At 36.7% G+C, this 576716-nt stretch overlaps 7 protein-coding genes, 1 non-coding gene and 5 pseudogenes across 31 annotated transcripts in view; 8 read left to right on the top strand and 5 right to left on the bottom strand.

Moving 5' to 3' along the window:
• The window catches only part of CCDC88A (coiled-coil domain containing 88A), a 109110-nt gene extending 6673 nt beyond the window's left edge, over positions 1-102437 (top strand). Inside the window, exons 3-33 of one of the 5 annotated variants that reach the window (XM_016162599.2) lie at positions 19381-19489; positions 28827-28896; positions 30807-30865; positions 39132-39215; positions 40742-40882; positions 45666-45838; positions 52170-52251; positions 54057-54215; positions 55549-55695; positions 56240-56384; positions 59228-59412; positions 62182-62319; positions 63504-64574; positions 65902-66029; positions 68297-68435; positions 70541-70705; positions 74500-74661; positions 75637-75914; positions 76128-76271; positions 78872-79058; positions 82643-82788; positions 85768-85860; positions 85994-86208; positions 89541-89624; positions 90618-90821; positions 91390-91461; positions 92389-92469; positions 94364-94632; positions 94815-95280; positions 98798-98897; positions 99406-102437. In XM_016162599.2, coding sequence (XP_016018085.2) covers positions 19381-19489; positions 28827-28896; positions 30807-30865; positions 39132-39215; positions 40742-40882; positions 45666-45838; positions 52170-52251; positions 54057-54215; positions 55549-55695; positions 56240-56384; positions 59228-59412; positions 62182-62319; positions 63504-64574; positions 65902-66029; positions 68297-68435; positions 70541-70705; positions 74500-74661; positions 75637-75914; positions 76128-76271; positions 78872-79058; positions 82643-82788; positions 85768-85860; positions 85994-86208; positions 89541-89624; positions 90618-90821; positions 91390-91461; positions 92389-92469; positions 94364-94632; positions 94815-95280; positions 98798-98862 — 5461 coding nt within the window. In that variant the 3' untranslated portion in view covers positions 98863-98897; positions 99406-102437. Of the gene's footprint in view, positions 1-19380; positions 19490-28826; positions 28897-30806; positions 30866-39131; positions 39216-40741; positions 40883-45665; positions 45839-52169; positions 52252-54056; positions 54216-55548; positions 55696-56239; positions 56385-59227; positions 59413-62181; positions 62320-63503; positions 64575-65901; positions 66030-68296; positions 68436-70540; positions 70706-74499; positions 74662-75636; positions 75915-76127; positions 76272-78871; positions 79059-82642; positions 82789-85767; positions 85861-85993; positions 86209-89540; positions 89625-90617; positions 90822-91389; positions 91462-92388; positions 92470-94363; positions 94633-94814; positions 98065-98797; positions 98898-99405 lie in introns of those variants that run through there. The other 4 variants (XM_016162600.2, XM_016162594.2, XM_016162596.2 and 1 more) reach the window with 4 other exon arrangements.
• An 814-nt stretch (positions 102438-103251) lies between these two features.
• Positions 103252-106332, bottom strand: LOC107519686 (prolyl-tRNA synthetase associated domain-containing protein 1). Its single transcript, XM_016162601.2, is given in 3 exon segments — positions 103252-104682; positions 104684-104761; positions 105846-106332. Coding segments are annotated over 3 exon segments (519 nt in total). The 5' UTR covers positions 105930-106332; the 3' UTR covers positions 103252-104325.
• Positions 106333-115349: 9017 nt separating this feature from the next.
• MTIF2 (mitochondrial translational initiation factor 2) lies at positions 115350-134274 on the top strand. Of its 5 annotated transcripts, none has more exons than XM_016162607.2 (14): positions 115350-115480; positions 117327-117552; positions 117924-118035; positions 121544-121715; positions 122170-122297; positions 123175-123351; positions 125105-125244; positions 127138-127262; positions 128416-128620; positions 129017-129269; positions 129917-130057; positions 131468-131632; positions 133260-133400; positions 133945-134274. In XM_016162607.2, the coding sequence occupies exons 2-14, from the start codon at positions 117334-117336 to the stop codon at positions 134115-134117; spliced, it is 2151 nt and encodes a 716-aa protein (XP_016018093.1). In that variant the 5' UTR covers positions 115350-115480; positions 117327-117333; the 3' UTR covers positions 134118-134274. The 5 variants fall into 5 exon arrangements, with proteins under 5 accessions (XP_016018093.1, XP_016018089.1, XP_016018090.1 ...); XM_016162603.2 differs by having other exon boundaries at positions 122137-122297; positions 133945-134192; XM_016162604.2 differs by lacking the exon at positions 115350-115480 and adding an exon at positions 115495-115659 and having other exon boundaries at positions 122137-122297; positions 133945-134188.
• Positions 134275-135016: 742 nt separating this feature from the next.
• On the bottom strand, positions 135017-137273 carry RPS27A (ribosomal protein S27a). Its single transcript, XM_016162617.2, has 6 exons — positions 137252-137273; positions 137087-137151; positions 136557-136611; positions 136065-136150; positions 135564-135695; positions 135017-135199 (listed from the first exon to the last, which is right to left on the bottom strand). The coding sequence occupies exons 2-6, from the start codon at positions 137132-137134 to the stop codon at positions 135050-135052; spliced, it is 471 nt and encodes a 156-aa protein (XP_016018103.1). The 5' UTR covers positions 137135-137151; positions 137252-137273; the 3' UTR covers positions 135017-135049.
• A 341-nt stretch (positions 137274-137614) lies between these two features.
• CLHC1 (clathrin heavy chain linker domain containing 1) lies at positions 137615-170517 on the top strand. Of its 8 annotated transcripts, none has more exons than XM_036224773.1 (12): positions 137619-137797; positions 141623-141865; positions 146493-146680; positions 148522-148655; positions 150301-150502; positions 150613-150725; positions 151101-151185; positions 152585-152691; positions 155431-155605; positions 158470-158672; positions 162487-162657; positions 165949-170517. In XM_036224773.1, the coding sequence occupies exons 2-12, from the start codon at positions 141689-141691 to the stop codon at positions 165993-165995; spliced, it is 1602 nt and encodes a 533-aa protein (XP_036080666.1). In that variant the 5' UTR covers positions 137619-137797; positions 141623-141688; the 3' UTR covers positions 165996-170517. The 8 variants fall into 8 exon arrangements, with proteins under 8 accessions (XP_016018098.1, XP_036080666.1, XP_036080667.1 ...); XM_036224774.1 differs by lacking the exon at positions 165949-170517 and adding an exon at positions 164141-164338; XM_016162610.2 differs by lacking the exon at positions 165949-170517 and adding an exon at positions 164010-164338.
• A 92803-nt stretch (positions 170518-263320) lies between these two features.
• Positions 263321-328610, top strand: RTN4 (reticulon 4). Of its 4 annotated transcripts, XM_036225004.1 has the most exons (9): positions 263321-264135; positions 283427-283483; positions 284140-286551; positions 313930-314137; positions 318420-318558; positions 326426-326495; positions 326986-327032; positions 327222-327280; positions 327645-328607. In XM_036225004.1, the coding sequence occupies exons 1-9, from the start codon at positions 263568-263570 to the stop codon at positions 327685-327687; spliced, it is 3603 nt and encodes a 1200-aa protein (XP_036080897.1). In that variant the 5' UTR covers positions 263321-263567; the 3' UTR covers positions 327688-328607. The 4 variants fall into 4 exon arrangements, with proteins under 4 accessions (XP_036080897.1, XP_036080898.1, XP_036080899.1 ...); XM_036225005.1 differs by lacking the exon at positions 284140-286551 and having other exon boundaries at positions 263326-264135; positions 327645-328610; XM_036225006.1 differs by lacking the exons at positions 283427-283483; positions 284140-286551 and having other exon boundaries at positions 263326-264135; positions 327645-328610.
• Positions 281157-281275, top strand: LOC118605659 (annotated as a pseudogene).
• EML6 (EMAP like 6) lies at positions 325915-546453 on the bottom strand. Of its 6 annotated transcripts, none has more exons than XM_016130156.2 (43): positions 546065-546452; positions 464491-464650; positions 461074-461172; positions 458283-458351; positions 451801-451986; positions 449896-450031; positions 432203-432404; positions 429590-429727; positions 427618-427874; positions 425588-425800; positions 420450-420617; positions 419378-419484; positions 416130-416248; positions 413741-413927; positions 412708-412813; positions 405895-405988; positions 396298-396398; positions 394819-395021; positions 392140-392251; positions 391774-391901; positions 387529-387670; positions 384590-384742; positions 384292-384423; positions 378231-378319; positions 373954-374130; positions 366849-367050; positions 366623-366749; positions 351574-351588; positions 350221-350229; positions 349297-349375; positions 346688-346817; positions 345067-345165; positions 343900-344073; positions 340927-341135; positions 339936-340093; positions 339181-339295; positions 337091-337279; positions 335882-336054; positions 335284-335446; positions 333644-333747; positions 332858-333011; positions 332343-332443; positions 325915-330707 (listed from the first exon to the last, which is right to left on the bottom strand). In XM_016130156.2, exons 1-43 carry the CDS (start codon positions 546259-546261, stop codon positions 330683-330685), a joined length of 5901 nt encoding a protein of 1966 aa, XP_015985642.2. In that variant the 5' UTR covers positions 546262-546452; the 3' UTR covers positions 325915-330682. The 6 variants fall into 6 exon arrangements, with proteins under 6 accessions (XP_015985642.2, XP_015985644.2, XP_015985643.2 ...); XM_016130157.2 differs by having other exon boundaries at positions 330683-330707; positions 413741-413921; positions 546065-546453; XM_036225002.1 differs by lacking the exon at positions 458283-458351 and having other exon boundaries at positions 330683-330707; positions 546065-546453.
• LOC118606080 lies at positions 373365-373480 on the bottom strand (annotated as a pseudogene).
• On the top strand, positions 434771-434889 carry LOC118605824 (annotated as a pseudogene).
• On the top strand, positions 468852-469931 carry LOC107502710 (annotated as a pseudogene).
• On the top strand, positions 523934-524052 carry LOC118606233. Its single transcript, XR_004952317.1, has one exon. It is a non-coding gene; the product is annotated as a 5S ribosomal RNA (ribosomal RNA).
• A 10032-nt stretch (positions 546454-556485) lies between the features above and the next one.
• On the bottom strand, positions 556486-570675 carry LOC118605504 (annotated as a pseudogene).
• Positions 570676-576716: the final 6041 nt, after the last annotated feature.

Genomic DNA, 576716 nt, shown 5'->3' with positions numbered 1-576716 from the left:
CCAGTCATCTATTGTAGGACACTTCGGTTGCTTCCATGTCCTGGCCACTGTGAATAGTGGTACTATGAACATCAATGTGCAAATATCTTTTCGGATATGGGTTTTCAAGTCTTTGAGGTAAATACCCAGTAGAAGGATTGCTGGATCATATGGTAGATTGATTCTTCATTTTTTTGAGGAACATCCATACTGTTTTCCATAGTAACCTGTGAATTTCTTAAAGCCAGGGACTTATATCTTCATTTTTCTATTCCTAGCATAGTGCTCAACATACAGTAGGTTCTTGATAAACTTCTGTTGCATGAATGAATAATAGGCTGTGCAGTAAACTGGAAAGAATTTGGACTTTGAGTCAGACTTCGTTCGGTTCACTTCTCACTGTGCTAGTTATTAGTGTGTGACCTTAAACAATTTATTTAGTATCTACAAATCCCAGTTCCTACATCTATAGGATGGGAAATAACGTTTTCTTCCTGGAGTAGACGTCTTCTCTGCTAAGAGACAGATGGGGTCTATTTTCCGTTCTGTCGACCACAGTATTCCCAGTGCTGGTTGTTATCATTATTATCCTCTGCTATACCATACCTATTTATTTATATTTCCTCAAACAAGTCCTGGTCATTCACAGCTTAGTTTTGTATTATCTCTGTTGATGTCATGCCTTTATAGCTATATGATCTTTAGCACGTTACTTAACTGCTCAATTTCCTTATTTATACACAGGATAAAAAGAGAATCATAGGGTTATTATGAGAATCTAATAGAATAATTTGTACATAATGCTTAGCATATAGCAAGTGTTCAGTAAATGTTAGGTGTTGATACCTTTATTGTTTTATTAGTATTATTATATAGTAATCATTTTTGCCTAGACTGCCCTTTCCCTACATTTTTTTTTTTTTGCCTAGCAAATTCCTATTTATCCTTTAATACCCTGTGAAGTCCCTTGGCAGAGTTCATTGCTCTCTCCCCTATGATGTCATATCTACCTTTTCCAAATTGTTAAAGTGATGTGACTACTAGACAGTATTTAGAGGGTAGAGATTTTGTGTTATGCATGTCACCAGCACCTGGCATAGAACCTGGCATGTATCACTGCCACCTAGTATAGATTTGGTATGTCATAAGTTTTCAGCAAATGTCAAAGAAATGAATGAAGACATTTTATAATTTTATTCATTTACAAAAATCTGAGGTCACTCTAGTTTTAGTACTGTAGAATTTAGTTTGTTTTACTTTTTAGTTTGTCTTCTGTTTCTCCTTTTCTTCTGTTCTTTTTCTGTCCCTTTGTTTTTGTTATCGTCGTTGGATATTTTTCCCACCTTTGTTACATCTTGCTTGAGATAAGAACAAGTCGTAGTCCAATATGTTGAGATTTTTGTCTGCAGCCTTATGTTGGTCTGACGTCTTTAAGACAATCTATAATGATTCTCAGTATGACATATATCTAGTTAAGCTATAGAAAATGATGACAACTTAGAGAAGAATAGGTGAACTAATTGCTACATATAGGAGTATTTCTAAAATTTTTAACTGAAATTTCTCTCTGTAATATATATTAATGATGGGAAACTAGTCCTCACAGTTTGGAAAGGAAGACCAATTCTTAATTGTGCTCTTTCAGAGGAACACGTTACCTTCTTTTAGGAATTATGAAACAGATTGGTAACACTCTTAAGCATTAAGTTTTAGTATTTTAAAATAAATATTCGAGAGTCAATGGTATAATGGAAAAAAAGATGGACTTGAGGGTTATAAGTTAAATCCTGAATCAGTTGTTTAATTTATTATTTAACCAGTTATTGAAATTAGAAAATAACCTTAACATTCTCTTTATTGCTGATTTTATTCCTATATTATTTTAGCTCTATTTTGCTGTTTAAATGATAAAACTAGGCTTATGAAAGTCATAAACCTTATTCTGAGTGAATAAAGGAGGCCTGCCTCTAATATTAGTGAGGCCCAGGGCAAACTTTTATTTACTACAGTAGTCCTAAATTTAAAGGTTCTAAACCAGGCTAGCAAATTGTTAAATATGTCTTTTATTTTGATTAATATGCCTTCATAATGACTTAAAAGGAAAGATTCAAACTTAGAATTTGTGGAATTCAGAATTTATAAACTCATGGGTTCATATCAGAATGTGGTAGAGCCCAGCCTCCTCCTGTCATCCCTGGCTCTGTTGGGCACCACAAAGGGGTGTCCTGTGTATGTATGCCTGTGGACATTCTGCATGCATGCCCCTGGTCCAAGCTCTTGTACTCCCTCCTTAAAAGCTGTTTCTTGGCCCAAGGTTGTTTACATTTGGACAAAGAGGCCTGTGCAGGCCCTGAAATTGGGTTAGAGGTATTTAAGCAAGAAATTTCAAAGTTTGGAATAATTGGAATATCAGCTAGAAGGGAGTAATGTATGGGCATATCCTCTTGTTTCCCTGGACTTCTTGCCTAGTGGTGAGGAGCATGGACTGAGGAGGGCCAGAGTATGACTCTGGGCAGAGACTTCTTTTGCCGAGATCTAAATGCAGTATTGACTAATAGGGACGAAGGGATGGTTCATTCAAGTATCCATTTATTCATTCAGTAAGTAGTGTCTGAGGGCTTACTATATGACAAACCATCTGCTCGGTATGGGGATATGATGCTAAATAGGGTATGGTCTGTTTCCTACTAGTAAGAGGGATGAGCATGTAAACAAATTGCAGTGTGATATAAATGTTGCATAGTGGAATTATGTTCTAGATCCATGTTGGCACAAAGAGAAGTGATTACATGGAGAAAAGGCTTCTTGGAAGAGGGAACATATGAACTGGGATATGAAATTTGAGTAGGAGCAGTCAGGTGAAAAGGAGTCATAAACAGTGAGAGTAGGAGGAAAGACATTTTAAGCAAAGAAAATAGCATGAAGATTTGAATAAAAATGGTAGAATCAGGGAACTGTAGGTTATTTTGTATGGTCAAAGCAGAGACTGTATATTTCTTGTGCATGGGAAATGGTCCTCAGATACCGTGTTTAAAAGATTGTATTTTTTCCTGTAGAGACATGTATTCATGTCATGTTTAAATTCTCTCCAGAGACAGAGAACCAATAAGATGGGTGCATATGTGTGTGTCTCTCTGTGTCTGTCTGTGTCTGTGTGTGTATAGAGAGATTGATTGATTGATCGATCGAAAGGAATTGGCTCATGAGACTGTGGAGGTTTGGCTAGTCCAAAATGTGATGCGGTAGCTGGAGACTCAGGGAAGAAAAGCAGTAAATGCAGTTTGTTAGAAGGAGGTGTCTTTGTCCCATTAACACCATCATATGATTGGATGAGGCCCACTTACATTTTGAAGGATAATCTGCTTTGCTCAGAGTCCATTGCTTTAAATGTTAATCTTATCCCAACATATCTTCACAGAACATTCAGAATAATGTTTGACCAAATATCTGGGCACTACGAGCCATTCAAGTTGACATGTAAAGCTAAGCATCACAACTAGTGTTTCTTAAACTGGGCCCACAGACAGTCTTGGGGGTCCGTGAATACTTCAGGAATTTTAATTTTTGTGTTTTCATTTCAGTAATTTGAGTTATTTTTCAAGAGGTAGTAGTAAAGTTCTTTTGAACAATAATTTACAATTGAAAGTTCCTTTCATAGACGAAGGTTAGTTTCTGAAGTCACTTTCTTAGATTGATTCCATGGACTCTTTGGATGTATATGGACAGATCCTCAGAAATTCTTGATAATTTTCTTTAAAAGGTGTCACTGCTACAGCTTGAAAAACAGTAATATAGGTTATAGAAATCATAGAAGGAATTGAAATAAAAGCATTTGCAATTTAGAAGGATTGATGTTGGTGCTGGCGAGGGCCAGAACAGAAATATAAACTGCATTGATGTAGAAGTGATAAGAGAGAATGCTGAGGTGATGGGACTTGGTTACCAATTTGATATGGAGAATGAGAGAGAGATGAATGAGTCTAGGGTGATTACCACATTTTTTACTTTCGTGGAGAGTGGATGGGTATTGCCTTTTGTAAATAAGGCATTACAGGAAGATTAGAAATTGAAGGGAGGGAAAGTATAGAAAATAAGTTCTGAGTTTATTTTGGAATGTTTGGTGAACGGTGAGAAATATCTTGTGGGTAAGTGGGTATATAGGTCTGGTGCTCAGGAGAAAGGTCTAGAATTGAGATAGAGATAGGGGAATTACCTTTTAAGTTTGTAACAGAAACTATAAAGACATGGCTATTTAGAAAAAAATACAGATGATAGCTAATGACAGTTCCTAGGAAACAGCAACATTGAAAGGCTGGAGGTTTGAGAAAAGTGGAAAAATTTCACAAAGCTGCTGGGAAGACATCACAAAGGGAGTCAGTTAAAGATGAATACAAGTATTGTCATGCAGGGTTGATGACTTATTTGAGATTTAGAAACCACACATTTGTAGAGGAGCCAGTCGGAATAGTTGAATAACTTCTTAGTAAAGCTTAGTTGTTCAGAAACTGACAAAAAGATCTCTTGAGTTTATTCAGAATTGGGGATTGATATGTAGATGTGGTATATTCTCAGGTGAATAGTTGAAATGAGTAGAGTGTGAGCATTAAAGTGGGGCGAAAAGCAGGTGTCATCAGGAGGAGGCTGATAGACTGGAGGTTGCAATAAGGATGAAGAATAGGTTTAGAAGGAGTGAAAGAATAAGAGGGTGAAATAGGAGGTTGAGGTCAGAATTCGATATTTTGGAGGCTGCAATTCTGAATGGCAATTTAGGGCCAGGGTTAAAAAATGCTAATGAGCGGATTAAAATGGAATAGAGTGAAAGAACTAAAGAGGAAAAAGAATTTACTTCCTTATTCTTTATGCACTTATGATCGCTTGATTACCACTAGAGATAGAAATTAGTATTTTGAATTAAAATGGAAAGCTGGAAAATAAATAGGCTAATTTTAACAGTTATAATTAAAGAATAGTTTAATAGTGGGGAAGGAAGAAGACTGGTAATTGTAACCTTTTATTTTAGCAGAGTCCTTATATTAAAAATCAAACTCTGGGAATATCTCAGTAATTCTTTAGGAAATTTTAAAAATAGCATATTCTTAATATGACAACTTTCCTAGCGATGGCTAGAAAAAAATTTTTGAATTTCACTTTATTATTGACAACATGACTATTTCCTTTGCCTGAGTGGTAATCAACCAAGAAAGATGGTTTAGTTTTAGGTGTTGTGAAGCATGAGAAATTCCGGAGGAAGACCAATGAACACAATATTTCAATCCATTTTTGCCAAAATTGGTTTAAAAAAGGTAAATCACTGTAAAATCTCAGTTAACTTGAATGTTCAGGGAAAATGAAGTGTTACATTTTCTTGTAATTGAAGGCTAAATTATTTTTTTCCAACTCTGTTTAAAATCTTTGCAAATGAATTAAATTAGATTTCTATTTTTGTAAATAGAATATACATGTGATGATTCGGAATCTTGTAGTATTGAATGTATATAACCAACTAAGATGAATCTACTAAATGGTGAATGATCCCAGGCACATATTTGAAAACAAATCTCTGGTTATTAGCTTCTTTTTAAAATTAGTTTGAATTTTACTTTTTTTTTTTTTTTTTTTTTGACGGAGGGAAGGATTAAAGGGAGGGAAAGAGAGGGAGAGAGAAAGAGAAAATCAGGAACAGAGAGACGAGAGTGAGCGGGCGAGTGTGTAGATTAGGGAGCCCAACTGTTTAGAAGTTAGTAGTTAGATTTGGCTTTCTAAAGGTATGCGTAGTCAAGGAAACCTAAATAGGGAGGAAGTTAGATTTGATTTAAACCTTGAAATATGATTGGACTTGGGTAGTCATAAATGAGGAGAGGAGGGTATTTTAAGTTAGGAAGCAGCTGGAGGAAAAAACGTTTTTCTGATTTGGGAGATGGTTAGGGGACAATCCTTAGTAGAGCGTCTAAATTGGGAAATAGAATATGAAGTTGCATAAGCTCAGTAGGCCAGATTATAGGAAACTTGAAAATTAACATATAATTTAGGCTGCATATGGCAGGCATTGGAGAGCCATTTAAAATTCTTATTAGGGGATTAAAAGTAATATTTTAGGAAAATCATTTTGGCATTAGTTTGCAGAATAGTTTGTGGAATATTTTAGTTCATCTAGTATTTATTCCACACATACTATGTATACTATTGTAAGTACTGAGAATACGTCAGTGAAATGAAATGTACATGATGTTAGTGTTTGGAACAAAGGTGGGGAACAGGCAGGGACAACTAGAGAAGGTAGATGGCTATGTGGTGATGGATGTTCATCTGTGCTTATTGTGGTGAGGTTTTAGATTAGGGCAGGCTGTATGATTGGAGAAGGAGGAGCAAATCAAGACTATTGGAAACGAATTGATGGAATTCTAGATATAGTGTGTGAAAGGGGAGAAGGAAAGATGATTTCAAGATTATAGCTGAGCAGGCAGACTACGTAAAATTATGTATTTATAGGAAAAATGATGTGGAGTTTGGATTTTTAATTTTGCATGAAAGAATAAGGAAATTTATTTCTTTTTATTTTTCCTAACTTGGAACGAAATACATTTAAATGTATAGTATAGCAGTGCGTTTTGACAATGATCCCAGATTTTGTATGAGAAACATTTCAGCTAGCTATGTGTTTGTGCTCTTGTTTAAATTCTGATTACTGTTAGTATATATTTCATTATCAAACTTATTTAGTAAAATAGCTTTGAGGATATTTTATTAGAATTCTTTTTGGGATATTGGAATGCTTTAAAGTCTACATTTATCTAGAAGATTTAACAATTCCTTGAAAACTGAGTTACATTATAGCTTATTATTAGAATTTAGCCATCTTTGTGTCATACTTATATTATTAGGATTCAAAGTTTCATATGTGGTAATAGAAAGATCTCAAAGCAGTATTTCAGAGTTCGGTCATTGTCCTCAGTAGATTTTTCTGTTTTCTAAGAATGTTCATCTAACTACCTGAGTTATTTACTCCAGAGGAAAATCCTGGTCTTCTTTCCATAATTCTCCAGAGGCTTTTTGTTTGTTTCTTTGTTTGTTTAAAATTCTTCGATGGAGAAATGAAGCCCGGTATTTATTAAATATTGTACATTTCTTCTAAACTTCCCATTATCCATCAATTGCTGTTCATAGCTTTCAAGATAGTCTAAATGTTAGGTCGTTTATTTCTCTGTCTTTTAAATACTAGTGACCCATTTTATTAAATTAGAAGTCCCCTAAACTATTTGTTTTTCTTGGGCCATTTGTAGCCCACCCTGCAAATTACTTTAACTTGTCTATTAATAATTCTTTACTCTCTATTTGCCTTTCCTTTAACTTTGTTTTCAGTTCATCACATCTTTTATAATACTACACTTGTTTGTATGTGCAGTTCTTTTTCTCTTTTATTTCTTGTATGCATTTTTTCTTTTATTTTTGCCTGTCCTTAGTAGTGCTTTTTTAATAGGCATCTATTATTTAGCCTTTAATTGATTGGCAGGCTTAAAATGAAGTTAGCTTGTGATTATTTTGAAGCACTTTTATGGTACACTGAAAAGGGCAAATTAAACCAATATTGTGATAATCTTATTCTGTTTTTAATAAAATTCATATTCTTAGAGTTATCCTCTCTGGGAACTTTTAAAAACAATATTTGAGAAACTGATGATGAAAATGGATATTTTTATTGAATTAAAAAACCTCTTCAGGTAAGTTTCTATGACTATATATGTTCATGAATTAGAAGTAATTATACTTTGGAAAGTATTTTTTAAAGTTCTTCATTATAGAGGGCTTTATTGCTTTTAAAAATAATAATGATACTTGACACCGATAATTAACCAAGTGAGCTATTTGAATTATTCTAGGCGTGTTTATGGACTTCAGGTTACAAATCCTTAACTCTGTTGAATTGGTAATATGGGAGTGAAAGCCATAAGTCTGTCTTGGATCATGGAAAATACCTAATTATACATCAATTCAGTTTGAGATTTCTTGAGTCTCTAGAACTGACTGGGTCTGGAGCAAACAACCGCCCTAGAATACTGATTATAACAAATCTCTGTGACCCTGTTTTAAGGATTAAGGACAATGGGTGAAAGTTCCATCACAAATAAATGATGCCCATTGGTGCTATAAACAATCTACATTTCAGTTACTGGCAGAGTGGTTGCCCACCATTTAAATGAAGGTATTGTTACTTTATGAAGGCACTGATTACCAAAATATTAAGTACTCAGGTTTCCATACCAAGAACAGAAATTGATTTGCTTAATACAGTGGTTCTCAAAATGAGATCAGCAGGCTGGCGGAGGTCTGATAGTCCGGTTAAAATTATTTTCTTAATAATATTAAAATTTCATTTGCCTTCTTGGACTGTCCTGCAAAAGCATTGATGGTACAAAAGCAAAGGTGGGTAAAACTGCTGACAACTTAGCATCAATCAAGGAGTGGTACCAGACTGCACTGGTAGTCATTGTATTCTTCACACTATGTACTTGCAGTTAAAAAGAAATTTAGTGTCACCTAAAAATGTCATTGATGAAGCAGTAAAGTTATTTTATTGAATCTTGACCGTTGAGTGCATATCTTTTAACATTATGTAGGACAAAATGGGAAGTCAGTGTGATGGTTATCTCAAGAAAGAGTACTCGTGATTTTTTGAGTTGCAAGCTGAACTGTGTCTGTTTTGTAGAATACTATTTTTACTTTTAAGATCGACTGACAAGCTTTCGTTATTCAGATTCGCGTATTAGGCAGACATTTTCTCAAAAATGAACTGTCACTTAAAGGAAAACAGCCAATAATGTGTGTTGTCAGTGTTAAATTTGAATTACACAAAATGTGAACTTAGTAGCTTCTCAACATTTAAAGACTTTGATGAGATTGGAGGTGATATTAATCAATGTAAATTTTTTTTATTGAATAATAAAATGCAGCATTTGGAAGATCTGTGTAACTCAGTTAACAAATATTTTCAAAATGACCAATGCATAATAATAAATCATGGATAAGTAAAAGAGTCATTCAGCATACCAGATAGACCAGTGGATTTTAATGTATAACAGAAAAGTTCATTGTTTCAGATACCACATTGCAACCAACCTTTCAGAAAGTACCCTTTATTGAATTTTGGTAATATCAACGAAGAAGATCAATAATGATCTGAACAGGCTATTAAAATACTCTTTCTGATTGTATATTTGTCAGTTTGCTTCATGTACTTCGAGCAAAATAGTGTATCACTCACTGCATATTGAATTCAGAAACAGATTTAAGAATCCACATGTCTTCTATTAAGCCAAACATTAAAGAGATTTACTGAGTTGTAAAAGAATGTCAGTCCCCACTAAAATTTTTCTCTTTTTGGAAAAGATGGTTAAATATTATAAAGATGCTCTTTGTGTTAACATACAATGAGTTCGTTATTTTTAGATGGATGAATAATTTTTTTAATTCTTTTAACTTCTAATATAAACAAAAACTATTTGGAGTCCTCAATTACTTTTAAGAGTAAAAAGGGGTCCTCAGACCAAAGAGTTAAAAACTTGTAGTGTAATCTTCGAAGGGCTCATGTTTACTCATTCTAAAAAATAAAGGGTAGATCTTCAGTCATTTTTATCTAATTCAGATAAAATCAAAATTAAATGTATGTATAGTATGAGATATTTATTCTTTTTGTGTCCATTTGCAACTTTAAATCCAAACATTAGTTTCTTTTTGTTAAATCAGTGAATCTCATGCTGTACTGCTAGCTCAGTCTTTGGCTAACTAACTAGAAGATGTCATAGGTATTTCTTCAACTTTTGAAGTGGTAACTTAATGTATCTTAAATTATGAGAAAGTACATGAAAGGTACTGTGTCGATAATCTCTATGCAGTCATTATATGTCATATGCCTCTCCAAGAATGACAGATTAGTCACTATGAAGGTCAGATTAGTTAATATATGTGAAAATATTCTTTAGCTATATAAAAGATTATATTAATATTAGGTTTTATTGTTGAGTTTGTGAGAAAGGAGAAATTAAGGTAAAGGGATACTTAAGAAAAAATACCCACTCATTTCCCTGATTATCCTCAAGACTAAAATAGAGACATTACTACTTAGATAGTACCGAAATGTGATGATATTTTTACCCAGTTAATTATTTTCCATAAAGCAATCATTCTGGTATATGAACCTTTGAAGTTAGATATGCAGATAACTTAGTTATTTCAAATGTTTCATAGTGACATGCAAATGTTATGTAATTATGTGTTGCCATATAAAGTATCTCAAAAATTAAAAAATTCTGCATACAACTAGTTTTTAATTCGAGTGGCAAGATCAAAAACATGAGCACATGTAATCGTTAAGCACCAACACTAAACAGATGGTCCAAGAGGATACATAACAGCTTTACAGTCAGGGTAGAAGAGCATAAAGCCATTAAAATGATCAGATTTCTGTTTCTAATAGATATTAGTCAATGAATAAGTAAAGACATAATCCTTGGTTGTACTGGGACCAAATCTTAGAAAATTAGTGTTAGAGAATTGCTAACTTTTCCTTTATCTTTTACCCTATTTTAAAAATTACTGTATACAGTGGTAGATAATATTATTGCCTATTTATTGAAATTAATGCATCTTGTCATAAGTAGGTCATTTATAAATGTGAAATTGCTTGAGGCCCTCTTTTGCTGCCATGTCGCATTTAACTTCTGGCTGGACAAATTTGAGCTATATGTTAGGCCATTTGCCTCTACGACATTTTTCAGTTTTTATTTTATAAAGGAAATGGTCGATTTGAGATTATGTTGGTTTGGAAATAGCTGTGTGTCATTAAAAAGGTACTTGTTCATATATTACATATGTATCATTCAGTGGCTTTTTTATTTAGGGCAAAGGTCTTTCCAAAGAAATTCTTTTTTTTAAAGGTATATTTTCAAAGGGAGCTTAATCAAAACTTTCTGTTCTGGATCAGTCTTTGTTTAGCAGTTTAAGTATTAAACATGAAGGAAAAATAGAATACTTAGAATACTTAATAAGACTACAGTTTTTTTAGAGAATTCTGGAGTCATACTGTATCTAGTTTGTTTAAATTGCTGTATGTACTGCAAATTTTACTGTATAAAGAAATAACCCTTAAATTGCATGTGGGAATGGAGTGCTTTCTGTCTTACATAGCATATATACTTTTTACAGAAGAAATTTTTTATATATTTTATTAAGTTTATGCATAGTCTCACATGCGCCATATGACTCTGAATCCCTAGCATCGAATCCTACATATATAGCCTCATTAAATGTGCTTCAGCTAAGTAACAGTCAGATACTATTACTTTTTTTCCCTTAGAAGTAAATAAAATGGCCAAGCTTCATAAAACAAATTTTTCATTTTTTCCCCCCTTTAAAAGAGTTTTACATGGTTAAAGGATTATTTAATACCAAAAGGTTCATAATGAAGAATGGCCATCCCTTGCCTTAACCTTATTAATATGTCAGTTCTCCAGAGCAAACACTTTTAACTTTTTAAGCAATTTTTTTGTCATTTACCCCCATATACTATAGTGATAATATGCCTACCCTCGTATTTCTTGATTTATCCCTTTTAAACATTACTTCTTGGTAATGATAGATGAGATTTTAGCTCTTTTTATGCCCCATCTCTATTTCTTTTTTCTTTGTTTTTCTAATATATTTTTTACAAGTTTAGTTAAATCAGTAATCGGTATTTATATTAGTATAACTATATAATGTTTCCTGCAGAGATAGGTTGTATATAATTATTGCATAAAAACACTGTTTTTCCTAGAATTATTAACTTTATTGATTTGCATAATTTCCAGTAAATCTGTCCTTAAATATTCAAGTGTTTTTTATAAGAGTGGAGATTAGGACTTTTCAATCATTTTCACCTGAGGTTAGTCCCTCTCACATAAAGAGGATCACATTCTGGGGCCTTTCACAGGGCCTGCTTTCTGTGATCTTAACATATGTTAGTTTGACCCTAGCTCAAACAAGGCATGCATCAAATGGGAAACTCAAGCCTCTTAATTGAATATTTATTGTTCTCTAGGTCCAGGCCTAGAGTGCTTAGCAGTTATGTTGGTATGCACATCCCAAAAGTTTATAGATAAGACCAGTGTTTCTAAAGAAATAGGAACTTTACATTTCTGTTTGCATATTAAAATAACTTGCAATTGGTACAGTGTAGATTAGAAACCGAAGAGAGGCTCTGACTATCTAAGTATCAGCCTGTTCTGCCAAAGAACTCCACTATTCTATTGGATTTCCTAGTGAGTGTACTAGATCACAGAAATATACTCATCGCATATAATTATAGCAAAGTTTTTTAAACACGTAACTTATAAAAGGATGCAGCAAACTTACATTCTTCTCTTTGAGATCTCTGTCGAATATGAGGTTAATTTAGGTGTTGAAGTACTTTTCCATACATTTTTCAAAATACTTTTTCTAGTTTATCTAAATTGTATTTTTCACTTTTCCCCAAATTCCTAAAGTAGTTTCATTTGATACCCTTAGTACGTAAAAACTAAACAGTTTCCTCTTTTTATATTCAGAATTGTCTTAATTTGTTATAAGCAAATATAATATTTTTTTACAAAGGTAATATTTATTTTAAAAATTTAAATTCAGAATGAATCATGCATGTTTATTAGAATATTAGACATCCATCCCAAAGTGTAATCTAAATTATATATTGTCATGCAGTAACAGGTTCGCACTATAAAATTGCAGGTTTTTTAGTTTTTATACATTTTCAGTTTTAATATTGAAGTCATATATTTTTGTCAATTAAATACTTAGGTTTATAATAAAATATCACTGTAATAAATGGATTGGGAAAGAAAATGATTACTGTGGAAACAATTAGGAATATGCTCAGACAATACAATAAAAAATGATTTATACACGTGGGTTTTATAGAAACATTGCTCAAACCAAACTATTAGTCTTATTTTGTTTGTTTTTCTCAATGATCCTGTTAAGAGAAAAAGCTGAAAGAGAGTAAAGGAAAAAAAACGGTAAGATTGTAGGCAAATTGCTATTTTGGACTTCGATTTTCTGATTTACAGTAAAACTAGATAATCTCTAAAGTATTTTTTAGGTCTACATGCTATCAATATATGAATAAGAGACATTCATGGTTGAGAAATACATGAGAGGATTCAAGCAAACATAGAGTTAAGAAAATAGAAATAAGATAGAAGAAGGCTTGAGCAGAAAGATATGATCACAAATGAAATTTCCATAACTTTTGGTAATATACTTAACATTTTTGTTACTAGGGTTGTTCCTACTTTATTCTCCCAAATGTACCTATAGGTCCATTGTTGTGTAGCTGGACTTAAACTAAGCTTTATACCTTCAGTAATATGGCCACATCATGTACTCAATGAGTATTTGTTTAAGTTATTGACTGAAAATGTACTAGAGTTGATTATATATAACAAGATTTCCCTTCAGCTCTCTTGGATTTTAATCATTACTTCCTGACCATGTGGCTGTCTGCCATGACATATGATCTGACTTATGTGATATAGTCTCCTTCTTTTTGTAAGTAACTAGTTCTGGTTGGTGCTTTTACCTCAGAAACTACTTTTCAGGTTACACTCTCATTTCCCTTTGGCTGTTCATTATTTCCCTGGCACTAAGGATGTATCAGTCGGGTCAGTTTTAGCCTGCCTTACTACTATTTTCCCTTGTCTAAAGATCTTAGGTTGTAGTTTAGGACTCTGTTTGTTATTCAACTGATCTTTGGAACACAAACCTTAGTGTCTATTCCAGACTGCCCAGTGAGTTGTTAGCTCAGAGAATGTCATCTCATGACTCTCATTAGAAAGCTATTTTTACAGGTAAAAACATGAAAAATATGGCCTCTGTCAGAAGCTTATGGTTTAGTGAGAAGTGAGAGGCATAAAGGCAATTAAGTATTAGAAGACCTATGATAGAATTATGTACCCAAAGAAGGGGATAGTGTTATACTGTGTGGTAGAGCTGACATGAGTAAATAGTCTATAGATTGTGAGGATGATTCAGTTTTAGAAGTAACAATGTAATTCACTATGTTAGCATATTAAAGGAAAAGAGTCAGGTGGGAGTAGATACGGAAAATTTGTGTAAAATTTGGCACCCATTCAGATATTGAATAGGAATAGGAGGTAACTTAACTTGAAGGAAGGTATCCATCAGAAAATTATGACAAACTTTATGCATTAATGATAAAACATTAAAAACAGTCCTGTTTAATTTGAGAACATAAGGATAGCTCTTATCTCCATTATTATTTGTTAATGCAGTAAGTAAATAGAAATGAGATGTAAGATTGGAAAGGAGGAGTCAATTGTCATTTGCTGATTTTTTTTTTACCTAGAAAACACTCAAGAAAATTACCCGAGTACATTTTGAAAGATGGTTAATCAGAAGTGCAGTATATGAAAACTACAGTTTTCCTGTTATATACTAGCAATAAGTAGGTAGTGTAATGGAAAACAAATTCATTTAACAAACAAAACCCAAGTAAGAAAAAATTTTTTAACTTAAATGTATAAGATCTTTGTGGGGAAATTTAAAAATTTTACTAATGTAAATGTCATTTTTAAATCAAATTAATATTAACAAAATTATAATAACTCTCAGTGAGGTTTTTCATAGAATCTTATAATAAATATCCTCAAATTCTTAGAAAAGAGCATTATGTATTTCTAACCCGGACAATTTAGAAAATAAAAACAAAAGAGGAGGGCTTGTTCTCGTAGACTCAAGGTAATAATAAAGCTATAATCATATAAAAAAGGTTTTACTGACACAGGAATAGACAAATGGGTAAATAGAATAGACTCTAAAAGTAGAGATCAGTGGGAAGTGATAAACTGTAATAATTGGTGTTGGGATAATTGATTATCAATATGGAAAAACTGCAAATTATATTCAAGAAGACCTCCAAGAGCACCAACAGACAAGCTCTTAGAGTAAGAAAGTTTAGCAAGGTTTTTAAAGATAAGAGCAATAAACAAAAATTGATAGGATTCATATATCAGTAATAACCAATTAGCAACTATATTTTTAAAATATTCACTCTGAAAGTGAAAACTAGAAGGCATTAAAGAATATCTAATAAGAGGCCTTCCTAGAAAAAATTAAAAAGTGGTTTCAGATAATAACTCAATTATGGATATGCCCCAAAAGCACAGGGATCTAAAGCAAAAATAAACACGTAGGGTTGCATCAAATTGAAAAACATCTGTACAACAAAGGAAACAAACAACAAAATGAAAAAGCAACCCTCAATAGTCATCAAGGTAATTATAATAATAGATTATGATCCATTGAATATTGTAGGGAACTATGAGTGTACTGATATAAATAAACTGAAGACTGGTGAAGATCAGATTGTTGCTAAAGTTTCAGTGTGTCCTCACAAAATACTTAATAATTACAAAAGGAAAATAGTAATCATAATGGAGGAAACTGGCAGATACCAGTTTAATCAAGTGATAAAGGTAAATATCATCGGTAATGTGACAAATCAAAATTATGTACCATCCCTTAGGATGCATTGAAAAGAACGCAGCATTTCTTCTGTGTTTTTCCTGTCAAAAATACATAATCTGAACTTATGTATGAGTCAGATACGTTCTAATAAGGCATACCCAGTTGAAGTACATTCTCTGAAATCACTGACACTGTAATCTTTTAAAGTCTCTAGGTCATGAAATTCAAGGAAAGACAAACTTTTCCAGGCTGAAAGAAACTAAAGATTGCAGTTCAGACTATTGAATGCAAAGTGTGATTCTGAACTAGCTTCTTTTGTTATAACAGACATCCATTTATTATTTGGAACAACAAACTTGGTTGGATTCTAAAGATTAGATGGAAGTAAATCTATCATTATTGATTTCCTGTTTTTGCTAGTTATGAGTGTGTAGAAAACAAACATTCAGGGGCTGTTTGGATCAGGTTAGTAACTTATTCTCAATCATGTAGTTTAGGAAAACAACTGTGTTTGTCCATACAACATTTCTGTATGTTTGATATTGCCCCATAGGGCACTTTGTCTCCTTTGTTCATTTCAGTTTTCTCTCTCACTCTCAATCAGTCTCTGTTTTTTTTTTTTTTTATAGCTGTGTCTTCAAGTTTACTTACCTTTACAGTTTACTTTCCATAGATAAGCACATGTGATACACTCTTTAATTTCATATTTTGTATTTTTTAGCTTTAGAAGTTCCAGTTCAGTTTTTTTAAGTCTCCATTTTTACTACGTAATGTTCATGTTTTTCTTTAAGTCCTTTAATATATTTATCATAGCTGTTTTGTTCCAATTTTAATATATGTGCTGCCAAAGTGAGCACTTATCATAGCTGTTTTGAAGTCTTGTCTGCTATTTCCATGATTGCTGTCGTTTCTGGGTCTGTTTCTGTTGGCTGTTTCCATTTTCTTTCCTAGTCATGAGTCACATTTTTGTGTGTGTTTCTTTACATATCTAGTAATTTTGATTGTATACTGGACATTGTTATTAATTACATTGTGGAATGTCTGGATCTTTTAAGGAGTGATGAATTTTGTTTTGGCAGATTGTCAACTTGTAGTAAGCTTGATCCTTTCAAGGCTTGTTTTTAAATTTTGTTAGGGAGGTTCTGGCATAGCTTTTACTCAATGGCTGGTTTACTCTTCTAAAACATGACTCTTCTGAGGTCTCTACTAAATGCTCTGGGTGTTTATCAAGTTCTTGCCTTCCCTTTGGTCAGAAGTGAATTCCTCTCTGCACTTTGTGTGATCTTTGGGTGTTACTCAGCATAGAGCTTTCCTGTACTTGTTCTCTGCTCAGCTTTGTGGAGTTTTAGGGTAAATATGCACAACTTAATATTTAGGCAAAATCTTAAGGGCATATTTTTGGAGCTCTTTGTTAGTATAGCTTTCTTCTCTCTAGTATTTTTCAGTCATTTTAACCTTCTTAAACTTCAGGCTTTGTCTCTTCAAGTTCCATGAGACTTGGGCTACCCCTCCCAATAGCTTATCCTGGAAAGTGCCTCACTATTTCACTAGAGAGAGCCTACCTAGGGATTATAGCTTTGCATTACCTATTGTACAAAGTCTGAAAGCAATTATTGCATCTGTTTTGTACACTTTTCTGGTTCTTTATGGCAAGAGGGCAAGTTTGTTCTTCCTTCCTATTTGATAGTTTAGTTTGATTGTATTATTTTCTCATCTAGTGATGTGATCAATCGCAGTGTAGATGATGGAATTGATCCATTGTTGGGGATTGACAGTGTAAGTATGGTCAAAGGACAGAAAGATCAATATTGTGGGAGTGCTAGCAAGAGAATAGTTGAAGCAAAGCAATAGTTCTCAGTGTATGGTTTGAGAATCCTTTCAGAAGGTCCATAGAGTCTTCTTCCTCCTATATGTCTGTTCAAAGCTGTGTTTTCTTTATATATGTGCACCAAAATAACACAAATAATAGATGGAATGCAGAACCAAAGATGAGTATCAGCCTGTTTTCAAAAATTAAACTAAATATTAAAAAGATTTGTAAAAATTGTAGAACAATGCTGTTCTCTCACTAAATTTTTTTAAATTTAAAAATTGTATCTTTTAAGATATTTGAAATGTACATAGTGGTGATTTTACATATATATACACATACACATGTTGCGAAAGGATTCCAAATATATATTGTGAAAAGATTCCCACCATCTGGTTAATTAGCACAGCTATTCACATTTTTATCTTTTGTGTGTATATGTGAGAACATTTAGATTCCACTCTTAGTAAATTTCAGTTACGTACAATATGATCAACTGTAGTTATTATATTTTACATTAGATCTTTAGACTTTATTATAACAGAGTTTGTATCCTTTTACCATCCTCTTCCTAGTCTCCCCACCCCTTAGCCCGTAGCAACCACTTTTCTATTCTCTGTGTTTAGGAGTTTGATTTTTTTTTTTTTTTTTTTTTTTAAGATTCCACTTATAAGGGAAAACGAAGAGAGTATTTTTCTGTCTCTGGCTTATTTCATTTGGCATAATACTATCAAGGTCCATCCATGTTGATTCAAAATATTTCTGTGTGTGTGTGTGCACATGTGTGCATGCACACTTTATTTATTTGTTGATGTATACTCTGGTAGTTTTCCTATCTTGGCTTTTGTAAATAATGCTGCAGAAGTGGGATTGCTGGATCATACAATAGTTCTTTTTTAAATTTTTTGAGCTATCTCCATAGTGATTGCATCAATTTACATTCCCATTAACAGTGCACAAGAGTTCCCTCTTCTTCACATCCTCACCTTGTTATCTCTTGTGTTTTAATGATATCCATTCTCATAAGTATGAGGTATATCTCACCGTAGTTTTGATTTGAATTTCCCTGATTAGTGATGTTGAGTACCTTTTCGTGTACCTGTCACCCGTTTGTATGTTTTCTTTGAAAAATGTCTATTCAGTTTCTCTGCCCATTTTAAAATCAGATTTTTTTTTCTTTTGAGTTATGTGAGTTCTTTATATATTTTGTATATTAATTTCTTATTGGATATACGCCTTATAAATATTTTCTTTCTTTCCATAGGTTGCCTTTTCATTTTGTTGATCATTTCCTTTGCTGTACAGAGGATTTTAAGTTTGGTGCAGCCACACTGTTTTTTTGTGTTTTATTTTTTTGTTTTGTTTTGATTTTGTTGCCTTTGCTTTTGGTGTTGTTAAATTTCTCATTCTCAACTGTGGCCTATTTTTTTTTTTCCAGTTTCTGTTGCCTCAAAATCACTGAATCCTTTGCTTTCATTAAATCTACAAAGAGTATCCAAGATAAAAGTATTAACCTGTGTCATCACTTCATTCTTTAAGTTTTTGGGATAATGACTTTTCAAATATAGCCCTCATTTTCCAGTGAGATGATATAACATTTATTGGTTATTAGCCCATATTTTATTTTATTTAATTTTGAAATGGCAAGGCGAACAGTTTAATGCTAGATAAGGGTTAGGGGATTTGTTTCCATTAGAATATACTGTCTGTTAGCCCATATTTTGTGATCTTAATTTAAATAGATTTATTTTGGGTAATGGAAATATATATATTCAAAGAAATAAGAGGTTGTTCATCTCAGGAAGTTAGACGGAATGAGAATGAAGAGCAGCATCTGACTTATGTTTCAAATTTATTTTGCCACTGTCTTAGAAATATCAGATGCATTTTTATGAATTAGAAGCATAGAATACATGTCAAAGTAATCAATCATCCTTTTGGATCATCTCAGTGCAGATGTATGTACAATTTGCTTAAAGAAAAAATGTATTATGTGATTATTTCTAGTCATCTATAGTTTGGTAGATATATTTTAGTATGATTTTAGTTTAAACTTTTTTTTTTTATATTTCTTACAGTAATCCTAAATCTGAGAGTCAGAGAGTAAACAAAAAAGTCAACAATGATGCCTCACTTAGAATTCATAATCTGTCTATTTTGGTGAGACAGATAAAATTTTATTACCAGGTAAGTGTTCTTTTTTTCATCTAATATTTTAATAACTGCTTGCATATTCACATTTTTGTGTTATTCAGTATCAGTCACCTAACATATACTAACGCTTACTGTATTCCAGGTACTAGTCTGTTTGATGAAGACAGAATAGTAGTAACAGTTTATTTCTTGTGCGTCGTTAAGACACAAGCAACTCCTGGACTGGGCAATGGACTGGCTAGTGGTTACCAAAGGGGAGGGGGGCAGGAGAGGTAGATGGGGGGAAATTTTAAATCATTTCTTCAGTTAAAAGTAATTAACTAATTAAAACTATAATAATAAAAAATAAAACCTAACATAAAGTTGTCATTTTCAACAAGATTAAAAAAAGATACAAGCAAGCACATCATAATTATCTAATTTTACAAATAATTATTATATTTTATGAATTTTTAAAACCAGTTCACAGTTTTCTGAGAATTTGCATAGTATAATACTTTGTTAGACTACTTGAATTATGCCTTTGAAGAGTGTGCTTTTTATTTTTTTTAAAAACTTAAATCGGACGCCTATATCACAATTTAAATATGAGCATTCTCAAGGCTATCAGTATACCTCTAAGAATTGCCATAGCTGCATCATGCAAATGTTAGTATGTTGTATTTTTTTAATGTTTATTTCTATGCATTTTCTAATTTTGTTTTGATTTCTTATATTACTTATGAGTTATTTAGAAGTATGTTTTTAGATTTTTAAACATATGGAATTTATCAAGCCATCATTGATTTTGGTTAAAGAATGTTGTTTATATTGTACTGATTCTTTGACATTTTTGGCTTGGCCTAGTATTTGGCAGTTTTCATTAAAGTTTCATGTATATTTGAGAAAGATGTGTGTTCTCCAATTGTTTGGGTGTAGAGTCAGAGCAAGCTTGTTTGTTAATTTTATTATTCAAACATTTTCCAGCTTGATTAATTGTGTCTCTTGATCTGTTAGTTATTGAGAAAGATGACTTGAAGTCTCCCATTATGATGATAGATTGGTCAAGTTTTCCTTTGTTCACTTTAAAGCTATATTATTGGGAGCAAATGAGTTTAAAATTATTTAATTATTAGGGGAATTATATATACTATTTATCAATAGTTGTTTCTCCATATTTTTCTTTCTACTGGTTTAAAAGTTTTTCACTCTACATTTATTGTTTTAGAGGCCACTCTTGAAATTACGTCCTTCATATTTATCCTAGCAAAGGCCTAAATTAATCAGTATCTTTTTTTATGGAATAGTACTATAACTTTAGAATACTTTAATTTCAGTCATTTCCTCTGTGACTTTTAAGCTATTCTTGTCTTGTATTTAAGTTCTTTAAAAAAACAAACAAACAAACAAAAAAAAACAAATTAGATATCGAAGGTACTATCAAATAAAATTAATGTTCCTTTAGATCAAGCTACATGTTTTTCTTTTTTCCTACTCTTATGGTTTTTTTTCCTATCTCAGACCTGCCTTTGGGATCATTTTCTTACTGAAATATACTTTAAATGTTTGTATAGAGAGGGTTTCTTGATATAAAGTTTCTCAATGTTTATTTGTCTGAAAATATCTTAATTTCACCCTTATTCTTGAAATATAGTTTTGTTAAGTATTCAGCTCTACGTTATCAGTTACTTTTCCCTCAGTGTTATGCAGATTTTATTCTTCTGTCTCTGGATTTTTTGTTCTGGAGAGTCAACTGTCAGTCTAATTTTCATTCTTAAGTTAAACTGTCCTTTTTCTCTACTGGCTGCTAATTTTGTCTCTTCTAATATTGGCTCTTTCCTATTCTCTTATCTGATATCCTTCAAATATTTCTGTTACATGTGTATTAGGCTTTCTTACTCTATCCTCCATATTTATTAAGCTTTCCTTTATCGATCTTGTGCGGCATTCTGAGTTTTTTTTCGGGACTATCTTTTCAGTTTGCTAATTTGCCTCTCAACTTGTCAAATCTCTGTTTATCCACTGATTAAGTTTTGACTCTTAATAACTGTATCTTTCATTTTTTGAATTTCTGTTTATTTTCATTTTATTAGTCATTCTTTTAATTCCTTCATTTCTTTAGAAATTAAAAAAGTTCTGTTTTAGATTTTATGTTTGATAATTCTAAAATCTAAGATCTGTGGCAGTCTGAATCTGCTCTTTGTTTTCTCTTTGCTATTTCTCATGATGGTGGGAGGTGATAGTGGTGGCAACGATGTGTGTGTGTGTGCGTGCACGCACACAAATGTGTTTTAATTGTGAGCTCATTTTGGGGGAGGGGATTTATCTGTGAGAATACTTTTGTGTCTAGGCCAAGGATGCATTGCTTCAGAGAAGATTTCGTACAACCAACCCAGAACACTTTTGTGCAACCAACTCAACCACTTTTCATTTATTTTAAGCAGCTTATGTTATATTGGAAGCAATATTTGTATACTATAGAAAACTGAAAAAATGAGAAAATACAAGTAGTTCCAGGGTCTAATAGAGATTATCACTCTTTGCAACTGAATATATGTACTTCTGGGTCTCTTTTTCTACATTTGTGTATATGTAAATTATGTATTTATGTGTTTACATATATATTTTTAAACTGGGACTACATTATTGTACATCTTCTTGATCTCTAGCAAATGTTTGGAAAAACAGCTTCTTCCTTGCCTTCCTTTACAGGGTTCATTTCCCCCCGCCCCCCAGAGTGGTCATGGGATTTTTTTTTTAAGATTTCAATTTGTCCTTTTATTTTTTAATTTTTTTAATTTATTTTTTTATGGTGACATAGGTTAACAAAATCCAGTAAGTTTCATCTGTATACTTTAACAGTAAGACATATATATTTACAATGTGTTCACAGGACATAGTTAGATTTCTTTCTGTTGCCACATATTTGACCCCCTTTATCCCATCTACCTCCCTATATCCCCCATCCCCTACCCTTTGGTAACCACTAGCCTATAGTCCATGTCCATGAGCCTCTTTGTCTTGTTCATTTTAGGTTTATATCCCACGTATAAGTGATATCACATGATTTTCAACTTTTTGTCTGGCTTATTTCGCTTAGCATGATTATCTCAAGGTCCATCTATGTTGTCGCAAATGATAGTATTTCATCTCTTATGGCTGAGTAATATTTCATTATATATATGTACTACAGCTTCTTTGGCCAATCATCATAGTACACTTCGGTTGCTTCCGTGTCCTGGCCACAGTGAATAATGCTGCTTTGAACATCAGTGTGAAAATATCTTTTCGGATATGGGTTTTCAAGTTTTTGGGATAAATACCCAGTAGAGAGGGATTGCTAGATCATATGGTAGATCAATTCTTCGGTTTTTGAGGAACCTCTATACTGTTTTCCATAGTGGCTGTATCACTTTGCAGTCCCACCAGCAGTGTTTTAGCATTCCTTTTTCTCTGCATCCTCTCCAAAATTTATTATAACTTGTCCTGTTGATTATAGCTATTCTAACAGGTGTGAGATGGTGTCTCATTGTGGTTTTTATTTGCATTTCCCTAGTAGCTAGCAATGTTGAACATCTTTTCATATGTTTGTTAGCCATTTGTATGTTCTACAGGGAGAAGTGTCTTTTCAGTTCCTCTGCCCATTTTTGATTGGATTGTTTGTTTTTTGTTGTTATTGAGTTGTATGAGTTCTTTGTATATTTTGGTTATTAGGTCTTTATTGGAGGCGTTGCTTGCGAATATATTTTCCCATTCAGATGATTGTCTCTTGACCTTGTTTACAGTTTCTTTTTGCTGAGGAGAAGCTTTTTAGTTTGATGTAGTCCTATTCATTTATTCTAGCTTTTACTTCCCTTACTTTTGAGGTCAAATTCATAAAATCCTTTTTAAGTCCAAGGTCCTTGAGTTTAGTTCCCTTGTTTTTTTCTATGCATTTTGTTGTTTCAGGTCTTATATTCAGATCCTTAATCCATTTTGAGTTGATTTTAATGTATGGTGATAGACAACAGTCTAGTTTCATTCTTTTGCAGGTGGCTTTCCAGTTTTCCCTGCACGATTTATTAAAGAGGCTTTCCTTTCTCCACTGTATGTTTTTGGCTTTTTTGTCAAAAATTATTTGCCCATATAAATATGGGTTTACTTCTGGACTCTCTATTCCATTCTACTGGTCCTTGTGTCTGTTTTTCTGCCAATATCATGCTGTTTTGATGACTGTCGCTTTGTAGTATAATTTGAAGTTTGCTGAATGATCAGCTATACCTTTTCTTTTAAAAAAAAATCTGTTTCAAAACCAGTGAACTAATTGCTAGAAAAGATTAAGTATCCTAACATTTTTTGTCAATATTTCATGTTTTAGATATTTAAAACATGAAATACTACTGAGGGTTGAAATCCCTTTTACCTCTTCCCTATGCCCTTCCTTCAGATATTTACCAAACCATCTCTACCTGCCCCCCCATGCTTTGTATTCTTAGGTAAAATGTTTCTAATGCACTTGTAAAGTATCTTCAGAAATAGTTCATCCATCTTATTTACATGATTGACTTACTAAAATTATTTTTTATTCTTATAGACATAACCAAGATAGATATTGCCTGCTTTAATGTGACAGATTTCAGGTTAACGAAGTCCAAATCAATGCAGTTCTTATCATCTGTTAAATTACCTATCTGTTGGAAAAATTAGACTTTTCCCCCAAAAAGGCTTTCTAAAGCTATTAAAAATATATTTTTATTTCTTATACACCCTTCAGAAAAAGTATTTGAGGTAAAATATTTGAGTACATTTTTATTGCTCTGACTCACAAAAGGAAAGTGAATTTGGATAGGTTAAAATTCACAAGTACATGTCCCCAAGTTTTTTGTTTTGTTTTGTTTTGTTTTAGTGGGATGGTAAGCATCATGATCATGTTGCAAAAATGATTCCTATCGAGAAAGGAAAATTTACAGAATATTCTGTGATGATTGTTAGTGGGGGAATTATTTTATCTTTTGAATAATGCTAGGTAAATTCAAGTGTCAGTATTTTTTTTTTAATGATTTAGAATATGTAAAAGCTCAGTAGAAATTATGTCATTCAAATTTCTCCTCTGTTTCGCTATTTTTTACTGCCAAGGCATTGGGGCTACAGTGGTGAACAGGACAGACCATGTCCCTAATCTCATGGAATTTATGGTTCTAGTAGAGGAATAATAAGTAAATAATTTTGGTTGTGATAAATAAGGACAACGAATTAATGTGGGATCTTGAGAGAAATAACTGGAAACATTAGACTTAGAAAGTTTATTAAACTTAATGCTTCCTTGTATTTAAGTGGAAATTCAGACCTTTTCAGTAGCCATTTGATCCATAGCAAACATCTCTTCTTGTCTTGCAAATAAATATTTAAAATTTTTAAGTCAGAAAATAAGTAAATCATAGTAGTTATGTAGATTACCTGGGCTCTTTGATCTTTTAAAAAAGTTTTTTTTATTTCTTCAGAGAGCGAATTTGATTAACAAAGACAATTTGCAAGTAACAATCTTAGCTCATTTTCAGAACTATCAGCAGCTAATGTTTGGTATGATTTCACTGGCTGCAGTTTTAACAAGTACTAAAGCAAATTTTTTTTTATTAATCTAAAAATAATGATCCGAATTTTTCAAGGCCCCAAAAGAACACTTTAAAATTAGCAATTTTAAATTTATTAGGAAGTTTTCATACTAATATTAAAAACAAAATCAGTACCATTAATATAATTGCCAGAGAAAACAGCTACTTTATAAGATTTTTCTTTAATATTTGTTATAATAAGCCACATTTGGAGTATTAAGAAAATTCAATAGCCAAGGAAAGAGACCCTTTGTTATACAACAGATGCTTTATATTCCGTCATGTTTTTGACACTTTGGTTAGATGTTCCTTCCTTTTAATGCCATTCATTTAATTTTTTTCTGTGGTCTACTAAAACATGGTAAAATGTCTTAATTCTTTTCACTAGTAATCCAGATAAAAAGACAAATATAAATAGTATGACAAATGTAATTATGCTTCAATTTTAAAATAGATTTATTACAAGAGATTCAAAGGAGCATTTTGCTCAGTGTATGAGTCAGGAAAGAGAAATGAGCCCAGACCTTTGCCAGAAGTGTCATTAAAGGAGGTATTATAGATAACATATAGGAAGAAAAGTCTAGGTTCGGTTATCCTTGAATAGTAACTAAATAATGTCTGCATCTGGCACAAACTTGAAAATAAATGTTTAGATGGTCAACAAAAAAATATAGTTAAAATTTTTATAGAAAAGTTATATAAAGCCAAATAAAACTAATAGAAACAAAATTACTTATAGCATTTTTCAAAGCACCTCTACTATTATTTTCCTATTAACATAATCTTTGCCAGTTCTGACTTGTTCTGTCTTTTTCTTTTTCTTAAGTATTGCCATTTTCCAAATCTTCTGGCCTGTCTTCATACTGGAATGAATTTTCTGCATATTCAAGGAAACTGCTTTAATGGTCCTGGAAACTTCCAGCTTTTTTTATATTTGAATACTTGCATACCTTAAAAAATTGCCACTTCCCTGTCTCCAGTACTCCTAGTCATTCTGTGCTTTATTTTTATTATTAGCATTTATCACATTTACTTATTTTCTGTCTACACCTACTAAAATGTAAATTCCATGAGAATTTTTGTTTATTTGTTGCTGTAATGTCCGTCAAATAAACACACAATGAAGATTTGTTGAATGAATGTCTTGATTTTCTCAAAACTTCATCTTCTTTTCACTCGTATTGATACGATTCTTTCTCTGTACATATTTTTATGGGTTTCTTATCACCTTAGTAACAAATTGAAGTATCTTAACTAGTTCATATACATTTTATCTTTAATATACCTATCCTTAACCCATCAATTAATTTGTTCTTCCTGTTTATTAACAGAGTCATTTATCTTTGGCTTACTTGTGTATTCTTTTTCTTTTTTTTTAAAGCACTGTAATGATGAACATCTTTGATGCTAAATGAAGTCTGGAAAGTCAATCAGTTTTTTTAGCCTTTGATCTCTCTTATGTCTTGTATATTTTTTAATATTATTTATAAGATCGGAATAGGGAAGTAGGAATTTTTATAAAAATATGGTTAGACTCTTCTGAAGAACCATTAGAACTAAATAGTGGTTTTAGAAAAATTTGGGATTTTAAAATTTGTATAATTTTTAGCTGCCTTACCTTTCAGACTTAATTTAAAATTAATACTTGGAAATAAAAGGTAGATTTTTTTCCCCCATTAACTCCAACTTTTCACTCCTTCTTTCACTCCTACTTTTCCCAGCAAAAGTCGCATATGTGGTAAATGGAGCCAAAATTTAAGCCTGGGCATTCTGACTCTTTCAGAGTATGCTATACTAGGCATTCAGATTCCACTAAACCAGAATACATTTTGAGATAAGTGGAGATAAGTTTGAATTTAGCACTTTATTATTGCAGTTTGCGGCATCTAAATATAATTGAACTTCATAGTGTAAAAGGCCAAACTGTATTAACATGCGAGGTCATTGATGATACCATGTGCTGAAAGGAAATATGAGATTGCTTTCATCTTTGTGGAAAGACTTAGCATTAAGAGCATGGAGTAACAGAGTAAGTAGGTAGGAAGTGGGGAGCCAGCTGATGAAGAAGGTGGAGGAAAAGAGGTAGTGGACCATATTGAAGATTCCTGTATAGTCGGAGACTTGCCTTATAACAGTGTACCAACATAAAATGTTACATGGTAAATCAATTTAATTGCTTGGGAAATATAAATTTTTATTTTCTAGTTGATTTATCAATTTTGATTCATGTTACCCCAAAATTATCTTTTATATTGAAGTTGAAATGAAGCTTTTAAAAGAAATAATTTAGAATATGCTAAAATTTAAAGCCTTAGAGTGAATTGGAATGTTCTTAGTTCTGACTTAGATTGTCTTCACTGAATAAGATTTAAATAAAGCAGTGATTGCTTTTTTTATACATCTTATTTATGATTTCTTTTAGTATGTACAATGATAGTCCTGATAATTTTTGCTTTAAGATAAGGAAATTAAAAATTAGAATGAATTCAAAATTTATTCTTTTAAGTCCATTTAGCTATTATGTAATTTGTTTTTAACTGGAAAATTCATTTATTATACATCCAAACTTAATATTAATCCTTGGAATAAGTGATTTTAGCAATTTTTGAAACATCGTTAACATATTTGTATTTATCTAAAATGGGCATACTGAATATGTTCTTTAAATATATGCATATTTTTAAAGACCTAGTAAATACAATGCAGAAGAAAAAATTTTAAAACTTTACTTAATATCTATAAAGAATTGTAGATAAAAGATTAATTCTAATTAGCCTCTGATGTTATGCCACACACCGGCTATGGAAAAAGCGTTAGTGGATCTGGGATTATACATCTTTAAAAAGCAATATACTTTTCATAATTATTTGTTTTCTCATCATACCATTTTTAAGAATGATTCAGAAAGAACTGAATATTTAAAAAACTTATTCAGTAACTAACTGTCTGAATATGTAGTGAAAGCCAAATTGTAAAGACACTCACAGTTATTTCTATAAACTTGTGAAGATTTCAGTAATATCATATGACACTCGTCAATCTTGTAGTCAGTCTAATTCATCCCAGACCTTTGTAGTGTGTCATTGTTAATGGTCGAAATGACAAAACATGATGTGTTTCTTCATTTTCTCAAAGAGATGGCATTTTCTCAAAGAGATGGCATAAACAGAAGGTGCATACTCCATGTATTACCTAAAATGAGTAATTTGAGAGCATTCATTTCTTTGTGAATTATCCTGTACCATCAGCATGTGTATGTATTCATATCACTAAAATTTTGACAGAAATCAAAGGAAGTAAAATATTGTAAATAGAGGAGAGAAATAATGATTCACATAAGGAGAGCTCACTTTCATGAAATGATCCTAAAACAGGATTTTTAATAAAGTAACTAGCTTTCTTAATTTTAGTATCAGTTGATATTTTTAGTCCCCTCAGAGAAGTAACAAAACCAAAACAGGTATATGGGCATGCGTAATCTTTTATTGAGGAATGTTTAGTTATCTAATACTTAAAATCCAGTTTACCAAATAAACATTAGACCAGTTCAACTTAGACACTTTTGTGAGTATTTGATATATTATTAACAAGTCTATATTATAATTTTTGATATTTAATTCATTTACTTAAAGTTACAAACGAGTTAAAACCTTAGATATCTTTTCCACATTTATTTATTTTTTAAGCTTTTTAATTGCAGTATAGCATACCTACAGAAGTGCACAAATCATGTTATACTTCGTTCAGTAATTACCTGGTCAGCATTACCTATAAAACAATCTTTGGGTGTCTTTTTACAGGAGACTTTGCAGCAGTTGATCATGATGTCATTGCCAAATGTCTTAATCATTGGCAAAAATCCCTTTTCTGGTAAGTATTAAAATTAGCACAACATGATAACATAGTCTTATCCTTGTCTAATACTGTGATGCTCCCCCAGATCTTTCTTATTTACATCACCAAACTAGGCTTTTCATGACCTTATAGGGTAAGTTGTAGGTGAGAGTCCATTTTAAATAGAGAAGATAAACAGAATATTTGTAAGTTGGACTTGCGATCAGATGATCAGACATACATTTTACATTAAGTCTAGTGTTTTTTCAACTTTACCAAATTAATAATACTTTTCTGTGGTGATTTTTTAGAGTCTCATTATAAATAAGGATGGAAGATAAAATGTAGCTTCAAGTGTAAAGGAACAAAATCTTAGAAAAGAAGTGATTTTTGAAATAATTTCTAGGTTTCTTTTTATATATCTACCATTGCCAAAGTAGTTTGAATCTAAGGTTTTACTGATTGATATGTTGTAATTTATATTAAACTACTTTTGAATGGAAAGATTAGAATCAGTTTCTTAGATAATTTATTTTTTAATAAAGTTTCTGTCCCTTACTATATTTTAAATGTGTTCAGAGTTTTAATTTTTGAATGATTGGGAAATTAGCTACTACCTAATGGACTTATTTTAACAGGCTACATGTAACTCAAAGTCGATTTTTTCCAAACTCCACTGCAACCTTCAGTCAAAACAGACAGAAATAAAACCAAAATAAATGCTAAAATCAAGCAGCTGTATTTATTAAAGAAACTACCAATTAGATGGGGTGAATTAGGTGTTTAGATAGCCTTTAAGAGATATTCTGGAATATTTGGTTATACAAATAAACATTATTTTGTATGTAGATTGAAATTATTTTTACTTCCATGTGCATTTAGTAATTACCAAGTTATAGGGACCAGGAATATTAAGAAAATGGTCTGTGTGTTTTGGTGAGAGATACAGATTACTGGGAAGTTATGTAATAATTAGTATGAAATAGAAATATGTAAAAATGTTAAGACAAAATATAGAGTTATTATTCTTAAAGTCGACTGATTAATGAGGGTTAGGGATCTTCAGTGTTACAGCTGTGCCTAGGATTATGATTAGTAAGTAGACTAGAGGGGTGAGGAAGAAGGGAAGAAAGGCAGGCAGAGGGAGTAACAGACGTTAAGGCAGAGTGTGTATGTATGTATATGTGAGGAAGGGTGATAATGTGGCTAAGAAAGTAGATTGTTTCTTGGAGAGTAGGAGGATATGTTTGAAAAGATAATTTGAACTTTATCTTAGATTAACCTGATGGTGAAATTCTGGCCTAAAGAATTGACTTTTTTTTTTTTTTTTTGGTCAGTTGAATGTTTTAAGAAAAGCTAAATTTACTTGGACAGTGAATGTGCTCTCCAATTTGTTACAGACCATTACTTTTATCCAGCTCGTTATGTACTTTTATTTTACCAGCCTCACTGTAGCTGACATTTAAAGTTTTGATTCTCATTAATCTACGTAGTGGAAAGCCATTTAAATTTTATTGGTAGATGAATCATATAAGATGTATGTTTTAGAAAGAAAATACTAATAGGCTTAAAAGAAGTCAAACCTATTAGGAACTATGTTGGCTGACTTTGTGGCATGTCCCTATATTAGCAGTTCTTAAGTTAGCATGTTTGTGTAGTACAGTCATTTATGAAAAGTAGTGGATTTATAGTGAGCATACTTTATTGCACAGAGTATTGAAGCGTATTTTATCTATACTGTAGCCCTTCAGAATTGAGATTCTTGTCTATTTCTTCTGCTATTACCACATTGTACATACATAGAGCTATTATTTTGAATTCTCCACTGTACCTGTAGACTTAATCCTTTGGTCAAGTTGTGAATATTGCCTCTAGAAATGATTCTAACAATATAAGAGAATTGAACTGAAGGTAAATGTTGCACTGAGTAATTATTTTTATTTCAGAACAAGGCACAGAAGAAGTTAAAAAGTTGCTTCTACTTTTACTGGGTTGTGCAGTTCAGGTAAGTTAAACTATTTCTTCGTATTTCATTTTAATAACTTGTTTTTTCAAGCTCTAGTTTCTGAAAGACTTAAGGATAGGCCATTGTTTTTTCAAAGTCTGTATTAGAAATTTTAAATAACTAACCTAAGGAAATTTTGAAGAAAAAGACTTGTTCTGTTACTTTTTTCAAGCTTTAGTTTTATTATCAGTCATATTTAAAACCTTCAATTTTTCTTTTCTTATTCTGAGTCTTCTAATGGCCTCAAGTTTTTCAAGTGTCCTTAGAGATACCCTTAAAAACCTTTTTCAAAAAATTCTTATGATTAATACATGCATGTGTGTGTGTTATTGAGGGAAGTGGGATTAACAGTAAAAAAGGAGGCAGAAATTATAAAAAATGTTTCAGAAGTCTGAGTTATTACCCTTTTGATCAGTAATTATATTAGTAATCATCACAATGATTTATCGAATGCCTACTTTGAGTCAGATACAATACTTTATATAGATTTTCTCATAATATCTCTTTTCAGGTAGGGTGATTGGTGTTTGGGTAGGGTGATATTCAAGTTATCCAAATTAAGACACTTAATGAGAGTCAAAAGGTGGAACTGGGTGTATAAACTGGGACTATCCCAGACAAAGCAAGATGGTTGCTCTAGATTAAGATACATATTGCTAGTACGCGAAAGAGTTGAGATTCAACTCCATTCTGACTTCAAAATGTATTATACTTTGTTGGTTTTTACTTTAATCAGCCTTTGTTTGGATGAGTCATCAGTGTTACTGTAAACTATCTCAATTATTTATAGAATGAAGTTATTTGTAAACAAGTAAATAATGTGTTTACATATATATGCCAGAATTTATATATCCATGAGATTTTTGGCTTTTAGGGTTGACTTCTTGGGAGCTACAATGTATGTTATTTGAATTTTATGCTGTGTAATGTACAAGTGTGTAGTTCATAATTGATTAAATGTTAAGTGAAATATAGTGTTTTTAGTCATTGCTGTTCTAATTTGGTCATCAGATTCTGAGTTAGAAACAGCCTCTAATTATTTATAACCTTTGTGTACTGTATTTACTTTTAAAAAATACCCTCTGTTGGTGAATGTTATGTAAATTTAGATAACTTCGTGACAGCATAAATTTGGTTGTTGCTCCTGGTTACTATTTGGTCATTAATTGCTGGTTACTAAAACTGGCAATGGTAATGGAGCAGAACCAGGGTCTTTTTTTAAATGAACAGTTTAGGGAAAGCCTAAAATGTTAAAGAAACCGTTATTATTACAACTGTAAAAACAACAAAAGAAGATTATAAAATCTAAGCTGCTTTACCCCACTTTACTATTTTTTATAACTCACTCAGATACTGGAAAATGAAAAGGATGGCATGGAAATAATATTCCTTTTTCTTATAAGCTAAATAAAGTTTATGATAGGTTAACTAACCCAGCCTCTTCTAGTTCTGCCAGTTCCTAAAGAAATTTACCATGAATTTTTTTTACATTAAATGACTGTTGATATTCATGTTTTAAAACGTCTCATTTTACTTTACTACCAGAGTAAAGCAGAGCTATGTAATGGGCTTATTTTTTAAAAAATTTACTTAATATAGACATGCTAGAAATCAGCAATTATAATGTCAGTTATGTACAGTCCTTCTTATTGATGCACAGAACTAAATGCTGCATAAAGTAAAATAATATACACATAGACCTACTCTTTTAAGTATCCTGTCTCCTAAAAGAGTTTACATTAATGTCAGCATGTAACTAAAACAAGGTTTTCTAGCAATGTTTTATTTTTCCTATTAATATATTAGCTGGTTACAATGACCTGTTTTTAACTTTTTTAAACAATTTTTTAAATTTTTATTTTTCAATTAGAGTTGACATTCAACATTATTTTATATTAGTTTCAAGTATAGAGCATAGTAGTGAGACATTTATATAATTTACAAAGTGATCCCTTTGGTTAATCTGGCACTGTACATAATTATTGTAATATTATTGACTCTATTCCCTATGCTGTACTTTACATCCTTTTACTTCAGATTCACATTATCTGGGAAGGTTTTGTAAGGTAGATATTATTTAAAATGGTCATTAGAAAATGGAGGAAGAATATTTGGGTGGATTAATGCATAAGGGAAGGCTCAGAATGGGAAAATTGTGTAAGATTGTATAAAATTGGAAAATTATATAAATATACACTGGTAGGACATTGTAAAGTAAGTTAGAAAACAGGTGATTTCGAGATGTTTAGAGAGAATGGCAACGTGGAGGTAAGTTTTAAGGTTGAGGGGAGAAATACATTAACTTTAGAATTTTTTTTTAACTTAAGGGGAGTAGTTCAAAGAGTCATTAAATGAAATGTATTAGCAATATGAAAGAGTGACCTTAGGGAAGTGTGGCTTGGGTCAGTGAAAAGTAATCTGTAGCAGTATGTTTGGAAGATGTCCAGGACCCAAAGCAGTAAATTTATTTGAGAATAAAGGAACAGTAAATATAAGCAGGTTTATTTTTTTCATAATAAGAGAGGATAGGTTTCATCAGTTGTATAAAACAAAGATTCAAGGAGATCATCTTTCTAACCTGAATCAACATTGTTCAGTGTTTTTATAGATAGGAGGAGGTGGCAAGGTTATCAGACCTTGGTCTTTGATGTAAAATGAGTTTATCAAGAAAATCGTAAGCCAGTTTTTGTATATGCATTTTAGTCACAGCAGTGTTTTTTTTTTTTTTAATTGAAAACCTTTAGTACTTGTATTTAGTATTTAGTATTTTGATGCCAGAATGGCAGATCAAGAAAGGAGGAAGGATCTAATTTTGAAAAATATTGCTTCATTCTGCATTTTTATTGATCGATTGATTGATTTCTTTTTATTATGGTGACATTGGTTAACAAATCCAGTAAGTTTCAGGTGTACAATATAGCAGTAAGACATATATATTTATTGCATTGTGTGTTCACTGCCCATAGTTAGATTTCTTCTTTCACCACATATTTAACCCCTTTTTTCCCATCTACTTCCCCACTCCCCTCCTCTGCCCTCTGGTAACCACTAGTCTATCATCCATGTCCTTGAATCTCTGTTTATCTTGTTCGTTTGTTGCTTTTAGGTTTATATCCCACATATAAATGATATGTGGTTTTCAACTTTTTCTGTTTGGTTATTTTGCTTAGCATTATTATCTCGAGGTCCTTCCACATTGTTGCAAATGGCAGTATGTATTGTTAAATATTAATGACCTGATTTTTAAAAATGGTACCAGGTGCCGTAGTAAAGGACAAGAAGTTTAAATTTTAGAAGCAGACAAACCAAACGGTAACAGTATGATGAAATAATTACCATAATACAAGATAGATTCATGCACAGAAGAAATATTTTCTTAAGTTTGATTGTAGTGTCAGGGAATGTCTCTCTGAGTAGGTAGTATTTGAAATGAGAACAAAGATATAGATGTAACAACTCGTTGGGAAACATTAAGTACGACTGGAATGTAATGAGAGTGGGAGAGAATGGCAAGAGATTAGACTGGAGGGTTGCCAGGGATTGGGTCACTAAAGGGACTGGATTTGCCATGTTAAGATTGAGTTTAGATTTTATCCTGTAGGTACTTGGGAGCCACTAATGCTAATGACATCAAATGTGTTAACAATCAAAATTTTCTGTCAGAGCCTTCAGTTGTAACTACATGAACAATTAGCAATCTTTGTTGATGCTGAAGAGCCAAAATATACTTTAGGACAGGAAACTATTGATGAAACCAATCGGGCAACAGTATTGTTTAAATACTTTCTAGAATGTAATCTGTATTACAGAAAATCTTTTCATCTAGTAGTTTAATAAGTTAAAATTATAATATTTAGTATAATATATAAGGATCAATTTTATCCGTCATACTTGGGATTTGTAAGTAGAAATAGCAAATAAAATTTGCTGATATGATACTAAAGTCTAGGAATTCAACGGACCACAGGTTGTAAAAGATGTATTCATGAAAAGAAATGGAAAAGGAAACAAGCATTAGGAAATTGAATTTTTTCTTTAGGAGGAAACAGGATTCAGAAACAGTAAATTATCCAAAGATCTTAACTGACAGAATAAATTATAATTAAGACACTTTATCCTCAATTATACATAAATATAAGCCACAGGAATAACTTTGGATATGAAGAAAATTATTCAGGGCCAGGGCTTGAGAATTTTCATTATTGACTAACTAAACAGTCTAGCTTCTACAGAATCTTTTAAAATGGGTAACACAAGTCTGCTGAACCACTTCTGAGCATCACCTAGAATTTCCACAGATGTATGACTCTGCATCCGAACCCTGACATAGTTGAGAGGTTCCCAAATGTAGTCATCCTACTCAGAAGGAAAAATTTTTGCTATGTTGTTTGGAAATTTCTTTTTCCAAGACCATGTAAAATTCATCTTTTTTCAACACAACTTAGGTTTTATATCAGTGTGACTCTTCTATATCGAAAAATATTACTTTTTTTGGACTTTCGCCAGATTGCATAGTGCTGAAGGTAAATGGGTGAGTGTCAAGTGTGATTAAAATTAAAATTTTGACCTTTATGTGTACCCTCAAAAGCAATTCTAACATTATTTGATTCAGAAAACTGGTGTATAACTTGGTTGGCTTGAGAGCTACAATCTGTTGTTTTCCTGCCAGTTATTTGTAAAGCATCTTAAAAATTAGCATTTTAGAATGTTAATTATTATATTACATGTTTGGGAAATAAAACAGTACGTAACTTCTATCTGATGCATTTCTTTTTCTGAGAGTACACGAAAATAGCAAATGTGGCTCAATTTAAAGAGATTTATTTGCTGATATTGTTTTTTAAATTTTTTTAGTCATAGGAAAATATGCATAACATAAAATTTATCATTTTAACCAATTTTTAAGTGTGGGAGTTCATTAGCATTAGGTACATTCACATTGTTTTGCAGCCATCACCGCTTTCCATCTTCAGAACTTTTCTCATCTTCCAAAACTAAAACTATATTTTTAAAATAATAACTCCTGATCCCTTTTGCACCCAAGCCTTGGCAACCACCATTTCACTTTTTGTGTCTTTGAATGTGACCACTCTAGGACCTCATAGTGGAATCAGACAGTATTTATCCTTTTGTAACTGACTTAGTTCACTTAGCATAACGTCTTTAAGGTTTAATCATGTTGTTGCACACGTTGGAATTGTCTACCTTTTAAGTTTGAATAACATTCCATCATACATATATATATATATTATTATATTACATGTTTTATATATATATGTATATATATATACATATATATATATATATATAAAAAACACATTTTGTTTATTCATTCATCCACTGTTGGACACTTGAGTTGTTTCCACTTTTTTGCTATTGAGAATAATGCTGCTATAAACATGAGTGTAGAAATGGCTATTTGAGTCTTTGCCTTCAGTTCTTTTGGTTTATAAGCAGAAGTGGAACTACTGGGTCATGTGGTAATTTTGTTTTTAAGTTTTTTAGAAACTGCTGTACTGTTCCATAGTATTAGTACCATTTTACATTCCAACCAGCAGTACACAATGATTCCAGTTTTTCCACATCCTCACCAACATTTATCATTTTCTTTTTTTTTTTTTTTTCAATAACCAGCCTTTAAAGAGGAAATTTTAGATTTTCTATTTTTATTTCTTTTAGCTGGCTCATTTTGGTCTTGCTTTGGTAGAACAGTGATCTGTTCAGTCATTAATGTTCTTATTTTTATTGAAAATACTGTATTGTATTTCTTATTTTCTTGTTCAGTAGCTTGTTTGGGGGGATGTCTTTTCCTCTATTAGTATATTTTTTCCACATAAGTCTGCCTTTTTTTTTTTTAAAGAAGTGAAAGCACTGAGAGTACAAAGTGAAGATACGAGGAATTTGAGGAATAATGATTAAGAACATAAACTCTGTGGTGGAACATAAACAACTTTTTAGGATTAATGCAATTCCCCTCCCTCCCAAATTCCCACCCAAATAACTGTCTTTTCTTTTTGTTGTCATCGTCGTTCTTTTCTTGTGTCCCAGCTTCCACGTGTCCCAGCTTCCTTGGACTATGATGGTAATCTGCTGGTTTGGGAATCAGTTACTATACTAGAATTAGAAGCAACTTTAGTGCCCATAAAACTTTAAGAACTTCAAATAAAAGATAAAGGAGAGCTTAATTTTAAGTGGAAAAACAATTTGCTGATGATTATTTAGTCTTCGCAAGAGTTTTTGTTAACTGAAGTAAAACTATATATATATATTTTTTTTAACACCAGACTTTTTTTATGTTCTAGAGCTGCACTGTTAAAACAGTAGCTACTAGCCACGGGTGTCTATTTAAATTAAAATTATTTTCAATTAATAAAATTAAAATTGAACTAGTTACATTTCAGTATTTAGTAGCCACATGTGGCTTGTGATTACTGTATTGGACAACACTGATATAAAACATTTAGTCTGATTATTCATCTTCCAAGTTTGAGTCTTTCGTTCTCTTTTCCATCTTGATAGTCTTTCTCTTTTTATTCTTTGAGAGCCTATGCAATTCATTCTATATATTGTTTAAGAAAGCCTAATCTATTTATAAAGCATTTTCAGAATTCTCAAGAATTTGAGAGTTTGAATCAAGATGAGATTTAGTAGAAATTGTGGATATTTTAAGGGTAAAGGAAGAATTCTCCTCGATTTGTGTTGAGACTATGTTAAAAGGTGAGCACCTAAAGGTAGGGTAAATAAAGAAATGGTGGTTCTAAGGTTTAGGAAAGGAAAGTGTTTCTGGTTAGTTTAAACTGAAGGCAGATATGACATTTGAATTGGAGACCCTTCAGTGAGTCATAGTCATTATAACCCAGCCATTTTCATATGCTCATCAGCTTAGAAATTATGCATAGGTTAACATTTCAGGAAGCATTAAATTTAAAAATTGGAGTCACTATGCCTAAAAAATTATTTTGTACTACAAATGCACTGTCATGAAGTCATTCTTAATTATTCTTACTATGCCTGTCAATTATTATTTAGAGATTAAAAATTCTTGTTTTTAAACTAATTTTCATTTCATTTCCCCCAAACTTTGACTTGCTAGTCACAGCTAGGAATTGTACATTGCTAGTAATTTACCTTTAAATATTACTATATCATCTTAATAATTTTGCTTTTACAGAATATAGAACTTTCTGCTCTGATGGGAACATGTTTTAAGTTAAATTGTGTGGCTGTAGAAATAGGACGTTATGATTTGATATAATAAATGTGTATTGTATAAAGCAGAACCTCACTAAGTTTCTTAATGATCAAAGAGCCAATTTTTCTTTTTATGAGTATATTGTCTTCACTAGTGTTCAGTAATTGGCTCAGGAGATGCCACTAAACTAGACAAGGCAGTGCTGTCTATTTTGTATGCAATTCTCATTTGGTAGCTGCAAGAATACAGTTATACCAGCAGTTGGAATCAGTATAAGAGATGTAGAGGGAAGACAGATTAAAGTGAATGCTAAACTGTTATTCAGTACTGACTGGAAAGAAAAAGATTGTGTTTGCATTTTAATTTTTAAATTTGTGTAAAGCTTATAAAAAAGTTATATAAATGTGCCTGTATTCCACTTGATACATGTTTACTTGTATATCATTCTTAAATTTTTCCCCTTGTGACTTTGTTGTGTTAGAAAGAAATCAAATATTTATTGTATTACCTTATAAATGTTGAACTGGGACACAAAAGTAGGTTTCTTTTATTAAGATTGATAGAATGAAGATGTGAGAATGAATTGGGAGCTCAAAATAAAAATTGCTTAAAATTTTTTTCCAAGAAGAAAGGCTGTGTTGTTTGATGATAGCCAAAGACTGACTGAACATTTTGGCTGTATTCCGAATTCTGCCACTGACTCACTGTGTTTTTTGGCAAGTAACTTATCCTCCCTGAAACAAGTTCTTGATTCTTTACTTCTCTGTTTGTAAAGTTAGCATAATAATATTGTACTGACCTCAGATGGGTTGTGTAATTGGTTTCCCACTTTAGAACTTTGCAACATAAAAATAGTATATCAGTCCCTTGCTTTTTAATTGCATATTTCTAAATTGTTATCTTTTTATTAGGTAAGTATATTAAAGAGCTGATTTAAATGCAAAACAAAGCCAAACTCTCTTTGTACTCTTCGAAACATAGCCAAGACTTTTACTCTGATGAGTTTTTAGTTATTTACATCTTAAGTAGTATACTTTATAAAGTATGAATAATTGTCTTATTCATTTCTTTTAGTGTCAGAAAAAAGAAGAGTTTATCGAAAGAATTCAGAGTTTAGATTTTGATACAAAAGCAGCAGTTGCCGCACATATTCAAGAGGTATACAGTTCTTATCTACTTTTTATGAAGTTTGTGGTGTGTTTATTTGTGTATCTCCCAAAATACTTCAAGTCATAGGATTAGCAAGAACAAGTCAAGGTCAAAAATAGATGAACTCTGCTTTTAGATAAATTTTCTCTTTAGAGATAGTTTCTTAAATAAATCATCTTATACATGGCACAGTGCCAATTACAGATGTACTGTTGCCTTCATCCAGAGGGACATAGACAAAAAGTGTTATTTTGAGGAAGGAAGTGTACGTCTTTGTTAGACAGCACACAATGAATACTATAATAAATGGAAGCAGCAGAAAGTGGATCATTGCATGTAATTTAAAACTAAAGTGAGAAAAGGTGATAGATAACCTTAGTATTTTGTCATTCCAGTGTTTTTCTTTTGAATGGATGAACACGGCATAATTTTTATTAAAGATATTACTTCAGTTATACACATATTAGTGATTTGTAACATCCATAAAAAAACTTAAATCTGGGATGTATTGTGCAATGTTAAATAATTGAAATTAAGTAATTTATTTGTCGATTGCTTTGGATAGTTGCTATTTCTGCATGTATTTAGTATTAGGCATTTACTCTTGTGTACCTAACAAGACTTTAGAACTAGAGCATGTTAAATTTTGCCCCATGTTGATTAGAAAGGTAAAGAGAGACTTTTTAAATAGTGAAAATTAGTATTGTTTAAAATATTCTCTATTTAAATAACTTTATATCCATATATCATCTTTTGTCTTTGTTAACATAGAACTCAGCTTTGTTTTTCAGTAATATTGTTAACCTTAAGCTTATTAGTAGCACTCTACAAGATACAGTTTTATTGGTAGTTTCCCTTTATATATATATATTTTTATGTTAGCTTTGTGGCTTATATTTTGACAAAATGCTAAGTGTTTTAAGTTAATAAATTTGTCACCATTCTTGAAAATGTTATTTTTGCTGCTTATGAAAGTTAAAGCAAAATATCAGAATCACAGTGAGAAATGGAAAGCAAGAAATGAATATTTCACTTACATAACTTGCCCATTCTTTAAGTCTTTATATGGGGAGTCCTTTTCTCCTAAGGTTCTTTGAGAGTGTCATCTTCAGAATCTGTAAAGATTTAGCTTTTCAGGTATAAAAGTGCAATGGCGTATATCCAACAGGATTAACGAAACTTTCACTTTTGAATTCAAGCACAATAAATTTAGTATAATCTAAAAGTTAAGTTGATTTGTTAAAGCAGTTGTCTAACATATGCAGTATTATCTTCCTTGAGGAATGCCCTGAATTAAATATCTTATTTTTCAGTTGACTGGAAAAAAATATATAAATTCATTTAGAGATTATATTTTTTAAAATAATTTTTAGTTGTAGCTTTTTAATTATTCACCAATTAAATTTTTAGACATATTTAATTTTTGTATTTTTATTATATAAGATACATAATATTTGAGCTAATATTGTGGTAAAGTGAAATATTTTTAAATAATAGCCATTTTTTAATCGTTTGCTTTGGTTGCTTTTCTAAAGATAACCCATAATCAGGAAAATGTGTTTGATCTTCAATGGATGGAAGTGACTGATATGTCTCAGGAGGAAATAGAACCACTCTTGAAAAATATGGCATTGCATCTAAAAAGACTTATAGATGAAAGAGATGAACATTCAGAGGTCTGTATATTTCTTTTAGTATATTACCAAAGTTTTCTTTCCAAAAAAAGTAGCATTCAGGTATACTTCAGAATTAATACTCTGTTTCTTAGGGGCAGGTAATCGAGTACTGTATGACTTTTTTGTGTGTGCAGCAGAGGAGGCAGAAAGGACATATAAGAGCCCCAGATTACTAGAAAACAGATTGCAGTTAGGTTTTCTATTTTCTTTTTCTTATTCTCATTTTTTCCTGTGTGTTTTTTAAGTCATCTCCATAGCTCTGGCAATAGTACAGAAGTGTGAAACTGAAAATTTCGTTGATGTAAGTGGAAAAATCATTGCCTTGAAGCATAAGAATTTGTTTAAGGTTAATTTATTAGTTTTATTGCCACGTGAGGTTGGAAAAATAAGTGTTAATAAAAGAAGAATCACAGGTGTTCTGAATAAAATGTCTCACAAAAGTTCTCAAATTTTTGTAGTCAGTATAATGAGGTGTGATTTTTAAAAAGGGAATTATTATAAGCCCTTTTAAGAGAGTACTTTGCTTTTTAAAAAGAAAAATTGCTCCAAATTTTTTGCCTACACTCTCTGAAAGCTCTTTATAAGTTTTAGAGGAGTCTAGACTTTGGTGCATGTGGTGGTGAGTAATATTTTTCTTAATAGCAGCCTCTAAAGTATTCTGCCATTCAGGAGAATGTATAGCTTTGATCATTTGTTCCATTTGCATGGAGACAGTTTTGAGTTTATTTATAGAGAATTTGATTACTCTTGGGACAAATGAAAGATTACATAGAAGAAATTCCTAAAGATTTATTTTTCTGAACAAAACTTTCATACCTCTTTAGAGTATATTCAATTTTGATAGAATTTTCAGTTTTTCATAAGACATTAAAAAGAAGAAAACATGGAAATACAAAAAATATTTTAGAGCAACAATTAAATTTTTAAAAAGCTAAGGCACTAATACCAAAGGAAGGAAAGACTACAGTGAAAAATCCTGACTATATATCAAACTCATCCTGAGTTTTATTTCATTTTCAATGTGATTTTTGAACCATGTGCTGTATATTTTTTTATATTAGTGTATTTTTACTGCTTTATTTACTTTCTAGAACAGTCTTCTGTTTATATTTCTAGGTATTAAAGGTATTTTGATAAGTTATCTTCCAACTTCTGAGGAATTCTAAAAATCTATACTCTGGTCTCATATGACTGACGGACATATATAAATTGATCTCACATTAACTGATTAATATAGGGTGGAATACATTTGGAGAAATGTGAACAGAATACTTGTCATTACATGATCAATGTTAAAAGTAAAATGAATAATAAACACTATATAGTGATTGTTAGAAAAACATTTTAAAGTCCAGCTGATCAAGCATTTCAGTTGATTTTGTTTTTCTAACAAAGAAAAAAAAGTGGTTGCATTCTCCTATCTAAATTATTCAGGAAACAAATTGCTAGCTGGTTTAAAACCAATTCTCTGGGGGAAAAATGTTGAACTTGGGTCACTAGTGGACTAATTAGAAAAGATAATTTAAAATAATTGTGAAAAATACTAAACTAATGGTAATATAGTATGTAAATGTAATAATTCCGTGTCATTTAATTTGATTGAAACAATTTTTATTTAGATTTTCCCTTTAGCTTTTATTCTGTTTTGATCTGTTGTAGTTGTTTCATTTCAATATAGAAATATAATTTGCCCTATTTTTAATTACTCTTCATGTTTTTTTATTAATGTTGTGGAACAATGATCTCTTTGACTTCTCCTACTAAAAACCAAGTAGAAAATTTTAATGCATTTAAGATCTCTTTATTGTCACTTTATTTTGTGCCCAGCTTTGTGTTATAAGTTTATCATGTACTTTTATTAAATCTGCATAGTAATCCTATTTTATAGATGAAGATATTCAAAATCAAAGAAAAGTCAAAGTGCCTACATAATCTTTTTTGGAAAATACCTCTGGATTCTCTTAATTCTTAGTAATAGGTTCCTTTCTTTCCTTTTTTTCTTCTTAAAAAAATATTTTCAGCCCATAGTTCTTTGTGTTCTGTTTATTGACAACTGGAAGCTCTTGATATCTCCATTTTACCACCTACCAAGTTCATATGTAGGGTATGTCTTCAGTACTATTCTTGAGTTCTCTATTTTGTGAATTACTCAGTTGAATATTATTGGGCAACTATTTTTGTGTTCCGTACTATACTAAATAAGATCAGAGACTTTAACAAAAGGAGGTATAAGAGATTGTATTCGATTTACCGGGGGGAAAAAACTTGCATTGCAAATGAAAAACAAAAGATAATGTATTTAAATTCTAATTTATTTGTGCATGAAATATATTTATTAAACACTATATGTTAGACTCAGAAGATGTTAGAAGGCAAGATTAAAGATAATTGAGACAGTAAGAAAATACACAAATAAAAATTGACTCCATGAACATTGAGCCTGGGCTACTCTGGAGATTATTGACACTTTTGACAGTGACAGGGTAGTTGGGCTGGACATACTAGGTAAGTGGATAGGATAAAGTAGTGTCAATGAACATATAAACTATCTTTCAAAAAGTAGTGTTGAAAAAGAAATATAAAGATAGCAAGAGGGAAATGTGCTTGTCCCCCCCCCCCCCCCCCCCCCCCCCCGTATAGAAGAAACTTGTTTATCTTTGAAGAACAAAGAAGAAAAAAAAAACAATTGAAAATGTTACAGAAATACGAATGTTTCAGGAACGAGATGCATAAAAATGGAGTTAATCATAGGTGGTTTTCTTTAACAGGTTGGAGGAGGGGTTATTTGTTGGAAATGATTATAATAGTTGTTTGCATTTGGAGGCTTAAGTAAAGGGAATATACTTACAATAGCGGTCGTTGGGGAAATTTGCCAGGAAATCAGCAAAATTTTCAATAAAAGGATGAGGATTGGAAAGAGCTTAATTGAAAATGGATGGTGAGATCTGTAATAGGGCTGTGTATTTTGTTTATTTTTCTCTAAGAGTTTCCTTGGAGCAGGAGTAGAAAAAACTGATGGTAAGTAAGGGAAATGACACAGTATTTGAGTCACATTTGAATTTGAATTCCTATTGGTACCTGTCATTAGATATGTGACTTTGGTTAAGTTATTTAATCCATATGAGTCTCAATTTCTGTATGTCTAAAATAGACCTAATATCTCTATTACAGATTATAGTATTGAATGAGATCTTGCTGAAAAATCCCCTAGCTAGGAGTTCTATAAATATTAGTTCCTTCTTTTTTTCCCCAAAAAGTGAGCCATAATCAAAGATTGTGTAGTAGTGTTAAATTAGAAAGTAAAGTTGACATTTAAGGGCCTTATTGTAATTCCAGGCTGAGTAGGAAAAAAGCCAGAAAAAATTGGTGCAAAAAGGGAGAGTTGAATGATTAAAGGTTCAGACATAAATATGATTACATGAGAGTAATGCCAGTAAAGGAGGCATTGCACAAAAGAAGAATGGTTCTTTCATTGGAGAAGCCTTCTATGTATCAAACAGGAAGTGGATTTGGAGTTGTAGAGAGAAAAAGAATTGGAAAATCACATTCTAAGGTTTATCAATAAACATACTGGAATCTGTGAAAACGATTGTTAGACCTTCATTCAAGTGCTGAAATATATCCTAAGGATAAAGAAATGAATTCTAATTGGTGGTTTAAAAAAAAAATAAAAGTAATGATTCATTGAAGATGGTATAAGACTTAATGATGAGAAACAAAACAAAGATGGTGATTGCATGGTCCCAAGGTGGTAAGCCCACCCATTTTGTCTGGAATAGAAGAATTGAAATTGCTATAGAAGACAATTTCTGCTTGCCTGGGAAGTTTGAAAAAAAAGAAAAAAGAAAGCTGAGAAATTGGTTTAGAATAAGATAATTTTCCAATGAAAAGAAAATTAGGGGAATGGAGGAGTACGATTGAGTTTAGTTGATGTAGGTTAAAAAGCCCTTAAAGGTCAGATTTAGGATAAATAGAAGAAGATTTGTGTCCTCTGGAGGATCTCTAGAGAAAAGACTAAAAGAAGCATTGATGTGAGAAACAGATCAGAATTACTACTGTAAGAGACAGTATAGGATATGGAATCAAGAGTCTTGGCATTTCTATAGCTGATTGTGTGATCATGGACAAACCAAACTCTGTGCCTCAGTTACCTTACTGCAGAATTAAGAGTTTGAACTAACCTCTGAGGTTCTGTTAGGTCCCTTGGAATCCCTGTTTACAATTCTAGAGCATTGTTGTCCAGTTGTACAATGATGGCAAGATTGTTTTTTAGCATTGTCCAATATAGTAACCACTGGCTACATGTGGCTGTTGTGTACTTGAAATGTGGCTAGTGTGACTAAGGAACTGTATTTTAACTTTTCGAAGTTGTATTTAATTAGTAGCCTCTTGTGCTACTGGCTACCATATTGGACAGCACAGTTGTAGACATATCACTCTTGAGTTGATTTCTCTTCTGTGTCACCAAGTCTTTTATGACTTTTCAGCAATCGCTATCTGGTCTGTTAATTTTACTACAATTGATTTCTTTTGTTAAAAAACTAAGAATGGAAAAAAACTATTGTCATCTTCTAGTGTTATCTACTAAATAGCTTATTCACGAACTGTTGAATCAAACTTTTTAAAATGACAGCTAAATATGATAAAGTTAAGATATGTTTGACTAATGCATCATTTTCGGTATTGTAGTATAGTATTTAGGTTTAGAGCATAGTGTTGTATTTAGTTCTTTGATATGTAGAATACTAAAAGTGATTCTATGTTTATTTCTACATTTCCTTAGACTATCATAGAACTCTCTGAAGAACGGGATGGTCTTCATTTTCTGCCCCATGCCTCATCATCTGCACAGTCACCCTGTGGTTCTCCAGGCATGAAGCGAACAGAAAGTCGACAGCATCTGTCAGTGGAACTGGCAGATGCTAAAGCCAAGATAAGAAGGCTTAGACAGGAATTGTAAGTTACCGATTTTCAACACTCATTGAATTTAAATGATTGCAAAGGTGTCCTGAACAATATTTTTAGGATTATAGAACATAGATAGTAGTTGCCATTTGCTAGTCTGTGTCAAAGTTTTTACTAGTTTTAGTCAAAATGAGAAAAATAAGATGGCATAAGATTTCCTAATGCTAAATTTTACCACTTTAAAGAATGCCCTTTATTCTAAATTTATGTCCTTTCTATCTGTCTAGTGTTCAAATGTCTTTCTTTTATAAAATAATGTTCTTCCTTGGCAAATTGGGATTTTCTTAACTTTTTATTTTTATCTTCTTGAAATCCAAAATATTAGCAACCACCGATACAGATCAGTAAGTTTAGCTCTTTCAAAATTAATGTTGTAAAACACCAAGTAGTTGGCATATAACATTACAAAAAATTAATTTTGTGTGTGTATCTTCTGTATCAAGTAATTGAAATGCCTGAATGATGTACTTAGAGATGATAAATATTCAGATTAGTTGGTGCTGGTGACATTTATTTAACTTTCAAAGATCATTTCAGAAAAGTCAGTATAAATGTCATGTAGGTATCCCTCGGTGAATCACATGTAAAGAAAAGACCAATTTCTGCTGGAGACTTATTTTGCACTTTAAAAACAACAAAGGATTTTTGTGTTTTGGGCTATCATTGTAGTATTTTTTTTTTTGGCAGGGCGGGGGGGGGGGGCGCATTGGGGAGGTGTTTTTCTAGAATTTGGGCTTTAGCGTGCAGATTTTAAATTTAAAGCCACAATATAGCAATTAAGTTTATTTACTGATTATTTAAAGCAATTAGTTTTAAAAAGTGATAGAATATGCAAGGTAGAAAAAATATAAAGCCTATAGGAAGAATTGAAAACAAAACAAAAAAAATACAGCTTTCATTGTAGATGTCTGCATTATTATGTATCTATTGAAGTGAGCACGCCCAGGATATTCTATAAACAGCTGCACCAGGAAAATTAGGGAAGAGATTGCTGTTATTAGTTTGACTGGCAGTTAATGGATAGCCTAAACAGTGAACACTAGTTTGTTCCATGTAATTTAGCACAATATTCTCCAGTCTTTAGATAAAGCATGCAATTAGAGCTGCAGTGATGGCTGTGAATTCATTTAACATTTTGCACTGTATTACAATTTGATTTTTAAATAAAATTTACTTGGCCATGGAGTATATTAAAATTCCAAACAACTTAAAGAGATTAATAAAGTCTGGTCTTTCATATGCTCATTCAAAAATGTAAATGAATATTTTTAATTAGCAAATATATATGCTAGATATAACAAGTATTTCTAGTGACTTATCAAATACCATATAGTATCTTCAGATACCATATAATATCTTTACTGTCCTTTGAAAATGTGTTCCTTGTTGGATTTCTTCTGTTAACATTTGTTTTAAATCTTTTTGTTGGGACAGATCTTTCTAAAAGTGATGAAGTATGGAAATCAGGATGGATAAAAATAGTTCAAGTTACCCTAGACCTAATGGAAATAAATAATTGTAATGAAAACATGCACATTAACTAAAAGCATTCTTATTTATGGGTCACACAACATAGTACAATTGCTTTTGATTTATTAACATACAGAGTAAAAGCATTTGCAGTTTGGTTGGAGGAAGTAATTCCAAATAAATTTCACTTATGCAGTAATTAACACTATCAAAAACTATCTTTAATTATTTTCTCTGCCTCCATGGTTCTATGTTTTCAAAGAGTTCTTCTCAAATTATTATTTTTTAAAGTAATAACTTTATTGGGATATAATTCACATATCAGAAAATTTATCTTTTTAAATTTACAATTGAAATGTACAATTCAGTGATTTTTAGTATATTCATAGAGTTGCACAACCATCACACATTATCTAATTTCAAAACATTTTCATTACCCCCAAAAGAAGCCCCATACCCATTAGCAGTCACTCCCTATCTCCCTTTGCCCTTGGCTCCTGGCAAATGCTAATATATTTTCTCTTTCCATGGATTTGCCTGTTCTGGATATTTCATACAAATGAAATTATACATTATATGGCCTTTTGTGACTGGCTTCTTTTACTTAGTATAGTGTTGTCAAGGTTCATCCATGTCGTAGTGTTTTATTAGTACTTTATTCCTTTTTATGGTTGAATAATATCCTATTATATGCTTATACCACATTTAGTTACTCATTTATTGGTTGCTGAGCATTTGGATTGTTTACACGTTTTGTCCGTTTTGAATAATGCTCCTATGAACATTCATGTGCACATGTTTGTGTGGACATATGTTTTTAGTTCTCTAAAGTATATACCCAGAAGTGAAAATGCTAGGTCATATGGTAGTTTTACCCTTTTGAGGAACTGTCAAACTATTTGGCTATACCATTTTACATTCCCACCAGCAATGTATGCATGCTCCAATTTTTCCATATCCTTACCAATATTTATTATACCCCTTTTTGTTTATAGCCATTGTAGTGGGTGTGAAGTGATATCTCTTTGTGGTTTTGACTTGCATTTCCCCTATGACTAGTGATGTTGGCATGTTTTTCTGTGCTTATTGGCCATTTGTGTGTCTTCTCTGGAGAAATGTCTATTCACATCCTTTGCCCATTTTTAAATTGAGTTATGAGATAAACTTTTAAACAAATCAGTGAAATAACATGAAACCAGAGGTATATTAGACGTCTGTGTAGCTGCAGTTGAAACTCAAAGGAGTTTTTGTCATTTTTGAGTTAAGAAAGAAAAGAGAGTGGTGTCAAGAATATTTCATAGAAGTAGTCACATTTCAGTTGATGTTAGACATTAACTAGTTTGAAAAAGCTCAACTGGGTATTCTAACAGAAGGAAGTTTATCAAGTTCAGTAAGATATAAGGAGGGGCATAGCGAGAAATGAAGTTGAAAATGATGGAGTGGATACGTGGATACATGGATGGTGATATATACAGTACTCAGAAGTTTGAACTTTATCTAAACAATAAGGATCAGTTGAAGATTTTTTTGCATAGGAGAGTGTCAAAATCAAATTTATATTTTAATACAGAGATACTAGCCTAGTAGCTGACTCTTAGTGAATGTTCAAATTGAAATTATTATTTCTAGTGGCAATATGAAAGTGAATTGAAGACCAGTTCAGGCAAGAAGTGGTGTGGGCCCTGTTTAAGGTTATAACAGTGAGGTTGGAGAGGATGTAAGGGAAAAGGCAAAGATCTTTGATATAATTCCTAGTTTCCTATAATAAGTGTCTGCATGGTGATGCCGTTCATTTGGAATGTAAGAGACAGGAATAAAATTAAGGTAAAAGGCAAGTATAGTTTTGATACATTTAGTTTGAGGTACCTTAGAAATATCTTTCTGGAGATGATCATTGGATAATTGACTATCTGGTCCACAATGTAGAATAGAGATTTGGGATCACTAGAATACTGATGAAGAATAGTGTGCAGCATGTAAGTAGTAGTTGAAACCTTGGGAGTGGATAAGACTGCTCAGGAAGAACATGAAGAGTGAGAAGGATGAAGGATGTAAACTGTAGAACACAAACAAAAAAAGTTGTTTAAGTGGTTAAGGGCATACTTCACCATTCATTACTCAGTTTCTTCATCTGTAAAATGAGACTTCTAATAATATGTACTGTAGAGAGATAGAGCATATGATCAAGCTCATGAGCTTTTGGGTACATTCTGTCTGTGAATCCTGGCTCAGCACTTCTTAACTGAATGAGTATAGCCAAGTTACTTAATTTCTTTAAGGCTGCTCAGTTTCCTACTCTACTAAGTAGGAATAATAATTGTGTCCACTGTAGGATTGTTGTGTGAGGCAAATATGTAAAGTGAACAGTGTCTAGTACATAAGTGCATAGTAAATGTAAGCTGCTGTCACTGCCATTATTTCTTTAGAGGGCTCTTGTAAGAATTAAGTGCTTCGGAAAGTGTAATGTGCCTAACAAAAGTGCCTGGTACAGATAAGAACTTGATAATTGTTAACCAGAATATGGGCCTGAAACATGAAATCATTAAAAGAATCAGATAATTAATATGTAGAGAAGTAGGAAAACCCGAATGTGAAGTCATAGAAACCAAAGGAGAGAGTGTCAAGAAGAGGAATGGAGTTAACTATATTAAATTCTTCAAAAAGTTCTGAAAATAATCATTGGATTTGGCAATAAGGAGGTAATCAATTATGAAAAAATATCCGTGGGGAGGCGTGGATGGAAGCCTCATTGCTATAGAGAGAATGGTCAAATAAATGAGTGCACAAAAGGAATTATTTTATTAGTGAAGTTCAAACTCCTGGGTAACTCTTTTGAAAAATTATTTAAATTTATACCTCATCCACCAGAGTGAATCTCAGATGGATTAAAGAGCTAAATATAATGCTGAAAGAAGCTGAAAGATGTATTTAAATGAGTATATGTTTATTCTCTAGGTAGGGAAGAGCTTTATAAAAAAGCAAAAGAAGTATTTCTAAATACACACACACACACACACACAAATACACACATATATTTAACAACAGTATTTATAAAAGATGGTTGTTCTATATGTATAAAAAATTGTTAAATATATAAACGTTAAGAAAACAATAACTAAAATTAAAAAGCATTTGATGATATTCCTCAAAAAGTTAAAACATACAATTTTCATATGACCCTGCAATTCCATTCCTAGTTACATCCCCCCCAAATTTAAAACGAACTCAAACAGATACTTGTATACCATTGTTCATTATCCCCAATAGCCAAAAGGTGGAAACAACCCAAGTGTCCATGAACGGATGGATGGATGAACAAAATGTGTTATAGGCATGTGATAGAATTTATTATTCAGCCATAAAAAAGAATGAAATTCTGATATCTACTACAACGTGGATGAGCTCTGAAAACAATTTAAGTGAGAAACCAAACACAAAAGGACAAATGTCTGATTCCACTTAAATGAAATATCTTTAATAGGCAAATTAAGAGAGACAGAAAGTAGATTAGAAGTAGCGGCTGGGGAAGGGGGGAGTTAGTGCTTACGGGGTACAGTGTTTCTGTTTTAGGTGATAAAAATGTTTTGGGAATGATAGTAGTGATAGTTTAACAACACTGTAAATATAATTAATGCCACTGAATTGTTTACTTAAAAATGGTTAACATTGCAATTTTATCTTATATGTTACCACCATAAAAAATAGAATTGTTTACAATTAAAAAAAAAAATTTGACAACCCATGAAGAAATATTTCTAAGAAATATCTTACAAATCACAATAGGTAATAGTTTTTTGTCAGAAGAAATTTTATTGTCACAAACATTAAAAAACAAAATTAGCCTTTCCTAGTATTCAAATAATGGAAATTAGAACAGTGACAGTACTTTTCACTTGTTAAATTGTTTCATATATAAGCACTTTTATCCTCTGCTGTTGCATTATAAATTGATAATGACCTTGCTGAAGGGCAGTTTGACATGGTATATCGAGTACTTATTAGACTGTAATGTACTTTTGGAAATATGTCCTAAACTACATAGGGTTTTATGTTCATTTACCAAAACATTATTTATTACAGTGAAAAATAGAATCCACTTAAGTAAATTATGGTTCCTCTATCAAAGGGAATATTTTTATATTAAAAGTTATGGTTTTGAAAAATGTATAGGCATGAGGAGATGTCAACAACAAATTGTTTTCTATAATGAACATTTACCTTTTATCATTAAAAAACAGAAGGTAGAAAAGTAGAGATGGTGGAGACTTTGAGGAACTCGGCTCTGAAGGGGAGATAGAAATCAGGAGTTAGAAGTAAAGCAGTGTAAAGAGAAAAAAAAATAGAAATTTAAGGATGTTTATAGCTTTCTGGGAAGACAACAATAAAGTTATAAAGATTTTAGGTATCTGCAGCAGTATATCTTTTTCTTTAGGCCATTGTAAAGGTTGGTAATAGTTTGGAGACCTTTATAAATCTCAGACCCAGATAATATTGCCTTGCATAGAAACTCTTCCAGCTTACTTGTCTTTGACTATGCAGACAGAGAGAGCAAGAAAGAGGAAGGAGACTAGGAATGGAGGATGTCAGAAAAGATTGAGAGAAACTACCTTCTGAACTATGAAGATGTCAGTTATTGAAGTTTGCCTTTGGAGAACTTTAGAGGGAGTTTGATTGATGTCTAATCATATAAATTCCTAGTATCAATTTTTTTGTCTTTTTCCCCTGGGTTGGAGTCATGGGTAATTGTGTTCAACTAAAAATTTACTTAACAATGATACATTTGTTAATGTAGATGATCATAGTTTTTTAAAGCAATAAGCTTTTTCTTTAATAAATATTTTTTGCATTTAAGGGAAGAAAAAACGGAACAGTTGCTGGACTGTAAACAAGAACTTGAACAAATGGAAATAGAACTAAAAAGGCTGCAGCAAGAGGTTTGTACCTGGAACTGTTACTATATAAGACCACTAAGTAATTGGAAATTGATTTTTCTTCATATAATTTATAACCTTTACTTTAATGCTTTATGAGATTACTGAGGCTTAAAGAGATCTGATGACTTTTTTAGTGTTTCTCTCCAAAAATGCCCGAGCCAAAAATAGAAATCAAGGTCTTTGGACTTTTCTTTCTTCTATATCAGCGCTATTTAAACTTTGCTAAGATTCAAAGGAGCCTCTTAGCACTGGGGTGGTTCCAAGATTCTCTTTTTTTGTGTATTTGGCTTCTGTAGACTTGGAAGCTGGAACTCTACTGTAAATTGTGCTGCTTATTTTTATCTCCCTAGGTCTCCACTCTTTGATGGTGCTTTATGTTAACTTATATATTACAGAATGTTTTTAAATTTTTCATTCTTTTGTATTAAATAAGATCAAAGCCTTTTACTTTTGGTAATTTATTTTTATTAAGGCTTTGTGTTTTTTCATCTTTAACCAAGATTAAGAATTCACTTCTTTTAATCACTCCATAATGTTTTGTTTTCATTTGGAGGTAGTGCATGAGGTCTTCTTTAACCCTTAAATGGTATGGATTGGGACAAGGATGGACCATTTTCTTCCCCTTACCTGCCATTTTAACTTAAGGGAATACTCTACTTGCAGGATTGTAAACTGGGACCTTTCTAGATGTATGAGACTGGAAATCATAATCTTTATTTGTATATATGCTGTGGCTGCTCTTCTACTTCTTGGTAGCAAGGTTTTTGTATGTGTGTTTCCTCTAAAACAGTGTTTGTCAATCTTTTTGATCTCAAGACACTTTTCTGCTCTTAAAAATTACTGAGGATTATATCTACTGGTATTTACTGTATTAGAAATTAAAATTAAGAATTTCTAAATACTTGACCCATTCAATGTTAACATAAAAATTATATCTTAGCTAAATAACCATTATTTTCCAAAACAAAAAGTAATTAGAATGGTACTCTTGCATTTTTGGAAATCTCTTTAGTAATGCCTGGCTTAATTAAACACTGCTAGATTCTCAAGTTTATTTCTGTATTCAGTCTGTTAAGATATCACATTCCATGTAATCTCTGGAAAACTCTGCCTTCATGAGAGAATGAGAGTTTCTTAGAATTATTATGAAAATAGTTTTGACCTTACGAACACCCTGAAAGAACAGATGTCCCTGGATCACACTTTGATAACTACTGTCCTAAAGGATTATGAGGCTTTTAAAAGGTTGAATTTTAATATTTGTTTCACTTGGGATTAATCACATGCCCTAATCATTTTACTTGGAATAATTTAAAAAATCAGCAGCATTTCAGCATGTTACAACATATCTGGATAGAAACTTTTTTTTCTTTAAAACAACTAATGATAAACTTTAGTAATACATTTTGCCTCTTCTGTATTTTTTCTGTCTTGTATTTAAAAGGTAATTCTTTTACTTTAAATTAATTCCAAATGATTGTTTAGCAGAGGTACTTATTTTAAAATATCCTGAATATTTTTTACATTCCTGACACAGAATATTATACTAAAAAAATTGTAAAAATACATGTTTGTGTGCTGTGCATAAACATATTTAAAATACTTTGTATTAGTGGTAAAAAGAAAGGCTTTATATCTCTTAATTTTAAGATACAAATTGAGATTTCATTTATTTACCAGAAAATTAACACTTTTAAAGTATATAGTTTATTGAATTTTTTTATAGATTCATCAAGCTGTGCAACCAAGGATTATCAATTTGAAAATAGAAAATATTTAAAATATTAATATTTATTTATATTTAGAACATGAATTTGCTTTCGGATGCTCGTTCTGCGAGAATGTACCGAGATGAATTAGATGCACTTCGAGAGAAGGCAATCAGAGTTGATAAGCTTGAAAGTGAAGTCAGCAGATATAAAGAGAGGTTACATGATATTGAATTTTATAAGGCAAGAGTTGAGGTATGTTGCATAATTTAAACTATTCACAGTGGGTTTTTTTTGAAAATGCACTTAATGTATGGAACTCTTGAAATGTTGAGCATACTGTAAATACCTTCAAATATTTAATTTATGGTAGGATCAGCATATTGCTTAGAATTTAAAAAAGAACTTTGGGACGTTATTAATTATATTGAACTCTTTGGCGTTCTTTCATTCCTTCGTGTAGTATTACAGGTGTAGCAGATTTTGAAAGTCCTTCCCTCAGAGTCAAAGTATTTCTCTCTACTGATTTAAAACTTGTTCCTAGAAGTGAAAGAAAACATATCGCTGATCGATTCTCAACACAGACTGCTAAATTAGAATCAGTAAAGGAACTTATGCACACACGTGCACTCTCTCAACAAATTATATAACATTTTATATAAACAAATTAGGAAAAACAGTTTTCTTATTGCAGTTCAGTGTTACGTGAAGGTGAGTTTGACAGGAAGAAATTGACACGCCTTATATCTACAGCCTTTTTTTTCCTTTCTCAGTTAACTTCCTCATTGTAAACAGTGGAGATTTTGTTCATTTTTAGTATGGGAGTAAGAAGGGAGGAATATGCAAAAATCAAGAAGTGAAAACATTATAAGAGAAAGTAGTTAGAACATTTGAGCCTGACAGTTACCAAAAGTAGACTCAAGAGACAACAAAGATTAGATGCAGATTAATTACTTGCCAGTTATTGAAATGGGGTCTGCATGTTACTGTTTAGGGGTCCTTATAGATGCCACTATTTCAGTATACTTTCTCTTTGCTTTATAAACTGCAAGCATATAATTTAGCAAGGTAGATTTGTGAACATATATCTTCAAAACAAATGCTAGGGATTTTAAACATTTTCTCAAGATGCTTTTGTAAAATATTTATTGATAGAGCCTTGGTTTGTGATTTATGTGAGTATTAGTTCAAGTCTTGGAATTGTACTTAAATACCCCAAACTTGTCACTTTCAAGTTATAGTTTAAGTGGAGAAAAATCTTCAAGTCTATTTCAACAAATATATTAAGCTGTGATTTTATGGAGATTTGTGTCTCTTAAATATCTGCAAGACTACTTATACTTAGTTCCTTATTCTTGTGACTAAGGAAGTTAAATGTACTGTGCCAATTTCATATGAAATTACAGTAGTATTACTCATCCTAGTATAAGTACTGAGTATTTTGTTTGCGTAATAGCAAAATGAAACCAAGAAAACATTACTCAGTGGCTTTACTCTTGCATATAAAGAATTTTTGTTCCAGAACTTTAAAAAATTAACCAATATTAGCACGTTTGTGATAAATAAAGCCTATTTGAAATGTTTATAGGAATTAAAAGAAGACAATCAAGTTTTATTAGAAACAAAAACCATGTTGGAAGACCAATTAGAAGGAACCCGAGCTCGTTCTGATAAATTACATGAATTAGAAAAAGAGAATTTACAACTAAAGGCTAAATTGCATGATATGGAAATGGTAAGTATTGTAAAGTAGATCAATTACAGGCCTCTAAAGAAAAATTCTAAGTTTCATCTGATTTTTCTATAATGGCAAATGATGGCTAGTGTCCTTGATGCTTTACCAAAGAAGACATAGCTAAATAAATTCAACGCTTCCCATTTTACATGAATACAGGAGTAATAGAAATTTCTGGTTTTGTTACAGAGGGATATTATTTATTTTGTCTTGTATTTTTCAGAAAACTAATAAGTTATTGTGTAAACATGCCTTTAAAATACAGAAATAAAACCACTCAGCACTGGGTTACTATTACTAAACTAATATATTGACTATGAAGAAGAGTTTTTGGTGTCCCCAAAGATCACTTTAAAAGGGTGACAGATACCTGGTCAGCATAATGGCCAGTTGTAGTAATTATAATAACTAATTATTATTCTTCAAACTGTGAAAAATGTTTAGGAACTCCAGATTTATTCTCATTCTGATAATATATTATTAGCTTGAAATTTTACTGTTTCTTAGCTTTCTTTTCTCTCCATATTCCCTGCTAATAAAAAAGGAACGTGATATGGATAGAAAAAAGATTGAAGAATTAATGGAAGAAAATATGACTTTGGAAATGGCACAGAAACAAAGTATGGATGAATCATTACATCTCGGCTGGGAGCTGGAACAAATATCCAGAACTAGTGAACTTTCTGAAGGTATTCCCAATATTGTTCTACATATTTAAATGGATTGGTGAATTAATGAAATTGTATTTATACTTATATTTCTGGATATTTTATTGCATTTCTTTATTTTCCCCAGCTAGAAATGTCTCCGAAGGCCAGCTGTGTCCCTAGATATGATTTCACAGAGTAATATGTTATTTCCACATTCCTGGGTCTGGTTATCTTTGCATGTCTTACAGCTCTACTTTTTTGAGTGAAATGACAGATTTGATCAGTAGTTTAGGCAATTTTTTCATGTTAATATCATAAGAAACTGAAATACCAGCTTATTAATTTATTTTGAGAAATATAGCCATCTACCAAATAGAACAGAATAGTCGTATTATCTGGTCAGCATGTTTTTGATTACAAGCAAATCTAAACAGGAAGTCAAAATGTCCTGGGAAGATTCTTAGGTAAAAATGTAGCAAGTTAAGGATCTTCAAGGCTACTTTCATCAATATATGTACTCTCCATTTTAGGATTATACCTACCAACTACTACAGTTCAGTTACACCCTGGAGATAATGAAAGACCGCCAGATAAATTTTTAGATCTTGGCTTTTTTTTTTTTTAAGCTCCTTTATTGACCTGTCCTGTGTCTTAAAACTGAGTATATACATGCAATACAGTTTGGATTATAGCTTTGATTATCCTAATACTGATATACTTTATTGAAATAACACTCAGATCACATTTATTTGAATTAGAATAGTTCCTTAATTCCTCAGTTACCCAACATTGGATTATTCCACCTGCTTTCCTTCCTTCAGTAGATATTTATTAAGCACTTATCATGTGTAAAATGTGATACCAGGCCTTGAGGATATAGTGGTGCGGTAGACGTAGGTCTGAGAGAGCTTATAGTCTGGTCTTACAGAATAATTAACTTCTGCAGATGACTCATATTTATTACTGTTAGGCTTTTCCTAGTTTTATACCTGAGAACCAAATTCTAGGACCCCATGTAAATTCTCTACAGCCAGTGAAGTTGCTGAGATGTATTATTAAATATATTTGTGGAACTTTTTTTTATTGTATTCCTTGTGAACTGAGTTAAAAAGAAAACAATTTGGACTTAAATATTTTCTACCTCTAAAGTAGTTAAAATCTGCACTGTTAAAAGTGTTGTCATCTATGAATCGAGGCCAGTAATAGTAAATACCTTGAAGGGTGGTTGTGAGGATTGAATTTCTTAATACTTATGAAGTCCCTAAAACGGTGCCTGGTAAATAATAAACATTTGAATGTTAAGAATTATTATAATTATTATTATTATATTACAGTTGTTTTGCAGTTATTCTTAATGAGGCCATAGACCTGAATATTTGTTTTAATGCGGTGTCAGTTTTTTTTTTCTTTTAAATTATACAAGGAACTTTCTAGAAAATTTACAAAATGTGGAAAATATAAAAGAGGAGGTAAAAGTCACTAATAATTTCTTAATCACTTTTACATTTGAAAAAATTTGCTTCTAGAAATTTTTTACACCCACATAGGTATTGTAGTCATCATTAGATCAGTGTGTATATACAATTCAGGGTCCCTTTTTCACCTAAGATTATAATATAGGCATTCTTTCATGTTAAAAATGTGTTATAAGCATCCTTTTTAATTCTTCATAGCCTGACTTGAAGCTGCTTTGATTTGAAGCACAGTCATAGTATTGAAAGTATTATTAAGGCATAGCATGTATTTTAGCCTAATCTTGTTAATTTGAAATGATGACTACAAATCATGAATTCGCGTTTTATGAAAGAAGACTTAGACAACTAATGGAATTTTAAGTTAGTAACTATCTAGTATACCAGCTTTTAATAAAAGATTAACAGTATGCTGAGTAGAACAATAGCCAGAAATAAGAATTGAAACTTTCTTTACTTAAAATCTGGGGGATATTTTACCACACCTATATACATTTATGGGGATATATGTGGTGTGTGTGTGTGTGTGTGTGTGTGTGTGTGTGTGTGTTTGCTCTTCATGATGAAGAATTCGAAACATACACAAAAGTAGACAGACCTAGAAATGCTCTCCTATACTTCTATCCATTTTTCTTCCTGATATCTAGGATTTCAAAATAAATTCTAGGCATCATATTTCATTTGTAAATCCTAATATCTTTATATCATCAAAATATTCAGTGAGTCTGCTATAGAGCCATTAAAAATAATTGTTTTGGGGCTTACCAGAGAACAATCATTTACAAAACTAAAAACTGAATATTCTTATGTTAAAAATACAGTGCCGTAATCCGCTTAGAAAGATGATTTCCCTTGACAAAATGGAGTAGATGTTGATCTTTACACTTAATTTAACAGGGATTCTTCATTTAGAGAAAGACTTTTTCAAGGTGACCAGTCTTGCCTTTCTCAGAACCAGATTAGGAATTTTTCCCCTCAGACTGTCTTCCTTTAAATTTTGAAAGTGTGGCATAGGATGTGCTTTATACTTCTTATTTGAGTCACATAATGACTATGAGATACACAGGCCAGTAACTATATTTTGTACAAGTAACCTAAGACTCATTGAGATTAAAGTGGCTTGGGTCCTGTCAAGTAGTTAAATTCTTATGGAACTAGAACTGAAACTCTAATCTCTTCAGTCTAAATTTTGTAATTTTTTCTCACTGGAATGCTTATGGGTGCATTAAAAGTTCAAGATTTATCTGTCTTTTGTCTGTCAGTTAATTTTTTCCATTATATCTCTCTTGTATAATTTAATAAATTTTTTATATAGTTAAGGACCAGGTGATGTCATGCATTTACACTCAACATTTTAAATAGTAAAGAGTAAACATAGTTTTAATAATGACTTATTTTTCAATATTACAGCACCACAGAAATCCTTGGGCCATGAGGTGAATGAGTTGACATCAAGTAGATTGTTGAAGTTGGAGATGGAAAACCAGAGTTTAACAAAAACTGTAGAAGAGCTTCGGAGTACTATGGATTCTGCAGAAGGTAACACGTCTAAAATCCTGAAAATTGAAAAAGAAAATCAAAGACTAAGTAAAAAGGTAAATAAAAATTAATATTTAATGTAGTGTTAAAAAAGTATGTAAAAGTATAAATAAATACCACTGCAGTAAAACATTAATTTTCCAATTTTTAATGTGCCCTCAATATTATTTCAACTTATGGAAATGTTAAAACATACATAAATGTGAAGTAAATGAAATCCTATACTCATTATTCAGTTTCAACAATTTTTAACTTACAACTAGTCTTACTTCTACTTCTGCCTACTCTCCCCACAAACCACTAGATTATTTTGAAGTAAATCCTAGCCATGGTATCATTTCACCAACAGATATCTTAGTATATAGCTCTAAAAAGTAAGGAATTAAAAAAAAAAAGAACGGTGACATTATCACACTTAAAAATAATAATTTTTAGTCAGCATTTCAATTTCTCTAATTGTATGGTTTTTTGTTTTTTATTTTTTACATTTTGTTTGAATCTGAATCCAAATAAGATCAACTACATTCAATCAATTGATGTGTCCCTTAAGTCTTTTTTAGCCTATAGGTTTACTCTTTTTTTCTATCAGTGTTTCTGTGGAAGAAACCAAGTTATTTGTTTAATAGAGTTTCCCCACAATCTAGATTTTGCTGATTGCATTCTTTTTGTCACTTAAGTTCTTTTGTCCCCTATAATGACTCTTTTATCTGTAGGCTTAGGTTCAAATTGAATTTTAGTAAGAATATTCATATGGAGTATGTATATTTCGATCAGAAGGCATATGCCTGGTTGTCTCTCTCTTTGTGACATGGAAAATGATTTGCTGGGAAATCTTAATCAGAGATTGCAAAATCCTGATATTTTAAATATAATCATCACTTCTTAATTTGATAGCTAAGAGTATTTCTATGAGAAAAAAACTTTTATTTTTAAAAACTACTGGTTTTAAGAAAACAAACACCATTTGTTATTTTGAGGCACAGCTCTTATGGGAAAAACAGGATAAATGTTTGATTCTCTCTCTCTGTTTACCAGTTTCCTAATAATGAATTGGTTCTCTCATATCCTCCTGTGATAATTGAGTTTATTGTTTGTTTTATTGTCATTATGAACTCAATATATTTAAATATATTTGAAGTGTTTCAATCTACTTCTTTTTTTTTTTTTTTTTTGCTGTCTCACTGAAGCTGCTTCCTGAATTATATGACAAAACCTTAGCACTCCTTCAGAGATTCTTGGTTTCACTGTGAAAAAATCTTCTAGGCTCCTATCTATGTCTAATTTTTCCTTTGATAGATTCTGGGTTTCTAGAATCTCAGTTATGAAATCTCCCTGACCTTTAGACCAGCGATTTTTGAATGATATATAGTATACATCATAATCACCTTAGAGCTTGTTAAAAACACAGATTGCTGAGTCACACACGTAAGAGCCCTGATTTTTGCTAGGCTCGAGGTAAGAGCTAAGCATTCTCATTTCTAAGAAGTTCCTTGGTGATACTGATTCTCCTGTTTTGGAATCATACTTTGAGGACCACTGCCTTAGATAATGCAATTAGACTCCTGATTTTCTTGCAATATTTTTACTCTTTTGAAACATTTTTGTATCATTAGTCCATTAACCAAATAATAAGCATTCGACAATATAGTGTTCAAGTAGGAGTGGCCATTTAGAACTTGGAACAGTTTTGCCTGTCATTATAATTGGATCTGTAAATTATAATTATCTTTGATGTTTAAGATAGTAAATTAGTGAGTCTAGCAATTTTTGATAAATTCATTGTATAAAAGATGTCTTTTCTCTTTTGTAAATCAAATGCTTCGCTTGCATCCCGCTGATGTTAAACAACAAAGGAATTTAAATAATTGTTGTCTATGTATTCATCTATAAAGGAGAGCCAGTTTAATTAGTTATTAATAACTAAAAGCTTTGTAAACATGTAAAATTAATGTTGAATTGAGTTCCTGGATAAGATTTGTGACTTGATGCTTTTGAGATATTACTGGAAGAGTGTTTTTCAAGTGTGGTTTATCTTCCGTTGATGTTAAAATAGAAAAATTCAACTTGCTTTATGTAAGACTATTAAAATGCTTAGAATTCTTCACTATCTATTGATGTGGAATATTTAATATAGCTAAATCTTTTATTTTTTTAATTTCCTGATTTGAATGTGCTATAAGGAAAAAATCAATGATATAGCATATTGTAAACTTAAATTTGCTTTTTTATATTTATTAACCACATACTTTATTATATCTTTCAAATGTGTAATTGAAAATTTAGACCTAGAATATAAAAATTTGCTGAGTTTTATTCAGCCTATTTTCTCCAGTATTCTCCTTTTTTCCTTTTTATTGTAAAATAAGTTCTTTCTTGTTTCCTCGTTAAACTTATACCACCATTTCTCATCTTTTCCTTAATGCTTTTTATATTCTCTTCTTTTTTGTATACAGAAATTTCTTGACTATAATTAAAATTTTACATTCCAAAGTCACTCAAACCAAGAGAGCCTTTCAATAAGACTTATACAATCTTATAGCACATAATTACCATATATTCATTTGGATTTGTTTTTGTGCTTACAAGCAGAAATTTGCCCTCAGAGATTCAGAGGATAAGAAAAATAGTCATGTCTGCATATTTTATATAGCTGCTAAAATTAGCATGGAATGTTACTTGAATTTCTCTACTAAATTCTAAAATTTCACCATTTGGGCATTAAAAATGTATTTTATCATTAATTTAATGATTATCTTTTGTTTGGCATATTTCTATTGTTGTAAAATACTTTATGATATATTGTTTTATGTTTTAATTTTCTCCAGGTTGAAATTCTTGAAAATGAGATTATTCAAGAAAAGCAAAGTCTTCAGAATTGTCAGAATTTAAGCAAGGATCTAATGAAGGAGAAAGCTCAGCTTGAAAAGACAATCGAAACACTTAGAGAAAATTCAGAGAGACAGGTTCATAAATTTCCTATTAAGCATTCTGTTTTAAAATTAATTAACAAAAGTTATTGTATGATTTGTGCAAATAAAATGTCCATATAACTTGAAAAAGAGAAATATTTCAGAATCTTTTAGATTTTAAAGTAACTATGAGTTTACCTCACTTTCTATGTCATATATTTTATGAAAGCTAAAGAGGAAACTTATTTTAGACTTTTTAAATTGCCAGTAAGATTAATAATTACCTTATATACAGTTTTGCATTACCTGTGATTTCAAGTTCTTGCAAGTATCTGTGAAAAACGGCTGTGGAGTGGAGTTGGGAAGTAGTGCAGCTGTATGCTGACCCTACTAAAAAGGGAAAAGTGGTGACAGCAACCATCTCGGATGCATTCAGGCTTTCAAATATTTATTGTTAATTCTCATTTTATGCTTGAGGAAACAGAACTGGGTAGATTGAGTGACTTGCTATTTAAAATTTTACATTTATTTTTTTAGATGTAAAGTGATTTGTTTTATATTATCTAAGTATGGTTCTCAGTCAAGCTATAAACATACAGGTTTCTTTAGAGCTACAGAACAAAAATTTTAGACTTAAGGATGAATCTATATTTTTATAAACTTCTGAGAGGATTGTTTAACATACAAATTTTGAAAAATGTTATATTAGGCTGTGCCATAAATTGGATGGATTAGTTTTCAAATGTACCAGGAGATTTTGTTATTTTGATGTTTCCAAATTAGAATTATTTTGAGGAATGAATACACATATATATATACACACACATGTACACAATACAGCAAATATTTATGGAGGACCTTCTGTGTATAGGCATTGCAGAATTTATTTATGAAAGTTAAAGCTTATATATTCGAGGAGATATATGTGAAATGAATACACATTCATATTTTAATTTGAAACATGCAAATTATAAATAATCTGAAGGGTCACTTTTGATTGATATTAAACATATCTCCCTTAAACATTCCTTTACATTATGAACTCCCTAAAGACATGAACTTTAATAACATGTATATAGCGGTCTCTCAGTAAATATTTTTCAGAATTAGAAAAGAAATGCTAGGACCCTTTTATTTTCTCATTCCCCTGTTAGGTTTTTGAAGGGAATAACTATGTAATACAAAACGTTTGGTTCTTGCTCAATTAAGTTTTTTATTTTCTATTTTTTTTTAATTAGATTAAAATACTGGAACAAGAAAATGAACATCTAAATCAAACTGTGTCTTCCTTAAGGCAGCGCTCCCAGATAAGTGCTGAAGCAAGGGTGAAGGACATTGAAAAGGAAAATAGAATTCTCCATGAATCTATTAAAGAAACAAGTAGCAAGCTAAGCAAGATTGAATTTGAAAAAAGACAAATTAGAAAAGAATTGGAACATTATAAAGAAAAAGGAGAACGAGCAGAAGAACTTGAAAATGAGTTGCATCATCTCGAAAAAGAAAATGAATCATTACAGAAAAAGATAACTAATTTAAAAATTACTTGTGAAAAAATTGAGTCCCTGGAACAAGAAAATTCAGAGCTAGAAAGAGAAAATAGGAAAATTAGAAAAAGATTGGATAGCTTTAAAAACCTTACTTTTCAGTTAGAATCCCTAGAGAAAGAGAATTCTCAACTTGACGAGGAAAACTTGGAACTGCGTAGGAATGTGGAATCTTTGAAGTGTGCAAGCATGAAAATGGCTCAGCTACAACTAGAAAATAAAGAACTGGAAAGTGAAAAAGAACAACTTAAGAAAGGTTTAGAGCTCATGAAAGCATCTTTCAAGAAAACAGAACGCTTAGAGGTTAGCTACCAGGGTTTAGATACAGAAAATCAAAGACTACAGAAGGCTCTAGAAAACAGCAATAAAAAAATTCAGCAATTAGAGAGTGAACTTCAAGATTTAGAGATGGAAAACCAAACATTGCAAAAAAACCTAGAAGAGTTAAAAATATCTAGCAAAAGACTAGAACAGCTAGAAAAAGAAAATAAATCATTAGAACAAGAGACTTCTCAACTGGAAAAGGATAAGAAACAACTGGAGAAAGAAAACAAGAGACTCCGACAACAAGCAGAAATAAAAGATACCACATTAGAAGAAAATAATGTGAAAATTGGAAATTTGGAAAAAGAAAACAAAAGTCTATTCAAAGAGATTGGTATTTATAAAGAATCCTGCATTCGTCTGAAAGAATTAGAGAAAGAAAATAAGGAGCTTGTGAAAAGAGCAACTATTGATATAAAAACTTTAGTTACATTACGTGAGGTAAATATAGTTACCTAAATTTAAAGCAAATAGTTTTTATATTTTTAACTCAAGGTTCCTTTAAGTTTTATCAGAACCCATCAGTAATCTATTTATGGTTCTAAAATAGAAATTTAGAGTTAGAACTAGAAACTGTTCCCAAGATTTCTACTTTTATTAATCTAAGAAGTACACGTGAATTGTTAATTTTAAGAAATTTTGATAATAAGGTTTCCATGTGGTATCTAACTTGTTACATTATAATTTCATTTCAAAATAATGTTAAACTATTTGATCAAAACTCTTACCAAATGCTAAGTGTAATAGAAAACATAGCTTATTTATTGAATAGTAACTATGTACCAAGTACTAGACTAAGCATCTTATAAGTTGTATTTATATATCTATTTATAAAATTTCTATGACCAACATTTTATGTATGTATTATCTCTATTAGATTAGAAAACCAGAGTTCAGCAACATTAGGTAACTTAGGATGACACAATTAATAAATAGCAGAGTTGGATTCCTGGCTTCAAATCCAGGTCTTTCAGATTCCAAAGCTCCATAAATTTTGACTTCTAGGCTAGAGAATGCCAATCACTTTGAACTTAAAGGTCAACACTGAACAACTGCTAGGAGCTTGGATTTGTGTGCTTATAAGAATTCTTAAATTTATAGGAGTGTATTGATGACAGATCCTGTGAAACATGGTTGGTACAGATCAAAAGATATCATGGTTTACTCTTTTTTGCTATCCCTATGTTTTACTATATATGATAACCTTTTAAGTTCAATTTAGAAGTATCTTAGAATTCTGCTCGAAAGTCACATTGGGAAGGCTGCATTTCTACTCAAGAGGCATTGAGAAGGGACCATTATGAGCCTTTTCATTTTTTTTCTTTCTATCGTTCTACAGTCTTACAGATGTGAACAACAGGTTCATTGTGTGGATGTTGTATCCACCATATATTTATAGAAAAAAAAAACATGCAAAAAAATTCTAGCCAATTATTAAAAAAATTAATGGATATTTACTTTTCCCCACAGTTCTCAAATGTAAGGTGTATATTTACAAATAAAGAGTGAATAGTTTGTCCTTTTTGTTTTTAACACTTAAAAGGTAAAAAGTATTATCCCTCCTAAAAAAAGACAGAAATCAGTTCTTTGGACTACATTATAATGTTGCTTAACTACTTTTTAATGATGCAGGAAAAGTTAACACTTCTGTCTTTCCTGCTTCAAATTATACGTATTTCTGGACTGCAGTAGTTAGTATCTTGGCTGAATTTCTTAGACGTTTAAGTTCTTGACACTTTTGTGAATTTTGCATTCGTTTTAAAATAAGGATTTGGTGAGTGAAAAATTGAAGACTCAACAAATGAATAATGATCTTGAGAAATTAACTCATGAGCTTGAGAAGATAGGGTTAAATAAAGAGCGACTCTTACATGATGAGCAAAGTACTGATGACAGGTGAGTGTTAAATCTGTTTGACAAACAATTGAAATTATTAAATATTGGCTCTTTCGTATGCTATATAAATATACATTTATAACTTCACCATTTCTGGTTCTTTTCTTCCCTTAGAGAAAGTTCTGTAAGAAAGAAAAGTAAAAAGTCAAATATAGACAACCTAATATTGATAGAAGAAAATATGCTTAAAACGTTATTATAGAAATACAGTTATAGGGAAATAGGATGCTACCCAAGTAGCACAAGATCAGAGGCTGTAATTGCCTGTGAAAGTAGAATGAGACATTAATAACAAACAAATCCTTCTTTAGTGAAATATGCAGTAATTTTAAGCAAGTTATTTTTTATTTGAATTCTGTGCTTAAGTACCTCAGTTCCTTTATTTTGTATGCCAAAATATGGACTTAAAGAGAAATGAAAGAAAAGTACAAAACAAAGGAACATATATTGGGAAGCAATTAAGGCATAAAAATAATATGGAAAGCTAAGGCTTGACAAACAATAAAAAAATTAACTTATATACTGGTTAATTTTGAGAATTATTGGTACATGTTTAAAGGAAATTTCTTTTCTCCCATGGAAATTACAATCTGTCAAACACTTAATCAGATTTTCAAGTAGTCTGCTATTTAGTATTACTCAGCCACATGATTCTAGAAATGTGTATTGTTAAGAATATTGTTAAGAATATTGTTTTATGAAGGCTAGATTCTAATTCACTGGAATTTTTATAATTGGATAATTTGTATTTTATCATCTACCCATTACTGCTAGTATTTATATTAAATAAATGTATATAGGAAAAATTAATGCTGATCATACAGGATTTGTTTATGTAATTCTTAGAAATTTAAAGTTAATAGAACAGACTGATACTTTTAAAGGTTAGTTCTTTAACAACAAATAGAAGTAATTTGAGCTCTTTACTCAAGCAATCAATTCAAGCAACCATAATTGAATTAATTATATAGATATTTCATGAGAAAAAAATTCGAGTTAAGCAGATAGTTCTAAGGGCCAACTTAGTTGACTATCTTTTAATGTATATACTGAATATTCATCACTTATTTATTCAAACAAATTTATTACCTGCCATGTGTAAGACATTTAAAAAGTAGACTCCCCCCACCCCCATTACCAAAAAAAAAAAAAAAAAAAAGTAAACTATGTAGCTGCCATAACCGACACTGTTATAAATTTATGAATCCAGCTCTGGATGGGCCTTTCATACTGTATGGTGCTCTTGTCAAACTTTAATTCATATAATTAACTAATATTAATTAAGCTCTTATTATCTGCTGGTTATCAAGCATCAGAGAAATAGTAATGCTTTAGCTGAACCTTGAAGAATGACAGAAATTCGTAAAGTAGAAATGAGGGAAGGGTATTCCATGCAAATAAAGCACAAAAGTGTGTTGAGCAATTCCTAGAGTGACATGAAAGATTAATTAGAAAAAAAGCAATTTAGAGGCACAGAGAGCAGTTAGGACGCTATTGTAATAGTCTAGGCAAGATGTGATTTCTTTATTAATCCATACATATTTAGTTATATAATAAAAGCACTAGACATGGAGATAAGTACATATACTTAACTAAAACTTTTAGGCAATAGAATTGAGAGCAGTTAATAACTATGATAGAATCTGGAAGATCAGGAAAATATCTTAAGCCACCAAACCTAGCTTCTTTTTCAGTCAGTAAATTAGCTGTAATGTCACAAAGAAAATAGAAGCTCACAGCTATAAATTCCTTTAACATTCATTCCCTCCATCTTGGAATTTATGTATATCTGTATCTGTCTTTACTTTTTATTTCAGATGTTGTCCTTAATTCTTTTGTTAGTCTAACCTTTACATCATTCCAATTGATATCGTTCTCTCTGACCTCCTTTGAAGATACAATTATTGTTAAGATAGTTATTCTTTAAGAAAGTTATTTTTGCCATAAATGAATAGTCCATTTGTGGAATTGAATGTATAGACAAACTAAAATGCAACAAGGTAATTTAGTGGTAGAGTTGTAAACACAGTGCAATGCAATCACTCTTGTCTTCCTCTTTTAACAGCTCTTCTTGTGTCTTTTCTTTCAATGTAATTTCCTGGGGTTCTCAGACCTCTTTTCCATTCATTCTCTATGCTGAGCATTCCCATCCATCATCTCACCTGATGCCTATCTTACTTTCAGTATCTGTGGTCATAAATTATCTTTAAAAATAATTTTATGCTCTCCAATAATAAACATTTATTATTTTTATACTTGGATAATAGATACAAACTTTTGGAATCAAAATTAGAATCCACTCTAAAGAAGTCCCTTGAAATAAAAGAGGAAAAAATTGCTGCTTTAGAAGCTCGATTAGAAGAATCCACAAATTATAACCAGCAACTGCGCCAAGAACTTAAAACAGTAAGTGATTTCCTTAGACAGAATTTTAATTGTCATATATTTGGAGAGAAAGTTGTAAAGTAGAAAATAAAAATGCGAGATTTTATTAATACTTTGTTCCTTAATTTTGAGAGTATTCTTAAAAACAGATATTTTCATATAGTTTATGCCCAACTATTTTATCTATATACTATAATTTATTAAATCCTATTTCATGTTTTTATGTCTTCATGTAGTTAGGAACATATCGGAATTATGAGAGTGAGATGGGGAAAAGGAGGGCTTATTTCACTGGTAAAAACTCTCGATGTAATATTGACATTTCATTCTGACATTCTTTTTCTATTGAGAATCCAGGTAAAAGTTCCATAGGCAAAAAATATGAGTGTGAGAATACCAAGTAGAGGAAAATCATATGTGTAGTATAAGAAAGCACCTGATCTCATAAATTTGAGGTTTTCTAGATCCTGTTTTCTTGTGATGTTTGGAATTATTCATTGAAGTGAACAAAGCAGGAACAACCATCTGTTTTCCCTGTATGAATAAATCGAAATTGAAGGGGCTTGCCCATTCCATAGGATTAACTAGAATTGTATTCTAGTTTATTCTCTCTTTTATCATCTCTGCAGTGCTCTCAGGAGTTGTTTTATAATCAGCTAAATATTCGTATTTGCAAGATAACTGTAGGCCCCATTTAGAACTATTAGATTCAGAACGCTATAGGAAACACAAATAGATAGGAAGGCATTGTCAGGTGTCCTTCTTCACATAGTTGTCTGACAGTCATCTTCCCACCAGATGACAGTTCAGGTGCATGTAGATGAGATTCACATTTGTTGTGTGTGGGACCTGCCCTGGCTTTGAGACTTTATGCTCCACAGCAGTCATCACCTCTCCCAACAATATGTTATTTCTGTGTAGACAGAAATTAGAGATTCCGATTAATGATACATAAGGTAAAGGAAGCACTTTTGACACTTAGTTGTAAGAATGGGCTAAAAATGAGAAGCTTTGAGTTTTATTTTCAGTTCTCCTCAATGATGGCCTATGTCTATAATCTTTCTAAGCCTAGAATAAAAGACCCTGTGGGAAATTAATGTAAGATAAAAGACTAGAAATGATGTCATCCATCTATGTTGTTAGGGTGTGAAAAGTAAAAAAAAAAAGAAAGAAAACCCTGGAAAAAGTAGAATCACAGAACATCTAGTAGATTATTTGCCAGCCTTTAAATTATATTGTTTCGGCATCTTTTTCCTTTAGTCTCATGTCATTCTTTTCTAACTCAATAGTATCAGTTTATTGCTGGATCACAAAATTTCTTCAGGTTTGCATTAAATGTTGAATTACTTTAAATATTTATCTTTACCTTAATATAAAATTTGGGTTGATTTAGAAATTTATGATAAATGTCTCCTAGGATAAACTAGTGATTCAGGATAAGTGTAACAGTCATCATTTCAAATTGAAGTGAGCTTAAGTTAAACAGTGATTTTGGTAATGTAAGATGACCAACTTGTTAGTTTTGTGTTTGCCCTCTCAAAGTTGGGTTGGTTGTAATCACACCAGAAAACTTTGATAAGATATATCCTTGGATTACTCACTCTTTATAAATTATAGTAATTATATGTGGATCAAGATCTGAATAAAGAAATCATTGATTTATTTAGTAACATAGCTCATTCTGGGCAGCATATCCTTCATAAAAGAGAGATATATAGGTACTTCCTCAATTTTAATTTAGAAATCTTTTTAAGAGGAATTATCACATGTGTCAAGTCTTTACATGAAATCCCTAAATCAGCAATAGATAAAACTCTAAAAACAACTGTTATTATTTAGCAACATATGTAGGAGGTCCTGTTACTCTCTTCTTCAGTGACATTTTCATCTTTAACAGTAGGATATGAAATTACAGAATATATTCTAGGAGCATGGCACATAAGCAGAGTACATTTAGTATTTCTAAGAGAAAGGATTTGTATTTTACAAAGCATAAATTATGATTATTATGATAATAATAATCATACATATTATTTATCACCAGACCAGCGCAGAGTCAAATTAATTGTAAGAAATAGAACTTTGGTGGTTTTTTCCCCCATTAAAATATTTAAATAAAATTTTAGGTGAAAAAGAATTATGAAGCTGTTAAACAGAGACAAGATGAGGAAAGGATGGTACAGAGTTCTCTTTCAACTTCTGATGCAGATAACAAATGGGAGCGAGAAAGTCAAGAAACGACCAGAGAGCTTCTGAAAGTTAAAGACAGATTAATTGAAGTAGAAAGAAATGTAAGTATTTAAAAATTTTTAGTAGAAATAAGGTTTTTAGAAATAAAGAATATAAAACTCAGAAGATTTATCTAATCTGGTTTTGTAGCTTTATTTTATACTTTCTTGACTTATTTTAGAATATTAAAAAAGATTAAAGAACTAATAAGTTAATGTAGTTTTCTCTGTTGTCTCACATAAGTCCATCAGCAAGCTTTGTCAACTCTGCCTTGAAACTATCACCCAAACCCATTTAGTTCTCTCCATCATCTCTAGTCCAAGGTACTATCATCTTTCATCTGGACTATTAGCATATCCTCCTAATTGGTCTTCCCTCTTCCACTTCTGGCCCAATCTAACCCATTCTTGAGATGCAGTAGCCAAAGTTATATTTTAAAACATAATCTAAATCATATCACTTTCTTATTGTAACCCTTTTCCCATTTAGGGAAAAAAAAGCATAGTTCGCTACTAGCATTTATTTATATCACACATGGCAATGCTACATTTTCTAGGATTTAACATTTTCAGTGCTCGATAATTACTGTATTTTGTAAGTGAAAATACCACTACTAAAAACAAAATGCTATAAATAGAATGATGTCATTTGTCTTCAAAGACTATTGATATATTAGAGCTATGCAAAAACAGTAAAAGCGAGATATTTCATGGCAAACTTTTGGGGTAAGGTTAGCACTATAATCTGCAAGTTATCTTGGGATAAACTGCAGCCACAAGGGCTGCTGGCTGGTATTCTCAGGGCAAACAGGAAATGGATTAAAATCTTCAGTGGCTTCCCACCTCAATTAGAATAAAATCCAAATTCTTTACCATGTCCTGTAAGAGCCTTCCTGAAATTGCTCTGTTTATATGTCTCAGCTTATACCATACCACTCTTCTACCCACTGTATTTATTAATCTGGAGATAATATTTTGAAAACACAGAACAGCTCCTGGTTCATTATAAGTAAATTCATCCTAGTCATATTGGCCTTTTCTGCTTATTCCTTCCTCAGGCCGTTCTTTTTGCTTACCCTGATAGAAATACATGGCTGGCTTCCCTCAGCATTCAGGTCTCATGTCTCTTATCTCCTGCAAGATGTCCTTCTGACCCCTTTTCCCAGTAAAGTAGCTCTCCCCAACCTAATCCATTCACTGTCATACCACCACCTTATTTAGCTTCTTCATAGCACTTTTCACTTGTGAAATTATATATTTTTTTCATTTATTTGTTGTTTATATACTGAAAAAAAAGCAGATACCTTGTCTTCTTTTTCACCACTCTGCCTTTAATATGTAGAATAATGCCTGGTAGAGAGCAGGCACTTGCTGAATGAGTCCAGTAAATATTTGACAGTAAAAAATTAAACGAATTCAACAAATATTTAATTTTCAAAGATGAATGAGCTTTAGGAACTTAATGCTAACAATTAAATAGTTGTGGTTGGTGTTGTTTTTTAATTTAACATTAATTAAAAACTTTAAGACATAAGCCAAAAATTAATTTTATACCAATTCCTACTTTCTTAGCCAATAATAATCACAGTAAACAGTTTATCTTCCTAGTAAAGTGTTCGCAATTTATCTATGTATAGAAATATATTTCTTTTACAAATTTACACCTATGGAATTATACAATATTCTTTTTGTATTTTTAAATTATGTTATCTTGGAGATCTTTATTTTAGCAGATAAAGATCTATCTCAATTTGTTTAATGAATGTGTATTATTCCATAGTATGGATATTAGCATAATTTATTTAAATAAATCCCACCTTGGTGGACATTCATGTTATTTTCAGGTTTGCTGCAGGGAAAATCTATGTATAAACATGTTCATAGGATGGTAAATTCCTGATAGTAGAATTGGTAGGCCAAGGGTATATCTATCTATGTGTGTGTGTGTGTGTGTGTGTGTGTGTGTGTGGTGTAATTTTAATTGATTCCATTTTATTAGACTTTCAAAATCACATCAATTTTTAGTCCCACTAATAGTACCTTTCTTTTCCAGATTAACATTGGGTATTATTAGCCTTTTAATTTTTTTTAAGGTGACAGAAGAAAATATTTTAATTTGCCTGTTTTAAATTATTAGCAAAAAGTTTTATATCTTTTTATGTATTAATGAATATATGAAGGCCACTTATGAAAACTTATTTTTAATTATTCAGTGATATGTATATATATCTCTATTGTTTGGATTAATAATTACATTTCAGACAATTTGGCTGGCATTTAAATCCTATAAACTAAATCTTTTCTCACATTGACTTCCTTTATAAACTTCCATTAGAAAAAAAATTACTTGGTTGTCATATTTTAGACATTTTAGATAATGGATTTATAAAGGTGGCTAGCCCTGTATCAGACTGGTAATTTTTTGTGTATTTTGCCAATATATTTGCTAACCACTTACTTTCCCATTGTAAAGTTTTCCTGCTCTGAGATACCTTTTCTACTCTCAGCTATCTCTTCTATTCATTACAGACTGTAGGGATATTTATTTCTAGAGATCATTAAAACTTGTACATTTTGGTTCCTAAAGAGCCGAACTACAATAATACTTACGTAAATGAAAAATGGTTTACTTCTTTGGTATGTCAAGATGATATATAAATACATCAGTATTTTATTTATTTTCAGTATAAATTTTTTCATTCTTTTCATTTGAACAAATCGAAAGAAGTATACTATCAAAAGCCATCTTGAAGCATTTTGCTTTCTCAGCTTTGATTTTATGGTATAATATGGGGGTTAAATCATGACTCGCATATTATATAGACATGTAGTGTATATAACATGAAACCCTATAAAGTGAATTGTTGTCTTTGCCCCCTTATGTAAATATGATAAAAAATGATTTGTTGAGATTCAGTTGTAACTCTTTATGCATATGGCAATTATATACAAATTATGAGCTTTTTTAAAGTTTTATTTTGGTTTTCTAGAGCATTCTTTATTATTTTTATGCTATTATTTTATGTTAACTTTTTATGAAATATCATTTTGAAATAATACTTTGAAATATAATTTTCATGACAAACATTTTAATATATAACACATTAAATGTAAAGATCTAAGATTCGCACAGTAATTTAACCATTTAACTATAAAATTTAAATATGGCCAGATGTACTGGAAAAATTGAAAATGGTATGTTTTTTTTGGATTTGCTCCAGAAGTCCTATAGATGAAATAGAGTATTAGTGAGTGTTTTATACCATGAAAAAAATCACTAAAGAAAATACATAACATCTGTTAGGTTATTATGCACTAAATTTTTTAAACAGATGGTTAAGATGGTTTCTGCTTCTCTTCCCAATGTTTGTGTTTATAAGATACTTTGGCTGCTATCCCTGGGACCACCACTCGTATCTATTTCTTGCTTTTCTCTCTCTCTCCCCCTCCCTTCCATAGCGAACACATACACGCGCGCGCACGCGCGACTTTGGGCAATTAGAAAAGGAGGATTCCATTGACTAGACACAGCCCCACTCGTCCTGAACATTCTGGGCACTTTTGAGCAGCGTAAAAATCATATAACTGGCAATCCCATTATAGTTTCTTGTGTTAGTCAATATATTTAGAAGGAGTATTTTATTTTTCAGGCATTATAAAACAGAGAGACATAGATACAAAGTATATTAAAGTTTTATGATTATTGCTTTCTTTTTCTTAGATTTCCCTCTTTTAAGAGTGCTAGGATTTTTTTTATTATTATAATGTTAATAATACTCATGCAGAATTCCAGTATATATTAAACAAAGATATTTGATGTTATTTTTACTTTTAATATGTGTGTTTTCTTTATTAAGAATGCTACACTGCAAGCAGAGAAGCAAGCATTGAAAACTCAACTTAAGCAACTTGAGACACAGAACAATAATTTGCAGGCTCAGATTCTTGCACTTCAGCGGCAGACCGTGTCATTACAGGAGCAGAATACTACTCTTCAAACACAGAATGCCAAGCTTCAGGTTGTAATGTAATATTTTAGGAATATGCAACAGTCTTGAATTATGCTATTAAAATAAGGATGACTAGACATGGTGACATTGATTGTTAACAACTAATTGAAGAGAAAATATTCCTATTTAATGCTACTCCAGACTTTCAGATATCAGCATTTAAAAAATGTCAGAGCCTCTAAATATTAATAAATTTGCTTAAGAAATATAACTAGAATAAAGATAATTTTATTTATATTTACTTTATGACCTTTTACTATAACAAGTTGATTATAATTAATCAGGTGGAAATCGTTGCTTTAGAGTATGGTTGCAGCATACCAATTCCTTGTTTCATTTTTACAGCTTTCTTACTGATTAAGTTATTGGAAAAGAACACAGCATGAGAATTTTGTCTTCACACTTGGCCTTAGTTCAAAGGAGCCATCTTGCACTTAACACTACCAGTGTTTTTGTCAAATAGAGTCATTGGGTGGGAGAAGTACAACTCTCCAAAACCTCATAAAGTGCAGAAGAAATGAAGTTCCCTCTCTGAACATAAAAGTTATTCTTTATGTCACTCTTTTCCAAATGGTAAAAGCAAATGCTAATTTGGACTCTTGAAATTGAATTTTTACAAGTAATTTTTTAGTTTTATCAACTCTCAACTTCTAGAAAATGACAAACTAGCATTTCAAATTCTGTAGTTTTCAAATTCTTGCTAATCACCTTCATTTAAAATAATTCAACCCCAAACATATATATGATATATATTTCATAATAAATGGATACATACCATATATATATATCATAACTTCCAAAAATAAAATTAAATGATAGCCTTGTTCTTTGGGACACTAAAATCCAAATTTTCTCTGTATAAATATACTTATATCTGCTTTGATTTATTTAGAGCTTCCTTAAGTTATTATAATCTTTTTTTTTAAAAAAAGGACAACATAAATCTTTTTCTTATGTCTGATAACAATATGTGCATTCTTATAGGTTGAAAATTCCACACTTAATTCTCAAAGTACCTCACTTATGAACCAGAATGCACAGCTCCTAATCCAGCAATCTTCCCTAGAAAATGAGAATGAATCTGTAATCAAAGAACGAGAAGACCTTAAATCTCTCTATGATTCTCTCATCAAAGATCATGAGAAGTTGGAACTTCTTCATGAACGGCAGGCTTCAGAGTATGAATCTCTAATTGCTAAACATGGAACTCTAAAATCTGCCCACAAAAATCTTGAGATGGAACACAAAGACCTCGAAGACCGGTAATTTATTATATTTTCTGTGTTTTTAATTTAAAACCAATTTTCTTGGGGCAATATAATAAATGTTAAACAGTTCTAAGAGATAATTTATGTAGAAAATTTATATAAATTTACATGTATTTTATGAGATACTAGGAAATTACTCTTGTTCAATCTAAAGTTTCTTTTTTCCAAAGGAAATATTTTAAACCAAATACCTAACTTTTCTTTCAGTTACAATCAGTTACTAAAACAAAAAGGAAAATTGGAAGATTTGGAAAAAACACTGAAAGTAGAACAGGAAAAAATGCTGCTTGAAAACAAAAACCACGAGACTGTGGCTGCAGAATACAAGAAACTTTGTGGTGAAAATGATAGGTAATAAATATTTATATATTTCAGTTTTGTATTATTTATTACATCCAATGTGTATAATCCCCCTTTGCAGTACCATTCATAACTTAGAATTTAAAAAAAGACCCCAGAGCAGTAAGTAAATTACCCAGTAAAATCATGCAGCTAGTTAATAGAATGACTCAGACAAAAACTAAGATCTCCTGTTTTCTCTCATTGTTTCTCTCTTGATTTGTTCAACTAATAAGGTTTTTAAACCACATTATATGATGAAATTTTTGTACCTTACAGCATTTGCATACTCTATTGAGTATAGAATATAATGAATACAGAATGTCATGAAACCTGATTATGTCTCCCTTTCTTTTTTCTAGTCTGTTTGTCTGTTGAAGTTGCTACAAGTGAGCAGCCTTATAATTTTCTGGATGATTTATTTGTATTTTTATTTTAACCATCTTAGGTATTACTGGTCTCATATTGCCATGGGACAGTTATTTTTTAACTTGGGGAAACCAAAACTTTGCCAACTGGTAATCAGCCTGCTTCATAAGGCGACATTTTCAAAAGTGTTTTAGAAACTTTTGAAATGTTTAAACAGCCTACACATTTGCACTGCACTTATATTGCCGAAGCTGAAGTGCTGAAAGGCAGCACATAAAATTCAAATGGAAGTTATTTATTTGCCCTATCATGAATTTAATATGATCCATTTTTGGCATTAAACTTCTATTTCTTTTCCTTTATAGAAAATATCCCTAAGCCTCGACAGCCATTTTCATGCCCAGTAGTTTATAATTTAGTAGCTGTGACAACTAGAAATTCTCTACGGGGGTATTTGTAAGCATCAACAACTCAACACCAAGGAGGATGTGTTTGTACAGTAAATGCAGTAGAACAGTGGTCCCCACCTTTTCGGTGCTCCTATGAGAATCTTATGCTGGATGATCTGAGGTGGAGCTGAAGCAGTGATGCTAGCACCGGGGAGCAGCTGCAAATACAGATGAATCTTTGCTCACTCGCCTGCCGCTCACCTCCTGCTCTCCGGTTTGGTTTCTAACAGGCCACACAGGCCAGTACCAGTCTGAAGCCCAGGAGTTGGGGACCCCTGCAGTAGTAGACTCAATTGTGACAAGTTACAGAATACAAGGATAGAGCCATTTTTATTATATATGTAACAGTGGGGAACACATTTACTGTAAAAGTCTCATCTTGAGCCTAGTTTTTTTCCATTGTTAGAATTTAGACCTAAAAGGGACAGTTTGAAATTTGTGTAGGCCTTCCAGGACTCTAATACAGTGCTGTGGAAGCTCCAGAGAAAAAGCTCAGCCTAAAAAATAAGAAGTTGGGCATGATGAGCCTGAACCAAAAGATTCTGTGGGCTTGGAAGGGCTGAGTAGCCCTAAGTGTTTTCTGTCTCTCAGATCTGTTCTTGCCCAGTTTTTATGCACTCATGTCTGTATTATAAAGGAAAAGGCTTTAAATAAAACCTGAAATAGTTATTTTACCAAAATATATATATATATGTATATTTATAAAGATTTGTCTGAAGAACAACAGCAGTTTATCCATTCTTATAAATAGCCTAAGTTTTAATCTTATTTAATGCCAAAACAAGGAAGTTTCTTATGTGAACTAGGTTGTTTGGCCTCTTTAGAATCGTATTCACTGAGCAAGTTTGTTTTGTTTGGCTACCTCCTTTTTTTGTGTCTTCCTGATCTTAATTCCGTAAGATAAAGGTTGGTAAACTACAGCCGGCTCAGTATATCATATCTAGTGTGCAGACTGTTCCAGTAAGAACATTTTTTACATTTTAAAAATGTAAAATTAAGAACATTTTTTACATTTTAAAAGGTCATGGAGAAAATGGAAAATAAGAGCATGTGGCCTTCAGTGCCTAAAGTATATAGTCTCAGGTCCTTTACAGAAAAAGTTTGCTAATCACTGCTCTTAGAGATCAGTGAACCGTGTTCTGAAGGTATAATAGTGGAAAGAAACAGAAAAGGTTATAGTTTGACTTTCTGGTTTAAATCTGCTTATCAGATGACTTCTCAGTTATCTGGCAACAGATTGATAGACTATCATGTCCCATATTGGACTGATTAATTCTCTTGATCTGATTTTTCTTGAATTTCACTGTTGAATTTTACAATGTTTGAATTCTCCATAAAATCAAAACTGGATTGGTCATTTTTTCCTTTAAAATAAATATTTGTTTATTAATACTTTAAATTTTATATGATAAAATTTTGCATATCTATATCTTCAACATATTTAAGTACTGAAATATTTTTAAGGGAAAAAGTACTTAGTTTTTTGTTTTATTTTAAAATAATGTTTATTACTTTTGAATTACAGTTGACATACAATATTATGTTAATTTCAGGTATACAACATAGTGATTAGACATTTAAATAGTTTATGAAGGATCACCCCAATAATCTATTACCCATCTAGTTTTTACAGAATAGAAACTGATGCATGGTCAGCTTAGTAACTGGTAAAAGAATTATTTATATTCTCTAAGTATATCTAAATGTGATTTACAGCATTTTCACATTGTGTAAATTATAATGAGAGCTATTAAGAGAACTTAATTCTATTTCTATCATGATTTCTAATTATAGGTTGAATCATACATATAATCAGCTTTTAAAAGAGACTGAAGTTTTACAAACCGACCATAAAAACTTGAAAAGTCTTTTAAATAATTCTAAACTGGAACAAACAAGATTAGAAGCTGAATTTTCAAAGCTAAAGGAACAGTACCAACAATTGGACATCACATCCACCAAGCTAAATAACCAGTGTGAGGTGAGCTATAACACATTAAATTGTTGTTTCCCTCCTTTAGACATCAAGACATACCTCAAAACTAAGCGATGATATTATAATGATAATAGCAGTATATATTTGATGTGGGCTGTTTCTAAAAGAATTGGTCAGGAGTAATTGAAGTTCACAATTCAGAAAAACTTTTTTTCATTAATTTCATAATTTTTGCTATTAGTTTAAATTTATATGTTGAGATACTTTGAAATTGTTTGATGAAAAAATGTTTACTGACCACCTGGCATGTACTAGGAAACCAAAAAAGGTAAAAATCTCTCCTCTTATGGATTATATTCCGGTGGAAGGAAACAAACAATAAACATAATAAGTAAGTTAAATATATAGTGTTTTCAGTTTTTTTTTATATATGGCTATATAGCAAATTTACCTCAAAACTTAATGGTATAAAACAACTGTTTATTATGCTCACAGATTCTGTGGGCAGAATTTGGACAGGTACCAGGGGGCCAGTTTGTCTCTGCTCCACTTGCAGCTGGGACCTCACCTGGAAGATTGAAAGGTTGAGTTAATGTTTGGAAGTTTATGCTAGTTATCAGCTGGAGGTATCAGTTTCCTCTCCATGTTGTTTTCCCCCATGGGCTGGTTTGGCCTTTCACACCCACATTATGGTGAGAAACAGAAAAAAGCCATGTCTATACTTTAACTATCAAGCCTCAGAAGTCATGCAGCATCATTTCCTCTGCATTTTATTCATAGGCAGTCAAAGTCTTATCCAGGTTCGAGGGGAAGAAAAATAGACTCAACCTCTTAATAGAGAATGGCAAGATTCTGGAACACATGGACTAAAAATACTACTGTAACCATTTTGAAAATTAGTCTGCAAAGTGATAAGTTATATGCAAGTAAAAATGAAATAGGATAAGGACTGACAGAGTGGATGATGGAGTGTAGATTGAAATTTTAACTAGGCATCATTGATCACAGATTTGAAGGAGCTTGTGCTATTATTATGTAGATATCTGGGAAAAGAATATTCCAGGCAAACAGCTAGTGACTCTAAGGCCAGGAGAATCCTGGTGTGTTTCAGAAATACTCTTGAGGAGGCTAAGTATGACCGGAATGAAATGAGATCAGAGATATGCCTGGGCTAGATATGTTTGTTACCTTATAGGCCATTGTAAAAAAAAAAAAAAAAAAACTCTGACTTTTATTTTGAATAAAATAGTCCCACTGGAGGGTTTTGAATAAATATGATATATGCCATATTGATACTGTTCTTAACATAATTCCATGCTTCTTCAATAATGGTTTGATAAAGTGATTAATGTTTTGAAATATAAAAAGGATGCCGAAAGGCTTAAATGATCCTTAAGTTTTATGATTGGTACCTAAGTAGAGCGTGAACATAGCTTAACAGCTGAATTTCATGGAACTTTTAAGGAATCAACACTTAAGCAAGCCCTTACATAGAATTGGGAAAAGACTGTATAAGAAAAGTAATAGCTAAAAGCTTTTTGTCTGAAATACCAATACCTGGTAGTTCTGCCAGGGTGCAGAGCACAGAAAAGCCTCATGACCTGGAGAGCTCTCAAAGGCCAACCCTCAGACCTGAGGTTGGAATATTGGTTGAGACAATAACAGATCAGGAAACTTGTCAGAAATATAACTAGGAGATCTAAGGAATGAGACAACCAGTCATAGCGGGTCTTGATAAGGTCCTATATATCACTAATGGTCTGGAAGGCTGCTCAGAAGAGACCAGAAAGGACCCTAGCTACCTACTTAACTCTGGCTGATTGTCCCAACTTGAGTCAAATGTTAACCCTTGGCCAGGGGCTGTCATATAATAACATAATTTAGAGGGAGTGAAAAAATGAATCTATATCTTTGTGGGAAGGGATGGTGATTGGAAAAGAGCACAAAGAATATTTCTGGAGTACAGTTGATGTGCCGTTTCTTTATCTGAGTGCTGGTTTCACACATGTGTTCACTTTGTAATAATTCATTGAGCTATAGATACATTTAAAATTTGTTCCTTTATCTGTATATTTGTTTTATTAATGTCTTTGATATAATGCTATAGAACAACCATAATGGACAGGAAACATTTATTTTTCTTCATGAATCTATTGGTCAGTTGAGCAGATCTACTGATTCCAGGTATTGATGTGTGGGCCAAGATTAGTGGTAATGGACAGTATATATTTATTTTTGTTCATGAGTGTGGGTCAGTTGAGAAGATGTGCTGATCAATGTATCGATATGTGGGCCAAGATCAGTTGATGTAAGTATGGTTTGCTCCTGCATCTTCCGTTAGATGGCAAGTATACTGACGGCTGGCTGGTTTAGGGTGGCCCCAGTTAGCGTAACTTTGCTGTTTATGTGGTGTCTCATCCTCCAGCAGGATTCCAAGTGACTGAGTAGAGGAGGCACATGAGACCTCTTGCGGCCTAGGCTTGGAACTTTTATACTATCACTTCTATCTCTTCTTTGCCAGAGGCATTCCAAATTCAAGGAAGAAAATAGGTTTCACTTCCTGATGGAAGAGCGGGTATAGGTATAGGGAGGATTCAATTTTACAATGAATCGGGTACATGTTATATTTCAGTTTAGTAATATATAGATAAAACAGCACAATATTGACATTTACTAGATCTAGATGGCCATTTAAGGGTATTCATATATAACATTTCTATACCTTTTGAGAATTTTTAAATGCTTGTTTTCTTTATCTTTTTTTTTCTTTTTGAGGAAGGGTTATTGTTGGCATTTTTTTATAATACAGATCTCTGAGCTATACTCCAGACCTGCTGAATTCTAATGCTAACACCCAGAAATCTACATTTTAAAAAATATATACTTTACAGTAGTGCTAAATTTTGAGAATCACTACTTTTGGGCTTTCTGACTTCTTTCGGAACCTCTGGCCTAACTAAGGCATATTTCCAATTTTTGTTAGCCTAAGAGAAAGCAGTGCAATGCTGCTGGCAGCCCAGCTACCAGTAATATGAGCTAGTAATACCAACCATGGACAAGATTAGTTGACCTCTTTGTTTAAGCCATAAGAACTATATATAGACTAAGGTTCCTTGAAAACAGTAATTGAGGGAAGAATGAGGTATATTAAGTATTTACCAGGTATTTTATATATAATATTTAATCTTTGTAAAAATCTTGGGGGATAGGAATTATTAATCCTCATTTTATAGATAAGGTCATTGAAGCTCAGAGAATTAACTAACTTGTCCATTGTTTCATAGTTGCTTAAACAGAAGGCTAGAGATTTGAATCTAGCTTTTGGACTATAAGTTAAACGGTTTTGAAGAAAGCAATGTTTTTAGAACTAGATAATTTATTATATGTTAAACCCAGTGTTTTTAAGAATTATGAAAATATGTATATATAATATGTACATAAATATACATAACCCAATGCTTCAGCTGTCATTATAATAACTAAACAAATCACTCATTCTGATCAAAGTGGAACCAGCTAATCATTCAAAGGCAGACTTAAGTCTGTGAGGCACTCTATATTTTTCAGATGTTTTGGGTGATTTATGTTAAATGTAAATGTTAATATTTTAAATGTTTGTGTTTAAACAGTTGCTAAGCCAACTTAAAGGAAATTTAGAAGAAGAAAATCGACATCTACTAGATCAAATTCAGACATTAATGCTACAAAACAGAACACTGTTGGAGCAAAATATGGAAAGCAAGGATCTTTTTCACGTTGAACAAAGACAGTACATGTAGGTACCAAGTAATTTTGTGCTCTGAAATATTACTCATTTTATGATTGATATATCTGGTAACAGAGAAAACTCAATGCTAATCTTTTTTTCTTTTCAACATTATTATTTTAGCATCTATCTTTTAAATATTTATGTTCCAGGCTCTATGCTAACAGCCAAAAATACTAACATGAAAACATGGGTTTTGCTTTTAAGGAGCTAGTACATTAAGCGAGAAATACAGATAATTGCCATAACAGAGGAATGTGTAGGAGGCCATAGAAATATCGCAACCTTAGTCTGAGAGAGGCAAGGTGGACTTTCCAAAGGTGATTGCTTGAGCTAAGACTTAGAGGTTCAATATGAGCTCACCTGAAGAGGCATACCAGGCCAAGACAGCAGCAAACACAAAAACACGGTCATGTAATGAAAGTGTTTTGGTATGGTATAGGGTCTGAAAATTAATTTTTCTTGCTGGAGCAAAATTTAGTAAGGAGGAACAGCAGGGAAATGAATAAACCCTCAGGAACCACTTCATAAAGATTTTTCTATGCCATTCAAAGGAGCTGCTGAAAATTTGAGCAAGGTATTAATGTTGGATTTGCATTTTTTAAAAAAAATCCAATGATTTTTAAGAGTATGGATTGGAGGTTCTGAGAATAGAGACAAGAAGTAAGTTTTAAGAAGGCAGTTGCATAATCTAGTGAAACAATTGGTATTTGAGAGAAACTCCAAGATGTGAGAAATAGCATTGGACGGACCTAATTACTGGTGAATTCTGTCTCCATTGAGAGTGGAAGAATCTGGTAAAATCAGTGATTTGGATCTGGGCAGTTCAGTGAATATTCTTTGTATTATACTATGATGCATCTATACCAAATTTTTCTCTTCCCTTTGTCCCCAAATAAAAAGCACAATGATATACAAAACACAAATGCCGAAATCAGACAGCACCTAAAATTCAAATCCCAGTTCTTCCAGTCAAAAACTATGTGACTATAGACTAGTTACTTCATTTCTTTGATCACTGGCTTCTTTTTCTCCAAAATAAAGATATAACACCTATTTCCAGAATTATCCTAAAGAGTTTATGAAATAATATGTCTGTGTCTTTCAGACATGATGTACATGATGGTGAGCCAGGGCACATATGAAACCAGGATACATTATACATTGTTTTTAAGCATCAATTTTATTATAAAATTTGGGGCAGAGAACATTATTTTTTATATTAATACACAGATATATCATGGAGCAAAAGGCAGTTTGCATGAACTTTTAAGATAAATGCAAAACTTCAAAGAAATTTCACATTTGTGGCTGGCAACTTTGGATTACACCTTTAATTCTTTCAGGGGTATATATATGCTTTTACTCTCTGCCATAAGAAGCGTTTTAGCTTGAGAAGTAGTGAGTATATCTAAAGCTCTTGGCAGTTGAATTTCCTGTCCCTTAAGCAAAGGCTTTATTTTATCTTAGTATTCTGACTCTTGGTGACTAATCCATTCCCAAGGTTTGGTGATTGTATCTATTTATTGACTTACAATATTAGTATCTTTTCTGACTTTTTAATTTAAATTAAAATTTTAATAAAAACTGTCTTACATGTCAGACATTTCTAGCTGAATACCTCTGTCACATGGTCCTACGAGGAGTGACAATAAACAGGTAGTACTGAGAATTTGGAGCTTTCTGATGGTATTACAGTTGGAAAGGAGAAAAGAATTTGGAGGTTTCGACTGTCTACTATTTATACTGTGGTATAAATATTGGCAACTTCTGTTCATAAAACATCATCTTCCATAGAATCTCTCAAATCAGTTTCTTCCAGTCCCCACTACCCTAATTCAACCTTACTGCTCAACTAGACTATTCCATTAGCTTCCTGCAAGCTTTCATCTCCAGACTTTCTTATATATCCATTCCATCATTGAGTTATGGTACCTAAAGTAAAAATTTCATAAAGTCACTTTGTAATGAAACCTTTAGTACTTCTGATTTCCTGTTGATCAAAATCTTAACCTGTAACTTCCTCACTACTCCCCAGCTAAACTGCTTCATTTAGCGTTCTTCTTGTATTTTCTTTTCAGTCTATTATGGACTTTTTCTTCATGAGTCTTTTTTTGATATTCCAAGCTAGAAATGTTTTCCTTTTATAAGTTCCTGTTGTACTTCCACAGCACTTTATTTTGGCACCACTAATGCCTTGTATTATAAGCTCTGCTTATAATATAGTAGGGGAGAGAGGATATAAATATAAGTGAATATATAACTCATGCCTTCCTTATTGTAAATGATCACTAAATGTTGAATAAATAGTATTCTTTGGCATTGAGGTTTTTTTTATAGGGTTCATATTACTTTGTTTTCTAATCTATAATTTTTCTCTATGAATGTATCCAATAAGAACATAAAAATAAGACTGAGATGTAGTGAAAGTACTATATTCATGCATTACTGGAGACAGGAAATCATTCTCTACAAGTAAATTAAGCCTAAATTCTGCCGTAAAGGAAAAAACTTACTTGCATGGAGATGCAGTTGCAATATTGATTATTATATTTAATTATAAGGAAAGTGTTATTTTTAATATTTTGCTTGTATAAATTATAATAAATCATCCTTTATTCCAATAATGGTTTGAGATACTCAAGATCCAAGAATAGTGGAAAAGCAAGTGTTAATGAATGTTTAAAAAGATGTTAATATAATTCCTTTGTCATGATGAGATCGTAATAGGGAAAATTTTCTTCAAACAAATCCTATCGAAGAATTGAAACTTTAAATCCTAGATCCTTTTATTTAAATAAGTTGTAAATTTGAAGAAAAGGAGAAACTTGGAAAAAATACCATTGTTACTACCTAGTAAATTCTTAGTTATCAACTATGGTATTTGTATTTATGTTCTGGGGACAAGTTAGAGCATAAGCACAAAATAGTATTCATAACTGTACAACATATAATGCATGTCCTAAAATGTAATTTTTATTTTTATAGTGATAAGTTAAATGAATTAAGACGACAAAAGGAGAAATTAGAAGAGAAAATTATGGATCAATACAAATTTTATGAGCCATCTCCTCCTAGAAGGTACTATTAGCCAAATTTTATCCACCTTTATTTTGAAAAAAAAAAAAAAGTTATATTTTAAACATCTAATTTTGTGAAATATTTATAAGTTGAATTTTAGACTGTTAAGAATTTAAAAAATTTTTTCTATCAGGAGAGGCAACTGGATTACTCTAAAAATGAGAAAACTGATAAAGTCTAAGAAAGATATTAATCGAGAACGTCAGAAATCTCTAACTTTAACACCTACCCGCTCAGACTCCAGTGAAGGATTTCTTCAACTCCCCCATCAAGATAGTCAAGATAGTTCTTCAGTAGGTTCAAACTCTTTAGAAGATGGCCAAACTTTGGGGACCAAGAAAAGCAGCAGTGAGTGCCTAAACTCTTTAAACATTTTTGATCTTTTTTTGATTTAGAATGCTTTCTAAAGATTTCTTTTAAATGACTTCAGCAAGTCCTTTGGGATAATAGTCTAATGAATGCATTTATTTTTTTAACTCCATACAATTATAAAATTCATTGCATACTACAGTAATGTATAAACACATTGATTTTCTATATTGGGTATTTAGAGATATCCCTTACATAGAGATACAGAGATACCATCATTTGGCAAGGGATGTAAAATAGTATAGAAAGAACATTAAATAAGAGCCAGAATACCTCTGCCACTCTCCAGTTCTTAGTATGGCAGGCGTTTTACCTTTGCATCATACTTAACAGGGTGATTATGAGGAGCAAGTGAGAGATATTTATAAGAGCTTATTTTCATAATTACTTATAACAGAATAATAAGGCATTTTATAATGAGGTTTTACTTATATACTTTGATGATATCAAATTGGAGTAAAGTTACATGGGAGGGGAAGCAAAGAAAAATAGGTATGAATTTGAAGAGAATATTCAGATTTGGAAATAATTGAAGGTTATGAAAATTATTGAGGGATTGCTTGATAAAGGATCAGTTAAAATAGATGGAGAAATATAAATTGTGCATAAACTTTGATTTAATTTTTTCAATTACAAATATAGACGTATCACATCTTAATGTACCCTATACAATTTGTAATCTTTTAATTTCATTACTAATGTGCTTAGCTAAACAGCAAGAGTAAAGTAAAAGCCTAAATGTATTTTAAGAGAAAGATAAAAGAATCCAATGCTAGGCCCTTTGAAGATGTTTCGGAAGTTGACAACCATCAGTGTTCTTAAAAAATATGTAAACAGGCTTCTTTGAATCTACTCTATCACCAGTCATTAATTTAAAAAATAGATTTATATCTATAAATTTCTTATACATTAATATGATATATGTTTATATTATATACATATATATGTATATAAATTTCACTGCTATTCTTTTGAAGTAAATAGCAGGCAAAAACAGCGGCTACTTTCCCAGGGGGTGGACTATTCATATGGGTAACTCAAAACACTCAAAAAACTATAGACAGTGTTTGACCTTGGGAGAATTATCTCTGAAAAGGCAGTATTTTCAGGTGTAGGATATTAGACATTGACTGTAGAGTAAACATATTTCAGAATGCAGCTTTAACACCCTAACAACTAGAATCCATAAGCTGGCAACAAAAAAAGTGATATGCATACATATATACATATTTATACATACATATACATTTGTGTGTGTGTGTGTGTGTATGTGTGTAGTAGGTTCAAGAAAGTTGTTTAATTCTATATCCCCACATAAGATTATTGTTACATGGGTTTTTTTCTTATCTGGTCTTATCAGCCAAATCTACATGAAACCTCTGAGTATTACTGTTAGGGAGATAATCAAGTTTTTCTTAAGAAGGTGCCAGATAATTTAAGAAGATGCTTTTGATTTAAAATACCTGACATTTTACTAAATCAGAATGGTAATAGGTATACTCAGTTTTTTTAATTAAAGGAAGATATTTCAATTCAGATATGAGAGCATACACTAGAAAGGCATGACAGTCTTTTTTTGAGGTCATATTGTTTGTTTTAAATATAAATCCGTCATTCATTCATACTCTTTGCTGAAACATCCAGAATAAGAATCAGAAAGATTTAATAGTCTCCTTTCCTGCAATTTTTCAGTTTTAGAATTTTAAAAACAAACACAAAACCAGTGTTCCCTTAATTTCATTATAGTTTGGGGAAAGAACATTGTCAATCTAAAAACAGATTGCTGTAGAGGGATCACATTCCACTGCTAGCAAATTTAAAACTTCTTTTATCCTGTCCCTTTTGGAAGAGTATCTGTTAGTAAAGCAGCCTTTGTTAAACAGTTGAAAACAGAAAAAGAAAGTAAACAAGACAACATGTGCATGCTGCAACCACTCTGCTTTATTTTAGCTAAGTGTCCATTTTTACATTCCTTTCAGTTCATTTCTTTTCAATCATTGAAAATAGCTGTGTTTTACCAAGCTAGAAAAGAAATAAGTCAAATTAAAAGCTTAAATGAATCATGACTATTCCTAATAGCAATCGAGTAAGTTAAAAAGCTGAATTTCTTTTGCATTCTCATTAATGAATGATACTTGTCAGTTTGTCAAAAGAGTTTTATTTACAAGAGAATGATAGACCGTGAGAAATAGCATAGTTATTAAGGTTGTGTACAACATGTCTTTAAGTCTTTATGCAGGTTTCCCTAACTCCTAAACTGTAGTTTCAAAAAGGTGTAACAATTTTTTGTATTCAAATCTTATTAAAATGTAGCTTATATTAATGACTCTAGTGAATATTTTTTTGTTTTTGTGCTGATTCCTACTATAGTTATAACCCTAATTCTCATTTACAAAATTTTTTTGCAGTGCTAGCTTTGATTTTAATAACCTTGCCTAAAAAACCTTTCCAAATATCTAAAAATGTCATACGTAAATTTTTTTTTTGTCTATTTTGTACGTCTTAAGGTGCCTCCTTATTTTTTAGCTGTATCAGAATTTAGTGCTAGCATTTATTACTACTGTCAAAATATCCATTTTTATTTTTTCTCCAGCCTTTTGTAAAATGAAATTAATGTAATTGCTCATTTCATCTTTTGACTTTGTTTGAAAGAATTTATATTTCCATGGTGCCTCTAAATAATGCACCAGAATTCAGTTTAAACCAAGAAGTAATTACCTGTTTATTAAAGTTTAAAAAAAATAATGAAAGTTTTAATGGTTTCTTTAGATTGTTTTAAACATACCCTTGGTGCCTTAGTTTCTGTTGATATATATTACTAAAATACCCTTATAGAATTTTCATTTTCATAAATTATTTTTTTCTATAAACCCTTATAATTTAAAAAGTTAAGTAAAATAGAGGATTGAAAAGCCTTGTATATTTTCATCATGTGTACTCTGTGGCCCACCAGTAGCCCTAATTTTAAAGTTATGCATTTACAACTTAACTAGGAAAATTGTTCCTTCCATAAGTAATTCTAACCAGTTCTTGTATTTATAGGACATTAGCCAGTCTAAACTTTCAAAATACATGTTCCTCATCATTGTCTTCAGTGCCTTTCCAAGTATTTTTAGTATCAAAGTGCTTATTTCATATTTCATTATCACTCAGCAGCACAAAAATAATAAATAGCTTTAGTATAGCATACATAAGCTGAAACTCAGACATTCATTTCTGTCCTTAATTTCAGCATTTAACTCCCATCTGTTCTTCTCCCTTTTTTCTTTCATTTTTCTGTTTCTGTTTTTTCTCATGCTCTGACATTAAAGTGGTTGCACTGAAAAGACTGCCCTTTTTGAGGAACAGACCGAAGGATAAAGACAAAACGAAGGCCTGCTACCGTCGTTCCATGTGTAAGACTTTATGACAGTTCAGCTTCTTTCAAATGACTACACTGGCTTCCATTACTAATTTTTCACTAACCTTTCTCTGGACTGTACCAATTCTCTTATTTTGCAAAGTGCAGTCTTCTAATACAAGGAGCTGGAAGAATTTTTTTTTTTCAAAACTGGCACCGAATTCGCATTATATGTATGTTCACTGATACATATACATGCATATGTTTAATCATACATGTAATATATTTGTAAATTTCCAGCGCTTTCTAAAGTTGGCAGAAAAACCCTTTAATTCTATATGCCACAGAGATTTTTTTCCCCAAAGAAATTTACTTAAAGAAAATATAACAAAATCTTTAGCATTAGGATTTTATTTCCTTAATGAACCAGATTAAATAAATAAATAAATAAAATGGCCTGTAACCCTTAAAAATGTTTGTCATTCTTTATATAATAATACTCTGATTTTCCTTTTTTAAAGTGGAATGGGTAATTACATAATCACATTAAATGTCTATCACTTTGATTATCATCTCTTTCAGGTTTTTATTGAATGGTATGCTTACTTGATTCATAAAGTGAATATTCAGTAACCTGCTCTGACCAAGGACTCTTATCATTTTCAATGATGATGCTGTATAAGAACTGCTCTTCATCTTACTTTTATTCATTCCATTTTTGTTACACAAAACCACATTATGAAGGCTTGTAATTATATCGCATATCACTGCACAAACGCATGGCAGTTGTACAGAGTAAAATTTCTTTTTCCTATTTTTAAAGGGGTTGGAGGTGGGATAAAAATATTTGCTTAAATTTATCAGCCTTTGGCCTACTCATTTCATTCAGCTGAATGCATGTCATAATTCCAGTGACCTTGTGGTTATAGTTTTTTTTATTTCACTTGCATTAATCCATAGACAAAAACCAGATCATTTATAATACAGAATAGAAATAAGAGCAAATACATTAACCATGCTGATTCATTTGCTTTCATTTGCATCCCAGCCATGAATGACCTGGTGCAGTCCATGGTCCTAGCAGGAGGACAGTGGACAGGTAGTACTGAGAATTTGGAGGTTCCTGATGATATTTCAACGGGTAAAAGGAGAAAAGAATTGGGAGCTATGGCCTTCTCTACTACAGCCATCAACTTTTCAACTGTCAACTCTTCTACAGGCTTCAGATCCAAGCAGTTGGTTAATAATAAAGGTATAGGCTGTCTGCTATTTGCACTGTTGTGTAACTGTTGGCAACAGGAATTTTAATTTGACTTTTTCGAGTGTACTTTTTTGACAGCAACAACCTGAAATAATTGTCAAAATAATCTGGCTTTGATTTGAGGAAATTCTCAAATCATTTCAAAAATTTAAAACATAAAATAACAAATCTTTCCTGGGCCTTTCGTAATAAACAGGTAATGAACTAACTGGAAAAAGTGAAGTGTGAGAAAAGGAGAGAGTGATAGAAGCTTTTTTTAGAAACCTAAAAACATGACTTCAAACCATATAGAAAACCATGTAAGAACAACCCAAATTCTTGCTTTGCAGGGTCACAGGGGAAATTGTTTCATTGCTTCTGGTGTTTTCCCTAAGCAAGTCAGTGCTCATCAGAGCTATTCTGTTTCTTATGTCTAGATCCAGATTCTGATTGAGTCTATGAAATCTGTTAAATCAAGGTGTATTATATGTGATTAAAAAAGAATTTCCATATTCTGTGTAAATAAAATTTTATTTTTTGTTAAAAAATATTTCTATATCCATTTTGCTATTTTATGTAGATGCCACATCCTTTGAAGACATAAGTCCACAAGGTATTAGTGATGAGTCTAGTACGGGATCAAGAGTTCATGGTAAGATATGAACTTTATTTAGAGAATACATATTACATACAGAATGAGAATGCTAAGACTCTTGAATTGAACCCATGAATGTGGCATTGCCAGCAAGCATGTTTTATCTAACCTGCATCTCATAGCTACCTCTGCCATTTCTTCAAACCTAATAAAACTCCCTTTGCTGCTTCATCTAAATAGTCTCTGTTTTAGTCAGGGTTATTTATAAAGTGTGCCTGCACAATTCTTAAAAGTAATTTTGTTGCCATTTTGGTATAAGTTTAAAGTTTTAAGAGTTATTTTTTATCATTAGTTTAGAAAGATACTTTGGTAAAGGGTGAACCTCTAAGAAACCACATTTTCTGTGGCGTGACCCATTTTAGGTTTTTAAATTTCTATCTGAAAAATATACCAAAAAAATCTTACCAAACTAAATTATTAACAATAAATGGATAACATATTAAAAGAATTTCACGTGTAAGCAGGATTTTAAGAAGTAGGATAGGGCTGTGTTCACTGTGTAGTTGTGTCCCTTGTATGGCTAGGAATACAAGACATTAAATGTGCAGCTAGATGCTCGTATTCTTCCTGTTTATGGCATCTCTGCAATGTGCAGGGTTCCTTGTCTGATCTGTTGTAAGTGACCTAATCACTAACACTTTTTTTTTGGCCTGTCACTCTATTCAACTAAAACAGTCCTCATTTCCATCTATAAATTATATTCTAAATATGGACTTAATCTTCATGTTTCAGATGTTCTGAAATGTCTTACTGAACTGTGGAAATGTCTTTGCTTCTAATCTCTAAAATTCCACTGTCTTTGGGCATGCTTAGCCTGTGAAAGTATGCATGATTGCTTCCTCAAATCATTCTTTGATCAGAATGTAAAGTTTAGTGTCACCAGCTAGAAGTTTTATCGCACTGTCTCCTGATTTTTTCATTTAGCTTCGAGACCAGCCAGCCTTGATAGTGGCAGAACATCCACTAGCAATAGCAATAATAATGCTTCACTCCATGAAGTCAAAGGTATGCTGTAGGTAAATTTATTAATGTGCTCAATCTACTTCCAGATTAAAAGGGAAGTTGGTCAAGTTTCTGGGGTAAAGTATGAAATCCAAATCCTCTATGTTTGGAACATAGTTCTTTTGAACATTTTATACTTTTCACATTGTAATACAAATGTATTTCAATGTATACAAATGTAAAAACAGGAGCAGTTATATTGGTTTCCATTTTTCATCTTCACAGATAAAATATTTTTATTATAATATTTATACTTCAAAAAATATCCGTAGGTACTTATTTTACTTATGTTTTGTCTTGTCATTAGAATGGTTGTCCTTAATTTTCTCATGATGCATGTACATTGAATTCACATTATCAAAATACTTAATTTATCCATGTAATAAGGGGAACTGTTTGAGAAGGCAGTTGTGTGTGTGTAACAGGAGCCAAGTGGTTGCCTATAGCTCATAAAAGGAATTATTTCAAAATTTTTCCCCTTAATTTTTTTATATGCATTCCAAGGTGAGGTTTTTATGTGATATCTGGAACTCTTGACTAATACCTATTTCCCTAAAGGTATACTGTCTACTCAGGTCTGGAATTGTTTAATAGATTATAAAAATTGGTTAAAATAGTTATTCTCTGCAGTCCAGAATTGTCAAATAATAATGAATGCAATTGTTCTATTGCTTTTTGTATTATAAAATTCTTTTTTCTCAGTTTTAGTTTTATTTTATCTTTAATGCTATGACCGTTGTTATGATCAAAAATATCCGATTTCAAGGAGGGATTATTATTTATATTTTTATAATCACGTTTATATATCTAATAGACAAATGTATCCTAAAAATGTGACAAAGTATTTCTTTTCTGATTTGAAAATTTAAGAAAATACTAATTTTGTAAAATCGTTACATAACTTGAGCCAAATTCTTTCATGACCTACTTTGCTCTCTCTGATTAGGAAACTATGGAAAGTTATATTTTCTATCTCAGTACTATACCTATATATACCTGTTTAGTTTGCTATTGATCAAAATGAATCAGTACTCAAGGAATAGCATAAACTTTAGGGATTTTTTTTTTCTAGAACTTTCTAGAATTTGCATCCTCTGCAATTCCTCAACCTCAACTGAGTCTTAAGGCTTAGAGCCATCATACTAGCAATGGAAAACAAGAACAGTCAGATGAGTCAGACATTAAATAAAAAATAAAATACTGCATATTTTATTTTATTTTTAATGGAATTTTCTAAGTAGTTACATATTATCTCCTTTTGACTTTCTTTGCTATTTAAGTTTAAAAAAATTTTTTTAAGGTTATTCATTAAGGATGAACAGAGATGCCTTCAAACAAGGAGTAAAGACTATCGAAAGGAAAAGAATTAGAATTTTTAGCACTTAGAACAGTTTCCGGTTTTAACATTCTGAAATAATTTAAAATTCATATAGTCTTGTTTACTAAATTGTGCGGTGTTTTACAATTATAGTTGACTCTTGAACATATACGAAGAGGATGTGGAGTCAGCACGCCTAACCCCCATGTAGTTCAAAGGTCAACTTGTATTCAAACCTGAATTTTAAAAAAGGTGTTTTATTTATTCATTTATTTACTCATCAAATGTATTAAGTGCCCGCTTTGTATCTTTAGGCTTTGACCTTGTAGAGCTTATAATTGTCAAATTGACCAAATAAGGAAACAGGCTGTGGTAGTCTGATAAGGAAGTTGATGGTAGACAAAATAGGCAGGCAGTTGTTAAACTGTTGAAAGATAAACATAGTTTACTAAGCGTTTCTATATAAACCTGGAAAGTCAGTTTAGCTCTTCATAAGAATTTAGTCAGCAAATGTTATTCCTATGTAGTTTTAATTTCATTTCTATTACTGAACTTTTAACACATCATCTACTCCAAAAGCAGGTGCAGTTACTATCCAAAGCAGGCCACAAAGCCATAGCAGTGGAGAATTTAGCCTGCTTCTTGATCATGAGGCTTGGTCCAGCAGCGGTAGCAGTCCAATTCAATACTTGAAAAGACAGACCAGATCAAGTCCAATGCTCCAGCACAAAATGCCCGAAACACTAGGGAGTCGAGCACATCACAAGATCAAAACTGGTTCCCCGGGAAGTGAAGTTGTTACTCTACAACAGTTTTTGGAAGAAAGCAACAAACTTACCTCAATACAGGTTAGTAACCTTAATTTAGGTAGACATTACAAGTTAAATTTCTACGATTGAACTTTAGAGCTTTTTTTAAAAGTTAAAATGTGTTTAGATATACTAGCAATTTTATATCACACAGTTTACTATGAAAGTAAAAGCATGGCTGCTATTCACTAATCTGTGTTGATTTTTTTTTCTTTTAACAGATAAAGTCCTCAAGTCAAGAGAATCTTTTAGATGAAGTAATGAAAAGTTTGTCTGTCTCTTCTGACTTTTTGGGAAAAAGCAAACCAGTTAGCTGTGGTCTGGCTAGGTCAGTAAGTGGAAAATCCCCAGGAGACTTTTATGATAGACGGACAACTAAGCCAGAACAATTTGTGAGACCTGGTCCTCGAAAGACTGAAGATACCTACTTCATTAGTTCTTCAGGAAAACCTATACCAGGAACTCAAGGAAAGATAAAATTAGTAAAAGAAACTTCTTTGTCACGACAATCAAAAGATAGTAATCCTTACGCCACTTTACCTCGTGCAAGCAGTGTGATCTCTACTGCTGAAGGAACTACTCGAAGGACAAGCATCCATGATTTTTTGACCAAGGACAGTAAACTACCTATGTCAGTTGATTCATCACCAGCTACTGCTGCTGATAGCAACATCACTGCAGCATCTAGTGAGTACCGTTTACACCAGTGGTCCCCTCATACACTTCACAACCCAATACATGCTATAGGTTCTCATGCACGAAATGATTTAGCTACGGATATGCCTCAGTCTCTATATCCCCAGGCTAGGAACTCAACAACAAAAAGGTCACATTTTCTAAACCAAACTTTTGCCGCTATTAATATGTCTAATGATACACTTGGAATATCAGCTAAAGATAGCATAGAGTCATTTACTGTGGCTCATCCATCTCAGCCATTTTTATCCCTGAATACAGAGTTAGTTAGTAACATAAGTGGGTTACCTCCCAGGCCAATCATCAGAGTAATTGATCAGACTTCTGCCTCTTTGGATAAAGCTGCACACAAAGATAATGGACAGTTTTCTGATAATCAGAAACCTGGTAAAAGTAACCCACGGTCTTATGTAGATAACAGTGATCTTATCACTCCTGCATGCCTCTATCCTTATGACACAGAAGCTGCATTGTTGGTTTCTGAGGATAATCAAACTGTTTGGTATGAATATGGTTGTGTATGATCAATACTGCACAATATACTACTGATGTCATTTGACATGCACTATACTTCTCTAATCTGATTTGAAGAGCTGCTTTTGAAAAGTATTATTTGTCTAGGTTGATATTTTTATTTTTAAGTTGTGGCATAGTGTTTGGCTGTATATGATAGCTTGTGTATAAATGTGATTGTGTAACCACACCAAAGCCTGCATGAAATATTAATTGCATTGTACATTTTCTGCATGACTTTCAAACCTTAACAATACATCTTCCTCTTTCACATTTCTTGTTGCCTGATAAAAGATTGTTACTTTTAGGAGCACGTTAAAATAGTTGCATGCTATAATTACCAAGAAAGCATTTCCAAGTCATATTTACTTCATTGCTTCCAAAAAAGATTGCTCATTTTTCTCCCTTCCTCCCTTTTCTTCCCTTCCCTCCCACCCACTCTTCTTCTCACTGCTTTTTTTCCCCAGAATGTGCACTTCATATTGCACGTGTATAGAAAAATATGTAAAAAGATGTGATTTTTTTTTGCCATTTAATATCTTCTGTCCTGTTCTCAAAGAAATAAGTAGCTACTCAATACTTTATGCAGCAAATATTAACTACTCATATTTATAAAATCGTTCAGATTTAAAACATTGTTAATACTTATAAATCTAGTGTAATTCTTAAAAAAAAAAAACCCATCTAGTTTTAATGTGACTTATACAGTGACTAGGAGCATTTGTAGTAATTCTATTTCTTCTTTGCACTTCATTTTCTTTCAAGATTACTTTTTTACTTGGAATCAATTAACAGTAGTTTTTCCAGTTTTTTTTAAATATAGAGTCAAAAAAGAAATAAACTAATCATACTCAGTGTGTTGGAAATTTGCATTTTTTGTCCAAAAAGGTAGTAAGTTTACAAAGTGGTGAAGATTGTTACTTCTGTAATTCTGTAATTTATTATTAAATTATTATATATGTCCTTAAAACAGAATTTTCTAAAATGAGTACTTTCATGCTAAAATAAAATTAGGATTTGTAACCATTTAAAAAAACAGGTATGTGTTTAGTAGAATATATTTTGGAACTAAGAATAAACACAAACATAACTATGAAATAACCATATAAGATAGAGAAAATATTTGCTAACTTTAACTCCAGTGTCATAAACTTTAAAATTATCTTGCTGTGGTCAAGCACTTTTAAAGCAGAATCAGCTAACTCGAATCTCTATCTCTCAGAATTAAAAAATAAAAATAATAATAGTCTATTTTGTCGTAGCCCTGATCCACTTCCAGAGGAGTATAATTTCTCTCTGTCTCTGCAATATTTTTGGCATTTCGATTCAGCCTATATATTACTAATAATAACAGCCTGGCATCTGGAAGGAATACTTTGAAATGTAACTTTCTAAGAGGGAGAAAATTATTATTTGCTACACGTTGTTATATTAATTATTGCTATTATTTGGTCAGAGAAAATCTGTAGAGAATCTTTACATAGTGAAATTTGCATTCTTTGTAAATTAAGCCATCCTCTTTTACTTACACAAGATGATTTCAGGGAGTAGGTCCATTCCATTTATATCTCTGACCATACTTCTCATAACTAGCTATTACTAAATATAGTGCTAGAGCAGGTAGTCAAATGAGCACAATCAGAAATGTTCATATTTTTTAGTATCACCTAATATATTTTATATGTGAATATATCAATTTATTTTATTGTCATTTGTTTCACAGTTCTAACATTTTAATGTTTTTGTGTCCCTTTTTTTTTGTAATATGGTAATAAAACTTAAAGGTAAATACAGGTTAGATTAGGTGGAAGCTATATGTGATGCAAATATAATAATTACTGTTATTTCTTTTCCACATTGAGTCAAATTTTATTTCACAACTACAACTTTTTAAGAATTATAAATCTGATACTTTAAATTTAACATATTAAATTTATACAGAATATATTGAGAAATCGTGTGCTGTTATATTGAAAACTATAATTATTTTATAAAATTACGCTTGCAAGAAAGAAGTATTTGCAACCCAAATGGCCATATTTATATATACAGCATGATTTCAAAATGAACATGCACACTGTGCATGCAAGACAGATACATACCATGTCCATGTGTCTTGATGATTGAGAATACAGACTAGACTTCCTCCAGAAACTATCACTAGGTGTAGAATCATAAAACTCCCAAAACACTGGTTTCTTACCTATTTCTTCATAGCACTTAGAATCAAATGTTTAGTGGCGGGAAGAACCTTAGAAATCATAAAGAGCCAATGTTTCCAAACTTCAAAATATCAGCATAATACTTTCTGTAAGTGAAATCTTACAAAGATGCCCCCAATTAAAAAAGGAAATTTAAGATAAAAGTGAAGTGACTCTGACTCAGTTGAGCAGCTGCACATTTTTCCTATGAGACATCTCCATGAATACCCTATGGCTTCACAAAGGATTATTTGAAAAACTGTATAGAGATTCAGTACACTAATTTTAGACAAAACTGAATAGCTTTCATATTCTTGGCTTAGGTTTCTAGAAATTATACCCTTATTATTTGTGTGACATTGTAAACTTATACTGTTCAGCACTGGATCAGTCCCCTTTGAACAAAGCAATTTTAGCTCAAAAAAGTGTAAGTAGGTATGTTATTTGCCCATGAAATATGTCTCAAACCGAAGATTTCTTAGTACATAATACAAATATATCATTGTAGATATTTTTGCCAATGCTTGCAAGATTCTATTTTACCTTACCAACTGTAAGTGACCGTTTAGTAAATAAACATAAGTAAACCTATCTGACACTAAGAAGGCATATTCATAGTGTTTTAAAATATAAAAATCAGTCTTTAATGAGATGTCTATCCAATTAAGAAATTTCCCAGAGTTAGATTCCCTCTCCTTGCCCTACTCAATGAGAACTTTTTTTCTTATCTTCATGAATTGTAGTTATGTTGTTTAACCTTTGATTAAATAACATGAAATGCTTTTTTCCTGCAGATGTGGACAAAGTACAAGAAAACAGAAATACAAAAAGCAGGTCTAGGGAGCAACAAAGCTCCTAATTCTTTTACCCACTACATGACATGTGGGCCAAGTGGTGAGTTTCTTGCTTAAAATGTAAATGAGATTGGTCTCATTTATACAAACTAACCGTATTAAGTATAAGAACAAGTGCATTTGCATTAACAGATGTAAATATTGCTTGCTTATTAATTCACGGCTTCTGTCCTTACTAGTAAAGCAAGATTATTTGATTACTGTAAATTTTTGCTTGCCAGACAGAAAACAAACCTTTAAAAATTATTTTCTTTTTCCCTCAATTTAAATTTGATTTTGGTAGTAAATAATATTTTAGGAATTCCTTTTTTAGTTTGAAGTCTTTTTTTCTGTTAGGAATATGAATTTTCCACAATGTTCTTGATAATCAAAGAGAACAAACTAAATGCCTATGAAAAGCCATTCAGAAAACTTGTCTCTTTCTGTCATTCATTCCTATAGAAATATCTTGTGCATGCTGTTCTTATACTGACTGCTTCTCTGTATTTTATATCTCTCATCTTCAATCTTATATTTTCTTCTTCTTTCTACCTTTCAACTAAATACAGAGAGAAAAGTGTCCTTCAGTTTCTCAATATGAAGCCTTTATTTCTGAAGTAACAAGACACCCAACTATAGAAATCATTTTTTAAAATCTTTAAGGAGACTTTATACAACCCTGCGTGACTAGAGCAGGCAAGAAATACAAACCTTCATTCCTTCCTTGAATCAAGGAGCACTACTGGAGTCAACTGCCAAAATTTTTAGAAGGTTTTAGGACTTACTATATATTGTACTGTTAAGATCTACTGAATAAAGGATGTACTCTCACTAAGGACAAGTGTTTTAAGGTTTCAAGAAGTACTCCAAGAACAGTCTTCTTCTGTCATTTGTTTATGAATTTATCCATGTTTGCTTAATGCTTCTGCTAAGTGTTAGCTGAAATCTAGCCATTTATATTTAGTGTGTAAATCTAAATTAAATGCTGTAGTATGTTGTGGAATGTACTATATATCAAGATCCAGAAAACATTGTTTTGGCATGCCAGAGCCTTATTTGATTAGCAGACTGCATGTGTTGGTATTCTTTAATTTTAAGCCAGTTATTTTGATGCACTGAAAAAGAAATTCAGTTTACTAGGTAAATCCGATAAATCCGTAATGAGATAAGAATTATAAAAAATTTACAGTAATATTAATATGCCCCATTAAACAGCACTAAGCATTCACACATGGATCCCAGTTAGAGTGTTTTTCTGAAACTTTTTTTTTTTTAAGTAAAGTGGTTTTCCAGCAATTGGCATTCCCAAGATAAAGCTGTTGTATTTTAAGTCATTCCCTTCTTTAGTATTGAGTTGTTTATATGTTTGTTTTTTTTTTTAACTTGAGAGCTGACTGTTGCTTAAGAAGTTTTCTTATGGCAAAAATAATGTAAATAATTTACTGTGATCGGCATTTTTCCAGGAACTCACTTATTATTAAGGTTATCACTTATTAATAGGAATTTTTGTTTTTGTCCTTTATAATATTACATTAAACTTGGTAACTATTATTGGTACTTTTGAAATATTTGTATGCATTTGTTACCTTAAACATTTGAAAAAAGCACAAAAAAGTAGACTTATTTAACCCAGGGAAACATCAATTTTTTTGTAGTTCCAGTTTTATATCAGTTTTATTTTCTTATATCAAAAAATACATTGATACCTCTTAATGCAAATTCATTATTTAACATAAATATCAGAATAATCTTAAAGATCTGAAATGAGAAAGGTACTTTTTAAATTTTAACAGCATACTTCTTAGGCTCTCCCTACCAGCTCTAAAAATCTTTTTGGAATAATTCCATATTCCACATTGTGTGGTTTGTGAACTGTTTTATCACTAATGTAACTCCCATGAGAAATGTGTCTCCTACTCTCCCTTTCACATATATATATATATACATATATATTTTTTTGGGTGCACCAGTAGCAGTGTTGTTTTCATAGTCTACTTTCAAAAAGACCATTAATGAAAAGACAAATGTATAGTTGACCAGAAATTGAAATGGAAGTTAGCAAACTTGGATTTACTAACTTAATGCCACCATTAACTTAGGTTTGCCACCAAATAATGCTGTAAAGTTCTTTTAAACTCTTGGATGAAAGGTGCTATGTAATGTAAATACAAAGGATTCTTACTAAAATACAAATGTTGCACATCAGACATATTTAAAACCTATTCTCTAGACTTTGAAAAATCTCTCCATCATGACTCCCTAGATTCAAGTATCAAATTGATAATGGGCATAATGGCAGTCTAGAGACACTTGCATGTAAAAAATGTAAATTCATTTTTAGGCGGATAAATAGAAAGTAAATATAGAAATTATGTTTTAGCTAAAATATAGTGGGTAACTTAGGTTTATATTAACTAGCTTCTAATTTGCACAACTAGGACACATCCCAGGACAATTACTGAAAGTTGAAATTTAATGAGTAGGAGGTGGTCCAGTGAGGGTGAATGATATCACAGCTTGACCTGTCCAGGACACTAATATCCTAAAATAGAGAACTTGCTAACTTAAATGGCATATTATTGCTTCTCGTAGAAAATGCCATAGGGCAGCCTATAAAGTACTGAATCTCAGTCAGCTGATCATATTAGAGATAAAACCAAGGGAACATTTGAGACTGCAAAAATAGGAATATTCTCAATTATATTCATCACCTTCTTCATACCATTTCAAGAAAGGACCAGATAATAACCACATGAATATTTTGCTTGCTCCAAAAGATACCATCAGAAGCAAACTTAATAGGAAGTCACTGTTTTCCTTTAGATGAACTATGTCTGCCAAACAAAATAGGATGGCCAACTAGAAACTAACTGGGGCCACTTTACTGATTGGAGCCTGACATGCTTTTAATTATATGTCTCTATTCTAAATCTACACCTAACTCCCCTAGAAAACTGAAGAATTCAATATACAGGGTAAGAGCTTCAGCCCAGAGCTCCAATAAAGGGCTTCAGATCTGGCCATGTGGAAATGTTTGGTCCAAGTGTTTGAACTGGTGGTTACCAAAGAATTCATGAAACAGGTTTGTATGTAGCACCTTTCATGCAACGCATAGTAAGAGCCTATTTAAAAATCACTGTGCATATTACAGAATTGCAGCCACCTCACAAATGAAATATTACAGCCTGTAACTTAACAGTTTATGTCAGGAAGTGAAAAGGAAATTGTACCAAATCTGGAATTACAATGAGTAATAATGTATGCTAAATGACTTTTGTATTTTAAGTTACTTATGAGAAAAATGGTAAATTTTTGTGCTTTTCTTTTCTGCTACACTTAGTCCTAAGATGTATTTTTTTCTTTAAGCCTTGACTGAATAATACAAAAGAAGCCCATTTTATAATATAAACCTTGATGTACATGTTGAAATATCTGGACAATGAAAATGCCTTAAAAGGAATGCTTATGGATAAAGTTGCACTTACAACACCCTTTAACAAAACCTGATTTTAAATTGTTTTTGTTTTTACTAAGGGTTTTCTTTCAATGTTTGCCATTGTACTTATAACTGTTATTAAATACAAAATCAAATAATATAAAAGCTGTAACATTTCCTTTAAAAGTATTGCTACTGACAGATTTGGAGTTGAAGAGCAAAATGTTTATTACTTGGCAGCACCTAACATCAGCCAGAGAAGTCTAGTTTATAACAAAAGACACCATCATCTGATTTATCTTTTTAAAAGCATTCATTATTTTTAGTTTTTAACTTTTTTTTTTAATTTGGTTTAACATTCACTTTTCAAACTGATATAAAAATAAAACAAAAGTGATTTTTTATAACAAGTGGTTAGTAATCATTTAAAAATTATAAAGTATAACTTAGCCAAAGATTCTTTCCTTTCCCTTTGCCCTGGAAAACCTGTTTTCAGACATAACTCATAACCCTTTTGGATGATCTGTCCTAATCATTTCAGGATGAGTATTGGAAGTTTTAGGAGAAAGAGAATCGAATTTATCAGTTCTCCCAATCCTAAAATAGGTTTAAACATATTAATAGATTGTACAAATTGGTATCTCTAATTTTCACTTATAGCCTAAGAAGGCAGAATGTTGGAGATGGCAACCAGCCTTGTGTTCTTGGGCAGGTCAGTCTGTCTGGGCCTTTTATCCACCATAAGTTGGGGAAGATCAGTTATCTAAGGTGCTCAGTGTGATTCTATTCATTAAAACTTATATGCAAGACAACCTAAAACTTACTCTTTAGAGATATAGTAAGAGTAGGTAAAACTAATATGGCAACTCAGAATAAGGTTATCATTTATGGAAAGTTATTTCTTATGAACTCCATTCTATATTTTATAAAATTTCTGCCATGAATAGACTTATAGTTTCTAATCATATATATCAAGAAATGACAAGTTTTTACTTTTATTTTTGCTTTTTAGTAACAAATTGGTATAACTTATAGTACCTCTACCACATGGAAATTATTTTTTGAGTGATCAAACTTAAGAAAAATCCCATTTGATTATACTAGAGGAAAACATGAGAATTTTTATGTAAGACCTCTAGACTATTTTTGTAGTCTACTCCAGACCGTCAACTGATGAAGGGTTTTGTTTAATTGAGCTGAACAGAATGTCAGTTTTCCTATTTTTGAACTAGCTTCTATGTGATAACTCACAGTACATAATCCTGGAATCTTATACTTTTTCATATGCCATAACTGAAAGAGGATGAGTACAATTTAATATATCCTAGAAGGAGAAACTTGTTTGTGTTCACATTTGACTTAACAAAGACTAAAATCCTTCTTAATGGCCTGTGTGTATTCTGCTATTGAGTTTTAAAATGTAATTTCATTAGTATAATGATTACAATTTTCCATCCCTACTCTTGAGTGTATTTTTAGATTAATATTTTCTAAAGATATACTTTTTAAAAAGTTAAATTTTTTTCTGGAAAAAAATTACTGGTTTAAAAACAGACACCCAGTAATGGAAAGTTTTAGCTCTTGCCGTTTGTTTTAATTATCTTGCTGAAGAATTCTTATTCCTTAATCCTCATTCTCCAATGATAACCACTATCAACAATTTAATATATTCTTATATTCCTTTTAATTTTTTCTCTACATGTACACTATCATATGCATAATTTGATATATGTTGTTTTGCACTTGCTTTTTTTTCAGATACAATAAACACTAAAGAAAATGTAAAGCAGTTAATCTTAGTTAACTAATCGTACTTTTGATGTTAATTTATTCTTAATTTTTGAAGGCATTCCTGTAATAAGTCATGGGGGTAGGAGTGGGATCTAACACTACCTCAATACATCTTTTTAAAAACAGTCCCCTTAAAATGAAACATTCCTCCTAAAATGGTTTAGTCACCAAACCAAGGTGTAAATATTATCATTTTTCATGTTTTACAAATTACAAATAAAAACAGCTTCCAGAAACAAATGTATTCTAAATATTGGCCCAATTAGTTGTTTTTATCAAAGTTTAGTATTATGGGATCGTGTCCTGTCTTCTTCACAAATGTAAGAAAGTCTTCAGGGCTCAATCCCATGGTTGCAGCATTGGTCATTGGATGAAAGTACACCTTTTCATGTCCACCTTCCAAAAAAGCAGAATCCAGTACAAATTTCACATCTCCATCATCACAGAAGAGTGCCAGGGGTGTGGCACAGCCTTGGCCAACTTTTAGTTTTTCTAGCATGGCTTTTTCATCAGCAAACCGCAGGTTTCCACTCCCAACACCTAACTGCTTGGCAAGATCATTTAAATTAATTTGTCTATCATGAAGAACCGTCACCAACCAATAGCCCTTTTTTTTTTTTGTCTTTAAGAAATAAGTTCTTACTATGGGCTCCTTTCAAATGTTGGATATGAGGCATCATTTCTTCAACTGTAAATACCTGTAAAATATCACATGAGAAATTATATGCATGTATTCACAGTTATATGTATTTTGCTTGCTGAGTGAAAACAGCTAGGGTAAGAAGTACTCAACACCCTGGATTTCACTGGTAGACACCCATTACCAAATAATTATAAGTGCTTACTATCTAACTTCCTCACATTAGGACCTCAGGTCATTTCTCTTGGGTCAGTTCTCTTCTAGTGTGCTGGCCAAGCCCTGACATTCCTAAAATGCTTTTTGTTTTTAAACTTTTGGTACTGAAAGTTCATAGCAGCCCAGACTCCTATTCCTAAGCATTCCATTACATGCAGACCAGGTGTCAACTTTCAATCCACAAATATATAACCACAGTGAGAGTGAGGGGGCAGGATGTGAGACCCTCGAATAAGAACATCAGAAAAGCTGAATATGCACAGATAAAGAAGGGAAGAGTATGTGGACTATACGGGAAGGAAGGTAAGAGAAAACAGTTTTCATGATAAATTGGCAAAGTCGAGTAAAACCGAATTTTAATGTATTTCTGTAGCCTTTGAAAAATACCCTATTTAGCTATTAGCTGTTACTCAAGCCTTGGGCAAAAACTATGTCCCTGAACCACTGAAGTTACACATTGGTTCCTCTAAGTATTTACAAATCTTCATATCTAGACGCTAAATCATGTTTTAAAATATGCCAAACTCTAACCTTGGTGTTTCGCTGTATGCATGATGCCTGATACATCGTAGCCACTTCAAAGACGGTTTGCTGCTTGGTAACTTTACACATAAAATGGACACACTGATCAACATCCCACACCAGTGTAAAGTTCTCAATATGTTGCACTACTTAACGTGGAATGTGATAAAATCACTCCAAGAGGAAAACAAGTTCTCTCACAATAACATAATCCCAAATCGAAAGGCCTTTGATATTCCTGTTAGGTCCCTTTCGTAGTCTAGAACCCGGGAAACGCCCTAGAACGGACATTTCTGCGGCATATTATTCCTGGGACAGGTAGTTTTGGCAGCCTCATCCCATAGACGGTGGAGCAGGGATCATCCACTCCGAAGGGCCGGGCTGTCCCGGCAGGAATCCCTCACCTCCGGGTGCTCCACGACCTCCGTGTGGATGGCGAGCGCGCCGAGCCGCTGCTCGAGGGCCGCGCGCAACTCAGCGCCTGCCATGCTGCTGTCGCGGTCGGCGGGAGAGACCCTGGGAAAGGAAGTGCCCGGCTTCCCGAGAGGCTGAGGCGGAAGTGCCTGGAAGACCTAAGGCCGCCGCCGGAAGCCCAGCGCCGGCGCCTTGCCGAGGTGGGCGGTGCCGTCTCCGCGCTCCTCTCCTTGCCGGCCCCTGAAAGTTGTCCGCGGAGACAGCCTTTCAAGTCTTGCTGAGTTCTTTACCCCGGGAGGAAGGCGCCTTCATTCTCGTGTCTTTCCCTAACTCCGCTTCTGCTTCTTAGGTCCAGTACATCTGCCCTTTAAGTAAAATCGGAGCCGGTAACCACATTCAGTTTAGGGAGTGTGGACTTTGTTGGGTGTCTGAGCTCCGGTAGACACGAAAGCTGAAGCGGGCAGAGACTCCTCATCTTGTTCCCTGTTCTTGGAACTACGTTGCGCCCACTGTTTCGGTACTGGGAACCACCTATAGGAGGCAGCCTTGTGAGTAACGTGTTGTTGAGACCATCTGGACATTAAGTTACCGAACCATATATAAACTCTTAAGAATCTGGATGGAGATCTCATCTTGCAGCCACCCGAGACAAGCCGCCTAAGTTCCCTTGCTTATTAAACTCGTCACCTACCAATCTGGAGTGGCCTGCCTCTTAGGGTTACTGCTTGTGCTCTGTAGGGGAACCAGTTTCTGATTTCACCAGGGAAACTCCCTTAGCTTGCAACCAGAGGAAGGAGCTAAAATCCCTATCCTTATAGGACTTCTCAACTTTTAATTTATAAATAATAATTTCACATTTTGCCTTTTCTGAAAGTTAGTTTTTGTTATTATTGATCTGTGAATAATTAGCTGTGGCAACCAGGACTCAACTTTTTCAGAAGCCCTTTGCCTACCTCCTGGTGGGCTGTTTTCCACTATTCTGCGAAACCTTCACTCCTTGAATGAGACCTGAATTTTCACGTTAGGGTTTCATTTAGACTAAGCCTCAAATCTCAAACAGATATTCCTAGGGACATTTCACTCTGGTGTGAGTGAATTTAAGTCATTTCTGAGGTGCAAATTAAAGGCCTGGAAAAGGAAGCCTCTTTAAGACTCAGCAAAGTGAGTCCTCATCTGTATAACATCCTTGGCAGAAACTGAAAGAGGAGGAAATCAGGTCGGACTTACCAGTTTCACCCAGAGTTGGCCTTGGGTAGCCCACTATAGGGGACACTCACCTAGTTTGGGGGTGGCAGAGTAGATCAAGTAGGGCCTCTCCGAGGAAGTGAAGCTTAAACTGAGATCTGAAAGATGAGCAGGAATTAAGAGGACAAAGAGAAGAGAGAAGGGTGTCCCTGGTAGAGAAAATAACCTGACACTGTGTGCAAGGATGCAAGGAAGCGGCATTGAAAGACAGTGTGATTGACCTTGCAAAGAGCAAGAGGAGGGACACATGGCTCCATTTCCCATACGGTAGAGCTGGAAATTAAAATTCTCACTTGCTAAAAATACATTTCTCGGAGGGGTAATCTCTGGCTAATGGAACTGTGGGTATTTTTAATTTTTTCTTTTGTTTTCTATATTCTAAAATATTAAAAATATTAAGCATATATAATTTTCATAAGGGGAGGGGAAATCAATACATTACTAAAAAGAAATGTAAACCAAGTCTGAAAAAGATTTAAACATGTTATTAATATAACAAATATAAGGTAATATAAACCAGGTCTTTGCAACCAAGATCACATGAGAATGTTTTCAACAAAGATTTCAAAAGAGAAGAAAATTAGATGTAGAAAAGTTATTAAGTGGGCAAGCTGAATTTAATTACTTCCAAATTAAAATATGAAATGGACGAATACATTCAGTTTTCTTGCCTGGGATACTGGTTTCATATAACATAAAATGTATGTAGTAGATGACAACTTGGTTAAGCAGAGAAATAGCGTTCGTTTTCTTTTGTTCACTTTAAACGTCATTTAAAATTGTATGATCATAAGGAAGATTTACTTTGGGTAGGAACTCTTTCCAGAAACTTCTGTGATCCCTAGGCACAGAGTGGAGCAGCAATAACTGTACTTCAGGAAACCCTGCAAAGGAAGGCCAGGTCAGCAAGGCATGCTGTGAGGTCCCTTCAAACCAGTCTTAACTTTGCTGACCTAGTGAACCCTACATAAATGAATGGAGCCTTACAGTCAGTGTTATTACATGGTCTACAGGCAGTTCTCACAGCAACCCAAGAAAACTTCTATATAAAAGTACTATTTTTTCCTACTTTGCATATGGATGGGATATTTTCAAGTCTAGCATTTCAGGATAGTTTAATTGAATTAGATTTATGGGAACTAGTTTGGATTTTTTTTTTTTACAGTAGAATATAAAAGTTTTATTAGAAGGGAAAGTACATTTCCAGACATGGAAGTTAGTCTGAGCAAGAGATGTGACTCAAAAGGCCTAGTTTGGAATTTTGTCCTAGTCTTACTGGCTAAAAGGAGAAATTTCATGTGATTTTAATGCATTAAATTACCTTAAAAGTGGAATATATTTGTATAAATTTTAATAAAAATATAAGATTGAGACCAGAAATCACAGATTTATTTTCCTCTATCCTTGCTGATTTACCTATTTATAGCAAATGGTGATTTGAGTAAATATTAATAAATACATCTTTGAAATGTATTAGATGAATGTAAGAACAAAAGAGGCCAATTCAATCAGAAACAAACTCATATTTAGTATTTCTCAAAAATATATTGTATCTTTCTTTTTTTGAGTATAAAAATATTGTTTAATGTTGTTTAATAAGTTACATTAATTTATTTTTTAAAATGTTTAAAATCATACTTTTAAAAACATACACGTTTATTAAAAAAATCAGGCCCCAGAAAAATATACAAAAATTTAAGTCACAGGTCTTTACATATATTCCTATCACATGTATTATGTGTATATATATTCTACATAATGCTGTTTATTTCTAATTTTATCTCCAACACAGAATTATATAACATACAATATTTTATGATCTGCTTTTTTTCATCCGGTAGGCATCTTTCTATGTCAGTAGAGATCTACATTATTACTTATAATGGCTGTATAGTATTCCATGTATTTACCCAGCTCCTGATTTGGATATTTTCTCATGTTCAATGACTTCATTCTAAAAATTTCCAAATTTTCCATATTATTACAAATAAAGATGTGATAATTACCTTTTTCTATATCTGTATATCTTTGCATGATTATTTTATTTATTCCTTAGAGTAAATTTCCAGAATGCAGTTACAGAGTATAGACATTTAAATCGATAGCCGTTGCCAGTAGCCCTCCAGAATGGTTTAATCAATTTACGATATGAGAACATTCTCTGCTCCACATCTTAATTAGCAATTATTTGGTTACCAGAGTCAAGACTATTAAATAAGCAAACATGCTTTTGCATTGTGTTTTTAAGATTTAGGAAAAAATACCAGTATCACTTACATTTACTAATGGTAGGATGTTATATCTATAGACATTAAATAGCAACTTAATAACTTCAAGATAAAATATAAGCTCCACTAGAATGTAAGTAAAAGTGCAGGGGAATGCAGTCATTTTTGTTTACTGTATTCAATGATGGCTCCTCAGGGAAAGAAAGCTGAGTTGAGGTATGCTCAGTTATTCTCAAATTTAGTTAATCAAACCCATCTCCTCAGAATCTGAATGAGTAAGGGGGCAGAAGAAAGGCCCAAAATGCACGAAATGAGCTCTTTTCACAGAAAAGCACTTCAAGAGTAGGAATTGTTTCCAATTTACAACCTTAATCAAGTATTATGAATGTTTTCCCAGTTGTAGCTTTTCTTTTAATTTTGTTATTAATAACTCAACAGTATAGACATTTAAAATATTTATGTATATATACTAATCCAGGTTCTCAAAATGTAGTCCCCAAATCAACATCATTGTCATCATCTCATACCTATGGCATTAGAAAATCTTGGCACAGGGCCAGCAATCTGTGCTTGAAAAAGCCCTCCAGAGGATTCTGATGCCCACTTAAATTAGGGAACCACTGGGCTAATCTAAGTTTTTTCTTCCCTATAGTTACTGTTTTGGGAATTATGACGAGAAAGGTGTCCCCTACTCAAGTTTATAAATGATATCATTTACTTTATCTTCTATTTTTATTTATTATTTAAATATTTAATTCATTTGGAATTTCCCACCACAAGAATATAATCTCCACGAGGACAGGAGTCTTCATCTGTTTTATTTCTCTGTGTTATCTTAAAACTGCGATTAGTACATGATGGGCTCTTAATATGTAATTATTAACTATTGAATTAACTAATTTTGGTATCAGATGAGATACATCTTTTATAAAGCTTTCCTTGAAGCAATAAATATCAGGAAACTACAGTTAGCCTTTTAGTTAGTCTGGGTGGTTTAAAATGGTAGTTGGCAATTTAAATCATTTCTTCAATTAAAAATAAATATATTAATCAAAACATAAAAAAAATTAAAAAACAGAATGGCAATTTGCAATCCTAAGTAGAATAAACTTAATCAATGTGTGCTCACTGGTGGTGTACAATGGTTGTAATTAGTAGAATTACATTTTTGGCAGCGGTTCCTAAAAGAGAAATTTAAATCTCAAAGGACTCTTAGTTCTGCTAAGAAAAATTATCCAAAATTTAGAAATAGGCAAAGATATTACTGTTTGCGCTTTCAGCGTGTCCTGCTGGGTTTTGTTTGGCAGGCTCTCTTGGGGATTATCTGATTCTCCAGGAATGTACACCTTTGATTGATTTGGTATTTATTTTCTTTTGGTATACAGATAATGTTCAACTCTGTAAAGGTAGGTCTTAATGTGTAAAAAACTGGTATTAATATAAGTGAATTTTGCCCAGTAGCAGTGCAAATGATTTTCGTCTCATAGAAAAGATAACCCCAACAGTTCTAACTTTATTGTGCTGCAGGATATTAGCCAATTTTATATATTTATTAGCAGTCTTATGCAATCATTTATTCTTTTAGCCACTGTAAATACTTGGCACTTCCCAGTTCTCTTCAAATGAGGCTTACCAACTTGCTGGTTACATCATTAATGAGTCAAATACATCTTTAAACATATGCTCACTTTATATTTGTTTGAGTCATATTTTTATTAAACTTTTCAAAAATAATACTCTCTGAGTTTAACTTTCCTCATTTTGTAATAAAGATTTTGAACACCAGGCAGGCTAAGTAAGTATCTTATTCAAAGTCTTAATTAAACTAGTTAGTGGAAGAGAAGGGACAAGAATGTAGGAGTAAGGAATGTAGGTTGATGAAAGGGTATAGACTTTAGTTATAAGATGAATAAAAGTCTGATGATCTCATATATAACATGATGACTCTAGTTGATAACGCTGTATTATATAATTGAAATTTGCTAAGAAAATAGAATTTGAATGTTCTCGCCAAAAAATAAAAAAAAAAAGGTAACTATATTAAGGTGATGAATGTGTTAATTATAGGGGGAATCCTTTTACAACATATACGTATGTCAGATCACACTGTACAGTAAATATCTTACAGGTTTGTCAGTTATACTTCAATAAAGCTGGAAAAAATGAAACCAAAGGCTTTATAGCAAAAACATTTTATTTAAGAGATGTAATAGTATAAAAAGAAATCAGCGAAGTATAATTTGATAAGACTCAAGAGGAACCCCACAGAAAAGCTTTGTGTAATTTGGATGTCAGTGGTAAAGAGATAACTATCTCATTGCTGAAGAAAATTCAATGCAGACATCTTTAATGAGTATTGGTATGGCTTTTATTAGAGGTTTCTAGAGATTAATGCCATGTTTTCCACAAGTACTATACAAAGTCATTATTCATTGTTTTCCATAAAGATAATTATTGCTTTAATAGCAGCTGCAGAACTAACAGAAACATAAAGATTTACCATATACCATGGAGTGCATGTTGATACCAGATTTAAGCTAAAAAATATTAATATTCATATGTTCAAAAGGTAAAATATCAAAGCTGGTTGGGATTCTAATGATCTTTAATTCAACTTCTTCAAATATGGAAATGGTTTCTTAACCATTGGAATCAAACATGAATTTAGGTCCTTCTCACCAATCACTAAGGATATGACCTGGGAAAGTTACTTAACTTCCTCAATGACATGCAATCCCTCTGGTTTGTTAAAACTGTGCAAAAATAAGACATTCAGGCTTGCAGCATTGAATGAGATGATGACTATAAAGCATTAAGAACAATGTCTCAGTCATAGCACATCGAATTAATGATGGCTATTATTATTATTATTATCATCATTATTACTGTTATTAAGGTTTAGTGATTTTCTCCAAAGCCACACATTTAAGATAAGTTCACCTTACCCAAATGTGATCTCTAGATTACTACCAGTTTGTCACTGGGAGTGTTTGTCAAAGTCAAGGAAAACTGAATCATCTGTGGGCCTCAAACCTGCTAATGTGCCAAAAACAACTGCTGTACAAAATATTAAATATAAGAAAATATTTATATGACTAGTATATAATTGACAGTGAAAATACAGTTACGATTCTAAGTATTACTGATAATTTTAGATTGCCATGATTCAGGTTCTCAAGTCTTTTCTAGTTTTAAAATTTCTGGCACTATTTCTCTAGCAATTTATATTGCAGGGTTTTTTGCTTTATTTTGTGAAGGCACTATATGACAGTTGAAATAGAAAACAAAACAGATTTACTCTTGTAGTTTTGAACTGCCTTAATGCAGCCTTGATCAGCTTCTCTTTGGAAGATACTTAGTTCTCGTATCATTCCTTATGATTTCCTCTTCCTAGAACAAGCCCAGTGAGGTGACCATAGCTCTTTCTAGAACTGTTGTGCTAGAGTGCACAGGGCAGCAATTCACTGCTTGCTCCTCTTGTAGAAGGCCTTTTATCTCTAATTATCACCAACTATAGTTGGTCTAGATAACAAAGTGACCTAGCTCCTTAAGGGAGCTTTCAGCCAAGATTTTGAAAGACCAAAAAAAAAAAAAAAAAAAAAGTTAGTAGAGGGGGGTAAGTTGAAAGGCAGAACTAACAAAAGTTCAAGCCATTTGCTAGATAGGCTCCAATACAGCTGCTTTTCTGTTTTATTTATTTATTTTTTTTATCCTTCTTTGGATTTAAGTTTCCTCATGGAGTATGTTTTATGACCTGTCATTTCAGAGGTCTGAGAAATGGCTCTCACCAAGGAGATGATGGTATGAAATATTATTTGTGTTTAAGTTGTAAAGACAAAAAGTGGCATTTATAGTATGAATCTTATTTATGAAAAACTATGTATACATGTATACATGAAGATAATGGAATGATATTCACCAAAATAATAAAATTGATTATCTCTGGAGACATGAGATTTAGGATTTGATTCACTTTTTTAAAAAAATGAACTTTTAATTTTGGAATAAATTTAGATTACAGGAAAGTTGCAAAGATAGTGGAGTGTTTCTAAATGCCCTTCACCTAATTTCCTCTATTGGTAATGTGTTATATTAACTATAATACATTTCTGAAAAGTAAGACATTAACACTGGGGTATTACAATTAGCTAAGCTACAGATTTCATTCAGATTTCACCAGTTTTTTCACTAATGTGCTTTTCTGTTCCAGGATTCTATACAGGCATCTGATCATCATGCCTCCTTAGTTTCTTACAAACTGTGATAGTTTGTCTTTTCTCACATTTCATGACCTTGACAGTTTTGAAGAGTTCTACTCAGGTAGTTTGTAGAATGCTCTTCAATTTGGGCTTGCCTGATGTTTTCCCCATGATTAGAGTAGGTTTATAGGCTTTTGGGAAGGATGCTATATGGGAAAGTGTCCACATTACAACATTTCAGGGATTACATGATATCAACATGACTTTGCTGATTACGTTCATCTTAATTAGTTTAGGTGATATTTGTTAGCATTCTCCACTGTGAAGTTACTAATTTCCCTGTTCCATACTCTATTCTTTGGAAGCAAGTCACTAAGCCCAGCCCACACCCAAGGTGAGGGGAATGAAGCTTTTCCTCCTAGTAGAAGCTACATAGATATGTTATATGGACTCCTGTAGGATGAATTTGTACCTTCTTCCACTTCATTCATTCATTCACTCATTTATATCAGTATGTACACACAAATACTTATTTGATACTTTGGGTTATAATCCAAACGTGTGAACATAAGTTGGAAGCCTTGGAACTTACTTTGTTAGTCAAATGTTCCCATCTTTGGCCAGTGGGAGCTCTTTCAGGTTAGCTACTCTGTTTTTTAAATTACCCTTTTTCCTTCTTTTTAAGCCCTTTTATTGCTTGAATTTTCTACATTAGCATGTATTATCATCATGGTTAGAAAAGTATCAGTTATTTTCACTTTAATATTATGGAAAGAAATATATGACCCCTACTTTGATGTTCTACCAACCAATTTCTGCTTGTTTCTTAACTGGCAAGGCAAATAAGAGAGCAAAGAGCAATTTCATGCAGAATTGTATTTCGGTCGGTGTTTGTGAATGGTAAGTAAAATTATAGGAATTGGAATGAATAACTCCAATTTTTAAGTGTGTAGGTGTTAGATTCATTAAAAAGATTTCTAGGACAGACGTTTCCATTCAATCATTCAGTTAATACTGAGTGCATACCTTTGTGGTAGGCACTGGGGAGACAAAAAAGAAGGCATGAGTTAGGTCAGACTAAGGGAAGGAAATAACGGTAAGTATGCTTTTGAGAAACTCTTCTATACTGTCATTAGCCTTGGGTAGTGTTAGACCTTGAGGACAGAGATAAAACAACACTTAACACTTGAAAAGTGGAGGTGGTTGTGGTTAAGGGGATCGGCCAAAAGACCTGTCTAATCAAGGTGTGGCAATGCTCTGGGAGGAGGCTGTAATAATAATAGCAAACCCTTATTATGAACCAGGTGCTCTTATAAACTTTATCGCTGTTCTATGAAGTAGCTACTATCATGATCAGATTGCAGAACTGAGGCACAGAGTTTACATAACGTCTCCAAGTCTACAGGACTAGGAATGCGCTGGGATTGGGACGCAGTATGACTTTATTCTTCAAATGCTATCCACATGCGGCGACTTTTCAAAGAGAAAGCCCTCCTTACCCAAGACTAACTGGTTCTACCGCCACGTTCCCTTCTATTTTTCCCTTCTTGTTAGGTATATGTTTTGCAAGAGCCAATCATTTCTTCATTTCCTCGTTAAACTTTCCCTCGAGGGTAGGCATCGAAACCGCTCACAGCCGCAGAATTGCAGTAATTTACTTTTGGAAAAGGAATAGATCAGCAGAAGCAATTAGCGACGCGCGACTGACCCCAGGAAGAGGTTACCGATTTAACTGAGCGCCCACCGGGTGAAGCTCAGATAACCCTCGTCGCAACCGAGTCTGTTCCGAATTCCGACTTCTGAATTCCGGAAAGGACCGCTTCCGGCGGCGCCGGAAAACCTGCGGGGACCATTTCGGAGACGGACTGGGCAACTGTCAGTTCTCCCATGCCCGGAAGGTGATCGCCAATCGGCCTCAGGATCGAGACCCTGCTGGCCTTATGTGGGAGCTAAGTGAGTCGGGTCCCTTAGCTGGGTGGTTCTGGGTGGCGTATATTGTTTGGTCTAACAGTGGCACACATCCTCAACATTGTGCTTTCGGAAGCTTTTCCATGATGCATTTATTCTCGGCATTCGACAGCTGTATACAAACAGAAGCGGCCGGCTGGCACCCTCTCCCGGCGTCGAGGCAGGTGCGGTGCCCCCTCTGGTGCGCTACTCAGGTCCCAACCGCCCCTGCGTCCAAAGGCTTTCTGGGCTCGGTTTCCAGGCGAAGCCACCCCAGATCCGTATTTTTTGTTTGTTCGTTTGCTTTAAACAATGACTTCTTTTTTACCTTACAAATAAGTTCCAAGGTTTCCAACTCATGTTCACACGTTTCCACCAATGCAACTACGTATTTCCACCGTCCTTTTTCAGATTTCATGAATATCTTAGCGGCAAGAGAACACCAAATTGGAAGTCGGCCTGAGTTTTAGTCCTGAGTGTCATTAACTAGCGGTATGACTTTGGAGAAACTTTTTTTGAGCTCGCTGGACTCTCATTTTCCTTTTCTGTAAAACGGACTTGGAATAAATAGCAAGTAAAGTTCTTTCCAGGTTTGACATTTGGATTAATGTCCCAGTGTGTTTTTCTGATTCCTACCTCAATTACTTATCTGTGCTTTGGTTAATCTCTCCTGTAGGGCCTTTCCTTCCACTCCATTAATCTGTATCCTTGTCAAATCTGGTTGTAGACTCATTAAAACAAATTCCTAAGGAATACTGTGCTTCTTGAGCCCTTTTTAGTTCTCAGTCCAAGGAAATGTACCTGAATAAGGTTTTTTTTTTTAAAATATGCCATTCTTGAGGTGTTTACTGTGCCTGAGAATTATTATATTAGAATATTTTAAAGACAGTGAACCCAAGGAAAGGACTCTGGCTTATTAAACTTTGCATCAGCAACCTCAAATGCACTGCCTGAAAGCTGGTGCTCAGGAGATGTTTATGAGAAGAAAACATGTACTTTCATTATTTTGGTTTCTCTGTCCCTTAAAAACTGAAAAGCAAAGTTGTAGAAATGCAGTCTTGAGAGCAGAATGGAATTGAAGACTCAAAGAGGAAAAGAAGTATACTACGGAGTTATGAACAGTACCATTGAGTTTTATTGCAGTCTTCTCTCAGTAAACTTTTTCATTCCAAGAAAGATACTCAAAAGGCATTATGTAATAAATATTTATTGGGTGACTTTTTCCCTCTCTAAAGTGTCTTTTTTTTTTTTTTTTTTTTTTTGTGGAATGGGAGGCGAGAAGAGGGGGGTAAAGGGCGAAAACAATTGCAAAACAATTTAAAAATTAGATGATAAACCATTGGAGATTATGGGTGGGTCAAAATAACAAAAGCTTGTAGGAGTGAGGGGACTATAACAGGGTAAGAGATGAAGTGAGAAGTTAACGGAGGGTGGATAATGAATGAGTCCCTACATAGCATGCTTTGAAGTTGTACTTAAACTGGTGATTAATTGGGGGCCATTGGGTTTTTAGCAGAGAGCTGATGAATTCAAATTTGCATTTTAGAAAAATCACTCTATTTATGATTTGGTTAGTTGATGTTTCAAGAGTGAAAAAAAAAAGCTCTTTATAAGTTTGTTGTTGTATTTCAGTTCTGTCATAGTAGGAACGTTAACAATAATAACATTTAATATCTAGAAAGTAGTATGGAATTTCAACTCTGACTAGACTGAGCTCTTTCAGGGCAGGAACTCAGCTTTATTTATTGTTGTAGCTCTAACACAATGCTTTGCATGTAGTAGATACCCAACTAGTATTTGCTAACTTGATTTCAATATTAACTAAAATATTATTTTAAAACTCTTTTTCTAGGATAAACATGAACCAGAAGATACTGAAAGTGGAGAACTTGCTACGATTTCACACTATTTGTAGGCAGCTGCACAGCCTGGGTCAAAGAAGAATATTAGCACAGTGGAAGCATGTATTTTCATCTGCTTACCCAGTGTGGACGGCTCAGCTGTACTCTTGGCCCTGGCAAACAGACATGCTCTTTGGTGCTGCTTTATCTCAGTATAGGCTTCTAGTAACAAAAAAGGTAGTTACAGATTTCTATCAATTATTGTATTATTTGATCTGAGATGGAAGTGTGTAGAACCACGAGTGGAAATCCATTTTCAGTATTTCATCATTTACAGAATCTTTATACCATAATTCTGCACTCTAGGCAATACATCTCTGTGAAGAAGTTTTAGTTGTTCAGTAATGCTGATGAATTTGATTACTTGAGCACTGGTAGTATATAACAGTGAATTAAGGATGTAGGAGTTTTCATTTTAGTCTAAGATTTAACTACTTATGGGAGTGTTAACTGGTAGAACTAGGAGCTGTGATTATGATAGATACTACAGAATAAATCTAAATTGTCACTTAAAAGTTTTTTCTTCATGTGTTCTGAATTTTTAATAGGAAGAAAAATCACGGAAATCTCAGTTGTCTTCAACAAAATCTAAAAAAGAGGTGGAAGTGTGGATTGGAATGACTGTTGAGGAGCTGGCCAGAGCAATGGAAAAAGACGTAGGTGAGCCAGATAATTTTATAAGGAAAAATATGAGAACATGGATTACCCAGTATTTTATTTGCAATAAGATTAAGACATTCAAGGATGAAAATTAGACTGATGGTTTAAAAAGATGTTTTTTTGCTTTAAGTCACAAACTCTAATTCATTTCTTGGCTTTTTGCCAAATATAGCTCTCTAAGATTTTGCTTCTAATTAAAGTAGAAATGATTTTCTTATCTGAAACTAACTGTTCTTTCTCAGAAATTTTGTGGTTTATTAGACTAAGTTCAAAGAATGTTTTTTGGACTAAGGGACTATATTTATATTCATTTACTTTCCCTTGGTTTTTCTATAATTTTCTGATTTCATTTTTTTACTAATTTTGACAATATCTATAATGCCAGCAGAAAAATATTCATAGTAATAGCTATAGCTTTTAATGATACTATTTTTATTTATAAACGTATAGCATCATTGTCATTTTTTTATTCCTTCATTGCATCACTGATGTATTTATTATCATTTTAGGATTGTTGGAACAAAATTGGAGTTTTCATCATAAACTGACATTAAAATTCAGTAAACCAGAAATAGCCAATGACTGTAGCAAAATAAAGTAGCAAGTGAAGCAGACTCTTGGGAAAAAGAAAGAATTAATAATAATAACTGTTATTATGTACTAGTACTTTATATTTATTAACTCTGTAATTCTCACAGTGCACTAGAGGTACGTATGATTATTATTGCCTTTTATAGGTTGAGAAACTGGGGCATAAAAAGAATAAATAATTGCCCAGGATTTTATGGCTATTATGTGGTAGAGCCAAGATGTAAACCCAGGAAGTATAATTCTAGAGCCCATGCTCTTAATTCACAGACCAAATTATCTCTCAAGAATTGTTATTTTATAAATTACAGCAGAACTAGAATTTTAATGTTTTCTGCTCGAAAGTGTTACTCTTTGTGCATGTACATCCTCACAAAGAATAGAAAATTAGCATACTGTCTTGCATTTTTATAACTTTGCAGTTGCATTATATAATTATATCCAGAACAAATGGTCATTCAGAATTTTTCCAAGAAAAACTGTATTGATATGATTTTTATGTGATATTTATAATAGACTTGATTTGAAACTTTATTTTTGACAATTTTCATACATATGAAACCAGAAATAATAGAATAATAAGCATAATGTATGCATAAACTAATGACAATTATTACTATGTCACTTAATCCATAAATACTTCTACGTCCATTGCTAAAAGATGATTTTTTTAAACATTACCGCACACAGACCTGTAATCATAATTAAAATATAAATTTAATTCCACAGATCAGTGCTCTAAACCTGAAACCGATTTGCAACGATTTAAATAAGTTATCTATTTAAAGCTTATTTAATTTTATATTCACATTTCTTTTGAGTTAAAGATAATTTTTATATGCTGAATATTTTTTAACTACTATATTAGCAGTCTGAGTACATTTTTTTTCTCCCCTGGGTCAATGGAAATAACTGGATATAATATTTCTGGTTGAAATGCTTGGGCACTTTTCTACATGTAAATATTTAAATCTTGGATAAAGATAAGATGATATGTGAATACTACATGCACTTAATATAGAGGGAAAAAGATTATCCCTATATATAAGCTATCTCTCAAAAGTTTAGCAAAACATTTTGGAAAACTAGTTACTGGATTATTAGGAAGTTTAGCATTATTAGAAACAGAATTATTACTAATTATAATTTTTATGTTTAGAAAGTTTTTTTGTTCTCTTAGAACATATTCATATAGAAAATTTGAATTGTGTCATTCTTAAAATGCGTTTTCTTGAGAAAGGATGTGGTGGGAGAGACATGAAGTCTTATGAAGTATTATCAGTGATGTGTTGGCTTTCATCAATTTGTGAGCCAATCAATAAATTATAAGGAATTTTGTGAGCTGTTTGTTAAACACAACTGTTTAAAATAATTAAATCATAAACAAAAGTAATATTCATCAAAACTTTTTACTTCCTAATTATTTTACAGCATTTTACTGTTATCTTGTTCCTGGGGTTATTTATGCCTATTTTGCCTATATTTTGGACATACTGTATAATAATGTGCTACTGCACATCTCTTTTCATCGCTGCATTCAGTGACTTCATGTTGGTAGCTTGAAATCAACCATAGTACTTGCACCATGGAAATTAGGAAATTTTTTTTTTTTTTTATTTTTGGCAAGCTTTGGGAGTAAACATTTACCAGCCTATTACTGAACAGAATGTTCTTTTTGGGTAATGTTTTGGTTATTTGATGATGCCTTTATTTTATATAGTTGTCTCAAAATGTGTATTTATAGGGTGACAAAGTCTGGAAACACAAAACTATTTATTTTAATATAACATCATTCACAGGGAAATATGACTGAAATGAAAACAAAGCACATTAAAATGAAAAAACACATAACAAGTAAACATTTTTCCTATATTTCAAGACTTTTTGGACACCCTAAATAGATACATAAATAAATTAATTGAGTTTGTGTGTATGCTGAGATACTGTGTATATGCACGCACACGCATACAGTCAATTTTGGGAAACTGTATTGGCAAATTCTCTAAAATTAATACTCATAGCGCTTTTGCAGTCACTCCCAGACATGTGCAGAGCAGTAAAAATTTTGAGTCGCCCAATCACACATTTCTAGCTGAGGTTCTAGGAGGCAATACTGTCTTCTTGTTTCAACAAGTATCATTTTTGTGGTTTATTTAGTGCCAGGTATTTTGCATTTTCATGCTTTTTGTTGGTGGTTTTGCTGTTCAAAATAGCCCCTAAGCATAGTGCCGAAGCGCTGTTTAGTATTACTAACTGCAGGAAGGCTGTAACATGCCTTACAGAGAAAATACATGTACAGTAAGCTTTGTTCAGGCATAAGTTATAGTGCTGTTGACCATGAGTTCAATGTTAATGAATCAACAGTATAGTATAGTAAATAAGGTGTCTTTAAACAGAAACACGTAAAATGAGGTATGTATTGATCAGCTGATGAAAATGTGACCAGAGGCTAAAGGAACCCAATCCTGTATTTCCCCTCAGAGCAATAGTTCAGTATTTGCTAATTCAGCATTTATGATGGTTTTATAGAACATAACTATGGTGGATACAAGAATCAACTGTATATATACATACACATTCATATATGCATGACATGTGTTTTCCAAGTTGACCGATAAACTATTCAATACTAAATGTATACAACATGCAATTTAATGTTTTAGGTGACTCATATGGTTCATAAAAGTACATAAATATTCTAAATATTTATGACTGCAGAATTCAAGTTTATATGTATCATATTTTAAAGATCATTTTCTTTTTAGGTTCTTTATGATTTGTTAACATTAGAGTTAAAAGATAGCTTATATAGTTATTCCTCTCATTGAGTATATTGTTTATATAGACATTTATTAAAAGAGGTTACTTTCTTGAATATTTAATTTCATGATCCTAAAAGGTTTTATCTTATCCCACCCAGATTGTATATATGAAGCTTTAATGAATACTACTATGGACATAGATTCCCTAGAAGCAGACTCACATTTAGATGAAGTCTGGATCAAAGAAGTGATAAAGAAGGCAGGGATGAAGTTAAAATGGAGCAAATTAAAACAGGACAAAGTCAGAGAAAATAAAGATGCTGTGAGAAGGTAAAACGTAACCACTTTTTAATGGAAAGAGTTACTTTAAATTTTCTTTTGCAATTAAAATGACGTGTGAATATAGGTCAAACTTTGCTTCGAAGTGTTTAAAGCATCAGAAAGTATATTCAGGTTATTGTCAAGCTCTAAGGATTATTTTTTTTAGTTTTCCAAATATGTATATTGATAATGAATTTTAAAAATTTATTCAGTTCTGCTCATGGTTTTGAAGATGCCAACTTTAGGTGGGCAGTGATGTATTTTGTCATAAGTCATTGTATGTATAGAAGAGGAAAATAGTTATGCCTAATCAAAGCTGAATGTTGGGTTTTATTATTAAAGTAGTTCACAGAGATAATGCAAACCAGTTCACCAGCTATAAAGTGTTTTTGATGTTGAAGAAATGAAATTCCTTTGCCATTAATTGTAGGCCCCATGCAGATCTAGCTTTATTAACCCCAAGGTCCCCAGTGGTTACTATAATGGGCCATGTTGATCATGGGAAAACGACATTACTTGACAAACTGCGAAAAACTCAAGTGGCAGCATCGGAAGCTGGAGGCATCACTCAACACATTGGTGCCTTCCTTGGTATGTACACAAATTACCTCACAGTGTGCTCGGGAACTCCAAATATTTTCTTAAACCAGATGTCATAGAATGAAATATACAAATTCAAAGTAAAAGGGGGGGGGGAGGGAAACAAAGTAAAAGGGAAGGCTAAAGGTTAAAGCCATTGGTTTGATGAAACATAGAGCAGATGGTTAATAAAGATTATTCTGTATATATTCTATAAGAAGCAAATTATATTACCGTTTTATTCTAGCCCATTTTTAGTTTGATTTAATGAACTTAAATTCCTCAGTGCTAGGTTGTGACAATGTTGCTAATTATAATTAAATAACAGCTATCATGTACTGAGCACCTAGCATGTGCCCAGGACTGTCCTGAACAACTTATATGCTTTATCTTCCATATCTTCAAAACAGAATCATTAGGTAGGTATTAATATTCCTACTTACAGATAAGGAGGATGAGGCTTGTTTAGGTTAAGTTACTTGCTCAAGGTACACAGCTAGTGACAAAGCTGTTGGACTCAAATCCTGAGCTACTAACTGTATACTGAATTGTCTTTGTTGCTCAAGGCAGTTGTGCTCATGTACGAGTGGCTGCCTATATAACTATTATTGTATTTTTTCTCCAGAATAGATATCAGTTGGTACATTTGTGAAAGTTATATTCTAGAAATATGAAGAGTTTTAGTTTGAACTTTTACATGAAAAGAAAACCCTGCAGGTCTCACTGGTATCACTTATTGTTGTGAAATAATCTGTATTCTGATTAAGGTAAATGGAAGGAATAAAATTATTTTAAATCATTTTTGTGTTTGATAATGTCACACAAATTCCTTCATGTTAAAGAGGTACATATTTGAGTCCTTGCTGTTCTTGGATTTCTGTTTCCACAGTCTCTCTGCCTTCAGGGGAAAAGATAACGTTCCTTGATACTCCAGGACATGCTGCTTTCTCAGCAATGAGAGCCAGAGGTGCTCAGGTCACTGACATTGTCATATTGGTAGTAGCTGCAGATGATGGTGTGATGAAACAAACTGTAGAATCTATTCAGCATGCCAAAGATGCTCAAGGTACTGTGTGTCTGTGGTTGACTTACAATAATCACTGTTTTGGGGCCATGTGTGTTGTAGCTCATTTAATCTTCATGGCAATCCAAGGATTATTATACTTGTTTTACAGATAAGGCTCAAAGACAGTTGAATTGTTTTCCCACAGATACAACTACTAAGAAGAGTGTTGCAGGATTCATTTCGGGACTTGTGACCACTAATACAGCCCTTCCTCTACTGTTTACTTACCTGGCATAGTATGAGAATATGACAGTCTCAAATAACTTTTTAAAAAAGTTTTTATCATGGAAATTCTAAACAGATGTAAAAGTAAAAATAGAATAATGAACCCCCTTGTACCCGTCAACTAAATTCATTAGAAGTTGCAGAGTGATGATATTCTAAATGTTATTCCTTGTTCATTTGTCATCTAGACTTCTCTAAAGGGAAACTTTCCCCTCATCTACATTAAATAAATTCTTATTTGGTCAAAAGTATAAAATTGAAACTTTTGGAAAATTACTTAGCTACTGTCTCGCTTATTTTTTTTTTCATTACAAAATTGTAATATACACACATACTCTGCACTTTCATCCTTATTCTGATATGACTCTATTCCCGCTGAGAAAATACTGTTGTCTTAAGAAAATGTATCTGATGGAGTACATCATATTCCCCTAGGTTTGCTCGAAAAGAAACATAAAGAAGGTTGAGAATCACCAATCTAGTCAAATTCTATCATCTCACAACGTGAAAACTAAGACCCAGAGAGTGGTAGGAACTCCCCTCATTAGTTAATTGGCAGCATGAATCTGATCTTCAAGCTTCCAATGTCATTCTCTTTCTAATTCCTCAACATTGCTTTTGTGGAATGGACTATATTCTTAATTATTCTAAGGCATATAACAAAGAGAGTGATAAACTTGCCAGAGATCCCATAACAAAGAACAAAGTAGTTGGTTGAGATAGGTTAAATCCTTCACATTGTGCTTTCCATACTTGTTTTCTTGATTTCTGTTAAGTTTCAGCTCATCAATAGAAATGTGCTTTTTGATAATAGTAGGTTGTGGATTGCATAGCTTTTTTGGTCTGTTCCTTTGAAACCTGAAAAATTTGCAGATTTGGTGAAACCCAACCAGAGAATTATCTCCTAGAATATTGCCTGATTTTTGTAATGAGAAGATATCTTTATTAATGACAAGTAGATTTTAAGGTTATTTGGTTCATTCATTAAGTAAACATTTATTGAGAATATACTATGTGTCAGTCACTTAGCTAAATGTATGAATAAAGAATTTGCTGTCAGTCCTAACAGTTTACAATAATAATACTTAATTTCAGCCCAGAGTGAGACGTTAGATTTTAACAATGTGTTAATACCTCCTGGGAAGAAGAGGCAAATCATCTACTGGTATTAGAATTGAATAGAATCGTCTCTTGACTTTTTTCTGGAGATTATCTCCAGTGTAGTTGCTGATCTTTCCTTCAAATTATAGGCCTTTCTTCACCCAAAATACTGTTTTGTTTTGTTTTTTAAAATAATCTTAGGTTTGTGGTCTTAATTCAGAAGCTGCTTATAATTACAGTTTTAATAGCTCACACCTGGAATCCTTATACATAGAAAGCAGAGTAAGGTGGGTCTAACGTGGGTCTTTATAGGTGTTTTTTTAAGTCTATTTACTGAGTAAAGAAAAAGCCAGAAAAGGTTGGTGTCTTCATTGTGAACACCTGAAATTGAAGGTGTCATCATTTACACTCTTCTTAACTCTTTCAGTGCCGATTGTCCTTGCCATAAACAAATGTGATAAAGCTGAGGCTGATCCTGAAAAAGTGAAAAAAGAACTGCTAGCTTATGATGTGGTGTGTGAGGATTATGGAGGTGACGTTCAAGCAGTGCATGTCTCTGCACTTACGGTAAATGCAAGCATCTTATAGACGATGTGTACAAATGGGAATGCACATAGTGCATTATACCCAAAGAACATTTTGATGTACATAATGTCTTTTGTTGTTTAAATAATTTTCTGGGTACTAGGCAAAGCTGGTGTCATTATTCTGGTTCGGTAGGTTAGAAATTAGGCTCAGAAAGGTCAATCACCAATCCAGGGCTACATAGCTGATCAGTGGGTAATCAGGTCTAAAATAAATAACTTTCTTATTATAAGATACTTAGAATGAGGAGAATAAATGGTGAATGATATTAGGATAGGGTAATATTAGGCTAAAGACTGTTTTAAGCAGAAATGAAATCCAGCTGGTAATAAAAAGTGCTTGTTTTTTAGTGAAAAACTATAGAATAGGTCCTAGGACATTTAAGAGAGATTTAAACAAAAACGATTTCACTAATACAAACGTGAAACATTTGGATTCAGTTTGTAATGATTGACTCAATGTTTTAATTAATTAAATTTCTGTAAGTCTTTAATGTTATTTAAATTTGTGTTTCCATTACCAATTATTCTTTTCTGGTTGAAAAACACTAAGAAAGCTCAGTACCTGCTCTGTGATAGCATTTCCCAATCCTCTTATTCTATACAGGTCACTGCTAAGCAACAATTTACTTTTTTGTCCCTTCTCATATTCTGCAGTTTATTTGTAATACAGACTTTTTTCACCTTGATCGTTCACGGAAGAGACGATACTATATTTGGCCATCTTCCTCCAGTTCAGTCTAATTTTATCTTTACTTTTCCTAAATTCGTTATCTCCAACATACTTAGAAATTATGCCTCTATTAATAGTAAAACCATTCCTCTTTTTCTCTGAAACACATAAAATGCCTCCTTTGTTATATTTCTGCTATACTTTGATTGCTTTTGCACTCTGAAAGCCAGATGGCAAGATTAAAACATTTGAAGACATGGCCACCTACCTTTTCTGCCCAGATACCATCAAATGAGTAGATAGATGTAAAGCTAGTTAGGCAAATTTGGAGGCATGGCAAAGATGATTCCTGGAGAATGGAAGGATTTGGGGGAGAGTGGCAGAGAAGTAAGATGAGGACTTCTTTTCCAAGGTAGACATAGACGACTACATCATGTAAAGAAACAACCCCACCTTTGCTTTTCAGGACAGTATTTTATAAATTGGAATAAATACTAGGATTAAATAGATGGGTAGCAAAGTATTCATTCAGTTTTGTTTAAAGTTGTCTGTGTTGTTTTATAGTCTGTAAAAAAATGTTAGCAATCTCTTGCTGACATAGAGAATGGAAAAATCACTTGCCCATCTGTTCCAGTTCCATCACCAGTTGATCAAGCTGCATGATCTTGGAGCCCTAGAAAGCATAGTAAACAGATAATTAAAAGTGAAAGAATCATTTAATCTCATATTTAATTTTACAGGTAAGGAAAGGAGAACTAGGGAGGTGAAGTGATTTTTCAGGGTTGCACAACTGGGTAGTTAACAATGGATCAGATGAAAAAGCAGATGTAAAAGCTTATTTACTTGGATAGAACTTCAGTGTAAAGTAGAATTGTAAAGAAGGAAAACACAGTTGTAGAGACGGAGGAGGGAGTAAATGAATGAAGCACGTTTATGGAAGGATATTAGCAAGCACCATTAGAGGCCATCCTTTTAAGAAAAAATAGCCACTGTTTCTTGCAAGATCTTTCCCTGGATCAAGTTTTTTTACTCCTCCCTCCCTCTCTTCTCCCCTCTTCTTTCTAATTGGGTAATTAATGCTTTTAATGCTTAAAAAGTATAACTGTCAAAGATTATTTGGCTTTCTCACTCTGATACTTAACATTTACAGATAATATTTATTAATGTATATTAACAATTTTGTTATTGTTGTTGTTATTAAAGGGTGATAATCTGATGGCTTTGGCAGAGGCAACAGTTACTCTTGCAGAAATGTTAGAATTGAAAGCAGACCCCACTGGTCCAGTGGAAGGAACAGTAATAGAATCTTTCACAGACAAAGGAAGAGGGTAGGACTGTTAAAATGCTTGCTTTTTAATAATTTCATTTCATTATTTTGTGACTTGATTAAATAACTGTATTTTGATTGAATGGTATGTTAGTCCATGAACAATATTTTGAAAGCATTTGTTTTGAAAACTATTATTACACTAGCACACAGAACACAACAATGCAGTTAGCAGTAGACCATAGCCACTATCTGCATACATCTAGTAGTTGTAGTTAGATGACTTAAGTAGTTCAATTTGTTAATTTTTTTCCCCTACTGACTTAACTAAATTGGTAAAGCCTCATAGACTGACATAAATTGCAATGAAATAGCAATTATTGCATTTTAGGATTTCCAAATTTTTTGTATCCTTACCCATTAATATAATATATAGGAAAGTCTTTTGAATGATATTCTCTTCTTTAATTCTTTCCTTGTCAGAAGAGGTCTCACTGCTTAACTAATTAGTTATATAAAAAGGATTAGGATTCTGTCAGAACACTCAACTATCTGCACCCTTTAGTACCATAACCTTACAAGAAATGTTTTTTGTTTGTTAAAAAAACGTCTTCTTGTGGTAAAGATGCATTACATTAAATTTACCATCTTAATCACTTTTAAGTGTACAGTTCAGTAGTATGAAGTATATTCACATTGTTGTGCAACAGATCGCTAGAATTTTTTCATCTTGTAAAACAAACTCTATTCCCATGAAACACTAATTTCTCCTCTTTTCCCTTCAGCCCTTGACAGCTGCCTTTCCATTTTCTGTTTCTATGATTTTGACTGCTTTAGATACTTATATGAGTGGAAGCATACAGGATTTGTCCTTTTTGTTTGGCTTATTTCACTTAGCATAACGACCTTGAGGTTCATTTATGTTGTAGCATGTGACAGAATTTCTTTTTTTTTTTTTTTAAGGTTGTGTATATACTGCATTTTCTTTATCCATTCTTTTGTTGATGGGCATTTGGGTTGCTTCCACCTTTTAACAATTGTGAAATGTTTTCATGGTATGAAAAACTGCTTGAGAAGTAGAGAAGTAGTGGAGTTAACACTGTGTGTACATAAGATATATTTTAAAATCTCATAAAGATATCTTTGCTCTACTTAAGAAAGTGCTATTATTTCTTGATTATAGTATTAAGACTATACTTTTATTTTCATTTTAGTCCTGTTACTACAGCAATAATTCAAAGAGGAACTTTAAGAAAAGGCTCAATTCTGGTTGCTGGAAAGAGTTGGGCAAAAGTACGCTCAATGTTTGATGAAAATGGAAAAACAATTAATGAGGCCAGTCCCAGCATGCCTGTGGGAATTATAGGCTGGAGAGACCTCCCTTCTGCAGGAGACGAAATTCTTGAAGTAGAATCTGAGGTATATCAAGCTTAATTCCTATTATTAGATATAATATAGTGATTTTAAATATCAATCTATAATATGATACCCAATAAGTATATTATGTTAACAAATAATGCTAGACTATAAGGGGCTATAAGAGGGCCGGTGGTGCCATTTGAGAATTTGGCTATAGAATTTTTTAAAATTTGAGATAGAATTTTTAAATTGAATAATTTTAATTATACAGAAAGCCCCCAAATCAAAGTTTTATAAGTTTCTTGAAATTTACAAAATTAATGATTTCATATATGAGTTAAGCTAATTTCATAATGTGGGAAAAACACAAAGCTTTTAACTCAGCAATTACTGGTTTCTGTTTAGTTAAATAATTCCTTTTTTTTTTTTTTTTTTTTTTTTTTTTTACCTGTAAAGCGAAGGGCACGTGAAGTTATTGACTGGAGGAAGTTTGAGCAAGAACAGGAGAAAAATAAAGAGAATCTGAAAGTAATAGAAGAAAAGCGAAAGGAACACCAAGACGCACATCGGAAAGCCCGTGAGAAGTATGGAACTTTGCACTGGAAGGAGAGATCGTTTATAAAGTACCAAAAAAACAAGGAACAAAAACCCTTAAAGCTAAAAGAGAAAGCAGAAAGAGATTCAAATGTACTTCCTATAATTATTAAAGGTGACTTTTTAAATATTTTACTTTATAACTGATTTTTGGAATATATATATTTCTTCGTTCTCATAATTAATTTGGGCCATTAAATTTAAGCCAAAATTATTTCAGTATTTTGGGGCAGACCTTTTTTATTGAGGTATAATTGACATATTAGCTTCAGGTGTACAACATAATGATTCCATATTCGTATATATTGCAAAATGGTCACCACAGTAAATCTGATTAACATCCATCACCATACATAGTTAGAAAATTTTCTTCTTGTGATATGAACTTTTAGGAACTATTTTCCTAGCAACTTTCAAGTATGCAATACAGTATTATTAACTATAGTCACCATGCTATACATTACCTCTTCATGACACTTATTTTGTAACTCGAAGTTTGTACCTTTTGACACCCTTCACCTTTTTGCCCACCCCCTACTGGGGGAGATTTTCTTAGTAAACATTTTTCTTGTCGATTCTGTTGTAAATGTTCATTTGGTTCATAATTTATTAACTTAAGTAGACATTTATAATGCTAAACCTAAATAAAAGGTGATTTAGTGGTAAATGCCATTTTTCTTAGGGTTTTAGATAGATTGTCATTTTGTATCTCTTAATGTCTCACTCTTAACACCAATAATTTTAAACTTTTGCTGCATTTAGGTGATGTTGATGGTTCTGTCGAGGCCATTTTGAACATTATGGATACCTATGATGCTTCACATGAGTGCGAACTAGAATTAGTACATTTTGGTGTGGGTGATATTAGTGAAAATGATGTTAACCTTGCTGAAACTTTTCATGGTAAGGATTCCATTTCCTATTTGTTTAACTGTGTTCCCTATTACATACTGTGAATAATTTTCTTCTGTCTTTTGTTGTTTGGCATATATGTGGCATGACCCCATCAGCATCACCTTTCCTATTGCAGGCAAGTCCCAGCTACCAAATGAGGGTGGAGGCGATGTACATTATTTTAGCCATTGCTCCACTTGTTGTACTGTTTCCTTGGGGAACTATTTCAAGCCCCAGTAGTGTTTCTTCATTTTTTTTTTTAAAGGTACCATTACTGCCCTCTCTCTCCACTCCTCTCACTCAGCCCAAGGTTGGTTGTCTGTATCTTTCATTTAGACTTTTGAATGCTCCTAACACTATGATCATCAGCCTATTCCGTACATTCCTTTATTTTTTTTCTTTTGGCTACCTATTTTTGTTTGTTGATAATATTACAAATCAAATATTGCTTAAATCAAAAGCTCCTTTTAGCTTTAAATTCCTACAAGGCAGGGGATGGTTTATTAGTCAAACTCATGATACACAAAAAGGGGACCCATGACTGTCTCTTTAACTAAGTCTGATACCTAGCAAAGCACCAACACTTTTGGGTGATAATAATCATTTAGGAAGGAGGTACTTTATGACCTGACTAGAACTAAGTGTTATCTCTACTATTGAAAAGGTATTTTCAGTAATGCTGGTTAATTCAAAGTATTTTATGGGCACTGACTAGCCTAGGACTGTACTGTGTAATATAGATAGTGTATTGAATGATTTCTTAATGATGATTTTCAAGGTCATTGTTTTTCTTTTGATTAAGCTGTTTGCATTAATTTTTTCCATTTGTTTAATACAAGAATGTTTTGCTTTTTTCCTCCTAAGATATTTGCCTTTAAATTCAGTATTTATTCTTTGGTAAAATGGTCAGCTCTATGGAACTTCTTTCATTTCTGATATAGCTCTTGAACTTTACCAATTAAGTAACTATTATTATCTTTTGGCCCCTGAATACCTAGAGGTAAACAACAGAAGTTGTAGACAATAAGATTATAATTTAATATTAGAATTAAATGTTCGTAAAATAATATAATAATATTTCAGCCCTAATCATTTTTTTCTTTCTGGTATGAAAAAGCAAAGCTTTGTTTAGCATACAGTCTTACACACTATGGGCTCTTAATATGTTTCTTAAATTAATGGATTTAAAAATCATAAAGAAATTTTTCTTATTAACAAGCCACAATAGAATTTATAAAATCCTTTTGTAATTTCAGAATTTACTAGTTTCCATGAGAAAAAATTATAGAATTTCTCATTTCCCCTACTTGCTTTTAATTTACGTAGAAAGAAATAATATAGATTTGAGTTTCTGCTTGAAAGACAGACTGTTTAATGCAGTATTTGTGTTCCTTTATTGATCGTATTTCTGCTTACCAGGTGTTATATATGGCTTCAATGTGAATGCAGGCAATGTTATTGAGCAGTCAGCTGTAAAAAAAGGAGTAAAAATTAAACTTCACAAAATCATTTACCGTCTTATTGAAGATTTGCAGGAGGAATTGAGCAGCAGATTGCCCTGCACTGTGGAAGAGCATATAATAGGTGAGTGCTCACTGCATGTTACTTTTTAATATTTATATCTTATGTGCTATAAATAATACTTGAAAGCAAAGTTTAGAGGAAATATATTTCACTGTTGAAATAAATTCACTGTTCCAGTACATATATTCCATTCTAAAAAAAAAAAAAAAATGACTACATAAGAATTCAGTATAAATTCATATGTCTTATTAACACCTGCCCTCTGCAACATGTTATACTTAGGCACTAAGGATACAAAGCAAGTAAGGCAGTAAGAACTAGCCCTGAAGTTTAGACAGGAACAACTAATTGTAATATAAATTAGACTGGGGTGGGAGATGTAAGGGTTAACATGTCATGGAAGAAGCCATTGATTCTATCTTGGGGCTGCAGAGAAATCCACCATGAGAAGAAAATTTACGTTTAAATATTAAATATTTAAAAACATTCTTCCTAGCATATCCAGATTACAGGTTAAATTTACTTAAGATGACTGAATTATTTTGTTCTTTTTCCTCCCCATATACATACTTTTTTAACTTTCAATTTTGATGTTTTAAATTTCCAGAAAAATTAGAAGTATAAGAAACTCCCTCCCATATACCCTTTACCCACTTAACCAATTGTTTACATTTTGCCACATTTGCTTCCCCCCCTTTTTTTCTGTATCATTTGTTAGTAAATTTGATACTGTATTTGTTTGCTAGTAAATACATTTCCTAAGCACAAGGATGTTCTTTTATAAAACCATCAGACAAATATTAAACTTGGGAATTTTAACATTAGTACTATTAAGCCACAGTCCAGATTCAAATTTTGTTCATTGTCCCAATAATGGACTTGATAGGTATATATTTTTCCCTCAGTCCAGGACCATGGATTATGTTTAATTCTTGTCTATTTTGCCCTTGACAGTTTGAAATGTATAGTCCAGTGACTTTGTAGAATTACTTTAATTTGGATTTGTCTGATGTTTCCTCAGGATGAGATTCAGTATTTGTATTTTAGGCTTTTCTGACTTGCTTAACATGATCATACAGAAGTTTGTATGTTTTTATGCTAATAGCAATTTGTAAAACTATGTCATATGAAGATTTCTAGGAGTAAGCAAGCACCAAATAACACTAACCCTGGAAAGTTGGTACATTATAGTATGTGGTACCATGTCATTATTGGATTTTGTTTTAATTTTTAGTCAGTGAAAAAATTAAGCTGGGTCACAGATTAAGTACTCTTTAGTGGATATAAATTACCAGTGATGAAATTAAAAATAAATCAGATAACAGATGATCTGTTCTAGAAAATATAGAGGTACAGTTGAAAATGAGGTTTTCATGGAGCAGACAGCAATTATATTAATCTTGTCAACTATTATCATCTCCTGGTGCATTTTATTCAGCCAAAATAAATTCATTCATTCTTTGGATAAGCATGTTTTTGTGATTTTCTTTTCCAAGAATATCCAAGCATTTTTCTGCAGTTCTAATATTGGTCAGGAGAATAAAGTTGATGGTTAAAGAAAACCAGGACATCTTTCTATGCACAGTTTGTATTTTTTCACACGTGTAATTCTGCCTTGCATAATGTCAGAAATTATATATTTCTCAGTGTTTTGTATTCTGTACTTAATATTATCTTCTTCTTAAAGGTGAGGCTTCTGTACTTGCTACTTTCTCCATAACAGAAGGGAAGAAAAAAGTTCCTGTGGCTGGATGCCGAGTCCAAAAGGGACAGTTAGAAAAACAAAAAAAATTTAAATTAATCCGTAACAGACAAGTTATTTGGAAGGGTAAGCAACATCAAAATTTGTTTCTATTTCATATCCATTCACCAAAATCTGACAATCCTGAGTAACCATTTGAAATCCATTCATCTTTCACTTATAATCCTAGTTCAGGTCATTCCTTCTTGCTCATAACTAGATTCCACTTGTTGGGTTCCTTTTTTACTAGTTCTGATGACTATACCGGGATCATTAGTTCCCTAATCCAATTTTTTAAACTGCTAAAAATTGGCCCCAAACTACCTTTCCAGCCATGTTTCCTACACTTGATCTACGTCAGTATACCTGCTTACTTCCATCCTTTAACTTGACATTTTGCCTGCAGTCTTTTATCATGTTTGAGTACAATCCCATCCTCTGCAATCTTGGTCCATCTTTAAAATGGGCGATCTAGTATTTTTCATTACAAATCTTTGTAACAAACTTCATTTTCCTTTGGTTTCCCTGGTATTTAATCCTGTCATTTAACAGTAATAATTTTCAACACCAGGCTACATAGCTGTTAGGAGATGCTTATTTGTTTGTATATATGAATCTTATTTTTTTTAAGGCACACTAACCTCAATGAAACATCATAAAGATGACATTTCAATTATCAAAACTGGAATGGATTGTGGTCTCAGTTTGGATGAAGAAAAGATAGAATTTAAAGTGGGAGATGAAATTGTTTGTTATGAAGAAAAGGAAGTTCTAACCAAGACCTCTTGGGATCCAGGATTTTAATATTAAGAATGTAAAAGATTAAATGTCTTGCTTTATTATAGAGCAACTAATAAAAGTTTTGCTTTATTAAAGGTTCATCACTACTGGTCAAAAAATACCCAAGTAGTTCATCCAAGCGTTAATATGCATTAGCTGTTGAAATAAACTTATTTAAGGATGCGTCCAACCAGAAATCCTGGTGTTAGTAATATGGTAAAAGGGAAGTATTGGCGTATCATTGAAAGTGATCAGTTAATAAACTTAAAAGTGTGTTTTAAGGGTGGTATTAAGGCAAGCAGTCCTCCCTGAATTGAGCTACATGGGCAAAATATGGAACCAACCAAATACTGCTTGAAACAGTTTTCAGTGTCAACAGTACTAATGAGCAAATATTCCTGAGTTCACGCTCAACACTGAGCATTAGTGTATTCCTCTGTACTGCAGACAGCTAACACCCCAGCCAGATCATGTAGGGCAACTTAAAGCTCAGCCTTTAAATTTCTTGTGTATGAACCAAATGTCATTGCCTCTTTTTAGCCAAGATCACACCAATTCACACACATCACTTTCTCAGTGGAGGGGTGAGGTGGGCAGCTCCCCTTCCAGGGGTCATTTGGCAATGTCTGCATACACACTTTTGATTTTGGTAATGGTGGTGAAGTGCTACTAGCATCATGTGGGTAGAGACCAGGGATGCTGTTATCATCCAAGGATGCAAAGGACAGCCCCCATAGCAAAGAATTATCTGGTCCAAGTGTCAATAGTGAAGTTAAAAAACAGAAACACAAACTGGTTTATACCTAAACAGCTGATTATTAAATACAACAGAACTCTTCTGTCAAAGTAAAGTTTACCAAAGAAAATGGTGTGACCAATTTGATGCCTAAAAAACCCCACTGGAATAAAACTCAACGATTAAATGTAGTTCATGTATTTTATTAACTCATATAAAATTACTTGTCTTCCGGTTTATTGAAGCAGTAGGTCAGACAACATTTGCCACAATAATGTCTGTCAAAGTGGCTGGCCATAAAAACTCCAGCACCACATTCATCTGAAGGGCACTCCCGACGAAGGCGACTGATTTTGCCATTCTCATCCACCTAAAAAGTATAAACCTGTTAATTTTACAACATACTCTGAAGTCTAAGTGACTGTTTTAATTTTTTAATCACACAGTAAAACTAGTTCTTAGTATTTATAAACCAAAGCACCCCAAATCCTTACCAGTAATTACAACAAAAAAATTCAAAGCTCATTAAAGTCCAGCCTTGCTAGGGTAGACAGAGCCAAGTCCTAAACCTAGATGTGACTTCAAAATCAAAACCCCAGTTTAAAATAAGTTAAAGGTGAACCACATTATATAAGGCCTAATCAAATAATAAAGATGAAAAAAACTTAAAGAGTTTGAAGCCAGAGAGGCAAACAAAATTTATTAATCTATAGGTAAAAACTTAATTAGCCTACCTTATAGTATTTCAGAACAGCCAGCTTAACCTTCTTTCTCTTATGCTTATTTTTCTTGGGAGTGGTATAAGACTTCTTCTTCCTTTTCTTAGCACCACCACGAAGTCTCAACACAAGATGAAGAGTGGACTCCTATTAAGGAAACAGCATGAAACAGGCTTTAAAAACTATTACATGAATGCTCACGGCTTCACAATTAGCATCATGCTGCTTCTAATTGGATGCAGTGGGAAGTATGCAACACCACAGATGAGGGGAGTCTTGGAGGAAAAAAAAGAGGCCTCTGATTCTTAATTACTTTTACAAGGAGATTAAACACATTATACCATGGGATGGAATTTGCAAAATTCAATTTGAGAAACTACAACAGAGCTTCACAAATATTAGTGACGAGTCACCTGGGAATCTACTATTATTCTAATAACACTTTCCCCACTTTTGTGTATTGGTCAAAATTTTTAACATTTATATTTAAAGGGCTGTTCTTTTCTCCAAACAGACCTTCTGAATGTTGTAGTCAGACAAAGTACGTCCATCTTCCAGTTGCTTGCCAGCAAAGATCAGTCTTTGCTGATCAGGAGGAATTCCTAATACAAAAACAAAACAAACCCAACAATTAAGTCACAGCAGAACAAGCATATTTGTTCAAGTTTTACTGATAATCCTGAATAGAATGGTAGTAACAGCTGTCAAGAGTTCTTGTTCTTAACTGTAGGATAGGTATGGTTTTTAAATATTTACTAATTTTATCATGTAGTTTAAACAATATTTAACACACATGAACAAAGGCGCGTAGGTAATAGCTCAAAATTCACACAGGTGAAATAAACTGCAGCTTGGCTACATGCTCATAAACGTTTGTCTACCGTGTTATTCCGAAAGCAATTTCACTTTATCTGACCTTTTCCCATCCCACCAAAAGCAAGTCTAGCGCCTAGAGGTAGGCTGGAGCCCTTGGAGGTGAATATTTCCGAACTAGAACACATTACTTGCCTTCCTTATCCTGGATCTTGGCCTTTACATTTTCTATTGTATCCGAGGGTTCAACCTGAGTTTTAAAATGCAAATATATAGGTAACACAGTAACAAACTAGACGCTCAACACGAAGGTCACCACAAAACCTAGTCGGGTGAGGCGGCTGAAGCCTCAACAGAAGTGATCACACAGCCGGTGCCACCGCCCAAGAGTGCCACAGGCAAGCACACTTCCTCGGCCCGGCCCGGCCCGGGGGAGGCGGCAGTGGCGGCTGGAGCACACGTGCTCGCGCCCACCCGGCCCGGAGCGCCTAGCCGAGGCGCAGGACCTCTGGTTTGGTCGTCGAGCCGGCACCACTGGAATTGAAACGCCCAGACTTCAGGCATGGAAAACCAGCCCTAGGGCCCTGCTCAGCAAACAACCCCCAATTCAGGGAATGTTTCGGAGCCCAGGCTGGGAAACATGTTCTTAGGTTAAAGTATCGGTCCGGAAATCCACCTCAGGCCCACATTCGGGCCCCGGCGTCCTCAAACCACCTGGCTCATACCTCAAGAGTAATGGTCTTCCCCGTAAGGGTTTTCACGAAAATCTGCATCTTGGCGGCGGTTCCACCTGAGGTGGAGGGAAAGAAAGGGCGGGTTACACCTGGGGACACAAAAAGGGCGACAGGTAAGTCTCTGGCCAGGGGAACTACCCAGAAGCACACACTCACCGTCGATGGCGGATCGGAAAGAAAGAGCGCCGCGCAGGCCCAAAGGCTTCCCGGTACCCCGCTGGAGGCCCCACCTCTTAGGCGACCACACCAAATGCCTGACTGCGGCCACAGCGGCTGTCTAAGCACTTACCAAACTAGCTCGTGAACCTCATTTCTTCTCTCCTTAGCCTGGGCTTATTTATCACTTTAACTTCCAGAATGCTCTCGATGTAGAAGATTTAAACAACTTAAAAAATATCTTTAAAAGGCTTTTCCCACCCAGAGCACGTAGCTAAGAGGGTCTTTTCAAGGGGGTGGTGCTTCATTGGGGAAAAGGAGGAAAATGGAAGTGTCTTCTGGGAATTGTAGTTTTCCACTGCTCTCTCTGCGCTAGGACTACTCATCCCAAGATGCAGTTCCACACCCTCAGGTTCCCTAGTTACTATCTCCAAGGCCTGAAGTTGGGGCTTGGAGAAAGGGATAAGGTGAGGAAGGAGGCCGGGCGAAGCGGAGTAATGGTTTTGGGAAAGGTGGAAACGAGTTGGAAATGACTAGGAGGAAAGGGTAAGAGGCTGGGGAAGGGTAGAGGATTGAAAGTATCATTTACCTACTTACGGAGGCGGTTAAGGGCGGACGATCAGCCATCTATCACCAGCTGCTCCCTGGGCCTGAAAGAGAAGAGAATTCTTATGGCTAACTCCAGGAAAACTGAAAAATAAGTGATATCTTCAAAAAGCTCGGTTCATGCTTTTTCTCGTTCAGTAGCCCCTCCCCTTCCTTTAACCTACCTTCCGCCCCCCACCCTGCCAAAGTCTCTATTGTAAGGAAAGTTCTGGGCCTGGTGTGCCACTCCTTAGTGTGAAACGGTTTATTTTAATATGTTGGAAATCGTAGGAGTTTTCAAATTTTAAAATGAAGCCATACGAGAAAGGAACCTGTAGCATGTTTATTTAGTTGTCAAATTTCCAAATTTGGACTTTGGAAGTGGTGGTTAAGGTCTTAAAAGGAAGATTTTGGAGTGTGTGGGGGGTGCTCTCTTAAAAGGTGATCCAATTAGAAGCGAGTTATGTCCTTACCTTGGCCTTTCTCCTCTGTACAAGCCGCTTTCTAATGTACTCTTCTAATGTCATCTCTTTTATCTCAATGCTTTCCCTTAGCATCCCCATCACCAAATTCAGGACCTCTTAGTTTTCTCCTGGAAAAGTTCAGTATCTGGCTTCTAACCCACCTTCACTTTTGCCTTCCAAAACATTCTGAAAAGTAAGAATGATGATGTCATTCTATTTTACCTTCAGGATAAAAATCCAAATTCCTTAGTATGATATTCAGCCTCTGCCTCCTCTACATCCTAATCTGCAAACCTATTACTTGCTTTATACTGTAATAATATTGAACTAGTTAAAGTTCCTGACTTATGCTTTCTGACGCTTTGGCACTTTTGAGGAATCCATTTGTCCCCCAGAACATTCTTTGTCCCTTGTTCTGCTAACTAATCACCTTACAGTAAAACTCCTTGAGAGATATCTGTACTCACTGTCTCCAATTCTTCCCCTTCCACTGACTGAACCCACTCCTATCAGACTTTGTTCCCACCATTCTAGTGAAATATTTCTTGTGGTCACTAATCACCTCCATGTTGCTAAGTTCAGTGGTCATTTAGTCATATTTGATCTGTCAGCAGCATTTGAAACAGTTGATCCCTCTCTCTGAAGCACTTTTCTTCACCTGACTTCTAGGATACCCCTCTCACTTCTGCCTCCCTGGACACTGTTTTACAGGCTCTTTCGCTGCTTCCTTTTGAACCAGCAGACTTCTAAACTTTGGAGTACCCCCAAGGTCCAGTCTTTGGACCTCTGCTTTGTTTATGTTTCCCAGGTCATTTTCATTCTCTCTCATAACTTTTAAATATCATTTTATCTGCAGATGACCTAAAAACTTATCTCTCAGGCCACTCATGTGAACTCTAGCTTGCATATCCTGCTGTCTACTCATTATCTCTAATAGGCAAGCCCCAAACTATTGATCTAATGAAATTTTTCTTCCCATCTCCATGAATTGCAATACCTGTCTTTCTAATCTATAAGACCAAAAACTTGGTAGTCATCTTTTATTGCTTTCTTGTACCCGCATCTAATCCCTCAGCACAGATTCTTTGCTTTATTTTAAAGGTATATGCAGAACACCTCTCACCATCTCTACTGTTATTACCCTGATTCAAGCCACTGTTATCTTTTGCCCAGATTATTGCAATGGCTTCCTAACAGTTCTTCAGGTTTGACTTTTGTCTTCAAGGAGTGGCAGAGTGATTCTTTAAAATATGAGTCAGCTGTCACTCTTCTGCCCACAGCCCTACAATGGCTTCCCATTGCAGAGTTAAGTCAACACTCCTATGAGTGAGGCATTCGCTCTAGCACTGGAGAGACTGGAAACCACAGTCCACTGCTTCTCTTGCCAAGTATGCCCAGAAAAGGGCACCTTTTTCTAACCTTCATAAAGGTGCCCCATGGGCTGGTAGTGGTCTTGACTTCAAGGCCCTGTATCCTACATGATCTCTCACCTCACCTCTTTCTTCTCTCCCTTTCTCATTCTTTTCTAGCCCCACTGGCCTTCTTCCTGTTCTTAAGACATACTGTCCTGCCTTTAGGCCTTTGGACTTGCCGCTCTCTCTGTCTCAACCACTCTTCTCCCAGGAATCTACATGACCTTTTTTTTTTCAGATTTCTGAAGTGTCACGTTATCAGCGAGGGCTTTCCTCTTTCCTGACTTAATGCCTAATATAAAATAGCATACCTCACCTTCCTTACTCTTTAGCACTCATTTCTATTTTACTTTTCCTCATACAGCTTACTACCATCTCTCATACTATATTTTTACTGTGTATTGTTTCTCTCCTTGAATGTAACATCTGGGAGGTTTAAGACTTGGGGAATAATAATTTAGTTCCCAGTTTTGTCAGTCTTACGGCCTGCTGGGAGAGACAGAACATAAACAGAAAGTCTATAACATGGTGTGGCTCAGCTGATAATGCCATGACAGAGGAAGTGCACAGTACCATGAGATAACACAGCAGTGGCACTTGACCAAGTTTAATGGCTGAGACCTGAAAAACCAGTAAAAGCCAAATAAATGACAGTGGTAGTACTTGTGTACCTTGAGACGGAGGGAAGCAGTGAGGATGAGAGAAGGAATGCAGGCACAGGAGAGAATTATGCAGACCCTTGGGTAAAAGCAAATTCATGGGAGTGGAGTGTGGTTATGAGGAGGACAGGGGCATGAAAATGCTAAATTTGGTCGCAGAGTGTCCCTGGTGGTTCCTATAGGACATTCATAGGCTAAGTAAAGGAACTTGGGCCTTATCCTAAGGGTAATAGGAAGCCACTGGTGTTCAGATGTGACCATTCGCTCCCAAATGATTACACCCATTTCTTCCTCCTTTGACTTTTATTTTTTACTGTATGATATTACATTGTTTATTTATAGTCTGTCTCCCTTATCTGATTATAAACTCCAAGGAGCCAGGGACTTTTTTTTTTAATTTATTGCCGAATGATATCATTATAAAAATTATAATAAAATACACCATGTTACATAGCCATTATCTTTGGGTGATGGGATTCTGGATGATTTTTGTTCTTTTGTAAATTTTTTTGTTTATGTTTTCCAGAATTTATACCATGATTATATAATTTATACGGTGAAGGTTGGGGAGGAATTAAAATGTTTTGCTTTGCTAGACATTTTTAAGGAAGCCTTGGGTTCTGTTTGATGTTAATGTGAATTGATCTCAGGAACCAACTTCTGTATCCAACTCTAGTTGGGTAAAGATTCTTTACTAAGAGACAGTTTAATTTGCTGCTTTAATTTGCAGTTATCTTTGACATCATCGGTGGATGTCAAATGTCCTGACTTCTTACTTTTTAATTAGTATATTTATAGTAAAGATAAGAATTATAATAAAGTATTCTAAAAATAAATGTATACAGTGTGTGTAGCTGTTGCGTGCTGGATGACCATGATGTGGCCAGGGAGGCGTGCAGGTGGAGAGTAGTCGACATTGTGTCATCAGGTTCTCCAACTAGTTTTCCCACATGAGCAAAGAAACAAAATGATAAACCTTCTGTTAGAAAGTGTTGAGAATTGGGAAGCCATCAATCATACAGTACATAAGTCTGATTAGCAAGAAATGAGCTTTTTATTGACTGGTGTTTGGTATTTCTATGCCAGAGGGATAGCACATGAATATGGAGTAGATTTGACCTTTTCATTCATAGTTGAAATATTTATCTCAAGAGATTCATGGTACATTTTTTTTTTCTGAAATGTACATTTGTTTTAGATCAATATTTGATTTTAAGCTTTAAACTAATTGATGGTCTTTTTTTCTTTCAGGCTTATCAAAGTTTTGGTTTTGTTGCAAAAGCTAGTCAAGATCTAACTTTTCTCTGGTGAACAAATATGTCTGTTCAAGAAATAAATAAACATGCAGTTCTCCCTCCTATCATTAGTAGAAGTGACAAGGAATTTTTGGAAAGTATGCAAAGATACATAATTACAGAAATTGAAAGAGTGGGCTGTAAAGAGGAAGGACCTGCTGATGAATATTACATCATATACCGAAATGTTTTTGATAAGGTATCATAATGCTCTTAAAACAATGTAATTTTCATGGGTGTATCTTGACAACTAATATTCCTGTCTTAGTAGTAGCACCACTGCTCATTTGACTACATTTGTTAATTTTAGAAGTTCATTTAGTTTGTTGGAAAGGAGCGAATGGGGAAAATGCAATTCTGGATTTATTACTAGACAGTTATTGAGTGTTTCAATTATTTTAGCTTAAGTGCAGACTATCAGTTTTTGAGCAACATGCAGCTGTGCTCTTTTGAACTTCCATCTGAAAGTATATTATCTGGTATGTTATCTGGAAATATTATCTGATATGTTAGGAATTGGGCTGCAAGCAGGAACCTGGTAGTCCCTTGTTCTTTTGGGTTTGTGGTATCATTAAAGTCTTGGTTTAGAGTTGGTCTAGCCTATTAAACTGAGGCCCTTTGTAGATTAGAGGTGTAGATAGGCATGGTAAACAGGAGATTTGACTAGACCGAACACTGGAAATATGAAAATCAAATTAGAAAATGCTATGGCCTTATATAATATTTGACTTTGCTTTTCAAGGTTTTAGAAATACCTATTTTTCCTAATGAACAATTGCAGTTTGTACACCAATCCTAATTTTTTTTTTTATCTTGCCTTTCTTTTACTCCCTTGCAAGATGCCTTGACAATTAAATAAGCGAAATCGGCATCCTTTCCTTCTTACCGAGAAGAAATAACTACTTACCTAAAGACTTCTGTAAACTATTGATCTCTGAGTAAAACAGCCACAGGCAAAATAGGAACTCAGTCGTTTGTTTAATTATTAAATGTTACACACTATGAGTCTTAATTGATCTCTAAATAAAAAACATAGTGCTTCTCTGTAAGGAAAACTGAGCAGAAAGTAGTGATATGTACCTGCCAGTGGAATTAAGAAAATTGATGCATATTCATAAGAGCATAAAATAGAGAAACATAATCTTGTCTTCTTTTTTAAGTCATCTAGAACATTCCGTAGAATGGTACATTGGCAGATTAACTTCATTTTATACATTGTTATGATCAGTGATATTGCTTTTGGTGTTTTAGTCATTAAAGACTATATTAAATGAATGTTTAAAGATCATATTTTAAATAGGTTTCATAAATATCAAGAATCATGCTATGACTACTTCTGTGAGATCAGCAAAAGGATGTTATAACTGTGACGTGCTTATCTTTGCAGGCCCAAATGCTAACACTTGTCAGAGTTTTCTTACAGGAAGAGCTGTTTGCTGTAAATTAGCATAATGATAGTGAAGTCATTTTGGAGGTAGTGTTGGTAAGTTTAATACCTAGAGAAAAGACATGGGATTAAATAAAGATAATATCTATATCTATAGTCCTTTTCTCTTTACCCCCCAATATTTCCATTTGGACTGTCCGTACATTGTACAATTACAAATTGTACAGTTGTACATTGTGAAGAATCCTATTCTTCAGGGCTGAGAGGGAATCTGAAAGAGAAATCTTTTGGAACTTAGCAGAAGCTTTTTTCCTAGCTTCTCAATAGATAATTTGCCTTTCCATTTTCATGTTGTTCCAGCACATTTCATTGTTAATAAACTGTAATGACTGCCATCTCTTATCTTCTTCCCTCTTGGAAGCATCTAGTTGGGCAGAAGATGAAAATATCAACTTACATCTCTGAGTACTTGAAACCAGAAGACAAATATCAAATTCTGTTTAAAGTTAATGATAGAGTATTTGACCTGGAGAACCATGTCTGAATCAAAGTGAGGAAGATCTGAGACTTATACCCAGAGTTGAGGGTAGCTTATAGAGCGAGCCAAGGATTTAGGAAGCAAAGATGACCAGAGGTCCAAAGAGTGAACTTCTATCGAAGTGGGTGAATTATGGAGGCAACTGCACTTTGGAAAGTGGCTAGCCTTTTGCGTTTCTGGTAGCATTTTTTATAAATAGTCTAGATCTACATAGAGGAGCTGAGGTGAAATGGATACCATTCTTCTCCCTCAGACTCTTGTACCTAGTAAGTATAGCTCTGGTTTTCATGGGTTTAATGGAAGCCCTAATACAGGAGTCTCAAACTTGAATGCCTGCAGAGGCCAGGTAGTTTCATATAAAAGAGTTAGGTGGAGTGGCTATAAGAGACTGTGGAAAATGAACCAATTCAATCTAAATCTCCAGCTGATTATTGCCATTATAGGAATAGTGGTCAGTTTTTCAGTTTTCAAGAGAAGCTGGAAATATGGTTTGGGGGCGAAATTCTTAAATTTTAAAATATTTTGTGGGTCAAGCCAATCTGTATTCTACCTGTGGCCTGACTGTCTGTCTTCTTTATTTTAATGTGTTACCTGTGCATTCTCAAAGGTTCCCATGAGTGTTCTTCTGAAATCTATTTCTTCTAGCAGATCATGGTGTCACTATAACTCTCTTTTCTATCCATTGATCTATCTGAGTTGTCTTGAATTGCAGCATATCTCAGAGGTGGGTGGGGTGGAGGATGGCTAGGAACAGTGCGGTGCTTAGTTTGAAAGGCCACAGATTAATAACTTCTATTTTATTAAAGTTTCCTAGGTGGTAGTCCTACTGATTTGAGTAGATAGTATAGTCATGTCAAAAATAACAACCAGTATCTCCCACTCAGATATCCTCTCTTGGTACTTGCCATTGATCAATAATCTCCTTATACCATTTCCTTGATAGATCAGATGTCTTCCTGGATAATTTTTTCTAGGTATTGTCTAGCTAACAGAAAACCAGTGAGGGATACCAGAGACTAGCGATGTAGACTGTGGTAGAAAGGTAATTGTAGCTTTCAGAGAAAATTATGGATTGATTACATCTTTTCCCTTTACAGACTGAGCCCTTCTTTTTTTTTTCAGTTGTGCAATATCTGACTTTATTTTTGTTTTATCAAACAAAAGTCATAGAAAAATTGCATTTGAGTTTCATCTGTTTGTTACCAGTTGTGCGGCTTTGAGTTCAAGTTGAAATTCCTCCCTGTTGCGATGTTTTTGTTTGTAAAATTGAAACAGTTATTCCACACTTTGTGGTTTTGTACATCCCTTTTGTTTTTCATTAGATCTTCAGTAGCACAGAATAAGCCCCACAAAATTGTTTTTGAACAAATGAATAAAATTATGAAAGGAACCTTCCTGGCATATCATAGGTACTAATATTAATTTCTCTATCTTAATTTAACATTTTTCACATAGGATCTTTTGATTGCAAATATACTATTCCATTTAAAATTCACATACTCAATGATATATCCTTGCTAAATATGCTAAAGAATATATATGTATGTATGTGTGTACATATCCAAACAGAGTCTTTTTTAAACAACTATATGTTACTAGAGGTTTTTGTTTTAGTCAGTGTTTGATGGTGCCTGGCAAACTTAAGGGTAAAGTAATATTCTCACCAAGAGATGCAGGGAGATGAAGGTGGTCCAGCCCTGTGAAGAAGAGTATTTCATCACTGAAATTGTTGAAGCATTATGATAATAAAAAGTAGACCCACCTGGATCCCACTTATGATTGTTGTAGTATTCTTTATGGGCAATCCACCTTTGCATTGCCTGAACCTGGGAACTCCCAACCTTCGCCCATCACCCAAGGTGCAGAAATAGCAAATCACAGTCCTCAGCCCAAATGCAGAGCCAATGACTACAAAGCATCATCCATCCTAGTGCTCAAGCGTGAAAGAGAAGCCTCAGATAGGGCGACTCTATGGTATTTGTCTTTCTCTGACCTATTTCACTTAGCATAATACTCTCTAGGTCCATCCATGTTGTCACACACATTGCTCCCTTTAAAATCCTTATGAAGAGAATTTGGAAACCCTAAATTATTTATAATTTTTTTTTGTTTTTTTAACTTACTTAAAATGTTTCATAATTATTTTTTGCATGAGTAATACACACACAAGATTAATTTTAAAAAGAAGAAAGAAAAAGAAGCAATGAAGAACACTATCCAATGTTAAGTCACATCCTTCTCAAATCAGACCCTACTTCCCCTTTCCTTATCTCCTGGTACCCACTGTTTCTATTTTTTTACATCATCCTTCCAAAGATATTCTGTACTTAAACACCATTGGAAACCATGAATGTATAGTGATGAGGGGTTTTCTAAGTTTTACTTGGTATCCTGGGAGTAGAAACACAATTTGACAATTGAGAGTATTGATCGGCCAGTAGGAGCTGATAGGTTAGAAAAACAGGGAAGTGAAGGGAATTCAGGATTTTAAGGTCTGAATAAAGTCAGAGACTAGATTTGGAGCTAGTAAGGGACGATATATAATTATATTTAAAAGATTCAGAATTGGGATAATGAGACCCGGTATTGGTTAAACTAACATTATGTTATATATGTGTTTATACCAAGTGGAGCAAAAATGTTGTCTTTTTCTCTCATATTTACGCTCACAGTATTGTAATAATTCACAAAGCACATATTCGTAAATATTGTCTTTATTACCCAGTCATATTTGGGCTTGCACTTAGCAAGCTCAAATTTCTAAAATTAAATTTAGATTTCTAATTGCTCATCATGTTTTATTTAAAGGATAATCTATAATGCTATTTGAAAGTCTTTTGATCTATAGTCTTCTAGGAAAGAAAAAAATTCAGTACCATAGGCAGAAAAATCGTATTTCAGGTAATAGAATATGTCACTGCATACAAATCCGTTCTTACTTCAATCAAAAAAGAATATGATACCTTTATTGAGACAATAAAGAAAGGCCAAAGAACAGCATTTCACCTTCATGGAAAACTTAAAGTTTTGGCAGCAGAGCCCACAGCACTGGTATATCACAGGAAGAGAATAATCCAACTTGAGGCAAAGTAAGTATATTAGTAAGTAGCCTAAAAAGTGATCATTGTTACTTGGTTATATTAACTGGCTAGTGTAACTATAACCAGTGGTTCTTAGTTTTGTTTTTTGTTTTTTGTTTTTAAATTTCTACTCTATTTGAAAGCCATGTTTTCATGTTACCCTTCCTACCAACTTGATAATATCTTAGAATAATTTGAGGCATATTGTATCATAAAATAAGGGATATAGGTAATTGCTCCGGGTAATTTCTTGCATAGAAGATTTGATAATACAATTTCATGATTGTCATCTGAATTAGGACACTTAATCCTATAATACACGAAGGTAAGAATCCTAAGCATATTAAATAATACTCAACTAGATTTATTATAGTGAAATTGTTAAAGAGACCATAAAAGTAGCTACAGAAAGGGGCAACAAATAGATACCTTCTCAATTGTGTTATAGCATATATTGGGACTTCATTTCTATTTTTGGCTGAATAATATTTCATCATATTTATATGCTATATTTTGTTTACCTATCGAATATGTTGGTTGTTTTCACCTATGGCTATTGTGAACAATGTCACTATAAACATGTACAAGTATCTGTTTGAGTACCTGCTTTCAGTTCTTTAGAAAGTCTGTTTACTTTTAACATGGCTTTCTTCCACAAGCGTAAGTTCATTTGGATGAAAGCCAAAAGATATTTCTGTAGTCCTTTCATAAACACTTTAAGCTCTTGTTCTGAGCCATTTGTAGTTACCAAGAACTCTATGTAATAATAGATGCAAACAGCAGCCATCTACTGACAAACTTGTTTTTAATTTGCCAAAAACCCTGTGACATTTATATATCTAATTTATTTTAATCTGTTATTTTCTCCTTGGGCCAACATTTCAGTAATAAGCTAGGAGGTAAACTTCAATTAATGCTTAAAAGAAGTTTATATATACTTCTTGGTCTAAAGATCTCTACCTATTTCTAGATACAATCAGTTTTATCTCAAAGAAGTGCTATCATTCCTCTAGCTCTAGGATCAAAATTATGATAGCAGGCTGAATAATGGCCCCCAAAGATAGCAGGTTGTAATCTTGGGAACCCGGAAATGTTATCTTATTTGGAAAAAGGGTCTTTGCAGATATTTAGATAGGGAGATTATCCTGGGTTAAACAGGTGGGCTGTCACCAGTGTCACGGGTTCACTAACCTCAGTCACAAGTGTCCTTGTAAGAAAGAGGCAGAAGAAGCGTTGGCACAAGCATAAGGGGAGAAGGCAATGCGACCATAGAGGCAGAGATTGAAGTGACGCAGCCACAGAAGGCCAACAGCCCCCAGAAGCCAGAAGAAGCAGGGAATGGATTCTTCCCTACAGCTTCTAGAGGAAGCGTGGTCCTGACAACACTGATTTTGGCCCAGGAATACTGATTTTGCACTTCTGACTTCCTGAACTATGAGAATATATTTCTATTGTTTTAAGCCACCAAGTTTGTGATAACATGTAGCCACAGAAAACTGATAGAATTATTATAAAAATAATTTTTAAATTGCAAAAGTTAATTCTCAATTAAAGGGAATAGACACAGTTACTTTGTGGCCACATGATTATGTTTAACACTTAATAAATTTCCAGTAAGGTCATCGAATCATAGTATAAGATTTCATCGATGCTCTGACAGAAAATTTTTCCTCACTTGTGAGGTTAGTGAACTCTTGGGGAACACTGTTTTGTAAACTTCCACCTAAGTCCATAATGGTTCAAAATGATAATTAGCCAAAATAAAGTAATGATTTAACCTGTTTTACTTTAAATTTTATGATTAAATAAGTTAGTTGAAAGAAACATAAGAAAGCTTTCTGTTTTTTCAGACTAAAGGTTATTGAAAATAATTCCTCAAAGATTCAATTGCAAATAGACAAAATGAAACAACTTAGAGCAGAGTATGACATGAAAGAAATAAAATATTGTACTTTCTCCAAAGATCCCTCAAAACCTATTCCAGGTACTGTATTTTGTTTGAAATATTTGAAAGAAATTGTGTTTCCAGTTATTACCTGTTATACAAACTAGTAAATATGTGCTATGTGTCTATCTTCCAAGTGGAGCAGGACTTTAGCCAGACTTTACAAACAACTTTAGCCAAGGTTCTAGGTAGAAAAAGGGAATGAGAAAACCTTAAAAGATTAAAAGTGTTCCAGTCTGACTGGATTATATAAAGTATAATAAGGTGGTTCTTAAAGCGTGGTTCCTGTGTCAATATCAGCATTAACTGGAAACTTGTAAGAAATGCAAATTCTCTGGCCACTCTGCAGACTTACTGTCAGAAACTGCTGAGATGGGAGTGGGGTGGGGGTTAGGGGAGAACCCAGCAGTCAGTGTTTTAACAAGTTCTCCAGTTTATTCTGATGTATTCTGAAGTTTGAGAACCCATGGTTTAACATGCAGAAAAAAACCAAAATAAACCAAAAACACAAAACCATAAACAACAACAACAAACAAACAAAACCCTGTAGTGTATTATTCTGGTGACTATTGTTGATTCATATTAATGTCAGCATTCATTGGTTCATCATCTTCAGCTAAGCCACATTCTAAGAAATCAGAGTATATCTTGAAATTCAACCAGGATGTCAAGAGGTTTGTATGATGACTAAACAGAAAAATTGTGAATATTCATCCTGGAGAAAAGAAAGTCCTTGAGAATAGATAACTATTCAAAACTTTTATGGATTTCAACTAGTGTTTATCCAGAGGCAGAATCAATAGGTGGAAATTTTGGAAGTCAGATTTCATTTCAATGAAAGAACCCTGTGTATTGAAATAATGAGCTACTCCATACCAGATGATTTCAGCTGAGGTCGAATCAGCTCGTATTTGGTGGAAGCAGGGACTAGATTCCCTTTCAAATATAAAATTATGACTAGCAAACTATAAATAAGATACATATGAATAAATACAGAATAACAAAATTGATTAAATGATGAGAGAATTTAGGGTAAGGGAATAATTAAAATTGAGTAAGATTAATACAGGAGGGTTTCTGGAAGAGAATTTGAGGTGTGCCTTTAAAGGCAACAATTTGCCTGAATGAGAAGGGAAGTCGTGTGTGTGTGTGTGTGTGTGTGTGTGTGTGTGTGTGTGTGTGTGAGAGAGAGAGAGAGAGAGAGAGAGAGAGAGAGAGATGAACAATGAATAGAAGGAACAATTAGGGAGGGATGACTGAAGATATGGCTGGCATCTATAAGCTTTGTATTGCAGAGAACAGATTACCCTGGAATTAGCTCTAGTAGATTAACGGAAGATTGGGTTAGGGAGGAATTACTGGGCAGAAATCCTGAATTGTTAGGAAGAAGCTCTGGGCATTATTAAGTGGCAGTGATAGTTAGGGGGTTGCAAGATGTGGTGATCAGGCCATTCAAATTTTCTTCCTTAGGATGTTAAGATTGGACAAATCTTGAGTCTCCATTGATAATATGTTTAAAACTGCTAGCCATTTAAAATTGCTTGCTAATTCTGTTTATGTTCAGTAAACTACAAGTTCATGCTACCATTTTGTAATTATTTTGTAATAGAACTCTGACCTATTGCTGTTTGAGCACAAGAGCACATATGGCTTGGCTTTTTTGATTTATTCCTTTTTCCCATAGGCATGACTCTCCAAGATTCTGTCAGTCTAGATGCTCTCACTAAATACCTGAAACATCTTGAAGATAAATATGCAGAAATTAAACAAGTTATGTCAAAAAAATATGTACCAGCTCAGAGGATGGTGGATTTAGATGAGGAAATGATTGTGGTATTAAAACGGCGGGATGTAGCTGAAAATCTGAACAAAGAGTTACAGTTTCAGTATGCATGTTAATTATATATTTTTAAAGTTTGAAGCTTTTATTTGTGTTCTAATATTTCACTATTTGATTTTAGGTTCAGTATATTATTGATGTCTTTTATCTTTATAGTCATCAAAGACTGCAGATTATTTTATTTGCACTTACCTCATGGGTAAAATCTGACATGAGCATCTCATTTCAAGACTTTGTGAAGCAAATTCAGAAAACTAAAGATTTACACGGTAGTTTATCTATATATTTAATTAACACAAATAATGGATAACATTACTTTTTTTCCTCAGGAAGCTAAAGAGCAGGGATTTTCCTAGGCCGAATTTAAAGAAAGCAAAAATGTGCTTATTTCTGTTAGGTCTCTGTTACCCTATGGGCTCTTCCTTCAATAGCTGACAGATAATTGGTAGAGTAGACTTGGTGAGCCAATGAGACAATACTTGAAATTAAGGAAGAAAGGTAAGGGAGGCCTTTCTTTAGAGGAGGTTGGTGGTATTAGAAACCATAGATTAAACTGTTGGTATTAAACATCTATATGTTTATTATTTTTTATTGATTTATCACCTTAAATACCATTCAGTAAGTCTTTTTTTTTATGTTTACAGGTGACCAAGGCATTGTTGAAGAACTATGTGAATATGATCCAGGCAAGGCAAAAGAAGCTGAAATTTTGCTTTACCACATTGAAAGGCAAATATTTTAAAAGCTTTGATTTTTCTTGTTAAAATAATATTGTGTTTATTTAATATGTATTTAAATACTTATTTACATATTTAATATTTATTCATTAAACATTTAGCATTTAACATCTTAATGAACTAGTCTCTCGCTTTTGTATCTAAAATTCTATACTAATAGGCAAATTAGAAAATAAGCTGGAATTAAAAAAATAGATTCTTTGTGAAAAAAGTACTAGATTGATAGTCTAGGAAATATTTTAGAGGATAGAGGTGAATTGTAGTGCCGATTCATGTTTTAATTATCTTTTTCTTGCATTCGCCAACCATCAACCTGATGTTACAAAATGTTTTTGACAATGCCTTCTTGAGTCAGATTATCCTAGCTAATTCAGTCTTTTTTTCTTATTATTCCCGTCTAATGACATATTAAGAAGACATTTTCTGCCTAATTTTCATTAAATTATTATATATACTATATAATAGAGGCTTAAAAAGATTTAAGAATTTATTCTTTAAGAGGTTAATTCATAGGCTATAAGGCCAATATGTAATGAACATATGTAATATTCTTAGTCTTACATGTTAAATAGTTTTCAGCTGTTGATTTGCTTTTTGATATGGTACCAAGAAGAAATAAAGGTCATTTTGGGGGTCACCAAAGCCTGTATTATTTCCTTACACTACATGCTTCTCTATGTCTACCAGCTTTAGATATGAGAGAAAAACCCTTGTTGCAGTTAAAAGTTTTATCTGTTTTGCCTAATGTCACTTTGGTGTTTTGCTTCTCTGGGGTTCCACATTATTTGCAACACTGTAAATCCTATTTGCCATAGTTTTATTAATTGTGAGGTAAGGGGTGATTTAAAGATATTCTGCCCTAGGAAGAAGAGTAGAGGCTTAAGTTATTTGAACTATTATCATTTTGTCTTGTGTTAGTCTCATATTTAATTGTGAGTCTGTTGCCTGGCAGAGCAACATAGGCTTCTGAATATCAAGGACACCTTTTGATCTTCAACTTGGCAGCCTTTGTAATATTTCCCCTAGGCCGAGCCTTTAAGCAGATTGCCCTTCTTTCCTTCTTTAATATGGAGACTATATGAGAGTAAAAAATCTGAGCTCATTGTAAATTCACTTTAGGTTCTTTCCATTTTCTATGGCTTGCTATAAATACTACAGGAATAAAGTACAGGATCAGATTTCAAGAGTTTTATTATGAGGCTACAAAAATGACAGATTGCTAGGGAAAGAAGTGAAAGAACATTTTACAAAATGAATGAATCTAGTTGTAGTTTATTGGAATTGCTTTTCTATATTACTATGCCATTATGTTTAGTCTATATTAGAAATTTCTAATTGGTTTTCTTATTTGTGTTCTATTTATAATGTATAATGAAATGCGATGGCTATAGGTTCAATGAATTAATCTCACTTGGTGAATATGAAAAGGCAGCTTGTTTTGCAGCAAATAGTCCTAGAAGAATTCTTCAGAACATTGGGACAGTGAATAAATTTAAGGGTAAGCATTACTCTCTGAATTTTGTATATGTATGCAAATCATACTTTTCCGCCTGATAGAATGGAAAGAGCATTGAACTGGGAGACTAAAGATCTAGGCTCCAGACCGATCTCTGCCATTTACTCATTTTCTTTAGCTGTAACATTAAAGGGTTGAATTAGGTTTTCTAAATTAAATTACGAAATATTTCAATTATACAGAAAAGTAGGTGAAACATATAACAGCCATGTACTCACTATCAAGACTTAATGTTAGTATTTTGTCAAATTTGTTCTACTTCCTTTTAAAACCAGCTTTGTTGTCATAAGTTAACATACATACCTATGTATGAGTTGTACATATTTAAAGTACATAATTTGATAAGTTTTGACTTGCGTATCACCTAAAGGTTCCCTCATTCCACTCAGTGATTCCTATTCCTCTCTCTTTAATCCTCACCCTACCTTTCTCTCTCCCTCCCACATCTTCTTCCCAGTCCCCAGGCAACTAGTCTGCTTTGCATTTTCTAGAATTTTATATAAATTGAATTATATAGCAGGTATTATTTTTTGACTAACTTCTTGCACTCAGCATAATTATTTTGAAATTCATCCATGTTGTTGTGTTTACCAATAGTTCATTCTTTTTATTTATGAGTAGTATTCCATTGTGTGAGTACAAGTCCCTTATCAGATAAATGATTTGCAAATATTTTCTCCTAGTCTGTGGCTTGTCTTTTCATTTTCTTAACAGTGTCTTTCTAAAGGTAGACGTTTTAAATTTTGTTGAAGTCCAATATGAGAATGTTTTCTTTTATGGATTGTGATGTTAGTATCATACCTAAGAAATCTGTACCTAATCTGCGGAGATTTTTCTCCTAATTTTTTTGCTAAGGATTTTATAGTTTTAGGTTTCCATTTAGGTGTGTGATCCAGTTTGAGTTAATTTTTATATATAGTGCAAGCTATGTGTCAACGTTTGTCCATTCATCAGTTGATGGGCATTTGGACTGTTTACACTTTTTGGCTACAAATATTTGTGCACAAATATTTTGTGGTTAGATACTTGGGAATGGAATTGTGGGGTTACATGGTAACTGTATGTTATTACTTTGAGAAATTTCTAAGCTGTTTGTACTACTTTCCATTTTCACTAGCAATATAGATAGGTTCCAATTTCTCCATACTTTTACCAACATTTGTTAATCCATGTAAAGTGGTATCTCATTGTGGTTTTGATTTGCATGTCCCTAAAGACTAACAAGGTTGAGTATCTTGTATATTGGCCATTCATATTTCTTCTTTGGAGAAATGTCTATTCTTTGCTCATTTAAAAATTATATTATTTGTGTTTTTATTAATGAGTTGCAAGAGTTGCAAGAGTTCTTTCTATATTCTGGATAAAAAGCTCTTATCAGACAGATGATGGGCAAATATTTCCAGTCTGTAGATTATCCTTTCATTTTCTTGATGTTGTTTTCTGTAGTACAAAATTTTTAATTTTGATGAAGGTCAGTTTACCAATCTTTTCTTTTACGGCCACGTTTTTGCTGTTGTATCTAAGAAATCTTTGCCTAACTTAAGATGCTGTGTTTTCTCCTGAGAGTTTTATATATTTAAGTCTATGATCCACTTTACGTTTATTTTTGTGTATGGTGTGAGGTGGAAGAGTTCATGTTCATTCTTTTGAATGTGGGTATCCAGTTTTCCTACCACCACTTGTTGAAAAGACTTTTCTTTACCCATTGAATTTTTTGGCCCTTTTGTCAGAAATCAATTAACCAGGATTTATTTCTGAACTCTTAATTCTATTTTGTTGCTCTAGATCTCCACTCTATGCCAGTATCATACTATCTTGATTACTATAGCTTTCTAGTAAGTTTTGAGATTAGAAGTGTGAGTCTATCTTTCTTTTGATTAGTATAGTATATTTGGAAATCCTTTGATCTGTGTCTTTGTTTAAAGTTAGTGTCTTCTAGATTACATATATTTGGATCCTACTTTTTTAATTGGGGTATGTAGATCATTTACATTTAATGTGATTGTTGATGTGGTTGAGTTATATTCTGTTTTCCCCAGTTTTTTCTTTTTTTTCTCTTTTTCTGCCTTGTTTTGGATTAGTTGAATGTTTCATGATTTCATTTTTCTTCTTTGTTGGTTTTTGAGCTATAATTCTTTGTTGATTTTTTTTGATTGTTTCTTTAATGTTTATAGATTATATCTTTAACTTATCACATTCTACCCTCAGATGATATTATACTACTTGATGTATTATATAAAAACAGTATAACTAAATTCTTATGTTGATAGCATATATCATTTCTGGTCTTCATTTTGCTTTGTGTAGATTTATATTTTTATCTGATATTATCTTTCTGCTTAAAACACTACTTTTAACATTTTTTACAGTGCAGGTGTGCTGGTCTGCTGATGGTATATTCTTTGAGCTTTTTAAAGTTTCTTCTGGAGGCTCTAAGGGTGGGGTTCATTCAGTACTTCTGTCTGTAGGTCACTGTCAGCAATTTTTGATATTCCTTAGCTTGTAGACACATCACCCCAGTCTCTGCCTTAGTTCTCACATAACTTGTAATATCTAGTCGTAATCCAGAATATAAAATTTAATACATAATAAGCATTATTTAAAAATTACAAATATGTAATTTTAGATTAGAATTTTTTAGAAAATGTGAAGAGATGAAAATAATATGAAGCAAACTATTATTTTAAGTATTTGTTTTAAAATTTTTTCTTCTCTTTGTAGCTGTTGGAAAAATTAGAGGAAAGCCTTTTCCCTTACTCTTATTTTTTGAGGCTATCTTTAGCACAAGCCATGCTCATAGACGTCCTATTGATGCAGCACTAACCCTGGAAGGAATCAAATGTGGATTATCTGAAAAACGTTTAGATTTAGTTATCAATTGGGTCACCCAGGAAAGGTAAGCAAAATTAAACTTTTAACTTAATTTCGACATTTGGTTAATGAAGTTGTTCTCAAAATTTAATAGTTTTCTTATCAATACATTACTCGAGCATTTATTCCAGGTCCCTATCACAATTAATCTGTCAGAAAGTATTTACTAAGCATTCATGGAGTAATGGGCCTAGTTACAGTTGGTCAAGAGTTGACTCTCTGGCAGTTCACAAGATGATTCATGATCACCTAATTGTGGAGGGAAGTTGATCAACAAGGATAGAAAAGGATTGAACAGTATCATGCTGCTCAGAGGGATAAGGTAGAAACCTGGTTCTAGGCAGTCTGTGGGTACATATAAAGGTTAAACCCAGGAGAAAAGTTATAAGCAGGAGAGACATGGACCAAGGTAGCATTTAGGAGAGTATGCAAACCAGAAAGGACAGACAGGAGATGGCTTTGAAGTTAGGTCTCAGCACAGACTGACATGTTTATACCAGGGCTCCCTTAGGTTGGGTTCCCTGGAACCAAAGCCTGAGAGAGGAATTTGGGTGCACATGATTGATATATGGAGACTTTCTGAAGAAAAACCTATGAGGGAGTAAATGAAGCAGAATAGGGGAGGGGAAAGAGCCAAGCAAGGGTGTGACCTCAGGCAAGTTCTGTTCGTGGCCTTATTTATAGGGGGATGGTTCTGGAGCATAAACCACACCACAGAGCTGTTCTTGCTTGAGGATAGGGGCCAGATTTCTATAGCTATTAGTTGCTCAAGGGATCTGGGGTGCCTGGAGGAGGTGGGAGTGTATAACTCTTGAGTATGGTGGCTCCCACTAACCATGGGCAATAAGGGAGGGACCTGTGAGCCACTGACAGCCAATATCCAGAGCAACTAAGGAAGGTTATACTGGCAAAGTAAGCAGGATTTGGGCAGGATGGCAAAACAGCATGTACCTTAGCCATTCATTTACGCAACACAGATCTATTTGCTTCTCACATTAAGTTCACTTTTTCCAGGCACTTCTCCAGGATTCTGTCGTCATAATTCTGGGGAAACCTTATAAGAGGAGAGTTAATGGGATGAACTATAGCCCTTGTCCTTACAATTGGTCCTAGGGGTGTAGTTTGTTTTTTACATTATTGATATAACTTACAAATAGTAACCTATACATATGTAAAGTATACAATTTGGTGAGTTTTTTTTTTAAATAAGCATTATGGAGATATAATTGATATAATGAACCAAACAAATTTAAAGTGTACAATTTGACAAGTTTTGATATATGTATACACCCATAAAATCATCACAATCAAGATAATAAACATATTCGTGACCTTCAAATGTTTCCTTATAATACTTCCTTCTTCCGTTCACCCCTTCATTCCACCTTCTTTCCCATCTCCAGCTAACCACTGATCTGCAAGAGTCTTCTTAGAGTTGAAATTAAGGGTGGGGAAAACCAAGAAGGCTGCTTTAGGAAAGCACAGCGGGTGTGAGGAAGTGATTGGGGGAGGAAAAAGGGGAGAGAGATTCCCAGGCTTATTGCCCAGACTGTTTTTCTTTCTCCTTTTTCCTTCAGGGCCAGTTGCATTCTTTTGGGGCTTGACTCTCCTCCTTCCTTTGGTTAATTTTTCTTTTGAATCATATTCCAATTTCCTGATTGTCCTTTTGGGAAATGACAAGCCGAGACAGAGCAACCTCTGTCCTCAACTCTGGCCTTTTATCAGGTGAAACAGCATCATGACTGTCACCACTTAAAAAAATACAATAATAGTATCAATACAAGAAATAAATACTAAAATACCAGTATTATCATGTTGGTTCAGTAATATAGTCCCAAGAAAGACCAAAATAATTACTTGTTCAGCCTCAGGAAAATGTGACTGTAGCTCTCAAAACCTGTATTTTAGTATCAAAATATAGAAGTCAGGGAATTGCTTACTAAATAATTGATTTATACTCAGGAGGTCCTTTCTGATTTTGAATCTACCCTCTCTGCTGCCCATCCCAACAAACACAAGGAGATATTTTGTAGGGGTTTTCAGGATTTCATTTTATTGTTATTGGCATTTTGTTATTTGTATACAGGTTCCAATATTATGTGATTCCTATTATTCTGTAGCTACTAACTGAAGTACAATTTCCATACAACCAGTAATTAGAAGTGATAATCATATCCAAATGTTTTTTGGCTTATGCTGATAGTTTCTAAGTTACTGTGAGAGTATAGATGGTTCACTGCAATTGTGTTTGAAGATGGTGTGTTAAATATGATGACAAGTGAAATCTATTCAATTGAGCCATCTCAAAAGAACTACTTCTTTAATATTGCCTAATAGACACAGTTATGTCCTTTTTTTCCCTGTTGCTTCTTATATACTGTAACAATTTAAAAATTAACACTGGTATCACTTTCTCTGTTTCCCTTTTAGTACACATGCTTGCAAGATCTATCACTAATTTTGAGCCAAAATTCATTTTCACTACCTTTAACTAACATTCAATAAGTTCTTACACTCTACAAGATTTAGAATCTAGATAACTGCTGAAAACCATTGAGACTCTTAATTATAGGAAAATTTTTGTTTTTCTTATAATTTGAAATCCTGCAAGTCTTTTCAGGAGAATTTTAATGTTGTTTGTAGATTTTTTTAAAAAAACTTGAGCTCAGTTTCACTAAAATGTCTTCCTCAAAGGGATACATGCTGATCATTTTTGTTCTTGTTAAATTTTTGTTATGTTTAATTTCTATTATATCAATTGCCTGTTAACTTGGAGTTCTTACAGACCATAGAAAATCTAGTTCCACTGTGCTGAATTTTCAAATATTTCATTCTCATCCTCTCATTAAGAACTCTCTAATGTGCACCTTATTGATCTACTTGCTCTAGGCTCACATTTTCTGAGGAGGCTGGGGATGTGATTTGTGATTACGGGGAGCAAGATCCTTATACCAAGTCCAAGTGCCTGGCTTTAGCTCAGATTATCTACAGTGAATGTAACCTGCACAAGAAGGCTCTTCTTTGCATGTGTAAACAGGGTCAAATTCACAAGGCCATGGAATACATACAACAATTCAAGGAGTTTACTTGCTGTAAGTGAAAATGTACTTGTATACATTCAAATTCTGGACTTTAATTGTAAGATCACCCATGATAGTAGGCAGTATTTTGGCTTTACATTAATTATGACGTCTGTTTTACATAAACTGATAAGTAGATTTCTTTTGTAATTCCAGTAAAACTCTCAAGCCGAAGCTGCTTCATTTTCATGCTCTTCATTCAAATACATTATGTATTTCCTCAATACACAAACATTTAGCGAACTGAAGCATACAATTTTAAAGATAAAATTTACAGATATGCTGGCTCATGCTACTTAAAGGACTTAAAAAAAAACAACTTATTTGTTATGTATAATGTTCTGAACTAGGATATAAGCATTAGCAATGAAGAATTAGTGAAATACGGTTCATTTCAAAATTTTGAAACACTGAGGTTGTAACTGGGCAGTGATCTGAGAGAACTGTGGACCTTTTGGGGTGACCTTTGTTGCATGAGCTGATCTTGTACTATGAATCTAGTTGAGCGGTAATGTCGATGCACGGGCAGTCCTGACATCTCCCCATACCGCAGCCCTGTGTCAGTCCCGATTTGCAGGCTGTGTACCCAGGTCTAAGAAGCTGCAAAATGAAACAAAACAGCGCACTTTTAGGTCACTTTTTTTTCCCCCAGGAAAAATGATCTTTTATGGCTGTTGAATCTGATCATTTTCAAATAATAAATTGACTTTTACTTAGAATCTTTTTTTAAGTTACTAATTTTTTTTGATTCATCATATAACAGTATGCCTGGTACTATTACTGTAATAATAGATAATAGTTTGGCTTTTACATGCATTATCTCACTTAATCCTTTTAACTCTATGAAGTAGGTTTTATTATTATCCCTGTTTTATGAAAAATATATTTCCACAGAGAGGCTAAGGCATGGAGAAGTAAGTAATTTGCCTACCTGCACATAACAAAATCTGGCATAGTAGGTACTACTCAATATTTATTGACTGAATTATATATTTTATTATTAGTATCTAAGTATACAAATTCAGTTTCTGTATTGATTGTTTTTCCATAAGTAATAATTATTTCAGTCAGGGTTTAAACATAGAATTTAGGTTTTAATTACTCTTGGAACATGATTGATTCATTATCATATTATTCTGTTCCTCTAGTAGTACATTACACTCTAAAATAATTAAACATATTGTAATAATTAAAAAGTAATACACTTTTATATAATTAGAACCTTGATATTTATTCACAGAATTTATTTAGCATAACATCATAAGATGAAAATAATAATAACCTGAGAAAAATTAAGCTTGAAAGAGAAACACTGAAAAATTACTTGCTTATTTTACTTTTTAATGAGAAACAGCCATGGCTTTCCAAGGTATCATCTTTGGCCTTGGGACAGATATAGTTTGTTAATACTTTCTGGTTTCAGAAAAAAATGTTCCCTCTTAAATTTAGACTATCACTTTTATATTTACAAATTTAAGAAAAACATTGAAAGCAAAACAAACAGAAACAGAAAAGTTCTAAAAAAATCTTGTGTTACAAAAGCATAAATCTGACTAATAGAGCATCAGTTTTAGACGTAAAGATTCTTTTTTTTTCCTCTAATAATTTCTAGTATAAAGCTTGAAATGATTTGTTTGTTTATATTCTCCATTATCATGAACCTATCTGGAAACTGGGTTATTCTATATCTGAGGCTCTTAAACTCTTTGGTTTCAGGTTCCTTTACACTTTTAAAAAGCATCGAGATCCCAAAGAGCTTTTATTTATGTTGGTTATAGCTAATGATATTTATCCTATTAGAAATTAAAGAAGTATAAATTAATAGTTGATAGATGGTTATGGGGATGGGGAGCACAACATAGGGAATGCAGTCAGCAGTAATATATTGGCTAAGTGGAAAAAAGGAGAGAAGGAACAGTTAGGGGAATCATTTTATAAACTATATAAATGTCTAACCAATGTACTGTATACTTGAAACTAATAAAAAATAGAAATTGAAATAAAACAATTTTGTTATTCATTTAAATTAACAATAAACTCTTTACATGTTATCATAAATGAAATATTTTTATAAAAGATAACTTTCCAAAAACCAAACAATTTTATGAAGAAAATGGCATTGTTCTATATTTTTGCAAATGGCTGGTTTAATAAAAGATAGCTGGCTTACCATATTTGCTCCCATATTTTGAAAACCACTGTTCTAAGTATTTTTTGAGTTAAACAAATACCATAGTTGGTATATGAGCCCTTATAATATTAAGACAGAATATACATGAGATAAATTATGACTGATAATATGTCAAACTAAGGAACAAGGAAATGGATTCCAAAGTGTCATAAGCAGGGAAAACTTCATGGGATTTGAATGCGTGTCCTTTCTGATTAATCTTGTACATAATTGAGTAGATATCGGTTAATCAATTTTTGGAGAAGGGGATTTGATAACTGATCGAATAAAATAGAGATGAGTGCGTTATGAAATGTTGGAGGCTGGGGAAATGATATAAAAAAGCTTCACTTTAGTGGAGGCTGGCTTGAGTGACCCAAATCATAAACTTCTATTTCTTCTCTAGGGATATTTAGAAAAAATTATTTGACTTCATTGGTATAGAATTATATAATGCTTTTCCTTGTTTCCTCTTTTACCATCCCCACTCTCTCTCTGTTACGTATGTGTATGTGCATGCATGTGTATATATAAATACACACATGCAACACACACACATGTATTTATTGTTTTGTAAAAGCAACACTGTAGATTAGAAGGTCATAGATTCTGGGGGTCAGATGAACAGTTCTACTTTATACCAGGAATGTAATTGGAAAACAGGCTTCTCTAAGCCTATTTTCTCACTTATAATGTAAGAATAATAATATCTCACTTATACTGAATATTAAATGCAATGATTTAACATATGTAAGTTCCCAGTACAGTAAATATGCATCTAATAAACACTAGATTACTTCATATTGCCTTTCAGAGTGCAGATTATGTTTATGGTAATTCTTAAAAGGCTCTCAGAAATTATTCTGAAAATTACCTGTATTGTGGCACAAGAAGAATATTTTTACTTTAAAACATTTAGGAAGTTAATACAAAGTTGATAATTTTAAGAATATAAATCATGATTATAGTTTTAGCTTACCTCAGTAGTTAACTTGTAGATTAAACTATATGAAATTGCTTTATTTTGGAGTCAAAAATGGTCAAATGTAGGCAACTTCATATGACTCAAACTCTAACTACTTGAACTAGTTAATGGCTTCTTAAAATCTTCATTTGTTTCTAAATTCTTGATATTTTTAGGAAAAAAATTACCAAGGCACCTTTTTCTGTGCAAAGCACAAAAAGAAAGATACTGTACTCACTAGAGGTTGGCCCAAATAAGGTATAGACAAACATAACATAGTATTAGATGGAACCTTAGAAACTGGAGATACTAATTCTAGAACTTTTAAGATGCAAAAACTGAGATCCAAAGGATTAGGTGGCTAACAAAACTGATTAGAATTCAGATTTCCTGATTGACAGTCTCATCCTTTTTATTATACCACATTTCTTTCATAACAGTTTGTTGATAAATTTTTCTTCTGGTACTTTTTGTTATAGGTAGTTTTCTGTGTGTGTGTGTGTGTGTTTCCTGTGCTGAGCATGATGATTATTATTATTTTTGATTGGGGGTAGTATCGTTGAGTTCATTGAGGGCTTCGGAAGGATTGGAAAAAGAAGTGTTGATTGGCAGGTATATATACATTATTAGCTGGCTTCAGTTTCTAGTTTTATATTAGAGTGTTGAGACATAGTTTTCATTTTTGCTTTCAGATGACCTGATGCAGCTAATAAAGTTATGTCCTGACCCTGAATTAATTCAGTGTCTCACTAAAGAATGGAATGGGAAATCACCATTTTTATCTTTTGGTCTTACTATAATTCATCTATTCTCTGTAGATATGAAAAAAGTTGGCATTAAGGTACTTCAAGAAATAAATACAGGTAAGTAGAGTAAAATGTTACAGAAGAAATAGAAGTAGGTTATTTAGTGAAAGGATCAAGATTATTATGTTTGAGCTCATTCAGTCTTCTAAGAGTTCCTTCTCAACTTTAGAAGTTTATAAATGTAAAGACTACAGTGTAAACTATAGTCTATTGGCAATAGGATATATTTCTTGAGGGAATTAGAATGAAGAGAGAATCTTTAGGAAGTTTGAGGGGAATATCATAATAATTATAATAGCTAACACTATAAAAACTTTATGTGTATTAACATATGTATATATTTAGCAATTTTATATGCATTTTAAATGTTTAGACAAACTTTACATTTCTTACATTATATATGGTATATATATATTTACATTATATATGTGATATATATATGTTACATATGGGATTTATTCTGAACCTACTCTCTGGTGGGATCAAAAATAACTAATTAGATTTCACATTTTTTTCTTTCCCTAATATAGGAACTCAAACAGACAACTTGATTTTAAATTATTATGTGGAATCAAAGAAAAAATAATAAATTATATGAAAACATATTTGGGAAGATAATTTTGAAATTATCATTAGTAGATATATTTTATTTGATAGAAAAATAATGATCATAGTAGAAATAAAATAATAGCGATGACAATATATTAAAATGACATTCTCTTTCATTAAGTATTGTAAGTAATGCAAATAACAGATAAGAAATTACTTCCATAGATAAGTATCTCCCAAAGAGGGTCACTATAATCAATTTTCAAAAGTAAATAACATCATTAGTTTTCTTTAATAAACAAAATCTTTCTTTTATTTTTTTTAGAAAAATATTTGTTATAGAGTTATTTAAGAGGTCACTTTCTAGAGACAAGATAGAGGATTTGCCAAAGAGTTTTTTAAACCTTTGGGTCAGCACTACCAAGGAATTTATAAAAGTGTTTTAAGAGTCATGAAAATAGATCTATAAGCTCTCAGTTTTCTGATAGTTTTTAGTGGTACTGTACAGACTCTGTGAACAAGGCTAAACCCACATTCTTCACTTTCTGAGCTCCCTTCCTTGTAGCCCTCAACAACTGCTAATCTTGTCAAGGAGGAGATGAGTGAAGGGGTGGAGAATGTGAAAAATGGTAGAGGGTTGAATTGAGGCCAGAAAAAGTTAACGAAAAGGAGGAGGAGGAGGAATTACAATTGCCATAAGCTAAACACTCCACATTAAACATGTAGGACTCAGGTATGGAATCAGGTTTAACAGTAACTGAGTTTAAATGATATCCCTTTCTATTTCTGAAGAATTGTTAAGTGTGAATTATCAAGTAAGAATAAGTACCATACTATAACATTGTATTTTTTTTCCTTAGATGCAATTGAACATCTTATGATAAATGATCCATTTTGCTCCCTAGAAAAGTGGCAAGAAGTGGCAAATATATGTTTAGAGAATGGCTTTGTCCGCTTATCTAATGATATTATGTCCATTCTTCGATCTCAGGCAGGAGTTACAGAAATCTCCGAAGAAGATGATACAGTCAACTTAATGCAACATGTTTTTTGGTAGTTCTCATCTTAACCAGTTGAGGGAGCTTGTACAGCATTTTATGTATGTTGCTTGGGCAAACTGATTTTGGAATAACTAGTAAATAAATCCAGAGTGTGACGCTCTCAGAAATAAATCATGCTTCTTTTGTTATGATGACATTTAGATTTGTTTTTGAAACATTTATACCGATGTCTATTTTCCCCCATATGGTCATTTTTGTACTGAATCTTGATAAAATCCAAGGATATAACTTTGTATAAAACTCGGTTTAGGCATTTTATCTAAGGGCATAAGCTAATGTCTAGATAGCAAGATTAGCTTGTGATCAGTTTGATAGCAAGAACTGAGGAAAGTGTGAATAGTATCCTATTTGTTAGACTGATTCCCCAAATACCATGCTACAAACCTGACTTTTAACAAAAAAGGCAGGAGATCATTTTAAGGTTGGACTCACTGGTGAAAACATAAGAGTATGGTAATTTCTACTTCTGATTTAAAGATATGCCCCATAGTTATATATATATGGCAAACATTGGGCTTCTATTGTAAAAGTTGGGAATCTTAGCATGTTCTTACCTAGAGAGAAGACCAGCTAAATTTTGCATAGAAGTAGACCAGGGATGCCTGTAGGCACAAAGAATATGTCATAAGTAGATAATTTCAAGTATCTGAATAAGTATTCAATTAAAAGTGTAAGAGTTCTGTGTCATAGACAAGTGTGATATTCAAAATATTTAATGATCAGTATGGCATGGGCTCTGATCAAACAGAACAGATGCCCAACTAATCAGAACAGCTTTCAGCCCTGATGCCACACCAGCTAAATGTCAGCTTTGACAATGAAACATGGTAAAATAAGTTGCTGTTAGAATAAGAGTAAACAGCATACATTTTCCTCTGCTAAATTTAAATTCAATATATATTTTGTATTTGGAATCAGAGAGCCTTATATTCAAGTTCTGGTCCTACATTTTACTCTTATATGGGCAGTAATACCTTCCCTAAAGTTTTGTTGTGAAGAGTAGTGATATGTATGTGTAATGTAAGTATATAACATAATGGAGAAACTTAGTAGAAGATAACTGTTATTTTTATGTAATAAGTCTCCCCAAAACAGATATTACCATACTTGATTTATACTCGCTAAATCCCATGTAGCTATACATTTGTATTTGATATAGTGACATACATACCTTATTGACTATATTAAGCTATCTGTCTATACTAATATTAAGGGTACTTGGCTTACCTTATAAATCCAGAAGAGTACTGGCCAAATTCTTAATTTTTCCACATATTGCTAAACACAGTAGTGGATAATTATAATTCAGTTTTCTAAAATGTAGTATTTTTTAAAGTAATATATGTGTACGATTTAAAAAGCAATATATTATAATAAGTAATAATAAGACTTATAATACATAATAATATTTTGATGTCTGCCCTTCTCATTAGCTATGATTTTTGAGAAAAGATCAAGGAGGGGAAAGAGAGAGGATATTTCTGCAGCATTGATTCTTTATGTATAACAGTGACTTAAAACCGTTTTTTTTTCTTTAAAACTTGTAGGATTGATACAAAGCTATTATGTGTCTGTTGACAGAATTTAGGAAAAAATGTCTCCATGAAAGCCAGGAGGATAAAGTAGACATATAAATCCGGAAAAAGCTTGAAATAGCAGCTGTTGTTATAGTTACTGTTAATTTTGCTTTGGTTTTAAAATGTTTTTCCTCCACTCCTTATTATTCCTTCTCTGTCAGCATTACCTTCGGCAGTTTTCCCAAGGAAAGTGAAACTTGTCGAGTGACTATAAATTAAAATGCCTGGTGGTGGAGTTGGGAGGAAGAGCAAGAACATAAAGTCAAGGGGAGGAAGGAGAATGTCGAGATGTGAGCGCCCTAGGGCTTGGGAGCAGTGAGAACCTCCCTATAAGCTGCGCCGGAAAAAGGCCAAACGGGAGCCTCATGGCACAGGAGCCCACGTGCTAGACCAGCTCTTCTACCACCCAGCTTTGTGCGCTCTTCTTCCTGCGTTTATTTTGACGAGATAAGTCCTCTTGTCATTTACAATTAAAAAATTAAGTAATTCTGCAAAAAAAAACATGATTTCCCAGCGCTTTTTGGCCTTCTGCCTAGATTTTAAAATCAAGATTCGACATGAGCATTAACAACACGTACTGAATTCCTGTTTTGTGTATGGTCTCTCCTATTAAGATTGCAACTTCTTTTAAATACGCTGTTTAGACGCAGCATATTTTTTTAAATAACTAAAAATAATTGTTTAGTCCAATCTAATATTTTGTCCATATTTAAATTTCACCGATTGCTTAAAAATGTCTTTTTACAGTTGAGTTGTTCTGATTAGGATCTAAACAAGGTTCATGTGTTCCATTTGGTGGTTGTGTCTCTGGATCGAGAGTGTACCCATCCCCCACTCCCTTTTTTTTCCTATTGACTGGATTAGCTTTGTCATTACTGGGAATGTTCCACAGTCTGAATTTGTCTGATTTCTTCCTTACAATATTATTTAACTTGTTCTTCTATTTCCCATAGTTTCTATAAATGGAATTTAGCCCTAAAGACTTGACCTAATTTAGGTTCAACCATGTCATTTAGGATACTTCATAGGTGATGCTGAGTTCTTCACATTCCATCATATTATGATGCACTAAATGTTTAGTTATCTGATCTCATTGCTTTTTGAGATAAAGCCCCAAATCCTTAACATGGCCTTAAAAACCCTGAGTAATCAGCATTCTAGCTGCCTCTTCAGACTTATCTCCTACCATATTCCTCACTTTCTTTGAGCTGGACACTTGCCTTCTGTCTGTTCCTCTTATAAAGGGCTTTCAAATATGCTACTTATTCTGCCTGGAAGGCCCTCCCTTTCTTTTTACCTAATAATTTCTTTTACTTTAGATTTTAACTTAGTTAAAACTTCCTCAAGGAAGCCTTTCATGACTTCCTTAATTATGCCAGTTTTCCCATTTACAATAATGAAGTCTGCCTTTTCTTGCCGTTATGGTTGTAGTCAGGGACAATACTTTATTTTTTATTTTTTTTTATTTTTTAAATTAGTTTCAAGTTACATTACATTGGTTAGACATTTATATAATTTATAAAACGATTTCCCTAATCGCTCCTTCTCTCCTCTGGTTTTCCACCTAGCCAATATATTACTGCTAACTGCATTCCCTATTCCGTGCTTCCCATCCAGGGATAATACTTTTTATGGAGGGCAAGGACAATACTTCTTGAGAGTATGGGAGATGGGAGAGGGTTACTGTGTCAGTTTTCTTGGGCTGCTGAAACAAAGTACCAGAAACTGAGTGGCTTAACTAACAGAAATTTATTGTCTCACAGTTCTCGAGGCTAGAAGTTTGAGATGGAGGTGTTGGCAGGGTTGGTTACTTCGGAGAACTGTAAGGGAAGATCTGTTCCAGGCCTCTGTCTCTCTTCTCTGTTTCTTATATCACTTTCCCTGTCTGCATGTCTTTGTTCAAATTACCTCTCAGAAGCACCAATCATACTGGATTAGGGCCCACCCTAATGACCTAATTTTAACTTGAATACCTCTGTAAAGACCCTATCTCCAAAGAAGGTCACATTTTGAGGTTCTAGGGGTTAGGGCTGCAACATGTGCATGCATTTTGGGAGGACAAGATTCAACTCATAGCAGTTGCCATTATATTACCAAAATCAAAGGCTACCGTATTTTCTCATTCAGAATGCCCAGTTTACTGATGCCCTAGTAAGAGAAGGCAGGATTCTTTAGCTTGAAAGATAGAGCTATTATGTGTATTGCCAGTTCAGAATAGAGGCCATTTGATTTTTCATGCAGAGGAACTTGGAAAGTAACAGTATAATTTGTGCATAGAAAGAGGAAAAGATATATGCTCTGTAAGTAACTTCGAGATCTTTATTTTTCACATTAAAGAATTAACTTATCAATATCCTTCCCCAACTATATTGCCATAAGGATGGTAAAGAAGCAATATTACACTTTTTAAAAAGTGGCTACCAATATACATTTTGAAGATTTTCCTAAATGGATCCTTGTTTCTGAATAGTTAGCTCTTTAGTGGAAGTTCCATTGTGGCTCTGGGAGGCTGCCATTTTCGTGTTGCATTATCAAACTGCCTGCAAGAATAATCACTACTAAGTGTTTTCAGTCCTCCATTGAGTGCAAGCTCCATGTGTGTTGACAGTTAAGGCCACTGAGGAGGCTTCTGTTATATTCTTTAATCTCGTTTTCTTGGGTCAGATCATACAATACTGTTATAAATAGGGCCAGCTTTAGTTGGACATAGGCTTAATTTAACATGAGTGCGTGTCACTCTCGAACTCTTTGAATGTACACAGATTGAGATGTCTAGTAACAAACCCCCATTTGTTCCCTCTTAGAACTCTTTTTCTCACCACACATGTGCTCACACAATTTCAAAGCACAGAATCAATGTGAGAATGAACATTTTAGAAGCAGCCACCACCAATACCATATCAAAGATCTCTGCCAAGCTGCTAAAATATCTAGAAATTTATGGGCTGACTATCATGGGTTTTGAGTTGCAGGCCTTGACCAACCCAAAGAGCAAGCAGTCTGAGTGTAAAGTCTGCATGCTCTTTTTCCAGCTTTTCTGAGGTGAGCACTTACATTGACAAGTTCCTGAACACGACATTCAGAAACAGGTTTGTGCTGATACTAGGATCAGTAATGAAGGTGGGAAAATGATTGGCAGAGAGATCCCAGTGGTTAGAGTTAAAATGGAAGCAAACACAGTATAAAGGCCTCTCTTTGGTTAGGGTTCACTAGAATATGGTTTGATTGGACCCAGCAGATGGCGGTAGAGATACCAGCAAGACCTTCACCTCTGTTTCAGCGAACTGAATTGTTTTTATGGGTAAAAAGTGAGGCTGCTCCTATTCTTGCTAGTCATAAATACAGCATTCTGTTGGCAAGCTTGGATAACTTGAAGACCATTCTTTTTTCCTAGTTTTTAAAATTGTAATAAAACAGACATAAAATATAACATCTTAGTTATTTTTAAGCGTATGGTTTAGTGATATTAAATACATTCGTAATGTGCTCTTATTACCAGCACCCATCACCATAACTTTTTATTTTGTAAAATTAGACTCTATACCCGTCAAAAACTAACTCCCCTTTCTCCCCTCTCCCCAGTCCCTGGCAACCACCATGCTACTTTCTGTCCCTATAATTTTGACTAAGTACCTCATATAAATGGACATAAGTATTTGACTTCATGGCTGGCTGGTTGTGGTGGGCATGACACAGTGCCCTTTTCTTCCTTTTCATGGTCTTTGGCTGAAATGCCATCTGAGACTGAAAGTGTTTGTCTAATAGATCTGCTATCAGTTCTTTTTCAGGGACATTTTCTGTTGATTTTTTTTCCTTAGAACAGGCCATGCTTTCCTATTTACATGTCTTGTGATTTTTTTTTTTTAAACTGGACATTTGAATCTAATAATGAGGTAACTCTGGAAATCAGATTCCCCTCTTTCCCTAGGGTTTGCTGTTTTTTATTTGTTTGTTTCACTTTTTGATTATTGTAAGCTGTCTCTGTGCTGGCTGAGGTGTAAACGAGTTCTTCTTGGCTCTTTTTCTGAGCCTGCACCTTTCCCTGGGTGTGTACAATGACTTTCTAATTTCCCTTGTATGTGGAGATTTTTTTTTTTTTTTAATGTCCTACTCTTTAATATCTGGCTCCCAAAAAAAGGCCCTTTCAATCCCCTGGAAGTCACTACAGCTGAAAGGGGGAAAGGCTTGTAAAAATGTGTCTTGGCAGTGGCCAACTGCCTCTTGGTTGTCATCTCTGAGATCAGGAGCGGCAGTCAGTGATCACAGCACAGATCCCCTATATTTGGAAGGCAGGATCCTTTTTGCCCACCATGGTTCCTGCAAGCTATGTGCAAGCTGCTCCAGGAATAAGGTGCATGGCTGTCTGCTATGGGGCTGGGAGCATGGGACGGGTGGCTGTCACTGTTTGAGGAGCTAACATTGACTGAAATTAATCACAATTTACTGTTATACCCTTCCCCTGGAAGCCGTAAGCTTTTGGTAGACTTCAGAATTCCAAAATTGTTACGTCAGACAGATTCTGCCAGTTCAATTTTATTTTCTAGGTGGGAAGACAGAGACCTGGTGCTTCCAGTTGCATCTTCTCAGAATCCTCCTTGGGGACCATTCTTGGGGATTCGTATTCTTAGGAAGACAGCCCTTTAAAGAAGTAAAGTTACTCTACATTAAAATGTTGTGTAATTCTAGCACGTTTTCTCTTTTTGAGCTTTTCAGTTGAAGCAGGGATGAGGGTGGGGTGAGTTGGGGCCTGGGGATGAGGGCTTTGTTTTCTAGACATAGGGTTTCTTTTCAAGACGTTTCAAAGGCCATATTGTAGTAGGCTCCTGCCCATTATGCAGCAGTCCCACACTGTCGTATGCTTGAGCAGGCCCTTGTGGCTTGGCTGGCTTTTCTGTTTGTGCTATTCCAGGTTTGTACAGCACAGGCTGGCCACAAAGTTGCTACTAATGCCATGATTTCACTTTAAAAAATGTTGGCCTGCCCAGTATGTTTTTCCGAAAAGAAATGTATACCCCAAAATATCCCAGGCTGGTCAATTTACCGCCTGATTGTGCAGAGTCTATTTTCTCAAAATCATTGAGATGATTTCAAAACCAACTGAAGAGGGTACCTGGTTATTCTGCTTACATAGTATTCGATCCTTGATATAAAGTGGGGAAATGAGATTATTACAAAGTTGAATCCAAGATCCAGATCGAGGAAATAATTCTGAGAATTTCTTGATGTGACTCGGCCTGCCTGCTGGCAGATCTCCACAAACATCGCTTTTGAAGGAGGCTCATGAGCTAAAGTCAGGCTTGCTTTCATCTCACAGTGGGGGTTTCACTTGTCTTTGTTCCTCTATTTCCATCAAAAACAGGACAGTGAGTTTTGCCATTCGAGCAGCTTGTAATTTCTCCAGGCCTGTTAAGTGTCGAGAGGAGAAAAAACAATGCCTGAATCTTCTGCAGAGGTGAATACATTTAGGAAGACATGGAAGTATTTGTAAGTCAGGGTTTCTCAATCTCAGCATTATCGACATTTGTATTCTTTGTTGTGTGAGGCCCTCTGCCCTGTAGGATGTTCAGGATGTTTAGTGGCATTCTGGCCTCTATCCACTAGATGCCAGTAGCAGTCCCTGTTCCCTCTGCGACCAGTAATGACTAGCAGAAATGTCTCCAGGCCTTGCCAAACAGTTGAAAACCACTGGGGTAGGTTTTCCTAATGAGTATAAAAAACTCTACCAATCCACAGGCAAACATCATAATTACTGAGTGGCTCTTCCGCAAAAAAAAGATCAAAGATAGAAAAATAAGTGAATGTACCTCCTTTATTTTTTTCTCCTACATAAATCTTTGTTTACCATGCAGATCCAGAAAGCATCCTGAGGTAAGTTCTGGGAAACAAAATAGAGTTTACCTTACTTTCAATTCAAAGCTGAGAAATTTGAGTATCTCAAGATTCTTGGTGAGGAAGAAGTGACTAATGTGCTCAGATTTGCCTCTTAGGCGGAAGCACATAACCCCCAGACATGAGCTGCTTGCCTCTGGCCAAGTTCTGCAGAGTCACCCTCTTGCTGCTGTTCTCTGGGCACACGGTGGCCTTCTCTGTCCCTAGGAACCACGCAGCCTCACGTTTAACGTTTCTTCTTCTCACCTCTCGATCCCTTTCTACCTCTTCAATCAGAAGTCTTGTTAGGGTCTCCATGCTGTGAAAATACATGCTTTTAAGAGTGGAGACCAAGGCCAGTGCCCTTGCTGTCTTGTAGATGGTGACTTGTTATTGTACTGGCATGCCATTTGCCACAAAGGATGATAAAGTTGGCTCTAAGATGTAAGAAATTCGCATAGGTTGACCAGCACTCAAACCAAGATTTGAAAGAGGTTCTTTTGTGGCCTTTCAGAAAGCCACGGAGATGGCGATGGGATTGAAAGCACAACCTATTGCAGAAGAACTAGTCGGTTATTCACCTTGAAGAAAACTTTGAAGATGAATCATAAAGGGTTCCTAAATACAGACGCTTATAAATATTTTTTAACTTTTCCTAAGATAACAAAAAGAAATTAATACAAGGTGTGTGCAATTTTTATTTATTGCAGAGGAACATTCTGATAGTTAAGGTTTGTCAACTTTACAAGGAGTGCCAGTACCAAGGGTGGTTTTAGAATCTTGTTTAAAGGTCTTTAAGAATTGCCCGAACTTGTTTCTGGCAGGCTGGCTCAGGTAGCGTGTGGTCCTGCAAAGGAAGCAATAGCCTTTTCAGCCTTACTGCTCTGGTACTTGGATGGTTCAGCACACAAGTTGTAGTTGGCAGTGAGGTGACAACCTGTCACCTAGACAGAATTTAACCTCTTGCTCTAAATCAGAACTTGGGCCATGTTCTTTCACAAATGTGAGTTACTTGACCAGATTCAACAAATGAAGATTTTCTCCATCTTTCAGAGGGACCCTGTGTATTTTCTCAGATAAGAGGTGTTGCCATTTGGGTTCCCCCAAATGACTCTCTGATGGAGATTTGTGTGCAGGGAGAGCTCTTGGTGTCAGCACTGTGGAGGGGAGGGGAAGAGAGCAGGATTGGGCAAGAGAAGTTGAAGTCTGAAGCAATTCCAACGAAGAATTCAGTTAACCACATCTGAAGCTGGGATGGACCCTCCGAGGAGTCCCCAGCAGGGGCAGAGGGCCAGGCCCTTATACTCCTGTGGATGAGTCACTCGGTCGGGACTGTCCCCTAAAGAAGGCATGACCTTGGGCAGGGCACCTTCCTTTAGCCCAGGTACTCCCCAAAGAGGCTGACAGCTCAGGGTCTTCCAGCAGCATTCCCACCATGTGAGGCAATACACCCTTCTTTCAGGAAAGGGGCTCTGGGGTGGGGTGCATCACTGTCCACCACAAGCAGCTTTCCCTACCCTCGACTCATATCTGAGACTTGCCTTTCCCTTTACTCGTTTATACAAGAAGCATTTTTCCTCTTTCAGGAACATTTCCTGTGCCCTCATTCCCATTTGGCTCTTGGCATCCTGCTACATGGGGTAAATGCAGAGTCAGAGATTCTGTTTGTTCCAAAATGTATTCTTTCCTCCTTTCTTCCTTCTCCCTCTTCCTCACTTCCCTCCCTCAACTCTCATCAGGCAAATTCACCTGCTTCCAATTTGAGCTGCATGACAGCCAGCCTAGATGGCAAGCTAAATGTCGGCCGGTTTCTTCCTCTCTGGAGTTTTTCCATTATTCCCCCTCTGCTCTCTGCCAATACCTTGTGCATGAATTCCCAGGGCAGTAGTGCAGCCAACAGAACGCTGGACTAGAGCCTGGGTTAGCTCAGCCACTGTCTGTGGAACTTTGATCAAGGTCTGTTTTCTAGATTAGCTCTCTAAAGTGAGGAGAGGTCATTGGACTATGTGATCCCCAGTATCTCTTCTAACTCCAACATTCAATGACTTGGAAGGAAATGATACCAGATTCCCTATTTAGTCTTTGTTTGCTATCTCACCCACATAGAATACCAGAGCCCCCTTTCCCAAATAAATGCAAGATGTAGGATTAGCTGAAGTGTTTTGGAGGGGACTGAAGGTTTAGAAACCCCAGGACATTGTGGAAACCAGTGTGAATTTAAATCAGAAAGTTCTTAGCAGCCCATCTTGCAGCTGTTTTAGCCTCTGTTGGGGAGGCTCTCCTGTGAAGGTGAAGGTGAATCAGAACTTGTGTTGAGCTGCATTTGAAATGCTCAGGGAAGTTCGCTGCAGCAAAAGAGGTTTCCTGCTGGTTTCATTCTGCTGGCCTCCCTCCCTGTTTCTTAATCTAAATGGATTTAGTGATCACTGTCGGTATTTTCTGCAGCAGCTGTCTTTTGTTTGTTTTTGGCATGAGACTGGGCCAGGGTAAATGTTGGCCCTTGAAAGGAACTCAGGCTCAGGGAGACCTGGTAAAGACCCTTCAAACTGTCCTTTCTTTCCCAGGCTGGTTGTCTTATTAGGTAATATGACAGGCTGTGATAAATAAGTTGCATAGAGTAAACACAGCACGAAGGATGGAAGCAGGAAAGTAGAGGCTAGATGGAAAATTGAACCTAGCTGTTTAGAGGGCAGAGCTGAGCTTAATTGCATAGTAACTCAGGTGTGGTTACTTATTTATGAAGCACATTTCCTCTGAGGTGTGGAAAATAGGCTAGCTGTGAACCGGATCCCTGCCCTAGAATGCTTGTGGAGACAGGACTCCTACACCCCGGGTACTCCTGTTAATTCCCTCAGCTTTTTCTTGTCTTCTCTTCTTGCTTCCCTGTGAGGTCCTGGGGGGCAGGGGCAGTGTTTGGTCACCCCTGTTTCCCTGTGACCAGCATCCTACCAGGCACATGGCAGACCTTCAATAAATAAATGCAATGAATGGAACTTGGCAGTGAAGCTTGCAGCTACCTGGAAGTTGGAGGGAGGTAAATACAAAAGAGGAGAGGCCTTGAGCTCCCAAACTAGACACCCATTCTGAAGCAAAGGAGGAAGTGAAGTTAGAGTCCAAGGGATAGAAGGAGCACCGTTTGAAGAAGGGGTCAGTGGACCTACTACGGGAGAAAATCTCAAACAAACTTGACCTTCCAAGTGAATGGTGTGACTCCTCCAGAATAAAGACAAAACAAAACCCAAACAACCTCCCCCCACCAAACAACAACAACAACAACAAAACCCCACAAAAAAACCCAAAAATTAAATAACCCCCCATCTACCCTTGACAGCCATTTCTCCAGACTCTTAGTGTGCCCTAGTTACACAGCAGAAAGAACAAAGAAGTGATTTAAGCATCTTGAAATCGAAATAGCTATTGCCAAACACCAAAGGATCAGCAGAATCATTAGATTCCAGAAAACGCAGAACCTCTGAGGCCTCTGTATTCTTCCACCCTGATGTCAGATTGCTGGCAGCCCACACCGAGCTGCTTTGTAGGAATGTGCAGCGAGGCCACTGCCTCTAGGAAGATGAAGGGAGGAGGGAAGGTCAAGCTTGCCTTGCTTGGCATTTGGAGGTTCTGCATTAAGGAAAGGTTAACCCGTGCTGGACACTGTAGTTTCTCAGTTTCCAGTGGTGGATGAGCACAAGGCTGGCCCTCTCGGCTGATTAGATACAGATGTGGGTGTTTCTGAGCTTATCAGTCAGGGGCCTGACAAGACAGAATGTATCCCAGGTGGTTCAGATAAAAAGACTAACACGAAGAGATGCACGCAGGATTAAAGGAACACATGTGGAATGTTGAGGTGCCCAGAGACTTCTTGCGTCAGTGGGGAGCCGTTACTTCCCTAGGGCTATAAGGGCAAAGACAAGAAGGACATCTCCGTGCCTGAACCGGTGAACCCCGGAGGGCCAGCTTCCAGGGCCAGCAAGAGGGAGTGGGAAAAAAAATCCCCTGCCCGTTTTTCTTGCTTGGTGCCTCCTGTTGGTCAAACCAGAAGCCAGCAGCAAGGTTGCCCTGACTGGTGCCTTCCTCAGGGGTTAGTCTCTGGACTTGAGAACACAAGGAGGTGAGTCAAATGGAGAACAATCAGCACCCTAACAACTAACCTGATTATCATATACCACATATATTTTTAAATAAACATATAGCTTCTTATATGTTACCTCATTCAATCTTCGAAATTACTCTAAAGCAGGCTGGGCCAGGGGCTATTCACGATACCAGAGGTGATGGCCACAGCGCACACTCACGCCTGATGGCACGGTCAGGCTGGCGAGCTGAGAAGATGGGAAGTATGCTGAAACCCACTGCCACGAGCGTGAGGCCAAGGGGGTTCTTAACACCAGTTATGAGGGAAGTCGCTGGAATAGTAACCATGGCATATAATCTGCTTTCTTCAGCCTTTGTAGTTTCCCTACATGTGTGCTTTTTGTCACTAGTAGAAAGGTTGTCTTCTGGTCAACAGGCAGTCTCAAGGGAGAGAATCCTGTGGGACGCTGTGGGCAGAGTTTGTGCTGGTTCCCTGTGCTGTCGCCGAGGGAGGAAGGGAAGCAGAAAGGCGAGCAGCCAGACAGTCCTGAGCAGTGGGTGTGGCTCAGGATGGAGGTGCACTTGGCCTATGCTCTGTGTCTCTAGCTCCTAGGAGATAGGACTCTCCACCTGGTTGTTCAGCTTCCCTATCTGAGGGGTGGGGCGGGAGCGGTGCTCCCTGGTTCATGTGCAAGTTGGAGTGAGTGACCCTCCAGCCACTCAGGGCCGCAGGCAGTAGACGCTGACATTGGGTCTACTATGTTGTAAGCTAATCTAGGCAAGGACAGCCATTTGATCTGAAGGGCAAAGTCTTATCACCAAATAAATATTTTATCATTTGGGGAACCAGTGAGCAGAGGCGTGGACAGGGCTTCAGTGCACGCCTGTGTCCGCTGCTCCTCTCAAATGTCCAGTTCTCAGGGAAGGGGGAAGAGGAGGACCTGTGACTAAGCCATCAGAGGATGTGGGAGAGGGGTTCCCCTCACATGACCTCCACCCATGTGCTGAGTCAATCGGCTAGAGCACCTCTCTGTACTTCAGTTTTCTCTGCTACAAAATGGAAATGATTTCCCTGCCCAGTTCTAGGACCCTTCCTTCCTCGTTGCAAGGGTCAAATTCAGTAACACATGCAAGTATTTTGGAAGGCAGAAAATGATATACCAAATGTTCCAATTATTAATACCAACCATGTTTTTTTAGAAACTGTGCCTCAAGAGGCCTACAGCATACTTGAGCTGCTTTTATTCGTTCATTTATTAATTTAAAAGATATTTATTCAGCACCTGCCATGTACCAGGGGCTTATTTTCTGCTTTATGGGTTAACGGGGTTCTTTGTATATTCTCCATTCACCAGTCCCGCCCTTTAGAGGTTTTATTTTAACCTTTGTTTTCTAGGGTTGACGGGGAGTATAAAAGGCAGTCAGATGCTTGTTGGAGTTGACGAGGAATAACTGGCTGGAATGAGTTTGCCCCTGCTTATTACCTATGGGCTTACTGACATTCTGCCTTTTTGCCTAAGAAGTTGCAGGCTGTGTCTGGGTAGGGAGCTGTGTGACCCTGCAGGGCGCCATGGCACCCTCACCTGCGAGTTCATGTCAGGTTGCACCTTAATTTCATCAGCTATGGGCTCAGCAGAAAAGAAACTCCAATTCTGCGAGTTGGAGAAAGGGGGAAGAGAGGCAGGTGTGAGGGGTGCAGCTCAGGCAGAGAGCTATCGGCAGGGCCACATGCAGCAGAGAGAACTTCTCACAGTCAGTGGGACCTCTGCTTCCCCGTGGCTGGGGAGGGCAGGCCCCAGCATGGAGAAAGGCACAAATGCCTGGTGTGAGTAGTCAAGTACTAAGACGTCCTCTCAGTCCTCTCAGAACGTTAGTCTCAGAGCAAGAAGCACAGGAGCAGCTGGGCTCCCACGTTGGGGGGCGGGGAGGGCAGTCAGGAACCCCTGCCGGTCCTGAAGGCCAGTCCTGCTGAGCTGGTCCTAGATAAACCACACGCTGCCCCCACGTCCCGGATCCAATGCTTCGGTGTGTAATGTTTTCTTTTTTCCGTCCTTTAGTTAATGAGTCAGCTCTCCTACAGCATTCATTTTCTAGAGGGACATATTGGTGGGCACCAGCCCTGGTCAGAAGAAAACTGTCTGCAAAACTAAATAAGCACAAAATGGTGTGGGACAAGGGCTTGGGAATTTGGTGTTCCTTGGTACTTTTAAAATATTCCCCTAAGGGAGCACTCCCCAACCTTTTTAGCACCAGGGACTGGTACTCCTATGAGAATCTAATGCCCGATGATCTGAGTTGTAGCTGAGGCAGTGATGCTAGTGCTGGGGAGCGGCCGCCAACACAGATGAAGCTTTGCCTACTCCCCAGCCTCTCACCTCCTGCTGTGCAGCATGGTTCCTAACAGGCCGTGGACTGGTACCTATCTGCAGCCATGATGCGAAGATCCCAGGGAAGGGAGTGCTGGTAGGGGGGCAGACAGAAGTCCTTGCATTTAACCACCCCACCCACCTCCATTTACCAGTGGAATCAGCAGAATCTTAAATAGTTGGTAGTAGGTTGTGTGTGCTAGGAATCTGTACTTTTGCATCTCTCATCTTCTATTTCTTATTATCCCTAAACAAACATCTTTCAGCGAGTCTAGCCTCCTTATTTGTCTCATCGACCTGCAGGCAGCCGAGACTGAGTAGGAGCCCTGTCCAGTGGGGAAGGCGATGAGAACACAGTCTTCTCCTTGTCGCTAGCATTAGTTAATGGGGGCCATAATGATGATGGTTGGCAGCCCCTCAGGGGTTTTATCTTATTTCGGCTTCTCTTTGCAGAGGTGCTTCAGGACTTTATGAAATCCCCACCTCTGAGCTCTGGTGATTTGTCCTTCATTGTTTCTCAGACCCAGAATACTATTTTGGTTTAGAAAGTTCACTTATTCATGCTGCAGCGGGTGGCGGCTGCCAGATTCTTGGAGGAGAGGACTGACTGGTTGGCTATTTTCACAGGCACTGCATTGGTTCAGTATTGACTTTTAGATTGCTCCTTGCAATCAGACTGCATTATGCTGCACTGGCCCAGGGCCTGTGCAGAGATTTTAACTTGAAATGGCTCCTTCTCGGGAAGCTGCTGGCTCTGTCTCCTTTGGCTGCCCCACCAAGTGTGCTTGGGCCCCCAGCTTGTCACTGACGCCCTCCTTACTATTGAGTTGGAAAAGGTCTGAGAAGAGAGAGTGTCCACACATAATTTGCAGGCACGGTATTTTGGCTTCAGCTGGCGAGGTTGCTACAGTCTTGGAACGAATGGTGGAAGGGTCGAGCCAAGGAAAGTTCTTAAAGATAACACATTCCCATCAGAAAACTGCGGAGTAAGACTTTGAAAACACTCCATGAGAAGAAATATACTCTATTTGGAAATAAAAATAAGGGTTAGTAGCCAAATTTTCCTTTGCACAATTAGCACCTCATGCATGCTATTAGGAGCATTCGATGGAAACTGAGATGATTAAGTTAAAGGGGTCACACCTGGGGCGGCTGTCTTGTCTCCCACCATACTGTCCCAAAATGCTGTGTGAATCTCCCCGTGAGGGGACTTGTACCCTCCCCTCCCCGTGCAATTTGTGCTGGCACTCTTGAGAAATTTGGATTTGTAAAGGTCTTGGAAAAGTGCTGGGTATGTAGTAAATGCTATGTAAGTGCTTGAGAAATAAAATATGTGACAGAATCGAAGGCCAGAAATGGGACTGAGGGAGCTACAGCTGGGGTAGAGAGAAATATATTTAGATTTAGGGAAGGTTGTAATTGATGACTCAGAACAAGATCAATGAGGGGCTGAGGCCTCAGAATTCAGAATTCCTGCCAGGAGGAAGGGAATTATCAAATGCCTTTTAGTCGAGTATTAGGTGCTTTGCATACATTCTCTTATTTAATCACCACAGTATCCTATGACGGAGGTATTGCTTTTTTTTTTACAGATGAAGAAATTGCCCAGGGTCACACAACAACTGCAGGAGCCACATCTTAGGAGGAGTAGGGGATGGGTTTGGGCCTGTTCTCCTCTAGAGACTTTGTTGGGAGGAGGGGCAGCACACCCTCAGACATTCTCTCCACCCCCGTGTGCTCAGGGCTCGGTGTGGAAAGCAGCGCCTCAGCCCCAGGGAGGTGGAAGGGGAGCCAGACCACAGTGGCCTGGCTCTAGCATGAGCTCAGAGGGGTTGAGTCACCCCCTTCCTGAAGCCCTCAAGCCTCCATGATGGGGACGCAAATTCTCTACAGCTGCCCCAACTTCTCACTCTTCCTTTCTCCAGGGACTTTTTGGCCTGAGGCCCAGACTCTGCTGATAGAGAACTGACAGATTTCCTAAAATAGGAAGCTGTGTCACCTACCCATTATCTCCCTTGGGCTGAGCTAGGTGGGGCCTCCTTAGTAGAAATCTCTCTTTATAGACTTGTTTTACTAAGAGGCTTTGGCATAAAAGAGTATGGTTGAAGGAATGCCTTTGGTTCGAGGGCCAGTTTTCAGACAACAAAAGTCTGTTGAGCTCTGGGGGGTTAACTGGAGTAACAGGGCAGGTTGGGGGTTAGATAGAAGTCTGTGCTCTCACTTCCTGTTTAAAAGGGATGAAAGAAGCCCTTGAGACCTCATTGACTACTCAGCTGAGTTCCTTTCCTTCCTGCAGAGGCCCAAGACCCGTGGGAGAGTGCAGAGAGCTCTACGCTTGGCATAAGAACAGCCAAATTCAAGTTCTGGTTATGTTATTCTGACTAGAAGACCTAGAACAAATCTTTTTAGAACTCGGTTTTTCATCTATGTAATGGATGTAACAGTCCATATCCTGCCTACCCATAGGGTTGTAGTTCAGGTCAGCAGTGTTGGGGAGCAGATTGGAAGGGGTGCCTCAAGCACTAGGGTGTCCATCAAGCACTAGGTCACCACCATCAGTCCACTCCAGCTGATAAGAGACAAGCTTTTGTTTGCTCGGAGATAACAGCATGTCCTGGAACAGGAAAGGCGAGCCTTGGTCCACCTGTCCACTCGGAGCTGCTTCTCTGTAGCTGTGACTAGATCAGCCTCTCTGTGGTCCTGCCTCTTTTTCACATCGATTATAAAAATAACCACACACCGCCTCTGTTTTGCTGTTTGGATTTTGCTTGGCTGCTTCAGCTCACCTGTCATGTGGCTATTTTTTTTCTCCTTCTGCACTCAGTTGATCTGAAATCAAATTTCACCCAATGGAGCAGAATTTCTCATTCTTTTGTTTATGAGGAATGTAGATTTTGTTTTTAATCTTCTTTTGTTTTTACGGCTCAGAATTCCCCTGGTATACTTACTTAGCTTTCCAGCTATTCATACGATTAGGTAGAGGGGCCGTTGAACAGTGTAATAGTAACTTTCCTTTCCCTGAGCGTGATTCTGCCTTAAAAAAAAAAAAAAAAAAAAGTAAGAGAGGAAGTAGAACAGGCCTAATGCCAACTCCAAGTCATGCTTGTCCATACTTGCCAAGACTCAGAGCAGACCATCAACATGGACCTGGTATTAGGCTGGCCCTGTCACTTTGCTGATGGCTATGTGAGGACTCATGAGGGCACAGTTTCACCCACCCCCACAGGCAGAGGCCTTGGGAAAGCCTTTTGGAGGGGTCTCTTCTCTCCTCTTGGCATGGTTGACTTTGGGTCTTTTGGGTGGGAGTGGAGGATGAGATAACTGTAAGAAAGTAGGACAGTTGAACCTACAGTGGAGTCCCAGCCACCCTCGTCTAGCTGGAAGCAGAGTCTCAGCCAGAGACCCTGTGAGCAATACAGTGACACCGTACATGTCCTCCTCGGGGGCTAGAGCCAGTGCCCATTCCTCAGTGGTAGATATAAATAAAGAGCAGATAAAATCCTGGTGCTGGAGGAACTCAAGACCTACCAGAGAGGTTAAAGCACTCCCAAAGCATGAGGATGGCAGTTGACCTGGGCTCATTTTGGCCTTCTAAACTGGCCGAGGGGAGTGGACTAACAATCCACTTGTCTCTCTTTTCCCCTCTTTTCTTTCCTTCCTCCTTTCCAATGGAAAACCTGCTGTTTGCATAACACTGTGCTAGGTTCCAGGGAGAGATGGTTGTGTTGTAATAAGGGATTCGAGAGTCCTACGTGAGGGTGTCAGTGCCAGTGGTGGAAGCACTACCTTAAGGACCGAGCTACCCTGCCTCAAGGGCCAGGACCCGGACTTTCAGTATCAGTGTAAGGGCAAATGAGCCTTGTCCACAGGCGTCATTCTAGACTGACTGCATTCTAACTTCAACTTCTGCACCTGTTCTGCTTTGAGTCTAAGTCATTCACATAGCTGCCATCTCCATATGGGTATCTTTCATTTGTTATCCCCCGACTTCACTCCTGAGGCAACGCTTTGGTACTGGATCTTCATTCGCACCTTGGTCAGATTACTGGTTTGGGTTCTGGCTTTAGCCCAGATGGAGCATGTAGGACTTCAGATTACTTGAGGAGACAGGGCCTAGACACAAACTAATTGTTAAAACCACAGTACATTAATTGCCAAGAGAACAGTGTTCTGTAAGATCTCGGCTAGCTCAATTTGGGCCTGAGGGACAGTCAATATTTGCATAAATGGGAAGGAGCAGGGAGTGCATTCTTATCAGAGGGCAAGGCAAGGCAAGGCGACAAGGGCTCAGAGAGGGAAGTGTGCCTGAGGAGTTCAGGGAGCAATGAATAGATAGATGGGTTTGCTAAAAATATTTACCGAGCACTTCCCACGTGCATGGCACATGGGAGCTACAAAGAAAACATAACCAGTGATCTTTGTCTCCAAGGATTCTGTAAGGCTCTGACTCTGAAAGGCCGGCACCAGAACAGCAAGGCCTGAGGGACGTCCAAGGAATAAAGCAGGAATAAGAATTGAGAGTGCAGCAAAGTGTCAGCTCTTCCAGCAGAGATTCAGATGACTCAAAATGTGTGCTCAGGACATAATCTTAGTAAAGCTGCAGATTACATTTAAAGCAAACATTTACAAAGAGGATTGGTATGAGGAATGTGCAGGGAGAGAGAGCAGTTATGCGTTGCAGAGCTTCTGAATTGCTGCAGTAGAATTAGCCAGCAAAAGAGGAGAGAAATTGGGGCCAAGCACAAATGTGTTTTTAGCAATCTCTGCAGCCAGGGACTGATGCTCCTGACATTTATTTACATTGCTGTTCTTTCGCTGACTGTGGCAGCTTAGTCTTACAGGCTCAGGGAGACCTTTAGAACTCTTCGGCTTTTTGAACTTGTCACAAGCGATTGCTTTGGTTTCCTCTCCCTGAGTAGAGAGGAATGCCTGTGGTCCCTGAAATAGAATAACAGTTGGTGGAGCTCTGTGGGGGAAAAGCACTAATGAGATAGATGATTCTGGTCCTTAAAGCTGCTCTTCTGAACATGTTCTTAGCATAGCCATAGTCCAATGGTTTCTCTAACGGAATTTAATTTGAATTTGCATTTATAAAAGCTTGTATATCATTCCTTAAGGGACAATGAAAAAGTAGCAAGACATGAAATAAGAGCATAGGAGTACCGATAAAATGAATATTCATTTGTTCATTCAAACCATATTTTTGTCCCTATTATGTTCAAGACACTCTGCTAGGCACAAAACCAAGTGCCTGTTTATTAGAGCCTCTCTTGTACTAACCTCCTAAGTGGACAAGATCAGGACACTATCCAACTAAATGAACAAGGACTTCCAGGCTCTAATTCTTCCAGTGGAAACATGAACTGTCCACCTAATAGGAAGGATGTGGAGAGAAGGGAATTCTCCAGGGGTCTCTGGTAGCCATTCGGCCACAGGTTTCAGCTTCATTCCCCTAGGACTTTGTGAGACCACCAAGTGTCAGAAGAAAAGGCAAGGTGTATTCGGGAGCCCTTAGACCAAGAATGCTGGCAGAATAAACTAATGAAGTGGGAAACAAAACCCAGCCCAGCGTCCTGCAAACTGGTGGAAACTGACTCACTTCTGATGAAGCTGGTTTCTTTTACATAATAAGCAAGATGCTCTGTCTGTTCTCAACTCAGGCTCTGCAAACCTAGTCTGGATCAGCCTCCTGGATAGAAAGCTGTGTACCAAGAACTAGGCAGTGAGGTACAAGGACCAGGATTGGAGGGATGGGCAGATGCCTGGAACAGACATGGTTTCCTGTGGGACAACGTGGGCCATGGGTCGAGTCTAGAAGGCTGTAGGAGGAAGGTGTGCTGTTGTTGGTTCCGTCTGTTTGTGCTCCAGCTCACTCCTTTGATACACAACCAAGTGAGGAGACGTTGACATAGGGTTGTGTCAGAGCATGTGCTGTGAGTGACAGCCCTGGGCTTCTGCAGGTCATCTTTCCGGTTGCCAAAAACGTAGGATCTCCATTGTGGGACTCATTTTTTTTTTTTTAATTGAGATTTCTACCAGTATAAATCATTTGATAGAATAGTTTGAGTCCAGAAAGAGTAGAGACTATAATGCCTCTGGGTTTATTTTAGGGTGGTGTCTCTGACTCACTCAGAGAATGGGTGATCTTTTGTACCTCAGTTTCTCCTACCCATGAAAACAGGATGAAACTTGCCTGCTGCTGATTGCAAGGCTGTGGGAAACTTACTATAAGGGAACACAGAATGTTTACATATTCTTACTACCTTTGAGGGAGGCAAGATTTTCCCTGGTGAACATTTTCTGTGGGGGAGCTACATGGTAGTTTGAGAAATCTTTCTTTACAAGGGAAGCCCATTTCGTTGTGCCAATATCTATCTCTTTTCTTTCTACTTTCTTTTAAATCATTCCTGCCTAGTAATGAACATTACTATTACTTACTAATAAATGATAACTTATTAGTAGCTAATAACAATAGTTATTGTTTATTGAGCAACTCCTACTGCCAATCGCTCTGCTAGATATTATATTATCTTGAAATTTTAAAACAGATATGAAAGCTGAGTATTATTGGTTGCACCTTATACTTTTGGAAATAGGTTCAGAGAGCTTAGTGGGAAGGGGATGGACAACCCTGCCAATAAGTGGTAGGTAGAGTCAGGATTGTGACTCAGCCACCCTGCTCCAAAGCCGTACCCTTTCCACTTGACCCTCAAGCTCCTGGCCACTCTTCTCAGATTTCTGAGAGAAAAAGAAGGGACCCTGCCCAGAGAAGGCAGCTCCTGGCAGAAAAGGGGACCGCAGAGTGCTCGGTGCTGAGCACGGTGCTGGCAGTGCCAACACTCAACCCAAGGATGTGTGCTTACGCTGGCTGTTGTGGGCACGACACACCTTCCTTTTCTTGGCTGTTGGCTGAGATGCCATCCGAGACTGAACCCACTCTTTTTTCTATGCAAGACTGCATATTTCTGGTTCCCAGCTCTGTGGAGGACAACAAAGCTCAGAAAAGGAAAAAATTTGTCTGGGGCAGACTTATCAGACTCTCAGGTCCCTCTCCCTTCTTGCACTGTGGGGATGCAGCAAGTCCCCTCATCCCCACCTGACTGTTTCTTCAGCAGGTTAAATGCAGGTGTCTCAAGGGGTACTGACGATTGGGCCTCTGTCTGGCTGCTTCCAGAAAACCCTGTTTCCCAGCAACAGAGCTTATCTGGAAGCTGTTAACTTTACTGTGGTTCATTTTATCGCATGCACACTTTGCCTTTTAGCGTGCTTTCACACAACGGGTGTGGTGGGTGAGGTGGGTGAGGAGTTGAAACCTGTCTTAATGGTGCACTGAAGCTGGCTTCAGGAAAGTTATTACTTGCTCACAGAGAGCAGCTTGCAAAACAGTTTCTATGGCTCTCAGCATAGCCAGGCTTGCATTGTCATACATCTGCTCCGTTTGGAAATGTAAGCATTTGGCTCTGGCAAATGGTGCCCTGACACATCATTCTGGTGTTCAATGTCCTCTAAATGTCATTGCCTAGCGATCAGTATTGATTTTGGTAACTCTTTCAGAGGCTGGGCTATCAGCAACTCCTTTGGGAGGATCATAGCCTTCGATACCTGGAGTGTAGCTGCTGGTTTCATTCACACATTGCCAGAAACAGCCTATCACTAGCTTTTCAGAGGAGTTTTGTATACAATGTCTAGAATACTTGTAAAATTTCCGTATTATGTAATCACCGTCGATATTGTATAAGTGAGACTTTTTTCTTCTTTTTCTCATTTGTGGTAATCACCACCTTGATAGTTGTTTAGATAAGCATGTACAATAAAGTTTAGAACCAGTTTGTATATAGGGTAATATTCTTTTTTTCCCAACCTTCTCGCCTTCTCAGGGAATGATGTATTTTAAATAGCATATTTTTTCTAGTATTTAAAATTTACCTCCGAAGTAAAAAAAAAAAAAAAAAAAAAAAAAAAAACCTTAAAGATTTAAAACTTTTGTCATATAGTCCTGGGTTCTGGAATACTACATATTAAATATTTTTATTTTAATGACTTGGGGCAGTCAATCCTAGAATTACACAATCTTGCCATAACTCAACAGCACTCTCCCAAGGCAGCTCAGATGCATGGGGTAGCCCTTTGTCTCCCAAATCGGTGTACGGTTGTGTGCTTTTTTGTCCCTGGACCTTTAGCATTCTCCACTTTCATTGCTGCCACACGTGCCGTTACTTCTAAGCCTCAGCCTGGTTTCTCACACAGTAGGAGAAATGATTCGGAAATGGTTCTTCTTTCCTGGAGAAGTGCAGCCCATGGATTGCTCAGAGGTCCTCTTCGTTTATTCCAGAATTTACAGCTTTGCTGTAGATGGTGGGGCAGGAGGAAGACAGAGTCTCCGGTGCTCCAGGGTGTTAATGGAATCGACACTGTGCAGAGCAGCCACTTGGGAAAACACATTTCAGCCGGTGTGAGGACCTTACAGCTTAGAGATTCGTCATATGTGTGATAAGGCTAGTGTCTTTTATCTCCTGGCCTGCCTTCAATAGAAGCCACTGCTCTGATTTCTATTTTACCAAGTAACTGATGGTTAGTGGAGCAACTTAAGCTTTCCTCCTCTAGTCTCTAGGGGGGAAATGTGACCTGTTTTGCCTTGTGTACCACTCTTTGGATGGGCAGGAGATACCAACACCACACCATAGCTAATTAGTGGCTCCCCAACTTCTGAGCACTCCTGAGGATCCTCTGGTAAACCTCATCACACATGCAATTTCTTCTTTAACTCCTGTCTTCCCCACTAGACTGTGAGCTCCAAGAATATGGGAACTGTGTTTCTTCCCCCTGTAGCCCATGGCTGCTGCAAAGTGCCTGACGCATAGGCGGCACTCAGGGACTAGTTAGGGGTTAGGTTTGAAAGGGCCCTTCACCGACTCTCATGGGAACAGCCCCACAAGAATATTTAGTGGATAGAGATATTCTTCAGATGAGGTGTTTGAGCTTGAAGAAAGGTTTTTAGGGTGGCGAATTTTGTGCTCTCTCCTGCAAGGCCGTTTGCAAGGCTTGTGCTGCATTTCTGGTTTTTGGATCCGTGATGGCAGTCCTTTCAATTGTCATTTCTATGACAGAAGTGAAACTCAAGAATAAATCTCATAATCTGTCCTTTCTCTACCATGTAGGTGATCAGGAATGGAGGGAGCAAAGCTACAAAATATTCCTGGTGCAGCAGGTGGGGTTTTTGCTGACTAACACGGTAAATGTGTTCAGCAAAACCAACACTAAGAAAATGTACTTTTTTTTTTAACAACTCCATTCTAGATCTTTATAAATGGCATATTTTGTGTCAATTTAAAAAACTCAGTGTTTCACAGTTCTCCCAGGAGACGCGTGTTGGATAAGCACTGTCTTAGAGCATTGAGTGCTCGCCGAAGCCTGCTGTCAGAGGGGCTTCGTATGCGAGCTCCCAGCCAGCCACCCGTTCAGCCTCCTGGAGCTCCCCTGCACACTCGCCGTGCTCTGGTCAAACAGAAGAGGCCTTTCTTTTCCACGCCTTCCTGCCTTTACACAAACGGCTTCTCTGCATGGAATGCTCTCTCCTTTCTTACCCCATATCTGTCTGCCCAATTCTTTTTTATTTCCTCTTTGAAAATTAAAAAAAAAAAATTTAAATTACAGTTGACATACAATACTATGTTGGTTTCAGGTGTACATGTAGTGATTCAACATTTGTATACCATACAAAGTGATCTGATCGCCACAGTCAGTCTGGTAATCCTGTTCTCCTAAAAGCTTTGCCTGCCTTATATGCTGGTAGGTATGTTTCTGATGAGGGGTGTTTTCCAGTTTTAGAAGCAAAGATGGCCATCTCCAGTGATTCACAGGCCCACGCATCACTCTAATAGAACCCTAGGAATTCTGGAGGGATTTTTCAGGTGACAGTTTGTGAGCATCCTCTAATTAACATCTAGGGTAACAAACGTCTTCACATTGTTTTCCTACCGGGTGCCTCCAAAGGCTAGTGTTGCGACAGCAAAGAGGATGATTCAGTCTAGACCTGATGGGAAAACAGGATATAAAATCCAAAAGCACTAATATGTGTGATGAAAAATAACGACGACCTATATTTAAATGGCATGAGCCTTGATAATTATCTGCTGCAGTATCTAGACTCCCAAGCTGAATGTGTCCTTAGGATGTGAAACTTATTCTGAAAAATTAAGCTCTGAAAACACTGGCGGGCTCATAAAAAGTGTATACTGCAAGTGCGCAATGTTCTGAGCAACATATTCACTTCTGCTAGGTTCCATGTGCCAAAATGGCCACCTGCATCATAAAAACTGCAAACAAATTTAACTAGTAGTCCCGAACGCTCAGCTAGTCTTCATTGGACATTGATGAATATGTGACCTGTGCTCTCTGCAGTGTCGTTCATTAGGTCTGTAGCCATTTGCAGTTGTAGGGGAACCAGGTAATCTCTTACTGTACAAATGGATGATAATGACTAACATGACTTGTAGGGCTATTGTGAAGATTAATTAGTGTAAATATTAATATTGTTATTTTGATCACCCATTCCCTGCTGCCTAGTCCAAAGCCAGGCACCTTGCAGTTTCACTTGACAAACTGAAACATTGTTCTTCTTAAAGTTGTAAATACTTAAAGTTGTAAATACTTGGTTAGCCCTGGATTATGACTGTAGGTGCCTGGGCTTGGTTGAAGACAGGACTTGCTCTTACGGAGATGTTGTGATTAGAATGTGGAAGGAGGTGGAAAGCAAATAGATTCAAAGCACTGAGTTTTCCCAGTGTGGTCTTTAGGCTGGTCTCTTTGTTCACAGGATTGTGGGCTCATTGAATTGGAGGAGACTATACAGGTGAGTTAATCTAACTTTTCACACTTTTCGGAAATCCATGCCACAGCACTCCTTGCAGATGTCATCTGGTTCTTGCTTGGACATCTTTAGGGTTGGGTGGGCTTGTCATTGCAACAGCTCATTCCATCATTAGATATTTCTAATTGTTGGAACATTCTTTCAAATTTTGAGCCAAAGTCTACTTTCATTTACTTCCAGTTGTTGGTCTTCATTCTCAACTCTGACAGAACACACGAAAGGCTGCTTTTCTTGATATGGCAGGGCTTCCTGAAGAAATAATGCACAGCTAGCATCCTCTTCCAGGTCTTCCCTTCTCTGGACTGACCATCTGCTGGTCTCATAACTGTCCTTAGTTGATGTGGTTTCCAGGACCACCTCATGATCCCGATTCCCTCCTCTGGATGAGGAGTATGAGTATTTATAATGTAATTACTGGGGGAATAATAAACTGTCAGGAGCAGTTAGGTCTTTGATGTTCTTAATAATAATAAGGCAAATATTGCTTTCAATGGTGCTCCCCTTCTCCACACCCTTACTGCACTACACAACTACAAGAATTCAAAAAGGAGCCGAACAGTAACTCACCCCCAAGGAACCAACAGTGACAGCGGACTATGGGAGGAGACTGAGACGGTCGGTTGTGCAGAGTGAATTCACTTGGTGTGGTTCCTACTGATCATCTCTTTATCCAAAGTTATGGAATTCTTCCCAGTGATTCTGTGGAAATGTTTGAGTGGCAGACAGTGTAGGAAGTTGAATGCACAGGCTGGCAGATCTCAAATCAAACATGGCTCTGCCATTTCAGCAATTTGCATCTCTTAGTCTGTGTTTTCGTGTGTAAAATGAGGATGATCATTCCTACCTCCCAAAACTGAGGTGAGGGCTAAGTGCAGTGATATTTCCAAAACGGCCTGGCTCACGGCAGGTACTTTCGAGTACTCTCTGATGTCCGCTGTGTGTACGTAGCACATGGACTCTTTGTTGGGGTTTCTGCCCTCCTCCCTCCACAGCAGTTCATGGAAAAACGTTTGAGGCATTCTGGTGTGGTGATAAGAGCACCCAGGAATCTAAAGCAAGGCACAATGAAATTCTTTTTGTAAAGGGCCAGATGTAATTACTTTAAATTTACATTTAAATAGCCACATGTGTCTGGTGACTAACTTATTATTGAATACACAAGCTTGGACCAGGTGAATTAGAATTGTGACAGACAGCTGAATCCAGTCTGTGGATTGAGAAGCAGACTAGTAGGAGAATAAATATCAAGAACAGAGATAGGGAGAATACCAAGATGACCAGCAGCTGACACCCTTGAGCAGGGAAATGAGTAATTTCAGCTTTGTAGGTCATGTAGTCTGTCACAGCTACTCAGCTCTGCTATTAAAGTGCGAAAGCAGCAGCAAAGAAGGCACGTGAAGAAATGAGTTATCATGAAGCTTGCTTTCCAGAAGCAAGCAGGGTGCTGGATTTGACCCGCAGGCCCGTAGTTTGTCAGCCCTTGGTCTTCAGTCGTTTTTCCTTCCTTCCTTTCTTTCCTCCTTTCTTTTATTGTGGTGAGAACACTTAACATGAAATCTACCCTCTTAACAAATTTTGAAGTGTTTTGAAGCATTGTTAACTATTATCACAATGTTGTACAGCAGATCTCTAGAATTTATTCATCTGGCATAACTGAAATTTTATACCTGTTGAAAAGAAACTCCCTGTTTCCACCCCCCACCCCCAGCCCCTGACAAACATCATCCGTTGCTTCTATGAGTTTGACTGTTTTAAATTCTTCGTATGAGTAGAATCATGCAGTATTTGTCTGTGTCTGGTTTACTTCACTCAGCATAACATCCTCAAGGTTTATCCATATTGTCACCTAGAACAGGATTTCCTTCTTTTCTAAGGCTGAATAATTTTCCAGTGTCTATATGTACCACTTCTATATTCATCCACTGATGGACATTTAGGTTGTTTCCACAGATTGGCTTTGTGAATGATGCTGCAGCGAGCATGAGAGTACAGATGTCTCTTTGAGGTCTAGATTTCAATGTTTTTGCATAAATACTCAGAAGTAGGTTTGCTAGATGATCTGACAGTTCTGTTATCATTTTTTTTTTTTTTTTTTAGGAAACGCCATACTGTTTTCCATAGTAGCTGCACCAATGTACATTGCCACCAACAATGGGAAAGTAAACTTCCACTAGCATCCTTGCCAAACCTTTGTTCTTTGGCTTGTTTGGTAATAGCCATCCTAACAAGTATGAGGGGATTAGTGTCTTGTTTTCTGAAGTCAGCCCTGGGGACCTGCTTCTGTCACACTCTCTTTTCAAGAGCATCTCTCTTCTACCCTGAGGGCTTTAGGATCCTTTCTGGGTTCATGGAGAATGCAGCCCCCAAACCTGTCTAAACATTTGCTTCAAATATTTATAGCTCTTGGAAGGGCAGGCACCTCTATTTCACTATGAGAGAGAGAGAGAGAGAGAGAGAGAGAGAGAGAGAGAGAGAGAGAGAGAGAGAGAGAGAGAGAGAATATGAACACCCCCTTCAAAGGAGACCCACTGTAGAATTCATTACCACTGGGGGCAAAGTTCCTATATCCTGTGTTCCCATTTACATGAGCCGTTGGTGTGCAAAGTGCCCTGTTCTGTGCCTCCCTGACACCCCACGTGCTTGCTTCATAGCATTTAGTTCAACTATAGTTATTTGTGTGATGGTCAGTTTAATGTCTCCTTTCCTCCCTCTCCAGGAAGGTGAGACCACATCGCATTGCTGTGCATGGCCGCACCCCTAGCACCTAGCAGAGTGCCCGACACAAGGTTCACACTTGACAAATATCTGCTAAAGTTCAACCCCTTAACTTATCCACAGAACTTTTACAGACCACATTTGCCACCCTTCCCCTTCCTAGCACTGTAGGCAAGAGTTTGACTTTCAACTGTTAATAGACTCTAGGCTTGCAAAACAAGATGTGTAGTATAGACATGGTCTTGACTGAAGGCCTGCAATTTCAGGTCTCAGCCTGTTTTCTTGGTAACTTCGTTTCTGTTTATTTACGCAGTTGGCAGGGATTTCTTGGAGAGAGGTGACATTAATAATGTAAGGAACTGTTCCTTTGAAACTTGGGAATGGTTATTCTTTCAATGTTTTCTTCCTCGTAGAAAGACACTTTTAGAATTTTTGTACCTGCTATGCCTCTTTCTGATCCTTAGATTGGATTTTGTTAACTAAGTTGTGAAGGGCTTTTCCTTTTGTAAACATGAACCGAAGCAGCAGAATGTTAAATGCTGAACCCTGTGTTCACAAACCAGTTGTAGAAGTGCAGTTACTTAAGCTGTCCCAGAGTGAACAGAGTTGGCTGACCTCCACAGACAGGAGGGCAAAGTACTGGACAGACAGGATGCTGGGAGCATTTCCAGGGCTCGGCCCAGGCTGCTCACACCCCCAGGAGGGGAAAAAGCTCTGTGTTGGCCACAGGTTACCCAGCAGGCAGAAGTGAGGTAGGAAGAAGAATGTGAGTGAATGGAGAGAGAGATTGGTGATGTAGCTCTTTCCCTGTAACTTTGTCGTTCTGGCCACATCATGCCCTCTGTGGCTCTCAGTGCAGGGCAGATCCCAAGCTAGTGCTCCTTCTTCCCTACTACAGCTACACGGAGGCCCAATTTAGCGTCCCCTGGCCCTTGTTGCCATATTTTGCTGAATAACTATAGTCCCTGCCTTATCCTATGAATTCTTACAGGTTCGAATAGAGGTTCGAAGTGGTTTCCTCATTTTCTCCCTTCCCATTTTTTGGGTTATGTAGTGGGGTGAATAGTTGTCCCACAAAAAGATAAGCCCAAGTCCTAACCCCTAGAAACTGCGAAGGTAACCTTATTTGGAAAAAAGATCTTTGCAGCTGTAAGGGTTTTGAGATAAGTCAGGGTGGGTCCTAGATCCAGTGGCAGGTGTCTTTATGAGAGGACACACAGACACAAAGGAAAAAGCTGTGTGAAATCCGAGACAGGAATTAGAGTGATATATATGCAAACCAAGGCATGCCGAAGATTGCACCTGGTGGAGGCAAGGGATGGATTCTCCTTCAGAGCCTCCAGAAGGCACCAATTTTGCCGACACCTTGATTTTGAACTTCTGGCCCTCCACAAGTATAAGAATAAATTTCTGTTGTCTTAAGTCACCTAGTTTGGGGTAATTTGCTATGGCAGCCCCAGGAAACTAGAACAGCGGTGATGTGAATGTTGTTTGGAGAAGACTTTTAAGACCTGAGCAAGTTAACCCCACAGTATTATCTTTCCAATACCATCATCAAGGCTGATGCAGCCAGGGCTTGGAAGTATGGAGGAAAACAGTGCTGGGTCATGTGTTATTAACCACCAGTCCTGGGGATTCTCCCCCCCTAAAGCCAGGGGCTGTCCATGGCAGATAACATCTCCCTTATCCTTATCAGCTGGGAAAATGAGAAGTTAACCATGCAGCTTGGTGACCACCGGGCTGGCTGTGAATGGGCAGAAAAGCAGCTTATTTATGGGACTTTCATATGTCTCTTCTCTCTCCACTCCTGCTTTGCTTCTTAGCATATAAGCTAGAAAAGAACAGAGCCCCCGTCCACAGCAGATGCCCCCAGTTAGCAGATGAGATCGGGTGTGTTCAGGGCGGTATGGCTGTAGACAGATGCCCCCAATTAGACTACAGAGGTGGTCCACTTTCTAAATGATGACATCTTCCCTAAAGGGCAGAGTCAAGCAACATTAAAAATTAGAGAAAAGAAATCACTCCACCCTCACTATTCTCTTTGTTTTTTCCCTCTCCTAGGCACCAGCCCTTCCTCCTGACATCAGAGCAGTGTGACCGGAAGTGTAAAGGGGTGAAGCAAAGAGCTGAGTAACAGGCATGTGCACGGGAGACACTCTGGGGAACCATTTAGGGGCCAAGGTAGGGATGCCTCACCGTGGCTTGTTTGGTTTCTGTCTTTTAAAAATATTGGGTTGGATGTTCATTTTGGTGTTGATGTGCAAGGATCTTCACTTGTTCTTTTGACTGAAAAAACAAAAACACAATTCTCGTTTAACAATAAAAAGAGAGATTTGGGGCAGTTTCTAAATGGCCCAGTGCTATAGCTTCAATTAAGGCATTTCTGTTAAGTACACGTATGCATACCATTTATAGTTGCTTTCATGTCCTTTGTTTCATTTGAGTCTCCCAATAGCCCAGGAAAGCAAGAATTTTTGGCCCATTTTAAAATGAGAAAACAGTTTTGTGAGGCTAAGAGGATATGGATGGACAGCAGGGAAATACAGGGAATTCCAGGCTTGGGGAGAAGTGTGGGTTGGGGAATGAGTGTGAAGGAATCTGGAACAGTGAAGAACTCTTCGTGGCTGGAGAGCCCTGTCGTTTGAAGAGGTTCCTGGAGTGGCTGATCAGAAATGTTAACCGAAGGGGAAGAAAATGAGGGAAGCCTGTGGTTTGTAAGCAGCCGGTCCCTCCTGGAGCCTGAACGTTTAGTAAGAGATGGATTTTGATAAAACCATGTCTCCTCACCCCAAGGACTGCCCACTGTAATGACGCTTTATGATAATCCAATTAATAAACTATCCTCTACAGTCAAAACTGGAAGCTGCTATGGTAGCAAGTGCTGAATCATGGGCCCGGCTATTGAATGGGGGCCTCCTATCCAAGGCGGTGTTTGAGGAAACTTGGCTCTCTCAGGCACCAGGAGGCCTGGGCTGGTGGATGTGACCGTTGGGTTGTTATCCGGCTGTGGTGAACTCTGCGAGGAGGAAGTTGGCACCTCCAGAATCCCCAGCGGGAGACCAGTCCTCAGCTGGTCTGACACATCACATTTGCTTTTTGATTTGCACACAAAATGAATCTCCCCAACGACCTTCTCCCCAGAGCCTCATCAATTAGAACTGCTTTTGTCTTTTGCCTCCTTTTGTTGACCAGCTTGGAAATTAGTTAGAAGGGAAAAGAAAGGGAGGTTGTCTTTGTGGGTCGTGGCCTGGAGCGCTGGCTGCTAATGAAGGAGCAGTGAATGGTGCGATTGTGCTGCTGTTGATATAGTTTTTATTTTAATTTGCATTCGTACCAGGCTCGGATCCTAAGAGTCATTGGACCATGTTTGGAGCTTTTATCTGCTCTCATAGAGCCAGACCTGTCAGCTTATCATTTGCCTCGAGGAAATTAATGTGGGTCCCCCCCCCCCTTCACTTTTATCATGTGCTATTGAATTGTTTATACATCATGGAGAGAAAGAAAGGCTCTACAGAACTGCAGAAGAAGGTTTCTTTCCTCATTTTCAGGGATCATCTGAGACTTAGTCTTCTCTGTTAAAAGGCTCCTAGAGCCCAGGACTCAGGGAGCGAGGCCTGGATTGAGGGGAGGAGATGGAGAGTGAGGGATGGGGTCCTGGCGTCAAGGAACAGAACCGAATCTCTTAAAGTAAGGAGAGAAATTGTACTCCGCTTCTCCTTGGATGTGTATTCTTCCTTCTTCTATTACTTTTCCTGAACCTGTCAGCCAAATGTGACTCAAGAACCAACCGAGCTCCCTATTCCTTTTTTAAATAAATTGTAACTCTATATGTGGCATTTAACTAAGCCACTTAACTAAGCGCCTTTTAGTTCCTGCCACTGGCTAATGAGAAATTTCAGTTCCAGCACATCAGCTTCCTGGGTCTATGGTTCTCCCACCTGTGAGTTTCCCTTCGCTCCAGGCCACTGCTCAGGCCATGACCCCAGCTGGAATGACCCTCCTGCCTGTCCAGTTCACCTTGCCTTCGGGTCCCCGGGAAACCCTCATTTATGAAGCGTTTGCTGGACACTCCTCACACAGTTCTTTCCACTCGCTAAGGCCCTGGCTACTCAAAATGGGTCCCAGACCAGCAGTGGCGGCCTCCTCACAGAATGTGCCGCCTCCCAGAACTCCGGAATGAGAACCTGCATTTGAACAAGACCCCTGGGTATCTGTGTGCACAGTCGAGTTTGGGAATCTCTCTCTGTTCTAGACACCTAAGACTTTTTTCAGCTGGTCCTCCCCACCTGGTGATCGAGTTATCCCCCAGCTGACGTCATGTATGTGCGTCTTCTCTCCCCAGTATGAATATTAACACCTAAGGATAAGGACAGGGGACTCAGGTTGACACATGGCATCTTACAGCTCTAGGATAACATTGAGCAAACGACTCCTCACATCTACACCTGGAATGGTGTATAGCTGCCTGTAGAGCCCCCTTCTGTGATCCCGAAAGTCTTGGGCCCTTTGGGGCTGTGGGTCAGAGAAAGGCTCTGGAGAGTCCAGATTATAACCTGGAATTTTGTGTGAGTTCTCATCAAAGCTCCCTGTCTTCTTCCTCTGTTTAAACTTGGAAAGGAACATTCTCTTTGCATGTTTATTTGCTTTAAGTGAACACCTTATAATCCCCCCTTCGCATTAGGAAGCAAACTCCGTTTCACGGTGTGCAGGAGGTCGGCTCAGGTAGGAAGTGGGGCTGCCCTAAGCTAAGGAGCCACCCGAGAGGTACAAGAGGTATGAGGGGCGTGCATCAGCCTCTGGCAGCCTGGGAGAGCCCTGAGGGAAGCAGTCTCGGACCTCACACAGCTCTCTTTCAAGTGCGGGATATGCCCTCCCATCCCCGCAGCCCCTGTCAGGAAGCGGTCAGAAAGGGTGGGGAGGAATGGGACATACTGGTGGCAGGACAAACAGGGCATTCGCCAGACCTTGTGGCTGTGGAGTCCCCTTGGGGGTTGCCCAGTAAAGGCTGCCCTAAGGATAATGAGAGCTATTTATGGTTCTGCCACTGTCCAGCTCAGGGACCATGGCTAAGTTACCCTTCTCAGGGTCCCATCCGTAAAATGAAAAAAATGACAGCCTCGAAGGTCACTTTTAGCCTCATGAGGAACAGTGATTCTAACTGCATTAAATTGAGTACTAGTGCTGGGCAGCGTCCTGCAGAAGTAGGAGGTTACAAGAAACGCACACATTCCTTATCTGTATTAATGAAAAGTGAATTTATAGCTCACTGTATCGTTCAACATTTTTATAAGGTTTTTTTTTGTTTTTGTTTTTACTTTTGCAAGTAAAAAATGGCAGAGAAAGAAAAATGTTAAAAAAAAAATGTGTGTGTGAAACTAACCCTTAAAGTGATCATTATATTTATTCTTAACTTTTTATTTAACTTTGAAACACACGCAAAGGTAGAAAGCACAGTGTAATGAATTCCTGTGTCCCCATCACCGGCTTCAACAATTAACATAATACCATTCTGATTGTTCTTCCTGCCTCCACTTTGTTAGTTTTGGTGATTTTTAAAGCAAATTCCTGATGTCAGATCATTCCACTCATAAATAACTTGAGTAGGTATTTCTAAGAGATAAGGACTTTTAACAAAATAATACCATTATCACACTGGACACTGTAATAGATAATGTGTTCAACTTTCCTGATTGACTTTAAAAATATCTTTTTACCATCAGTTTGTTTGAATCAGCAGAAGAATACCTGGAGCTTTAAAAAGGCTTTTAAAAAATACTTTAAAAAATATCCTGGTTGTGGCAGGTGAGCATGCTGGCTGAAGGTCATTTCCTGGGTTTGCCTCATTCTGTGCAGGGCTCACTGGCTTGTGGGCAGTCTGAGGATGTGGAGCCAGCGGCCACACGGGAAATCTTCCTCCCGGGAGAAGCCAGCACAGAAACCCTGAGGCCACAAGAAACCGAGGAGGGGGCACTAGTGTCTGGGGTACTCTAGTTTCCTAAGGGAATGCTTTGGAAATTCAGGCATCACTGGGCTTTTACTCCACGAAAGCAGTGTGGAATGTGCCCTTCACTTCTGGTTTCTGCACAGGCTTCTCAGCTGTCCCTTGTGCAGGAATATAGCCCCAAGTGCTTTTGCAATCAAACTGTAAGAGGAAGCAGCCGGGTCATCTAGAGCCCAGGAGAGCTAAGGCTGTCCTTAGGGACTAGCAGAGGCCCCGGGCCAACTGGTGGGGCCAGGTGTAGCTTGTACATTTGGACACCAGAAGCCTACTGTTCTGTGGCACTTTGAGGGGAAGGTTGTGGCCGAATGAAGTGTGGTGGGTCGTGTGAATTGGGTATGAGTAGTTGGCAAGGTTAAAACCTGCAGGACTGAAGGACATCCCTGGTCAATCTACGTACAATCCTGCATGTACATGGCATATGCATTTATAATTTCTATCTCTATTATTCCCATAAAAGATCAAGGTGGCTTGCAATGAAGATCAAAGGTACATCTGTTACTAGAATAGGCTAATGACTAGGCACATGAGGCTGTCCTTTGCATATACTCACCAGTCTTTTATCTATAATGAGTCTTTATTCAAGAATCTGCAAATTTAATGCATACTTTCTATTTTAAGCCATATAATGCCTCCAATTAGAGTAAAGATCAAAATAAATGTGAACACCAAGTACAAGTTTAAAAAGTGTGCTACTGCTTAGCTATTATAAGTTTTATTATTATCAAGCACTTTTCTTTTTAAATAATTTACTGTGAACTATTTCAAAATGCAAAAGTTATTATATTATTCTTTCTACCTTTTGTAGAAACAGTAAGATGATGAATACTGTTGTACCCATTACCCAACTGAAGAATTTATTTACTATCTGTATAAATTGAAGCCTCTTAAATGGCCCTCATCCATTCCCTCTTTCCCCACAGGTGTTTATCTCTCTCTTACATGTCTTTATACTTAGTTATATTAAAAATAATATATAGTAATATTAAATGATAATAAATATTAGTACATGTAAATAGCAACTATTTGCATGTTTTGAAACTTGCTAAAAATAGCTTCATACACTATATAGGGAATTAAACACTTAATTTTCTTTATACAGTGAAGACAAATAGGGGGCCCAGGACTTTTGTGTGGCTTCTGGACGACTCTATTCTAACCTACTATCCAGAAGAATGCATTAATTACCTTCCTAATACCTCCCACCATGGCTCTTGTTTGTCTCTGTTCTGACTGACCTGTCCTAGTCTTTGCAAAAATACCTCCCATCTTAGTGGCTCTGGAACCAGCCAGACCTCGACTGAAACCTTTGTGTCACAGCTTTGTGAACTCAGGCAAATTACTTGACCTCTCTGAGCCTCAATTTTCTCATTTGTAAAACAAATAATACTAGTTCTTGTAAAACAGATAGCATTAGTACTCACCTCAGAGTTGAGAAGTTTAAAGAAGACAATGCATGTTAGGGGCTTAGCTCTGGACCTGCTGGACAGTAGAAATTCAACAAATCAAGATTTCTGGAGGACTATGTCCTTCTGCTTTATTCCTGCATTTTAGCAATCTGATAACTTTGAAGGAATTGGGTCCTTTCAAACTCTCCCCTTCTCTCCCTCCCTTCCAATGATCTAGAACTGCCAGATAACAGCATAAGGTCTAAACAAGGCTAAACAGTTCTCTTCTGAGTCTGTGGGGAAAAGAGTATTTCCTTTTTAAAGAGGAATGGCATAAGAATAAACATTTCTATGCCAATAACTGTGGGTCCTTTCTGGGCCCAGGTTTTAAGGATGATGAAAGCTCCTGACTCTCAACAGAACACAGACTTTGTGCACAGGGCCCTGAACCAAACGGGCAGACTGGACCAATAGGAGAGAGAGCTACTGGGCTTAATTCTGGAAAGCTGAGATGTTATCAGCAGCACACATCCAGGGTTCTCCTTCTCTTATCTCTTTACTCTTTAAGCAATGGACTTGATTTACTGCGAATTAAATTCTTTCTAAATCTGTAAGCCGAAATGAGATAATTACCTGGGCATTTAAACTCAAACATTGTTCCCTATTTCTGGCCAAAGCATTTTCCCCTCAATAATTTAGATTTTTTTCCCCTTTAAATCATACTTCATGAGCTCTAAAAGAGGGAGTTGACACAGGTAGGCCTGGTATGCACAGGCCTGCCCTGGGGATCCAGTTCCACGCTTCCATTGTTGGCTGATTTTCCGGACATACCAGAAAAACTTTGTTTCTCTTTCTTAAAACAGAGATAGACTTGTGTACGATTCCTCATTTCTTCTGCCCTCAGAGATGACTGCATACTTAGCTGTATGTTCCTCTGGTCATAGTGAACTTCCCTGATTCCCCCTCAGGGCTGAGGCTGCCACCCACAGCTGCCACCCACTGCTGAGTCTCTCCCAGGACTGGCATTCAGCTGAAATGTGTCATGTTGGCCAAAGTTATGCTCTCTTCCAAGAGAGCCCACATCCAAGGATCAGTCAGTCCACGCGAAGGTGGGAAGGCCCAGCCCCCTTTCCTCCTTTTGGGACAACTCCAAAGGGCCCTCTCAGTTCCAGAGCTCCTTTGGGGACCTGCCGAGGTTTCCGTTGTGACTGCCCGACTTCTTCCTCTATTCAGCTCTGTCTTCATGCACCCAAAGATTCTTTTCCTGAGGGCTCTCCCCAGTAAACCTCTGGCACACAAATCTGTCTCTTTCCTGGGGAAGCTGACCTGAGACACAGTGGAGAATAAACCAACACCTATCAATTCTTGGAGTTTCTTAGAGGTAGGGATCCTGGCATGGCACATAACTGACAATTTACTTCCCAAGTCTTGTCTGTAGAAATTATAATTTAAGGATACAAAAACAGAGGGGAGACTGGCCTTATTTAAACAAATAAGGACAGTGGAACAAATTAAGAAAGGGAGGGAAGACACAGGAAGGGGCTGTTAGGAAAGGTTTAGCCTAGAGGGAGGGAGTGTCAGAAAGTCAGGAAACATACATCTGGAAAAAGCAGACCACACCACCATCTGGGTGGGGTCGACTCTGGGCAGGTGCTGGTTCCTCTTCTCTACCCTGTCCCTGCTCTCCAGACCCATCTCCAGACTCGTGTCTCCTACAGGGGAGGCAGACCTAATGGGTCGTGTAGGTCAGTCTTTGAGTAGCACCGAGCCTACGGTAGTTCCTTCTTCCTTTTCCTTTTAAAATTGCACCTGTAATATATGAATATATTCTTCTTGTAAAAACATCAACGGAACAGTCATAGCAAAAATCCTTGCACCGCTGTGTCACCAAACTCACTTCCCTATTCAGAGAGAACTATTATTGTCCATCTAGTACGTATTTTTCTAGATGTGTTTCTATGCATTTACGCATACGTATCCGAACATGTAGAAATGTGTGGTTTTGTGGGTAGACACATTTAAGATATAAATAGATTACATGATGCATATTGTTAAACAAGTCACTTTTTCACTCCATATGTCTTGAAAATCTTTCCATGTCAGTGCTCAGTGCACCACTTCTTTCTCACTGCTGCAGAATGTCCCTGCTATGACCGTCCCATGCCTTATTAAGCCACGCCTTTTCTAGAAGACATTTAGGTTGTTTCCAGTGTTACGCTTTTATGAACATGTCATAATTAACATTCTTGTATGGCTCCCTCATTCATAAGTGGGAATGTTTGTCTAGGTTAGCTGTTGGAAGTAAAATGCTAGGTCAAAGAACATACACGGTTTAAAATTCGATGCAATCTAATTGCCTTCCCAACACTGAATATTTTTTTTCTCTTCCAGTTTCTTGAGATATAATTGACATATAACATTCTGTATGTTTAAGGTATACAATATGATTGATGCACATATATGTTAACACAATAAGGTTAGTTAACACATCCATCACCTTACATAATTACCATTTTGTTGTTTTTACAGTACGAACATTTAAGATCTACTCTCTTAGCAAATTTCAAACATACAATACAGTATTGTTAACTACAGTCACCATGTCGTACATTAGATCCCCAGAACTTAACTCTCTTACAACTGGATGTTTGGCCCCTTTGACCAACATCTTCCCATTTCCTCTCCCCCAAACCCCTGGCAACCACTAGTCTACTCTGTTTCTATGAGTTTAGCTTTTATAGATTTCCCATATAAGTGGGATCTTACAGAATTTTTCTTCTATAAGATGATAACCACTTTAACAGGTACGAGGTGATATCGCATTGTGGTTTTCATTTGTATTTTTCTGATGATAAGTGATATTGAGCACCTTTTCATGTGCTTGTTAGCCATTTGTATGTGGTCTTTGGAAGATTCCCTTTTTTATGCCTGAATGGCAAGAATCGTTTATATACTGAATATTAATCCTTTGCCTGTTATACATACTTAAATATTTCATTTGATATTTCAATATGTCATTTCTTTTTACTTTGTGATATTTCTGATTGCTCCAAATTTTGGATTATGCTGCCCAGGTTTTTAGTCTTTTTTTTCCTTTGTGGCCTCTGTGTTTTTGTACCTTAAGTGGGCCTTTCTGACCCTCGTAGTTATATGCATGTAAAAACCTTTTATTAAAGTTGCAATGAGTTGGCACTGTCTTGTAAGCCAGAATTCGCTTGGCTATAGACATTTAGGAGAGAAGCCCATGTTGGGTGGGTATGCTCTGGAGGCCCACAGCTCCACAATTTTCTTGTCTTAGAAGGACAAGGAACAGAAGCCATGGCTTGTGGATAGTCTCCATGGCCATAAAGCAAGTCGAGACAGAGTGCTGCACACTTCACCCCAGAAGGCTGCAGACAGTGTGAGGCTGCCTTGAAGACCGAGTTTTGGAGAGCTCCATCCCCTCCTGCCCGAAGTTCTTGGCATGCTCAGCAGTCCCAGAACAATGCAAGTGTGCATAGCAAGAGAGGTACTTTTGGGATGTGCTGCCAAGTAGTAGGAAAAGCAATCACAGAGTTGTAAACGTCTATCATCACGAGGGCTCGCGGAAGTATCTGCGAGCCCTCGTGATGATAGACGTTTACAACTCTGTGATTAGTAATATGCAAAAAAGAATGATGCCTGCTCTTTTAGAGATTGCTCCCTCCACAGAGGTGCATTAGAACAAAATCAGACAGGTTCGTCATTGAGTCCTAGCTCTGCCCTTTAGAAGCTATGGAACTGCAGATAAACTGTGATCTTCTTGAGGCCTTGATTCCTCCTCTGTAAAATGAGCATTATCTGGGCTTGTGAGGAAGTGTGTGCTGTGAGGCTTGAAGAGTTTGTGAATGGGAAAACGGGTTGTAAGTGCCCTAGGAACTATATTAATGTTGTTATACTCGAAGTCTTGGGAACATAAGGAGAAGAAGACACAGTCTCTGTCCTCAAGGAGCTTGTGATATGCATGCACAGAAACAGGAAACAAGACAGGACAGGACAGGAAATATCAGGTTGTCAAGTTGTATGGAGGAAAGTGGAGAAGGGTCCAGTGATTAGGTAGTCTGAGTGCAATCCAATTTGTGGTTGTGATTTTATGAAAGTTGCCAAATCTTTTGTGTGAAATACAGTAAACCAATCCAAAGAAATCGCCTTGTGAATGGAATCTGTTTGTCCACTTTGTTTTGAAGGACAGTGGAGCATCGCCTGGGCAGCTTCTGTCCCCAGACTCCTCACTCTAAGGGAGACTTCCTTTTCCTTTGATTTAACCTTAAATACCTGCAGGGCTTTTATCCATTGCCTTATGTTCCCCAGGCTCTGATAACCATCATAAAGTGATCCTGTGAGAGCGTCTGAATATCTGACCAGGAATCACCAAGTGGGATTCCGAAGGAAAGGCTGAGAAACTGGTTGCTGGGGTCTGAATAACAAAAATAACCTATGCCGAGTCCCCTCAGTGGGAATTCAGTCTTGCTCCATGCTGCATCCCCAAAGAAGTACAAATGATCATGAGAGAAGGAAAAGACACTGAGGAAGGAGAGAGGGGTTGGGATGATGCTCTCAGGTGCAACTTGCTGCGGTCTGTCTGGGGCTGGCGGTTCTACTGTGGTCACAGACAAGAGGCCTGTGACTGGTCTGTGTGTTATTTTGCCTTTGCTCAGCTGTGGCCCAGTGCAATGAGGACACAAGGTCTCTAGTCCATCTCTGAATGGGCCATTTTACTCTCTAAGACTAGCTGCCTAATCGATAGATCCCTGGCCTTCTTTACAAAGGGTGGTGGTTGCTCGGTCACCTCTGGACACCAGTTCAAGGTAGAGCTGTTTGCAGGGCCTAGTGCAAAATGAAAATTCGTGGCCCTTGCTTAAAAAGCAAGAAAGAAAAGTGCTACTAAAGTTACTAAAATATAAAATTTTTTCTTTTAAAATTCTTGTTACTTATAAACATAATAAGCATAATAGCATTACATGATTAATAGCATAAACTTCCAATGCAAAAAAATAATGTTTTTGGTGTCATAGCATATATAATACAATAAACAATAATTTTTTATTAATGTAATACCTTAATCATAACATTTTTATGGTTCACGTTTTTGCAAATTCATTTATTAGGTCATCAAAAGTTATACTTTCAGCAACTTCACTTTTTCAATTGATGTAATTGAAAGTGACATTAGTCACTCTTGGCCAACGCAAGATCTCAAATCATTTTGATAATTGTTAATTTTGGGAAAGATCTTTCTGCTGGTATAACTGTTACTGGAAATGTTAGGATTATTTTAGGTTGGGACAACAGTAGGGTAAATTTTTGGTAAATTATTTAAAAATAGAAATTTTAGTACATCTAGAGTTGATGATCTGCTTTATGTAAGTCTGAATTTAATTTTAAATATAAATTTATACGATGACATTTTAATGTTTCCTCTGGAATTTTCTGTAACTTGTAGAGGTCAGACAAGAAATTGAAAGCAGTTTGTGATGTGTATATAATTAAAAATGTTTATTTATACATTTTATTGCTTAATCTTTTATTAGAAAAATTAATTTTTAAATTATCTTTCTTAATAATTGGCTTATCTGAAGCTTCGTATGAAAATATTCTTCCTGTTGAATGCAATGATCTTTAAATTTACTTTCTAAGCTTGCGGATACATACTTTGCAGTGCTGCGACAGTTTTCAAAGGTAGAGATTCTGAACTCTTTAAAGAATCCTAATAACTCTCCGATAGGTTTTATCGCAATGTCTGTGGCCACGCGTAGTTTGCTGACACAGTTTACTGCCTGAGTACTCACCGGCAGTTCCTGTCCAGTGCTCAGACTTCTTATTTGTACAGATGCCATAGGGAGGAGCTCTGGAGGCGGGTGGGCATGCTGGCCTGCCGTCATCGTCCCGCTGCCGCTCCCGTGAGGAGACTCTCACTCTTCTGGGGCTGCGCCCTCTGCACCATGAATTCCTCTGCTACAGCCACCATCACTGTCACTAATCTGAGCTGATATCCGGGCCTGACTGTCCCTTCAGCTTGCCGTCTGCTGTGCCCACAGCCCTGAACATGTGTGTATATGCACTGTTGCCTGCGTATTTCCTCTGTTCACACACGTGCTTTGTAGTCTCATCAGACTTTGCTTACAAAACACAAATTCCAAGATAAAATTATTAAGAATTTCAGGATAGTGACAACAGAGCATTAAATCGAATTTGAGAACAGGGCCGTGTGTAACTGTACAGGTTGCACACCATGGTGTCAGCTCTGATTCAGGTCATGCATGCAAACCTTGGTGGGGAAGCAGGCAGTGGGTCCCCTGATTTAGAAAGTACTCTAAATCAGGGGCCCATAAAAACCAGGACTGAAAATGGAAACCCAGCACATCCCAAGTTGTAAAGTAGGGGCACCATACTGATAAACAGCTTGAAAGACTTATTTTCACAGGGTAGAGAGGAAACCACTAATAAGTAACTCAAGTTGCTTACTCCCCCCAACGCTGCCCCAAGATCTGGTGGCCGAGGCCTAGTAAGAGATCAGCTGAACCCCGGGGGTGACCATTGCCAGGTGCTGAGGTACCAGATTTCCCACTGATGCCTAGCTATCATCACAGCCCTCATCCTCCCACATAGCACTAGGGAGCAGGTGACAGTGTCCTAAGCCCTTGCCCAGCCATGGAGAATTTTTGCTGGACAAAGAAACAGGAGACAGGAAAGCAGACCTGGCCTTATATCCCAGCAAGATGACTGGTACTTGTTTTGATCCTAGTACAAATGCTTTCTTCAGTGTGACATGCAAGTTCTCTGAAGATGGACGTAGAATTTCTCTCTTCATTCAAGATTCCAAAAATAAGGCATGTTTGGTAGTTAAGCTGGTGCCTTGGAAAGATTTTATAACTTTATTCTCATTACAAAATCAACTGCAATTTTTAGAGATAGATGTTGACTTAGAAAATACAGATAAGTAAAAATAAGAAATCCCGCCTAGTAGAAATAACCATTGTTAAGATTTCAACATATGCTCTAGCCATCTTTTTGTTTTTCTGTATATATTTCAAGGAAAAAAAAGTTAACTACAAGAAAGTACAGGGGATAATGTGACAAACACGCATGTGCCCCATATCCTGAATGAATATTTTGGCATTTGTCATACTTGCCTCAGATTATTTTATATGAAAGAAATAAAATACTACTGATAAAGTTCAAGTCCCTCTGCTGCCCTACTTGACTCCTGTTTTCCTTCTTCCTTCCCTAGAAGCAACTTTTATTGTGAATTTATATATATATATCCTTCCCATACGCATTTTAATATATTTACTATGTGTTTTTATATTTTGAGAGGAATGAAAGACTTATCTGTACTGTATATATTTTCCCCTGGAATTTGTTTTAGTTGTTCATCATTTGTCTTTAAGACTTATTCAAGTTGATACATGTAGACTTAATTTACTATTTAATTGCTATTACAGCAGAGGTTGGCAAACTATGGCTGCAAGAATGTCCAGCCTGTGAGTGAATCTGGCTAAGAATGATTTTACATTTTGAAAGACTGTTTTTTCAAGAACAAGAATATGTGAGACATAGGTGATCTCTAAAGCCTAAAACCTTTTCTGTCTGGCCCAGAACATGTTTGCAGAGCCCTGCCATGTAATATTCCTTGGCATGAATATATGACAAGCTAGTCCCCATTGATAGACATTGAGGTTGCTTTCAATGTTTCACTCTTTTTCTAAAACTTAAACTTATTGGGGTAACACTGGTTAGTAACATGACATAAATTTTAGGTGTACAACTTTCTAATGCAATGTCTGTCTACTCTGTGTCCTCACCACCCGAAGTCTAGGCTTCTTCTGTCACCACGTGCGTTTCCCTCTTACAAATGGCACTGCTGCGAGCTTCCTCACATGAGCCCTCCTGTATGTGTGTGCAAGGGTTTCTCCAGAACAAGAGGGGCTGCTGAGTTGGATGGTGTAAGCATCTGCAGTTTGACAGCCAAATTCCCCTCCACAGTTGCCATACAAGCGCAGACTCCAACTAGTGGTAAATAAGAGGTCTCATTTTTTCCAGAGTTTCATTTACATTTAATTTTATCAGATTTTCAATGGTTGCCACTCTAATGGAGATGAGTGACTTATTGATTTTATTTATGTGTCCTTGTTTACTAATAAGGTTGGGCAGCTTTTCCTAAATTTATTGGCCATTTCAAGTTTCTGCTTTTGTGAAGTGCTTTTCTGTTTTCTTCATCCCTCTTTCTACTGGGATTTACTGTCTTATTATTCCAGGAATTCTTTATATACTCTGAATTCTAATGTTTTCCCATGTGATTTATGCTTTTTACTTTTTATCTAAGAAAATTTTCCCTCTCTTGAAATCATAAAGATAGACTCCTATGTTATGATTTAAAACCTTTGAGGGTTCACTTTTTATATCTAGGTATCTGATCCATCTAAAATTTGCTTTAGTATGTGGTTCAAGGTTGGAAATGACTTATTTTAAACTGAAACACTAAAAATTCCAATACCATTCATTGAAGTTCTGCCTTTCCAAACTAATTTGTCACTCATTCATTTATTCATTCACTCAATGAATATTTATCAAGATTATATTATGTGTTAGGCCCTGTTGTAGGCACTGGAAAACTGGGGGTGGGGAGGCGGTGGAGGAGGAAAACTAGAAAAAAAAATCTTGTGTTTCAAGAAGCGTACATTCTAGTGAAGGAGACAGAAAATGAAGTATATACTATGCTATATGGCAATACAATCTATGAAGAAAATAAAGGATGACAAGGATTGTGAAGGGAGTATTGCTTTCATAAATAGAGTAGCCAGGGAAGGCATTGCTTACAAACTGATAACGTGACATTTGAGCAGAGTTGAAGGAAGTGAGAGAGTGAGGATGTGGATATATATATAAAGGAAGAAAGTTCCAGGCAGAGAGAATAATAAGTGCAAAAGCTCTGAGGAGGGAGTGTGCTTGGTGTGTTCAAGAAAACCAGCAAGGAGACACATGGCTGAAACAGAGTGAGCCAGGAGAAATTAGTAAGAGGGGAAGTCAGACAGGAAATGAGTAGCTGGACCAGTCAAGATTCCACTTCTAGTCTAAGTGAACTGGGGATCATTGTGGGGTTTCCAACAGAAGAGGACATCATCTGACTTACGTTTTAAAAGATTCACCCCGGTCGCTTGCCGGGGGACGTCAGTGAAATTCTTGTCATCTCACTTTTTCTGTCTTTGGGGTTGGGGATATCTAATACGTCTTATATGATGATGTAACAGACTAGACCTTTTTGGGGGAGAGGCGCCTGGTGATTATCATTGCTGGGGAGGAGTAAGAATAATTGCAAGTGATAATAGCATGCTGATTATAGTGACCTCAATGAATAAAGGGGTCTGTCATGCTTCCCAGAGAATTCTGGATACTATGATGGATGCTCTGTGATTATAATTATTTATTCCCAGAGTTTTATGTTCAAGAGACTGGTAATGAAATAGAACAGTTACCAGATAGTAGATACTGATTAAAAGTTAATTTAGAAGAGGAAAAAGAGAAAGCAGTGACAGCCTTAGACTGACATTTCTTGAGACTCTAATAGTTTGAATTATGCAGTATTTCTTAGTGACAGCTTTCCTATCGGGGCCATTCCTTGTGGTCAGTTTAGATTTCCTCTGCTATTGTGCTTTTGGCTTCTTGTATTTCCTCTATTATAACAATCATCCTATAACCACCAGTCTAACTGCAGACGAGTTCTTGCGGACTGTCAGCTCTGAGAGAACGGGTGTGGGGATTATCTCCTTTACTGCTCTCTGCCTTGTGTCATGTACGGTATCTGCCAGAGAAGATGAACAATAAGTTTGTGGTGAATGAGTGAAAAAATGTCTTAGGACGTGGAGCTATTGCGTGGGATTTGCACCTGGTTCTGCGTTCTCATGCTTAGTCTGGAGAAGGTGTCATGCACTGAACTTTTGCACTGGGAGTGTTTGGTTGGGTGGCCCCATGGGAATTTTCCCAGCTGTCCTGGTGGCCTCCTGGGTTTCCTTGTTGGTTGAGTCATCCCTGAGTGGAGACCCTTGGGACCCATGCAGTTGGATTCAATGTCTGGGCCAGCCGCTGCCTAGAGCTATGTGGGTGTGATCTGGAGACCAAGCTTGTCTTAATCTCTGGGCAAGGCTGCTGACAATAAACAAGCTTTTCTACCAGCAGCTGTTGACAGTCGCCTCCCACACAGCCCTCCGAGCCTTGCCCCGAGATGGCATGACTCCCTCCCAGTTGCTCTAATAATAACAACACTATATTCTTAGCCAGAGCTCAAGGGCTTCACCAAGACAGATATTTTTCATTTGCCTTAGAATGGGAGTCAGAGGCGCATAAGAACACACACACACACAAAACTCATTGGACATTTATTTAACCATCTTTATTTGTTCAGGTTCGAGTGTTCCAATTTTCCCTGCTCATCTTCTGGCTGTTGAACAATGGAAAGGGGACAAGCAGATTGGAGGAACAGTGAGGTGTCAGGTCCAGGCATGAAGGAAGGCCCCTCAGGAGGCATGGGCAGGAAGGAGGCCACCAGGCTGGCCTGGAGGCTGGCCTCTATCTTCTCCGGGGCTGCCAGGGCCCCCGTGCAGTTTCTTCCTGTATGTGCACACACTGCTGAACCGGGGATGGAGAAAGGCCTACTGGGAAAGGTAGCCTCAGAGAGCTGAAGTCAGAGGGACAGGAAGAGTTGCTTTCCATCTAAGAACCTCTGTTTCTCTCTGCTTTGGCCTCTGCTCTGCAGAGATGCAGCTGTGCTGCTCTGCTGTCCTCAGGTGCTGCAAAGCCTTGGCACCCAGTGTGAGTGTGGGAACTGTCCATCACCCCACCTCCCAGGGCCGCTGCCAGTTCAGGCCACATGCAGCCTGAGCTTGCCCTGTCCAGCCGCCGGTACTGTTTTTCCAGCTCAGGAGAAGCAAATGGAGAGACACTCTCAGAATCTCATCCACTTCCTCCCTTCGCTGAGGCTGGTGAGCGGCTGAGAGAAGGAAAAATGTCAAGCCGGCTAGTCAAATGGCCTGATTCCTATGCCCAGCATAATTGTGGGTCAGCCGCACATTCCGTCTCATTTTCTCAACAGCCTTGCTACATGCGGAGGGCGGAAGCAGCTGTCGAAACCACATGCCCTGGACCTTAGCGGGGCTCCACCTGTCCAGGAGCAAGACTACCCTGGGAGATCCCTGGAGTAGTATTTACTTCTCTTCCTACTTTTTTTTCTCCCTGTAATACTTCCATACTTTTCACGATGGCTGAATGAGATTTCGATTTGGGCTGGTCACTCTGCCCAGAGTATAGGGCTATACTATAGGAATACCTACCAAGCAAAGTGCCCTATAAACCCAAGGCATTATTATATTCACTTCTACTTTAAGGCTTTTATACTCACACCTCGTAAGGCCATGTCCCTTATTGAAGGATGAAGCCGGCCAGCCATCGTATGTGAACTCTTTGTTCTTAAATAGACTCAAGACTTTGCTCAAACTTTTCACATAGATTCATTTAAAATTGTAGCTTGCCTGCCACTTTAAGAAATTCATCATATCCATCATCAGTCTATTGATTGTATTATTATTATTCATGGAGACACAGATGATAGCCCCCAGTGTAGAAACCAAAACTTTATGTTGGAGAGTTGCAGAAACCTTGACTGAAATTCACTAATAATAAATTTTGGTGAATAAGTAGGTCAGAGTGCTTTTAGGCAACCAAAAAACTCCACAAGGATCTCTGCAGGTGTAATAATTGGGAGGCCCATCAGCCTCCTGCCTCTCTCCTCCTTCCCTGGTATTTCTTTTGCATGCTGCTGTCTCTGACAGCTCAGGAAGGAGCCCCAGGCACCTCTCCTCTGCATCCTTCCCTGTGACATCTCCTTTCTGTCTTCTCCCCACATACGACAGCCTCACTAGCACCTCAGCTTCTAATTTTAGCTTCTGTTTTGCATTTTGTATAGCCGACAAGGAAAGAAATACAATGCAGAATTCAGACCGGAGAGAAGTCAAGCTGTTTGCTTTCTGATAAATTGATAGGGACTCACATCTGGTGGCTGAAGGCCAATAGTCAGGGAACGGCAGGAAGGTCGTGCCTCATGTGCACTGGAGAACAGTCTCTTCAGAAACCCCTGAACTTTCTCCTGGTTTTGTAGAAGTTCAAATTGGCACAGATAATGGATGCATTTGGGGGGTTGGGCAAAGAGGATTATTTCACATAAGAATACTAATTAGGTTCGATAATCAGTTAAGACTAGAAGCTGGATAGATCCTCTATCACGTGGACTGTCTCCTTGGGTGTCCTTTAAAGGATGGGCCAAAACTTTGGAAACAGACTAGATCTTCTAGTCTTCTAGTGCTCCTCAAAGTGTGGTAGCATCAGCATCATCTGGGAGCTTGTTAGAAATTCAGAATCTTAGGCCCCAGACTCTGTACCTAATGAATCTCAACTTGGGGAGTGAGTCCCAGAAATCCATGCTTTTAACACTTCTCTAGGTAACTCTTATTCATGCTAAATTTTAAAAATCACAGAAGTAGTTGATCTCTCAAGTTCTCCCAATCCAACTAAAAGTTGCTTAGTTCCTATAGCTTTTTCTATGTCTTCTCTGATGTGGTGGCTACAGTTTTTCTTGGTGAAACAAAACAAACCAAGCTTTGTAATTGTGAAATATAACACACAGAGAAAGTGCCTAGAATATATAAGGAGAGCTCTGTAAAACTAAGTGAATTATAAGTGATTTCTACCCAGGTCAAGGAATAGGACCTTGCTAGCACCCTAGAAGCCCCGTTCCCAATGGAATTCCAAAACCCTTCCCTTCCCCTCCCCCAAAGGTAACCACTCTCCTGCCTTCTGCTGTAATTTCTTTCTTTCTTTCCTTTATATTGTTACCATCTAAAAATGCATCCCTAAATAGCCCAGGATAGTCTTGCCTGTTTTTGACCTTTATCTAAATAGAATCACAGAATACATACTCCTTGGTGTCCAATTTCATTTGCTCAACATTTTGTCCGCAGGATAACATTAAGTTTTCAACACAGAATTCCTTGCCCTTTGTAGAGCTGCCATGCCTTTTCATTGTTTGACTCTACACCTAAGAAAAGTACAGATTTTACTTTAAAATTACAGCAAATTAAAATTAATTTGGTTAATGAAATGTTCACAGTACCTCTTGAGCCAGTGGATTCCCCAGGATGTTGCTGAATGAGGACTGGGAGTTACTGCTCCAGTGCTCTAGATGTGTCTTCTCTGTGCCGGGAATGGTCAGAAGGCCCTTCAGGAGATGGGGACTCGCTAAAAGGAATACTCAGAGCTGTGAGCTCTTAGAGTCCTCAAAATCCAACATTCAATCAGTGCATGGCCTTGGATCAGGTACGGAACGACTCAGCTGTTTCAAGGCAACACGTGTCTATGTTCATGTTAGTTTTGTTCAAGTTTTCTGATCCATCATACAGGCAACAACTGCGCATAAGGCACATGCTAGAAAGTGTAGAAGAGATGGGACATCTGAGGCACAGTTACTTCCCGTCTCTCCCTCTAGACTCTTGCTCCCCACTGAGGTAAAGAGCGTGGCCTTTCGTGTCAGACCAACCTGGATTCTGTGCCTGGCTCTGCTACTTGACCTTAAGCTCATATCCACCTAAGAAATGGAGATTATAATGATAGAACCTACCTTGTGGGGCTATTTTGATGATTGATTAAGAAATGCTTGAAAAATGCTTAGCATAGCATCCAACTAATAATAATTCCAGCTAATAGTGAATGTTTTCAAAGTGGCAGGTTCTGCAATTCTATGTGTTTAGTCCTATTGTTACTCTCAATTTCAGATCAGGCATCTTAGGCACAGAGAGGCTAAGAAACTTGCCCAGGATCCCATGGCTAGTATGTGATGGAGGCAATCTAATGCTAGAGACTTTGCTCTTAACTGCTGTGTGTGTGTGGCTCAAACCTGTTAGCTATTTTTACCATCATTTGATGTCTAGGTTTTGGTATTCTTGATGCATTTCTCCCATCATTTATTTCAAACCTTTCATATGGCTTCTATCACAGCCAGGATTTTATCAACTGCCTGTCCTGGATCAGCCTGATGAGACAAGTGAAACTGGCCTTGGAACTTGAGGATGATGCCATCTCATCATACGATCCTCTTTTTGGGTTGTGTCTCAGAACAGAAACTGGTGACGACATGGTAGCCATGTTAGATGCAGACCAGAGGGTCTTAGCTGTCACTTTAGAAAGCACTAGCTTGTCCCAAAGTTTCATGCCTCTATGACTTGGAATGCTGCAGAAGCAAGCAGTCGAAATGGTTCAAGGGTTGGAAATTGTTCCTGAAAAGATAGCTTAAACAGGCTGGCAGTAATTTGGTAGCAGCGTATTAGTGACTCTAACTTTGAACAAGATATGGAAATGGACAGTTTCCCCTGCCCGCATGTGGTAAGAGCAGAATCAACAAAAGGCTGGAAGGATGTGCTTGTTCCATCAAGCTCATACAGAAAGAGATGAGCTTGCTATAACATTTTTATTCTTTTGATGGCAAAGACTTAGTGAGCTGGAGTAGAACATTGAGAGGCTGTTGGGAACGCTGTGCTTTCCTGGGCAGTAGCACTGGCAGCTCGAGGCAGGAGGGTGGACTTCCTCCCTTCTTTCCCCGCAATTTTGTGGTAAGAATATTATATCTTTATTCTCACATTTCTAAAGGTTTTTCACAGTGTGATAGGCAGAATCATGGCCCCCCAAGACATCCACATCCCAATACCTGGAACCTGTTTGTAAAGCTCTAAGAGAAGAGTGAGGCAGGAAAGTCAGTTTCAGAGAGAAGCGATGTACGGAAGACTCAATCAGCTGGCTTTGAAGATGAAGGAGGGGAGGACCATGCATTAAGGAATGCCGGCACCTCTAGAAGTTGGAAAAGGCAAGGAAATGGATTGTCTTCTGTAGCTTCCAGAAAGAAATGTAGGCCTGCTGACACCTTGATTTTAGCCCAATGAGACCCATGTCAGACTTCTAAACTACAGAGCTGTTAGATAATAAGTTTATGTTATTTAAAGTCAATTAATTGTGTTGGAAACTAATAACACACAGTTTAACCCATATGGCATGAATATAATCTGGTAAATCAAATAGATTGAGGGAGGAATGTTTCATTTTCTCTCCCAGCTCTGGCTTCCATATCCCAAGTTCATGAGACTTGTAAGCCCGGATGTATGTACTAGTATGGCAGGGATGGTGGTAATAGCGAAATATCTCTATTTCGTAAGCCATCTCTAATGCTACCTGACAGCTTATGTCCCCTCTGGTGTCCCCTGGTTGACAGACAGATATAAGTGGGGACCGCTACTCTTCATGCTGTCACCACCCCTGAGCATCTGCAGCCACAGAAGCTTCAAGGGCAGCCTGAGTGGGTATGCTAACTTTCTGTGGTTCTCCGGACTTAGCTTAATCAACCATGGCATCAGTCATTACCTGGATTTGGAGCCTCCTTGTCTCCCTCAAGCTCCAGCTTCTGCTTAGAAAAATGAGTTTTCTTCCTGTGCTGAGTCAGTCACCTCTCAGACTGCTAAGTGGGGCTGCAGGAGAGGGAGGCAGAACAAACCAGTGTCATCATGTGCAAAAGATGCACCAAGTCCCAGAACAGAGACGTGACATCACAAAGTGTTCTAAGTGTTCCTGTCTTATTATAGATTAATGTAAAGACTGATCATTCCAAATTGCTGACTGGAAAAAATAATTATAGCTATACATTTTTATAAATTATATATTTAGGATTATAAAAGGAAAACAAAACTTTCAACAAGTATAAAGAAAATCAAAATTTAAATAAAAAATGGTTTCTCAAAGCAAGTTTTTGAGGCCATTTCAGAGGCCAATATGCTAAGCATAGAAGAGTTTCTTTCACATCTTAGCTTAGTTGCTCAGGGCCCTGGGTCAGAAGTCGTTGATTTTCTGTTTTAGGCCAGGGAGGGGTGACTAAGAACATTTCCAACAGCAGAGACGTTCCTACATTTAGCACCAGACTCTTAAGCCAGAGACTCCTTCTGATCCTGGACTCTTTAGCCACAGTTCTGAATCTCTTCAGACTGGAGGTCACCTCTCCTTCACCTTCCTACAAGGGTAGTAGGTAGGATGCAGGGCAGTATAAGTGATGAAACCAGGTTGCTGAGCCAGGTTACCGATGTTGGGGCCCACGGGTCTCACAGATTGGGGTGAGAGGTCACCTGCTGAAAGCTGATCCACAATTCTGTCCAACTGCAACTTCTCCCCTCCGAGCAGCTGCTGCCACCACCCAGTCCCTTTTCCTTGCTGGAGACAGACTGATGGATGCTTCCCAGGGGAGGGCCAAGCAGGCAGGGATGCTAATGAGCAGGAAGGTGGCCACAGCCTCACTCGAATCCTAGTTTCCTGTCCATGAGTATTGATGAGGCTTGAGTTCAGGTCCACACTGGCCTGAGTGTGCCCCAGACCACGGGAACCACAACACCATGATCCAAGTCCCAAGGGCACCGAGTCTATAGGTGAGCAAGGCTGCCACCGGCAAGGAAGAGAATAGGGAGCCTTGGCCCAAGCCACTTCCCCTGCATCCAGAAGAAGAGGGGGTCTCTTGGTGGTGAGCCTTTTTGTTTATCTAGGGACAGCACAGGACAGCTTTTTTCTCACTATCATGTCACCGTCTTCCTCCTTCTCATGATAGCCCTGGGCTTTCAGTGGGGCCCTGGAACCACAGTGCAGCCAGGCCCACCCTCTGTGGACCACCTACTGAGCTCCTGGCTGCCCACCTTGTTCTGAGCACAAGTTTTCATTCTGCAGTTTGTTCTCCAGAAAACAATTTCCCCATCTTTGTGCCAGACTCTTGATGATTCCCCTTTTTGCTTTTAACTATTTTATTTCTCCACAAACTCCAGTTGAGGGTTTGCAAAAGAAATCAGAAGTCAGAGTCTTGAGCAGGTCTGATGAATTCTCTAGCAGGAGAGAACTTTGATTCTACCATTAGACAAGAGTTGGGGATTACTTGTTCTTATCCTCACCACTTCAACCCCTATTTACCCAGTTATAGAAGTGCAGGCCTATCCCTGAACCTCCAGGGTTGATCCATTGAAAATCCGTTCTAATAAGGCAGCAAACCTGGGCCCGGAGCCAGGGGCAGCATGGGTGCAGGGAACTGCAGGATCAGCCTCCGGAAGAGCCTCTGAGGGCTGCTGCAGACCCAGCCTGGCTCCAAGTTCACTGGAGAAGCAGTGCCTGGGGAGATGTTACCCTATAAAAAGCTCTGAGGTCAACTTGATGCTTCCTCTTCCTTCCCCTGGCCATGCTTAGATTTAGAACCATACTAGTGTGGACAATGCAGCTTTTGTAAAGCCAGTAGTGTTGAAGTCCTTGGGGGCCTGGGTTCCCAACCCCTCAGTCTGGGCTCAAATCCTGCTTAATCACCACTTGACTTCAGCCTCTGTGCCCCTTGGTTCCCTCATCTGTAAAATGAGGATTTTGCTGTCTACCTTCCACGATTGCTGTGGTGGGGGGTGAGGAGTGGGCGGGGGCAAAGGAGACAAGCCTATGCCAAGTGTTTAGCAAATAATATGCGCTTAGTCAGTAGTGCCTTTATTGTAGTATTATTCGTTGTCATCACTGTCATCGTCATCCTTACAGCCCGATATCATAAGCTGGGAAGGTGGGTCTGGTACGGTCCTAAGCAAGCTCACCCACAGGGGAGCCTTTCTGAGCCGGCCTCCGAGCTCTTTACAAGAATGAGACATACTCTTCCTTGTTTGCAGTAGCCTTTAATTGGAGGGTACGGCCCCAGAGTTCACTTGCTTTTGATTGTCATCATTGGAGCAGGGTCCCCAGAGGCGCATTGCAATCAGCTGCTTTTGGTAGTGAAAGCTCACAAAGCCAGACTTCAGCACGCTGAGTCATGCTGCAGGCGGGCAGGGCCTGTCACCAAGACAAAAGGCAGGCAGCAGTCAGACAGGAGGCAAGAGGACGGAGGACGAGTGGCCTTGGTGTACTGAATACTGTTCACGGGGATTTTGATGAATGTCTCTGTTTAATGTGTCTGATTGAAGGAAGAGTCAGTGGGTGTTAATACTTATTAAATATTTATCACCCCCTGGCCCCTACAGTTGGGGTTTGGTTTTATTGAGCCCCACCCAAACTACCCAGTGGGAACTCCCTCCTCTCAAAAGGTCAAGACACACCCCTGAGTGGGTCCTTGTGGGGAGTCTCTGACATCCAGCAGACAGTCAGTGGAAAGCCACTAGTGTGATCCTGGATGGTAGAACAATCCTCCCTTCCCCTCCTCTCCCCCCACCCTGCACACAACTTCAAGATGGGATTATGGGAGCAAGAATGGAAAGCATTTATTTCTGCCTGAGGTTGAGTGAGGTGTCACAAAGAAAAGGACTTGCAATAAGTACTATGCCATGAGATCTGTTTTCCATAGTTGCTATGGATATTTAGTTACTTCTGTTAATACCAGGATCTATTTGGGCCTAGGACATGAGAATGCCTCTAAAAATGCTGCATCATTGTCTCTGTACTTGCTCCCTATTTTAAAATCTTGTAAGAGTGAGTTTAAAGTGGTTTCTTTCATGCAAGTATTCCAATGTTCTCTCAGAAAGTATTGAAAAATAAAAAGCAGCTTTGCAACTAACAAAATTTCCAGAGTCAGCTAGCAAATGAGTATAAAGAAAGATTATTTTTTTTACTATCTGTACTTTTTCTGATTAGAGGTTGGCTTTTAATTTTATTTCTGGAGTGAACATTTAGCATTTATTTAAAGAATAACACAGACAATAATAATAAAAATGATCCAGATGGACGTGTTTATCTTAAGATAGATTGACGTTGGTCTGCATTATTGGTAAGTAATCAGGACATGCTGTTTAGGAACATTTATTTTCTTTACTGGCAAGAATTTTTTGTCTTTATTGGCTCTGATATGTCACAAGGTATTCCTGATTGTTCTACTTCTTTCAATATTATTGTAACTTTGGGTCATATCTGTCAGAAGAAAATGAGAGGTGAGAAGAGATTCTGTGGGGCCATCTGGCCTATCCCCTTGGTTCATTTATAGCCATAATAGTACTTCCTATTCACGGGAGTGACCCTCTGAAATTGAGATTCCAGAATTTTTTTGACAATTTGTTTTACTATTTAACATTCCTTTTTTACCTGAAGCTTTCCCATACTACTCATGAGTGTAAGTAGAATGCCTCCTTCTTCAATGAAAGTCAAACAGTTGCTCCTCTGGGTCTAAGATTTTATTTGGGTCCTCCTACAGTTCCTTCTTTCCTTGACTGAGCGATTCTCATTTTCAAATATTTAGAGGGTCTTTACTCTGTGCCTGGAGATCTTGTGTACTGCAGAGCCCCTAGGCCATCACATGCTCTGAGTTACTAGTTAGTCATTCCTGCTTTCCCTGGTAAACCCCTCACACGGAGCTGACACAAATACTCCCTCTCGCTCCAGAGCATAGCAGCAAAATATTCATCCTGCTCGAGTTCTTCTTCTTCTAGAAAGTGTTTTAGCAGAATGGTTGATGAGTAGTTGGTGAATATTCGTAATAAATATTTTCAGGGGGAAGAAATTCCAGCAACAACATTCTTATTAGAGCTGAATTATCCCTTTTCTATGCGAGGCCCACCTAGCTGTGTTACACTGCATCTGCCGATTCTTCTATGGCATAGGAGAGATGTGAGAAATTCGCTTTGGTAAGCACAGTTAATATCAGAAATATCAATGGAGTAAAAGCTGTGTCTGCGTCGCCCTGAGCCATTATTATCAGTGCTGACATTTCCCTAACTTTGCATCTATTATTCAAGGGCTCAAGCAGGGCCTTTCTCCCATGCAGGCATCCACTTGTTGGACTTGGCATTATGGCTTATGATTTTGGATGTTTACTGCATTTTTTTCAAATGCTCTTTGTGTGTGCGTGTGTATATTTAATTTCAAGATTATAGAAGTTTATACTTTATCAATCTTTTGGGAATTGTTGCTGAAACACTTCATAAATGGATGTATTCAAAAATAATAGTTCAGTTTGTAGATTTAAAACAATGCCATCTCTCATAATTCAGAATGGTACTTGGAGCAGTAGTCAGCTGAGCCTGCTATCACTAGAAAATATTATGGACTTGAAAAACCTTCTGGCCTTGACCTTCTCTTTGCCATTTTATTAGGACAGAGCTCCTGAAACTATTCTCTGAAGAATACAACTGTTGAAAGTTCCTGTAGATCCTCTAATCTTACTATTTTCTGGGATTTCAGTCAAAGAAGTTAATTCCATTATTTCTTTTGGAGGTTGGAGTAACAAGAGAGGAGAGGTCAGTAATGATAGAGACAGGCCTAGTGGTTTCTTTATTTCCAAATCCAGCATGGTCAACTTTTATTAGCACCCCTTCCCCAGTCCCTTTGCTGGAGCCACTCTTCCCCTCAAAATTTAGTGAAAACACCACCACCACCCACCACCCACCAACCCACCCACCTATGGCTTTCAAAAAACACTTCCTCCTAAGAAATCCCCAGTTCTCTCTCTCATACACACACGTGCTCACGTGTGCATACACACAGAATTCCAGGCCCATTCTCCACCCTGACAGGAAATAGGCATTCAAATTACTAAGTCCTATATAACTTAGAATTTGGAGAATATAACTGAAATAGTTCAATATTTAAAAACATTTAATCACACTTCCTTAAAGATAGATAGAGATAGATATAGATATAGATACAGATATAGGTAGATATATCTATATCAATATCTGTATCTATATCTATCTATATATCTATATATATAATTGAATTATATCTATCTCTGTATCTATCTACATTTATATAACTGAATTTAACATGATAGCAGAAGTGGGATTCTTAGTTAAAAGTCTGGTCTAGAAGGTAGGGGAGGCCATGATGAGGTTGTTCTGAATCTAGTCTGTATTTATTTAGGTGCACCACATACAGCCTTTTCTGAGTCACTTGGGAGTATCTCATAGTCTGTTTTTGGTAATTATAATTCGTCAAGTGTGAAAAATCCTGTCTCGGGACCCATGTTTGTCCAGGGAGTGACACGGACATTCCTGATGCTTACAGATAGGAGGGCTCTGGATGCCTAGAGTGCCCTTTATCTACCCAGAGCCTGCCTGACATCTCTGCTCACTTTTGTATCTGCATTGCCTGGAGTGCATGACCTCATTCTATAAATACCAGACTTGTTTAAATAAAAGCTGCCTTGGACTGGTGGCCACCACAAACTTCCCAGATGTACAGGGCTGGCAGACGCATCCTGGCTGTGAGGTTCGATCTGCCCTCTCTCAGCGAGAGGAAACAGGCAGGTGTGGGGGTAAGGCCCGGAGCTGCCATGACTTGCTCTTTCTTCCCACAAATGTGTGAGGCCCTGGGTGAGGGCTTGGAGGGATACAAAGATGAATAAAACTCAGTCCCAGCTCTCAAGGAGCTGACAGTGTGGTACAATAGACACATAATTATAATATGAGAAAGAAAGAAGAACCATGGGGAGGAAGAAGAGAAAGCTCTCTCCCAAGTAGGGGGTCCTGAAAGGCTTTGTGGAGGAAATGCCTTTGAGCTGAGATGGAAGGTTAGGCAGGATTTGAACAGGAGAACATAGGTGAGTTATTTAGAAAAATATTACTTTGGATCCCTAGTTGATACACCAAACCAAATTCCAATCTCAACAGTTTAACATATAAAAAAAATACAACTCCCAAAATAGAAAATATAATTGAATGTTTATGTAATTTGGAAATGGGGTCATTCCTTTTAGGCATAAAGAAAGAAATAAAATGTAAAAGAAGACTGCTTTTGACTATAATAAGATGAACTATCATAAGCACCCTACACAAAATAAAAGAGCAAAGGAGAATAGGGAAATATTTATTATTTATAATAGCAAATAGAGGATTAGTATGAATATAAAGAGCTCACATAAAATAAATTAGAAAAATAAATATCCTAATAGAAAAATGGGCTAAAAACAATGAGCGATTCATATAAAAAGAAGTATAAGTGGCTTATGAAGATGAAAAAATTTCATATGAGCAGTAATCAAAAAAATGTAAATGAAAACAAGAGATCCTATTTCTTATCTATTAATCGAAGTAAAGTTTGATTTTTGTTTTTATTTTTCAATGTTTATTCCCCAATATCTAGCAAGAAAAATAAGGAGGAATGGACAGCTCTTTCATTCAGAGCTGCCTTTAAAACTCATTGTTTCTTTAAATATTCTATAAACTTGGTTTAAAAATATGCTTCATGAAGGTAACTTCTTGGATTAATAAAGAAGGTTACATTTGTTTTTAGAAAAGTAACACTGTTACATTCTGTTTCACAAATCTCTTGGATTTTTTTCCTCTACTTTCCTCCCCTCAATTCCAGGACTAAAGAAACGTAGATTCTGACCATCAGGTGCTGGCCTAGAGCAGAGGCCAGCCACCTATAGCCATGGGTCAAATCGGCTTACCACAAGATTTTTGTAAGACCTGACAGCTAAGAGCAAATTTTACATTTTTAAATGATTGAAAAAAATCAAAAGAAGAATAAAATTTCATGACACATGAAAATTACATAGCATTTAAGGTTTGGTATCCGTAAATAACATTTGACTGGCACACAACCACTTGTTTATGTATAGATTGTGGCTGCTTCTGTGCTTTGCAGCAGAGCTGAGTCATTTCAGTGGTTGGGGAGGAAAACATTTTCCTTGACCTTCTTAGTGTCCTTGGTTGAGCGTGAAAATTGAACTGACAAAGACATATTAACGGGAGAAAAGCATATAAATGTTATTGAATTTGAACATGTACATGGGGGCCTTCAAAAGAGAATATAAAGACCCAAAGCGACAAGACCAGAAAATTTGTATAATCTTTAGGCAAAGAAACAAAACATTTGTGAAGCATTGATAATCAAAGAGGTTGGGGCTAGAGGTAGTAAATGGAGAAGGACTGGGAAGAAAAGGGTTAGTTTAGCAGGGTTTGTTGTATACAGCCTTCTTGGCCCCAAGTTCCCTGCCAGGAACTAAGACTGTCCGCTTTCCTTCCGGCACAGAGAGGGCACCTTTCACACGAGAGTTTTGTCACCTCTTTCAGGGAAGAAGGACAAGTATGAGAAGTTCTGAGTGACCTTTCTACTTCTGTCATTTAAAAAAATTCCTTCAGTTTATGATATTTAATATGCCAAGTTTCCATAGTTAGGGGCAGCTTGTCCTGAACTTCATCACAACAGAGACCACGTGGCTTGCAAAGCCCAAAACCTTTACCGTCGGGTTCTTTACAGCAAAAGTTTGCTGACCCCTGGCCTAGAAAAATCATAGATACGATTTCTTCAAGGAATTCCAATTCTACAAATATAAATGCTTTTTCACTTGAAATTTTGATCCTTCCCTTCTCTTTTCCTCTAAATCTTCATCTGTTCCAAAGCAAGCACTAAAATATGTGGCATGATTTGGACTGGAGGTTATGAACTAAGAACATCTCATCTTTAAGGAATTCGGTGTTAATGATTTTTAAAAATCGACTTGTTAACTTTATAATTCAAAATAACATGAGACTTTTTTTATGTCTTTAGAATTCAAATGTCACACCTGTAACTGAAAGAAAATTAGCTTTCTTATCTATTTATGTTCTTTTCATTTTATATTGGATATAGAAGTATCAAAATATATGATAATATATCCTACAGTATGGGATAATTTTGTGGAATTTGAATATGCTGATGAAATATACATTTTTAAGTACTTAGGCCTTACCAAAGGAAAAATTCACTTCAGCAATAAAAATTTGACCAGAAGTATAATTAATTTTTTTTGCATATTGTTATTTACTTGTAGTAATTCTTCTAGTTAATCGTTGATATGCTCCAGGATATACATAAGGTTGGTTCATACCATAAGATGATGACAGGAACTAGATTTATGTTTTTCACCACTGTATGGCTAGTACTTACACACCTACCACATTGCCTAGCACATATAATTTTTTTTCCAGGTTGGCAGGTATTAAAAAAAAAATTTAAGGACAGAATTAAAATATCAAACAATAATAATAATACTATGTAACTCAAGGGTTGAAATATTAATTTAGATGTTCTATATTCTTTATTTTTTTTTTAGTTTCAGATATACAGCAAAGAGTTAGAAATTTATATAATTTACAAAGTGATCCCCTCGATTAGTCTAACTCACCTGGCGCGCGCGTGCGCGCGCACACACACACACACACACACACACACATGCATATACACACACACATATAGTTATTGCAATGTTATTGACTGTATTCTCTATGCTGTACTTTACATCCCCATGATTATTTTGTACTTCTTAATCCCTTCACTTTTTTCACTCAGCCCCTCAAGCCCCCTCGCATTTGGCAACCATCAGTTTGTTCTCTGTATCTAGGAGTCTATTTCTGTATGGTTTGTTCATTAATTTTGTTCTTTAGATTCCATGTATAAGTAAGATCATATGGTATTTGTCTTTCCCTGTCTGACTTCTTTCACTTAGCATAATACTTCCTATGTCCATCCACATTGTTGCAAATGATAAGATTTTATTTTAAGGCTGAGTAATATTCCATCGTATATATACCACAACTTCTTTATTTAATTGTCTGTTGGTGGTCATTTAGGTTGCTTCCATATCTTGGCTATTGTAAATAGCGCTACGGTGAGCATAGGGGTGCATATATCTTTTTGAATTAGTGTTTTGGTTTTCTTTGGATAAATACCCAGAAGTGGAATTGCTAGATCATACGACAGTTCTATTTTTAATTTTTTGAGGAACCTCCAGACTGATTTCCATAGTGGCTGTACCAATTTGCAATCCCACCAACGGTGTACAAGTGTTCCCTTTTCTCTACATCCTCACCAACACGTTGTTTGTTGATGTATCGATGATAGCCATTTTGACAGGTGTGAGGTGATATTTCATTTTGATTTTAATTTGCATTTCTCTAATTATTAGTGACATTGAGCACCTTTTCATATTTCTATTGGCCATCCATATGTCCTCTTTGGAGAAATGTCCATTCAGGTCCTCTGCTCATTTTTTAATTGGATTTTTTTTTGGTGTTGAATTGTATGAGTTCTTTATAAATTTTGTATATTAACCCCTTATCAGATGTATCGTCACCCATTCAGTAGGTTGTCTTTTCATTTTGTTGATGGTTTCCTTTGCTGTAGCACATACTATTAATGGAAATATATGTTTAATGAATGAATATAATTTGTTCATTGTCCTAAAGATATCAAAATTTACAATTCTGTTTGATTTTGTATATATATATAAACATATACTAAATTATTTTGTATTTTTTTAATTTGATGGAGGCTAAGTATACTGTTTCAATATTCAGTATTATATTAATAACAACTTCCATTTTCCCAGAGGCTTGCTAATGTTATGCTACTCAACTGAGAAACTACCATGAGAAATCTCTTTCATATTATAATTAATATCTTTTCGCTGTTCTGAACAAGTTATAACATCAATTTTCAAACAATATGCATTTATTCTGATTGAAAGGGTAATACTTATTCATAAGAAATTCAGAGGCTATAGAAATATATAGAAAAGTTGATTATAATTTCACCCCTGGAGATAATTCCTAGTAACAGTTTTGGCTATCTTTTTTCAGATTTTTTTCGATACATATGACAATGTATATAATAATCATTTTACTAAAATATGATTGTACTGTACAAACTCTTTTGAAATTTGTTTTTGTTCTCTCAAGAACAGGTTTTCATGTCAATATCTAAAGATCCACTTCATTATTTTTACTAGCTGAATATTTTCCATTTTATGAATCTACCGTCATTTATCCTCAGCCAGTTCCTTGTTGGCAAACATTTGAATTACAATTATTATTTTTAAAGGGGTTTAAGTGCTGCCTCATCTTAATGACAAACAGCTACTTTTAAAAGAAAATCCTGAGTGCTATCAACACACACACACACACACACAGAAAATAATAAAGTAGAACAATCTCAAGATTATCATGATAAATGAAATAAGTCAGACAGAAAAAGTTGAGAACCATATGATTTCACTTATATATGGGATATTAAACTGAAAGCAACAGACAAGACAAACAAACAGAAACTCATAGACACAGACAACAGTTTAGTGGTTAACAGAAGGAAAAGGGGAGGTGGAAGGTAGATAAGGGTAAAGAAAGTCAAATATATGGTGACAGAAGAAAATATGACTTTGGGTGGTGAACACACAGTGTAATATGTGTAAGACATACTATTAATTTGTGCACTTGAAACCTATATAATTTTATTAACCAATGTCATCCCAATAAATTGAAAAAAAATAAATGGAATGAATAAAATAATTAAAACGATAGTTTTATGTTATGTGTATTTACTACAATTAAAAAAATATTGATGATTTAATAGACTAAAAATGTATTAAATGGATGGATGAACAATGATTATTAAATAAAAGAGTTAGTTTAAAAAAAAAATTGTTTAAGCATGCTAGATAAGTGTGCATCCTGGGAATTTCTGTCCAGAGTCTGCAGACTACTTAGCATAGCTGAGGCAATGACAGTGCAATTATATGTCAGTGATACAAGCATGTAAAATTGTAAACAAAAGGCTTTGTTTTAAAGAACACATGGCATTAGCACTGTAGAGACTTTTCATGTAGGGGCTTTGTAGAGTCTTTCAAGCTTAAAGAGAGACCTAGAGGATCTAACTTACCAACAATGAAACAGACCCCTGGGCTGTTGTTCCCCTTTCTCAGAACCTTCATCAGTGGTGGCAGCCTTGAAATCTAACTCCTCAACCCTGAAGAAAGAATTGCAAATGGACAAATGGATCAAGATTTGATCATTTGGATAAGCTTACAGATAGGACCAGTGCTAGGATTTATGGGATCTGGGACATGTCTTCCTCCTCTACAGGTTTGATTAGAAAGGGAGCTAGAGGATGCCTTTGGGAATGCCACCCTTAATAGCTCCCTGTGATCAAGTAGGAGACCAGGCAAACGTAGCTTGTAATGACCCCAGTGCAAGGTTTGACCTTAAATCCCTGGTTGGGCCTCTCCTACCTAGGCTCCTGCCAATTTACCCCTTTCTAGACGAATATAAAAAGCAGGAAGTACACTTGGTGCTTGGGGACCTTATGAATGCCATTAGCTTTGTTGAATTTGGATTCCTTTATAGGAAATGTTCTAATATGTGTGTGTTGCATCATTTAGAGCTGAATATTAGTTGGACAAATGTTGCCGATGGAACTTTACAAATGTTTAAAAAAGTGAATCCGTGTGGCCTTCTCTGAGAAAACACCAAAGGGTAGATGGTGCCAGTGCTGCTGCAGGTCCCAGAGGTCCCAGGAGCCCCAGGGGCCCTGAAACTGGAGGCCAGGCAGCAGTGACAGCCAGGGCGGGAGTCAGGCTGGAGCCAAGGCTGAGGTGCCTGGGCTCCCAGAGGCAAGGCCAAGGACAAAGAGTGGATCTCTGTTACCAACCTGTGCTGCCAAGGACATGAAGATCAAGTCCCTGGAGGAGATAGATCCCTTCTCCCTGCCCATCAAGGAATCTGAGATCATTGATTTTTTTTCCTAGAGGCCTCCCTCAAGGACAATGTTCTGAAGATTATGCCTGTGCAGAAGCAGACCCCTACTAACCAGTAGGCCCAGTTCAAGACATCACCATCAGGAGTTACAATGGACATATCGGTCTGGGTAGTAAGTGCTCCAGGGAGGTAGCCACTGCCATCCATGGGACCGTCATTCTGGCTAAGTTCTCTATCATTCCAGTGTCATGAGGCAACTGGGGGGACAAGATCAGCAAGCCCCACACTGTCCCTTGCATTAATTTGGACTTAAAATTCTAGTGTTAAAATCGTAATAAATCTACTCAAACAATAGCTGCCAAACTATTATAAATTATTGCTGATGATCTCTCTTGACACAGTACCATCTGTTTTGTTTCTTCCTATTTTTAGACCAAGGTTCTCTCACATTTTATTTTAACAATTGCTACTCAAGTTTATCTTTTTTGTACCATTGCATAGCACAGAAATCTGTGTTTTAAACAAGGGCCCTGATTACTGTTATCAGGGAAGTTTAAGAAATACTGTTTGAACACACGTCCCTGCTACATCTCCTTATAAGACCTCCATATAGAAATATTTTCAAAACCTAATTTAAAGGTGGTTTCCTGTAAGAAACGTAGTTTAACTTACAAACCAAGGTATAGAAATATTTCTGTGTGCAGTAACAGAAACAAAATGTTCACAAAACTTTTTTTTTTCCCTCCTCAATTCTATTTCTCTAAAACAATGATAGGGACTCAAAAATTGATTTTCAGACACACAGCTTGAAAACACTGTCCTGTGAGTTAAAGTCCAGGTTTCTTTGCTTATTTTTTCACAATCTAGCTCTTATGTTTTCCAGATGCTTCCATATTAAATTGTTTAATGACCATGGGTTACTCAGTGCATGATGTACCTTCTGCCTAGACCTTCTCTTGACCAGCTGGTAAACTTTTTTCTTTCTTCAAATCTTTGCTCAAATATTATTTCCCTTATGTAATCTCCCCTAAGTAGTGGAGCTACCGTGAAGGGATTTGGCCTAGATGTTCCCTTTGCAATTTGTACACACCCCGATTAATACCTAGCACCTACCTCACAATCCTGCAAGATGTCTTTACAGTGGTTGTTACTCTAATTACACCATGCTCCTTGAATATAGGGAACCCTTTCTCAGCAGTTTTTGGATTCCAGGGTCTAGAAAGATGACTTACTGCTTGATAAGCAGTAAGCCATGTAGCATGCACCAAGGAATGAGCAGGGGTGTGATCGAAAGGGAGCTAGTTCAGTACCCAGAGCTCAGGTCAAACGAAGTGGGTCAGGTAGCTTATCGTCAGGTTGAGAAAAAAGGCTAAATGCGTGCTGGAAAACCTGGACTTTATCTTTCAACTAAAACATAGGGTTTGTTTCTAAGGGTGATTATTTGACCAGAGAAAATACATGACCAGAGCTTTGTTATATATAGAAAGACAGCTTTGGTAGTGTGGTGCGGGATGCTGAGAAGTGAATGGGAACTCAGACTTGAAGCCATAGGAATAATGACGATGAAGGGTGGGCTCTGGGAGAGACCCCTGGGACCTATATAGTAGGTAAGGTTGCCAGGGATGAGAGAGAGAGAGAGTAAGAAATCAAAACTGTCTTGGAACCTAAGCCGAGGGATCAAGGTCAGCATGAATAGTGATATAGTGTGATAAATATGCCCCTTTACCTCTGTGGTCTTTCTTCTAATAACCCATAACTTCAGTCTAATCATGAGAAAACATCAGAGAAATCCTGAGAGACATTTCTACAAAATACCTGGCCGGTATTCCCCAAAACTATCAAGGTCATCAAAAACAAGGAATGTCTAAGAAACTGTTACAGCCAAGAGGAGCCTAAGGAGACAAGACTAAATGTAATGTGGTACCCTAAATGGGATCCAGAACAGAAAAAAGAACAATCGAAATCTGAATAAAGTATTGACTTTAGTTCATAATAATCTGGCAACACCGATTTGTTAATTGTAACAAATGTACACCACTGATCTAATAAAATTGACTTGGAGGTGAGTGATGCTGTGATTAACATCATGATTTTGTATGGATGTTGATGTTATATGATTGCAGATGATGATGATGTAGGAAATACAGGGAGGACGTGTGGAGTAGGTCATTTGGAAACCATTATTGTTTCATTGGTATTCGAAATCTGAAGCTCATATGAATTCTTGCTATGTATCTCTTACTTCCACTTAAGGATATTAACACTTGAGTCTACTTTATTCTTTGCCTGTGGGCCCTCAGAGGTAACTATCAGGTCTTGCATAGGCATCTTGGTTAGCACCTTGGCTCCCTGTGTCTGGGACTTATCCCACCGGGTTATCTCCCAATTGGCTCTTCCTTATGATTCACTTCAAATATTTCCTCCCAGAAAGCTTCCTTTGCCTATTATCTAGAGTACTCCCTCCCCAGTCACTCTGCATTGCATTGCCCTGTTTTATTCACTGTTCTTATCATTATACAAAATTTATTTGTTTACTTATTTATTGTCTGTGACTGATCTCTCAAGTGGAATCAAAGTCTCACCATGAAAGGCAGACCCTCATATGCTTTATGACTGCTCTCTCCACAGCCCTGGAAGTTACCTGGAGACACTCAGGAAATATTTGCTAAATGAATTCATGTAAAACACTGTCTTAGTCAGCTCAGGTTGCCATAACAAAATATCATAAACTGAGTGTTTTAAACAACAGACATGTATTTCTCACAGTCCTGAAGTCTGGGAAGTCGATTAGGTTCCTGGTGAAAGCTTTCTTCCTGGCTTGCAGATGGCTTTCTTCTTGCTGTGTCCTCACATGGCAGAAAGAAAGAGTATAGCTTCACCCATTATGGCTGCATCTCCTCTTTCATTCAGATACATTAATGCAGGATATTAGTGACTGCAAGAAAACCGAGTCTTTTATGGTTATTTCCATGTCCTTCTCATATTCTTTTCTACTTTTTTTTTTTTTTTAGAATAAAAGCAAGAAAAAAATTTTAAAAATTCTTTCCCCAGTTCTTTTTCTCCTTACAAAGCAAACATGCAGACAACAGAAGCAGATCTAAATGAAATGCATTTTTTTTTTCTTGGCAAATCTTAAACTGGCTATCAGGCTGCCTTCCTGGGGAGGGAAGAATTGGCCATATTTACCCTTTTGTCCTTTTCTCTTACAAATTTTTCTTTCCCTCCTTCCTTCCTTTGTCTCTGACTCTTTTATAATTCCCCTGATCTGGTGGAAGGAGAGCTGTGATGGGCTTGTTCACTCCAGATCTCAGGGGAGATGCAGAAAAGGACTTGGGGCTCTCTCTGGCGGAAGCATCACCTCTGAACTGATCCGGGGATCACTTAGGACTTATGGGAGCAAGGACTTCCCTCAACCCCAATAAACACCTTTCTGGTATAACAGGAGAATGAACACTCTTGAGACCCAGGGAGGTGACTGCTTAATTTATTCAAGATGTATGTGTGTGTATATATATTTTCAAGATATATATATATATTCAAGATATGCATATACACACACACACAAACATTTACATATGCTTTTAGACATTCAGAGTTCAGTGGTATTTTAATTGTGTTTTTGAACATGTCAACCACAGAACCCATTGAACTAGATATTTATAGGTATTTACTAAGAATACAAATTACTAAGAATACAAATTCTGTATTATATAATAAATAAACATATGTGAAATTTATCCACTATAAGAGCTGTTCTTGCAATTCGCAGGCTCATGAATGTGCGTCATAGGCTATTGGAACACAAGCATTTTCAACCAACCAGAACAAGACAGGGCCCTCACCGTCTGCTGTACACACACACACACACACACACACACACACACACATTTATTTTCATCATCTGGACTCAGTAAGCAACAGTGAATTAATAAGCGAAAAAGTGAGTCATTTTAGTCATTAATTGTAGTTATTGACTAAAAGTCAAATAAAAATATTTTACCCTTTGGGATAAGGTCTGAAGGGAAAAGAAAATGGCAAGAGCAGAAAATTTCAATAAGGTTATGAAAAGGGACAAAACTGGATGTTTGGAAAGAATGAAACTTTCCTCTTGTGTGAATTTTCCTAGGGTCTCTGCCAGCTCTGGTGAGGCCACTGCTTTTCCTAGGGGAACCTCTGGGCATCTACGTGCACATTGTATATATGGTCCGTTTTGCCTGACTTGGGGGAAATGGTTAAACGACAAAACTCCAATGAATGAGGCTTTTACCAGATGCCACAGTTTGGTGGAAAGAGGGCTTTGGTAAAGAGAAAGCAGGAAGCAGGTGAAACTCAGATGCATTCATTCCACAGATTTTTATTGAACATTATTCTGTGCCAGATACTGTTCTAAGGCCTGGAGATAAAAATTTCTCTCGTCATGAACTTACATTCTAATGGGAAGGGAAAATGAAAAATATGTAATCAAACAACAAATAAGTATTATTAGGAAATAAAACAAGGTAAAGGGTAGAGCGTGATGAGGGGCCCGAAGTTAGGAGATTGTAGCAGCTATGCAAAAATTTAGGGGAGGGCCTTCTAGGCAGAAGAATAGTAAGTACAAAGGCTCGGATGCTCTATAGAAGAGAGAGAGAGAGAGAGAGAGAGAGAGAGAGAGAGAGAGAGAGAGAGAGAGAGAGAGAATGTGTGCTCTTGTGTTTATGTGTAAAGGGGCCAGTGTGCATGACACTCCATGAATAGAGGAAGAATGGAAGGAAATTTGGTCAGAGAGATGAGCGGAGCCAAGTCATGTGGGGCCCAAATGGCCACTGGGAGGAGTCTGAATTGCAGTGGGAAGCCATGATGATTTTAAAGACTGGAGTGATGTGCTCTGATTTGGACGCACACACCCTCATCTGGCTGCAACTGCTTCGTGGAAAAAAAGCCTTTGGGGACCAGAACAGAGGCAGGATGACTAGTTAGGAGGTTCTTGCACTAGTTCATTTGAGGATGAGTGGCTGACACTTAGTTGGGGTCAGTGGAGATGTATAGCAAAGGTGAGAAATGTCTAGACTTGATTTATGTCTTGGTGGCTGGGCAGATATGGACTGCTTATGGCTTGGTTATGGAGGATGAGAGAAAGGAATCAAGGATGACATGTAGTCTGGGACTTGAGCAACTGAACGGATATGGGGCCATTAACTGAAATGAGGAAAATTAGGGAAGGAGAATGTACAGGTGGTGGAGTCAAGTTTGGTGTTTGGTCATTTTAAATTAGAGCGATTTATATCTAAGAGAAAAATTTGAGTAGACAATTCGATCTGGCCTTTGGGCATTATTAGCTGCAGCCCTCTTGCCCCTTAGAAAGGGCTCAAAGCCCTATTCCACACTTCAAGAACTCCAATGCCCTTAACGCGATTTGGGGGAATATCCAGGTAGACAGTGGAGGAGATGACGGCATTTGTTGTTGTTCCCGCCAGCTACAGCTTCAGGGCTCTGCGACCTCAGGGCCGAAGCAGAGCCCCTCCCCTGGCCCCAGAGTGAAGGGCTTAAGGTTGTGTCCTCTAACGGGTGGACAGCTTGCCACCACACTGAGTATGTTAGTACTGGTTTTTGACATTCATACTGATGCTGAAATTAATGATAGATTATTTGCTATGGGTTCGGTTCTTCTGAACCCTTTTGTTTGCTTTGTAGTATTCTGAGATACTAAAGATAACCTTAGTCTTCTGCCATCAGTTTGACTAGCGGATGGGAAACCAGATAAGCTGCCCCTTCAAAAAATGTTGCCTAATAAGGGCCCATTTCTGATTGATGGTCCCGCCCTCGTGCAAACTCACCTCTCAGCCCTCTCCTTTTCTGTGTTCCTCCCTCTGTCTCCATCCAACTTGCTCCCCTGCTTTCAGGAGATTCTTTTCTTTCTGCCTTTCACCAAATGCAAGTGCAGCTGGTCTTCAGAAAACATCCTGAGATGTTGTAGGAACTTAACTCTTAGTTATATCGATTAACCTGTGGTAAAATTGGTTTCGTTAGGTCATTTTGCTAAAAGTGAACAACCTATTGATGACATTAACTGAGGATTTATTGTATTCATTTTTAACCCGTTTTGCTTCCCAGGCCCTTTTAAGAAGAGCTGTGGGTCTTTCCCCAAGAAAATATGGATGTCAGAACATACATTGTCAGGGCCAATAGAATCTATTCATAGACCCCAGGGGAAGGACAGCGTCCTGAGGGGCTACACAGTGGTTGAAGGAAGTGGAGAGGGACTTACAAGCTGTGGATAACAGTGACGAGCTGCTGCTCCTTTTGTGGAGCAGGGACCCTGGTCTGGCCTCACTGTGGGGCCTTAGCAACATTCCTTTTTGCTTCATCCTCTGTAAACATGGCAAGTCTTCCTATTCCTTTTTCTGTAAAACCGGCTGTTTGGATTAGATGATTTCTAAGTTACCTTCTAACTATGATTCCTTGTCAAATAACCTCAGAGTTAATTCAAAAGAACACATGTGTAGTTTGTATTTTTAATAAACAATCTTTATGTGGCCCAGACATTTTAAGCTCTGATGCAGACCAAGCAGGGAAAGTTATCATTCCCACTTTGTCTTACTTCCCTATGCTATCCTTGAGTACTTGTTGGGTTCCCTCTATGGGCTGGGCCTTAGGAACACAGAACAGTAAATAGAATTTGTCTCTGCCTCTGAGCAACTCATGTCCTAGCTGGGAGGAGGTAACCTAAACCACTAAGTACACTGATCTAACTGCATGTCTGAGACGCCAAGGCGACATTCCTCCACACAGGCTATTCAGACGTCTGTGCGTACAGTCGGGCAGATGGATGCCTGGGCCTCATTTAGATGATGAGAACTAAGGTTCTAGAACCACAGCTCTGTGGGAACAGAGTAGGGCAATGAAACTGTCTTCCTCTTCTCAAATGCAAGTGTATGTATTCATAAATTATTTGGAAAACTTTAGGGATATTAAGAATATTACACATCTATCTGCTTGATAAACACTTTAAAAATACTGACCATATTAATTATGCACAAGAATCTAGAACAAGAACACCCTCGGAGGCTGCTTGTAGAAGTATAAGTTGACATATCCATTTTGGAAAGCAATTTTGGTAATATTTAGTATAACTTAAAATATGCGAATACTATAATTTAGTCATTGCATTCTAGAGATATTCTCAGGCATGGGAGCAGAGATACATTAATAAGAACAGTCTTTGCTTCATCATTTGTAACTGTGAGAAAATAAAAACAACCTCATTGAGCATCAACAGGATTCAGATTTGAAAAACTGGAATGTTGTACAGCAGTAAAAGAATAAATTGAACTATATGTATCAGAAACAAGTCCTAAAATATTTTCAGCACGATGTCATTTATATGAAGTTTAAAAAATGCAAACCAATGTTATACATTGTTATGGATATATTTTATACACACACACACACACATATCTGTATGTAAGTGTAACATCGAAAAGATGATAACCAATGTTAATGAGCATGTGGAACAACTGGAAGTCTCATCACTGCTAGTGGCATGTAAATTAGTAGTCACTTTAGAAGCTGTTTGGTACTTTACAGTAAAATTGAATGTGTGCAGATGTGTGACCCAGAAATTCCACTTCTAGGTGTACACTGAATGACAATATATACATAGATGGACCACAACTCACATACAGGAATATTCATCGCAACACTGTTCACAGCACCCCTAGCCCAGAAACAACTTATATTGTTGCCGGGATGACTGGATAAACAAATTATGTTACATTTATACAATAGGACACTACACAACAGCAACACAACTGAACAGAGTAGTGGGTGAATTTCACAGACATAATATAGGGCAAAAGAGGCCAGATACAAAACAGCATGTACAGTAGGATTACATTTATGTAAAGTTGAAACCCAGGCAGAATTGGTTGATGGCGACAAACATCTGGATGGCGGTAACTTTTATGGGAAAAGTGATGGCTGGGAGGGGGTGTTTCTAAGGGGCTTCTAAAATACTAGTCATGTTCCATTTCTTGATCTCAGTAGCCATTGTATAGAGATAATCATTTTGTGAAATTCATTGAGCTGTAAATTTTTATGAATAGCATGCTAAACTTTAATCGAAGTTTAAAAGACAAAATAAAATATCCATTTTTGGACCGTGATCAGTTCCCGAACTCATTATACAGCTTTATATTCCCATCCTGGGGAGTAAGCTGGGCACCTTGACCTTTGTATGTTTTCGTTGGAGATTAATTGGGAAATAGTAAAATAGCTGCTATCCTTGAGGATCTGTGATACTTCTGTCCACAGTGTGTATTTGATAGCAAGCGGCTCAAAGGTCTGACTGTTCCTGGCTCTGTCATCTCTTAACCCTACAATCTTGGACATGTCCTAATATTCTCGCTGGTCTTACTTTGGTCAATGAAGACTACAGTAATGTTTTGTTGTGAAGATTACGTGAGATGTATCCATGAACATATTTTGTAAATCTTAAGGATCTATAAATTCAGTTTATCTTGATCCAACAAATGTGCACCTAAATGAAATTCATGTCTTATCATGCCTGTTATCAGAAGGGGTCTTTAATAATGTGCATCAAAGGGTGGGTTCAGCCTAGACAGAGTCTGAAATACAAAATCTTTTTTTTTTTCTGTGTAGATTGGGGAAAGATTATGTGATGATTAATTTTATGTGTCAACTTGGTTGGCTATGGTTGATAAGATAAGCACCTCTAGATATGGCTATGAGGTATTTTTAAGATGTGGTTAATGTTTAAATCAGTAGCCTTTATTATGTGAGTGGATATTATCCAATAGTCGAAGGCCTCAAAAAAAAAAAAAAAATACAGATCCTCTCCTCCTTCCCAGAGGAAGAAATTCCACCTCCACACTGCCTTCAGACTCAAGACTGCAACAGCAACTCTTCCCTGAGTTTCCAGCCTGCTAGCCTGCCCTGCAGATTTTAGACTTGCCAGCACCAACAACTGCATGTGCCATCTCCTCAAAATACATTTATCTCTCTCTCTCTATATAAGCATCCTGTTGGTTCTCTTTCTCTGGAGAACCCTAATACAGCAGCTTAGGTGAGGGAAAAGAGGACAGAAGTGTGATATGCTTATGAGTACAAATGTGTAAAAATACTGTAATTTATTGAGAGGGAGAACCATATACTCATGCATTAGGAAATATAGAATATTTCTAAAGAAGATAAAAACTTTTCTTAGTGGAAAGGTGGTTTCAGTCTATTCAATTTTTCCTTTTCTCAGTTCCTTTTGCTTTCAATAGAGACTTATCATTGAAAATTTCTCAAAGAGGAGTTTGAAGCATAAACATGTTTGAGATGAGACAAAGTCTATTCTTGTTATGAGTAACATTGAGAAGGTTGGGACTAAGGCATTTTAAAAAAGGTATGAAAATTGTAAGTCTGACCCAGGATGTGGAGAGAAATATTATGGAGGTGAACTATGACACGGAATCATGATAGCTGGTATGAATTTGCTCTTTGACATTCAGATATGAGGAATATCACATTTCTTTATTTTTTTACATCACATAAAATATGACTCAAGACTTCCACCTATCCAGGATGATTAGAAATCCGCTCAGTCATTTTTTAGGGTCTCTTCCTTTTTCCTTGAGATTAAACAAAAATGGTGCTAGCTAATGTTTACATAGAACTCACTCTGTGCCAGGCACTGTTCTAACATAGTAATTTATCACAATAACTCTCTGAAGTAGGTCACAGCATTATTATACTCATTTTTAAACTGAAGAAACTGTGGTATACAGAGTAGCATAGAGTAGATCACCTGCATAATAAGGGGCCAGGATTTGGACCTGCCATCTAGTTTTGCTCATCAGTAGTTTATATAGTTCTGATGGCAAAGACTTTACATGTGACTAATTGAGAGCATGCCAACCACCATTAACCAAGGCAGAGAGACAGGTGGAAAATGCAATTATAGCTACTGTTTCATCTCATAGTCACAACCAAATGTTATGCTGCTGCCTATTTATGTTTTCTATAAAGTTATTTCTAGACAACTATAGTTAAATATGATGAGATGAATATCGGGTGATGATATTAACACTCTTGGTTGTTTGATATTTATGGAGAGAAAGAAATAATGAGATTGAGCTAAAGGTCATTCCCAGCAAGAAAGAGAAAGTTGCTCTATTTTAATGGATGACAGTAAACTCCATTTAAAAATGGTCTCTGTGGGAAACATGGCTAGTTAGAATTGTGTTGTTTTTTGTTGTATAGTATGTATAGTAAAACTTTTCTTTATACTTCATTTTAAAATATGTAAAGTCCAGCCTAACCTCTTAATAGAATTGCCTGAGAAAATTGCAGACATAATTGTATGGGGGGACGGAAACTGGAGGAAGCAATTGAGTAAGATGAAAAAATGATGAAACACAGTAAGTGAAGAAGCTCGTCTTCAGAGGGCAGAGTTATAGGAAGAACGCGTTAACAATTTCCCTTTTGATTATTTGGAACACACGTGGCACACTTAAGGAGGTATAGAGCACAAGTGGTAATCCTGAAAAAGAGGACAGAGAACAGTTACAATTGTGATCTTTATATTTAGAGAACTTCTGAATTCGAAGGTCATGCAAACATTCCTTTGGACAATTTCAAAATTAGAATGTATATCGAGTATCATTAGGCATGTGCTCAAGTGCTAAGTGGTTCAGATATATCTAGAACAGCAAGATGGCACCATTATAATTAAAGAGAGGGAATTGCTCACAAACTGTTATCAAAAATGAAGCTTTAAAATGTGTATCCAGAAAATTTTGGATCCAGAAAATTCACAACCAAGAATGTATGCTAAGGAAATATGGATATACACGATTTTCTTTGATAGTGTTTACTCAGTTTTATTTATAAATAAAAAAGAAAGATAAACTAGGAACAACTCTTATTTCCATCCATGAGGAATTGTTTACGTAAATTGTGAACACCCACGGTAAGGAAGAATATTTGAATGGTGTGGGATAGTGATGGGGACTGCTTAGTGCAGGCTGCATGGGGAGGAAGATGGTGAACATTTCTACTTTCTTGTACTCTCGAAAATTCTCAAATGAGGCTTATCTTAGCAATCTTCCAACTTCCATTTCTGCTCTTCTCTCTTCTTTTGGATCCTAAAATCCTTAAGCTTATTCACTCACTAATAATACCTTTATGTCACAAAGTTATTTAGACCCGTCTCTCTTAAAACTGTTTATGACTTTTACAACTTCTCCCTTCCCTTCACTAATAAATCCATAGAATCTCTCAAAAGATTCTAAAGTTTTGTTTGTTTGGGTTTTTTCATTATAACCACAGCCATGGCAGCATCGCTGGGACTATGGTGAAAGGTTTGGGCTAAATTTGCTAAGAACAAGATGATCTACACATTTAATGGCTGAAGTCAGTGATTGCCTGAAGTATTTTTTATAGAATCAGATCACATTTGTTGTCTGCACTAGTAGTAGCAAAGGACTGGTATTTTTAGTGGCAAATTGTCCCACTCCTACCCTGGCAAGGCAAATCATACATAGTTAAAAGTGGAAAAGGGCAACAAATACTTTAAGGTTGTTTGTTAATGGGTTTCTGTTCTTGCAAAGACCATGAGGACTTAATTATGTCTGATTATAGTTTCTCTTAACTTTTCAAAGCACTTTTACGTTTCCGTTCATTGTATCCTTATAATCACCTATACATAGGTAGGTGAGGTACTATTTCACACATTTGAGAAATGGTGAAACTGAGACACAAGGAGTTAGCTTGTAACAGGATCCGGGAAGGCTGACTTTTGTAGATCGCAAGCAGGAGTCCCCTGATACAGTAAAGTATTAGGCAGAATTTGAAACTATTCCCAGGAATTTGGCCTGAGCTTATAGTTTTGAAGTTTCATTTAAAAACAAAATCAAAGCAACTATCTATTCTTGAAAAGAATGAAATATGAGTTGTGTGTGTGTGTGTGTGTGTGTGTGTGTGTGTGTAGAGAGAGACACACACACGTAGAGCAGTGGTTTTTTAACCAGGGGCAATTTTGTCCCCTCACCTATCCTCCTTCCCAAGGACATCTGGCAACTCCTGGAGACATTTTTGGTTGTTGCAACTGGGAAGAGTATACTGGCATCTTGTAAGTAGCAGCTAGAGATCCCGCTAAATATCCTACAATGCACAGGACAGCCTCCATAACAAAGAATTATCTGGCTCATAATGTTATTAACGCTGGGGCTTGAGAAACCCTGCTCTACCTGTCTGCCTTGGTTGATGGTGGTTGGCATGCTCTCAGTTAGTCACATGTACAGTCTCCGCCATCAGAATTATAGAAACTACCAATGAGCAAACCTTTTAAAAAGAAAATTCAGTAATGTATTCACTTTCTATCCGCATTTCATGCTGCCTCTTAATCCTTCATCCCTTCTCCCAATCCTTGCTCCCTGGATGTCATCCTCCCCATCTCCCTAGCTTAATTCATATTCCCGTGTTTGCTGCCACACTTTTCCTCTTTGACATCAAACTGCTATGATTCCTCTTTACCTTGGTCCCCCTTTTCTTGTCCTCTGAGTGAGCACTGAGTCTGGGTGGTGGATGGAGCTGCAGGCCTTGGAGCTGCCGCCAGGAAAGTTGGTTGGGCCTCTCTTGGGGACTGCCTGTCTCAGAGCTTTGGCTATTATTTTTGGAAGAATGATTGCATGAAGGAGGCCGAAGCTTGTCCTAAGTGCCTTAAAACCCACAGGCTAACTTTCCTAGAAGTAGAGTAAACTTCTACTTTTCTCTTGGGACGAAGGTAAACAATTAATTCCACATTGCCCTACACTTGGTAACTTTATTTGCTTAATATTAATGAACCATGCATAGATATAGCCTCTGGCTATGCAGATATTTTCAGCTTGCTCTTACACAATGGCAGAATTGAATGCATGAATTAAGAGGAGCACTTAAAGAGTATTAGAAGGGTTTTTTGATTTTTTGTAGGGGAAGGAGGTACAGAGTGCCAAGAAATTGTTATACTTTATTTCCCACAAGAATGCAGGCGTGGATGAGAAGCATTATTTGCATCTCAGTAGTAAAGATTAGAACTACATAGCACAAGTCATTTACTTCTTGAACATGATTGGGCTAACCATGACTATTTTAAGCAGTCTCATTAGGGTTGGCTCTGAGCTAGGTAAAACGTGTCTGTCCTCTTAAGCTCAGCTGTCTCAAAGTGTGGCCTTTGGGTCCCTGTGTGCTTCTGAGATTCCTTCAGAGAGTCTGAAATGTCCGACTTTTTTCGTAATGATATTAAGATGTTATTTGCCTTTTTTTTCCTGTGTCATTCTCCTCACTGATTTTGCACTGATGATACAAAAGTCATGGTAGTGAGGACTGCTGGTGCCTGGGCACAAAGTGAAGCTTTGAAGTGTGCTCTGAGGTTGTCACTGTGTTCTTCACCTCTGCGCACTCACAGTGAGAAGAAAATTCAGTCTCACTTAGGAAGTTTCTTGTTGAACAGGTAAAAATGACAAATTTCATTAAATTTTGAGCCTTGACTGTCCTGGGAAGTCTACGTAAAGTGCTGTGGCTGCACACTGAAGTAGGAGAGTGCATCAGTTGTCTCGAGGAGGAGCGCTATGTTTGAGTTGTCAGGCTGCACCAGCCGGTTTTTCCCATGCAACATTGTGTTGACTTGAAAGAACCACAGAAATACAAACTATAGTTATTCAAACTTGGGTATTTGGCAGAGCTTTTCAGAAAAAATAAATGAAGTGAACCTGTCATTTCGAGGGGGAACAAAAACTACAGTACTTTCTAAAGTTAAAATTTGAGCTTTAAAGCAAAAATCAGAATTTTTGAAAACTCGTATTCACCACTGTGAGTTTGACAGTTTTACAGTATTAAAATAATTTTCTGATGAGTGACAACACTTATAATGTGATTTTTTTCTTTTTTAGTATTGTGTTAGGAAACGTGTCATTATTGGGAAGACCTAAATAAGTCTATGTACTGATTTTTCAATATGACCAATGAACAATGTTACCAAATTATCAATGGGTGACAGATCCTTTCAAAGTGTAAGATAGACCAGTCGATTTTAATGTGGCAGAGTAGGAGAAATATATTTATATGGACGTTTTGTTCACAAAAAAGTAACGAGCCAAGTTCATTGGTTTGATTCAGATGGCAAATAACCTTTAAGGACTACCACCTACTGGATTTTGATATAGAATCAACTAGTTATATCATTAATTATCTGAAAAGGCTGTTAAAATATTCCTGCCTTTTCCACATACATATCTGTGTAAGGCCAAGTTGTCTTCAGATACTCCAACCAAAACAACATGTTGCAACAGATGGAATGCAGCAGATATGAGAATCCAATTGCGTTGTATTAAACTAGACTTTAAAGAACTTTGCAAAAATGTAAAATAATGTCTCTCTTCTCACTGATTTTTTTTGTTTAAAAAAATAGCTATATCTCATAAAAGTTATTTATGTTGACATGTAATAGGTTTATTACTATTATTTTAAAATATTTTTAAAATTTTGTTTTAATTTATATTATAGTAAATATTTATAGCTAAAGTCTACATTACAGAAAGTATAAAGGGGTCCTAAGATCAAAGATTTGAGAACCACCAATCTAGAATAACATAAAATGCAAGGTAGGTACTGTAAACTTGATCTCTTTAGAACAAATATAGGCTATTCTCTTTCCTCAATTAAAACAATAATGATTACATTGGGATAGTGTTTTGTACTTTCCAAAGTGCTTTTTTATGCATCAACAAGCTTTTGAGCAATCTTATAGGTCAGGCATTATTTTCTCCATGTTGTATTAAATAAAATTGAGGTGTAGAACAATCAAGCAGCTTATCCTCACTGAGAGAGCCAGTGAAAGAACTGAGGTCTGACCCCAGATTTTCCAATTTCAAATTTCATCATATTTATATAATACTACTATGTAAGTTCAGAAACTATTAGAAATGATTAGTATGTGAAGAGATCCAATTATAATCAGTTTGGAAAAGGGCTTATTAAGTTAATTTCAGGTAATAAATGTTAAACTCAAACATATAATCAAATCATGTTGGGTTTGAGTTATGCTTTTTATGTTCACATGCAAATTATTTCAAATTCTGAATTAGTAATGTCTCAATGAATGTTTTTATCTAATGTCTTTATCTGCTCATTATTTTAGATTGAGTTGTATGAAACTGTCACTATTCTCTTAATTTTTTGACTTATAAAAATGAGAACTTCATATGGCTCAACCGAGTGAAAATTTAAAAACACAGCAAAAATTAATGATGCCTTTTAAGTTAGGTTAAATGTATAAAAAGTATGAAAAATTATAACCTGAAAAAATATAGCCTATGTAAAAACCCCAACCTTTAGTCGCACACCCCTCTCACTAGTTTCCTGTATATCCTTTCAGAAATTGTCCGTGTATGTATAATCATATATATATATATACATTTATTAAAACACAGACACAAGTAGGATCATGCTAAATGAACTCTGCAACTGCTTTTTTTTTTGTTTAATATCTTTGGATATTATACCATTTGGTTCATATAGTTCTATTCTTTTTTGAAACTCCTGTTAGTCTATTGCAGAATGTACCACAATTTACTACCGAATTAAAAAAATTATTGAAGTACAATATCCATATAGTAAAATGGACTGATCTTAAGATTTGTTTTCTACATGTGTATATACATGTTCCTGCACACTAATTTCTACGTGTGTATCTATTCCTGTGTAACCACCACCTACATCAAAGTATAGAACATTTCCAGCATCCCATCAAGTTGCTTCCCAGCCAATAACACCTCCCCAACCCAGCAACCACTGTTCTGATTTTTATCAACATAGATTAGTTTTGCCTATTCTTAAACTTTATATAAATGGAATCAAACTATATGTTTTCAATGTGTGTGCGCGCCTGATTCTTTAGCCCAACATCAGTTCTGTGAGGTTGATCCATATTACTGTGTGTAGCTGTGGTTTGTACATTTATAAGGCTGTATAGTATTCTATTACATGAATTTATTCATTCTACTGTTGGGGTCATTTGTTATTTTTATTTTTAAGTTTTAGAAATTGTGAATTAAGCTTCCATGAACATTCTTTACATGTTTTGGTGAACATATTCCTTCATTTTCTTTGGTATATTCTTACTTGATTTCATTTAGGTTTAAATGTGTGAATATGTCTATAAAGGCAGCTCTGTATGAAAGAAATACAACACATTCATCACACTAGCAAATCATGGTAGAAAGTAGATAGGTGAAATACAGAAAGTACGAATGAGATTTAAGAAAAACTTTTAGTTGTACAAATGTAAAGAAAGTGTATAAATAAAAGTAAATGTACTAGTAAAATGCCATTTGTGTGAGCTGGATGTGTGATGGTAGCTTCTGGTATGAAAAGACTCTGCCAATAGCATGCTAGATTAAGAAGACATTCTATAAGAGTAGAATATACTAGCTAAACTTATCTCTGTGATTTCATTTGCATTCTTTCTGTCATATGCTTACTGGCTTATTTTAAGTACACTATTTAAAAACCCATATAATACTCCTTTTCTAAATGGAAAAACTAAAGTTGTTAATCTGTACTATTAATCTTATTTGATACCAAATCACTTTCAGATACATGAATCTTTCTAAAGAAGAAAAATTATATTTGGAAATAATTTATATGTTTAGTTAAACATAATTTAAAATGAGAAAAATCTTGATTAATTGAAATTTTACATTATAATTAATTTGATTTCTGGTTAACTAAAGATTAACCAGAAAACTTTTTTATATTTCTCACTGATGAATATTTCTCAAGTAAATCATCCCACTTTCCCAGTCTTAGTATTTGGCTGCAGGAGTTCAATTTATTCTTTGATGATTTAAGAACTTTCATGTCATCATCTTAAATATTAATGATTGTTGCAAAAGTACTATAGATGGTCTAAATCTGAGATGACTTTCGAAATTTCTTTTAAAAATAAATTTTTGTTATCATGTGTTTTCTTACTATAGAGAGTTCTAATTGATGGTTTATTTTTAATCATTATTTTACCTAATTTAGATCTTTTTAATCAAATATTAATGAATTAATAAATTAATTAATAAAATTTGAAAGTACCATATCACTTTATTTTACTAAAATTACACTCATTAGTAATTATTAGCAAATTATTTTTTGGTTCAATTTTAAACAAACTACAGTAGAGCATGTTCTTAACATTTAGAACATTCTGAGATTATCTGTTTCTAAACATAAATATGATTCTTTTTATTCATTGCTTGAAAACTTTATTTATGAACTTAATATTACTGAAAATAGGCTTGTTAATGTAGTTTCTTTCTTTCGATTAAGTACTGAGTGACCAGACAATTTTTAAAATAAAGTATCAACCATGGTATTTTATAGATGGGGAATTTTTTGAAACAGTAGAAACCATACATCGCCTTCGGGACAACCCTGCTTCAACAGTGTGAACTCGATCCCAGCTCCCCACCTGTTTCTGATGTGCTGCTTTCCTGCCCCTACTCCTCACCCTTTCCTCTCCCAGTCTTCCTCGCTTCAGAAAAAGGCACATCCGCCCCTCTCCCCAGGTGCTTAAGCCAGAATCCCAAGCTTTATTTCAGATTCCTCCCTCTTTCTGCATCGCATCCATCAGCAAGTTTTGTCATTTCCCCTTATAACCGTTTCTCACTGTCCTGGTCTCCTTCTCCCCAGTGCAACCGCAGCGGCCCAAGCCACCATCTTCTCTTGCCCAGACCTCCACAGCAGTCTCCCGTTCTGGGACAGTGCTTTTCGCGTTCGCTGTCCTCAATCTATTCCTCACGCAACAGTCTGAATAATTTTTAACAACATAAATCAATGTTATTTTCCTACCTACAATTCTTACCACTATACTGGGAAAAAAATTTAACTCATTACCGTGGCCCACTAATACATTTGCTAACCTGTCCCACCCATCTGGTGCCAGCAAGCTCTAGTTACATGGCCTTCTTGTAATTCCTTGAACATGCCAGATTGAGAACTTGGGACATTCTTTAGGACAGTCTGCCTTTTCTCTGTCTTCATAGTTGGAGATAAATCTGGAGTCAGAACCTTTGTTTTCTGACTTCTCATCCCATGTTCTTTACATATCACACTACCTTCTGACAACCAAAGCTTAAGCCAGGAATGCATTTTTGACTCTACAATGTACCAAAGACAACTAAATGAGCTACCTTATGATTGACTGAAGTACGCTGTGACTGTAGAGCTGATTTCTAACATTTTTTTATAATTTCCGTGATTTTTTCCCCCATTTTTTTTAGCAACCGGGAAACACCACTTTATTTTCCGTCTTCTCTCTGCTCAGCCCCAGTAACAGCAAACCTAATGTGATCATCAAGAGAGAAATATAACTGCCAATTACCATAAATCGTACTTAACACGATAAAAGAACATTTTTGGATGCTACTACGAGAACATTATCTAAAATTTCATCTACACAGCAGAAGCTGTGAAAAGCATAGTCAAGGCTGGAAGTGGCTGATAGCTGGCATGTATACCATAGACATTCCTTATGAGTAAAAAGAGTCTGTGATTTTGTGTCATATATTTAACATTATCACCACCTACGTGTTAGTTAAAAGCTGTTCATGGCCAAGGAGAAACCCCTGGTGCCTTCCTACATCACATCTCAGCTTAGTCCTGGTGGGAGCTGTGGGCAATTTCATCCAGAAGGATTGTACTCTTTATTCAGAAGAAACACTCCAATACCACAGCACTTGTAGAATCTATAAAATAAAAGATAAATTTAATAATATTTAATACATAATAATAATACAATGAGTTTAAATTTTTAATACATTTTTCCTCTCCTTTATTCCCTGTACATCACTAATCAGTCGCTGAGGCCTTTCCACATTTTTTAAGTACCCTAAATATATCCTTTATTTCTACTTGACCACCCTTAAGTTCTCTTTACCACTACTATAAAAAACCAGTGAAATACTCTCACTACCCATTCTATCATCACTTTCCCCAAGTCATTCTTTTTCCTTCTTCCTTTTAAAAAAAAAATTATTTTAATTAGTTCCAAGTACACAGTACATTGGTTAGACATCTATATAGTTCATAAAATGATCCCCCCAACTGCTCCCTCCCTCTCCTGACCCTCCACCTAGCCATCATATTAAGGCTGACTGCATTCCCTCTGCCATGTTCGCCATCCCCATGACCATTCATCAGCTACTAATTTGTACTTCTTTAACCCTTCACTCCATTTTCCCAGTCCCCTAAACCCCCTCCCCTGTCTATCATCAAATTGTCCTCTATATTTGTGAGTCTGTTTTTGATTAGTTTGTTCTTTTTATTTCTTAGATTCCGCATATAAGCGAAATCATATAGTGTTTATCTTTCTCTGTCTGACTTAAATACCTTCTAGGTCTATCAAAGCAATATCTTTTTTCATCCCTTCCTTTTAATCTGTGTGTGTCTTTTAATCTGAAGTGAATCTCTTATAGGCAACATGTAGGGGTCTTGTTTTCCTTTCCATTTGAAGTACTTATTGATAGGAATGTAGTTGTTACCATTCTTTGTTCCTGTTTTTTTGATACATATTTTTTCTTCTTAAAGAAGTCCCTCCAACATTTCCTACAATACTGGCTTGGTGGTGATAAATTCCTTTAGTTTATTTTTGTCTGGGAAGCTCTTTATCTGTCCCTCAACTCTAAAGGATAGCTTTGCTGGATAAATTATTCTTGGCTGTAGATCCTGGGTCTTCATCCTTTCAAATATTTTTTGCCAAGCCCTTCTTTCCTACATAGTTTCTTTTGAGAAATAAGCTGCCAGTCTTATGGGTGTTCTCTTATAAGTAACTATCTGTTTTTCTCTTGCTGCTTTTGTATTTAACCTTTGGTATTTTAATTATGATGTGTCTTGGTGTGGGCCTCTGGATCCCTGATTTTTGAAATTCTCTGAGCTTCTTGGGGTTTTATGTCCATTTCCTTCACCAAATTAAGGAAGTTTTCCATCATTATTTCTTCAAACAGCTATTCAACATCTTGATTTTCTTCAGTTATGCTGATCAGATGGATATTTGGACCCTTAATAGTGTCCCATATGCTCCTTAAATTATCTTCATAGTCTTGACATCTTATCTCTTGCCATTCTGATTGAGTGTCCTTGGCTTTCCCATCCTCTAGATAGGGTATTTGATCCTTTTCTTTATTCACTCTGTTTATTCCTTTGTTTATTTCATTTACTATACTTCTCATCTCAGATAATATGTTCTTCATTTAAGACTGGTTCCCTTTTATAATTTCCATTTCCATTTTTATATTTTTTATCTCTTTGTTGAAGTTTTCACTGAATTTAACCAAAAGTTCATTGAGCATTTTATAACCAGTGTTTTGAACTCTGTACATGTTAGATTACTTGACTCCATTGTATCTGGATCTCTGTTCTCTTCTCTCATATGGTTTCTTATTCTTTGTCTTCCTATCGACTGCCTGTCCGTGTCTGTTTCTATGTACTAAGTGAAGCTCCTAAGTCTCCCAGTCTTATTAGTGTGGATTTGTGAAGTAGGTATCCAGTGGCATAGTTCTGAGAGGAGTTCAGCTACAGGCCAAATTTATCTCAAGACTCTGCCCCTCAAGGGACACCTGTTAAGATTCAGCAATTCACAGATGCTGTGCTTATAGTTGTCTCAAAAGGCCACGCCGGAAACCAAGGCCAGCTGTTTCCAGTGTGCGTCTAGGCACTGCTCAGCAAGGAGCACCTGACTCACAGAGGATATAGCGGGATGTGGCTTCGGTGGGGCTGAAAGGCGGGGTTTCAAGGAATCCTCTGGGCAGAGCCACCTCTGCTATGCAGTCCGATGACCTTAAGGCAATGGCGGCTCTGTGTCTGCACACTGGGAGCAGGGGAGGGCTCAATAGGGAACCATGGATACTGCCAGCACTTCTGTACAGAGCGAGTCTCAATTGGGCCCTCACCCTGACAATGTCTCCCTGTAACTCTTTGGTGCCCCTTGTGTGCAGCCAAATCGGCACTGGTGCTCAGAGTGAGCAGGTTTGTCACAGTAAAACTCTGCTCGCAGACGTGGCTCCTTTAAGAGGCTTCTGTCACTGCTGCTGCTGCTGAAGCTTCCATCTCACTCAGCCTCACAAGACCAGGTTGTCCTACATCCTCACCCCATCCTACCTTCTGCCATTGTAGGGTGCTTTCTTGGACTTCTCCCTAGCTGTATGGCTTGTTCATCAAGATCCCAGGTAATTTTTCCTTGCTGCTGCTCCTTGTTTCTGTCACAGCTTTGATTTAGTCGCCAGAGGGATGAACAGAGCCTCCATCATCTACACCATTTTGGTTGCGCCTTCTCTCTCCAAGTCATTCTTAAGTGTTTTAAATTGTTTTACTGAATCAAGTTATTTTCCTGCTCAAAAACATTCAGTGACTTGCAAAGTCTTAACTGCCCGGACTTCAAGGTCCTCTAGAATATGGTCTTACTCTACCTATGCAAACTTATCTTGCTCTTCTAACAATAACAACAACAACCACTACTGTGATTGAATACCCAAACCCTAGACTCTATGCGAAGTGCTGTTTATATCCAGTTTGTTAACATAACCTTTTGTTCCAGCTAGTCGTTTCCTTATGGTTCCCATACATGCTTTGCTCTTTTATGTACTATACCTATGCTCTATTTTTTACATCGTCTATGTCCCCAAGTTCTACAAGTATTTTGAGACTGAGATTGTTTCTCAGCTCCTCCAAAAATCTCAAAAATCCCTTCCTCCCTCCCCACCCCCTCTGCAGAATTACTTTGTGGCTTTAGTGTGTAAAAGGCCAAAGACAGCTGTCCCCTCGTTCCTGAGTATACTCATCCTCAGTTCAAGTAACCAGCCCAGCTTCTTATCTCTCAGTGCCAATTCTTAGAGAGAGATAGAGACAAGGAAATTGGCCTGACTAGGGTCATGTGTTCATCCTGGGACAGGAGAGCAGGGAAACAAGCAAACATGGATTCCAGGAATTCAGCCATGGCTAGAGAAGTTCGTAGAGCAAAGGGGTGTGGACCAGCCTAATATTACCCCAGGTACCTACTAAAATGGTCTTGCTGACCATAGTCAATTAGCTTTTATTTTATATTTTTTATTTTTATTTATTTTTTACTTTTTTCTGTCAACTAGCTTTTAATGTATGTGGTTCTGAGGCCTTTGGCCCAGTTGAGTATCCAGTGCTGATGATTTCTTTTCATTTTGGCAGGAAACGACTCGAGAGCCACAGCTTTTCTTTTTTTCTTTTATTATTATTTTTATTTTTTTATGGTGACATTGGAAAACAAAATCCAATAACTTTCAGCTGTACACTTTAACAGTAAGGCATACATATATTTACACCATGTGTTCACTTCCCATAGTTATATTTCTTTCTGTCACCACATATTTGACCCCCTTACCTCCTACCCTCTGGTAAACTAGTCTGTAGTCAATGTCCATGAGTCTCTGTTTGTCCTGTTCATTTATTGCTTTTTGGTTTATATCCCACATTTAAGTGATATCATGTGATTTTCAACTTTTTCTGTCTGGCTTATTTTGCTTAGCATGATTATCTCAAGGTTCATCCATCTTGTCGCAAATGGCAGTATTTCATCTCTTCTTATGCCTGAGTAATATTCCATTGTATATATGTACCACAGCTTCTTTAGCCAATCATCTATCATATCATGTCCTGGCCACTGTGAATAATGCTACTATGAACATCAGTGTGCAAATATCTTTTTGGATATGGGTTTTCAAGTCTTTGGGGTAAATACCCAGTAGAGGGATGGCTGGATCATATGATAGATCAATCCTTCATTTTTTGAGGAACCTTCATACTGTTTTCCATAGTGGCTGTAGCAGTTTACAGTCCCACCAGCAGTGTATGAGGGTTCCTTTTTCTCCGCATCTTCTCCAACATTTGTTATTACTTGTCCTGTTGATTATACAGAGCTTTTCTTGAGTATTGTATACTCCTGGGATGTGTAGAACTATTTATCCCTACATATATATTTTTAATTTTTAGAAGTTTCCCTAAGCCAATTGATGCTGACCGCTATGTGTTATTCTCATACTAGGTGATGCTTATTTAACACCTCTGGTTATCTCTTGGATATTGCCTGGTCAGGAACAAGGACCACTGCCTAATTAGCAAGAATAATAGAGTGGAGTGATGTATGGCTTATACCACATCCTTCCTTCTGACTGTGCTTTGAAGAAGGTGGGGGTAAATGCTAAGAAAAACATCGCTTAAGTAAGAATACCTCATGTTAATATATAGAGAATGTGGCTTTAATTTATTCGTAGGTCATGATGGTGCTAAATGAACTTCATGGATGTTATATTTTATCAATACTTTTCTTATTCATGTGCTGAGGATAGTGTTAGTGGAAGCTATATGAGAAAGCAAAAGGGATAACGTCTCTTAAGGTGATATTTTCCAGACAGAACAAATATTAGCCTGCCTGCCTGTCTGCCTTTCTCTTTTTTTTCCCTACTTTATTCCTTGTATAGTAGTACCTTCTCAGAATTTCCTAGGACTTTTACTGTCTGAAACTTATTTCACTGCCTAAAATATTCTTTATAATGTTTATGATTAAAAACTGATCTGTATAGTGTAGTTCTGTGTGCTGAGAGCTCTTATAAGTATTTTATGATTATTCAATTAATCCTTAAAACCACCCTATAAGGTCATCACTATTATTACCCCCATTCGGCAGATGAGGAATGATGTACAGAGAAAATAATTGCTCAAAATCACAAACCTTGTAAGTGCTAGTGTCAGGATTTACCCCTAAGGAGTTTGACTCTAGAATCTACATTTTTAACATCTACCTCCACTATCTCATAGTGAAGGGTATTCTTTAATAGTGATTACCAAATTGTTTAACATGTTTTAGAATATACGCTGCTGACATACTTAACAGGATTGACAAATCTGCTGATACAATTTATTTGTGAGGCTGCAGAGATAAGTGTGTCTGAGCTGGTCTGGTGGGCCTGGTTACCATTTAAGTCATTTCTTTGGTAAATACCACCTTTCTCACAAGCTTTACATTTGGACGCTATTTGTGAATAAAAAATTCTTAAGATTATAACTTCAAATTGACATAATATTTTCTCTTCCAAGTTGTTACTGTTGATAGTGGTATTGTTTATTAGGGCATTCCTATCCTCCTAGGTGGTGGTCATCCATGCTGGATGTCACAGCAGAGCTCTGCCTGGCAGTGGCAAAAAAGATGGAAGTAAAATTGATCACTAAGCTTGGATGAGACTTGAGAATGGAATAGAACAAGATGGGTTATTGCTTTGGAGGGGTGTTGATCTAAATATGGAGAGTGATTATGAATTGTCTGTAGCTTTGAAGAATCCATATGACCCTGTAAAGACAATAAGCAGGGATGTCATATTTGAATTTAATGTACAAGTTAAGACCTGCAATACTCATGACTTCCTAAAATTTTTCTCAAAGATATTTCCAATAAAATCTATACATACATATATATGTATATATAGATATATATATGCACATATATATGTATATACATATATATGTGCATATATATATCTATATATATGCATATACATAATGTGATTGACAGACAGCATTAAGGTGCACTTGACATTAGTGATGATGAATACAAATGTTTTCTCTGGCCACGTTTAGTTGTGACAGTACAAGAATAGAGAAAGCAGACTTGGATTAAACTAGAGTTACGGTTTTGTCAAGCTAAATAAGGGCAAGAGAGTTGAGGGTGTCTTTGCTATTCTCAACTATTTGTTCTATGTAAATTTTTGAAACTGTCAAATTTCATGTAAAAGTCTCGTGATTTTTATTTGAACTCCTTTAACCATGCTAATCCATGTGAGACTATGTCTCCTTTATAACACTGAGTCTTCTGTCTCTTCATGTCTTTAAGTCTCTATAATATCTGTCAATGAAGTTTTAAAATTTTCTCCCCCCTAAAAAAAAAAAAATAAGATCACATATACTAAATCTAGTGTCAATGGACATGAAAAAAATTATCACATCCTTATTCAGTGTTTTCATATTTAGAGTTGTCTTATGAAAATTCTCTATCTAGGTTTCATTATGAAATTACAAAATAAATTATTACTGCTATCAAATTCTTATTTTGAGACATGAATGTTTTTTCTAATAACAAATGGTGTACCTTAGCTGACTATTTTGAAATAGTTCTCTTGTAGCTGTTTTCCTTTGGGTTTTTAATCCTTCGAATAGATGGTTTTATAGTTCTCAAAGATATTGTGTTATTTCTCCCTTGGGAAAATATGCCATTCTTTTCTTTTCAGCTCGATTCCCTTGTACTACAAAAAAATTGGAAATGCCACGTCTTAAACAGATTGTATAAATGTTTAAGGCAGTATGCTTTATTATAATTAATTACTCAAGTTCATTCCCTTATGCTTGATGATTATATTAGATATCTAGAAATCCAATAATTTGACTAAAATGAGAGTTCTCTTTCAGTTTGTGTGTGTGTGTATGTGGACGTGTATATATATGTAAGATTTGCTTGTATATTTGTATTAGTTTCCTATGGCTGCTGTAACAAAATACCTCTGAGTGGTTTAAAACAATGGAAATGTATTTTCTCATACTTTTGGAGGCTGGATGTAGAAAATCAAAGTGTTGACAAGGTCATACCCCTTCCAAAGCCTCTAGGATCCTTCCTTGCCTCTTCCAGCTTCTGGAAGCCCCAGGTGTTTCTTGGCTTATTACTTTAATTTCCGCCTCTGTCTTCACATGGCCAACTTCCGTGTGTATCTGTTTTCTACTTTTCTTAGTAGGACATCAGTAATATTGGATTAAGGGCCCATCCTACTCTAGTATCAACTCATCTTAACTAATTACATCTGCAATGACCTAGTTTTCAAATAAGATCATTTTGAGGAACTGGAGGTTAGAACTTCAACATATCTCTTTGGGGGATGCAATTCAACTCATAATAATAACTGTTTACTAACAGATCCCTGTAAACTTTTTAGGAATATAGGCATATTCATTTCCAAATCTAACTTTAATTCTGTTATATGAAAGAGAGAAAAGAAACAAGTGAAAGCCTTGATAGGAACTCTTCATTTTTTTGCTTCAATCAAAACTCTTTAGGCAATATTTTTTATATTTTTGATTAAGTTATTTGGCTGAACCACTGACTTTAATATATTTCTTGAATATATTTCCAAGTCTATTCAGTTTCCTACATAGTCGTCGTCGTTGTTGTTGTTGTTGTTGTTGTTGTTAGTTTCAGGTATATAGTACAATGGTTAGACATTTCTGTAATTTATGCGGTGTTCCCCCCGATTACTCTAGCACCCATCTGGCACTACACACAACCATCACAATAATATTGACTATATTCGCTATGCCGTACTCTATATCCCTTTGACCATTTTGTAATTACCAATTTGTGCCTCTTATTCCTTCACCATATTTTTCATATTTGCTTTTAGGAACGAGAAAGGTAAAGTTAGAGAAGCTTGTCTAAGTTAAACACACTATGTGACTAACATTTTTCTCTTTAGTTTCTCACTTTGAAGTGTATAAAAAGAAACTCTTTTTCAAGGAAGACTCTAAAGAATCTTGTTATATTTATAAAGCCTTCTGAATGATGAGATAAGTTACCAGTACCATCTTTAATTCAGTACATTGTTGCAACAGTCCTACCGTAAAATTCATCTTTCTGAGCTGCTTATCTCAATGTTTGGCTAACGAGAAATTTAAAGTTAAAAATAAACAGCAATAAAAAAAAAATGGTCTTGAAGGAGGATCAGCACTAGGGCAGTCACCTACTTTACCCTCTTGATTACAGATGAGAATATGGGGATCCAGAGTTCTTGAAAGTCACCAGGCGGGGGCATGGCAAAACTGGATTTAAGTTTGCTCTACTGAATCACATTGTTTTTTTTCTGCCATATCTTATTAAAAACTTGTATAAAAGGTGAAGAATGGCTGGCACCGAATCGTAAATTTTAAATACATCAATTTTATGGTATGTGAATTTTATCTCAATAAAACTGTTTTAAAAAAAGATGAATGCCTGGCTTTCAGAGGTATAGCAATGAAAGGACAATATGCTTAAGAAACATTTTCAATAATAAATAGTTTCTTTTTTTTAAAAAGAAAGTCACAGTACATAGTCATCTGAAAACAGAGACTAGCCCCAGTTCTAAGATCTAAATACCTTAAGCTTGACTTAATTTTATTTACAGCATTATATCAATTTCATATTTCTATTTCATAGAAATAGAGGATATTTTAAAGAAGGAAAATCATTTAAGAAATAATCTTAAAATATTCCTTGACACCCCAAAAATCTGCACAAATTTATAAGGCTAAGTTAAAATGTAAACTCTTAAATAATACTCTGTCATGCAGCATTAAGTACCATACTGCAAATTCACCTTTCAAGAGGACAAATTAGATTAATAGAAAATCTAGTGTTTTTTTATTCTTTCTTTCTGGATTGCTTATTAGTGATTCATAGGCCTCCCAAATTGATCTAACTTGTTTAAAGCATTTTATTTTATTATTAGTTTCAAGTATACTGTACATTGGTTAGACATTTATATAGTTTATGAAATGACCTCCCAGCTTACTCTATCACCCATCTGGCTCTCCACATAGCCATTACATTACTGCTGACTGCATTCTCTATGGTCTTCTAACTTTCTTCTCTTTTGTCTTCTGTATATCTTTGTCTTTTAAAAAATAGGCTTTATCGAGATATAATTTTTATTCAATAAAGTTCATTCATTTTAATCATACAATTCAACGAGTTATGACAATGTCACTCCAAGAACTTCCCTCTTCCCTTCTGCAGTTATTCCCTCTGGCCCCACTGCTCCTGGCAGTTTTGGCTGTTTTGTAATGTCATAAACAGAATCGTATAGTATGTAATAGTATGCAGGCTTTTGTGTCTTGCTTCTTTCAGTTAATGTAATCCTTTTGAGTTTCTTCCATGCTGTGTATATCAATTATTTGTTCCTTTTTATTGCTGAGCAGGATTCCAACGCCACAATATTTTTATCCATTCATGAGCTGATAGACACTTTGGTTGTTTCCCATTTTCATTTCTCTTGGATAAATACCTAGGAATAAAATTGCTGGGTCATACGATTAGGTACGCTTAACTTCATAAGAAATTACCAAATGATTTCCCAAAGTGGTTGTATCATTTTACATTCACAACAGCAGTCATTATATATCCTTGCCAAGATTTTATTCTAAGTTTTCTTAGATATGTTATAATTTTTGCTATTCTATTTAGGCCTGTGATTCATTTTGAGTTAATTTTTTTGAATAAATTGTGTGATAAGGGTCAAAGTTTTGTTTCGTGTATGGCTGTCTAATTGTTCCAGCACAATTTGTTGAAAAAACTATCCTTTCTCTGTTGGAATATTTTGTCATCTGTCAAAAATTAATTGAATACACACACACACACACACATACATACATACATACGTACACACACACGTATATGTAAGTCTGTCTATTTCCGGACTCTATTCTGTTCCACTGATCTGTTTGTCTATCTTTCTGCCAATACTACTCTGTCTTAATTATTGTAGTTCTATCATAAATCTTGAAATCAAGTTGAAGTCCTTCTAGTTTCTTTAATTTCTCTCAGCAGTGTTTGTAATGTTTTGGGCATATTTTGTTAAATCCATCCTTAAAAATTTCATGTTTTCTGATATTGTTGTAAATCGTGTTTTTTTGTTTTTTTTTTAAATTCAATTTCTACTTGTTTTGCCAATAAATCTTTTTGGCTTTTTGTTGTTGTTGTTGTTTGGTATTTCCTGGAAATTTTTCAAATTTGTCTTCCAACGTGTATATTACTTTTTAAAAATTGCAATTAAAATTTTTTTAGTATGGTAAAAAATACACAAAATGAAATTTACCATTTTAACCATTTGAAGTGCACAGCTCAGTAGCATTAAGTGCATTGTTGTGCAGCCATCACTGCTCTCATCTGCAGAACTTATTTACCACCCCATATTGATACTCTATACCATTAAATACTAACTCCCCATTCCTACCATCCCCTAGCCCCTGGAGCCCACTGCGCTACTTTCTGTCTCTATGCATTTGACTATTCTAGAAATCTCATATAAATAGAATCATACAATATTTGTCCTTTTGTGTCTGGCTTACTTCACTTAGCATGATGTCTTCAAAGTTCAACCATGTTGTGGCATGTATAAGAATTTGATTCCTCCGTAAGGCTGAATATTATTCTATTGTATGTATATACCACATTTTGTTTTTCTGCTCCTCCATTGGTAAATATTTGGATTGTTTCTACCTTTTGGCTATTGTGAATAATGCTGCTATTAACATACAATTGGGTTTAATTTATGAACTCTTTCCTGTTCTCTGATATTTTCATTTTTATTGTTTCTGTTTTTTTTGTTTCATGGAGTGATATCTTCTATCTTCCTCTAAACATTATAATTTATTTGATGTTTTCTACTTTTCTCTGTATATCTCTGTTTCCTTAAGTTTCTTTTTCTGTTATCATTTTTAGTTTTCATTCAAGGCCTTTGTCAAGTTTCTGTTGGTCCTTATATTTTGTTTTAAGAGTAAAATATTTTTTAAATGGACTGGAAACTTTGTGGGGGAGATGGAGGGGCTGATCAGGTCTTTTTACTGATCAGCCAAGACTTGGAGAAATTTTCACTAGCATCGTTTTGTTTCCTCACAAAAAGATTTGTCCAAGTCCTATCTGGAGTAGAAGGAGGTATAACGGACAGCAGAGGCTGAGGGAGCAGTAATAGTGGGGCAGCAGGGATATGTTTAAGCCTTGCTTGCAGGCTTTTTGGGAGCAGAGAGGGGACTTGAGGACCAAGGGTTTCATTTTTACTTGACCCACTTGTTTTTAATCCTGGTACCTCCAAAGAATGAGCCTCTCAAGGGTTCTGTGGCACAGAACGACTTGCTTCTATTTGATATTGTTCCTTGAGAGGTATCTAGGTTGTAACGTCATACAGGCTGCTAAGTCAGTAATGGCTCCTCTATCTGCTTCTTTCTTGTCTACAAAAAATGTGTTGAATTATTTTATCCACTGTTGCCTCCTCTCTTATTCTTTTTGTCATTGTTGGTTAATGCCATTTTTATAGCTTTACTGACATTTGAACAGGGTTTTGAGATGGAGAGGAAATGAACAGATGATATGCCATATTTAACTCAGAGTAAATAGCATTTATCATTCATAAACGATTTACAACATTTGCTTTACCACCTGACAGAAAAAATTTCCACTCAAGACAATACATAAAACTCATAAATGGGAATGCCAGATCACAATAAGTTTGTAGTAATAAAAGGAAAATGAGTTTCAAAAAAGACACAGGCAGAACAATATACTATTGCATTTCTTGTAACGAATGTGTTCCTGAGTTCTCAAGAAAATACAAAACAAGTTGAATATGAGCAATATACATCTGTCGATTTTTTAAAAATTGTGTATCTGATAAATATAAGTAGTATATAGAAGAATCATTTATTATCTAGTTATTTTGTAATTTAATGGAGCTTGCTTAATCTCTTATTGCTTTCCTTTCAGCCTTTTTCTTCTCTTTAGCATCTTCATTAGTAGATGGTTAGTTACAGGAAGAGGTAAAAGTTCACCAGGCAATCCTACTGCTTCGTATTGGCTAAGAGGCTAGAGCTTCCAGTTTAATGAGAGTTTAAGGATTATCTGTGGCTTAAATTTTTGGTGCTGCCCTATTAGTATAGATTATTTAGTGCTATATGTAATTATATTGAGCACTTACTGCAATATTATTTTGAGTTCTGAGTGTAATATTTAAGGTGGATGGAGAAGATGAAATGAGTATTTGTTTGAAAACTAAAGACCTGGGCCTGTGGGAAAAAAGCTAAAGGGATTTGTTTTGTATGGTTTTGATTTATTTTGACAAGTAAGGGATAAGTGGAAATAACATTGTTCAAGTATGGCCAGAATGTTTCATGTTGATGTTTCCCGGTGTCCATCAACCTATTTGTCCAACCCCTTCTCCAACCCCACTATTTTTCCTCAAACCTTTACCCATGAAACCTAACCAACAGGTTTAGAGGTACCTGCCAGTCAGACTTGATCTAAGCTCCAGCCCTAGTATTTGAGTGGCTTCATTGTTTCTACCCCAATATTCTGCAGGCAACTAAAGTCTAATGTATCTGAAAACTTGGATCACTATATTCTTCCCAGCATTACTCATCCATTCTATGCTCCTCTCCTGGCATTTTGATACTGACTGCACCAATTTACCTTATCACCGAAGCTTAAACCTTAGGATAAGCTTTTCTTTCGTCTTTTCAATCGGCCCTTCTATCCTATTAGTCACCAAATTCTATGAATTCAACTTAAATGTTTTTTTAAAATTTTTCTTCTATTTCCTATGCTATTAGTTTATGTTCTCATCAGCATTTGCCTGAACTACGATCAGTAATTATGTTTCACTTAAACCACAGTAGCTATAATAGAGTTATTAGGCAAAGAATACATGAACTATTGTAAATCCATTTTACATAGTCTTAATTTTCCTTACTGTAGTACCTGTAATCCTTTACTAGTGTTATTTTTGTAAACTGGCAATCAGGTCATCTCACCATCCTGCTTAAAGACCTTTAAAAACTCTTTGCTTAGAGAATAATGCCTCTGCTCTTTAGCATGGCATTTGAGACCCTTTACAGTCTGTACTAAGCTTATTTCTCAATCACTTTCTGTCTCTCTAGCTATGACAGATGTCTCTCTTTACGCTTCAAATCTGTGTTGGAGTTTCACTGCTCCCTGCCTCTGTAGATGCTATTCCCTCTTCTTTAGATGCCTATTTTTCTTTCTTTACCTTAAAAGATTAAGTATTAAATCATCTTCTGAACAGTTCCCCAAATCCTGCTGGAATATGTCTATGTCTGTCTGTCTTTCTCTCTATATATTATACACATATACTATGCATTCATAGTATATGTATATATACATATATGTATACATACCTATGTATTCTTATGTAAACTAGACTATATGTTCCTTAATATCAGAAAATGTGTTTTATTTACTCTTTATCACCAAAGCCTAGCTGCTTCTTAATAAATTTTAGTTGAATAAATGAATAACACTTATTCTAAAGATCATGACCACCTAGTTTCTATTTCTATTGATGATAAAACAAAATTTATACTTAAATCTTTTAACTATTAGGAGGAGTAGGTTATATACTGGAATGAGTCATTTATAACTCAGAGAATTTTATGAATTCTTTCCTGTGGTTTCTTTTTTTTTCATGAGGACAGAATTTATATTTCTCCAAGATGATTTATGAATTTCTTTGCTTGGATTTGTACTACTAGGTTAAAATTATTTTTCTGCTGGTTAAAAAATAGTTTTTCTGCTAGATCAAAATAAATTTCATCAGAGAAATGGTGCATATTGTACTAGCCTAAGGAAATGCAGCATTAATGCAGAGGAGGACCCAGGAAGATTAAAGGAGAAAGGTTCAATTTTAATTGTGACTTCCACTTGCCTATTATGTGATTTCTGCGTGGAACTTGAAATTTTAATTTTAAGTCCAACGCTAAGTGTCAGTGCATAACTGGCATGGCTGAAGACGTTGACCTTATAATATTTATATTTCTAATCTTATTATAGAATGAATTTAGGATAAGTCAAGATGCTAACCAGAACCATGAACCACACTTCACAAAAAGGTATAGTTCATAAAATCTAAAATCCTAGGGAAATGGTAGGGACAAAAACATAGTAAGCTGTTAATTTTCCCTTAAGGCTGCCAAAATGACATTTCAGTCTTTTTTAAATATAAAGGTCGAATATAATTCAGTGGTTCTCTTGAAAGCAAGCAAGTCATTTTCAGTAGACAAAAAAGCTGTGGTGCACAATTCTTGAAACGTATTTCTGCCTCTCATCTTTCTCTTATGGTTGCTGAACCCACTCTTGAGTCTACATCCTGCAATATGTAGACAAGAGTATACCCATCCTATGCCTTTTAACTCTTTCAAGGGGCATACATAATGCAAGCACAATTAATCTGTTCTATGTATACCAGATGAGGTATCAATTTAGCATTCTGCAATAAGCTATAGTACTATAGAGGTGGAATGGGCAATTTCTCTAAGTAGTGAGTCTCCCTTTACTGAAAATATTAAAGCACATTTGCATCTGATTGGTTCAATGCAGTCTTGAACAATTCTTGGTGCAATGTAAGTAGTCGATTTTATGTATGAATGAATAAAGCACACAATGAAAGCCTGAAATGGATGACGTTTTGATTAGCTTTTGGTGTGTAATGAACCATCCCCAAAGATAATAGTTTAAAACAACAATGTTCATTCTTTTTCATGATTCTGTGGTTTGGCTGGATAGTCAGAGATGGTCACACATTTCAGGGACATCAACTCTATGGCTGGGTAGGTAGGTCTCTTTCTCCATGTGTCTATCATCTTGGGCCTCAGCATTCCAAGAGAATGAGAATGGAAGTGGTAATGTCTCTTCTGGCTAGGCTTGGAACAGTTCCAGGCATTGTATTGGTCAAGAAAAGTCACAAGCCCAGCTCTGAACTGGGGAAATTGACCCACCCTCTTGATGGGCATTGTTGCAAAGAGTTTGTGGCTCTTTTTAACCTACCACAGATGACCAATTTTTAAAAACTTGCTATAGGGGATTCTCAGGCTGACCTCCCAGAGTCTTTCCAACTCTTAGATTCTATGATTCTACGAGGCCGAATGGATCTCTTACAGTGTTCTAATAGAGAGCAGTTATTACCTGTGTTATCTGGAAACTTTAATTTTCTACATTTGGTAAGAAAATTTCAAAAATAATTTATTGAATAATTATTTTCTAACTATTGTTATGATCTAGAATTTATATTCTTCCTTTAACCATGTCAACTACCCACCAGAATTTTCTTAGTGAGAGTGATATTTACATCTAGTTACACTAACATGTAACTAACTAACTATACTTTTAATCCTGATATAGTAGCAACATTCACCTTTCCATGTGCTTTGTTGACCATTCTGTGAACACTGGGTAAACTCTTCACTCTTACTCATCAACCAAATACTTAATTTTTAGATATCACTTAGATCAATAATATAAAGTTCTTATTTTTCTTCTGTGTCAGAGGATAGTGCTTATATTATTGCCTCAAATTTACTGTTATTTACTATTAAGATTGCAAATCTATCATTTTTCTGTAATCATTCTTTTATAATAAAGATATTTGTTATTATTTTAGTAATAGCAAGTACACAGATATGTGAATGCAGAAATATCATATAAGCAACTTGCAAATAATATATACAAACTCTGTGAAACTTTTTATTAAGGAGTTTCAGCACAATCATAATGAGAAAAACAGTATAGGGGAGACTGAACTGCTGATAGCTAAATTGTGACTTAATAGAAAAATCTCATACCATAAAATTTTGTTAGTATATTTTTGTTTGTATGCACTTAGTTTAAAAATCATGTACATTTTGATAATTTTGACAAATATTTGACAAATACTTGAAACATAATTATTTTAGTTCTCATTGTAGGAAACTTTTGTTTAAAACTTTGTTTGGCATTAAATCTCCTGCCCTAAAATTCTACAGTAATACTTCCCTCTTCTTATAGTCTCCTCGTCCCTTTAAACAAACAAACAAAACCTCAAAGCAACTCACAACCTCTTTTTATAAATAAAGCAAGTTCATCTTGGTGGGATTTATATGCCAGGTTTTGAATGTATTGTTGATAATTAACCTGATCAGGTAACATTGCTAGAATATCTTGCTCTACCTTTCCTTTTTTTTTTTTTATTAATAAACTTTATTTCTTAGTTTTATGTTAACAGACGAATTAAACAGAGTTCTCATACATTCCCATGCATACCCCCCTACCCCCTGCAACCACAGTTTACTCTATTGCTAACACCTTACATTGGTGTAGTACATTTGTTATAACTGATGAACCAACATTAATATATTATTTACTAAATCCCATAGTTTACTTTGGGGTTACTCTTTGTGTTGTACAGTTCTGAGTTTTGCCAAATGCATAATGTCATGTATCCTTCATCACAGTATCATACAGAATAGTTTCACTGTCCTAAAAATCTCCCGTGTTTCACTTGTTCATCCCTCCTTCCACCCCTCAACCCTTGCCTTTCTTTTTTAATACTCTAATTAAGCATAGGGTAATATTAATTAGTTAGAGCTAAGAATTTGCTTAAATAACCAGTGATTCCCCATGGCAATCAAAATTTCTAATTATGAATTTAGACTAGCACTGTCCAATAGAAATATGCGAGCTATATGTTATTTAAAATTTTCTAGAAGCTGCATTAAAAAAGTAGAATTTAACAATATGCTTATATCCAAAATAGTATCGATTCCAATATGTAACCAATATAAAAATCGAGATATTTAAAATTTTTGGTACTAAGTTTCAAAATGTAGTGTGCATTTTAAACTTAGGGCGCATCTCATTTGAGACTGGTCACATTTCAAGTGCTCAGTAGCCTCAAGTAACCAGTGACCAAGGTACTGGACAGTGCAGGCCTAGACTATGAGCAATTTGAAAGCAAGTTATCCTCCTTTCTCCAGGACCTCCAGATTTTGGAACGTATATCAGAAAGATAAAAGGGCTCCATAAATCTCTGGATGCTGACACTTATAGGTTCTGCATCCATCCACTTTCTTTAAACTCTCTCCAGTTTTGGAAAAAGTGGAGTGGGAATCATGTTAATCCTGGCATATCAAAGAAATGAGTATTGGGCTTCCTGATTCCCAGGAAGCCTGAATCATCCAAAATGTTGACTCACGAGCCTAAGGTGACTGAAATGTAATGTGAATTAAATTTTCCTTCCAAGGCATCATTCTGTTTTCACTTAATGCTCTCCTCTCCCTCTCTCTTTGGGTGACTCATCTTCCTACCACGTGAGAGTCTAGCATTGGGCAGATCCAAAAACTCTTCTGGAAAGATGAGTGAACTTTCAAATGGTCAGCCCCTGTCCCCAGATCTCCCAACCTGGCTCTGTTTTGCCTACCTCATCCAAGGTCTGCAATTTAGACTGGGAGTGATCTTAAAACTGTCAGATAATTATTTTTTTCTTTTAACGTGGTGATGGCAGTAGTAATAAGATGGTTTGGGAATTTAAGTTTGAAAAATATCTTTTATTTCAAAATCTTTAAAAATTTATATGTATATTTCAATCTCTAGGGCCTGCTCCACAGTACCGTGAGCTAATAACCTTTCTCCACTCTGGGTTTTTTCCTTTCCTGGGAAGAAAGTTTCCACCCCCAGGCCCCCAGGATAACGCCCTTCCGCTGGCGCGCCGGGAACCTCTCCGACTCTTCAGGGCTGGCAGCTGGCTCGCTTTTGCAGTACTCTTTAACTACGGACTGACCTCCAGCTGTGGTAAAGGCCAAGCCCCTAGCCCCAAACCTCAACTTCCCAGGGTGGAAGGTGGGGCTTCCAGTTCCAAACCCCGCCCACCGAACCCACTGCAGCCAGTAAGACAGAGGAAGAGCAATAAGCCCCACCTACTTTTATCTCTTTTCCTTTCCGTTGGGCCAGCTGGTTGCCCTTCGTCTTTATCCCGTAGCCGATTGGCTCCGTCCCTCCCGCGCCAGCCCGTGCCTCTCCCTGCGGGGGAGCGTGAATCACGCCAAACTGGGCGGGGAGGCTGCTGGCCTCTCTCCTTCGTTCTTCTGGGCGGCGGCGGCGGCAACTGGGGACGGGGCGGGTAGCGCTTCACGGGCGCGGAGGCAGGAGGAGCAGTCTCATTGTTCCGGGAGCCGTCGCCCCTGCAGGTCCCTTGGCTCGTTCGGCCCGGCCCCTCCCAATCCTCCCCAACCCCCACGAACGCCCGCGGCTCCGAGGAGAAGCGTCCGGCGGCGGTAGCAGCCGCAGCATCATCTCCGACCCGCCAGCCATGGAAGACATGGAGCAGTCGCCTCTGGTCTCCTCGTCCTCGGAAAGCCCTGCCCGACCTCAGCCCACGTTCAAGTACCAGTTCGTGCAGGAGCCCGAGGACGAGGAGGACGAGGAGCCCGAGGACGAGGAAGAGGACGAGGACGAGGACCTGGAGGAGCTGGAGGTGCTGGAGAGGAAGCCCGCCGCCGCGCTGTCCGCTGCGCCAGCGCCCGCCGCCCCCGCCCCCGCCCCCAGCGCTCCGCTGCTGGACTTCAGCAGTGACTTCGTGCCCCCCGCGCCCCGGGGGCCCCTGCCGGCCGCGCCCCCCTCCGCCCCGGAGCGGCAGCCGCCTTGGGACCCGAGCCCCGTGCTGTCGGCGGTGCCTGCGCCAACCCCACCCTCCGCTGCCGCAGCCTCGCCCTCCAAGCTCCTCGAGGATGACGAGCCTCCCGCCCGGCCTCCCCCGCCTCCCCCGGCAGCCGTGAGCTCCCCGGCCGAGCCCGCGTGGACCCCGGCCGCCGCCGGCCCCGCCGCGCCCCCCTCCACCCCGGCCGCGCCCAAGCGCAGGAGCTCCTCAGGCTCCGTGGGTGAGTGCTCAGTTCTCCCTCCTTTGTGTGCAGCCTCTGGCCGAGCCCTCCCGTGCGCCTCGAGGGGCTTTGTCTGCGGACCTGGGGGCGAAGGCGCCCCGCGGGTGGCAGCCGCCGCGAGCAGGGTGGGGCGGCAGAGGAAGCCCGGGCTTGTTCTTTATTGTCTGTCAGGGTATCAGAGAGCACGTGCTCCCTCCCTCTCCCAGGTCCTTGCCTCTCAGCCTCATTCCGTTGCGCTCCAGAAGTTAGGCACCCATTGGGTGTGTGCCGAGGAACTAGGGTGGTGGATTCATTGGGCCGGCTTGGTTCTGGGGTGAGGATGGAAAGGCCTTGGCGCCGTAATCTTTTGTCTCTACCCTCCTGGGTTGCTCCTTAGGGAAACGGCACAGTTTCGCTGCTGGTCTGTTCACCAGCATTCATCCCCGACCTCCCTTCTCATCCTATCCCCTCCCTGGCCTGCGTGGCCCCCAGGCGCTTCAGCTCTGGGTTCTCCCCTCTTGCCATGGTGGGGAGCTGGCCAGTTGGAAAACATCCACGTTGACCCAACTGCAGTGAGGGGAGAGCGCCTCCAGTGGTGTGGCGCGTGGAGAATTGGGAAGGAAAGAGTTCTGGTGAAGTCCTGCCACCGCCCAGTTTACCCGGGTTATCATGTGGCGACTCCTCTCGAGCTAAACCGAGCAGGGGAAATGGGATCTGGGCGTTGGGTGCCGGAGGGGGCGCAGTTTTGCCGGAGTCTCAGCTGCGGAGTGAAAGGAATTGCTGTGGACAGGTTTAGCTTTTTAATGCACTGTAATTGAGTTACGGTAGAGAAAAAAAAGAGGCAAAATGGTTGCAATTCTTAAAGAAGGGAAACCTGTGGATACGTTGCCAGGAACAGGCCAATTGAACTTGTGACAGATTTACCGTGAGACTTAATGAAATGTTTTGAGACAGGTTTTCATATATTGGTTAGAAACAGTATTTATTAGAAGTACTACTTGCATAGTCTGTAAGTAGTTTTCAGATCTTTTCATTCACACGAATACCTGATTGTGTATTGTTTTTAACTTTTAGGAACATTGTTTTATTACCTATTTCGTCTTGAGAGCTGTTTATTTTAGAAGAAAAAATGAAGTTCGTTAGAGATTAAGAATTCATCTCATTAGACAAATTAACTTATTAACAAATAGCTTTTTACTTTTGGGATAGAAAGTGTCCCACTAGCATAGCAGTAGGATCTTTATGTATAAAAGGCCAAGAATTAGGCAGTCTCACTGCCTGCTGAGAAATCTTTGTAGCGTTGTAGAATTTTAGAAAAAGAAAAATTAATTTGAGATCACAGAATTTTAGAAAAAGAAAAATTAATCTGAGATCACAGTTTTTTTTTCTATTCACTCCTGATCTACAATGGGAAAATAAGCCAATTGTAATGTTTTTGAATAATATTTTGATATTGACATTCCCCAACACTACTCAAAACGCTCATCAACACTAAAGATATTAGAAGATGAGGAATAACTCAGTCTTTCCTTTTTCTGAGTCAAAAAATCAGTTAAGAGAAACTAAGGTGAGGTAGAAAAATATAAAGTAATAAGAAATTTAATGATTAACAAAAGCATACTAATTTGTCATCTTGTATTCATGGGATCAAAAAGGAGTTATGTTCTTTGAACATTAGGGATTGAGGAGCTGACAACATTCTCTTTGAATTTTGGCTTTGGAATTACTAGTTTGGAAGACAAAGTAAGAGAATATTGCCTTCCCAGGAACTCTACATAATCCTCCAATTCTGTGTTGATTGAGCATTGTGATTATGGTCATGGATAGTTAAACTATTTCAGTGACTCTAGATTTCTTAAAAGAGTTTGTTCATTCAACTGATTATTGATTATCTACAAAGAGGCAGACACTTTTGGGGTATGAGGGTATAGCAATAAGCAAGACACGTGTGCTCCTTTTGGGGGGAGTAAAGATAATAAGTACATAAATATGGACCTCAGAATCGTGGTAGATGTTATGAGGAAAATAAACAAGATGATGGCATGGAAAATGATTGGGATTTGTGGGATTCTCTGTAGGTAGGACAGCACTGAGAAAGGCCTTCCTGAGGCTGCAGTCAAAATTTTCCAATAATTCCTAGGAATTAAAAGCCTGGAGTCAGGGATGAGCTTTGTGTGTTTGAGAATCTAGTAAGGAAGACTACTGAGAAAAACTAGGAGAGCCATGTGAGGGTGGAGAGATGGGCTGCACCTATATCACTTGGGATCTCTGACGGGCCATGCTAAAAAGTTTGGCTTTAAAAATATATATTTATGTAAGAAATATGCTCCTTAAATAATGGTAATTTTGAAGCAAAAGTATAGTTTTGAAGATTTAGAGGAACTGAGAGGACTGGTGTTAAAGATGAAGGTGAGACATGTATAGAGCGTGGTTAGAAGTATAGACCAACCTGACTGGAAAAGGGTTTATGTTACTGAATTTGGTAGATGCTTGACAATTGTGTATGGTTGGTTGGTTACCCTACACTTTGAGGATATACAAGGGAAACTTCTGGATAGAAATTGAGTTGAGAGAAATGCACACATTATTATTAAGGATGACATTGAGCTGGTCTCAGGTTTTGTTCTAAAACAGTGTTGAGATTGAAATGTGTGGTAGATCTGCAGTCTGAAGGGTAATGAATGACAAGGAGTTAGGGTTTCATCATCCTACTTTTATCCATGCTTTGCTATCTACAATTGCTCTTGCTTTTGATAATTTGTATTATGAAACCAAAAATTTTCTGTTGTTTCCAAAATGTAGTCATTTTAATATTTTTCATCCCTTCTCTGAATTATTATGTTAAGCAGTGTTAGCAAAATGAATTGGTGACAGTATTCAAGACAGGTTGGCAAGAAAAAAGGGAACTATTTAGAAAGCTTTTGTAGTAATTCTGAGACAGGTGAGTAGAGCCTGAACTGGTTCATTACTAGTCCATTCAGTGAAAATGGAATAGAAGGGAAGTCTGATTTCTTTGATTGGCTGTGAATCCATATTTTTGTGGTTAGGTCATTAAGAGATTTTAAGAAAGAAGAATTGATAGGACTTGCAGGTCATGGATATAAGTGCAAAGAAAATGTTGGTGCTTACTAAATCAATTTCAGAGACTGTCCAGAGTTGTTCATTGCAATGGAAATTTGTATAGAGTTTTATATTGCTCTTAAGTATAGTTTGTGGCTTGGAGATTAAAAACCATTAGCCTTTTATAAAATCGTTTATTATATAATCATTTATATTATTATAGGAACACATTAGAAATGCTAGATTTTGAGTAATACGTAGTTTAAATCTTAAGTATTTTTAACATATAGTCCAAATAAAACAGTGATATGACACTTTCAGGAAGTAGATGCTGCTAAAGAGAGCAATGCCAAGCCCTATCCATTGCCTGCTTTTCATTTTTATTTAGCAAATGATAAGGAATAGAACTGATGAATTTAGAGATTCTGAATAACTTTTTTGTTAAGCCATTTCTAATTTTCTGCCTAGGTTTAAAAGATGGAACAAGTGATATGTTCCTTGTAGATAAAATGGATTATGTTTCAGATTAGTTCTTGTTAAATATATAGTGCTTTTTAGTAACTAGCAAGCTCCCTGAAATTCTTTTTAAAATTAAGTAATGAATATATATTGAATTTTTTGATAAATATCGAATTATGTGGAATAGTATTTAGAAAACATGCTATTTTAGCACTACATCCCTGTAAAATGGGAAGATTTACTATATTTTATAAAACATTTCTAAAAAGGAGCATATTGTTTATTGTCCAATAATTTGCTCCACTTTATGTGTAGTTATTTTATAATATACCTAAAAGCAATTTATTTGAAACGCTGATGTAAGGCCCCAATTTGAATGGCACATTTTAAAGGTACTTTGCTAGCTCAAGATCAAAGTACCAAGCGAAGGGATATTTTTCGATTCTTCGGAACTTCCGATTAAATAGAAGTAAATGTTGCAGATACACTATTCTTATAGTATATTTTTTGAGACTTTTTGTTTCTGTTTTTAAATATAGTCCCTAGAAGGTACCCCTGGGGGTGACAGCACCAGGGATGGAAACTGTTCAGGCAGAATCATAGTCATCAGCGGTGTTTAAATGGGTGAATGTGACCTTTGTGGCTGGCTATTGGAGGACATAGGCCTGCAAAACGGTGAGACCCAGCTTTACTGATGCTGAGGTCTTCTGAGACTGATGGCCTCATCTTTCTTTTCACCTCTGAAGGAGGAGTAGATCATTTCACATTTAAGCTGCTGGGTTTCCGTTTCTTGGCATGGTGATTATTGGTTTTTTAAGTTGCTTTCATCATATGTTCCCATAACATTCTGTTCCTACCTCATTGTGTATACCATGCCACATACATAGTCTCTACCGGACTACATATTGAGGAAAGGGACTATATTTTTTTCCTTGAGGAAAAGGACTATGTGTCATTACATCTCCATTCCTGAGCACAGAGATGTGGTGTAGGCAGGCACTCAGGTATTTGTTGAATGAATACGAAATTATAGATGAATGCTAATCTCTACATTCTGTATGAGTCTAGAATTACTATAATATTTTCTCAATGAAAATTTCAAGTCTTATGAATTAAAGCATGTATTTACCTATACAAGGTACATGGGTGTACCATATTTAATCAGTCTTTTATTGATTAATTAGGTTGTTTCTCAGCTTTTTCTGTTATAATGTTGCTGGAAACTCTTGTATGCACTTCTTTAGGTATACATGCTGTTATATGCATTGTAAGATAAATTCACACAAGTAGAATTACTGGTTCAAAGGGTAAGTGCATTTAAAATGTTGATAGGTAATGCCAGATTATACTGCAAAGAGTTGTTCCAATGTATATTTGCACCATTAATGTGTTAAAGTACCTTATTCCTTTTGTTTTTATCAGTACACTACATTGGTAGACCAATAAATGATTTAGGAGATTGTTTTTTAAATTTACATTTCTGAATATTTTTTAACAGGATTAAGTGCCAGCAAATTTTTTTCTTACCACAGTTTTTGCTTATTCTTTTGTTTGTCGCTGTTATAGATGTAGCAGTGCGTCCCCTATTGTAAGGAAATTAGCTGTTTGTTATGTCTTGAAAACATTTTTCTGATTCGTTGTTTGTATTTTGACTTTTGGTATATATTTTTGTGCAGAAATTTTATGTAGTCAGGTTTATCATTTTCTTTTATGACTTTGTAATTAAAGTCATTGCGTTTTGTAGAATTCTTAGAAAGTCTCTCTAGCATTGTAAAAATTTCTCCCATGTTTTCTCCTGATATTTTTATGATTTCATTTTAACATTTAATTATTTCATTCTTCTAAATTTTACTTTTTTTCTGGAAAGTGAATAATGATACAATTTTATTTTTCAACATGATTTCCCTTTTGTCCCAACACCATTTTATTTTATTTTTTTTACTATTTTAAATTGCCTCTTTTGTCATGTGTAGTGTGGGTGAAATATTTTCCGTTCCATTTATTTGTTCATGCATAAGTACCAAACTTTTTAAAATAAAATACTAGCTGATAGGGCTTTTCCAGAATTATTTTTTCTGGCTATCTATGTCTCTATGATTTTCTGTCTGATCTTTAAGTTTCTTTATCTAGTCCCTTCTCCCTTTGTTGGAATTATAGTGGGTCACATTACATTTATGGATTAAATTAGGAAAGAATTGCTATATTTTTACTATCGATATATCTATTTCTACCAACACATGGTTTTTAATGTGTATTTTTTAAAAATTTAGCTCATAATTATGTAAAATGTCGGCTTTAAAACAAATATTAAGTATTCTAACCTGCTTACTATAAAACACTTGAAATAGTGTGCTGTATAAATATTTGGCCCCCTCTTTTCAATTGACTATAAATAGGCTGTTGAAGAAAGATGTCTTATTGCTTTTTAATTCCCTCCCCAAAATTTTTGTTTTAAGAAGGGAAGTAACATTCTCTGTAGTCCTAAAAATTAGATTAACTTTTCAGCAGTCTCTGAATGCTTTACTTAGATGGCTCTCTAGTTTTTAAAAAAACATTATTTCTTTAACGGCTTATTCTTCTCATTAATGGAATTATTACCAGAGAGGAGTTTAGTTGTTTAAACAGATTTGGCAGTTGTCTGGTTATATTGGTAGTCCCTTGGAAATTCAATGTTAAAAAGTTAACTTTTTTTTTTTTTTTTTTTTTTAAATACCAGGCTTAGGACTGAGTATGGGGACAAAAGATAAATAGGAATTGCACTTACAAGAGGTACATATGCCCCTAGTTGTAAAGTATTTTCTCCTGTCTTAAAATCAGAGGAATTTTGTGTTGGTTCTTTAAGAACAGTCATATATTTACTACCTGTCAGCAGCTTTTGTGAAAAAAGAAAAGACCTTACTTGGGTTCCAAATCTTGTCTGCACATTTTTCCCCCCAACTTTACAGATTAATCTGGAAACTTGACTCATTTGAAAGGTGCCATTATTAAATTTATTTATCTCAGTGTTCTGACAGCCAAGGGTGAAGCTGAATTAAAGTATTAAGAGTTTTTTGAGCTACTGGAGTCTTTGATCTCAGAAAACAAAGGAATTTACTTTTAAAAAAATTTTTTTCTTTGTTCTAAGGAGGTTATCAGAGTTGCTAACCCTATCCCATACATCTCTTTCATATATAGCCTTCAGAACTCAGTCTCAATTAATTAATATCATTAAATTATAGAAAGTTTTATTAATTGTACAATTAATTTAATTTTTGATATTTTAATTTTGTATAAAAATTAATTTTTATATAAAACTCAATAAAAACTTAAGATGCTTTTGCTTCTACAGTGGATTATGAAAATTAGAATTTAGAAGATCAGGTAGGTATTTCATTATAGCTTACAGACCCATCTATACTATACACAGATCTTCTCTAAGGATTATGTCTGTAAGACATCACTTTTGAACAAGGACAGGAAAAACTACCATCTATCAACTTTCTCATTTACCCACTCAGTTCCACTAAGCTTTTTGTTGTCCCCCTTACTAAAATTGTGTTAATGAAAAACATCTTGCAAGAGCAAAAGTTAAGCTTAACAGCATTGATAGAATCAAACATATTTTAATGGTCTGCTGAAAGAGTTATGGGCAAAACTGTGGTTAAAATTGCTTCAGTATAATAGAATATTATTACGTTTACATTGCCTTATCTCTTTTTTGGAGGGATTTAAAAATATTTTTGCTTTTCATTATGGAAAATTTCGAATATAAAGGAAGACAGAATAGTGAATGAAACTTCATTTAGCCATCACTGAACCCCAACAAACATCAACCCTTTGCCAGTCCTACACCCTCATAAATATTTTATTATGTATTTTGCAGACTGTTAAGTACTCTTTTGCAAAACATAACCACAATACTCTTAATCAAATATTTTCTCAACATATTTAACAATAATTAATATTAAATATCCAGCCGATGTTTACAATTTCTATTATTTAGTTAGTGAATGTCATAACTCGTCTCCTTTTTTAACAGTTTAAAAAAAATCAAAATACAGATAGAGTCCACATATTATAATGGTTGGGTTGTTTTAGAAGTCTCTTTATCTATGGGTTCTCTCTTGATTGTGCACACTCTCTGAAATTTGTTGAAGAATGCACATACACTTTTTAAAATTTAAAAATTTTAATGTTTTATTAAGATATAACTTACATACAATAAAATACACAGATCTTAAGTTTTAGCTATTTTATGTTTTGACAAATGTATCTACTCACTTAACCCACACCCCTGTTAAGAAATAGAAGAACATTTTCTTCATTTCAGAAAGAACCCTTGGGCCTTTGGCAGTCAATTCAATTCAGTTCTTGTTCTGTCCTTCCCTCAGTCCCCGCAATCCCAAGCAACTACTGTTCATATTTTTTTCACCGTAGTTTTGCCTGTTATAGAACATATGAATGAGATCATAGAGTATGTACTCTTGTGTCCAGTTATTTGCATTCAATATGATTTTGAGGTTTACTGATGTCGAGGTATCAGTAATTTGTTCCTTTTTACTGTTGAGTGGTTTTCAGTGATAAGACTAAACCACAGTTTAATGATTCATTCACTCGCTGATGGACATTTGGATTATTTATAGTTTGTGGATATTAGCAAACAATAGAATTCTATGAACATTCTTGTATAGCCCTTTTTGTGAGCATATGTTTTCATTTTTCTTGGGTAAAGATAGTGGAATAAGTAAGAGTAGAATTGCTGGGTCATGAGGTGTATATTTATCTCTCTAAAAAAATTGCCAAGCTGTTTTCCAGAGTGATTCTACGTCTACTACATAGATATTCAGTTGTCTCAGCAGAAATTTTTGGAAGGAATTTCTTTCTCTATTGGATTGCTTTTGTGCCTTTGTCGAAAATCAGTTGACCACGTAAGTGTCTGTTTATGTATACAGATGTCTCTCAACTTACAGTGGGGTTCTGTCCCATAAACCCATGGCAAGTTGAAAATATCGTCAAAAATGTGGTTAATACATGTAACCTGCCAAACACCATAGCTTAGCTTGGCCTGCCTTGTATGTGCTCAGAACACTTACATGTTAGCCTACAGCTGGGCAGAATTGTCTAACAGTGAATGCACTTGTAGAATGTCAGTTGTTTGCCCTCCTGATGGTATGCTGGACTGAGAGTGGTCGCTCCCCAGTGTGCGTCGCCACTGACCAGCATCACCAGAAAAAGTACAAAGTTTAGAATTTGAAGTATGGTTTCTACTGAATGTGTATTGCTTTCGCACCATCATGAAGTCAAAAAACCCTACACTGAACCATCATGAGTTGGGGACATCTATATATGTTTTGTTCTGTCGGTCTGTTAGTCTGTCCTTACTAGACTGCTTTGATTATTGTAAACTTTAAGTCTAAAATCAAGTAGGGTGACTACAAGTTTTGTTTTTGTTTTTGTTTTTGTTTTCCTTCAACATTGCCTTTTGTAGGTCCTTTGTATTTCTGTACATTTTAGGATCAACCTGTTCATCTCTATAGAATGCCTGCAGGGAATTCGATTGGTGTTAGGTTGATTCCAGAGATCAGTGTGGGGAGAATTGACATCTTAGGGTTTAGTTTGCCATAGTTTTTTGGATGCTAATAAGATACAGATGCCTGGGTCAGAGGTAAGCGACTTTATTACTCACAGCAATGATAATGGCCAGAGTATCAGCATTTTCTTGTATAGGTTCCCTGAGTCCTATTTTTCATAGGGCATCATGGGAAAGGCCAAGTGACTCTTGAACGTACTGCGGGTTATATTACAGGAGAGCAACCTTGGGCTTAGAGAAACTGAATCTTATACTCTACAATAAGCATGCCTACCTGCTCAAGAGGAAGACATTGTCTGTCTCCAAGGCTGTTTGCTATATGAGCATCTTTGAAAAGATAGGAAGAAAGGCAGTCAGTACTCCATTCCTCTGCTTGTAAGATGTGCAATGCACAAACACAAGGAGCTAAGAGAACCCTTTCTTGAAAAAAAAAAAAGTCTTCCAGTCCATGAACATGAGATATATGTATATAATACTTAGGTGTTCTCTAATTTCTCTCAGTAATGTTTTGTAGTTTTCAATGTAGAGGTTTTGAATTTCTGTTCTTAAATTTATTTATATGTATTTTGGTTTTTTGTTGCTGTTATAAATGATAATAGTTAAAAAATTTTATTTTCTGTTAGTTGCTAGTATATGGAAATACATGATTTTTTTTTTTTGTATACTGCTTTTATATCAGTCCTATAATCCTTCCTAAATTAATTCATTAAGTCTAGTAGGGTTTAGTAGATTTGTTTTAACCTTTAGGATTTTCTAACAGTCCTGTTGTCTGCAGGTTAAGATTGTTTCACTTTTCCCTCATCTTTATGCTATAAATGTTCTAAGAAGGCAAGTACTGTAAAAGGTGTAAAAATTCTTTGCTTTTTTCTATGTTGAGGGTTTGTTTAGTCTTTCACTATTAAGTATGATGTTAGCTGCATTTTTGCTATGTTGAACCAGTCTTGTATTCCTGCCATTAAACCCCTTTTGGTAATGAGTATACTTTTTATGAATTGCTAGATTCCATTTGCTAATATTTTGTAAAAGATTTTTGTGTGTAAGGGATATTTTTCTGTAAATTTATTTTCTTGTAATGTCCTTGTTTTTGGCATTAATGCATAAGTTTATAAAATGTTTTGGGAAGTGTTTGCTTTTTATATGTTGAGTTTGTATAAGCATCCTTAGATTTTATAGGATTTACTAGCGAAGCCATCTGGGCTTGGAATTTTCTTTGTGGAGATGATTTTAAATTGCAAGTATAGTAATTATAATACAGGGATTTTCAGACTTTCTATTTCTGCTCTGTCAGTTTTGGATATGTATGTCTTTCAAGGAATTCTTCTATTTTATCTTGATGAATATACATCAAGGAATTAGTCCATTCATCTAAGTTGTCTTATTTATTGACGTAAACTTGTTCATATTATTTCCTTAATTTTTTAGGATCTGTAATGATAGTCCTTCTTTATTTCCAATACTCGTTTTCATCTCTTTCTTGATTGTTTTAGGGATTATCTATTCTGTTGATCTCTTCAAAGAATTTTTCTCTATTGTTTGCTTGTTTCCTATAACATTGTTTTTTTTCCTCTGCTTTTTTTATTTTCTTCTACTTATTTGGATTTAACTTGCTCTTCTTTTTCTAGTTTCATAAAGTGGAAGCTCTTTGAATGTAACTCTTCTAAAATCATTTAGAGCTATACATGTCTCTCTCGGTCTGCTTTAGGTGTATCCCACAAATTTTCATTATTTTATTTAAAATATTCTTCAGTTTCCCCTCTAATATATTCTTCGATCCATGGGTTATTTAGAATTTTGTAGTTTACTTTCCAAACATTTGGGGATTTTCCAGATATTTTTATCTTCTGATTTCAGTGGAATTCATGTGACCGAAGAACACTGATTTGTCTTGTTAAGTTTTATCGAGACTTGTATCATAGACCTGGAAATGGTTTGTCTTGGTGAATGTTCCATGTGGATTTGATAAGAATGTGTATTCTCTTGTCGTTTGTAGTGCTCTATAAAAGTCAGTTTAGTTCATTGCTAGTGTTGTCAAAATATCTATATCCTTACTAATCTGTTTGTAGTCTATCAAATAACTGAGAGCTGTTAAAAATCATAGATTTGTCTGTCTTCCATTAGTTTTTGCTTCATGTATTTCCTGTTTACCTTTCCCATACATCTTTAGAGTTGATATATCCATTTAGTGTTATTTACTTCTTTATCATTCTCAGATCCTCCCCCCGCCCTTATCTCTAATAATCTCAAAGTAATTCTCCTTCGCCTTTGAATCTGCTTTGCTAGACATTAATATAGCTACTCCAGATTTTGTAGGCTAAGTCCTTGGATGACATATCCTTTAACCTACCTGTGTTTTTATATTTAAAGTGTGTGTCCTGTAAATAGCATATAATAGGGTTTTTATCTAGTCTGAAAACCTCGGCCTTTTAACTGGGGCCATTTAGATTCATTGTTATTATTAATATAATTCATTTGTCTGTTTTCTCTTTGTTTCTGCTGTTTGTCCTTTTATGCTTCTGTGTATCCCTTTCATCCTTTGTGCTTTTATTGTCTTATATTTTGCTTCTATAAATTTTTTCTATAAATATCACATATTGTAATTTTTTGAGCTTCAAAAATCAGTTATTCTCTAAGGAAATTAAGAAACGAGAATATTTTATGTCTACTCATATAGTTACCATTTTGCCATTCTTTGTTCCTTTGTGAAGAACCAGGTTTTTATCTGGTGTTATTTTCCTAAAGTCTGAAGAACTTTTTTTTTTAACATTTCTTGTAGTGCAGGTCTCTTAGTGATCATTTCTTTCAGCTTTTGTTTTCATATTTTGTTTATCTGATATCTTTATTTTTCAAGAATAGTTTTGATGAATACACTCAATGTTGTTATGCACAGTAGTTATGTTTTATAAAGTCACAGAAAACATTGAATTAAAATACTGAATTATTGCCCCTAGGGAAATACAGGGTTAGGTTCCTGTGAACCTTTAGTCATAGCATTTTAAAAAATTGATCTATACATAACTTTGTTTTATGTGTGTTTCTATTTAAAGACACTTTATTTAATAGGTATTGTTGATTCATTAACATTGAACTCATGGCCAACAGTGCTGTAAACTCATGCCTCAATGAAGTTCATCTTTAACACGTTTATTTTCTCTGTAAGGTGTATCTCAGCCTTCTTGTGGCTAAGAACAGTAGGCAACACTTCAGCACTATGCTTAGGGGTTAGTTTAAACATCAAAATTACCAACAGAAAGCACAAAAATGTCAAGAAACATGGTACTAAATAGCTTGGAAAAACAGTGCTTGTTCACAGTCTGAGAGCTGAAACAAGAAGACATAGGATTTTCTTATTTGACCTCAGCTGGAAACGTGTGTTGGGTGACTATAATGTTTTGCTACTCTGCTTATGTCTGTTGCTGTATTTTTTTGGGTATTGCTGATTTAGGGAGTAAACAAATTTTTCCAAATAGAGAGTCAGTGAATTATGATGAATGACTGTATATAATTCTAGGATGTCAGTTTTTTCATTATTTTTAAAGCTGTCCGTTTTTTGGATTACATTGTTTCCAATGAGAAGGCAGGTCATTCTTACATTGTTCCCTTGCCATCTTCCTGTTTTAAGATTTTTTTTTTATCTTTGATTTTCAATAATTTGATCTCTACACTGGATTTCTTTGTGGTTTGTATTTATGCTGCTTTGAGTTTCTTGGATCTGTGAGTTGGTATTTTCCATCACAATTCTCAAGTTTTAGTCCATTATCTTTAATTCTTTTTTTTTTTTCTTCCTCTCTTTTTCTCTTCATCAGTCATTGTTGCCTTTTGGGTAGGATTCCAATTACATACACATTCAATGCTTGATTATCTCACAGGTCCTCCCTGAGGCTGTGTTCATTCTTTTTTCCCCCAGACCTTTTTTTCCCTCTATTGTACTTCAGTTTGAGCAGTTTCTTTCTGTTGCTTTCTTTAAGCTTATTGATCTGCAGTGTCCGATCTGCTCTTAAGCCCCTCTAGTGAATTTTTCTTTCACTTAATATAATTTCAGTTATAGAATCTCATTTGGTTCCTTTTTTAGTCTATATTTCTCTACCAAAATTCTCTGTTCACTCATTATGTGTATCTGTTACTGTATATACTTAGGAATGCTTTAATAGCTATTTTAATTTATATTTTAATGGTTGCAAATCCAAAATCTATATCATTTCTGTGTTTATTTTGACTTTTTTCTTATTCTTATATTTTCTTCTTTTCATGTCCAGTAATTTTTTATTTTATACTGGTTGTCATGGGTGTGGTGTTAGTTCTGTCAGGCAGTTAATTTGCTGGCAAATCATCTTAATCTTTTCAAGTCTTGATTTTAATGTTAAGGTGAGTCTAGAACAGGGGTCTGCTGACTTTTTAAGTGTCAAGTAGTAAATATTTTAGGCTTGTGGGTTAAACAGTTTCTGTCTTAAATACTATTTACCCATTTTACTGCAAAAGTAGCCACAGACGATACATAAATGAGTGATATGGCTATCTTTCAATCCAGGTTTGGCCCACGAACCGTATTTTGTTGACTCTTGGTCTAGAGAATCCCTTACTTTAGGGTTAGAGTAGTCCCCCTCTTCAGGTGTTCCTTTTCTGGGGTTTCACATTTATACTTGAGGCGGGGGATGTTCAGTGAGATCTCTCTACTCTGGTCAAAATTTTAGGTCGGCTCTTCTAGCACAGTCTGACCTTTAGAATATCCATTCAGCTCACAACTCTATCGTAGATTTCTGTGCTGTGTATTTGAAGGGAAAGGCCAAAAATTTAAAGGGAACCCCTGCCCAGATTTTTGGAGCTCCTTTCCTATGTAGCGTACCTTTGTTTATTACTCTGCCCCACAAATTCCAGGTAACTCAGCTGTCTCCTCAGCTCAGCAAGAGCACAGGGTTCTTGGGTTCTATTCTTGGGTTCTTCTTCCCTGTGTTGTAGAAAGTGCCTTCAGGCAGAAAGCCAGGCCACTTATCTGTTGTGCTTCCCTCTTCTCAGGCCTCACTCTCCTTCCTGTAGTGCCTATTGCCCAGTGTCTCAAGACAGTTGCTTCATATATTTTGCCTAGTTTTACACTTCTGTTGGAAAGGTTAGTCTGATATAATTACTCTCATAGCTAGAAGCAGTTCTTTATGGTTTTAAAGTGCAGTTTATTTTCCTTGTTTTATAAATTATGCATGATTTTACTGACCAATTACATGTTTGGTTGATAAATAGGTTTTTTTTTTTGAAATAAACATGTCAAGGAAAATACTCAGTTATATGTAGACATTGGTGAGCTCGTGATAATGTATATTTTTTTAATTGACTAGTAATAAATTAAAAAGTGCCATACCACTTTTACACCATGTAATTTCACTTATATGCAGAATCTAAGGAACAAAAAGAACAAACTAATCAAAAAACAGGCTCACAAATATAGTGGACAATTTGGTGACAAATAGAGGAGAGGTAGTTAGGGGGGCTGGAAAAATGGGTTGAAGAGTTAAAAAAGTACAAATTAGTAGTTGACAATTGGTCATGCCTGGCAGAGGGAATGCAATTAGCATTAGTATGTTGGCTAGGTGGAGGGACAGGGGAGGGAGGGAGCAATTGGGGCGGGGATTGTTTTATGAACTATATAGATATCTAAACAATGTACTGTATACTTGAAACTAATTTAAATAAATAAATTTTTTAAAAAGCCATTTTTTACTTTTTCAAAGTGATTTACTTAAAAAAAGTCTCTTTAGTGAACTTTAATTTTGAAACTGATTCTTGTGTGATGGAAGTAAATAGCATTCAAAATATGTAGCCCTGTGACTGGTCTAAATTTACATTCTAGATTTAGGCTTAGGTAAGGAAATGAATGCTAGCCTTAGGGCCACATGAGGAATAGATCATATGGAAAAAGTTGTTTTGTGAATGGTGCTCATCTTTCATACTGTCATTATAAGTAGTTTAGTGATTGTGTTCATTTTACAGAGGGTGATAAGGACATATATCTGATAATAGTGAAAAGGTTAAATTATATTCTTAGCTTTGTCATTAACTAGCTTTTGACTTTGAATAATTTACTCAATTCTGAGTTTAGGTAACTGGACATGTAGAAGATTAACAAAAAAAGGTAAGGATGGATATGTTTTGCAAAGAAATTAAGGCTGAGTATGGCGAATTTGAGCGTTACTTGTTGTCAACATTCAGATATGCAGGAAGGGGAAGCATGGGTTTGGTTATGAAGAATCATGTTTGATTAGCATAGATGACCTGTGAGGAGCTGTGGAGATAAGTTTAGACAGTTAAGGTGGGGCCATATGGTGCAGGGCCTTATTTATCTAAGGGTTTAGGTATAATTCATTGGTTAACTGGAAGCTTTTAATGTTTTTGAGCAAGATAATATGTAGAATTGTCTTTTTAGGAATATTAATGTGATGGCAGCAGAGTGGAGAGACTTAATAGGAAAGTTCTGGCTTTTCTTTTGCCTGTTATTTAGTGAAAGCTTTTTCTCTCCTTTTTTTCTTTTTAAATATGCCACTATATTTTTACTTAGTATGGTTATAATTAAGTTCTTTATATTTTTCTGACCACAATAACACAAATGAGGTTGATGATTAGCATTTTGATTTCATTCATTAATTAGAATTTGGCATTATGAGTGGATCATAGAAGGGGGAGTTTACCTTTTTTTAAGCCTAATAATGTAGGTGTACATATAGTAATTCAAAATATTATGCTTTTTGCTTATTATAGTATCCCTCATTTTAAAAGTTTATTTGTGAAAGGATTTTTTTTCTTTATAGTCAAAGGAAGACTAATCTAAAATCAGTAACTTTTTTTCAAAACAAATAATTTTCAGTTGTTTTAGCCTTAGAATTTGATTGTTTATGATATAGAAGTATTTAACTGCCCCGGTTAAAGGAAGAGTATGGACTTGTAAACCGGTAAACCGCTTGAATTCAAATCTCAGATCCATCACTTTGAGTTTTGTGACTCGGGACAGGTTACCTGGCCTTTTTATGCCTGTTTCCTCATTTATGAAATGAGGATAACAGTAGTACCTACTTGACAGGCTGGTTTTCACTATCAAAGGAATATCAGGATTAAATGTGCCTGGCCAGCATTAATGTCTCTATGAATGTCATTTATAGAGAAGCAATTAGTCAGATATTTCAGATGAATTACAGGGTATGTAGATGACAATTTATCTTGCTTCAGGAGATATAAACTTGTGAAACTGATATGCAGAGAACAAGCTGGTGATTGCCAGAGGGGAGGGGATTTGGGGCGCTGGGTGAAAAAGGTGAAGGGATGAAGAAGTACAAACTAGTAGTTACAAAACAGTCATGGGGATTTAGAGTAAAAAAATAATCAAAAAAGAGAAGAATTTACACCTGTTGTACTCTTATGCATAAACACTTTCCTTGGAAGATAAAATAAAGCACGTGATCTTATGAGTTAGACCTGTTTAAAGCCAGGCTCTCTGGCCTCCTGGTTTGGTAATTTAGGGCAAGTTATTGTTTCTTTTTCTTTCTCATGTCCTTCCCTCACAATGTTTTTTGAGGTAGCTACTATTATTATCCTTATTTTACAGATGTGGAAGTGAGGGTGGCACAGTGGTAATGGATGGATCTGGGAATTGAACCCAAGCGATTTGATCTCATGATCCATCCATCATTGCTTTAGTGGGAGTCTGAGCAACTCTCTAATTGAAGGCCAAACGGTAGTGTGACCTCTTCTGGATATTTTTTCTAATGAATGCTTTTAGAAATGTAGTGTTTGTTTTGTGGTTAATTTTAGAGTGAATCTCATTTTTCAAAAAGTGAGGTTTTTTTCTCTCTTTGAAATTTAGTGAATATAAATTAGTATATAAAACTTTTCACTTGGCTAGATGCCAAGAATATAGTTTTTATTATAAGAGAGATCCTGTACTAGATATGAATAAGGATGTAGTTAAAAAATATTCATATATGGCCATGTTACTGTGAACAAGCCCGATTCCGTCTGATCTTGAAAACTAAGCAGGGTCAGGCCTGGTTAGTACTTGGATGGGAGACCACTTAGGAAGACCAGGTGTTGTAGGCATAAAAGTAACAACAACAAAAATAAACTTTAAATTTATTGGAGCAGTTTTAGATGTAGTTTGTTTTCATTTTATTTTAATGGTAAAATGTTTCTAGTTTATTTTCCAAGTAAAATGACCCCTGAATTAGTGGTTTTTACCTGTGTAGTCTAGATGAAAAGACAACTGTTTTAAGAATTTGCTGTCTTTTATTTAGATGGAACAGCTGTGTAATTATTTGGTTTTGCTCTTTAACATCCCCTAAATTGCAGTTTTATACAAGATTATATAATCGTTTTAACTGAAAATAATTTTCAGGCTCCCTCATTTTACACATGAGAAACTGTAAATTAACTAAGATCACATAGCAAGCCATCTTTAAAAAGTGTGAACATGTGTACATTTTGTAAAATCTTAGAAGGCATGATGTCCTGGTTTGGACAGGTGTCCTGTCCAACCTGTAGATCTAGGTTGTTAACACCCTTTTAATATCATGGATATCCCCTCACCACCTCATCTAAGAATTCTTTAAGTATGATATCCCCAGTGTGGATTTACGTAAAACTTACCTGACATTGTGAATTTAACTCCCCTATTCACCAAGGGTAATATACCCTTGGAAGACAAGTACCATATCCATGGTAGCCACATCTCTTTGATTTTTTTTTTCCACTTGATCAGTCTTGTCTAGCTTGTCCTTCCAGCTAGAAGTGCCCAGATTTATCAGGTTCTCTCCACCAAAGGAATACCTTCCTGTCATCCCTCAAGCTATTTCAAATTGTGTTTTAGTAGAGGCCTTCTCTAAACTACAGAAGTCTTTAGCTCAGGATCTCCGAACTGGAGGTATAAAATGACAGTGTGCCAAGAGGATTAGAACAATTTACAGTGTATTAATGGGCTTGGGCCCACTAATACCAAGGACTGGTGGTTTCAACAACAGATTTATTCTTAACAGTCTGGAGGCTGAGAAGTCTAAGGTCAAGGTGCTGCTAGGTGGGTTTCATTCTGAGGCCTCTTCTCTTGGCTTCCATGTGGCTGCTGTCCACTGTGTGCTCACACGATGTGTGTGCGCGCCTGCACAGAGAGGGAGGAGTGAGAGTGGGGCGGGTGTTGTCTCACGGCACGAGCAAGTTCTCTGGTGTCTCTTCTTAATAAAGGCACTAATCTTATCCTGCCATGGCCCTACCATGTAACTTTGTGTAACCCTGATTACCTCCCAAAGGCCCCATTTCCAGATACTTATCATGGTGGAGGTTAGGGCTTCAACATACGGATTTTGGGGGACACAAACATTTAGTCCGTAACATATTGCATATAGTGGTTAAGAAAATGGGCTCTGGAGTTATAGTGTCTGAGTCTCACTAGTTGTATATTAAGTGAGTTACTTAACTTGTTTCAGTTGCTTATTTTTAAAAAATCTGTTAAATGGGGGACATTAATAGCAACGCTTGTAGCGATAGGGTTATAAGGAGTAAAGTGAGTTCTTGCATGTAAAGGACTCGGAATAACAAGTAGATCTCTATGTTGATTTTAAACAAAATAAGACTGATGATAATAATGATAATTAGTAGTTTCTTAGTAATTTGGACAATGCTATGTAGGACTAATATCTTCAAATAACAGTGTGCAATGACTGTTAGAATATTTTTCTTTAAAGATTGGCAACCTGGAATAAGAAAATTCATGATTCTCTGAAAGTATTCTTTCAGAGAACAAATGGATATTAAAGATATCCCAATAAAAAAAAAAGATTAAGCAAGTGTAGTTATTTTATTCATATACATCTTTAAAGTTTTTGGCTTTATTAGGACAAGATAATCGATCTGAAATTGAGTAAAAGCTTTGGATGTGGTATGTTAAAAGAAGAATAGTATCTTAAAGCCATTTTGGTTCATGACATTTCTTGTAACATAGAATATATTGTTGCTTCTTGAAAAATGTAGGTTCTATGGATATCATTTAATCAACTTTATAATATATATATGTGATAATTTAATTGAATTAATGGTACTACTGACGGTACTGCTTTTCCCTTTCCATCTTGGCCTTTTCTTTGTAGACGAAGTTTTGTGTTAACTCATTACAAACTGAACGCTTGCTTGCTCCTCTTATCTTTCGTCTCTTCCCAACTCTGTCTTTATTTCTGCTGAGGTTATATTCTATTTGTTTTTCAGATGAGACACTTTTTGCTCTTCCTGCTGCATCTGAGCCTGTGATACACTCCTCTGCAGGCAAGTTCTTTCTGCTAGCCTTTATGCTCTGTGTATTCTCTTTAGTTTTGTTAACTCTATACAGAGTAGTTTGAATTTACTAAAAATTAACAGGGTTCCAAGAATGTTTGTTTACTAAACAATGAAATTGCATTTTATATGCTATGTCCGAGGGAGAAATGGGCAGAACCTGATTAATAATTGGAAATAGGTAAGGAATTCTTGGACCCCTGATTTACATTTACATATTGACTATTCCATTTCTCCAAATAAAATTTACTTAATAGCTAAAAGGCTTTCACGTGAATGAATGTCACTCTGTGGCACTTAGTTATTCGATGCCCTTTCTTTTCTATACTGTCAAACTCTCTTCAGATTTTCTTTCTCTAAAACTAGAAAGTAGCTTTTTCGGTGATTATACTTGAGGTTTTTCTCAGACCTGATTTACATCTTTGCATAGCATATAATTGCTTCTGTAGCCATACACAGGTTTTATTGAACAATAGCTTTAATTTTTTAGTAATGATTCAAGTCTACTTGTTATTAATTAAACGTTGTTGCCATTTAGTTTTAGTTAACATTAAGTCTTTACTAACACCTTTGAATCTGTCATAAAACTTGCATTAACTCTGAGGACACTGGCCTTCTCTAACTTTCCTTTCTGTCCACAATCACAGAAAAAATTATGGACTTGAAGGAGCAGCCAGGTAACACTGTTTCCACTGGTCAAGAGGATTTCCCATCTGTCCTGCTTGAAACTGCTGCTTCTCTTCCTTCTCTATCTCCCCTCTCAGCTGCTTCTTTTAAAGAACATGAATACCTTGGTAATTTACCAGCAGTATTACCCACCAAAGGAATACTGCAAGAAACTTCAAATGAAGCTTCTAAAGAGTTTTCAGAGAAGGCAAAAAATCCATTTGTAGACAGAGATTTAACTGAGGTTTCAGAATTGGAATATTCAGAAATGGGATCGTCATTCAATGTCTCTCCAAAAGCAGAATCTGCTGTAACAGTCGCAAACCTTAGGGAAGAAATGATTGTGAAGAATAAAGATGAAGAGGAGGATTTAGTTAGCAGTAACATCCTTCGTAATCAACAAGAGCCACCTGTAGCCCTTACTAAGTTGATTAAAGAAGAGAACACAGTTATGTCTCCAGAAGAAACGAAGGACAGTTTTAAGGAAAAGGGAGTCATAGCAGGAGCGCCAATGAGGGAGGAATATGCAGACTTCAAACCATTTGAACGAGTATGGGAAGTAAAAGATATTTATAAGCAAGATAGTGATGTGCTGGCTACTGCAGGTAGTACAGAGAGCAAGTTGGAAAGTAAAGTGGAGAAGAAATGTTTTGCAGATAGCACTGAGCAAACAAATCGTGAAAGAGATAGTGAAAGCAGTAATGATGATATTTCTTTTCCCAGTACACCAGAAGCTGTAAAAGATGGTTCAGGAGCATATATCACATGTGCTCCCTTTAACCCAAAAGCAACTGAAGGCATTTCAACAAATGTTTTTCCTTTATTGGAAGATCATACTTCAGAAAATAAGACAGATGAAAAAAAAATAGAAGAAAAAAAGGCCCAGATTGTAACAGAGAAGAATATTAGCATTAAATCATCGAACCCTTTCCTTGTAGCAACACAAGATTCTGAGACAGGTTATGTCACAGCAGATAATTTATCAAAGGTGACTGAGGAAGTCGTGGCAAACATGCCTGAAGGTCTAACCCCAGATTTAGTACAGGAAGCATGTGGAAGTGAATTGAATGAAACTGTAGGGACAAAGATTGCTTTTGAAACAAAAATGGACTTGGTTCAAACGTCAGAAGCTGTGCAGGAGTCACTGTACCCTGTAGCACAGCTTTGCCCATCATTCGAAGAATCTGAAGCTACTCCTTCACCAGTTTTGCCTGACATTGTTATGGAAGCACCATTAAATTCTGTAGTTCCTAGTGCTGGTGCTTCTGCAGCGCAGCCCAGTTCATCACCATTAGAAGCTCCCCTTTCAGTTAATTATGAAAGCATGAAACTCGAGCCTGAAAATCCACCACCATATGAAGAGGCTGTGAATGTATCACTAAAGAAAGTATCAGGAACAAAGGAAGAAATTAAAGAGCCTGAAAGTGTTAACGTGGCTGTTCAAGAAACAGAAGCTCCTTATATATCTATTGCATGTGATTTAATTAAAGAAACAAAGCTCTCTACTGAACCAACTCCAGATTTCTCTAATTATTCAGAAATAGCAAAAGTTGCACAGCCAGCGCCTGATCATTCTGAGCTCATCGAAGATTCCTCACCTGATTCTGAACCAGTCGACTTATTTAGTGATGATTCAATACCTGAAGTTCCACAAAAACAAGATAAAGCTACGATACTTGTGAAAGAGAATTTTGTTGAAACTTCATCTGAGTTAATGACAGAACATGAAAATAAGGAAAAACTCGGTGCTTCACCACCACCTAAGGGGGGGAAGCCATATTTGGAATCTCTTCAGCCCAATTTAGACACCACAAAAGATACCTTATCACCTGGTGAAGTTTCACCATTGACCCAAAGGGAGAAAATTCCTTTGCAGATGGAGGATCTCAATACTGCAGTTTATTCAAGTGATGGCTTATTTATTGCTAAGGAAGCAAAGATAAGAGATAGTGAAACATTTTCAGATTCATCTCCAATTGAGATTATAGATGAGTTCCCTCCATTTATCAGTTCTAAAACTGATTCTTCTAAATATGCCAGGGAATACACTGACCTAGAAGTATCCCACAAAAAGGAAATTGCTGATGTCCAGGATGGAGCTGGCTCATTGCCTTGCTCTGAATTACCCCAAGACCTTATTTTCAAGAATGTGCAACGTAAAAGTGAAGATAAAGTCCATGTCCCAGATGAAGTCTCTAAAGATAGATCTGATATTTCAAAGATGCCCTTACTGCCTCCAGATGCTTCTGCTCTGGCTATTCAAACAGAGATAGGTAGTATAGTTAAACCCAAAGTTCTTGTTAAAGAAGCAGAGAAAAAACTTCCTTCTGGTACAGAAAAAGAGAACAGATCACCATCTGCTATATTTTCAGCAGAGCTGAGTAAAACTTCAGGTAATCAGTCAATACAGTGTTTTGTGCTTGCTTGCTATCTTTTGCAACATTCCACTACATTTTGTGTAGTATGTTACATTTATAGTGTCTAGTATATCACATTGATAAGAATTCTACCTTCTCAGTTAAAGGTTTTAGTGCTTTTTCTACCCCTTTTACGTACTCATCATTCACCCTTGCTTTTAAGTTTTCCACACAATTAATTGTTGGTGATTATATATTACACCAGGGAACCAGAAACTTTTTTTTTTTAAAATAGAATTGGCTTCAGTGTCTATTTCTTTTATTTTGCTTCAGTGTTTCCTGAAAGCATGGAGAGCAAGAGGTATTAAAAAATTATATTTTTAGATGCATTTACTTTGTTTTCCCAGAAACAAATTCATTTTAAATTTTTAATGAAAGAACATTCTTGTAATGTTTCTGATATTTCAATATAATGCAGTATTATCCAGTAATATGTATCATTACAAATACTGAGTATTACAAATTTTGTTGAAAAGTGTAAGTTGAGGTATGCTATTATGAATTCTTCTTAAATTACTTATTCTCATTTTTTCTTTTGATTGCATTTCCCATTACCTAATTTGTGTGTTTGTTTATTTAACATTCTAATTTAGCTGTTTTTTATAAAAATATGTAGTGATGATGTGTATTTTACTGAGTGTGCTTATGCAGCACTGGTGGCGGAGAGACCAGGTTAGAGATTGTTGCTATGATCTAAGAAAGGAGATTGCGAAGGCAGTGGGTCAAGCATGATGATACGGTGCTTGATTGGATATGGACATGAAGGATAAGGGGAAGAGTTAAAGATGTCTCAAACATGCAAATACGTGGATGGCAGTATGAAGACCTGCGTTAGGGAACATGCGAGAATAAAGCGGATTTTAAGAAGATAAGTATGTGTTGAACATGTTGGTGTGTTAAGGTAGAGGGCACAAAGAAGTGTTGGGTGTTATGCCTACGAAGCTCCTGATAGAGACCTTGGCTATATGTGTATATTTCCCATGGGCTTAGCGATAGTAATTAAAGCTGCAGAGACCAGCTGGGGAGAACCAAGAGAAGGGGATTTAAAGGTGGAAGGATTGGTCAACATTGTCACATACTAGCTCAGTTAAGATAAGGATTGAGAATTTGTCAGAAAAGGAGAGGGAGTGTTGGCCTGACAGTGGCAGGTGGTGTGAGTGGGCAGGGCTAGGGGTGAGGAACGAATGGACTTGAGCAAATAGATACTGAATGTTGACAATTTTTAAGAAGTTTGAGAATGTGGAGAGTGTTAACAAGGGAGAGTATGGGGTTGATTAAGAGTGTTTTTTTTTTTTTTTTTTTAAAGATGAGAGTAAAAATCTAATGAAAGGTACTTATAGAGAGTCAGGAGGGGATGAGATGAGATCCAGAACTCAGTGGAATAATTAGCTTGTAGAGGAGGAAAGTTTTTGAAGTACTTCGATTGTAGTGAACAAAAGGGTTTTATGGCTGGAAGTTGCTGGATTGTTTAATGGTTTATGTTCTTTAAAACAGCATGTTTGGTCATTTGTTGAGAATGAACTGGAAAATGCTTGGGTGGCAGAGGTCTGAAATACCTTCTGAGTAGAGAGACAAAAGCATTGCATTAAGAGACCAGTCAAGGTTGAAGGGTGGTCTGAGTGGTAAGGTGACTTTTCTTTAACTGTGTCCAACAGCCTGGGTTTGGGTTCAGAGAATACAAAAAGTGGTGTTTTGCTAGATGACCCAATGAAAAGACAGTGAATGAAAGAAGTTGAGGGTAATAGTGATAGAGTAGTTTGAAGTGATAGACTTTCAAGCAGAAGAATGTAAAGAGGGGAGGAGATGCAGTTGATAGAATAGAAGATCAAAGAACTTGAGGTCCATATTAAATCTAAGAACCACGAGTAGTAGGAATAAACATGAATACCAGAATGATGGGAGGTTGTAGTCGGAGTTGGGTGTGTGTGTGTGCGCGCGCGCGTGCATGTGCGTATGTGAGATGTTGAATTTAGTATTCCAGGTTGATTATAATGGCCAGGCTTTGGCCATGAGACAATGGGCAAAAGTTGAGTGGTTGCTAGATGTGAGGTTAAGTAAACCATGAGGACAAGATGATGGATTGCTCTTATATGACACCGAAATCACCCAGGATGATGGCAGGACTTGGAGTAGAGAGGACGATTAGGAGCTAGGGACAAGAGACTTTGGTAAAGGGCTACAAGGCAAACAGCAGAATGGGTAAAGTAGAAGCAGCATGGAAAGAGAGAATGGCATAGTCGAATAGCTAAGAGTTTTGCCCAAGGCCTCTGAAGTAGTCTGGAAGCAGTAGTGAGTGAGAATGTTACTGACATCCCTCCCTCCCTCAGGTCTGTAGTACGGTGTAGTATATAGGCTCTGTTTAGAGAGTTCTGCAAGGAAAGCAGTGTCGCCAAGGAAGAGACATGTTTTAGTGAAGGTCGATGGTGACAGGAGTGTTCATTAAAGTTGAAGATTAGGGGAGATGGTTCACAGTGGGATGGAGATTTCAAACAGCCCAGTAAAATAGTTTAGGAGAAAACAGTGAAAAGAAGCATCTGAGAAGCCCAGAGCAGCATGGTGATGATGGTGCAGACGAAGACCAAGGATAAAAGTGGGTACCTCCAGGTATAATACCCTCAGAGGGTATTATAAAGTCTTGCTTTCATACAATTTTCAGAGGATATTACATATCAAAATATATACTGATATTTTTGGATGAAATATGTCATGAAAAAATATCATAAGGGATTGAATTCTGCATCATAATAACTTGCTCATCTTGCTTTCGAAATCAGTCTTCCCAAAATTAAAATTACAAAATAAAAATAGTACAAAGAATATCTTGTACTCTTCATCTAAATTTACCTTTTAGAATTTTCTCCATTTGCTTTATCATTTATAATCTCTCTTTCTATAGAACAACTAGATTTGAATACATAAATACATCCTTATTTTTCCTGAACCATTAGAGAATAAGTTATCTATATTCTGTTTTATTTCTAAATGTTTCAAAAGGGGTATTCTCTTACATAACCTTAGTCCCCTTATTAACTTCATAAATCTACATTGATACAATACTTTATCTAACCTACCATTCATATTCCAGTTGTGTTGCTTGACCTATTTACGTCCTTTTTAGTGTTCTCTACTATAAGATCCAATCTGTTGCCAAGTTTTGGATTTAATGATCATGTTGCTTTTGGCTCCTTTAATTTAGAACAATTTCTCTCTTTATCTTACTACATTAACATTTTCAAAAAACAAAAGCCCTTTTTCCCCCTCTTCCTTTTTAATAGAACATTCCTCGTTTTGTGTTTGTCTAATGTTTCTTTACAATTAGATTGAGGTTATGGATTCATGGCCAAAATGAAGATGTGTAGTGTCCCTCTCATGATATTATATCTGGAGGTCCCCACTATCCATCAGTCCCTCACTGATGAGGTTAATTTTGACCATCTGGTCAAGGTGGTCCCTGATTTTATTATTGTATAATTACTGTCTCTCTTCCTCCCTGACAACTAATAAGCAGTCCGAGGGGTGACACTTCGAGACCATGTAAATATTCTGCTCCCCATCAAAATTCTGTCCCTAGTTGTAGTATCCACTGATAATTCTTGCTTGATTCATTCCTTACCATTATGGTGGCAAAATGATTTTTCTATTCCAACACTCCTACATTTATCAATCAACCCTTGGCATTCTGCTGTTAGCGAGAGCCCCTCTTTCCATGAATTAATTAGTAAACGATCAGTATGGATCACTGGATTTCTGTTTTCCCACCGATGGCTTATAATTCACTACTGCACTTAATTATTTTGTTTGTAAATTGTCCCAGATTTGGAGGCCCCCTCTTCACATTGTCTCAGGGACATAGAGCTCCCCCTCATTGGGGTGGAGAAGGAAGCGCTTCTTACCTCCTAGCATAACCAAATGTCGTAGGCTCCTCTTATGCCTGTTCTGCTCGCAGCCCTGGGATCAGCCGTTTCTTAAGGGATCCCTCATTCCTTTAGTGGGGAATGATATTAGAGATGAAGAGTTGGGTCTAAGTGTGCTCCTTGCTACTGTGGGGTCTTTCCATTTTAGCCCTTCCAGGGGACAGGGCTAGGAAATGCTTTTATACATACATACAAATAAACAAGCACACGCACATTCTTAGGAAACCACGAGTTCACATCCTCCATTTCCAGTCCTTTCCCAGAAGATTCATTCTTCCCTCATTTCATGTTTGTTCCTTCCATAGTGAGACTCCTGGCTCCTAACACCACCAATACATTAAAACAAACAATACCTTTATTAGTTTGATAGGTTAAAGTGGTAACTTGCTGTTTTGATCTTTATTATTAGTAAAGGTGAACATGTTTCATATATATATTGGCTATTTGTATTTCTTTTGTGAATTGCCTGTTCATACCCTTTGCCCATTTTAAAATTTAGATGCTCATCTCTTTCTGATTTTGGGAGTTCTTTATATACAAAGGATGCAAACTCTTGTCATGTCACAGTTTTCCAAAGAAATTTTATTTTACATCTCAGTGGACATTTTAAATTTTCACATAGGAAAATCTATAACTCTTATTTACTTATAGTTTTATTTTTACATTTCTGATCTGTTTGAAATCGATTTTGAATTCTGATCAGAGATCATTTTATCCCCATGCTTTTTGTAGTGGTTATGTTGTTTTCCTCTTTCTATCTGATCTAGCTCTCTAGTACCAGGCAACAATCCTAGGGAACATAGGACCACAGAAAATTGAGAACACCGTTTTTGCCAGATTACATACCCTGGGTAGGACAATCAGCTGTATGTACTATGGGTTTTGGTGCCATCTAGTGTTGTAGATAGAAAACGAGGTCTATAGAATGCTTTACAATTGACCATATGGAATATATTCAGTTGGGTAGAGAAATTTAGTGAGTGAGTTGTGAGTATTTGCTTCACACTAAAAATGACTTTATAACAGACTACAGTTTAGTGATTACCAGAGGGAATGAGTGGGGAGGTAGATAAGGGTAAAAGGGGTCAAATATATGGTGACGGAAGGAAATTTAACTTTGGGTGGTGAGCACACAGTATACTTAAAATTATTGAATTGTACACTCAAAACCTATATAATTGTATGCAATGTCACCCTAATCAATTTAATAAAAAAATGACTTTGTAAAAGGATTTTGAATTTTGACACATTGTACTGAGTCAAACAAATGCTTGAATCATGCTATTCCAAACTTTATGAAATTACCTTAAAAATTTCCTCAAACTCTGCATTTTAATGAAAACACAAAAGTTTTATTAAAAGATTTCATAGCATAGTAACCATTAACTTTTTAATTCCAAATTTAAAAATGGATCTTTTGGAATGGCTGCATGTTTATTTTAGATTATTATACAAGAAATCAGCATTTCTAAGTTCTCATTGAACACTTTGAATTTCTTTATGGATTTTAGTGTTCATTTTTAGCAGTTTATATGAAATTTTTTTATAGACTTTAAAATGCTCTTTTTTGGCCACTTTAAGCTTATGTTGTTATTTATTTTATAGACAAGTCTTTCTCCATGTCTTAAGGTTCAATTCAGATGTTAATGTTGAAGTGCTTCAATTTAGTCTATAGAGGGCATTATATTACAGCATATGGTATTAAACAGAGCTATTTAATACCTTTCAATAATGAGATGTATGTGTAGTGTTATGCTTTTGTATAGCTCAGAATAATTAGAATTTGAAGTTAGTTTAAAACTACTGTGTAGCTATAATTGTTTCTTTGTTAAAAAAAAAAAATCCTGTTGCCGGAAAGTAGAAATAATTATTTTCATGATCAAGAATTACATACCAATCCCCAACTTTGTAATGCTCTCAATCCAAATAACCGCCTCTTTCCCACCTTACTGCCTTTTATCTCTAATATTGTAAAGAAAACAAGGCAAACAAAAACTTGAGTTTCTCTGGGGTTTAAAAGTAGAGGAAAGAAAAAAATGGAAAAGGAATATCTGGGAAGAGATGGCCAGGGCAGTCTTGGAGCTTACATTTTGCTGCTTATTCCAAAATATGGTTAGTCCTCTACTGTCTGAAATCCTACCACTTTGATACAAACTACACACATACACCCCCCACCCCCTCTTTTCATGAGAAGGTTATAGAGAAAGGAGCTTTTATTCTTTGGTGGAATTGATTTAAATATAAGATTTTTCTAATAAGGTAAGTGTATCAAGAAAGTGAGAGTTTCGATTTGAGACATGGAAAAAGAAACAGAGTGTAGGGAATTTTAGAGCATGGTTGGTACCCTTTGGAAGGGAGTTAGGGATGTACTTGGGGAGATTTCCATCATTGGTTTTTGTCATGCTTTGGAGAGGTACTTGGGATGTGGACATTGAAGAATGGGAACTTTGAACAGTTGATTTCAAAAGTTCTGTGTGAAGTTGATACTCAGTTCAGGAAAGGAGTATTTTCTCCTCGCCCTCTTCCCAACAATACACAATAGGACTTAGAATGTAGACAGCACTTTTATTTGCTTCCACTATAAATAATCTTCTATGGTCCCCTCCTTTGGAAGCCTTTTCTTTTAAGGGGGAATAGGTTCCTGTCCGAAATAATCAAAATGCTGTTTTGCAATTTGGAGATTTATCTGTTTTATTTAAAAACTGTCACTGAAATAATTTTTCATTTTTTTAAATAAAATATTAAATAGTTGAAGGAAACAAACGATTTTAACAGTTTCTTTTTCTGCGAAGTTGGGATTTAATGTGGAATACGACCTATATATTATCCATACATATTTTTTTCTCAGCTGGAGACTAATAGAACTATATATCAAAGCCCAATAATTTCTGGAGAGGGGCACCTATATTTAGAAAGGTATTGGGTTATTGCCTAGAATTGCATGGCTTAAATGTATGTGCTTTATTAGATATGTTTTAAGGGCATTGTTCCTTTGTGGTTTGACTGTTATTGTTAGCATAATAGTAGTAAGTAGCTAGCTTTTGTATAGGGCCTACTTTTGCCAGGCACGTTCCTAAAGCCTTTTTTGTATACACTAACTCATTTGGTCCTCACAATAAGCATAGCCCATATGGCTTTATATTTTTAATAAATTTGTCCTGTCGAGATTTTCAGATTTAAACACTCTTTTGGTTGGCTTACCAAACTTAAAACAACTCCAGTTGTAAAACTTTTCTAAGAAAGAAATGGGGAAAATTCATTTGACTTATATGAATTAGATTTCCCTGTAAGCTTTAATAGTCTAAATAGCAAAGGTCATAAAAATGAAAGATTACATATCACTATGTAAGGTCGAATATTTAATGTTAAGTATATTTAATGTTTAGATGAATGCGTATTCTTACACTTTCTTGCTCTCTATTTTTAAAAATTGTCCAACCAAATTAAGTATAAGAAGAATGTGAATAGCATAAATGGCAGATACCCATTTCTCAAGAAATCAAATTTTTAATTTTTTTTCCCCTCTCTTGTTACTAAAGTAATCTCTGGCTTGAAAACAGTATTTGGGTGCTGTTTTTGAATGCTTTATCCTAATGTTGAAGTATTTATTGGCCTTTAGTTTTAAGGGGTCTATTAGGATTCATTATTAGAAAATGCCGTTTTGGAAATATTTCGTACTTATTGAATAGTTTAGGATTTCAGACTTGCGTAGAGAGGTCAGACATTTTCAGCCATGACATGACTTGGTGACAGAGTTCTCAAATATCACATTATGCAAGGGTCCAGTGAATAAAGTTTAAATATTAACTTGAGCTGAGAATACTAAACTCTCTTTTAAAATTTGCTCTAGTTATGTTTGGAGTTAGAGAGGTAAATAGAGAACTGAATCATTGATATTCAGGCCACTTCTGATATTAAGGATTTTGTAGCCCACAGTTTTACAGCAGATTCCAGAAAATATACCTATTTCAGTGTAGCTGTTTAGTCTTAAGAAGTATGTACTCTTGTAAATAGGCTACATAACTTATCATACTTCATCATATCAGGCATTTAAAAATATTTTAGCTTATTATGTGTTGCCTTTTTGTTTAGTCAAAGGGTAGTATCAGTTAAACCAGTTGTGGGTCATTAGTAAATACATAATCCGTACTGGAATTAATGCCAGTTTTATATAAAGTTGAACAAAAATGTCAGAAATTCTGTACATACATTTGTTTTTGTATTTATCAGTTAGATTTTAGTTTGGTCTTAAATCATTAAATCAAATGATATAATTAGCATATGAATATTTCTCCTCAAGCCTAAAGTCTATTAATAGTACCTGCAGTGGTATCTAACAGATATTTATTGAAAGACTGAATTGGAACAGGTAATGATTGAGAATAAGTATATTTATAAGTCTCTGGGTTTCCATAATCGAAGTAACATGTATTCAGTAAACATTAATAGTTTCACTTTGTGATTCTCTACTTAAACCCTCATAAGGGTGCAAAGTGCTGAATGCTTTTAAGTCTTAATAAGTAGAAAGAGACTCAGCATTTCCCAGGCTTGAAATTTAAGCTATTACCCTTCTTTGGGTTAGTCCATTTTTATCTTACCAGGTAAGCACTGATTTTAGAGTCTAAATAAAACTGAAAACCAGCAGCATAAGTCACCTGTCAAAAAAAAAAAAAAAATTAAACCCAAACCTGTACGTGGCTTTAAGTGCACTTCAGTATACTCAGTGGTTAACTGCCAAAAGAACAACCCTCTTTTCTTTCTTTTGGTAGCCCGCCCCTACCCCTGCCCAAAGTAGCTCTGTTTGGTATGAGCAACATACAAAAGATTGGAACAATATAAACAGATAGAAGGAAGGCAGGAGTGCCTGAGTATTAGTAGCCTAGTTACAGATTGTACTGCGTCAGACTGCTCCACACCCAGAAGACGTCAGGTGACTTCAGTCCTGCTGCAGTTGTGCAGCAGAGGAGACTGCAGACTTCGGTTGAGGAAACGGATATTTCATGTCTCAAGGAGTAGATTTTTGCAGTTACAGCTTTTTTGTTGGTATGCATAATTGATAATTGCATCTGGAGGGCAGATCGTGACAAGAGATGGATGGTCAGAAGAAAAATTGGAAGGACAAGGGTATATCTGCTTTTTAACCTTCTATTCATTTTTTTAAATGTGAACAGTAATATATTTCTATGAATACGCTTTGCAGTTTAGATATATTTTGGATTGAAAATGAAACCTCTGAAAGGTTTAAGAGTAAAGGGTTAAAACAGCTCTTTCAAATGTGTTTTTACATTTGGTTATGTGCGAGAAAATGTCATGCTGTTCTCTTCCACTGTTCTGTTTAATCTTTGCAGTCCTATTGTTGGTTAGGTTATATTTTTTAATCTTGCACATTGTTAACAGTATAGCTTTAACATATTTCATTCGTTGGCCACTTTGGTCCGATGAATCTATATAGCTATCTTTGTATTCCATAATGACGTATTTTCTGTGATTAAGTATATTTTTAAAAAGCTGACTGGGTATAGTTGAAATTCTATCCAAAGGTTTGCAGTAAGCTTGTTTTCTTCTTTGGAAATCTTATTGATCCTTTAAAGTTATTACCAATCTGCTTTTAATTAGATTACATTTTTTATATCTTGAAATTTTAAAATGTATACTGAGTAGTTGGTAATGCATGTCTATATTTAAGTCACTAACCTTCGTCCTTGTAATAACCAATCACTGGTCTTGATCCCTTTCCTCCCCCTTGAAAGCCCAGATCCTTTCAAGTCTAGGTGGATCATTGTGTAAGAATTTAAGCCCTTAAGTGGTAAAATGTTGACTGTACTGAATATTTTAAAAGTATTATATAGATGGTTAAATGCGCCATTTAAAAAACATAGAAGGTGGTAGGCTGTATATCTGAACACTGATAATAAATTGTCTTAAAAAATATTAGAGCTATTCTTAAGTAATCCATGTAGACATTCTATACAGTTTTTTCCCTCTCTGGCCACATTCAAGTATTATAATTAAAAGTATTTCCTTCTACAGCAGAATTGGTAGCAGGATTGGTAATGTTTCTAAAAGCAATATGTGGAGCTAATTACAGTAACCTTCACAACATCCTTTAAAAAATTTGTTCAATAAAGAAATTGGGGGAAAAATGAGTTTAAAATTAAGAGACATTGGAAAGATTTTATAGTTACAACTTAATAGAAAACAATACAGTTTTGGCTTTTTGCCTTTATGGTTTCTTTACATGTGAATTTAATAAAGAAAGATTTTTATCATCCCTCCAACTATTGCATTACAAAGTGAAAAGTGAATTGGCACACTAGTTTTTGATAAGTAAAAATGATAGTAGTGATAACAGTACAATAAATACAGGCTGTAAAAATCGGTGAAAAGTCACATAAGGGCCTACTCTGCAACTATTAAAGCCCTGTATTAATTTGAATCTTAGTTTAATAACATCATTCTTTATTTGCTGAAGTAATTTAGGGTTGTTTTGAGACAGGATTATTAAGATCCAATATAATATAGTCCATATTATACTAGAGATGTTTTATTTTTAGGCACTAAATATAAAATCAAATTTACTCTTGATGTTTCTGGAGAGCCTCACATTATATGTAAGTATAGTGGCCAAATGTTTTTTAGTGCTTGCTTTCGGTTTTTTTCTTGGTAGGACTGACATTACCTGTTTTTCTGATTCATTGGTGAAGTTACATATGAGCATTTTCCTTATCAGCTAATTTTAATATTGTAGACTATAGGTTATGGTTTAAATGGAAATCAATGAGAAGCGGAAGCTGACATGGAGTGTTTCCTCATTTCACGAAAAGTGTATGACAGTAGAGGAAAGAATCTAATCTAGGTTCTAGGTATATTTTAAATATTTTTAGGCTTATATTTTTTCTACTGATCTCGTCCCCTTAAGTGCCATTTGTGATTGAAGCATATCCAGTCATCTAATGGTATAATAGAATTTAGAGATACTCTGATTTCAGTATCTTAAAAAGTTTGGAGGTTTGGTTTTGTTTTTTTTGTTGGTTTGTTTTGTTTTTTGTTTTTTGTTTTTTGTTTTTGCTGATTACCTAGTATTTAAGATATTTTCTCTTTCAGGCTAAGACCAATATTAATAATTTGTATTATTTTACATATTTTTCATTTTGGATTTTCTTTTGTCCATAGCAGGATCCTTATAACAAATGAAATTACATAGTACTTGATTATTGGGGTTACATGGAAAGCATTAAGACAGTGAAAAGATTTTGAAGAGCTTAAAATAAGAAAAAGAGTAGGTGCGGGTAGGGCGAAAGAACGATGGGGACCCTAAAAAAGGTGTAACCGAGGCACCGAATTGAGCTTTCTGGATAGAACTGAATATTTATAAGACTGTTGTTTAAAGATAAGGTATGGTCAAAAAATAAAGAAGATATTCAAGATCCAGGTCAGGTTTCCTCATAGTTCCCTGAAGATGAGAATTACCTAGTGTTTCTTAAATATCCAGATTTCTCTGATCCTACTCAGACTTACCAAATCAGAATTTACATGGGAGGGGCCTGGCACTCTGTATATTAAGCATCTTGGTATAATTCATGTTAGAATAAGGCAAATTTAAGAAATATTAATCGATGTTTTTAAGTTTCTGTTCTGGTATGTTTTGATTTTGGCCAGACATTTACCCTTTCTGGTTTTCAGTTTCCTCATTTGCATGATTTCTGGGGTTCCAGTTTTTATGTTATCTGGTTTTTATACAGATACTGTAGGCCAGATTGCAGAAGATAATGGGTTTTGGATTTTATCGTAAAGGAAATAAAGAGCCTGTGGAAGTTTTAAAGTAGGGAGTTTTAAAATGATAGCAGGTATGAAAACTGTTTTGGGGGTGCTATATAAAATAAATTGGAGACAGAACTGTTAGGCTGACTATGTGCCCAGGTTTACAGCAAATAGTGTTTGAAACAGGAATGAAAAGGAAGTGACAGATTTGAGAAACTCAAGGAAGGAATACTTGACATTTGACATAGATGTGTGGGACTAGGGCGAAGGAGGGACTCAGAGGACAACATGAAATGTCAGTCAGCTTGAAACTTTGGCAATGTCAGTGCTTTAGTATTAGAAATAGCTAAAGTAGTTAGAAATGATGCCAAGTTCAGTTTTAGAAACTTCAAATTCGAAGTGATGCTAGAACATCTCAGAAGCTCAGAAAAATGACAGGTTTAGTGATAAAAAATTGAGAATCGAATATGCAAAGTGAGACAGATGAATACTGTGAGGATTCAGTAAGTAGTCTCACCTCTGGAGAATATATTATAGGACCCCCAGTGGATGCCTGAAACCAAGAATAGTACCAAACCCTGTATAATACTTTTTATTCTATACATACCAATGATAAAGTTTAATTTTTAAACTAAGTACAGTAAGATTAACAATAAGAGCCAATAAAATAGAACAATTATAACAATATACAGTAATAAAAATTATGTGAATGTGGTCACTCAGGGGATCCCTTGCTAAAGTCTTCCTGTAGGCTTAATGCTTTTTGTCACAACTCGTTGCTGTTAGAACATGTTTTCCGTGCAAGTCTTCCACCCCCAAATTTAATGCTTTTTCCATCTTAACTAAGCACTTTTTCCACACTGGTTGTAACTTTTGCAGTTTGGTGTGTGACAGCTAAACAAGCACAAATTTCTTTTTCCTTCACAATTTCATGGATAGATGATTGGGGCTTGCCATAGATCTTAGCAGTCTCAGTATACGATTTTTTTTCTTATTAAGTCAAGAACTTTTACTTGTTTGCTTGAAGGATGCACTTTACAGCTTCTCTTCTCTTTGGCACTTCCAAATTGCCAGCATCTCTGCTCTTGTGCTTTGGGGCCATTATTAAGTGAAATAAGGTTACTTGAACATAAGCACAGAGATCCCACTGTTGATCTGATAAGCAAGATGAGTACTAAGTGACCAGTGGGCAGGTAGTTAATACAATGTGGATGTGCTGGACAAAGGGGTGATTCACGTCCTGGGCAGGATGGAGCAGAATGGCATGAGATTTTATCATGCTAGTAAGAATGGCATGCAGTTTAAAACTTAATGTTTATCTTTGGAATTTTTCATTTAATATTTTCAGACAAATTGATTGCAGGTAACTGAAATCGTGGACTACTGTATTTGCATAGAGAGAATGGAAGATTAAGGAAGGAAAGCCTAAAACCTACAATGTGGGGATGTGCATCACCAGGAAAGATCAGGAAGTTGTAATCAGAGCAGTAATGAAGCAGGAAAGTATAGTTTCACTGATATTAAGAGGGGGATAATTTTCAAAAAAGGAATGAGTGGTTAGATACTACAGAGAAGCTGTTTAATATGAAGACTGAGAAATGATTGTGGACCCTGTTGAATTTTAGGAATATGTGCAGCGCTCTCCATTATTACTAGTGCTTTTTGGATTTGGCGGTTTACATGCTATGGTTGACCTCTGAGAGAAGTTTTTGTAAGATGGGGACAGAAATGTTTCTAGTATTTGACTATACCTTAAGGCATACTGGCTTTGTACATTTTCTGGAACATCCTTCCTTGCAGAGGTTCTTGTAGGGCTTTCTGATCTTTACTTTTGATAAGCCACTTATCATTTCTTCAAAAGCGTAAAGTTACTGACTATGTGGGTGTAGGCATATATGCACCCACTGACATTCGGGTAGAGAGGAGCAAGGGCCTTGTTGCTTAAAAGAAATGCCTTTCTTAACCCCTGGGAAGGCCAAAAAAATGCCCGAGAAGGGGACTTTTTCATTAACTAATGAAGAAACCTATTGATTGGAGGAAGGCCCTGCTTTCAGTTCTAAAGCCAGTCTTTAGGCATTCATCACTTCATTTTAGAGTGGTTTGGGTTCATATTTTTAACTGTGTATGTGTTGGGGTTTAATATGTTCTTTTTTTTCTGTAATTATTTTTATCCCATTAAATGGGGAAATAGCTTTCAGATTGTTTTAATGGCTATAGTATTTCAAGTATGTATTATTAATTCCATATAATTAAATATTCAAGTTCTTAAAGTTTTTACAAGTATAAACAATGCCGAAATAAATATAATTGAATATAAACCTTTGTTTTGTTGCATGATTATTTTCAAATTGCTAGTTATATAGTATTTAGGCTTTTGGTTCACATTGCAAAACTGCCCTTCAGAAAGATTGTACCAATGATTTTGAGCAATCTGTGGGAGTGTCTGTCCTGAAACCTTGGCCAAGATTAAATATTACATATGCATTTCTGATGGTTTTAACTCTTCCTGAGATAGCTATTTTGTAGTTTTAAGTAAATTACTTGATGAGAACCAGGTTTACATTTAAAAAGAGTAAATTTGCAAATGTTTCTCTAGTATATGGTTTAAAGCCCTGGATGGTTAAGTACTGGGAGCAACAGTGGTAATATCCTCTCAGTTTTCTTTACCCAAGCTGGACATTCCTGATTGCTCACCAGCAGCAGTCCTTACTGATTTTTCCACTAAATCCTATGTGTCATAACCAAATAACATTAATCTTCTAAAGGGGTGGCTCTAATCATAGCACTTAGTTTTTTCTTTATTTTTCACGTAAAGTTTATACTGACTAGTCTAGTCCCAACCTTTATATTCCCATCTCCCTTATTTTGTCTACAGCTACATTGAAGGACTTATTCCCTTAAACGTGCCTGTTTTTTTGCATTTGCTTATGTTTTTCTGTTTGGAATGCCCCATTGCCCCATTTCATTTTGCCCAGGATGTACTTATCAAAAGCCCAGTCCTCTCTGAGGTGTTCACTCATCCTTTGAGTGGAGATAATCCAGTGTTCCCATCTCTTGGTTTGCATTTTGTGCCCTCTGTTATCATTTATATGTATGTTTCGGCTCATTTTCCAGTCTGTAAATTCTTTGAAGGCAGAAAGCAGTGGTGGCTTCACATCACTGAGTCTCCTTGTTGACTCTGCACAGCTTCTCCATAAAGTAAAAGGCTGAGAGCCCTGACGTTCAGCCAGGTTTACTCCCAGCCTGAAACCCTATACATACATTCTTAGAATTTTTTAAAAATGTTTTTTTCAAGTGGGAGGAATAAGGGATCCCCTATCTTACCCCTTCTTAAAGGAACAATTAAGTAACTTAAGCAACTTTTATAAATTCAGGATTTTTAGATTATACCTGTGGATGAGTCGTTTTATTAGTCATTTTTTCCAACTTCCTCCTTTTAGAGGTAAAGAAACCAAGAAAACTAAAGAGATTGATTATTCATAACCACATAGCTGGTAGCATAGGGCCTTTATTTTTATTTTACATTTATATTTGTACTTGAACAAAGATTGAAAAATATAAAAGCTAAAATGACCCATATTTTGATATTTTGTTCATTTATAGTCTAATTTTGGCATCTTGTTGAACACGTTACATGTATTTCTTTTTGTATGGTCCTCACCCTGCAACAAAATAGGCTGTAGTCAGCTATAAAAGAAGGTAGAATTGTCAAAAGGTTAAACCTAGGGGGAACTTTGTGGACCAGGAGTATAATTTTTCTTCATCCTTAGGAATTGGATTACATGCTTCAACATAAGAAAAATGTTTAAGCAGTGAGTAGAATTCTTATTCTGGTCTGTAGGTATCCCCTAGGTTACCTTTTATTTATTTATTTATTCAGTTGACCCCATCTCTTGCTAGAATTTGGGCTAAAAGATGTTATTTAATTTAACCAGTGCTTCTCTTTGCATCTTTGGAGCAGTATTCTGAGACCAAATTTTCTTTACTTTATCATGGACAATGCTGATTTATGTTACTGGGTGTGTGTTTCTGTGTGTGGGGTGTGGATGTATGTATAAAATGTATAAAGGACCTCAATGCAACGCAAAGATTAAAAAATTATCAAATATTAATAATATTCCTGCAAGTCTATTGTTAAGAGTTGGGCATTGAGATAGGCTTAGAAATTTCTACTCATAGATTTGCTAAAATTACGGTTTTTCATAAGAACGAGAAGAATTATAGTTCTTTGTTGTACACTCATTTGTGTACTTTTTCCACCTAAATACTCTAATTTAAAATAGATTATTCTGGTCAATGATGTGAATATTTTACCTTGTTCATTTATACTGTTAGTCATTCAGTGAGCATTTATATTGAGTGTATAGAACAGGTATACAAGGTTATGGAAGTATAAATATAACTAGTCTACCTACTAGTGAAGTTCATTCTCTCTCTCTTTTTTTTTTATATTAGTAATTTGCTTTGTTTTCCCCCCATTCAAGTTTAGTAAGCTTTTCAAATTTCTAGAGTTACAGAACAGTGTTTTCTATTTAGTTTTCATATGCAGAAAATAAGGTTTTAAGCAGTGATTTCCTGCTTCTAAGATTCTTATAATGCTTGAATGCTAATAAGAAGTAAAATCTAAATCATAATAAATAACACATTGAACCAATGTGTATGCTAATTTTAAGTTTCCATTGTGTATGTCTTGATCAAAGTACATGCTTTATTAGAAATATAGACTTTATAGGAAGAATCCTTATTTTGATACCCTTTACAACTGAAGATGGTTACAGTTTGTGAAGGTACATAGAATCATTGGCTTGGAACATGTAACATGCTTAGAAGATACTTATTTAGCTTTGCCTTAGAGAAAACTGAAATGAGCTACATACATTAATTTTCCTGCTAAGGGAAAATTATGGTTTGAAATTGGAAGTGGGAAGTTGGAATTATTTTCTGCTGTGTTTTTTGTCCTCTTCTAATAAAGTCAGAAATAGAATTAGTGGGATTAAAGGAAGTATTGAAAACTCCATGAACTTATGTAGTAAATGGGTGAGTTTAATTAATTTGTAAACGAGGCATGTATGGTGATTATTGAACCTCAGTGTTCTCTTAGAGAAATTCGGATTATCCTTAGGCGGCAACAAATAACCACAGGTAGTTTTTTACGTTTCTGCAATATATTGAAACATTTCTACCTGAAGATACTTAATATAGTAAAAAAGGCTACTTAAAGTGAACTCGAATTTCATACAAATAATGGAAGGAAAAAGATTTGATAATATCTTGAAGCATTAAGCCAACAGTTTATGAAAATAAGTTTTATTTATTCTTAAAACTTAGTTTGTAATCACAGCTGTGTGTACGTTCTTAGAACGAACAGAGGAAGAATCAAGTTTGGGGGCTTTTGGAGTATGTAATTATTACCACAAAATTATTTGATAGCACAAAATGGCATCTTCACAGTTGAATTTCACAGTAGATCAAATATACTGTCCCTTTACAAAAAATCTTCAAGCTTGTTATTGACTTTCTTAGTGGCTTCTCTTAAACTTTTGGGGTCAGATATATGTTTTAAGTGCCTGTTGGATCTATTTTAGAAGTGATTCTCCAACATCACTTAAAACATTAAACTTATAAAACCCCGATTTGCAGTTTTGCGTTGTGGTTGATTTTTGTTTTATCCAGGTATATCTATATATCTGTATCTACAGCTATATCGAGTTATAGTTTTATTATTATCAAAGTGAAGGACAATATAGATAGCTTCTAGGAAATACAGTTTGCAATTTAAACAGAACATGATTTACTCTTATCATGAATCTATCACTGGAATTTATTGGTCTGTTTATGTAACTCTGCTTGTGGTGTTAGTAAGTTGCTCTCAGTTATTTAAATTAAGGGTGAAATACTATTTGGCATCCTCAAGCTGGTTAAAGAGCAAACTTGAGTACCTGTATATTCCTTTAAATGCAAAACGTGGTATGATGGAAAGAGTGAGACTGTCATGGTCAGACTTGTATTTCAATCTGTAACCTTGCACTATTTAATACTTGTAAGCCTCAGCTGTCCTATGCATAAAATGTAAATAGTTATTACTTTATATAGTGATTAGTTATAATGTATTCAAAGTACTGGCACAGTTCCGGCACAGTTCCTTGCTCAGCATAGGCGACTACAAAATTATTATAGAAAAGGCAAGTTAGAATTTATGCTATTTTTACCTAAAATGTTTTTTCCTTAGATGTGTGGTGGTAGAAATTGACCAATGCACAGAAATGTTGTCAGAAATCAGGAAAGATTTAGTGATGAAAGGGACAAGGACTGAAATTATGCGTGTATCTTTCATAAAACAAAAACAAAAACAAAAAAAAACTCTAGTTACTGCTGGTTTGCCAGGTATTTCTTTGAGATACTTTGGTGGTACTAGTATCCATCAACCTGAAACTTGCTGATTGAAACCAAGTTAGCTGTGCTTCAGACAAGTTGAATTCACCTTTAAAAAAAAAAATCAGAATGTAGTTAAGCATTGTGTTTAATATTTGATTGCCCTGTTTGACTTTATCTCTTGAGATATTACCTTTAGTGTTTAGTTCACCGATTATTTCCATATGTGAAATCTCCTTTCAGCTTCAACCTCCTTGTTAGGTGGGTATCATTTTCCTAATTTTACACATGGGGAAGCTAGGTTAAGTGATCTAGGCTGGGTTATAAGGATGGTAAATAAAAGGAAGAAAGAGGACTCAGGCTCTTCTTACTGTCTTTGCAGAAAGAGTTAAGCTCCCACTCTTCACAGATCTTTTTCTGGTCCTTTAACTGTCATTTATTAGCCAGGTGAATACTGTGTGGAAGTAAAAGCTTACTATGGGATACTAAATGATCAACTCTGAATTCTAGGCACTTTTTTTGGCAGTTGAGAAGAATAAATACATAATTATTAATATAAAGATTACGGTTGTGAAAAATAGCAACTAAAGTTTTAATATTCTAGTACATATATATTTGTTTATTAATTTCCTATTTGATTGCCTTACTTATTGTTCACCTGACTTTATTAGAACAATATTTGCTTTTGCTTAAGAAGTAGGTATTTTCTTGCCAGCCATTCCTTGTCCTTGTCTTCCCAGTACTTTTTAGGACCAGCTAGTTCAACATGTCCTCACATCCTCCTCCTTCCAGATAAGAGCTTTTTAAATTGAAATTTGACTTCAGGCTATTCAAGGAAGGAGCTTCAGTAAGAATTTGAGGCAAAATGTAATTGGATGACTTCTGTATGTAAAGTATGTGTGCTAGCACTATTTTTAGCTATGACAGATGACAGTTTATATTGCCAGATGCAGGCAACTTTTCTTACTCTTCATAGGACCAACTATTTTTTATGCTTTTATTTTGAAAACAAAAATGGGCGGTCACTTTTTTCTAAATAACAAAAATTTGTTCAATTGGTCAGCATTATTTTAATAATCCATAAGCATTTCCCACAGTTATAAGAGGAAAGGCACTGTTAAATTAATCTCACATCTTTAAAAGGATAGTTCATGAGCCGTCTTAATGTGAGTTGAGGGCACAGTAGGTTATTGTGCCTGATTAACAGCTCATGCTGCAATGTAGGAGGAGACTTGAACCATGGCAGGTTAAGCTTTGCTTTACAAAATTTGTGTCTTAGTTTTAGTTTAAGAATAAAGAGGCCATTAAACTCTTCACTCATAAACAGAACTAATAAAATTATTACAGAGAAATCCAAAATTAGCATTTTAGTGACCCAACAGTTCTCATTTTAAAATGTCCTTTATTTTATTTGAAAACATTATAGTTTTTAATTAAAATATTACTATTGCTAAGAATAACCTGGCCACTATTCAGACAGTAAATATATTATTTACTCATATAATGAGAAAATAAAGATAAAAGGCATTCTTTAGTTTTTCAGGGTTTAGTGAAAGACAAGCCTATAAAACAATATTTGCTGTTATAAAAATTATCTGAAAGCATTGCTATTGTTATTTAATAAGTGTAGATATCTGAAAATAATTAAGTGAAACAAATGTTAAATCCAAAGCATAGAAGCATTTTTGAGTAAATTAGAATTACTGCATGCCTCAAGCTGGCATATTTCGTTCTAATCTGTCAGTAATATTTATCGAAAGTTTAGCTGGTTCAGGCTTGTGCTCAGCTCTGGGCATGTGGCAGATAATAAGACACCTCTTAAGGTGCTTACCAACGCAGCAGAGAAACATTGTTAAAACAAGTAAACTTTTTGCTTACTTTTTTTGTTACGTGTATAATTCATTGATGTTTAGTGTAGTCACAAAATTGGGCAACCATCACTATTCTCTAATTCTAGAACATTTTCATTAACCCTTCCAAAAAACCCCAATTCCATTAGTAACCACTCCCCATTTTTGCTCCTCCTAGCCACTGGCAACCACTAATCTACTTTCTGTCTATAGAATTGCTTGTTTAGACATTTCATATAAACAGAGTCACTCAACTACGTGATCTTTGGTATCTGGCTTCTTTCAGTTAGCAAATTTTCAGGGTCCATCCATGTTGTTGCATGTATCAGGATTTCATTCCTTTTTCTGACCCGTTAATATTCTATTCTGTGGATATATCATATTTTGTTTATTCATTCATCAGTCGATGGATATTTGTATTATTTCTTTTGGGTTATTAATAATGTTGCTATAAACATTTGTGTACAAGTCTTCGTGTGGATACATGGTTCCTAGTCTTTGGCATAGAAATTCCTATTATTGGGTCTTATCGGAACTCCATGTTTAATTTTTTGAGCAGTTGCTGAACTGTTTCACAGTTGCTGAATTTTATATTCCCATCAGCAATGATGAGGGTTCCAATTTTCCTCACTTCTTGCCATGCCAACATTTGTTATTATCTTTTTTAAGCCATGGTGGGGGCTAAAGTGGTATCTGATTGTGGTTTTGGTTTGCATTTCTCTAGTGAATGATGATGTTGGATGCCTTTCCATTGTTTATTGGTCATTTGAGTATATTCTTTGGAGAAATTTCTATTCAAATCCTTTACCCATTTTAAATTGGTGTATTTGTTTATTGTCAAATTGTAAGAGATTTTTTTATATACTCTGGATACAAGTTTGATTTGTAAGTATTTTCTCCCATTTTGTGGGTTGTCTTTTCACTTTATAGTGTCCATTGAAGCACAAAAGTTTTTAATTTTAACGAGGTTAAAATTTATCTATTTTTTTCTTTTACTGCTTGTACTTTTAGAATCCTATCTAAGAAACCATCACTTAATCCAAAGTCATGAAGATTTGTACCTTTTTTATTTTTTCTTCTAAGAGTTTTATAGTTTAAGCTTTTTAGGTTTTTGCTCCATTTTGAGTTAATTTTTGTATATGGTGTATGGTAAAGGGTCCGTCTTTATTCTTTTGCAGTTGGCTATCCAATTGTCCTAGCACCATTTGTTGAAAAAATGATTTTTTCCCCCCATCGAATTGTCTTGGCACCCTTGTTAAAATCAGTTGACTCTAAATGTAAGAGTTGCCTTTGGACTCAATTTATTTCACTGATTTATCTGTCCATCCTTGCACAACTACTACACTATCTTGATTATTGTAACTTTGTAGGAATTTTGAAAAAGAGAAGTGTGGGTTCTTCAACTTTGTTCTTTTTACAATTGTTTTGGCTCTTCTGGATCCTTTGCATTTCCATGTGGATTCTACAATTGGCTTGTCAATTTCTGCTAAAAGTCAGGTAGGATTTGAGTAGAGATTAGTGTAGATCAATTGGAAGAATATTACCATCTTAATAATAAATCCTTCTAACCCATTAACATGGGATATCTTTTCACTTATTTACATCTTTCATTTCTTTCAACAATATTTTGTAGTTTCAAGTTTCTGAGGCTTGCACTTTTTAAAAACTTTGTTCCGTAGTATTCTTTTTGATACCATTGTAAATGAAATTATTTTCTTAATCCATTTTCAGATTATTTATTGCTCATATATAGAACTATAATTGACTTTGTATATTATTCTTATATCCTGCAACCTTTCTGGACTCATTTATTAGTAGCCCCTTAGGATTTTCTATATACAAGATCATGTTATTTGGAAGTAGAAATAGTTTAATTTCTTCCCTTTATAATCCAGACAAGTTTCATTACTTTTCCCTGACAAATTGCCCTCCCTCATACTCCCAGGACAGTGTTGACTAAAAGAGGAAAGAGTGTATATCTCCATTGTTTCTGGTCTTAGGGGAAAGCTTTTTATCTTTCACCATTGAGTATGATATTAGCTGTTTTTTTGTGGATATCCTTAACAGCTTGAGGACATTCCCTGTATTCCTAGTTTGTTAGGTATTTTTATAATGAAAGGGCGTTGGATTTTGTCGATGCTTTTTCTGTGTTGTGATGATCATGTGGTTTTGTCCTAATTTAATTCTTTTAATATGATGTGCTATATTGATTGGTTCTCTGTGTTGAACCAACTCTGTATTCCTGGGATAAATGCCCTTTAGCCATGGTATATAATCCTTTTAATGTGTTACTAGATTCAGTTTGCTGATATTTTGTAGATTATTGTTTCTGTATGCGTAAGGGCTATTGGTCTGTAGTTTTCTTTTGATGTCTTCGCCTGATATCAGGGTTGAACAAACATCTAAATTAACTAATGGATATTAATCTCTTGAATATTAGAAGCAGTAGTATTTGACTATTTCTCAGAAAGGGTTTTAATAAAACTTCCTAACTACTCAAGCCTTCATTGAGAATCAATGATCCGGGACAAACTTAATCTTCCAAAATTTTTCCATTAAAACCAATTTAAGGAACCTGTGAGAGATTAGAAATATTGGCGAATGTCAGGTAAGGCAGTAGTCCTGTTTGTTAGAAACTAATATTTATTCATCCTTGCAGCTTTGCTAGCAATCTCTTAAATTCCTTTGCAAAAAAAAAAAAGATTGAAATCCTATTTGCAGAGTGACTTGGGTAACTGTAGATTGTCTCTCATACCTTTCTATTCTAGGTTATATTAACATTGCCTGATGTATAACTGTCAGTTCCTAGTTGTCTTGTTTCTCTCGGCTGTTTTTCTTCCCTTTTTTCCTCCGCGGTGCTCTAAGATCTGTGGCTCTTCCATTTATTGAAAAAACTTTTCCTAGGAACCATAAGAGAGTTGGAAAGGAAGTAGTAGTTAGGGTTTGCAGTACTTTCATGCCATGAAATTTATTTAGGCTTTAATCACTACGTAATGCTGGACCACATACATGGCTATTCTTTTATCACCAATTTTGAGGAAATTGATTCAACCCAAAGCACCAGAATTATTAACTTAGTTATATACTGTTAGAATTTTAAGTTTCAGTTGTATTTAAATATTTATTAAGCTAGTGGTGTATTCTCTTTCCAGGGGGAAAGCCTACTGGGAAAACTGCACTCATGTTATAAGATTGTTTAGTAGTATCAAACAGGAATAGAAAGGGGTGAATTTTTTCTAAGTACTATAGTAGTAATTCATATTTGCTATCAATTTTAGGTGGTATAGAAGGGAATAAAGAAGCAAGTTAAACTCATCTATAACCCTGCTATCCAGAGATAAAAACTGTTTCCTAGATATCTTTTCAGACTTCGTAGTTATACATGTATAATTTTTTAAGTGGGATTATTTTTTTGCAACATTATGTTTTTACTTATTATGGACATGTTTCTGTGGTAATATAGAGCTACATCACTATCTTTAATGACTACGTAATAGTCTTTTACATAGATCTATCCTAATTTAACTTAATTATAGTTTTCTACTGTGGAAAAATACCTGTCCTTTTTGGATTTAACTGTAGGTGAAGTATTCACATTAAAATTTATATGTCCTTTATTAATTAAAGTGTCATGTTAATTTTACTTAGATTTTCTTCTTGGCCTTTGATTCATCTCATACGTAGTAATTACCTGCCTATAGTCTGCCTGTTCATTATGTGTGCAGCTATGTAACATTTTGAAGAACTTGAATATGCTGACCTTTCAATTTGGCATCATACACGGAGAGTATGAGTTTTATCAATAGGAAGCCTATGTTAAAATCCATGTTCTATTTCTCAATTAAGTGATCTGGGGCCAGTCATATAACAGGTAGGTCTCATGTTTTTGTCTGAAAGCCTGCCCCATAGGGTTCTTATAATTGAAAGAGATAATGTTGTATAGTCTACAAACAGTGTTTGGCATAATGTAAGTGCCCAGTAAACACTGACTCAGGAAATAAAAGGAGTTGTGGAAAATGTGAACCAGCAACCTGGAAAACATTTCTAAAATGTCTGTCAGGCTTAAAAATTGTGTAGCTTTTTTAATCCTTTTTTTTTTTTTTTTAAGCTTCTTTCAGATTGTTATCATGATATAGCTTGTAATAGCTTGTAAAATTATAGGAATATGAATTTATTTTCCAAAAATTTTGATGTTTGACACTTAAAGTGTTTCTAAGAAAGTTCACTTAAAAAGATTTAATAAAAATATTTAAGCCTCTCTCCCCCTAAAAATATAAATCTAAAAAGGAAGGAGATATTTTTATTATATTTTTAAAAATTATATTTGGCACAGGTAATTCAGCAGTAAAATCTCATTAATTTGGACCCGCTGTTTGAGAATTTAAATGCAGGACTGATATGTATCTCTGTACTAACTGTGAATCATATTAGTTTCTGAAGGGCAGAGAAATCATTTATCTAATGACTTATTTACTGGTGATAAAAGTGAGGTCCAGGGAAGTTGGAGTCTCATCTAAAGTTATGTAGTTGCAGAGTCAATGCTGAGGCATGAGTCCTCTTGAATCCCAATCACTGATATTTCTTTTCACCATATCCATCTATGTAGAAATCATGGACTAAATCTTTTCTACTCCCATTGGATTAGTAACTCCATAATATTAGGTAATCTGATTAGGCATTGATTTATGTTGTGTGTATCTCTGAAGTTTAAAGTCATCTATTTCATAATCAGGTTTCACTGAGTACTTTTTAATGATGATAAGGAATAGTGAGGATATCTGCGTTTTTTTTTTGTTTTTTTGTTTTTTTTTTAACTTATCACCAATAGTAGTGATTTCAAAGGATAAATGTTTTGGAGCATTTTGAAATCCAGACATTTTTATAAAGGAACATTGGTCATATAAAAGTAGTTTTGAGGTGTACGTTACATGCTGATTCTTCTAGGTTCTCAACTTCTATTTGTCCTGTAATAATGAAAACTTGAATGTTTTAAAATCCTTTTCCATGTAGTTTATAAAGTAACATGTTTATGATATAACACAGCAATGCAATTTATTAACTTATAAGTTAGTCATAAAGTTGAAATTCTTTTTTCTTTTTCTTTATGTGTTTATTATTTAAATACCTGAGTAAGGTGATAGTGATCCGTGGTGGTATTCTTCATCATCATAACAAATAACCCTGACATTTATTAAGAATTTATTACATGTTACATACTGTATTATCTTAATAAAAAACTTCATTATTTTACTTAATCCTCACATCTCAGGAAGATCATTCCTATTCGTATACTCATTTTATAGATGAAGAAACTGAAGTGTAGAGGCATTTAGTGACTTGCCTGAGATCACATAGCTAGTAAGTTATAGGGCCAGTGTTTGAATACAGGTGATCCAGTTTCAGAACCTACATGCTTTGTTCATTGTATATAAGCCATTGCTGTGGGGGATGGGGAGCCACCCAGGAAAGAATTATGTAACCAAAGGCTATCTTTATCATTGCCTCCCCTACCTTCTCACTGTTTAAACCCTGTTTTAAAAAACAACATTAATTATTAGAACCATTGCTAGCAGAGACTTAAAATTAGGCCTCTGTCGTCAGGTTTTCTAGATCCTACATGTTCTTAAAGACAGCTGAATTTCTTTCACAAAATCTTTTGAAATTTCCTCGTTTTTTTTTTCCTTTTCTGAATTCTCACAACTGTGCAATATTTATTTTATAATTTTATTGACATTGTTTTTTATGTGTCTTATCTTCCTAGAATTGTGTTTTAGAGTTGGACAGGGCTTAAAGAAAAGTCTATGTACCCAATTTGAGGTTTTTCTAATTCTTTCTACTAGGTTGAGTTTCTTGAACAGTATCAATTCAGTGTTTGCTGGGTGTCAGAAAATGATTAGCATTGCTCTTAATCTCTTTATTCAACATGACAGTATTCATAGATACGCTGTTTCAAGTTCTGGTCAGTTTGCAGTTGTGCAAGTATATTGGTACAATAGTAGAAGCTCTTCAAATAGAACAAAATGGATATAGATGTTTTAAGCAGGGTGGAACAAACTTGGGATGGAGAAAACTTGAGTAAATAGTTGAAATCAGAATTTTAAAACAAAGCTTTAAATCATAGAATGCTAAATTAATAGCATTCAAATCATATCATATATAGGAGAATGGAATAAATGTTCCCTAAACACAATAAATGTTGTTGAGCCCCTGCTATGTACAGGATATTGTGATAGGCATTTAATATCTCAGTCAGTACTCACATAATATGTACCAGGAATTCAGGACCTCATAATAATATCTAACATTTTACAGTTCACGTATGTAATTTTCTTCACAGAAGTACCCACAATGGTAAAGGAAAGTCAGATACTTTATAGGACCTGGGGATCAAATCTAAAGCAACCCCTAGAAATGTGATTTTTTTTTTTTGTCACCTTCTTTAATATTAGACATTGACAGGTATTTGAAATTGTACTCCAGAATATATCCATATTTATTTTGCTATAAGAAAGACGTTCCCCTTCTCTCCCAGTTGTTCACAAGAGAGAGATGAGCTATGTTTTACTTGTGAATTCAAGAGCCCTTTGGCACACTGCAAAATTCTCCCTCATGCATAACCTGATCTTGAAACCACAGACCTAAGGTTATATGATCCCCACAGCGGCCCTGTGACCATAGGCCAAGAGCAGATTTGCTAAGTTAGGCTTTGTCTGACTCCTTACTATTAATAAACATTATATAACAGTGTAACACATTTATCTTTTTTTCTTTGATAGCAAAATTTTTATGGTATTTATCTACTCCTAGAGGGACGTAGCCTTTCAATAATCTAAAGGTTGTTTTTCTCTGTCTTCTGCTTTTAAGAAATTTTTGTATTAATGATGGCCAGCTTAGGTTGCAACTTAATTTTAAAAGTTTCTCAAAGAAGCTCTCTTAAAAGCAGAGCCTTAAAACTCTTTCGTGTAGTTTTTAGTTTTAATTTCTCAACATTTTTTGAATTGATTTTTCTGTAGCAAAATATATTTTTGTGTACTGCAGTATCTCATTTTTGTTGAGTTTGTATTGTTGTTTTCCTTTTTGAATATATATCATGCATTATAAGAAGATGCAAACCACAAGATAATTTTTAAGAAAACTTGTCTTGGATTAGAAGTTTACTATACTGGCCTTGAGAGATTTAATAATCTTATAGCCAGAATGATTTGGACATGTACGAAATAGATTTGCATGAAAAACATTTTATAGTAAATAGAGATAGATGCAGGTATTATACTGATACACAGCATAGAGTGGGTTTAAAATGTAGCTTATAGAGTTAATCTTTCTTTAACATTTTAGGTTTGGCTTTACTTTTATCTGTACACCTTTTTATCTTTGTGGGTGAAGCAAATATAAATGTGCCAAATCCAAGTGGATAAAATAGTGTTCTAATTTCAGACTTCTTTTTTAATTTTTAGTGGTCGACCTTCTCTACTGGAGAGACATTAAGAAGACTGGAGTGGTGTTTGGTGCCAGCTTATTCCTGCTGCTTTCATTGACAGTATTCAGCATTGTGAGCGTAACGGCCTACATTGCCTTGGCCCTGCTCTCTGTGACTATCAGCTTTAGGATATATAAGGGTGTGATCCAAGCTATCCAGAAATCAGATGAAGGCCACCCATTCAGGTGAGACGTTTGGAGAACAAGGCACACTTTGGCAACACTGCAAACAAGATTTGTATTGAGACTTCCGTACTGTCTGTAGAGCAACAGGCATGCATTTTTTTACTGCTTAAAGATAATTGCAAATTTTTGCTAAATAGCTATACCAAAAGCACCTGCATTTCAGATTTCCTAAAGATCATTTAATAGGCTCATGATGGAAATGACTGGATTTATATATCATTAGCTTAACTCTACTACTTGTTAGTAATATTTATTAGAAGTAGATATTGGTTATCTGATTTTCCTTTAATGGAAACTATATATTTTAACATGGTTAGCATTAGAGAGAGTTATCTTTTTGTTATTGCTTAGATTTTATGCTGTCTGATATTAGAAATAACTTTCTTTCCAACAGCTTGTTATTCTGTTATGCGTTCTTAACATACCTGTGTCATGTCTTACCATTCCTTTTCTATCTAGTTTCTTCTCATTCCCTAGGCATTACTTTTGTATTACCCTTTGGAGAGCTTTATTTCAGCATCTATCTCTAAGCAATGACCCTCTGCCCTTATTTTCACACATGCCTACTACCATGGTGTGTCTAATGTCTAATTGCTAATGGGATGGACATACCCTATCTTGGGTCTTCTGCCCTTGCTTCATGCTCAGCATGCCCCCCCCCCCTTTAAAAATTGAAATACAGTCACATATAAAATAGTTTTTAGTACATTCACAGAATTGTACAGATATCACCATCTAATTCTAGACGTTTTCGTCACACCAAAAGATACCTCGTACCCATTAGCAGTCACTCCCCACCCAGCCCCTGACAACCACGAACTCGTCATGTCTTTAAAGGAACCCTTTTTCTCAAACTTACTAGTTTCTATCAGTAGCACCACTATTTTCCAAATTTCAGGCTCCCAGTTTTGATGTTAGCTTCGTTTTTTCCATTTCAATTTAGAAAATAACTAAATTTTGTAGTTGTTTCTACTTCAGTCTAGACCAGGAGTCCATAAACTACAGCTGCGGGCCAGATCCATTCTGCTGCCAGCTTTTGTAAATAAAGTTTTATTGGAACACAGACATAACTCAGTCATTTAGCTGCTTTCACAGTGTAATAGCAGAGTTAAATAGTTGTCACAGAGACCATATGGAATTCAAAGCCTAAAGAACTTATTACCTGGCCCTTTTAAAAAGTTTGCCTGCCTTTGGCTGGACTTCATTACCAAATTGACTTTGTGTTGCCTCAGATTACTTTAACTCTTACAGATGTTGTCAGATGAATTTGTCTTAGATAGCACTTTTATTATTTTTAGGGATAGGGGCTTTCTGTTCATTATAGGATGAAATCCAGATACCTCTGTCTTGTCTCCCATTTACCCTTCTAGGGTTTTATGACCATTTCATGCTGCCCTTTTAGCTCCCCAGATACCCTAATCTATGGTATGTTTTATTTAGTTCTGTGTTTGTTTTTAAGACCTAGCTCTTTGAAGGGGTATGTATCCCTAACTCTGGCTCAAAATGATCAGAGAATTCATTTCCTATTGCACTAAGTATAACTTTGAAATGTTCTCTAATTGTTTTGTATATGGGCGTCATTTTTTTCAGATAGGTTGTGTAAACATTTACAATATTTTGGCAAGGCAGGTATCTGGGGATGAATAAGTATGTAACTACCTGGAACATTATCCAGTTGATATTAATGGGTAAATTTAAATTGATTTTCAGACTTTATGAGAAGGGACCGACAAAATTACTTTGCTTATTGTAAAGACTGGTGATTTGTTTTTCTCTAGCATTCTCTTCATATTGATGAAGTAATTACGTTACACAAGTTTGGGGAAGAGGTTAACATTTATGAAATGGCTATTATGTGTCTGGCCTCTTACCTACAGGCTTAATTTTCAGACAGCTCTGAGATAGTTGGTGTTGCTCTTTTACGGAGGGGGAAACAGACTTGCAATTCAGTAACTTGGAATTTTAGCTTCAAAATGGCAGAGCCATATCATGCCACAAAACATGGATATGATTTTTAATTAGTTATTTTGAAATAGTTAAAAACATTGTCAATCCAAAGCTTCTGAATTATAATATAAATTGTATACATTGTTGGATTTTAAAGAAGGTTTTTGGGAAAAACTAGCTTATTCTATATTCTTTATTTCTTTAGAAACACTTCATTCTTAGCTCAACATCTAAGTCATTATAAGTCATAGTCATTATAAAGTCAGTTCAGCCAACATGCCAGTTTAAGCCTTTTGGACAGATTTTCCCTAGTTCTGCAGTCCCACTAGGGAAGACGATATTATCATATAGCTCGTATGTAATACCTGTGGTCATTAGAAAAGAGCGATGATAGTGCTGGCAGTGCATTAATATCACGTAGATGCCAGTTGAATGAATGTAAAAACCCACAGGACGTCATTGATGGAGAGCACTCCTTTGTGCCTGCTGGCCAGGCATCTTGTCTTCAGCAAGAATAAAAGCAGAATACCAACCACAGTTTTATCAGCTACATTTCTATATTTCTCAATACTGCATAAATAAGTTAGTGCTGATTTAAGGGGAGATGGAAATCTTTGACCATTTTTAACCTGGTAATAACTTAATATTTGTTGGTCGATAATGATGATCTGTGTGCTAGACCATCGTACTAGTAAAAATATATTCTTGGTCCTTAGCACTTAATACTCTAGTAGGAAAAATCTGCAAGTATACACACGTCCAAATTTCAGGGCTAGATATGGAAAATACTTTCAGAATAATATGTAAGAAAGCATTGTTAGAGTTACACAGCAGGGTCTTGGGAAAGGGCGAGAAGAGGCGGCTGTGTGTACGGGTGGCATCTGAGATGGGGCTGCTTGACTGGGTATGCTATCACTAGAAGTGAGAGGAGAGCATTGTAGATTGGAAAACTATGATCAACAAAGTCATTAAGTTTAAAAAGTGGTTGATGAATGGCTTATTTTTGGCTGCAGCAGAGTTGTGGGAAATAAGATTGGAAAGATTTAAGAGGACTCTGGTTGAAAAGTTGGGACCATAGAATCATGGAATGTCTGAGATTGATGGGATTTAGGAAGACCTATTTCTCTAATTTTATACAGAGTTGGAACTCTTTAAATGAGAAGATAAAGGTCTTTTGCAAGGTTACATAGCTAGGTAATAGCAGGTCTCCTCTAACTCCCACCTGAGTTCAACCTAAATAGCACTGTCTAGGATAGCTCAAATAAAACTAATCTGCCATTGGTTGAGGGGATGGATTAGGATGCACACAGATTAGAGACTTTTTGGAGACTGATAGAGTATTCCAGTTTGTAAATAATGAGCACTTAAACCAGAGCGATAGCATAGTGAATATAGAAACAAGCAGACATATTTGAGGCATATTGCAGAGGTAAAACATGGAGAAAAGGGGTTATCAAAGAGGACTGCTCTTTCTAGTGTAAGTAAGCAATGTCCGCTGACATGGGGTGGCGGCGAGGAGCTGAATTCGAGCTGCTTCCATTGTGTATGGGAGAATGCTCAATACTTCCGATTTGGCTCTGCTCTGCCAAAATAAAATGGCTTCTTTGAAACAGTAACTAATGAAGCAATTGCTTGCATTCCTGCCAACCTGACTTTTTTTCCCCATTAGAGTTATCTTCTTAAATTTAACAATTCCAGCTATTTCAGTATAGATTGGGCATCTAAAAGGACAGTAACTCTATTACATTTTACTGGGATTGCCACTGTTGTTTTGACAGCCATTTCATAATCTGGGGCTTCACCTATTGGGCAGTTTCCTTTACAGATTAGGCAGAGAGAGTGTAGTATTTGGAAATAAATAGGATCTTTGTTAGGAAAACTTGATGAGCCAACATAATGTCACCTTGAAGAAAAAACAAATCCATAATAATGATTGCCATTTATTGTGTATTTTTGTGTCTGATTTGTTACGCATTTTATTCATTGAATCCTTATGATAATCTCCATTCTCTAAAAGAGGAAATTGAAGGTTAGAGGGGAAGACTAACTTTTCCAAAGTTACACAGCCAAATAAGTGGCAGAGCTTAAGACTTAAGCTCAGATCAGTCTGACTTGAAAGCATATCCTTTTTTCCTTTGCACGTCAGCTGACAGCACATATCAATGAAATACCCTTTGCTTGGTGAATTTTTACATTGTGCTTAATTTGGAAACAGAAGGCTTTTATAGTAAAATATTTTATTAATGTCCTTTATAGATATATAATTGCCGAATGACAGGCATCCAGGAAAAATCACTTCAATCAGTGACCGTTATGATGTTTTTTTGTTTTCTAGGGCATATTTGGAATCTGAAGTTGCTATATCTGAGGAGTTGGTTCAGAAATACAGTAATTCTGCTCTTGGTCATGTGAACTGTGTGATAAAAGAACTCAGGCGCCTCTTCTTAGTTGACGATTTAGTTGATTCTCTGAAGGTAAGTGTATTTGCTTTTCATTTTTGACAAACCCAGAATTTAATATCAAAAGAGCTAGGAGTGTCTAATTCTATTTTTATATAAAAAAAATGAATGATAAGGATGTAATTAAATCATATTACAGTAAACCTGGGTTTCAAAATTCAGAATCCAATCATATATTTAAGATTGAGGAAAATACTTTTCCTTATAGGAAAATAATTTATAAATTCATACTTATGGAAATCATAAAAATTGAGAAAATTGAAGGGAATTTTTGATAGTAGGAGTAAATATTAGATTTAATACTAGACTTTATTTTAGAGTCTAGTACTTAATTTCTTACCTCATCTTTGAATCATATACACACATAAGCTATTTCATATCTTGGACTCTTTCTTGGCATGTTTGTTCTAGAAAAGCTTAAATATTCCAAAACACCTCAACTAATCTTCAGTTAGTAACCATTGGAATTTTTCTTTAGATTTGGATCTTACTACATAGCACCTATTAGAGTCTCACCTTGCAAATAAACTCTAAGTTCAGACTGACTCAGACTACTAACTACATGAGCTCCAACCACTGGGACTTTGGACTTTAGTGCTTTTCCTTTATGTAGAACCTGCCATTTGTTCTGTGTGTTATTGCCTGTGACTCTGCTTAAGGCAGACTCATTTCAAATCTAAGCCTTTGTGGACAGGTACTGCGGTAGTAATTGTTATAATTTTTCTTTTCCAAGAGTAATGCACTGGTTTACAATTTATCATGCAAGCCAAAGATAGTATAGCAATAGGATGGTTGGGCATTTAGACTCAGTAAAACAATTTCTGAACTGGTCAGAATAGGTTTAAATGCCCAAAATGCTTTTAACAAACATCTGAGCCTTAATAAGCCAGTAGACGGGCTTTATTCTTAGCTGTGTTTCTTCTCACAGTTTCTTTAAGACTTGGAACCCAGTTAATTACTTATAACATTAATGATAAATAATTCCGTTTTCTTTGCTTACTTTTTTTGTTTAGAGTGTTTGCATTTAGTGACTTATTCTATGCTTTGATGTCAGTCTGTAAATAAAAAGGTCATGGTTACGTTATTTAGGATGTTTGATTAACTAGTTTCAGAAGGAAACAAAAATAATTTGGAGTAAATGAAATAGAATCTTGTACATATGGGTCCTAGGAGAAACCAGTTCCTTTTCATTGAAGTGATAATTGCCTATATATAGCTTGACTATTTAGATAATATGTATGAAAAATTATTGAGGAGACGGTACCAGTGCAGTTTACGATGAAGGGTTTGTGGGTGGAAAATGATTGAGAGGAAACAAATAGCTTCAAATAACAAATGGCAATATCTGAATTTAGCAGCCAGAAATTGGTATTAGGGGGTGAGTTCAAGTAAAGGCATCATAAACTTTGATGGAGGAGAGGCACTGTTTTTGTAGACTTAATATAAGACAGATATAAACCAAAAGTCATCTTTCATGTTTGCACAGTATAGCTGTGAAGGCAGCTGTTATGCCTATAATTTCACATTTTTTCTTGAGAGAAGAGACATTCTTGAAAAAAATCTGTTTAAAAATAAATGATCTGGGAATGAGTCATTATGTTCCAGTTTTTACAAGTTTGAGTTGTAAGTTTCCACTGTAATAAAAAGAAAACTTATTTGTTCTTTCAGAATTTATTATCATCTATACACAGTCCTTTGTGTAACCAGTGATGTAGGTATGGAAATATTTGCAAGGTGCTAGAAAAGAGAAAATGTTAGAAGATGCCTGGTTACTTTAAAAACCTTTTAAATCTGTTTTTGCAAAGATGTTTGAAAGTAAGATATGAGGAAATTTTATGAATAAATGCACGTATGTTATTCACGATGAAGTTAGCATAAATCAGAGAAACTGAATTTGAAAAATTCTTACCTTGAGTGACTTTGCAATTTGAAAGTAACAGAAAGTGGCACATAATGAGATAGATTTACTTTCTGGAACACTTTATTTTTAGGAAGTTTTCTTATATTTTTAAAATGTTCTTTGTTAATATTGAGGGAGGGGGAAAGCTTGCATTAAAATTATGGTTTACTGTTTCTCCTTAAGGATTAACAGTATGTTTTAAAAGAAAAAGATAATTTATGCGAATGTTTTTCCTGAGTAGCGTGTTTTTGGAAAGCCCAGAGCTCAAGGAAGTCTGCTTGGGGGCTGCCTTCAGAGCTGCAAATAAATAACATGCACAAAGAATGAACTTTGCATTTAGGTCTCAAGACCTATTGAGGCAAAAGAATGAGGCAGGGGATGTCTTCTTTTTCTCTGGATGCAAAAGTGATGGTACAAAGCGCTTGGTAATTCAGATGCACACTTCGATTATATATATTTTTATATATATAGATATATATATATATCTATATCTATATATATATAGATATATATATATAAATATATATCTTCCTTGATAAACCTTGTGGTTCTGCCACACAGGGGGAGATTTAGTTAAACCTCTTCTTAATGTCATTGTGTGAGTAGTACAGATTCCATCTGTTCATTTCCACAGATTAAGGTCACTATAGAACATAGGATACTTGTTTTACATCTCTTACTGAGAAAAGCTGATAAACTTAACACTCCTGGCTCTTTATAAAAGTGACTTAACAGTATTCCCTTTCTAGAGCAAGTTCCTTGAGCATTTGCCACTCTTCCCCCCTCACAGTTTTTGTCTCTATAGAGAGCATTTTTTAAAAGAAAATGATTTTTCTTCTGACTCTAGTTTTTGCCTTTTAGCCACAGCAGCTAGTACGAGAGTCATATTATGTTCTCTTTCCCTAAGACAAGCAAAAAATGGTTTTCTGAATTTTTTTTTTAACTTTTTCAATGTAAAGGAAAGATCAGTTTTCCAAGTTAGACTGATTTATTTTATTTCCTTATATTCAGATTTTAAATCTGGAAAGTTTGCTGATATATAATCTCAATCTCTCCAGTTACCAGATGAATTCATGGAACACTTGAGTTTTTAAAATTCTGTCAGAAGCAGCTTTTGATTGGAATTACTTTGATTTTATGTAATTTGTAGCTAGAAAAATGGAAACCACCTTAATTTAAAGAAAATACAGTGTGAATTAGTCTCAATTTTCATTTAGAAAGCAGACTAGATCATTCTCTGGCTTATTTACAATAATAGCTTTTAAACAAAAATTTAAGAGGTTTCTCTCTAACTCACTGTCTTCATAAATGTTTAGTGTCCTCAAATTTAATCTCCATTTCTAGATTCTGGGTCACAGTTTCCACTACTTCTATTTGAAAATGTCTTTCTGAGAAATTGAAAAATTTAAAATCACTCTTGTTAGCATGTGAAACTTTTTCTTCTCCTTGCTTATTACCTTTTGAGGGGCAGTGTGAGGGAGGAGCCTGTTCTTTTAAACTTGATTAAAGAAATAACCAAACACCAGGCTCCATTAGGCCTTATGAAAAAGACCCAATTACAGATGGTGATTATTGTTGTGCCTGGTCTAGGTCTCCTGGTGTTTGACTTGGACAAGTAACATGAAATGTGTTCTACACATTTCTTCTTTTAAATTCCATATAATTATTTCGGGGTTTTTGTTTTGTTTTTGCTTCTTTGCATTTAACTACATATAAATCCTAGAAAAGCTTTCAAATGTCCATAGATTGAACAACTAAACTATTTCTCAAAAGATTAATTCTAGTCTAAAATGTTACAGGCAAAATCACTGACAAAATGTTCCTACTTCCATTTAATAAAAATTATTTCAAAGAGTATAAAATTTCACCACAGCCAAATGTTTTGACCAGTCTTCAGGCTTTGTCTTAAAGGTTATATTTTTTAAAGTGGGGGATTTGTTCGATGGAGTGCCAGACATAAGGTTGGAGGAGGAAAATCAATGAGCGGGAAGTAAAGGAGAAATGTTCTCCAGTAAAGTTAGGTTGCAAACGCTGTGTTATGTATGTATCTTTTTCTTGGAGAGTCCAATGTATTAGTTTATTAGTATCTGAGAAGTCAGAAAGAGGCTGGAGAAAAGCCTATGACAGTCCCTGCTGGCCTCAGCTTTGGGGCTTCTGGAGTAAGGCTCTGAGCTTTATTAGAAGGTTACTCCTACCTTTTGAAACTTAAATCCCAAGAAAAAGTCTAATTTTATTTACCAGACACTAGGACCAAATATTTTAGGCAAATGGTCTTTTTTTTCTGTTACGTGACTACATTCTGTATGATAGTTCTGTGACTTGAAGTGAAAATATGTTAAAATTGTAAGATTTCTACCTATAGTTGCCTGATCAGGTAACCATAATGTTCCAGAATACAATCTGAAATCTGAAAGTGAGCAAAAGGAGGCCTGAACTCCAGAAATAGATGACCCAAAAGGATATTAAAATCTAGCCCTCTGGCGCTTATGAGGTTATTAACCGTACACATTTTGACAGTTTCCTTTCTGATTTCTTTGGCTCACAGAAAAATTAGAAGGGAAATGGGCTAAGGAAAACATAGAGATAGTCAAAGTGATATTAATGAATGAGGCTAAAACTCTATAAAGAGGTCAAAAAAGGACAAATACTTTTCAGTGTTTAAAAGTGCAGGAAAAGTTTGAAAATGTCAAGATTGCCAAAGTAATATTTGAAAGTCTGTTAAGCACCCTCCCCACCCCCACCCTCATTAAAAAAATAATAAATGTTCTCTACCTCCATTGAGACATTATCTAGTAAAAATCTGCAGTTAAATTGAATTCCTCATTCCCCTGGACAAAAGACAAACAAGACATGGTCCTTTCCCTCTTTCAGTATGTATTAGACCTTCATTTTACTTTGGCCCTCTTTCCTGTCATAGAGATGACCTTTGACTTCCACAGTAAATTTACATTGGCTGTAATGTTGCAAGGTATTTGCCATGGAATAGCATAGAATTTGTAGATATCCAGAATGAAAGCTGCCTTTTTAGTTTTTTTAAAGAGTGTTTTTTGACCTTTTTTCAGCTTCTTTATGATAGCATGCACATTTTTGTTGAATTCCCATTAATGGTTACGTGATTTTGTTGTATACAGCACAGCAGATAGATTCTGGAGTCAGATAAACCGGAGATCACTGTGACCTCTGGTCTGGCAAGCGTAATCTTTCTGGATCTTGGTTTCCTCTTCTTTGGGATTAATAACAGTACTTAAGGTTTTTTTTTTTTTTGAACTGTTCAAAAAAAAGGTAGTTGCTGTTGTTGCTGTATAAGTTAGAATAATTGTGCAATTGCTCCATGCTAGTTCTTACTACCACTCCTTTCTCTTCCTTTGGTGTGTTCTCTAGTAACCCTAAGAGAACACACCAAATAATGAACCCTAATTCATTATTTTTGTTTTGGGCATCAGAAGTGTTAATTTTTCTCCAAACTTAGCTGCAACGTTTAAAAATTCTATGACAACATGTAAAAATGTCAATTTCTGGGATTTTTCTTAAAATGGGAAAATTTGGCAGCATTATTAGCCTGTAATACTTGCCTGGCAACAGTCTGGAGCTGGGTTATGGGCGCCTCCTGGAGGGAGATTGCATACGTTTGCCTCAGTCTTCACCCAGGCTTCCTCATGTGTTCATGTCACCTCTGTGGCCCCACAGACATTTTGAGGCCTGCATTTGCCCCTGCATTTGCCTCTAGAGAGCCTGTCTTTTTGGAAGAGTGTCCTCCTAGAGGCAAATACAGTGACACTTGAGCCCCTTAGATAGCTAGGTGTGAAGTCTTAGGCTTCTCTCCTTGTGGATTTGGAATGCGACCTTGTTAGTGACTTAATGACCAAATTAGGGCTTATTTTTTTGCCTGTGTGTGCTAGTATTTGAATTCTGTCATGGTAGGGTATCTATTGATAAAGCAGTTTCTTCTAAGGTGTGGCAGGTGGACTCTTTTTTTCTTTAGACTTGCGGATGGTGATAGATGAGAAAAGCTCTGTTGCTCTGTAGTGAGCTTGCTCAAGTGCAGAAGTTATATTTAGCTTCTGCAATAGGAGTCTGTAAAACTATGTGAGAGGGGGAAGGCTTGCTAACTGGAGTCATGCTTTAAACCTTTGCCGGCAGTTCTATAGCAGTTGCTAAGACCAGGTCAACTTAAATTTTTATTTTTCAGTCGACAGGTGTTAAGAATGTTTGACACTTGCTGACTTGCATCTGAGTTAAATTCAGTTGTAGGGGTAGCCAGAGTGTTGCTCTTTGTAGAACTGACGGTTGGAGAAGGAATCCAATGTGTCCTCTCTACCTGTAGTAAATATGTTTACTAGAGTTTGAACATATAATTACTGCTCAGTACCCAGCTCATAGTAGGCATTCCATCAGATTTTGTTGAATGGATACATATATGAGGAAAGGCATGCTTTAGATCAAGGGGTTCAGCAAACTATACTGTCTGGCCCATGGCCTGCTTTGTTCAACCTGAGAACTAAGAATGGTTTTTACATTTAAAAAAAATGATAGTCAAAGAATATTCAAAGATAATATTCAAAGAATATGTGACAGAGCCCTCGTGGCCCACAAAACCTAAAATGTTTATTATCTGACTGTCTTACTTTACCATTCCCTTTGTTGAATGGTGGAGCGCTCGCTCCGCCCCTCTTCGTTTACACCGCATTATATATGCCTAAATAATCACTGTAGATGGCGGTGTTGTGGGGATAACATGTTTGTTACCTGCTACATGGGGCTGAGTGATTGCCAGACACGTGAAGGCTTTTAATTGGAAGCAAAGGAATTGCTGATGAGGAATATTTAATAAAATCCAGACCGACTTTGTGTTTAAAAGTCTTCAAGAACTGCTTTGAATTGTCATTAAGTCTTTGGTACTCTATGATGTCAACAAGTTTTAGAACTGGAAGAAAACCTCAAAATTCTCTTGTCCAGCTATTCATGAATAAACTAAAGTAGGGAGAGGAAATAAAGTACTTCTCAAAATGAAACCACTTACCCAAACTGCCTTATTTGATGATAAAAAACAACAGCAGCAACAAAAAACCAGCTTTTGAGACCACGATTACTGAAGTAGGAGAGTTTAGTGATTCCCTAGCCCCTGGCGGGGAAAGTGAAAATCTTACCTAGGGCAAGTTATTAATTAACCTCTGCACTCTTGAGTGTTGGCAGCTGCTCTGGTGATGATAATAGTGCCTACCTCATAAAGTGAAGAGGAATAAATGAGTTTATATTTGTAAAGCATTTAAAACAATGCCCGGCACTAACATAAGAATTCTGTTAATGTTTGTGAAATAAGGAGACAGGGCTAAAGAATAATGGTCAGTTTTATTAATAGGCATAATGTGTGAGGAGCTCATTCTCGGGGTTAACTATGGCTATTAAAATGTGTATCATTAGGCAGTGCTGATCCTTAGTAGAATGCTAGTGATATTTTGGGGAAGGGGTGGTTTTTTTTTTTTTTTTTGGTGTTATTTTTGAAACCTGGTCTTAATAATAAGTATTCTCTGTCTTATTGTTACTTAATCAGATATGAGATTTTAATGTCTGAAGTATTCAGCACATGTAGATCTTTAAGCACTTAATTCGTTAGTACTTTAAAATCAGTTTTAATAGCAAATTCTCATGATATCTTTGCAGTGTTCCCATTTAAAAGCTAAATGCCATATTGAGAACTGGAGGGGTAAGGTGTACCTTTGGCATGTTTTCTGATCTCAAACAGAATCAACTACTTGGTAGTATAGTCTAGAGAAAATGAATCAAATCTGTTGTTTTAATTAGGATTCTAAAATTCTCAGTTGAGACTGGTGACTTAGAAGTGAAAATATCTGTATTACTTTATGAAGTCTCCAAGGAATGTACCTCTAGTAGGCTGGCATTTAGATGGAATGCTTTTATTTGAAAGCTTAAGAAATTTTACTTGCGTCTCGTTTTTAATAGGGTAACATTGTTTTCTTACAGTTTGCAGTGTTGATGTGGGTGTTTACCTATGTTGGTGCCTTGTTCAATGGTCTGACACTACTGATTTTGGGTAAGTGTACAAAAGCAATGGAATGAAAATTGCTTTAAAAGATTGTGTGCAAGGAATTTAGAGATTTTTAGTGAGGAATATCCTTATTTGTAGGAGAAATAGGACGTATATTTGCGGTTGTGATCTCTTTAAAGTGCTGATGCTGTTTATGGAAATGCCGCTTTACTTCCTGAAGACTGCTCCAGCCAGCAGTGCGAAATCAGATCAAGGGTGGCCTTATCTTTTGGTACAGTCATAAATCTACCTAACCAGGGGCACCTGTATCTGATTAAGTCTGACATGATTTGAAGCCGAATGGTTCTCGCAGCTTCCCTTGGTTAACTCATTGCTTGAGACTGGCTGCCCACCAGCAGGTGCATCCAGGAGATCCTGTGCTACTCGTTGGGAACTCTGCCTGGCAAGCTTAAGTGTTGTCAGTTTAATGGCTTTTTAGTGTTTGTTCTTTAAATCTTGCTTGTCTGTTTTAAAGATTGTGTATTTGCTTTTTCAGCTCTGATTTCACTCTTCAGCGTTCCTGTTATTTATGAACGGCATCAGGTAATTTCCTAACTGTAGGTTTCAGAATAGAGAATTTATTATGTGCAATTTACAAATGTATCAGTGCCATTTTCCCAAGTCTTATAAAATGAGAACTGTTGCAGTTGCTTATGCCTTAATTTGTTGGAGCATAGTAATAATCAGCGTCTTTAGCAATGAAAATTTTCTAATCTTTTATACCTCTTTCAGGCGCAGATAGATCATTACCTAGGACTTGCAAATAAGAATGTTAAAGATGCCATGGCTAAGTAAGTATTTAAAATCTGTTTTTTGTTCTACTAAGGTACACTGCACTTTGAGGACAGTGCAGTATTTTCATATTTCAGACATAGTAGCAAATCCGTGAGCTCCAAAGTGCAAAAGAAATGCCAAAAGATGTTTTTCTAACATTCGGATAATTGATTTCTACGTTTACTTGTGTGCATTTAAGGCTTTAAATCTAATACGGGAGGCCAAGGTAGCAAAATTATAGATTGTAGTTTGACACATAGGATTTCATTTCTCGTATAAGCTGAGTAATATTTCAGTACTTCTAGAAGCACAGCATTTTAAGAAACAAAATAAATTTTAAAATATTTACATTGCCCTTTCCCCCCTCCTTTTCATTTGTAGAATCCAAGCAAAAATCCCTGGATTGAAACGCAAAGCTGAATGAAAAAAACCAGAAATAATTAACAGTAGGAGTTTATCTTTAAAGGGGATATTCATTTGATTACATGGGAAGGGTCAGGGAACACTGAAACCTTGACATTGCAGTTTCACAGATCTTTATTTTAAGCAATGCAGTGTCTGAGGAAAATTTACCTGTCTTGACTGCCATGTGTTCATTATCTTAAGTATTGTAAGCTGCTATGTATGGATTTAAACAGTAATCATTCGTTTTTCCTATATGAGGCACTGGTGAATAAACAAAGATCTGCGAAAGCTGTATAGTATACTTTGTTGCAAGTAATCTTGCTGTATTTTGGGAATTGCAGAGAAAGTGGAACTGAAAAAAATAACCTTTTTCACAGTTTGTGTACTGTGTATGGTCTGTGTAGATTGATGCAGATTTTCTGAAATGAAATGTTTAGACGAGATCATACCAGTAAAGCAGGTGTGAAAAAGCTTGCCTTTCTGGTATGTTCTAGGTGTATCGTGAATTTTACTGTTAATTGCCAATATAAGTAAATATAGATTATATATATATATCTATATATAGTGTTTCACAAAGCTTAGACCTTTACCCTTCAACTGCCCCACAGTGCTTGATATTTCAGTTATTGGTTATATTTGTGTAGTTTCAAATACATAAGCAGAAAAACTTTCTAGGAGCACTACCCTCTGTTTTCATCATGAAACGATGCCATGCACATAGAATTCAACATAAATTTCATCGCACAGACTTACCATAGTTAATTTTGTCACATACTCTGAATCTAATGCTTCCAAAAATGTTGTTTGCAAATCTCAAACATTGTTATGCAAGAAATTATGAAGATTTATACAATTGTGGTTTAAGCTGTACTGAATTAAATCTGTGGAATGCCTTGTGAACTGTAAAAGCGAAGTAGCAATAAAGCTTATAGACTTAAAGTATGTTTGGTATTTTTGTTTCATGAAACTTCAGCAAATTAAAAGTGCACACACGGGGTAGACTGCGTCGAGCAGTGAGTCGTAGCTTGCACTCTTAGAAAAGATTTCCACTCAGTGCAGCTGTGCTTGCTTTGAAAACAAAGATTAAATTTGACACATACCAAAATGTCTTTAAATTGTGTATTTTTATACTTTGATAATTGAAAATAAATTCATGCACCAATATTTTAACATAGAATACAGTGCAAGATTTATGAACATACATAAAATCATACCATATAAATGTTTACTAATAAGATTTAAGACGTTTTCTTCACACAGACACTATTGCTCTTTAAATATAGTTGTACATGTCATCATTGTTCAATTCTTTCACTTGGTTATTTCAATGCAAGATTGAATCAGTATGAAAGGTCAATGGTACAGTATAGGCAGACTTGGTTATCACTCAGCATCACCAGTCACATGGTTACGGAAAACAATTAGGACTACACAGGGACTCTAACTGTGGGCTCAACAACCTATCAGTGGATTAATGTAAGGCATTAATAAATTGGCATATAAAAATAGCTTAATGAATGATTTGAACCATTTAGAATGCTGAAGCACTTCTGTGGCAAATATTAATCTATTTCATTGAAAATGCTTCATTTCACCTTTTCTCTAAACCAACAACTGCAATAGCCAGTAACTCAAGATCCAGAATTTTAGTTCACCAACCAGGACTCATTGGGGTGTGTGTGTGTATATATATATGTGCTCAGAGTCACTGGCCCCTCCCCTTTAGGTGTGCCGTCAGCCCCCTCCTGTAGTTAGTGGTTGGCCAAGTGTAAGGTATGATTGAGGTGGTTTAGAGATGTCTTCTGGTTAATACTGTCCAAGTCACATTCTCTTATCTAACCAACTCTGAGGAACACTAAGTGAGATTTTATTTTATAATCTTGATTTATCAAATATTGTTCAGGCTTAGTTTGTTCTGCAGAGAATATTTTTTATCCAGACTTGCCCTATATAGTTCACCAGAAGCAAACTAATGGTGTCAAGCAAACCCCACTCCGGGAGCAGTAAACCTCAAGTCATTCCATCTACTACCTTCTTAGATTTAACGAGATAAATTAGCTCATCCTTCTGGACCAGGTTGAGCTTTTTTTTTCTTTTTCTTTTTCTTTTTTTTTTTGCTTATATTTTGTAATAGAGGTTTGTTTTCGGTTCTATTCTGGATTTTGTGGGTTTGGCACTAAACATAATGAAAACCCATTCTGTTCCCTTGTTCCTGAATTCATCTTTGTTGCTCATCTTCCTATAGCCACTATTTCCCAAGCAAGTAAATGCCTTTCATTAAGGAAGCTTTGACATGAAACATGACATGGCTGACAGACCAGGAATCCGCTAAGAGTCCTGTAGCCTTCCTCAGTTTTGAACTTTTAGCACCATATGTAGAAAGATAATTTGTGGGAGGTGAGACCACAGCCCACACAACTGGAAACTTTCAAAGGCACTTAATGGATATAAAACTCTGCAAATGAAACGTTAAAAAATTAAGTTTCTCAACTTGTTTGTACATGGCTCATTTGGTTTTGAAAGCTAAACGTGAAGAACAGAGGCTGTCGTCAATAGTTCTAGTACTTCGGTGCATCTAACTTAAGCTGTCTTCAATTTACTTATTTGTAAAAATGAATATTTTTAAAGTATATAGAAACATAATAGCAAAACATCTTTTGAAAAAGTTTTGATGCAAATTAAAAGCTACATATTGGTTAGGGTAACTGAGGCTTTAAATTTTGTCAGTGGGCTACATTATCAGACAGGATTTTGTCAATGCCATTAGTACACATAGTTTTTAGTCTCGGGAACAGAGACAAATGGTCTTAACATTTCAGAACTGACCTTCCTTCTTGGCATCACGATTTTGGAGACCCCCGAGTCTGGGAGCAAGTCTCACCCCTTCAGCACCCGCTCGTGCAGTCTGCAGCGTCGGGGGCGGTCCCCAGCAGCCAGTGGCGAGGAGGTGCCCTGTCACTGCCTCCGCAGGTGCTGGCCGGGAGCAGCAGCAGCAACAAAGAGGCTTCTGCCATTTACAGACACCGCCACACAAATACACTGAAAAAGCAGAGCGAGCAGTCATTTTACATGGCTGGATACATTTTTTGTCAAGTGACAACAAACAATCTTGCCAAGTGCTCCAGAGTCAAGTTCAGGTGATTTACTGACCATATTGATGTCGATTTTTTTAAAAAAAGGATTTTGTTACCAATTAAAGACCTAGTGTCTTTTTAAAAGGTCTGTTGTCTCTTGTTATGTTTGGCTCTTTTCAGCAGCCTGGGTGTCTGTGCTGAATGTGAGGACTCTTGGCAGTTTGACCTCACTCTCTCTTGTCAGTTACTATTGAAAGAGTTTTATCAACTCCACTCGAGTTGGAGAGCCCTTTCTAGTGTCCAGCTCATAGCCAGGGATCACAACAACGCCCGTTGTGATCCCAGGGCCTAGGGGCCCTGCATTTTAAAGGTTACTCTTCAAAAGTCACCTCATATCTCCTGCACTGACTGGGGTGACCAGTTCTCTTATGTTTCTTATTGATGGCTTGTTCACCATTTGGCCGGTGCTGCTTTGGATGAGTGTTTACACTCCACAGGGAGCTGCTGTTAGTACTATCTTAAGAGCTCTAAGTGCCAGCAGCAGTTGGAGCAGCAGCTTGGAAATGGGTGTTCCATGCAGTCCATCAGCGTCCTTTGGAGCCGTTTTCTTGGGAAATTCTCTATGGTGCCTCTTCCACAACCTGAGACCAACAAAAATTATGCATTTCTTCATCCCTCCACCCCAAGAGTTTTGCTTGAGCTGGACAGAAACCAATATTTATGTTACAATAAAGACCTTGAACTACATTAGATGTGGAGAAGCTGAATGACTTGGAGTGACCCTGTCCTGGTCCTCCGCACTCCAAACAGGAAGTGCCCTTGGTGGAGGGTGAGGAGAAAGCTGCTGTAGAAATGCTGAAGAGACTGATGTCAGTCAGCTCTGGAGCAGGCTGGTAGGGGCGCTTCCAAAACACTGGGAGACCAGTCACACCTCATGGAGCAATGTGCGTGTTTTATACTGAGCAGAGGTTAAGGTCAAAAGCAGCCCTGGATCCGGAGTCCAAATAGCTGGTTGAGGTTCTCCTGCTGCTACTAAAAGTAGCACTGGGCCTAATGGCTTCATCCCTCACCTGATATGTAAAATTGGGTAACACTTGCCCTGCTTGATCCTCAGGGTGACTGAGGCTCAGTATTATTTTAAAACCTCTCTTGGTTGTGGGTTAATCATCCATCTTAACAACTCCAGTGATCAGTTCAAAGTTAAGAGTTAAAAGACTCATGGTTCAGGGTTATTCGAACTTCCTGATTATACGTGACGATAAACCCATGGGCTGTCCAAGAGCTCCGACTGAAATCAGCCATCTCGGGCCTCTCCCTACCTGTTCCTCCACCTGGCAAAGCTCAGAGCAGCTGTCACATGCCCTAGGCTTCTCACCAGTCCCTGGGCAGTGGAGACAGGCCCATCGGGATTTGGGTTGGGAGTCACCAGACTAAATAACCCTATACTTGTAAAGTTCTCATAAGATTCACTGAATTTCCCCATTTCCTATTCCCTCAGCCCCTCCATACTCTGACCCACAGGACACAGGAGGTGGGAAGCGGGGGGGCGGGGGGGAGGTCCGGGCCTGGGGAACTGGCGCCAGATTAATGAGGTTGGTACCTGCAGTCGTCTCCTCCAGCGCTAACCACATACTTGTCGTCATGAGAGAAACGGATGTTCGTCACGTGAGCTGAGTGACCAAAGTAACGCTTATGTTTGGCCTGTGAGCAAAAGTGAATGGAGACGGCTAAGAGATCCTACTCCTCCCAGCGACGACGGACCACTTCCCCTTCAAGACTCAAATCCCTCTTCCCAGAACCTTCCTTCACTCACGAGATTCCCATTTGGTCTGGATATCTGTTAGCCAGCCTTTCACCGCTTTCCTGTCTCATTCTTGCCCCACTTGTGGCCATTTAGTCTACCCTCCCACCTCCCTTCCCCTGGCTTCCAGGACTATCCCTCCAGAGGGAGATGAAAAGGTTAGGGGTTGCCAAATCTCCACAGGGCTGGCTGGAACAAGATTCATTTTGTTCTGGATTCTATGTGGCCATCTGGACGTGGCCACTGTGTCCCAGAGTGCAGAAGCACAGGGAGCCTGGAGGTGGTGCAGTGAGGTCACTGTAAGGAAGACTCACAAATTTTTCTGTGCATGGAAAGTCAAAGAGCTTCACAAGCCCAAAGTCATCTCCTGTGACAATGTTCAGGCCAGCATGGGTCACGCATGCACAGTTGACATCAGCTTTGTCTGCATTTCGTGGCCAGATGCCAATGACTTCATCTCCCAGAATGCTGTTCCAACAGGAAGGGGTGTAGAAGGAGACGTGTAAGAAGGCTTTTTGCAGTCAGGCATCCTCTCCCAGGGATATGAGGGGGAGAGGGGTATTTTACATAATGCAGTATAGCCATAAGGCTCTTCTGACACTAAGCATCTGTCCCCTCCCTGTGCACACTTGGCCCAGTTCTCACTGTTCTGCCCTGGTCACTTCACCCTGAAAAGAAAAGTCACCTTTGACTCTCTCTCTTCCCTACAGTCCTTCTGAGTGCATGTTTGTTTGAGAGAAGAGTGGGGACTTCTCCTCTGAATTGGCAAGGCACTGTTTCTTAGCGGGCTAATGGACAGTTCCAGCCCTCCTATTCCTCCCTGGTGGTTGGAGGCCTCACAGTGGGCACTTGGCCAAGAGCTGGAAGGGGCTCAGGGCTTGTAAGATGGATTACACAAAAAGACAGACTTTGTATTTCAAAAGCCCAGGTCAGATCAAAGCCAGTGGCCCAAACTAGTAGCAAGAAGCCTCCTGTCCCCAACCCCCAAGAAAAGATAGCTCTGTCTCTGAGCTGCTTCACATCCCAGCTACAAACGGGCTGAGTCTAGGACAAAGACTCCCTTGTGACCTTTTCCTCAAGAAGTGTCTTCCTCCAGTCACCTTGTCCAGGAGGCCCAGGTGATCTTCTCGATGACCATGGCTTCGGTTACCTGCTTCCCCAGGGGGACCTCATGTACCTGGCGCTTGTAGGCTCCTGTTGACACCTGCAAAGTGGAAGAAAAACCATGTTCACGGTCTCCCCTTCTCATGTGCTATTTCCCAGAACACTGGCCCAGCCTCTGCTTCCCCAGGGCTTCTCACCAAATCCAAGTTCAGCTGTAAACTGCAAAGCCTGTGGTCTGCCCATGGCAAAGTTCACATGAGCAGGGCATTTTTCATCCATTTTCTTACTACTTTCCAAAACTCTGAGACAGTGGCTGTCCAAGTGTGGTTTCTCACCAGCAGTGTCAGAATCATCTGGAAACTTGTTAGAAATGTACATGCTTGGCCCCACTCCAGACCTATAACTTAGATGGGGCTTAAGGGGGAGCTGGTCTGACCATCTGTTTAAACAAAGCCCCCAGGTGATTCTGATGCTCACTCAAGTTTGGGAATCCCTGTTTCCAGAGAACTAAGTCTTTTGGCGCGGAGGTAAGACTAGTTTTCTCGTGGACAACAGCTGATACAAATGATTCTGAAGCATCTAGGACGGACTCTTGCTTCTCTGGGGATCTTCTAGGGGAAACCAACCATTTTCCAGAAAATTGCTTCTGCCTACATCTCCAGCCCCATCTCTCCCTACTGGTGCCTCTAGCCCAGCCTCCCCAGATTTTCCTGCTGTTTATGAAATGAGCTGAGATCTTTCTCACCTCAGGCTCTCCCACAGATGGCCTGGAACAATGTTCCCACCCCTTCATTGGCTAACTCCTCCACATCCTACAGACCTGAGCTTAAACACCACTTGCGCAGAGGAAGTGAATCTAAATTCAGCACTGTTAAATGCTCCAGCAGCAGCCGGTACTTTTCCTTCTCAGCACATAATCACAATTTGTAGTTACATATATACGTGGTGATGATCTGTTTAATGCTTGTCTTCTCCATTACAGAGCAAGCTCCAGGAGAGTAGAGACCGAGACCATTTTGTCCATGTGAAAGGCACCATAGTGCCTGGTTTATTAAATATTTGATGAACGAATGCGTCTTCTCTCCTTTTACAGTGAATATCCAACTCCAGGCCAGCCACAAAGGCATAACACTTGTTCAGAGTGCTGGGGAAATTTTTCTGTCTTTAGCTGTAAGTCTCAAGAGGGGGACCCTCTCGGTCCCATCCGTGTCAGGCCCCCTGGGACCCAGTGATGCACTCTCGCTCCAGGCCCACTCCAGTCCAGGCCCCAAATGTGAAGGGGCCACACTACCCAGTAGGATTTGGGGTTAAAATAAGGAAGTATAAGAAGTGACACAGACTTAGGTGCAGCCCCAGAGAACTAGAAGATTGGAAGTTTGGAAGGGGAAGTGGTGAGAGGAAGGTTACAGATGATTGGGGTTTGTGAAGAATAACTATTTTAAATTCTAGTTTTTCAATTTTCTTAAATTCTTAAAGCCTCTGTTTCTTCATTTATAACACAGGAACAGTAACAGCACTTAAAGGGTTTCTGTGAAGAGTAAATTAGCATTTTGCCTGGTACACAGTAAGCACTCAATATAAACCCTTATTATTACTATTATTGGTTGCTCCTGATTATCAGTAAAGCAAGGCGTACCTGGATGTATTTGCCATCTGCAGAAAAATCCATCTGAATGACAAAGCTTGGGATATCTTTGCAGTAGCCAATGCGATTCAGGCTTGTGCCCTGAGTGAGGTCATAGAAGTCAACTGTGTGTTCAGAAGAACCAATGGCTAAGAATCTGCTGTCTGGGCTGATTCTAGAAAAAGCAATCCAAGAGTATGGTCCATGAGGAAGATTGTTTGAGGCTGGTCAGGCACGAGGTCTGCTCTGGGATGGGCCTCCCAGGCTTAAGGCAATGAGATCTCACTTCGTGACTCACATGTGGTTAGCGTCTACAGTCTAAAGGATTCGACAATTTCTCTGGGTCAAATCCCCAGGAAGGAAGGAAAGATGTATACAGCCTTTTGTAAAATGGCATTTTACAAGAAGTTTTCACCACACTCTCATGGAAATTAGCAAAGGCATGTCTGAGAATGTGTGAGACGGTCTCCTTTCACAGTCGGGTCATTGAAAGGGACCCTCTCACAACTAAATTCTTCATGGCTGAGTTCCAGCCATGGCCCTTCTGGAATGGGAACCACTGGGAAGGAGGATGCCCACTTTTCTCCCTGCCCAGATCACTGCAGTGTACCTGATGTCTTGGATAGCAGATTTCCGGTCTCTTTTTTTCCCCCAAACTTTCAGGCTGTTCACCAACAAGATGACAAACTCTCCATTCTTCATGCCAATGGCCACCATCTCCCCGTCAGGGCTGTAGGCTGCACACCTGGCCGCATGGCCCAGATTCACCTTGTTTAGCAGCTTCTATATTGATAACAAAGTAATATCACTTGAGCCCTTGCCTGCCCCACATGGTCTCCTGCCCCCGGCCAGAATAACCAGGTTGCTTCTGCTGCCACTGTTGGCTCCCATGCCACTCCTTACAGCTTCTGTGCCTAAGTAGCTAAGGTAGGCTTTGATTAGAGCAGCTCGAGAAACTCCATGTTTTAGGCCAAGGGTTGGCTAACTTTTCTCTATAGTTTGGAAGTAAATATTTTAGGCCTTGGGGTCCATATGGTGTCTTGCTACCACTCGACTCTGCCATTATAGCACATAAGCAGCCACAGACACTACATAAATGAAAGAGCATGACTTAACTTGTAGAAACAGATAGCAGGTTGGCCTTTACCCGCCAGCCATAGATTGCTGACCTGCTGTTCAGGGGAAGGGGATTGAGCTTCAGCATCTGTTAGTTCAAATCCTGAATCCTGCCTCTTACTGGCTGGGTGTTTCTTGGTAAGTTACTTCTCCATTCTCCCATTTGGAAAAAAGTGATATTAATATTGGTCTTGCAAGGTTGTTGTAAGCATTAGTGAAATGTACATGAAGCATCTGATAATGTAATAGGAATTCAATAAATGATAGCTGTTCATAAAACATAACTATAAACTATCTTGAGTATAATAATCACACAGCCTTTTGCATGTCTGTTCTTTGATCTATACACTGAAAACTATTTGGGAAATTTGGGGAACATTTGACATTTTAAGTCTTTTTAGTCTTCCTGTCCAGAAAAGACATGACTTCTCTCTTTATTTTTTTAGGTTTTGTGGGTTCTTTCATGACATGAGAATAATCATTCTCAATTAGAGTATTGCTGCTACAGATGGATATATGACTAACAGATAAATAGATTGGGTGTGTGTGAATGGGACTCTTTTTATTGGACTTTCTAACTTACTCGCTGACCTGTGGCTGATCTCTTATCTAGCCCCATCCCCCACCTCTGGCCTGACCTCTCCTCACCACTATGCGAGCTCCATGTGTGGGCATCAGAGCCCAGGCAGAGTCAGCCCCTCACCTTGTCAACCAGGTCCCAGATGCGGGCTGTGCCATCGTTGCTGGCAGAGATGAAGATGTCTTTGGAGGGGTGTGTGGCCAAGCCCCAAATCTCCCCTTCCATGTGTCCATCAATCAGGATGTTGGAAGCAGCATTTTTTTCACCAACTTCAATAATTTCTCCATCTTTGGTTCCCACTAAGATTTTTCCCTGTCGTAATCACAACACTATTAGAAAAAGGATAAATACTACATCATCCCACTTGTATGAAGTAACTATAGAGTACTTAGATTCATGGAGAGAGCAGATGGTGGTTGGTGGGAAGTTCGTGGGCAGGGGAGTCAGTATTTAATAGGTACAGTTTCAGTTCTGCAAGATGAAAAAAGTTCTGCTAGCGGATGGTGGTGATGGCTGCACAACAGTGTGAATGTGCTAGATACAATGGAATTGTATACTTACACATGATTAAAATGGTAAAAGTTATGTTACCTATATTTTGCCACAATTTAAAATAATTTTTTTTAAAAAACCACTGTCAGAACAACTTGGGAAAGTGCCTGCATTGGTATTAAAATGTGTCGAGCTGAGAGGTGTTTTGCTTTTAACGACTGAGTTGCCCCTCCTGAAGCGACCTGCTTCCACATTCTCACTTTGCCTCTTCTCCATCCACCACCTGGGGTGAGAGCTTCAGCGAAGAATTCTCCGTCACCAGCCTTTGCTAGAACATCCCAGTGACCGCAGGCTCACCACAGATCAGGGCAGTCAGTTTCTGTTCCTGGACAGCTCACAACCTTCCTAAGTGCTTCCTGACACTGAATGAAAATCCACCTCTGATGACTTCAAGGTTCTGGGCCTCGTTCTGCCTTCATCTCCCACACCTCTAATTACCCTTCCAGATGACTGTCATTTGTTCGAATTTTCCAATTTTGAATTATGCATTTTTTACAGAGAGCATCTAGAGTGCAAATTCTTAGACTGATAGCAATTCAAAAACATAAACACAAGGTATTAGAAAGAAGAGATTTGTTTTCAAGTATACCAGAATCTCCTAGGGAATTAAGAAAAAAAGAAAAGGAAAAAAGGACAACACATGTCAAGGCCCCAGCCCTAAAATTCTGATTTGGGAGCTATGAGTGGGAGCCTGGACATTCATATTTTCTAAAAAACCCCGTAGTTGTTTTAGATATTCAGCCAGGGTATGCCTTGAAAACCAATAGATTTGAGTCGGACAAAATTTGGTGGCCCTTACTCTCCCTCTTATTGGCTGTGTAGCCTTGAGCATGGACACATTATTTAGTATCTCCATGCCAATAGTATCTATACTAATAGTAGCTAACATCTGAATGTATCCATGTGCCAGGCATGATGAAAGGCACTGTACTTAATACCCATGTGCGAGGCACAGAAAGGTTAAGTAGCAGACACAAGGTCACACATCCAATTCTACTGAGCGAGTCAAAGTTTGCACCCAGGGCTGTTTTACTCTGCTAAGCTACCTCCCCACTACAGTGTACCTCACACCTCAGAGGCTTGTTTTAAGGATTCTGCAACCCAGCACAGGGAAAGTGCCTGGCTAGTGTGAAAATGACGTGCGTAGAGCCATTTTGGAATGGAGTCAGGGCTGCCAGTCTGGAGGAACTCCCATGCACGTCTTGTTCCTTGAATCTTTTGACTGGGCCAGCCCTTTAGACTAGACTAAAGCCAAGTCTGTTTTACAGACACTTGTTTGTAAAGCCAGTAGGCAAGTGTACGTCTGGGCACAAGAACTGAGATTGTGGACTGTCTGAAGACAGACTCGGTAACCAGTCATGTATAGCCAAGAGCAGCTGAGCTTGTTACTAATAGGAATTTTTTTCTTTTCATGTAATTATTCCTTTTTCTTTTCTCATAAAAACCCCTTGCTTTCATCCTGTAATCGGGACACTATTTGGGTTTCTGCCTGAATTTGTGCTGCCCAAATTACAATTCTTTGATGCCAAATAAATGCTTGTTGCCTCTCATTTCGACTTTTAAATTTTAGGTTAACCCTTGTTGTACTCTCACGTGGACCCCTTCTCCCTTCCCATCCCAGCCCCAAGGGGGCCAGCCTGGGGGAGGCCGGCCGTGCTCACTTTGCCACGGCACACGGAGCGCACGCACTCCACCAGCTGCCCCGTCTCCAGCTGGAAGGCCCGGCAGCGCTTCATCTCCTGGTCCCACAACTTGACAGCACCTCCTTCTTTGGTCCTAAAAAAGGTCAAGATGAACTTAGCATGTTAGCTCTCACCTTCATACCTCTCCATGACCTTCCCACCCCTCTCTCATCTCATGCAGGTAACAGCCACCCGGGGCCAGGGGGGCCCCTTCCTTAGGCTGTATTGACAAGCAATCATGGTCCCTCGAATTTGCACCTTTCCTAAAATGCCTTAGAATGCCACAGTCTTAAGAGAAAAGAGAATTGTAATCGAGAAAATCAAAATTTTTTATCAGGTCAGACAAGAGGAGATATGTGTCTCCTGTTTTTCTGCTTCATTCTTACGACTTCTCTGTCCCCACTGGAACTTCTCTCTCCTGTTCTCACACCTCCTCCCTCTTTTCTCCCAAACTGCTACCAGGAATAACACTTTATGAACAGCAAAGTCACTTGGGTCTGTTCAAGAATACATCTTGGGTTTTTAAGCTACCATTAAATAACCTCTCTCCTTCTCTGACTCTTACTTCTGCAGATTTTGACCTAGGGCCCTCTTGGAGAGATGGCAGACTGATCTCCCTGATGCAGTAAAGACAGGAGACTGAAAGTCTGCATTTTCTCCAAGTAGTAGATGCTTCTGTCAGTCTCTCCCAAGACAACTGAAAAAAAAAAGTTTCCAGAGGAGCTTCGGCTTACGGCCGCTCTTTTCCGCCTGTCACTATGAGTCCATCCCGCAGGGTCGTATACATTGTGAAGACGGGGCCTGTGTGAGCCTTGGCCACCAGCCGGACGAGGAAGTGGTCCTTCCACACGTAGACGTCGCCATTGATGGCACCGGTGAAAGTGAGGTTGTTCTGTAAACAAAGGGACAACTTCTACACCAGGACACTCAGAGCAGCTCTCAGAGGGGCCCCCTCCCAGACACCCACTCTTCTGGTGAAATAGAAACACGCACTCAAAGCGACCTTCCGTGCTGAGGTAAGGCAGAAGAATTTGCAGAAAACCACAAATGTCATATAATAATCACCTGGCTTTGAAGTTCACTCTATTGAATTAGCATGGGGCTTTTGACTCCCCTCATTAAATGTAGCTCTGCATTTAAGCGAACTTCCTTTCTGTGAGCAAGTTCCAGGTGACAGCAAGGGAAGGGCGGGACTCCAGCCTGAGAAGAAACTTCCTGGGTGTGTCGAGGTGGTGGATAAACCCATGGATAGAGAACCAAAAGTTGGCTATGTTTCAGAAAGTCCCCAGGGGATCTTGCATTGGCTGAGGTCACCCTACAGCCTTCTCGGGGGTGTCAGTTGGGGAAATTTGTGGTGCACAAGGGCTGGGAAGAAAAGGGATGCTCTCCAGTGGTAGAAATGATCCCCATATATTCTGAGTATCTAATCCAGGCCTAATATGCTTCAAAGTCAGTCTGCCTCTGGAATGAACCTTCTGCTCTGAGTGGAGCCCTATCTTTTCTGATTAACATTTTGAGGTAGAAAGAAAAAAAATGGAAGAAAATATAGTCAACCAACCCATCTGTACTAAGGCAAGGGAATAGTGGTTGCAAATAAGCCAACAAAGAAGATAATGTGGCTTTCTTGTTTGCAGCTTCTTGGGCATGCTCGTCCTCTACCCCCTGCCCACCCAACCATGCCCAGGGACTCAGGGACCCCTCTCAGGAGCTTTCGCTGGAACTCACAGCACCGAAGGCCACGGAGAGCATCGTCTGCATCTTGGCAGCCTCCATGGACCCGATGACCCCCTTCTTGTAAAGCAGGGCACTGCCTGCCAGGGTCCAGAACTTCATATGTTTGACCCCGACAGACACAAACTGCGTGTCCGAATCTGGGCGAAATTCCACCACAAATATGCGCTCCAGGTGACCCCCTCGGCTGGCAACCTTGGCACCTGTGTGGGGGAGAGTCCCGTGAGGTGGCCCTCCTGAAACCCTGAGACTGGGCAAGGAGCTCCAGCCCAGGACAGTCCTCAATCCCAGCAAGCCCAGGGCACACTTCAGTGTTCTTTAGTAGCAGCCTCCCTCCTTCAGACATTGCTCTGAAGGAGGGAAAGAAGCTGTGTGTCTGAGAAATTTCCAGAACAGCAAGTGCTGCTAACATAATCCCTGACTCCGCTCTGCCCCACTCCCAAAAGCCACATCCAGCATCTGTGAACACAGCAGGAAAGAAGAGTCCAGGAGATGGAAGCTTCCAGATAGGAGAAAAGGGCAAAATGGCTTACGGGCATTCCCCGTCCCCCAACATCACATGTTTCACCCCAACAGGAAGACAAACCCTCCCATCAGAGTATCACTGGAGACTCACTTTCCTTTAGTCTTTACTTCACCCCGAGAGTCTTGCTTTTATCTTCTTTATTAAAAAAGTTCTCCATACTTATCTCCTGAGTTTTTCCTTTTTTTCTCCTGAGTTTCATTTGTCTTCATCAAATCCCAGCTCCGCCATTTATTTGCAGAACAACTTTGGACAACTTAACCTCTCAGTGCCTCAGTTTCCTCATTTGTAAACTCAGAATAATAGTGCCCATTTTTGAAAGTGTTGTATCGAAAGAATTGATGTAAGTGAAGCCCCTTAGAACAGTGCCTGATGCAGTGAGTGTTCTGTATGCGTTAACTGTTATTATCATCACTCTTTTAGCTTCTTGAATCTCTTGGCTTCTGGTCTTTTAGCTTATATTTTAAACCTCATCTATTTTTATCTCATCGGCCCTTGAGTTTTTTTTAAATTTTATTTCCAAGTTCTGTTTTCTATTTTCTAACTTAATGTTTTAGTTCCAATTTCCTCTTCTTTCCTTTCCTATATTATTCATACAAATATATATTTTTCTTCCCTTTCCTCTTACATTTACTTATTAGTCTATATAATGGCTCTCTGGCAGAGTGGTGATGGTTGGGCCAGAGCCAGCCAGCAGGCACTCCCTACTGGAATTCCTTCCTAGGGACGGTTGGGGAGACCTACAGGGTAGCTCTCAGGTGGTTATTGTCTCTCTATAGATACTGCGCTATCTCAGGCTCAGAGGTGTTAAAGCCTATGGTCCCCAAGGATACCATAAACTAAGTTGAGATAAACAACAGACTGGGAGGAAATATTTGCAAAACTTTTAAGAAACAATTAAGAATCGGTAAAGAATTACGAATCATAAAAAAAGACAAGCAATCCTTCCACCCCGGTAGAAAAAGGATTTGAAGCTGAATTACAGAAGAAGAAAGATATAAGCAGCCAATAAAGAGATGGAAAGAGGACCAATCTCAGGAGTCAGTGAGCAGGACTGCCCGGAGAGACAGATGAGGGAAGTGAGGGGAGTGAGCCTGAACTGTGTGTGGGGGCCAACGTGGTAACTTTCTTCCAAGGAACTAGGAACAGACTTGGTCTTGGCCACCACGGACTGCAGAGTTAGCGCCTTAGTACACAGGCATGATGAAGCGACTTAGGCCCTCACAGAGAAAGGGCTTTATGAGAGCTTTCCAAGAGAGAGCGGGCTGCCTTGTGAAATGGTGAGGGCCACGTCCTTGAAAGTATTAATCAGAGGGTGGAAACCAGCCTGTTGGAAAGGCTCCTGGGGGAATATGTCCATGAGAGGGGTCCTGCATGGCAGAAAGACTTCTCTAGTGCTTTCAACTTGAAGAGGCTACGAGTGTATCATTTAAGATGCTGAATTTCTCATCTGGGGCTGAGTCTATTTAATCAGCTGGCCACTTGACATTATGAGAAATGAATCTGCATTCCCAAGATATAGATTATGAGGCCATTTGGACACAATATACTAATGAATAAGAAAATGAGAAATGGATGGAATAGGATGAGTGAGTGTTATCATAAAAGTCTGCAGGTCCTCAACCTTCTTTTCTCATATGAGAACTCAGGAGAGATTGGAAATTTCCTCCCACTGTGCTCATCTCTTTACAGCCCCGCTCACAATCCTCTCCCATGGGAAGATGCTGAGATAACGGGACTCTAGAAGCCCTGGATTGGAGACGTGCTACCTCTGTGTGTGCCTGGCTCAGCATGCCCCAGATACAGGCTGCCTGACTAGAGACAGACCTCATTAATGTCCTCACTAATTGGATCTGCTTTTGCTGGCCTGAGAATATGCTCAGAAGATTGCATATCTTTAATTCTAAGATAACCATAAATTTAGTAACAGCGTGCATGTGTGTGTGTGTTGGGGAGGGCAAGGAAGAAAACCTGCTAAATTGAATGTGAATCTTGATTATAAGATGAATCCCCATTTCAAAAAAGTTAAAGTCTAAAAAAAAAAAAAGTTTCTGAGACTGTGGAGGTAAAACTCTGTCCCTAGTTTTTGTAATAAGGTGCAAGTCTTCCCAGAATCCAGGGGTCACCAGAAGAAACACCAAGGGTAAGAAAGTTTGGGTTGGAAGGTTGTTAGGACAGAAATGGAGGTGGCTGCTGCTTTCTGTTTGAGGATGAAGGCTGCCAGCATTGGGGCGATTTCCCAAAGTGTCCAAAGACCCTTCACTAACCAACCCGGGACTTCCCTGGCCAGCCCCTCCTGACCATGGATGGGGTCCTGAGATGCAGTGGCACCCGGTGAGCAGCTCCTCCAGGACCCCAGGATCTTCTGCTGACCTGGCCCAGGCTGCAACCGAGCCCCCTCCTCCCACCCCTCACCAGAGGGACAGAAGCGCAGCTCCTTTTACCTTCCTGCCAACGCCAGACGGTGATGGTGTGCTCAGGGTCCACGCCCACCGACACCAGCAGCCTTCCGGTTGCACTGAAGTTGATGTAATTCACCCCCTTGGAGTGGAAGCACCGCAGCATGGAGAGGGTGTGTTTGGTCATGGCATCCCAGACGTGGATTGAAGGTGTTGTTCCTGAATGCGGGAGGCATGGCAAAGAGCTCAGGCTGCAGGATGGTGAAGCCAAGGCAATGCTTATGCTGGGCTAAAAGCCTTTTTAAGGCAAGCGTTCAGGGACCTTACAGTTACTTGGCCTAAAAGACCTATAGCCTGACCTGGCCACAGGGGAAGGACAATAGCAGACATCTGCTGTGCTTTTAGAGACAGACAATTACGCCCAACACACAGACTTGTGGAGTTTATACAAAGGAAACTGATGAGGTCAATGATTTGTATCTGCAATTCAGCCAGATACAGTCAGCAAACATGATGCATCAACATGATGTTGCTGTGTAGATTCAAACTACTCACGACGGAACAGCCTTACCTGGGGTGTCTGTAACATCACCTGCATTGGGTGGGCAATGGCAATGAGGAAGCATCAAGGGAAAACAACAGCTAAAATAAGTCATGTCTGGAATAGTGAAGCACTCAACACCAGCATTAGAAAGTTTCAAATTAAATTTAAAAATGGACATGGAATCAATGAAAACGAGCAAGAAGATAGGTTTGTAAAAACTGCCTTTGAAATGACAATGTTAAAAAAAAAAGAAAAACACTTTTCACAAATGTGAATCAGTTCACATTTGTCACTGGCAGTTTCCTAGGGTACAGAAGAGCCAGGCACACATATTGCAATCTACCCTGGCCAAGCACAACCACCAGGCCTCAGAAGTGGGGCTCCTCGGTTGACACCTGGGGACTGAAAAATTATTCACAAATCCACAGGGCTGGGGGCCATCCATTTATTTGGAATATTAAGCTCTGGTCTGACTTTATGGTTCCTCAGAATCACTGATCACTGGATATGTTACTCGAGCAACACAGATACATTCAGGGTTCAAAAAATCAACAGCAACATCAATGAGGAAGGGTGGATGTCAGTGACCCTTCCTCTCCCAATAATTGCTAATAGGTCAACATCCCTGCTCAGCTGGTAGAACTACAGCAGCGGCAGGACCCTCCTACCTATCTGGCTGGTGGCCACCACGTTTCTGTACTTGGGGTGCTGGTTCACTGTGAGGCAGAGGATGTCGTCCGTGTGCTCCAGGTAGAAGCTCTGGCTCCCTGGGAAAGAGACGGGGACCGTTAGTTGGGGAGCCTGAAGACCTTGGGCAATCTCCAAGCTTCATGTGCAGTCTTTGGAAATGGCCTGTAAAAAAGAGAGCTTACACCCCAAATTCTCACTTCAGTATCATCCTTGGGGAGATAGGAGATCACTTTTTACATTTACATATTCTGTTCTCAGCCTGGAAGAAGAGCTGGAGTCTGTTCTCTAATGCACACATGCTCCATTCGATCCTTCCTGTCCGGAACACAATCCAAGTGCAAAAGCTTCCAGAGTCCAGAAAGATGAAGTTTAACATTTCCCCCTCCCCTTGGCCCAGGACTAATGGCTTCTCAACGGCCACCTCTGAGCAGGGTCGGGCAGAGACCTGGAGATAACGCTCTACTGAACAAAATGGCACCGCTTAGTCATTGGACAGGGAAGACGGTGAAATAGGAAAACATGGATGGTCCCTGACTTATGATGGATCAATTTATGGGTTTTCAACTTTACATGTGAAAGCAATGCATTCAGTAAAAACCATGTTTCAAATTTTGGACTTTGGTCTTTTCCCGGGCTAGTGAGTGACATGCAGTACGATACTCTGGCGATGCTGGGCAGTGGCAGGGAGCCACAGCGCCCAGTCCGGCATGCCATCGGGAAGGTAAACAACCGACACTCTACAGTGCATTCACTGTGTTAGATGATTCTGCCCAACCGTAGGCTAACATAAGTGTTCTGAGCACATGTAAGATCGGCTAGGCTAAGCTATGGTGTTTGGTAGGTTACGTGTATGAAATGAATATAATATTTTTAAGTTACAGTGATTTTATTGGGATGTAACTCCATCGTAAGTCAAGGAGCAACTAAGGGAATTCCTTTTCATCATCTTTATTTATCAAAGTGTCAATTCACTTGGGAAGGAACATACAATTTTGAAAAAAATGATTTAAAATATGAAGCAAATAAGGCAGGATAGTAACATTTAAATCTGATGGTAAAAATATGGGTGTTTGTTAATTTCTAAATGCTTTCTTTTGCTTGAGGTATGTTTTCTAAAACTACTATTTTTAAGAGTCATATCATTATGGGACATTTTGGGTATTTTCATTTATTGTTTGTTCTCATCCTGATTATAAATGTGGCTAAATGGTCAAAACGAACAAAATATGAAAATCTGAGCTGCTAAGATATTGATCATTGTTAAAAATGAACGAGAAAAGTTCCCCTATGCTTCGTTCTTGGTTACCATCTGTAAGGAATTTCTCGACTCCGCACACCCTGTCTGGCTGCTCTCCATCCCCCTCAGCCTCCCAGGAGCTGACAGAACGTGGACATCTCCCTTGGTCTTGACACCTTTCAGTCTTCAAACATGGGCCTGAGCATTTCCTAGGACCAAATGATACCAGTCTGGAGCTGAGTGGAATGGCTTTCGAGGCAAGAGACTGCTTAAGCTTTGGGGCATCTACAGAGTGGAAAAGTACAGAAAAGGGCTGAAATAAAAGACTGTATTCCGATGGCGGTTCCCCCCGGCCCAGTCACCTGTGGAGAGGTTCTGAACGACGCCGGCCGCCGCTGTGTGGAAGATGATGTCAGCGCCATCATTCAGGTAGTGCAGGTTATTGCGACAGTCAAATCCTCTGTAGCCAAACACGTGGTCGAGAGCCAGCTCCTACACTCCCACACAAAGATGAAAGTGGCCCTTAGAAGAACAAGCCCCCACCTCAGGAACAGCTACATGTCTCGTGAAAACTGCATGGTAAAACAAGCAACCACTCACTGAAGACATCTGCTTCTTGACAAGCTGAGGACAAAATGCCGCCCCTTCCTTTAGTTGCCCAAAATGCTAGAGGCGCATGCTAACACACAGAAGTACAGTGAGTTATAAAATAAACAATATTCGCTTCCCAGCTCCTCAGGTGAGCCGACACCTGCAGATTTGATGCTTTATAAAGGTTACCTAGAAGTTTTCTGTCTGTGCCTTGGCAGGCACTCTTTAGGCAAACTAAATGGTAGCTCAGAGATTTGCTCTGATTCCCACAGATGCAGCTGGGCATGGCAGAGCTGAATAGTGAGGCAAACGCCATGTTCATTCTGTTGCTGGGTGGTTGCCCTACAAAGTACACAATTTGCATTTTTTTTTTTCCTAACAACTAGATAACTATTCTGGGTTTACAGTCTTTCTCTTCTTCCTGTCTTATCTTCCATGACAAAGAGCAGTGGCTGATTCAGATCAGATCAGCTCTTAATTCAATTTGACACACATGTATTTTTGGCAGCTCTTCTGTGCCAGGCACTAAGCTGCTTGGTAGGATACGAGAAGAGGTGGGCCCCTTTTCTCTAGGTTCCCTGACTCTAGCCTTTTCTCTCTCCGAAGATCATCAGTTGCAAACATTAGATTAATTCTCCTAGAACACCACACCACCTCCTTACTCAACAACATTCACTGACTTTTTGCTGCCTAAAGGATAAAGCCCAAATTTGAGGTGGCATAATTAGCCCCTACTCTCACATCACCTGTACCCCTTGGTCAAGCTGACTTGTCTTTTTAGCCCACATATCATAAACTTTCCTATCTTTATAATTTTGCTTTTTAAAATATCTCTCAGCTGAAAAGTGCTTCTCCTTTAAACTTACTGTCCGCCCAACCTCAGTCTCCTCCACCCCCATCCCTCACTCCCATGTGTTTGTCAGAAATTGTGGGTATAATATGTGACCCCCAGTTCTAGTGGACAACTGACTCAAGCTGGGCCATGAGATGGCTTGTCTCGGGAATTTAGAATTAGGGACACTGAGAGGCCCAACTGTTTAGCTGAGGAGATATGAACTCAGGTGCTGAGTAGCATCCATAGTCTACTAAAGCAGTTCAAAAAGTCCGCACAAAGAGTAGACTGCATCAGACACACATACGGCCCTGCAGGGCAGAAAAAGGCATCATCTTGGCTTAAATGGCTTTTCAACTCTTGGGTCTTGTCTTTACTGAAGCTCAGCTGCATTTCCTGACCTATGCTGTGTTCCATGAAAAATCCCCCCAATAGAAAGGCATTTACCAATAAAAAATTTGAAGATGGAGCTTTCCAGCCTCAGTGAGTTCAGTCTAGGAGGGGAGACAGATGAGCAAGAACTAACAGCAGAAGAGTGTGTGACACGGGCTGTGGAGGGAGAGTTTTAGGGGGAGTGTAAAAGGGTTTAGGGTGAAGAGCATTAGGAAAGGTTGCAGAAAAGATGACAGAAAAGGCTTAGAAAGACCAGGGTGTGGGGCGGGAAGAGGAGGAAGTTCTAATCAGAAGGCATGAAAACATAGGGGCTTGAAAGTCCAAGGCAGCTTCAGAGCCTTTTAAGTAATGGGTTTGGGGTTGGAGATTGGAGTTGTGGTGGAGAAACACAGGAGATAAGCTTGGAAAGGTAGCTCCTGGGTAGAATCTTGAAACCATGAACTTGAATCCCATCAGTAACATGGAAATCTCTTGGGTCTTAATGCTGGGGTAAGATGTGAAGACTTATATTTCAAAGAGCTAACTCTGCGGGCAGCAGGGCATGTGTCAGAGAGGGACAGGGGAGTCTGAAGGCAGAACGAACTGCTGGGAGGTCACGCTTCAAAAACAGCAGGTTCATCAGAGCTGCAATCCTCAAACCTCGACAACCAAGTCCACATCCCTGGCCACTTTCTGGCTTGATCTTGGGTCTCTTACCTTCCTTGAGGTAGTGTCTGCATTTGCAAAATGTAAACAATAGTACCTACCTCATAGGTGTAAATAAAATACTTCACGGGAAGTATGTAGCATAGTACCCAGCACATGGTAACTGCACGGACATTAGAGACAGCAAATAAGTTCGTGCTCTCCTCTCCCCCCCTCTCTCTCCCTGTGAGTGGCACTAGCCATGGGAAGAAGCCAGGTTTGAAGGACATGAGATATTTTTGAGTTAGCACTGATAGGACCCAGTGGCAGGGCCGAAGGAATGTGACCCAGCGGATATGATTTTGGTCACTGGGACAGGGGACACAATGCTATGCAGAAGGGAGAGGGAATGAGAGCCATCAGATCCACTCAGGTTCATGCGAAGGCCTCTGTGGGACATGTGGATGGTGATGTCACCAGGCCTAAGAACATCAATATCAGACTAAAAGCAAAACAGTTTAACCTGCTCACCTCCACCAGTTTCTTTTTTTTGGTGATGTTGTTCTTCTGGAGTTTCTCAGGCTGGGGTGCTGCTCTGCTAACAGGCGGTCTGGAACGGAGAGTGGCCAGAAACAGCACAGCGATGAACAAAAAACAGCAAGATTGCTTGCCCAGCATGGTCAGCTGAGGCCGGCACCAGGCTCCCATCTCTCCCCTTCCCCACTCAGAGGACCCTCCATCTGGGTTTCTTCTGTCCTGCTCCTCTCCCCCCTGCCCTGGCAAGAAAAGTTGCTTCTGACATTACGGGTCCTGCATAGTTGGGCCTGGATTAACAGGCACCGAGGTGGGCTTCCCCACCACACATAAGCCGTGGTCATGAGGAACCAGTCCCTTCCTCCTGACAGCCAGGAAGAACACGCGAGCCAGAGGGGCTGGTCTTAAAACCAAAGAGGAGCCTAAGCACAAGAAGGAAAAAGCTGTGCTTGTCAACATTGTTCAAAATTAGGCAGGGAAAGACCACGGCATGGTGGGAAGCGGTACTTATAAGCTAGGCTTGGGAACGGGCCCTGACGGCCATGTGCCCAGGTCATTGCTGCTGCCCAAAAGGGACAGTAGGAAGCAAAGGGATAAAAGACAGAAAGAACTCCCACTGTGCCCTATCCCTCCAGGTTACAGCCCCTGCTAAACTGCTAGCTACTGTCATACTGTAGGTTGCTTTTCCTTCTCAGTTGCAGTGATCTGGGCCTTGACATTTAATTAAGAGACTTCACAATGGGTAAGCCTTCATGGGTTCTCATATGAGTCAGCCAGTTTTGGGTAACATGGGGTTCCCTTACATCGACTTCTGGGAGTTTAGGAAACCTGGGATGGGTAGAGGAGACCTGCCCCAGCCCCCGCCGCATGTTCCAAATCCATCAGTTATTTCTCTTGGGTTATGCAAAGAGAAAGGATTACCTTGATCCCCTTGTAAGCAGCAAACAAAGCCAAGTGAGAAACTTAGTACAGTTTAGAGCCGCGTTAGCAAGCACCTCATTCATGCACAAGCATTTTCCAAGTGAACAGACATTCCTGTGTGGCACAAACCATGCTTCCCGAGCATGCCAGCAAAGAACTAAAACAGAAATGAAAGAGTGCACCAGTCTACAAATTCAGAAAGCTCATACCCTGGCGTCTCTGGGCAAACTCTGCACTAAAGCGCCTACAGAATAGGGAGAAAAAAGGAAGCCTTGTCAATGCTTCCCGAACACTGTCCATGATTTTGTGAATGCGCCTGGGGACTCTGCTTATTTTAGAATGTGCTGGGGAGAAACTTGTTGTCAGAAGAACAATCATATCCTCCTGGATGTTGCTGGTAGTTATGCACAATGGATGCTTTGTTTCCGAATCAAGTTCAACTCATAATTTAGCCTAATAACTGCCAGTGTTTCTTGGTAGGGCAGCTTGTCTGCTGGAACGGCTTGCATTTTTGTGCTGGGGTAAAACAAGGTACCTTTATTTTCTCAGAAACTCTTCAGTCACAACATGTTATGTAATCATAAGTGATCACTGGACCAAATGACATTATAATCACCACCGAAAAAGGGGCAGAGAGAAAGCACATCTCTGCAAACCCCCAGCTGAGATCACTGCGGCCAAATTGAGCAAAACTGGGAGGCCGGGGACATGCCAGTTCTCACGACCGGATACTTCCTTCAGACTGATTATCACTTCCCAGGATATCTGCTCTTTCTTCTGTTTTAGTGGGACTTGCAAATGAAATCCGTGGGTTTCTTCTTTCACCTTAGAATGTTTAAGTGTATGACAAAAGCCAGCCAAGGTCTGAGAAGGGAGCAAGGGGGTGGGGGGACGCTAGGACTACAGCATGGTTCGTAAGGCAGAATTTGAGATTAAATGCAGGGCTTGTTTCCAGGGTACACGTAGGTTGTATAATATGTCACATATTATACAGTGGATATAGAGGATGCATACAAGCACAGACACTGTGTATTAATATATACACAAGATTGTATATATATATATACACATATATACGTAGAGGTGATCCAATGCTTTTTTCACCTTGATTTTCAGTCAAAAACTGAAAAGTAAAGCAATCTCAGAATGTTTCTTTCGTATTTCACAAGCATACGTTAACAGCTGTATTGCTTCAAAACTAAAGATGAGAGGGGCAAAAGGAAGAAACCTGCATTGTGGCAAATTCAGCGGGTTATAAGTATAGACCCTTCGCGGCTGTGGATTCTGCATGAACACTTAGTACTGGATGCTCATCAAACACCTGGGCTTTTGCAGAGTGCTATGAATACTTACTTGACAATTCCCTGCCTCCAAAGGAAAGCAAGTTAAAACACAATACAAGCATTAAAGGCTTCTTTCCAGGCATCTATAAACAGTGTTTGTAACATCAGACATGAGAGGGACTGCCCAAAAGTTCAAATACAGCCAAACGCTGGAGGTTTAGCATTTTTCAGGGAATCGAAATTCTTCCAGATCCAGATTCTACTGGAAACGTGACTCTGAAAAGCTTTGCTGAGGTGAGAAAGAGTAGACTACACGAGAACATTCACTCACTTTTCAGTCCAATAAACTCTTCATAGCTGGTCGTTCCTAGCTGGCACACAGGATGGGAGAGCGAGGAAAACTGAGTACAATTGGGAAACAGCAAGGAGATTCAGAAGAGTTAAGAGCTGGGAAGGTGAAGGGGTGGGGATTGGAGGTTGACGAAGAAAGGGGCTTCCTGGGGGCAAGTGGGGCTTTGAAGATTCAGGTAAACAAAGGAACAGAGAATTTCCATTGGGCAAGAAACTTAAGGAAGGAGCCTGGCAAGAGAGTAAACAAATTGTATAATTAAGAGAGAGGACAATGGTCAGGCTTGAGGTTGGAGAGAGAGGAGAGAAGATTTGCCAAGGAAGAGGGGGTGGGGGCAGGAAAGCCAAGCAGAGGCCTGCGATCTCAAGCATGTGACTGGGAGTTAAGTAACGAGGTAGCCCTCTTCTTGCCCAGTGTTAGCTGCAGGCTGCTGGAGACCCACTCCACACTTGTGTGTAGAGTGACTACCCTGTACCCACATGTCCCCTATGGAAATGGCACATTCTGTGGCAGAGAAGGAACATGGATGGTCAGTCCCTGCTGTAACCCCACTGTCCAGCAGTTAGGCTGCTGAAGAGAAAGCTTAGACTCACTTGGAGATGTGTAGAGTGTCACCCTGATATAGGTTCTCAACCCACAAAAGGCTGCCAAGGCTGGCCAGGGCCCAGGGATTTGCCCATTCTTGCCTCCTTCTGGGGTGCTGGGCTGTTTCCTAACTCCCAAATCCAATCCACTCTCCTGGAGCTGAAGAGCAGGGGGTGGAGCAGAGCACATGATGACCCGAGATGTGTAATAGAGGGTTCAGAGCCAAGGCTCTCGGGAAGCTTCCAAAATGACTGAGGTGGTTATGAAAATCAGTCACAACCCCAGATGAGCGCAGCATGACAGCCAACTCGTACAGCTCGGAAAGCCAGTGAAAAAGTCATTCCAAGCAGCTTCTATAAAGATGGCTGTGCGTGTGGAGAAACTCAGCTACATTTCGCCAAGAAACACAAGTTTGAAATTGTTTTTAATGTTGTCAGACACTGTTCAAAGTGTCCTTGGAGGAAACGTAGTTTTTTTTGTAGATTCCAAAATGTGCTATAAAATGCTCCAAGAGTTTTCAAAATATCTTGGGAAACCAAACTACTCTTGATCCAGGTTTTAGGTGAGAATCAGATGATCTGCAGACTATTTTAGAATTGTCTTCAAACAAGATCTCTTACCCCATGGATGGGCTTCAGGGCTTCAGTGAACCCCGTGACATTTGTGCCAAACTGTGTTTGCACATGTACATTTTTCTGGGGGGGGGGGGGGCAGAGGGCATGTTTTAATCAGATTTTCAAAGATTTCTAAGAGAGAGATTGAGATATTAAGAATTGATGCCCTCTAGGATAAGTGCAGGTTTCAGAAAAGTCTTCAAAGCCATGTGGGTTCTCTATTATCAAAACAAGAAGAACTGGATTCTGTTAACTGTATTCCTGCGTCTTTCAGCATCATCGGTAGAGTTGCTCAGTGGTAAAGTGGCGTGGAAGGAAGGGAGTCAGGCAGGACAATGACTGGACGCCCCGAGAGAAGCCCGCCACCTCGAAAATGCTCGACTGAAGCCTATAACACAACCCCCCCTGGGAGATATAGTTCCAGACGTGGCCATTTTAAGTGAATGTTAATTTATTTGGGTGAAAACTTGAGGTCATAAAGGACGCGGTGGAGGCAACCATGAGTAAGGTGGGCAGGCTGCTGAAGAGGCCGCTGCAGTAATCCAAGGGGTGGAGGTGGACAATGAAGATTTTGGCCAATGCAGTAGTTGTGGAGACAGAAATGAGTGACTATTTAAAGAAATGTGGGTAAAGTCTTTGTAACTGTTTAGCTCTAGTAAAGAAAGAGGGAAGAACAATTCCAGTGCAGTACCAGTTTTCTGCTTGGGTGTCTGGGTGGATGATGGTACCACTGGCTGAAACAGGAGGAGGTCTAAGATGAAAGACGATGAGTTCAACTTTGGCATGTCAAACTTTGGCCATCTGTGGGCTGGCCACACTGGCTGGAAGTTCAGCCGAGAAGTGGGACTGGGAGATGTGACTGGGAATCATCCCCTAGTTGGTGGAATATTTGAGATTCATCAAGAGGAAGGTGTAGGGTAAAAAGGAAGAAAGGCCAAAGGCGAAACCCTGAGAACCAAAAGCATGTGAGAGGCTGGAAGAGGAAACAGAGATGGGACACTGAGAAGAAATGATTGGAGAGGCAGGGGAGGGTCCAGGAGAGATTGTTTCCAAAAGGGAAGTGAGAGAAGAATGTCTAACTTCACTGTCCGGTATGGTAGCCGCTGGACGCATGTGGCTCCTGAGCACTTAAGTTGTGGCCAGTTCAAATTAAGATGTGCTACAGCTGGAAATTATACACTAGATTTTGAAGACCTACTAAAACTAATTAAAAAATAATAATATAGAACTTATTAATAATTTTTATATTGATTACATGTTAAAATAACATTTTAAAATATATTGGGTTAAAAAACACATTAAAATTAATTTCACCATCTCTTTTAACTTCTTTAATGTGGCTACTAGAAAAATAACATATGCGGCTTGCACTATATTTCTATTGGACAATGCTACTCCAGAAGAAACAGTTCTTCGTTTTAACGAGACAGAGGAGAGTAGGTTGGATTTGGGAATGAGGAAGTCACCAGGCCGTCAGAATGGCAGGGCAGAAGACAGATGGAATGGGCTTGAGAGTGAAGGAGAGGCTTGGTAAAGCCTGGATGAGAGGGGAAAGACGAAGGGAAAGGTTGGCAATATGTATGTAAGTGTATAAGATAAGTCGAAGTATTTTTTTTTTTTTCCCCCCTGAAGAGAGCCAGGTGAGGATGAGAAAGACTGGAATGTGTTTCTTGGCTGAGGACATTGATTGAGCTATGGGGGAATGACACAGGAGATGATGAAGAAACATAGATGAATAGGAGGCTAAAGTCCAAGCACCAGCCTTGAATAGGAGGGACTCACTTCCTCTAAGAAGAGAAGGAGGGAGGTGAATGATTTATGTGGGGTGGACGATGGAAAGGAAGACAGAGGAGCAAGTACCAAGTACCAAGATATAGTTCATGTCCAGTGGCTTCTGTTTTCTTGGTGAAGGAGGGCAGGAAAGGCATCTGCCAGGAGTAAAGGGGGTAGGGTTTGGACGGAAGATTGAGGAAGGGACAAAAATTTGTCTGACAACTGAGAGGGTGGCAGAGGGAGCCAACCAAAGACAAGAATGAAAATGAATGAACAGTGAAGAAGGTCCTTGTGCAGCGGGCAACACAGACTCTGATCACACCAATATAATTTTCTAGTCTGAAAATTGTAGGGGAAATAACATATGGGTGAAGAATCAACGAGTCTGGAACAGTGACATTTAGGCAGACAAAAGAAACGTGGACAAGAGAGAGCTGATGAGCCAAAAAAAAAAAAAAAAAAAAATTGGAGGTGTCTAGGCACTGATGTCTTAAGATGAAGATCAGGTGCACTGAGAATGAGACTAGAAGAGAGAAGGTCAAGTCACTGAGGGAGAGAGGGACTGTGGATAACAATGTCACCCACAGCACGACAGCAGCTGTGATCAGCCAGTTGACTACTAGCTGAATCCCTCAGAGACAGGATGTTGATAAATGTAAGGAAGAGGGAGGAGTAGAAGATGGTAAAACATGGCATAAAATTCAAAGGAATGAGGTGGGGCTCGTTAAAGAGCATGCCAATACTACTTTAAACACACACACAAAAGCACCCTAATCCACCATATCTCAAGGGGCACAAACTGTGCACCCTAACAACTGCTTCTGCAAATACCTCAGTTACCACATCGCCACCACACAACAGTAGAAAGAGGCAGGGTAAATGACCCTGGTAGCATTCGCCTCCTCCAAATGGAGATCTGAGAGATGTTCAGAGACTTGATTAAAACAATCAGACAACTCTGCCACTGTCTTCTAAGAGACATTCCCTTTTGATGCAATCTCTCTGCGTGGGTTTGAAGTAACTGATTACACTGTAGGAGGATGATTTCCTAGGTGTATTAATCTTTTTTAAAAAATAACTTTAGAGCACTTTACTTCTGGATTTTTATGTCCTGGGACATTCTTTGTTCTAAAAAACAAACAAACTATTCTCTAATGAATGGCAGGTTTAATTCCTAAAAGTATCCATTATGTGGACAACATTACTTTGCTTTAAACAACATAGAATATCAAGAGATTTGAATTAAAAAATCATTTATGATGGTAGCATTAAACTCCCTTTAAAAATTATTCAGCTTTTGGTGGAGCTACATAGCTAAACGATAGGCCTGTTAAATGATTAATTTCAGTGTTTCAGGGTTTAATAGATATTATAACTTCAGTTCCTTCCACCTTGCTACATTCTACCTGCTCGGGTGAGCTTTGAGTGTAGAATTCTCATTGAATCAAGGGATGGAGGGAAGAAAGATTTAGCCTAGAAATGCTCTGGAGGAGTAAAGATACTCCCTCTCTGTTCACCCTACACATGAGCAATCACTCTCCCAGGGTAAGGTTTGAGCTTCACTTATACACAACATATATGCAACTGTGTGTCTCTGTACTAACTTGTAGGTTATGTAAGGTCACTCTATCATCACAAATGGGATTGAAATGCAGAATTAGAGGTTCCTATTTATTGGGACAAGTGTCAAAATAGGATGCAGCAGTTTTGACAGATCTCAGTCTGGAAAATTCATCAGTACCTGCAAGTAAGATTGTCAGTTCCTAGCAACTGACAATACAAACTCATACAGCAGCTATTGATTAACGATGACAAAGGGCGTCTGTGAGGCCTGTGGAGCTGCGGAAGATGCCAGGGGAGCCGGGCCATGCTATTCCTTGATATCACCATGGTGGGGAGCGCTGTCCACTTCCTCATGCTCATTGTGCCACAGGAAAACTTGAAATGTAAATTTACTGATTAAATAAAGCACTTTTTTAAAAACTGGGGCAGGTTCTCGCAGCAGATTTCTGTCCCTAAACATAGCATAAATATTTAGAAGAAAAACTTGGGATTAGCTATAGATGGTGGTTTGTTTTGATTCAGGGACAGTTATCTAAACCTTTCTCATATTTTTACAATATCACCTGTGAGCATGTTCTTTGTTTCATTGTAAATCTGCCAACAAAGAAGATTTGCATGTAAAAATAGGTGTGATGGCTACAATAACACAGAATTTTATTTTCAGTTGTTTTTGCCTTGGGTTAAATAGATTTAAGCCAAAAAAACAAAACATTTTAATTCCTAATGGACAGATGGTATGAGATTATAAAATCAGTTAACCAAGAGCAGTCCCACAGCCAGTTGGGGCATCACCAGATTCTACATGGGGTCATGCCATCTCCCACAAAGAGAAAGCCACCCGAAGGGGATAACAAAAGGAAGGTAAAAGTTATTGACAAAGAATGGATTTATAGGCCATTTTGGGGACAGATTAATTTATTTAAACATTAAGAGAAGCATGCTAAGTAAATTCAACGTTCATCTACTCATTCAAGAAATATTTGTTGACTGTGTACTCTACAAGACACTGGATTAGGCACATGGTAGAAGCCATGGTAAGACACAGTGTCGATCCTCAATGTACTGAGTCTCATAAGTTTTCAATTCAGTGAAACTTTAAATATCTTGATGCTACAGACTCATATTAAGAAACCAATATTAAACTTTTCCCATATTTTTTAAGGGGAAAGGTTTAAGAATTAAATCTTAAGGATTAAAAAAAAAACCCTATTAATTTGGGAGCTGAAACAAACAAACCCCTATAACATTTCTTTATAAATCTATGGTGTACAGTTTTCTTTATAGGACTTTCTTTTCGCTTAAGTTCATAAATCTGTACAAATCAATTGAAAAAGAATATAGGATACTAGGAGAAGATAAACTTTAGGGCCTTCCTGATTCAGCCCTAAACGTAGTTTAAGAAAAAGTTTGGAAAATTCTACTGCTAGAGAGGAATTTTGAGGTCATTTAGTGCAAGGACCGGTAAATTCTCATATGAGGGGACCACCCTGGTCTGCTTCATTGGGGGTCCTCTGGGAATTTAGGATATCATAACACTGCCTGAGGAAATGCTGTCGGCTCCTGCCTTAAGTAACCATATCTATAGCTTTTCATATACTCTAAAATTAAGAAACATTACAATGTCTAACTTTTGTGTTGTCATCTTTCCATCATTCATATCACTGTCCTATTCTGATAACCAAGCAGATTGGTGTCAGAAGTGAAATTAATGCCAAGAAACCTTCCCCTCCCCCCGCCCCCCATGAGCCATTGCTGGATTCAGCCAGCCATTTTCCAGGTAATCACTGGATACCTGCTGAGGTTTTATATAAAAGAAGAAATACAAAGGAGCTAGTTTGGCTTTGATTCTCACTGGGCTAACACTTTTTTAAAAAGTCAGAGATTACAGAACTAAAAAAATACAACGGGAAATGAAGATGCCAAAGGGTTCAAATGTTGGAGAGATAATGGTAATAATAACAAAGTCGATATAAAACTATCGCTAACTAACCTTTGCTTTAAAAATGGCTAAGGTGAGCAATTATTTTAAGCAAAAAAAAAAAATTTAGCTATGAGTATTTCTACTTTAAAATATGTGCACTGAACATTTCCCCTTACAGGCAGCTTGTAACTTTGTCACTTAGGAAAAAAAACATTAAAGGACAGAAATTTTAAAATATGATTTTCTAATTGTTCAGGGACCCCATTTCTGGAAACCAAGTGGCATTTAATTAAGACACAAAACTTGATTGTATAAAAGAATTATTTCTTGAAACTTCCTTCTAGAAGATGGTTGTGTATATACATGTTACGTGGCCAGGTAAATATGCTGAATATCTAAATATATCTAATAAATTGATGACTAAAACTACATATATCATAATTTCTACATTTTTTTCATAATTCAAAAGCAAACTACATTAAACAATATGATTTAAGTGTTAAAAACTAACTTTTCTACTTTAGGCTTTTTTTTAAAAAGAGAAAGATGACCTTCCCTATCTGAGATAAGCAGAAGAGGCTCCAGCAAGCCCAAGGTCTTTCTGAGGAAACAAAAAATATGTATCTGCTCGGTTTTGAGTTTTGAGTTGTGGCCATAAGTTATGCAGCTTCTGTGGTGAGAAGACAGGGGCTGAGGGGAAAGTCTGAACCTCTCCTTTTAGTAAAAAGTGGAAAATGCTAGAATAAATAATGTTACAAAGATGGGTAGAAACAGAAAGCGTTAAGTCCTATATTCTATTATTCATCCCCAGATAGCCAAAAACTGCAAGCCTGAGCACCTGTTAATAAAGGACCTTGAGAGATACAGGCTGCTGACTCAGGGGCTCTGAGAAAATGGTCTTTGTGCTAACTACGGCATTCACTCAGAGAAATAGAAGTTAGTGAATATTTACTAGCCAACTTCCACAAAAAATAGTTCAATTCGTATTTATTTTGTATCTTATATGATAAATTTAAGTTTTTGTCTGAACACAAGTTCGAGGTTCCAACCGAATATATCAAATAAAAATCTCCATTGTTACCATTCCCCAAGCAGATGGCTAATCTAAGCAGTTTGGTGAGGAGACGAGGACAAATGGGCCAAAAAGTAGACATTTAAAAATAAATTATCATCCGTGGCCCCACCAGGTCCTACTAGAAAAACCAATGGCAGTGGGTCAGCTCGTTTAGATTTTTAATAAAAGAGCACGGTCCATGCTTGGAGATATTATTAGATCCTATTCATAAATTTTAAAAAATATGCCTTTGTGATTCGCCTCTGTGGTGATCATGCAGTTAATAGAAAGGCAAAATTGGGGTTGCATGATTCATGATTCATTGGATAGTGACACTAAACACGTCTATAGTTGTAAGTTTCTAATTTCTGTTTTATTTTCTTAAGGTGAAAATAAAAACCTCTGGAGATGGGCCAAAGATGTTTAAACATTATTTAAAAAATATTTGGGAATATCGACATGCAATGTGAATATAAAATTTCATTTCAATTAAAAAAGTTTTAATTTTTAGTGTACTAGTGTCTTTTATAAGGTGATTCTTGTGGCACCCCCAGACAGTGGTATAGAAGCTATGGTTCATCTAAACTGTTCCATTTAGCCTGGGTAAAGTTTTAAATGTCTAATGATTCTTGATATTGATTTGTCTGCCTTTACTGGCATCTTTAATGCCTGTATACAACTCTGTTATGATACTGGTATTACATACCTATATATATTCAAAGGTGTTTACAAATGATAGTGATTACTGTTTAACATTGAAATGGCCTGAGGTTCTTTTCGGTGGTAACAACATCAGTTTTTATCAGAAAAAAAATTTAATGAGAATGAGCTGGAAATTTTCCGAGTGCCCTTCCACATCTCCTCTCCACCCTTCCCCTCCTGCTCTGTGCCCTCCAGGCCGGCCACTGCAGAACTGTGTCAATGGACTCTGGCCCTTCAGCTTCTGACTGGATGCAACTCAAAGAGGCTCCAGATGGTGGACAAGGTGAGAGGAGAATGCAACTGGGCATTTATTTCCCTGACACTTCCTTGCTGGGACTCCAGTTGGTTACCTTCAGTCCTCCCCCTCAGGGTTCAGCTCCCTGAAAAGGTCCACTCCTACAGCTATGTTCTCCACTTTTGGCAACAGCTTTCTCCCCTGCCTCTTCAGATTCCGCATGGTGATGGTTTCCAGCTAATGCTGTCCCCAAGGTGCCGCCCTATCCCTGTTGTTTCTCTTAATCCTGCTCAAAAGTTTGTTAAGAGTTCCTTCATTAGGCTCTCCCCAAATTACTGCCTTTCGGAGTATCGCTTTTTGTTGTTGTTCTTGGGGCCACAACTGGCACAGAGAGCTCGGGCTAAACTTGAAAGACTTAAGTTATTTCTTTTCCTGTCTACCGATTTTATGAAATTCTACCTAAGGTACTCTGTGTCCTATATTTTTGTATACTTTGAAGTCACTTTTAGGGAGCTTGCACCGAGAATCAAAACCAGAAATGAGAAAGATTTCTGAAGTTTTAGACAACACTATTCAATGTAATGTTCTGAAATACAACATACAATATGGTACACCGAAGACAGCAAAAAACAAAATGCCTGTAAAAACAAGGCATAACAAGGAGCTAAATTTAAAAATCAACATAAACTCAGGGTCTTAACAGAAGTTATTGTTGTTGTTTTTTTCTATTAGGTCTCTAATAATTTAAGCAACCCCTAGTGGTTATGGGGAACAAACTAGTGTGCCTGCAGGGACAGGAAAACCGAAGTGGAGTGTGGGACCTCTTCTCAAAACACAAGGACAATTTCCGAAATACGCAGTGAGTGGTATTGTCACAAAGCCACATACATCAACCCAAAGAAAGTTCTGCTAAAAACTAGTGACGATTTAAACATGAAACAATGACGACAAACCATTCGTTGCAATCAGTTGAACCTAAAGAAGGTCATACTATTACTTCAAGAAATAAACAATTTAAACTATACTTTAAAAAAGGAATATATACCACTAGTAATCACTTAACTGGTACTCAGTTTGTCATTAGAAATGAGGTTAGAAGGAATGAAAAATGAGTTATTTTTTAAAATGTCAATTGTTTAATTAATATGCCTTCACCTTCTTGAAAATTAAAGTTATCAGTTGGAAATATAAAAAATATTCTTCCTTTTAAGTTGATGCTATGAAATGCCAAATCTTAGGCCAGAGGACAATTGATAAAAATGGAATTTGGACTGACCTGAAACTTGGGCCTCTTGGGGGAGATGTCCCTAAAAGTTGACCTTCCCCTTCCCATCTTACTATGTACACTGCTCATGGACATCTAGGGGCTGGCCAAGCACAGAGTATTTCTAAGAGTCTGAGAGGAATTCACAGGAAGATGGGAAGATGAGAATGATAAAGTTTTTGTGCCTGGCAGAATCTTTACTCCACAGGGACATCGTCTACATCTCAGTAGGCATTTGGGAGACTAGGGAAGCTGGTCCTCAAAAAGGATATTGTGTTACCTCTTACATTATGTTTTCACTTCCACAAGTGTCTGTATCTTTTGCCATAACAACAAATAAAACCTTTACATGCCCTGACTGTTGGCATCTTCCAACATTCATATTACTGTCCAGTTGTGCAAAAGATGCACATGGCAAGGATAAGAATCCTTGATTGTCCTGCTGAGGGTGATATGGGCATGGACCAGTGACCACTGTATATTTCACCTCTCCCTCCTTCCAAGTGGTAGTTTAAAACAATTATCCTCGTCTATCCTGTCTTCATCACTGTCTATTGGGTGTGTTATGGTGGTTAACATTATTAGCCACGGCACCTGAGAAGATTTACCTGGACCTGGACAGGAAGACTTTATAACTCCCTGAGATTCTGGATGTGGGGCTGGATACAATAATGATTGAGATGCTGGGATGTCTCTCTTTGGGGAGGGGCTAATTACGTTTTCAATCATATGTGGGATAGTTTAATTTGGAGCATTTTAAGAGCATGTATGTGACGACAAAAGGGTGGAGTATAGCAGACATTTCCTGTTGAGTCCATTGCTGCTGGTCTATAAATTGTCAAAGGTTAATATACCTTAGGTCATAGTGATGGACTCAACATGACCTGCCAGAGCAAATAGTACATCATAAGACATTTGTGGGGCCTTGTGAAATCAGAGGCAGTTTTTCCCTGCTGATTTTGAACCACAGAGACTATAAGATCCAGGTACTCCAGCCATTTTTCTACTTGAAAAATTGTAATAACCCAGAGAAAGCAAAACTGAGATGGAAAGAGAACAGAGTTCTGGCAGTAAGATTTGCGTTCCCATACCACGTGACACCTGAAGTCACTGTATTCCTGGATTTCAGGTGTGTGAGCCAATGGGTTTCTTTGCTTAGGCCAGTTTGCACTGGGTGACCCGCTTAAAAGTAAACACCCTACCTTAAAAATCAAAAAATGATATATAAACGAGGTATGACCCTGATAATGTATTGAAAATTCATAATTTTATAGGTGACTCTAGTAATCTGGTACTGAACGAACTTTAAGGATTTTGTTCCCTGATGAGCTTGTGAAAAAAATTGTTTTTACCAAAGTCAGAACATAGGATTTTTGTACCATTTCTTGTGCTGTGATGATGGTAAGGATTTTGTTTCTCACATTGCTCTGAAAAACTGTGTTTTATCTCTTTTTTTTTTCTCAAAAGGAATGTCCTGACTTTTAAAATATTTACTCAATAATAAATTTAAGTTTGCAGATGGGCAAAACAGTTATTAAATTATGATTAAAAAAATGGCAAAGTAAAAGATGAAGTCAAAAGTTGAGGGCAAGGGGAAGAGGTGGCTGGAAGCTGGGAGCTGAAGAGGCAGGAGAGGCTTAGAGAATTGTTCTAGACCCAAATTAGATAGAGTCAGCGGGGGATGAAGGAGAGCACTGTAGGGCAGCCCCAAGTGTCTAAATGAGGTCTGAAAACAAGGATTCTCAACACTGGAAAAGATTTTAGTGACGTTGCTCATCCACAAGCAGCAGGAATGCTCACAGGCTGACCAAGGTCTGGGAATAGGCCGGACAAGTGTGCCGGGGTGACAAAGGCAGGCTCCCCAGCACGCTAGAGCAAAACGGAAGTGGGTGACCAGGACACTCGATAAACACTTGGAAGGAATTATATGTTTGTGGGATTCACCCAGTATTCCTTTGAGAGCAATTACAAGTTACTCTCAGCTTTCCCCTTTTTGAAAAGATTGGAATTGGAGATCAAATGTCTTCTGAAGAATAAGAACTCACAAGGTGTTGGAAATTGTATAAAGAAGCACAATTGAAAGCTTCACAGCTATTTTAAAATCAAATAATAAAGTTGCATTAGAAATAATCTATGACGCCTTAAGTTTTAGCAATTAGGAATTCAGTTGCTTAAAAAAATAATTGATGTAAAATGTTCAACTGCCTTCAAGGCATGGTTCACAATATGACAGATGCCACACTCGTCTCATGGTTTCTAAGGTAGAGGGGAATTTAAACTGAAGGTAGAACTGCCTGAAACATTGGTAAAAGGCAAAATAGCTCCCTGCACAGAGTGGGTGTTCAAAGTTCCTATCTCTTGTGACCCTCATCTATTTATCTCCCATTAGTCTTATGGGTGCATGTCTTGGCACAGATGTTTAGAAAAGGCACCCAGGTATAGGCAGGTACCTGCGGGTATATACACGAAGCAACAATAAAGGGAAGGTCCAGGAGACCCTCTGCCTGACCAATCAGCAAGGTTTGAAGCAGTCAAGGAAGCAGCATCAAGGTTGACAGTCGGAATATTCCCAGAGAGAACCTGGGTGCTGCCTGGCCTCATGTTCCTGATGTCTGAGATCTCCAGTATTTTTCTGTCTCTACCTCTCCTTCATGCTCAGGACACTGGAGTCCACGTAACCCATTTTGTACCCACGTGAGGACTCAGGTAAGCTGTCTGCCTCACTTATTGTTAAGAGTCCTCCCTTTCTCAGGGGCTCCTGCCCCAACTTCCCGTTCTCATCCTGCTTTCTCACAAAATTTCTGAAGGCTCTGCCTTGCCTGGTGTCACTTGATATGGGACTCAAATCTTCCTGCCAGAACTGTTCTCTCCCCATCTCGGTTCTGTCTCTTCTGCAGTTCAGAAGCTGCCTACAGTCCTATCTCTGAGGTTAAACTTCCCTAAAATTACTGACAAGGACTAGTGGAGATTCCTTGTTCTTGGTTTTGAGTAGGATTTGCACCCATGAGGCTGCTAACTCAGACACCACTTCCTGCTCCTTCCCCGCTCACTCCTTCCTGGTGTGGTCCTGCTTTGCTCCCAGCATGCTGTGCAGCTGGCATCCTGCTCTCTGGTTACAGCCCCCTGGGGGAACTGATGCTGTCAAGGCTTTTTAATTTAGCAAAGACTTTGCTATCTATAGAAAGGGCTTAATTATTCTCTGGACCCTGTATTTATCTTAAAATTGTTTTCTTCACTACACCCTGGTGTGAATTATTTTCTAAAATGCCAGTAAAGTACTAAAATAACTTCCCCTATATCTCATAATACCGTGAAGCATTTTGTCTTGAAAAATAAAAAACAATCCTGTGTATGCTATGAATAAGTTCCTACTCTGGCATGTTGAAGAAGATGAAGTAGCTTCAAAATTCTTAAGATTAAAAATTCTTCTTAGGGTCCTCTCTACTACTTGTCTCCCAGTTGTTCCTAAATTGAGAAGCGTGAGATTTTTACAGACCTTCCCGAAGAGACACCAGGACCAAGAAAGGTTCAGATGAGCCTCAGTTTAGGTTAGAAACTAGCTATAGTGTTTGGAATTAGGAATTTGTTTACATTTCTACATCTCAGTGGCCAGTCCAAATCACAGTATGATGAAGTGAAGTACTTACTGGTTGTATAAATCAGCCACAAAACACCTTGGAATAATAGCCAAGTCAACTCATTACATAATGGTATGTGAAATTGAAAAGGTTAAGTAATTTCTTTTTAAAAGAATGTTTAATTTAGGCCAAATGTTTTCTTAGAGTAAACGATTTAAGTAGGAGGGTTATCCATGCACTTTTGTGCAGATGGGGTTTTTTTCCTTTATTTTTAGAATGAGGTCTTTTAAAATTATTTTTTTGAGGACACTAAAAACCTATGTTGAAAGCAAAATAAATTATAATTTACAGACTACTATAGAAAAAAGAGGACTCTGAACCTTCGATAGTAATATCTAACAAAGATGCTAGGGAAGAATTAAGGTTTTTTGGCATTGGATTTTTTTTGCAATCTTCCTGCCTGTAGCACACCCCTATTTATCAAGTTTATTTTAACATTTGGCACTGAACTGAAGCAGGAGGGATAAAAGACATTTTATTTCTTTCTATCTAAAGACCCACCTAATAGTAAAAGGTGATAGATTATATTCATTGAATAGTTATTATTAGGCAGAAATCCATGCTAAATGCAAAAAAAAAAAAAAAAAAACCCAACTTTAATCTCATCAATTATACACATGAGACCAAGGGACTTGTGACAGCTGAACCCATGTCAGTGAGAAGAGCCCACAGAGAATTCTTAAATATCATTGAGACCTATGAAATTCTTTTTAGATATTAGTTTTTAGTCAATATTTATCCTCCCCAGTATCAATATGGTAAATTAAGTAATAATAGTAATCATGAGTTTTCTTTTTTTCAACAAATTTTAAAGTGTAAGACATTTTATCAATTACGGTAATAACTTATAATAAATAGCACATCAAAAATGCCTAAAATAATACCAGTAACCTTCCTTCTACACAGAGGATCCAAGACAACAAAATCAAATTCGTTATGCCTGGAATCGCCAAACACACCTGAACAAATCTGGGCAGGTGAAGACATAGTAACAGTAGGTACAGCAAGTGATACAGAGTAATGCACGGACTCTGGTTAGAATGAAAGATTATTTTTCTCAACCCACAAATATTTCTTCATGACCTTAGAGGCCTGCCCTCCTTCCTACCTCTCTAGTCAGCATCCTCTCCATCAGCCACCACATTCAGGACAGCAAGGAAAGCCTCATCCAAACAAACCTCAGGTATATTCCAGTCACATTCCATAAACAGCTTTAGCAAAGTGCAACCTACCCTTTGCCATTTATTGAGGGCTACAGGAGGCATCCCGCAACTTAATCCTATGTGCAGGTGAAGACTGTATGTACACATACATAAAAGACTAGTTTAAGTAGTAACTTTGAGGGCAAAGAAAATGCACTCCGGTTTAAATGAGTTTGTTATCAGGTGTAATGTATGCAGACAAACCTGGCGACACCATACCTTTCTTCCATTGAAACTTCTTTCATCTGCTGGTGTGGTTTGGTGCCCTCCATTTCCCTGATGCTCACAGCATAGATCTTGGTAGTGTAATCGATGGCCTTTTCTCTAGCAACGTCACTGTCGTAGCCTCGAACAACAGAGAGGGATGGGGAGTGGAGTCGGTTTGCTGCGGCTCAGGAGGGGACGGGAAAGGCGGCACAGCTGGGGCGTGGCAGTCGGGGCTCACCTCCATCCTCTTCTGCGTCGGTGTCCGACTCCTCACTGTCCACCAGCTTGCTCTCTTGAGTCCCCACAAACTCCCTGGTCCAAATCATCAAGGCCGTGTCAGCGCCACCTACCGTGAGCAGCACAGAGTCGTTGTGCAGCCATCTCACGTTGGTGACATGTGCACTGTGTCCCACATACTTCTTGAACTTCGCATGCTGGCCCTGTGAAACCAGAAACTGACAATTACCCCATGTTGGAGTCTCATTATTCCTGTCTCTGTACTATTTCATCCATGTTATTCTCTAGAGTGGCTCCTACTGGACACAAATGAAACAGTTTATTTATGCAGCATTTTTTTTACATTTCTTTGGAACGTAAGCTCCATGAGGACAGGGACTACATCTCTTTTTTACCCCTAAAACATTACCTGGCTCATCGTAGGTGCTCAATCAATACTATGTGAGGAAACGAATGAAATGTTAGACTACAGAACCTATTTCTGGAAGCAAAAGGAAGTCTAAAAAGTTTATTTCCATTCCTCTCAAACATCGAATATGCATTCTCCGCGGGTCTCTAGTGTAAACTCCCGATTGTGAGTCTGGCTGACCGTTGAGATCAGCATTGTTCTCCCAGTCGTTCCCCACACTGGTTTTTGTACCAAAGCCCAGACTATGACAGAACAGCAAGGGACTTCTCGATCCTGAGGCCTCGAGTAAGATTTAAAACATACACAACAGTTTCTGCCATGGACATGGAAACAATTTCTAATGCTAGAAACACTCAAATGATTTATTAAAAAACAAAATATGCTCCTTTTCAACAAACATGGATGAATAAATAGAACCCAATTTATTGATAATTACTGCAAGCTCTTCCGTGTGGCATGCCCAGGCCACCCCGCCTTTATCCCCAGGTGGGGAAGGGAGAGAGCAAATGTGAGTCAGCAGTTCACTCTGGGGCCACCCTGGCAAGTGGTGGGAGCTGACGCTGGCACCGAAGCCAGCTTCCATTTCTGGCGCATGAGCTGCGGCCTGGTAAAAACAGCTTCCGCGGCAGCCATTTAGAGGAGGAGAGTTTTTCCACCCTCTCAGCAACTCCCAGGGAATACCTTACGCAATGCGGGAAGTCACGTGTACTTTCTGAGGTCATGAGGGTGCCATCAGTGTCCCACATGAAAGCTTTATTCAATAATTGACAAGAGGCTTCCAGAGGGTTTTGGACTGGTGTGCTGGAGAACCTGAAACCCCCACAGGCATGCGGCAGGAGACAGGTGTGGGAGGGCGTGTGACTTTAGAACTCCCCCGTAGAGCTCTCTCTGTGTTTGGCTGACCCCCGCCTGACAGCAGAGTGGAACCGCCCACTCCTCAGCAGAGTACTGGCTGTAGAAAAGTGAGGGAAGCAAACAGGTGGACAGCATTTCCAGGAAGCCCTCTGGAGCCACGAGTTTGCTAAGGGAATAGGCAGAGCAAAATAAGGATTTTCAAGGAAACCCACTGTGTGACCATGTGAGGTCCAGAAGACATGAAAACAAAGAGGACAGTCACAGAGGCTGCAACCACGTGTCCTGCTGGTCCTCCTGCTAGGAGCAGGAACCAAGTCATTGTATACGCTGCAAATGCAAGCCGGTTTCTTGAGAGGGAGAGAAAGTAAAAAAGCTTGAGATATGCCTCTCTGTACTCTTATTTCTATGAGGGGCACAGGGTTCTAGACAGGATAGAAGAAAGAATCCAAAAAGAAAGGTTTAGGAGTAAACATATCCTAAGGTGATCAGAATCTTCCTAGAGGGGAAAAAAGTGACACAAAGGAGTAAGAGAAAGGGAAAAATTCTGAGTCGCTGAAGCTATTTGACAAAGCCAGTGTTCTTCCAGCCAAGGTTAACTCAAGATTCTCAGAATAGGAAGCAAGATCACTGCTCCAAGGAACGGTAAAGGGAATTCACAGTTATTAGAAGGTTCCAGGAAACCAGCTGCTCCCCCAGGAGGAAGAGGCTGGCAAGGATGTGTGGTGGTTCTCATAGGGCCTACGGAAGGAGTCTCCTGAAGACCTGGCACAGTCAGTTGGATGGGCTCTTTCTGGATCATCATGCCAAATCGTGTATTTCTGCTACACCCATCAGGACTCGCTACTCTCCTCTTCCTCCGAGTGCTGAAAGAATGGAGAGTCTGGGATATGTCTCCAGAGTGCTGGTTGTTAACCGCTTTTAGGTGAGAAATTTCTGAGAATCTGATGCAAGCTGTGCACCCTCTCTCCACATTCACATTTCACATACGGTTTCTCTGTACGTAAAATTTTACCATATGAGCCTCCTCTTTGAAGAACCACTCTCTTGAGCCTTTGACATTCTGAGAAAGACTCTTAAGGGTGGGTTTTAAAAATGTAAATGACCTGGTGACATTTTAACTTCTTCAGTCTAGTGTTAGGGCACAGCTTTGGAAGGGAAGGGAGGCTGTGAGAAGCAATAGGCTAGCTACACAGATGGTGTCAAAGGACAGAATTGCCCATGGTTTAAGGCATTGGAAAATGGGTGGGCTCTGGCAAAAGAGAGTCTATCTCGTGGAGGATGGAAACAATATGATTATCAGGGGACTAAGGACCTCATTGAAAATATTTTAAACTGTAAGACTGAATATATAAAGACCCATAATTGTCATGGAAAGGAAAATGCCAGGAAGAGATGCCTAGTAACTCATAGGAGGACAGAACAGGAAAAAGGGCCAAGAAGAAGGCACAAGCTTAGAGTCTAACAAACAGGACTTGAGTTTTGAACACAGAGAGAGCTGTGTGGTGACAAAATTTCATAGTTATCACTAAGACTTGACTCAATGGAGCTCAATACTTGGAATACTGTAATGGGGTACTATCAATCCAGCTGGGCTGCCATAAAAAAATATGACATGTTGGGTGGCTTAAACAACAGAAATTTATTTCTCACAGTTCTGGAGGCTGGGGAGTCTAAAATCAAGGTGCCAGCCAATTCTATTCCTGGTGAGAGCACTCTTCCTGGCTTATGAACACGATGCTCTCATGGTGGGCTCCTTTGCCCTCTCTCTATCTCCCCCGCCCTCCCCCCTGCCCTCTGTGTATGTGTGTACGTGTGCACTCATAAGCGCAGAAAGAGAAAATGAGCTCTTTGGTGTCTCTTACGAGGGCACCAATCTTATCAGTTCAGGGCCTCATTCTTAGGACCTCATTTAGCCTTAATTATTTTTATAAAGACTTTATCTCCAAATACAATCACATTGGGAGTTAGGGATTCAAGATATGAATTTTGATGGGAGCATAGTTTAGAACAGGCGAACTTTGTCCAACACACCCAGAGCATTGGAGGAGTGTAACTACACTGCTGGAAATATTCATCAGCTCGAGCCTACGTATTTGGAAGGGTAAGTGTGCAAGAAAAATCGGGTTAAAAAATGAGGAAGAGAAGTGATACTATCAAAAGAGTTTATATTGGCCAGTGGTTTTTGAATACTTTAAATTATGAAATCTTTTCTTCAATCAAATCTTCCACAGTAAAATTCAAGAATAAAAAGATAACACAATCCAACTTAAAATAGTAGATAAAAGATTTGTACAAACACTTCACAAATGGCAAATAAGCAAATTTAAAGTGCTCAGAATCATTAGTCATCAAGGAAATGCATACTACAAACACAATGAGTTCACACTGTCTTCTCCCTAGGGCGGCTAAATTTTACAGGTCTAACAACACTGAATGTTGGCAACTGGAGCTCTCTTACATTTTTGGCGGGAATGAAAAATGGAAAAAGGTCTGGCAGTTTCTTAAAAAGTTAAATATACATTTCTCCCTATGACCCGGAAATTCTACTCCTATGTATTTACTTAAGAAAAAGAAAATATATGCCCACAAGGATTTGACCAAAAATGTTATATCAATAGCTGTGTGGATAAACTGTTATATTCATACAATGGAATTCCACTCAGCTATAAAAAGGAAGAGATTATTATTACACACAACAAAATGGAGAAATCACAGAAACATCATCTGAATGAAAGAAGCCACACACAAAACAGTACTTGATTATTCCAGTTATGTGAAATTCTGGAACAGGTAAAACTAACCTATGGTGAAAAACGATGAAATATTTTTTTCATGAGGTTAGAATTGGGGTAGAGAATGATCCAGAAGAAACATAAGGAAGTTTCCTGGGGTGATGATAATGTTTTATATCTTAATAGGTATTTGAATTACATAGATGTGTTTGTCAAAGCTCATCAAAAGGAATCTTAATACCTGTGCATTTAAATTGCATATAAATTTTACTTTAAAAATACCATAAATTAATGTTGGATTCTAGGTAATGATATGTATTCTGAGTCATTTAGGAGTAAGTATCCTGATGTCTATAATTTACATTGAATTATAGACTCTGAGTATGGGGTTCTAGTTCACTATATTATTCTTTCACTTTAGCTGTATGCTTAAAAATTTTTATAACAAAATGTTGGAAAAAAACTTATATAGAAGGTCAATTTATTAAACACAAAACAGAGTTGCTCTCATTGAAGCAGAGGTGGGACCCCAGAACCCATTCAGTTGGCCCCTACTGTGTTTCCTGGGGTGGACCCTGAGGAACCTCCTGGAACTCCGGGACACAGCTTGACATTACTGCTACAGATAGCACACCTGGTCAGGCCAGGTACACAGATGATGAATTTCCAGGATCAACAATAAATCTAGCACAGGAGCATGATACAATACCAGTATGGGGATTTCAGCTATCTGGATATCTGCCAAAACCTTAGTCTAATAGTTGGGCATCATTAACTTCTTGACTTTTCCTACTGACACTCTCATTTAAAAAAAAAAAAATGTAGAAGTAGCAAGAAAAATTGCTACATAAGACTGAATTCTGATCAAAGAGCAAGAGCTGGTAAGAGACAGTGAAGTGACAGATCACTGAGAGAAGGCCACCAGGTGGTTTTGAAAGTGAAGGGAAGACTGGATATAATTAGAAATGAATCTTAGAAAAGGCTACCAAAAATTATTTTCTGACATGATATTAACAAATGAAGGACAGAGGAAGGCGTCTGAAGATACCAAAGTGGCTGCAGAGGGAACTGGTGGGTTGTTTTATGTACAAATGACAAGAGGAGGAGCGAATAACGAAGGATGAATTCAAAAGTCTTGCACAGACAACTTTAATACCGTTTCAGGAATGTTAAAGTCAAAAACTAAGACAATCACAAAGGTTTTCATGTATACAGGGCTGAAAGAAAAATAGAGAAAAGTTAAGAACACTTCTTTTAGATCAGATGGTTTAAGACAAACAGAAAGCAGATTTACTTATTTCTTCTATTAAAGAGAATGCTCTTCAAACCAGAAAGGCAAAACAGAGCTCATGTACTTGAGTACAGGTGCCTTCAAATGTGACCACAGAAATAAGATCAGTAATAGTGGAGGAATTTAGAAATCAGGAGAGGTGACACCAAACATAAAAATGTTCCAGTATCCAAAAGGGAAAACAAATAGAATCTAGCAAAATATTGATTCACGAGTTGATGTAATCCTTGGAAAATGCTAGGGTGAATTATTACACAAAACATCGATAAGCACACGAAAAGGAAGTAACGATTACTAGGCAGCAATAGGGGTTCACTGTGAACTATCCCCATGTCTGTTACTGGCTGGTTTGTTAGAAGGCAGGATTAGAGATACTAGAGACACAGTTAATCTATCTTTTAGCGAGATATGTGCCAAGTCTTCAGTGATGTCTTGCTAAATGAGAGAGGGAAATATGAGCTCCCTGATGGCATAATCAGATAGACATAAATGTCTGTTACTGAGGAACTCTAATGACATGTGTGCATTAATAAACAGAATGTCAAACTAAATGGGGGCTCCTGGTGATGGTGTTTGGTTGTTCTAGTCTAAATTTTGTTTTCTTTCCAGGATTTAGAACTCATACTTGTGAAATCAGAGAATAATGTGATGTTTCAAAAAGTATTTAAAAGATGGCGACAGTTTGGAACAATGAGATAAAATAAACAAGATAAGTCTTATTTGGCACAAATATAAAGTTTTGTACTCAGAGTTTAGAAAGTCAATTGTTTGAGTACAAGATAGAGGACAACCTCAACATTTTTGGCAGTGACATCTATGATTCGATTGTGCAGTGTGGCAGCCCAAAAAACTGATGCCTTTTAGTTTGCTTTAAAACAAATATAAAGTTAAAACAAGAAGATAAGAGTCCTACTGTATCCTGATCTGGTCAGATTACATCTGAAGCACTGAATTCAGTTCCAGATTAGATTGTTTAAAATGGAATTGATAGAATGGAATGTGCTTAGAGGGAGGGAGAGCTAAACACCATGTCGCATGGCTGAGGGAACTGAAGATGTTTAGGCTGGAGAGAATGAGACTTCAGGGAGCCAAATACGATCCTATACATGAAGGCTGTTAACGAACTAGAATTACTCAATAATGATTCTGAAGGTAGAACTTTAGTGAAAGAGGAAAAAAATTCTGTTCAATATAGAACAAAACTTAAAAAAAAAACATTATTATTATTAATGCCTACAGCACCTGGTCTTCCTAGGTGGTCTCCCATCCAAGTACTAACCAGGCCCAACCTTGCTTAGCTTTTGAGATTAGACATCAGGCTTGTTCAGGGTGGCATGGCTGTAGACCACAGACTATGGCTCCATGGGAACATGAACCCAGGACCTTCTGTGGGTAAAGCAGACGTGCTAATCACTATACCATGGAACCATGTCCTAGAACAAAACATTTTAACAACTGAAGCTATTTAAAAATGAATCAGGCTGCTTTGTGAAATGGTAACTTCATCTTGAGAAGTGTGCTAGTACACGTTTGAAAGACATCAGTCTAAAGTGTAGTAAAGAACAGTTTTACTCTGCAGTTTGTGAGATGTTGGATTTAATGACCACTAAAGGCCTTTCGAGGAGAAATTCTAGGCCACCAGATTCTGACTCAAATTAGTAAATATCATGTCATGAAGGTTTTTATATAGCGTAAAGAATGATGATACTGTAGATAACCATATTGATTCTTTATGCCTTCGATACTTAAAAATCCACTTAAAATAGATATTGGGTTATTAATGACTGAGCAAGCATATATAATAAACATGCAATATTACCTTGACAGGATATGAAAAAAGCTTGACGAAACCAAAATCATCTCCAGTGGCTAGAAGGGAGCAGTCTTTGGTGAGACTGGCAGCGTTTACATCGGTCACGTCACTGTGTGCTGGCCAGATCCCCTCACAGGTGGGCCCCAGGACACAGGTCCATGTGTCCCACTCTATCTTCTCAATCTTAAAAAGGAGGAAAGAAAATTAATATACTTTTGCACAACCTAGAGATTTTTTTTTTTGCCTAAATGAAACAATTTAAGACTAAATAGTTCTAAATGACTGCCAACATCAGGTATTTGTGTTGGGTGCTGAGGTACACAAGTTCTAAGCTGCATTTTTAAAGTGGTAGATGCATTGTCTTAAGAAACCAACACTGCAGTCAAATATCCATATAAGATGAACATTTTCGAATTGTGGAAATCTGACAATAAAGTTTTTTTAGTTCTTACCTAAATACAATTTATCATTGTATAAACCACAAACCAGAGCAGAGTTTTTCAGTGCCAGCTCTATCGGCATTTTAGGCTTTGTTGTCAGGGGCCATCCTGTGCATGGTCATATGTTTAGCAGCATCCTTGTCTTCCACCCACTGGATGCCTGTAGCACCTCCTTCCCAAGTTGGTCCTAGACATCACCAAATGTCTCTGGGGAAGGGGGAAAAATTGCTCCCAACTGAAACCTCTGATCTAGATTGATCAATGGGACTGATCATCTAGCAAACTGATTTAAAAAGTTACAAGACATAACTTTCTAAAGATGGCTTTTTGGAGAAAAGAGTAATGAGATTCTGCAGCTAGCTTGATAACCTTTATGCTCTAGAGAGACTATTTAAAAAATCTGAAGAGCTCTTCATATGGTACTACCATAAATATAAATTTTATTCTTTAAAACTATTTTGTCTAAAATTCATGGACAGAACGTTTGCAATTTGTATAGGTTAAATGCTGAAAAAAAAATCGAGTCTTTTAAAATAAAACAGCAACAATAAACAATAATAGCACTGTGTATCAGACTTCTTGGAAGATTTCATCTCATTTACTCTCATTTAAGAATTGCCAGTACATCTTGACACTATAGTTTCTTTAGATAAGCACTTTAAAGCACTGTTTAGAATAGCATAGAAATCATTAGAGGACTATAGCTAAAATTACAAGCCAGACCACTCCCTTTGGATTTGATTACTGCTTTGTACACAGCTAATACACCTCTCCTCAATGCTGTTGTCTTCTGCTAGCTGTCGCTGCTTTGAAATAACAAGATAAAGATGCAGCCAAGATTTCAGTCATGTGGGGCAGTGCTAGTTGTAATTTAACATTTCAGATTTCTTCTCATTTAACATTCTATGTGTCTTCTGGAGACACAGAGAACTGGAACCAAAAACCTGCACTGGCCCGGTAACTTCGGGTGCCGCGAGCAGGGCCACAAACTGCAGGGACTTGAGATGGTTCCCACACTTCCCTCAGCTTCTTGAGGGGCGGTGGAGATTCCTCAATCCTTATGGCATTCTACACTGATCTCCACAGGAAGAGGATAAGGGAACCACCCCTGCTGCTTCTAGAAGCAGGCTTTCTGGTCACTGCCTCCTTTCCAGGTTTCAGAGTCTACTTCCGAGACCCTCACTACTCATCCTCAATGCTGCCTCCCTGGGTGGCACCTTCCCTGGCCTCATTATCTTGGGAGGAAAGTGGGGTGAGCTGGGATTGTTCATCATATAGTCACCCCAACAGAATATCCTTAGATCTGGACACTGTGCTCTGAGAGGGGGCAAATGTCTAATTTGTTAGAAGCTACAGAAATTGCATTGGAAATAGAGCATTTAGAATGACTCTTCTGACCCACAAAGCCCCAAAGGGGTAACTAAGCTTGTTAAAAATGCTGAAACATAGAAGGAAGGAGAGTCCTCAGTCTCTTCCTTAGCACTTTGCCAGATCACCATTTTCCAGAGAAGGCCACTCTGGAAGCCCACAGAGAAGACAGTCACACAAGTCACCACACACTTAGGAAGCAGAAGGAAAGTGAAGGTCTAGAGAGCTGGCCTCCTAGTATAGAGCTGCTTTAATTGCACCGAGCTGCATCAGATGGATTTAAATTGACATTTTAATATTTGTCATATTTAACTATATTCTGGGTATGCTTTCTGTTAGTTTCACTGTGGCTGTTTCTTTTTAAAAAACCTTTTAAAAAGGAGATTTTCAAAATCCTTCATATCCAGTTGAAGGGCCTGACAATACTGGTGATGAAAACCATGAGCTACCTCTTTGCTGCTCCTAGGAGTGGCAATACCAGGGAGGCCAGGCTGAAGCGACATGAGCTGCAGGGACTCCCCAGGCCACAGCACCAGAGCTCAGCCTCTGGAATAACAAACGTGCACCACAGAGTGAAAATGAACTCTTCAGAACCAGAGCCTAGCATTTCAGGAAGGCTGATAGCATGAATTTCCCTCTTACATAAATTATTCCATGTAATAATTGTTCTTCTGTCTCAAGTTGGCTTCACCTCCCATTCTCATCATTTGATTAAATTGCACTTTTAGTATTCTTATTCTGGGTCACCAGAATGGGATGGGAAAATATGGGTGAAGTGATGTAAAATGATGCTTAAAAACACAGAAGAAATTCCGGTAGAGTCACACAGAGACCTTTCAAGACTGGGATCGTAGCTCCATGGTCTTAATCTCTTGGAATCTTTATTTCTCTATATGTAAAATGAAACTGACAACTATCACACAAGGCTATTGTGAAAATTAAAATACGGGCATATGAAGTGCCTGACTCATTCAACAGATGTTCAGTGAATGAATGACATAATTAAAAATGTCCTTACTCAAGGCTATGTTTCTCCATATGCGACAACATGGTTGGATCTTGAGAGTATCGTGCTAAGTGAAGTAAGTCAGGCAGAAAAGGACAAGAACCATATGATTTCATTCAGATGCGGGGGTATAAAACAGAAAGCAACAAATGAACAACCAGGACAAACTCATGGACACAGACGGCAGTGCAGTGGGTACCAGAGAGAGCAGGGAGAATGAAGAGGGCAAGGGGGGAAAAATACATATTGACGGAGGGAGACTAGACTTTGGGTGGTGAGCTCGCCGTGAAGTATATAGATGTTGTATTATAAAATCGTATATCTGAAACTTATATAATGTTATTAACCAATGTTACCCCCAATAAATTATTACTTTATTTATTACTTTATTTTTCTCACCACCCATAGTTAGATGTCTTTCTGTCACCACATATTTGACTCCTTTTGCCCCATCTACCTCCCTACATGAGGTATCTACATAAGGACTGATCAGAGATAAATAAATTGGAATCGGGGGGTGAAATCAATTGATCTCATTAATAATTCCCATTAATACAATGCCATCCTCTACAATAACTTGTGATTTCCTAAGTACTGCATAAGTACTTCCTTTAGAAACTATGAAAACATTATAAACATGCACGTGTCCAAATGTCTCTGGGATTACGTTACGATACTGGGATAGTTTACGTTACTGGCAAACTGAAGAGAGAAGCAGGTGTTACCCCTCAGCAGTGCACTCTTCCCCATTTCTCCTCGAAGGAAGCAAAACTTCCTTTTCTTTCATCAAGGGTTACATCGCAAATAAATGAGTCATTTTGTCTCCTGGGACTAAGAGGACATTCTTAGAGCTCTATCGGGCAATGATCTTTTGGCCATGAGGGTAATTATATAGAAGCTCTGTGCAACTGAACTTTCAGGAAAGTGGTAGCTCATGGATTCAAAAATTTTATCTAGGCTTTGATTTCAATAATTAAAAAATTATATGTGTAGCTAAGGACATGAGGAAAACATGGAAAAAAAGCAGGTTGATAAATCAGGATGGTCAAGTCATGGATAGTTTTTGTTTTAAAAGATCTTTTGTCTTATTATTGCAGAGGATATTGTTTATTATTACACATAGTAAATATTGGGAAACTATGTTTCAAAAATTTATGTTTACAAGACACTTTGCACAAAAGAACGTGGTGAATGGAAAGCTTCTAAATTGTTAGCTTAGCCACTATATCATCGGGCACAGAAAAATTAGGTAGAATTACATGTGTGCATTGCTACATCAGTGATACAGTAAATTAGTACGTCCTCAGAAAGTATAAAACCAGGTTAAACAACCAGATTTAAGAAATGGTCAGGTATAAAGGTACACTAAACATAACTCATATTAATGAATAAGAATTGATAGGTTTTATTAAAATGCACATATTAAATCTTCATGAAATATATTTGTTAAATCAGTGTATGACTGTTACCTCTGAAGGTCTTATTATATGCCGTTTGCCTCTTGGAGCTTCAAAAAACAGTTGTTCTTTGGCACCCGAATTAACTTGCAATAATTTTCCTGTTATGATAGAATAAAGTAGAGAGATAATTAAACTCTGCATGTATCTTTTCATTATAAAGTGATAAGAGTGCCTGCAACTATTTTGATTCATTTTAGTCAAAGTCTCATGAATTGACTAAATATATGGTGAATTATTCAGAAATGTATGTAGAGGCAGTTAATTACATGGCATGGTACAAACTCCAAAGCTATGACTTTTTGAATATGGACCTTGTAAAATCTGACCTTGGACATTCTTTAAGGATAGAAGAATCAAGCTTGCTATGCTTCAGTCTGTTGTAATGAAAGTAGCTATTTTTCCAAAGCCTGACCAAATCTGTTTTTTGTTCTTTTCCCCGTAGCCTCTTAGCACCGAAATGTAGTAAAAGTAAACTGCTTTGGCAAGAATCATGAATTCGGATGTGAGAAACTTGTTGCAAGCATTCGCATTTGCTCAGGTCTAAATTCTAAACTTGCCCTTTAGAGTTAGAAACATGAAAACAAGGGTACACAAAACAAACTGTAAATGCTCTTTCCCCTCTCCCTTCCTCCATCTTACTTGAAAATCTGTAGAGAAATCCAAGACTTTCCCAAAACAAAATGTTGAGCAAAAATAGTCTTTTGGTCTGACGTAAAATTATAGTCTTGGTTTCATTTTGATGAATGTTGAAAAAGATTAGGTTTCCTAATTCTCCTCTACTATGTCAATAATCCTTTATGGCTTGAAATTTAAATGACTTAAAAAGTGTACTTTCTAGTACTTTTTTAGCATTTTTTTTTATTTATGGAAAATTTCAAACACTTACCAAAGTAAGAATAGTATAAAGAACCCCCATGTGCCCAAGGTCCGGTTTCAGCAGTTACCAGCACACGGCCAACTGTAGTTCCTGAACCTCCACTCGGGTTCTCACCCCAAATTATTCTGAAGCAAATCTCAGACAGCCTAATATCCCACCCGCAAATAACTCAGCTAACTCAGCGTATCTATACCTAACAGTCTCCTCCCCTCCTTTTACCATAACTATTCACAGCTAGGAGTCTTGTAATGTCCTTTTTGAAAAAATAATACCAAAATAAGAACTTTGTGGTTTGTATTACAATCGTTACCGGTTAAGTGGGCACCACCTAGGTCTGGAACCTAGCTTGGCTAACCTTCAGGAGTTGCAGATCTATTTCTAAGTGACTAATTAAAAACAAGGTTCTCTCATTTCATAACTGAAAACCTGAATCGTTTTTAATCTGCTGAGTTATAACAAGGTGGTGAGGGGGGTTTGCCCTTGACTGTAAATTTAAAAATGTTTCCTGTGAAACGGGCACATTTATGGCTAAACATACACAACTGAGGAAAGAAAAAAGGGAATTAAATTAGCTTTGGTTATTTAGCACTATAAAAAACATGAGTAACCAATAGTTTTTCAATGAACTAAATATATCTGCAAAAAATATTTTTAGGATTCTTGTGTGATTGTGAATAACGAAGGATGTGGAAAAAGGATTAAAGGATTCAAAGAAAACATTCCTTGAATATGGCTAATTTTAGAAGATTTTTGGTCATAACATCCTAACAGAACTCAAAGGATTGTAATTCTCAAATAAACCTAACAACTTACTTTATACCAGTTTCAAAGATCATATTCTACTTAGAAAAACAAACCAAAAACTATTAAAATAGCTCAGTGAAGTACTTAAGAATATTAGAAAATCTAAACACAAGAGACAAGTGCCAGAAGTGCTCCACAGAGCCACAGACACCTGTGGGGACCTACCTAGCCCATGCTCCTTCCCGCAGAACTGCCCTCCACATGACCCAAAAGGCGTCAGGCCAGAGACTGGGCAGGACAATCAAATTCTTTCCCTGGGAAACTGGAATCTGGGAGGCTGAATCAGTGGGTATTTTGCTGGAATTAAATGTGGACTTTGGGACTGAATGTGGCATTTGGGGGCAACGAAGAGTGGGCCATGTGCAAAAGAATTAGGGAAAGCCTGCCTGTGCAAAGAGGGGCCAAAAGCAGACACCAGACCAAGGGGAGCAGTGGACACTTTAATGAGCTGCCTAAGAGCAGGAAAGGAGGGGAGAGGCACTTCCCGCTTGGTTTCTGGGCCTTTTCCATTTCATTCCTAAAGCTGGTTCCTTGGGAGATGCTGTTTCCTGTTATTCCTGGATTCTATGAGATAGCCCTATGCTCTTCCAATAAACTCATCTTTTACTATTATTTTAAAATTTAAGCTGGCTTGAGTAGGTTCCTGTTCCTTGCAACCAATGATGTGAACTTTTTTTTAAAACCAACTATTCCTGTGTTAAAAAGGTGGAATTATGGGTGTGTGTTTTTTCACCCGAATTTTCTTTACTGCTCTCTTACACTATTTTTTTGTTTTAGGTGTAGAGGAAATATTTAGGTCATCACTTTTTTCCCCCCTGCCTGCTCCTGTGTAACATATAACTTCTGAAATATTCTGAGGGCAGGAGCAGAAACAAGGAGCACAAAGTCTGTATAATCCATGTATGATTTACCCCCGAATAATAGTAACCCTGTTCTTTCAGAATCCTCATATTTCTATTCACTAAAAATATCTAGTCACACAGAAAAAGAGAATTGAAAGAGACAGATGTCCTCATTTCTAAGCAGGTATAGTAAATCATGTATTTTGAATGTGCACAGAGTTTTACAGTCCACAAGATGATTCTCACACATCGGCCCAGCCGCTATATAATTTACATGTTAGAACAATTCTAAAATTGGTACTAAATGTATCAAACGTATCAGACTATTTGCAGTGAAAATGGGAATGAGATGTCCTATTAGGGCTCAATTGTTAAAAGGTTTTACATTCTTCATATTTCTAGAAATGAACTAAAAGCAGCTAGAAAATATCCTTCCATATTTTATCGCTCTCCATGTATATTTTTCTTTCTCAAGCATTCCATGCAAGAGCTTTCATTCATGGATAGCTGTTGTTTCTGCAAAGGACTGATGCACTTTTTGGTTTTCCTAGGACCTGTGGTTGCCATGGACACAAAAGGCTGCCAAGGCTGAAGGCTGTGCTATTCCCCGCCCCTGACGTGCCAGCTGGCTTGGCAAACCCGTTCACCATTTTTGACAAGATCAAAGGAATAAAACAGATTCCTGCTCCTAAATTTTACTCTCTACACTTTGCAGACCCTCGAGGCTCCACTGTGAAAAGCTAGACTGGTCTTGAGGCATCCTGGAACATTCTCGAGGTCAGGCATTTGTGTAGCTAAGAGATCAGGAGCATAAGAATGTCAGAATGACATATCTCATGGCAATGAAACTGGAGATAAACCAGGAAATATTCACGGGCACACTTGCTCTTAATCTCCAGATGGTATAACTCCTCCTCCAAGATAAAAAGTATTCTATTCTCTTCTCAGTCCTAGAAACCATTCGGTCTGATCCTCTCATCTGACTGAGGGGCCACTTATGACAGAGGCAAGGTGGCTTTTCAAAGACTTCAGCCTCCTTACTCCCAGCGTCTTTGCTATCATCCTGAGCACTAGCTGGACCACAGATGCTAACAATTTGGGGCAGAATTATAGAAATAGCGAGGTTGCCTCTCTCTACAGAGTGATGACACCACATTGAGGGCCTACATACAGACCTTTACCTGGCCTCCCCACAGCTTCGACCCACTGATCTTGGCCAAGATCTTATTCTTTCCATCTGGGACTTACTCTTCTTTATATCCCTATAGCATCCAACACAGAGCTTATACATTTACAGAATAAAAAAATCCTCTCAAAATGTGAATCAAATTACAATGAGAAACCACCTCACACCCACTAGGATTGCTGCTATAAAACCAACCACAACAAAAACCCAGAAAACCACCAAGCATTTGGCAAGAATAGAGAGAAGCTGGGACCCTCACGCATTGTTGGTGGGAATGCGAGGTGCTGCAGTCTCTGTGGAAGGCAGTACGGCGAGGGCCCTCAAAAAACTAAAAATGGAATTATCATTTGATGCAGAATTTCCAATTCTGGGTTTATACTCAAAAAAACTATACACCTATGTTCATAGCAGCATCATTCACAATAGCCAAAAGGTGGAAGCAACCCAAATAGTCACTGATGGATGAATAAACAAAATGTGGTATATACATACAATGGAGTATTATTTGGCCTTGAAAAGAAAAGAAATTCTGACACATGTTACAACTTGAATGAATCTTGAGGACACTATGCAAAGTGAAATAAGCCAGTCACAGAAAGACAGATACTATATGACTCCATTTATATGAAGTACTCCATTTATATCAAACAAACAAACAAATAAGCAAGTAAATAAATAAAATATCCAAGAAGGGGGTTGAGAAGTCACTGCATCCACACACCCCCTCAACCACACTGGTTACTAGATGAGTCTCAAGCAGCTGGTGTCCTGCCTGATCACAAGTGCCAGCCTAAGTTCTTGGCACTGGGTCTGCCATGGCCCTGACATGAAAGGGGACTTATCTGATCTCCCTTCGTCCACGCTGGGCTTGCCTCTTACAATAAAGGGCATGTTATCTTCCTCTCTATTGCATTGTATAAAATGCTTGCAGGTTGTAAAGCTGAAAGTCTTCATTCCAGTGCAGCAAGTACAGTTACAACTTAAGCCCTGCCTTGGCAGAAGGATCAGTTTATGGCAACTACTTCAAGAAACACCCGAAATAAAATATTTTGGCAACTCTGAAATGATCTCTTTTCTCTTGGTTTATTTTAGTTGCTTTCCAACTCCAGGCTCACTCACCCTCCCTAAGATAGTAGGAAATGCCCCACCCCAAGTTCCTTAGAATTACCTAATGCCTGTAGGATAAAGTTCAGTGTTCAACTTCCATTTGTGAGGTAAAAGTTCCTTCACATTTCGTCTCTATCTGTTCCGCCACCTTCTCCTTCCCTCAGCCACTCAGCATTACTATTTCTTAATCACCCTGCTCTTCCGCCTCCACATCTTGGCATACCGTGTTCCTTCTAAACCTGGAAGGTTTTGCCATCAAGTGAATTTATGCTCATCCTTCAAGATCCATCTCAAAAGTCACTCTTTCTGTAAAGGCTCCCTGATTCCCCTGGGAGCTCTTCCTCAGAATACACCACTGTCCTTGGTGCTCTTCTATCACAGTGGACTAAAACTTCTCTGCGAGCGGGGACCCTGCCCTTTCCTAAATGCCTGCTCCAGACTCTAACATCGGCCTATTTCCCAGAATGGGATTTAAAGTGTCCTCCTACCCTACAGCACTGACACTCCACCCTGGGTGCTTAATGCTGACTTGCCCACGCCAAGCCCCTCTGCTCACCACGTCTTACTCCTGTGCCTCCCCCAGTTTGTGCCCTTGTATTCTTCAGGTACAAGCATGTCTGTCCTCAGTAAATTATAAACTCTGCAATGAGTAGGAACCATGTCTCGCTTCTGGATCTTCCACATTTTCTTGCTTAAGACTTTGCAAATGGCCGAAGTGAAATTGATTAAATAAATGAACAAACAGACATATCCCCACGGTGTTTGTGAGCATGACTTAGAGGCTAGATTGGGAGCTCAAGAAAGCAGAGAAACTTTAGGTGAGCTGAAGGTAGCTTTCTGCTTCTGCTAGAGGATGGAAATTGCTTGAGACTTCTTGGACAGTTCGCTGGGAGGTAGAACATCGGGAGGAAAAGGGACAGCAATAAGGAGGAGACACAAGGCAAAGACACAGCACATGGAACCTCGAAGGGAAGTGGTAGCTTGCTAGGGTAACAGAAGTCACGATACACATCTTTAACACTCTTAAAACTCAACGGCTTGAGTTAACAACAACGAAAACAACAATATGGGAAAATACTCAAAAATATTAATAGTATCTGCTTTTAGGTTATAAAATTACAGTCATTTATATTGTGGTGGGGTCCCCCCTCTGTTTTTCTTTATAACTCAACTGCTATTCTCTCTAGAAACAATATGCGAATAGACACTGATTTTTTAAATAAAAATTGCGTTTAAAGCCACAACATACTTTACCTCTAGAGTCCCAGTCGATATGTGTAATATAACTAGAAGCACCTTTACAGATGCCAACCCTTTTGCTTGTAAGTACATTGTAAATATCCACAAAGTTATCATGGGATGCCACGGCAAGGTATTTTCCTGTATCTATAAAGAAAAACATGCAGTTAATATCAAAACATTTTGTAGAAGGATTTACTTTCAGGAACTTAGTATTCTCAAGTGGGGAAAAAGGTCAAGAATAATGAAAATAGTCCACAATTGTAACTTTTTGTCCCGATACATTTAAAAAAGTTTTTGCTGTCATTTTTACCTTTTGAAAATTTAATATCAGAGATCATTTCTTTTCTGTGATGGAAGGAGACCATGTCTTCAACAGTGTCAGCGTTTACGACCAGGAAACTCCCATCATTCAGGCCGACTGCTAAGGCTTTCCCATCAGGGGAGAAGGCACAGCATCTTCCACCTGCAAAAGAATACACAGGGAACACTGTTATTATCCATAACTTTACTGTCAAATGACCAAATGAAGAGATGGAGACACTTGCATATGTGCGTTATGTATGGACATATGACTGTCTTTAGCACTACTTATGAGAAGAACTAAAACTTCATAGTTTAAAACAACTCTTCCCTCCAACACAAACACAATAATCACAATGTTAAAAATACATTTTCAATTGCTTGGAGGGTATCCACTCATTTCTTGGCATCTGAATACTTGGGGTTTTCAAAAGATTAACATAACCAATATCTTTGCTCCCAAGAAGAAGTAATATATAAGAACAGGATCTATGTAATAAAATTTCCAGAAACTATTTTTTATACCATGCCTTACACATAAAGCTTGTTTTAGAGAACCTTGTTGCTCTACACCTAGTCACTCCGATTCTCAGATCCATGGATCACAATACATAATGCTAGAGGTGAAAGATTTTGTTCTTGCCTCTTCTGTCATGGGAATAATGGAATATGCACAGCATTCTCTTAAAAGAGGTGTCTGTAAAACTAATCACAGGAGACGGTGCTGCCTGAGCAATGTTTTCCTCTGCTTTGGAGGGTGACAGGGAGACATGTCTGAACGAGGAGTATGAACTCTGTGGGGGTATGCCGCCTAGCAATCCTGTTTGAGAATGCCTCTTTCCCCACTCTCACTGAGAGATCTAGGTGAGCACAGCCCCAGTGGTGGGACAGGCATGCAACCTTGTACTAAAGCATTCCAAGCTGAGCTTCCATACACACACCACCCCTCGGTCACTATTCACGGTACGCTGAAAGCTTTGTCCATCTCAATAACTTTACATCAATTCTCTTAATTTTATCTTCCTTCACTCATTCATTCACTAAGCAAACAGCTATTTACTTACAGTGAGTCAGGCATGGTACAGGTCCAAGAGGAACCTGCCCTTGAGGAGAGTCACCAAGATTAGGTTAACCATACAATTTATTGTATAAACCAGGACACTTCTGAGAGTGAGAAGGAAAGCCATCAATAATTACACCAGGACGACAGTGGAAAGGTCATCTTATCTAATGTAGTGTTTTCTGAACTAATTTTTAACTAGTGAATAAAGTCCATTGTCTGACATTCAAGTCCTGTGCAATAAGGACTCAGTCTGTCATTTCCTCAATATAAATCAGCGGCCAAATGATTCAATCTTGTAGTGGTTAAGAGCATGGACTCTGGAGTCAGAGCTGGATTTGAGTCCTGGCTTCACCACTTACAAAGGCCGGGAAGTCAGTATAAAGAGACGCAATATGCCAGGAGGCGGCAGTATCACGCAGTGGCCACAGGTGGGCTCTCTGAAGCTGCACTGCCCGGGTTGGAATTGAGTTTCATCATTTACAAGCTGCAAGACTTCGGGCAAGCGACTTAAGTTCTCTATGCCTCAGTTCCCTAAATTTTTAGGTGGTAAAATAATGGCTTTACTCGCTGGGATCCCATGAAGACCAAACTCAAAGTGTGAGCGCAGTTGCTGGCACGGCAACATCAGTCACCATCCTTGTTGCTGCTGCTATCCTGACACCTTTATTTCGTCCCCTTAGAACACAGTCCCCATGTTTCTGCTTATAAAACTGCCCAGTACAAATACTTTAGCACCAGAGCCCAATCTCATCCTTTCCCACCTTAAGGACTTCTGCAAATCCTTTGGGTCTCAGATCTCATGTGTCTTCCTTGATGAAGCCACTCCTGGCAGCAGGCCTTCCTCTGAGCCTCCGTGGTACCTTGTTTGTTTGTGCCAGATAGCTTTATCTCCCCACACCCACTCTCGAACCTGCTCTATATCTGAACCTAGCCTGTATAGACTGCTTCGATGGGTTCCTCTGGCTCCTGTTTGCGTTTGGGCAAGAAGAACGCAGGCAGGAGAAGGGAGAGAGGGAGGCTAGATGTATTCCCCTAACTGCTTCTCTGCGAGGTCAATGCATATGGCTGAATCTCTGGGCTAATGGTTATAGTTGCTGCCAGGCTTCTGTCTCACACAGCGCTCACCTGCAGACTCCAAAAATCACTCCTTCCTCCAGCCTCTTCAGGCCCAGGACTGGACATGGTACCTGGCCATTAAGAGCATCATAATACTGCACTGTCCCCAGTCATTTCTCAACATCCTACCTACCCCTTTATAAATAGTCCTGTTTTCAGACTCTCCTCAAATTACTCAATATGAATGCACCATCTGTTGCTGGGACTCTGTTCAAATCTTGTCTAACTCTGAAACTAGAGATGGGACCAGTCATTCTGCCATCCCCAGTGCCTGACACAGAGAAGCTACTGAATAAATGTCTGCTAAATTTGTACATCTTGATATACCTCTGAGTTGTAGTGCATCTAGGTGTTCAGTACATATTTACACTTTCCTTGATTTTTTGGTATAGCTGATTTTTTTTTTGTCAGTAATAAAGTCAGTTCTGGAGACTGTTAGACATAAAGATAAACAGCACTCTTTACAAGCTGATGTATTTCAACTGACTCACACGGCTCCCAATGAGAAGGACATATTGCCCCCAGGTGGCAAATGTCTGTGCAGTGCAAGGAAAATCAAGCGACTCACAGAGCTGGGCACCAATGGATCAGGTCAGCCTTGGGGAATAATTCTACAGGTGCTGGGTTATGACTATAGTAGCAAACACTGAATTCCCATTGTCTAGCATATTTGGGGGCTCTCACTAAATACTAGTTGAATGGAAAAATGAATCCAACACACTCTGTTGTTTGTAAATACTTTTACAGATGTGTAAGGTGATGTCACATACCTTTTTTGAGTTTCCGTACTGCCAGCATACGGTGCTGGGAGGATAATTCCCAGATGCGAAGGGTTTTATCATCGCTCACTGTTGCACAGATGGGCAGGAGAGGGTGAGCTGCCAACCCCCACACTTCTCCTTCCATGTGCCCCTGTGGGAGAGGAAATTGGACAACATCAACTTGGTTCATGCTTCTCAGCTTGCCCTTTGACAGCCTTGTGCTACATATTCAGCCCAAGAGTAGTCCAAAAAGGCTCCAATAGTAACAAACACAATTTGAGCTTCCTTGAGCCAAAACGATTGCAGGGCATTTTTCATTGAACCCAAATCTAAAGCTGGGCCTACATGATGTGAAAGCATTCATGCGGAAAGCAAAATATGGACTCATCACATATAAATTTGGTTTACATGATGCCAAACATCTTCTCATTTAGAAACTTCTGGGTGGATAATGAAGTGTCCTTATTTTATCCTATTATTTGATATCAAATAAACACAGTATACATGTACCTCTTTGTAAAACAGCTTGATCACAGCAACGACACAAACCACTTCAATAAAACACATTCTGAAAGATACAGGTACCACCTATCTTTGTCAGAGGAATTGGACAGCAATATTAATTCAGTTTTAGTCCTTTGAATGTATAGCAAAAATAAAGAGAGCTGGATTTTCATTTCAAGCGCCCTGGGTTCAGCATTTGTTCACAAATGGGTCTATCCAGCAAACACTAGACAACTGAAAGGTACCTGCTAGGGACTGGGCCAGTTCCATATCCTTACATCTTATCAAAAACATACTTAGCTGGCTTAGAAAAATAACTGAAATAATACAGTATTTAAAAATGAATGATTAGGGAGAAAATGAATCTGATTTCAATAACTTACTGCTCAATAAAGCAATATAAAGAACAGATTAGTATACAGAGCAATAAAACAGACTAGACTGTTTACTGAACTTCTGCTTTTGGTGACTAATTACGAAAAAGCTTTGCTTAGTAAAGCGAAAAGGAAGACCATATACAGGCATCTGAAAGGTGTTTGCAGTTGGAATGCTTTAGGGAGCAGGTGGCTTTCCAAAGAGACATTGAATGATTCTTGTTTAACTGGAAGCTGTTTGAGCAAAATAATAATTTGGCAGGAGGCATAAAGTTCCAAATACAGCTGACATTTAAATATCTGAGAAGGGCTAAAGGGTATAGATACTGTTTTTGGATTTACTGGATTTGGAGCACCCTTCATGCTTCCCAAGGTGACACTCAGAGTATGGGTCAGGAGGTCACCCCCCATGTCTCTCCAAAACTGGAGCTGTTTGGAGTTCTTTGTTCATTTTGCTTGAAGACAAGGTTGTGGAGCTCTGAGACCCTTTCAAACCACTGCTCACATACTGATTTAAAAATAGTCAACTGAATATAATTATTTTAATTCCTGTATAACAGGAATGGACAGTAAGCAAGGCAGGCTGAAAGAATCTTGAGTGGCACAAGGAAATGAGCTTGAGATCTTACTTTGCTACTGATCGCCCATAAAGGTGATAATACCCAGTTGCATAATTGCATTGATTATACTCAAAGTATATACAGTGGAAATTGTCAGAACTTACCTTGTGTCACTTCTCTCCTCCCCCAACCTAGCTATCCTTCTCTTAAGTAAGCAACCTATTCCAAGTGACATTGGTCTCCAGGCTTTTGAAACTGGGAAAGTGGTTCCGATATGGTCCCACAGCAGGGTAGCTGATAGTCTTAATCACGCTGCCTCTACTGTCCCTTCACTCTCACTCAGTGTCTACCCTATCTCAGAGCAGAACTGTGAGCCCCGAGAGCACAGGAAGTCCTACTGCACCATGCACAGCACACGACACAGAGCAGATCTTAGCAGGAGAACAACAAACATCGATTGAATTCAACTACTGAGTTCTATGTAGACAGGAGAGGCAAATGAGTGATACACCAGAAGAAGAGAGAGAGACTGAGAATAAAGGAAATGAATGGTACACATGTAAGAAGAGAAGACGGTTCCACCGCCCACCCGGAGCTCAGGGGACCATGATTCTGCACTGCTTTCCTGCGGTTTCCCTGCTGAGACATTTAGAAAACAGCCTGCTAGAGTTCAAAAGAGGAGCTCAGTATCTGACAAACCTAAGTTTGAATCCCAGCTCTGCAGTTCTTAGCATGTGGCTGTGGACAGTTTATTGGGGTTGGGGCTGCTCATCAATAAAACAATTTCAATTGAATGAATCTGTTGTAGAGATGAGAAATTTTGTACAATAGTATTGTCTGACACATAGTAGGTGTTTAATAAATAGTACCTGTGATTATTTTTATTATTAGAATAGAAAAAATATATAATAGAATTGTAGAGAACAAAAAAGTGAAAAGCCTTTATTGTCAAATTTAAAACATATTTAAACAAAATTGGCTCAACTGTAACATAATACTTTGAGTTTAAAGTTAGAAAACTTAGAGTTTAAATCTTACAGTATTTTTTAAATCTTACAAAATATTTAGCAATATAGCATGTATGAAAACAATTTAAAGTTCCACGCATTTGGGGATTTAAAAAATCAGTGATAAATTAAAAAGACAAATTTTATAATTGAAATAAAGAAATAAAGACTTTTTTAATAAAATAAATAAGTCACATCCAGAAAGAAAAATAAATTAGTTTAGCAGAAAATGACAAAAGTATGAGCAGCTGGAGAACAAAGAAGTCACACTTCAAGGACGCATGTCCAGCATAGTTCTCAATCTGGCTGCCCGGCAGTCAGCCATTGAGCTTCAAGATTTGTTTTTAACAAGAATTTTTTTTTCTTTTTATAATTTTTTTTTCTTTTTATAGATTCTTATGGTGAGATATCCAGAGCGGGACTCGAGCACATGCATTTTTTAAACCACATAGTGTTCTGAGTCATCACCTGTGTGGAGACCTGTTCCCAGGATGTAGCCAATCAGAGGGTCCCTCTCAGTGGGATTGTGGGATTCATCCCTAACACAGCGAGCTCACAGGCATGAGTCAAGTCAGGGGAAGGGGGTGAAGCTCCTCCAATGGACACATGGAAATCCTGAAGCTTATAATCAGTGCCCATTCTTTCAGTCCACCTTCTGAACACACACCTCTCACCTCCCCTGCCTCTTTCATCTATAAATAAGTCCTATCCATCACCAAATTGGGCCGGACTCACTTCCACATACCCTCGGGTAAGATTTTATCACTTCTTTGATCTTTGAGGGTTTAGAGTTAATTATTTTAATCTGATTTACCTGTACATAATTCTTGAGGACAGAAGGAGGGTAAGGAGTATGTGATGTGTTTATGCAAATCAAGACTGAGGCTAGAGTGAAGCACAAAATCTAAAGTGCTTGTATGTTTGGTGTGTGTGGAACAGAGAAATTGTTTTACAGATTGACAGACCTGGAGGAACTACATCTAAGGAGTCTTAGGCACACCTGGACTTGATTTAGATGATGAGATTATGGGCTCCGAACAGATACTGTAATGGGATAAGGCTCTTGGAGACCTTGGGAGAGGGAATAAGATTAAATGGGTGGGAATATGAAGAATTGGGGAGCAGAGGATGAGAAAACTCTTAAGGTGACCTTCATGATTCTCCTAGTTGTCACATGCTTGTATAATCAACTTCCTTTGAGTGTGGCATGACCTGTGGCTTGTTTTCAATCAATAAAACATGACAAAGGTAATGGATGTTTATGATTACATGTACATGATGATATGATTATGTTATGCAAGACTTCAGTGCCTATTTTTTCTCTCTCCCTTGCTGGATTTGAGGAAGTAAGGGGCAAGTTGGGGAACCCTTTATGGCAAGGAATTGTGGGCAGCCTCAGAGCTGAAGGTGGCCTCTCGCAAACAGCCAGAAGGAATGGAAGTCCTCAGTCCTACAACCAGAAGGATCTGAATTCTGCTAACCCGAATGACCTTGGAAACAGACCCTTCAGTTCAGCATCAGATGAGACTGCAGCCTGGCTCTCATTGCAGCCTTGCAGAACCTCAGAGGACTCAGCTAAGCCATGCTCAAACTTCTGGCCCACAAAAATCATAAGTTAATAAATGTGTGCTGTTTTAAGCTACTGGGTTTGTGGCAATTTGTTACACAGCTATAGGTAATTAATATTTGTACAATTCTGAGAGTCAATACTTCCTTAAATTTTGCACATTAAACGCCACTCCCCCTCCGCCTCACCCTACTCCTGGCTCTGATGTGAACTGTGATTTAGAATATGAACAAACACAGTACCTGAATGAGCAGCGTCATTGGGCCACTTTTATCAATTTCTAGGATCTCTCCATTTTTTGTTCCCACCAGGATATGTCCATGTCCCAACGTAATGGCACGAATTGAAGGGTTATCTTCCAAAAGCAAGCCTGAGGGGAAAAAATGTATTTAGCAGAACAACAACAAAAAAAGGTTTACTATTACACAAATTCTGTTTTATAGTTCCATTTGGCAATCACCCTTGATGTTTCTACCAGGGGCCTAGAGCTCTGAATGTGGAAGAAAGAATTGATTTGGTCATGTTTTTTTTTTTTTTTTTTTTCCCAAGAACATCAGAATTACTGTCTCCATCCCAAAATATTTCTATTGTATGTTGGGGAGTGGCACCTTTAGAGCTAGTGGACAATGCTGCTCTTTTAATGGCATAAGTCTTCAAGCATCTTTCAAACATATCATCCCAGAGCTCCACAATTCCGTCCTTTCCACCTGTTACAAAACCCTGTGAAGACACATACAGGAAGAATTACACACATATTAAAATAGCCAGTTACCCATCCAGCACCAACAGAATTCCCCCTTGGGTACAGCTTTGTGTGTGTTTTCTTCCTAATTACAGGAGACTAAAAAATATGATGATAACAAATAACAGTACTATGACATTTCCTGGAAGCATCTCTCCCCTTCTCCTCTAGCAGAATTATGCACATTCTCATTGTGTGTCCATTGCACTTTGGTACACTGGATGGTGGATGGCCGTTTCTGTGCCAAGTCCCTGACCAGAGAGTGGGTTTCGACAGAAGAGGACCAGCCTCAGAGCCTGGCAGTTTTTGCTATCTCATATATTCCTACTGAATGAATCAGAATTAATATTACAATGAAAATGATTGTTAAATATTTTTAAATTAAATAATTACTTCTGGAAGAAAACATCATTATTTATTATTAAGAGTAAATTAGGCACTTCATATAAAACCATCCTGCTAATTTGTTCAGTAGAATCATTTCCACAGTAATTAAAATCCAAATGACTTTTTACAAAATCTGGAAAGTAAAAAGCTTAACATATTGGATATTTTTTACTGAACAGTGATCTTTATTCTTGTTCTAAGCTTATGATTTCTTGGCCTTACTAGTATTTTTTTCTGGCAACTTATCATATATACCAGCTGTTCTTAGAAAAGTCTCTTTTTTTCTTTAAGAAAAATACTAATTCATTGTTTTCTCAGAAACTTTCAATTTACTGCATTTTAATAATGTGCACAAGAAAATAATATTTTGAAGTTTATTACATTATTCTTTTCCTTACTATGGGTTTTGCACCCAGGGAGATTCGATCCCCAGATTAAATTTAAATGCAGGATGCTATTGTTAAGTTTGTCGAAGGAGGCACACACAAAGCTGAAGGGGTTTAGCAGGGTTTACTGTAGCAGAGTGACAGCCAGGCTGAGCCGAAGATGGCGTCAGTCCCAAATACAAGGGGACCTGAAACTTATATGGGGCTTTTCAGCGGGAGTATTTTGGCAGGGTAATTGTCAGGGAAGGGTGGAAAGTCCCTAAGGTGAGTGAAATGGGAGGTGAGCATGTAGCTGTTGCCAACAGCCAACCTGGACGTTGCAAGGTCCAGTTTCCACATGAGAGGTAAGGGGGGAGTCTGGTTCCCACACTACGGGGGTAAGGGATGGGGCCCTCCTGGACCTGACAGTTATACTGTGATATTCTTGTCTCTTCCCATGATTTGTCAGCTTCATTTACCAAGCCATAAAAACGTTTACACAAGTTATCTCACATTAACTTCTGGGCCTACAAAAATTCTGCATTGTTTTAATCTTTTCTAACATTTGCAGTTTAACCTAAAAAAAAGTTTGCCAGTTAAAAAAAAAAATAAAAAAAGCTTAACAACTAAATCATATAATTGCACATATAATAAAACAGTTTAACGACCAAAACAACCATATAGTTGCATGTATAACCAGAATCTACTTCTGTAGTAGAATCGGCATATTTACCTGCGAACAGGGACATGCAAAATGAGGCTAAGCTTAGGTGAGTTGGGTGGCTTAAGTTCTTTGGCAGTCAAAGAGCACAGATGAATTTATACCCACCAGGAAGTTAGCAATGAATACAAAATTGATATTTTCTGAAAAATTGACTGAAGAAAGCGTTTTAGTAGGACTGAAAGTAATTGTGATCTTTATAAAGAAAAATCTGTAAGGCACGTGGGGAGCTGGACAGAACAAGATAAAGATGTGCTTGAGTGGAAAGAAGGCCAGTGTGATAGTTAATGTTTTGTGTCAATCTGATTGGCCAGCTAATCTAGGGTGCTCAGATTAAATATTTCTTGTGCGTGTAAGGGTGTTTCTAGATGAAACTAACATGATGAAACTAACCTTTAAATCGGGTGGAATCAGTAGATTCCCCTCCCCAGTGTGGGAACCAGAATATAACATAAGTCAGAGGAAGGAGGAATTCATCCCATTTTTCTCCTGTCTCCCTGAGCTGGAACATCTCACCTTTTCTATACCATGTAGGTTTCTCTGAGTACCCTCTGTGATGTTTATACAGCTTTGAACTGAGCTGGTGAAAAGACTTCACTCCAACATTCTTGTCTAAGCTGAACCTGTCTACAAAGGAACAAGCTGGTTATCAACATAACTGTTGGTGAAATTGATGGCTGGGAAGGTAATCTAATCACTTGGTACTTCCAGGTCTCTGCTCATGTGCCACTGAAGAGGAAGGATAATACTGAAATACTTCTCAGGACTTGTCCGCTACTGTGAGTCTACAGGTATCCGTGTGCTAATTCTTATGGAGCGCAAAGGAGAGCCAAAAAGAACAAGTGTGAAAAAAAGTGGGGAGAAATTGAACATAAATTATAAATGAAAGAGAAAATTTAAAAGATATCTGTACTCCCTTCCATGTCTTCTCTTGACAGACAGTCATGACGACCACTTTCTAGTTCAGATAGTACTGTTTTAGACACATTCCCTTGATGTGGGCATTCCTAAGACTAACTTATAATTTTAGAAAGCTGATGAGGAAAATGAATTCTAAAAAAATATGCCATACCTTATCCAACGCATACATAGCAAACACAGGCCCATCATGAGCCTTCACTGTCTTTAGAAGAAGAATATCTTTCCAAATAAAAATATCGCCAGTAGCTGCTCCTGAGAACACCAGATCTTCCATTCGCCCATAAGAAACACACATCATTGTTTCCCATTTTCCAACACTTCCGAAAATTCCTCTTTTAGAGGTGAAGCCCCCACCTGGAGTAGACCAAGAGTATTTATTACTTTTTTAAAAAGTGACACCTTCTATGAACATATAGAATGGCTACCTTCAATGAAAAACCCAGTGTACCGACACTATGTATATACAGAAAGATGTATGAAAACAGCAAAAAGTATCACAAACAAAAATATTATAAGAAGGTTTCTCATTCATTCATGCATTAATTCAATGTTTATTGAATCCCTACTTTGTGGCAGGCACAGTCATCAGTGGTGGGGTATAAAGATGAAAAGAGAGTTCCTGCTTTCAAGGCCTGGCTGGAGAGAAACCTCTATATGCATCTCAGTCCAATGAGACAGGCACCTAATGTGGGTTCAGTGCGAGCTCTGTGCCAGCCAGAGGAAGAAGTGACTAAGTGCCTGGGAGAACTAGGACGCTCTTCATGAATGCTGAGCGAAAGAACAGAAACAGCACTGGCTGTGAATGTAGATGTAAACATGTTATATATGTTTTGCCTTGATTTTTATCACAGGAACTTTGGAGTGAGAAAAATAAATCATTGTGTAGGAGAAGGTGCGTCAGATTTGCCTGTAGATGTTCACACTTCCCAGCACTTCCTGACTAGCACTGATAAACCCAGACTCATGCCAGATAATTCTACACAGGCTGGCTCTCCGGATGTGCTGGGTGTCATCATCCTTTCTTTAAGGTCAGAAAGCATTGGAATGATAGCTTATTTCTGTTTTGTCCGGTATAAAATTGGGCTTGGTAGTAAAGCCGATACTGAGTTCAGAAACGATTGTAATAACAGGTGTGGTTTATTAATGAAAAGAATAAGATACTGTTCCATGTTTTGTCATGCTTATTTATTCATTATAATTAGCATTATAATTCATGAGTATTTATTTTGACCACCTACTGTGTGCAATGTCAGGATTTAATTCATCTTCTAAATTCAGTGATAAATAAAGGGACTCTCATAATACTGAAAATTCTATTCACCCAACCAAAGTGATTATTTTACTTCTTGTTCAGTAGTCCAACATAATTACTGCTTTCAGAATAGATGACTAAATATAATTATTTCCACAGTGAAATATTTTCCAAAGCTTTCTAGATATTGATGAATATGCATAGCATCATATAGAGTGCTCTAAGTTTCACAGCTTAGATATTAGGCAGTCTAAAGTGAATTTGGAAGAGAATATCTTTTAGGAATATTTTAATTATCAATTGCAGAGATAGACTAGGTATCGGTTAAGGTTTTCTTCAAACTCTCAAACATATAATGATAAACCCAAACAACAGTACCTGCTTGCTGCCAGAATTTGATGTGCTTTATCCCAACTGTAACCAGTTTGTCAACATGGTGTGGGTTACACTTTACCACAAATATTTTATCTTTATGTCCTCTGTTAGAGACAAATAAGAAAATAAATTAGTTTTGATAGAAGTTATAATATAGAGTTTTATTAAAAGCAAGCATTTGGTCTAACTTTCATTAGACTACATGCAACAAGACAACTAAATTAGAAGTTCACTTAAAATATACATAGGGTCTATGTTAATGAGCTTTGACTTTTTTTTTTTTGCATACTTGAGCCCCTTCTTCTTACCCTAATATTGCTACCAAAGTCTACTTAATTATGTTTTAAATAAACTAATGAAATATCTAAAATGGATCAGAATGTCTCTATAAAATAAAATTAATGCCAACACCAGAGGATTCCGAGTAATTCTCAGGATACAGATGTCTCATACAGGAGGAGGGAGAAGACACCAATAGCATTAGTGAGAAGCTTCAAATGGGATATTCTTACTGTGGAAGTCATACCTCTGCGTTAAACAGTACTTCAGCTAGAAATCTATTCATTAGAAATTGAAGCCCCTGGCTTGAATCCATGGCGAGAGAAAAGATACTATCTATTGATTTAAGGCACTTTTAGATACTATGCATTCAGAAATGTAGGTTTATAACCCAAGAGGCAGAAGGACAAATGTAAAAGTGAGGACTGATTGGAGACCTGAAGCTGTAGACCTGGCATTCCATAGTGCCAGGGATGTTTCTTCTTTAGTGAGTCAACACATTAGAGTCTAAGGATTTCCTAGTCTTAACGGACTATTTGGCAGTCTTCTTTGGGATTTAGGACATATATTTCATTATGTAAAAAAAGGCAATTAATAAAGAGAACATGACTGACCAATCTCCCTTATGAATATTGAAAATCTTAAATATTAGCAAAGAGAATCCAATAACACATTAAAAATAATATATTATGACCAAATGCGAGGCTGATTAATTATTAAGGAAATAAATAGTACAATTTATCCTATAAATGAGAAAAATTAGGTTATAGTCACAGATGCTGAAAAGGTAACTTAAAAACACTCAACATTTAATGAAGTAGGAATTAATGGATGCTTCAGACTTATCTCTTAGATGTTGCAATTTCCCTTCCTTGTTTGACTGTGAGAAACTCAGATTCATTCAAGACCAACTATATACACACTGGCTCTCCAGAAATGTTGCGAGTCATCCCACTTTCTTTAAAAACAGGAAGTGTTGGAATAGTAGCTTATTTGTGTAGTGTGTGTGCGTGTATGTGTTTGTGTGAACTCAAAAGTCAGATTCTTACTAAATTAAATTCCCAATGAAGTCAAGAGCAAGACTATTACCACTACCATTTAACAATGTATTAAATATATTAATTAATGCAATTAGATAAGATTTTAAAAAGTAAAGGCATGAGAGCTGGAATGGAAGAGGTAAAACTATTTCTATTACCAGAGGGTATAATTATATGTCAAAAAAATTTTTAAAAAAATAATGTAAAACTATAAACAAGGTAATTTAATAAAGTTACAGTATATAAAAATAAATATGGAATGAATAATCTTAATATATTCAATAACCAGTTAAAAATATAATTGGAGAGAGGACTCTATACACAACAAATATATCATGGCATAAGTTTAATAAGAAATGTTTGATATATAAATTGAGTAAAATACCCCCCCACACACATGTACACATTTGTAAGATAGAAAAAGTAGACTTTTAAAAAGGAACACATCCTATGTTCTTGAGTTGGAAAACTCAATCATAGAGACGTCAATTCTCCCTAACTTTATTTATAAATACAACTTGATTCCAAAAAGAATATTGGATATTTGTATTTAATCTAGAGTTAGACACTTTAATTTTAATGTTCCTGTGGAAGAATAAACCAAGAGGAATGACCAATTAACTCTGTGAAAGAAGAGCGAAGTGAAAAGGGTAGCTCTCTTAAATATTAAAACAGTTTATAAAGACTTCATAATTCGAACAGTGTGGTATTGGTGCATGAAATAACAATACTTAACAATGGCAAAATAGAAAATCTAGAAGACATGAATACATATTGAAATGTAGCATATAAAAAAGGACAGGTCTCAAATCAATGGGGAAAGATGAATTTTTAAAATAAAAGGCGTTTGTCACCAAATGTTGGTGAGGATGTGGAGCAACAGGAACTCCCATCCATTGCTGATGGGAATACAAAATTATTATTATTTTCAACTCCTAATACAAAATGGTACAGCCACTTTGGAAGACTGGTGGTTTCTTATGAAATTAATTGTACTCTTACTATGTGATCCAGCAATTATGTTTGATATTTACCCAAAGGAGTCAATAACTATGTCCACACAAAAGTCTGCATATGGATGCTTACAGTAACTTTAATCATAATTGCCAAAACTTAGAAGCAACAAAGATGTCCTTCATTGGTGAATGGATTAAAAAAAAAAAAAAACTGGAACATCCAGACAATGGAATGTTATTCAGTGCTAAAAAGAAATGAGCTATCAAGTCATAAAAAGACATGGAGGAAACTTCAGTGGATACTAGTAAGTGAAAAAAATTAATCTGAAAAGGCTACATGCTGCATGATTCCAACTATATAACACTCTAGAAAGGCAAATCTAGGGAGACAGTAAAAAGATTACTGGTTGCCAAAATAGAGAGGAGGCAGGGATAAATAGGCAGAGCACAAAGGATTTTTAGAGCAGTGAAACTATTCTGTATGATACTATAATGGTAGACAGAAGTCATTATACATTTATCAAACCTTGTAGAATGTACAAAACCAAGAATGAACTCTAATGTAAACTGTGGACTTTAGGTGATAATGATGCGTTGATGTAGCTTTATCTATTGTACTATGTACCACTCTGGTGGTGGTGATACGGGAGGGGCTGTGGGTGGCAGGAGGAGGGAGTACACAGGAGTTCTGTACTTTCTGCTCAGTTTTGCTATGAACCTAAAATTGTTCTAAACCAAACCAACCAACCAACCAACAATGTCTGTTTAAAAGGGGGAAAAAAAATGGTGTTTGGACACCCTGATAGCTAAATGGAAAAAAAAAGATAAAATTAGATCTGTTGCTCATAATAGATACTAAGATAAATTCCAAATGGTTTAGAGGACTAATGTAAAGAGGAAGCTATAGCAGATTAGGAGAGATTATGAGTGATTTCCTTTTAATCTGAGAATGGGCAGTATTTTCCTAACTATGATTCAAAGTCTTGAAGCATTAAAAGACTGAAAACTTTTTACCAAATTAAAAACCTTTTTCATGATGAAAACCACCGTAACAAAATCAAAAGACAAATGACAAACTGGGAAAAATATCTGCAAGTTATAGACAAAGGAAAAATAACTCTAACAATTAAAGGACTACTTTCTGTGTGTATTATATTTTAGAGAAACCAAGTGGTTGATGAGGGAGAATTCTTATTTATAGAAGAATTCTAGCTAATATGGAGAATGAATGATAGAATTAGAAATTATTATTTTCAACTCCTAATTAATCAGTTCAGTCCATAGTTATAAATGGGTGCTGCCAACCATTAGATGATGTGTTGATGGTAAGCATTATAATGGAAGGATCGGGTTGATATTACTAGAACCCATAACTAAGTTAACTAAAGAGTAAGACAACTAGATATTTCAGAGAGCAGTGTACCAAGGGGGTGTCCTGGGAGAGAGAAATTCCATACCTAACATTGTTTAGAATTGCTTGCTCATGGGAATAAAAAAAACAAACTGGCTTTTAGCTATTTTTATTCTTTAAAAAGTCTTCTACAGATAATACAGCCCTACTCTTGCTGCCCCCAACTTCCAGTATGCCACTGATTACATGTCTTTTAATGTGATGAAAAATAAAGTACATCTCAAGTATTCCTTTCTAAAAAATTGCATGTAGGAGAAAATATTTGTAAAACATATATATGATAATGAACTTGTATCCAGAACATATTAAAAAACTCTTACAACTCAATAATAAAAAAAAATCCTACTAAAAATAGGTAAGGTATTTAAATAGATATTTCTACAAAGGAGATATACAAATAGACAGTAAGCACATGACAAGATGCTCAAAATCATTAGTCATCACTTTGCACCCACCATAATGGCTATAAGGAAAATGACAGACAATAATAAAAGTTGTTAAGTATGTGGAGAGATTGGGACTTTAGTCATTGCTGGTGAAAATGTAAAATGGTATAGTCCCTTAGAAAAATATTTCAACAGTGCCTCAAATGCTAAACTAAAGTTACCAAATAACCGAGCAATTCCACCTCTAGGTGTATATCCAAGAGAAATAGACACATGTTTATGCAAAACCTTGTACAAAAATGTTCATAGCAGCATTATTTGTAGTAGCCAAAAGGTAGAAACAACCCAAATAGCAGCTGATGGATGAATAAACAAAATGTGGTATAGACCCACACAATGAAATATTATTCAGCAATAAAAAAGAATAAAGTGCTGATATAGGCTATGACGCAGATGAACCTTAAACATTATGCTACATGAAAGAAACCAAACACAAAAGAGATCATATAGTATGATTCCATTTATATGTAATATCCAGAATACAAAAATCCATAGAGACAAAATAGATTAATGCTAATGGGTGTGGGGTTTCTTTCTGGGGTGGTGAAAGTATTCTGCAGTTAGTGGTGATGATTGCACAACTCTGTAAATATGGTAAAAACTACTGAACTGTATACTTTAAATTGTGAATTGTATGGTATGCGATTTATTAATAACAGTGTTAAAAAAAATCTGAATGTGAATCTAATCAAGCCTTTGGATCTAACTACCCTTTACAGGAAATGCAGGAGAATTCCTAAAATGTTTCCAAGAATCGGTCAGGTTTAGAATGTGAAATATTCTGTAGGTCAAATGACCCAGTTCCTCAAATGCATTCATGGCATGAAAAAGGTGTGTGTGTGGGGGGGGTGCTACTATAAAATAAAAAAGGCTTAAGAGAGATAATAACCAAATGACCAAATGCAATACATGGGCCTTGTTTGGATGCAGATTTGAACAAACTAACTCTCACCTTTGAAACAATAACAAATGTTTGATTATGATTTGGGTAATGGATGAAAGTAAGAAATTACTATTGTTTTAGTTAGTTGCAATAATAGAATGGTGGTTTGCAAAATGTCTTTTCAGTTAGAAATACCTAATGAAATATATACAGGTCGAATGAAATGATGTCTTGTATTTTCTTTAAAATATTGTGGCAAAAGAGAAAGTCAAAGAAAAAAAATGAGGGGGGAGAGATTTGTTCCATTTGTAGGATGTTGCAGCTGGGCAATGGGTACATGGGAGTTAATCATGCTATTTTCTCCACTTTTGTGTAATCTGAAAATTTCAATAATTAAAAGCCAAAACAAACAAACAAAAAAAAACAGATCATCTCCATACCCATTATGTGGGCCCTACTATAGCGAGAGGCAGGAAAGAAGGAACTGATTTTTGAACTCTGTTTCTTTGAAAGTCAAAAGTAAAGCAGGAACACTAGGGCTAAGATATGTCACTGGATGTATCAGGAGCAATTAGGACAGAGGGAAATGGCTTGGATAAGAGAAAATGTGCTTAACATAAAGAGAAGTGAACCAGGTAACCATAAGCATCCAAGGATTTCTTGGTTGGAGGAAAATCCCCATGGATTCCAAATCACTAAGATATATTTTAGAGAGAAGATGCTAAAGAAAACAAAATGAAAATTGAGAACGGATATAACATATTACATTTCCTAGATAGAAAAGAGCATTGTTTGTTTGTATTTGTACAGTGTCAAACATTTAAATAGAAAAATCTCTTTTGAGAGTACTTTTTAGTTTCCACCTAATTTCTTAGGGTCAAAAAACACCGATGTTGTTTCCATTGTAGCTAAAGTTCTAAACTGACAACTGATGGCATATAAATGTTTAATTAATATCCATTTCAAAATAAAGGACATTCATTAGATTCCTCTGGTCTCCCCCCGACCCCACTTAGATGCTTATTAAATCTATAGGGTAGTGGCCTACAATTGCACGTATAAGGAAAACAAAATGGAAAAAGTTTCAGGTCCTCAAGTGCGAGAATAAGAATGTAGAAGACTCTGTACTATTGCCCTAATACAGGACAGTTCTTCATGCCTGAGTCGTAAGTAATCCACCACAGAGGCCAAATTTAAACTCTATCAGCAAGCGCAGGGGAAGAAGGAAGGAATGTGCCTCTTCTAGAAGCAAATGGCAGCTAGCCAGGGAAACTGGTTTCTGAATCTTCTATCCTGAGCTCTTTCATTTGATAGAGGCCAAGTCCTATGTGTGATTTGGTTTGCTCTTTCTTTGGGAAAGTATCTCTTACAAGAAGACTGAATGCATGTTTGATTTACACCTCATCTCCAAAAAATATTTAAACTGTGTTACTATATAGAATAATAATACAGAATAATCCAGGTAACATAAATTAGAAGACAATGAAATAAAATATTATTGAGTGGGAGGGGGGGGAGAAAGCCAGTTATAGAGCAGTATGTATAATAACCCATATGTGAATAAAAACAGATAGAAATATTAGAAGAATATATACTAAAGAACATATGCTACAATGTTGGCCACAGCTATTTCTGGGTAGTGGAATTACAGATGATTTTCATTTTCTTCCCGGCACTTTTCTATGCTTTCTAACTTTTCTATAATGATGGGGTATCATTTTGAAAACAGAAAAAAGATTAATACCTGTTATTTTTAAAGAGATACACACTTAAACAGTGAGAAGAAAAGGTGCCGATTTGGTGTGCAGGAGACTCTATGATATTTACTAAATGTGTGCAAGGGTAGGGGCCTAAAATGGCTCAAACAACAAAGCTAATGCAGGAATGCATGCTCTGAAGCTCTATGTGCCTGCTACTCTCTGCGGGCCTATGCTTGTCCCTACGCTTTCTAGTAACATAACTGTTTCACATTAACATTGGAAGTATTCTTGTTAGGCACTTTGATAACTCTAGATTTTACCTAAGATCCCTACTATTTAAACTTCTGAGATGAAGCAGGTCAATAATAGTCATTCTCTCCCATAGTCATGTTCCCAGAGCAATAAAATTCCAATTAAAGGAGCATAAAAGCACCTGATTATCTCATTTTTTCTACCTGGATTGATGCTGCCATTAAGCCACTTAACTACTGCCCATAAAGATTGACCCTGGTTTTTAAATGGGTTACTTATATATTAGACCATAATCTGAACATTTAAGAGGAAAAAAAGACTAAAAATTTCATTGGTAATGGATGTAACTGAATTCATGAAAATCAGCAAAAATGCAAAGAAATTGTTCAGATAGATTGGGTCAAGGCTCATAGAGATCTTATCATCAGGTTTCTATGTGCCAATTCTGAATTTCTCTAATTTTTCTGAGCTGATAAAAAGGAGGTTCATTTAAATATTTTTACAATGGAGGGACAACTTCTGAGAGTGCAGTACTGTGCAGGTGGCACACATTATTAGCCCTGGACCTGCCATCGTGGTTACCAACTGTGTCCCTCCCCCTTGGGGAAATCTCACATCCTGAGCTATGGGCACATTGTAGAACAATCTCCCTGCTAGAACAATGCAACTTGTCAGAAGCGGGTTCGTTGTTAAGCCTTCCTAGTGACAATGCTGGCAATGATTGAGACATGGACGTGCAAAGCGAAGGGTATCACTGAGTGAGCCATTCTCTGAGAGAAAATTCGGCCCTCTCAGGAGCTGTGATGATTCCTGCAAGCCAGTGAGTACCATCGGTTAAGTAGTACTTATTTTTCTTTGTCACTTCTTTCATGTCTGTTTTTAAAGTTTTTATCTACTTAAGCACTCTAACTTAAGGTTATAATAGAATTGGGTTTTTTTTTTCTGGTTATTTATTATATAAAATTTATTATTATTATTATATAAATATTTATGTACATATTCATTATTTATTTATCATTTCAAACCTAATGTTCTTCCAAATAACTTTAACAATCCTTTACATTCCTTTTTGGAAAGAGCAGTGGTTAATATTACAATTGCAAAATGTTCTCCGAGGGCAATTCTGCAGGTGTCCTGTTTTGGGAATGTGACATAAAACTTGGGAGCAATTCCAAAAATAGTGTTAACATAATATAGTGTTAAGTTAATTTGTGTTCATTAAAGTAACACTACCATGCATATCAGGTATATACTTTTTTCTATTAATAAATATTGCTTCCTTCCATTTCTATTTATGTTTCTGGCATATAACTGGTCAGGCATTCATAGTTGCAGAGGGTTTTCTAGCAGGGAAATTGCATTTCTGTTGCTTTCGAAATGCAGATATATGCTTTGCCTGAAATTACCTATTAATGCAGATGGCATATTACCAGAAATATTAAACTAAAATTCAGTTTATATGTCTAGAAGGAAAGCAAGAGTTCTGACCAGGAGCTACATCTGAGCACTAGGAAAGAGTGATACAACAGTTTGGAAGAGTAAAAAGAGACCAAGAGAAAAACCACTTGGGCAGGCGGATGTATGAGCTGCCATCTGCTGCCAAGAATTCCATTTCAATAGCAGTCACCAGAAATGGTTTTTTTCTCTCTTAAGATAGTCAGCTGGAGTCATCAAAGCTCCATCTGTGTCTCCTCTGAGTCTCCAGCAATTCGTAGGTCTTCATTCACTAAATCAAATTGCCAAAAAAACAAAACAAAACACCTTTTTCCCTCCCCCCCCCACCCACTTAATATTGTAGAGGGAAGTATTAACTAAAAGCTTTGGACCCCAGTATTTGCTTTTAGTTAATATAAAATCAATATAAAAATGATTTTATATTGCAAAATAGAAAAAGTAAGTTGGTTCATGCGGGGAAGAACTAGTAGAGAGGTACACTGATAACACACCTTAGGCAACAAATTGTATCGCTAGGCCACCGCTGCCAACTATTTTGACCTCTGACCACAGCTGGCAAACAGCTAAGCTCAGTACTAGTAGTAGTGGAAAGTAACGTTCAGACTTCAGGCTGATTCAGCAGGGCAGGTGGCTGGGGTAAGGGAGGACAGGTGGTCTGTGAACAGCAGTAGGTCTTGAAAAGTCTATTTATAAGATGGGGAGATCAGGGCAACAATTGCCTGCTTTGAAAGCAGTGGCAGATGCACACGATGGGGCCTCCTTTCCAGCATGCCACAGCCTCGTGACAAATGGTACTTCTGACTCCAGTGACATTGACAATCCTTCACCAGATGCTAAGACAGTAGAAAAACAAGGGGCAAGGCACAAGTCTGAGCAAAGCTGCTTTTTTACTGCTCAGAAAAAGCTTTGCTATCGTTAATGCATATATTACTAAAAGCAAAGTGATGAATAACTCTCTGGAAAAAAATTTCAGCATTTTCCAATTCCCTGAAACAAATATTAACTGCTCTTGGTCGGGGCTGGCACCGTGAAGTGTTGCAATGTGTTTCATTTGGGTGTAAAGCTTTCTAGGTGAATTTCATCTGAGTCTGAAGATGAAATCTTACCAGAAAATGAAAACTATTGACAGATACTGATGTGTAACAATCAGCAGGACGTGCCAGACCTCAGCAGCTTACCTTGTTGTGGCTATCTTTTCTCCCTTTTTCCAGTCCCAAAACACAATACTGTGAAAATCGTCTAAACCAACCGACACCAGACATTTTCCATCAGCTGTATAAAAACAACACAAATGTCAAATGACTCATTTTTCTAATGAAAAACCAAAACATTTTATATACTATAAAGAGGAACAAGAAAGTGACCTTAATATTTGGCTCAAATACATTAGAAGTATCATATACTATAAAGAGGCCTCACTGAATGAAATACTTAACTAATAACAGAACTTCTCACTGCACAATAACCAGTAACTGAATGAAACTGCTGACCCAACTTTCCAATCTGAGACACAGAGCTGGGGGCAGCCTCTTAGGGAAGTCACTAAAACCTTGTCTATTTTGTGACAGACAAATCTCATGACATTTATTGGAAGAGCCATTTGGCCTTGTCACTCAGTCTATGTTCAGCTATAAAACCTGGGTTCTGTTAATCCTCTAAGATAAGAGCATTATAGAAACTAAATTTAACCACAAAAATTCTTTCAAAAGATGATTTTATAATTTAAAAAATCTTCATTTCTTAGTTTCCCTATTTCAAATGTAGTATGCTTGTTAAAAGACATTTAGAAAATATGGATAAAGAAAATTTTTAAATCATCCAAATTTCTAGGCCTACATTTGATGTATAACCTGTAAGTTTTTCTCTACATAAATGCACTTCTACAAACCAAAACCAGGATCATACGGAATATACTGTTATCTAATCTTTTTTCATTTGTTTGATAATGAACATTTTCCCTTAGTATTAAATATTATTTATAATATTATCGATGATTACTATAATTTGTTTTTTTAGGTTGTTTTCCAAAAACATTTTTAAATATATATAAAATTAAATTTGAAATCAAAAGGGCTAATTTGCTTTTCCCTTCAAGACAGAGGAAGAGGTACAGTCAGTAAGTCTTTCCCTCGCTGCCTCCCCACAGGAGAAGCATCTCTGGGTCAGTGGTTCCTCCCCGGTGTGTGTTGGCTGGGAAGCAGGTGTCGAGCTCATGTGCATCAGTTCAGTTGGGTGTCTTCTCTGACTACAGAGAACCAACAACATTTGGGTGAAGAAACACAAGACTGTGATAAACTGCTTTTCCCTAGTCCACTTTGGGTCTCAGCTGGTATTTTCAAAGATGGGCCTGATGTAGATGCCAAATTAGTTAAAGTGGAATTTCAGATAAGCAATGAATAATTTCTTAGTGTAAGTATGTACCATGCAATATTAAATTTACATTGCATATTTATGTTGCATGGGGCATACTTGTACTAAAAAAAAAAACTATTTGTTTATATGACATTTAAATTTAATTGAGCTTCCTGTATTTTATTAGCTAAATCTGGCAACCTTCCCCCAAATGCTAACCAGTGCCCAACTTGTGGGTGCCCTTACTTGGGGCAAAGACCTACCCTTCCAATCACCTGGGAACAGTGGTCTGCTCCGTTTCTAGAAGAGGACGAAGAATAAGAGAAAGAAAGAGCCTCGTTTTAACAAACCAAATCCTCTCCAACCCTCGACCACTACTAAGTATCAAGTAAGGATTTGAAAATTACATTAACCCTTTCAAACTATGAGGCTATAGCAGTATTAGATGAAGACATTGACACATTCCGAAAGGGCTCAATCACCACAAGGTGATTATTTTAAACAAATGTGTCTTCTGAATCATAACTAATGATATATCCTTATGCTTAAATGTTACTAGGCTTTAAGTTGGGCAAAATCTCTTGTTTATGCATTTGGGAGAAAGGATCGGTAATGACTTTTTATTCATTACTAGCAACATTACTTTTTCTACATCTCCTGGTATGGCCTGGTTATGTTTCTATGTTAACATGCCTCGGTACTCGGGGATTTTATTTTTATTGGAGTTTTCTGTCTCTGTTTTTAGATTATAAACCCTTTACAGCTTATAGTAATCGTATTGCATTTCCTTTGTGATCCTGACACAGAGCTAGTTTTCAAAGAACACTGATATACTGGTGACATTGAGGAGGACTAGGAAGATAAAGAAGAAATGTGCATAAGGATGGAATGAAGGGAAAGGGAATGTCCTATGTTACACAGCTTTACAAATTTTAATTGTTTTAATTACCATTCGTTCAAAAACAGACAGAAATAACTACTGTACCAAACGTAGTTTTTGTATTCATTAATCCTATATTGTTTTTTTAAATCTGCATATTTAAGATGATAGTTTTTAAAGTTTTGCCTTTTTTGTAGAAGGCCTCAAGGTATGTTTATTTTCATGACTCTTTTTTATTAAAACTTCCACAAGGCCCCCTCAGCCTGTCCTCACAGTTATACCACCTTTCTACCCCTATAAAATATCATGACTATGTGTATGTGTATACATTTAAAAAGCATGTGACCATACATATACACACAAAAGATCAACTTCAGATGAGGTAAAGATGTGTGGGTATATCTACCTTTAACTAAAGTTTGGTTTTTATGGGAGATAACTTTTTTCCTAAAGAGATGACCACTTGTCCCTATACCATTTATTGAATGGGTCATTCTTTCCTCACTGATTTAAAATACCTTTTTAAAATAAACTGTACTCCTGCAAAAAAAAAAAAAAAAAGGCAAAAACAGTACAAATCTGGAGGCACCTCGACAACCAACCACACCTCTTCTTAAGACGGCGACCTTCTTGGCATCCTGCACGTGTAGGCTATTTCTCCATGCCGCATAGTTTGAACATATAATTGGCGACCTTTTGGGTTTTTTTTTTTCTAGTTTTCATTTCTCACCACAGAGGCTTGACCTTAGCTCTGAAAATCCATTGTTCCTTGATCAGTTAGTTGGAGTTTATTTTCAGCTGCATTTTTAGAGTCTAGGTAATGTCCTTTCAAATCTTTCTAGTATGTATTAATTATGGATATTTTGTGAAGAAGTCTGGAAATAATTCTAAGACATTTAATGTCAACGGTAAAGGGCAAATCTAAAAGAAAAAAATTTTACTCAATTACAAGTTGGTCCCCAGATTCAGAGCTCATAAAAAATGCATAGTTTTTTTTCTTTTTCAGAATGGAACACAATGAAATCAAATTAGTCTTAGAGATGTCCTTGTGGGAATCAGCATTATTCAATGAAGGTTTTAAAAAATATGAGGATGATATTTAGGTTAGAAAATAGTTACATGGCTGAAACTTTCTCTTTCTAATCTGATTTTCCATTATTGATGTGGAAGCACTTTCCTTATTGCAAGCACAGAACCTAAAGATAGTTGTTTTCCCTAGTCAGTAATGATGAATTCACAAAGTTATAGGGTTGTTCAATTAAGTGCAATAAATTCATTCCTTGTTTACAAAATTTAGTTATGAATTATGTTGTAAGAAAGGTTTTTTATTAAAATGTCTTTTTTGTTTGCTTTGGAACAGTGGCAATAATAGATTAATCTAAATTCCTATGTATAACTGCTTATTTTTTTGTCTACTTTTCATTTGTCTGCTTTGTATTTCCATGACGATTTTTTTCTCTAATAAAAGACATATGCACTATCAGTAGGTTTCCACAACACCTCGCAAAATGAGCTGGCTTGTAAGAGATGGGTGGATACGGACATACTGAGGCACCAGCTAGATGATAACCAATGTGGCACCCTCTTTACATGGTTAAACAGGGGGATATAAATAATCTCTTCTCAGGAATTAGACTTAAACTACTCACTTTTCTATCCATTTCTAACAAAGAAAACAAGGAAAGTATTGTTGCTTCTTTTCAGGAAGGTATGATTCAGGGCTGCTTCAGGATGGGGATCTCTGTTCACTGGGGGACTTTTCCACATGCCAGCCTCTGTGCACCACATACCCACTCCTCATTTATATTGGAGAATGAGAGGGGCAGCTGGAGACACTTGCTGGGCAGAGCAGGGAAGTGACTCTATGCCCAAAATTCATACCAGCCCTGGCAAAGGGCAGGAGAAGGCAAAGGGACTGAAGAAGAAGGACTCCCCACAACTCCCATCAGCTGACCACTCAGCCAGGAGACCTGGGTTCTAGCCCTGGATCTGCCACTGTTTGGTTTTTCCCCGGGCCATACCATCAAACCCTCTGGATCTCCATTCATGGCCTATAAAGTGGTACAGGGGTTTGTTCAGACTACGGCATATTGTTAGAACACAAAATACTACCAATAAAAATTAAACCAAAGGGTCTTCAGCTCACACCTTCAGGAGGTGGTGCCATAGAGACCACGAAGTTCAATCAACTACCAACATTCACCTGCATGCAACTATGCAAGCGGATGGATCAAACGAACACAAGATACTAGTGAAACTTCCTAATAGTCCTTAATATCAGTATATTCTAAAACTATCAACTAGCTTCCTTTTTGTCATTTATATATTGACATTGTATTTAAACCCTGAGAAAGAAAGGAATTTTCCACCATCAAAAATGACACATATGCTGAATAATTGGGTTTTTCCCCCATTACCTGGGGAATAGAGAATATATTGTTAAAACCAAAATACACTTAACTTGATACATAGAAATGTATATGAAATACACATAGTGCACATACTTGTCATTTTGAATTATAGCTTTTATTATATGGTGCCAAATTGTTTGCTAGGATTATGGAGTCAATTTCCAATGCTGCCAAAAACATGAAGACATTAGATTTATTATAATCTAGTGCACATTTAGGTTTTACTATTTTTATTAATTTTTACTACTTTGATGGGTGTCTTGCCACTCTTCTAGAGCATACTTATTAATTTTTATATTAAGTATACGCATATGTATTTGCTAGCAAACATAATTTCAGAAAAAGGGCAGTTTGGCCATTGAAGATTGGAACTATGAAAAAAATGCAGAAGAAATTTATTCACATATTTGGACCCAAGTTATGGTTTCCTATTGATTTTGCTGTTTTATCAAGGACACATGACATGCCTGCTGTAAAATTGCATGTCCATTAAACTTGTAGAAGTTTAAGACTTTGTATTCGCTGTTCGTTGGGTGTGTTATCTGAACTTTCAACTGGCAGGTGGTATGCCAAGTCCTTCTCTCTTCCTCGGTACTCGCGCTTTTTCTACTTCACGAGCCCACCAGTGTACAGTATGAATTGCTTAACTGTGATTTTTATTAATTCAATAACCACAGAAAGTATTTAATAACTTATAATGATCATTTAACGACTCAGGTTTTATAGTATATAGGATGTGAGAATGTGCGTGTCACATACACACAAAAAATATACACAAAAAACTGCGCCATGTTATTTGTTAGAGAATAAAGACAACTTTCACCAAAACACGGTGAAAGTGTGAAGTTCTAATAGTAATAGTGAATGTCAAGACAAAGTGCATTAAGCAAACCCTTATTTGTTCATTCACTCATTTGTTCACAACCTTTTTTGAGCAGCACTACAACATGTGCGGTGGAGAACAGAAAGATGAGTTCTGTTGCCCGAGAAGTTTACCATATGTGAAGGGCACAGGAGATGTCGACACGAATAACTACTGTACCAAATGGACCTCTAACAGGGACCACAGAGCAATGACAAGAATGCAGAAGAAGAGATGCATTCTTTCTCCCTGGATGAATGGAGGACAAAACTTTCAGCTGAGTTTTAAAGGATGGTAGGGCTTGAACAGACACATGGCAACAGCATGAGCAAAAGGACACAGGCCAAAGGAAAAAAAAGAAAGGGGACAAGACTGCATTTAGTTTCCACAGTTAAGTAGATATTAAGAGCATGAATGGGTTAGTGGGTGATAACACTGTGTGGGAAGGTGGTCCAGACCATGGAAGGCCATGAATATCCGACCAACTGATGAGCCCTAAGTCAGACAACTAGGGGGAGTCCACATGGTAGCCATGTGCCTGTGCTTCCAGAAGCCTCCAGAAGTGTGTAGGATGGACTGGAGGAAGTGCTAATGGAATCAGAGACCAGCATTACTGCCATGGCACAGATGAAAAAGAGTGAGGGTTTGAACAAGGAGAGTAGAGAGTAAGGGACATGTGAGAGGAATTAGGGTTTTATAGTCATGGAACTTAATGACTAATATTATACATATTGCACATATTAAAAATTTAATGGAATTTAGAAGGAAATTATAGAATCAGTTTCCTGTAGAAAAGTTCAGAGTTTTTTTCTACTGATCTAATTTCTATGATTGGGATTATTAAAAACTTGTAGGTAAAAACACCTTTTGTGATAGGTCCTTGGTCTCCAATGCTAGCTTAAGAAAACAGCCTTATTCTAATGAAAACAATATCCATCAGTTAGTATTTTTATAGTACTGTGTTCCAATTTTAAATTAAGAAGATGGAAACTTGAGTTCTATTTTTTCTATATGAAATTCACTTTTAAAACACCAGTATCATAAAGTAGCCCTTTGCAGAGAACTTGCAGCTGTCCCCCTAGTTTTTTATATTTAAAAATGCAAAGTGCTGTGCTCCCACATATTCGAAGAGATGAAATTGATGTTCTGAGTCACTGCCAGACATTTGTAACTAAGTCTTTCAACAGCAACAGCTGCTCTGGATTTCAAATCGCTCAAGCACATGCAGAACACAGTGCGAGCTCTGGATAATGATGTGGGGGAGAGGAAATGAAGAAGACATGGAACGGACATGTAATCTAAAGGCCACATTTCTTTATGAGGCATTAACATACCTGATTTCCAGTCTAAGATTGGGTAGCTAACATAACGAAGCGCTTACCTTATTACAAACAGAACTCTACTACATAGGAAGATGTTAGAAAAAGGAAAAAAAAACAGTAAATGCAGAACCATCTGTTGATGGCTCTACGGAAAACAGGCTTACCTGAAAAATCAAGGGCGCACACCCCTCTCTGGTGTTGTCCTTTCAACAGTGACAAGCATTTCAGAGTCTGTGTGTCCCACACATGAATAGCAGCATCTCTTCCAACCTTAAATAACAGGATCAGTGTTATTAACTACTTATAAGTTATGAGAATAATTGTGTTCTTTAGAGTTAAGTGTTGCTCAGAAATAAAAAAAAACACATTTGGAAAATTGGAAGACTCTCAGAAATCATCTGGTCCAACTCCATTATTTTCCAAATAAGAAAACTGAGGTACGCAGAGTGTAAGAAGATTGTTCCGGCATCAGGTTGAGTGTTAGCGTTGCCTAACCTGGTGCTTGGCTCCTAGTTAAGGGAGTTTCAAAACTCTAATTCCAATGTCCGCTGTGATTTGTTTTTGTCAGTTAGCTCTACTTTGCCCTTTCCCACCTCCTCAACTCCACACAAGATTCCACTTCTTGGTCAAGACAGTCAGCTCTATATTGTCATGGCACTATCATCACTTAACCCACCTCAAGAAGCCTGGCCTTGCTTCTCCCCTGGAAATGATAGTTTCATGGTTCAGTTGAAATTTAGTTTTTTGAAAAGCTAATAGAAAATAATTAGCCAAAATCATGTGACTTTAAATTAAAAAAAAAAAAAAAACAAACACTAGATGTTACACTACTATGAAACAATGGTTCATTCAACAAACATCTTTGAGTACCTAGGATATATTATGTACTAGGTATACAGTGATCAGGAAAGTATAAAAAGACTATGCATTCATTGAACTTGCATTATTTGTCCTAGCTAATCCTATTCACAGATCTCAACCACATTAGGATGAGAATGTCTCAGAGGCTTCTCAATCATCCTAGAATGTTGGCTGATTCTCCCACTGTCATGAAATGATCCAGCATTCACTGAATCTCCAGCTTCCTTCCTCAGATTTATTTCTACTAAGTATTTCTTGAATTTCTAATGTTAACTGGATTCAAAATTAAATCCTCTCTCTCCAGCTAGGCCCCCATTTTAAAGAAGAGATATATACCTGCCCAGTGGCCACATAGTCCTTCACCGGGTGGATGGTCAAGCTGAGAATGTCATCATCGTGCCCCAGGTACAGCCTCTGGGAGTGTTGCTGCCTGTTGTACACGACAGCGACTGCGGCAATGTGATAGACAACTTCTCCAGCTTGTGTGTAGAATAGATTGTTTCTACAGTCATAACCTCTGTAACTGAAGCACAGGTCCAAGAAATGCACAGTATTTGCATAAACAGTGAATGAACAGAGCAGAAGTTGTCAGAAGGTAAAGCTAACATCTAGAATGCACAAGCAGAAACCCGGGTATCTTCATAGCTGCTTAACTTCAATGGAGGAATGAGGACTTCTGAGGGCATGTGACGATTTTCTAAGGGGAAAATGGGCATTGATAATTTTAACAGGATTTGTTTCCAGATCCTCAGCTACTGCATACATTCTTTCTTAAAACTGACCAGTCTTAGAACACGCCTGTGGCGAGGTGGCTCTCCTTTCCTACCTCCCCTTCACAATTGTCTTGCTCCCACTTTAGGAAGTCATTGCTCTCATCCATCTGGAATCTTACTCCGTGTATTACCCTGGAATGCTGAACCTTCCAAGGATGCCAAAACAAAGGGCCAATTCGAAATGCAAGAGTAGATATTAAAGAGTGAACAATTTGAATGACTGGGTAAGAAATCCTTTTGCAAATCAAGTCATTTTCAATTTTCTGCTTTTAACATAATTAAAGAACAATTTAATTGAATTGTTAGCTGATAGATCATTAGACTATATTTTGTGTGATATACTGAAATTACAATATATATTTTCAGCCTATAACTCAAGACAAATTTAAAGAACTGAATAATGTTGCTATGATAAAATTGTTTCCATTCTCACTGACTTATTTATGTGAATAAGCTTTCTCAATGCTTATATATATTAAAAAATGAAAAATGAAAACAGACTCAATGCTAAACTCTGTCGCACTCTAGCAGTAAGTATGCATATACATCTGAACTCACTGAACAATTTCCATCTTATTAAAAGAATTTTTCCAATAAAATCTTTATGTTTAATACCTTATTAGAATATGTATTATATTTAGACTGATTTGGTCTGCTGGGTACTAATAGTTGTAACAATAATTCAGTTTAGAAAAAAATTGTTAATACTTAGAGTAGCTGTGCAATAGAAATATTATTGAGCAACACAGATACTTTAAATTTTTCTGATGGTCATGTTTTTAAAAAAAACAATTTATTTTAAAAACATTTAACCTAACCTGTCTAAAATATTATGTCTACATGTAATCAGTATAAAACATTTTAATGATATGTTACATTCTTTTCTCATGCTAATTCTTTGAAATCTGGTGTACATTTTACACATACGGCACATCTCAGTTCAGACTAGCCACATTTCAAGTGCTCAGTAGCTGCAAGTGGATAGCATACTGGACAACACAGAATTAGAGTTGAATGGGCGTAAGAAAATAAGTTAAAATTGAACCGACATTTTTGAATCTATAGCAGAAGGTATGATAAGGTAATCAATAAGAGACTTTAATGCATAAAAAGTATTATGCCAAGGTAAAATTCTGTAGGAGATGTAGAATAAAAATACTAGTTCAAGGATATTTATGAATGATGTGAAATTTTCTACTTTTACAGAAGACCTTGTTCATGTTTTTAAATTGATGATGGTAAGGATGTGGTTCCATAGTGTAGCGGTTAGCACGTCTGCTTTACACCCAGAGGCCATGCCCCACTAAACAAGCCTAATGTCTAATCTTGGAAGTTAAACAGGGTAGGGTCTGGTTAGTACTTGGATGGAAGACCACCTAGAAAGACCAAGTACTGCAAGCATAAATAACAATAAATAAACAAATTGATGATGGCGAGAATCAAATATCTATGGCAAGGTTCTATTGGATCCATTTTTAAATGGATGTGTTTATAAAACAGTAGATATTATAGTCTTCACGACCATTTATATTTTTGCTGAAAAATTTTAAATGTCAACTTAAAGTATGGAAGATTGTACATAATTTTCAAAATTCAAAATGATTTTGGGCATATGTGAGCAATAATGTTTGAAGAAAACATTGTTCTAGTCGGAGCCAAGCAAAATAGAGCAGGAGTTATGGGGATAGAGCAAACAGAGGTGGTGGGAGTATTAAGTGAAATAACAATGACCTGCAGTAACATATGCATCATGGAAGCACATGAGGTATGAAAAATCTAGATACATACACACATTCATATGGCCACCAAACAGAGACTGGACAGAGAACAGTCGTTAAAACATTCATCACAGGTAAGTGTAAATTGGAGAAAAGAGCCAGTCTGAAGTGGGAAAGCACAGAGTACAGCAGACCTCCTTAGCCTGGTGATAAAGCCTGTGACAGGCCACCCACCCGTGTATGAACTGGAGTTTCAAGCTGTCCTCAGGAGCCTTTTCTCGTTTGAGGAAGGGCACTGCATGGTTTTTCTCTTTACTTTGTTGCTTTAGCTGAGGTAGATCTTCTTTGTAAACCTTGAAGTATAACAAATACATTTAGTTGAGACTCTTTTCTTCAGGTTTCAAAAACATTAATATCTTGGCATTCTCAGGAAATCTTTAATTGCAGGAAATCATGTTTTTGAGAACATGAGGCTAGAAATGGTCACAAGAGACAAAGAAGGTCATTATATAATGATAAAGGGGTCAATTCTACATAAAGATATAACAACTGTAAATATTTATAAACCCCTAAATATATAAAGCACATACTAACAGAACTAAAAGGAAAAATGAACATCAATACAGTAATAGTTGGGACTGGGATACCCCGCTCTCAATAATGGATAGCTCAACCAGACAGAAACAATAAGGAAACAGGAGATTTGAACATTCCATAGATCAAATGACCTAATAGACATATATAAAACATTCCATACAACAGCAGCAGAATACACATTCTTCTCAAGTGCACACAAAACATTTTCCAGGAAACAAAACAAGTCTCAACAAAATCAAAAAGGTAGAAATTACATCAAGTATCTTTTCCAACCACCATCGTTAATAACAGAAGGAAAGGTGGAAAATGTACAAATATGTGGAAATCAGTCAACACACTCCTGAATGACCAATGGATCAAAGAAGAAATCAAATGGAAAATAAAATATCTTGAGACAAATGAAAATGGAAACGTAACATACCAAAACTTATGGGATGCTGCAAAATCAGTCCTAAGAGGAAAGAAAGTTTGTAGCTATAAATGCATACATTAAAAAAAGAGAAAGATCTTAAACAACCTAACATTATACCTCAAGGAACTAGAAAAAGAATAAACTAAGCCAAAAGTTAGTAGAAGGAAGGAAATAATAAAGATTAGAGCAGAAATAAATGAAATAGAAACTAGGAATAGAAAAAATTAACAGTACTGTTAGTTTTTTGAAAAAATAAACAAAATTGAGAACATAAAACATATCAAATTTTACTTTCTTCTAATAAACAAAACATATTTTTTAATCATTGAGATATGAAATGTCTTCTCTTAATTTTTATTGTTTCCTAAGTAATTTATATTCAGAAAATATATAATTTTCTAGTAAATAAGGAAATTATTGACATTATCAACAAAATATAAATATTTTGTTATAATTAAAGCAAGAAATTTCTTGATTCTAAATTTGCAAAATGTGTACCTCATGAATCATGGTGATCATTCTTTGGAATTATTTTCCTTCCCTGGCCTTATGCATCTAGACAAATCAGACTCTGAGGTACAGAGCAAAGCTCTTTGTCTAACCTAGAACCTAATATGTGCTGACTGAAAGAACATTTCCTATAATTTAAATATGTAAAAATCAATCTTTTGTCTACTATGTAGTTTATGCCCTACTACCAAGACATATCAACTTAATACATTACGAATATAAAATACAATTAATAATTTCTCATCTTCATAAAGGAAAGTTTTCATTTGATTAAACTACATTACTAAAAAAAGCATAAAATATTCTTCTAATAAAGTCCTTGTTTAGGATTTGTCTCAAAATCTTCTCTTTTAAAAAGTCATTACTATTTTGTCTATTACAGATACAATGAATTAAGCTTTTAAAATCTAATGATAATTATTCATCTGAATTCATGATGCTTTCATCAGCTCATCAACTACTTTAGCGCACTTAATTCTAGTCTACGTATTTCTATTGCTTATTTGAACAGTCTCATAACTTCTGTGGGCCTCAAATTCCCATCTGTCGAAAAGGATAAAAATCCCTGGTCAGAAATAACTCAGGAATATTGTGAGTGTAAATCAAATAGTACAGGTGAAAGCTTTGCGAAGTAAGAAGTCGGGTAGAATTTATAAATTCTAGGCAAGCATTTCAATACAGTCATGCCTCTTCATTCTTTTACTGGCATCATTTTATTAAATAAAAACTTTCTAATTAAAGAAAATTGTTATTCTTTTCTTTCTAGATTTTATGTTCATTTTGCTTAAATTTCATTTTTCCTTGATACCAGGGTATATAATATTGTTTAATGTTTGCATGATATTTCCCCATTAATAATTTCCTTCCAAATCCTTAACTTCAGTAGTTTTTTTTTTTTTTTTGCACAATACATAATATCAGAACACAAACTGATTTAGTCATGAAATTGACCCAAACCATCATTTGGACTGTGCACATTGAATCAATGAGTGATGATTATGGGCTGGAAAAAAAAATTTTGAAAAGCAGTAAATTCAGTGCTTATGTAGAGGCAAACCCAAGTAGCACATAGAATGCATGCTTTGGAGAGAAGCCCAGATCCACAGTTTTATCCTAATACTATAAGTGATATGAATGTGTGCAAACTACTTAACCTCTCAGGGTCATTGTGGGGTTGGGTTTGGTGTATGTAAAGCACAGATTTAGGCCCCACAGAGACACTTGATTCATGGCAGCTGCCATAGGCCTATATGATAGGTCCATATTGTAAGTCTCCATGGGCAATGGTGACAATTACTGTGTCTGAAATCTGAAGTCTTATTCACTCCATGTTTGTGTACAAAATCTGCATCACATGTGTTTGTTAAATGACAAGAAAATAGACTCCCTACAATTATCACCATAACAAGGCGATATGTTCAGATTCCTCTAAAGGATTGCTCTAATACTCACTGTTTAGTGCTAGAATAAAATGTCTACTTTCAAAAAAATTAGGATCCAAATTGGATTTAATTGCACAACTTTTCTGACTGAAGAGATAAGGTGCATTGTATTTGGGCTTTTACTTTAATTAAATGGATAATAGTCTCTGTACGTTAAGAAACCAAGATAACAGATCACTTACAAATTATCATGGCTGCAAAGCTACCTAATTCTATAAAGAAAATGCATGCTTTCATGACCTACTAAGAGAATACAAAAATATTTTAAAGTTTTAGGTGCTGTCACTCAATTTTTAAGGTTTCCTATTATCTTCCACCTAAAAAAAAATTTCTTAAGGATATGGTTTGGTAAATGTCTTACTTTTAACCTGTATTTAAAGACAAAAATAAGAAATTTTCCTTATTCTTGTCTTGATTCTCTTCTGCCTGAGTGCCAGCCATTTTCCAGTCAATGTCCAAATCCAATGAGATGGAGATTCTGAGTTATAAAGCATTTGTTAGGAGGTTGGCTGCTTACTAACCTGGCGATCATAATTGATTTGAGTTTCTTGTTCGATATCAGAGTCTAACTCCGGAACATCGGATAAATCCGAATCAGATTCTTCACTGTAGGAATCTGTGCCACCTTCTGCAGAAACACGACCCACAAGAAACGAGTAAAAATTCTGCAACTCTAAATAGCTAAAAATTGTATTTCATTTTTTCTATGAAAGTAAATAAAAATAACTACACTGCAATTTTTATTTAATGTAAATTCTTAAAACATCTCTCTCACCTTTTGGTTAAGTTCAGCACACCTCTCACCCCGCTGTCCCTTTCAGGAGAATTAACAGACTAGGAACCCCCCTCCACACGCACATACCCATTTCCACACTTCTCTTAGATAATAGAGCTATGAGTTTTAAATTGCTTTGAAAAGGGCAAACAGAAAAAAAGAGAGAGAGAAAAAAAGGTAGGTTTTACCAAGGAGAAGGCTGGAACAAAAAGCATCCAACCACTTGGTTCAGTAAAGATCACATTTAGCCTGTTTGTATGCCCACCAAGTGCCCCTAACTGCCATGGTCAAAATTACTGCAGAACCCCATCTAATTAAAACCTTTTCTCACATAGTTTTTCATTTTATTATCTGATCATTCCTGCTGACATCATAATAATTAAAAAGACTACACATCCATTGAACTGGAACATATTGGCCCAGATTGTAGACTATTCTTTGAACCCCATTCTGGAGGCAACTTCTATTACAAAGGTTACCCTGTCACCCCATAACCTAACCAAGCAGACCCACCACCCATTACAACCATCCTAAGGAGCTGAAACGTATGCATTCATATTATCTTCAAAGGTTAATTCTTCATGCAAACCTTAGACTTTCGACTTGCATTTGATATCAGAAAAATCCTTAAAAAAAAAAAAAACTATTTAACTGACCCACATTCATCTCAAAAGTTTTTTCTGTTCTTGTTAAAATTTACTATAAGAATAATTTTTTTCAAAGTTGTTTTAACTCTTTACCTCCAGAAGAGATGTTAGAACATTCTTGGAAACTTTATTAAAAAATAAACAAGTTGAAAAAATTATTACTGGTTTTACCCTGAGGTGCGGTTTCCAGCAGGCCGTTGCTGACACCTTCTGGAATAAATCTCCACTGGAAAACTGAGTGGTCAGCCCCTCCTGTGCTTAATACCCACTGAAAGTCATGAGACCAGCGGACGTTTGTGACATGTGCAGAATGGCCCACATACTTTCTAAATTTGGCTCCTGAAGATATTTTTGAGAAGATTGATTATATATGAAAAAAATAGAATTAGTTAGAAAATTACATTCCTATTCATATAGAGGAGAAAAATCTTTAAATATATTACAAAATAATTTTCAATATTACATGTCATAACAAATAAGCAAATGCTCCAAAAGATATCTCAATTTATCCAGCATGGACTAAGCTAAAAATGGGTCTTAAAATTTAAACCCTGTGGCCAAAGACACATCCTGACCTAACGCCTACTGCTTCATTGATTCTGAAAAGAAATGCTAAAGAAAGAATATCTCACACACTCTTGTTTAAATACAAGATGAAAAAAAGTCCTTGGCAATTGGGAAACAGAAAACTGTGGGGAAGAAAAGTCAAATTATCGTTTGGGGTCATGTAGATGTAGAGTTGAAAGAATAAATTTTTTTTCTCTTACATGATTAGTCAGTAAACACCAATGCCAGGTAGTGAATGCAACAGAAAAACTATTGGAACTTATACTTGTGGCTTAATCACTGCAAGAAAGTCTTCAGTGTATGGTCGGTACACAACAGCATAAAGGCACTCATGGAAATAAGCAGGGTCCACCTTATCACGTAGGGAACTACTACTCTAACGACTGTGGGAGATTTCCGAGGGGTCAACAAGCACCTCATATCTCTTTCAAAAACACTTTTACCTTTTACAGTCCCTCCAAATGAAATCTGAGTGAATAGGCCATCTGTTCAACTCTCACATGTTTAAAATTTAAATGCTCACTAGAGAGGTAATGATTTAAATGTATATGAAAGTGAAAATGACTGGTACGTGTTCCTTTCCTGGGAGCATGTTCTGATCAGGTGAGGTCCGATTATATCAGGGCCTCCAGAAAAGATTAGGGGAATACTGTCACAGAGGGGAAAGAGAGAGATCTTGGGTCTCAAAAGCAACCCTACTTATTTCAGAGTTGCCTAAATCAGTTTTGGTAATTTTATAAAGTCAAACAGATTCCAACTCAGTTCAGTTGGAAATGCTGGCTATGTTAATTCAATAATTGGAAAGAAAAGCATATTCTTTCCATATCTGTCTAGATCTTGTTGGGCTATTCTTTACACCCTCCCTCAGAGATCATTTTCTCTTTGTTGTGCTTTAAAAGTATGCCCATAATTCTAAAAAAGACAGACTCATAGAAATACACAGATTTGTAGTTACTAGGGGTTTGGGGTGGGAAAGATGGGGATGTGTTGGTCAAAGGGTACTTGCAAATACAAGATGAATAAATTTGGGGAATGTAAGGTACAGCATGATGACTACAGTTAACAATACTATATTGTACCCTTGAGAGCTGCTGAGAATAGGTCTTAAATGTTCTTACCATACAAAGAAAAGGTAACTAAGTGAGGTTATAGATGTGTTAACTAACCTTAAAATAGAAATCATTTCACAATATATTCATAGATGAAATCATTGTACACCTTAAACGTACACGATGTTATTTGCCAAGTAATCTCAAAAAAGCTAGAAAAGCGTATGTCCACAAATTCTCTAATTCAAAATGAATAGAAAATGGCAAAAGTGAAGTTGTGTGACATCGAGGGGGTGAGGTTGTGAAGCTGCTATAGATTCCTCCTTGCTCTCTTTCTTAGATCTCTAGATACCACATGGTGAGGACACTCTAGCTGCATGTGGAGAGGCTTGAATGGCAAGAAACTGAGACCTGCCATCATGAGCCACATGAGTGAGCCATTTTGGAAGTGGATCCCCTGGCCTCAGTCTAGCCTTCAGATATGACTGCAACTTCATAAGAGGCCTTGAGTTAGAATCATCCCGCTAAGATGCTCCTGAATCCCTGACCTCCAGAAACTGAGAAAATAAATGTTAATTTAAGCTGCTAAATTTGGTGGAGAGCAGAATTTGTTATGAAACAATAGATAATGCACATGCACTTAACAGGCTGGAACCAGAACCCGCAAAGTGTCATTGATATTCAGGCCTTTTCTCCCTGGTCTTTTTCCGCGTCTCTCTCTCATTCCCTCCCTGCACCACCTCTAGGCACACTGCCCTCTTTGCTATTCCCAGGCATCCAAGACACTCTTCTGTCGCGAGGCCTTTGCACTTGCTGTTCCCTGTCAGGAATGCTTTTTCCTTGAATACTTAAATGACTGGTTCCCACAACTCCTTCAGATTTCTAGTCAGATGAAACCATATTGGTGACCTCTGTTTGACCACCCTATTTATACAGTGGCCCCACCTGAGAACTACATGACCCACCTGAGAACTCTACTCCCATTGCCTACTTTATTTTTCTTCATAGCACTTCTCACCATTAGACATGTTTATATTTTGTCTATTGACTATGTCTCCTCAGGAGATTAAGAGCTCCATGAGGGCAGGGATTTGTGCTGATTTTATTCACTGAAGTATCTGCAGTCCCTAGAACAGCACTTAGTATTTATGGAATAAATGAAGACCACATTCATTTCTTGTAAGGCTTCCCTTAGAACACTGAGTTTACAAGGCATTTCTTTTTCCTCTGAACCACAGGGAAGTCTCAGGTCTCAGCTTTATCTCCCCTCTACTGATCTTTCTCCCATGGCTTTAAATACAGTACATATGCTCATGACTATCAAATGTTCCTCTCCAGCCTGTACTCTCCCTGAGGTGATGACTGCCCTGTCTGCTTGGACATCTAATAGCTGCCTCAACTTATCATGGATAAAACAGACACGTTCCCCTGCCTCTTCCTCTACCTTTTTACCCTTACACACACACGCACAGATGAAACCTTTTCCTTTCTCATTTTCCAATCTCTACGAACGGAGTCACCACCTATCCCGTCACTCAACCTTAGGAGTCATTCTCGATTTCTCTGTTTTCCTCTATCCCCATATCCAATCTATCGGCGAGACCTTCGGCTCTACCTTGACACAGTTTCCTAATCCCAATCACTTCTCTTCACATCTGTTCCTAAGACCTTTGTCCAAGTCACATCATCTCTCACCTAGATTCCTGCAGTATTCTAGGTGAAGCCTCCCCTAACCTAACTCATTTCCCGTAATATCAAAGTGGTCTTTTAAAAATTCAAATTGGTCATGCCATTCCTCTATTTTAAATCCTCAATAGTTTTCCACTGCACTTAGACTAAGACCTAAATTTCTAACAGTGGCTACAAAGCCTGTCACAACGACCTGTCCAGCTTCACACTACACAGCTCTCCCCTCAATCAGCATGCTGTAGCCACACTGACCTGTCTGTTTCTGCACCGCACAACAGAAAACTGTCATGTTTGCTCAGTCTCTACACTTTCTCATAGTCATCAGCCTCTGCTCATATTTGGCTGCTTACAGGTTCAAAAGTTGAGGGGAATAGTTGTCACTAATCTGGGTTATTGTTATTATTCCCATCGACAACAGTCTTTTATTTAAAAAAAAAAAAAAAAAAAAAAAGGCTACAAATGCCTGAATGTCTCTAAGGTAAATTTTAAGACTTATAAACCATGAGTGATAAAAAGCAGAAAAGGCCAATTTGCTATGAGGACATGGAAACATTTGTAGATTACTGAGGTAGATTTTATTATTCTCACCATATTGTCACTCTAGCTGTTCACCTCTCCTCATTCATTCAGACATCCCCTGTGTGCCTCGTCCTCTGGGTTGTTTTACATATAAAGGTGTATCAATTTCACAGACAACACAACTCACAACCTACTTCCACCTCTTCCAACCCTCCCATTCTAATAAACTATCCCAAGACCTACATTTCCATTGCTATTTTTCAGACCCGAGTTCATCCTTCAAGGCTTGGTGATACATAGGAGATACCAACTCTCATTAAGTTAACTTTATTCCCAAATCCTGACACTTGTGGCCAATAGCATTGCTTCTGAATTTGCTGATTTTTCTTCTGAATCCCCAGATTCTTTCTGGTTGTCTAATTTACCTTCTGTAAGTACATTATTCGGTCTAACAAGATATGCCCTATTACTCAAAAGACCCATTAGGGAGAAGGAAAAGAGTTTGAATTTGGCACATTGAGGTAATTTTGTGCCTCGAATATTTTAACTAATAGTCATTTTGTTGAGTGTAAGTGATGGTGGTTTTGCAATGCATTTTACGTTCAATTTTATACTGTAATTGTCATTGCTTCAAAACTTCCAGTTAACTCAAAATGACTTCCTGATTACATTTTTCAATCCCTTTCCTTGCTTAATCTAAAAATCGTTCAAGTAAAAGCATTTTCAGGCAGCGGCACGTCCCTACTGATTACTTTGCTAAGATCAGATTTTCAGGGCGCAGGGTCTCAGAAAAGCCTGTGTATGAGCTTTGCCTAAACTTGCAAAGGAAAAAGAGGATAAGGTTAAATCGGTCACAATCTACAAAGTCTGAAAAAGCCACAAAAATTGATGTAATGAGATTTTAACAGAATAAAAGAAACAAAATAACAAAACGTGAGAGCAGAGAGAATTGTTCGGAATCAAATTTCTCTCAACAATTTTACCAGTTATGTAAATCTTGTTTGCAAAATCAGTGCTATTATGAGGGATCCATCAATTATGTTATCTGAAAGAACAATCACTTTCAGATTTTATTTTAAATATGTCTAAAGGATTTGCTTTGCTTTTTCATGTATAAGTACAATTAGCTATAAAACATAAAAAATTTTAATTATAATATTTTAATATATAATTAAATTAGGAGTATTTATGTGAATATATATAAAACATGACTAGTTTAAAACGTGAAACATGAGGCTTATGAATCACGAAATGGTGACTAAAAACTATTAACAAATTCTGACTTAAATTTGCAAAACTCTGTATTTTAGAATGTCAAAAGTAAATAAACAACATCAAGGACACATTCTAAAGTGCTCAGGAATAATATATATATACAAAGACAGAATGAACAGTCTGCAGGAACAGATACCAAGAAAATAGCCTTAGTTATACTACATATACAGTCTAGACTAAATCTAAATGAAACACCTCTTTTGGCCTTACCTTTCTTAAGACAAGGAAATTTAAACAATTTAACCAGTCCAAAATCATCTCCAGACACCAGCACTGAGCTGTTGTAATTTGCATCCACTGAGTTGATGTCAGTGACATCGGTATATTTTGGCCAAATTCCACTCACTTCAGGGCCTTTCACACACGTCCAGGAGGCCCAGGGAATCCCTTTGATTTCTTCTTTACTTGTTAAAGGCTTTCCAGCTGAAAATAATAAATAAAAATGTGTTATATTTAAATAAAAAGCATCCTATTTCCTTTTAAACTTCTGTAAAACAAAGAAACTAGATTCTCTAGATTCTCATCTCTTTACTCAACTGGTGATTTTTTTTTTTTTTGGAGGGGGGAGCAAGACTTAAAGGAAGCACATGCTCAAAATTCACACATAAGGAGAAGAGAAAGAAAATGATCATTGTACTAAATGTAATATCTCAAACTACCAATAGTTGACTTTAATTATTTAAATCCTGGGTTTACCCTTTGTATTACTGATAAAATGACTTATTAAATTGTACATTATTATATTTAGTCTTCAATACCTTGCCAGGTTTTTAAGTTTATTCTTAACTTCTACTTTTCATAATTTAAAGGACCATAGAAGTGACTTTTTAAAATTCAAACTTGATAAATTGCAGAAAAATTAATGGATTTTATTAAATTTAAAAGTGATAGACAATAAAAAAATCCACCAAATTTTGGTTAAATGTAATTGGTTGGGGAAAAGTCTGGGCAATTATACTAGTTATGTTCTTAAATGTATGGCATGATATCCAGTTTCCACCAATAGCTGGTGAGGGACGTCCCCAGGGAGCACACAAATGAAGAAGAATCACATGAATAAAGAAATGCTCGAGAAAATGTTTAACCACAAACAACTTAAAAATTCAAAATCAAGATGATTAAGTATATTACCTCCTAGTTCCCCTCTCAAAATAAACATATATTTTCAAAAAAAGAATCTGTAAGAATAGATGCTCTCGTACATTACTGGTGTATTGTCGAAGTGGCACCCAGAAATCCTGGCCTCTAGCACGGTATTACATAAAAATTTACTATAAAGAGCATAGAATCGGAGAGTTTATAGTTGAAACATAGTCTTTGATCCAGTGTTCCTGCTTTGGAGAATATAGTTCAAGGAAGGAACTCAGAAGAGAAAATCCTACCTGTTCAAAGATATTTGGAGCTGCAGTGTCTGTACCAGCAAATAAAGTAGCAACAGGCCCAAACATTTGATAACAGGAGAATGAGAAAGGAAATTGTGATATAATCACTAAGCAAAATGCTATTTTGTTGTTGCAAAGGGAAAATGTGTGTTCCGTATTTTTTTCCATATGGAAAATACATATACAATATCAAGCAAAGAAAGTAGAAAATAAGAAATATGCACCTAGTAATAGCTGACGAATCTGATAGGGTAGAGACTCAAATTATGCTACTCATTTTATGGTAAAGATTAACTTTTCGATAAAAACTTTCAGATAAAATATTATTTGAAGTCAAGGGTCATATTAAGATTTTCTTACACAGAAAGTTATTTTATTTCTGACATTTTAGTATTACAAACTAAATGTTACCAAATGACTTTATTTAAGTCAGATGAATCTCTTTATAAAAGTTACAGTGGGGATGGTTTACAAATAAACACTATGTTTTTTAAAATCTCAATTAGCATATTTTACCAAGTAATCAAATAAGGACTTCCATGTAAGAACACAGATTTGAGACTAAGCTATCACAGTAAGTAAAAACTGTGATCCTCATATCTTTAGTATATTTAACTAGTGAAAGTATTTATGTCCAGTCAATGCCTTGTCTTTTCCTTGTATTCAGTCTCCTTGTTGTGCAGTAATTTTTTATTTTAATGTGTTTCAATGTCTTAATCTTTTCTTTGACAGTTTGTGATTTGAGGGTCTTGTTTCAGAAGACATTCTTTGCCCTGAGGTCCTAACAACACTCTCATATTTTCTTCATGTGGTTCAAAGGTTTGCTTTTCATAAATACTCAATGCCCGCATGACTTACACGGCATTTTGTAGAACAGTCGTTCTCCTGCGCCATCATTAGTTTGCAAGTATTTACTATCCAAAGACCAGTCAATGTGTGTAATGAAACTAAGGGACTTGTTGCATTCTCCAATTTTCTTATACCTCTGGGCAACGGCATAGACGTCTACTGGGCCATCATTGGATCCCACTGCGAGATAAGAACCATCTGGAGAAAATTTCATTTCGTGAATGACTTCTTTTCGATCTTTGATATGAACCACTTCTGTCATATCTCTATAAGAATAAAAAGCAAAGTGATAAGCAGCTAATCTAGAAATAAGGCCCCCAAGTCGTGTTTTAAAGTTTACATGTCAGAGAAAAAACTGTTTGAAAGGGAAAGAAAACCTACAGGAATTAAAGAACTCACTTTTGAGGAAAGATATAAAATATTATTTAAAGTTTATGGCCAATTTAACAATTTTAATAATAAACATTTTACATAATATTTTGAGCTTCCAAAGTAAAAACCAAAAAATTTTAATAAAATGCATATTTCCTCTGATGTTAGATTATATACTATTTTTCCTTAAAATTTCTTATTAAAAAAATTGGGGTTTGTAAAATTGTTTTAATATATGTCATGGAAAACAGCAAATATATCAAGGTTAGCATAAAATTAAACCATCTTTTTTATATTTTAAAAATAAGAGTCCAGTGACTTTTAAGCTTAACGTTATTTGCTGTCAAAATAGCAAGTCTGAAAAGCAAAAGAGGAAATGTTATATAATTATTTAACTTTCAGGATGAAAGATCAAAAATACATACATTGAATCACAGGAATATTCTGTATCCTTTATGATCAGATTCTGGTAAGAATTTCTATCTTCAATTGAAAGCTCACTGAGTGTTTTTCTACAACGCTGAGACAGGATTATGACTGGCAGGTCCTATGAGCCCGTAATGATGCCTTCATTAACTCCAAAATAAATTGAATGTATAAATAATAGCAAATATTTGCTTCCACATAATAATTCTACACACCTGCTATCATTTGTTAATGGCACTACAGTTTATTATGTCATTAAATAGGTGTGAGGGTATTTTTTTTTTTTTTTTTGGCTTGGGAAATCCATCAAAAAAAAATCTGGTCATTAGCCATCTTTCATATATCACTAAGCAGAGAAAGAAAATGTTGCCCACCAATTTGGTAATGTTACATGTGGCTGGTAATAAAAATTTAGTTTAATAAACTGTGCCAAGAGCATTTTTAAAAGCTATATAGAATTGTCTTTTTGCAAAATTTGCCATATCTAATTTATGGCTGCATTTCCTCTCTGTAATCAGAAAATGTGTGAGCCAAAAGGATAATCAATTCATTCAAAGGAATTACAAAGGTGGATCATAATTTTTATCCTGTGAAAACAATATAAGATGTTAATAAATATGAAATATTTTATATTATTGTCAATTGTGGATAGAAGAAATCTTTGATTCAAGCTCACCTCTAAAAATATGGTGGTACTAGAGGATGCTTTATTCTTTCTTCCTTCTTTCTTGGCTTACTACAAACACATAATCCCTTATCTGAAACCCTTGGACCGGATGAGTTTGGGAATATGTTACTCATTAGATTTTTTAAAGATTCAGAAACAATATATTAATTATGTAACATTACCAATAGGGGCTAGGGCAGCACCTTGTATTAATACATTAAAATTTTTGCAGCAAATCACATTATACATGATTATTCCTACTAGGAGATTAATTGACTATAAACAGTTTCAAATCACTTCACTGGCACAGGCTGTGCTGCCAAATAAGTTACCAAAGAATTCTGGATTTTCGGTGTTAAGATTTTGGAAATCCAGGTAGGGGATTGTGAATCAAGTAGGGTTCCTACTTGAAAAGTGCATCTTCCCTGAGGTCCTGGAATACATCATCATTCCTAAGGTCCAGGAAAATCTTAACGAAAGAACACATTTAATATCATTTTCAATATCAGTACGAGCCTGACTCGGAGAACAATGAAAGAGCCGTCCTTCATTCCCAGAGCCAACTGGGATCCATCGGGGCTGAAGGCAACACTGCGAACTGCTTCCTCCATGTTGCAGCGGGCGATCAGAGCATGGTCCGCCAGACTCCACAGCCTAAGTACAAGAACAGAGTAAAAAACAACACGAAATCGACTCATCATGATCTGCCCAAGGCAGGAAGTTCTTTCTGCTCACCACACTGCGATAGTAACAAGAAAGGATATAGTAACCTCCCACAGTGTTCTTCCTCACAGCATGTCTGGGAATCTGGGACAGTGTTTTAGTTTAACTTTGGGTCATTTTCACTGTTTGAAATACCCAGCAAGAAGTATAAAATGAGATAACATTTCCCAAAATTTTGAGATTCATAGAATAAGGAAATTTTGAACACTACCTTCACACAAAATCCTACTTTTCTCTTTAAAAATTAAAAATTGTTCTTTACTTATACCAAAAGTTGTTAATAACACTTATAATAAGCACTACTAAATACTATTATGGTTAGTTGTTATTGTTTGTTTGTCTTTTTTTTTAATATATGAGTACCCTTGTAGTAACTGTCATTTAAGTACATATAGACTGAACTAACAGGTTCCATTTGTTGGCCTCCCACATTTGAGATAGAGAAGAGCGAATGATACTTCTGCCCAAGACAGCTCCCAAGCCAGCTGTGTACAGTCGTACGCTGCCTTTCCTCACAAGCTCCCTGGGTGCCCCGATGTCCATAGGTCCACTCATGGTTGGGGCAGATGTTCACAGTGCCCCTGATGGATGAGCACAGCTACTGCTGGGGGGATGGCACAGCTATCACGGGCCAAGTGCAACTAATGCCCAGTTTTCCACATCTCCAGGAATATCTACTCCAGGTACCTCAAACTGAGTGAACACGAACTAACTATCCGAAGTTACAAAGATTTTATACGTGAGTTGCAACTGTGCATGGGACCTCTATCTGTTAGTACTTTGTAGACAGTCTTAACACACAAACCACAATATCTGCTAGGGAGGTCGGGAATCTAGAGCTCTGCAATAGAGGCAAGAATGGGTCATATGCGGTGCAGTTTTTCTAATGCATTCTGCTATCCAGAGAGATGGGGGCACACTCCTTACAATACAGAGTTGCACAGTAAATAGTTTACTGACACTAGGCAGCTGCGCTGCTCGGCTTATGGTATTCTTTCAATACCTTGTCCATTATTCATAATCTCATGCTGTTTCTAGCCATGCACTATTTTCAGCAATGTAAGCTTTGCTTTACAGGCATGAAGAAATCATCACACCTCAATAAATTAAACTATCCTCATAAGATCATTCAGCAAATCTTTCTCAATAAATTATGACTTATACCCTTCCTAAATTTTCATACTCAGTGTAAAATTACATTTAGCCAAATTAATGATTAAGGAGAAAACAAATTCTGGCAGTCAGGGCTCCTTGGGGATGTGTGCGATCCTCAGACCCAACACAGGTTGTCAAAATACAAAATCAAAGGCTTTCTCGAAATCATTTCTATCTGGATGGGTATGAATGGAGTTACTCAGGTGTTTGAATAACTTGGTGGCACTGTTTTGGCTATTTGGACAAAGCTAAGAGTAACGAAAGGAAAAGGAAAAGAAGAGGAAGTGAACGAAGACAAGGCAAACACACATTTACATCACATGAGAAAACTGGAGCTGCTTTCGATGAGGTTTTGGGGATTTATACTTTACCATTGAGCATACCAAGAACCCTGACATGTAGACAAGCAGGAAGGAGGAAGCTATAGCTTACAATGTTCTATTTTAACTATTAAAACCCAGAAGCAGCCATCAATTGATTGATCACTGTCTCTTTCACTGTAATTCACTCTCTCTCCATCCTGTTTGCTGCTGAGCACATTTAAAGCTCAGTAATACAAAAATATTGAAATCAATGTAATAGTCTTCATCTGACTCTTAAATTATATGTTCAGTCCCTCAGTAGTCACAAGGATATGGGAAGCATATTAGTATTGTTCACTTTATGCAATGTTGCGCTATCAAAAAGTAACAAAAAATGACCCATAGCAAGAACTCGAGGCCCTAATAAACCTGTGTACTCTCTCAGGAACCAGTACTTCCCTCTGATGTGAGGACAATGTTCAAAAGTTCATCTGAGCATTTATAAAGAAATATTTATCACATGCTCAAGAAAACTTTACAAATCAGAATTTAAGTTCTGCTGGGGAAAAGAATGAGTGTCTGCAACTAAATTGTGAAATCTCTGTGCAGCTTCCTGCAGAGGGCCGAAGGGTTGAGGGGAAAATGTGCTCTTATCATGGAGGAGTGCGTTTAGCTCTCAGAACTGGCACTGGAAGCCAGTGTTACCCATAGTAATGTATTTTCATTTCTAAGAACATTTTCATGACTCAAGATGGAGCCAAAGGAAGATAACAACAATGAAATGCCAAGAAGCCAACTGCTGTTGAGCTAAATGTCTTAAAATTCCATGAGAAAATTGTGCAGCTCTGCACTGTGGTTCTTCCTTCTCTTAAGCAACAGGCAAATTAGGGCAAAATAAACCTGTTATCCCAAAGAAGTAAGGTAATGACAGCCACTGCTGGGGCCTCACCTTACAGAGCGGTCATCGCTGCCTGTCACAGCTAGTGGCTTCTTGGGGTGCAGGGCCAGAGCCCAGAGCTCGCCTTCACAGTGGCCTTGCAGAATCAGCATCGGTTTGTCTCGTTCTCGAACAATCACTTCAAATATTTCACTGTCCTGGGTCCCCGCTAGAAGGCGGTCAGCTTTCCAGCACACACTCCGGATAGAGAGGCCTGATGAAGATAAGTAAAAGCATATCGTCACACCATTTACAAAAAAAAAAAAAAACACCTAAAGTAAATACCCTCACCAGGATGGCATCCAATGCGATGCATTTTAAAAACTCCTGGGAATGAAGGACCAAGTCCACATAATCCATTCTGTGTCATTTACCATTTTCTCATTTGTTGGTCATTTCCCCTCTACCCTTTGTAACCTATTTTGCAAAACAGTGATTGTTTTTTGTGTCTTAGGATAATGATCTGTTTTTACAGCCAGATAGCTTTTGAAAACTACATTTTAAAATGAATGTAAGAGGAGAAATTGCTCTTTAAGAAAACCTAACCCTCTTTGAAATTAATTCTTTCTGATTTGCTATGGAAAAGTTAATATTACTTCAATCTTTAGGATGCTAACATTGTATTAAAATTATATGTGGCTGATACTACAGAATGGTTAATTATCACATTAGGCAAGTTTAACATATATTTGATCAGAATCGAGACTCATTCTGCTGGATAAACAGATGTGCCGTGTCCCAGAAATATGTAAATGAAGCTCTAATGTAAATTTCAAAATGTCATCGAACATCAAACAATTTATGGAATCTACTCTGAAAGCACAGTACTCCTTTGAAATCTAAACTTCCACCTTCACAGTATTTTATCCTTTCTAGGTAGGTCTTCACTTGTCTGCCTGAGTTTTGATTGCTTGGATTTCTTGTGCCTATTTTTCGTTCATTATTGGGTTCATTACTTTTTACTTAAATAGTGAATTTTCTCACATCTGAATTAAGGATACAGCAGCAATCTCACTTTCATAACCACTTAAAACGAGGTAAGAATGTGATAAGCTTTGAGATCTGAGTTGCTTCTCCAGTGAGCTTTGTGTCTTTGGCATAGAAAGTACCAGAAGTCAGAACACCTGGACTTTAATCCTGCTCTATACCTGATTGGCCACACACAAGAAGGGTCTTTTTCTCACTGGGGACCAGTTTTTCTTTCCATAAAATGTAGAGTATAATTGTGGAGACCATGTAATTTATCATCCAAAATGGAATCCACTAAAAGTAAAAGATTCTAAAAATAATTATAAATTAAAAAAATATTAACCAAGAAAATAGTTTTACAGTGTTGAAAGACCCATTAAATATTTCAATCAAAAATGTTTTCAAATAGAAAATTCTAATAACACTATTAGAAAATAAAAAGTCTAAAGGATGAATTGGCAAAGCAAAGAGGCTTTCTAGGGCCTCGAATCTAATCTGTAGGACACTACGATGGTAGATATGTGCTATTCGACATGTGTCAAAATCCATAAAATATACACCACCAAGAATGAATCTTAATGTGAACTACAGGCGTAAGGTGACAATGATATGTCCACGTAGCTTCATCCATACAAAAAAAATTTTTAATGTAGGTTCACCCATTGTAACAAACGTACCACTCTGTTGGGGGGAGCTGATAGTCAGGGAGGCTCTGCATGTATGGGGTGAGGGAGTAGATGAGAAATAGCTGCAAATCCCACTCAGTTTTACTGTGAACCTAACTGCTCTAAAAAATGTAAGCCTATTAAACAAAATCCAGGACAAATGCTAAGCCAGATGGGATGCTGAGACAACAGAAGGGTTAACTGAGGGTATTTGGATGCTCTAACTGCAGCCCTCATCTTAACTGTGGTCTTGAAAGGATCAAATGAGATATTGTATTTACTTATGAAAAAGTATTTTTTTTAAGGCACAAGACTATTTTTACATGAGGTAACACTTTACTCCTTACTCTGAATTCACTGTTGTCTTGAAATGGAAAGAGCCAGCACTCAGGCAGATTTATCATTCCTGCTATGAGTGGTAAGTGGAGATACCTTGGCAACAGCTAGTTCAGGGTCAATCACTCAAAATCCGCCTATGTAAACATGGGGTTTCAAGGTTGGAAAGGACAGATGTGTAGTGAAAGCAGTCAGGATGATATGGTGGCCTGAAAGAGAGGCAGCTCAGCTACGGAGGAAGTTCCACCTTGTAGCGACCATTCCGTCGCCACCGTCCCTTTTTGTCCTTATTTCTTTCCTCTCTTTTTCAGAGGTTTAGTTACCATTCACTAATTAACATATTTCTGTTTCCTCCAGGAGGGGTAGTGAACTTGTTGTCTCCCCAGTAGGCTGTGCATTATCTAACACTTTGCTCTTTGAAACAAGAAGAAGGATATTAATTATATTTCAACATCAGAGAAAAAAAATCAATGATTTGTGTTTCATATTTAGTATCCATTTTCTCTAATGTCTGTGAGACAAGTTTTCTCAGTTTTATACACAGCTGGACTCTCAGTACCGAGCACAGTGGTTGGCGTGTAACAGAGGCTCAATAAGAATTGTTGAAATAGTCTACGGCCATGCCACCCTGGACAAGCCCAATCCCACCTGATCTTGGAAGCTAAGCAGGGTTGGGCCTGGTTAGTTTTTGGATGGAAGACCATCTAGGAAGACCAGGTGCTGTAGGCATAAAAAATAAAAAATAAGAGATTGTAAGCTGACCAGGTCCTTGCAATCTGTGAGGTCAACCAAGGATTGCCTCACCTAAAAAAAAAAAAAAAAAAAGAATCGTTCAAATAATAAAACATCAAAAAACAAACATTTCCTGAGTCCTTGGAGAAACAAGAAATAAAGGACACAATCCCTATCCTCAATGAGAACATTTTTAAAAGGAAGGCTATATTCATTCATTTATTTAAAAAATTTTGATTGAGCAGATACTACATGCCCAAAACTGGAGCTTGAACAGTGAACAAGCTGGGCTTGTGCTCTAATGAAATTTATATTCTAAGGAGAAGTCAGACATTTATAAGCAGATATCTACACACCAAAAGCAACTAAAATTAAATGAGATTCCAGTTTAAGATGGCAACATAGGAGGATCCCAAACTCACCTTCTCCAATAGACACACCTAAGCTACATATGGAAGAATTTCCTCTGAAAGAAACCTCAAAACTAGCTGAACAATTCCTATACATTGGGTTAACAACAAAAAAAATCCACATCGAAATGGGCAGGAGAAGCTGAGACACAATCTTGCTATAAACCCCATCCCTGGCACATTGATCAACAATCAAAAGGAAACTCACAACTCTGAGCAACTTCCTAAGTAAAAGGTTTGACACCCACATCTGGCACCCCAATTTTTAACACCTGTACCTGAGAAATGAGCCCACCAAAGCATCTAGCTTTGAAAGCCAACGGGGCTTGTATCCATGGGACCTACAAGGCTATAACAAACTGAGAAATAGCTCTAAAAATTTACGCACCTTAACAGAGGAGCACCTAAATATATAAAGCAAATATTAACAGACCTAAAAGGAGAAATAGACATCATACAACATAGTAGGGGACTTTAATCCTCCACTCCTGTCAATGGATAGATTTTCTAGGCAGAAAATCAATAAGGAAACATTGGCCTTAAAGGAAATATTACACCAGATGGACTACTCAGACATATACAGTATATTCTATTCAAAAACAACAGAGTACACATTATTCTCAAACACACATGAAACATTCTCCAGGATAGATTATATGGTAGGTCACAAAATGAGTCTTAATAAATTTAAAAAGATCAAAATATCAAGCATCTTTTCTGAACACAATGGTATAAAACTGGAAATCAATTATAATAAGAAAACTGGAAAATTCACATAAATGTGGAAATTAAACAACATGGTACTAAATAACCAATAGGTCAAAAAAAATCAAAAGAGAAACAAAAAATACCTTAGGAAAAATGAAAATAGAAACACAAGATAACAAATTATGGGATAGCAAACAAAGTTCTAACAGGGAAGTTCATAGTGATAAAAGCCTACATTAACAAACAAGAAAGAATAACCTAAATTTATACTTCAAAGGACTAGAAAAAGAAGAAACTAAACCCAAAGTTAGCAGAGGGAAATAAACAACAAAGATCAGAGCAGAAATAAATGAAATAGAGAATAAAGGAATGCAGAAAAGGTCAATGAAACAAAGAGCTGGTGTTTTGAAAAGATAAGCAAAATAGACTAGACAAAACTTTTGCCAGATTCACCAAGAAGAGAGGACTCAAATAAATAACATCAGAAATGAAAAAGATGTTACAACTGATACCCCAGAAATACAAAAGCTCATAAGAGACTGCTGTGAACAATTATATGCCCAAATTGGCCAACCTAGAAGAAATGGATAAATTCCTAGAAACATACAACCTTCCACAACTGAATCATGATAAAATAGGAAGAAAAGATCAATAACAAGAAATTGAATTAGAAATCAAAAAACTCTCAACAAAGGAAAGCCCAGTACCAGATGGCTTTACAGGTCAATTCTACCAAACATTTAAAGAAGAATTAAAATCAATCTTTCTGAACCTCTTCCAAAAAATACCAGAGGAATGTACACTTCTGAAGTCAATTTAGGAGGCCAGCATTACCCTGATAACAAAACAAGACAAAGACACTGCAAGGAAAGAAAATTACAGGCCAATATCTCTGATGAGCATAGAAGTGAAAATCCTCAATTACATATCAGCAAACAAAATCCGACAATACGTTAGAAGAATTTTACACCATAATCAAGTGATATTAATTCCAGGGATGCAAGGATGATTAAACATTTGCAAACTGATGTCTTACACCACATTAACCAAATGAAGGGTTAAAATCACATCATAATATCAATAGATACAGAAAAAGAATTTGACAAAATTCAACATCTATTTAGGATAAAAAAAAACTGTCAACAAGTGGGTATAAAGTGAATGTACCTCAACATAATAAAGCCTATATATGACAAATGCACAGCTAACACACACTTACTTGTTGGTGGGAAGCCAAAAGCTCCTCCTCTAAGATAAGGAACAAGACAAGAATATCTACTCTCACCATTTTTATTCGACGTAGTATTGAAAGCTCTAGCCATAGCAATTAGACAAGAAAAAAGAAATGAAAGGCATGAGAATCGAAATGAAAGAAGTAAAACCATCTCTATTTGTAAATGACATGAGATTGTGTGTAGAAAACCCTAAGGACTCCACCAAAAAACTATTAGAACTAATCAACAAATTTAGTAAAGTTTCAGGATACAAAATTAATATTCAGAATTTGTTTGCATTTTATAAACCAATGATGAAATATAGAAAGAGAAATTAAGAAAACAATCCCATTTATCATTGTATCGAAAGAATAAAATATTGAGGAAAAAAGTTGAACCAAGAAGGTGAAAGACTAATACACTGAAAATTATGAGACACCAATGAAAGAAACTAAAGACACAGATAAATGGAAAGATACCTCATGCCCACAGATTGGAAGAATTAACATTGTTAAAATGACCATACTACCCAAAGCAATCTATAGATTCAAGGCAATTCCTAGCAAAATTCCAATGGCATTTGTTGCAGAAGTAGAACAATTCTAAAATTTGTATGAAACCACAGAAGAGTTTGAATAGCCAAAGTAATCTTGAGGGGAAAAAAAAAAAAAAAAAAAAAGCTGGAGGCATCATGGTCCCTGGACTAAAGAGTGCAGAAATAAACCCATGCATATACAGTCAATTAATTTATGACAAAGGAGTCAATGGGCAAAAGAGAGTCTTTCCAATAAATGGTATTGGTAAAACTGAACAGCCACATGCAAAAGAGTGAAACTAGACCACTATCTTATACCATACATAAAAAATAACTCGAAAGCATTAAAGACTTGCGCATAAAGCCTGAAACCATTAAACTTCCAGAGGAACACATAGATGGTATGCCCCTTGACATCAGTCTTCGTGATGACTTTTAGGATTTGACACCAAAAGCAAAGGCAACAAAAGTAAAAGTGAACAATGGGACTACATCAAACTAAAAAGCCCCTTCACAGCAAATGAAGCCATCAACAAAATGAAATGGTAACCTACTGAATGGGAGAAAATATTTGCAAATCATATATAAGAGATTAATATCCAAAATATATGAAAAACTCACATAACCTAACAGCAAAGAAACAACCTGATTAAAATATGAGCAGAGGATCTGAAAAGACTTTTTTCCAAAAACATGCTGATGACCAAAGGGTACATGAAAAGGTGCTTGACGTCACTAATCATCAGGAAAATTGCAAACCAAAATCACAATGAGGTATCACCCTTATTACAATGGCTATAATAAAATAGATGTGAGATAACAAGTGTTGGTGAGAATGTGGAAAGAGAACCATTGTGGGCTGTTGGTGAGAATGTAAATTACTACAGCCAGTATGGAAAACATTATGGAGGCTCCTCAATAATTAAAAATAGAACCCCATATGATCCAGCAATTCCACATCTGGATATTTACCCAAAGAAAACAAAAATACCAGCTCAAAAATATATCTGTGCCCCATGTTCATTACAGCATTATTCACAATAGCCGAGACATGGAAGTAACCTAAGTGTCCATTGATGGATAAAGAAAATGTGGTGTGTGCACACACATACACACACGTGCGATGTGACATTATTCAGCCATTAAAAAAGGAAATCTTGCCATTTGGGACAACATGGGTAGATCTTGAGGGTATTATGCTAAGTGAAGTAAGTCAGACAAATATCATAATCTCACATATATATATGGAATCTAAAAAAAAATTTTAAACTCTGAACTCATAGATCCAGAGAATAGTTTGGAGGTTACCAGAGGCAGTGAGGAGTGGGAGTGAGGAGGCAAAATGGGTGAACGTGGTCAAAGGTACAAACTTCCACTTATAAAATAAGTCCTGGGGATGCAGTGAACAGTGTGGCAACCCTAGTTAATAGTATCAGGCTGTATATTTGAAAGTTGCTAAAAGAGATCTTACAAGTTCTCATCAGAAGAAAAAAATTGTACCTATGCATGGTGATGGATGTTAATTTGACTTATCGTGGTGACCATTTCACAATATATATCTTTATCAAGTCATTATATTCTGTACCTGATGCTGTTATATGTCAATTATACCTCAATAAAAATAATATATACACATATATAGAGATACATATACATATATATCTCAGCAATGTGTTATACATTTTAACTGTTACATACATATTCAAACCACAATCTCTTTATAACTCCATTGATTGCCTTAAAGACGGACCCTTTCCAGGCAGGCCTGGCATTCACAGCAGCACTGAGAGCGTGAGCGTGCCAATTCTCCACACGGCCTTCCACAGCATGTTCAGTCACATAAGACCAAATGTCTTGAAAGCCAAAATTTCTCCAAAGATCTTGCATTGTATCTGTTCCGATGCAAACACTTATTTTCCCCACCACCCTATTTTTTACCTTCTCGTTTGGGGGAAGAAATTCAGAAAAGCACAAGAATATGATGAGCCAGTCAAGTTACACAGCACCCAGCTGTGTTTTCAGACTGTGTCCAGGGAGTTCCTGGATTCCTCAGGGAAGTCTCTGGGGCCTGACAAGGAGAGAGCCAGGAAATGAGAAATCGAGAGGCAGAGTTTGAGGATCCTGCCCCTGCTTTTCCCTCAGCACCTCATACTCTGCATTTTACAGATGATTTCATTTGAAAAAAAGTTCCACTGAACCAACCAACATAAGGCAGAAGCTTTACACATGACAAAGGCAATGAGGTTAAACTGATATGTATTATTTCTGGCTAAATATGGGGAGAGAGAGGAGACCTAATGAAGAGTTATGTTTTCAATGTTTACAACATACACGTAGCGAGCTGTGAACATTTTCTGTGAGTTGGTCTCAGTGACCAACTCAGACTCCTCACAAACACTCTGTTCTTCAAACAGATAAATTGCGTTTTGTCACATCAGACAAGTCAACCTCAGGGTCTATCTATGAAGATAGATAGGACACTGGGCCATTTTTACTTCCAAAATCACCACTGAAAATAGGAGTTACTTCCTGAAGACACCTCAGTGGGTAGACAACTGTATTCAAGTTTCCTAATCATGTCTTGTTTTCATTATTTCTGAAGTAATTGCTGTTCTATATGCAAGAACAGTAAAAAGAACTGCACAGTCCCTTCTGGGTACATTCTGGAGAGACCCTGGTGAGTGGCAGGTCCCTGTCAAGGCTCTGACAGTATTTTCTTTCTCCTGTCTATTTAGGCTTGGTTTTGACTTCCTTGACACAAATGCAGAGAATAGTAATGTAATCATGGTTTCCTAGCCAGGCTGACTGAGATGGCCATTGCATAGGGAAGTAAGTAAGCTGACTTTGTCTTTGTTTCTTTATCTTCTTTGCTTCTTGATGTTCCAGGGACTTTTGTCAGTATGATTGAACATATTTTGCTGAATTTCTGAAGTGTCCACATTTTAGACACAGAGGTCTTCCTTCTCTGCCACTCTGTGAGAAATGTGGGGCTCTGGTCTGAGCTTGGTTCAGACTGCCAGCAGGTGGCAGTAGAGAGCAACCACCCACTTAAATGTAAAAATCCTCTAAGACCAAATTCTCACCTGCCCTTTGCCCAGTTTTTACATTCAGATCCAAGAGTGGGAAATAACATCCTTCTAATCCTCTCTGCGATAGTCCTGAAGTCTGGGCATGGGAAGCTCTAGTCCATGAATATCATGAATATTAATACAGGCCCAAAGGACATTGCTTATTTCTTACTAGGATATTGAATAGTTAAGTACACGGACTGGATTTATATCCCAGCCCCATCCCCTCCCAGCTTTGCGATGTGGAAAGCTATTTAACCTTCCAAATATTCAGTTTTCTCATATATAAAGTGGAGAGAATATTAGCACTTGCACATCACAGCGCTGTTATAAAGATTCAATGTAATAGGATACTCAAAAACTTGGCCCAGTTTTGGCCACTTAAAAAATTAACCAATAACTGTAAGTTGTTATTTTAACCAAAAGGTTTTTCTGGTTTGTTAGAAGTCTTTTTATTAAGTTCACATCTCAATGGAAAAAAACTTGCTGTACATGTGGTCAGATTCCAGCCTCAGGATGAGTCAGCACAAGGAGCCATGAAGAAACTGCTGCATATGCCCACCTTGTGTTACAACTTGTTATCATTTTGATGTGCTGGCACTGCAGACTCTCTGAAAGAAAGGCTATGGTCCAAGAAAAATAACAAACTATTTGGGGAATAAAATGGCCTTTCCCTCCAGTTATTTGGCCTTTCAGCACTTGACTGTCCTGATGCATAACCTGTATTGTGGACAAGAAGCCACTGTCAGGCCAGAACATGGAGAGACCGAATGGTGTCCTACAGGCAAAGGTGTCAGGGTGCATTTTATCTTGCTATTTATTTAACCTGTATGCAGGACATGTCTTATTAAAAATTGGGCTAGGCTCAGAGGAAGGAGGAGTAAAAACTGATAGAAGAAGTATCAGTAACTTAAGATATGCATATGATACCACCTTACTGAAAGTAGCGATGATTTGAAATGACTTTTGATGAAGGTGAGAGAAGGAAGTGCCAAAGCTCAACTGCTTTTGAACATCAAGAAGACAGAAACCATGACTACGGAATACATGCACAACTTTAACATAGACCGTGAAGACAATGAAATTGTTAAAGATTTTGCTGACTTTGGTTTAGTCATCAATTCAAATGGAGACTACAGCCAAGAAATCGAGAGAAGGCAGAGGCTCAGAAGGGCAGCAATGGAAGAATTAGTAAAGATCACCAAGAACAAACATGCGTCATTAGAGACCAAGGCTAAAATCACTCATACCCTCGTGTTCCCGAGTAGTATGTACGGATGCAAAAGTGTTGGTCAGTGAATATGACTGATAGGGAAAAAATAATTTATTTGAAATACTGTGTTGAAGGATAGCTCTACAAAAAAAGACAAACAAGTAGGTCCTGGAGTGAATTAAGCCTGAATCATTGCTGGAGGCAAAAATGACAGCACCAAAGCTGTCCTACTTTGGGCACATGATGAGGCGGCAGGGTTTGGTGGAAAAGACAATGAAAGACAGCAAGAAAAGAGTAAGATCAAATATGAGATGGATTGACTCCATAACAAAGCCATAGGCATGAGTCTGCCTGAGATGAGTAGGGCTGTTGAGGACAGCACATCATGGACACCACTCATTAATAGGGTTGCCAGGAATTGGAACTGATTCAACAGCACACGCCAAACATAAATAATAAAATTACAACATAATGTTTAAATTATTTGCCCAAAGTGAGCAAGTGATAGAGATAAAATGAGAATTGAGCCAGTACAAGTCTAGAACAAACCCTCTTCCCAATGGTTTTTTCTTTTCTCTGTGGATATGCACCCAGGACATGGTACCGAAGGTTAAACAAGACAAGGTGATGGCCTTTCTCCCGTTAACCTAACCTTATAAAGAAGCAATGCTGAGGAGCACTTTGGTAAAGATGTACAAGGTAAGAAAAGAATGAGAGGAAGAGAGATTTCACTCAAAGAAGGAAGGTTGGGAGAGGGTGTGAAAAAAAAGGAGGACCTTCTGAATCCTCTCCCCTTAACTCCCCTCATTATTTTGGGGGGTGGAAGCCAAGGCCACCTACAGACTCTGAAGGTGGGCCAAGGGCTCCTGACCTTACCTATGATTCTGGTGCCCTAAGAGTAATGCTAAAGGCAAAGTTTGGGAACCTGAAGGAGACAAGAAAGAGGCAAGACATGTATCTCCTAGGAATTCCTGAGCACAGATGCCTGGGAGATAGGACTGGCCTAAACCAAGCACAAGGTCCTTCTGAGCGCAAGGTCCTTCTGAACACAAGGCCCTGTGCAGCTACACAGATCTCATGTCCAGAAATCAGCCCTGCTTGGAACACCCCATCCTCCTACCCTTACCCCCCACCTCAGGGATGTTTAGGATTAAACAGGAACCTGCATTAATCTATGTGAAAGATGGCGGTAGTGACCAGCAGGTGGGCAACAGAGATGGTGAGAAGTCTAAGGAGCATCTTGTATCTTTTTGTATCTTGAAGACTTCAGCTTCCCAACTCTTGCTCAACACTGAGGAAATGCTGTTTGACCTACTGCAAGATAGCTCCAGATTTGGAATGTATAGTTATTATACATAGCAACAATTTAACAAATGTGTGTTGGAAATTAAAACAAACATGCAAAAATGAAATTAAAATAAAATGCCTGAAGCATGCTTTTCAGAAAAGCCTATTCCATTCCTGGACACATATCTGACACTTAATAGATGTTTAAAAAATATATATTGAATGAATAAATAAACGAATAATACATCTTTTATTATGTGAATAATTACTCTATTCCTTTAGACATAATCATTTACAGCCATTAACTCAAAAGTATTTTATCACCACAGATACAATTCATTTTGGTTGTCTTGCTTTAAGAATTATTTTTGGCTTCTCTTGCTACCACTATTTAAGCTTCACTATTTTACCCAGATCATAAATTTGTTTTTAAAAATGATCAGACTCAAAATGCACTGTTATTAAGTTTGGTGTGAAAATTGAGTCAGAGTCCTAATACTACAATTAGCTTGATGCCAATGACCCCCAAGCCTCATTCTACTCCTTATCCATAAGGCAAGGGAGTTCCACACACTGACATTCAAGGTGTGTCCCAGCTTAAGAATTCCAAAATTTGATATTCACTAAAAAATGTATTGGAGGCCCACCAGCTTATATTTCTGAAATTCTCTGCAATCAGCTGCATTTTGGAATTCAGAAAACTCTGGATTTGGGACTTGTGTAATCCATACAATGGAGTCTGGAGCAGAGCCTTGAAGTTAAATAGTTCTGCAGTGAAGTGTATGAATTTTTGTTACCTATGTCAATGATACACAGCCTCATGTAAGTTCATGTCAGGTTTTGCAGCAAATTATAAAAATATTTTTGAAAAAAGAATGAAGTTAGACCCTTACCTTACACCATACACAAAAATTAACTAAAAATGGATCAGGGATCTAAATGTAAGAGCTAAAACTATAAAACACATAAGAAAATATAGGGGGAAAACTTCATGATATTGTGTTTGACAGAGATTTCTTGGATATGAAAAGCAGAGGTAACAAGAAACAGATATACTGGACTACATCAAAATTAAAAACTTTCGTGCATCATAGGACACATCAGTGGAGGGGACAACCTAAGAAATGGGAGAAAATATTTTCAAATCATATATCTGGTAAGGATTTAATGCCCAGATATATAAAGAACTGTTGTTACAAATCAACAGCAAAAAGGACGATCTGATTTAAAAATGGCCAAAGGACTTGAACAGAAATTACTCCCAAGACGATTCACAAATGGTCAACGAGCCTATGAAAAATGCTCAGCATTACTAAGCATCAAGGAAATGCAAATCACAACCACAATGAGAAACCACTTCACACCCACCACAATGGTTATTATAAAAAATATAGAAAGTAAGTGTTGGCTAAGATGTATAGAAATGAGAACCCTTGTGCACTCTTGGTAGGAATGTAAGATGGTGCAGCTGCTATGGAAAATAGCACGGCAGTGTCTCGAAAAGATTAGAAATACCATATGGTCCAATAATTCCATTACTGAAAATATATCTAAAGGAATTGACAGCGGGGTCTCAAAGAGATATTTGTATACCCATATTCATTGCAGCATTATTCACAATAGTCAAAAGTGGAAGCAACCTCAGTAATCCTCAACAGATGAATAGATAAACAGAATTAGTATATTCAACCTTCAGAACAAAGGAAATTCTGACACATGCTATGACATGGATGAAACCTGAAGATATTATGCTAAGAGAAATGAGCCAGTCACAAAAGCAAATATTGTAAATTCAGAGACACAGAAAGTAGAATGGTGGTTTCCAGGGGTCAGGAGAAGTGGGGAATGGGGAGTTATTATTTACCGGGAATGAAGTTTCAGTTGGGGAAGATAAAAACATGTTCTGAAAATGGAGTGTTGATGGTTGCACAATAATGTGAATATATTTAATACCACCAATCTGTCCACTTAAAATGGTTAATTCTATTATGTATATTTTACCAAAATTTTAAATAGTTGCTCTTGTTTAAAAAAGTTATTTTTTTAAAAAAAGTATTTTGGTATTCTGAGTATTTTGGCTTTCAGAATTGTAGAGAAAGGATCCTGGACAAATTAAATTGTTGGTTTCTATTATCGAGTGTTGTTAGTAAAAACTTGTTCGCAGACTTACCAGTCAGCAAAAATCTAGTAACTACCAAAAGATGTACAAGTCATTGATGTAAAGAAAACACTACTATTTACTTGATTGAGGGATAGTCCTCCTGGCTTAGGGAGGCCATTTCCTTTGACCAAGACTCGGGAAGAAAGCTCTAAAAATCAGCTGATACTTGGTGATGTGAGCATGACCCGTCTCCAAATTGGTTCACCTTAAACCTAAAGCAAAGTGAATTGTTTTCACTGGAAGTCAAATGTCTTAATTAGCTCGTTTAACTACAAAGATGTAAGAGAACTGACCGACACTTTCTCTAATAAAGCTATAATACTGTTTTTTTCCTGAGCTTAGTGTTCATCATGGGTTATCTAAAAACTTCTCTCTCTCTTAATGTGTAGCAATTAGTAGTTATTAGAAGATGCGAATAGTTATTAAGAGATGTAATCTTCATCAGAGTTGTATAAAACAATGTGGACACTGCCAGAATTACTTTGTAGATCTTCTGAAAGTCTACAGGAGAGGCAGCAGAAGTCATTACAGGTAGCATACTGAGTATAGGCATACCTCAGAAATACTGCAGATTCAGTTCCAGACCACCACATTAAAGCAAGAATGGCAATAAAGCGAGTCGGAACCTTTTTGCTGGTGGAAGATTTTGCCTTTGATTTGTAAGAAAAACACAACATCTGTGAAGGTGCATAAAGCAAGGTGCAATAAAACGAGGTCTATCTCTGAGTGTGATCTTCACAAATAGATTTGGATTCCCAAATGCTAATAAGTGGCAGTTTCTGAATTTTAATTAATACATTTAAATCTAAGGAACACAGAACATCAGTGCTATGTCATGGGAATTGGGACGTGGCCATGATTAATTTTCTTGATAAATTTGTTTAGAAAACTGTTTGGCTGTTTGAGTAATACGAGAAATCACTACATTTCCATGGAAATGAATTTAACAGACATTGTTACACAAACAGTGAAAACTGGAAGGCAGTTAATTTATGTTAAGAAAATTTTATAACAAAAGAACTCTTCATACATGAAGCATTATGTCCAAATCCAGAACAAGGCAGTTCTAACATCACTTTGCTTGAACTTGCTCCTTATAAATATACCGGTTTTCAGACAAAGAGCATGAAGATGCAGAAGAAAGCCAAGGCTCCTTTTGGGGGCAGGATTAAGTAAACCCAAACTTCTGTCCACTCTGCCTTCTTCTGTTTCATCCTTTTCTCACTCCCTTTCCTTCACTCTTCTTTACCCCATACTCTCTGCAAACGCTCAGAGGATCAAGGGTAATGTATTGGCTGGTTGAAGGGGAAGCTGGGCTAGAAAACTATATTTCAATTACTTTTACTCCTCTCCTCAAATCCTACTAATTTAATCCCTATATTTGTGCTGGGTCTCCTATCTCACTCTGGCCCCACTCCTACTTCCACATGCCCTGAAGGGCACACGGTGATCCCAGCAGCTGGCCTCAGAGACCATCACAGAGAGGGCCCGTTCCGAGAATGTCTACCTGTTCTTAGCTGTGCAAGGTGGCCTCTGAATTCAACGGCCTCCTTCCCTGCCTCAGTGTGATGATGGCATCGAGGCCTGACTGGAGGGAAAATAGCATTTCTGAGGGTGACTCAGGATCACAGCAGGTTTCCCCTGCCCGGTCCTGTCCACACCGGCTCAAGAACTTTGGTCGGACTTGGGGTAATTAACAACACTTCACCCAGGAGCCTTTCATTCTTCTGACTCTAGACATATATCCTGTTTTTTTTCTGCTAAGGGCTGGAACAAATGCCAGCATTTCTTTGGAAGTTTGGTAGTACATAATAGAGTTGTGTACTAGGCAAAGGCACTACTGACCGGGAGATGCTACATAGACAAAATTTATCATTTCAGTAGTTAGAACTTACTTTAGTGAGTAAAATAGAGATATATAAATAAGCATATTACATTAAAGTCATAATTTCACGATAGTATTGCTTATAAGTAAAAAAAAAAAAAGAGAGAGAGAAAAAGATGTATTAGGATCAATTTAAAGTAAAATATTAACTAAATGAGAGTACTGCTAGTGAACAACGATGGCAAAAATTAAGCAGGTGGCAAGAAAATGGCTGCCATTTGAGGAACAATGCTGCTTCTCATGGCTGCCTGGGGCTCAAACTGCAGCGCGGGCTGTACAATTCCTCAAAAGTACAGTCCAATACTCCGTCTGAAATGCAGGCTATTGTCCCACTGGTCGTCCATCTAAAATATAGGCTACTGTCCCACTGGTCATCCATGCCAAACCCTCCTGATACACTGTACACCCAGGTGCTATGGGCCATGTGGTGGAGGTGCAGGCAGGCTTTCCTGTCTGTGCACCACCTGTATGTGCTCTGATCTTGGCAAGGGAGTGTATGGAAGAATCTGTTGAGACTGATACAAAATGGAGGGTGTCCCTAGCCGTGAGGACACACCCCTGGTCATACAGATGCAAGGGTGATACAATTTTTGGATGAGCTAGATAAAGCGACCGCAAAAAAAGGAATCATCACTTTTTGATGCTTCCCAGAGTCTAGCCAGTTTATGGTTAATGATCCCATCTAGTGAGTTATCTATGTTTTGCTCCCAGTTTACATTGAAGTTTCATAGTTCATTTACCAACATTTTTTACATTGTTCTTTGGGTGCTTGCTTACTTATACCTGCTCGAAATATTTTTCTGGGTAAAGTTAAACTGATATTCAGAAATGGATCCACATTGGGATCCAAAGCTTCCCTAAGAAAGTATCAACCCAATCTCTAGATTAGCTGAATATAAATATAAATATATATATATATAAATATATATATATATATATCAGGTATTTTAAAGCAGCTGGACTCTGGGTACTCATAGTAAGTACAACATCCAGCTCACTTCCCTGATGCTCAATTTTTAAAACATTTTTATATTTCAATTAGACTTGACATTCGATATTATTTTATTTTAGTTTCAGGTGTACAGCATAGTGGTTAGGCATTTATATAATTTACAAAGTGACTCTCGATTAGTCTAGTACCCACCTGGAACTACATATAGTTATTACAATATGATTGACTATATTCCCTGTGCTGTACTTCACATTCCCGTGACTATTTCGCAACTACCAGTTTGTACTTAATCCCATCACCTGTTGCTGTTTGTTAAAAAGATTTGGTTGAAAACAGCATTAATTAAGGAGGATGCCCTGAAACCAGGTTGTCTGTGCATCCTTCTCCCATTCCCTCAGTCCTCTGGAATCTACCCCCGGCCAGCAGAGAGCTCTGAGCACGGCCACACGATTCGGCCTATGGGAGAACCTCTGTGGCCACACTGCCATCAGCCCGCATGGAGGGACTTCAGGGAAAAACAACCTTGTAAGTAACAGCTCACTTTAGGCCTTTCGAGAACTTGGGGTCTATTGTCACAAGATCCTCTCTAGGAAGAGTCTTAGGAAATTTCTTTTATCTCAGCATTGGGAGTAATTCCCCTTCACTTGAAAAATAAGTTTTTATCTTGTGGATGTCATTACCCATGGTGCCGAGAACCCCTCCCTCAGCACTGACTGTAGGAACCAAGAACCAAGTCTGGGGCCCACCCGTAGCAAATGAACAGAGCTCTTCACATGTACTTAGCGTATTAACGTCACATGTGACTTCAGCTTATCTTTCCTACAAATTCTTTATCTGTAAAAATGTGGTAATAAGCTTATCCTGATAATTTTTAGAAATGTATGTAAACTGCTTTGTATGTACACACACTCAATATGTTGTAATAACAGCTCACATTATTTGAGCGCTGACTCTGCACCATGGCTTAGCCTAAGCACTTTGCAAGTGTATTTAATCCTCATACAACTCTATGAAGTTGGTGCTAGTATTATCCTCATTTTATAGGTACGGAAACTGAGGCCCAATGATGTTAAGAAATTTGACTCATATCTATTATAGGTAAAACTTGAATTTGAACCCAGGCCCCATGATGCTAAGCCCATGCTCTTAACTTCTGCCACAGTAGCTATTACTTTAAAGCTATTTTTATAAATAACTTCTTTGTTTTTCCTATCATTTGTTTATTTTCAGAGGCTGGGTATAGTCACATTTAGGATTACCAACTTATACAGAACTTCCCTGTTTCTATAAATAAAAATCCCATTTCCCAGGATACCACTCAGCAGTTTTATCCTTATGTTATTTATCTCTGCAGCAGGACCATTTCTAGTACATACAGATACCATTGTACAAATTAGAAAAAAGGGGCACTCATTTATCCTTAAGAGACTTCTAATTTTGTGTGATATATTTATGTAAACTGGCTTAAATTTATGGAATAAAGTGGGGTACAGAGAAAAGATATAAATATAGAACTTTATCTTGTACTTAATATTCTTAGAGTTATGGGGAAGTATTATATATATATTACCTTTATATCCTTGTTCTGTCTCCCTGAGATCAATTTTGGTTATTGGTTTGAAATCAGTATCCCATAATCGTATACATCCATCTCGTCCACCAGTAGCAAAGCCTTCTTCGCAAGCATACATGCTAAAGATTCCAGCCTGTTAATTAAGGCAGATATTACTCAATCCTGCCATCATTCTAAATAGTCACAATAGTTGGATCTTCATGATTGAAAACAAAAATACGAAATTCCTTGTTCTCCACTGAAATCCGGACAATAGAGCAAGTAGCTATTTATAGTATCCTTCAATTTATCTGGACTAAAAATTAATCATAGTAACCATCAAAACGAATTAGTTCACGTGCTTCTTTGCCATTACTAATCTGATAGCAGGTTGCAAAACACTTATTGAGAATTCCTTGGATAAAGCAGATATGGAAATCATAAATCCCTTTATTTGACAAGTGATCTTTATAAAGAAAAGATGTGACAACTGATCATTATAAAGAAAGTAAGAAGACCACAATGGAGGTGGGCTAGGAACATAAACACTTTTTCAGGTACAATGGTGCCTGCCTGAAGTGCATCTCAATGAGCTTAAGAAGGCACCATCTTGAAAGCATAAATTACATTTGCATTAGTTTGTTAAGCAGCATTTGAAGATGCTTTTTCATTGAAATAGTTTCATAACAATTTTTTACAGGAAAATATTTTATTTGGTCTATTTAAAAGTGCTACAAATGTATAATGTTGACATAAGATCCAGTTTAAAGAAATTAAGTTACTAAGGCATTTGCTCTTGTGAATGAGGACAATACTGATCTCTTAATTGTTTCAAGGGCTATTTCATAGTTAGTCAAGCCAACATATAAGACAATGAAAGATCTTAAATTTCATAGCTCTTGCTAATAGTTCCTTAAACTTTTCCTTTTAGTAATAGGGAATCAATATGAGGCAATGAGCTAAGGTCTGTCAAGTTTCCAATAACATTTTACCACATTTCCATTTACTAAAATAGGCTTTAACTTTCACATCATCTCCCCATTCTTCTGGACATTTCCATTTAGCATTGGTTGATACAGCAATGTAAACATTTTAATATATGTCAAAATTGAGTAGAGTGGTCAGAAGTAAAGTTTGCCTTTATTCTTTGCCTTTGTTCTTTATTTTCTAATTAATTAATTTTTTATGGTGATATTGGTTAACAAAATCCAGTAAGTTTCAGCTGTACACTTTAATGGTAAGGCATATATGTATTTATACTGTGTGTTCATTCGCCTCCCATAGTTAGATTTCTTTCTGTTACCACATATTTGACCCCTTTTACCTCATCTACTTCCTCCCTCCCTCTACCCTCTGGTAACCACTAGTTTATTGTCCATGTCCATGAGTCTCTGTTTGTCCTGTTCATTTGTTGCTTTTAGGTTTATATCCCACATATCAGTGATATCATGTGATTTTCAACTTTTTCGTCTGGTTTATTTCGCTTAGCATGCTTTGTTCTTATAGTTGTCTCTACCCTTGCTAGTTAATGAATAGGCCACAGGTTAGTAGCAGTGACATCTTCCCAGACCCACTGAGTCACAATCCACAGTTTAACAAGATCTCCAGCAGATTTGTAGGCACATTAAGGTTCAAGAAGTGCTGGTCTATAAAACTGATGATGAAACAGTTTTAGTTGTCTATCGAGCTACTGTTGATGAATAACAACAGTAATCAACCAATCAATAATTGAGGTGAAGGCTAATTAAATTATTACACTTTTGAAATGTTGCTTTTAGGTGAACAAGAGTAATTTGGGAAAGCTTCTCATAAATGTTTAGGGAGTGTTCAGCAGAGTCAACTGACACTAAAGAAATGGGGGAAAAATAGAGATTTATGAGCTTATTTAATAAATCAGACTCAATTTCCACATGGAATACTTACACTATGTGCCCCTTGAATGGTGCGGACTAAATTGAGCCCTTTCCAGACATAGATGTCGCCATTTAAAGCACCAGAGTAGGTGATGTCTTCTTTGGCACATGCAAGGCAAAGGATGGTCTGAAGATCGCCCGTTTTGCCGAATATCCCTCTTTTTGCAGTTAGGGCATTTCCACACAATGTCCAAAACTAGGAAGTAAGCGATAAAATAAACAGATCCAAAAATAGAGTATTCTGATGCATCGTATTATTGGTATTTGTTTGTTTCAATATATTTTTTCAATATAGTTTACATAATTTGCTATACTTGAACTGGGTACACATAATTTAACTTATATTAAGGGTTCCTTGTTGTTACAGCAAAATGCAAAACATTTTAGCCAACTAGCAGCATAAGAGAAACTTACAATGATATTTCAAAATGTTCTAAGTTTCAAAAAACTAAACTTTTTCTAATTGTTTAATAGTAATTTAATATAAAATATCAATATTCTCCAAGTTGGAATAAAGTAGATGAATCACATTCTTGATAAATTTCTTGTCAAATTATAACTAAAAATACAGAAAAATATAAAGAGAAAAACTGAAATTATCCACTACCTCCTGTTAACATGTTGATATATCTTCTAGGTGTTTTTGGTGCATACAAAAATATTTGGAAATAATTTCTAACTAAAAATGTTATAAATCTCCACTACAGAAATGTCACTCAAAAATGTTTCTAAATATAAGCTATATTTTTATATAGCCAAATAACAGACTAGCATAAAGTTTGAGCTACTTTATAAAAGGCAGCAGGAAGACTCCTATGGTTATACAGAAATATTTTTTCACTTTGACATCATTTTTTTAAATGTGTGAACTGGTACAAGACCTCATAGTTTATAATAGTTCTTTATATATGTTATTTGATCTTCTCCATAACCTTGAGAACAGGCAACAACAGATATTATCCTCACTGGAAGTGAAGGAAAGAGGGCATAAGTGGCTTGTTGAAGACGAGAGTTCAGTGGGAGTTATTTAAGAAAATATTGAAATCTTGATCTCTGCCTTGAGAACTTTAAATCTAACGAAGAAGATACAAGAGATAATTTCAAGGCAGTATATTCAGACTCCATGCAGGTGGCAAGGAAGTCCAGAGAGGAGAACCATGACGAATTAATTGGAATGAGCAAGAATAGGTTCGGATTCGTGGTGAGGAAGAAATTGCATTGGGGTTCAGGAGCGCAGGATTAGGCAAATCCAGGTGACAAGAAATGTGTGAGGAAAAATCAGTGACAACCCTAATATTTTGTGCCTGTAAAGGAGAAAATGGTGGTCCTCTCGCAGTAGCTGGGTATTACAGGAAGCAGTTCTGAGAAGAGAGCCGAGATTAGATTCAGGCAGCTGTGGAGAAGGCATCCCTAAAGGGGGATGAGAAGCAGATGTGCGACTATTTGAGATAATATAGGATTCTTCTCTTATTAAGGAGGAAAGTCTCAACTCTGGTGATTTCATTTCTTTGGGTATTATTACTTTAATGAAGATGCACGAAAGTATACATGGAAAGAATGAAAAGATCTAGAAAAGATCGGTATAAGCTTTGGGAAATTGTCAACATTTAAGTTAAACCTGAACAAGCTATTAGATATAAACAACTACTGGTTGTACATACATTTCAAAGAACGTGCTGTTTGTGGTGATGCTTGAGACTTTTTTTTTCTCACTGTATCTCGCCATGTGTGAATATTAAAAAGAGAGTACTTATTTTGGAATTACCATCCCTTTAACTTGGGATGTACACCTCTGACCTGAGCTGCTGAAATATTTCTAGATGCACAACCACAAAAAATAGAGACACTGTTATCCTCTGACACCAAGGCTTTCTGATAAAATCACCCAGTCAAGTGGTATAGTCAACATGAAATACCAAAAATTCAAATGATTCTCTTAAAAGGCACATATAGATATAATATCAGAATAGGTATGAGATTTTCTTCAGAAAATGGAAAACCTCTGACATTTTTTTTTGAGAAGCACTTCCTATTTGGTAAACAGTGACAGTTTAGAGTAGCAACAATCATTAAACTTACAGCAAATGATAAGACACTGTTAATCTTCTCCAATCTCCAGTCACAGACTATAACGCAAATTTGTTAGAACTGGCAGGTATCTTGGAGTTCATCTGGCCCTAGGTAATCCTTAACATCCTTTCTATCTATGACTAGAGACTGAAGAAAGATCAGCAATATTCACAGACCTGGTAGGCTCATTTGCTATAAAACCAACCAAGCAGACAATGCTCAACCACTCCTGTTTTCCAAGCATTCATTTCAGATCATTGTCATTTGCCTATTTGCAAAACGAAAAAGGATTTCACTCTAGCTACAAAAATTTCCCATAAAAATATTTTCTTGGAAAGCATCAAAGATTTTGCATGCACTTTGTAACTGAAATCATTCACTTCATGTTAGGCAGCTTTATGGGGCGTGGGGGGCAGAGTGGAGATCCTAAAATGAGAGATAATATAGAGAGTGAAAATAAATTGTTAAACCTGCTGAAATTTTGCTGTGGATTTCTTTCTAACCAAAATTAATAAAGAATGGCTAAGATGACTATTTACAGATTTTCCATTTGAGATTTAAAAAAAGTTTGTTTTTTGCTTAGAAAAAAAAACCTAAATTTGTTAAAACACAATTAACAAATTTAACAGGATAAGCCGCTCTTAGTGTTTTCGAATGAAGTTCCAGGGTTTTATCTGTCTCTGGTTTTAGAATTAACTGAATAAAGGTTAGAGTTAACCAGTGATGGAAAGAAATAGGAAAGAAGCTGGAGAATTCTATCAATTAAGCAGCTAAACTATTATCTTTAACAATCTTTTTTTTTTCAGGGTGGTGGGGGAGTTAGCCAAGAACGATCATTAAAGAAAGAATTTCTAAATGCAAAACGCTCTACGCAGGGAGCCAGAAATTAAGTTTAGATCTTATTTGTGCCACCATTTTCGTGATCCTAGAAAATGAAAAAATAAATTATTATTATTGTACCCCTTCTGGTTCTATTCACTGTTTAATGTAACTCAATAAATTCAGGTGGTGGTGGTCCCCCATTTTTTTCCTGAAGAGGAAGAAATTCAGCCTCTGGGAGATTAAATAGCTTTCCCAGAGTCAAGTATGAAGAGACAGAACCAAGATTCAAAGTCAGATAACCTAGTAGGTCTTGGTTTCCTCACTGTAGATAGAATATGCTAGCTGGCTGGTGGCTTCCGGGTCAGGCAGCCAAACTTCCAGAGAGCAACCACAGCCTAATGGAAACCAGGCTCATCATGAGCTCGTGTAGTTCTTTGCTTCTGACTGAAAGAACAATTCAAGGCCTTTGCCATATGTTAGACTGATCAGAAACTCATGCTGGCAGGTCTATATCTTTGATTAGTAAAAAAAATTGTCGAGGGACTATTTAATGGCTCGTGTATTTTGTGGTCAAAATCTTTAGAAATATTGGTTCTCTTGGAAAAAAAATTTTTTAAAGAGATTCTTAGCTGATGAAAACATTCATAATATTTGAACATGTTATGGGCCAAGAACCTTTCTGCTCCTCAGTTCCACGATTCAGTGGGTGACCGGTGCCTCCTATTAACTCCTGGCTGAAGGGCAACCCTTCCCCTGGGTTCTGCTCCCTTCCAAGCCCAAGGCCCAGCTCAAATTTCATCCTCTTCCTGAAACATCATTCCTTTAACCAGTTGGGATCTCTCCTTTATCTCTAGAGAATTTCAGTTTTGCCTCTTCCAGAATGTTGTTTTAATTGGTTAGCTTCAAGCAAATCGAAAATACGGTCAGTTTTTATTGTCACTTGGTACAAATCCAACTAATGTTTATCTAATGAGTTTTCTAGTTTTACAAGTGGAGTGTGTAAAATATACAGAAGGATCCTCCAACTGCTGCTGAAGCAAAAAATGCTTATATTTTAGCAAACATATTCTCAAGATAAAACCGAATCTTTGGCATAAGGATTACAAAATATTTATGAAGCCCTAAAGTGTTGAATAATGGACTCTATAGACTTAAGTTTTTGTCTCATTTATTTCATTACTTTTTCCTTATTTCAGAAGTAACACATGTTATAAAATAATTTTTAAATAAAGGAAACATTAAGTCATCCATTAACTCACAACCCAGAGGTAACTGTTTTAACATTTTGAAATACCCTTCCAATTTACTTGCTATGCAAAAATATGCTTTACTTTTAAAGGAAAAAAAAAAAATCAAGGCCAAAAATTTACTCTATCCAAAAGTAGACTGTAAATAGATCTTGAGTACTTTCTAATAACACTGAATAATCACTTAAAGCATGACTTATAATGATTATACAGTATGTCTTCAAATGGATATACCATATTTGGTTTAAAAACCAAGGGAGGTTAGGTGGTTGCAAGTCCACTTTTGCTTGGTTTTAGTTGCTATTGATAAGTTATTTAGCAATGAATCAGTCCTTGGTTCATATTCCTAACAATTTCTGTGGATTAAATCCTAAGATGTGAAATTTTAAAATTGAAATAAAATTACTAGCTCAAAAAATTTCTGAAGCTATTGGTAGATACTGGTGAATCTCTGGACTGAAAGACCGTATTCCTTTACCCTCCACCAGCAAGTTTTGAGAGTGTTCATTCACTAAATCTTTGCCATTACTGGGCACATTTTAACCATAACTTTGACTAAAAACATGGTTATTTTAAAATTTTTATTTCTTAATTATTAAATGAGATTTAGCATTTTCATATGTCTATTAGCAAACACTGTTTCTATTTTTGTCAATTGTCTATGTTCTCTATCCATCCTACAGATTTGCTAGAGGGCTTTACATTTCAAGAACAAGCCAACATTCTATCTACAGCGTTTGGTGCTTATAGTCTGCTAGTCTGTGGTCTGCCTCTTATGTTCCTTGGGAGGTAGACAGGAATGTTGTAATATTTATATAGTTAAACCTATAATATTATCCTTTATTTTTTCTTTGCTTTTTCATTTAGAAATGCCTTTTTCCAATTTGAGAGCAGCTAAACATTTACTTACGTATTTCTCTTGTTATTTTATAGTTTCATAAAACATTTAACTCTTTAATTCATAAAGGACTATTTTAGTGTATGGTATAATGTAATAACTTTTTCCTCTAAGTAGTTTTAGTGTCCACTAGTCAGAGAAACTATTATTATGTTCCAAATTGTCAAGAGTATTAAGATCTGTTTCTCATCATTGTTTTTTATTATTATTCATTTATCCCTATCCCAGTCTTACACCATTTTATTTACTGTAACTTCATAATGTGCTTTAGTATATAGTAGCACAGATTCCTCTTAATTCCTTTTTATTCCAAAGTTCTTATTTTCATTCTTTTATTCTTCCGCAGTAACATAAAATAATATAAAGGGAAGTTATATCAGGTAACAAAAACAAAAGCTCCAGAGATTTTCATTGAACTTGAACTAAATATAAATTTATAAATTAATTTGGAGAGAAATGATACATTTAGAACTTTTAGGTTGTTTCTACATTTGCTCAGTTCTTCTTTTATATTTCTCTGTAGTTTTGTAATATTATTTTTAAAAGTCACATATTTCTTGTTATTCGTATTTGTGAGTATTCTGTCATCTGTTCCTTTCTAACCATTAAGTAGGGACAATGAGAAGGATCATAAAAATTAGACTAAAAGAAGAAAATGAACTGGGAAACAGGAGTTGTTGGAGGAATAATATAGGTATCTACTCTGTTCATACAGAAATGCACCTTTTTTTTTTAACCAGGAGAGATCCATGTATACTCTATTCAAGCAAATAATCTTTATACTCTTTCATTTATGGACTATAACTTATATTATCTACAAATTTATAGAAAGAAGATCCTAGGCCATATCCAGGAGAAATTTTTGACATGTCAAAGCAAAGAATGTTGATGCTGTTAATTTTTCTGTGTAACTAAATAGGAAGAAGCAAATAGCCAGAGGCAGGGCCTGGGCCACTAGTAGTATTTCAGGATGTGTAGTCTAGAGGAAGACAGAGGCAATTAAAAATCAATGGCCCAGGTAGTTTTGTACTATGTATCCCTCTCTGTGCAACACAAGACAACTTCCTTCTAAAAGAACATATCAACATGTCAAAAGTTTTGACATGCAATATGAGTAAACATTCATCGTAATGTGAAAACTTAATTCACAAAATTAAAATGAGAACTATTTTAAAACAGGCAATCCTATAAGTATTATGAGTCTTCAGTTTATAGTTAATTAACACAAAGTTTCCCTTTCAGCTGCCTGCTGAGTACTTCACTTGATTTTGGTTATACTGCATTTCTGGAGAGCCCCATTAGCTGTAGCTTGCTTCAAGATCAGAGAAGCAGGTAAGAAGGCTCTAAATTTAAGGAAAAATATGTAAAGTCGAGCAGTTTCTCAATACCAAATTATATACATATAAATTCTTTCCATACGAGGCACCAAAAAATTTTTTAAAATAACTACTTTACCTTTATATGTTTTACTCCACAGCTAACCACTCTGTTTGGCTGATATGGATCCCAGGAAATATCAAAAATCTGTTTAAAAAATATTAAAAGTTGCTATGTTGGTCATTTATGTGTTTTGTCTTCTTTCAGACACCTGTCCAATTGCTAAGACTCTACCCTAGCACTCAGAACACAGTGTTACCTGCTCAGACCAAAAATAGAGGATTTGGCTCTGCGGATGAGTCAGGAATTGACAACACATGTTTTATTGCCTAATGTCTACTTACCTTAGGACTCAATAGAGAAGTAATAACTAACCATAATCACTGAGAACAACCTGTCATATTTTTAACTTTATCCACCTAGGATAAATTGTGATGATTTAAGATAAATTTTTGATAAAATTTTCTATAGCTTTCCACAACGCTGATAAAACACTTTTGAGATAGGTTCACAATAAAAATAAAAATTATAAAATGTTTCATTTTAAGAAGGAAAATGTTTAATAGTCAACTATAATTCACTGTGGCCAACACTTTCTAGTAATCATAGAAGTTAATATCCCTGAACGTAAGACAGAGGCATTTATCCGACACTCACTGAGCTCATCTAAAATAGGCCATCATTTTAATCTAAATCAAAATACTACACTTTCAGTTCTCCAAGGAACTGAAAACATCTTCTAACATAATTTATCATTCTTTAAGAAAAGCTGTCAGTTTACAGGTATTTCTATTTTCATTTTGGTAACAGGGAAGAGAAGACTCTCTGTCAGCCTTGAAGGCTGAATCACCCGTGGCAATTGTGTAAAGTGCCTATGTTCCTGGCCCACATGAGAGATTGTGATTTAGTGAGTCTGAAACAGGGTCCAGGAATCTGCATTTTTTAAACAGACCACAGGAGATTCTGATGTTGTTGGTCCATGGACCACATTCTTTGAAGCTCTAATAGAAAAAAGCACACTGTTAGGGCCAGAGTCTAGACCAGAGAAAGAACTTAGGCTGCTAACTTCTCACCACATAGGAAGGACCAATAGGGACTGATCATCAGAGAGGAGAGGACCTATAACCTTCATATAGGTAGAAGGAAGCAATTATGGACTAGAGAGAGAACACTGGAGAGCATTTGGTCCAAGCATCAATGAGGTCCAGTTACCCATTTTAGCTATGTAGCTCAGGCAAGTCTTAGCATCTCTAATGTTAACTTCATCTTCTCTAAAACGAATGACACTTCCTCAGTCATGAGGTCAATTAAGATAATGTATGTACCATCTTGTAGCCCATAAAACACTCAGACAAATGAGTGCTAGGGATTAAGTATTTTAGCCACTAAAATACTCTTAAAGATGATCATTTGCCCATAAGCAGCCAATAATAATTCATATTGGCATCAATAATGAAGAGCCAAACTGTGTGTGCAACAAATTATGAGGCCTGGGAGAACAGTGTTCTAAAAAAAAAAAAAAAAAAAAAAAAAGAATATTTCATTCAAACAGTCTAGACTCTTACAATTACTAAGTTTTCACTATAGCATTATACTTTTTCCAATCTACTCCTAACTGGAAAGTGTACAAAACATTAACAAAACAATAGGAAATTCACATATTGATCCAATCCAATTCAACTTACTTTATAAGATATGTTGTTATGGGATCACAGCATATAAGATATGTTGTTATGGGATCACAGCATAAGCAAAACAATAATATCCAAAATATAAGCATTGAAAATATTTTCAACCTTTCATTAAGTACTGATATCAAATAAACATCAATAAATTAACACCAATACCTGGGGGTAGAGCCCAGGAAGCAGTAAGCTGTAAAATCTCCATTGGGGATTCTTACGTGTTGCCAGGGATGTCAAACATTGGGCCAGAGGGGTGTCCGTCCTCTTCCAACACTAAAGTTCCATGTTGGTCACTCCTGGACTTTCTGAGGACTGAATCCTCAAGTACAATTTGCCCAAATATGCAGCAAGAACTATGAAGTCTCCTTATAATCACAATTCTCCCTAGATGACTGTATATTCATATACGAAATTTTTTTTACAGTTCACACTTAAGCAAGAGACAGTGAACTTAGTATTTAATTAAGGCCTCATTCTGCATGAACACTTATATTGTGCAGAAATACAAAACTAGGAACCAATGTAAGACAGTCATGCAAATTCATTATTTTTTAATTAGAAAATCAAGACAGTAAAGTAGCCAAATTATTTTAACCATGCAAGACACCAGAGAAATAGATTTCTTACCAGTTAATGACTATGTCTGCTGTCTTGCCAGCTATGACTACAGGGAATTACCATTTCTGATCACACTGACTTCAATATGAATGATAAGCAGGCCACAATTTACATTCAAGGTTCTCAAATATAACAAAGAATTACAGAGTTGTCATTATATTAATGTGAAATTCAGATGTATATGCTTGTAAATTTATTTTGTGAATATTACTAACAACTATTTCCATCTAAACAAATACATCTAAACCTTACATATATTTTCAAATTCAATTCTATTTTGATTTTATGAAGCTAAATGCCAGTTTCGGAATTTTGTTTTGCTTATGAAAAGCAGTAACGAAGCATCCAATTACCAAGAGATCATTCCAACATAACTATTAATCATAAATTAATTTTTAAAAACAGTAAGTTTTTAAGTTGAACATGTAGGGAAAATCTGCATGTGGCAAATTACTTTTAAAAGGATTACAACTCTGAGAAGCTCGATCACAAACCAACCCCCCCCCCCGCCCCCCCGCTCCGCGAGTTATGCAATTGCATGACTTGTTCCAACAAGGTCCTCTTACCCTGTCGGAGTGGCCAGTGGCCGAGGCCAGAAGTTTTCCCTTCCTCCAGTCCCAAATGCAGACTGTGTTTTTGGCATCCAATCCCACAGAAGCTAAACGCTAAGAATAAGAATAATAATTTAATACCTAGCAGCAAGATTTCTCATTATCCATGTCTTCTTTCAACAAATGGTTACTGATTATTTACTATGGGCCAAGTGTTGAGTTTCTTATTTAAAAAAAATCATTGTTCAAGATCTATCTGAAATTTGAAACTAAAGCTATCACAGTAGATGACTTCCATTAGCATATACTGAAATTCCAAAAACCTATAAGTTACAACTCTTTTGTCTTTCTTAAACATAGAAAACATGTGCGAAACCTCGTGAAATCTCAGAAACAGAAGTTGAAGTCAGGGTTTAAACTTTTAAATTTAAGATCTTAATGTGAGATTTAAGAGTCTAGGATTTTAGTCTAAAAGCCTCACCGAACTGCTAAAATTAAAGGGTTTGACAAACACCTAGATGAGAAATTCCATATATGAACATTATTTTTATTCTTAATTTTCATAATTTCACAAACACTTCTAAGGGATATATAATTTTAGTAAAAGTAATCTGGTACTTCATCTCCCAGTCTAAATTCTTTGAGTTCAGATCAGTACTTGTCCTTAAAAAGAAATTTATCACATGAGTATATAAGATTTCAAAACTTTCCAAACAAATATTAGGAATACTAAAATCAGAGGTTCCAGCAAGACACCACTTCCAAGGAGGCAGCACTGTGTAACAGACAGAGGTCTGGACTGGGAGTAAGCAGATTTGGCTTCTCACTTTGTGAGTAGCCAGACAGAAGACCTTGGAAGATTAACCTTAAATCTCAGTTTTCTCTTCTGCGAAATAAGTGTAAAATATTTTTTGTATACATAATAAGGCTGCGCGAATCAGTGAAATAATGTAAGTCAAAGGGTTTTAAAAATATAGTATTACCCAAGTGAGCTTAGGTATTTCATCAAGTTTGAGTGTGTGTGTGTATGCACATGCATATATATGAAATGATAGCCATATATGGCTAAATGTACATATGTTGTTATGCAGAGATTGTTCAGATTTTTTCACTATAGATGGCTTCCATTAAGACTATTTAGTATAATATATAGTTGGAGGTTTTAAAATGCGCCCTTAAGAAAAGGGGTCTTTGCTGTCATTTTTAATTAAGTGTTCCATCAATGAAAATGATTTTAAGACATGTTATATTTTTATCCACATAAAAAATTCGAAGCAATATACATAAACATGGACACTAAGGAAAACTCACATTTGATTGAGAAAAGCCAAAAGAAATCTATTTGGCTCATTTATAGTGACAGGCCTCATAGATACTTGAGAAGCATTATATTGCTTTTTGCTGCTTGAGAGGTGATGGATTATTTGTCATTTTCTAAATATCACTCGATTCCAGTGAACTCTGTCTGGGGAATAAGGCAGACCTGAAGCGATAGGCATCAACAACCTAGGAAATCCATCATGGCAAGCAAATGGGAAGTTATTTTTCTCAACCAATGGTAAAGTACCATGCAGTCCATCCCCGAAACCCTGCAAAATGGAAACTAAAGGGAAGTAGCTAGGATTCTAACACAAAATAACATGGACAAAGGACTAAAAGTTAAAGCTGGATTTTCCTCTGTCACCTTACACTTTTCTTGTGATGCTTCAGAACAAATTTTGATAAAGAATATTATCTAGAAACACAAAACCAAAATCAGATTAAAGAATGTGCATGTAAGTACACATCCAAGCATACATTTTACACTTGTACATGCATATGCATTCCAACGCATTCATTCAATTCAGTTAGAAAGTCAATAGCTGAAAATTTGAACAAATGTCACTACCCAGCTATTTCTCTTTAGACATAGATATACAATGGAATGCATGCATTACCTGACTAAATTGGATGAGATTACAGAGTAGTAAAATCAAAAACATTCACCAGGGGTCTACATTGTAGTGAATCTAGTTCTAGAGAGAAAATAATGATCACTATTCTCTCAAAATAGCAAAATACACCAAGTAAGTAAATGTTAATTGTTTAAAAAGTGACTCAAACAAGTTCGAGTCCTGAGCTTCCCATGAACTCTGCTTGGTCAAGCCTCGAGGAATAATTTCACAGACCTTTCCACAGCATGGACTTACAGAATTAACTCAAATTTGACAAAAATTGGATTGAGAAAATTAGCTGGCATAAATATGGAGGGTAAAAGGGACAAAGGGTAGCCTAGGAACATGGAGAAGGCCAGGGGGAAAAAAAGCACAGCCTTAGTGACCAGGGGACCTCAGTGAGAGCCAGGAATAATCCCTCTACATTTCTACTCCCTTTCCTATAACATTTTTAAAATTGAGATATAATTGACATCTATAACATAATATCTCATCTTTTCTGCCAAGTACTGCTGGAACTCAAAGGAAAGAGAGACTTTGTCAGGGAGCCTAGGAACGCTTCATGAAGACCTTTGATGTGGCTTGGAAGAATGAGTCATTTTAAGGGGCACAGAGGGTGAAAAGGGCACTTGAGGTGGAGAGGATAGCCTGAGGGAGGGTCTGGAGGTACAAAAGAACAAGAGCTGGTAGAGGAATCTTCTTGACTTGTCCTATTTAACTGCAAGGAGATAGTGAAGATAAGGCTAGAAAACCCGGTTCACCTAGAATGCCCAGCTACAAAGTGTGGACTTCATGCAATGGGTACTCTACGCTTTTGTTTTTAAACAATGCTGACACTTTTTTTCAGTTGATGAAATGTATTAGAACAAGAAATTCACTGTGTTGTGACAGGTTAAGAGGTTAATTTGTCAGGCATGACATGGATTTGGTACTGAAAAGAGAGAATAGGAAGGAGAGGATGTCAGAGTTACTGTAAAAAAAATAAAACATGAATGAATTAGTGACTGCTTAAATTGTGGGGAGTGGGGTAGAGGGAAGCTGTTAGAAATTACCTAAAGGGAAAGAGTCAAAGAGAATCTTCTCAGCGAATTATTAGGAAGTGATGTTATCTTTTAAAAGCAAGGGGACACAAGTGTTGCTCAGAACTTGAGGTTTGTGAAAAAGGTTTGGTCCAACCCTTATTCCAAATTGGAGGCTAACAATGGAAGGCAAGCGAAATTGCTGAGTCATGAAAGACTGGATCAGCATGAGTTCATGGCTTCCTTCCTGGAGGCTTATTAACCAGATGGTGAGACTGGGGGAACCAAAATGGGCTTATCCGATGCATGGTGTCAGTGCCACAAGCTTGGAAAAGGATCAAACAGGTGAAAATTCTAAGAGGCTCACCAAGGTGAGAGACAGCAAGAGCCGATAGACTTTCTAAGGCTATAGGTTACGTGCATTAGGATTCTGACTTAAGAAAAGTCATTTAAAAAAAAAAATGGAAGGAGATACACACCTGTCCATCTGAGTCGAAAGCCAGGCAGGCAACTCCATGTGTATGGACATCTTTAAGAATAGACACAGTCTGGACATTATAGGAATCCCATATACATATATATGGCTCCTTCCCAACTTGGCCAGTTGCAACGAGAGTTTTATCGGGGTGTAAGGCAAGGCTGAAAAAGAAAAAGGCCTCTTTCACATTCTCCTACTGAACAAAGTTAAAAACATTGATCATCTTTTATCCACATTTGTTTCTCATTTTAATCATCTAACGAGATACTCTCGAGTCCAAACCGTCACTTCAAGTAATCAATTACCCAGTTGGTCTAAATAGCATTGGCAGAGAGGCTTAACAGTTTAACAGTAATTCCATCTGATTTTACTCACTTAGTTACCTTAAAAATGAGGCACTATTATGATTATAATTTTATGATTAGAAAATCTTCTATATGGTTCTATAACTGCTTTATGCCATGATATTTGCTTACTGATTTTGAAAATATTACTCAGCTTTCAAATTAGCTTTTGACTTTAATTGTGGGGTGGAGGGGGAGGGGTGGATGCAGTTGCTAGGAGAGAGTGCATTTCCCAGATGAATTAAACCTGCGTGCAGTAGCTCTGGATACCATCCTCATTAGGATTTCAGAGCATGGAGGGGTCCCAGAGTCAAGTGCTGTTTCTGTGGTCATAGATTATGTATTTCAATGAAATTTTCTATTTTACAGCAATCACTGTGACACCAGGAGAACTACAAATTACTATGCTTGTGTTTTGCGCAGTATTTTCCCTCTGTAATCCAATCAAAATAAAATTTTGTCAAATACCAACTAGAATTTCAAGGAGTCTGTAGCAGTCAAGAGTGAGAAATATTATCATTCCTAGATGAGAAATCACTCTACTATTTTGAATTCATTGTGTAAAAATGTTGTGCCTTTCTAAAAATAGGTGTTAGGAATTTAAAACAAAACAAGCATATTACCTATAGGAGAAACTATCAGATGACACTTTACTCAGTAACAAAAGTAGGGGTTCTTTTGCCTTTTCAATGTCGGCATGATTTTAAAAAGAGTACATGCTTTGGAATCAGACACCTGGATTTGTATATTGGCTGCCTCTTACTATGTCTGGTCCTCCGGACATACTACTTTATCTCTTTTGCCTCAGGTTCCTCATCTATAAAATGGAGGTTCTATAGAAAAATAGAAATGAATATAGAGCATCTAGCACATGACTTGGCACACAGTAAGCATTCAGTGCAAGTTTCATTATCATTTCTGTAACTGGCATCCAATAGATACAACCCACATATGCATGTCTTTATGGATACAGTGTGTCTTTCAAAAACAAACGTTCTGGTTCTCAGCTGGCTCTATGAATGGTCCCCCCCCGCCCTGCCACCCTCCACCCTCAATTCTGCAGCCACCAAGTAGCCTCACGGTGGCCCTCATCCCACTGTGCTCCCTTCCTGGGCCTCCCACCAAACCTAGAGCTATCTTTCGCGCAGGGCCTCTGAATACCCACCTATTCCTCTCACATGGGCGCTCCCAGGCTCTTGCACCCTGGTGCCCCAAGTGCAGCTTGTCTTCCCAGGAGCTCCCAGCACCCCCACTCCACAGGTCCTCAGTCCAGGGACTGCCAGCAAAGCTGAAGGCCCACTCTACCTGCATTCTCCAGTCGAGGCTGGGTGCTGCCCTCGGATTTTTCTTTTTTTAGGAAAAAAGGGTATAGTTGGAGCCCGCAGGGCGTGCTTTGTGGCTTCAGCTGTGTTGGGAGTGAGCTCAGATCCTAATGTAGGTGCACGGAGAGGATGGGCATCGGCGCGGCTCAGAGAATGGTGAGCTCAGGCCCCAGGTGCTGCTGCCACAACCGCACCCTCAGAGCAAGCCCCTCCTCTCGGGACCTCGGGATTTCTACAGCAAGCAGAGGAGTGCCGGAATGAGCAACACCTGCGCGCCCCAGGTGCCAGAGGCCCCTCGTCCTTGATTAGTCAGTCAGAGTCTGGCTCACACCCCCTGTCAAGCAAACCCCAGCCCTCCTTGACGCTTTGCCTTCCCCTATCCCAGTCAGAATTACAGTGTAGGCCACTTCGCCCCACGAGCCGCCAGATGTTGGGGACCTGGCTCTGGCCCAAAGGCTGCACTGGGGCAGGACTGCCAGGAGCCAGAACCCGAGAGTGAACTGCGGAGACCCGCTAAAGTCTATCACCTTCCAGGAGGACGAAGGCGCTTGGACAACAACGCGAGCTTCTGGCTGGGCCGCTGGGGCCTCAATCTGCCATCTGCCGAGGTCCACAGCTGCAGCAGCCTGAGCACACCATTGCACAGCCTCGGGGCCAGTCGTTCCTCCTGGCAGCAGCAGTGAGGTGTCGAGAATTTGTTCCCCAAGACCATTGCTGCGTGTTTCTGAAGGCTTTCCCCTGAGGACCAGCCTCTAGGCATCGCTCTCTTCTGACCCAGCCCAACTGCCAGTACCTGTGGGGTCAGCCGGCCTCGTCAACTCAGGAAATGTCCATCTCTACTGAACACCATAAGGGGCACCCAGGGAGGCCTGGGCGGGGCTTGGTCAGAGTGGAGGAGTGTGGGGTTTCCCAGGAAGGCAAACAAGGGCTTCTGTGGCTTCAGCTCTGTAGAGGGAAGTGAGTGCGGGTCCAGATGGAGGGGTAGGAGAGGATGGGCTGGGACACACTGAGAATCCGGGAGGCTCAGAGAATGGAGAATCAGGCCCCAGGTGCTGCTGCCACAACCACTCTTCTGGGGAAGCCCCACCCCTCAGGACGTCGGGAGTTCTAAGGGCCTGCAGAGGAGCCCTGGGATGAGAAACACCTGGGTGCTCCCGAGCTGGGTCCCCAACACCTCAGTTAGCCTTCTAACAAATGCCTGCTGGAAAATGTATCCTCAGGAGTCTTTAAAAGGAGTAATATAAAAAGTTAACATATAAAGGCATAGCTTTTTCACAGTAGGCGAATGCTATAGGCTTTAGAACTTTCTACAGCTGTATAATAATTTTCAGACTTGGTGAGAGATGACCATTACAATGTAAAAGGACCCTCCCAATCTCAATTTTGCTGAGATAATCTTTGGTACTTGATGGTTCCCAGATGTCCTAGAAAATTACAAGGTGATTATAGAGTGCCATATTTGTTTCATTAAAGTAAGTGATTTTTTTAGGGTCATTTGTTCATTTGTTCATTCATTAAAAAAAAAAAAACTTATTTAAGGACCTATGAAATGTAGTTACAGCACCATGGATATATAAACATAAAATACACTGCCCCTCTTTCAAGAAGCCACTGTAAGAAGGACAGACATGTAAACAAATAATAAAATGTCTGTCTACCTACCTAGCTATACACATACATACATACAAAATGACAAAGAAAGATGGAGAATGGAGTGACCAGCTGCTCACTACTGTAGCAAAACTATGAGTTCATATGAAAGACAAGGTGCAAAGGGCATCCACATGAAAGGACAATGGCTAGAGTCTTGCAGAGAACAGGAAATGGGATGAGTCACAGACAGGCTGGGGCAGCCATGAAAGCCCCAGGCCAGGACGTTAGGGCACTACTGACAATTTATTAGCAGAATACAACATGAACAGTTTCATATTTTAGGAAGGTAACCCCAGCATCAGTGAGGCACAGTGGGAAGGACAGACAGGTGAGAGGTGTTAGAAGAGGAAGCAGGGAAGCTAGTTAGGGACTAGGTGAGAGATACTGAAGTAAGACAGGGCTAGAGGAGATGGAGAGAATTAGTGAAGGGATATTTAAGGTGGAGTGAGAGAAAGGTTTAGGATGTTTGAGGTTAAGGAAAAGCTTGAGCATGTCGAAGTTGACAGAAAATTTTTTGCTTGGGCAACTGGGTTTATAACTCACACAGCTTGGGGTCATTAGAGTTTTAAGCCTATGAGCCTGATTCTGGGAAAAGATGGCCTTAACTCCATCCAATTTTTAGTGGGGGAACTGAGACTCCTCAGGTCAGCACCAAGCCTAGAGTCCTAAGGGCTTTGGAGAAGAGGATTTGATTAGACTGTATGCTCCCTGAGGACAGGGACTATTTCTATCACTCTGTACACAGTTCCTAGGACATCGTATGGCAGAGTAAGCATTAGCAGAGTGCTTGCTGAAGAGGGAGCAAACGATGCCAACAATCCTGGCCGCTATATCGCCTCTCCTCACTACAACAGGCAACAGGTTCTACCCAGGGACTGGAAAATAAAGAGGAATGAGCATATTTCCCCTAGATGGTCAGAGACACTTTCGAGAGGTAAATGAAACTTTCTTGCTGCGATCCCATATTCTATTTAAAAGTGCTTGGGATGTCTGAGCGACCTTCAACAGGGTTGATAGCACCATGTTTTCTCAGGTGGGTGTCGCTGGGGTCTTGGCCTGGGCCGTGCAGCCACAATGGATCCAAGTTTGAAATATAGGAACTTTGAAAGATATTACCAGGTGACTAAAGTCAATCAAAAACATCCAGAAAATTACCAAGTCTATGAAAATGGTAGCAGCAGCAAAATATGCCCGAGCTGAGAGGGTGCTGACATCAGCTCGTGTGTATGGAACAGGATCTTTGGCTCTGTATGAAAGAGCTGACACTAATGTGCCTGAAGACAAGAAGAAGCACCCCCTAATTGGGGTGTCCTCAGACAGAGGGCTTTGCGGCACTATCCACTCCTCCATCGCTATACAGATGAAAAGCGAGGTGGCTACACTCACAGCAGCTGGGAAAGAAGTTAAGATTGTTGGAGTTGTGATAAAATTAGGGGCATACTCCATAGGACTCATTCTGACCAGTTTCTGGTGACATTCAAAGAAGTGGGAAGAACCCCCCCTACTTTTGGAGACATGTTGGTCATTGCCCTGGAATTACTAAATTCTAGATATGAATTCGATGAAGGCTCTATCATCTTTAATCGATTCAGGTCTGTCATCTCCTACAAGACAAGAGAAAAGTACATTTTTTCCCTTAATAGCATTGCGAGTTCTGAGAGTATGAGTATCTATGATGAAATTGATGCTGACGTGCTGCAGAATTACTAAGAATACGATCTGGCCAGCATCATCTACTATTCTCTCAAGGAGTCCACCACGAGTGAGCAGAGTGCCAGGATGACGGTCATGGACAATGCCAGCAAAAATGATTCTGAGATGATTGACAAGTTGACTTTGACTTTCAATCACACTCGCTGAGCTATCATCACAAAGGAGTTGATTGAAATCACCTCTGGTGCTGTGGCTCTGGATTAATGAAAATCAAGTTTCATCCCCAAACAAGAGGTAAAGACAGAAAATCCAGTCATCTGATTTTGTTTTTAGTTTATTACTATCCTGGTTGGAAGAAATTATTGGTCCATTGTTTAAATTACCAAAGACAGCAAGATATTTGTAAATTATCTTACAATAAACAACTTAAAAAAAGGAAAAAAAAAGTGCTTGGGATACTTGGCTGATTCCTAGGGTTCAGAAGCACCCAGAATTTAAAATAATTTGTTATAATAATTTCACGATTCCTGACTTTTCTCAGTTCCTTGAATAAAGTGGGAAACAAAGTAGATTTTCAACAAATCTTTAAAGAGGCCTTCAAAATAACTTATCTAAATTACTTAATTAGCAGTGTGACCTAAAAAAATCCATCATGGATCTGAAGTATTTTTACTCTAGTTATTATTTTTCTTTTCATTCATATTAAAGCCCATTAATTTATTACATTTATTAAAAAGTTCCACTGGATTTTTTTTTTTTTTTTGGCTAGAAGTTGCTTTACACTGTTCTTTAAACCGTCTCTTGCCAGCCCATGCTACCCTCTGACCCAGATGCCTCTTTTGTCACTTGAATAAATTAACAAAATTATCTATTTCTCCTTTTATAAGCCGAGAGTCTCTGACCTCACTTCTCTGGCTTGCATGCAACATGATTGCTTAAAATGACTCATAATGTTTTTATTTATCCATGTACATTTCAAGAACAGGGAAAACAGAAAACAACCTTAATTCACTTTGCCAACTGTTACTGTTCTAACGGCTTTCCAGAAACTTCACTCCTCTCACCTGGGTAACACAATGAGAGCACATCCATGTATCTTCTAGAGCACAGCCAAGTAACATCTACTTTAAAAAAAAAAATTGTCATATCATTTCAACAGCACTTTTTAAATCTCGTAAGAGAGGCGGGGGAAAGCTTTACTCACTGGATTTGCAAGAGAGTAATATAAGGGATCAGTAATGAGGCAGTTGCAGAAGCACTTATTTAATAAGCACTTTTGAAGCCACCATCAAAGTATCTATTCCCTTTTCCCCACATCTCTCCATTTAGGAATTCAAGAATTTCACATAAAGTCATTTTGAACAGGATCTGCTTTCATCTAATCTTAAAACATTTTTTGAAATTCTCGTTCAGAAGCATTTAAATGACAGGTACATACATATATATATATATATTTTTTTCCTCATATAAAACCAAATCCACCCACTGCTGCATACTTCAAAACTGCTCTTTGCTCCTTCCATAGAGGTGCCCTGACCCTAAGAAGCTATCCTAAAGTAATATCATTAGACCAACCAACAGATAAAAGGAGGGTGGGTTCCCTTATCCTAGTAAGGGGCCGTGATGGAAAGAATCTGAATTCCTTCTAATGAGATGCAAAATGATAAACTATTGTGTCCTTCCATGGAGAAAATTACAGAAGTGGAAAGTGCCACCATTACACAAAATACCTGTTCTGCTCATGTCCACCTCTCCAGACATTGCCCGTCCATCCTCACTCTGCCATCATTCCACCTCCTAACCTGTTCCGTCTGAGTTCTCCAGCTGGTCCCCAATTGTCCTTCTCCCTTTCCTCGCTCTCTTCCTGCCTTCATCTCCCCAGCTACTCCCCTCCTGGTAGCCTCTCCTTCCTAACCTCTGTATCCAAGCCTCCTATCCTGCCCATCCCTACACTGCCTGATCCCTGGGTCTCCCTCAGATCCCCTTCTCTCAGACAGCGCCAGATGGGGGTGGGGCCAGGGGCCAGGGTTGGGACTGAGCCCCACAGCTGCCCCTCCTCACCTTTTTTGTATAATTTAATAAATAGTTGCGCTTCAAAAAAAAAGTGTTTGTTTTTTTTTTTTCTGTAATTTTCTACTCTGGGCTTCCTGTCATCTTTTTCACCACATCACAATGTTATGAGTCTTCCTGTGACTGAAAGTACTGATACAACTTACTTCTATTTTAAGTCTACCTGCCACCTGAGAGTCCATGAATCCAAATCTTATCTTTGCTTTTATAAGAAAACTTGCACTTTGCAAATTTTGAAAATTATTGTAGTTATAATAGCAATATCATAATATTAAAACTTTTAAAATTGACTCCTTTTCACTGAGGGTCTCAGTACAATGAAGGTCTCTTTCCATGCCTGCATTAAAAGGTTTTTCCTCTGGTAACCAGTTTATTGCATTGATTGTACTATACGCATGGCAACAAAAAGGGATCAAGCTTTTAAAGAATTGCTTCTCTCTGTGTATATATAAATCTAGTTCCATGGGGAAATCCCATCTTCTGTTACCATAGCAATAGAAAGCACTGCAGAGGACTTTCATCACCCTGAGAGAAGGAATTGATTTGTTTCTCCAGGATGCCAGGAGGGCAAAAACATTGTCTTTCTGATGTCAGATGAGATCAGGAAGACTTTCGAATATGTTGGTGGGGAGAAGATGAGAATTAATCAAGATCATAGAAAGAGGTAGCCTTGCTTATGAGGTTAAACCAAAAAAGCTAATCAACATTAATCATTTTTGATTCCTGAAGGCAAAAATTATATCTGAGTACTTGTTCCAAGAGCAGCATTTATAAGACCTTCATGATTCTGACTTTACTTCTTAAAGCCTTGTTTCATTTTTGCTCAGGTTGCTTCAGTGATTCTTTCAGTAATAACTTTGTTATTTTTTAATAATTTCCCCAGGGAAGTATAAAAGCCTTCTCCCTCCTTCTCCCCTAAAAATACCCTGAGAGAATTTTTCCAGTGTTGGAATACATCATTCATTCCAACACTGGAAAACTAGGCTGGACTATCTGGGACAGTGGGGAAATCTGCTGCTTTCTGGGCTGAAGAGAGAGTGGCCTAACCTCAGTGGATGTTCACCTGTGAGGAAGAAAAGGCACAGGAAGGCTTATATGAGCACAGTGGCCTGAAGGTAGTGCAGCCCTACAGAGATAGCTGTGCTCCAGTCTTGGTCCCCAGGGCTGCACTTGGCACAGGAGTACCAACATTGGGACTGTGATCTCATCTGAGACCAAAGCCAAAGAGAGGGCCCCACCTTCCATGTGGGCCTGGGCAGGCTGAATGGAAGTGATAGCAATGTGGACAGACCACCAGAGTCCATTGCCATGCTCTGGAACTATTATGTCCAAAGGTACCTGTACATTCATGGTTAAGTAGTGATCTGTCATTGACAATCTTGATGAGTGGTACGTCTAATGATAACAAATGTGGTCTAAAAAAAATAAAGAAATGAAACATATCTTGGATGTTGAGTGTTTCCACACCTGTAGGGGTATGTCACTATATTCTGGCAATACCTAATACCACATGATAGAATGGTCAAAAGAATAGTGGCTTGGCTGCCTGAGTCAAAGCAGGCAGCGGTATCCTGGAGCCAGTTTGGACTACTAGCAAAAACTGTTGAATTTTAGCAATTTTGAATCAATTTTTAAACATGACCAATGTTAAAAATTAAATTACACAAAATTACAACTAAATAGATCATATTAAAAGCAAAGATAATATGTACTAAAACTCATCGCTTCCTAATTATCTTACTCCATTTTACTATTATCTATAGTCTTGTGATTATTTATTACTATCCTGTCCATACGGTAGAAATTCCATAGAATAATGTGTTACTGCACATCTCTTTCCAACTCTGTTTTTAATGATGTCACATTAGTGGTTGGAAATCAGCCATGGTGGGAATATTTATATCATGGAAATCAACAAATGCTACAAATCAGGGCTTGATTCATCATTTTGTTGATTGTCTAGATTTAAGACATAGAAAAATAAAATGCTAATAATGCAGTATAAACTTAAAAGTGTGTCATGTCTATACCTGTTACATTATGAATAACACAAAAAATTGAGACAATATTCTAATATTCAAAAAGCAACATCTAGTTCAGCAAAGAAGTCACATCATTAACAATTAAAATTCTGATAAATATCCTGGTTGTCTTACTTTTGTCTTATTAATTTAAATGAAAATATCAACCAATATTCATGTCAAAACTACATTCACTTATCAATATTGTGAAGGACTTCTTTTCTGAACGAGATAGTGATCAAACATTCATTCTTCATCTGATTTTATCAAATCAAGGTTGAGCTGTAACCATAGGTGGGCCGGAGACATAAGAGTCCAGCAAAGAATGATGAAAGCATTCTATGAGAACTGATTGGCTATGCCGAATTTAAGAAAAAAAAAATGATGCAATTTATTATTATTTGTAAATTATATACATCATTTATATCAATAAAATTTATAACAAACTATGACTGTCTATGCCTACATTTTTTTCTTTTGGAGTGAGTGGTTAGATGGTTACCAGTACATCACGGAAGCGTATCTTCTCTACTTACCCACATGAGGTATTTTCTCACTAATCACCTTCAGCAAATTACTCAACTCCTCTGTGCCTCAGTTTCTCATCTACAAAATGGGAATAATAACAGTCCCTACCTGAAAGAAGGTAGGTATTATTCAAGATTTAATAAATCCTAAAGCAGTGGTTAAAACAATAGTGCTTAGTCAGCAGTGATGTAACAGCTATGTGGAGAGCCAGAAGAAAGACAGAGTAATCGGGGGGATTGTTTCATAAAGTATATAAATATATAGCCAATGTACTGTGTACTTGAAATAAATAATTAAAATGCAAAAAAATGCAAAAAAAAAACAATAGTGCTTAAAACACAGTAAACTCTACATAGGTGGTATTGTTATTATTAATTAACTACCATGTGATAGAATATGCTCAAAACTGGTAAATATATATATAGATAGATAGATATATATATATATATATATATATATATATATATATAGGCTGTCTAAAGAAGTCATTCTAAGGAGAAAGTGTCTGAGGCAAGAACAGAGTTTGGAAATCTAATCCAGTCATGATTGACAGAGAATCTGGATTTAACTACTGAAATCAATCAATCTGAGTAAAATATCAATAGAAGGGAAGGTTCTGCATGAGGCCTTTATTAAAAAGAGTCAGAATTAACAGCATCTTCCTGCAAGCAGCCTGAGGTGACCTGGGAAAATGGTTCGCTATTCACTTGACCCACAAAACCCCACAAAATTATGCAAATCAAAAGGGTCAAACCTTTGTGTTCATTTTAAGAACACATGAAACTGCCCAGGCCATCAAGCGTATGTGTATGTGAAAAGTTACCAAGAATCTGAAGGATGCCACTTTATAGAAGTAATGCTGCCATTCTGTTGTTATAATGGTGGAGTTGGTAGGTGTGTCAGGCCAAACAGTGGGACTGAATGCAGGGTCGATGGCCTAAAAAGAGTGATGAATGTTTTCTGGATATGCTTAAAAATGCAGAGAGTAATGCTGAACTCAAGGATTTAGATTTAGATTTTCTGGTCATTGAGCACAAACCAGATGAACAAGGCTTTCAAGATGTAGTGCTGAATTTACAGAGCTCCTGGGTGGATTAACCCCTATGTGAACTCTCTCTGCCACACTGAGATGATCCTTACTGAAAAGAGCAGACTATTCCTAAACCAGAATGGGAGGTTGCACAGAAGAAAAGACATCCCGAAAGAAACTGAAGAAACAAAAACTTATGGCCCAGGGATAAATTCAGCACCAAATAAATGCTAATAAATGTAAAAAGAATAATAATTAAGACAGCAGAGTATTGATATAAGGATAGACATATAGAATGATGGAACAGAATTGAATCCAGAAATGGACTGCATTTATATGGTCAACTGATTTCCAACAATGGTGTTAAGGTAACTCAAAGGGGAAAGGGTAGTTTTTTTCAACAGATAGAGCTGGAACAACTGGACATACATATAGGGGAAAAAATGAACCTCAACATTTCTCTCTCATTCATAAAATTTATCTCAAATGAGTAGAGAGCTAAATGTAAGAGCTAAAACTATACAACTGATAGGGGAAAAAATGTTAAAATATTTGTGACCTTTGAAAGACAATGGTTTCTTAGAAAAGAAACAAAATGTGTGAGCCATAAGAGAAAAAAAAGTTGATAAATTGAAATTCAAAATTAAAACTACTTCTCTTTCAAAGATACCATTAGGAAAATGAAAAAGCAAGCCATAGATTGGTAAGAAAATTTCCAAAGGACTTGTACCCAGAATATATTTAAAAATGCTTACAATCCAATAGTAAGAAGAAAACACAAATTAAAATATTGCCGAAAGACTCAAACATTATCGAAGACAACAAAAATTAATAAGACGGACAATACCGAGTGCTGCTGAGGATGTGGAGTAACTGGAATGCACATACATTGCTGATGGGAATGTAAAACTGTAAGGCACTTTGGAAAGTTATTTGGCAGTTTCTTAAAAAGTTAAATATACACTTACAACATGACCAAACAATTCCACTCCTAGATATTTACCTGAGAGAAATAACAGGATATATCTAAACAAAGCTTTACATGCAAATGTTTATAGCAGCTTTATTTATAATAGCCAAAAACTGGAAATAACTTAATTAAATGTCCATTAACAGGTAAATTGATAAATTAATTATTGTATATTCATACAATGTAACTGTTCCCAGCAATAAAAAGAAAAGAACTACTGATATCCACAACAACATGGATGAACCTCAAAAATATTATATTGAGTGATATAATCCTGGAGCATTCAGTACTATACTTGTCACTAATATATTCATCATATAAAGTTGAGATCCAAGAGATACTGTACATAGTTGACCCCAAAAAATAAAGGCACGAAAGTATGACTTAAAGGTACAAAAGTAGATAGGAAGGGGATTAAAAACAATGAAATAACCCTTTGGGGAGGGCAAGAGAAGGTATATAAAAATAGTATATGCAGGCTACAAAGCTACATCCTCATAAATCTTAAAAGAAAGTCAATAATATCTAAAACAGATTGGTCAAAAAATAGCAATTAATCATAATATCTCAAGATACGAAGATAATTGCAAAAAAGAACAGTCATAAGAATTAAAAATGTTCTTTTGGAAAGTGGAATAGGGATGGGAATGGGTGGGACAAGGGCAGTTTTTCATTATAAGGCCTTCTGTAATTTTTAATTTGTGTGTCAATATTGCTTTAATACAAATATAAAAATTAGAAAAATAAAGAGAAATAAAAATTAACTTGTGCAAAAAAGAGAGACAGACAGACAGTATTTGGTGGTTTAGAAGTCTTCCACAGGCAGAATGTAGAGAAGGATGCCTGATGACTGTATGTATCAGATTGATCAATCCCCAAATGTTCTCCTCAACTATAATTGTTACTGATAAAACGAATTTGATCAGCATGGCTATTCTTACAATCCATTCTTTGAAAAAGGAGAAATACTTTCTGAAGACACAACAGTGGAGTAATGAAAAGTTTCACTAATAAAAGGAGTCTATGTGAAACCCAGCTTTCTAGAGCTATTCATCTCTTTTTTATTCTTTAAGCAAGGAGCATGACTCAAGCATTGAGGGTTATATTTGGCATAAGTCCCATTAATTTAGGATAATTAAATATGCCAGTCATGTGTTCCAGCAAGGTCTGACTAAATACTTTAGAGAAGTCATTAGTGAATCCATCTGGTCTAGTGGCTTTGCCAGATGGCAAAATGTTACTACCCCTATCTGTGCTGCTCTGGGAACATTCTACCTCTATTGTAGAACAGCATGCAGTTATTTTCAGGGCAAGTCTTAATTTGCTAGTTTACATTATCAAGGGATCTGGAAGAAGGAATCAAAGCCTAACAATTGTGTTACACTCTGCCAACCAAGCCACAAATTTCAAGGCCTGGTTTTCTGTTGAATTCAAAATGATTCCATCATTTGTTTCCACAGAATGTTCTACATCACACATTTCAGATGATACTCCATTTGTGACTAGACAGTCAGAACCAGAGGGAGAGGTAACCATCTACCGTTCACATCCATAAGATTATAATAATCCAAATGAGGAGAACCCTGGAAGTACTTCCTCCATGTGGATGGTCATCTAAATGGAAAAGTAGCCAGTTCTGATTTTATTTTTTTAATTATAGTTGTACACCTTTGTGAGAGTGACTTAAAATGACAGTCTTAAAGTTGTTTTGGCTCTTTGACCATGCAGAGTTAACCTTCAACTTGCCAATTCCCTAACTGGCTGGGTCAAAATGCATGGCATTCTCCAAAGCACTGACAACCGCAACTTTAATATAATCACATTCACCAGTTGGTGTCTGAGGTTAAATGCTTAAACCCAAGTGATAACCGGGGCCTTGAAGCAGCTGGAGGAGAGTCTGAGATGGCCTGATGAAAGTATGAGACAAAGACAGAACCTAGAAAAAAGCACAACATCTTATTGCCACTCTCAACCTCCAATCCATTCAGTATAGTCTAAGAACAAGCATTAGGTTGAGCTGAAGCACCACTCTCCTAAAAAAGGCCAGATTTGCATATCTAATAACTGACTTAGTTGACTGTGATCTGACAGAACGTATACAGATTGTACTGTTGCTTCCGAGGTCAGCCCCTGAGTATGTGGGGACCAGGAGCACCGCATTATGGTGACTCATGGCACTGAGAGCTTTGGCTTTTACTTTGCTCTTCGTCACTAGCGCCTCCTCTTCCCTTTGTTTTAATTTTATTTCTCTTCCTTCTCTTTCAAAGTTTTCTCTGTCTTTGCATTTTGTTATATTTTATACAGCATTTCTATGTGTCTGGAGAGGAGTAGGGAGGGTAGGAAGGTATGCGTCTGTGTCGCCTCAGTACCAAATGTTGCCAGAACTGAAAGCCCATGCTTGACTACTTACAACCATGCTGAATTCTAAACTGTCTGGATTCTCTCATTCTGGAACTACCACTGTGAACTTGGCATAAATGATTAATTAAAATCTTTTTAAGATTCCATCTGTGTAAGAGCAGCTACGTTTCCACTGAGATGATTACACCGTGATCCTCCTCCCCACCAGCCCCCAGCCCCTAGACACTATTTCGCATCACTGCAGACACCTTCAATACAGTCGTGGGCAACAGCTGGAAAGATCAAAATGGGGTTCAGGATCATCCATCTTCAAATCACCTGTGTCCTATGGTAAAGCAAGAATTTGTGATCCCAGAGGTCCAGGCAGAAAAGTCCAGGATGAGCAAACTGGCTTTTTCATGTGCATCTTAATTAAGGTGTAAAAGAAGTGATTTCCATAAGAAAGGGCTAAGCAAGTGCCTAGCACCTCTGGGCCCTTAGAAAACAGCTTACCAGGGTACTATTGAATCTCCTGGTGCAGGGCAAGAACTATGTGCAACTTATACTCTGCCATGCCAGAAGAGAAGAGAATCACCCTCATAACGACTAGACTTTCAAAATACTGATGTCTAACCTCTAAAATATATCTCGAGCTGCCTCCTCCTTTGCTGATTTTTTTTGACTGCTTGAACTATCAACCACAGAAAGAAGTGCCAATATCTCCCACTGATTGCGGATGCATCAATTTCTCAAAGTAGTTCTACTGAGTTTTGCTTTACATTTTTTAGGCTTTGTTATTAGGTACATATAAACTTAGAACTTTTTGTTTTCCTGGTAAATAACTTATCATGTAGTTACTCTCTTCCTCTCTAGTATTGGCTCATGCTTTGAATTCTATTTTCTGAAATATTGAGTTATATCAACTTCCTTTGGCAAGAATTTGTCAGATATACCTTTCTTATATTTTACTTTCCACCTTTCTGTGTTCTTAACCTTTAGGGGTGTCTCTTGCAAAGGGATAGAGCTAGACTTTTTTTGTTATCTCAAGTGAAAATCTGCATCTATTAACTGGAGAATTAAGTCTCTGTATTTAGTATAATCACTGTAATGTTTGGATTTAGTTCTACCCCTTATGTTATGCTTTATTTATCCTGGGTTTTTTTTTTTCTAGTTTTTCTTCCCTTTTTAAAATCTTTTTTGAATTTTTTTCACATTCTAGTTTTCCATTATACTAGTTTAGAACTTATTTGTTCTTTTTCTATTTTTTTTAGTGATTACTCTAGAAAGGCTAACATTTATTTTTATAAAAATCTAAAGTTAAGAATTATCTTGTACCTTCCTCTTCAACTGTAAGAACTTGAAGGCTCTTTAACTCCTATCTTTCCTAGATCACATTATAATTATACCATTACTTTAGTTTAGTTTTTTTTTTTTAACATGCAAGTTAGACATTACTACTGTTTTATGCAGTTAATGTTTAGATTAGTTATCTATACATTCACCAGTTATTCTGCTCACATATCTTGCCACTCAGACACTTCGGCTGGAATCATTTTTCTTTCATCTGAAGTATATCCCTTACATTCTTTTAGTGGAGGTCTGAAAAAATTCTTATTTCCCTGAAAGAGTGTTTATTTTGTTTCTGATTGAAATACAGTCTCACCACATAAAAAATTCTAATATTCCTCTTCATTCTATCCTCCATGTTTTAAACCTCTCTGTCTCAGGCAACTTATTCAGATATATCTTCCATGTCACTAAGTCTTCAATTGTGTTTAATCTGCTGGCTATTTTGAAACTTTAGTTGGTTCTTTTTTCAAATTTTAGTTATTTTAAATAGTGTCTTATTCCTAATTCATAGCTTAAGTCTTTCTTTTATTTCCTGAAACATATCACATTCATTTCCAATATGTAAAGTCTTTGTGAACTCAATTCAGTTGCCTTTCTGCTGCTTCCCCTTATGATTTCTCATTATTTTGATATGGGCTGCAATTTTTTGTTTACTGAAAGATCATGCTTTTTGGAATTTTATCTGTTGGACTTCTTTGAGACCCAAGGTAAAAGTGCATTCCTCTAGGGGCCTGCATTTGCTTCTCTGGGTACCTGGGGACATCACTGTCCTAGGATCATTGTGTGAGGTTTTGTCAGACTACATAAGCAGTGTGAATTTACATGTTAAGGCCGTATGAGAACTATCCTGTGATCATGAATTTTCAATATTTCATTTTCATCTTCCTCACTAACCCTTTTATGCAAAAAAATTGTTTTGTTTTGTTTTTCCTAGTTCACATTACAATATAGAAGTCCAGGTCTTTGGGGTTCTAGCTATACCTCCAGCTACCATTAGATGCCTCATTTTGTCTCTTATCACTTATACCCCATGAGGCCATCCAAATAGAAGCTCAAGAACACCAGAGTTCAGTACATATCCCAGAGCAAGGACCGTCAGTGTGGCTGATCTTTCTAGGTTTCGACCTTCAATTCATCTTTGGCCCCTAAACATTCCTTAATTTATCAGCTAAGAAATGAATTTTAAAATATATTTTAAATATTTTATCCAATATTTTTAATTGTTCTTAGTGGAAAGGTTGTTGAGGTTATCAGATCTTGTACACTAGTAAAACCATAAAGTCCGTCCCCTCGTTTGTAATCCCATTACTATCGCTGTGGCTTACACTCCCACCTTGTGTTTAGAAATCACTTTGTAATCCTTTGCTACACTTACCACAGTCCATCTAGAATCAAAAGGCCTGTTTTGAACATGTATCTCTCATGTTCTGAGCTCTACAAGGACAAATAGTCTGATTTATTATTATTTCATAATACCACCATCTACCCCCCCACACACACACACACACACACCACATAACACTGCACCTTGCACAGGAAACACTCAATACAGGCTTAGTTAATCAAATTTCATTTTCACATCTTTTCCTAGTGATGCCTCATATCTAGATAATTGTTTTTGAGAACTCTGAGACTTCTGGATTTGGCTATAATCTGGGGTCTGGTTCTGGGTACATGTTGAGAAGCTCTCGATCTGTGCCCCTGGCTGGAGAAAGTATGTACGATAAATAAGAATTCTGACTTTGGGGTCCTATGGACCTGCATTTGGTTTAAATCTCATTTCTACCATTTACTGTAGGAATGTAAAAAGTCAAGTTATGTCTCTGGGCCTTGATTTTCTCATCCGCTGAATGAGGTAAATATAAACACATACCACAGGATCTGGGACTTAGTGAGAACTCAATAAATAGTAGCTATAAGTGTCAAGGCCCCGTAGTATGACAACTAAAATTATTTATTAGCAAGTGAACTAAATTTAAAACCTTAAATACCGAATAAGTTACTTATCTTGATTTTTAGATGTGGAAAATGAAAACTGAAATGATTATCTTTTCCTCGTTCCTTCTTTTTTTGGAATCAATCATAAGTTCTAATTCTACCAGTATTTTTAAAGGATGTTAGCTACAAGAGGGCAGGGATTTTAGTCTGTCTTTTTGTTCTTTTTTTTCATTAATGTTACTGGAACAGCATGGTGCCTGACATCTAATGGATGCTTTATAAGTACCTGTTGAATGAGTAAATAAGTAAACACACATAGCTCCAGCTCCAAATATTTGAATAAGAGTAAGAGGGATGAAAAAAACACATTAAAGGATGTAAGGACCTTCATGCATATAATTCCCGTCACAAACTCTGCAGATAATAAAGATCATGAATAATTATACTCAATAATAACACTTCTCCCAAAAATATTTATTATAAATTATCCAAAAATTCAAACTCCAATTTTTAAAAGTGCCTTTCCAAGAATGATGGCATAACATTTTAATTCACAAGGTTTCACACTTTTCTAACTAAATTAGATACAAAAAATAATAATGTTTGTGTTGCTAGTTTTGAAAAAAACTACATATTAGGTCCCTTACAATAGTTTTTACAGCAAAAAAAAAAAATGTTAAATAGAAATGAAGAGTCTTTGAAAGCCGAGAACACTGCAAACGAGCCTAAATCAAGGTCACTGATTTTCTTTTGTATTTTAGTTCAGCGCAAATGGTTTCTTGTGGGGAAAGAGCTTTATCTATATTCTATTATTCCACACACACACACACACACACACACACAAAGACAAGCATGCCCTCCTTAGAGCAGGGGCATGGAGTCAGGTCTTCTTCAATCCTGACACCACATAGGGAGCCAAGCATGAATAAATCCCCAGTATTTAAAATCAGTACTCCCCCAGGGATGAGAATTTATGTAAGCAGCACTTCGGTGCCCAGGCTGACCTAGCCCACTTGCATTACTTCATATTCTCAGACATATCATAGAAAATAATTTCCAATTCTAATAAGAAACTTCCAAAGAGCAGAAAGCCAGGGCTAAGTAAATTGAAGGAAATAGAGTACAGAAAGGATAACTCTATTCTAGCTCCTTGACCCTTAATGCGATGGGAGTCCCTTATTTGCCAGCTCCTGTTCCAGTGGCTTTGCACGTGTGATCAAACTGAATCCCTAAGAGAGATCTAGCTGGGCTGGGGCTGAGGACCCTACTCATCTACTATCTAGCAATAAGAAATGCCCTCTTCCTTCCCTCTCATCCCCCATATCTTTTTTCATACACTGAGGATTAAAAAAAAAAAAAAGTGCTTGGGGACCAAAAACATTGCGCTCTGTCCAGAATAGTGGTTCATCCATCCATCAATCCAAATAGCTGACACATTAGGGGTTGGAGTGAGAGTGCAAGGAAAGCAGGCTATGACAAGGGCCAACAGACCCATGAGAGAATTTACCATCTCAGAGAGTAAGAGGTATGTCCTTGAGCTAGCCTCTAAGTCAATCTATGCCAGTTTCAAGAAAAATAATGAAAGCACCCATGTGTTTTCTGAAGACAATGATTATTTTAGGAAACATTTAATGATTAAAAATGTCTGTAGTTTTAAAACAAATGCTCCAAAAAAAAAAAGAAATCTGGCTAAAGTGTACTCCTTAATTCAAGCGTCATTTTAATGGTATAGTGGCTGACACCTTTAACACATAAGTCCCGAGCTATTTAATCCTTCTAGGAAGCTATCTGATCCTTCTTCAAATATAAAAATTAATAATAATAATAATAATTAGGCGTAGGGTAGCTAAGTGCCTAGAATTTTCCACTTAGTCTCTGAAGGCCACAGAGTCTCTGTTGCAACTACTTGACCCTGTCACGTAGTGTGAAAGCAGCCATGAACAATACATAAAGGAATGAATACATCTGTGTTCCAATAAAATTTCATTGACGGGCACTGAAATTTGAAGATCATATAATTTTCATATGTCATAAAATATTCTTCTTTATATTTTTTTCATCTAAAATGAAAATTTCATTTAAAATGAACTTTAAAATGTAAGTCCATTCTTAACATGAGCCATACAAAAACAGGTGGTCAGCTGGATTTGGCCAGTGGGCTGTTGTTTGCCAATCTGAGTTATATCATCTTTCTTTAGTATCTACCAAATACCAACAGGTAATTATGAAGTCTTCTTAAAACTCTATTTTTTCAAAGAGTTATTTTACTTCTTTACATCAAATCCATGATTTTGATGATGAGAACATGGCTTATAATTTAACTTTTCTCTTTTTGTAAAATATTTCAAATATATAAATACAAATATACAGTCATATATGTGTCAATGTAAGGCATAAAATAAAAAATTTAAAAAAAGTGCACATCCATAAGCTCATCACTGAGTTTCAGAAACACATTACTAAACAATGATACTCTGGCATGACCCTCCCCAGTAACCTCCTCCTCCCACCCCATGAAAACACCACTGTTCTGAATTTTGTCTTTATCTTTCCCTAATCTTTTTAATATTTAGTTTTATTACGCATGTATGCAGGTTTGTATTTAAACTTTATTTAAATGGTGTGTTATTACGTATATTCTTCTAGGACTTGCTTTCTATCACTCAACATTACATCGTAAGATTGCATCCACATCTGGTGTAGCTGTACCAAAAAGGAAGGAAGGAAGGAAGGAAGGAAGGAAGGAAGGAAGGAAGGAAGGAAGGAAGGAAGGAAGGAAACAATATGTCTACATATAGGAAAATGGGTAATGACATTACAGTATAAAGTAATACTATATAGGAGTGAATTTAAATAAATTAATTATGATAGATTGCTAACTAAAAATATAAACTGGATTTCTAATAGTCTATTGATGTTTAAAAATAAATGTCCAAATTCTTTTAACAGAACATACCTTCTGGAGAGTTATCAATCACAAATTGATGAGAGAAAGTGAGGGAGGGAGGAAGGGAGGGAAGGAGGGAGGGAGGGAGGGAGGGAGGGAGGGAAAGAAGCCGCAAGTGAACTTCTATGGAGAGTGTAATGCTGGGAACAGGAGTCTGGGTGGCAGATTTTTCACTTCCTGAAAGTATTTCCTCTTCTGGAAAAACAGACTTAACAAAGCTGTGCCATGGAGACCCAAATCCAGCTGCTCAGAGGGTACCTTAGTGAATCACAGATACAACTGATTGAGAAAGTCAAGTGCTATACACCATTATTATTCTTTCCAAGTCAGTAAAATAAATGGTTCTATTAGTGCTATTGAAACTGTACATTTATCTAATTAGAATGACTCAGGTCCTTTGCTTTTCACATTTAAAAAAATGTCTCTATAAATTAATGTCAAATTAGACATCTCATTAATAGACCTAGAAAAACATATCAGAATGATACTGCATTAATTCATAATCATGACTAAAATTCACTGCAAATCACTGATTGACTTATGAATGAAATAAAACGCATGAGAATACAATATGGTATGCCTATCGTATAACGATGAAAATGTATTGGGATCAAGCTAAAGTTTCAAATACCTTTCTAGAACTTGTTTGCCAATGTCAAAAAGCACAGAGTTGACATTCCCCAGCAACAGGGCCTGTGAAGTGACATGACTCCATGGTAGTTAACCTGTCTCTATGGATGTACCCACTTGCTCAGCCACTCTTTCCAAATTTCTTTCCTTCTAAGGTTCTAAAATAGGCTATTTACTCCAACATGTATTATGTAGTCTATCTAAAATGTTATTCACGCCTGGCTCTCTCTAAATCAATCTCTTTTTCCAATGCTCCAGGAAGAGTCAAGTAAAATTATTTTGAGCACCCACTAGGTGCAGGGAGGTTATAAGTGAGTGCAGGTATAAAGTTAGTTACAGAACCTGCTTCTAAGGCACTTATAATCCAGTGAGGAAGACAGGCATGTAAACAACTGCAGGAAACAAGAACCCCACAGTCTCAGTAGCTTATTCCTTCTTCATGTTACATGGCTGTTGTGAGTCTGCAGAGGGGCTTTCTCAGGTACCGAGGCTGGCAGAATGGTTATGATCCTGAATGTGCCAAAAGAAACTGAACATGGTGAAGTATGCACTGGCTTCTGAAGCTTAAGCAACACATGCTACTTCTAGTACTCATGTTTCATCAGCTAATGCAAGTCACAGGGCCGCATATAACTGTAAATGGGTGGTGATGTGCAATCTCACCATGTGCCAGGAAGGAGAGAGCATTAGAATATCTGCAAATAACCTTAATGGCAACACAAGACCCAATTACTGTATAATAAAAAGAAATGGCAAGAACCAATTACCATAAAATAAAAGGAACAATAATCAAAGTGCTGATGGTGCTGCAGAATACAAGGATGGTTAAATGTGACTGAGACATGGGGGTCTTCAAGACCAGTGGCACCTGAGCTAGGCCTAGAAGGGTTATACTAGGTGAGGGCTGTGGAGTAGGAAGGCAGTCTAGTCTGAGGAACAAGGTAAGCAAAGGTGCCGGGGCATGTACTTGCAGGGGGCGTCCTGAGTGTCCAGGAGCTATGCAGAAAGTCCAGAAAGAATACAGGACAAAGAGGAAGCCAAATGGTCAAAATCATGCCGGGCATAAACACTACAGTGACAAATTTCAATTTAGAAAGCAGGAGGCCACTAAAAACATGTTTTGTGCATAAACCACAACATTTAAGCAACTCAATAATTTTTTGAGTGATGTTATCTATATTTAAGCCTCACACCAACTCTTTCAAGGTACAGTGTTGATACATCCACTACATGAAGAAATGGAAGCCTAGGTCACAGCACAGAGAAAGAGGGGACTTAAATTCAAATCTCATGCTATATTCACTAAGTCACATTAGCAAACGTGACTCAAACTCATTCATTCATTCACTCATTCAACAAATATTTCCTGAATGCTACTGTGGTAGGTGCTGGGGATATACTGATGAATAAGATAGTCTGTAATCTAATTTGATTTCAAGTATCCTTAAGGCAACAGACAAGCATAAAAATACAATGAGTTTGGGGATGCATGTATCAAAGAATAGGCACAGGAAAGTGGAGAAGCAAGAGAGGGGATGCTGGGGCCTTTCAGAAAGCTACTGGGAAATGCGAAGCTGCTGTTTGACAAGCACCAAGTTCCAGTTATGCCAGATGAATAAATTCTTCGAGATGATCTTCTGTACAACATCATGCCTATAGTTACCTGTACACTGTACTGTACATTTAACTTGTGAATGGGGTAGATCTCATGTTCAGTGTTCTTACTACAATTTTTTTTTAAAAAGAAAGCTATTAGGAAACCACTGAACCAGAGCAGTGTTAGGAGGGATGCAAAGGAGGAGATGGATAGGGAGGTCGACCAAGGAGATGGGACCAGGCAACTGACAGGACAGTGAGAGGAGTGGATGGGGCAGGAGATTGCTTCCAGGGTGGGACTGAGAAGGCATGAAGGGAGGGAAACCAGCGGGGAGGGGAGATGAACTGCAGGCTCAGTGAGGGCGGGGACCATGCCTCTTGTGTTCACGGTGCCTGAAACACAGTACAGTCTAATGAATACTTCCACTTTGGATACACTGAGTTTTAGGCAGCTTCAGATGTCGAGCAGTGGGTTGGAAATTTTGGTCTGGTACCCTGGAGGGAGGACAGGCTGAAGACATGGATTTGGAAGTTTCACGATAAAGATCACCTCAGTGTCAAAGCCAAAGGATAAGTTTTCATTCTCATCGGCCTCACCTTCCTGGGTTTAGTACTCGCAGGGACCTCAACCTTCCTGAGTTTGCTTCTCTCCTTTGTGGTCATATCCAAAATATCCTCTTCAGTTATTCCGTATCAAATAGTCTTCTCTCGACTGTAGGAGACCCTAGGGTGCTGTTTTTTTCCACCCACACACTGACGCATTCTGGCTCCAAGCAGGTTCTTCCTCATTAAGCCAAGATATTTCTACCTCATGTAATAAAGAAAATTAAAATAAACTATATTTATTGAGTATTTCTTTTGGGAACAGACATCAGATGCTTATATACCTAAATAAACTCACAGAGATTAAGCTCTAATGTACATAAAAAGATTATACAGAATTAGTATACATAATTTTAAATATTTGACATTATTTTAATTTCACTATCAAAGAATACTATCAGATTTCAAATTCTAAAGTGTACAGTTTGGAAATAATCTTTTCTTGGGATGTGGCAAAGAGCTGCCACTTACTTGTGGTAAGGAAGGCTATGAGCGGAGAGGCGAGGACCGGCCTGGGATTTCACTCGGAAGCACCAGGACCTGTGCAGACATGGCTGCAGAGGCTTGCAGGGGACAGGCAGGCAAGCAAAGAAGAGAAAATCCAGGTTGCCTGGGAGCTGTGGTCTGGTAGGTGGGAAAACAGATGAATGAGCAGGCATGACGCTGCAGAATCAGGGCAGACAGACAGGGCTGAGGAAGAATGAGCTGTGCTTAGCAAGGCCCCAGGCACTAGATGAGGCACAGGAGCAAGGCCCTGGCATTGCAGATGGTAACTAATAAGAGCATGACAAAACTCCAAGTCTCCAGAGACCTTGAGAAGCATTAAGGGAAATTAAAATGAAATGCACAATAGCAACCTCAATCTACATGCACAGATGTAGAGAATAATGGATGAGCCCATAGGCAGGGGGTTTAGGAAGCCAGGAAAAGGGCTAGAACTAGCTGCATTAGGGTTGTCTCAGGAGCCAAGCCAGAACATCGTCTCTGCAGTTAGAGGATGCAATGGACCTGGATATGGGCTGTGACATGGGTACTGCAAAGGCAGGTGGAAAGGGCTGACAGGCACTCACAGGAGGATGGTTTCTAGATGACTGAACTAAAGTTAACTGAATTTAGAAGTGCACTCAAGATATTCTTTTAAAATTAAATCTAAAATTAATGTTAATGGCAAAGATTACTCATTCGTTATACTGTTCACATAGATTTTTCATGATATATAAAGTCTAATATTGGGCCATGTTTCTTATTCATTGCATTTCTCCAAAAACTGCATTCTCTTTCATGATTCCATTTGCAGAAAGAGTCCTACATAATTATCGAACAAATTTTTTTTTTCACTCACTTGGGTTTTATCTGAATTGCTAATTTAAATAGGAAAAAAAGCCTACTTTTTCTCATCTCAATAGTGTCCAGGGAATAGATGAATATCCCTTAAAGCATGAATGAACAGACCTATCAGAAAAACCAAAAAGCTCTCAAAAGCTATAAAATTTCAGAGCTACCTAAATATTAAATCCTGGCAGACAAAAATAATTGAAAATATAGAAACACATTACCCTTAAAATGGTTTCTGTGAATTATATCAAAAACAAGTGGGAAGAAAGTAACAAAGAGCAGAAATCAATGAAATAGAAAAATGATATATAAAATTAACAGGCCAAGAGCTGGTTCTTTAAAAGATTAATAAAAATGATAAGCCATCAGAAATACTGGCTTGAGAGAACAGAAATTATATATATATATATATAAAGAATATCACCGCAGATCTTATAGACAAAAAAGAATAAAAGGAAATATGAAAAAACAATATTATACCAATAAATTCACTAACTTAGATGAAATGGATGAATTGCTTGAAATCTCATAAACACACCAATCTTTTTTTTAATAAAGAAAAACCCACTTTATATCTATTACTCTCTCTCTACCCAAAATGCTCCTCATTTTTGAATTCCTAGCCAACATCTAATCATTTTTCAGAACAAAGGTAATTTAAGTAAACCTCTTATACTGATGTGGGCTTAGTATAGAAAAGGTGCTGTTCTAAGCATTCGTGTATATTTTGATACATTTAATCCTTACAACTACTCTATGAGATAAGTACTATTATTACCCCCATTTTAAAGAAGAGGAAACCGAGGCACAGAATTTCTTAGGACGCATCCCCATTGTGAGTTAAGTGCACACGACTATGTAATAAATTACCATAATTCTGAGAGGGGGAGGGAGAGATAGATAGATTGACAGAGAGACATCTGGATAGCCCTATTTATACTAAATTGAATTCATAATCAAAAACTTTCCTACAAAGAAAACTCGAAGCCCAGATGGTTTTATTGGTGAACTGCAACCAATACTGACCAATTCAATGCAATCCTAATTAAAATCCCAACAGGCTATTTTAGAGAATTAACAAGCTGATTCAAACTTTTATCTGGAAATGTAATGATACTAGAATAGCCAAAACAATCTTGAAATATTGTCAATGTTACACATTGACTATTCATATGACTATTCATATCGCTAAAGGTAAAAGAGGATTAGAGAGAAGTCTCCATGCCAGACCATATTAATTCTCTCTTCTTTGAACTCCTTTTGTTCTGACTGTTCTATACTAGCCCCTTATTTCTCAAAGTGTGGTCCTGAGACCAATAATATTCAAAATCCCCACCTCAGATCTACAAGGCCAGAACTACCTTGTAAAGATTCCCCCTATAATGCAGAAAGAAATAGATACATACATATAAAATAAAATAAAAACATTTCCCTTGTGACTCAAGCTTCGGAGTGAGAAGCATTACAAGCAAGAAGCACTGGTCTGAATCACTTATCCTGCACTTAATTGTATATGGTCTGGCAGTGCTCTAAAATGGTTTGTTCTACATGCTCAGCTCATGTAACCACAACAGAACTGAAATTTTCTTCTAATTTAAAATCTTAGTGTTGATCCCCAAAACTTTTACTGGATGCCTATGATGCTTAAATCCCTGTTATACTAAGTCATTTGGTGCTAAGCCAATGGTAACCACTTTAATGTGTGTGTATGTGCACATGTTTAATATAGCCTATTTTTATTATAAAAGGATTAAGGCCGCCTTTAAAATAATGAATACTTCAAATGTATTTAAAATAAGATTTGATTTACCCAAAAAAGTTACCAAAATCAAAACAAAACCCTCAATTTAGTCAAATGTTCTCTAAAAAGGCACAAATTATATAAATGTGAATGCCACCTCAAGTGAGAATATTTTATTTCTTCTTTAAGAAATAGGTTCTCTAAAGAAATAGGTCATTTAGCTTCTTTACGCTCCTATTGTGTTATTCTGAGTATAATAAGTAAAGACTGAATAGAATAGGGAAATTCAGAAGGAGATAGTTTCCCTCTCATCAGTCATTTTTAGAATCCATTAATCAGACTGATTCCCAAAGGGATTTCTTTGGGTTAAAATTAGAGATGCAGAGATGTCATACATAGATATATGATACACTAGAAATTTTATTTATACAGTAGATAAGCTTGTATCATTCTTGTCTTTTCTTTTTTAGAATCTTTTGAAATCTTTATCTCTATTTAAATTTTCTCACATAAAAGATTATAGTTTTATGTATATAATCTTACCTAGTATTAAATTTTTAATAAATTTACATAACAAGAGTTTGTCATCTAGATTTTGGGGCTAGCTTTTTAATGCTAACAATTGTAATCCACCGATAAGTATGTACATGAAATATATATTATATAAATTCCACGCAAAAAAATCATCTTCTTCTGAAGCCAAATGAGCAACATTCATTTCCCCACTCCCATTCCCTCTCTCACCCCAGGAAATACGAGGTAAATATGTGTTGGATGAGACTCAGGGTACTAATCTTATACCTGCAGGAGGAAAACCAACCCAGAGAAATACATGGCAAACAATGTCAAATAGTAGAATGACACGGTAAAATTCCAGGCTAAAGGCTATAAATGAGGCAGGGGTTTAAAGGGGAGCAGCTCTGTGGGAGCTTGTGAGGTCAAAGAAGTATTAAACGAATCAGCATCCCGAAATGTTTAGTTGCTATCTTACCGACAGGGCCAGTCCTGGTGCCAGAACCTACCGAAGCTGTAAATTCATCTCCAGTGACTCCTCCACCAGGCATTTACTAAATATGACAAATATGACACTTGTCATGTAAGAATGCTTAGAACCTTTTTACTTTAAAGTTAATCCCTGAGCTCAATAAGCACTTCTAGATAACCTAGACTTCACTGCCCTTAAAGGAAAAGGAGGCATGCAGGGGCTGTTAGACACTAAGAAGCTTTTATAAGAAAAACATTAGGCAAACAGAACCCCTAATGAGGCATCTGGACCTATCAGTTGAAGGAACTCAGAGGGGTGTAATGGGAGGGGCCAGAAGTTAGGGGAACTGAGTTGATGCTTGCCCGACTCCAATTCCTCAAGCACACACTCCCAGATGTTTCTGCCAGAGAAGAGGACTGAAAACTGATGTCTTAATAATGAAACCACATGGTCAACAAGTTGTCAAATTAATACTTTAGCTATAAAAAATTTGCATGAAATAGGATAATGATCTTCAGGCACAGAGAAACGGGTGATAGACGCCATGATGCTGAACTGGTGACTTTAATGTCTTTAAATGATCTACAGTAACAGGGTTTGAGTGGAGACAAATGGGCAGCACAGTGTAATTGCACAGTGTGGAAGCATAAAGGCCTCAGCTGAAATCCCAGCTCCCCCACTATGTGACCAAGCAGTAGTGCCAGCTGGGTAACCTATCCCAGCCTTTTCATGTCTTTATTTGTGAAATGTGGGTACTACCAGAACTTTCTTCTTAGGGATGTGGATTTTTATATAATATATGAAATGTACTCAGTGCACTGCTGGGAAAGTAGAAAATGCTCAATAAGGGCCAGCATTTTTCATATTTACTAGACAAGGAGAATCAAGGGGCTGACCAAAGAGCCACTTAGAGGAAACCAATGACAAGGACTGACTACTCCATCGACTGTTATGTGTCTTTTCTCTCAGTGGAGAGGAAGAACCATCTCCTGGGGTGGGAGAGTGTTGAGGGAGCAGAGAAGGGATAAGAACCAGACCTAGGCTGGCTATCAAGTTTGTATTCTAGGCAGCATAATAAGGGAAAGGGGCAGAGGTCCCTCCACTGTAGCTGACCCAACTCCTCTCAAAAGTGTCTTCCTGGAAGTCCACACCTATGCAGTTATCCATAACGTTAGTCTCCAATGAAAGCTAGAAAATGTCATTTTTTTAGGGACACATTGCTTCCCTGAAAAAAAAAAAAATTGGGATTCTGTTGCTAAGGAAAGGGAGAACAGATAGTTGGTAGACAACTAGCAGTCTCTTCCACAGTCCTCAAAATAATTGACTGTGTTGGGTGTGTCTAAGGAAATTCAACAGGACTTAGTATTCATAGTGATCATTTATCTCCCTTGAACTGCACAGAAAAACTAAATTTACTTAGATATGCTTTCATAATGGAAATGTTCTTTGAAATGAGGATTGTCAAAAGTAATTTTTATTTAATGCTGGGACCAAAAATCAATTCATAAATATTTACCCTGTGCTTTTTCAAGAAAACAAGGTTAACCTGGGTTTTGTTACTAATCTTATGACTTGGTTCTCCTCCCCTCTCCTGCCTCTCAAGTGTTTAAAGATAAAAAAAAAAAAAAAAATTAAACCAGCATTTAAAAAACCCAGATGCCATACTTTAAATATTGTTTATATCTTGAGTGATTTTTTTCCTATTTATAACTCCTACAATGTACTTCAGTTGTCTAGCAACAATAACAAAAATTAACTTTCCAATAATCTTTGTGTCCTAATAACATATCTTTTAAAAATACCCTAAATTTTGATCTCCTTAAAGTATAAACTCCTTGTGAACAATGTCTTATATTTCTATAATGTCTATATTTCTATTTTATTCCAAGGTACCCACAGACCATTAGGTATAAATAATATTGCAATAAATATTTGAAATATTCTTTCTTTTCCAGATTCTTTTAATAGTAATTTTTTTTATTTTTTAAAAAATTGAACTACAATTTACATAAAAGAAAATTCACCCTTTCTAATGTATAGTCCTATAATCATGTAACCATCACCATTAATTGAGGAATACAATAGCTCTATCACCCTTCACAGTTCTATCTGCGCTCCCTTTTAGTCAACCTCTCCCCTTGTATTTGGTAATTACAAATATAATTATTATAAACATTGTGAATAGCTTTTTTATGTGAACATAGGTTTTCATTTTACTTACATAGATATCTAGGAGTAGGACTGTTGTGTCACCAGGTAATTACTCAAAGCCCCAAATCAAGAGTTAGCTTAGATATTAAGTTTTATTAAGTATTTTGACTGTGATCCCCAAAGATCTACATAATAACTAATCAAAAAGAGGAATTGGCACCAATACTCTAAGAGACAGCCTGCGGGACATTAATAAAGTAGGCTAGAAGTGAAGGGACAAATGTATCAAGATCCCTATATCACTGTGCCCAACATAACAGAAATAAAAGGAAATATTATACGTTGAAAAGTTTCAGAAAATAAATGGTTTTCAGATTAATGTTTTTCCATTGCTGCTGAAACTTATATTTCCTTCTATTATTCCTCCTACAAATCACATTTTTGAATTCTAAGAAGATTGTTCAAGAGAATGAGGATGACTTTGGGAGGTCCTGGTACATTCTGATGTCTGTGTATGTGGAAGGTTCTAAAGAAGAGCTCACTGTAACAAATGCTACAATAAAGTTTACAGAGATCTGTGGGATTTTCTGAATCAAGCAAGACATATTACTACTTCACAGAATCAGAGCTAAAAGGAAACTCAAATATAATTTCACTCCGCCTTCTCAATTCACAGATTAAAGGAAAACAAAATTAGAGAGGAGAAATGACTTGCCCGAGGGCACAAACTACTTCACCATAGAATTCAGAACTGGACTTCACTAGGAGAAAGCAAATAGAGGGATGAATATTATTGAATCTCTAATATAATTTTGTTATATAATTCTTCATTTCTTATTGGCTCTAGCATACAAGCTAACATCACATGTATAATGTTTGCTTTACCAGGGACATAAATAGAGAGGAACAAAAAGGGTATCTATGTAGCTTTTTATTCATTTAAGGTAAATAGTTTATTCCAGTATCTCAGCAATTCTTCCTTCTAATTATAGAATGCACCAACTGAAACTAGAAGTGGGGGCAAATCAATCAACTGCAGGGTTCGTATTGTTGTAGAACTCTACCAATGATTAATAATCTTGTATCACGGGTACAAAAAGGGAGGGAGCACTGCTGGATTTCTTTGATTTTGAAGGTACACAGATTTCAGTAAAAAAAAAAAAATAGGACTCATTCTCATCTTAATGAAATCCCTATTAGACAGAATGTAAGCGCCCCTCCAAAAAACTATCTTGAAAAGAGACAAAAAAAAAAAAAAAAAACTCACTTGAATGAGCGCACCAATGGGACTACAGGTGAGACTATAACATCTTGTCTTGGTCTGCTCAGGCTGCTATAACAGAATAGCATAGACTGGGAAGCTTGTAAACAACAATAATTTATTTCTCACAGTTCTGGAGTTTGGGAAGTCAAGATTGGGCAATAGCAAATTCAGTATCTTCAAAGGCTCATTACCTGTTTCAGTATCTTGAGAAGAATCCCAAATAATGTACAAGTTACCTATAGAGTTTTCATTATTTAAAAATAACGTAATACAAATGTGTATATAGTTCTGCAAAAATGAGGTGAACACATACACACACATACACATCCTGAAGCGTATTTTAACTTATGTACACAGAGCCAAATAAATGAATTAATATTCATAGCTATTCTGTGTTCTAAAGCTCTCTTTGTACTTATTGATCTAATATCTAGGTAGAAGAAGCCTTGGTAATGAACAGAGTGTGTGTTGGAGTTAAGTAGATCTGGGTTCAAATTCCTTCTCTACTACTTATTAGTTATAGGTCAATGTCCCTGACGGTTAGTTTGCTCATCTGTAAAATGGAAATACTATTAACCGGCCTTCAGGTTGTTGTGAGGATTGAATTAAATAAGAAATAGTCTGCAAAGAACTCATGACAGTATCTGAAACATAATAGGAGAAGAAAACCCAATGCAAAGACTAAGATATAATATTGGGCGGGCTGGTTACATTTAGTTCATGTCTATTTTGAAAGCATATTCCTTCTAAAGTTCATCATTAACACCAGCTAAAAATGCATTTTTTTGTTTTGTTTAAACAAGTGTCATCTAAAAGCTATTGAAATAATAGGAATCAGGCAGAAAGAGACTATAATACATATGAATGGAAAAAGATAACAGATGATAACTAAAGAGAATAGAGAGCAAAAAGATAGCAAACTTACCTAGTTTTGTTAAGAAATGTAGGTAAGTGGTAAAGGAGGGAGAAGAAAAAGCCAGTGTTGCTAACCACATTGTTATAGGTACTTAGCATTAAGTCTGTGCAACTCCAGCCAGCCAGAAATGATCTTCGTTTTCATTGGCTACGGAAATACATTAAAACTTTAGGAGAAATAAATTTTCAACTTCTGGAACAGATGTTTCAAAATATTAGGTCCTCTTTTAAAAAGCCGATTAATGTTCCTCCCACTTCGTAACCAAACGAAGATAGGAACAACACCTTGGGAATCCCCAATATCCTGGTTGATCCATCCACCAGTCTGTTACTCTACAAACTAATAAAACCAGTCAAATAACCAGTTATCTTTGTGAAAAATGTTATTTGATCATCTTACTAAATTTCAAGGACATTTGAACAAATTCCATTTAAACACACGAGCTGCCTTGGACACGTGAAGCAAACCTTCTCCTGTGAAACCTGAATCAAGGGACCTCAAGAAAGCCCCCAGGACAAAGAATATCTCCATACCTATGACTCTAAGTTCCTCTTTAGCAAGCTACTCCACTTTATTAGTTATTGAATGACAATTATCTACTACTTATAGATCAATTACTATGTACTATCTTATACGTGATCTCTTTTAATCCTCAAGAATAATCCAAAGGGGTAAGTATCCTTATCCCACAAGCATACGGGTACTCAGAAAGGTTACGGAACTTGCCTAAGGTCACACATGGCAGAGCCAAGATTCAGATTCAGGCCTGTATAACTTCAAAGTCTTCACAATTCATTTTTCCTCTGGTTTCCTTTTAAAATATAAATATTCTTGAAATTCTCATAAATACCTGACATCTAGGTACAAATAAAATTCATCTCTCTTACTGACAAAGCCCAGGCCATGGGAGAGCCAAGTTTTTATATGAAAGTCAGCTTATTGATGAGAAAATGGGAACATTTGGTCAGTTTGAGCACTCCAGCCCCTGAACTCTGTCCTCCAATGCCCCTTCCCCCCCCCCCAGTCCACAATCCCTGACCTCTCCGAATCCTGCGGAGTCTCACTAGGTGGTACCTGCCTTAGAGACAAGGTAAAATCTTACCAGAGGCATTTATCTTGTAAGTAACTTGTTCTCTCCTGTCCCACCTCTACCTCCCCCACTGTGCCCTTCACCCATAACCAAAGTCAGATCCCAGCTGTTCTGGGGCCAAAGAAAAAGTCAAACCAGATCTCCCATCCAAGTACTAACCAGGCCCAACCCTGCTTAGCTTCCGAGATCAAATGAGATCGGGCACGTTCAGGGTGGCACGGCCATAGACCATCCCAATACCTTTTCTGCTTTTCCTACATAGAGTAGATTCTTTTTACTGCCAAGAACTGAGACCTCAGCCCAGGGCATTCTCTGCTGCCCTAGGATGACTAAGACAAAAGCAGCTAAGGAGAGCTGGAACCAGAGACTTAAAGAAGGACAGCCCTCCTTAAGGACAGAGCAGGCAGATTTTCTAAGGAAAGGAGACTCTCAAGGAAGAACAGAAGAGCCACAGGTCCAGCCATCTCATCCTCTCTCTTGCCAAGCATGAGACATCTCAAATTGATTATACCAGGGAAAACAAAAGGCTCTCTACAATGAACACTCTCAGTTAACTCCTTTACTGAGGCACTCTGGACAGCCACCCCACCCATCTTCCCTCACTACACCTAGCACTCTGCCTGCTGCAGTAGCCCATGAGCTCTGCTCTTTATTGGTGCTCCTGGTCAAAACCACCCAGCTTCTTCCTGGGAGCAACTGACTTATTTAGGCTAATAGCTATATAAGGCCAAAGCTCTTTTAATATTCATTATTGTTCTTTGCCACCTTCTGTAATAAGACAGAGGATTATTAACCAGGATTTTTGCTCCGCTTCTCCTAAGAGAAAAGCAGTTAAAGCTGGAAACCAGGCTATACTTCCCACCACCCGGCAGAGTTCGTGAGTCAGGAAAGATTTGCAGGGAAAAGAAAATAAACAAAGAAAAAGAAGATAGAGTAGAGAGAGGGAGGATGGGAGAGAGGGAGAGATGGAGAGGGAAGGAAACAAAGGGAGGGAGGTAAGGAAGGAGGGAAGCAGAGGAAAAGGGAGAGAGGGAGAGGGATGGGGGGAGGGACAGAAGGGGAGAAAGAGAGAGAAAGAATGAATATGATAGAAATAAACATGAATGGTGAACAAAGATCATCAAGTCTGGGGAAGAACTTTGGGCAGATGGAAGAATGAACTAGAATTTTAGGATATTTTTCTCAATGATATGTTGTGTCAAACCAGGTGCAACCTCTTCACAGAAAGGTATAAACAGAATTTATGTTATTCTGAAAGTTCCCCAGATTGGATTTGGTATTGGAAGGGTGGTCAGAGGGAGGAAGTTTAGATAGGCAGGGTGTAGAGGTAGTTTTCAAGTCCAACAACTATTCTCAGTTTATACCTCCAATAGCTTCTCTTTACAAATTACACAATTAATAATGTGCAACAATCCTATACAACAATTTAGTCATCTTAATAGTGATGGTGCAAAATATATAAACTGAGGTAAAATCAATATAAAATCATAGAAGATTAAAATTTCATAATACTTCATCTCTTTATGTTCTTAGTCTTAAATTAAAATAACATTATATGGCATTTACGTCTCACTATGAGACACTTAAGAATTGAACTTGTCTTTGCAAACAAATTAAACTAACTTCTTCACCCAGCCCAACGTCTTGTGTGTTACCCCTGGTGCAGTGCTCTCTCAAAGGTCAGTTCTCCTCCCGCTCATCATGTTAAGTGTCATCTTATTCTCTGGTCCTCATTTGGAATAAGCAAAGACCTTGTGGTAAGGAGGGCCAGGTCACACATGCCCCGTTCTTCATTCCTCACTTTTGGTTAGGAAAGCTGCCACCATCTTTGATGGAAGAGAAAATAGAATTTTTCTTTGAGATGCTAAGCCATCCAGTTGTCTTCCATTTGACTTGACAAATACTAGAGCTAAAACAACCAAAAGCTCTAAGATTCTAATTCATCAGGACTCAGCAAGAGAGTTCCAAAAGCAATGATGAATGTGTAGTGAATTGGCACAGTAGTCTCCATGTGTCCAAAGCACAATCAAGCACCAGAACAAGAAATAAATGGCAAAGACAGAGCAAAGGGAACAAATGGAAAGTTGAGAAATAGCCCAAATATAGACCTAGAGATATCTACATATAAATTAATATTTTATAAATTTTTATTTCACAGACAAATAATAAGAAAAGATTGTTTGAAATATTATGTGAGGCAGTGGGTGGAGGGTTAAAAAGCACCCATTCACCAAAATAAACTGCAGAAGAATCACAAAACCTTAAATAAACACATAATTTAAATTACAGACTGGTAAAAATGCAGCATGTAAAAGGATGATAACTTTCTCAGCTCTGAAGCAACAGACACCAAGAAAAAGACCATAGTTTCAAATATAAACACATTAAAAATTTTACACAGTAGAATAAGAACAAAATCAAAATCAAAAGGTTGCATTCAATGTAACCAATGTCAAAATATGTATTATATGAAGGAGTTTAGAATTTCAACTTAGGAATCCTATGGCCTGACTTCAAATTTCTAATTACCTCTCAGTAGCTGAGTAATTCTGAGCAAGTTACTTTTCTTCTTTAAGCCTCAGTTTCCTCAAATGTAAAATGAAGACAAGAATTGCTAGCTGCCCTGGGAGCTTTAGCACAATGCCTGGCACATGACGAAGGATTTAGGAAATGGCAGCTCTGAAGGCGACAATGCTGCTAGATAAACAATTCACTCAAGGAGAGGTCACAAAGCTGAAGGCATTTTTATCCTCTATTGACAAAATTAAAGTATCTTTAAGTGCTATTTTATACTTCTAAGTTGCAAAAATTATGTCACCCAATATTGCTGGCAAAGCAGGGTTACACATATTCACTATTGGTGGTTCAGTAAAACATTCCCACACTTTTAGAAATACAGTAATATGTAGCAAAAGTTTTGTTAGTATTTATACTCTTTTACATGGTAATTCTACTCATAAGTATTTCTCTTAATTCAACATAAAAAAGATGGACACAAAAAGTGAACTGCTTGCTAATGGATTTAAAAGTTTGTACCTATGTAAAGATCACATATTAAATAAACAGTTTAATAAATTATGGAACATAAACATGATATACTAGAATGTAGATATTTAAAATAATTATTTTGCAATGTGAATTTACTTATATTCACATTAAATGAAAATAGCAGAATACAAAATAGCATGTACTGTCTCAGTACAAATATATAATGACATATACTAATACAGATAGTATTATGCAAAAAGAAAAATAGTAATTTTATAGAGTAGTGGAAAAAATGAGTTCTTTTAATCTCATATTTAAAAGCTTGCTTCCCCAAATCTATTTTTTTTTATTAAAAAAAACAAGCCTCTAAGTTTTCAGCATATGTAATCCTGTCATAGTTGGGTCAAGCTGGACCCAATTCATTATATACTGCAGCAAACTTTATGGCCATTTCTTCTGTACAACATCTGATATCCACATTCAATTACATTTTTAAAATTACATTGAAAAGTGGTATATGTTTCTATTTCACTTCCTTATCTAGTTAGATAAGCTTCTAAAATTAAGTGTAATTTTGTTCCAGATGTGGAAAAGGATTTGACACACTGGGTACAAATGGACCACATGGTAATACAGAAAACTATTTATGATGTTCTCAGGATTATTAAAAATATTAGCTGAAGATTTTAAAGTACAAATTAAAAATATAGACTTAGGCTTGTTTTTTGCTTGCACAGTGTTTCATTACATATTTATATAACATCCACAACAATAAAAAAGAAATCTGCATATACATCAATTGCCGTGGAATAGGAATAATTTTTTATTTCATGAGACAAGACACAAGGTCAGTAATTATAATAAAACTTTTTCCATGTAGGATGTAATGTACTATGATATGACTTTTATTACTTGGTATTTACATATATACCACACATACATATATAACTTTCCCATCATGTATAATAATTCATAGGGACAAAGCTAATAATCACTGACAGAAATAAAACACCTATCATTTACTAAGCTTTTACTAGCACTGGGCAGGATGCTAAACTCTTTACAGGGATTATTTCATTGAACCATCCCAGGAGCCCCAAGTCAGGTGCTACCCTCATCTTCTCTTTACTAATGAGACATCAGGGGCTCACCATATGTGTTACACAATAGACAGGTGTTGGTGTAGCTCTGAAATTCAATATTGTCTGACCCCACCATTATTAATTTTTATGCTTATATTCAATACATAGACTTCCAGAAGAGCAATGTGAAAATGCATTTTAGAACACCTTCAAACCTAGGATGCAATAAGATTTTTTAAAATTAGCCCCAACTAACAGAAAAATTCAGTGAATCAGAACACCCTAATATCCTCTGCAAACAATCTCGATAGAGGAGGTTATGGGCTTTAATCAAGAAGTCAGGGATTTACAAAATGGAATGGCAGTTGGGATTAGCAATGAATAAAGGTAGAAATACTGAGACATCTTTGAGAAAATAAAAAGACAGAACTTAGTAAAAAATAAAATTTCAAGTTGACCCAGTGGAGTTATTTATAACTCTTTATGATTTGATTAGATACATTCATTATACTCGTTACAAAGAGAGTTGAGAAGCCAAAAAAATATCTAGAAGACCAAAGTAATTAACAAATAATTATTTCATATATCTTAGTTGGACTCCAGAAGCAAGAAGAATCGGGCCTTAAAAAAAAGGCCTTAAATTTAATCAATAAAAATAAAATAATCATGGTTTAGGAAAATCATGTCTTATTTAATTTCCCTGAGAAATCTTTCTAATATTTAAAAATATTATGTCGATTACTCTAAAATCTAATTGTTTATGCTTCCCAATATATAAACTTGACAAAATAATATTTCATAAGAAATAAAATTACATTTTGTAAATATTTTTACAGATTTTGTTTAATGTTAGGGAAATACCAAGAGAAAGGAACTAACCACCAAGTAAGGTTAGCAATAAAGGAGTATTAAATATTTGAGGTAACTTTTAACATAAGTGCAGAAAGATGCTTATATAACTTAGTGAAAGTATAGTCTTATTTTAAATGTTTTGCTATTTTATACCTAATTTCTATACAATATAGAATGCAAGCTGGTTGGCATAAAATAGATAAATATTTACAGATACTAAATTAAAAGTAGCAAACATAACTTGATATGAACCAATTTTAAAAATTTAAATATATTTGTAAATTTATACACATACTTTGCTATAACATACTAACTTGTATGCTTTTTAGTATTAGATATAAGCTTTTAAACATATTTAGGATTCTCTCACTTTAAAAATTAATCAGTACTGTCTAGATACAATTATATTTCAAAATTTTTACCAGCAGAGAAAAACTGCCATAATTTGGACAAGTATCTCAGACATTTAAGTTTAAGCATGGTGGTTAATTTTTAATGTCTGTGCGAGCCAGGTATATGAAAATTTAAATGCTTCCCATCCCACAGCCACAAGCTACATCTTCTTACCCAAAGCATGTTTATCAAAATCTCCTGTCATGCACTGGCCACAGAAGGGCCTGACAAGAATGTGAATGCATAGCTGGCTCATTGCAAATCTATCATCATTACCAGAAAAATCTCTCAACACCTTGGGCAGCCCTGCCGCTCACTAATTGTGTGTCCTTGAGCATGATACTTACCCTTCCTCTGTTTCATGTGGAAAGTGAGGATAATAATAGGTATATCTAGTAGGGATATTGGATCCATCCATTGTTTAAGTGCTCAGAGGAGTGCAGGCACGTAGTAAGCACTCAATAAAAGAAAATCGTTATTTTTATTATTCAGTAGTATACCCTCATGTACAAAAAACCATATACTAATAGTATTACTATTCAAATTTTGTATACGAATCCATAATACCAGAGCTAATAATTTCTTTCCTACTGCCCCAAAGAAAAACTATAAGCATAGGATTTGAACCTTTACAATTAAGTAGCATGTCAAATGCTTAGTGGCAAGAATGAAACATCTACCATACTCCTACAACAATTCCAGCATTCAATTTCACAAAACTGAAATTATTATTCAAGTGACACACAAGTAAAAATGCAGTTTATTCTTGGCTATAATCAACTGGACAAGTAATAACAAATGTTGGTAAAATAGGAACCCTCATACACTGCTAGTGGGACTGCAAATTGGTACAGCCTCTTTGCATACCGGTACGGAGGTTCCTCAAAAAACTAAGAATTGACCTACCATATGGTCCAGCAATCCCAAGACTGGTTATTTACCCTAAAGACTTGAAAACTCATATCCAAAAAGATATTTGTGCACCAATGTTCATAGTGGCATTTTTCACAGTGGCCAGGACAATGAAGCAACCGAAGTGTCCTAAGATAGATGATTGGCTAAAGAAGCTGTGATACATATATACAATGGAATATAACTTGGCCATAAGAAGAGATAACTTACTGCCATTTGCAACAACATGGATGGACCTTGAAATAATCATACTAAGTGAAATAAGCCAGACAGAAATGTTGAAAATCACATGATATCACATATGTGGGATATAAACCTAAAAGCAACAAATGAACAGGACAAACAAACAGAGACTCATGGACACAGACAATGGCCTAGTGGTTACCAGAAAGGATGGGGGAGAGGGGAGGGGAAAAAATAAAATGTTAAAATAAAATTATGTATATATAGTATGAAAAAAATAAACCGGCATTTTAAATAAAGGAAAAAATAATGCAGTTTATTCTTAAGCACTATCCTTTAATCACATTTTTATAAAGATACCTTGTTCACTTCACCATTCCATATTTACAACCATACTGCAATAATTCCATTAGAAAACTGTATAGCATAAAGTATTTCTCTAAAGAATTATAATTATTATGCCTCCTCTTAGAGAATCACATAATCACTGTATATTTGTTTTTTAATCTTGAATTCTCCTCCAATATTATAGTTTTCTTAATTGCTTAGAAAAATAGAGAATATAGGAAGAAATAAGAGCAATATTAAACATTCATCCAGCTCAGCCCTCTTTGGAAAGCAACCACATGCAAAGAACATCTCTGCATTGGTCGTCAATTATCTTCCTGGACAGTCAACCATCTATTCATGCTACGTAGGTCATTTTTGCCAATGCATTCTAAATGCTAAGAAATATTATATCACTCTGGTTTTTGAACTTTTTAAATAGTTCTAGTTTTTAAACTAGCACTTTAAACAACCCAGCCTAGCAAATTGTTTAGATTTATGTACAAGTACAGACTGAAATCATTTTTATCAAATCTAGTTAATTAGTCATTTCCAGTTACATTTCAATAGATATTACACAATTTGAATTAAAAGGCACTGAGGTGTATAATATTTATAATAGTGAAAAACTATAAACAACTAAATGTCTCTTGTTTGGTTAAATGCATAGATGTTGGCATCTACACAGATAACTGTGCGGATATACACCCAACCGTAAGTAGTAGTGACATTTGGAAAGCAGGATTAAGAGGTAGAGGGCATGAGGGAGTCTCATTCCACATTGTACATTTCTATATTATTTGAAGATTTTACAACCATCTTGTTTCACTTTTTCAACTTTTGTAAAGATTTTTTTAAAGTATATTCTAAAAGAACAAGTTAGCATTGTGTCAGATGAGAGAGAGAAACAGATGTCAAAATCTTGGATTTTCTTCTCCATTTCTACCACTGACAAGTTCATGAGACTGTGACCAAAATGGCTTTCCCCTCCTGTTGGCTTTGTCATTCAAAATACCTACTCAGATCTCATTAAAACTGTACTTAAATCAAGTTCTGAAGCTCTGTCATTTCTCAGGTGAAAGTATGAAGTATTAATTCATTCTTATACAATTATAGAAAGTGTCAAGTTGAATCTTTTATATATTTAATATGTATTAATTGTACTCTTTACAATGCATTTATAATTATATTTTAGTTCTTTCTATTCTTTCTTACCACAATAAAAAGAAATATGTGGGACCTGACTTAGTGCATAGCTATAGCATCTCAAACGAAATTCTAAAATGGACTACAACTTAACTATCATTTGGAATTATAGGAGCTTTTAGGGGTCAATGTGGTGGGGCATAGAACTTTTACATCATCTCAGATGGAAAATTCTTTTCTCTCTTTTCTCCCCTTTCTTCTCTCTCTCTCTCCCTCTCTATATATATTTAGCACAAAGTTCAGAGCCTTCTTTAGCAATAAATTTTAGCATTTAATAAGATTTTCTGAAATCTAATACAAATCCTTCACTTGTCATCTTAAACTGATTTCATCTCATTTTCTTTTGAGAATTAACTCTGCATTTGCGCACTGACATAATCCTAAACCAAACATTTAGAGATTCACAGGTACATATAAATAGAAAAGACCTTTCACCCCCAACAGTCTTAAGATCCCAAAGAGTGGGGAAAGAACAGAAGGTCTAGACAAGTTGACATTTCCAATCTTTGAATGTTGGAGTGATAAATATCTAGATTACCTTTTGATTTAAACATTTTTATTTACTTTTTCTTCTCTCTATAAGCTTAGATTTGAAGATAGAACCACTAGTATTGGTTCACATGTAACTATTTGCCAATAATTTTATTAAATTCATTTCAGAAAGTCTACTTTAAAAGCAATAGAAATCTACTGTAAATAAATCATATTATAAAATAATTCACTTAATGAGTTTTAGAATTGCTTCTTTACCAAGAAATACGTGAGTACTTCAAGCAAACTTTCATTAATATGACATTTTAAGCCAATTTCAAATGCAATAGCATAGAAAGGGCTCCTCCTGTCACTGGGATGACTGCACTGAGGCAGATGGTCCCTCTCAGGGGAAGGTGGGGAAAGGAATCCAGTGTTGGATGGAACTCATGACTCTGTCTCTTCCAGATGTGTAATTAGAACATATAGAAGTTAAATGAGGACCCTTAAGGACACAACACAATAATCATTACGTTTCTGGTTTCCAGAACTTTTCCTGTACTGTCAAGATGACACTAGACTCTTATTCTGCTAAAAAGTAAATACTGAGAAAGCGTGCTAACAGTAGACTAAAACTTTCAATATATATCTGAAATACAGAAAGCAAAGGGCTCCAATTTACATAGAACCCAAAGCAAAAAACCTACAACCTAAAATTGTGCACAAAAGTCCAAACTCAGAGTCAAATATAAGCAGGAGTCATCTTGAGTCATGAGGATACTCAATTAAGTGACAGCTGCAGAACAGCTGGACCAGTTACAGGCTTTTCCCCATCACCCAATTACCATAGATACCCCCAACCCCAGGCCCCAGATAACTTGCTGACAGTGAAGGATTTGGCTCCAGACTAAAATCTTAAGATCTGCACCAAAGGAAGCATCTTCAGGGCTGGGACACTTCCCTTCCATAAGTGTTGAGCTCAAAAAGCAGCAGGTTGGAGTCTGCGGTAACTCCATATTTCCCTAGGTGGGGATGGCGGTGGACAGCCAAGCTGTGTTCAGGAGTACAGCTGTCCTTACCTTGACAATTGTGGTAGAATAAAAAGAAACCCCAATGAAATACAGAATAAAACAACTGTAACAACAATAATAAGATTTCCTTAATTAAATTAAAGGTGGTTTTTGAAATAACAATAAAGTAGGAAAAATCTTGTCAAATTAACTTCTGTATTTGATAGTTCCACTTTGGTGAAAACTAAAGTCAAAAGCAATGTCAGTACTGCTATCTTTTCTAATGCAACTTATTAGATGATGCCTTGACTAAACAACCAACATGGAGTAGATATTAAAGATCTTGCAACAAATCTTTTATTTCCTAAATTCGATCATTAGATTAGGGATGGCCAATTCTCTTAATCCCGCAGAGTGCTCTGAGGGAAAACTATCCCATTAAAATAGCTTTTGGAAATGCTACTATCACAGCTAAGACTGACTGAGCACTTACTACAATCAGGTCCTCTGCATAAGCCCTCTACATTTTATTTGATCCTCACAACCACTCTATAATGTAGTCTCACAGATATGCTAGCTCTCCCATTCTCCCTGTGGTGGAAACCAAGATGAGTCATCCAGATCCCCCTTCCTTGAAGAATTTGATGGCCCAGTTGCTGGTAATGGAGTCGGCAGACAGCCTCTAGTTGTTGATCTCTACAACAGTCACTTTGATTACTAAGGCCTTGCCAAAGGTCACACCTATTCCCTGGCCATCCTGTATCTAATGACTGATCGATACGGAAATATAAAGGCCTGGCCATCTTAGCTTCAGGGCAACCTGTGGGGGCCTGCCGAGGCTGTCATCAGGCCCGCACTGTAGCTTGACCTTTCCTTCTGTCCTCCTTTCCAACACTATTGATCCACAGAGTGCTCCTTAATAAACATCCTGCAAGCTAAACTTTGTCTCAGTGTGATTTCTGGGGAATTCCACCTACAGTACTCCCCTTCCTTCTCAGAAATAGAACATCCAAATGTCAGCAGGGCGCATGAATAAATGCCAAGAATAAGACCTCATTTCCTAGCTTCTTTGGAACTAAGTGCGGCCATGCATCCAACCTCTGACCAATAAGATGAAAATGGAAATAGTGTCATTTCCAGGAGGTGTTCTTACTGAGTGGAGAAAGGCCCCTCCCTGTGCCTCTTTCTCCTTCCTGCTGGCTGGAATGCATACAGGAAGGCTGGAGACACAGCGATCATCTTCTTGGGATCAACAAGCAACAAGATAAAAGGAGGCTCTGTGTCAGTCATCAGCAGAAGGGCATTTTATACTTAATCCTGTGAGGTTAGGTCATATTGCCCCACTTTACAAATGAAGAAATGGACTAAACAGTGCGGTCAAAGGCAAGCCGATGACAAATGGCAGAACTAGATTTGAATCCAGATCTATCTCCAAATTTATGCTATTTACCATACTGAGTTGCCTCTGGGAGAAAATTTGTTGACAATTTTGCTTAGGAGAAGCACAATTTTTGATTATCGATCTCCTTTGAGTACAGAATAAAGACATATGGATGTTCAAATAAAAACTTTAACTTAGATGCAATAAAGAAGTTCCCAGTTGTAAAATACTGTAGATTAAAGAAGGGAGGACAGAGATATGGTTCCTTCCGTGGAGATCTGAGACATTAGACAATGTAATTGAGAGGTAATTATCTAGTGATGCTTTGCCTAGAGATATAGATGTCAGCTCATAAATCTCCTTCTGGGCCTGCAGTGCCTTTCTAAATACCAGTAATGCCTTTTCCTGTCTTGAGTGATGAGGGGTGGAAGAAAGCTCAGCCCTTCAGGCATGACCTGCTAAACTGGGGGAGGAAGGGAGGAGTGGTCATCCCCAGCGACATCGGCCAGGCCATTGGCATAGGAAAGGAAGACAGGCTCAGTTATGGATCTGGGATAAGCACTGTGAGAGCTGAGAATGCTGACAGAGGCACACAAGAAGCACCAGGGAAAGCAGTTCTGAAGCTCATCTGAAGTGGCTTGTCCTTCCGGCTTTGGGCTACACTGGGCCTCATTGCTAAGTGGTGCCTTCTGGTCCTTAAGGATGAAGGTCACTTACTATAGATCTAATTCCTTCTGAGAGAAGATTTCTCTTAGTGTAGCCACAGGCCTGGAGAGAGCCACAGCCTCGAGCTGGACAGTTAGTTCACAAAGGTCGCCCAGGTACTGACCCCTCCTGAGGCAGCGTGCCTGAAATCATGGAGGGGCTCTTTACCCGCTTGGGCATTTGGGCCTCCTCTTTCATTAATCAGTTACCCTCTGACAAGGAGACAGTGGAACAGGCCAATGCCATCCTGTCCTGGGCTCAACCGTTAGTACCTGAGCTCTCAAATCATTGAGCCAACAAAATATTGAAAAGCGCCTGGTTCCAAGACTCACCTAAATGTAACATTTGGTGTACTCTGCCAATGTCATCAACTTCATCAAACTGCAGTCATAGTTTTAACAATTTTATGTGAAAGAGACAATATTCTGTGGGAGGAACACATGGTCTCTGAAGTCAAACACAGCTGGGTATGAAGTTCGTCTTTACTATTTACCAGGTGCGTAACCATGGGCCAGTCTCCTGATCTCTTACATTTAAATTATATTGATAATATCACCTTCACTGAAGAGCTGCTGTCAAATAGTGTCAGGGAATATGCATAAGGCATTCAGCACATGCTAAATAGTCAATATATGTTTGCTATTCTCATGAACAAAAATGTAGCCTTGGTTCAGGGAAAATTTTATGTTGGAATGAAGTTATCAAATCTCCTTAAAAGTAAACAACATAGTTAAAATTGATTTGGCTTCATAGTATTTAACTTTATATGAAATGTTTTGTAATTTCCACAGTCCTGGATGACCACACTCTGCCTGGTGAAATTCAGCAAAGTCTACATCTTTTATACCTATTTCCTTTTTGTCCAAACCAACCAGATGGAATTATTCCTCTCTCCATCACATTTCCACAGGACTTCCCTCAGATCACTAACCAAATCATTTGAAGTTTGGTTTTATGTACAGTGGTTTATCCTACTAGAGTGGAAGCCCTTTGATGACAAGAATCATGAACTATTCATCCTTAATCATAACTGCCTAGCACAGTGTCTGGCATAGAGTAGGAATTCCATAAATACTTGACAAAATTGCACTGAATTTAATAAATGCTGTGGATTCTATAGGTTTCATGAAAATTCCATAATCCTAATGGCAGCTGTGATCTTGGAGCATAAATTATTTCAGAGACTATTTAGTGCCAGTACATTTCACTGAAGAAAATATCATTTTAATTTAGTTTGCATAGCCCACAGGGTCTTAGTTAACACTGAGTAGGAGAGATCCCATTTTTCATTACAAATCTGAAATTAATTCAATTTTCAGCTTTGCTTGCCTAGTCAATTTAATTCTAATTCACATCTTGAAGAGGTAATACAAATACAACTATCAGAATAGAAAAATAGGCTTCAGTTTTGCTGATCAGTGTTTTTATACATCAAGGAAACTGTGTGGACACTATATCAGTCAACAGAATATTGGTCAACTGTAAAGAAGAGCCTTGACCCAACTATATATATGTCTATGTGTGTGTGAATACACACACACACACACACACACACACACACACACATATATGCAATAGCTACCATTTTATAGAAGGCATTTTGTAGTAGACGTTCCAAAAATGGCATTAACAGAATTCATTTTCACAGAGAGCATCCTGCATCCAAAATTATGTGCATTTGCATTTATATATGTAATTAGCAATAGAAACGCAATTTCTATTCAATAGTTGATGAAGATTAGTTGAGGCAGAAATGCTATGTAATTTAAAAATTGGCTTTTGAATAACTGCACACAGATATCTACCCTTAATGTGTTTGCTCTGGTATGGGTAAGAAATGGTTGCCTGGGACATTATAGGTGACAAAATGACTCAGAAGGGTAACAGAGAATGAGCATGATGAAAAAGAAAGAATTGGATACCAGAATATGACACAACACTTACTCTATTCAGTTTTAGTTAAAAGCTTTAGGGATGATCTGGTGACAAGGTGGTGAAGCCAAACTGTAATTATAATGGCCGAAGTGTGCAGCCCGCCATTAAGATTAACTGTGTGGTGCATCACATAGGTTGGAGGACAGGGCTCAGTTTTTCTTGACTAGTTCTTTCATCATCTCCACAAGGTGCTGAGTTAATTTCTTTAGGAATAGGTAAGGGGAGTTGAGGTACGAATTTTCAAAGTAACTACTTGGGTACTTAATCTAGCAAACAGCAAAGAATGGTCTCTTAACAAATGGGCCATGCTCTACATAAACATGGGGAACGTAATGATTTGGTAACAATTAAGAGGACGTAGGAAGCTTATAAAGGTCTGAAGCAGGAAGACTAGACAGACCAGATAGAGGAGAAAGAAGAGACAGAGAAAGAGTAATAAACAGTGTTGGTTTTGAAATGAAAATGGGCCACTCATATGTTGAAGAGCAGCCTGGGACACAAGTCATCCTGGATCACAGTGACCACTGTCTATTCATTCCATGAGAATCAACTGCCTAATAAGCACCAGGCACTGTTCTATGTGCTGAGACATGAAAGGAAACTAAACAGCCACGATCCCTACTGGTAAGAAATCTACATTCTAGTTGGCAGAGGAGAAGAGAGATGACAATAAATACATCCTCTATAAGGTATATAAAGTAATGGCAGAAATAGTGATTGGGGGTGGGGGACAACTACCACTATGTAAAGCTGGGAAAGATCTCTTTGACGAAACGGAATTGGGCTGAAGTCATGCAAAGACCCAGGAGGAAGAAAAAGAAGGTGCTGAGGACCAAAAATGACAGTGAGTTGCCAGTGCCCATCAAATCAGACGGGAGCAGGAGAAGAGGCTAAACAGAAAGCCAGGCAATCATGCAAGGAGTCTGAATTTTTTCCTCTCTGCTATATGATTCCAGCAGCAGATTGAGCAGGAAAGCAACTTTTTAAAATTTTCTGGGCACTATGTAGAAAATGGGCTACAGGGAGGGAAAGATGGATGCCAAGAGACTTGTTAGAAGGTTAATGAAAAAGTCCAGGTCATGGGGTGGGTGGCTTCCACTAGAGAGGTAGCAGTGGAGTGAATAGGATATGAGAGTGAGTTGACAGGACCTGCTGGGAAGAAGGAAGGAGTGGGAATGGAAAGAATCAAAGGCAATTCCTGGCTTGTGGGTCTGAGCGAGTGGGTGAATGGTAGTGCCATGTAGGTTTCGTCATACCATTTCATAGAATGCAATATTATCCCATTGCCAAGTACCAAATTCTAATATAATGTACCGGTTAATATTAAATCACAGTATATAAAAAAATAGTGGTGTGCCTAACAAAAGACCCACATCAAATTGTTTATAGTGGCTGCCCATGAGAAGTGAGAGTTTGGGTGGATGGGGCAAGAACTCCTAATTTTAATTTTATACACTTTATAGTTTTCAATGTTTTATTTTTATAGTAAACATGTATTACTTTTGAAATTTAAATTTCTTAAATTTATTTAGACCAATTTCTCAAAAACAAAAGTGTATGATAGATTAGGTGCATAGTATTAAAATGTATATCTCCAGGCCTAATCTTGGTACCTGATGCTGTTGGCTTTGACAAATAAAGTGAAACCACATGTCCTCTGCAGCATCCTCTATAGGATTATTTACAGCTAGAATTATAATGAAGTCTCCTGACAACACTACTAATTCCTCAAAGCCTCCTGACAACCCACTGTACACACGGCAGCCAGTTTATTTATAAAGTCCCGTCAGATTCCAGTGTCTCAATCAGTTCATCTGTACATTGTATTTTGATTAATTAAAATAAGTCCATGTCCCAGCTTCTTGGCTAGGGTGATTCTTAGCTGCCCAGGTTTTAGCTAAAAGCTAAGAACCACACAGCCAAAATCTTAGGCAAACAAAGTCCCTATAGTTCTCACTGATACATAAGCTTGTCCTAACTCCAGCTGTGTGATGCAGAAGTGAGGAGTTTCCAGGGCAGTTATGTGAGCCCTACTTACCAAACAACAACAACAACAACAAAAATCTCATATTTTTCCAAGTCATGCTAAAATGATCAGTTATCATATCCACATGTCATTGGCATTATGTAGATATAAGCGTGGAGTATTTCAATTGGAACAAATAAATCATATATTAGAATTTAGAATTTTTTGTGTGATTTTCATCTGTATAGAAGCCAGAATCTCACTCATTTTCTGAAAAAAAAGGAGATAATTTTGAGTAGAATCAATTACATACAAAAACATATTGAACTAGAAAAGTTTTAGAGTTGTAAAGATCCTCAGAGATGATCTATCTTTTTTACAAATGAGAAAATAAATTCAGAGCAGATAATGGCATGTCCATGATCACACAAAGTTAAAAGCAGATCTTGGACTAGAATCTGGGTCTCCTGACTCAACATATCTATCATGTTGCTTGCCATGAATGAAGTAAATTCTTATGAACACTCCATATAGAGATATTTATGCAAGCTGATTATATAATGATAAAACATAATCCACTTAATGTAAAAAAGCTATTTACAGTATTCTCATTGTTGCGTTACCTGCTGCCCTGAAAACTTTTCAAGAGTTAATTCAAAATGCCTCTACTCACAGTGCGAAGAAAAATCGCAATGGGGACAAACTTAAAAATGCCTTTGAAATGTAATCCTTGAAAAGCTCTCTCAGTAGGTTATAGCAATAAGAAGTCAAAACATTGCTAAATTAGTTTGACTCTTTGATAGCTGCTGAATCGTTTTAAGTTAAATTAATATGAATAAATAAATAAACAAATGGACAGACAGACAAGCGAGCCTAAATAAATGGCATCTCTAAAATCAAATAAAGCTAAACAAAGTGTTTTCATTGTTCTTAAAGACCAATGAATTAAGAATTTTTTTTTATCTGTTTAGGTGCAAGGATGGGAACTGAAACAGGTTATCAGCAGTCAAAAAAGGCCTTCAAATAAGATCTCATCCCACAACGTTACCTTTCTCGAGGTCTACTCCTGAACCAATTTAGAAAAAACTTTCCTAGAACACATTTCCACAACCTCTGCAAAGCCTAAGAATCTTTATCCAGAATGAAATCACATGCAGATGTTTGTAAATGAAAATTAAACTTTAATCAAAAGTATTTCTCACAATATTGTTTTCGCAAGTTAAAGCTATTACAATTGTGTGTATGTGTGTGTATTTTTCTTTTCACATGACCTAATTACTCCACAGGCCCAAGCAGACTACTCAATAAATGTGCATTACACTCAACTGAATTGAAATACAAACAGTAGAAATAAAATAATATGCATATGAAATAACTCTTTAGACTATGAACTAAAAGTATAAGCTTGGGTGTTTTTTTAAGATAAAATATGCTTTCCAGTCTTGATAAAAATACTTACATACATGTTATTTATCTTATCTAGTAGATTCTACTTTATCACCATAAAATAAAGCTACAAAGCTATCTCTGTGTTGATCCATAAGAATCTAGGTTTCTTTCCAGCTGTAGGTTCTTCTTCATTGATACTGCATCCTGAAAAGATTAGGGATTGTCAAACTCTCGTGTTAATAATGAGTTAAATTGTGTTTATGCTGCACCAGTTCCTACTTTGTCACAACAGTGTCATAAGAGGATTCAAGATGCTTCAAAGAAAGAAAGACAGCAAACAGATGCTCTTGAAAAATCTCACTTGAGGAGAGTAATTTTGACAAAATGATGTGAAAACAGGCTATTCTACCAGAGATTTAATATTTTAGGTACTACTTTTAGCTGTAATTGCAAATAAAGGGAAGAAGATGATTCTACTATCATAAAAAGTATTGGTAATGAAGTTATTTATTTGTGGTGGTCACCAGGACTGTACAAATACAATAAGGGATAGTGCTAAGAGAACTATGGAAGAATTCTAAGGTAAACAAAAGATGTTTATATTGAAAATAAAACACAAATCTAATTAGAAAACCACCATTTGGTGACCGTCGTAGTTACTGATTGATTAAAGCATGAATCATATTTGATGCTAAAACCCTTGGTTGAAAGTTTGATGAGAAACATATTTACATAGTCTATAAGTATCTTCCCACAAGATACTTATTAATTACAAAGGAAAAATAGTAACTTTAGAGTAGAGAAATCTGGCAGATGCCACCTAAACCAAGTGACTAAAGTTAACATCACCAGTAACAGTACAAATCAACATGATGTACCTTTTGGAAATATGCACAGAAGCAAACACATCACTTATATTTCTACCAAAAATGTATTACCCAAATCATGAGAAAAATTGAACAAACTCAATTTGAGAGAAGTTTTACCAAATAAATGGTAAAAATATCAAGGTCACAAAAGACAAAGACAGAGCAAATATTCTAGATTAAAGAATAAAGAAACGATATATGTACATAACATGTGATCTGGGATTTCCTTTTGCTCTAAAGGATATTATTGGAACTGTCAAAATATTAATCAAATTTGTAGATAATACTTTTAAATGTTAATTCACTAATTTTAAGAATTCTATTGTGGTTATGCAAAAAAAGTCCTTGTTTTTAGGAATAACACATTGTAGTATTCAGGGGAAAAGGGCCATCAATCAGGCCTGCAACTTATTCTAAATGGTTTGAGAAAAAAATACATGTCTATATACATATACATGTTTTTGTATATGTATATGCATGTATGCGTATATTATGGATGGATAGAAAGATGAAGGAAGGGAAGGAGAGAGGGAGGAGGGAGGAAGAGATAAGATGAGAAGGTGGACGGGAGACAGTAAGAGACAATATTAAGTCGAATGTGGAGAAATATTAACATTTAAGGGAATCTGGGTGTAGGATATAAGGAAATTCTTTGTATTAGCCTTGGAACTTTCCTGTAAGTCTGAAATTATTTCGAAAAAAATAACTAAAAAAGAAAATAGAATGTATATACATAAGGAATGGTTAAAATATTTACTAAGGAAGTAATAACCAATTATTAAGTACCTATTATGTGATAGAGATGGTGCTAGGTGTTGTAGAGACTACAGTAAGAAGAATGTATAAAATGTTTTTTCCCTTAAACTTAGAGAAGAAAGAGGTTTAATAAAATAAAATAATACAGTTCAAAAATAGAAGATATATAATTAAATGCTAAAGAGTATAGGTGTGCGTTATTAATTCACAATTTTGAGCCACTGTTTAAGCCTTAAAGTAATGACAAACCATATCAAAAATATATGATCTGTCATCATTTCTGAGCTTACAAATACACTATGCATATGTGTGCATATAACTGCACACAAGAATTTAGAGGCTGAATATAATAAAATATCTACTGCTTCTAAAACTTCTACAATCACTTGCATTTGAGATGCAGGTAATTTTTCCACTGAAAAGTAAAACATCTAAAAATGTTATTATAATAAAGTAGAAAATAGAAAAATATTCTAATAAGGGTAAGAGAGAGAAATTTAAAAATTTAAAAGAAATAGAAATAAATATACACCACCAGCATGAACATTAGCTAACTATTCATATGTGTTGCTTAACCATTTCCCACTAATCAAATGTCAACAACCCCAGATGGAGAAAATCCGATAAAAGCTTTAATGGAAGCACTCATGGATAAATTTTAGCATAAGCAATTTTGCAAACAGAAGAGGTTAAATTGGAGAATCTGGCATGTCCTACATTCATATACTGGATAAAAGTAAAGCTGAAAAAGCCACCTTGGCCTTTTGCTGCTCCATTTCACCAACGTAAGTTTGATTCTGCCCTGGGCAGAATATTATTTAACTAGTCACTGCACAGATAAGTGATGTTCTTAAAAATCAAGTTTACCTTTCAGCTCATCCTTGTATTTACTGAGGAGGGCATAATTTAATCTTGCCTCCCCTAAAGTTAAAGCCAAAGGATGTCACATAAGCCACTGAATAAGTGGTAATATAAGCAATGCAAACAAACCTACATTAACAACAAGAGGCAAACAAGTGCAATTTAAGGTTAATGTACCTCAGATTCCTTGAACAAGTGGAGTGCCCCAAAGTTTCACAAGCAATAGGGTTAACGAATTTATTTATGATTAGTTTGGGGGATCAGATGCTAATTATCAGTTCAAACTTTTTCCTCTCGGTCTAATCTCATGAATTCCATATTTTCTTTAATTGGCTCTCATTCGAATTTTCTGACTTCATAACGCGTGACTAATAACATTTCTGCCAGGTCCACTTTGTGTCAGTTTGTTTTGTATTAGGAAATTATAGGGACTTAATCTTACTTTACATGTAGAAAGACACACAGTATACATGGTTACTCTTGACAACAATTCTCAAACAAAAGAATGAAAAGAATTAGACGGGTTGGGGTTTAAATTATGACCTTGGATAGGTTACTTAATGCTTTTGCCAACCTAAAAGACTAAAAGGGCAAAAGATCAAATTGGAAAAGACCAGAAGCCTGAGAATGCCCCTACCTTTCCTGTTCTATCCCATTCCTGGGTCAAAATCCTAAGAGATGGCACAGAATCACAAAGATAGTTTGGGGGAGGCCTCCAAGGGCTGGGGATCTTGAACCTCACTTACTAGCCATGTCCTGGCAGAGATCTGAAGTTGCCTCAGATCCAAGATGCCCCCAAGTGTCATATAGGGAAGGCACCAGGCCTTTTGGGGCATCCCAAACTTGCTGAGGCTTTTTTCCAATGAAATTAACGTTATTCCCAATCTTATACTTTTAGGATTCCAGTGTTTCACTTCTACATTTTTGCTATGCCTTGGAGAATAGTCACTACACCAATATGCTCTACCCATCCCAAAACAACACAGACACATCCAGCCAAACACTACGTTCAATTTCAAATTATCAATATTCTTTAATAGCAGATTACTAACTTAAAAAATAAAAGGAGGTCTGAGTATATCTTGTTTTTTATAGTCCTGAGTTTTTGAATCTTGTTAATGTTCTACATGTTAAAAAAAAAAATTTAACAAGGATGGGGGCAGGTCCTAAAATTCAATGCCAACTAAAATAAATGAACCCAACTATATTTAAAATGAATAATATTACCATGCTGAATTTTTTTAAAAAGTACTAATTCAAGTAACTTCTGAACACAGAACTTTGTCTAGTCTCAATATAAAGAAAAATAAAAGACCTGCAAATAATCTTGAACTCTTTTAGGGAGGTTTATGTTCATACATAGTTGTCATGTATGGCAATCCTGAAACTATTCTATGTGTATTGCAAGGCTGATCGAATGAGTAAATGGCATTAAATTTTTTTGTGAGCCAGGCTTCTCACCGTGGAAGAAGGGAGATATGAATAAGAAACGGGGAAAGACTAGAAAAAGCTTGGGGTAGGGAGCTATGTTGGATGGAATTGGAAGTGTTAGTATAACTCAGGATCTTTAAATATATCTTCATCTTTTTAGCTGTATCAATGAAAGTGTGTAGGTAGGTAGATGTATTTCCCAGATCTGCTGAAAAGGTCATGAAGCAATGGCATTCTAGTACAGCAACAATAACAGACCTTGGGTTTTAAATACCAGTCACCACTGAAAGAGCCAGTGCTGCTTGAAGAAATAGTTGATTCCAGCCAGCGCTCGTGCAGGGAAAGTACAAGATAGACCTGAAACAGCTATTTATGCCAAAAGTCATAAAGTATTCTTAAAAATTATAAGAGCATGTTAAAAGGATACAGGAAATAGCTTAAAGGGTCTCCTACTGGCTCTAGGGATTTGAGCATCAAAATAAATTAGAGCAGGAAGCACTTCATTATAGCAGAATGTTGATTGATAAATATAGATGGAATGGTAGTTTTAAAAATCATAAATTCAGACATAAATTGGTAGCAATGGACACTCAATTTGAAGATGAGAGAAGTCTGATGAGGAATAGGATATTTATACAGTCTTAAGGTGTTTCTCCACAAATTATTTACTAATTACAAAAGGAAAATAGTAACTATGCGGCAGAGAAAACGGATAACACTTTAATGATCAATTTTAACGTGATCAAATTTAACATTGCCAATAATGGATGAATGCCCTGAGGAGGACACACTATTGCACTTGAAGTGCCTCAGTGAAAAATGCATACCCTGAATCTAATCATGAGGAAACATCAGACCAACCCAACTTGAAGGACATAAGGACATTCTGTAAAATAACTAGCCTGAATTCTTCAAAAATATCCATGTCCTAAAAGACAAAAAAAAAAAAAAAAGAAAAGAAAAAAGAAAAGAAAAGCCTGAGACATTTTTCCAGATGAAAGGAGACTAAGAGACATGACAACTAAATTCAATAGATGAGCTAGACTGGAACAACTGACTAAATTAGAATATAGACTAATAGATAGTATTCATAGATAATAGTATTACGTCAATGTTAAATTTCCTGAATTTAATAACCGTACTGTGCTTATATAAGAGAATATCCTTACTTGTAAAGCTGTAAGTTTTAGTATTAAGAGTATAAGGGAATAAGATATGCAACCTCCCTTCAAATGATCCAGAAAAAAGCACTATTAATATATACCTATAAAGAGGAAAACCAATAAGACAAATGTGTCAAAATACTATAAAGATGGATGAAATCCATAGGCTATTCTTGCTATTTTTCTGTAAATTTGAAATTACTCCAAAATGAAAATTTGAAAGTTTATATTTTGAATTTAAAGTATACATACCTACAACTAGTTTTTTAAATGTTTCCATATTATAATTAGGACAAAATCAAGCTATACCCACAAAGTTAATGATTTCTGTTAGTGAAAGAAGCACTTTCGATCAAATTATGTGTGATTCATAAATGTATACTTTCATGCTTTTGTGAAACAGCCAAATATTTGATATTTCAATTTGTTATATCCACATATTAGAGCATACTTTAGATAAAATTGGTAAACTTCTCTGAAAATGGAAAAATAACTTATTTGACTCTCTTATTAGTAATTACAAGCATTTAAGTACCAAAACTTTTTAAATTCCTGATACATCCCCCCAAGGTTAGTGGAAACAGAAATCTTAATTTCTGCTTTTTTTAAATTAAGCATTTTATTAATGTTAATGTTTTACATATTTATATAATATAGATTTAATATATTTATTATTTACTGTTCTACTCCCCAGTTTGCAAAATTCAAGTTTATAACTCTGAACAAGTTCACTCCACAAACTGGGAATATAAATGACATTTGCAATCTATTTAAAATCATACTCTCATATGATCTATAGATGAAATACCTATACAGAAGGAAAATAATTTCTCAACAATGAGTCGTTGTCATTCAGCTATACTACTAATGAGAATAAAGTATAAATTAAAATCATAAAGCTTAGAAGCTTAAAATCTAGTTTTTAAAATAATTTGTGATTAACTTCACTAGCATAAACTTCAAAGGCACTGATTACTAAACTCAGAATTTCCCAGATTAATAAAAACATCACTGGTCACCATTCATCATACTAAGCCTCATCTCTTCTACATTAAGGAAGTTCGTATTGTAGGCTACCCCAGATACAGAGGGTAACCTCCATTTTTTCGATCTGTCCTGGATTCCTCTAGTAAATACATTCTTTTCATTTCAAAACAGGAGGAAGAGGTTAGAGTGGGAGGTTGGGGTACCAGTCTCCTGTACACCTCCATCATCTTTGAAACCCTCCAAAGTCTTAGGCCAGAGGAGCAGTTAGCTGTCAAGGTTTGCTTGTGAGAGGAAAAAGTAGAACATTCTCAAACTTACTTTTCTATATAAGAAAGGAAACCTAGACAAAAATACATTTGAAAAAAAATTAAATTTGATAGCTCGTTGTGGGAAACAGGTCCTCTTTCAGGCCTGCTGCCTCTCAGTAGTGCAATTCTGCAGAATATATTACAGCTAAAAAAGGACATAGTTTGACTGACCAAGGCCACCTCTAGATATCTCCCTAGTAGGACATTCCCCATATGTACAAGTATTTACCAAAACACTGTTTGAAAAGTAAAAGAAACTAAATATCTAGCAGCAGGGGAATTTATTTAAGAGAAAAAACACAGGCCTAAAGAATGCTGTATCAATTCTTGGGTAGATACGTGAATATAAAGATCTAAAAAGATACATATCAACTGGACTTTGAGTGGTAAACACACAATAGAATATACAGATGTCAAATGATAATGTACACCTGAAAATTATATAATTGTATTAACTAATGTTATCCCAATAAATTTAATTTAAAAAATTAAAAATAAATAAAAATAAAAAGATACACATCAAACTCAGCAGTGGTTAACCTCTGGAAATTATAGAAGACTGGAAATGGAAACTAAACCTTTATCTGGGATGTTCTACAGTTTAAAGGAAAAATGTATTCATGTACTACTTAAGTAATTACAATTAATTTTCAAAGATTAAAAAAGTGGATCAAGTTAAACAGTAAGTAAATTTAAATCGGAGGTCAATTTGATTACAAAATAAGGGAAACAAAGAAATACCAATAATTAGGCTGTTTGAATTACTAACATATTTAAAAAATCAGAGAAATGGCCCACAATCAGTCTGAGCCTTGATCTTGCTGCATATTATAAATTCTACTAATTCTAAAGAGACTTAACTATCTTATTTCCTATGCATACTTAAAATTTTTAAGAAATCATTTTTAAAAAAAGGAAAAAAGGGAGGCGGGAGGGATGTAAGTTTTACTCCAAGTATTACATCTAATTTTGTTTGACTTCAAACTTCAATCTTGAATGATGATTTAAGTGGTAGGGAGAGGAATGCCAACAGAAAATTCTCTCAAAAATCTTTGATTTAAAATAAAACAACAAAACAAGGGGGAGGGAGATATGTTCTACTACAGAGACCTTGAGTATACCAGACTCTAGAGAGTTGTAACTATCAGCTCTTTTTCAATAGAGGGCATGAAAACCACTCTCAAACCATGGGAAATACATTCAGGACATGTAGGCAGTTAGCAAGATGAATGACTCCACTTTTTAAAAATAATTCCGTTGATAGAAGAGGGATACATTAATTTGCTTCTTGCTCTGAACCTGATTAGTAAAACTTAAGGAATGGTTCTCTCACATATGTAAATTTTTTTCTTAAATACAAAAACAATAACAATAATAATAATAATAAATGTAGCACTAGGAAGAGACAAGAGGGCTAGCTATGCTGGCAACTTATATATCTTCTATAAAAGGTGAGAGGTTTATTGCTACATTTATTTCAAATATTAGTTTGTAAATTCTTCTGGTGGTTACCCTAGAAATCACAACATACACCCTTGACCTCTAAAAGCTTTATGCTAATCCATATCTTTACTCTCTTTCCAGAAAGAACTTGGAATACTTTAAGTCCATTTAGCCCTTTTTAACTTAAATACTAATACTAATGTCGTTATGCATTTTTCAAAAAAATTACACATATTTTTAAATTTAACAAGATATTATTATTATTGTTTTCTATAGGCAGTGTTCATTTACCCACATATTTACAGCTGGTCCTTCTGTTATCTCTGACTTTCCAACTAGGATAATTTTCTTCTGCCTAAAAAATACCTTTTAGAATTAAAGAAGATTTGCCACCTGCAAACCCACACTAAAAAAAATTCTAAATGGTACTCTAATAGTGTGGGTCTGTTCGTGGCAAGTCCTCTCGGAGCTTTTTGTCTGAAAATGTCTTTATTTCCCCTTTCTCTTCCATTATCCTGTTGGGAAGTCAGTTATCAGTCCAATTGTTGTCCTGTGAAAGTAATCTATCTTCTTTCTCTATAGACTGTTTTAATTTTCTCTTCACCCTTGATTATCTGCAATTTCACTATTATATGTCTAGGTGTGAAGATCTTTTCATTTATCCTGGTTAGAAGTCTTTCTGCCTCATAAGCATGCGGGCTGGTATTTTCTATCAGTTCTGGAAAATTTGTCAGCAATTATATTCTTAAATATTGCTTCTGTCCCTATTCTCTCTCTCTCTCTTTCTCTTCTTTTGAGTCACCAAATGAATATACACCAAACATTTCTGCTGATATTTGTCCCTTTTGTCTTGTCTACTCATATGCCTGGTCAACTCTGTGGCTGGACATTGTATTTGAAAAATTACCTGCAGAAGTAACTTAAGGTGTGGATGCTATTATTCTCCACAGAGGATTTGTACTTGTTTCTTCCAGACTCCCGAGGCCCTAGAAGGCCTATCAAGCCAAGTTCCCTGAATTACCTAAATGACAGGAGTCCAGGATTCAAGCTGTACAAGGAATAATTTGCTTCAAGTCCATCTTTATTTCAGGGTGCAGCTCAATGCAAAGGATGAATTACACCAGCACTTATGGATTCATATCAGGGTCCAACTTTTGTCACCCTAACCTCTTAAGGCCTCCGAAATCAAAGCTTCACATCCTCCCCTAGAGACACCCCCCGGGGAAAAATAGCTCCTCTGCATTCTCAGCTTTTCTGAATTCTCAGCCCTAGTAATTACTCACAATCTCACTCTCTTTTTTATGTTTTTTAGAAGATTTTATTTTTATATTTCATCTCACTTTTTTAGTTGTCTACATTGAGAGAACTAGCTCAAATTACCTAGTCTGCTATTACTAGGTATTACTGGAGACTTACATTTACCCAAAAATAGTCAAAGAACTATAGCAGTAGTTATCACCTTAACACGGCCTAACATTTAGATCTAATTAAAATGTCTTCAATTCTAAATAGACCATGAATGCTCTCTCCTGAGCATCACACAATAGCTTGGTGATGAAGATTTACTGATATAAATCCAACTTCTCTCTGTATTTAAATGAGGTAGCACATGTAAAGTTTTTAGAGGAGAGCCTGACACATAGTAATCACTCAATAAACATTATATAAAAGTTTATTATTGCTATTTCCAAAATAAGCGAACCTTTACAGTATTTCCCCACAATTATACAAGTTACCACTAATATCCTTATTCTAGTATTACCATGAGAAATACTCTGGAAAACCAAAGTCATTCATTCATTTAGCTATAAAAAAAAATCTTCAGACAGTATTCCTAAACTCAAGTTTTGAGAGTAGCCACAAGAAGTACCAGTCAAAGGCACTGTAAACTGTGGGCTTAATTATCAGGTATGCATCTTACTATTTATCCAATATGAACTTGTCATTTCTTACCACCTGAAAAGAAGACACTACAGATATAACAACAGACTGTTACACAACTGTTCTATACTCATACATTTCACAAATAAAAATGGAATTGAAAACACTCAGTGGAAGCTGCTTCATCATGTGTAAGAGTGAACCACAGAGGAAGCCGTACGCTAATAAACTTTGCTTCACAATTTTTGTTTATGTATTATATGTGGAAGTGATAATGAAAAGAACCTATAAAGCTCTAAAAGGCAACTCACGAACCATCCACATTTTATGCTTGAACAGCAGCATCCCTGCATCATCACCCTATACCACTCTATGAAGGAGTGTCACCTGGAATGCAGCAAAACATGCACAAAGAACAGTGCTCTCAGACCAATCTGTAATCCACCTCTGTAAAGCCTCTTATAATTTGTCTACAGCCATGCTACCCTGAACAAGCCTGATCGCACCTGATCTCAGAAGCTAAGCAGGGTCAGGCCAGGTTAGTACTTGGATGGGAGACCACCTAGGAAGACCAGGTGTTGTAGGCATAAAAAATTAAAAAATAAGGGATTGTAAGCTGATATTCTGTGAGGTCAACCAAGGGTTGCCTTGCCTAAATAATAATAATAATAATTGAAGCCTCTTGAAATAAGATACAGCATCATATTCATTTAAGAAATATTTACTGACACCTAGTTTCAGCCAGATACTTTGGTAGCAAATAAATATATAATGGTGAACAAGATAACATGATCTTGGCCTTCAACAACTGAGTCTGGTTAAAAAGAAGAGAGAGACAGAGATAAACCCATGACTGTATTACAGAGTAATAACTACCATGATGCAGAAAGTATAGGGTACTGAGGGAGAATAAAAGGAATGGGAAATCAGGAAAAGTGTCGAGGAAAATCACTTTTAAACTGACATTTGAGAGATGAGTAAGTTAAGCAAAGATGAGGACATAGAACATTCCAGAAACCACATGCATAGAAGCCCAGAAATAAGAGAGACCATTCTGGCCAAGCGGACACAAAGGCTAAGCTTACTCTGTAGGGCTGTATCCATCATCAGGAAAGGCAGGACTCCTACCAAAAACATTATTCCCTATTGTTTTGTTACAAAGAAAACAAACCACCATAAGGAAGAGTCAGGAAACACAACAAACAAGACAATGAGCACACATGAGCGCACGCACACACACACACAACACACACACACACTCAAAGACTTAGGAATAATAGAACAATTAGAAAGATTTGAAATATATTTAAGTCAATAAAAAAAAGAAGGTATAGATACTACATGGCAAGAATAATACAGAAGAAAACCAAAAATTAACTGAAAATCAAATAGAACTTATAGACGTAAAAAATATGTAGCATTGACACTCAAAATCCAAAGCAACACATCTAGTTCTAAAACATTTATCTGTGCTTCTCTCTAAAACCAAACTAAAAAGATAGGGAGTTATTTTAAAAGATATAAATGTACAGAGAGAATAAAAAATGAAAAAATATACAAGAGAAATTTGAAAAGAAAAAAAGGAGCTGGACAGCAAATGATTAAGTAGTGACCGATTTTAGAGACTAAGCTGATATCCGAGCCCACCAGGGCGGGAGTCGGAGTGGGAAGGGGCAGGCCAGAGAGCAGAAGTCCACTCACAGCCTCAGCCAGAAACCTGGAAAGGCTCCCTCCGTCCAGCCTTAGGGACAGGAGACAGCACTGGAGGCAGGAGTGGAGGGGGGAGGGAAGTAGGAGGACTAGCTGAAAGTTTGTATAAAGAGTTGTTTAGTCCACCAGATATCTTCCTCCCACCTCAGCAGAAGGCAGGAAGTTTACTCTCTAGGGAGGCTGCCCAGCTCAGAGGGTTGAGGCCCACTCAGGGGATGAAGTAAGAAGTCCCCTCTAGTTCGTTACTTAGAACCCTGACAGTTAGGAACCCAGACAAGAGATTCAGGGCTTTCTTTCCAGAAGAAAATGTCCAAAACCAGAGAAAATACCTCTCGGTTCTGACATTTTATCATCCTTCAATGAAAAAGCTGGCTCATCACGTTAGCATCCTATGGTGGAGCCACTTGGCAAGTCCTGCCCCCTCACTCAAAGCCTCCAATCGGCCTTTCAGAGTCTTGCTCTTAAATACAGAATGCCCAACATTAGATGAAAGCCTTGAATCTGAAAGATAAACACCAATACAAATGTATGTGGGAAGAAAAAAAAGGAACCCTGAGGTAATAGAGACAATGAAGGGGATCATTTTCAAAAGCAAATAATATTCTCAGAGAAATAAAAGATTGTCATATATTACAACAAGAACAAGAAGTTATAAAAAAGAAATATTCAGTAATTTTTAAAAAGCTTTTCAAAATATAAAATATAATAACAGATATAAAAATATAGAAAGTTGGGAAGATAAAACTGAAAAAATCTACTAGATAATAGGAAACATAACAATGATATAGAAAATATGATAACAATGACACGTCAATCCAGGAGGTCCCAAAACTCCTAAAAGTACTTTGAAAAAGAAAGAGCAGAGGGAGTGGAAAGACATCATCACAATGCAAGAAAACATTTCTGATCTGAGGCTCATGGGTTTGTAGAGTAACAAGTCCCAAGAAAGGCTAGAACGATAAATGAAAAGAGACTCAAAGGCATGTTATTATTAAAATTCATAATTCTGAGAATATAGAAAAGTTCCTGAAAGCTTCAGAGAAGATAACAGCAAACAATAGAAATAAATGAGTAATTTCACTTTATAAGAAAATAATCTCAAATCCAGACTGAAATTTTGGTATAAAAAGCCCATCAGAATGTCAATTATGAAAAGAAGTAATATGCAACTATAAGGGAAATGGTTAAGGAAATTGTGCTGTATACAACAATTTAAACCCAAACTTGTATAAAGAGGTCACAGAAAGCATTAACCATAAAGTACAAGATTGATAAAGATTGAGAAACTAGACTTCATTAAATTACCAACTTCTAATTATCAAAAGATACCATTAAGAGTAAAAATGCAAGCTACAAGGTGAAAGAAGATATTCGCAATATAGATTTAACAAAGGACTCAAATACAGAATATATAATAATTCCTATATGTCAATAAGAAAAAGACAGAGAATTCAGTTATTCTAAATGGTCAACAGACCTGAACAGGCACTCCACAAAAGAGGAATCCAAATTGTCAATAAGCCAATGAAAAAGTGCTCGTGTTAGTTTCCTATTGCTGGTGCAATAGGAAAACACCACAAAACTGGTGGCTTAAAATAACACGGATTTATAATCTTACAGTTATGGAAGCCAGGAATTCAAAATGGGGCTCAATGGGCAAAAACTGATATAATCTCCCAGCTGTGTCCTTTCTGGAGGCTTGAGGGGGATATGTTCTCTTATTTACTCCTCTTTCTGGAGGCTGCCCATCACACTCCTTGGCTGCTGGGCCCTTCCATCTTCAAAGCCAGCAATGGCTAGTCAAGTCTCAGGCTGTATCACTGCTTCCATCATGGCATTTTCTTGAACTCTCCTGCTACCCTCTTTCACTTACGAGGACCTTTAGGTTTACACTGAGCCTCCTGGAATAATTCGGGACAATCTCTCCATTTAAGACCCTTAACTTAATAATAGATATTATTAATCATAATATCTATATGATTAACATAGATATTAATCATATCTATATTAATCATATAGATATGATTAATATCTTTATAGATATTAATCATATCTATAAAGTCCCTCTTGTCACATTAAGGTCACATATTCACAGATTCCAGGGACTAGGAATGGACACCTTTGGAGGAATATTATTCTGACCATGACATGCTCAATTTTATTGATCATCAGAAAAAATCTAAATTAAAACATGAGGTTCTACTACTCATGAGGTTGCCTAAAACTGAAAAGGACAGACAACACTATAAGTATTGTCGAGAGTGTGTCGGAACTAGTACCCTCATATATTGCTGGTGCATAATTAGTACAACCACTTGGAGAAACTGTTTAGTAGTATATCTATTAAAGCTAAACATGTGTATTCCCTATGATTGAGGTATATATCAAAAATAAAAGTACACATTCATCTGCCAAAATACTTGCATAAGAATGTTCAGAGAAACATTATTTATAGTAGCCCCAACTTGGAAACAACCCAAACATCCAATAGTAAACAGAGTAAATTATATTCACACAATAGAATACTATGTAGCAATGAAAAAGAATGAGCTATTTCTACATGTGACAACATGCAAGAATCCCATGAGCAGACTGTTGAGTAAGTCAAGCCCTACATAAAACAGCACATACTGTGTGATTCAATATACATAAAGTTCACCCACAGGTAAAAGTTGTTTATATGAGAGGGGTCAGCATAGTAGTTATCTTCAAGAGGAATAATGATGGAGAGGCATCAGGTAAGAGGTTCTGGAGTGTAGTAATGTTATATTTCTTGATATGTGTGGTACTTACATGAATGCATTCACTTTTCTAAATTTTATCAAACTGAACACTGACAATTTGTGTTCTTTTATCATATGTGTATATTATAATTTAAAAGCTTACAAAAATGTATAGATACTTGGTGTCTACCTATGGACAATTTTTAATTTCTGGTCTTATTTTCAAAAAAGTTTTAATGAGCATATATGCATATTATAGTAAGGGAATGAAACTTAAAAAATAGCAGATCTGAGATTCTGTGAGGATCACAACAAATCTAAGTATGGTGTACAATTTAAACACAGTGTAACTGGAAAACATCAGGTTGCTAGACATGCTGAAAATGATGACCTAGAACGAACTCATTCTTCAGGTGGGGGAGAAGGAATAAAGTTTTGGAAGCCTAAGTTACAAATAGAGAATGTTAAAGTTTACCCTCTAAATATTACCCATGTAAAATATAAACTTTTAAAGCATTCCAGGTATCATTGTGAACTCAAAGTTCTACTGTCCTTATTTCTTGAAATGACTACAAAATTTTCATCTTTTTTTTTTTGATACTCTCTTACTGCATTAGTTTTCAAGAACCAAATTGAAGGTACTTATCAGCCAAAAAGTAACAATATATGGCGTAACATATGCTGCATAACAAACCTTGCAGGATCAGCCAGAAAAAGTTTAAGGCTACTATGCCAAAATGCAATAACATTCTTCCTGAGCTACAAAATAAATTTAAGTATAAGCCCACAAAATAACTTCAGCAATTAAAAAAAATGAATCTAAAGTTAATAAGGATATGGAGATGAGGCAGGGGAGATGTTACTATGTGTTACAGTATATTTGTCCTTACTGTTGTAAATTTCCCTTTCTTCAAATGTAATCCTATTTTTTTCTTTATCTAGAAGTAGAAGCTCTAATTTAATCCTCTCTGTTCCTTTGTGTTTTGCCTAAAATAACTAAAGTTCCTTCTGAACCTTAGTGTTCTGAAAGGAATCTCTGGTTCAGAAGCTTCCATTTTAGCTATAGACCCATTAGAGACCTCCAAGATAAGAACAAGATCATGCCCAAATGTGCTTATACCTTTGTATGTTTCTCAGGAATTACACCAAGGAAGTGATTCCTGTCCTCCTTATATCAGTAGGTTTCATACTGCTATTTAACATGCCAATATCATTCTGCTCTTGTCCCAACTAAACTATCTTTGTCACCATAAAAATGGCTTTGATTCTCAATCTAAAGAGATATTGAGGAGATGACCACCCTATTCGAAAGGATAACAGGAACCTACTGCTCCCTGGATTCGTCTATTCTCTGAACGATGCTTCAAACTCAATGCCTTATCACTTTCCAGGCTTTCTTGTGACTATCACTTTGAAATATCTTTTAGTAAGCCCAACATTTCTTTCTCTTTCTGATAATAACACTTCTCCCTTGTAATAGAAATTAAGCTTTCCCCAACCCACATGACTCTGGGAGGACAGCCAAACACAATTCCTTGCATTGGCTTGAAAATCATGATGCCTAATTCTTGTCTATAGTGATAGGTCCAAAGGATGAGCACATGACCTATCCAAGGCCAGTCAGAATATGTTTCCCTGTAATTTTATAATCTGGTGCTGGAAAAGCTTCTGGTTTCCTCTGAGGGCTCTAGTTGAGAGGCTGAAAACCATGGCCATGGCATTGTTCTACTGTCCACCCCCACAGCTTGAAAGAAATTTGTCAGCAAAAGTAGAGAATGAGACTAATGACCAGAGAGAACACAGCCAAGAGATGGAGACAGAAAATCTAAGAGTATTAACAGTCATTTGAGTCCCTGTAGGCCCTGAAGTCAGCACCATCTGGAACTTTGAGAAGCTTCCATTTTAGCTATACTCCCATTCAGTGACATAAACCACTGAATTCCTTTGTTTCCTCAGGCCAATTTAAGTTAGGTTCTGTTACCTTGAACCAAAAGTCTTAAAAAAAACCAAAAACCTGCAGAGGTAGCAAGGCCAATCACCAGCTTCTCTCACCAACTTCTTATGGCTAGCCAGAGGTGCAAGTACCTCAGACTATGAATTGAATGGTGAATAAGTGGCCACAGAGCTGTTCCAAATGGTAGATTTCCAAGACAACCATTCCAGGTCTAAAATGTGAATTTAGTCTCAGGAGTTGAGGATTATCAATCTGTATGTCCCCTGAGTTCTCTCTAGGCCACATGCTAAAGTTTGACAACCAGGTTCTCAGGATGGGCAGCCAAGCTAAGGGGATGTGGTGTTCTGTGAGCCACAAACAGTCTTGGAGCTCACCATGACATGGCCCTGCTCTGTGCTGAAGCACAGCATTTCTGTCATAACCAACATCTTTTCCACATAAAGTAAATGGTCTTGTCTTATTCAAGGGTCAGGTAATGGGCATTGTTGTCTTTGTTTTCAGCAAATCCATCAAGGTTAAAAGAGTTGGTCTGAACCTAGACCCAAGCTGAAGTTCTTAGCAGAAAAGGCCTACTTTTTTCAATAGGGATGACTCTAAGAACCATAAATGAATATGGCTTAATGGGTATTTATGTCAGGCTCATGTCATTATTTTTCTTTGAAAATATCCCTGATTCTCACCATCAAATGACAATAACTGAGTGATAAAAATAGGCCAAGCAATTAAGTAAATGGTGAATTAGGCAACTGGGGCCTAGGGTGAGAGAGGCCTGGATGTGAATTCCAGCTTGATAGTTATTAGCTATTGTCCTTGGGCAAATTACTTATGAAAATAATAGAGTCTACCTTAAGGACTTATTGTGAGGCATAAGTAAGATAATGTACACAAAATGCTTAGCAAGGTGCCCAGCACAGAATAATCATTATTAATCAATGAAGTACACATATAAAATGATTTTTATTTTTTGTCTGTATCAATAATATATATTAGTAGGCCTATTCTACAGACAATATTATAAAACAAATCTTTATTTATATTATGATAATAACAAAACTATCACATGTGAAATTATCAAGCCAAAGATATTTGAATATAATGTTTAGTCTTGAATATTTTAATTGAATCTATTTTTGTGAGTTTTGACATATATAGATGTAGCCATCACCATTAAAGAGACTAAACAGAAAAAAAAATTATGTTTACTTTCATTCAGAAATGCCTCACTTTCTTAAATTATAAAATTTCTACATTCTAACAACAGGGACTTTAAAATTAATTTGATCTTAGATCAGCAAAAGCTGTAGAGGAGCGTCACTTTCTTACATGTGCATTGGTACATCTTTTTGGAAAGCAATTTGTCAGTATCTATCACAACACAAGGTGTACACTTTTTTTACCCTGGTCATTCTGCTTCTAGAAATATTTGCTACAGAAATACCCACACATATACTCTAGAAAGCATGTACCTGTAAGGATGTCTCCTACATAAAGTATTGCTTATAAAAATGAACAAAGCACCCATCAACAGGAATGCTGAGACACAAAACAGACTAAAAGTCTAGAAGTTCTTCCAATAGACACATACAGGTGAATGCTGACCTCTGAGTCAATTCAAGTCAATAAAAATGTACTGAGTGCCTTCCCCATGCCAGGCCCTAGCTAGACATGTGAGGACAATAGTGAACAAGACAGAATCAAGCCCTGTAGCCTGAAGAAGGAAAACCTAAAACCAGATCCCATATTCTCTCAACCCAGAAAGGTTCTTACAAGATTGTTTTTAACAACACCTGTGAGTCTTAGTTTGTAATTTAAAAATTATGCTCACCAAAGCTGGGGCAACCTTTTGTATGAAAAGGAAATAGATCCTTATTGAAATTTTCTTTGGCACCATATAATCATATGCAAAGTATAAATAATAATTTATACTTGATAATTTCTTATATCATCTTACTATTTATTTCTCTTGAGTTTTCTATCAAATAGTTAAAATTTCTTCTTGGTGGCTTGCCAAAAATCAATAAACAATTTTATCCTGCACAAAAAGGAATCAGTTTCCTCCAGAATTACAGGAACACCTTACACATTTTAAAGTGAAATTTTATTAATCCACAAATTATAAAAAATATAACCAGGCACAAAATTAGGATGAGTAATAATGGTTCAGTTCTGTGATCCAAATATTAATGTAAAGTGGTAATTCTAGGTAAATTTCTACAATGTAGTTATGAATAAACAAGATTAAAACAAGTATACTAATAGAAACAAGAACTATTTAACATTCTTCTACATATACTTGAAATTCTTTCATAATTTCACATATCTCGAGGATAAAAACATGCTATAAAATCAATTATGATCATTAATATAGTATTCTTTCTTGGACTCAAAAGGAAGGAAAATAAAACAATAAAACAAAGAGCCTGAAATTAATTTACTAAATTCTAATCCCCCTTCCAAGTACCATTTTTTATTGCTATTTTAGTCTTAGGTGAGAATGAAGTTCATTCATTGCATGGGCTTCAGACAGAAGCTAATTTCCTCATAGCTTAGTGACAAGCAAGGTTATAGCAGAAATGTATAGAGAGTTAACAATTTTGTTTTCTGTCATTTCACAGATATTAGTTTAGTTTCTGTATTAGGATTTTTGGAACCCCCAAACAAGGCTAGTCTAAATTCAAAAATACAGAGTCTTAAGATTTCTTTATTAACTTCCACTGTTCTGAAATTTCTGGGATCTTGCCTTGTGTTAGTATATTTTCTGGCTATTTCACAAACATCAATCTTACAGACCCTTCACCCTTTCATTCAGAAAGCACACTTAGTATGAAAAGAAGGGTGCCTTTTGCTAGATTTGCCTTTTTTTGATTAAAAAGGGTGAAATGGCCTGCTCTGAATATGTGAAGACTTTAGACTATCAAGTCACTGCATTGAGCGGTCTAATGGTCTAATGAAAACAAATAAAGCATTTTATCTACCAACACAGTGGAGACATTTGGCAAAGTTCTAAAATTATTATTTGTACTTCACTAAAATGTTGCATATCTCCTCGATATTTAATAAAATCTCTTTTCAAAATCCTATAGTTAAAATTTCTAAAAATGCTTAAGGGGAAAGGTCAAGGATCTGTGTCCACTTCAAATGAGCATAGGCTATAGAAAATACAGCCTCTTCAAAGTGCACACAGCACTGGAGAAGAGTTTAGATATCCACTGACTAACAACCTGTAGCCACTTCTAGGATATCTTCTGAGTGATGCCTCCTTGATATAGCGCCTCTGCGTGATCACTCGCGGCATACTACTCCTCAATACTTTCATTGATTTATTGCTGGAAATATGATTTCCACTTTGGTGTGGCACCCAGAAGGGAAAAGCTAGCTGCTGAATTAGCTTCTGAGATTTGAGAGACTTAGATGAAACTAGGATGCATATGTTATTAAATATACCTATAAACACATAATCATTTTCTATCTATAAAATAAAAATAACAAAAAATTATCAACGAGAATCTGTTCTAGCTCAGAAAAAATTTAAGCTCTGATTTTTGTGATATTTGAGTCTATAATTTAGCCTTTGCATTATGACAGTCTATAAGGATTAACAAACAAAAAACCCTGTGCTTTCCTTTCTTTTTCCTTTTCTGCTGTCCCTGCCCCACCCACCAAGGCAGTTAAACAGAATGTGTAAGTCTTGAAAAGAAATAATAAATCACTAAAAAACCAGATGAAATCACAAGCTCGTCCTTAGGAAAACAATCAATGGATTTTCACCCCTCTGACTTGTTGCTCCACTAGGGCAGGTATGCCTCTTGGTTAAGGACAGTTTTGAGAGTAAGAGACACAGTTCCTCAGCTTGCACCTTCATTCAATAATCTCTACTGAAACAGATGCCATCCCAGCGGTACTTAATCCACCAGAACAGGCGCCTATGAAGGAAATGACTCCTAAATCTTCCAGAGATCAGGAATTTTTCCCAAGTATGTAGGAATATAGGTCTAATTAGGCTACACTTTCCTGTTGCCTCCACATTGTCATTCTCACTCACTATTCTAGCAATCTGGATTCTACCCCTCCCCGTACTGCTAGAATAAAAAAAGCTCTTCCTTTGACCTCTTTTGAGTCCCAATCCTGGTCCATCTCTTGGCCAGCCCCTCCAAAACACACAGATAGGTGTTTGCTTCTCCCTTGCCTTCCCAGTCCCTGCACTCCCTCAAGTCTTCCTGTCTCTTGCTCCTCAGGTCCCTTTGTGCTTTTTTTGCTCTCCTTGAAGGTAAGGGTGTATCCCGGGGTTCTGTCTTAAACCCTCTCCACTTCACATGCCTTCCTTTGATCTCTCACATATGAAAATCACCAGGAGCGTCTCCTGGCAGGCACTCAATATCTGTGAGATGAGTCTCCCCCTCATCCATGCTCAGGGCCACCCATACAAGACACTATCTAATTTGGATCTCCATCCAACTACCTTCTCTGACCACCACCACCCTTCCACTAATGGGTTGGAAACTATGACTCTAGCTTAACATTTTTCATAATGGGCTTCTTACTTAAGGTAATTGTGGTTCTTTCTTTCCTTCCTGGTTTATAGTCTCCACATAACAGAGAGAGCATGGCTTTGGAGTCAGAAACAAATGGGTTCAAAGCTGGGTCTGTCAATTACTAGCTATGCGACTATGCCTTTAAATTTTTTCAGAATTACAGGGGAAATAGATATGTAAAATACTTGTATGTATGTTTTTTGAAAACTTAGGTCCTAGTGAGGTTTCTTTTTCTTTATTTCTCTTTAATTCACTTTGCAAAGCTCCTTGCATGCTTTATGTAATTGAATTTTCACAATAGCCTACCAGTTGGTCTAGAAGAAGTAGCTGAGGCTGGTTGGATAACAACTAATAAGTGTTAGAATCAGATTCTAACCTAAGTCTGACTGGCTCTGAGGCCCTAGCTCTTTCCATCACATAAAGTGCCTCCAGAACACAGAGGGGCCAGTTGGTTGGGTGGGTGGGGTAAAGAGACACATAAATGGAAAATTATAGCATAACATGAGTAGGGGTTATGGAAGAAAGAAACCCTGACTCTTTGCCTCAAGAAATCAGGGTGAGCTTCACAGAGACAGTGCACTGGAGTTGCCTCCTGGAAATCATGAATCTAGCCCAGACAGACAGCATAGGCTTTCCTAAGCAGCAGCACCAGTGTGCACTAACAGAGAGAGGAAACTGTTTGAGTCACTACAGGGAGTAGGGTGTGAAAGGAGCAAAAGTGGGGTAGGGTGAAGGAGCAGAATGGTAGGAGATGATAGTCAAAGGTAGGGTAGGGCCATGTCCAAGCGTTTGATTCCCATTCCAGAAACAACTGAGCCAACAGGAGTTTTTAAGTAGGTCAGGGAGAAATCAGACCTACACTTTCAAAGGTTAATCCCAGTGCTAGCATAGTGTGTAGATTCTGGAACCCAGAATCACTTGGGGAATCATTTTTAAATGACTTGGTTTGCCCCATTATTACAGATGTAAGTTACCTTTGATCATTTGATTAAGGTGGTGTCTGCCAGGTTTCTTCACTGTAGTCACTGTTTATCCTTTGTAATTAATAAATATCTTGTGGCAAAAATCCTATATGAATATGTTCCTCAACAAACTTTCATCACCAGTCCTAACATCTATTGATTTTCTAACTCCATCATTCCATCTAGAGTTAATAGTTGACCTTCTACTCAAAGAAGATATTTCTTTTCTTTCCATTAGTTATTTACTTCACTATAGGTACATAGATTTTTATTTTATTCAATGGATTGTAATTCCTGCTCAAATTATCCCAGAAGTGGTCAGTGGAAGTCCCCTTAGGCTAGCTCTGGTGTCATTTTAATATCTCCCCTTATTCTTTGAACACTGCTATACTTTCTAGCACAAAAAGCTATTTCAGACCCATCTTGTATTTCTCTCCCCAGACCTGGAATCGGCTTCTTTTTAAGTGCTGGTCCTTTCTCATGGAGACTTTAGAAACAATTCTAAAGTTCTGGGTGCTTGGTGTGTCATAGCTTGTTGCTCCTCTCAATGGACAGAGCAAGAACGTTAAAAAGATGAGAGGAGAGAAGAGTGTGTGTGTGCGTGTGTGTACACATTTATATACATCTATCTATACTTCTATGGAAAATAACTTTAAAATACAGATTTGGGGGGGCTTATAACCAGACCTACTGAATCAGAATTATTAAAAGTGTGCTCATAAATCTGTATTTGTTTAAAGTTTATCCAGGTTTTCAGAGAGGATTAACTAGGATAATGATACTAGAAGCAGGAAAACTAGTTAGGAAGCTGCCATAAGGGACCTAACAAAAGTTAACAGGTATGAACTCGAGCAAAAGCAGAAGATAGAGAGGACGTGATCAACTGTACTTGGGTCTGACTAGATAATGAAGATGCAAGAGGGAGGAAGTGACAGGCATTCAATGTTTCCTGCTTAGATAACTGTCATCACCACGGCCTGCACGCTGTCATTTATACAGTAAGCACAGAACACATGTTTATTTAATTGAATATCTCCTATAGATCATACAAAAATCCAAGTGACATTCTAGGAAGAAAACAATTATAAAACATTCAAGAATTTATAGCTCTTCTTTATATCTTATCATATAGACTAAAAACTGGATGTTATTCAAGGCTAGAAGGATGACTTGTGAACTTACTGTCAGCAGGCCAGGCTCTCACAGAGATAAACATGGCCTGGTCAAAGTGATTGTGTCTGCATCTACTGTGCATGCAGAATAATAGACCTGGAAGGGTATTTACCTCTGGAAGCAACCTCTGTAACAGTGTCTCTTATTGTCCAAAAAAAAAAAGAGTTACGGTCTGCTAGAGATAAAAGTCATTAAGCTGAGATGACTGCTTACTATCACTGCAGCATAAAACTCACTAGAGCATGAGCGAAATATATAAAGGAGTTGTAGGAAGAAAAGTAAAGCTAAAAGGAAATGACCCTTAGAATTCTAACTGCTATAACGGAAAGTTTAAAATCCAGATAAAAGTACAACCCAGAGAAAAATGATCATTCCCAGTGTTTATGTAATAAAAGTAATTCATCATTGACTTTCTCATTGCTAATCTACAGGGCCCTTTTCCAGACTGACTTTGTTATACTCTTTTGATACTTTTGAGGGTCTCCTTGGCACCTTGTCTGCTCTTGGCCTCCAGGGCACTCCACACTCCCAGTTTTCCTCCCACCCCTGGAACTCATTCCACCTTTCATAAGCACCTCTTTCTCTACTGATCTCCTAAAAGTTCATCTTCCTCAAAATGCTAACCCTGGCCTCTTCACTTTCTTCCATATACTCTCTGGGTTATCTCATCCACAGTTACACAACTCATTGCAACTTGCTCAGTTCTCTCTTAAGCAAGAAGACCCGTACATGTGTATAATCACCTTTTGAATGTCCTGCATACAGTTCAATCTAAATATGTTCAAAGCTGAACTCATCACCCCCAACCTTGAACCTGTTCCTAATTCTATTTCAGTGAATGATAACCACCATTGAACAAGTTGACTATGCCAGAAACTTGACCATTACTTTACACCTTCCTTTTCCCTCACTACCTATATCCAACCAATCACCTGGAATCTAGAATCTTCAGAATATTTTCATTATTTTCCTTGCATAGTATAATGATCTTATACCTGGATTAAAGTTCCTCCAGATTTTCTCTCCAACAAGCATTTATCCACACTGCTGTCAGAGTGACCAGCCCAGAGTCTAAATCTAATGATGCTCCTTCCTCTAGAAAGCCTTCCCTGACCACCACCCCATCCCATGAACAGGTTAGGTATCTGTCCTGAGGCTCTCAAATACCTTGGGCCAATTATGATAGAACTGAACACACCATATCCAGCTGCTCATTTATTTATGAATATTGCCCTTGTGATTATAAGTCCTTGAAAGAAGATGTGTATTATTCATACTGTTGGGTCTTGAGTGCCTACTAACCCATAGTAGATACTCAAGAAATCTTTGTGGAGTGACTTAATGATCCATTTGGAATTAAAAGATCAAAAGATCAATTCAATTGGTTGTATAGGACCAAGCTGAAGAGTCAGATGTGCTGAGAGGCTGAAGTAGATTTTTTTTTTTTTTTTGGTGGCTATGTGCAAAACAAATCATTACGAAGCCAGTCTGCAATCAGAGAAAATCAAAGCATATACTATCTAGAGAGTAGAGATGTGAATCCCTGTGATACATAGTAATACTTGCAAGAAAAAAAATATAGGAAAAGACTAGCTGACTGTTTACCTTGCAGTGCCTAGGAGCCCAGCCGTACTCCTCATAATTAAGTTCCAAAAGATTCTTATTACCTATAATATTTGTGCCATAAAATAATTCTCAATAGCCTTAGAATAATTCTATGACCAGCCTCTTTATATTTCAGGCTAATATCTCTAACCGGTCCAGAGAAAGCTTCTTTCCTCGGGGAGGTAGAATTGGCCTGTCACTCCCCTCTTCCATGCTGATGAGAAGGGGAGTGGCAGGGAACGAGTGGACAATCCAGGAATCCTTCAACTTCTAGGCTGAGGCCATCCAGAAATGCACTGATAAAGTAGGTCATGGGACACCTTCTCTGACCACTCCTTCTGCTTTCCACACCACCTCAATCTCTTCAGGTGCCTCAACAAATCTGTCTACAGCAGTGAGACTGAAGGCTGTAAATTCTTTGGAAATGAACAAAGCCAATATATAGACTGTTGCTAGTCCCTATCCCAGCAGTTACTAAACACTGCATGGGCTCCTTAAAGTATAAGTGGTTATAGTTTTTAAATATGTAAAAATCTATATATCCTTCATAGGCTCTAATAACATCTTTACAAATATGGGATAGCAACCAAAGCCCTGGATTTCTGTTACTTTTAGGTTAATCTTCTTAATGGTTGTTTCCATTTCTGGGTCCCCAAATGTTCAGTATCTTCTGTGTGAGAGGAATGGGCCCTGTGCTAGGGGAATGCAAAGGCTGTAGACATCTGAGACAATTCAATGGGAAGAAAATAGTCTTTTAAACAAATGATGTCAGGACAACTGGATAACCACATGCTAAAGAATGAAGCTGGACCCCTTACCTCACACCATGTATAAAAAGAACTCAAAATGGATCGTCTACCTAAATGTCTGAGCTAAAACTATAAAACTTTTAGAAGAAAACATAAGTCTTCATGACCTTGGGTTAGGTGATGTTTTCTTAGATATAACACCAAAAACATGAGCAACAAAAGAAAAAAAAAAGTAAATTGTATATCATTAAAATTTTTAATTTGTGCTTTAAAGGACACTATCAAGAAAGTGAAAAGACAACTCACTGAATAGAAAATATTTGTGAATAATATATCTGATAAGGTATTTATATTCACAATATATAAAGAACTCTTACAACTCAAGAATAAGAAGAGAAACCAATTAAAACGGGCAAAGGGTTTTAGTAGGCATTTTCTCCAAAGAAGATATACAAATAGCCAACAAATTTATGAAAAGTTATCAGTATTATTAGTGATTAAGAAAATGCAAATTAAAACCACAATGAGATACCACTTCGCATCCAGTAGGATAGCTATAATCAAAGAGACAGAATAACAAGTGTTGGTAAGGATGTAGAAGAATTGAAAATTTCCTACAGTGCTGGTGGGATTGTAAAATGGTGGGGCTGCTTTGGCAGTTCTTCAAAAAGTTAAACATACAATTTACCATATGATTCAGCAGCTCCACTCCAAGGTACATACTCAAGAGACTATGTCTACACAAGGCTGTAGACATACTCTTCCACTGACCACATGCACAGGCTCACCATCTAACTTGTTCCAGCCAGTGCCTGGTTGGTTCTTTCTAGAAAAGAAAAATCACTGGGCTAGGTGCCAACTTAATGAAAAAGTTGATTCTGTTCATTTAAGAATTTAATAAATATATGGAGCATGAAAACATATATATTGTTAAAAGTCTACTTTACTAGCTGGCAATATCTTTTGGGTCGAAAATAACACTGGTCTACTGAACTCTGAAACATACTAATGAGGTCCCTAAATTCTTGCTGTGTAGAGTGGCCTGTGACCAGCAGCATCAGCATCCCTGGGAGCTGGTTAGAAATGCAGAATGTCAGGCCTCACATCTGATTTACTGACTCAGTGTTCACATGACTCCAATGTTCAATGATATTTTGAGAACTGTTTGCTCTCAAACACTTTAATTATATGTAAGACCAATCTACATATGACAAACTCTAGTTAAACCTACAAGAGGAGGCTGACTTCTGAGGATGTGTACTCTGCTATTTAAAGCATAGCTTTCTGTGTGACCCAGTCTACTGGACAGTCAGTCTCAGAAGCAGAACTAGCAAGTCGACTGTCCCAGCTGTTTCCTTTTTCTTTTTTGGTGGCAAAAATGTCACCTATATTGCAAAGGTATTCAGCTCCACCTCCCTGTAGGTAGGAGAAGCCCTTGGACAGCCCTGGACAGAGATGTTGCCATGAAACAGTTTTTCACTTACCACATTATAATCTACATTTAACTATATTGACTACTGGTGGTGAAGCTAATATCATTCTTTATAAGAAAGTGTAATGTCTTTCAATCTTTAAAACAACCCATTATATAGTAACCATATTTTTTAAATAAAAACATGGTCATATATTCTGAATTTAAAATAGAAGTCCATAATAGGATAAGAACAAAGGTACCAATGACATAACTGAATAGAATCTTTACTGACTGTCCTGGGAAATCTAAAACATATGGTACCAAAACCCATGAGGTATAAATGACCTGGATGAGAATTATGATGACCTTTCTCTGGGTATCTATACTAGAATTCTGGGCACATCAAGTTCTTTCTCACCCTGGTACCTTTGCATGTAACCTCTCCTCTGCCATAGCATCTTCACTTGTCTGCCCCTTTTCATTTTTGAGGACTCAGCTTAAAAGCCATCTTCCTAGAAGCTGCTCTGGAAACCTTATCTAAGGTAGCTCCCATAGCCCCGCCCAATCCAATTCCTCTCTATGATCATTCTCTTCTTAGTATTTATCATAATCTACATTTATCTTTTTTTCTTGTTCATTTATTGTTAGCCTTCTCCACCAGAATGGGGGCAAGAACTTAGTCATGTTTACTATTATACTCCCTACACCTAGTACATTCTAGATGTGAAATGAGTTTTTGATGAATAAGCAAATGAGAAAGTATATATAGTATGCCTAATATAGAGCAGGCACTCAACTCAATATGGGTTTGATTCCTTATAGTTTACCAATTTCAAACTCATCAAGGAACTAAAGAATATGAAAGCACATCTCCAAGCCTTCCTGTGAACCCATTTGCCCAACACTCCTGGTCCCATCATGCCTATAGACCCCCTCTCTTAAAATACAACAAGTTCAATTTTATTTGCAGTACAGATTACTTTAGCCATGTCACAATTGAAACTTAAAAAAAAAAATTTAATATCCCTAAGAGATCTTTGTTTTAGGTTATTATTTCAAAGCCAGAGATGATCCAAATGAACTTGAACACAGTTCCATTTCTAGACAGAGTTCCAGTGATCTGCTTCAAATACTCTTGATTAAAGCATGGGACTGATAAATGGAGTTTCGAGGAGCAAGTAGATCACAAAGCCCTGATTAATAATGAGGCACAGTGATGGGACCACAGTGACTGAGAAAAATGAGTATGTAAAGCAGCCAAGCCATGACTTTGAGCTTCGGAATCAGAACTTGGGTTCCAATTCCTATTCCTTGGTCTGCTAAATAGTGACAACAGGCAAGATCCTTAACCTCTCTGTGCCTCATTTTCCTCACCAGTAAACTGAGGCAAACAACAGTACCATGTCATGGGGTTGTTGAGAGGATGAATGAGATAAATCTGTACACACATTTAGCACTGAGTTTACACTCAGGAAAGTGTTGGCTCTGGTTATTAAATTCATTCTCAGTCTCAAGGATCTTATATACATTTACAAATGAAAATATATAGAATGGAAGACTGGCACTAAGTGATACATATAAGTGAGCAGCATTGGTCATGAAAGATGAAAAACTTTAGGAACGCAAAGCACCCCTTCATGTAAGGATGGCAAAAGGCCCCATGGGAGAGGTGAGACCGACACAGATGGGGCCACTGCAGGATGGGAATACAAACAGGCTCCCTGTGGTGGCCGCTTACTATTTGCCAAACACTAGGAGGCACCTCGTATGTAATCTCCACTAGCTACAAGAAAGACACCTTCAAAACCCCCATTTTATAGACAAGAATCTGTTTCACTGATGATCACTGAGACCCACAGAGGTTTAGTAATTTCCCCGAGTCATCCAACTGGTGGCAGATCTAGGCTCAAAATCAAGTTTGACAAGAAAGCCCGTCCTCCCACCATGATGTCCTTGGGGAGGAAGGAATGCAGGGGGAGAAGGGTGAAGGGGGAGAAAAATCATTCCAGCGTGAGGTAGGAAAGAACAGAGTAACTCCATATGGCAAGTGGGAAGCAAACAATTTACAATTTAAAAAAAAAAAAAGAAAAGAAAAGAAAAATAAGGGTAGGAAGCTGAGTTAGGGCCAGAAAGAATGGGAAACTAAGGTGTTTGACCTTCAGCTTGTGGATGATAAGGAATCATTGTTTTGATTTTGGTGCATATGTATGTTTTAAATTAAATACTATGACTAAGACCATTTATGGAGCATCAGCTGAGGGCCAGGTTCCACACTAAACCATTTGCATGCATTATTTCTAATAGTTACAATTCTACAATTTAGGTATTATTGCCCACATGTCACATAAACAAGGCCCCAAGTGGTCAAGTCACTCACTCAGATGTCTTCAGTAAATGACAGAGGAGGGTTCATACTGAGTGTGTGTGAGGTCAAAGTCAGTACCCTTTCCCCTGAATCAGTATTCCAGAGAAAACTCCTTTGTAAAAAAGAACTTAAAAATAAGAGAAAAGAAAATAGAGCCTGCAAACTAGTCAGAAGCAATATAGGGATCCAGAGTACGGAGACAAATGTCTCAACTGAGTCACTGTGAAAATGGAAAGGAAGTGACAGAGAGCAAATGTGTTCATGACCTTTTCTTTTACTCTGCTTCTCTGTCATGATCTGCTACCTGAAGTAGAAAACAAGTTAGCAATTATTCCAGTCTCTGTGAATTGTCCTTGCCTTCAAGCCCTGATCTGAGTCCCCCTGTTCATTTACTTTCCCGTCGCAATGTTATCAGAGCTAAAATATGGCATCATCCTCAAATCTGTTATCCATATTGAAAGATAATCATTAAAGAACATAAAACTAAGCCTCTACATCCAATAAACCACATTATGCTTTACATACCAACATTTTTTTTTAAAATCTGACTTAAACACATAGTCTGTCAAATCAGGAAGACACATATGCTGAGCTCTAATGAGCTCTGCCAAATCCTACACTTTATTAAGGTTCATCCTGATCTCAGAGACCACATGGCTTTAAAAAATGGAGTGTGGCGTCATATTTGTTGGGCTGCTTTCTAGTTAATATTCTAGGGAAAGTAGCCCAATGAATAAAGCAGTAGGAAATGTATATATCATGAATATATTTTTCAAACTAATACAAAAGCTAACTGGGCAATTACTTACATTACCTCATTTGATGAAATCAAGAGTTAAAAATTTTAATGCTCATGTAATGATTCCCAAAAACCAAAACATTTTTGCACTAAAACCTTAGCTATAGTGCTTCCCTTTTAATGACAAACTTTAATATTTTAAGTGGAAAATCAAAAATTGTATTCTTTTCACTTTATGAATTTTGAGTCATTTCTGGGATACATAGTGAAAAGAATACAATTTTTCTATTCATATACATAGTTAATACATAAATATTCCCAACATCTTACAATATTAATTTCAAACATCTAATATGTTTCTGGGAGTAAAATTATGAAAGAAACGGCACTTAAGAGTCCTGCATACTAAAAATAAAAACAAATATGGTTGGTGCACTGCCTTCACCAGAAAAAAATATTTACAAAATAAGACAAAGCAAAATAACAGCATAAACATTCTAATTTTACAGCTCTTAATTACGTAACAACCTGTGGTTTGTGTTTTTTAATCTGTAGGACTTACTTTTATCCCTATATGCAAAGACTTACATGGATATTAAAGAACTCTACTCACCTATACATTCATACTCAGGCCAAACCAAATATGGAAAATTTAGCAATAAAGTCCTTCTCTGAAGGCAGACTTACTACTATGTCACTATTCAATATAAATATAACAACCTAAAGAAATAGACCAGGAGTTAAATTGTCTTTTTTCTTCTCATCAGGGAATATCCCAGCAAACCCAGTTATACAAATAACTTCATTCACCTTTTCTTCAAACCTTAATGTTTCTTTAAGCCAGATATCATCACATCCCCACTAGTCCAGCTGCCAGTCATGACAGCAGTTTACTGCAACTCCACCCTCTTCCCACCTGCAGTTTCAATAGTGCATTTAATTTTTCTTCCTATTAGAGAAAAAATTAAGATTAGGAGTTCAAGTCCTCAAAGTAGGTAAGTCAACTGTCACATGAATATTCTTTAACCCCAGAGAATTTTCTGCTTAATTGCCACTCTCTCTCTTCCCCCAAAGGACATCTTATTTTGATGGTGTAATGGAAAGCACTGCATTAAGAGCAAAAATATAACAGGTTTAAATTTTTAAACATCTAACCTTTTCACGAGTCACTGTTAATCATTGGCACCTGTGACTTTAATAATCAGCTTGGCAATTAGAGAAGCAAATTTCCAGGACAGAACTAGATAAAGATGCCCCAATCACAGCCATTGCAATATCAGGGAGAGAAGAAGAGAACTATTTTGTTATATATGACATGAAGAAAGTTTTATGTCAGTTCCACCAAATCTTGAGAACGGTAAAGCTCCCAGTACTTAAAATCTTCATCTAAAAGTCAAGATTTTCAAAAACTACATCTCACTGTATCTTCAAATATTGTTTTTACTAAATTTTTCAACTTTATGTCTGGCGGGGGTAAGGCTCCAGAGTAAGCATAATACTTGAACGAGTGGGAAGGAATAGTGTTTTAAATAATTCTCCCCAGGGAGAAATTAAAACCATTAACATTGCACCGCTTAACCATTTATTTCATTATGAAAGGCAAACTTAGAGTGTAAGTGGCAATATTCTCAAAACGTGATGGAAGTTGTTCTATATCAGTGAGCACACAGGCTTGGAACACACAAATATGGACTCTGTCAATTGTAGTCCATCCTCAGCAAATTATTTTCCCTGTGGGCTGAGACTCCCATATTATGGAAATCCTCCTTAGCTGCAGAAGGCTCACAGGGATTCTCTGTGAAGAGCATCTGGACCACACCTTGTTTGGTCGCACAAGGAGCTGACAAGAGCTGGAGGAAAATGCATCTGGTCCAAAGGTGAGAGGATAGGGTCAAGAATCAAAATATGCCCCTCTAAGTTTAATAGCGGGGACTCCTCAAACAGCTATTCATCCAATCATGTTCTAATCAGTCCCAGTCATCCACTACCAGATGTTGGTTATTCTGTGGCCTGGCTGGTAGGATATTGTGGTCCAACAGCTGCCGGCCTTTTATAACCTCTGTGTGATGTTGTGGAAGCATCCATTTAGTGTATAAATAAGCTCTTTGTCATTAAAATACTGCTAAGTGAAATATTAGAGAACAAACTCCCCACCCACTGCAGAAGAAATTTCCTGGTTTTAAAGCATCTAGGATGAAGATTCCAAATTACCTGTAGCAACATTTTCTTTTCGATTTTTTAACCTCTTGCTTGTTGAAGAACCTACTGAGAAGCCTCCCAAAGATAGTACCCACAGTTGAGGTTATTGGTCTTACATTTACCTAGTTAGGGAAGGAAGGAGAATTGTTTGATAGCTACCCAGGATCCTTCCACTTGTAGCAGGAATGAACACCAAAAAAACATCAGGACAGTCAACTCCTTAGAGATTCAAAAGCCTTACAGAGGAATACAGAGAAAAGACATCTCTCCCTCCCCACCTGCACCCCCAACCCTGTTTCTGCCCTAGCTTTAGAATCAGCAGCCCTTCTGTAATTCCATGCGGTTCCAGAGAGAATCCTTTTTTCCACGGAGCTCCGGGATCTGACCCCGGGAAAGCCCGGTTGGTCATCCTTCTTCCCATCCTTCCAACCTCGACACTCAACCCCTCCCAACCGTCCCAGGCCACCTCCTTACCTGATAATGTCGTCGTTGTGTCCCAAGAAGAATTTTTGGCTGTGTTCGCGGGTGTTGTAAACCACCCCGACACCAGCAACAAAGTAGACCACCTCCTTGCCGGCCGTGTAGTACAGGTTGTTGCGGCACTGGTGACCCCGGTACCCGTACACCCACTCCAGCCGGAGCTGGCAGCTGGGAGCTGTCCGATCCGCCATGATAAGCCGACCCCACTCGCCCCCACCCGGCGCGGGTCCGCTGCCCCTCCGCTCCGGCTCTGTCCTCGCTAAGTCTCGGGCTGTGGAGGACCTGCAAGGGCTCAGCGTGCAGCACCGGGCGCTGAATTCCGCGGCGACGCACAGACACAGCCCAGGGCGCCGGCCGCCACCATCATCCGCCGCCGCCGCAGCCGGAGACGAGCCGTCGGTACGCGGCCGCCAGACCCCGCCGGGCGCCCGGGCTCCCTCTCCCGGGGCAAGGCGTCTTCGGGGGCGCCCGCACCCGCACCCGCGCCCGCGCGCGCACGCCTTACTGCACCTGCGGGCTTCAGCCTCTGGGAGAGGTCCTGGAGGGGGTCGCCCCGCCTTTTAAATCAGGGATCTGCATATCCAAACACTGATTCCCCAGTTCGCTCAGTGAAGTTTGCAGTGCGCAGGGGCTTCGCAGCAGGCAGCGGGATTTATTCTGTGGCAGCTTTGATTTGACAGGGATCACGGCTAAGCTTTGCTATCACCATCCTTGGATCCGAAACTGATAGTCTATATCCGGGATGCGAGAGTGAGAAAGAAACAAACAGAGTTTTTGCATAAGTCATCCAGTCTAAGAAAATGATCCCTAAACTAAACCAAGTTTTTTTTTCTTTTTTTTTTCTTTTGTCAACTACTCCCCCTTTCTCCCTCCAGATACATCTTCTTAATATGAAATATGCCCTAAATGCTGCTGGCTGGTGGTTGCTGATATGATTTGAAAGAACATTTACTGTTTCCTCATTAAGCCAGCGTGAATATGAATGGTCATTTTGCAGATGATCCAATTAGTTGTCGTGTATGTCTTTAAAATTCATATCCTCCGTGAATCCTCTCTTGGCTAAGGAAACCATAAAGAACTTAACAGTTCTCACTATTCCCCAACTCCAATTTCAAGCTTCATAAAAGGATTTTCTGAATTAGAGGAAACGAAACACTACCAGTGCAGTTGGAAGAAAGAAAGTGTTACCTACAGATGTTCTTGGTCAAGACGAAATTAAATAATTAACAAGTGGCAAAAACCGTGTACCGCTCCCCAAGAAGGTCTGTACTAGCTACAGTGTCCTGCCTCTAACCCGGTGTGCGGAGGGAACACCCAAGAAATCACTCGGGACCATGAGACTCCCTCCCCCCAACACACACACACACACACACACACACACACACACACACACACACACACATCGCGGGCATTGGCCACTGCGGGTCCGAACGACGCCGACCCACAGGGGCACCTAGGTCAGCACGCACTGCCACCCTGGTGATGTCCTGGACACCCCATCCAGCCTCGCCCGTGGAGCATCCCCGCTCTCGCCGCCTCTAACCTCTGCTCAGAGCCGGCGCAGCCAGCACATCTCGGATCCCTCGCCAGCGAGCGAAATCCTCTGCCTGCCCTCCCCTTCCCACCTCCCGCCTCCCGCACCCGAGGATGGGCTTCGTCACTGGGGCGCGCGGAGACAGGTTCTTCCTCCAGCCGGGGCTCAGGGGGCGGGGCCACAGAGCAGCTTTCTGCAACCGCAGCCGCGGGTTACTAGGCAAGATCATGGCACTAAGAAACAGCGACGCCCCTGGGCTCTGGGGCAGCACCCTCCTCCCCAGCCAGGTTGCCCCTTTCCCCCGATGCATTCTGGGAAGTGTAGTCCTCAATGCCAGCTCAAATGGGGAGCACGCAGAACCAGGCCACAAGTCCCAGGATTCCACGCGCCCTGAGCGGGCTGTGGAGAGGCAGTTATCAGTGTCTGCGGTGCCTGCACTGCACCCACTAAGCAGAGGAGGGCGCACCCAGGTCGACCTCTTGCCAGCAACCTTCGTTCCCTAGTGACAGAAGTGGCCCACTGGCCGCGTGTGTGTCTGTAGAGAAGAGCAATGGAGTTGGAATAGAGACAATCGCTATAGCCCACGTCAAGAATTTCTTCTGCACCAATCCCACCAGATTACTGTAGCTGATTCAAGCCCAAATGTGTTGCCTACTTCAGTTTTTCTTTTTATTCAGATGAGTTTTAATCTGTTCAAGTGCAGTCTGCCAAATTTAAGAAGAATACTGGGGGATGTGGTCTTACTTTGCCCCATTTAAGAACAAGTGCCTTCCCATACGCCACATCCTAGGTTAGAGGACTTGAGTATTCAAGGATAAATAGACTTTGGAAATGAGAAGGTGTTCAAGCCATGAACAACTAACTCTGGCCCTCGGACGCAGAAGCTGGTGGCATTTCTCCTACTCTAAGTGAACTGTGAATTTCACTGTATTCCGAAGTAGGCTATTTTCAAATTATGATCCCATCTAACCTGTGTGAAAAGGTTTCAAAATCCCAGTGATGAAAAGACTGCAAAAAGGATGATAGAAGGGACATTCAAAGCATGTCCTTTCTTTTTCCATTTCTTTTCCCTTTCCTTTCCTTTCTCTCAGTGTAATCGCTTACTCAGTTCTTTAACTACCTCAAGGTTAAGTACAGCCTTCTGAATGGTAGGAAAGCCTCAGGAAGAAGTGTCAGAATATGGATGAGCAGTTGCTGCCAGCAGGATTGAAGAGGATGTGAATTGGACTCATCGTTCTTTTTAAAGAAACAAGGATCTACAAATAGCGAGGTGCTAGCCAATAAGGGCACTACCAAAAATAAAAAACAAACAAACAAAAAAACATGACCTGAAAAAGATTTGAGACATAAGCAAAAATATAGATGACCAATTATACTGTGCCATAATACTGTGCCAATGAGTTATATAGAGACGATAAATTCTATAAAGCAATTCAGCAGTGAAGAGCTTTTCAAGCTATATATATGTAGTAAATCAGGAAAGGCTTTATGGAGGAAGTAGGAAATATAGAAAGAATTGAGATAAGTAAAAATCAATTGAAAGAGCGTTCTACATAAACCTATGGAATAAAAGAGTAGATACGGGAAAACAGATTTAGCGACACTGAATATAACTGGTGCAAGAGAGATCATGTAAAATGAGAAGGGGACATAGGCCTGAAAGGTTAGACTGTGGATGGAAATGAACCCAGAGTTTTGTACTATATTTTTAAAACAATAGCCATTTAATTGTGTGTGTTTTTTTGTTTTGTTTTGTTTTTTTAAGAAATAATAAAAATAGTAATAGTCAAAGCATGAGGTGTTAGAAGCTTGCGGTAGTGCTTGAGGTACTACGTTAGAGGTAGTGGCAATAGTCCAGAAAGAAAGGGACATCTTCCTGAGAAAATGCAAAAGCATGTTGAAAGGAGTCTCCTAAACAAATACAAAATAATGTAACATGACATGTTCCTTTCCTCAGTTATCTTTAATATAACGAATGACCACCATATTACACCAGACTATACTTTAAATGAATTGGAAGAATAAGCTCTGGGTGTGCCATTTATCATGTTACCTCTGCCAAATCACTAAATCTTCTGATCTCTAGTCTACTCACTTAATAAAGTATAATAATCCTTACCAGGATAGTTGTGAGAATGAAACAAAATGATATACATGTGCGAAGAGTTAGTTTGTAAGTATTACATAAATGTTAATTCTTACCAAATGACAAATGACTATAGACTCCAATAAGCTGTTTAAAAAAGGTAGAAATTTCTTTCTTACAAATCTGGAGGTATAGCAACTTAATAAAATTGTCAGATACCCCAAATCCTCCTATCTTAATGTTTTATTATTATTATTATTATTATTATTATTATTATTATTATATTCAGCACAGATATTTCACTTCATGGTTTAAGATGATAGATCAAACTTCAGCATTTACATTTGCACTTCAGCTAACAGGAAGGAAAATAGAAAATGTGCATATCCCCTCCCTGTAAGGATATTTTCTGCAAGTTTCAAAAAATACTTATGCTTACATCCTATTGGTCAGAACTTAGAGTGCATCTAGCTGCAAGAGAGGCTAGGATTTTGCATTATATTCTTAAGGGCTGTTGGTACATTTAAAATCAGAAATATTTTACTAAGAAAGAAAGGGAAAAGTAATGTTGGTGTTCCCAAGAATGCTCTGCTAACCACCCTCATGAGTCCTTTTTGAAAAATTACCCGACAAAGACATTCAGCCATCCAAGAAATGAACAAAAGAATTCAGAAATGGAGAAGTTATGGTAAAGATGAGATTGAGTATTGAATCAGGTTCCTAGGAATTTTTCTCTCCACCCACTCTTCAGTTTTATTTTTTTTTCTTTTTTTGTTAATGAAAGTCAAATTTTTAAAAATCTGGTATAATATGATCTCATTCTCATGAAATTATTTCTATCCATTCAACTATCTGTCCATGAATCTAACCATATCTGCATAGAGATATTATAATATAGATCACTCAAACCTAATCTGGTTACTTCTGGAGCAATGAAATTTAGAACAATTTGTTGCTATCTTATTTGTATCTTTTTGATGGTTCGAAAATGTTTGAAATGGGCATTTTATTAAAATAATAAGTTATTGCTCTTAAAAATATCTATTGATGATGAATTGCATTTTTATTGAAATTTTTTTTGGTGTCATTAGGACATACCCTATGGTTGATCCATCCACATCCTGTTAACTGTCAAGATCAAGAGCCTGTTAGACCATTGAACAGAGTTAGGCATGCCAGTGTAACTGTTTGATCATGATTTTCTTTATAAATCTAACTAGCTTATTTAAAGCTAGATATTGTAGCCTTGCCCTAATTAGCATTACACATTTGATACCATTTAACAACTAAAAATTGACAATGATATTTCACCAGCTAGCAACTAACGGGTTTAGAGTCCGCATTTTTAACCAAGTAAAAGACTTACAAATAGTAAATGAAAAAATGCTCAACATTATTAGCCACTATGAAAATGCAAATCAAAACCACAATGAGATATCACTTCACATCCAATGGAATGGCTATAATCAAAAAGGCATTAGAGAGAATATGGTGAAATTGGAACCCTAATACATTGCTGGTGAGAATGAAAAATGCAGCTGCTTTGGAAAACAATCTGACAGTTCCCTTAAAAGTTGAATTTAGAGTCACCATGTGACCCAGCAATTCCACTTTTGGATATATACCCAAGAAAAATAACATACATTCACACAAAAACATGTACATAAATGTCCACTGCATTACTCATAATAACCAAAATGTAAAAATAGTCCAAATGTCCATAAATTGATGAATAAATATGTATATACATATAATGGAATATTATTCCTCAATGAAAGGAAACGAAGTACTGATACAAGCTACAATATAGAACCTTGAAATTATTATTCTAGATAAAAGAAGCCCGTCACAAAAGACCACATATTATATGATTCCATTTCCAGATAGAATGTTCAGAAGAGGCAAATCTATATAGTCAGGAAGTAAACTAGTGATTTTCGAGAGTTGAGAATAGGTAGGTGGGGGAAATATGAGTTGATACAAGACTTTTTGGGGAGTGTAATAAACATGTTCTAAAACTAGATTGTGATTATGGTTGCACAACTCTGATAATACTAAAAACCATTGAATTGTATGCTTTAAAGTGAGTGAATTTATAGTATGTAAACTATATCTCAATAAAACTATTTTTAAAAAGTATGACTCAGTTTACTTAGCTGTTGCAAGTTGATTTCTTATGTACTAATCATCTTTATTTGATTCCTTACATGCTAGTCATTTTTAGAGCAGAAATTATTTCTTATTCATAGAGGAAAAGATTGATTTTTAAATTGAAGTTTGTAGTTTTAATCTATCATCCAGAAGTCATCCTAAGTTTAATGCTTTATAGACATATTAAATGTTTTGAGTAAACTGTATCAGTCACATTAGAAGATATAAAGTGCTGGTGAGCAAAAGGAAATGGGCAATTACCAGTCATTTGTGCAGAAAAGAAATATTAAAGTTTTTTTCTCCATTTCTTTTCAAACCTTTTTAACAAAGGCTAAAGAGGCGCTAAGAGAAGATCAAATCGATGAAAATGTTCCATGATTTTTTATTAAAGATAGAGTTCCTCTATATTTTCTATTCAATAAAGATAACATAAAAGAACCAGGTCAGATAAGTAAGGACCCATTCTAAAAAAGCATTCCTAGGTACCCAGAGAGCTATGACACTGTGTAAAGTCTAGTTTACTTGAAGACCAACTTGCAATGTGCAGATATCTACAACTACAGCATTTTATGATATTTCTTAATCCACACATTAGCTCTGATAATAATTCTTTTTTTCTCTTCCTTGTAATAATTCTGTCATAGTACTTCTTTGTAATAAAAACCCTTTTAAAACTCTTGAATGAGGTCTCTCTCTAATCTCAAAGAGAGAATATGAAAAACTAGTCATATAGCTTATAACATATGCTACACTTTTGGTATATTTTAAATGTTTTAGGTTGATTATAACAGGGATAACATCTAGTTCTTAGATCTAGATCACCAAAATCTAACATCATTACATATTCTTTCTAAATGGACCCTATAAGCAAATTAATGTGCCTTCTTTAAAATTTTTGTAGTGTTTCCTAGTAAGAGCAATGAGATATTCCTATAGAAGATGTTAGTGTTTCAAAACTTTAAAAATATATGACAATCTCACTGGTAGATAGGTTCCTATAATAATAATAACTTAATAATTATTATTACTAATTATCACTATTATTAGTTTTGTGTTCCTTCAGGGATACTTTCTAGCACATTGTTCAAGTTTAAAAAATTGTAACTATCTCCACCTAAGAATCACAGGATTTAGAGCTGGAAAGCACCTTAATTTTACCATTAAAGGAGGCTCAGGTGATGACCAAGTATTAATCCTGAGTGCAGGATTAATGAATGATGCTGCACAAAAAGTATCATGGAATGATTTGATTGGGGAAATCCTTTCCATTCAAAACAGAAGGTTCTAGAGCCAGACTGTCCAAATTGTAATCCTACTCTGCCACTTAGTAGTGTTTTGGCCGTGGGCAGGTTACCTAATCTAAGCCTGAGTGTCCTTATCTGTCAAATGATACCTATCTTGTAGCACTGTTGTAAGGACTAAATGAGTTAAATACATATAAATCAACCCAAGGCCCCATATGGACTTTCCTTTTTCTTATAGAGCAAAGATTTTGCAGGGTCAAGGAGACATGCCTACCTAGAACCCAACTCCCCATCCCCATTTTTAAGCCATACTGTAGGTATCTGAAACCCTGGAATGACCTACACAAATGGCTTTGAGCCTATTTACAGGGCTATCCTCTGGACTGCTTTGCTGGAGTGTACTTAGTTCAGAGGACGACCTGAAGGAACAGCTATAAGTGGAGAGGGAAGACATGTACTTGGAGCTTGGATATGTGGGCTGAGTGCCCACGAACTTGTGTGCAAGGCCCCTCATGATGTGGAAAGAGTATGGGGCGGAACGAGAAGGGAAGCAGAATGGAGGCAGGGGAGCTGTTTCTTCTCACACTGTGACATTCTGGCATGGAACTCAAGGGAGTCTAAGAATTTTACATTTGTATCTGTCCTTCCAGGTTTTTATGAAAGGTACATTTGACAAAGAAAGAGAAAAGAACATTTTTAAATAGATAGCTTCCTCACTATCTAACTTTTAAGTATGTAGACACATGGAATGGCCTCCTTTAGCATTCTTGCCCTGTCCCCTTCAGTGTGAGCAGGGAGGCCTGGTGTCTTTCACATAGTAATCATTCAATATATTTTAATTATTACTATTGTGATTATTACTTTAAGAAAGGGACCCTTCTCATAAAAGTTTGCAAAATAAAATCTTACCTTTCCCCCACTGACCAGAGAGAACACAACCTGCCAAGAAAACACTCAGGTTAGAGATTTCTAAAAGCCCAAGTAGAGAGGCCAAACCACTTTTGAGGTTAGTGAGTACAACAGGGAGGTAAGCAAAGCCCTCTGCAAAGATCAGCTGACAGAGTTTCCATGCTAAACATGAACTCAGCATCAGCATTTGTAAATGTGAATAAGAATGCTCCAGGAAAGTCTCTTTAACAAAGAAGCCACACTCCCAGCACGGAGTTGCTGGGAGTAGGAGCCCTTAGGATGAAAAGGTGACCAGCAGCTAAGGGAGAAGAGGAAGCCAGACCCGAGGAGACCAGAGCATGGATTATTATCTCAGCCTTGGGCCTAGGTTTTAGCATCACATCCTCCTGGGGGCCAGCTGGAAATGGAGAGCAGAACCCCACTGCCATCTTTTGCATTGATTACACCAGAAAATATGGGTCTGGACATTCTGAACAGATAACTTTTTTTTTGTTTTATAAAGTCCAGAATTTTAAAACCTTCTCTGAAGAAGAAAGAATTTGACTCATTCCTTACACTTGACACCTGGATACATTTCAAATGGGTCAGAAATATAAATGTAAAAATACCCATCGAGTACTAAAAGAAAACATGAGTTAATTCACCTACAACCTGGAAAAACATGTATAACTATGATGCAAAAACCAAAATATATGCAAAAATTGATACATTCAATTACAAAAAAAAGTTTACAAATCTTTTGCAAGGCAGAGAATGTCATAAGAAAGTGAAAAGAAAAATGATTAACTGGAAAAAATACTTGCAATCAATACTACAAGGGATAAATATCTCTAATATATAGCTTTTTTAAATAAAAATAAGACCACTAACTCTATGGAAAAACATGAATAGGAAGTTCACATACAAAGAAATAAAATTGGCCCTTAATCATATGAAAAGAAAATGCTGAAATAAGAGAAATACAAATTAAAACTACACTGATTTTAAAACGTGGATAATCAACTGCATGTTCCAAAGAACACACCTTAAGACAAAAAGAATAAAATGAATATGTTGCTGGGACCCACAAATACCTAACCTTCGCAATTAGTGAGGTTTTTGATTTCACTGAAGAAAGGTGAATGATCAGAATAGGGGAGGACAGAATTATTGATCCAGAGGCACAAGGAAAGAAAACAAGACCTGTGTTATAGCCTTAGCTAACCATTCTCTGCAAGGTTGTGAACAAGGCACTCCATCTTTACAGCTCTTGGTTTACTCAACTGTAAAGAAAGGGATTAGACCAAAATATCTGTAGGATCTCTTCCACCTCAGAAATGTTATGGTTAATTAATAACATTAATTTGTTATTGGCCATATGTATTTCAGGGAAGTATTACAACTCAACCACACATCTCACAGCAATCTTACTTGAAAGAGTGGTAAAAACAGGAAGACTCAGTGCTACTCACTGACAATCTAGGGCTCTTTAAAAAGAATGAATGAAACTTGTGAATATACTTAAAACAATGTTGTCCATTATATCTCAGTAAAACGGGAGGAAACTTAAAATGATGGAATTGTATAACTTTTTTTTTTTAGATTTTGACATTTTAATTCTTTTTTGAACATAAGTCACTTTTTGCCAGCTAGAAAACAGCATCAAACTAAGGCAGTTGTGTCCCCTAAGTATCCAGGCCAAATCTTGGGATCTTCAGCAGAACGGCATAATACAATGTGCTAACAACAGGGTCATAAATTCTAAATAAAAACCACATATCTACATTTTTCCTTAGGAAACAGCCAAAGGTCCTGTCCTTAAAGGCATGCTATATATACAGAACATCTTGACCTAAATTATATCCTGGCCAACCTATCAGTGAACCAGAGCAGAGGTGGCCAAGAATTGGTGAACAGAGAAAGTGTTTACATTTTGAAAACTTGCTCTGAGGTTTAAAAACTTCCTGGTTGCTACTGAGAAAGCAAGTAAAAAAATATTACAGATGCACCCACATTATATTTAATTTTGCCAAGGTCTTCCACTAGAACATGAAGTGAGAGGTAAGTATAAGGGATAAGACGCTTAGATATTTTCGAAATAAATTAATAATAAGAAATTTGATATACTGCATTCTTCCATTTGCCACAAGAACAGTGAAGACTATTCAAAAGAAACACTCAACTCTAAAAAGAGTGGTGGCAGCAACAATTTCCTCTGCAGAATAACCTGTTTTTTCATACAATTAACAATGCTATTCTTCCATGATACAGATTCATGTGGAAAAACTCATCAGGAGATTTTGCCAGGGACAAGAGCTGAAAAATGGAGCATGTCCTAATTAGCTAATTGTCAGCTCAGCTAACATCTTTAGTATGGAACCATAAAACTTGGCCATAATTTGGTTAAACATTTGCAAACTGCAGAATTCCTTAGCCCTTAGCCATAGTTTCTGCTCAAGCTCTAAAAGCTAGGTTCAGTCCGATCTGACTCTTCTCAGGGCTGAAGTGGGTGTTAGTCATCAAAGTCTCGAATGTCATCGTAGGAGTAACCCCAGTAGACTTTGGATGCATAGTAGGCGATGTACAGGTTGTAAAATCCTGGAAAGAGTACCAGAATGCCAGTGATGAGGGCCACGGAATGGCCTGCCTGCCCCCACTTGGCTGCTAGAGCCCACCAGCAGGAGGGATCCAATGATAATCAGAAATGCACCAATCTAAACAGCACAAATTTAGTGGGCAATTTGGTGACAGACAGAGGGAACAGAGGTTGTGGGGCTGGGAGTATGGGGTGAAGAGTTAAAGAAGTACAAATTAGTAGTTGATAGTTGGGCATGGGGAGCATGGCAGAGGGAATGCAGTTAGTGTTAATATGGTGGCTTGGTGGAGGGCCAGGGGAGGAAGGGAGCAATTGGGGAGATTATTTTATGAACTACATAGATGTCTAACCAATGTACAATATACTTGAAACTAATTTAAATAAATAATTTTTAAAAAATGTTCTATGAGAATAAGCACAACAAAACAAACAAACAATACCCAGCACTGTAGCAAGTGCAATGACCTTATGGGATCGTAGAAGGACTTTTCTTAAACTGAAATTCAATGGCGCCATTGTCTGAGCTTAGAGAGCTTTGGGCAATTCTCCTTACTAGTGGGAATTCCGGCACCCAGGCTGGAATTGGTGGAAATAGCCACAGTCGGAGTGCCTTGCCAGGCCGGCCACAGCAGACAGCTCACTCACAACTGCCAGCAGAGCCGCCCAAGCCCTCATGGCATGCCTCAGCTTGGAACTGTACATGTCTAAAAGTTAGGTTTTGTGGTATGCAAATTATATTTCAAGAAAAAAAGGATTCAAAAACAAAAACAAAAAAGATTGCTCATCCTTCACAGAGTCTTTTCAGTGGCCAAAAGGAGCTTGGATAGTGACGTGGACCAGCATAAGAACCTTTATAAATGAACTAAGAGAACTTGTGTGACAAATTTAGCTAGACCAACAGTGAGAATTACCTTGACCAAGACCTGGCACAGAATTTGCATGGTCCAGGATAAAATGAAAATGCAAGGCCCTTGTTCAAATATTGGTAAGAATTTCAAAATAGTGAAAGCAGAGCATTAAACCAAACCTGAGCACCTTCTGAGTGTGGCACTCTGTGTGACCACACAGTTTATACTCCCATGAAGTTAGCGGTATTTATTAAACTGTTAAGATTTTCTAGGCCTGGGCTGAACACTTTACAGACAATGCATTCAATTTTCACCATAACGTTGCAAAAGTAATATTAAAACCCCCATTTTATGAAAGAAAAAATAAGGGTTTAAAAAGATTAAAGAATTTGTCCAAGTAAAAATGACAGAGATTGATTTTATGCTCAGGCCTGAATCAAAAGTCACGTTGTCACCAGTGGTCTTCAAATTTATTAGTAAAATATTAGTGAATATTCTGATGTGTATAAACACAGAATGATAAATTATATACATATACTACTGTATTAATAAATTATGTACTTTATAATTCATACAAAACAAAGACATTTTAAAGGTGCTATAAGCAGAAATTCCAGGATTTTCTTCCCATACCTCAACCAATCACCTTTCATAATCCCTTTAGTATCCAGGGGTTAAGGCTGCTCTTGACCCAGCCAAACTTAGAGCTTGACAGCACTTAAGATGTTAATTTTCCTATGAAGTGTGAACATTTTAATCCGACCTACTTAAAGGGTAACACTCCAAAAGGTGAGTGGCTCATAATGGAATTTTAGGCCCTGTGAAAATCAAGGGGCATTTATTTTTTTTAATCCTGAAGGCTGACTTGCCTGGAAGAAATCTTGTTTCACTCACTGGTCAAACAAGCTGCCTGGGCCTGAGTAAAATTTTTGGTTTATTCTAGGTTATCTGCACACTTACACAGCAAAGGTTGATTAGCTATAGAACACAAGATAGAAAGCATTCTCTTGACAAGTTTTTACTGATTGCCTATGAGGAGGCCAGAAACCTTGCTTGCTGCTGGGGATAGCGCGAGCAAGACCGGGTCCTGCCAGCAAAGAGCTAGGTACGTAATGAAGGAACGAAAGGGGGTTCCGCACCAACAGAAATAACCTTAGAAAGAGATACAGGTGTCCCTTCCTCCTTGAACATAAACCATTAGAAAGCAAGGATTGTGCCTACAGGTATGTTTTACCAAAAAAAAAAAAAATTAATACATTAGAACTTGATGAAGATTCCAAATTTTCCTTACAAATATAAGAATCAACTTTTCATAATATGTATTCTTCTTTCTCTAAACTGTAGTCTAGTTTTTAGATCTTCTTAAAATACTGGGCTACTGCAAAGTGCAGAACGAGATTTGTTTTTTAATTCTGCATTTATCTCTTTGTATATAATAGTCTTTGGCTGAATCATGAAGGTGCTAAAAATTGATGGCCCACGTAAAGACAAAGGAGATTTTATATGTCTTCCTCAAGATGGCGACATAGGACTGTGTCTTTAAAGCAGCGCTCTCACTCGCGTCCCAAGACCAACTTGTGCTATCTAAATGGAAAATACAGAATTTCTTTTCTTACTAAATCTATCAGGGAAAAAAAAAAAAGTGTAAATAACCATAACCAGTATTTACAGGACTAGATTTTTCTAGTCTCTCGTTAGTTTAAAGGGTGGATTATTCAGATAGCTTTGTAAAGTAGCAATAGAAAAAAGGAATTTGAGTAGAAAGAAAATTGGGGTAGGAGCTATAGTCAGGTGTTTGGTTCAAATCCTATGTTCACCATTTACTAAACGTGTGACTCTAAACAAGTGATTTAATATCCTGTGTCTCAGTTTCCCTGTTTGTTAAAATGAGGATGATTAACTGAGAATAAGCATGTGAAGCAATTAGCTCAGTGTCTGGCACACATGTATTCAATAAATTAGCAATCATTGCCAAACTACCATCGCGGCCTTGTCTACACTATTTAGGAAGATTTGTCAAAACATTTCTTTAACCATATTTTGTGTAGAAGTATGGTCCTTTAGTATTAGCCAACCCCAGATAAGAGAAAAAAATACTTTAAGGGCTAAACAGTATAATATAATTTGACTATCTTTGACTCATTTCTTAAAATATCAAATTGTTCAGGGATTTTTTTTTTTGATGCAACCAAATAATTTGATTTATCCATCACTCTATTCTGTTTTTCATTTAAAATCTTTATAATTTTTGCTTTAAATAAAAATTACATAAAGCAAATTTATGCAGGCCACATTTTTACCAACTTATTTCTTTTTTTAAATAGATTTTTACATATCCTAATCTGTGTTTCTATTTCAGCATTTATTCTAATTATTACAAAAAGAAAGAATAAAAATAACCACCATTTTCCAAGTTCCACTGCTTTAGTGAGCAAGTTCAATCTACTTGTATTTGTAGGAGATGCTGGTTTTATTTTAATACTATCCTCATCTGCCTTTCTTTCTTGATACTTTTCATTGTCATAGGGTTGAAGCAGTTCTTTCAACATTCATTTTTTCCACTATCATTAATTTTTTTTTTTTTTTTTGAAATTGTCAAAATAATTTTCCATATTAACAACGAATGTGCCTGCTCCCAGTTGGTTGAGATTCAGTTAGTCTGTTTTGTTTTTCCTTTTAAACCAGTTCAATTTAGCTACAAAATCCCAATTTTCTTACTAGTATCCCTTAGCTAATGAATTATTTATCCTCTACACAGAATTGCCCTTTGAATTTGAATGCTTTGCTTTTGATGAGATAATTTCTATTTTCAGTCTACTTACTACCAGTGAGACTCAAGTCAAGCCCTTTGGCACTGTACCATCTATCCATTCTCACATCTCCCTGCTTCTGCTGGATAGCAGGACTGCAGGGAAATCTGAGGCCACAAGCAGAGATCCTTCTAAGAACCCTGGACAAAGAAAGTCAAATGAACCCATCGACATAATAAGCTTATCTCCAATTAGCTGGACAAATTGATAGTTTCTAAACTATGCTACAGTGTACACATTTTACTTTCATTATCAGTGTTATTAAGCTACACTCTAAGATTTCTGAGATGTCTCTTGAAGTTCGAGAAACTTCTGTTTTGCTTGCCTACTAGTAGTGACTTTGTCAGAGGGAAATAAACCCATCCTTTCAAACAAAGCATTAGATAAAAGCATGGCATAGTAGCCTGTTATTTTGGTGCCCCCAGTGAAACACTTACTAGCACTCATGTCCGACTCTGGCCTTGGCCATAGGACTTGCTTTGGCCAATGGGGCATAAGTAAGTGCAGTGCAAACAGAGAGGCTTAACGAGTGCTTGCACATGGGGCCTTGGCCTCCTGGAATGCTTAATTTTGAGCTAGACCTCTAAAGGTTGAAAGGCCAAGTGGAAGGAGACGCTGGAAGCCATTTGGACATTTGAGCTCCAACCAAGCTGCCAGTGGAATTCAACAGCCTGAGTGACCTCAAGCATACAACATGGAGAAGTTCCTCCCAGAGCAACTGCGTGAACCCACTGAATCATGAGAAATAATACATCTGTTTAGCTACTTTGTTTTGGGGTGGCTTGTTACACAGCAATATATAGCTGAAACGTGATAATGCTACCTTTTTAATTACACACGGTGTTTACCCTAGGTTTCCTTTTAGGAAAGCATTACTGTGTACACATTTCATTTCGATATTCAGCTCTAAATTTATATCTAACTCAAATGTCAGAAGTATGCCTGACACCATGCAGTGTGCTTTGGCCTCTGAGCTATTTAAAAACATATGTCACCCCGCGCAGCCCTGTCCTCACTGACATCTCTACCAGGAAGCCTGGCTGGTGCTCCAGGCACTGCACATCTTATTTCTAAAAGCGCTGACAGATTGTTTCACAGAATACTGTCATAATGCCATGTCACTGAATCTTGAGTTGCCTTCATGGTGGCAGACTTCTGCAGAGATTGGTCTTAATTTTTTATATTTCTATGATTCTATGTTTATGTTGAATCCTTGAAACTGGAAATCCAATACTTCTGAATTATAATTAATATCTGCAAATTTTGATGCAGTTTTAATAGCCTACTCAATAATTTTAATAGTTCCCTTTATAATTAAAATGCAAACATATTAAAAGCAATTATGAAACTATAGAAAATAATAAAGAAAAAGGTTGCCCAAAGAAAAAGAAGACTAGTTAATACACCCCAGTATGTCCACATAATGGAGTAACTACTCAAAAAATGAGCAAGCTAAGTACTGATATGGAAAAGGCTCTGAGATATATTGTTCAATGAAAAACATAAAAAGCAAGTTTCAGAGCAATGTGTATGGTATGCTATCTGCAGGTATGTGTAATACATTTAAAAATTTAAGAAAAAGACCTGGGAAACTGAAAACCCTGGGGAATCAGAACAAGGAGAATTTTCACAATACACCTTTTTATACTTTCTAGTTTTTAAACTATGAAAGTACTACCTATTCAAAATATAAAGTGAGTTTTTTAAGTTTGGAAAGACATGAACTCAAATATTAACAGTGATTGCCTTTGGGAGGTAGGATTTCACATATTTTTTCATTTATTTATTTGTATTTTCTATTGTTTTGCAAAAAAAAATTCATGTAATTTAAAAAGCAGCATTTTAAAGTTATTGAAGAAAAACATCCATTGATAATCTCACCATCAATTTGACCACCATTATTATTTTTCTGTGCATAAGCTTTGTAATCACAAATATATATAGTTTGGTATCCCTTATCTGAATGTACCAATGGTTTACTTAACCATTTCCCTATAGCTGAACACTTTGGTATTTTTTATTATATCCTTTCGTAAACATGATGCAATAAATCTATACAAAAAGATTTCTTTTAATCTGTACGATAGATCCTCAAAAGTAAAATTTTGTTTCAGAGGATATAAACATTTTCAGAAGCCTGATATATACTGTCAAACTGTTTTCTAAAAGGATTGTTGCCAATAGAAATTTATGAGAATTACAGGTTCATTAAAGTATCACTAGCATTGATTAGTATTTTAAAAATCTTTGCTAATAGACCAAATTTGAATCTCTTTATGCTTTGTCTTACATTTTGTACAACTAATGAAGATAAACATTTTTATATTTGTGCATTAACCAGTTTTTCTTGCCTAAAAATGATTTTTTTTCAAGTCCTCTGCTCATATTGAGATGTTAGAGTTTTGCTTCATTTTGGTTTTAAAAATATATATTTTAGTTATTAGCAAGTGTTAGACTTCATCTGTCCTTTTCATTGGAAATATTTCTCTTCTGTCATCTGCATTTTTATTTTATTGCATTTTAGAGTGTTAGGTTTTTATGTATGCATATTTATTTTAAAAAACACTGCTCCCCTCCATCAGAGGTCTAATAAAGATTCCCTTCTTCTATTCTATAATGTAATATTAATTTTTTAAAAAATAGTTAATTTATTTAGAATTTCTTTGTGCAATGTTAGTAGCTTTAAATAGACATTTTTAAGGTTATTCAAATTCCTTAAATGGCATTTATTGAATAATTTTTTCTTTCCCCATTGATCATGTGGCCTTGCTTATAATATTTTTGGTTTTTATATATATTAGTGTGCATTTTTGTAATAGTCACTATGTTCCACTAATTTTTTATATATAGCTTGGAGGAAGAGCAAAGCTCCCACAGGCCAACATCGCCTAGTGTTTGGAAGGCAAGAGGAAACAAGAATTCAATTGCTTTTCTTCTCTCTGTGCATTTTGACCAATGGCTCCTGTCCTTCCTGCCCCTAGATGGCTGCTCTCTTTGTGGCTTGCTCTGGTATAAAATTAGGATGAATCATCATTCTCTAATACCTGGTGATAAATGAATTCAAATTAAAATCCTATACTGGCAAATCAGTTCTTCCTCCAAGCTATAAGTAAACTCTGACCACACTGCATTTGGGGGTGCACGGGTCCTATGTCCTCAGGTTATGGCTTTGCTTGCCTCGCTCACCACTGTCCCCTAAAACATGACACAGTACATGGCACCATTAGACACACAATAAATGTACTGAATGAAGGCATGCGCCATACTGTGTTTTTCAACCTTGAATCTGCTTGGTCCTACTGCTCTCCAGGACCTCCTGTCCTTCAGACCACTGTTTCGAATCTGGGGTCCACTATAGAGGAAGAAGGGACTTATTCTTCCACCCTCCTTTCTTTAGATGTTAAATCTACTATGATCTTTGACAACGCTAAAAATGTATTTTTTTTTTTTTTCTTGAGAATTTGATCCAGGGCTAGAGATTCGTTCATTTTCTCAGTTTGGTGGGAACCAAGTCTGTGCCTTAAGGAACCACCTCCATTCCTGGAAGAGATGGCCCAGGCTCGAGCTGCCACAAAGGCCCCAATGCCACACAAGCCTTGAGACACTTGTAGCTGAGCCAGAGCCATTAGGAATCAGGGCTGGGGTGGAAAGATGGATTTTATCAACTTCAGATTTTCATCTGTTTGAACTTCAACTCATAAGGGCAAGATAATTTGATTTCAAAAGTTAATTCCTTTAGACTTTGCCGTCTTTGAAGTCAAACATGCAAGTAGGTCCAATCTTTAAATTTTCATTTCTTCCCTGGGAAACTGTAATTGGAAAAGGGGTTTATAGTCACATCTGGGACCTCTTTATAATGTATTTTATTTTTGGAGTGTCTTAATGTTTTTACTTTCACTTATCAAAGAAACTCTAGTGATAAACAATGTGAGTGGACCTAAACTGTGGTCAGAAACAGAACAGAGAGTGAATTTCCAGCTTTGTGTAGTAACCTTGGGTTTAAAGTGTGTTTCTGACCCATATCAGAGCCTTCTATGGGCAAAACCAAAAATACTCAGCAGATTTTTGGAGACCTGAAGTTCACAATTTGCAGGAAAGGAGCAGTTTAAGGGGGAAAAGAACATAAAATGATGAATACAAAATTAGGTATAGAGCCATGAAAAGGGCCTGAGCAAATGAGGGGTCCTGAAGCATCAGCATCTTCAGCTTTGTGACAAACCCACCTCTGCTGCCTGAAAGAAATAGCGGCTAGTCCGCAAAGGTGGGAGCAGGACCCTCCTGATGGGCTGCAGGTCTCTCCTAGAGAGCCATACCCCTGGTTGACCACAGGCTTAGCAGTTGTTGCAAACTCATCTAAAATGATTTGGTTATTCATAACAGACTCCTTTCACGAATAACTACGGCCTCCATTGTAACCTCACTACCAAATGACAATGAAAAAAGCCTTAAATTGAATTCTGCCCCCTGCCCCCAAGTTAATGTTGATTAGCAAGCAGGCACAAAACAAGCCTACAACCTGTTCTGGGAACTCAGCGAAGTCCCAGTTCTGTTCTGTGCATGTAAGGTGAACTAAATGCCACTGTGACAATGTTCTCGTGACAAGATATAGTCAGATTCAGACACCAGAATGTTCAACTAAATATTTCAGAGTTTTTTTCTTCCAAGAACAAGGACATTCTCCCACATAAGAGTACCAATAATGAACCAGAAAATTTAAGATTAATACAAACCTATTATCTAATCCACAGTCCATTTTCAAATTTTGTCATTGCCTCAGTAATGCCCTTCATAGCTATTTTTTTTTTTCTTGGTCCTGGATCCATTCCAGAATCACACATTGCATTTAGTCATCAAGTTTCTTTTGTCTCCTTTTATCTGAACATTTCCTCAGTCATTTCTTACCTTTCTTGCCCTTGACATTTTCAGAGTAAGGACTAGTTAATTTGTGGAATGTTCCTCATTTTGGCTTTGTCTGATGGTTCCTCATGGTTAAGGTTATACATTTTTGCCAGGAATACTACAGAGGTGATGCTGTGTCCATGGTGCATATTGAGAGGCATGTAATATTGGTTTGCCCCAATACTGAATGACATTAATTTTTATAGCTTAGTTAAGATGGGCACCCAAGTTCTTCACTATAAAGATACTACTTTCCCTTTTCATAATCAATAAGTAATGCCCAAGAAGACACTTTGATATTATATAAATATACACTTAAGCATGAAACTCACCTACTATTTTGGGCAACAATAATTAGTTTTTAATTCCATAAGTTCTTTCATGTTTATTGTTGAATTTCGATTATAAGGGAGAACGTTCCCTTCTCTATTAATTGATACCAGTATGAAGTCGCAGAATTTTATTCAATGGTTTGTAATCCACTCTTGCTAAAATTTAAATACTGTTTAGGTAAGAGTGGAATTGCCTAGAATCTCCAATCCACATCTTATATACCTCTCATTTGACTGAGGACATCCATTTGTTTAATTAACAGAGTCTCCAATGCTGATCTGAGATCAAGACAGCTGAGGCATTTGTAGTAGCATAATGACCCCTGAAGTATATATTCCTGGATTAAGAAAATTGAATACTCACAGAATGTAAATTAAAGCAAATACACATATTTACATCACAGTGCGTATGCTGAAGAACTTAAAGTAAATTACAGAATACATAACAGTGGCTGAATCTGAGAGGTCAATAGTATGAAAAGTTGTGTGATGTTAAGAGGAAATGTGCCCTCCTCCTCTTCGAGTGAAATTAGTATGTTTTTTGCTCTCTATCTGAATGCAAACTCAGCTCAGACCCTCCCCTTTTCTCTCTTGGAAACTCAGCCTGCCTGCATGGAGCTCATGCTCCCTGCTCTTGGCCAGGCGTAACAACAAATATCCTGCCCTTGCTGGAGGCCTGAGATGGTCCAGTACCTTCTGTAACTGGGCAAGTACATGTGTCTAATGCTCAATCAGTTATGAAGCCCATTTGCCCTAATGCAAAGTCACCTCCTCCAACCTAGCTTTGACCCAGTACTAAAGTTATTTTGAACTTTCTCCTCAAAACTTTTTTTTTAGGTGGTCTGCACCATGGTTGGGAAGAGGTAAAATTTGTTGGACCCCTCAGAGACCTTCCAAGATCCACCCCTTCTATTTCTCCTTTAAGGCAGCTAAGCAGCCTGCCTGTCTGCTGATGACTCTCTCAGCCTATCAACACACTCATGTGTGTTCTCGATTGAAAGAAAAAATCCAAAGCTTGTCTCGACCCTCCTCACCGAAACGCTAGTGCTCACCGAGATCCATGTATACTCATTTCTGTCTTGCCTCCTCCCAAGTCGATGTTTCATTTAGCAACCAAAATGATGCCGTGGAACAAAACCATATCACTTCTCTACTCTAAACCCTCTAAGATTCTCCATCTCTCTCAGGGTAAAAATCAAAGTCTATGGCCTATTAAATAAAAAACATGGTTTGGATTATAAGATAGATGGATTAGGCTGATTTCATTTTGCCTGTGGCCAGGGCTTTGTTACCTTTCTAACCTCCTCCTCCTCCAACTGCCTCTTGCTCACTTCTCTTCAGCCACTCCCGCCTTATTCTGTAGCTCAAACACACTAGGCTCACTTCATCCTCAAGACTTATGTCCTGGCTGTTCCTTCTTCCTGGAAAAAATTTTCCCACTTATCTGCATTACTCACTTCCTTACCATCTTTGAGGTGTACGCAAATACCACTTTCTCAGTGAGCCTATTGCTGGACCCACTATCTAAATTGCAAACCCCCTTCAAATATATATACCCCTTTAATTTCATTTCAGCATTGATCAGCAACTAATATAACTATACTCTATTTAATATTTTGTTAATTATCTATGCCGCCCCACTAGAATGTAAGATCTCACAGGACAGAGTATACATCCCAAAATAGATTAGAAATCTAAACTATAGATTGCCTAGAATGCCACTTATGGCCTGAATGTGCCCCATGTCCCCAAACTCATGTGTTGAAACCCTACCCTTCAGTGTGACTATTTGGAGATGGAGCCTTTAAGCAAGGAATTAAGGGCGAGGTCCTGATCCAATGGGAATAGTGTCCTTATGAGATACCAGAGAGTGGCCCTGCCTCCCCTGCCTCATCTCCCACCTGTACGAAGAGGTCATGTGAACACACAGTGAGAAGGTGACTAAATAATATTTTAAAACTTTAATTCATTGGAAGAATATAAAAACTTTAAACTTGTATAGATCTAATAATGAAGCTTGATACAACATAAAATCGATAGAACGCTCTCCAATTCATTTTGTGAAGCTATGGTTACCTTGATACCACAAACATAAAAAAGACAGCATAAAAAAAGAAAATTACTTCAGTCCCAATTATTAACATAACTACAAACTCCTAAACCAATCTAGCAATGTAATAACAAACAAAATAATGTATCATGACTAGCTGGAGTTTATCTTAGGAATGCAAGTTTGGCTAAATATTATTATTATTGATGTAATTCATTTTCCAACAAATAAAGAAAAAAAACATGTGATTATCTCAATAAAGTGCTCTGCCCCTAATACTTGCAGGGCTTGAGGTACAAGTACAAATGGAGGCCCACATATTGTGTAAATGATTTTTTAAAGTTATAAATTAATATAAGAAACTGATAGATAAAATATGCTTTATCCTACCTTGATAAATGTACCTCTAAAGGACAAACATTTTTAAATACGCAGAAAGCCTTGATTTTTTATAATATCAAGAGCATGCAAAAATATCTCTGATGACTAAATTCAAGTATTATTCTGCATATCTGGATAGGCTTTTAACAGATTGGCTATGTTTAGATGATTAACAAAGTTAAAACATATATAATTCATAAGATATATGTTTGTTTCATAAAATACATTTTTATTATCTATTTAGTAAAATTCCTAATTTTGATGTTAGAATATTTTCATAAAGTTGATTGATAGTAATATTCTAAGTGATTGAAAATAAAATATAATTGTATTGAAAGTATACAAAATTTGAACATATTTTTATCTAAAAAGCAAATTAGGGTAAATGTAGAAATTGAAAATTTATTTTTATTACATTTAATAAGAAATTTATTTGATTTATGCCAAAGACCAAAAAGTGTAATGTATGCTTGTAAATAGGAATTGCAAGTAAGTTTAACAGGTTCTATTCCTGTTTCCATCATCCTGCAGACTGTTGGTTAGATGACATCAATTCAACATGAAATTAAGGACTAATCCACCTTTGAGGTTCCCCATATGCGCTGACCTAACAGACATATGTTTTCGATTGTTCTGACTCCCCAGCTACACTTCCACGAAGAACAAATGCCAGCATTACACAGAACACATGAATGCTTGTTGCCCCACGGTTTGATAGGTAAAACAATTTAAAAGAATTTAAATTGTTATTGAGTTAGAATTTTTCAAATGAAGCCTTTTGATGGATAGCTAAAAATATTCTAACTATACCGGGAGCCACAGAAATAAACAAGTGTACTAGACATAATTTCAGTTCAAATAGAAACTCTTCTAGGGAGAAAAAAAATCAGTGAGTTTATTCTCCCACTGCTTCTTAAATTACACTCTCTTATGCAAAGGTCATATTTGAGAGAAAAATTCTATACTAGTCAATGGCCAATAGGAAGTGATCAAGAGCTGCATCACTCACAGGACTTATTATTATTATTTTTTACATTAGATTATTTTCTTTTGCAGTAGTAATCACAGTCTTCAGAATTGAAAGCTCTGTTCAAACCCCAGCAAGCACATGCCCAACTACTACTGCCCATATCTATCCTATTAAGTACTATCCTACTTCCCACCAGAGATACAGTCTGAACACAGATATTCATACCTCATCAAATACTATGTCAACAAAATAAAACCATAAAAAACCAACAGCATTAGGTCCTTGGGATTATAAAATGACAATAGTAAAATGTGTGATATGGGTAGAAACGAAATTAAGAAACTAGAAATAAGCCCTCAAATACAGAAAAGAAGATTATTGAGTGGAATAGTGAAATCAACAAGGACTAACTGCAATATAAATTTATTATGAACACTCATTAGTTTATTCAACAAATGCTTACTGAATTCCTAGGCACTGTACTAGGTACAGGGGAGTCAATGTGAACAAAACAGACATGCCTGGGTTCACACCTTGTGTTTTTGCTAAGAGAGAAAAACGATGTTAACTGTACCTAGCATTTCATAAATATTAGATGTGCAATAAAAATCAGATATTAAAATTCTAATATTGAAAGAGCAAGTGAAGATTGTTTACTAGAAATTACTGAGATAACTGACTAGAAATAAAAAAAAAAAAAACAAGTTAGAGGCAGTTCTTATAAAGACCATCATGATAAATTTCAGAAGAATTTATTGAGGTGCAAATGTATAAAAAGCACAAAATAATCAAGTTTTTAGATTTGCGAAAGATGAATGTCCTCAGTGTTGAAATAATAGTCACAAAGAGGAAAAATGAATGAATCTCAATATTTAAACATTTTAAAATTCATACTAAAACCAAACTGCAAACTGTTTTTGATTCTGTATAACTGATAAAAGGCAAAAAGCTAGAGAAAGCATTTCATTTTATGACCAAGTCATAAAGACTTCAGTAAGTGGGCAAAAGATGTTATGGTGGCTGGATACACACACACACACACACACACACACACACACACACACACACCCCTATATTTTGATAACTGTGATAGGGAGAATAATACCCCCTCCCCCAAAATATCCAGATCTCAATCCTCAAATCTAGGAATATGTTACATTACATTGCAAAGAGGAATTGAAACTTGTAATCAACTGACCTCAAAACAGGCTTATCCCAGAATGTGCAGGTAGGTGCAATGTAATCACACAGGTCCTTAAAAATGGGAGAGATGCAGGCATTGAGTGACGTGCCGTGAAGACTTGTGCCTACCATTGCTGGCTTTAAAGGTGAAAGAGGAGAGCCATGAGCCAAGGAATGCAGTCGCCTCTAGAAGCTGGAAAAGGTAATGGATTCTCCCCTGGAGCTCCAGAAAGGAACGCACCCAGCTGATGCCTTGATTTTAGCCCACTGAAGACAGTTCTGTCTTCTAACTTACAGAACTGTAAGAGAATAAAATTGTGTTGCTTTCAGCCGTAAGTTTATGGTCCTTAGTTGAAGCAACAAAGGGAAACTAATACAGCCACACAGCTTTTTAAATCCATTTGTTTGCAAAATTCACCACCTCTTGAGACACATGCTCTCTCTATAGAAAATCAGGATGCCTTTTCCCAGTCTCCCGTGTGGTCTCACGTGCTATGAGTATATGCGTCCGCGGCCCATGTCTGTCAATTGTTTGCACCTGTACGAGTTTCATACTAGCTGCTGACTTGAAGGAGAGCATGCGCAGGATGTGCTTGTCATCCAAGGCAGGGTTGTTGAGACAGTAGATGTTCATGAGGTCTGTGCCCAGTGGTGAATTCAAGGTGCCTGTCCCTCGGCAGGACTTTGGGCACTGATCCTGGCTGTAAAAAACCTAAGCTTAGTGCGCTGGCTCTCCTGGAGAGTCTCAGAGCCTCAATAAGTTCCTTTTCTGCTAAATTAACTAGGGTTGGTTTTTGTGGCTTGTGACTCAGAAGCCTCAGTGAACCAGGTATAAACAGATCATTTTCTCAAAAGGAATAAGAAATGTCAAACACAGGAGGGAAAATTTATCCAAGCTAATAGTCAAACTTAAAGCAGGCTTGAAATAATAATAAATAAAAATCATTGTTGTGATAAGCTGTTACTCTTGTTTACAACTCGGAAGGGTATAGAATGTTTGGAAAGCAGTAATAGGAACATGAAGCAAAATCTGTAAACATCTTAGCAGTTCCTAAGAAAATGTGGTAAGGTATAAGATGAAACTTAATCATTTATGTGTTTGTAAGAGAAATTATTGAAATGGTCTTAACATTGGTTGAGCTGGGGATAAAAATAAATTTGTATTAAGACCCAGGAAGATTTGGAGAGAAGAGGTAAAGACCCTCTGCCAGTTTCCTGAAATGTATAGTTATGAAGCTGTCAGAGTGTCTGAGTTCAAGGGCAACACATCCCTTGAAAGAACATTTTCACAAAGGTGGGAAAGGACAGCTTCCAGGTGTGAACCCTGCACAGAGGGAGGTGATTAAAGGGGAAGAGGGTCTGTGAGGTGGCCCTATCTGCAGGGAGTTGATACCCCCCCTTCCCCCCACCAAGAGAACTGCTCTTGGAAAGAACCAAGTCAGAGCTGTTGTTTCAGGAACACAAGTCTACTTGGTGGGAAGTGATCTTACTGCTAAATACCTAGCATTTGGAGAACGTTTTAATATCTGATCATGCATTGACCCATAGCAAATTATATATAACTCTTGAAATAAGAACCACAAAATCTGTAACAACATGGCAAAATGTTTGTGATGTAAATTTAAGTGAAAATACTATACAGGATAAGTATTTATGATGTTTAATTGGTCAGGATTTTACCCATGTGGGAAGGACAGCTAAGGAGTAAGATGACAGACCACGAGAAGTCAGAAATCAGAGCAAAGAAAGAATGGAAGTCAGAACAAAGGGACCTTGTGGCCAGTTCAGGAAGACTGAATGAAAATCTGACCCATCACAGCTGGATTCCATTGGTTCCTATAGCTTGGCTTCACATCCTTTGGCTATGGAAGAGATTTTAGAAACTTGTCAGTTGGAAAGGGGGTTGGAGGGATGGGTAAAAAAGGGGAGGAGGGTGAAGAAGTACAAATTGGTAGTTGTATAATAGTCATGGGGATGTAAAGTACAGCATAGGGCATAGTCAATAATATTATAATAACTATGTATAGTGTCGGATCGGTACTAGATTTATCAGGTGATCACTTCGTAAGTTACATAAATGTCTCCTCGCTGTGTTGTACACCGGAAACTAATATGTTGTATATCAATTGTAATTTAAAAATAAATCATTTAAAAAACAAAAACAAACAAACAAAAGAAACCGGTTCACATAGACTGCGGACTGATCTTTTTTAACACCAAACACAGGTGTGGATTTTATGTTGAGCCATGATTTATTTTTCCACCTGAGTCTACAGTACCCAGCTAGTCGGAAGATCCTTCTATCTTTCCTTCCCTTCCTCTTCTTTACTTCCTTCTTCTCTTCCTTCTAAATATTTATTGGGTCCTTTGTGCTCTCTATCTGATCTTAAATTTAATCCCAAAGGACTTCAGCATGTAGAAAAAGTTGATCTGGGCAGCTATAGATTTGTAAGGCTGAATCAGGCCTCAGCCACCCTCTGATTACATTGTACGTGCCTTTGAGAGTAAAACTCGTGGCTTGCACACCTACAGTCGTGTAGGTGTGGGGGATCGTGACTTTGAGAACCCAGGCTTGTGTGGTTATCATGGTAGTGCTTTCCCTAACAGCCCACCTTTGGGGGATGGTTTATGCACATGGGACCCTCTGCTGGCTGACACTTGTTCCATGATAATTGTTTCTCAGGCCACAGAGAAGTGCAGGAAAAGAAGCTAGGTGAGGAACATCAAGTGGACTGTTTGAGAATGTGGCCTCTGAAAATGCCTGTCAGAGTTCAAATCCCCAGCTGCTATTTATACAAGTACTTAACTCTCTCAGCCTTAGTTTCCTCCTCTGTACAGCCAAGACAACCAACAGTTACCTCACAGAGTTACTGTGGGGTTTCAGTGCGATAACGCAACTCAGGTCCTTAGCACACTGCCTGGCACGATGTCACACACAATGTTAGCTGCTGTTATTAGCAAGATAAAGTCATTCCATCTGGAGAAGAACTACAGGTGGAAACAGGTAAAGCCAGTTGTGCAGAGTCCCAGTCCCAAACCTGAATCACTGGCTGCTTCTTTCCAACTAGTCATTCTGGCATGTTCAAATCCAGCTTGTGCGCTTCATTTCTCGGCAAAGGTCCTCTCCCTTTTCTTAAGGGGTATGTTCACACTCACACCCCCGCTTACACAGGGGCAGGAAGCCAGTGAGGTCCTGGGCAAACACCCTTCTTATAAACTGGAGAAAACAACAGCTGAAGGGGGACAGGTCAGTCATGCTGTCGGCCAGCCCTTGTCAAAGCTTCAAAGCTCTAAGATGCTGTGGTCTCAGTTCTGCCAGCTCTAGGTGGGCTCACTGCCTTCTGTTCCCTGCAGTGACAATTCTGGTCTCCGCTATAACATAATCACAGTGACAGGAGTCTACCTCACATGGTCATTGAAAGTTAGATGAATTATCACATGGGAAGTGCTAAGGGCAGCATACAGGAAGAGGTCAGCAAATGCGGAATAGCAGTCACAGCCAGTGCAGGAGTGGCCATGCCTTTGGTTGAGCCCCTATGAGGACAGCCATGGATTGGAACATAGGTCCTCTCCTGGTCTCAGCTCCCAAGGATCTGGGTCATCTCGTTATGTCCCCACAGCTGGACTGCTTCCCTGAGAGGCAGCTGTGATAAATGACGCAAATGCTTAGTATCACAACTAAGAAGATAACATAAGGACAGGTTCATCTGTGCAAACTGTTCTGCGGAATTTAAATTATTTCCCCTCCTAACTGAGGAATGCCAGACATTCTGCCTGCTCTTCTCCTTTTCCAAAGACCTCTTCCACCAAGTCAAGCCCTTTACCCAAGCCCACAGCTTCCCCTGGTCCCTGCCTCAGCACCCTGGCCCAGTCACATGGACGCCTTTGGCCTTGTAAGTCATTAATACTCTGGGTAGTTTTACCTTCTGTTAGTGATAAAGACTTTGTGAGAAACGTTGCTGAGTGAAGAGAGAGTTGCTCGCTCATGGGGCGGGGCGCCTGGGGTCAGTGTGCATCCACACACACTGTCTCTTGGCCGAATCATGTTTCAGCTATTAACTCAGGACTCCCCCAAAGAAAAAGATATTAGCACCTTTTCAAGGACTTTATTTCAAAAGAAAAAAAATTAAATTCCTTAGACAAGGATTTGATTAATTCATAAATGTATAGCATCCCAACATCAACTCCTTTCATTGCTGAGCTGTACCGAAGTAACGTGTCCCCCCCCGCCCAAAGATTGCTGGAGAAGGGAGTTCCTCGGACAGCAGCAAGTGGGACCAGATCCCTAGAGGCCCTTGCTGTTCTCTGAAGCTAGGTGCTTCCCAAACAAGCACCTTGGAGGGAAAACTCAGGGGCAATCATCAATAGGTGCAGTCAGGGGCAACTTTGAAGACATCAGCAAATGGGCTTTAAAATGCAAAGAGCTTCAAACTTGACACCAGGAGGTGGTCCTTCTAGAACCACTATTTCTTCCTTTACAAAGAAAAATGGCTATGTCAGAAAAGGCCCCCGCCCTTAACTATTTCTCAAACCTCACCCCCTCATGGAGCCAGCGTTTCTGGGCCATACAGGAGGTGGGGGCTTTGGCGCCCCCACACTCAATCTTCGCCACCCGCCCCTCCCCTCACACAAGCCAGCCCTCGAGGCTGTTATTCTCTGATGTGGTTTTCTCAGTTTTTATGTTGTGATAGACACTGGGGGCCCATCCCACCCTGGGGGCCCATCCCACCCACTCTACTCTATAATGGCCTGTGATTTGGAGAGGCCAGGGCGCAGGTTCCCTGAGGTGATTTCTCTTATGGTAGATGTGGCTCAAGGAAGGATGCAAAACCTAAATTAATCTATTCAGAGTGAAACTCAGGGCTTTATTCTGTCTGGGGAAAGAAGAGCCAGCTTCCTCCTCCTAGACGAGGAAGCACATGATGCCAGAGGTGCTGGCAGCCGCCATTACCAGGAGGGAAGCCACTGTGAGGCCAAAACTGACCCATGGGGGAGGGCGGGGTTGGCAGGGTAGGATAGATGTATTGTAGCACCTGCAATCCTGACTGAGAATTTCTGAAGCCAATCAATCTTTAAACTTGCCCTACCCTGAGATGTTACAGTTGTGTGAGCTGACAAATTCTGTTATTTATACCATTCAGATGTGAATTTTCTGCTATTGACCTGTGAAGCACTCTTAATACAATTGTTTTTGGAAAGAAAAAATACAGAGAGCCTACTCCTGGCAGTGAGAGAGAAGAAATTGATTTATGGAGTACAACATTCATCACCTCATTTCTTTATTCCTCTTTTAAAGATAATTAGACCCAGGCTCAGATGAAGCGGACGCCAGGAGTATAGCATACTCTCAGCTCCACAGGGCTGCACCCAGAGTGGCTGGCACCTACTAGGTGCCTTGCAAAGGTGATGAGGGAATACTTATTCGGCTGGATGGTGAAGGAGCCATGGTTCTAACCAGCCTGGGCTCAAAGCCCACACTCTCCAGAAGAGTAGAGGCCAAGCAAACTGGATGAAGTAATCAAATCACATGCACCCAGGAACGACAAGTAGAGAGATGTGACAGACATGTAACAGACGGCAGCAGCCAAGAGCCGGCCTGTGCACCAGCAAACACCGGTTCAGACAAACGCTTCCTGACTGTTTTAACTAAGACCGTGGGACTGTTCCCTCAGATGGAGGCCCTGGACGGGGTACTTAAAACCTTGAGGCCGTTTCCCTCACAAAACCAAAACTTGAAGAACGGCAGCACTGGAGACTATTCCCTGTGACAAGGAAACTAAAATGGTGACTGACAACTGAGCGAATTCTCCAAGGAAAATGCTGTGAGCCAAGGCTCGCCTCAGCTGTGAAAGCTCCCAGGTTCCCCGCCCAGGCTCTGGAATGCAGGATGCTCCACCCCGTGGAGAAAGTTCCCTTGGGCTTAGGTAAGAGAAAATTCCCTTTCCCTTTAAAGAATCAGTTTCAGGGAACTCCACTGCTGGACCGCCCCCTCCATTCCCACTCCCAGACACAATGGGTCCCCAAAGTGTGATAAATATCTGAAGACACAAGTAAAGGCCAAGTGGAGACTTGCGCAAGCCCACACAGCTCCAGAGGCCCTGACATGCCCCCTTCAGGGCGTGGTGCCTGCTGGGAAAGGAACAGAGAGAACAGCCTCCCCAGGCAGCAGCCACAGGCCTTGCGGGAGCCTGGCGGGCAGGGGTGCCAAAGGTGGCCCTTCCGGCTTCTCTGAGCCCAGGTGTTCTCCTGCTGTGTCACTGACCTGACCTCAAGAAAAACAAACCCCTGGCAGCTGACACGTGAAGGGAATGAAGACAACCAAGGCAGCTCAGGCAGTCACCTCCGAGAAACCTGGGCATGCCTGAGGTTGTATGTTTTCCAAGCTCCCCACCAAGAGCCAAAATGAGGCTCTTCTCTCAGATAATTCTACCCACTGTCATCAACCCTCCCAAATCAGCCCAGTGCACCATCTTTGGTGTTGGTGGTGTTTCCTCAACTTGAATGAAAATACCTCAAACAGCATGGAAGAGAAGCATCAGTTTCTCATACATTTTGATCCCTAATTTAAAGGGAGAGGAAGTCCCTCCAATTCTACTTCCTGAATCCCTTCTTTCAGAAGGCACATTTTTCTTTTCCCATAAAAACCACAAAGCCCTAAACAGGATGTAACATTCT

Source organism: Rousettus aegyptiacus, unplaced genomic scaffold, assembly GCF_014176215.1.
Source record: "Rousettus aegyptiacus isolate mRouAeg1 unplaced genomic scaffold, mRouAeg1.p scaffold_m13_p_7, whole genome shotgun sequence".
NCBI lineage: Eukaryota > Metazoa > Chordata > Mammalia > Chiroptera > Pteropodidae > Rousettus > Rousettus aegyptiacus.
This window is presented reverse-complemented; position numbering and strand designations above follow the sequence as displayed.

Bases quoted from the DNA above. Each gene is read 5' to 3' on its own strand.
- MTIF2 (XM_016162603.2), top strand. From the start codon at position 117,334: ATGAACCAGAAGATACTGAAAGTGGAGAACTTGCTACGATTTCACACT. The intron at 122,298-123,174 runs GTATGTACACAA...CTGTTTCCACAG, and splicing joins ACACATTGGTGCCTTCCTTG to TCTCTCTGCCTTCAGGGGAA. The intron at 133,401-133,944 runs GTAAGCAACATC...ATTTTTTTTAAG, and splicing joins CAGACAAGTTATTTGGAAGG to GCACACTAACCTCAATGAAA.
- RPS27A (XM_016162617.2), bottom strand. From the start codon at position 137,134: ATGCAGATTTTCGTGAAAACCCTTACGGGGAAGACCATTACTCTTGAG. The intron at 136,612-137,086 runs GTATGAGCCAGG...TTTAAAACTCAG, and splicing joins GGAAGACCATTACTCTTGAG to GTTGAACCCTCGGATACAAT. The intron at 135,200-135,563 runs GTAGGCTAATTA...TATACTTTTTAG, and splicing joins CTGTTCTGAAATACTATAAG to GTGGATGAGAATGGCAAAAT.
- CLHC1 (XM_016162610.2), top strand. From the start codon at position 141,689: ATGTCTGTTCAAGAAATAAATAAACATGCAGTTCTCCCTCCTATCATT. The intron at 141,866-146,492 runs GTATCATAATGC...ATCGTATTTCAG, and splicing joins ACCGAAATGTTTTTGATAAG to GTAATAGAATATGTCACTGC. The intron at 150,726-151,100 runs GTAGTTTATCTA...TTATGTTTACAG, and splicing joins GAAAACTAAAGATTTACACG to GTGACCAAGGCATTGTTGAA.
- RTN4 (XM_036225004.1), top strand. From the start codon at position 263,568: ATGGAAGACATGGAGCAGTCGCCTCTGGTCTCCTCGTCCTCGGAAAGC. The intron at 264,136-283,426 runs GTGAGTGCTCAG...TTTGTTTTTCAG, and splicing joins GAGCTCCTCAGGCTCCGTGG to ATGAGACACTTTTTGCTCTT. The intron at 286,552-313,929 runs GTAATCAGTCAA...TTTAATTTTTAG, and splicing joins AGAGCTGAGTAAAACTTCAG to TGGTCGACCTTCTCTACTGG.
- EML6 (XM_016130156.2), bottom strand. From the start codon at position 546,261: ATGGCGGATCGGACAGCTCCCAGCTGCCAGCTCCGGCTGGAGTGGGTG. The intron at 413,928-416,129 runs GTGGGTGGCCTG...CCTGTGCTTCAG, and splicing joins AAACTCCAGTTCATACACGG to TTACAGAGGTTATGACTGTA. The intron at 384,424-384,589 runs GTAAAAATGACA...TTTTCTTTATAG, and splicing joins TGATATTAAATTTTCAAAAG to ATACAGGAAAATACCTTGCC.